The following is a 429,796-nucleotide window of genomic DNA, read 5'->3' as shown; positions in this document are numbered from 1 at the left end:
ATTTCCTCATTTCAGAACGGCAGGGCCAATCGTTTGACAAGCAGTGTGACGTCCTCGCGGACCTTGAGGAGGTGAATACCAAGGTGGCCCTGTTTGCAGCTCCCTGGGTTCCTGTTTCCCAAGGATTTGGGTAGAATGTCAACTCCGTGTCAAAAGTACCCCTTTGAGCTGTTTCTCGTTGACCCTCCTACAGCTGTCTGGTCCGTTGAGCTCATTGCTCGCTTCACCAACTTCATTTCGGGAATCAATTCGGGGGTGAGTTATTATTGGAATGGAGATATTTACACGCCTTTACACTCATGAAGGCCATACTTGATGCTATAGTAGTTACACAGACGGTGACCTCCCCAATTCTGGAACAGTAGGGCCGGCCCGCAGGTAGGTTCCATTGATCCCAATTTCATTCCACGATCCACTCAAAGGCTCTTTTGATCTTTTCTGGTTAGTCCAAGATGATGGTCCTTGTCTGTCTGCGTGTCACTGCAACCTGCCCGTGCTTCTTCCACTGGAAGATGGCCACCCGCGGAAGCAGAGCGGATGCAGGAAAGCACAGACAGATCGGATTCGATCCTCTCTCTGAAGGCGGCACAGTCAATCCTAGGCACTGCTCTCGTGCATCTTGCGTAAGCAAGCTCATAATATGCGATTTTGTAAGATTACTTTTCTTACCTCGTATCTTATTAGTCTGCCTGGCCGCCGAAGGCCTACACGAACGGCCCTTCAGAGTTTCTTTCCTCGTAGCAGCTGACTCCTTTCCTGAATCTGTCCACATCCACATTAGCATGATGAGCATTAGTTTAAAAATGGGCCTGACTGACCGATTGAACATACTTTGTCCGGCTGAAATCTAACTTGAAATAAGGCATCATTGCTTTGCGGCGCGGAATTCGGGAAATTCACGTCACAATGCCATAAGGAGGGGCTTCTCTAAACTGCCACAAGTTCCATCAATCTGGTTCTCATGCAGAAACAAGGCGAGCTTTGGGTGGAAGTATATTTCCTCGTCCGTTCTCTCGAACCACTTGGCTAACCTGACTGTTGACGAGGGACCGAATCGCTAATCAACAGCCTGTTTCATGCCAATCCTAACAATAATCTCACAATACTCTCTCATAAGGACAGTTTCTACTCCGTTATGGATCGCAAATATGTCCTTACTGTATGTCCTGCAGATCCCGCCTGCAACTGGTGATCGGAACCCGGGACCTGCAATACATTCGTTGCTGGTATATGGCTCGTGACTCTATCTAGTCGTTCTCATGAGCTCTTTACTGGCAGTTTGGCTTCTCAAGAACAGAAGTACTGTGCATGCATCCATAAGCCCTCGACTGGCATTGTGATAGAATGTCTAATTGGGTCTGATATACCACAATGAGACTGGCATAGGAAGACCTTGGCCAAAACGCCTTGAAATCAAGTCACCCTAAATTCTCGCTTCTCAGGAACCATTTGAGAGGAACATGAACCGACCTACATCCACTTCAGCACTGAGACCCGGGAATTGTCCACAGGTAGCGGTGTCGAGGCCCACTTTCTGCCAGCAACCCTATTCCATCAGCCTGGCTCTCAGCCTATTGACGTATAGCATGGCAGCATGCGTCTCCATATCAATGAGATGGAACAGAATCAGGGACTCCACAGCCCAAAAGAGCAAGTGTGACTCACTCTTCTCGAAGCACCGTCTTCTCCTCCATTTCCGAATACGGAAGCACAACAGCTAGCTGCTGTCTCAGGTATCATACATGATGCTCGAGCTATGATGAAGACCAGGTGATGCAATTGTCAACAGCCTGGAGTAGATAGATGCGCAAGTCGACTATTCTTGGTCAGGGCCACGCTTTTCCAGTCGCTGGCCTTGAATTGACGAAATGATATCTTGACAAGACGCTACTAGAGGCCATTGATACACGCTTCCGTGAAGATTGACCGCGAAATAAGACTGAAGTACCTTCCACGTGCTACAAATGGGAGAGAAATGCTATCATACAGACAACAGACACTTGAAGTTGAAACAGCAAGGAGATTCACCCTCGCCAAATACGACCGAGCAATCAGATCCAAATCCTACCCTGAAACATTGACTTCATCAACTGTTCAGGGAGCCTGAGAAACGCGGGTGGAATCAATTCAACGAATCATCCAACCATCAGAGCTCGACACAGAACCCTACAGCACATGACGATTCACGTGTAAATCTCAATCTCTTTCTCAGAAAGCCGTCGTCTTCCTTTCCCATACAGGAAGTTGAGATAACGCCGGATATGTCCTTTTTGCGGCCTGTCGGCGATGACGAGCGCGAATGTTCCCCTTCTGGCGGTGTACATGCAGGATCGACCCAATTACAAAGCAACAAGAAGATTCGGTGGAGAGCCCGAAATTGCTATGAAGCACGTAGCAAGTGAATCGATTTTATAGGAGTACGCAGTTATCTCTTTCGGACTAGTAGTGAAAGTAGTAGCATACATAGTAAGTCCGAATATACTACTGCCAACGTAGTCCTGTTTCCTCGTCTTGGCCATTCAGTCATACTATGAACGTCAGGGCATCTTAGGCAAGACACATCTCGTTTGATTACTCCCTTTCAATTAACCAGAGTGTCGATTTCGCCCTTGCGCTTTCTAGAATGGTGAAGTGAGGCGAGAATATGACGCAGCTCTCATTGACCTTCAGGTCTAGGGTCGTACTCATCGAAGTGCGTTTTCAGCACTGCTCTCCATGGAAAATGAAGTCCATACACGTCCTAAGCTGGACATTCAATGAAACAGATATCGAGCTCATCATCTGACCCCCAATTTGGAGACCACTGATGTTCTTTCGGGCCCTCATCACCGTATCGAGACAGGTTTATGTCCTAGCTTGAGCCAAAGATATCATACCAATTGTGGTATCTTGAGTCCCAATTGCCCTGAAACTGGCTTAGGAGATGCTGGCTATTGCATTCTTCAAGAGCAGCTTGCGCAATGATACTCACAATTTGCCTTTGCTGCGGCGCGACGGCGCGATTCTATAACCATAAGCATATGGACATCGCTTCCCTGGTGAGTAGCTCTCAAGACTTCAGATACCAACAATACCATCCATCCATGCAATTCTTAATTTCCCATGTTATCACCTGCACCTTGGTAGTGCTATACTCTCCAACTTCAAAGGTCAGGCGAGATGCAAGTTCGCAATCTCAAGACCGGTAGCTCCATTCTATTTCTCGCTGCTCTGCGCATCACCACCGATTAGAATCAGACTCGACTCTCGGTTATTTTACCCATAGACAAGGACATCAGCTTCCAATCTCCGTATTTGGCGGTCAACGCAGATACGCGACGAGTCAGACTCCGCCTCATCCCACAGTACCCGCCGAAAGATCGGTGTAGCAGGAAGGACACCCTACTAACCACAATCACGACTTGTAGACTACTCCGCACAGCACGTCAGACGGATACAAACGGGATTCAGTAATACTGCATATCAGGTACAGAAAGGCCTCAGGACGACTCCTAGTCCCGGAATGGCATGGCATGGCCTGGTATAGCATATGGAATCCTGTGGAGCGTGGTCGGCCTGTGCGAGCTAAAACTAAAATGACGATATGACGTTGTTTTGTCAAAGGACGGCGTACTCACGAGCCTGTATCTTCAGTGGGTCTTTTTTCAGAGAGGTATCAGGTTTCAGCTTCAGAGACGGGGTTCGCTGCTTGTTCAGGCACAAATGTAGGCATATGCACTGCGGATCTGCGATGGCTGTGGGGGCTATAGAGTCGTGACCTGTGGTTGGGTTTCTCATTTGTTCCATACCTGCAGCTCTGTTTCTATGATGTTGTTTTACCCACTTGGGTGAGTTGGGTACCTGACTCCTTTGCTGTTGCTATCAGTCTATGACTCACACCTTCGCGAACATCTGGGGGACGAAGACGGATAGTAGCCGTTTCCCCAGAGTCTGGGGAGGGCAAGGAGATCCCTTCAGATGATCGCACAAAGGGCCTAGCATTCGACTTTGCTTTGATGGTTCTTATGGAACTCCTTTGAGCGAAGATGTCGGAAGCATAACATATAGCCAAGAACAAGCAACCATTCCATTGTTGACTATCTACTGTAACCATGTATCAAACCACAAGTATCCTCCCACCCGAACTAACAAGTAATCTCAAAAGGAAAGGCCGCCGGTCAACGTCGTCCTGAACTGTGAAAAACCATGAAGCTGTACTAAGGGGTATCGTCTTCCGCCCGCTGAACAAGACCCTTCATGAGCCATAATGAGAAACGCAAATGTCCAACCAATTACGTTGATCGATAAGATGGGATCACTCACTCCCACTAGGAGTCGCTCAGCGCGAATCAACGAGTCCTCATTTACGAAGCTTGCGCATATGTGCAAGAGAGTGTTAGCATGTACAGTTTAGAAGCGGATGAAGTCATGTTGCTGGAAGAGCTCCTGCTCGCCATTGTCAGCCCCTTCAACGTATTCAGGCTCATCCTCGAGGTCGTCAGAGTCAACGTCATCCGAGTCGATGGCGTCATACTCCTCTTCCTCGCTTGACTCGTCAGACTCTTCCTCGTCCACGGCATCTGCTTTAGTCGCGGCATTCTTTCGAATTTGGCCAGCCCGGTCGACATGGGGCAGGCGACAGCGTTTCTTGTTGCAGACGCCGGTGGCGGCATAATCTGGGCATTCGTGAACATGTCGTTCCTCACATTCAGCGCCCTTGTCACAGTATCCTAGGTTTGCAAAATCTCTGCATACGGGTGCGCCAGGTGTCACTCGCACATGGGAGTATCGACAATCTGGATTCGAGCACCGGTTTCTCAGAAAATGCACACAAACAGGGGACCTGTGGGGTGATGGTTCATGGGATAAGTCGCAATTTTGACCAGCGGCGCAGTTACCAGTCTGCAGAAATTCCTTGCAAATGGCGACTTTGTTCGGATCATGAATGAAGAGACATGATGGTCCTTTGTAACAGGCACCTAAATGTAGAGAGATCGGATCAGCCCTGACAGCTCAAATAGTAATGAATAGACCGTGAACAAGTGAGAGAAGATAAGATTGCGGAAGATCAATAAAAGAAGGGGCGGAAGCCTGGCTGGGGAAGTGTTGGTACCCGTCGAAGTAAATCGTTTGCAGAGCTCGTTTCTCTTCTTGACTGCCGTCGGTTTTCTGTGATCAATGTGAGTTCTGAACGACTCTTGAAAAGATATCGCAAACATCACCTTTTCGAGGTCACCGCTCCGAGTCGATGAAGGTTTCCGTTCTTGCTCCTGACGAAAGTTACACCAGCAACTGTTACTTTCTTTGGCGTGACGTTGGCAGTATTCGGGTCGTCTACTAAAGGTAAGCCAGTTCTTCTGACCGCGGCAGCACAGAAGGAATTCCCACCAGATACGCGAACCAGTTTACTGCCGCCTTTTGCAATTTTGAAAGGAATATCATTCAGATAGACCTGATATTCACCCTGGGGTTGGCTGGTGGCAGAAACCTGAGGGGCGACGGAAGTAGCATGATGAGGTCTGCCAAAGCCCTGCGCGTAACGGAGAACTTTGGCCTGCTCAATCCGTGCCTTTTTCTCGGCTTTGGCCTTGCGCGTCTGCTCCATCGCCTTCGCTCTGGCCTGTGCTTCCTTATCGTAAATAGCAGAGTTGATCAGCTGCATATGACGGTCGCGTTTCGCAACCCAGCCGTTCGGCGTCGCCGATCGCACTTCGCCAACATTCTCGTTTGTTGGTCCGGGCGTGGAACCGGCTGAGTTCCCTGAGTTCGCGTTATTGAGGACGAGAGTACGGTGGCGATGGGGAGCTGCAGGACGTCCGCGTCCATATGGTCGTCCGCGATACGGCGCCCATCCCGCACGCGCGCGGGTGTGCCGTGACACGTACGGACTAGCATGAAGCTCGCTACCAGGATCTGCCTGTGCCTGAGGTGTTTGGTTTTTGTGCCTGTTGATCTGGCCTAGAATGAATCAGCTGGCGGTAGAGAAATGAGCTGGTAGTAATGAGGAAGCTCACCAGCTAGCTGGCTGATCTTAGCCATCAACTCTTGGTCTTCTGTCATGTTGGTCTAGCTGTATCAGAAAGGCCAAAGTCAGTTGTGCACATATGCTCAAGACTCTATCTTTCTACTAGTCGATGGGAAGTTGCGGAGACAGGTAAGTGTTCTTGTTTCATTCTGGGGAAGGTAGGTCCGTGATATGGTCAGCTTGTGGCGGTATCACGGTCACGTGAGAGCTTCGGTTCTCCCTACTATTGAGGGTGGCAGTTTGTGGCCGTTTCACTTTTCCTTGACATATTGCTTAGAATAATGTTAAGTTATGCAAATTAGCTTTATGCCACACTATGAGATTAATGTATTTTATTCACACTTGCACCACCCAGTCTGACGGTGGATCTTAGCTATGTGATACCAGAGTAGATGACTCCAAACGTCCTTTACATGTGCCTAGAAACCCCAAAAGAACGCCATGACCTTGCTTATGCTACAGAAGTTCACTTCTCAGACAACATCCTCAAATTTCATCTCGTCGTTATCAGTAACCATGCCAGATGCATTGGCCTCTTCTTCTGAACCGTCGTCAAAGTTGTAGTCGGTTCCCGGAGGAAGCTCCTCCTTCGCATTACCGTAGGACAGTGCGTTTGCATAGTTGCTTTCCATGGCCTCAGGTTTGAGTTCCCAGGTCATGGCAAAATCGCCGGACTTTACCAGATGCGCAACCATCTCCAGGGTCTGCTTGAGATATGCCTCTGGCTGTCGGAGTCTCGCCTTGAGCGTCTTAAAAGGCCAGTATTTGTATTCGCGGAAGCACTGGTAAATAAGATCCAGCAGTTCGTTCTGCGGCATACGTGTGGTCTTGTTCTCTTGGGCCTTTCCCTTGACAGGCTTCGTAGCTTGCTGCATTCCGCATTAGTATAACCGTCGGGGATGTCAATTGAATCCAAACAAAACGTACCACAAAGGCGCCCTTCTCTCCAGGCAACACATTTCTCGCCTGCAGAAGTTTGCCCGGAACCTTGTCAATGAAAACGGTTTCGCGTTTGGGCTTGAGTGCTTCGAGAGCTCTCTTTTCCGACAACCGTCGGAATTCCTCGTTCTCGACCGGCAGGCAATTAAACTCTTCGCTGACGCCTCCTACTAGGGCGGTTTGTTCTGCTGTAGTGTCAGTAGAGTGTTTCCCGCCTCCAAGAACAATATAGACGTACTAGGCACCGTTCGCCGCACATATGGCTCCCATTTTTTCCTGCGCTCCTTTTTCCTCGCATCGCGCTTCATGGCTTCGTATAATGCCGACCGCGCTTCTCCGAAAACCACCATGCGATTTTCATGACCAGCTATGTCTTTTTCCGTGAACAGATAGGTGTTTTGTGTCGCATGTGATGTTACGTTTCCCGTGTTGATGGTCTGTCGCTGCAGTATGTAGTCTTTGGGAATATCGCGATTGTCTTCTCGTTCGTTGAGACGAATACTGACCTACAGAGAACACTTGTTACGACCGAGCCAGAAACGAGAAAAAAGGTATGAAACGAGGTTCAAATCTCCAGAGCTTACCCGTTTAATATCATTCGGCGGTCCCTCTATTCTCATCGTTCCAATCTGTATCTCTTCATCGTCGTCGAGACTCGCCCAATGCTCCCAGAGCGATCGCGGAATGCGCGAAAGCCACACATTCTGCCCAGCGTTTGAAAAATCTAGGTCCCCATCATCATCATAAATATCCTCGTCGATATCAGGAAGAAAGGTGTCTTTATTATCGGGGTCGGGCTTGATGTAAGGCGTCGGGGCGTCTGGGTCCGGCTTGACCTGGGCAAACATTATGCCGAATCCTCCTCGATCAAAGGCGTGAGACTCTCAAAATCCTCCAGCAAGCAATTTCAAATCATGCGACCGTGTGTATCGTGAGAAATGTGTGAACGTATCAAGGCCTGTATAGCGGTTCGAAGTCTCAAGTGACGTGATGTTGAAGCTTGTCGCTATGCAGCCGCTGAGAGCAGAGGAAGCTGCCGAAGAGCGGGTCCGCGAAGGCGGTGGCGCTATTGTGACCAGTGACCACAAAGACACAAAAACAAACCCCTCGATGAACATTGCAGTAATCAACCACCCATTATCCAGCTTCATTTGAATGTCCTTTGCAGTCATAGATTGCATATATTATGGTGCTTGCTAATCATGGCTAGCTGACGCAAGTCGCTCAACACAAGGGATAAGCTCGCCAGGGATTGAGCAGCGTTATTATGCATCAAGGTCATGCGAGCAGCAATAATGCACTGCGCCTGTCTACTCCCTCTGATACATTTTTCAGGTGCCGCAGTCCTTTCCCATTCTGCCTCTGCGTCTCTTGATGAAACAATGATCTCGAGTGGAATTTAGGCTCCCACGATCCATCGCGTCAGCTTCTAAGACCTAGTTGCTATCCTGTCACAACGCGAGATGATTCCAGTTGTGAGAACACTTCCGCTTATTGAAAGACAAGTCGATTCTAAAGGATTCTCGGGGGTTTCTTGCTTGTGTGCTTCGGCTTCTGGTATTTACACTGGAAGGTGGTTGCCTTGGGCTCTGAGTGTGCCATCTCGCTGCTAAGTGAGTCAACGAGAACTTCATCTCGAAGCAAGTCACAGGGGAAGACATCGGCTTAGGGGACGCTAGTGTGCCGGAGCCTGGTTGCAATTCGGCTGAATGGTTCGGTCTGACTTGAGTCAAGCATTTTGCGAGACTTTGGAGAGAACGTCCTTAACGGTATTTTGTAGAATGCCGGAAGAGGGACATGGATACAGACACACTGGCTTTGACAAAGCTAAAGCTGAGATAGACATTGAAGGGTTCGCCTCTATGGAACATAGGACGGGAAATTGCAAAGTAGAATTTGATCTCAACAAATTACCTCAGATCGAGTCATAACATGTTATGGATTTGTATTCTTCCACGTTTACTCACTGTTCTAATTCCCTTGTTCTCTCCACATGTTGTATTGTTGTATGCCCCCAGCACAACCAGCCTTATCGATAAGCGGAGCTCCATCAACTGCTCCGTAGTTCCACTCTTTGCCAAGCGTCACCTTCAACCCATCAAGCGCTCTCCTTCTCACATCTGCTCGCTAATTGTACTGCTATTGAACCAGCTAATTGACTAGATTAAGCTTGCACTTTGTTCCATCAGCGAACACACTCCCTTATGGCATCTCAGAGGATCGCCTCCGCACTCGCGGAGATTGAGTCGTCCACCAACCCACAGACTAAGCTCCAGCAGTACACCAACCTTCTCTCCGAGATCACATCCACATCATCCGAGCATGAGCTTGGCCAAGACCTGATTTACTACCTTGACTCGGTACTCAGCGAAGAAATCAGCATCGTAGCGGCCCGACCGCTCCTCGATTCCTTCATCGCCGTCCTCCAGAAACTCACCCCAGAAACGCAGATCAAAGTCGGCCAGCATGCAGTAACGCTGCTCCAATCTCGCTCCTCATCCGTCGAGGAGCAAGATTCCCAGATTCGTGAGATCCTCGCAGACGCATACGAGTCCCAGGAGGATTACGCGGCAGCCGCACGGGCACTACAAGGCATCCACATCGACAGTTCACAGAGACTTGTCTCGGACGCTGCCAAGGTGCGGCTATGGATCCGGATAGTACGACTATACCTGGAGGAGGACGATACGACCAGCGCAGAGGGGTTCCTGAACAAGATCAAGAACTTGCCTAGCAAGATCGAGGACCACGAGCTGAAGCTCCATTTCAAGCTGTCTCAGGCCCGGATCCTCGATGCGCGACGGCGGTTCCTGGATGCGAGCCAGGAATATTTCAACGTCAGTTTGGCTGGTGGGGTGGATGAGAGCGATCGGCTACAGGCGCTTGCTGCTGCGATTCGGTGTGCGGTCCTTGCCCCGGCGGGACCGCAACGCTCTCGCATCCTCGCTACGTTGTACAAGGACGACCGTGCGACTTCCGTTGAGGAGTTTGGGATTCTTGAAAAGATGTTCCTGGATAGGCTCTTGGATCCAGCTGAGATTGCTGCCTTTTCTGAACGACTGGCTCCACACCAATTGGCTCGGACGGCGGACGGCACCACAGTGCTTGACAAGGCTGTCGTCGAACATAACCTCGTCGCCGCCAGTAAACTTTACGAGAACATCACGACGGACGCACTAGGTGCGATCCTGGGTCTCAAGGAGAGCGGAGACATGACGGCGGGCGAAAAGGCGGAGGCCTACGCGGCGCGAATGGTCGAGCAGGGTCGACTGAACGGTAGCATTGACCAAATCGCCGGTGTGATCTACTTTGACTCGAGCAAGGGCGGGTCTGCCACTGCAACGGGACGACATATCCGACAGTGGGATGCGGGGGTGCAGGGTCTCGCGGAGGATGTGGAACGGGTTGCAGTTAGTATTACAGATGCGTTTCCGGTATGTGCTCATTCAGTCTGGTAGATGACCGGTGGCTAATTGGTGCTTTAGGAGTTTTCTGTGGGACAGATGGTGCGATAGAGCGTTGGAACTGTGAGCAGCTTGACGAACAATGAACCAGAGCAATATCTACACTCCATTGAAAGATATCAGTGAATTCGATCCATTAGGCTTATATTATGTATTAGACACTTATAGGCTTGCTACGCATCGCAATTAGGTAAACGAAGGTCATCGGTCTGCTCAAATCGAGGGACAAGCGGGTATCAAGATATATGACAATGAAGGACAGTGGTGAGAAGTGGACAATAACCGATGTTGATGAAATAATCAGTGACAGACAGGTGGGTATATACTACTAGATTACCGTCAACCGAAGGAGTGCACCCATTTGGGTAAGGATCATACTGGCTGGAGGTGAACCACCAGCGTCGGGCAATATTTGGTTCCGATCGCGTCAAGGCCATCAAAATCTCACGAATCGGGCGCCCGGACCGGGAGCTGTGAGGTAGGGGCGAGGATTTTTAATTCCTCGCTATCTGGAGAGGTGGACTGCATAGTTCTGGGTGTCACAGTCCGGCGAAACACTGGAGAGGACTCTCCTAGTTTGTCGACGTTGGACAGGACGGCAGAACTTGGTCCGCGAATGTCTTTCGGAAGGAGCCAATCACTCTCCTTTATTGCGTATATGTCGGCGTAAGCAATCACAAGTTCTCAAGTTTGTGACCTGAGAGACGCAGCGTCCTGACTGATCTTGATGTCTGTTCGAACTGCAATGTCCTTAGGGCTGAGGTAATCGTCCGGCGAGACCTCGGTATCGCTAGTGGCTCGGGAAATGAGACCCTCCTCCATCTTAAAGTAGGCGGACGCAGGGGACTTCGGGCTGGACAGAGTGGCGAGGTGAGAGCCAGTGTAGTCAGTTTTGATGTAGTAAGGAGCCGTAGACTTGCGGCTACCGGACAGCTTGAGTTTCGGAAAGAGCCCGCGGATGATGGGGAGGCAAGAGCAGATAAGGCCGATGGACGGCTCGATATGCGTCCAAAGCGTGGCCTGGTAGACGGTAAAGGTCGTATCGGATGTTTCGATCCAGAAGAGCACGACGATCCGGTAGATACTAGCGAAGCAGACAAAGGCACCTAGGGCGAATACGCCGTTCAAGGCGAGCTTGTCCTGCCATGCTCTTTGTAGGCCCCAGATCATGGGAATGGGCAGGGCCAATATGACGAAATCCATGACGACGTTGAAGGCCTGGTTGACGATGAAGAACTTGTTCCCGTCAAAACAGTGACCGTCGATGCTTTTGTCCCAGTACGCTCTGAGAGGACGGCACTGTAGGGCACAAGCAAGGAAAATACCTGCTCCCCAGCTGGCGATGAGGACATTGAGAGCGAATGTCACTAGTTGGAAACTTTTTGTGTTGAATAGCCGACGATAGAAGCAGATGATGGAGATCTTGATAGCAGGACATAGTATGAAGTAGGTGAACTGATTCGACAAGAAGATCTAACCGGTAAGACTTAGCAAGACAGCTGGAAGGAGGTGACAAAGTAAAATGTGTTACTGACCTTGCCGAAGTTCATCATCGTTTCCATGTCCAAATCTGCTTGATGTTGCCCATTTCCTCCAATGGCAACCCCTGTCACATGCGGTCAGCACTGGTTTGAAGCGCTGGGCGAGATGGGACTTACAGAGAACCAATTCAATCTCCATGGCAATCAACATAACAATAGACAAGAAGCATAAGTAATCATCTACTCCAAGTTTGACTCTCCGTTTGATTCTCGCAAAGACACGGAGGATGACGGCGAGTACCGAAAGGCCGACTAACACCGACACAATGGCAATCATACTCTTCCCTCTAGAAGTGATCGCCATTTTGGGTTGACTATGGTAACCGGTAAGGAATGATAATTTCAGTAGGGTCAAGATCGATCTGGGATCTGTGATTTCAAGGAATGGACGACCGTAGTCAGGGCAGATTGAAGTCGCGTTATGTAAACATGCAAGACTATCAAGCAAGGTACACTATCAAAAAGGAACGACGAAGAAGAGGAAGTTCAATGACACGATGTATAACTCCAGGACAGACAGCAGCCGTATATCGCTGTGTAGAGACTGGCTGGAGGAAGACGGGAATCTTGGGAAGAAAAAGGAGCAAAGGTGACCGGGGAGAAGACAATGCACCATGTTTTATGTAGTCTATCGCATATCGACACTGGCAGTATCACTGGATAAGTGAATGGGGCAGAGGTTGTGCAGATGGGTCTTCAGTGACCAACAAGATACTGCAGCATCATCTCTTTCCTGATCCGTGCGACTGTTAAGTGATTTGCAAGGACGATCCACTAGCCATGGACGAGCACAAAAAGCAAAAGTGGTCCAATATCCTGTAGCAAACCAAGTACATGCGCCAGTCTAAGGCAATGAAATCACCAGACAAGAGCAGATTTCAACTCTCCCTGGTGCATGCATGCATGGTTGTGACTGGCCTCGACGGGAACTCAGCAGCGGGATGAGCAAGGCGCGACAGGATCAAATTTCTCGGGAACGGGCGAATTATTGATTTGACACGCAATTTGAACCGTTCCTCTAGGAACCAGGCACCCTCGTGGCAGTGGAAAATATTGGCTCCACCGCTGCATGGGGTAGGAAGATCAACAAGCGAGTAGAAAATCCATCCAGGATTCAGGACACCCCTCCGGCAGTCCGAATGTAACCCTATTAGTGTGTAGATATGCTTCTTATTTTCGAACAACACGATCCTCATGGGAAAGGTGGACCCTGTTGTCGAGCTGAGGAAATGAAATGCCGAAAGAGCCATGTTCATGGCGCCGGGATCCATAAAACTGGCATGCATGTCAGACTCTATCTCTTCCCACAGAATTGCCATTGCTCGACATCAGAATGATGCTGGACAGCAGGAGATTGCACAGTCATCTCAGGGACGCTTCTGGCTAGGTCAGTCCGATCATTGATTCCGACATCACACCACATCACGCCCCGAGATGTGATTTTACCACATGGGATGATAATGGTGCTGCTGCTTTGGGAGGAAGGCCGTCGTCCTTCCTAAAACGGTGTCATTTGCTCCTGTCCGGGGGATAAAACTCAGATCGGTTGGCCCTGAGGCAAATTGATCCCATACATGAAGCTGATGATCTGCAATCTGTGAGGGGAGAAAAAGAAAAGAGAATCAATAGTCGCTTTATGATGTTATCCACTGATCTGTTCAAGAACTTATCAAATAACAAGGTCGTAGTCAGGCACATCTGATAGATACAAGACAATCATCTCTTCATCTGGAAAAAGCGTCTTCGACTTCAACCTTGCGAGTCAGCGACCGCTGACATCGATTGTCCTCTCTGCCCCACCATCACGAAATGATGCGATATTCATGATTGGATGGTATTTCCATGTTGTTTCCATTCTCGGCTCTCATCACGAATTCACGATCCATGAGGGCGGAGTGGGCTTCCACTCTTTTCTGAATGCCTCAAGTGCTCAGCTCCACTAAGCGGGACGTCTATTGAACCTTGGCGCTATTCACGGTTCTCATTCGCTTGGGGGCGCTGCAGCTCCACGTTTGAGAACAAGATCGCTCCCTCCATGGCAGTCGGCGAACGAACGTACGCCATCACCCCATTCGGTGTGGGTAATGGGGTCCAACTACCGAGGTTTAGCAGCCCGTCATTTGCTCATAACCATGGATTGTCCGGCAAGATCGACGCCCCCGATACTCTAGAAGGTTAATTGAGAGTTAATCGGGTCGAAGGATGAAGAGAAAGAGAAGCCCGGATGGGGCTGATGCTTGGTTGATAGATTTACACCGAGTCTCTAAAACATATCCCTCCTCAAGATTCAATAGTCCGGGAGATCTATTCTATCGGCCATTGGAAGAATGTCTTGCCATCTGCGAGACACCAAGACTGTTCCTGATCAGCGCTGGGCTCGGACTATCGCCAATTTTCTGGCGACTGTTAAAACGTCCATGTGGGAGACAGGGGAAAAAGCAACACATGTTTACCTCAGCTTTTTTCCTTTTGGAATGATATGCAGACGCAGATATGATTATTGAAGACCATTCCTTATTGCCATTTTATCTACAGAGTATCTACAATAGAACATGGCTTCACTTTTAATTAATAATGATATCGTAAAAAGGGAACTGCACAGTCTGCACTGTTTTGCCTATTGTCAAATTGAGTTGCATCAGGTGGAGTATTGAGATCTACAGTGAGTTTATGTTCGACATTATTTTGTGAACAAAAGAGGAAGACATTCAAGAGCAATGAATAATAGCCGAGTTGGAGCACCTTTTAGCATAAGGTACACCCTCAGAATATAATAATATTATTGGTTTAGTTCTGTGCTACTTTCTTCGATAGGTATCCAGTGCCTTCCCCTCACTCGGCCTGTCTCGTACAGTAGCACTCATTCAATTATATCCCAAGTCGAGAAAGTTATGTTCATCGTCGTCAATCGCCCTATCAACCCAGGAACAGTTCTCTTCACTAGGATCTGAGGATCTTACTATCCCAGAAAATGGCCTCGAACGATGAAAGCAGCGCACCTGCCCCTCCCTCCGTGATTCCACTGATTATCAACGGCAAGGAGGAAGTCACCTCTACAACCTTTGACGTGATCAGCCCCTACACCAACAAACCCTGCTGGGCTACAGCCAGTGCTACTCCCCAAGACGCCCTGCGCGCGGTCGAGGCCGCCGAGGCCGCTTTCCCAGCATGGTCGCAGACCAAACCGACCGTTCGCAGAGACATCCTGCTCAAGGCAGCCGACATACTGGAGAGTCGCCTGGTCCAGAATGCCGAGTATATGCGCACCGAGATGGGTGCTGATGTCGGCGCATCGCAGTTCTTCGTCGTCCCGCTGGGTATTCGCATGCTGAGGGAAATTGCTGGGCGCATCACTTCGATTTGCGGGAGTGTGCCGGTTGTTGAGGAGGAGGGTCAAAGTGCAATCATTTATAAGGAGCCTATGGGGGTGATTCTGGGAATTGTTCCATGGTAGGTTGGCATACAGTACCATTAGGCCTTGATAGTCTGTGATGGCTATATTATAAGCCTGCGCTAACAGTCTTCCATGGCAAAGGAACGCTCCGTATGTATTCGGCATTCGGTCCGCGGCTTGCGCACTCGCAGCCGGTAACACCACCGTTCTGAAATCGTCTGAACTCTCCCCGTGTTCATACTGGGCAATCGCACGTGCGTTTGCAGATGCCGGCCTACCTGCGGGCTGCTTCAACCTCATATCATGCCGTCCTCAAGACGCCCCCGAAGTTGTCAATGCTATGATCGAGCACCCGGCGGTGCGAAAGATCAATTTCACCGGTAGCACGGCTGTGGGGCGCAAGATTGCTCGCGCATGTGGCCAGAACCTGAAACCCTGTTTGATGGAACTGGGAGGAAAGAATAGCGCTATTGTCTGCGAAGATGCGAACATTGAAACCGCTGTCAAGGCGGTTCTGGCGGGCGCGTTCTTGAACGTATGAACCTTCACGACTACCTCATACATACGCTTTGCACTCATAAGCTAACTCCTGTGGCTTAGTCTGGCCAAATTTGCATGTCCACTGACAGAATCCTCATTCACTCGTCCATTGCGCCGGCGTTCATGGATGCGTTGAAGAAAGCCCTCGGATCGAACCTCGACCCTTCCGCCCCGCCTCCGACATTGGTCAACGTCGCCTCCAAGACGCGTGTGGAGGGCATAATCGACAGAGCTCTCGAATCAGGCGCTCACCTCATCAACGGGTCAGTTGACGAGACAGTGGGAGAATCGGGTGTGCGCATGGCACCGGTACTTCTTGGAGGCGTGAAGGAAGACATGGAGGTATGGCAGGAAGAAGCCTTTGCCTCGCTGGCAGCATGCATGGTGGTCAACAGCGACGAGGAAGCGATTCGCATCGCCAACAGCAGTGGCTATGGATTGTCCGCGGCCGTTTTCACCGAAGATCTGAGGAAGGGGTTGGCGATCGCCAAGAAGATACAATCTGGGTCAGTACTTTGGTACCATGTCAGTCCCTCTACAATACTGATAGATTGCAGTGCCGTACACATCAACAGTATGACTATTCATGACGAACCTGTCCTGCCACACGGTGGTGTGAAGAACAGTGGATGGGGCCGATTCAACGCTGCTCAGGGGCTGGAAGAGTTTCTTGTCACCAAGAGCGTGACATGGATGGATTGATGAGATCTAGTTTGCATTTTGACTATTTTAAGGTATCATAAATGATGTACGGTCACTACGTTATACCTCACCGAACAGCAACAACGATCTCCAACTAGAATGTTCTGGCTGCATATCCGTTCCAGAATATCGGCCGACTCGATCTTTGATATCCGAGCAAGCTGTCGCAAGGCATTATACCCGGCCAAAGTTTCCCGAGACCGTCCTTCCCTTCCACAATCCCAACCAACTTGAGTGGCTCCGGAGAAGTAACACCGAGAGCGTATCAACAAGTACCCTTGTCGACAAATCATATATCACAAAATCGCATCAATGCTGATGCTTATCCAGATAGATAGACGATATACAGAGTAAGAAGCTGCTAAAGCATCCAAGTACCCAGTCCTATGTCTTGTTCTCATAAATCTTGGATTCAGTAGATCGGCTGTTGGATACCCAAAACAGTAACTTCAATAGGCGACATGATTATGTCAGGAATTCTGGCCGCTGGACAGTATGAGGTCATTGCTTGCCTCAAAAGGGATAATGGTTGCCGAGCGAATACACGTGACCAATTGCCGATGCGTACTGTCAGTACCCTGGATTGGGGGGTTGTCTGTTTGAGCGTGGAAGCGTTGAGCTCAATATCGTGGGGCCATGATTATTTTCTACTGCGCAAGATAAGGTTGACGGGATGGTAGATAAATGGATATGAATGTAGTTGAATGGAGCTGGGCTTAATGCGCTTATCATACGGTCATGCCATACTGGAGAGGTGCTTTCTCGGTCCGAGGTACGACAATGTGAGCTTTGCTCTGCCGTCATTTGGCTGATGCTGCATCTTGCACAGTTTAAGTAGCGGACATAATGGTCTGACAATCTTCAAGGATATGACATGATGAGTGTAGCAGTAGTAGAATAATTCCGGCAAAAAGCAAGGTCGTAATATACTTTGTGCTGAATCTCTTCAGCTCAGATACTGTTCCTCATACACCTCTCTGTCCGTTGGTAGAATAAGTCCAGGTATTGCACCTGACCATTTACATAGCTCGAATTATCAAGCATTCTATCAGACTAAAATTCTTAGCAGTTACTTTAAACGTGTCGTCTCCGTCTACGAATGGAAAAAGCGAAGACAAAACGACAGCTGACTTGGGTTCTTGAAGAGCATGTGAAAATCCCTTGGGGTAGGCTGATGCGGAGAAACAGCACCTGGTCCTGGTGACTGTGGGTGACGATTACATGGCATTTTCCCCTACCCAAGGCCAATAATAATAAGGAGGCATAGTCTACTTTGTAGAGTAGCTGATATTTTCTCGCATGTGATGGACATTGACAGGGATGAGGAGGACTATCTGTTTGAGTGTGAATCCAGTTCTTATGTACCTATGTTTCGTGTTGTATCCAGATTCCCTCAGCTGTTCATGATAGAGATGTCAATTCAACAGATATCCACTACTTCCAATACAAATGGACAAACCAGAATGATCGTAATTGACCATTACTCTTGAAGAGACCCATTCTCATATCCATCACGACCAAACTACCAAGCGTCCTCGGTCGGATTCCAAGAGTGCTGGCCCACTGCTGTATCCGCAGTTACCATACAGTCTGTGCCTCGGCCGAATAACAGCCAATGTGCTGTCGGCTTCTGAACCCCGGATCCTGCCCACTTCCCATCCAGAGCCTTTCTCCCCTTCATGCTTTAAATCCTCTTTCCCCATCTTCTGATTTCCCCTTTCCCCATCCTTAACCTTCTCGCTGTTGTTTTTATTCCCTACATTTTTCTCATATACACAAAGATGGCCACTTCTCCCCGAGTCATCGTCGTTGGTGGTGGATGTGAGTGATAGCTTTCCCCGCATTATTCGATTTGGCCCGGGCTTTCTGGCTGACCATTGTCTCGTCTCTCAGTGTCCGGTCTGAGTGCCGCCCACACCGTCTACCTGAACGGAGGCAATGTCCTCGTTCTTGACAAGCAGGGTAAGTGTTCCTTGGAATTCATCTTCAAGAGCGCAAATTCGTTACGAGAGGCTAATTCAATCAGCCTTCTTCGGTGGCAACTCCACCAAGGCTACTTCCGGTATCAACGGTGCCCTCACCCGTACGCAAGTCGAGCTGGGGATTCAGGACAGCGTCAAGACTTTCTACGAAGATACCCTTAAATCTGCCCGGGACAAGGCTCGTCCTGAGCTGATTAAGGTCCTTACATACAAGTCCGCTGCTGCGGTTGAATGGCTGCAGGATGTTTTCAACCTCGACCTCACTCTTGTTTCTCGTCTTGGGTGAGTGAAATCATTGCCTTGCGTTTGCCATCTTTGCAATTCTTTATTTGTTCGGTTGCTAATGCCCGTGAAGTGGTCATTCCCAGCCCCGTACACACCGTGGCCACGATGCCAAATTTCCTGGTATGGCCATTACATACGCTCTCATGCAGCGGTTAGAAGAGCTCAGCGAGAAGGAGCCTGAGCGAGTACAAATCGTCAAGAAGGCTCGTGTCACCTCCGTCAACAAGTCTGGAGACACAGTCACCGGTGTCACCTACGAGCTGAACGGCCAGACCAAGACCGCAGACGGAGTCGTCATCTTGGCTACTGGTGGTTACGCTGCCGACTTTGGCGACGGCTCTCTCCTGAAACAACACCGTCCCGACACCTTCGGCCTGTCCAGCACCAACGGCACTCATGCCACAGGTGATGGTCAGAAGATGCTGATGGCTATCGGCGCCAACGGTATTGACATGGACAAGGTTCAGGTGCACCCTACCGGTCTGGTTGACCCGAAGGATCCCACCGCCAAGTTCAAGTTCCTTGCTGCTGAGGCCCTCCGTGGTGAGGGTGGTCTCCTGCTCAACTCGGACGGACAGCGCTTCTCTGACGAGCTGGGCCACCGTGACTACGTCTCGGGCCAGATGTGGAAGGAGAAGGAGAAGGGCAAGTGGCCCATCCGCCTGATCCTCAACAGCAAGGCCTCTAATGTTTTGGACTTCCACACCCGTCACTACTCCGGCCGTGGTCTGATGAAGAAAATGACCGGCAAGGAGTTGGCCAAGGAGATCGGCTGTGGCGAGGCTGCTCTCAAGAAGACTTTCGATGAGTACAACCTCATCGCTGAGGGCAAGAAGAAGGACCCCTGGGGCAAGCGCTTCTTCCACAACCTGCCCTTTGACATCAACGATGAATTCCATGTTGCCCTCATGGAGCCTGTCTTGCACTTCACCATGGGTGGTATCGAGATCAACGAGCACGCTCAGGTCCTCAACTCCGAGAAGAAGCCTTTCGATGGTCTCTACGCTTGCGGTGAGCTTGCGGGTGGTGTCCACGGTGCCAACCGTCTTGGTGGTTCTTCTCTGCTGGGCTGCGTTGTGTACGGTCGTGTTGCTGGTGACAGTGCCAGCGAATACCTGTTCAAGAAGCTGACTTCCGGCTCCACCACCGCCCAACAGCGTCTGGGCCAAATTTCTTTGCACATCGATCCTTCCACCCCCGGCAAGATCTCCGTCGAGTGGAACGGCAGCGGCGCTGGCGGTGCTCAGTTGCCTGCTGCCCCTGAGACTGTCCAGACTGGCGGTCAGGGCGCCCCCGCCCCCGCCGCCGCTGCCGAGGCCTCGAAGCCCAACGACATCTCCAACTTCAAGATTCCGGAGAAGGAGTACACCATGGAGGAGGTTGCCAAGCACAACAAGAAGGATGACCTCTGGATCGTTGTTAAGGGTGTTGTCTTAGACGTGACCAACTGGCTTGATGAGCACCCCGGCGGTGCCAATGCCCTCTACAACTTCATGGGCCGTGATGCTACGGAAGGTATGTCATCTCCGCCCTCTAACCATCAGGTACCAATGCTAACAATTCTCCCAGAATTTGCTATGCTTCACGACGACGAAGTCATCCCCAAGTACGCTGCCCAGATCGTCATCGGTCGGGTCAAGGGCCAGACTCCCAGCCTGGAGTTCTAAGTGTGTGCGATATAGAGGTGGATATGAGACATATATTTGAGTATAGGGAAAGACAAAAACCCATGCTGCGACCGTTCTGGGCTTCTGATACATACCCCTTTTGATTTGATTTGACGTCCTGTTACGTGGTACTATATTTTTTTTTTTTTTTTGTGATGAGATGCAGGGATGATATCACCTGATGCTTATATGATTAGCTTATTAGTCTGTAAGATACAATTCGCATATCTTCAAGATTCATTTCCAGCTGTACATCTCTAAGAGCTCTCTTTACGCTTGGTGAAAATTATTCCGCCAACTAGACAGCGTGAGTATTGTTACATCAGTTATCGGTAAATATTGTACAACGAAGATCCAAGCCTAATATCAAGGCAAACGTTCCCCCTGAACAAGGTAAGACTCCGTCTGACGTATATATCAGGTTTGCATATGCCTCAAAATCATCTTTAACCGTCTAACAGCGGGCCCGTCCCCTACGGGAGCGCCCTGCTCCTTATCCGCCTCCATTTCCTTGGCCGCCGCCTCCAGTGTCGGCCGCAGGTATCCCCAGACTTCATCATGGTATCGCTCCTCGACAGCAATCCACTCCGCCGCACCCGGTAGACCCATCAGAACGGCATCCCGCAGCGCCGTGGCGTCCGTACCCTGCGCAGCTGGGACGCTATTGAGGACTGACTCGATGTCCGGGACGAGACTGAAGGATGTGAGTCTGTGTGTCTGCAAGAACGGTTCCGTAGCCGGCGTCAACGTCGAGGTCTCGAGCGCGGCGTGGCGGCGGAAGGACTCGATCATTTTGATCTCTGATGGTGTCAGTTGCGGCGGGAGGAGCTCAGTCTCGATGGGTTCGAAGGGCTCTCCGGCGGTGGAGGGGAACTCGGGGTCGAAGGACACATCTGAGAGGAGGGACACGACGGCTTCGCCGTCGGATGGGAGAGTGGTAGCGGTCGTGGGCAGGGCGTTTTGCCAGGCGGTGTTCAGGCTCGAGGATGCGGACAAGGGCTCGATATTTGAGAAGGGAGAGGGTGTTTTGCTTGCTTTGCCTTTGCCTTTTCCTGTGTCTGCTTCTGTTTCTGTCGAGGGTAAGAAGTCGATGTTGCTGTGTACTTGGCTTTCGTCGTATGTGCGCTGAAATTCATCCTCGGTTAGGGGTGGGAGCTCGAATGCACCCTGTTGACCTGTCGACGATGACCGAAATGACGCCGCAGGGTGATTGGCCGAAGCTCGATTCGACGAAGTAGGAGTCGCGTTCTCTCTGTACTGTTCTGCTGCTGCTAGGGCAGAGGACGATGCCGAGGACGACGGTCTGGCTTTGCTGCCGCTGCCCAGCACATGCGCTGCATCTGCGGATGAGCCGGTTGCGTTAAAAGCACTCCTTGCCAGACCCGCTGCGGAATTCTGGATGCGATTAGCGAGAGACGGAGTGTTTTGATTCTCTGCGTCGCTCTTGCGAGAGTCGCCCTGTTTTCTGGGGTCGTTGGGGGATTTCTCGCCAGTGCCCCGCTTCGCGCTGTTGTCTGACATGGTCAATGGCGGGGATTATCTGTGCGACAACCCGTGCACATTCAAGGGGTTGCTGGCGGACGCACGACGGAAATTAAATCCTAGTTAAAGTGAAATCAGTTGAGCAAAGGATATCAGCAGATGATTGTCAAGCAGAAGAGTAACAGTGATGACGATCGATCGCCTATGCTTCTCGGCTTAATGGAGTCGGAATGTACAGGAAGGCATGTGACGAGCCTCAGGCCATCATTTCATGACGACTGGAAGGTTAGCAGTTTCGAAGTCAGTAATGAATATACGACAATGACATCTTCAAAGATGAGTTTGTGACAGTCGTCTTTAAATGGTCTAAATAGGCTGAGATTCATCAAAATAGCCAAATGGGATCATCGCATTGCCATGTGGGCTGGACCACAGGGTTTATGACATTAGGAAGAAACAGACAAGCTCTTTTTAGAACTGCAGGAATGAAAGCTGTTCCTGAAAAATAAAATCAGAAATGGTGCTAGGTTGAATGACTGCGATCTTGAGCTGTCGAATCCAGCCATGGTAGAAAGATACAGAGTTACAACGACCAAGTGGTTGATGTCAGCGTAGTTGGGCGTCTCTGCGGTGCTGTAGTCTAAGGTAGTCTTAGTAGTACTAGCAGTTTGCCCGCGTCTCCACCGCTGCCTCACCTCAACACCTTGACTAAGGTACTGGTACTGTCGTGTCTCTCTCTTCTCTCTCTCTCTGTCGGAACTGACCTAATCGTTCTACCTAACCTAACCTATCTCTTCCCCTCCCACTCACCGGCTCTCTTGCTTCCCAAGCTTCTCCAACAGACTCTCTCGTCTGTTGTTGCTTGGCTATTTTCGATATCCTCTCCTCTTCAGCTCGTCCTCAGAAAATCAATTAAAACAGGACAGAAAAGGGCTGACTGCATCTAATACACCGAATTTTTTACTCCACTCACCCCTCTTCTTGACCTCAATCAGCCCAGGCTGTCAATCATTTGTCGTCTTCAGCCTGCAAAAAGTCACCTACTTACGAACAAGGGTCTCTCTGCCTTACTAAATCCTGTCTGACGTCGCAATCCTCCCGCACTTTCCTCCCCTCGCCCTTCTATATCTACTGATAGAACCAGTCTTAACCCGTCTCGCTCCTCATTGATTTCCCCACTCGAGGCTCGCTTCTCCATCGGACCTGGTCGTCATAGCCGCTATCATTCCTGGCCGAAACAACAAGAGCAAAATAGAACCAAGAAAAAAAATATCAACCTCCTTTCCTGGACCACAACGTCGGATCCCATCTGTCCCGTTCGCATCAAGAATTGTTATCAAGATCCTGAGCCCAGGATTATAGATCTCTTCTACCTCGGATTCGTTAAACTACCCTAGTCAAGGGTGGTATCTGAAGGAAAATGGTAGACCGGGAGCCAGGTTCACCTACCTGGAAGTTCACACAGTGAGTCCCTAGCGCATAGATCTTTCGTCATAGCGGGCTCCATGGTCTAAGCTGCGTCAATCATTGATTGCTTCCTTCATGTCCAATGGTGCTCAAGAATGGGTATCTGGACGGGAAGGATGGGTTCTACCGATGTCCTGGCGTTGCACCTACGCTCATGCGTTCGTTTCGCAGACTAAGCCACTGACTATTTTGAAATAGATGCTTTGGTGACAAAGGCGATGTGGAAGATATCACAGAAGGTATGATGAGAATCTTATGTCGTGCACTCGATTACCACAGGTACTCGATCGCGACGACGGTTTGAACCGCAATGAAATGAACAACCGAATCCTAACAATGTCACAGCGGATATCATCTCGACTGTCGAGTTCGACCACACCGGTAACTATCTGGCCACAGGAGACAAGGGTGGGAGAGTAGTACTGTTTGAGCGGAACGAGACGGTAGCGACGACCCTTTCTTACCACAGCGATGCACAAGGTTCTAATGAGTCAACCAGAAAAAAACCTGCGAGTATAAGTTTCACACCGAATTTCAGTCGCACGAGCCGGAATTCGATTACCTAAAATCACTAGAGATCGAAGAGAAGATCAACAAGATAAAGTGGTGTAGACGACAAAACGCTTCCCATTTCCTCCTTTCGACGAATGACAAAACAATAAAACTGTGGAAGGTGTTTGACAAGTCGCTGAAGGTGGTGGCGGAGAACAACTTATCGAACGAGCTTACACCCGCGGGTGCTGTTGGTGGTGGAGGGGCGCCGCGCGCGCCCCGTTTATCCTTCAAGGATGCATCAGCTCTGAAGCTTCCACGGATGACACATCATGATACGGTCGTTGCAGCTGTCCCTCGGAGGACATATGCAAATGCACACGCATATCACATCAACAGCATCTCTGTGAACAGTGATGGGGAGACTTTCATCAGCAGCGACGATCTTCGAATCAACCTGTGGAACCTTAATATTCAAGACCAGAGCTTTAACATTGTCGATATCAAACCTGCAAACATGGAAGAGCTGACGGAGGTCATCACAGCTGCTGAGTTCCATCCCACTAGCTGCAATTGGTTCATGTACGCCAGCTCGAAAGGCACAATCAAGCTTGCCGACATGCGGCAGCGAGCGTTGTGCGATGAACATTCAAAGCGTATGTGGTCCACGCTCACTATGAAATCCAGGAAACCCTTGACTGACCCTACTTTCCATGACAGTCTTTGAACAAGAGGAAGATGCCTCGTCTCGCTCCTTTTTCTCTGAAATCATCTCATCTATCTCGGACGTCCGTTTCTCGCACGACGGCCGATACATTGTGTCAAGAGACTACCTCACAGTCAAGATCTGGGATGTCAACATGGAGAGGCAACCGGTGAAGACCATTCCGATCCACGAGCATCTACGGCCACGATTGTGTGACACGTACGAGAACGACAGCATCTTTGATAAGTTTGAGGTGGTCTTCTCGGGTGATGCGGAGAACGTTATGACTGGAAGTTATAACAACAACTTTATGATCTACCCCACGGACCCTAGCAAGGAAACGGAGATCGTACTGCAAGCAGACAAGTCCGCCTTCAAGGCCAAGAAGGTCGGTGTCCCGACACCTATGAATAAAAACGGCAAGAAGAATGGGTCCAGGGCCGGTAGTCCTGCTGGTCCTGGCAGTCGGATGAAGAAGGAGACCGATGCGGATCAGATCGATTTCAACAAGAAGATTCTTCACATGAGCTGGCATCCTTATGAGGATAGCATTGCCATTGCTGCTACAAATAACGTGAGTATCCTTGCTCTACTTTTCCCTCCTGAGTCGTTCTGGTAAAATTTGCAAGGGAGCTAATACTGTCGGAACAGCTGTTTGTCTTCTCCGCCTTGTAAGACTATTGACCGTATAGGTTTACATCACAATTGGATGGTCGGGTCAGAAAATGAGACTTTGAGGCAATCCATTTGAGCAAAGTATAGTGCAGAAGAAAAGAGGTTACTAGCAGCATCCGCAGTTCCACAATCCAAGTTGCCAGTTCCAAATTCAGAATCTTTTTCCTAGCTTTCGGTTGGAGTGGTGTGTGGTCTCTCTCTTTGGATGATTGATGCTTGCGGGCGTTTTGGTGCGAGGTTTAATAGAGAAAGAAGACGAGAAGCAGTCGGTGGTGACCGTTTCCCTTTTCTCCCCATAACACAACCTCTGCTCATTGCGTCCTTTCCGCCCTTTGCGTGTCTTCCTGGGCGAGGAGGAATATATGCGTTACACTTGGTGTATTGCTGATCTACAGCTCAAATATGCTGGCTGCGTCACGAGTGACAATATCACCATTCAGTCGGAATGCGAGTACACACTTCTATCTAGTGTAATAGATGGATCATGGAGATATTTTGGTCTTTACTTAATGAAATCTTGCCCTAGAAGCACTTCGTTTTGTAATACTTTGTCGGTCGGTCTTTCAGGGATTACAATCACCATCTTCCCATATATATCGGCAGCGGTCCTTGTCTGTCCTAAGTTAAAAACTATCATGGATATACAGGCATAGTTATCCCAAGTTCGAAAAGCAATGTTATAAAGTCAACGGAGACAAGAACCTTATTTCAAGGACTGCAGCTCTCTACGGCGTAGTAGTCTATGTCTAGTTTTGTAGAGTGTCTTTAGAGTGCTCACCGAATCCTTCCTGTCAATGACGTCGAAAGCCCTTGAGTGACACTTTTAGCGCCAAGAGGGCAGAAAAAGCCCACAGAGAAAGATGAAAGTTTGTCAAACAGTCAAACACAAAGAGAAAAAAGGGTAAAGGTCAGCAGAGGGCAGAATAATCCACCAATCAGCCAATCAGACTGTGATCGCAAAGCTCGGAAAAGCGTTGTCCCGGGCCATGTACTATGGACGAAAGTGGTTAGCGTCCTGAAAGCCTCCGCCTTGTCTCTTGGAGACCAGCCGTGGTCCGTCGCGCGCAAACCATCATCCCCAACTGATCTACTGCTTGTGTTGGCTGAGGCTGTCTTTTGGTCTTCTAACTCGTTGCCCTTGCTTTTTTGCTCATACTTCTACTTCTCCTCTGATCTGAGTCTTTTTACCTCTGTGTTAGTCTTGTCTTGTGGTAATCCAAGCTTTGCAGCACAGTGATGGCTTTGTGAAATGACCAGGAGCAAGAACACTCGAGAGTGCAAAAAAGAAGAACCGATCTAGAGCTTTGGCTAAAGTCTCTCTACCGTTTTCTTGCCCTCTTCAACATTAGAACCTCACACTCCTCCTGTAATTCGGAGCAGGACTCTGTTGTTTGCATCTTGTTCATGCAGAGATCATGAACTCTTCTGGCAGTGATAACTGGCATCCTGCCGGTGGCCCTCCTTCGCACCCTGGGATGGACCAGATGAGCCAACAACCTCGCCCTTTGGGTTCTTTCAGGTATTTTCCTCTACCAAGCATTTATGATTCGCATGAGATCTTGTCGCTGACTCTTCTTTTGAACTTACAGCCAGAACCCCCCGTCTCAGCAGGGCCCATCTTCGCAACCTGCCGGCCCAGTCCTTCCGCCTCCTGCTGGTTAGAACACGCCTTCACTGCTATTTTGTGCTTGAATCGAGAGCTTGGATTGTTAGCTGACGATTTGCTGCTCCAGGTCCTTATCATCCCGCGAACCAGAACCCCGGTCATTCCCTCCCCGGACTAGCGGAATTGAGTCAGGGTCACGGTGGCCCTCATCAACCCGCATATGGCCAACACCCTGGAGCTCCGTCGCACGCCACAGGGCACTCGTTACCGGGTATCGGTCAGACAATGCAACACCCTTCTCCACAGTCCCTCAACCGAGAGCGCGAGCGAGATTCAAGAGAACGGGAGTTGATCGAAAGACAGCGACAACAGGAGGAAATGGTCCATAGAGAACGTGAACAGCGTGAGCGCGAACGCGAGCAGCTGGAACGCCAGCAACTCGAGCGTCAACGTGAGCAACAGCATCACCCTGTGCAGAGTCATACCGGGTCGATTCCCCTGCATCAACCAGTGGCGTCGAAAGTGCCAAATTCCATTCACGGGCCTAATGGGCTCTTGTCTAATCTGGGTTCAAATCCACCAAACGGCCCTCAAGGCGCTATGCAACCATCTGGGGCCCCTGGTGGTCTCTACGGCTCTCAGATGCAGCATGGAGAGGGCACTCCAAGGGCGTATATGCAGCACCCGGCCGGCCCACCTGGACAAAGCATGATGTTCAACGGCTCGGGTGGCCCAATTCCTGGAAACGTTGCAGCTCTCGCGCAGGGACAGCAACCTATCCTCAATGTGAGTACCCTTTTTTCTTTACTTTTATCTGATTATTTTCCCTCTTCGCTCCTCGGGTATTCGGGATTGGGACAGAGGAAATCATGCTTTAAGTCTCGCACATCTGGTACCTCGATGGAGTCTCGGCATGCGCAGTTACCTGTAAACAGTCCGGGGATAACTACTGCAAGCACCGTCTTCTCACCTCAATTGCATCTCGTCCGGAGCTCTTCATACTGACTAGCTCATCAGGATGCGCTTAGCTATTTGGACCAGGTCAAGGTTCGTTTTGTGGACCAGCCTGACGTCTACAATCGCTTCCTGGACATAATGAAAGATTTCAAGAGCCAAGCGTAAGGGTTCTGTTCCATTCGAATGTTCTTCGCTGACCCAAGCCAGGATTGATACACCGGGAGTCATTCAGCGCGTCTCCACCCTTTTCAACGGGCATCCCGCTTTGATCCAGGGATTCAACACGTTTCTGCCGCCAGGTTACCGCATTGAGTGTGGAACAGAGGACAATCCAGATGCGATCCGTGTGACCACCCCCTCAGGCACGAATACTTTGAATATGCCCCGACCTCGTCCCTCAATGGACCCTGCGGGAGACATGGGACCCGCTGGTGGCATGGGCTCGCATGGACGTACTGACTACTACGATCAAGCGCGACCTGGTTGGCAACAGCAGCCCCAGGGTCAACAACAAGGAAATCTTCCAGCTTCCTACTCCCCTGGATCTCGTATGATCGGCCCTGGCATGTTCGGGCAAGGCGCACAAGGTCAACCTCAAGATCATCACTTTGACTACCCGACCCAACAAGAGCAGCAAGCTGCAGCGGGTGCTGCAGCAATGGCCCACCAGCAAGACCAACGTGGTGTCTCACAACTTCAGGGTGCCGCGGCCGCATCCGCTGCGATGGGACGACATGGAATGATGCAGGTGTCTCCTGCTTCTGCACAAGCCTCTAGTTTGTCCCAGCCCATGAACAGTTTGGCTGGCGTTGGTTCAGGCATGTTGCAGGGCACGCAGGCAGACTTGAACAAGCGCGGACCAGTGGAGTTTAACCATGCAATCAGCTATGTGAACAAGATCAAGGTTAGTTGTTCCTTTTACGTGGTGTCAAATGGCAAAAGAACTCTCACTAAAGCAATCCCTTTGGTAGAATCGCTTCGCCAGTGCACCTGAGATCTACAAGCAGTTTCTTGAAATCCTGCAGACATATCAACGAGAATCAAAGCCAATTCAGGATGTTTACGCTCAGGTAACCCAGTTGTTCAATACTGCACCAGATTTGCTGGAGGACTTCAAACAGTTTCTCCCCGAATCTGCAGCACACGCCAAGCAGCAAGCAGCTGCTCGTCAAGCTGAAGAGGCGATCCCCATCAGCAATGTGCGAGGAGAACCCGGCTATCCAAGCGCGGGCAGCCTACCGTCACAGACACCTGGTCGGGATATGAAAATGCCGCCCTTGGGCCAGTTTAATGTCAAGGACTCTGCCAAGGAAGGGAAGAAACGCAGGGGTGGTCCTAGCGCTCCTTCGACGATGACCTCTTCGATTTCTGGACCCTCCGCGGGTGCTGAGGCCGCTAGGGTGGCTGATGCCCAGGCGGGCCGCCCTGCAGCCCTACAGACTGGCAACGCCAACAAGGTGAGCGAAATCTAATTCCGCGCCATTCACACGCCTGATCTCTTCTGCATTCACGACCCATACTTGACTCCCCTCTGGTCCTTTACATTACGTCGTCGCTGCTTTGAATATCGTTTGCACGTTGCGTCCCCTTTCTCTCGGCTTTTCCCTCTGTTACATTTCTGAATGTGACAACTCACAAAATATGCAGAGAGCGAAAGTGCACCATACCAAACCAACCCAAGCAGAGATCCCTGCTGTTTCGCCGACGCTCATACCCGCTCTTCCTGAGCCCATCCAGCCCAGCCAGACGATGACGCCCAGCCAAGAAGAGTTTGCCTTCTTCGATCGAGTCAAAAAGTACATTGGAAACAAGTCGATGTTCAACGAGTTCCTCAAATTGTGTAACTTATACTCTACCGACCTCATTGACAGGAATGTCCTGATCAAGAAAGCCGCTGGGTATATTGGCTCGAATCCGGAGCTTATGGCCTGGTTTAAGCGTTTCATGCATATCGATGAACCTGAAGACAAGGTCATTGAGACGAAGCCCAAACAGGAGTCTGGTGTTGTGAACCTGTCGCACTGCCGTTCCCTTGGACCCAGCTACCGTCTCCTTCCGAAGCGTGAGCGCCAGAAACCCTGCAGTGGCCGCGACCAATTGTGCTACAGTGTTCTGAATGATGAATGGGCGTCTCATCCCACTTGGGAGTCTGAAGACTCTGGCTTCGTGGCCCACCGCAAGAATCAGTTTGAAGATGCCTTGCACCGTATTGAAGAGGACCGACATGACTATGACCACCATATCGAGGCCTGTACTCGCACAATTCAGCTCATTGAACCGATTGTTCAACAATTCCTGGTGATGACCGAGGCGGAACGAGCGGCCTTTAAACTTCCGCCAGGTCTTGGCGGCCAGAGTGAAGCTATTTACCAGCGAGTGATCAAGAAAGTATACGACCGACAGCGCGGAGGGCGAATCATCCGTGAAATGTTCGACAGACCGTGCCACGTCCTTCCGATTGTGCTCTTCCGCTTGAAGCAGAAATGCGAAGAGTGGAAAGCCAGTCAGGTAAGTTATTCGGATAACCTACGCTGAGAGATAACCCACTAACATTTTTTGGCGCAGCGTGAGTGGGATAAAGTCTGGCGGGAGCAAACGCAAAAGGCGTACTGGCGCAGTTTGGATCATCAAGCAATTGCCAGCAAAGCGACCGACAAGAAGCTATTTGTGGCAAAGCATATCCAGAATGAGATTCAGAGCAAATTTGAGGACGCCAGGGGGTTACGCAAGAGCGGATTCCAGATTCCCAGACATCAATTCGAATTTGCCTTTGATGACCCGGCTGTCATTATCGACGCCACTCAGTTGCTATTACTTTTCATTGACCGGAACTCTGCTGGATTCGGAGCCGATCCCTCCAAGGTCATGGCGTTCATCAAAGACTTTGTGCCGATCTTCTATGGCATGGATCGTGATACTTTCCACATGTACATGAACGAGATGTCGAGTGACACTCCATCCGGGGAAGACGGTGACGACGAGAGCTTGGCCGCTGAAGACGTCTTGACTTGGCGCAATCGGAAAGGCGTGAATGGAAAGAAGATGGATCTCCTCCGCGATGTGCTCGAGCGGCGCAGTGAAAAGGCCAATCGGTCGGACAAGGACCGCAGTACTCCCGCCAGCCGTGATGGCACCCCAGATGCTGTTCTGGTCCCATCAACTCCCGTCCCCGAGCCTGCTGAGGCGTTTGACGTTGCGGAGCTGAAGTGGATGGAACATCCTGGGCAAGGGAACTTCAATTTGCAGCGAGAATACGCGCTGAATGAATCCTACGTCAAGAAGGTTCATCATTTGTATGCCAATTTGAACATCTACTGCTTCTTCCGCACTTTCGAGATTCTCTATTCGCGACTCTTGCGGATCAAGATGCACGAGAAAGACGCTCACGAGCATGTGCGCCGGGCGCTGATCCCCAAACCCGCCCGTGACCTCGGTCTCATGGACAAGCTTCCAACCGACTTCTTCTACGATTGCGACCCAAAGGCCAATCTGTACCAACAGATTGTCCGCATGTGCGAGGAGGTCATCAAGGGCGACATGGATGCCTCGCACTTGGAGGAGACACTCCGCCGCTACTACTTGCGAAGCGGGTACCAGCTATACAACCTGGAAAAGATGTTTGCCGGAATCGCCAAGTTTGCTGGCTCCATCTTCAATGGCGACTCCAAGGATCGCAGTGCCGATATCATCAATCTCTTCTTCAAGGAGCGCGATCGGGAGGAGACGACACATAACCAAGAAATCCAGTACCGCAAGCAGGTTGAGAGGCTCGTCAAGGACGGCGATATCTATCGTATTACCTATGTAAGTGCTCCCTCTGTTGGTCCGTCATTGCAGGTCCAAAGCTGACTGAACGTTTTATAGAACCCTCAAACCAAGAAGACCACCGTGCAACTGCTCACCCCCGAGGACGCAACCTTGGAGAACGAAGAGCTGAGCCGGGAAGCGCGCTGGTCGTACTACGTCTCCGCCTACACGATGCGTGACCCTACGGAAGGTGTTCCATTTTCGCAGATGCGCATGCCCTTCCTGAAGCGGAACCTGCCGCCCAAGCTTGAGCAAGAAGAGGAGTATAATCGCTACTATCGGCCGCTGGTCCATCAGGATGGTCTTATCATCCGGATTTGTGCCAACAGCTATCATATTCTGTACGAACCTGGGAGCTGCGATTGGTGGTGGCGTCCCAAGGCACTCTCAGAAGAGTCGCCTGAAGACATCGCCAAGGAGGAGGCCGCTGTCAAGGAGAGACGGCGCGATCGGTTTATGGAAAAGTTTGTCAACAACCCCAGCTGGGCGCAGGGGCTCAGCAAGGACCAAGTCGACGAGTCCAACCAACGATTCCGCTCGTGGATTAAGGGCCCTGAACCTGAGAAGGAGAAGGAGAAGGCCCCGCCGGGCGCGACGGAAGAGGCCGGCTCCGAGAAGAAGGGTGACAAGGAAGATGCCGAGATGCCTGACGCAGAATCCACGGCACCCGAGTCCAAGGAGCAATGACCCAATGAGCGCGGAAGGCAGATTCAGGCTGGCCAATTGTCCTGACTCCATCTATGATTTTAATTTGATGCTTTCTTCTCAACGCTTCGGTTGTTGTTGTTACATATTCTCATTTCATGATCACAGCAGTGCCGTTTCTCCAAACTGTATGGTTAGCGAACAGACTGAACGGTTGCACAAATGGGGGTTTTTTTCTGTTTATCGTCGGGAGTCTTGTCTGGCGAGGCTCACCGAGTCCGACGGCGAGATCCTGACTGGGATTGGTGTAGAGGGTCCTGGGATGGATGAAATATGATTGGTCTATCTATTTATACTTGTACTTTAGGGAATCGGCATATCTGCCTAGGTTTACGATTTAACAATGATTGATCCTTTTAACGCATTTGCGATTTGTTTGCTTGCGGGGGATAGTCTATATACTATATAATATCGACACCCGATCACCTCTCGGCCCACAGTCCGGACAAGGAAATCCGGAGTGAGTCTGGAGATGAGACAACCTTGGTTCTGATGGATACCTGAAATCTCTGATCTATCATCTGCGAGTCGAATAACCGAACACTGCCTTCAGGAGAACTCTGTAGCTGAAAGGAAGCGTTGAAAGCTCCGTGTGGCCGAACATCCATATAGCCGATACAGTCCGAGACTTGGCCGATTGGCGAGACCCGGACAAGGCTCGGATCAAGCCCAGACAGTCATTGAGCTCGAGCATGATTTGTTTGGAGGATTATTTGTATTCGACTCGGAAACTGCTGATATGCAATAATTGATCTCAAATAACTCAGCAGAAGTTTTATCATAGTTTTATCAGATGTTGCGTGGAAGAAAGAGAGGAACAAACGAAACGAGAAAAGGCCGAGAGTTTGCCGCGTGACGTCAGTATGAAAGATGCACTGAAGAGAAACAAAAGTACTTTTTGAGACATTGGAGGGGATCTGGAGGGGATCAAGAAAAGAGAAAAGAATCTGGGGTTGAGAAGGCAGAAAGTATCCCAGTCATGCTTAATTGAATCTTCTCTTCGCCTTGTTCTCTGGGGAAGATGATGAGATCCATCCTATAGATCATGCTTGTACTCCGTAGTTCCTAAGCAGTCACCCATCCACCCTCTAGATAGTAGGACCATGACTATTAATTACTATTACTACTCCTATTGCATAGAATACCTCTACTTTCATCCCCCGTAACCCGGACAGGAGGATTTCTCCACCTTGGGCAATCAATCAGCTGCCCGTGGGGAGTTCATTTCCGTGGCGTACCTATTTCTATTCTTCGTTTCCTCCTCTCTCGTCATCCCATCCGCCCTCTTCCTTCTTTTCTTTCCCCTTATCTTCCCCCTCTGACAACTCCTCTCCACTCTTTGCGCTCACTCTAACCCTTCCCACCACACAATGGCTGCGTCCGCACTTTTGAAAAGCCGTGTGAGACGGCCCTCCTACCTCCAGAAGCTGGCCAAGGCTGAAGATCTCATCGATCTCTTTCCCCATGGATCATACATCGGCTGGTCCGGATTCACGGGTGTTGGCTACCCCAAGTAAGTTGACCTTTGAGATCGACAGCGAGTATCGCAGCTGACACCTGATTGCTCTGCTCAGGAAAGTGCCCACCGCGCTCGCTGATCATGTCGAGAAGAACAACCTGCAGGGAAAGCTACAGTACACCTTGTTCGTTGGTGCCTCCTCAGGTGCCGAGACAGAGAACCGATGGGCGCGACTGAACATGATTGAGCGGCGGAGCCCTCATCAGGTTGGCAAGGAGATCGCCAAGGGGATCAATAACGGTGAGATCAAGTTCTTCGATAAGCATCTGAGCATGTTTCCTTCGGACCTTGTCTATGTGAGAAGCCCCAAGACCGTAAAACAGAGCGATGCTAATCGTGACAGGGCTGGTACACGTTGAACAAGCCCAAGAACAGGCTCGACGTTGCTGTGATTGAGGCGTCGGCCATCACTGAGGATGGAGGCATCATTCCCGGTGCTTCCGTCGGTGCGTCCCCGGAACTGATCCAGATGGCCGACAAGGTCGTCATCGAGGTCAACACGGCCAGTCCATCGTTCGAGGGTCTGCACGATATCACCATGTCGGACGTTCCTCCTCGCCGGAAGCCGTACCTGATCATGCAGCCCGAGGACCGCATTGGAACCCCCCACATCCCCGTCGACCCGGAGAAGGTTGTCGCCATTGTCGAATCCGACTACCCGGATCAGACGCTGCCCAACGCGCCCGAGGACGCAACCTCGCAGGCCATTGCCAGCAACCTGATCGAGTTCCTGAAGCACGAGGTCAGGCATGGCCGTCTGCCCCAGAACCTGCTCCCCATCCAGTCCGGTATTGGAAACATCGCCAACGCGGTCATTGGCGGCCTGAGCAAGGGCGGTGCGGACTTCACCAACCTCAAGGTCTGGACTGAGGTGTTGCAGGATTCCTTCCTGGATCTCTTCGACAGTGGGAACTTGGACTTTGCCACTGCCACCTCCATCCGGTTCTCCCCCGATGGATTCAAGCGGTTCTACGATAACTGGGAACGCTATGCGGGCAAGCTCTTGCTGCGTTCTCAGCAGGTTTCCAACTCGCCCGAGATCATCCGCCGTATTGGATGTATCGGCATGAACACTCCCGTCGAGGTGGATATCTACGCTCATGCCAACAGCACCTGTGTCATGGGCTCTCGGATGCTCAATGGTCTGGGAGGATCTGCCGACTTCCTGCGCAACTCCAAGTACAGTATCATGCACACTCCCAGTACCCGTCCCAGCAAGATCGATCCTACCGGTGTCAGCTGCATCGTGCCTTTCTGCACTCACATTGATCAGACGGAGCATGATCTTGATGTTGTTGTCACTGAACAGGTAAGCTCTATCTTTTAATCATTAATTGGATCCCATTGACATTGTCCAGGGTCTCGCCGACGTGCGTGGTCTGTCTCCCCGCGAACGTGCTCGTGTCATCATCAAGCAGTGCGCCCACCCCGACTACCAGCCCATTCTTACGGACTACTTGGACCGGGCTGAATACGAGTGCCTGAAGAAGGGCATGGGCCACGAGCCCCATCTGCTCTTCCAGGCCTTCAAGATGCACCAGAACCTGCAAGAGAAGGGAACCATGAAGATCACTGGCTGGGACTAGATGCATTGCGAACGAGACTAATCTACGACAAATATATACCATTATCATTAGAAATGGCGTCGCTGAATGTCATTGGCGAGACTGGGTCATCTTGGGTTACGGAGTCTTGTATCATTTTAAGTCTAGCGGTTAACTGTTCTTGTAGTGACCAACAATCAATTTGTTCTACATTACGTTCTCGTCTCCAGCCTCTCTTCGTAAATCCGACTTTCTGTGCGGTCATTCGGAGATAGGCAGGGCTGACGGACATAAGATGCAGAGCTACGGAGTAAGACGAGAATCCCTGCTGTTTCAACATGCTTGGTAATCAGTGAGGTACCTTTGTTTATGTTGCAGAGTACATAAAAGCCATCATCATCATCAGCAGCAGCAGCAGCAGCAGCATTCGCGTTGGATCTTGAGAGCAGGTCCTCTCCATCCGCCAACATCGCCCTACTTCCTCCTCCATCAACAGGTACCAGTTCTACAAAGATATCCCCCACAATGACAACCTCAACGCCAAACCTCATCTCCACCAACAAGCTCTCCGGCACCCGCGTGCTCATCATCGGCGGCACCTCCGGCCTCGGCTTCGCCGTCGCCCGCGCCGCCCTCGAACACGGCGCCAGCGTCCTCGTCGCCAGCTCCCGCCCCGAAAAAGTCCAGTCCGCTCTCTCCCGCCTGCGCACCTTCTACCCAGACGAGCAATTCACCGCCAGAATAGCCGGCACCACCGTCGACCTCGGGAACGAGTCCACCCTCGAAGCGAACATCCTCGCTCTGCTCGACAAAGCAACGCAGCCTGCTCTCTTCCCATCTACCCCCTCGCCCAACGCTATCGACGGCCGGGTCCTCCTAGACCACATCGTCTTCACAGCCGGCGACGCCCTCAAAATCCTCCCGCCCACAGACCCAGCGCTTGATCCCACGTACATCCGCGCCCTCACCACCGTCCGGCTGCTGGGCAGCATAATGCTCGCGAAGCACGTCCCGGCGTTCATGGCGCAATCGGCGCGGTCGTCGCTGACGCTGACGAGCGGGGCGGTGGCGATGCGCCCGTTGCCGGGGTACAGTGTGGGTGCTATGCTTGCGAATGCGCTTATCGGGCTTGGGCGCGGCCTGGCGGTTGATCTTGCGCCGGTGCGGGTGAATGTTGTTGCGCCGGGGGCGGTGCGGACGGAGCTGTTCGATGGGTTGCCTGGGGAGTTTATTGAGGCGCTTAAGGGGAGGGCGTTGACGGGGGGGCTGGGGAGGCCGGAGGATGTGGCGGAGGGGTATTTGGGGGTTATGAAGGATGGGTTTGTGACGGGGGGTGTGGTTCAGTCGGATGGGGGGATGGGCATCAAGTCTTGACGTTCACTGAATGTTTATGCTTGTTCAGTGTAAATTTGGCAAGGAAGATTGTAATGAGGTAATGAATGAGATTAATGCTGATGCTGATGCTGATGCTGTACGAACGCTAAACAAGATATCATAACATGACCATAACTATAACCAAAGACACACATCCCATGCTATGAATCCGTCGGGGGACGATAGGCTCCTCCCGTAAATCTATACCAGTTAGCTCATTGGATATATACCGAAGGACAGAGAACAAAGGAACATACCGACTCCACAGGAAACTAAACAGCCCCCGCGATTGATCCTGGCCGCGCTTGGCCCAGCCATGGTCGACATTATAGTGCTTCACGTCCTGAAGGCCGGCAAAGAGTCCTCGTCCGGCCGTTGGGTGCTGCATCTGTTAGCTTGCATGCCATGCCGATAAGGAGCATACCTGAGTGACAGTGAAGTACATACGCGACGTTCCGCGCCAGAGCGAACCCAGAGATCAGCTCCATAGTCATTTTGGAGACGAGGGGAGGAGGATTCCGTCATTTTGTCACGGACTGCTTCTGACTTGGTTGATATGTTGTATGCGCTGCTTGCTGCTGCGATCAATGCGTCCTCGCGAGGTATCAGATTGATGCTGGATTGTTCGAGTGATGATGAATATGGATATCACCCACCACCCTCTTTATATCTTGGAGACTTTTCAGCTCCCAAAGGAAAGCGATTGAACCATACCAAAGGCAATTGTACTTCCGAATCACTTTACCTGACGCCGGAATCGAGATGTCGACAGCTACCCACCGGTTCGCGATGCTTCTGTAGGGTGAAAACGGAGGCTGAAAAGCGCCATCCAACCAAAAGTACAGAAATTATTCGGAATTCAAATGATGAGAGCATGATAGGATGGCGTGGTCAAGGATCGTGGTGCGGTGAGTTGAGGTGGTGTGGTCGCCGTATAGGCAGGTGGCATGATCTTAGAACAGCCATGTTCCAACTTCCAGGTCTCCCTATGTACTCTGCCCTGTGAAGAGCTGGCCTGTGGAAATTCAGGATTCCGCTTGTATAATTTTCTGGGATTCTCCATATTTTTTGATAATCTCATTAGGTGAGATTCTGGTTTGTTTGCGAGGTACATTCTGCTGTCATGCGACGGGAGAGATGATGCCGTTGGTGTGATGTGGACTGAGCAGCATAGATAAGTTCCAGAAACTGTCAGAGATTTACGGGATTTTCCTTCTAGTTAACATCAAGTCAGAAATGAAAACACTGCAAGAAGAGTCCAGCTCTGTTTGAATGAGACATTGGAGTGAGCCTTGCCAGTCGCGGCCTTAGGCCTCTCTTGCAAGAAACCGTGATGTTTCCATCGCTGGCGGTTGGGTCCCGACGCTTTCCCTCTTCGGGCCTTGCTCGACAATAGCCCTAGGCCTAGCAGCTGCAGTAGCTGCACTCCAGTAGACGCCCGTAAACTTCAACTTCAGGTTAAACACTTCACATCCTTTTCAGCCACTACCGCCATCCATCCTCCATTCATCAAAGGAGAATAATCCCAAGAACGCGGCGGGGGTCGTCGACTAGAACGCCTTCCTGCGCGAACCAGACCCAGACCCCAACGATGACGATAAGAGCTCGACCCGGCGGAAAGTGGCTTCTAAGGGGAACAACTTCAAAAGGTACGGACGGCCCCTTGAACTCGTTGACCGGAACAGTGACTGAGTTCTCCAGATGGACGTAGCTCCTTGATCCTCCCGGTTGGAGATTCTGGCTTCTCGGAGGTTCAGCTTGAGACTTATCGCGCAGCATCTCTTCCCATTGTGTGATAGCCAGATAGTTCACCACTCCCATTTTTCCGGGTGAAGGTACCAGTCTGTCTCTTTGCTCGGCTTCGCTAGTCCATACTCGACGTAACGAGCCTCTGACCATTCAGGTAGTTCGATAACTGGCCATCCCCTTCGGAAACCCGAAATGCGACTGTAATCCGTTAGTATATATTTCCAGCACATTCACATAGAATGCCATTACTGACGTACAGATTGCCTGTGGACTGATCAAAGATGATCTTCGAGAGTCTGGACTGACCTGGTGCTATCCCGCACCTAATTAACTGTCTTTTCATTATATTAGTATCCTGTCTGTCTGTCTGCATACCTAAGATTTGCATAGACTTACTTATAGGCGGCACGGAACTTGCAACGGATGTCATTGCGTGCGGTGTCATCCAAGCCCCAGAAGAATTCCTCCGTCAGAGGCTCACCAGGGACCTTTTCCCACACAAGGTATCTAACGTAGCCGCCAGGAAGGAGGTCGTGCTCTCCTTGTATTCCTTCCGCGTGGCCAAGGAACCGAGGAACAGCGCTACAGCCTCCTCTCTGCAATAGTTTAAAGGCCTCCAGCTCACCACACACGCCAGGGGGGACGGCCTGCCTAGCCAGTGTGTCGTTATCAGCGTCCTCCGTTCCAGTGATAGGAATCTGTTGGTAGATTCGCATGAACGCTATCTGCTTCGGATCGTCTGCAAGATGGCACAGAAACTTGCCAACGGTTTTAGGAGACCCGCGGCCCATTCTGACATCGTGCTCTGTCAGAGGAGCTGCCCTCTCCACGAGTTTCTCCGTGATGACCCACGTCCGGAAGGTAGTTTCAGGTGATGCGCCGTCTGAGACAAGGTCATATGTGGTCACCGTAGTGCCTACTAGGCCGCGGAGCATTCGAGTATCGAATATGGTCGTTCTGATATAACCACCATGCTCGTTGCTCTGCAGATTTCCGTGGAGCTCTTCTATCCAAGTATTGCCTGTGTATGAGAGGGGCCTACTGACATTTACACATGCAGATAAGTCGTGACATATCAATCTATGAGCCGCAGTATTAGAATCATTTTATCAGAGTGCGTGAAAATGTACTAGTTGATTGGACGCGCACAAAGTAGTGGCTGAATTTGATGATTTCAACCTACCTTATGGAGTCATTCAGGTGCTACTCATGGACGGCGAATGCCTGTCAAGACTGGATTTCGCCCTCTACTCCACGAATGAGGTGTTTCTTCCAAATCCGACCTTGGCAGTCACGGCCCCTTGTAAATTGATCATACCAAGAGACATACTGATGAGAAAACAGTCCAATGGATGATGTCATATTCATCGATTCTTGCACTGCGGGAGCCATAAATTCTTAAGATGAAAAGGAAGAAGCAAAAACCAAAAAGAAATAATGACCAGTGCTGGGCTCGATCCAGCGACCTTGTCGGTGTTAATGATACGTGATGACCAACTACTGGATGGTTCCCCTTTTTGTTTCATAACCCAAAGCAATTTAGAGCAGGCCATTGTGTTGTGAGGCAACCCCTGATTGTAAGTTGCCTCTCTTGCCTTACACACAACCCATCGATATTTAAGAGCATACATTACTATCATCATCTTCGGCATCATTCTGCTGCGGAAAGTTCATGAGATATATGGCGTATATTCGTTTCTGTTATAAAGGAGTAGCATATCAATATGTTGTCCGCGGTTGGTCGATGGCCGATTCCCCCTGCAAGTTTCCTCTATTCACAATAGCTGAAGCTCAGGAGCCATCAACAGAATATTGACAGTTTGACAGCCACCCCTGAGTTCAGTAGTGTAATGCCTATTTGGGACTGGCCTTTTGACTCGTAAGGCTCTATTGAAACCTTGTCTTAGACAACGGCCCTAAGCCCGCTAGTGGACGGTATTGTGGCTTTTGTCTCATATGCAAAGAGAGTGATTCGTACTTGGCAGATAATTTTGAGTAACAGTTCCGAATAGCAACGTGCTAGGCTGCTAGTTCTCTGAGAGACGCCACTGTTCAAAATCCTCGGTCAAACGATAGTGACAAGCGCTATCAGCCCCTGAGCAGTGAGCAGTGAGCAGTGAGCAGTGAGCAGTTGAGCAGGCTGGTTGATCGAGCCTTCAGGGGTAACTGAAAAGAATTGCTGGGCGTTGGATTTCTGGGATGTCACCCCGCAGTCTCAAGAACTGTTCTGTCAACTTAGGGATTATGATAGGTTAAGAGGTAAAAAAAGTTGTAGCCACTGTATTCAGTAGGTGCCGCTGCCGAGTCGGTCTAGCTGGGATGCTGAACTGCGAGTCAGGGGGTGTACTGAACGAGGACTAAACTGGGCCACGATCGTGATATGAGATATTATCGCTTCAATTCAAAAGCTAGCTGATCGTGCGCGTCACAACCTGGATAACATTCAATAGTTATCTATATTCCACAAGTGGCGTGTCCAACAAATAAGGGGATTTGACTCGTGAGATGGCAATCCTCATTTTAGTTATGGGCTTCAGCCCGAGCCAGCTTTGGATCCAACACATCGCTGCATTTTGCTACAGACACTACTCCCTGTGTATGGAGACTATCAAGTACATTTACCGGGGACCAACCCAAGTCTGGACTTCGTCAGATCAAGAATGTCTCTTTAAAAGCAGAAAGTACCAGCAACTATAAGGATAGTATCCTCCAAATGTCGATCAGTGGACTCATAGTAAGACAGCTCAATAGATTGACTGGATGCCTAAATGGCGACCGTTCTGAAGCCTCGACTTTTGAAGCCATTCAGTTGATAAATGCAGGAGTTCGTCCTCTGGCCAAATAGACAACGCATGTCCGAGGCTGGCCGAGGCTCATGTAACGCTCTCGAACCCATTGAGTTCAAAGCTCTACATCGCGCAACTTGGTCATCGCTGTCAAGACGCAATTAGCCTGAGGAGCTATTGTAAACTATAGACAAGATGATAATGGTAGCCAAAGATAGAAGCCTCATTGCTCAATTAGCCGCAAATTCAATTCGCAAGGCATCTATCCTAATTCAGAATTCTGATCTCCAGGATAGCCTACTGGCTAGATGCAGAGTAAGGACGGGTACAGTGCAGAGTTTCAACTATTCATGGGTGCAGTTAATAATAACAACGGAGGTTGGTAAAATCAGTGGCTGAGGGAACTATCTATTCATCAGAACAAAAATAAATCCACACAAAAATGAGCATCCCGACTTAAATTGTGGGTGGAACAGCCGGAAATTAAAGCTCACACCAATCACCAATTAAACTCAAGAATGCAGAGTCACAGATGATCTACTATACCTGTCTGGGCCTAGTGCTGCATGGTAACGAGTCAAGTCTCCACATGGGTGCATTAGCGGAGATGAGTGCCTTGCTGTGTTGTGCCGCTGGAACCAGGTTGCCTGAAGATGGACAACTGTCTGTCTGTTCCTTTCTCCTGTTAAAGGTCAAAGTCAGATGGGATAAAATGAAGTCACCAGACAGTTGGCCATGTTATGTAAGATGAGCTGGAGAGTCCAAAAATGAAATGCAATAAGAGTCAGATTACCAAGTCAGGATGATACAAAGTACCAAAAAATTGACAATACGGACTACGGTGACTAGACGCAGTGGACGGGGGCTGAAACAATAGCAATAACTTTAGTACCACCAAGCACGAGTCTCCTGACCGGACCAGCCACTGCCATCTGTATTGCTTCAAAGTCCAAAGACCTCCATCGAACGATGGAGAAATGTTCTAGATGAAAGGATCTCCAACTGCATAGAGCATAAGCATAGTACGGAGCAGATGGAGACGCAAGAATAGGTTGCATCTTATTCAAGTGAAAAATCTGAATAATGACACGGCGAAAGTCCATTTTTTGACCTATGACCTCTGGCTGTATCGTAAGGATCAACCTGCTCTAAGCCCGAACTTGACAATGGGCCAAGCGATGATTAGCCAGTTTCGACTCTAATTTCTTGTTGTTGTCAATTCCCCCCACCCTGACAAACTGTCCGAGCCGTGCGGACTACCACTGGTCAACTTCCTCTGGGACACCCTGCAACGCCCCCCCTATAGCTACCAATCAGCATGATGCGGTGCCTGACTATGCCCAATGTAGGCTAACAGATCAGAGTAGTGCCTTACACCGCTGCTGCTGCGGTGCTAATTTCCTTCGACTTCCCCCTTTTGGGTGCTAGTCCCGGGCCCAGAACTAACGTAGTATCTCTCTCTCTCTCTCTCACTCTCTGTCAGACTCCAGGGGGTCCCCCCGGCCACGATCACATCGGGTGGGCTTTTGGCTTTTCTACCACCCGATGGCCGCCCCTACTCGCCTCTTTTTCTCCTTCTCTTTTCCCTTCTCCCGTCTCTTCTTCTCTCCTTTCTATCCCGAACTTCCTAAAGTCTCTTCATCTCAAGAAAACAAAAGAGGCCATCGCGCCCCTCCTTTATAAGCGCTTTATTCACTACCGCTTCACTCGTTCAGCGGGCATTCCTTGAAATTTGCAATATCTTACATTCTTATTCACCATGAGGCTTGCTGTTCTGGCCACCGCGGCCGCCATCGCGGGCACCGCCATGGCCGATGTTGCGCACATGCGTCGTCACGGCCACGATTCTTTGCACCAGCGTCGTGCTCTGGCTCAGCCTGCCCCTGAAGCTGATGCTACCTGCGGCTGCACCACCGAGGTCGTCACTGTCTGGGGCTCTCCTACCCGTAAGTATCCTGAAGTCGCGACCAAAATCTGATCGGAGCTGGTGTTTGATATGACTCAATGCTTGGTTGATCATATCAAAAGGATACAGCTCTTACAAGGAGCCACTGCTAACGTCAATAGTGATCCCCGTTGCGACTCCCACTCCCAGCACCGTCACTTCCGAAGCTGTCACCACTTTGCACTCTACCAGCACCCGCACCGTGACTGTTGTTGCCAGTGCCTCCGGTCCCACGGCCAGTGCCGGCGCCACCTGCTCGACCCCTGCTACCCCTAAGGTCCCTCTGCCCACTCCCGGCGTCACCACCTTCCCCGCGCCTGGTGTCTACACCATTCCCGCCACTACTTTGACCGTGACCGACACAACCACCGTGTGCGGAGCTACCACCACCGAGCTGCCCAGCGGTATTCAGACCTACGGTGGTGTCACCACTGTTGTTAAGACCTCGACCACCGTTGTCTGCCCCTACGCCACCGTTGAGCCCTCGGGCACCACCGTGACCAGCGTGATTAAAACCACCACCTACGTCTGCCCCACCCCTGGCACATACACCATTGCTCCCACCACCACCTACGTCCCTACCAGCACCGTTGTTGTCTACCCCACTCCCGCCGTCATCACTCCTGGTACCTACACTCAGCCTAAGCAGACTGTGACCGTCACCCGTACGGACTACACCTATGTCTGCTCCTTCACCGGCCAGAACGAGCCCACCTCTGCTCCTGCTGCCCCTAGCACCACCGACGTTCCTGCCACCACCACCGACGTGCCCTCCAACAGCGTTGCTGCCCCCTCCAGCTCCAGCAGCGCTCCTGCTTCCACCGGTGCTGTCAGCGGCCAGATGGGTATGACCTACACTCCTTACACCAAGGGTGGTGATTGCAAGGACAAGGCCTCCGTCCTCTCCGAGGTCGCCAACCTCAAGTCCAAGGGTTTCTCCCACGTGCGTGTCTACTCGGTCGACTGCAACAGCTTGGAGTACATTGGTGAGGCCGCCCGGACTTGTGGTCTCCAGATGATCCTTGGCGTCTTCATCAGCAGCACTGGTGTCTCCGGTGCACAGGACCAGGTTACCGCTATCTCCAAGTGGGCCCAGTGGGATCTCGTCAGCCTGATTGTTATCGGTAACGAGGCTATCCAAAACGGCTACTGCGATGCTTCCACCCTTGCTGGCTTCATCTCCTATGCCAAGTCCTCCTTCCAGCAGGCCGGCTACACTGGCAAGGTCACTACCACCGAGCCCATCAACATCTGGCAGGCCTATGGCTCCACTCTGTGCGGTGTTGTCGACATCGTTGGTGCCAACATCCACCCCTTCTTCAACGCCGATGTCTCTGCCGACCAGGCCGGCAAGTTCGTTGCTCAGGAAATCAAGGTCCTTGAGGGCATCTGCCCTGGCAAGGATGTTCTCAACCTGGAGACTGGTTGGCCTCACTCTGGTAACGCCAACGGCAAGGCTGTTCCCGGTCCCTCCGAGCAGGCTATCGCCATCAAGTCCATTGCCCAGGAAGTCGGCTCCAAGTCTGTCTTCTTCTCCTACTTTGATGACCTGTGGAAGGAGCCTGGCGAGTTCGATGTCGAGCGCTACTGGGGTTGCATTGACAACTTCAACTAAGCGCGGGTTGAGCTTGCGTTTTGAGAGAATCTAAGGGAGGTTTGGAGTTATTCTCAGTTTTCTGTCGGCCCAGGATATATCCTTTCATTTTTTTGTGTGTTCAACGACAGTTTCCACCTTATACCATTCTCATTGTACCTCCAAGTTCCCACAGTAGATATAACTTTTTATTCATGTCTACCTCCTGGGCCGAATCGACTGTTTTCCTTGTGTCCTCTCTTGTATATGCAATTTCATACTGATCGTAACTGCCTGTTCCACTTGTAACTGTAGCCGCGATCAATCATATCCATCGCATGACTGTTCCAGTATCTGGTGATTCAAGCGATCTCGCAGCGGTAGAATACGACCCTATCACTAGTGCTCAGCCAATTTAGCGTTCCATTCCTCTCTATCTTATCGTCCGCCCGTCTCCGCCCTCGTAAACAAAAGCAACAGCGGGATGACACTGCATTATCGACAAGATTAATCTACAAGTACAAGAAGTAGAATCCTAACCCGAATCCGCCGCCCGGTCATTATCGATCGACTCAAACCACTGCCCATCCATGCGTATCCATCCTCTAATAGCGAACTGGCACTGACGAATAGAACCTCTCCCTCGGCGCTTATCCTCCACGCTCACATTCCGTTTCTGCGAGATGAAAAAGAACGAGGCTGTTGGCAGACAGGTTGCTAGTTCGGTTCCGGTTCCATCAGCTTTCATCCTGGCGATGCTGATGATCCACGAGGCAGAGAGAGAGGGGGTTGGACTTACCGCGCCCGGGGCACAGACGAGAGGGACACAGCAGTCGTAGGCGTTTACGGTCGCGTTACCGCAGGGGAAGCCGACCTTTATTTGGGAGTTTGTTAGCTTGCGTGCGCGGTGGTCGGCGAGTAATCCAAGCTCCGTGGCAGAGCAAGAGGATGAGGATGAGGGTCAGCAGGAAGAGGGGGAGGTATGTGAGGACTTAGTACTTACGCCGGAGCAGGACTTCTCGGCGGAAGGCAGCGCCATGGCAGCGGAGAGGAGGAGGGCGAGCGAGAGGAGACGCATTTTGGATTTCTGAGCAGCTTTGGAGTATACCGAAGAAAGGTCGATGATAGGTACGTAGGTTCTCGGTAAAGTGTGGATGATCGTGGTAGTGGTGGTGGTTGTGGAATCTGTGTTGCGTGACTTGTCAGATTGGTATCCCTTGATAGCTTTTACCAACGGTGGTTGTGATTAGAGTATCTTTTTGCGCCCCTTGTAAGACGAAGTGCTACCTGGCTGGCTGGCTGCTGGCAGGGCGTGAAGCGGCAGATGACAGGGTCAACGTACGTACCTGAACTGAATGAATCCGATCGACGCACGAGTCTACAGAAGTCTCTACAGCAGTTGACTGTCCGGAAGTAGAAGTCAGGATGCAGGAACGTGGGAGGCTGAGCAGAGCAGCAGGTTATGTACCTTTCTGTCACAATGAATGAAAATCAGGAGGTCGGGTTGGTGCGACAATGAGCCTGCCTACAGTACCTTCCTTACTCCATAGAGGAGCAAGCCTGGGCTGTCTTTGTCTCTGTCTCTGACTCTCACCCTGTCCTCTGTATTTTTGGAAGCGACGCAGCAACCTGAAACACAATCAGCGGGATCAGCTGTCGCGCTGTTGATCAGTGATCACTGATCTGCAGGACGGTGTCCGAACACCTTGTTATTGGACACTGGGGCGCTGGCTGTGGGTATTGTGTACTACGTTGAGCTGCCAATGACATGAGATGGATCCTGCAATTCTCCATACCAAGAACGAGTGGCAGGAGTAATCTATGTCCAGGGGAAATCATGCAAGCCTGGAGGTTGGATTATATTATTCCACGGCTGGTGATATACCCTGGATCCGCTCTTGGTCCTTACCCACAGCGTGCATTGCTTTGATGCGGGCACAATGACGCAGGGGCGGCGGCTTGATGTACCAGGGAGGATCTGACTTGCGTGTCAGGTAGATTGGCATTCTGCATTGCGGATGCAGATTTCAATGTACATTGGTTTAGCTGAGTGGATGGTGCAGAAGAACCAGATACAATGATGGCTGTATGAACATGCGACACCAAGGAGTACGATAATGCATCTTTAATTAAGAGACACGCCACGGCTGTTCACCATGACATCACAATAGGTATTTGTACTGACCAGGACTATTGAATGTACACAATACTCCAGCTCGTCACCTACACTACGGATAGCTCCAAGAGAATGGTGTACTGATAATTCCCAAATTAGCATTGCATATCTCTGATACCGGCCTAACAAACATCTCAAGACCTCCAGGTCTATGACTTGTTGGATGGTTCAACAAAGTAATCAAGAAGAATCATGCGCAATGTTAAAACGCCAAATAAACCCCGCTAATGAACTGTACAGCATTGCCATACGCCGAAAAATCCCGCATCAGTGATGAATGAGAGAAAGTAAAGAGATTGATGGCGACAAGATGCTTGCAAGAGATATAGAATGATGGTAGGGCTCATCCTCTACTGAAATCTCAAGGATGGCTCGTTGTACATGAATGACCAATGACTGATAGGATGCAAAGTTTGTTCGAGTCCCATAAGTGGGTGGTTCAAACAAGTGTTTGGCTGCCAGAGCAGAAAAAGGGAAATCCCCACAACATAGCTGTATCGAGGCGCGCTAAACGCTGTAACCCTTGCCAGAACCTCAGGCGGCAATCAGGGTCGACGAAATGTGTATGTAGAATCCGCATTATGTATTAATCCCGTAGTGATATGGAGCATATAGACATTTGAGAATCGACCGATGGATAAGGCTTGTCGTGAATACTGATCGTCAAGCTTTCTTAGAAAATAGTGAACCGTTTAGATTTGCCAGACTTTCCGGCATCTGTTCCACGGATTAGCTCGAGGCAGCACGAATGGTAGTTGAACGCACCTAGAGAATTCTTATTCTCTTTCTGCCCTTCTTTTCCATTCCGCGTAGGGCTCCTGCCCTCGGCGGCAGCTTGAATCGTGGCAATGCGATGCTTTGCGCGTTCGTCGCCCTGATCCGCCGCTCTCACATACCAGACGTTGGCCTCTAATGGATCACGACGGCAGCCAATGCCCATCTCTGTGAAGTATCCGACAGCATACTGCGCTTTCGCCAGTCCTACGCAGAAAGTTAGCAAATTAACCGGTCGAGTTCGTGTGCGCACATACCGAGTTCTGCAGCTCGCTTGGCCCACTCATAGGCCTCGCCTTCGTCCTTCTCCAGAACAGGCTCCGCGCCTACCAGGTACCAAGCACACAAGGCCATCATCGCCAAGTCATGCCCGCTTTGTGCGGCACTGGTATAGAAGTGGATGCTCAATGCAGGGTCTCGAGGACAGCCCAACTTGCCATGTTCATACGCATCTCCGAGGCGATAGCTCGCCTCGGCATGGCCTAGATCCGCTGACTTGGTAAACAGCTGAGCTGCATAGGCTGGATCAGGAAACACATCATCGCCGAATCCCGTTTCGTGGAGGAGGCCGAGTTCGTAAGGCGCAGAGTTGTACTGGGCGTCGGAGGATTCCGCCGCTCGCTTTAACCATTTGATTCCTTCCCGATACCGTTTGCCTAGACCCATGTCGCCCGCCAGACAGGCCTTGGCCATGCGCAGCATGGCCCCAGGATGATTCTTGGAGGCAGCTTGGCGGTAGAACTGTTGTGCTCTGGCCGCTTCTACCCTGGTTCCCCAGCCGAATTCAAAACAGAGGGCGGCACGGTAGCAGGCCTCGACGTGACCATGCTTACTCGCGGCCACGAACAGGGGGAATGCTCGGTCATAGTCTTCCTTGCCCTTGCTGAAGAGTCCGGATGCATATCCATCCGCCAGGTAGTACTGCGCGAACGGATAGCTACGGTCGGCCAGACGTTGAAAGATCGACTTGGCTTCCTTGAGGAGACTTTCCCGAGAGATTCCCGTCCCTTTTCGGCCATACACTGCGTCCTTGCGTGCTTCATGATCGTCTGGCGGCATTTCCAGCATCGCGTTGACCATAAACACAGCGAACTCATATTGTACCGCGGGGTCGTCCGTTTTCTTCACATTTGCGAGATACATATCAAAGGTCTGTTTGTGACTGAGCAAAGAGGCATTGTTGCCCACCCAGGATTTTAGATGGGAGTTGTCCAGTTGCCCGGGGGTCGGACCTGGCTGAGGATAGGAGGTGTTGAGGAGATCGACAAAAGAAAGTGGACGGACATCGGGGGACGAGGAATTCCTCGGTGAAGCGCGTGCGTGGAGGTAGGGAGAAGCACCGGGCGACAAGTTCCGACTATCGCCACCCATTTCCGAGACGAACGAGTATGTTGAGTTTGGCCGTGGTATACCATGCCGTCTAGCTGAGAGATGACCGTTGGAGCCGGACAGATTCTCGGCTGAAGCGGCATCAGATGGTGACTTGAGTGCGACATTGGAGTTACGATACGGTTGGTGATGATAGTGCAAGGGCTCGAAGTTTTCGGGGCGAGCCTCACTGTCCAAGCTGCCCCGGGAGGAGTTGTTCTGGCTACCACTGGGAGCTGCAGGGTCTGAAGAAGGCTGGATAGAACCATTCGTCTCATCTTTGAGCTGGTTGTCTATCACAGACCAGGAACCGCTGCTAGCCGGCGTATGCCCGGCTCTCCTCGATCCTGGGACTGGTGGAGGGGCGTAAGAGTCTCGGCGTGGTGGAAATGCTCCATTGCTGTTCTGGGGATTCTGCCATTGATCCTCAAGCGACATATTGGCTAAAGCAGTGGTGGGGACAGAATTCCCGACATGACCGTCGCGAGCACTTTCGAGTACCCTGTTGGACGGTTGCGGCAGATTCATGTCATCGTGAATATAGACCGGCGGAACTGGAGGATATTCATTTTCAGATCGAGAACCGGGCAACGCCTTCCGTGCAATGTGTTGTGTGGCGCGCTGTTGGGGTATCGACCTGGGGGTCGATTGACTCTGAGACGGCGAAAGCGGGGGAGATGATCGAAGATAGACCGGGGGAGGGGACGATATCGGTTGAGGGTATTCGCCTGCTACCGAGCTTGCCATTTTCCCCGAGAGACAGATTATGTGGCGGCAAAGACAGGAGACAGGATTCCTGTATTGCCCTCAGTTCAGCAGACTGTCAAATTGATCTGGAGCGAGGGGTGATTGAAGATGGAGGGGGCTTAGAGATCCGACGGCATCGAGGCTTGGTCAAGCGAATGTGCAGTAATCGTGAAAGAGGGTCGGACTTGTGACTGCGTACAATATGGTGCAAGTCGCGGTGATAGCGACCGAGTGAAGATCTGTATTTGTGCCCTGGGAATGAACCCAGTATCGCGGAGAAGTAAAGGGTCGCCTAGAGGGGACTCGGGGTTGGGTCCACTGCCTCACAGCAATAATAAGTACTCCGAACCTGTCAACAGTAGGGAGAGGCTGGATGGCTGGATTTCCGTATATTTGTCTCAGGGGATATCTAGGATACAGCGGGGATGAGGTGAAGATGCAAATCTGAAGAGTGTAGTCTAGAGTTGAAGCCAGAAAGCCAAGCAAAAATCTCAATTGCGTGACTGAGCGAAGGAGTCTCTACTTTTTTCTGGAGGAGATGCTCAGAAGGATGCACCAAGTGGGCGAACATGATGAGTCCAACACCATAAATGGCTCTAGTCTGATCATTAGCTGCTGCTTTGGACCGGTTCCGCCCCGTATTGATCTGGGTATTACCTTTACCAGTGGACGGTACCTTACCTACCTTAGGCAGACAGAAGCATTATTTGGTTCAAAGAAAGCAGCAGAAAAGAGTCACAAAAACCCCACCTGAGCACACTGGAAATGGTCATGTGCGATTGTGGTATTTTTCTCGCTCTCTGGTCTTGAGCTTGTCTTTCTCCTTCCATCATCTTCTTTCTCATCTTGGCTTGGCTGGAAACAGATCGAAAGTGGTGCAAAATCACTGGACTCATTAAATATCCCAGAATCATCTGAAAGCTAGTTTTGTTTCTGGATTAAGGGTCTGAGACTTGTTGTTCGAAAGGGATAGCAGTATTATTGTTACTTATTATTACAGAGCGCCAAGAGCCTTAGACTAAGGTAGATCGAAATGCAGATATTCATCCGTCGCTTACGGACCCCGAAGATTTTAGGCTACAGGGGCAAAAATAGTATCGGTTGAATAATCTGTATCATATGCTGAATCTGTATTGTATCCTGATATTAGTTATTTAAATGAGTAGTGACATACAATAAGGTACTTCAAGAAAACGACAGCTGTCTCTGGTGGCAGTGGCTCCGTACGGAGTATGCCGTGCCGAGTGGGTAATTCTAGGTACGAAGTCAATGATTATCACAGACCAGCCAATAGTGTTGAACCTTCTGGACATCCGCCTGACTGGACAACTAAGGGGTCTTCCTTGGTTTCATTCGTTGTATCTCAAGGCACGTCAGTATGATGAAATAGCAACATCAAAGGTTGTACAGAGTTACACGCATGAGAGTACACCATGTTTTTGATCTTGTTTTAACTGCAGGTTATAACTTACAAGTACTTTTAAAAAAAAACAAGGAATAATGGAACCCTATGCACAAGGTTGATCTTGGCGGTCGCATTAATCAAGATATTCATTCACTTAAGTCTAACTGGAGATCTATCTGGAGAAAAGGCACAAACATAAAATACATAGAAGATAGTCAAGCCTAAAAAGTGAACCTAGACAACTCGCTAGAATGCGGCTCATCATGAAATCAACATACAGATTACAGACAGCCTGCGGCGTGGAGCTTGCACAATGACGATGCCGCAATCCTTGCCAAGTCCTTCCCCATAACAACATTCGCGGAGCAGTTGAAAGGCTTAATGGTCTGGATTCCTCGTTCCCACCCATTCTGAATTCAAAGCTGAAAAAGACCTCCTACAGTCCAGAAATACTTCCGCGCAGTGAGGCTTTGTTCACTGATTTCCTGACCACAAGCTGCAAAAATTACTGCAACAGTGAGGTGGAAATGGACATCCTCACCGTACCCTCAGCCGCCTCGTATTTCAGCCTCAGCCTTGTCATCTCCTACACTTTGGCTAAGAGGACCCTCCAGGCAATCTTTAACGAAAAACGTCACTATTGGTCTCAGCATCGCTTAAAAGTGCCCAAAGTGAGATTCCGGTGATGTGTCTCTGGCAGATGGAAGGACCAAGGTCGGAGGATACGATAACTAAAGGTACTAGAGAGACCTGCAGTATCTGATAGTCAATTTGCTCCTCTACATATCAATGCATTGCCGTCTGATTGTACAGCGTAAGTATGGAAAATAGTACTGCAGAGTACATGATCAGTATCATATACATGGCATTGGACTCACCGCGTTGTGTCGGGTTCTCAGTGCTGGACCACGGACCCGGGTGAGTTCTCCACAATCGATATTCCGAAGGCATTGAGCAATGAGAGCGTCGAGCAGTCGTGAGGATCTGTAATGCAAGTGTCATCATCCAAGTTCCAGAGAGCCAGACTTGCTATTGGTGAATAGTGGTCGAGTCAATCGATCTCATGGCACTACTAAGTACTAAGGACTGCAGGATCGATACTCTGCATGTGAGCTCTTTACAGGGCTTGTGCACACATGGATCATATTATGATCTGATTAATTGAACCACGAGAACCCTGACTGTTTGGTAAAGCCTTGAGTCTTGACAATTAACAAAAGGGAGGAGATAGCTAGTTATATGGAGTAGGCTAGACATCACAGAAAATCCAGACGATTGAAATGTTCTGTCTGTGGAAACGAATCCCTCGTTTGTAAGAATCAAGCTGTAGCATTGCCACAAGGCCCCTGAACCAGGCGTAGATAACAGTAAACGGTTCTCAGAAAGTTGTTGCTCTTCCTGTGGAGATGCACTTCTGGTGGCTGAACAGTATCTAGGCTTTACCTATTGGAGTACTATTAGTCACATAGCAGATTAATTCTGCGATCATCACACATGAATACAACACATGGATAGCATGTAATGTGTAACAATCAACCAAGTCAACTTCTTGATGAGGTGATGGATAATCTCGCGAATACAACTGCGCGTTGGCATGGTTCGGAACCCAGGCCGAGTCATCGGGTCAGACGGATATCCCAGACATGCAGCCGAGACATTTTAGGTCAACGGCGGTACCTACGCCGCTACGCGACTACATGTACTCTGTATATTGTGAAAAGGAATCTATTCTATCTCTTATTCAGTGCGTGGGCATATAATAATAATTTCCTACTTGGATTTGCATTGAAAATTTTGTCCACTGGCTTTGACAAAATTGTTGTGTGACGGAGCATATCTGACCCAACAAGCTCAGGCTGGGCAGTTCTAAGTTTTAACTTCATAGTGTATCTGAAAATAGAATACTCCCCGTTGAGGTGGCTTAGATGTACCAGTAGCAGTCCAGTACAGTTTTACATGCATAAGATCAATGTCTCAGACAACAAGTCTGAGGCATGGAGTATTGATGTTGTCTTCTTCCAATACTTTCTGCACGTGCTGGAGCATGTCTCAGCAACAAAATACAGAGATAAAATGTATCTTCAGCAAAGTCCAGGAGCAAATCTGTACTCGACTCATTCTTTGGTGCAGTGCGGAGTGGTGACCCTTGGAAACTTCAATTTTAGATCATTTCAGGAGCGAGGAGAGGACCAGGGAAACTCAAAAAGACCGTGCTTTGTATGATTGGTTTAACATCGTCAAGCTTTCCCATATATGGCTAGATTTATTTCTTCCAATGATATAACCAATAAGCGCTATTGTAAGTTGACCCTTAGCGGACCCATTGGATTCACTAAACCTAAAAGAGGCTTAGGAATAATAGGTAGATTGCCCCTAGCGACCGAGCACATGGCTCTTATTTGTGTACAATAATTGGAGAAGCCTGCTACGGTCGCAGCACTACCGCCTCTAGCCCCTGTTCCCATACAGTAGTAGTATGTACTAGGTAGACCAGCATGACTTTTATGATCATTTGATGACAGTTCATTTCGCTAAATCTTCTGATTGACCGCAGGTGAAACATGCTTGTTCGGGGTCTTGGATAATGATGATATAACACAGGTCGCAATTTCAAGATGATTTCGTGATGCCTCTTGAGTAAGCAGGCAAGACCGCAAGGGAGAATACCTATTGCAGTATTGATTGTACAGAACAGAAAACAGTCGCATACTCACAAATGAAAGCGCTTCACTTTGTACAAATACTTAAGGTCACTCTAGTTTCAAGGGTTCTGTACTGCGAAGGACACTCCCAATTTTCCCTTTAGTAGTGTACCTAAGGTATGGTGCAAGTCCTTTCCATCGTAGTGGTCGGCCGTATTTTTCTTTACCCCTTCTTGGTCTGGCCAGCCTGCTCCGCATCGCACCATCTTCGATCACCTGCCATCGCTGTCTTTCAGGGCCCAACCGTCCAAACCTCTCCAGTAATCTCTTTTCAACACGGGGCGCTTTCTTCCCAAATTTCCGCTTCGTTCTTTTCGTTGCATACTCCCATCTTCGCTCTCGACTGCGATCCTCAATATGCTGTCCTGACCGGCGTCAGTCACTCGCTTGAATAATAGGAGGACTTCTGATCAGGTCAATTCTCCCGCGTCCTGTCAGCAGCGATTATCCTCAGCCCTCGCTCACACACGACAATCCACGATCGTTCACAACATTCAACTTCCTTTTTGGATTATTCACTCTGCGATATTGTAAGACTTCGGGTAGTCGCTTATAGTATTCGACAGAAAGGAGGACATCGCGGACTCAGTGCGCGACAGATATATTGCGACTCCGGCAGTCCCCCACATCTTGTAACTTAGTCCCTTGAAAAGGCACTCAGCTACTGCGATATATTTGAAATTTTCAAGTCCATTCATGCTCGGCAGTCAGTAAAGGTGAGTGACTTTGGCGCAGCATTTTCCAATCCTTTTCTGTCAGATCTCGACGGATACCAGTCAGGGTCACTGACAAGGTTTTTCTGGATCCATAGAAGCGTCATGTCTTTGCCCCAGAGGCCGGGAATGGTCTCCCCGCGGCGAGAGGAAACGCAGGCGTTCCGAGACAGTTCGCGCAGACGACGTCGGGATATCGAGCCGGGCGACAACAACGAGACACTGTCCAGCCCGCATCGACACCACCATCGCCGCCATTCGCACAGCTCCAGGAGAACTAGGGATATGGATGAAGAGAGACTCGTACCCGGTGGGCACAAGAAGAGTCAAGTGAGGCCGGAGCGCAGTCGCATCGATGAGAACCATCCCAACTACCACTATCTTCAGAAGTCTCAAAATATGCCAGTATACCCATCAACAACCGGAAATGAACCACTGATCGAAGGCGATGAGCTCAACAGAGACAGTTCGCAAAGCACAGAGCACAGAGGCGGGGACGGTGATTTTGCTACGCACGGAAACATCAACAAGCCCATGGAGCGGGCGCCGAGCCGTCATCGGTCGAAGAGGAAGAAGTCTCGGAAACCCTCAAGAAAGGAAGCTGCAGAGGAGAAACGACGACAGAAGGCCATGGAGCAAGTTCGTCCGCCGAGCCCCTGGAGCGCTTACTGTGCCATCATCACTTTCTGGGCGCCCAACTTCATCCTGAAATGTTTTGGGATGCCGCAAAAGGCCCAGCGAGAAGCCTGGCGTGAGAAGATCGGTCTTATCAGTCTCATTCTACTTATCGCAACATTTGTCGGTTTCCTCACCTTTGGTTTTACTGCAACTGTGTGTTCCTCGCCTCCGACACGGTTGAAGATCAATCATGTCGACCGTGGGTACATGATCTTTCATGGGGAGGCCTACGATCTGTCTCGGTCGAAGCATCCAGCGGCTGCGGGTATTACGGCTGACGCTAACGTTCTCTATGACTTATCTCACAAGTATGGGGGCCAGGACGGAAGTTTCTTCTTCCAGCAGGTCAACGGCGCCTGCAAAAATCTCATCACCTTGAAATCGGGATCAGATATCCCTTCGAATTCAGACGGAGACCTCGCCTGGTACTTCCCCTGTACGGCTTTCAACCAAGATGGCTCCTCGAAGCCGAACTTCACCTCGCCATACTATAATGGCTGGGGCTGCCACACTTCGGGAACCGCTCGGAAGGCGTTCTACAACCTGCGGAGCTCAGGCGATGTGTACTTCACGTGGGCTGATACAAGGAATAAGAGTCGAAATCTTGCGGTTTACTCAGGAAACGTCCTGGACTTTGACCTTCTGAACTGGCTCGATGAATCTCAGGTCAACATTCCGGCTAAATTTACAGAACTTCGCACGAACCCCGATGTGCGCGGCGTTGACTTGACTTACTACCTCCAAACCGGCGAGGATAAAAGGATTGGAAAGTGCTTGTCACAGATCATCAAGGTCGGTACTATCGATACGGACACGGTTGGTTGTATCGCGTCCAAGGTCGTTCTCTACGTGTCCTTGATATTCATCCTATCGATTGTCGTCGTCAAATTCGTTTTTGCCTTGTTCTTCCAGTGGTTCGTCTCTCCTCGGTATGCGGCTTCGAAGACCAGCATGGGAGCCGATTCGAAAACCCGCAAGCAGGAGATTGAGGACTGGTCGAATGACATCTATCGGCCTGCTCCTCGCCTTGCCGACCAACACTTGCCTGACCGTCCTATCAAGCGAGCCAGCTTCTTACCAACAACATCACGATTCTCCAGTCCCTATACTGTGAGCAACGGAGGCAAGCAAAGGGCTCAGTACGTTACGATGGCCAGTCAGAACTCCACCTCCCGGCTACTCCCAAGCACCGCCAATTCTATGTACAAACAGAGCCACAACAGCAGTGGTGGCTCATTGCATCTGGAGCCAGCGCGTCTGAACCCGTCTGCGAGTCGCTCAAGCCTCGTCGTCGGGGCGGAGTCCGATGGCCTCGGGTCATCTGCATACATCCACGAAGCGGTTGTCCCGCAACCTCCCCCTGAATGGCAGCCGTACGGGTTCCCTCTTGCTCACGCCCTGTGTTTGGTCACTTGCTACTCTGAAGGCGAAGAAGGTATCCGCACTACGCTGGACTCTATCGCCATGACCGATTACCCCAACAGCCACAAGACTATCATCGTCATTTGTGATGGTATGATCAAGGGTAAGGGTGAACAATACTCCACACCGGAAATCGTCCTTCGCATGATGCGAGATCACGTCATTCCCACGGATGAGGTTAAGGCATTCTCCTATGTGGCCGTTGCCACCGGTTCCAAGCGTCATAACATGGCGAAAGTGTATTCCGGGTTCTACGACTATGGCGAGACCTCGGTTATTCCGCCGGAGAAGCAGCAGCGTGTACCCATGATGATCATCGTGAAGTGCGGTACACCGGCTGAGGCAACGCAGGCAAAGCCTGGAAATAGAGGCAAGAGAGACAGTCAAATTATTCTCATGTCTTTCCTGCAGAAGGTCATGTTCGACGAGAGAATGACAGAACTGGAGTATGAAATGTTTACTGGGCTCTGGAATGTGACCGGGATACCGCCAGACTTCTACGAAGTCGTCCTCATGGTTGACGCAGATACTAAAGTTTTCCCCGACAGCTTGACCCATATGATTTCTGCCATGGTGAAAGATCCAGATGTCATGGGGTTGTGCGGCGAGACCAAGATCGCCAACAAGACAGATAGTTGGGTGACAATGATTCAGGTCTTCGAGTATGTGTTTCCCTCCTTTTCTGGTTACATTTGTCGTACTCTTTATTTATTTATTTATTATTTTTCTTTCCGTCTCTAATAAAACTTGCAGATACTTCATTTCACATCATCAATCCAAGGCTTTCGAGTCGGTTTTTGGTGGTGTGACCTGTCTGCCTGGCTGTTTCTGCATGTACCGCATCAAGGCGCCCAAGGGAGGCCAGAATTATTGGGTTCCCATCCTAGCCAATCCCGATGTGGTGGAACACTATTCTGAGAACGTGGTGGACACTCTCCACAAAAAGAACCTGCTTCTTCTGGGTGAAGATCGATACCTGTCGACTCTGATGCTGCGAACTTTCCCCAAGCGGAAGCAGATCTTTGTGCCCCAGGCTGTGTGTAAGACCGTGGTGCCAGACAAGTTCATGGTGCTTCTCTCTCAGCGGCGTCGCTGGATTAACAGTACTGTCCACAACCTCATGGAACTCGTGCTCGTCCGGGATCTTTGCGGAACATTCTGCTTCAGTATGCAGTTTGTCATCTTCATCGAGTTGGTCGGCACCCTTGTCCTTCCAGCGGCCATCGCATTCACATTCTATGTCGTCATCATTTCCATCATCAGGAAACCGGTTCAAATCATCCCCCTGGTACTACTCGCGCTCATCCTGGGTCTGCCGGGTGTGCTCATTGTCGTGACGGCGCATCGCGTGGTTTACGTGTTGTGGATGTTGATCTATCTCGTTTCACTACCCATCTGGAACTTTGTCCTTCCGACGTATTCTTACTGGAAGTTTGACGACTTCAGTTGGGGCGACACTCGTAAGACGGCAGGAGAACAGGACAAGGGCCATGAAGCCGGGGAGGGAGAGTTCGATAGCAGCAAGATCACGATGAAGCGTTGGCGAGACTTTGAAAAAGGTATGATACTTTCGATTTTCCTAGGGATGATGACACCGACTAACCTCTTCACCAGATCGCCGACTGAGAATGCAGAGTGGATGGGCACAATCTCCTTTTGGCGGAGGGTATCCGGCACAATATGAGCCGTACTCGGACTATTGAATTTCGTTGCGATATATTGGATAATCATCATGACAAAAGATTCTTGTAATATGTTGCATTTTATTTTGGAGCGGTGTCTCGAACCATGTCATATAATATCTGTCGAGCCCTCGATCGATTTTTGAAGTGTATGTATTTCTTCTCCAGCTTGTTTGAACCTATTACGATGTGGCGCTTCGAGTGTGCTTGTTCATGGAACTCTTAATTATGGCCTCTTGATGTTTTTGCTTACTGCATGTAATAAACATTCCACAAAGACATCCTATTCTCATGATATTATAGAGCTGGATTCGAAGTTGTACCTATTGCCCAATGCCCATGCCTGTCGTGATGGGCTCTGTAGTACCTAGAGACCTGTTAGACGGACTTGCCATATTCCCGACTGTAATTGATCCTCTCTTCTATTTCTTTGCTGCCATAATTAATTGATAAATGATCAGTGATAGGTCGACGTTTATTGGAGTCCTAAGGAGTTATCTAGAACTACCTAGGCACAACTTGGGTACGGGGATTGCTTTGTAGTGGAGTATGGAGTAACTAACATAATCCACTACCGAGCCGATCAACCCCCCCAAGCCGATCACCTCTTTCGAATTCCACTAGACTTGATATTTGAATCTATTCAAACAACCACCATGCCACCGAAACCGCGTCAAACATTAAAAAAATTAGTGGAACAAGAGGGAAGGATTCTCTTAGCAATTTCTGCTTTAAAAAAGAAAGAAATTTTATCTATTTATTACACAGCTACTGTCTTTAATATTCCTTACACAACTCTCTACAGTTAAATTAATAGATGTAATTATCAGGCTAAGAAGTGTGCCAATGGCTATAAAATAACTATTAATAAAGAGGAATCACTCTTATAGTGGATTCTTTCTATAGATTAGCAGGGATGCCCTCCTAGGCCTGCTTATATATATAAAATAGCTAATATCTTACTTACTCAGTAGAATCCTACCTCCTCTCCTACTATTAGAAAGAACTAGGTTACGAAGTTTATTCAGTGCCAGCCAGAGATCAAAAGCTAATATTCACAGAGATATAATTATAAGTAAGCAAAATGCGAAGATCTAAAGGTGATCTAATAATAATTTTATTAATTCTATGAGATCATATCTCAATATAGAATACTAGAGGAAGATATCTATAATTTTAATAAGACTAGCTTTACTATAGGCTTAATTATAACTACTAAGGTAGTAATAAGAGCTAATATACCTAGAAAGCCTTATCTTATTCAGCCAGGCAATCAGGAATGGATTATAATAATTAAATATATTAATACCACTAGCTGGGTGCTTCCTTTATATATAATCTTTAAGGGAAAGATTTATATCAAGGGATAGTATCAAGATTATACTCTACCATCTAATTAGAGAATTAAAGTTAGTTAAAATAGATAAATAACAGATAAGATAGGCCTCTAGTAGCTTTAAAAGATCTTTATCTCTATAATAACTAGCTATATAGTTGGAAGATATTATCTACTTATCTTAGATAGCTACAGAAGCCATCTAATACCTAGTTTTAATAAAGCCTATAAGGATAATAATATTATTACTATCTACATACCTCCTTATTCTTCTCATCTTCTACAACCACTAGATATTAGTTATTTTAGCCCATTAAAACATGCTTACAGAGGCCTTATTAAGTAAAGGATATACTTAGGATATAACTCTATTAATAAATTAGACTTCCTTAAGGCATATCCAACAGCTTATTATAATATATTTAAGCCTAGGAATATTAAGAATAGCTTCCTAGCAGCTAGAATTATTTCTTTTAATCTAGAAAAGATACTAAATTAGCTTTATATTCACCTTGATACCCCCCCCTTTCTAGGGAGTTAGTCTTTAAATTCTATACTTACAACACCTCATAATATCTATTAATTAGGCAAGCAAGCCTCCTTAATTAAGAAGCTTCTTAAGTATGGATCTTAGAGTCCTTCTTCACCTTCAAAACATACATTAGAATAGCTTATTAAGGGCTATAAGATTGCTCTATATAGCGCAGCCCTTCTTATAAAGGAGAATCATGATCTACACCTAGCAAATGAGAAAGAGAAGCAGAAAAGAAAGTAATCTAGACACTAGATAACTCCTAATAAAGGACTCTCCATTCAGGAAGCTAGGGATCTTATCCAGGCAAGAAATTAGCAAGATAATAAGATTAGAGGGCTATCTACTAGTTCCGCGCCTTTACCTTCAGAACCCCCTAAACGCACGCCACCAAGGTGTTCTAATTACTTCATTATTAGATATACTAGATCTAGCTGCCCTACACGCCGTACTAGCTAGATCTAATAAAAATATATTGTTTTGGTTGATTTGGATGGCTTCAAACGTTCAAACGCGTTGAAATCGGATGAGGGGTGATTGGCTCGGGGGGGTTGATCGGCTCGGTAGTGGATTACGTTAACTTACTTTGGCACTCTGACTAAGACTCTCTCTCCTTTGTCATCCACCATCTCTCCCCTCTTCATTTGACCTCATCGCTCAGCCGATGTCCTCGTTTACGATCTGAACTGCCTCAACCAGAAGCCCCCTATTCATCCTTTGGGTTCATCAACTCTTTTTTCTGTCATCTCCCTGTCAATTTAAATGTCCGTTCTATTTTGTACCTAGTGTCTTGATCATCACCCGCCTCTGACGCTCAGATCGACCTCTATCTTCTTAGATACATCCGGGTTATGCACGTTCTTGTGCCCAACACGCCGGCCATGCTGAAGTGCGCCGTTCCTATCCACACTTGAACCTTGTTGCTGATTTCTTACCTGCAGCACTTTTAACATTGTCCTCTCACATCACGTTAAACTTGTGCAGCCATCGAAACGCCACTAACCAGAACAGGGCATAACAGCCTAGTAGTCAAAGGCCGTTGTCTCATCATTTATCCACCGGTTGCCTTCGGCTTCTGTGTCTTATGACATTACTCATGCTTACGGGCTGAGCGTGCGACTATTGCCTTTTACGTACATACCCACATACATACTGCGACACCGCCCCTCACCGTTTTGAGATCAATCATCTCCCTCGTTACGGGTGCTATGCGACCTGATTTTATCATTGCGCCTTGACACTTGCGCACAACTTGCAAACCACATATCGTTGAGGACTTGGCTTTGACTCGGTCGGAGTCTCGAATTCCTTTCCCTAACTTAATATCGGACAGCCTTCTTCTCGCCGCACTGCGGGGGTGGAGGGAGACTAGCTGCGGGGTGACTGGCGATTGCAGAGCAGAGGCGCCGTAATCCCTGATCCCCGACAAGGAACAACGTGGTCGGTTATCTCTCCGCCTGTACAACGGTTGGTGCGGTTTGGTGCCTATCAGTCTCAATTTGGAATAATACTGTCTGCGATTTCTCGGCTGTATCGGCTGGGATCTGGCTCGATCATCCCTCCGTGGCTTGCGCAAGCCTGCGTCTCGGCAAGAAGCGACTTGTACAACCAAGTGATGCCCGGTCCAAGTGACTTTGCATTTACATCGTCATCATCATCATCATCATCGCCGTCGTCGTTTTTCGCGTCGTCTTCAGAAAATCCTGCGCATCCCCGTTATCGTGATCGGACATCTCACCCCTCGTCATGTGATGCGCCTGGGCCATCACGACTGCGACCTGTGGATATGTCGTTCGGACAGGCCTCCTCTTATGATGACCAGGACTCTGACGAGATGTCCAGGGAAGGCGATGAGCATGCTGCTCTGCGCACGAATGTTGACGAGTTTCCGATGGTAGCAACAATCTCAGAATCTCACGATGTCGGCTTGACTCCAGGAAATGACGTCGGCTCGAGCGATGCGGGTATCTCCGCCTTCACCGCTGTATCTCAATACCCGAACGCTTTCGACAACGACTCGAATGCTCTCGCCGTCTCAGAAGTCGTTAACGCCGTCATCGGGCGGGAAGAGTATCTTCGAGGAGAGGGGAGGCCCGTCCGAGCAGCATCAGTCGGCCGCTCGTCGTCCCCGCCAGCGGATCTGTATATGTCTGATTCAGAAACAACGGATGTCCTTGGTCATCAAGGTGGAGTGCCTATCGGACCGTACATGACTGGTGGCAGAATGGCCATGGACAGTATCCTGGCGAACGATCCAGCCCTGGAACACCATTTTTCTGCCATTCCCGAAGAAAGCGATGAGGACGATGTGGGCGATTTGATTATGGATTACGAGTCACCAATGCCGCGAGATGGGTTTAGCGTCTCCGACCATGAGGAGGATCCCGACGATACGCAAAAGTTTTATCTGGATCATGACGATGACTATTACGAAGAGCACATCGACCGTCCGCGGACGCGCGAAGCTACCGTGCAACTCGCCGATGTCGACTTTAACGATTTCTACCGAGCGTTCGACTATGACCCGCTTCCAATGGTGATGGAAGCAGCCCCTACCGGTAATCACGGCGATCACAACAATTTTCCAGGAGGCGACGCGATAGGAGATGTTCCAGGAATAGACGCCCACCTTCCTGCATCTGTGATCCACGGCACGAGTGAGTATTCATCGATCTGTCCACGGTAGACAGCTTGGCTAATCGTTTCGTCGGATGTAGCTCACGAACGGAATCTCAATATCGATCAGTTTATCAACCAGTGGCTCCTGGAATCGACCACGCGCTCAACACCTAGTCTCCCGCTGATATCCAGGTTGCTACCGCCGTACCCAATATCCAGGATTCTTGGATGGACACCGCCGGAGAAGATCATCCGGCCGAACAACTACAGCAGAGATTTCTACGATATTCAACAGATCCCATGGTGGGAAACCCTACGCGTAAAGCGGTCGGATGCGCGTGAACTACGAGACCTCTGGTATACGTCGTATCACAACGTGGACTATCCGCATCATCAGATGGACGGCAAACTTCCGCAGGAAGAGTTCTATTTTCGAGAGAAATCGATGCACACTAGACATCGTGCCTCTATCGAACACTTCCAGCTGCGGAATCTGATGTCTGTTCCGGCATACAACACGGTCCATTTCTCGCACGAGTCGAAGGTCTACTCGTGGGTTCCGGCGCATGACGACCTGAGTTGCTTGATTGACCTGTCCAAACCGCCAATTAATTCTGGATTCCGCGGACCTGTCAAAATTTCGACCATGAAATCTGCGCACAATGTCTGCATCGCCGGTGGGTTTACCGGGGAATACGCCCTGCGACCGGAGGGCAAGGAGGGCGCAACGGTGGAGGGGTATGTGACGACCAATGCCAATGGCATCACCAACCACATTGATATCGTCCCGAGTCGGACAAGTCACGCTCCGATGGCGATATTTGCGTCGAATGACCAGCACCTTCGCGTGCTGGATTGTGAGACCAACACTTTTCTTGCGGATCACGAGCTGTCGCGAGCAATCAATTGCACCGCCACGTCCCCCGATGGGCGTTTGCGTGTGGTCATTGGGGATTCCCCCGATGCTTGGGTAGTGGAAGCAGACACAGGACGACCAGTGCAGCCGCTCCGTGGTCATCGCGATTTCGGGTTTGCGTGCGCATGGTCGCCGGACATGCGACACATCGCTACAAGCAACCAAGACAAGACTGTGATCATTTGGGATGCGCGCACCTGGCGAATCTTACAAACGATCGAGTCAGACGTAGCAGGGTATCGCTCTGTCCGATTCTCCCCGGTCGGCGGAGGCCCCCGAACGCTGCTACTGGCCGAGCCGGCGGACCGGATCGCCATCGTCAATGCGCAGACGTACCAGACTCGGCAGGTCCATGATTTCTTTGGAGAGATTGGCGGAGCGGACTTTTCGCCGGATGGCAGCACGATCTGGGTGGCGAACACAGACGAGCATTTTGGCGGGTTCATGGAGTTTGACCGCCGACAATGGGGCCAGCCGTACGGACCACGGGGGCTTCCCAATGAGTGGATACGTGAGGCGGACCTCGACGAGGACGAGCGGTGTGTGCTTAGCGAGCGGGAGCGACAGATGAGGTTCTGGTGGAATCTGAGCGATGAAGAACACGAGTCATTGCTGCTGTAGGATTTTGCATATGGCTGGTGCTGTGGCGTTAGGGAATCTTCATCATTACTCTGTTCTAGTGGCTTTGCTGCGCTGGGCTGTGGCTGAGCCTGGTGGGACTTGGGAGGTTATCTGCTTTGATGTTTACAGCGACTATGATACCACAATCGATCATTTATCTCTTTTCTATCTCTTATAGAGTTCAACAGTCGAATATCTTCTGAAGAGAGCTGAGGGACTGTAATAATCCAATACGGCAATAATACTCCACGATATTAGTCTGTGGCTGAGTCGGCGTCCCACTGCCCCGCCAGATCTGTTCCACCCTCATACGTAGCTGACAGCGACCCCTCAGCTGGCTGATACAGAGTACACAAGATCGCCGTTGTTTGTAGTATATAAAGCTCCATCCACATCCATCTCCCACACCTACCGCATTCAACCAACCTCATTCCATATAGCCGAAAAAGAACCCCAACCAACCAAAATGTCCTTCTCAAACATGATCCAAGACGCCCTTTCCGGCCACGGGCACAGCAACAACAACAGCAACAACAGACACGACAACCGAGACGACGACAACGACGACTTCAACCCCGCCGTCCGCTACGCCGAATCCCACGCCAACACCTCGGACACCTCCCTCTTCACCTCCGCCCTCTCCTTCCTAAACGAGAACAAGCACCGCCTCTCCGCCGACAACGACATCAACGAGCAGGAGATGATCCACGCGCACCAGTCGCTCTACGGCGGCGACAACGGCGGCGGCGAAAGCGGGCGGAGACACGACTCGAACTCCCTCGGTGCGGGGGCGGCGATGCAAGCGCTCAAGATGTTCACGACGTCCTCGGAGGGGGAGAAGAGCGGGATGGACAAGAATGCGTTTATTGGGTTGGCGATGGCGCAGGCGAAGAAGATGTTTGAGGAGAAGGAGGCCAAGGGGGAGGTGGTAAGTTTGCTCTGTCGTTCTGCCTTGGCTTTTGGCTTTTGTGGTTGAGGTTGAGGATGAGGATGAGGGTATGTGCTGACTGTTGTAGAATGGTGATAAGCAATCTGCTATCAATACGGCGGCGGAAATGGCGCTCAAGATGTACTTGAAGAGTGGGGGCGGTGGTATGGCTGGCACCGGTGGCCCTGGTGGTGGCCTGTTGCAGCTGGCTAGCAAGTTTCTGTAGACGATTCCATGGTTTAAGCTGTTGATATGATGCCCGTGGCCTTGATGGTCGCGATAACCATGTCACGTTTATAAATGTCGAACGCATGTGATACTCCAACTATTCAATTGCTATATACGACGCTCTATGTTGGTTCGTAGGAAATACCTACATTCAATCCATGCCTCCGGCATCAGTCAATATCAGAGTATGCAAGCGCCAAACAATCTAGGCTCGCTCTTTTGGTATCAAAAAGCCAGACCCGAAAAGAATCGACTTGCGGAAATCAACATGCGACAATGGAACAATCTAATGAATGCCTAGTGAGGAGAAGTAGAATGGAGGAAAACTGCAGGAAGAAAGAATATATGGGGTGCACGAGTCAAAGTGCGGAATAAAGGAAAGGGAAAGGAGAGCAAAGAGACAATCACCAGTCGTCATCGTCGTCCTGCTTTCCTTGCATTGCATGTTGTCGCGCTCTCAGTGCCTCTGCAAGACCACCGGCTAAGCTTGCGTTGGACATACTATTGGGTGTTCCACGCCCGCTACCCCCAGACGAGTCGTGAGAATTCATGCTTACAGCGCTGTCGCGAGGAGCCGGTGGCGGCGCAGGCACTGCCTTTCGTGCCGCCATGTTCGGCCGCTTTGCTGGAGGCGCGGGAGGTGCTGGCTTGGCCTTGGCAGCCGCGGTGGTGCCATTGGTCGCCGGTGCCGGCGTCGACCTCGGAGCTGCTGGTGGCGGCGGAGGAGGAGCAGGTTTCGGTGTCGGAGCGACTTGTTCTTCAAGATATGCTTCTGGTGTCCAACCCTGCGCCGATGTCGTCATGTTCATGCACAGCCACCAACCTATCACTCGTTAGTCGACGGTTAGGATGTAAAAAGACTTCCAGTCTTACCATTTCCTTCCTTGGAAACAATCTGCACAATCTCACCAGCCTTGATTGACAGCTCGTTCGATTGCTGACTATTGAAGTCATACAAAACCTTTGCGGTCGGCTTCTTCGGAGCGGGTGCAGCCGCGGGTGGCGGTGGAGGTGGCGCCCTCACTGAAGCTGTCGAACCAGTGCGCGTGTGAGAAGCAGCAACGGCAGCAACAGGCCGTGGAACGGCCCTGGCAGCTGGCTGAGGTGCGGCTGGCTGCGGCGTGACACGGGGCAGAGGTTGAGCTGCAGGAGTGGGTCTGGCCGCCAGCTTGGAAGGCCCTCCTCCTGGGCCACCAGGACGGAGTAGCTTCCCTTTCGTGACGGGACGCGCACTGACTTGCTTGGGCCTCGGTGTTGGCTTGGATACCGAGTTGGCAGGCTCGCCAGGACCGGTGTGAAGAGTACCACTCTTGTAGCTGTCGTCTCGGGCAACAGCAGGATCCTTGACGACCTTGACGGTGGCCAATTTGCCCGGCTTCTTGTTGTACTCGATGCTGAACCTCGTTAGCTGTGGCAAGGCAAAATACTCCAGCAGTGACACTTACTGGTCGGCGATCTTCAAGTTCAATTGTCCGCGCAGAGTGTTGCTCAGGTGGGTGAAAAATTCCGTCTTGAACACGCAGTTGACAAGAGGATCAGGCTCTTGTGGACTGCCAACCACAATTGAAAACCAGTCATCTTTCAAGTTAGAGGCACTGATAGCCTTGATGGCGCCGATTGGAATCGTCCTTTCGGACGAGATGACCAGCTGATTGTTGACCAGGTTTTGCGCTATGATGTATACGTGGCGGTTGGTCTGATAGAGTTAGCACCAAAGACAAGAGCAAGCGGAACAATCAGCTTACCAAGACTAGTATACGAGGAGCAGGCTTGCTGGACCGACCAAACTTTGAAACCAGAACCTCACCGCGGCATGAAAAGAGGATATCCTCTGATCCTGTAGAAAACAAAGTCAGCCAGCCATCGAGCTGTATTTCAGCATTCCCAAGTACTCACCGCTGATGGCTGCACCGTTACGGACCATCTCGCCGGGTCCACCTTTATTGCCCACCCCGACATAATCACCAAGAAATCTGCGCGAACCGAGCAGACTCATCCGACGACGCTCCTTACGCCCGTTGAGAAGCTGATGTCCCTGATCGCGCAGCTTAATGAACTCGAGACCACCAGTGGTGCGACGCCAGAAGCGCTGAATGCGAATAGCACACTCAGTGCGATAGCGAAGATAGTTTCGCCACGCACGTTGGATTCGGATGGCCATGTTGTGCCAGTAACGGTCACGCATGGCTTCCAAAGCAAATAGCGTCTCTGGAGTCTTGACAAACACCTTTGTGATTCCCATCTGGTACTCTTCGGCGGGTATGCTGGTATCCTTCAGAATCTGACGAGCGCCAGATTCAGCGTCCCCTGTCCATGTGTAATCACCTGCATAAGACGTCTTAGGCGACAAGAGGTAGAAACGCTCTACGAACTTGTCGAATGTTTGACGGTAAGCGAAACCAGCACGTCTGATTCGAACGTTCTCCTGCAAACCAAGGTATTTAATCTGATGCAGAACGTTTCCCACGTTGTACTCCCTAGGCGCCTTGTTATCGTTCGGCTTGATTGTCCGAATATACGAGGGCTGCGCCTTCATCAAGGTTGCCACCAGGTCGTTAGCCGAGGCCTTGATCTTGTCGCTGGCGGTGGGTGGGCGTCTCTTGTCATCCTGATTGACTTGCTCGGGGAAGATGGTATGGACGAATTGGTTGCCGCTTGTTCCGACCAGGTTCAAAAGATCTTTCAGCAACTGGTCCTTGTTCTTGTCTGTCATTCCGGTAACGGCGTAGCTGACATCACCGGCGTAATGCTTGACAATGAACTGACCCTGGCGGTTCTCAAAGTTGGGATTTTGAGACAAGAAGTTGAGTCTTCCGACGAACGTGTTATCCGCAGCGCTGGAATCGGCGTGCGCTGTTGCACAGGCATCGTTGAGGGCAGCAAATACACCAGGTGGACGCTTGTCTTCGATCAACGAGCACACGACCTTATTGTCAAAGTATTTGATGGGGGTCCACTGAATCTGCTCACGAGCGTATTCATCCTGCTCAGCCTTAAGGGTCAATTGGATGAAGATTTGCTGCAACTTCTCGTTGACATAGTTGATACAGAGTTGCTCGAAGGAGTTCTTCTCGAAGATCTCAAAACCGTAAATATCCAGAATACCAATCGAGTTCGCAACCTCTCCTCTGGCAGTCAAGGAGGCGTTGACACGCTGCACGATCCAATCGAACAGGTTGAAGTAGATTGCTTTGGCCAGTGCGTCACGGACGGCAAGAGCTTGGACAGTATTGAGTGGAACTTCATAGACCGACCCTCTGCGACCTCCACGAGCAGTTTCCATCACTCGAATGGTAAAGGCCTTGTTCACCTGAGCAGCATCAACCTCCAGGAGGTATGCAACATAGTCAACCACCGACTGATCCGTAATAACAGCGTTTCCAGAATCGTCTTCTGCAAATTGAACGTTGCCGATCCACAGGATCGCAGACAGCATACGGAAGACATCATCCTGCTCACTCTCCGTCATGCCAATCACGCTCATTGCATTTAAAGTATCGCGGAACTCAGCAGAATCGTCAACGCCAGGGACATCATAACATTTCGATCGGCTGGTGTAGAGGTATGACTGCGGTTGCTGTATGCCGAACAGATCTACTTGTCTGTCAGTGGGAAAGCACTGGTGAGATCGGAAAAGTCAACTGACCTCTATACTTCTGCGGCGCCGCCTTGGTGAATTGGTAGAAAATGTGAAAGTTTCGCTCGTTTGTGATTTGTCCTACTACTCTGGATTTCTCGAGTAGGTAGTTGGTGATATTGGCACCCACGGGTTCACCGTTTGTGTTGAACTCCAGTTCGAGATACTTCCCAAACCGTGAGGAGTTGTTGTTGCGCAGGGTCTTCGCATTACCGAATGACTCGAGCAACGGGTTGGTAGCTAGCACCATTTCCTTGGTGTGCTGGATGGACGAGTCAGTGCCTCCGGATACACTGGCGATGTACTGCATGATCCGCTTCGCAGCTTCCGTTTTTCCTGCACCCGACTCTCCTGAGATAATCACGCACTGGTTATCCTTGTAGGACTTCATGTTGTAGTAGGCCGATTCTGCGACCGCGAAGACATGGGGAGGCACTTCGAGTCGATTTTTGCCTCGATAGGACTGGAGAACATTGTCGGTGTAGATACCCACTGCGAAGCAACGATGTCAGCGACGCGACTTTGAACATCGCACATGGCTCGGTGTAAACTCACGGTCTCGGAAAGGGTTGACGGACACCAACACATGGCCGATATATGTCTATCATCCGAAGAATTGAGATCAGCACACGCCCTCAGTAGCGCAAACACTTCGAGTACCCCTAGTCGGCGGGCGATGCTTACATAGATCTCGTCATGTTCAAACCGCAGCTTCAGGTTGTCATTGATGGCCTCGTTCGAGATTTTGCTCAACAATGTAAGATCTGAAACACCGATTTCCTTCTTCTTTGTGCTCTCAAAGGTGGCCTTCTTCACCTGAGGCTTGCCTCCCGCTTGTCGCCCATCGCCCACATCGGCAGCCGCCTTGGACCGACCGAAGCCTCGACTCTTCTTCTCTCCGCCAGCAGGACGTCGTGAGTGTCCCTAGAAGTAATCGCGGGGTTAGAAAACGATTTCTGAATTAAGCACGGTTTCTTTCCGAAGCTGATTGTGTAGGTTAAGCGTAGACGTACCATGACTGTTGCTGCCGACTTCCCCGGATATGGCGCCCAGGCGTCAAGATATCTGACCTATCAGTTTCAAACGGCAGCGGCAAGTGAGCGTGGAAGAGATTAGATAAATGTACGCAAAAGACAGGACGCTCAATCCAAGCAGTGCGCAGAGTCGGTAGAAAGAATGGTGGATGTCAATGTAAGGAAAGGAGGGGTGAAGAGGGAGGGGATGAACAATAGTAGGAACTTAGAATGACGATGGTGTCTTGTGGAGGACTGGACTGGAGTCCTAGTCCTACTGGTCCTTGATACCCGGTTAGTACTAAAGGCACTCTTCTGGATAATAACGGGGCCTGCGCCACACTGGACACACATGTGGCACCGTTGGGTTCCCTTTTGTCAGGTCGAAACGCGCAATCTCGCTCAGGCTCCGGAGTTCTCTTAAACCGGCCGCATATCCGACTCATTCCAGGCTAACTTTTTCGAACTTTGTTCGATTCCTTCGCCGCTCGGGCATTTAGGGGGCAAATCATTCGTGGTCCCTGGCGCTAAAAAATGCCATTGTCTCCAAATTAGGAACTGGAGCACAACCCAGGTAATACAAAGCCTAGCGATATTCCTTGGCCTCAGGCTGTCAAGAGACAGAAACTTCCAGTGATCAAACCCCTCCTACGTCACTGCTGCATTTAGTTAAAGCTTCTGCCTTCACATAATGGGGCTCGTTGGGTCATTTTAATGTTAGTCTCAATGATGTCTGGAAAATTATTGCAGGGAAAGTCAAGAAAATACTGGAGTGGTCGGGTTATTGTGGCTAAGATGTTGATTTTCTACGCTGGTCAAATAAGTTATTTATTTTCCTTCCAACTCAAGCGTTCCTGTAGATACCGCATCTGCAACTGCTGTCGTTAAATCGGATGACATGCAAATAGAGAGCAGAGCTTAATCATTTACTCATAAACGTGATCTTCCTTCCAGAACTGAGCAATATCCGTCCCCAGTTGACTCCCCATATAGTCATCTAGTGCAAACCTCCCTTCCTGCGTGCGCATGGCCTGACTCAAGGATTTCAAAGATGGATATAGATCACTCAGGACGTTTGCATCCTGTTCTGGGAGAGAAGAAGAGAACGGAGCTCTCATGTGATATAACAAAGACACTGTGTCCATCAAAGGCCGAGAGAAAGGCGGTAGATTCGCGAGACTGCCTATATATTCCTGAACGCAGGCCGTGAAGCAAGATGAGTCAGGAATTGGGATCGTGGGTAAATGATCTGGCAGGGACTCAGCCATGCTGGTTGGACAAAAGACGAATCAGCTGAAGTTCATTCTAGTCCTGAGTTTTCAACCTAAACACAAATCTAAAAAGATCTTTAGAAAGAGAAGAGCGGGCGTACAGAACTTGCAGAGCTAGGAGTCCTTCGAGGCTATACCTGCCACTTGCACTGCTGAAGGGCTCTTCCGTAAGGAGGAAAGCAATAGCTTTTCTGTGAGAGCCTGTAGCCATGCACGAAAACTTTTTCAGTCGAGCGATTGTCTCTTGCCTGTTGTCTTGAACAGAAGATTGAGCGAGAAGCAGGACCTTCAAATGCTGTGAATTACCGAGATAAAAATCGAAATCCGCTTCTTGCAAGTCACACTCTAGTTCAATCACATTTAGAAGTGACTCAAAGTTGAACTGAGGTTCGGATGCAAACCTTCGAGCATTGGCACAGACGCTGTAATTACCGGGCCCATTACTTTCCAGACAGGACGATTCCCTAGAGAAGAGGAAAATGTCCCTCGAAGAGATGACACGGCAGGCTCTGGCATCGCGAAAAGCGAACAAGTCTATAGTTTGAACTGACGGCCAGGATTGGAGAGTATATGTACAGGAATGAGGAACATGCGTTTTCTGAGAGCAGAGAGGAGAGTGGTCAAGTCATGCGACGTCTGGACTCTCATCCAACCTTCCTGCTTCCGCCACAGCCAGATGAACTATCAACCCATCATCTATTACCATAACAGAGGGTATCCTGAAGACAAGACATGCTAATGCTGACATCCAACAACTCCGAAACCGGAAACTTCATAACAAGGAATATCAGCGAAGATTATGGCGAGGTTACTTATATGCAAAGCCACACCCAGTCGGATCACTCAATGATTCTTGACTGAGGGCGCCTCATGAGCGACCAATTTTGCTGGTGGCTGGTCGGATTGAATAGGGACCGATGAATTTGAGGGCGAGCTTGGGTTCGACTGTACGACGGGCTTGGGTACCTCGCCCGGTTTCTGTTCAGTGTTCTGTCCAAAAGTGAAGAATGAGGTGATCCGCGACCACCAGTCCACCTCCGCCAACTCTTCAGCCTCTTCTTCCTCTTCAACTTCCCACACTTCACGCGGAAGTATTCTAACCGACGATTTGACTGACTCCCCAGCGTTGGCCTTGAGATGTAGGACTTCCTTTTCCAAGGCGACCAGGGCCTTCCGGGCGGCCTTCTCAGACTGCTCCAGTTCGACTAATCTGGCCTCAACATCTTCTCTCCGCGTTGTTTCCTTTCTCCTCGATCTCCATGATTCAAACACGATCAGTCCACCCGCAACGAGAAATAAGAAGGTCTCGCTGATGAAAGTCGCGCCCGATTCTATGGCTTTAGATTCGGACAGCGGCCGAATATGCGGGGTGGGAGCCGGTTTCGCTGCCTCTGAAGCCGCAGCCTTTGCCTTCGCTATGGCCTCCTCTTCGGCTTTGGCTTCTGCTTCCGTCTTTACCGTTGGCGATGTGGGCTTGTGTTTCCGGACTTCGGCTTCAGCAGCTGCGCGCCTTTGAGCCGCAGCATTATCCCGCAGATTTCCTAGGCGGAGACGCATGTCAATTCGATGCAGGCCTTGCGCCATGGAGACGCAAATCCGTCTGAAGCGCTCATGTTCGCGAGCCTGGGCTTTGAGTTGATTCTTGGAGGTGTAAGTCTTTCAAACGTCCAAAAGAAGTTGGAAGAGAGATCGAAGGGGTAAAGCATACTGCAATCGGCTTTGATAGAGTGCGAATCACAAGAGAAGAGAGCTTCAAAGTGAGAGACATCTTGACAGCTCTCAATACAATTCAGGGGTCGTATTATTGAGGTAGATGTCCAGACTACCGCTGCTGTTGATGATGATGACTGATAGCCAGTACCGACATGTCCGCCCACGCTATGCCCGTATCGGGAATAGTCTCTGACACTCTGCTTCATCTGCAACTGCATTACGGATGATATACATGCTTAGGTCAGCAATGCACGTTGTTGCGGCAGTCGGATGAATGTTTATCGATTACTCGATTAAGCAATCCGTTTTGAATAGTCAATTCCTTCTTCACCATCACAGTTGGCAGCCTCAATACCATCATCACCACTCCCTGCTTCCCCTCCCCCGCCTTTCATCAGCGCTGTCAGTTTGATTGTTGTGGCGTTACATGCATATCATTGTTTCAGAGAGTTATAGTTGATCATATTTTTCTACTTGCACTTGTTTTTTTGGTAAGAGTAAGAAGGCACTCACCCAGAATCCGACTTCTTTGTTTCCACAACGGAACACCGAGACATTGGATGACCCGGTTCCAGACATGCCGTCCACTCGACAGACGTACTGACAGATTTGGACCATAGATACCAAAAGCAGCCCATCTATTATACCCCTTTTCGGCCCGTCTTGCGTTGATTGTCTATATTGTAGTGATACTCTTATGACATACCTCGTTCCACCTTGCCTGGTCACGCGATTGATCTCCAATGCGAAAATTGATACCCACGCACTGCAAGGAATCCGACCGAAGGACTGGAATTGAAGATGGAAGCATTGTCGCCGCGATCGACGAATCACTTCATCAGACCTAAAGTCAGCATGGAGAGAAAAGTTCTGGACAAGAATGCCGCTGCGGCGGCAGCGGAGCAAAAAGCCGCTTCGTCGAAAATCCATGCGCCTCCACCACCGTCGCTGGTTGTAGAGCCCGCGGAAGGGGGTGAGCGCTATTCTACTGGCGCTTTTCTTGGAAAAGGGGGTTTCGCAATCTGCTACGAAGGCACCCTATTGCGGAATGGAAGGGTTTTTGCAATGAAGGTGGTGAGGTCTGAGATGGGACAGAAAAAGATGCAGGAGAAGGTATGTCTCGAGTCGCATCCGCCGTCATTGGGCATGGGTTTTTTCAATCCTTTTCTAATCAGAACCTTCTGTAGTTTCGAACCGAACTTCAAATACATTCGAAAATGCGGCATCCGCACATCGTCGAATTTCATCGCGCCTTTGCATTTGACAAGTGTATCTACGTGGTCCTGGAGCTATGTCCAAACGGCTCGGTAATGGACATGGTGAGGAAAAGGAAATGCCTGAGCTTGCCCGAAGTGCGGCGGTTCATGATACAGCTTTGCGGTGCGGTCAAGTACCTACACAAGAGGAGTGTTGCGCATCGTGATCTGAAAATGGGAAATTTGTTTTTGGATCGAAATATGGACATCAAAGTGGGAGATTTTGGGCTGGCAGCGATGATAATCTCTGAAAATGACGAGAAACGGAGGAAAACGCTGTGTGGGACACCCAACTACATTGCGCCCGAGGTCCTCGACAAGAGTAAGGGTGGACATACCCAGAAGGTTGATATTTGGTCGTTGGGTATAATATGGTAAGCAAGGCTGAAGTCATGACACGGATAGGGCTCCCCACTAACAGATATTTTCGAAGCTTTGCGATGCTTACCGGTTATCCACCTTTTCAGTCTAAAACACAGGAGGAAATATACAAGAAAGTCAGGAATTTGAGTTATGTTTGGCCCAGTGGCACTCAGTGCGCGAATCACATCCCCGACGAGGCCAAATCTCTGGTCAGCTCTTGTCTGAATCTCTCAGAGAACGAGCGGCCTGACCCCGACGACATTGTGGAACATCCATTTTTCAATATGTATGATGGATGTATTCCTCGACGACTGGACCCAACTTGCACGGTTTCGACGCCGATCTGGCTCAGGTCGGATGAGCCTCGTGGTGATCGCATGATGCTCGGTCATAGCCTGGAGTATGACGAGAAGCTGTCAGGCTACATAGAGCATGTTGATGACCCGACACAGCGATACCTCATCTGCCGGACGGCATTCTACAGTCTCTGTGGAGTCGGACGTAAACCAGATGGGTCAGCTCGCAAGTCTGTTGGCAAAAACTGTTCGAAATCTGCGTTTGCGGAGTGTCTATCTGAGGAGGAAAAGGGATTGCAGCCAATTATGCCGCTGCCCGAAGACATGGTCTACAGCTACCCTAGTGACCCCTACGGGGACTGGAGCACGCCCACTCCTGGCCTTGCACTTGGTAAGGATGACTCGTCATTGGACAGTACGAGGTCCTCTGGTAAGCGTACCGTATCCATGCGCAGTAATGCTGCCTCTCTTTCCAGAACCCAAGCCGCTCTTGCTGCAGCTCAACAACGACGGCAAGAACCGCAGAGTCATGCTGCAACACTTCGCCAACAGGCAATGGGTGCTCGGAGCTCGGTCAGGAAGATTGCAGCTATCTGTGATCCACCAGCAGTAGTAGAACCCGAGTCTGCTGCTCCCATAGTGTCAACCGGTGGACTCGCGGAAAGACCCATACGCGCGCGACGCGGAGTGGCAGTCTCGTACTCAGGTTCAATGCGTGACTTGGACAGAAAAATTGTGCCATCCACCAGTGACCCTGGGATGCTGACAGTGGGTAAAACACGGTCGCAGTCTCGACGACTGGGAGCGGCAAGCAACGACGCACTTTCTGCTCCCGCCGTCGCCAAAGAGCGATCTGTCTCCTCGGCGTTGGACAATCTACCTACGAGGTTACGCCAAAGCTCCGCACGCTCAGTGGCAAGGGAAGAAGCTCTCCAATCTTCCAAGCGGAAGGAGCTAGATGAAGAAATCAAGGCGAAGGAGGTGGCAAGCGGAGATGGTCGTCTGCGAACACAAGTCGCCGTAAGCCGTTCCAGTAGCAAGACAGCCTCCACGTCAAGCAGTAAGCGCTCGACATTAGGACTGTATCCGCTTCTTCATCCGGACGATCCCTGCGAGATGATGCCAAGGACATCTCTCGAGGACGTCAACACCGACCTCCGACTGATGCTTTCTAACCTGGTGCCTCCAACATCTGGTCGCCGGCGCGTAAGCTCGAGAAGGACACCCCATGCATACGTCATCAAATGGGTAGACTACACTAATCGTTACGGCATTGGGTATGTTTTAGATGACGGTAGTGTGGGATGCGTGTTCAGAGCGGAGAATGGCCAGCCGGCCAGTGGAGTTCTGCTACGGAATGGTGAGAGGCATATCCGCCGGAAAGCTCGTAGCCTAAGCAAGCAAAAGGATGGAGCCTCTACCTACTCCGAGGCTGATCAGCTCGTGCCTCGTAACGGCAGGCCAGTGGAATTCTATGAGAACTGCGAAAACACATCGTCAGATGGTCTGACAGGCATCCGACGTGCGCTCATTCCCCCTTCTGTTTTCGAGGTGAAGCCCTCTTCCGATGGCTCCTCTGGTGCTGGAATCAAGGTTCGCACAAACTCCGGTCTTGAACGCGCGCGCGCCGATGCAGAGAAGATCAAACGCGTGAAGCTGGTTGATCAATTCGGCAAGTATATGATTGGATCCTTGGGCAGGCATGACGACGATGACGTCTCGGAAGACGATAAAACAGACGGCCTTGGCCAGTTTATCAAGTTCTACCAGAGATTGGGCAATGTCGGTGTCTGGGGGTTTGGCGACGGTGCTTTCCAGGTTTGTTAGCCCACCTTTGCAACTTGAAGCACGATCTAATCATGCTCTGAAATAGTTCAATTTCCCCGACCACACAAAGCTCGTCATATCTCCTGGTCGTACAAGAGCCTCATCACCCTGGATTGACTTCTATCATCTCTCCCCTTCTGCGGCCCGGTATCTGAGCGCCAAAGGAAAGATGCACCCGTCCGGATTTGATACTCGAGCCGTCGCTTCAGACGAGGCCACCGCATTCCTGAGCATTGCACATGGCAGTACGACGAGCGCTGTCGATGAGCACATTCGCGATGTTCTAGAAGCCAACTTTTTCCTGGAGAAGATCAGCTTTATCAGGGAAGTCATGAAGAGCTGGGTTAAGCATGGGCGTTTGGGAGGTGGTCCCTCGCAAGATCAGACTTCCACTGACTCTCCCAAGATGCTTTGGGAGGGCACTCAGGAGCGAGCGCAAGTTGGAGGAGGCAAGTTTGTTTGGGTGACCGTCGGGGCTCCTGGAGGGGATGGCGAGTATCGATCCATTTCTCTGAAGGAGAAAGAATCAGAAGGAAGAGAGAATGATCCGGAAATGGAGTCTTTACGAGAGCGGTTGCGGGCCTTGGCTACCAAGCCGTAGATTCGGCAACCTTTGCAGCTACAACTTACGATGTCACGACTTTGCGACTTGTGTTTTCCATTGGCTCAGAATTCAAGCACGAGCGATCACCGATATTTCCTTTGCGATATCCAACAATAGCGCTGAGTGGTTTGTATAAAGTTTCATAGCTTCATTCTGTCAATTAGCATTGATCACATTCCGCTGCTGCTCTTTCTTGAGATACAATGACTCCAATGTACTGATACCCCTGTCATCGAGGAAGTGGCCTCTTGCATCGCCTATCTGTTGTCTCATCTCATAGAAAACTCCTTTTCCTGTCTGGTTGTAAGAGCACTGAGCACGCCGTTATCGTGCTTGTATGACATCAAAACAGTGCTCGACTGAGCCCAGCTGCCAGGAGCTGAACCATCCTGTTTGGACACTGGAGTCGCATTCGACCTCCACCGCCATAGACTAGTGGAAAAAATCTCGGAGTATCTCCAGAAGCCTCTTTGAATGATTCCATTCGCTACACTTCGTCCAACTATGTCATGTAATACAGGTGTCCCTCGTGCGAGGTTAGATAGCCCCTCTGTCCTCGGGCTGATGGCATTCAACGTCTAGCATTTCATCCATTGCCGAATCCTTTTGAGCTTACTGAGATCTGTTTGCGACCTACCGTTCGCAGGATGGGCTCCGTCTCCTTGTCTGAGATGCAGAATCCCTCATGTCTCCTGTACGGCCCGTTTGACGCGAGATTCGAAGATAGACCCATCCCGCAGATCGAGGACCCATCCGACGTGATCATTCGCATCGCATACACAGGCGTCTGTGGAAGCGACGTACGTCACACACCTCCCTTTCCCTGACCATCACAAACCGAAATCTAATCACAAGCACAAGGTCCATTTCTGGCTCCATGGCGGAGTCAAACGCCTTGTAGCCCCCGAGCAACCGATCGTCATGGGCCACGAAGCGTCCGGCATCGTCCACGCCGTTGGACCCTCCGTCACTACGCTCCAGCCTGGAGACCATGTCGCCATTGAACCGGGGTACCCGTGCCACCGGTGCCCCTGCTGCAAGGGCGGCAGATACAACCTCTGCCCGCGGATGAAGTTCGCTGCGGCCCCGCCTAGCAGCCACGGCACGTTGACCAAGTACTTCCGTCTGCCTGCGGACTACTGCTACAAGATTCCCCCTGGGACGTTAGGGCTCGACGAGGCGGTGCTGATGGAGCCGCTGGCGGTGGCGGTGCACTCTGTGCGACAGGTGGGCGTGCGGCCTGGACATCGGGTGGTGGTGTTTGGGGCGGGAACGGTAGGCTTGCTTTGTGCAGCGGTGGCGAGGGAGTTTGGGACCGGGACGGTCATTATCGTTGATGTTAACCAAGCAAAGCTGCAATTTGCGCGGTCCTTCCTCGCGAGCGGCGAAATGGTCTTGAGGACGTTTGTGCCTGGCGCTTCCAAGTCTTCGGAGGAGAATGCCGCCGCTTTGCTGGCGGTGTATGGCCGAGCGGAGCATAGGAGGGACGAGGTCCCCGGCTTTGATGTCGTTATTGAGGCTACAGGTGCGGAGCCTTGCATTCAAATGGGGATTGAGGTGCTTCGAGTTGGGGGTGCGTTTATCCAGACGGGCCTTGGGAAGCGGAATGTGAGCTTTCCTATCTGTACGGTTGCAGAGAGGGAGATTGTGGTGAAGGGATGCTTTCGATATGGACCTGGGGATTTTAGGATGGGGCTGCGGTTTGCGGTTGAGGGGAGGATTCCTGTCAAGCAGTTCATTACCAGGGTGTTCCCTTTCGAGAAGGCGACGGAGGCCTGGGAGACGACGAGACGTGGAGAGGGCATCAAGACGTTGATTGAGGGTGTCCATTGAGGCAGAGATCTATGAAAGACGTTGAGCGTTTAGGTTTGATATTGGAGCAACAAGGGTCTTGCTGCCATCACCGTTCTCTAATACCATAGCTCTTCAACTGAAAAGCATATTTGTGACATTTAGTATGAAATTAGTCTCTCAAGAATGTACATCGCTCAAGTCATCAGTTTCCGCTCGAAGCGTGCATCCCTCCTCGTCTCAACATCGCCTTGTGCTAGCCATCTACTCGCCTCTACTGATTGTATAACATTCACATACTGCTTGAAGAGCATGGAGGGCGATGAGAGGGTAAGCAACAACCACGGCAGGGAACTGTTAATTTTATTGGCACCGTTAGACGTCAGCACCGATGTCCTAACGTAGTCAGAGCTATACTTACCGAGCCATTTCCATAGCCTCAGCGCTCCAAGGAGATCCCAGATCTGGGAGGCTGCTGCAAAGTTTGCCTCGTCATTCTCCAATGAGTGGTGGATGAATGATGGCGAAGAAAACAGAAGCAGATACAGCGCGATGAAAAAGGCCTCATTCATCGTGCATAGGTAAACAGACCTTTCTGGGATATTTCAATGGATGATATTGCAGTCAAGAACGGCGATGCACGAACCTGATCAGAGTAATATATTCTTATAACCCATGGGCGACTCTTATCAATATCCTTGTGACTCTGGCGCTGTCCGCCCATTGCCAGGGTGGCGTACATATGGATGTAGTGGCTTGGATAGTCCAAGTTAATCAAGGCCTGAAGACCATGCTCCATCTGGGAAACGCGGATGTGATTGTGCCAAGACTTTGCGGCTGTGGGACGGAGTGGAGCATATTGCAGCCCAAGATTGCATCTCATCCGGACTGGTTCAGGAGTATATGTTTGTTGTGGTGATGCTACAGCGGAAGGATATCGATCATGCCAGATTCATTAGGATTAGACTATTAGCTAGGTTCACACACATAGGGTTCCAAGTCAGACGAGTTAAGCATCAGGCCCGCACATAGTGCGGGTTCTTCTCCAATACCGGCTCAGGAACAGACACCGGGCTGCCTGCACCAGGCCTTACAGGCTGCTGCGATTCAGGTGCCCGCGCCTGCGGCAGAAACGACCGACGAACCTGCCCCGGTCCAGCCGTGAAGCGATTCTGCCCGCTCTTGGTCGCCTCGATCTCCCGCTTGACACCCTCATACATGCTCTCGATGAAAATAATCTCCTCCTGAACATCCAGCTCGCAGCCGTGGAGGCAGAACTCGCGCTCGCGCTGCTCGATGTACTCTCGGATGTTTCGCCATTCGTTCTGGTAGTGCTTCAAACGATCCGGCAGCCCAGACCCCTTGAGATATGTCAGGATACCCGCCATGATCGTGTTGATGGCGCCAAACGCCGTGACGGCATTGTGGGGCCCGCGCGCGGCGCCGAGGGCTGTCAGCGAGGCGGCGACCACGATCTGGATGCCCAGACAGGTGTTCATGAGGATGCTGAAGAAGTGATGCCGCTGTGCGGCGGCATGCTCGGCGCGCACGACGCGCGTGTAGATGCCAACGTTGGGTGCGCTACGCGGGTGATGGTGCGGGATTGCTAGGGCCGGGACGGTGTCGATGCCGGTGAGAGCCCGGAAAACGAGCAGTTTGTCTGACGGGGGGATCAGGGTGCTGGCGTGGGTGGTCGCTACCGTCAGGCGGCGGGTGAGTTGTGGATTATTTGCGGATCCCATGGATAGACCCTCGTTTTCTGCGTCGTGGAGTCCGTGCATTGTAGGGTATTGAGGGTAGCCCTGTTCCTCGCGATCAACCGGGTTGATGATTGCTGTCAGGACGCGCCTGAGAAGGGTCGGTCGGGGTCGTTCGGCCATGGTTGTTTGCAGCTTGGCTCTTTGGCTCTGCTTTAGAACGGGGTGACGAGACGAGGCGGATAGAGTCTGTGTATGTTGAAATTGTTGACCGTGCGGGACAACCCCATCGTACTTAAGTATCTGTCAAGCACCGCGAGCTGCCGAAAAGTGGACTCCATTCTCTCTCTTTGCTTTTTTCTGACCTTTTGTCTGTTCGTCCAAGCTTGGTCTCGACTCAGCTAGCCTAGGGTCCGGCGGCTGCGGCCAAAGAAATGAGCGCCGAATCATATCGAAGTTAGTGCCAGTGGAGTGAAATGAGTTTGGAAAACTTGGCCAATAATCAAGCCCTTCATTACCGCCGATTCCTCATCTGGATGACCAACCGCAGATCAGCATGTTTTGGGCAATGAGTCCGGCCGATCGCTCGGGAGCTACCATCTCAGCAGGAACTACTCCGTAGACAGGCTCTGAGACTCCTTACTCGTGCTCCTTACTCTATGCAATGATTAGCCGGCACGGGAACTTGATTGTACACCCATGAGTAAGGTATGATCTGCGTGAGGGACCGCAAACGATTTGGAATACTGATGTCGACACAGAAGTGAGAATGCGGACTCTTCATTTAGTCCGTTTTGGCGACGGACACACGGGAAGTTAAAAGGTGATCGACGAACTGAAGATGAAGGCCAAAGTGTGATGAACATGTTGTTGCAGAAGATGGCGCTTTCCACGGAGTTGATGATTCAAGTCTAGACTACTAGACTCTATGTAGAGTGTCACTCGTGCGGTCGGAAAATCTGCCCGCCAATCTCTGCTGAGATTACTATCAGTACTCTGTATTCCGTAGAGCACCTTGTGTCGATTCGTTCGAACGATACGACTCGTAAGTCACTGCTCTCATGAGTGACACGAAGAAAGGCTATAGCATGGCGGGCTGAAGCAAGTCACCAAGTAGTGGGCTCGCATTGGCGGGGTTGACTGTCAACGTTCATGCAACATGAGACTGATCAATCTGATGAAGATACGGTGTAGTTATGAGGCATGACAGATCGGAGAGATTCTGATCAATACCAGATGAACCATTGATCTGCTAAATGCACAGTTAGAAGAAAAGTGGACCGATCACCTGCTGCATGCACATGACCCCAACTGTCCGTCATTTCCAGCATTTGGGTACTAGGATCAATCTGCAAAGTGCGAGACCGCAATGGAAAATAAAGATTTTGAATTATATAAACCGATTGGCGAGACACACCTGTCAGCACGTCGGATCTTCTTCGACACAATCACCCTCACGATCAGGAGGATGAAGGAGAGACAACAGAGGCAACTGCGGACCCAGCATCGTCTAAATATTCACAGATTCTGCAAATAACAAGCCTACCTGGAGGATATTCAAAACCCCCAGCAGTTCTCAATAGCCCCGGATATATGAGGATAACCTCGGTTGGCAATGTCCAAACAACCCGGATTAGTAATGCAAGTGTGGGGATTTCTGGATAAGGCCCGATAAGGAAATCTCCTGTAGTGGTCCATGGGGATTCGTCCCCTCCTTCGCGACATTTGCAATTGCTGGCGACAATTGCTCATCCGGAGATTCTGGGCTAGGATTCTATTTGATATATGCCAGACGCGTGGGGTTGAAATCACTGCGTCCGGAATCTCCTTCCATACCTTGTCATTTCTAGGCAGTTGACTGTCCTCTCTTCCTAATCTCTTTCAGCGTCCTCGGGTCTTGAGTCCTGACAACACAGCGAGATGGGAGACGCGGCTTTAGTCAAGGAGCAGTTGCTCATAGCTTTCATGCATGACCTACCCGCAGCGGTGGTCGAAGATATCCGTGCCAAATTTCCCAACGCCGAGATGACCATCATTCACCTGGAGAGAATGGCTCCAATCCCAAGTGGTTCGTCATGCACCCATTAGATTGGCAATGAAGATACTGACTATTTGGTTAGAATATGCGCGCAAGGCTACCATTATTGTGACTTTTACCAATCTGCCGAATATTGAGGACTCTGCCAAGTAAGTATACAGGACAGCATTCCTACCCGGGTGGCCTTACCGATGCGAACTAATCGTGTCAGTATCAAGCTGATTCATACCCTCTCGGCCGGAGTCGACCATCTCTTGACCCATCCTATTCTCAAAGACAGCAAGATACCCATCAGCACCAGCTCGGGAATTCATGGACCTCCTATTGCCGAATGGACTGTGATGAACTGGCTCGCCGCGTCGAAAGAGTTTGTTCGGACGTATGAGAATCAAAAGCAGCATGTCTGGGGAGATGTGGATGAATACATGCACGGGCTGCATGACCAGGTTGGGAAGAAGGTGGGCATTCTGGGATACGGTAGTATTGGACGACAGAGTATGCTATTGACCACTTCAATAAAACTTCTGCTGACAATGATCCAGTCGGCCGTGTCGCTGTCGCTCTAGGAATGACCGTCCACGCGTATACGGCTTCTCCTCGCCTGACTCCCGAATCCCGTCGTGATACCGGATACATTATCCCCGGCACCGGCGACAGGGACGGCTCAATACCGGTATCGTGGCACCATGGCACAGACAAGGCGTCGATTCATTCATTCCTGAAGCTCGGATTGGACCATCTGGTAGTCTGCGTGCCATTAACGGCGCAGACACATCATCTCCTCGGCGCCGAAGAATTCGCCGTCTTATCCTCACACATACCCGCGGGACACCCTAAGCCATATCTGACCAACATTGCACGCGGCAAGGTCGTCGACCAAGAGGCATTGATCGCGTCTCTCCGATCGGGCCAGTTGAGTGGGGCAGCGCTGGACGTCACCGATCCGGAACCACTCCCTGCGGGTCATCCGCTATGGGATGTGCCAAATGTGCGGATCAGTCCTCATATTAGTGCCCTGGGCAAGGAATATTTCCCCCGGTCGTTCGATATTGCCAAGGAGAATATATGGCGACTGGAGAGGGGAGAACCGCTGGTCAATGAGTACAAACGGACCAGGGGATATTAATTGGGATACCTTGACTGGAAGAACCTTTGACTTTTCTTTTCCATTGAAGCGCGCATTTTAAGAATTAGAATTGATTCGGCCCCGGCCTTATTTAGATACTTCCTACTTGGGATACAATACACAGTTTGACAGGCGGACATACCCCGCATAGACCAATCAAAGGCAACCCCACATGCCGCGGTGACGATCTTATCGCCGGCGCTTATCATTTGGCTGAAAGCCTGGAACCTCAGGAATCCAGGATCGGCTCATCATTCCATCGGTCTTTTAACTCACAACGGAGACAATTATTCTGCTTAGTCCTGTATGTGACAGTCAATGTCTCCCTTCCCCTTTCTCTCCCTCCCCCCCGAAGTCCGCCTCCAAATCTACCACTACTTGATCCCCAACATCCCCATTCGCAACTTCTCCCTGATCCGCAACAAAAAGCCACCCCTTAGACGTGACGGGCAATCCTGCTGCCCCGCCCTCCTCCGCACCAACCATGCAATCCACACCGAAGCCATCCGCGAATGGTACAGCGCAGCGGCCTACGAAGTCATCGTTGACGCAAAATACATCCTCTTCTGCGGCAAAATCCTAGCACCCTATGTCCCGCTCCCGTCTACGATCCGTTACGTCACAACCATGCACCTCTGCATCGCGCTGCAGCGCACTCCCTTACATCTCCTCCGACCCGAGGCCACGGCACCGCTGGAACACCTCCTGGGTTTCCAGGATCGACTTGTGACACTGGCCAAGGGGATCGGAGATCCGGTTGGGCGCAGGCTAAGGACGCTGTTGGTAGAGATTGAAGTTGATGTGCCGCTGCTGTTGAGCTTGAGCAAGACGCCGGCGGAGCTGCTGGAATTGCTCCGATGGAATTTGGATCCGGTCAGGCAGAGCGTGAGGGGGGTGGAGGTTGTTAAGTGGGAGGTCAAAGAGCAGAGCTATGGGATCCAGAGTCGGGAGTTTCTGGCTGCGTATGAGGAGTTAAGGACGGTCATGCATCGGTTTCTGGAGAATATGAGGGAGGAGATGGTATCGGTGGAGGATGACTCGGTTTGACGTTCATGTATGTATTTACGACCATGCAGTTATGACAATAATGTAATTAGGGGGCTGGCTGCTGACGATGGTATCTGGGGATCGTCCCAAAGAGGAAAAAAGCATGGCCAAGCAATTCAGCCCGACAGCTGACTGTGCCTTGGCATCAGCGTCATCATAGCCTTTTCTGCTTCAAGTCAACAATAAATTGCAAAAGACGCCGTTTACACACGGCTTGTTCATTCTTGTCCTTTTTTGTCATTCTACGGACGCTACTTGACTAGCCGAGATGGAAAAGCCAATTCCTTCGTCCCGAAACAGACGCCGTCAATGCTGGGAATGTCATCGTCGCCGACTAGTCTGCGACTTCTCACTCCTCAGGTGCCGCAAATGCTACATTGTTGGAGTCGAGTGTCCTGGCTATACGACGACAAGAAGCCGCTCAAGCGGGCTACAACGGGTGAGGTGACATCTCGGCCGCGGAAAAAGACTGCTCAGCAGACTACTACCAAGCAACAAGTAACATGTATCCGAAGACAGAAGTGACAGCTAAGTGGAAGCGCGGAGTTTGAGCGTCCCTCACGATCGACTGGTCACCCAGTTTGGAGGGTTCGTGGAGGCTGCATATTATTGTGAGTTCGAGTTCGCTCTTCGATTTGAACCAGCAATGTTCTAATAAATAGACAATATCTGCGCTCTACCGGAGTATACTTGCCTGCTCCAGCTAGCCGAAAACCCGTTTATTACTGCCTTCCCCATGGAATGTCTTCAAGCTATTCCGCCTCCGATCCACTGCACGATTGTCTCTCTAGCGCTGAGCCACCGATTTCACCGACTACTCCCCCAGAACAGCCGTAGCGATTTGCGAGAGATTGAAGCCAAGCATTACTAGCACCGAGGACAGGCTATGCGGTATCTGAAGGAGGAGATAGACCACCCAGACAAGTGTCGTACAGACAAAACGCTCGTGGGGGTGATGATGCTGCTATTCAGTGATGTGGGTACCAATATCTGCTTGTATTTGACTGACGCTGACGAGCATTTCAGTCCAGGCAATCTCATCACTTCACTGCAGCTCTGGAGATGGTCACCATCCGAGGAGGAGTGGAGAAGCTCCTTCAATCGGCTCCGCACTTCAAAGCTTATTGCTGTATTTCATGATGTATGATCTCTCCGTGGGCCGTGAACATACGCTGACCAGGTCTAGTATCAGAGTCATCAGTAACACGACCAGTCCACCTTCCGACCACATACCCTTGGGCTCCGACATACGGTCGATCGACGCGATTTCCCAGATGTAGGGGGACGGCTTCTTCCCTGTTCATCTCTGTCCACCCGCACTCTTAGCAAATATCATCCGGATCAATCATCTCCGACTGCAGGCCTTCTTGCACCCGTCCACCGAGTCCGAAGGCAAAGCTCTGGCGTTGCTAGGCCGTATCACGGCCTTCTCGCTAGCGAGCTGGGCAATGTCTTGCGCCACCCCAGAAAAAGGAATAACCCTTGGCCACGTTTACCGCTCGGCAGTGATACTGTACTGCATAATGTCTCTGCAGAGTCTCTGCGTCCTCTCGCGAAAGGCACAGCCTAGAGCAATGAGAGTAGCACACACAAAAGATCTCTTCACGTATCTGAAGCAGGCCTGGGGGACACCTGGGATCGGAAAGTGCATGCTCTGGCCCCTCGTGGTGGACGGAGTGTGCGCTCAGGGAGACTTGAGCATGCAACAGTATGTCGACCTACAACTCTCGGCTTTGGGAACGGACATCGGGACCTTTTTACCTCTGCTGGCCACAGTCGTTTCCAGAAAGCTCTCGGAGAGTAAGAGCAGAACCTGGGATGCATGGTTTGAGTGACCATACTGTTTTGTTGTATAGGCTGTGAAGTTGTCCGGATGTAATCGGATTGATCCGCCTACCAAAGGATCTGGTCATCATCATGAACAGTCCTCGTCTTGAGCTCGTCGCATGTCCATTCGCTTAGGCGAGATGACGTAGGCAGATAGTAAGAATTAGTCTCCTGCCGACGTGGGGAATAAGGTTGAGGACGGTTGCTCAATGATTGGCCAAGTAAGTCGAGATAATCTCTAATTCCTCTTCGATTCGTTCTATCATGTTTTCCTTCCCGATAGGTTTGCGGAAGGCTGTGGGACCTGGGACTTAGAATTAAGGTGGCTGAGGCTGTGCAAGTTGAATAAAGTTCCCTTGGCAGTCCATTAAAGTCACTCTTCAAGCTGTCCTTGATCCTTCAGGCTACAACATTACCATGCATTCTCCTGGTGTGGCGAAGCTGAGACAATGATGTTTTGACACGGAGACCGTTTTGAATCCAGACCAATCAACCCGGCTCTATTTGGCCATCCTCTGATCGCGACTGAAACCAGGGTCTTGGCCGAGCATGCAACTCTGGCATGCCAAGCTCGCTTCTAAATACTGGTCCATCGCTTGTGTGGAGAATGCTTGGAGATTGGTATTCACTCCTTGGTGACTGGGCCAGACTCCGGACTTCTGAATCTGTTTCGGATGATTTTCGGTTTTTCGGCGAGTTTGATACGACTTCCGAGAGCTTGACCTCCACTATGTTGACAGTCCTGCGCAGTGGGAACTCGGGTGGGCTGGGTTCCAGTCGCCAATGCTACTCCGTACTATCAGTTTATCAACACGGTGGAGACCGCGATGGCGGCCGGCCAGATAATCGAGATGAACGCACGATAACTGATCGGTCCGACCCTCTTACTTCAAACACAAGCAAGGTTTGTGCTCAATACCCGGAAGCATCCATATGCCCAAGGGTCGTGGCACTCATCAACGTGGCTATGCTAACGGTGATCAATTACTGAATCAGAGCCTTTCCATATGACGAAGGGTCTTGGCGCTCGTCAACGAGGCTATGCTAACAGGGATCAATTACTGAATAGAGCCTTGATGAGCGGGGGATCGGTTCTGGCGAGTTATATTGCCTCTTTGAGTCGACAGTCGAGCTGTATACCTAGAGGGAACTCTTTGGTTGAAAACCGAGGACTTATATAGTTCCTCTTGCTCAAGAGTTCTGCTTGCTCACCACAGTAACGATTAAAGATCCACCTTCACAATGCGTTGGAGTAGACTTCTATATCTGGCATTTGGTACATATCTCCTACCTGTGTCTCCGAACAAGTGCTGACGTGACAGCTCCCCTTGCCGCCGCCCAAATCTACTCTTTTTCTCCCGCAAGCGATGTCGTCTATAGCGTGATAGTACCTGAAAGCACAGTTTCCTCCAACTCCGGGCCGATCTACTTCCAGATCCGCGCACCCACCACGTATCAATGGGTGGCTCTTGGTCAAGGCTCGCAGATGGCAGGCTCTAACATGTTCATCATGTACGCCGCCTCTGCGAACAATGTCACCCTCTCTCCCCGGTCTGGCAGTGGTCACTTCCTGCCGGGCTACAACCCAGATGCGCAGATCGATCTCCTAGACGGTACTGGTATCAGCAACGGGTCCATGACCGCCAATGTGCGCTGCAATAACTGCCTTCAATGGACCGGTGGCTCTCTGGATCCGTCCAGCACCTCAAGTAGCTGGATCTGGGCAGAAAAGAAGGGTTCCGCGATCGACTCCAGCGATGTGTCGTACAGTATCACACAGCATGATTCCGAGGGCGTGCAGTCTGTCAACATGGCACAGGCCAGGATGGCTACCGTGGATGCATCAAACCCGTTCGCTGGGCTCAACACGACATCGACCCCACAAACAGCAACAGGGGGGAGCACAACCTCCAACTCGAACTCGGCATTAATAGCCCACGCCGTCCTCATGAGCGTCGCCTTTGTCGTATTATTCCCGTTCTTCGCTATTTCAATCCACATCATCCCCTACTCCAAGGCCGTCACGCGCATCCACGCACCACTGCAGCTGATCACCCTGGCTATGGCCATCGCCGGACTCGGACTGGGCGTCTACCTCGGCATCGATACAGACCAAATGGACAAGTACCACCCGATCATCGGCCTGGTCGTTGTCGGCATGCTGGTGCTCTTCCAGCCGCTCATGGGCTTACTTCAACATATGCGTTTCCGACGCACCGGCGGAAAGGGCGTCTTCGCATACATGCACCGCTGGCTGGGCCGGGCGCTGATTGCCCTTGGCATCGTCAATGGCGGGTTAGGATTCCTGCTTACCAAGAACTCGGGCCAGGGTGCGCCGAAGGGGGCGATCATTGCCTACTCGGTTGTTGCGGGTGTCGTCGGCCTGGCGTATGTTATTTTCGTGATTGTGCTTCCGTTCAGGTCGAAGAAGAGTCCTGAGGCGCAGAAGGAGGTGTCCTCGAATGGGTCCGGTGAGGGAACTAGGTTGCAGGAGAGGAATGCTGTCAGTGATTGATGAGGTATGAGGTATAGATTTACGTATATTTGTTTTGATAGTTTTGCATTTGATTGAGCGTGTTTAGTAGTATATGAAGGTCTACTGTTAACCTTAGAGAACCTAGATGAGTGAATGTCCGAATGGCTATGCGTGCTTGATGTAACATCTGTCCGCAGACCACCTAGGAAGGCGCTCATGGCTATACACGTAGTCAAAATATATGGTGCGAATAAAGCTACTATTCAAACTTTACCTGCATACCACATGCACCTTCAGTTCGACGGAGCGCGGATTTCCAACACCTGCTGCCAACTCTGTCAAGTCATGACAAAGTGCTAGGGATCCGTAATTGTTGCGATTGTTGTATAAAAACTACAAATCTTAAGCCCCAGAGGATGAGACAGCCGTGACCATCAGATGGTTATACATTTGGTTTTATAGAATAGGTACAAACCCCACAAATACTCAGCACATCCACAGCGGCATACATAGAAAATATGAACCATAATTAAGGCCTTGATAACTATATACATTAAGAATCTACTGACCAAACGAAGAACGCACCACCTCCTCAACAACAACACCCACAAGCCCACTAGCGACAACAGCCCACGTCCACGGATTCGCCAGCTCCGACAACGCAGGCCAGAAGCTGTTCTTCTCACGCCGCCACGCCTGCAGCTGCGCATACTTGTGGGGATCCTGCATCCTGTACCTCTCCTCCTGGCTCGCCTCATTCTGCGCATCGCCGCCAACAACACGCAGGAAAACGTAGTTTGCAATCGGGCCAAGCAGGACAAGCGGGTTGAACGTGTTCGCCGCGTTGAGGACAACGAATGATAGGTGGACGAGGGTGTCGCCCAGGTAGCTGTAGCATGGCCATTAGCTTTGGTCTTTTTATGAACAGGGGAATAGGAATACATACTTCGGATGACGGACGATGCTCCACACACCATGGCGGCAGAGATCATCGCGCTCCTTGCGATGCAGCTCCACCTGCGTATCAGCCAGCGCCTCCATCGCGAAGCCCGCGCTGAAGAGCCCGACGCCCAAGGCGCGAAGCACGCCGGACGTCTCCGCGTCAAACGCCACGCTCGACCAACTCATCCGGAAGGGCAGGGTAAAGGGCAGCGAGATGAGAGTCAGGAACGCCGCTTCGGGGAGATACATCTTGAAGAGGGCCGAGTTCCAGAAGCCGGGGTCCTTGGCCTTGAGCTCCTCGTAGCGCGGGTCGTCTCGGCCGCGGGCGAGAGAGCGCGACACGATGCGGTAGAAGAGTCTCGTGCCCCAGGCTGTGACGCAGGATAGCAGGACCTTTTCGGTCCAGGGGATGGCGTTCATGGCGCTGGTGAAGGTGATGTTGTTGTGGTACATTGGTTCGCCGACGGCGCTCCACCAGGCGTTGGCGACTTGGCTGAGGGGCCAGAAGTAGTCTTTGAATTCGCCGCGGTCGGTCGCTCGGGAGAGGGCGTAGGCTGCTACGGAGAAGCCGGAGTGGAGAGTGAACGAGGGGAGGATGGTTGATTTGAAGATGCCGACATCGCTGGTGTTGAGTTTGAGATGGGAGCGTTCGTCCGGCCATCGGTCGACGTCGACCAACGGCTGTGCGCCGGCCTCCATTTTGAATATCAGTGCTGTTCAATCGCTATGTTGATTGAAGAGATTCCATCTTGTTGTTGATGGTGGTGTGCTGGGGTTTTGTAGGTCGAGTCAGTGTTGATGTCAGGATTATGTAACGGTTCGCTGCGGCCATCTGCCAAACAAGTTATTGGCCCTACGGTGATGATATCATCGCTATACATAATTTTATGGAAAATTATACTCTTTAATAGAAGCATTGCTCTTTAGGAAAAGGAGTTGTGGTGTTGATTTAGATTAATTGAGATGCATCTATATCTATACATGTCATAAGTATACAGACGTTGCTATCAAGCATTAGGTAAGTAGAGAAGATTCATGCAGATGCAGATGAGCTACCCATATCAAGGTCACCCAGATGCTGATGTATATCGGAGGGGTTTATCTGAATAGTAGGGATGTCTGAACCTTGCGTAGTTCGAAACTTTTGCTTGATTAATGAGGACAATTGACTCTCCCATAAGCTTAGGAATTGTAGATCCGCAGCAGTAAACCCTGCGAAAGTATCTTCCTCTCGTATATATAGATCATGTTCATATAAGTCGCGAAATTGCTCGGAGATCAGACGAATATCTGCAGGCTGCACCAGGCATAAATCATGCAATTCGCACCCCTCGGCTATCTTCTCGAATGGTAACTTGTTTGTTTGGATTCGTCGGATTTTGGCCGAATCCGAATCAAGCGTCCTTTGATCATGCGAGCTCTTATTGCGCATGAGATAAGACCTTGGATCATGTGGGTTCAGACGAGGACTTGAGCTGTCGGTTACAGAGATCAATTGCTCCGGCTCGGCATTGCCGTTATTGACTTCGGGCTGCAAAGCGGCTTTGGCAGCAAGATATCTGCTCACATGGGGTGAATTCGCGGCGGACGCATTCTTTCTCTGCTCCCGCAACTTTGTGATCACTTCTCTCTTGCGCTTCTCAAAGTCAAGGACCCTTTCCAGGTCGGGGTTATGGTCAGCATTCGCCAGTCCGTGCAGATTTGCAGACCATTGGTCCAGCCGTCTTGACGAAGGCTCTGAAGCGCGACTCCGGCTGATGACTGACGATTCGACTGTGCTCGTCGCCTCCTCAGATGGTCCTGGACTTCCTGAAGTCACTGTGGGATTCTGAGGGGCCGTTGTGGCTGAAGTGACTGGCGGACGTTCAGGTTGTGCAAATCGGTTCTGCGCTAGCTGCGACAACGGAGTCTCATCATGCTCGTTTTCCGGACGCTGCTCAACCGGTTCCTGAGGAACTGATGCTTGCGTGGTCTTCAAGAACCACGTATCGAGAGCACCGTTACCATAACGCTCTTTGTCGCGCTGCCTTGAAGCTCTTAATCGTGCGGATGGACCGTGTAATGGCGTGATTGGCGAAGTTTGCGTCAGGTCGGAGACCGAAGCAGAAGAGTGAGACTCGGCTGGGGAGTGTGACAGTCGATTCGAATTAGGCGTAGATGCACTCGGCGAAGCGGAATGTGCTGAGCGCAACGGAGATGCATCAATCGTAGACCTGGATTCCAGTTCCTGCGCTGCACGAGGCAGCCGTGCGGACCCTGTTGGAACCCTCGACGGAGCTTTATGGGATGGAGCTCCAGAAGGGGCATACAGTCGTGTCACTGACCATGGATTGAGGCCCTCTAAATCTCTGGCTCTTGCATGACCAGAGGCACCTGGAGTTCCATCGGAGAATAATCGCTGTTCGTGTCGGCCATTCTTCGGGCTGCTCCTCATATGAAAAAGTGAGCTAGCAATGACGAAGCTTGGTGGCTTGTTACCGTCATTCACAGTTTCGACAGAACATTCAGGGGTGTCTTTACGAGCTAAAAGTAGTTCGAAGGCGTCATTATTTGCCGTCCTTTCTTTCCCTTTGGAGGAACTCTTGCGCGTCTCAGTTCCAGCAGGGGTTTCACCGTAAACGTCCTTGAATAGATCTTCTGCAAGCGAGAGAACATCTTGCTGATTCTCAAATAAAACATCGTCCTTGGCTGGTTCAACATTCACGTCGTAACAGGCTTCCGGGCAGCGGATTTGCAAGCAAAGGAATGGATCTGATATGTTCGAGAAAGCGCCGCTACGCGAAGCAGCTGCTCGTAGATGGGACTTGTACAGTTTTGAGATTTCCTGTCCAATGCCCCGAGTTGCTGAAAGAGGTCTGCCGTCCACACTGAAGAATTGACTCGCATTATTCACTTTTGTGTAATCTGCGCTCATTAGCCAAGTTGTAGTTCAATGGGTGGAGCAAATACCTGATCCAGGATTCGCAAGTATGGCTGTCAGCTGAAAAGAAGAGTCATTACCACTCCCAGACTCCTCATCTAAATCGTTTCCACACGGCCACTCCTTGGTTACGCAAGCAGAAGCGACCTCAGTGCCGACAACTTTGAGTGCTGCGTCCATGAGCGAGGCATTTTTTCCAGGGGCGTAAACCCAGTTCGCCTTTTCGCTAGGAGCTTTAAGAACCTTCAATGAGAGCCTTATAGTGGGTTGAGCGATGGCATACGACTGTATAATTTTCTTGATCTTGGCTATTGTCTTTGCGGTACTTTTTAGTATCGTTTGCCTGCGGACTGGTATGTTCTTGAAGAGATCCGTTACTCGCACGGTTGTACCAACTGGATGCGAGGCACGTTGAGTACTTCAATATATCAGCACAGCACGCTCCGAACATCCTCCGGACAACGTACCTGAGGAGCTCGCCATTTCTCCCATATTTCATGCAGAAGCCAACTGGGTCCGCTTGAACTCTAGTCGTGACCGTCACTCCTCCGCAAACTTCGGCAGCACTGGCTAACGCTTCACCTCTGAAGCCTAGCGACTTTCCGCCGAGTTTCCTCAGATCATCGACCGTCTCTATCTTGCTGGTGAAGGCGCGTTTACAGACGAAAGGATGATCCTCGGACGGAATGCCATGTCCATTGTCCTTTACCTGGATGACGTCGACTGTGTTCTGGGAGATTTCTATAAAAATTGCAGTGGCGTGTGCATCAAGAGAATTCTCCAGCAACTCCTTGACAATGGAGCAGGGGTCTGAAATGACAGAAGTTGAGCCAATTGCTCGAACAGTGGTCTGGGGAAGGGCCGCGATCGGCATCCTCAGCGGTGATGACGCGAGACTCGGATCATTCTCTAGATATATTGAGCCTTTTCATGTTCTATTGATGAGAGCCACTTAAATACTGATAAACTCGATGAGTATATTTCAGAAGTATGCTCGAAGATAGCAGGGATGAATGGCCGTCGATATTTCCACGCACGCTTCTTGTAGAATCTAGGTCACGTGCTTGCTGCTTAGTCAAGAGAGTCAAGACCACCTGCACCACGTGGTCAGCATCAACAACACTCCTGAAGAATTATCTTGAAGCCGTGCTAGACGACTTTGGCATCAATCAAGTTTCCTTCGATGCATGAGATCGTATAGATGAATATGCCCCGATCAAAATGCTCTGTCGCTCGTTCAACATTTCGCAGTTGGCCATTCCGTTCGTCTCCGCGTTGATCAGTTTTCTTGCGTACACGTCCCAGTTATTTTTCTACTATTTCAAGGAGGCACCCCTAAGATCGCAAGAGTTCTGGCGCCTGAACATCTTCGCTCTGTGCATCTGGGTATGCTATTACCGGGCATGTACTGTAGATCCTGGCCGGATACCCAAGGATTGGATGCCCTCAAACCTTAAGCAATTGGAAAAGGATTGCGCAGGGGGCAGGCAGCGCTGGTGTCGTCGATGCGAGGCTTTCAAGCCACCGCGAGCGCACCATTGCAAGACATGTCAGAGGTGAGTTTTTGTGGCTCGAGCGTTATTCCCGACTCACAATTTGCAGGTGCATTCCGAAGATGGACCACCACTGTCCGTGGACATCGAATTGCATTTCACACTTTACATATCCTCATTTTATGAGGTTTCTGTTCTATGCTGTAGTGGGCATGGGCTATCTTGAGACTCTTCTCTTCGAGAGAGCTTCGATAGTCTGGGCATCGCGCCATCTCCCTAGTGTATGAGCAGGTTGCCCGCTTGATTTCTGGTGCAAGCTAATTCCATTTTAGTACCTCGGCCCTAGTTTGGGACAACTGGCCCATCTCTTCATTTTATTGGTGGTGAACAGTTTGACCTGGCTTGCACTATTTATTCTTCTGCTTCGAAGTCTCTGGTCCCTAGCTCTTAACACCACCACTATCGAATCGTGGGAGATTGAACGACATGAGACACTACTAAGACGAGCTCGACATTTTGGGGGGTATCTGTCCGGACCAGGCGGTATCCAGCTCCGGATCAAGAAGCAGGAATTTCCATATGATATTGGCATATGGTCGAATATCAAAGCCGGAATGGGCGGGAGTGCGAACGTTGGTTCAGCCTCGAGATTCTTGACAGGTGCAACGCTGACGTCGTCCAGGTATTGAGTTGGTTCTGGCCATTTGCAGCTACTCCTGACCGGTCGACTGGTCTAGAATATGAAGTAAATGGCTTTGAGGGTGAGTGCACTGTACAAAGTACAGGTGGTATAAACTCATCGGTTAACGCTGGCAGACCCCAACCTATCGTGGCCGCCCCCAGACCCTGATCGCATTCCATTTCCTGCAAAGCGGGAGGATCTGAGCGCCGCCATTGCGGCTGCCGATGCTTCGTATCATAGGGCCATACAAGCGCGAAATAACCAGCTGTCTAATGATGCCAGCCATTCGGAGGGAGCACATAACATACAGCGTCGGAAACGCTTCCATGACCGGTTTAATGAAAATAAGGCGAAAGAAAGGGATTCTGAAAGTGAGAGTGACTCTTCTGATGATGGGGAAGCACAGGATGGTGAGGAAGGCTGGAAGAACTCTGAAGGAGACCGCCTCCGTGATTTTGGAGTTGACGAGGAAGTCGACTTTTACGACGAGGAAGACATTCCTCTAGGCATTTTGATGCAAAGACGCAGACAACAGTAACCGGGTGGTCAGCATGTGCTGTATGATAGGGTGCCTTAATTCACAATGATTGACTCAAATCAGGGTCGAATCTCGGATCATGGAGAGACAGAAAATCCCCCAACATCTGCGTTTCCGGATGCTGCAGCTCCCTTGGCAATGCACTTCCTCCACCGAACAGAGCCCATTCAGCCGCACCATCAAACAACCTCAAAGGGCCCAGATTCGCATTGCTGTCTGCCATACCCGAGGGACCCATCTCGCTTGTCGGCCACCCTTGCTCTTGAATCGATCCCGCAACCGCTTCTTCTGAATTGCAATCCCCCTCATTCTGCCGCTTCCACATGGACTCCCATTGCTTAAACTCCTCATAGTCCGAGGCTACTTTGCCCACCTCATCAAACGACCTTAGCCTCACAAGCGCCCTCTCCAACGCCTCAATCAACTCCACCTCCGATCTCGCCGACTCCCCACTGGCCGCCATCTCCCGAATCATATCTAACCCAACCCGTAACGCCTTGCGAAAATGATCAGAGCGATCCTGGATCGAGTACGCGATTAGCACGAGCAGCGCTGCTCGGCACGAGCTGTATTCTATATACGAGGCGCGCGCCAGACCAGGGCCACTGTCACTGTCGCGGAGGGTGCTGCAGATGGATATTGCGTCGGCGGCGGCTGTTATGCAGCAGATTACCAGTTCCTGGCGCGGCGTGGGCTTTTGAGCGGTGCCTGAGGGGGGAGTAGCTGGGGTGGTCGGGTTTGACGGCGAGCCTCGGGACAACAGAAATGGGCGGCCGATGAACATGCGGAGGAGGCAGTGTTCGAGTTTGAGGTGCGCTGTTGATCGGTCGACTGGGGTCTGGGAGTCGTTCTCTTGGATTATGAGCGGGAGCGCGGACCACCATCTTTCTAGGTCGTTTTTCCTGTGGGCGAGTCGTGACAGCAGGAGGGGGAGGTCCTGTTTTGGAGTAGTGCGGAGGAGAGATCTGCGGTTGTCAGTATATCTGCGCTTTACTGGTAGAGTGGACGTACATTTGTTTATAGAAATCCTCCAGGTGATGCGTGAGATGAATAGAAGCAAGCATATATGGGGCTGTCAAGTCTTGTTCACCCAAATCAGCCGGCAAATGCGTGTCGACGTCCGATCGCAGCATTCCCAGAGGTCGGCCATGGAATATAGATATTTTCCTACTCCGTCAGCAACACTACCAAACGAAGCGAGAGAGAAGGAATACCTCTCCATCGCATACGCCGTCCACCACACCCTATTCCTCGTCTCCATCATCGCCGCACTAAACGCCTCCCCCACGCACCGGCGATGCATTCCATTCTGCATCGCCAGCCGAATCGTCAGGTTGATATACACGTACCCCAGCCCCGCCGCATCAATCGGCAACGCATACGCCGCAAAGAGCAGACAGGCCTGCACGCTCTCCAGCGAGGACACCTCGATGATCTCCGGCAGCAGGCGGATCGCTTCCTGGTAGAACATTGTGCCCAGCTCGTCCTCGGAGAAGTTTTGGCTGGACGAGGCAGGGGCGGACTTTGCTTCGAGGTAGGCGTACTGCGTGCCGATGGCGAACACAGTCAGGATGATGCTGAGGACTGGGGCGTCTTTGCTAGTGAGGGTTTCCGGGTTGGTGTAGAGGGCGGTTAGTCTGGTGAGGAGCCATGGTCTGTCGACGTAGAAGTAGTGTGTTACGGCGTGTTTGAAGAAGATGCCGATGAGGAACTCGGCGATGTGGCGAGGGGGGATGCAGGAGATGGCGGCTGCGAGGGTTCGCGAGCTGGATCGCAGCTGTTTCGCTCGGGGGTAGTTTGATATTTGGTTTGGGGGTTGAGTCTGGACCAGTTAGTATGTATGGAGGACTGCGGCAGAGACATACCTGGCTCAGGGAAGTGGAAGCGGCCATCCTATCCTCGATCTGACGCTTGACGCGCATGGAAAAGTTCCAGTAGGAGAATTCTCCGGAGAAGTCTGTCTATAGTCAACGCCAGCCGTCTACAACGCAGAATAGGAAAAACGCACGAGTAACGGTATCCTCGACCGGGTCGATCGTGCACTCCTCCTCTTCCATAGTCAACTCGGCCTCGTCAGTCTCCGGCTGCGTCTCCTTGTCCGGCTCGTCAATCGACAATGCCATCTGCCTAAGACTCTTCGTATCTAGCGCGATCCCCTTGAACGCGTGTTTCAGGATCCGCTCCATGTACATGGCCCGCTCCTGCAGTTCCAGAAACGCATCCCGAGCGCTAGCAATGTCAGCCCGCACAAAGTACTAACTAGTGAGTACTGACGATCGTACCTGATATCCTGCGGTACAGGCATACCCCGCACGCGACAGGGACGGCCAAGGTGCGAACACTTCCTGCACGGGATTCCTCCCTCGCATTTTTCTTTCCATCGGCGGCATTGATCGCAGCTGTATGGTCAGATTGGTACTTGGTACTTGATTCTGGATGGAGGCCTACGCTCTGGCTGTGCGCTTTCTCTCGTCTGTTACTTTGCGCCGTTTGAGTCGGGGTGCGGGTGCTTCGGTGCTCGATTGCACTCTGGGGGGAGAAGGTATTGGTGGCTGGTATGCGCTCATTTTCTATATTAAAGTGCAGTGAAAAGAGTAGATTGTGTGTTATCTGTGAACAAGAATGCACTGAAGATTGCCACGTTGGTGTGGACCGTGTGGCTGCAGCGTCGACAGGGGCTTATCTCCCGGTGGCGAAGCTTAAGTTTGGGACTGATAACGGAAGTGGTATAAACACGGGGTAAGGTCGTAAGGATCCATTGATAGTGACTAACGCTAATCTAAATAGGAACTATATTTATGATGCACCACACTGGCAACTGGCTAACCATCTAGACTACTGCTTGGTAGCAGGAAATGACCCCGTCCCAAGAATATCCCCATCCTCTTCTTTTCCCTCCTTCGCCCTCTCAATCCGCTCCCTCGTCGTCTTGAACAACCTCGGCATCCCCGTCTCCTCAAACTCAACCCTCTCGCCCACCATCCTCGCCAATCCCTCCGCCGCCAGCCAAACAACTGGCATCCCATGCCCATTCAACCCCGCTAGGATGAACTGCCCCTCGTTCTCCGGCACAGCCCCAACATGCGGGTTCGAGTCATATGAGTAACCCATGACCCCAGTCCAGATCTGGTCCACCCTCGCCCCGGACTCCTCCCACCCGCGGAACGTCCGCTGCATGTACCCGTCGTAGAAGTCCTTCGCCGCGTCGATGAGCACGCTGTCGTCGGTGTTGTTATACCACTGTTCGCGATGGGGTTTGAAGAGCCCCGACGCGCCGCCAACGATGATGCTCCCGTCTGCGCGGGGGATGAGATATGACAGGACGCTGTCCTTGGTGCGCTCGATGTAGGAGTTTGTGAGCAGCGGGGCAGGTTTTCCTTCTGGGACGGCGATGCGGCAGCAGATGCCTTTGCAGGGGATGATGTTGTGTTTGTACTGAGGGAGGAGCGAGGAGACGTAGGCGTTGGAGGTGTGGATGACTTTGTCGGCGTGGAGGGTGCCGCGGGGGGTGTCGATTGTGAATTTACTGTTGCTGTCGCCGGCTGCAGATGGTGTAACTGCTGTTGCTGGGGTGTGGGTTTGCAGATTGACCTTTCCTGACGCCAGGAGCTTGGTGAGAAGGTGCGTGATGAACTTGTAGGGCCAGATGGTGGCCGCAGTGTAGGAGGCACAGGCCACGGCGCCTTTGACGCCGCAGATCTGATCGCGTTAGTATGATATTGTTCGCATGATTGGAGATTCAGACGTACCCCTTCTACATTCTTTCCTGTGTGAAAGTCAACATCGTCCATGTACGCAAACCCATACTCCTTCATCCGCTCGTACACCTTCCTCGACGCCTGCGCCGCTTGCTCATTACACCAGACATCGATCGTCCTGGTGAGTGTAAAATCGCAGTCGATCTGCTCGCTCTCCACCAGTTTCTTAATCGCTTGGACATGCGCAATCTCAAACTCGGCAATTTCCGCCGCTGCTTCGGGTCCAGCGCGGTCAATATACGTGGGGATATGTCCGTACAGATCCGGGCGCAGATGGCCTCCATTGCGACCGGTGGCACCAGAACAGACACCTCTTGCCTCTAGGATCGTAATTGACTTGATGTTGTCGTGGTTGTGTAGTAAATGCCAGGCGGTGCTCACGCCCGCATACCCAGCGCCGATGATCACGACGTCGCTGTGCGTCGGGAGATCTTCGGTGGAGCGATGGTTGTGTAGTTCGTGGGGGTTGTTCTGCCAGAAGCAGGCAATGGGGTTTGAGGGGAGGGTGGCCATTGCTTGTTTTCTATGTTCTTATCACTATGGTCAACTTTGACCACTGTAGAGGTCTCATATATACTTATTCTGGCGACGTTGTGGTCTGACCAGGAGTTGTCTACCTATCTGCTGAGATACTCCGGTCAAGCCCCGATGATCCACGGACCACAGTTTCACCTCCCCCACTTCTCCTCTCTTTTCTCCGCTGATCATCCTTTATCTTTTCTTATCTTTACTGTGCGATCTGCAATTCTCCGGTCAAGTCCGGTTTATCATCATGTGACCCTGCATCATCCGGTCCAGATCCGGTTGGTCGTGGTGTAACTATCCCCAGAAGCAAGGGCTTTAGGTTGCGGTGGCTACACGAAAAGAGGGGAAGTCGAAACCTTGAGATAGGAATTGCAAATGCATCGTCTTCATTGGAAGACCATGTCAAGCTATCTATCACACTCTAATCTCAAAGCTAAACCATCACCGGATGAGCTTGAGCAGAGAGATAAGACATTGGTTAAATATCGCCAACTGGCCACGGGATCACCTTCACTCCAAGGTCCCCAACCTACTTTCAAATTGAAACATGCCACCTGAAACAGAGATACCAAGAATAATGCCGGATCCTGAAAAAGACACCCTCCATGACACCGAGAAACAGCTCCCTGACAATGTCGACTCCGCCACGGACCATCTCGGCGAGCTCCGCCTGGTCAAACAAGGCCTCCACCAGCGACACATCCAGATGATTGCGCTGGCCGGGACCATTGGCACCGGCCTCTTCCTCGGCTCTGGGCGTGCCATCGCGCGCTCGGGGCCTCTTGGAGCCCTGCTAGGGTACACCATCATCGGCGTGGCCGGCTCAACCGTTGTCTTTGCCGTCGGTGAGATGGGAGCCCTGGTCCCGCTGAATGGAGGCGTGGTCCGCTACGCCATGCTCTTCGTTGACCCAGCGCTCGGCTTTGCCAACGGCTGGAACCAGGTCTATTCGTACCTGGTCTCGATCCCCGCCGAGCTGTCCGCGGCGGCCGTCATCGTCGAGTTCTGGGTGACGGTCAACAATGCAATCTGGATCACGGTGTTTGGGGTCCTGATGCTGGCGACCGCCCTGGTGTTTGTGCGCGTGTACGGGGAGCTCGAGTTTGGGTTCTCGATGATCAAGATCATGCTCGTCATCGGCATCAATATCATGGCGCTGGTGATCACCTGTGGAGGCGGGCCGGACGGGCAGAGCATCGGATTCAGATACTGGCGGAATCCCGGCCCGTTCGTGCAGTACCTGGGCGTCCCGGGCTCCTGGGGCCAGTTCCTGGGGTTCTGGACGACGCTCAATAACGCGCTGTACGCGTACTCTGGGATGGAGAACATCACCGTCGCGGCGGCGGAGACCCGCAGTCCGCGGCAGGCGATCCCCAAAGCGGCGCGACGGATCTTCGCGCGTGTGTTTCTGTTTTATATTCTGTCCATCTTCATGGTCGGCATGGTGGTCCCCTCTAATGAACCCCACCTGCTCCACTCTACCGGCAATGCGTCCCAGTCGCCTTTTGTCATTGCCGCCCGGCGCGCAGGCATCCAGGCCGTCCCATCTATTATCAACGCTGCGGTTCTGACCTCCGCCTGGTCGGCGGGGAATTCTAACATGCTCGGAGGCTCTCGCATCCTCTTCGGGCTGGCCATGCACGGACACGCGCCCAAATTCTTTACTAGGGTCAACCGGTTCGGGGCGCCGTATGTGGCCATCGCCCTGATCGGCGTCTTTATGTCGCTTGGCTACATGACGCTGTCGGACTCGGCCAGCACGGTTTTTACGTGGCTGCAGGACATTGTCTCCATTTCAACTCTGGTGAACTGGATGTGTATCTGCATCGTCTACCTGCGGTTCCAGTACGGGTGCCGGAAGCAGGGAATCGACCGGCACAGAGAGCTACCGTGGGCGGCGCCGCTGCAGCCGTACCTAACGTGGTTTGCGCTCGTGTTGTTTACAATTTTATTGTTCACTGGGGGGTACAGCACGTTTATGCGGGGGCACTGGGATACAGAGACGTTTGTCTCGTCGTATTTGAACATTCCGATCATTCTGGTGTTGTATTTCGGGTATAAGCTGTGGGGGAGGACGGCGATCGTGCCGCTGGAGGAGATTCCCATCCGGCCGTTTATCCAGGTGTACCAGGAGGAGCCCGAGCCCGAGCCAAAGAGGAAGACCTGGTGGAGGCGGTTGAATATTTTGTGGTCATAGTCACTCGATTCAATTGCATGTGTTTATGAGTAAGATAACTGATACTGCGAGATTGCGTTCCATGATAAGACTTCCTAGAGATATCAAATAATCTCCGATAATCCTCCGATAATCCTCCGAGTGAACCGGAACACAATCTGATCAGTAGTTACATTTCGATCGACAAGATAAGCCAGAAGAACGAGTCTCATCCGCCGGATGTGATCCGGTCCTGCATGCATCACTTCGTCTCCGCATGTCCACATCGCAATTCGCGAGAGTCCACATAAACAACCCACCCCTCACTCATCACTCTCCCAAATATACTGAAACAATTGAATTGGACCCCAACTACCTAAAGCCAACACAACAAAAGAATCAAAATGCCCAAACACATCATCTTCGACGTCGTCGGCACCTGCGTCTCCTTCGACGCCTACTCCGACGCCATCGCCGACGCAATCGGCCCAAAACTCACGACCTACGGTATCACCGCAAAGCACTTCGGGTACTCATGGATGACCGCCGCGGAGCTCGAATTCACCTTCCTGTCCATCTCCGAGTCCTACCGCCCCTACAAAGACGTCATGCGCGCGCTCTTCTACCGCAGCCTCTTCATGGCGGGCGTGGACAACCCGCGCTCGGTCTTTACAGATGAGGAGCGAGACGCGTGTATAACGGGTTATGCGTCTTTGCAGCTGCGTCCTGAGCTTGTGGGTGCGTTTGAGAGATTGCGGAATGCGGGGTTTGAGGTGTGGTGTTTGACTACGGGGGATGTGGAGCGTGTCCGGGGCTATTTTACGCGGGCGGGGGTTGAGATGCCGGTGGAGAGGGTGTTGAGTTGTGATGGGTTGAGGGTTGCGAAGCCGGCGCTGGGGGCGTATCGGGCTGCGCTGGAGAGGATTGAGGGGGAGGAGGAGAAGTGGTTTGCGGCGGCGCATTTGTGGGATGTGTCGGCTGCGGTGAGGGCGGGGTTTCGGGGGGCGTATTGTGGTGTGCTGGAGGGAGAGGGCTGTTGGGAGGTGTTTGAGAGGGAGAGGTTGGAGGTTGTTGCTGAGGGGTTGGTTGAGATGGCGGAGGGGGTCATTAAGTTGTCTGGTTAGGTAGCATTCCGTATCTATTTTATAGCAGATGCTCTGTCATTGAATTGGTTGGATACCTATCATTTAATGGACAAATGAGGTAACCGCTATACGCAATCCCATGAAGAGGGACATCAATCATACATTCGTATCAATATCAACAGTACAATTCTCAATCTGCTACAGCCAGAATCCTGCTCACATCAGACCAGATCAGACAACAGCAGAGGAACAACTCACTCATCCCGATCAAGAAGCAAATACTCATCATTATCAACCTTCACTCCCTTCCCCTTCCCCTACCCATCATCAGCAGCCATCTCCAACAGCTTGTCCAGAGTCGGAAACTCACCTTGGTATAGATCACCAAATCCCCCAGTCTCACGTCCATCGCATGGCGTCCCCCATTCCCTAGCGCCTTCGTCGTGCCCACCGCCAACACAACCCCCCGCGCAGGCTTCATCGTCTTCGTCCCCATACTGGCCGTCCCGACATGCGTGATCTCATCTTCAGGCTGGATGATCACGGTGTTTTCCTTTGGACAGAGGTACTAACAGGCGTTTGTTAATTGTCAATCCGTCATACTGGCGGGGGGTGAGGGTGTGGCGAATCCGCAAACTCTAAGGACTCTGCTACATACCGAGTGAACTCTGTCCGCCTTTGCCATGTTGCCAGTATCTACACGATAAAGGAGAGATATGAGACGATAGATTAGTTGTTGGTCCTGTGCGCATGACCATGCAGATCAAATATCAAGTCTAGCAGTAGCTACCAGGTGGTATCGGCGCAGCATCTGATTTTATCCCATCCGGGTAGGCATATCTCGCTATGACGTTTCCGTCTCCCCTGAACCCAATCAGATGAGCTGTCAGTATGCTCCGCTCGGTCTGGATTTGATTGAGGCGGTTTAAGCTTCGAAAGGGTTGCCTCTCGTTGTGGTGATCTTGATTGAGTCAGGCACGTTACTGGATAATACTCCCGAATTCCTACGAAAGATCTTCTCATTGGCCCAAACAAAGTGAGCACAGTTTCATTAATCTACTACTCATCTGCTAACTGCTAACCATAACTGATCAATCCACCATTTCAAGCATCTTGTTCTCCAGATATGAGGATCTTCTGCCAGAGCGCAGTTGCGGACAGGGGCCCTACTACAGCTGGAGCTGGGTGCGTTTGCCATTGCGTTTCTATCTTAGTATTTTGAAGTAGTATTATAAGGTTGATGTATTTATAACGTGGAAGCAAATCATTGCTCTAGATCAGTCTTGCATGGAAGGACTATACTCTGATATGCTGGTCGGTGCTAGTAAGCAAGTTGTTGTCTGTCAAGGACAAGGCAATGGTGGTCTCATCACTTTGGGTAACGTCTCACCGGGGGCACTCTGTGAAAATTGCACATTACCTGTTGGAAGTTTTCAGGCATTCTGAATTTCTGATAGTCTGGCCTGGTTAACTTGGACGTTAATGCCCAATGCTTTCTCAATCGTGTTCTATAGGCCATTCACCCTATGCTGTCTCGATGCCTATTTTTGATTGTGGATTAATGAGAGTCAACATTGAACACTTGCGAATTCCAGTGTGTCTAGCCCCTCATCCTAATGATTTCTCAGAGCTGCCTATTATCTGAGGTTGTACGTGGATGCAGTCGTGCTCTTCCAGCTTTTACATCTCTTTACAAAGGCGGGCTCCATGAGCAATATTCCTTCACAGCTCAACACAGTTCAACAACGCAACATTGACGAGGGTACCCTGGCATAAAGTCAGATTCTTGTCATGATGAGCAGCTAGCTGTCCACTTACCTCGGGAGCATCTGTTTCACAGCAATATGCTTGGTTGCTGCACGAATCCCCAACGGCCTGAACGAGACAATTGAGAACACCGGTGCAACAGACCTGCTTGGTCTCATTATTGCAGCTGCCGCCACTGTTTTCATTTGCTTTGTAGCACAAAGCCGCGGGTACCAGAGAAATAACAAAGGCTAGTGACAGCTTCATGGCGGAATCTTGAAGAGTATAAGCTGTATGGATGTAACTTGCTGTGCTGATTTATTATGATGGTGATGAAGGCTGAGACTTTATATAATCCTATCGATCGAACAGGGATTGCCTTTTATATATTGAAAATCCTGGGGTAGTTAGAAACAAGAATTCCCGCCAGAGCGTCATGACTAGGATTAAATTCTTAAGAATCCTTGCATAAAGCAAGGGGAAAATAGAGACATGAGGCAACAAGACATTGTGAGATCGACACAACCATGCAATTATATTGTACTTGCCTATATCTTAGATTTGCCTTCCAGAGTTTAATAGCCACTATTAAAATTAGTCTAGTTAATACTATCTAAATAAGATAGACCTCCTCCTAGAGTCGAAGCATAAAGTCCCTAGTGCCTTAGAGCTGGAATACTTTAAATATGATTATTACAGCCAGTCTAATTCACTAACTAAGTATATCAGGATGCTGCTTGATATGGAGAAGATTCCTATAATTATGTCATTGACGCCAGCCGTCCTCCGAGATGGACTTGGAATGAGACTCTCGTCATTCCTGATGCAAGCCATGTCTTGGCCCTGTCCTAGGGAGTTAAGGAGGGCGTCATTCTCCAATGAGAAATGCCGTGAAGCCATAAAGACGCACCCCGCGCTGTAATCGTCGGAGACCTGGGGTAGTGGCGCATTCTTCGGTTGCTGAAGAATGCGGTGAACACCGATCTACCCTCAGAAAAGCACCAAGAAGCTTTTACAGACGACATTACGACATGTGATAAAGCAAGGGGAATCCCATGTCTGCCTGACCCAACTTGGTTTGGCAGACTGTATCCAGAATGGGTCGGCAAGGGGCAAGCCTACCATAATTGTGACCTCAGCCCTCGCACAGCTCATCCTTCTACGACATGTTATTCAGCTACGACAGATTCTATGTCAATAGCATTTATGCTCTCTGCAGCCATCTTCGAAGTATCTCGTTGTGACCCAGCCGTGTGGATGCAAAGCTCCGCATTGTAACCAGCCTCATTCCATGAGTCAGTACACATCTCACGGTAGGGCGTTCAGGTATGGGAATTACAAATAACCTTCGTTCAAAGCTAATCTAATGCCTCATGCTGAGAGTTGTGTAGCGGTCAAGGGATCTAAGCTGAAGGCGCAACACCGCAAAGCTTTGGCTACACGCAGGTGGTACTAGGGGAAAGAGTTACTGTGGCATAGATTTCTGGAATACGTACGTATGCTCCGAAGCCCTGGAATGCACAATGCACCTTTACTGGTTTTTACAGTCTGGATCGCATCAGCGAAATCATTGTCTCTCACGCTGCCCTGGGTGTCAATAACCGGGTGATACGCGAACGTTTCAGTCCCAGGGCTGGCAGTGGGTGCTGATCCCGACGATCTTGAGCAGAGAGGTCGCTCTTCAGCACTAGGTCCCGACATTCAGGGTAGTGGCATCGCTCAAGTCCCCTGATTCTTTCGGCTTCTTAGGGTACGGTACCTCATTTCCCGCAATACTCCCAGGCCAGAAATCGGACAATGAAACCCCATAAGAGCTGAGAAGTCTTGCAACAAAGTCTCCGACTCAGCAAGAGTTCCTGTTCCCAGCACGGATCGCCACCCCATCTGCAAGGGAGCTGCTCGACATCATTGAGCAGCCAGTGTGCGTCAGTTCCAGGCGTCGAAGATTGAAACGGAGAACGGCTGAGGCACATGTCTCGGCTTTGCGTGCGGTTGATCTAGGGCGACCTGTCGTCTGTGGACGTCGATTGCAAACCCAAGGTAGAAGGACGCTCACTGGCAGATGGTCAACCGTAATGGTATTCGCTGGAAGAGCAAGACCAAGCAGGCCCTGCGCATGTTTCCACTGACGTAGACACATCAGTATAACCTATGTGCAGATGATAACCCGTCAGATCGCCAGGCCAAAGATGCAAACCAGCCACTGTTTTCTCCAGTGAGTCGAGCGGTCCTTGCTTGAAAGGGTACGGCATTTCTTCTTATAAGCAAACCCTACCTTTCTATTTAAGTTGCCGAAGCATCATACCCGCGACAGTTTTCGGCATCATTCTGGTGATTTCAATCCGCCACAGCCGACTATCCGCCGCTACCGGTTGGGTTGCATGCAGTGGAGGTCCACTTTGAACGACAAAATTCATGCTTGTGATTATCAGGTTCCTCCAATCTATCTCCCTTGATCGAAGTGATTGTTTGCTGTGAACCTCGTATGCGACCGTAGTATGTCAAGACAGTAGGCTTAGAGACACGCGAGACCCTCTGTGGTACAAGCCAAGCTAGAAGATGTATATTTTCCAGCGAATTACTACGTATATACACCAACAAATGCCTAAATCATCCCCTCCACCGCTCAATACAGCAGCTTAACACGTAGCCAAAGGCTCCTTGTACTTGCAAGCATTGCTAGGACCCGAACCCTTCTTCCTAGGCTCCTTGTCATTATTATCGGTACCCTCATACTCAACACAGATCTCCTTGACGCTGCTGGCGCAGCCACTGATGGAGGCGGTATCGCCATAGTTGGAGTTGATGCCGACGAGGGCCTTGCCGCTGGAGGCCTTGACGCCGCTGATCTCGACGGAGCGCTTGAACTGCTTGCTGCAGTTGCCGCAGGAGCGGTACAGCTTGCCGAAGTTCTGCACGGTGAAGTCCTGGATGATCACCTTGCCGCCGGAGTTGTGCTGGATGACCTTGTCGTCGGCGTTGCGGGCGCCGCCGCCGATGATGCGGTGGGTGCCGCTGCTGCTGCCTTTGAGGGAGAGAGCGTCTGGAGTCAACGTTAGCGGGGAATTGTGATGAAGATTGGGAAAGGAGGGGAATGGGCATACCCTCGCAGACGTCGGTCCACCAGACGTTCTGGATGGTGCAGGAGCCCTTGCAGTGGACACCCTCGATCTGGTCGGCGCCGATAATGGCGTTCTTGAGGGTGGCGCCGTCCTCGAGGATGAAGACGGCGTCCTTGTCGCCGCCTTCCTTCTGGCCGCTGCACTTGACGCCGCGGCCGTAGGTCTTCAGGCCGCCGTCAAAGGTGCCGCTGACGGACTTGGCAGAGGAGTAGGTCACGCTGCCCTTGGAGGAGGGAATGGGGAAGGAGGCGCGCTTCTCCAGGGCCTGGTGGGTAGTGGGATCATGGGGGGTGGCAAAGGCCGAGGTGAGGAGAAGAGGGAGGAGAAGAAGAGGCTGATACATTGTGATTGATTGAGACTGAGGACTTGCTTGTCTGGAGTGTTGAGTATTGTGTGGCGATGAGGAGGACAATGGTGGTGAAGGAGCTGAATTTATACTGTCAGGAAACAGGATATCCCGAGAGTGAGATAATATGACATTCTTGGTATGTCTCACTGCGATACCTGTTCTCTACATTTAATAAAGCAAATATCAAAGTGAAACGGCGGTGATGAACCCCATTTCCGCCATTGACAGCAATATTTCCAGGGCCCTGGACCATGACGCCAAGCACTCATGGCGTCCACCAGCGGAGAAGCAGTTGGGAACTGCCACCTGAGTCAGGGGAGTCGGGGACCCGTATTGCCTGTTATTAATGATTCAGGGACCCATATAGCCAGCGTTAATGCATATTAGTCCCACCCTGTTGGAAGGCTCAATCACCCGGACGTCCCTCATTGGTGGAGCATGTTGATTCTGACTCGTATTGTGCATGGTTGAAGACGATCACTGGAGACTGTTATGCAACCTTTTCCAGCGAAGCACTGCTGCACACTCCCGGAAGCCAGGGAAGACATGCAAGAGAAGTGGAGTATGCAGGGCAAAAGGTGCAGCGGCACTTCCTGGTCGACAGCTTCAAACAACAACGTGATTTCCCTCCGTCAAGCGCAGAAAACCAATATCATGCAGGATAAGCTTGGCGCCCTTATAATCTCCTGGCAGTCGGACGTTGTTTCACTGGCCTATACTCTGGACTGTTCTAGCGCAGAGGCTGTGGAGTCGCGGACCCTCCCTGTATGGGATGTGACACTCGAGATTTATGTAGCTTGGTTTCTCGTGGAGGATACACATAGCACCATATGGAGTACAACTATACAAGTAGGTACTCAGTCCTTGACCTACCTATAGTATCTGCAACACCAGCCGAACACAGTCCGGGCACAGAAACAGATTGTTTACATGAGAGGTCAACTGCAGTTGACACAGCCGGACAAGAACAACCAAGCAGGTTCTTGGCATTACTAGATGATCCATTCATAGAGTCATGAATCATACTGATGCAGCAATTGTTTCCGTGCCAAGTCCCCCGACAACTGCCAAGAGACTCTTGTGTTTCATCTGCCCCAGATGAGAAAGCCCGGTACGGCGGACTTTGCCCGAAGTAGCCTGTTCTTTGACTCGAGAAGGATCAATTGCCGAATAACTGACAGAGAAAGTTCTCTTACTCGGTACTGATTTACCCGAGGTCAAGGAGAAAAAGAGCCGGGTGTTTTTTATTAGTTACTGGGGTCATATTCTCGGCCACTTTGTTGGACTACTAGCTAGGAATGGTGGTCCTGGACACCTTTTAGTCAAGTCGTCTTATGCTTTACTACTCAGAGTACCTGGAGAGTATGGATACGTCTATATTCATCTATTCTTGTACTTTCGTTTAATAGCGTAGTCACTCCAAGACCGAGTACACCGACATTTTAGAGGGCACTGATCTTCGAACCAGAAATTTTCATGTAATGTCTTGCTCGCCTTCGTCATGGAGCTATTAATCCACAGCGGACGTAGACAGCATCATGAGATGACAGCCCTTCAGTATGGTGGGCTATCTCCTTTCTCAATTGAGCTCGGGATAGCAATATAACCACCTGCAGCGTGTCTCACCCGGGCCGAGTTGATTGGTATCTCATTGCTGCAGTGCTCGGACATGTCTCGTGACGGCAATATCCCGTGCAGAAGATATTGCCTCAAGACGTGATCGACATTAAGACTAGGTCTACTTGTACGGTTTGTCCATCTCCTCTATTGCTCGTGAAGACCATTGGAATCTTATCTTGTTCCTCAATGCATAGGAAAGTATGATGAGTTGGTGCTTTGCACTTCCTTGAAGGGCCTGTACCATGACGAGCCGTACACATTTCTGCTCGTATATTAGGATTTTCCCTATCTTCAACTTGACTATCCTGTCGACGTATCGAGGACATCGTGTTAGCGACTTCGTCTCGACCAAGATCTTTCTGATGAAAGCTAAATATAACTAAACGTCAATGGTACTGAGTGACAAAGACAATTTCCTTCAGGAATAAGGCGCATAGCCCTAAAGGAAATCAATGCCGAGAGACAAGCATATGAAACATGCAGGAGCCCATGAGTCTGGATATTCAACTTCCCATGAATCGGAGACTGGTAATCATATAAACCCTACTTGTGTAGGTGCGTTGCAAATCATCGCTGCTTTATGGAGCAGTAGAACCAGAAACATGTGTGTGATGGAAGGTGAGAAGAAAGTTGATGCTTATAGAGAAGATATCTTCCTTAGGAGTCACATGCCTGTGCTTTGAATTCCTTCTCACTTTAACCTTAGAATAAGGCTACAAGCTAGATTACATTCACTAAGTCTTACATGTAGGCTTTAAGTTACAGTGAGCTTACTTCTCCTCTCAGATCTTATGTCCTTTAATGGGTAAACATGATGAGAGATATTCACTATAAGCCCCTTAAAATAAGCTCATCTTAAATCCTGCTTACCTGCTCTATTCTAGCTAGAGATTACAGGAAGAGTGAGGGACTGTCTGTAATGTGAATGCTAATGAGTTTGTCTAGAATTTAATGTACCTGTACTTCACCCTCTAGATAAGGCAGCAAATAAGGCTAAACTAACTTCTATGAGGTGCAGGGTAATGGTAAGGAGATAAGGATTATAAAACACAGTCATCTTGTATGCTCAAGATCCTTAGCGAAGGGTGATATCACAGTTTCAGACATGTTTCTATCATTCTCTGGTCCTTAAATCTTTCAGAACTGCTCCGTACTATTAATATTGTTAAGGATTTTCTTATCTTCTTTATCCTTGTCATGAGGTCAGTTCATGGACTTTCTATGTATATCTTGTGATCATTACTTCAATGGTTCTGATCATCTCCCATACTACTTTAAGATTATTTAATCTTCATCATCTGCATATCCACTTTCTTATCTGGGTTCATCACTTTATTCTCACTTCACATGATCACATCTATATTAATTAATGAATGCTTATAATTTCTTTCCTAGCTATTCAAAGGCGCACGCCACATTACATATCCTAATCCAACTCAGAAGCACCTGAATGTATAGCACAGCCAGCACATCACTTAGCTCAGTCAACTGATTCTGTAGAGCCTCATGGGAACTCCCGCAAAGGCATGCCATATTTAACTAAAGAGCAGAACCTCCTATTAAAGTTGAAAGAAGACAAGAAACAACATTGGCCTGAGGTAATAAAGTTGTTCTCGGAGCAGTTTCTGGGCCAGAGCCCCGGCTCCATTCAAGTATTCTGGAGTTCGAACCTCAAGAACAGAGCACATTAACATGGTATGCATGCCCGCCTTTGGAGTTTGTACTATATATAGTTGTAGAACAAAAAAGTCGTAGATGTGGCCCACTGCCATGTTCTGCTTGGCACGAGGCCTGAGTACACACCAAAGACATCTCCAGTCCCCTATTATCAGCGCTCCTGGATCTTCGAGACCTTTTTGAACCTAGGCAGAGATATCAATCAGAGCCGGGAATAGAGGACACACTGGAAATAAAATCCTCTGCGGACATCTCATTATCCATGAGGACCTTGTAGTGTGCGACCTTAACTTTGATCTCATCATACGCTGCCAGGTCCTTCATCTTATCCGCGACAAATTTTCCGACCTCCTCCGTATCCCCCACCGCTCATCCCACCACTGCACACCCTTGTGATTTCTCAGCTGCATACAAGGAAAGGTCAGATCGTCAAAGAACCCTGTGGAAAGTTGCTAGCATATGAAGCCACTTAGCGCCTATGTCTCTGGACCATTTGACTAACTCGGTGAGTTCTCTCTGGCTACTTTCTGTCATCCTTGTCTCTTCCTCCTCAAGTACGCGTTTGAAGATCACGAGACATTTAAAGTAGCGATCGGTGGCCGTCGGGGCCTCTTCCTCTTCACACAGACACAGAGAGCGTGATTATCTCTACATAGATGTGGTAATTTGTATACTGACGCCAAGTTGGAGGAATATGCAGAAATATTGAGTACACCCAATGGAACTATTGACATTCGCAGTCAGGAACGCATCAAATGTTTTCGCTCTATTTCAACACTCAAGATCACGATGAACATACAGATAACGACCCGGGATGTGTGACAAATCAATATTTCAAGTCCAAGGGTTTGCCCCGGCTACCCATCTGGGCACCCGCAATGTTCTAGCCCATAAGCAAAGCACTCAGAGTTTTCAAAGCCCATTTAGAAGTCGTCAGCTCCTCGGATGGGGAGCCATTGGCGTTACGCTGGAATGCGTAGTGCAACACTGCGCCGATTTTGGCGGCCTGCATCGCAGAGGCACGGAGCTCTTGCTGGCGTATATCGTCGTGAATTTGGCAGCGAATCCAGAACTCGTCCCAAAAAGCATTAAGCATTTGCAAGCGGCATGTGTAATTGTGCCAGCCGTCGAGATCCATATAGCCAGTCGCTAATAGAAGGGAGTCTAGTTCCATGCCAAAGGGTTGCACTTCGGCTAAAGACCAATCGACAACACCCGTGATCTCAAAAGTCTCCTCATTTATCAAGATATTTGTTTGAGAAAGGTCATTGTGTGTGAGGACTTGCGGGTATGTCTGGCCGAAAAGAATTGGAAGGCTGCGTTCCAGTTCAATGATTTGCGTGCAGGAAAGGATGGAGGGGGCTGAAGTTTTGATTTTCATGAGTTGGCGATAGACTCTCTTGTGGAAGTCTGCTTGCGCTTCAGGGTCAACCGGCGGTGGACTTAACCAACACCGAGCAAAGTACCTGGAGAGGAGTATCAATATTCCTTTTGGTTGTACTCCTAAAACTAAGGAGAAAGGGGGAGAAGGAATACCTGGCTAGATGCTTGGCAAAACATATATGTCTGCTCTCCTCTCTGAGGCTCAACTCAGTTTTGCTGCTGAGAGCCTCTAGGCAAGAGATGCCTGGCAGATAGGGCATCGTATAGACCAGAAGGGGCGGTTTTGAATTAGGCATTTCGCCATGGTAGACAGGCTCTGGGACTAGTGCGCCATGGATGGATATTGCCAACTTAAGGACACCATGATCTAGGGGTGACTCGGCTTGTCGAAAGGACACAACCAAATCATGCTCCTCGTCAAGGAAATCTCTGCAGCGGACTGTGTAGCTCAGCGAGCCTGGAACGGCAACTTGCTGGACTGCGGTGGCACCAGAGATCTTGCGGGCATGGTCATCGCACTCTGATCGAGTAGGAGATTCTCGGGCCGCGAAGAACTTGTCAATAGCTTGCTGAGTCCACGAAGAGGAATCGTCCATGCTCATTGAAAGCCTGTGCGACCATCAGCGATGAAGATAGAAATGTTGCCTTTCTGGGTCCGAAACACTATTCCAGAGCAATGTCGACGCCAGTGGAGATCAAGGGGTTGTGATCACGTGATGATATCAAACATAAGTGTCGATTCACTGCGTCAGAATTTATGGTCACTGACCTCCCATCATTCTTTCCCACCTGCACTTGCGTTTTCAAATCTGCTCGAGCGACGGATTGGGCCCTTTTTTTCCCCGAATGAGCAATCTCATATCACTAGTGTGTATTGTGGCATCGCAGAAAACAAGCCTCGCTATGGTCCCACAAATCACCAACTGGGACAACCTAAGTTTTGTATCAGAGGGGTGGGATCCAAAAACAGGGCAATTTATGCATCACTTGTGACTACTTATGGACATAAATTAGTCCCTGACTTTGTCTTGGCCTTAAAATGGGCCAATCATTCGCAGCGAAACAATAGAGTCAAGAATGTGAGTGGGTCATGCCGCGATCCAAATCTCGTATTCGGCCTCATGACGTTGGCATTTCCGACTATTTAATCCATACGAGCTCGTCCACTTTCGCAAATTTTCTATTCTCTTCACCAACCGAGTCGCATCGCAACATGAAAGCCGTCATCCCCATCACCTCCGCCATCCTCGGCACCACCGCCGTGGGAGTCTACCTCTTCCGCCAGAACCTCAAATCGCGCATCACAACGAAAGAGCAACACGGGCATCTTCCGCGCTCAATATCCCCCAATATCACCACCGCACCCGATGAGGTCTTCACGGAGCAGACAGTGGCTGTCTACGATTCAGCCACGACATCCGTGCCGCGCGGAAAACTCCCCGCTCTACCGACTGAAGAACTGCTCACACGCATGCTCCGGCGGAATATGAGCCGCTTCGCGAGATTCCCGCAAGCATATATCCTCCGAACGATGAGCACAGAGGATGAAAAGCCCAGTTTCAAGGCAGCGAACCTCGAGCGTCTGGATTTCAAGGAGGGGGATCTCGTCTGCGGCGCTTACCGGGTCTTTCTGCGGACGCCGGAGAAAGTGGAGTTTGAGCTTAAGCCGATGGGTGCTGTTCGGGGTCGGTTGGTGATTACGATTACGGAGAAAGACGATCAGATGGTCTTTATGAATGAGACGTTGATGTGGAAGCCGACGGGGGAGAAGGGTTTGATGCCGTTGGAGACTGCGGTGGGCAAGTGGTTGCATGAGTTGACGGCGTGGTGGATGTTTGATTCGGGGGTCAAGTATTTGATGGATTTGAAGAATTGATTGCAGGACTAATTGGAATAGATGAATCTCCCCTCTTCCGCTGTCTGTACGGTTTAGCTTTTTCTTTCTTCTTGTATGTAGTGATAAGCTTCTGTTCATTTGCTTGCGCGTTTCATGGATCTTGCTGTTTAGCGGAAGTAGATTAGCGTTAAAAAAGGTATGCATATTAGGAGGCATATTATCTAATTCGTGTAAAATATACTATTGAACCTCCAAGGAGGTAAAATTCAGGGATTGTACCTCGTCAACGAGTTGTCGATATTCCGTGTATCCGCCGGGACGAGATACACTGAGAGCAATTGCAGGTTGTTGTGAGATTGTATCAAGGGTTTACAAAGTACCTTATGATTACCACTCCCATGTTGATGAGTTGAGTAAACTATAGCATCTGTTAGTTAGCAGTGTACAGCTGACTGCAATACCAGTGCAGATGTTTATCATGGATACTCTTCAATACTTTGGAACACACACGCTAGACCACTTTTGTAAAGGTCTCCGAAAGCCTAAGCCACAGGCCTTCGGAATAACAATGTTCCTGACATTTGCCTGTTGGAACTGGCTCTCAGATGGATTATTCATAAATCCGACCTCGCGTCCGCGTCTTTCTAGGGGGCATTTTACAGGACACAGCTTCATTTACCTAGAACAATAGATGATAATAGTCTCAGACTGTGCACAGTGAGTCACCTGGGGTTGGATACCAAAGACAATAGAACTGACAAACATAGACATCCAAATGGTGGAACAAAAGCCCCTTCGAGTTCTTGTCATCATCTCAAACACCAGTGCCTACTGGGAACAGTCTTGGTCTGCTTCAGAGGACTTGCTCCCAGTGGCTTTTGAGATCCTCAAAAAGAATTGCTTAGTGGAGTACACATATAACCACTGGCCTAAAATGAGGCTGCTGGCAAAGGAGAAGTGGGCGACCCGCGTGTTCCTTGTATTTGATATTTCAAATACTTCCTATGACCCTGAAGTGGGACATTTACCAGAGCAAAACAAGCTTCCTGTTGCAATTGTTCGGCTGGGTGCTACAGTGCAAGCTTATACGGCAGCTATACCAGCACAGAACAAGATCAATAAAGATATTGCCCGAGCGCATAACAACAGTGGTATCAAGAGCCTCCCACCCTTCGTTGTAGATTATACCTCCGGACCACCAACATATCTCAATCCCCGCGACCCGTCATTACTTCTGTGAATTTCGCATGCCCTTTGTCAACGTCAGCAGGTATGCTTCAGTGCTATCTTGGGAGCTTCGAACCCATGAATTTGTCTCACTGTGACTCCGGGGTAGGCAAACTACAGGGTCCACAAACTTCGCTTCGTTCTGTTATATTGGCGTTTAAGTCAGAGGCTGTATGGATGGTATTACGGCAGGTATCGATTTGCTCGGTTCTGATAATGTTATTGCATCGAGGGCAAGTGGTCACTATATAATCACACATCTGCCTCATTGTTAGCCTGGAGATTGAAGGCTGGAATGCTCATAGTACTTTTAAGACACAAACTGACGTTCCCACTGAAATGATAAACGGCAGAGGTTGCACTCTGTTTATTGACTTAAATAATTCAGACTTGGTAATAAGTTTATTGTTTGTTTGCTGATATGCGTCTTTTCGCGCCCCGCCGAGCTGAGTTGATGTGACTAGGGGTTGTTATAACTGGACGCTCAGAGCCTCAGACACTAGGTATCTACTGTAACCCCGCACTGGATCGCCCCATTCGTGCTTTGAGGTGACTCGAGCGGGGAACAGAAAGTCCGCGCTATGCTCCAGTAGAGAAATGTTTCTTGTGGTCGAACTACATAGCTCTGAAGGGTCTTTACAATTCCATCCTTCAAGGCGAGAAGGGCACGAAGCCACCCATTGATCACCCGTACGGGATCCAAATGTATGTCTGCATGTCATTATTACAGATTACAGTTTTGTACATTATCATTAAAATACACAGAAGATAGATATTCCATGGGCTTGCTAGTTACAGTTTAGCTCTGTTTTGAATTAGGTTTCAGAAAAGAAATCAGAAATAAACATTTGCACTGGTATTGCAACCAGCTGTATCATCACAATGAGATGACCGGTTCTTTGGATACATTTGACCTGAGATGGGAGTGTTAACCTTATCATTGCTCCATTTCCCCATAATCATTACATCATTTTCCGTCATGTTCGTGCGCACTAAAAGCCAGTGGATAATGATTAGAAGTACATAGCCGGATCATGCTCTTATTGTTCTGGGAGAAGATGATTGATCTCCGAGATCAACAGAGGTCTAGAGAGGTAGTCCCCAGAGAAAAAGAGAACATGCTATGTTCCTGAAAGCCTTCAGAGTTCATTGTCCAACCTTCCAGCAACAGTCTCAATAGTAGCAATGAAATGCCTGCCAACAGTAAAACTGGGCATTCGGCGAGTTTCTGTCCCGTTGACCCACACTAAGGAATAGGCAGCAGACCCGATTGGACTCGGTCTCCAAGGGTCCAATTTCCGCCCTGATTCATGATCCGGGATGCCCGTTGGAACTTCTCACTGGTTGCTGCCAGACCGTTGAAGGTCAATCAGGGAATATGCAACCCCAACCGCGTGGTCTCTATCAAAATCAGTAACTCCGATTTCAGGTGGAACCGGAGTCTGGACCATCATAACATGAAGCTCCAATGAAGGTGTACAACTAGGCGACTAGCAGACAAAGTTTCGTCCATCCTAGTCTATATAGACCGACTACCTTTACTTGAAATTCAAAGCTGCCTTCGCTGTTACCCAACTCGAGTCTGATTAGATCTTGATGCGATGTAGTCTAGTCGTCATTGATTCCTTGTCTTCAACTTGCAAACTTATTTCGATTTCTCAATGTCGCGAGTTACTGAAAAAGCTTATGATAATGCTCACGCCAGCCCATTGATTCCCAGTATTTCGTCCCAGTGCTTTTCAATCCGGCGTTCAACCCCAGATTTCTATCCCTCCTTCCACTGCTTATATTGCTTACTCTCTCGGTATCCACCATTAGTATAACCCCTAACGCTGTCAGCATGGGAAGAACCATGCTTGTCTGCCTCGTAGGCAGTATCACGGCCTTTTCCGTTCTCGTTGACCTTGCTATCTCCATTACATCCTATATGCTGCAAGAGAGCCCATCAAACGAACCCAATCCTAGCAAATGGAGCAGCGTTTCTCTTACAGCCGTGAATTTCATACTCGTTGGTCTTCTATCCTACCGATTATTCCTTGAGAGCGAATCTCAAGCGGCAGAATGGGTCCTGTGGAAATTCCGAGCTCGAGCTCTCTTCAGTCCCATCATATTCATCAATATCGGCATCATTAGCGGTGAGAGGGTGGGAAATCTCTACTTCAACAGTCCAAAGAGTTCATCCAGCAGCGTGTGGCTCTCCATGAACATAGCCCACGCCGTCGTATGGACGATCTCAGCATACTGTCAAGGATTTCTCTGTGCCCTCTCGTTCGTCCTCTCCAACATCCTCGACAACCATTCCTGTCGAGTGTCCAATCCACACATAGATATCGGCCGCACAGCCGAATCAGTCTTTTCAACGACCAACCTCATCTCACCACAAAGTCCACAGTGGAGAAACCGCCTCCTATCACCCGTCCCTTCATTTCTCGACCCCTTACCATCCCCTCAGAGCGAGATGAGCGTCAGAACAAGCATCCTCCGCTCCCCACTCCCAAACTACTACACCTGCAAAGAACCCGAGCCGCTCTTTCTGCAGACTCGCAGCAGGGAAAAGTCGCTCCAGTCGACTCCATCCATCGACACCGTCATTCGGTGCCTTGAGTCCAGCAACGAGGACAGTGCAGAAGCCACCACGCCGACTCCCTCTCCGACCGCTCGCGAGTCCCTCCTCGAAGCTATTGAGAAGAACATCCACCCGCTCTTCAGACCTAGCACGCCGCATCTATTTCCAATGCCGAATATGTCGACTTCGATTATCGCTCCGTTGGAAAGTCATGGCCAGGTGACCGTGTCCTTACCACGCCAGAGGGAAGTCGTCGATCCGCAGCTGTCGCCTGCAACAGCACAGCCCATGCTGCCGTTTTATGTTCTCAATGCGACGGCAAGGAATAGCCTTGCGCGGTATGAGGATAGTAAGGTTTAAGTAACTCGGGACGATCCTATCCATCATCTCCAATCCTCAACATATGGCTTGGCTGTCATTTCATCGTCTGCTCAAAGAGACTTTTGATGGTTTCTGCACAATGCATGCTTCTTGAAAACAAAAGTACTTACGCCCATCAATGATTCCCTAAACAATAACGCATTTATGATACCGAAATGCATCTCAACTAATATTAGTGCACATCCAGTAGCAATCAGACTCTTCCACTGAATCCAAAGACAATCTACACCCCCAAACACCTCCCCAATCCACAACTCTCAAACCGGAACAATCCCCCATCATCCATAATCGTATCCACCCCCGACTCCTCCAGGACCTTCACCCCATCAACCCACAACTGGAGATTTCCGTTTCCCTCAACACCCCACTTGGCCAGAACAGATACCACATGCCACTTCCACACCTTCACACTCCCTAGACGGAAAGTGCTCATCTGGGGCTCACGAGGTGTCCCCGTAACAAGACGAACGTAGAGCTGATCCTCCTGGACCCAGATCAAGCCTGGTGTGAGGTTAACGTCGCTGGACTCTGCAGTGAATCGCGCGAGATTGTAATACCCGCGCAGAGCGAACTGCCATTCTTCCTGGAGGGAGAAGGCGAAGCTGTGGAAGGTTGTGTCGCCGAGGCGATAAGCGTTGTGGTTGACGGCGTCATACAGATATCTGGGTGTGTTTGTGTATCTGTGGACGAGTAGGTGGGTTATGTTGAGGGAGGAGGGGCCGGTGATGATGACGCTGGGGCTTTTTTGGACTGCGCTGCTGCGTGGAGACGCATGTGCGGCGATACTGATGGTGGATAGTAGAAAAACTATCGAGTATCTTGGGAACATTGTGTTGTTAGATTGGATTCAGAGGAGAGGGTTTTCATATTTTCTTCGTGTTGATGTTGTTATCTGGCCTCTTTCTACGGTCTTGTGTCTTAGTCTCTCAGATTGGCGACTCGGCTTGTGGGAGAGCTCTGGTCTCTTCGTACGAACAACACGTGGAGAAATGTCTTATCTTCTGCTTATAGAAATGGGTGCTTTAACCAGAACGTGATCATGCTTCCGATATTTGCACCAACTGGAACGTAAACGGCTAAGGCTACCGCCAAGACCAAAACGAGGCAAGGATACGAGGCTAATTTCAGGCTGATTTCCGGTAGCCTGATGGATTCTATTATAATCACAGTTCTGACGCAGCTGATGCATTCGATCATATCGACAAGAACTGACCCTGGCATTAATAGCGATAAGTTGTAACTAGGGATGAGCGTCAGGTCCGTCGCAGAAAAAATAGCGGAGACTCTCCTCGTCGCCCTCTTTGTAATCGGCTTGTGGTTCGTCTGGGCAGTGTCCTTAATCTTCAGCGGCATCTGGTATGCGCTTCATCCGTCGGAGATTCTGAAGAAAATCCTTAAGAAAGGTGGCCGTCCACCAGTCGCTCTGTCACGCTCTCGCCGCTCTCTGACCCTTCCTCTGCGGCCGCAGCAGGAGGATGTTCAACAACGATCTCACGACCAGCTCCAGTCCCTATTTTTCACAAATCTGGCCCCCGAAATCCGCTGCATGATATATCGCGAGATCCTTGTGCCTTCAAATGCGCTTCATGTCCGGCGAACCCATCGGAGACTCTGCAGCATGCCGTGCAGGAATGTAAACCCACAGGCGGATATGCAAAGTGATATTCACAGCTCCTGTTACCCTCCTTGGGCTGACGACGGCACGGTGGCAAGGCGATTGCCCGGCGAAAGCCCCCATCAGGACCAGATACTGCCGCTGCTTTGCAGCTGTCGCAGAGTGTAAGCATTTACCTCCGAGCTAGTAAATGGCAACGGTCTCATTGACTGTACAGGTACACCGAGGCGATTAGTCTCCTCTACGAAGCGAATAAATTCCACTTCGACAGCACGCTTACAGTTCAGGCATTACCACTGTGTATGGTTCCTCGTCGACTCGCATCAATACGATATATCCGGCTTGACATCCAAGCTTTTGAAAATCGTGCCATCATCGCCAATGTTCTTTCCTCCTGGGAACAGGCATGCGCTGTCCTTGCGGGTATTGAGGCGCTGGAGGAACTTGTCGTCACCTTACGCTCACTCGACATGGGAACATTGTACAAGCCGCTTCCTCTGCTAACTCTCCTGAGGCCTTTGACAAAGATCAGGGCCTCGAGGTTTGTAGTGGAGGTACCCCCGCATGACGATCCAGAGGGGGTTGTCGGCGGGCTGGGAGTTGTACCGTTTACGCTAGAAACAAAGGACTCCCTGCATGGAACGATTTATCGATGCTCCTGGTGGGGATCAGAGAGACCCAGGTGGTTGCCTCCACGGTGACTGTGATAGAGTAATAAGAATATGATGACCTGTACCTATCGGAGGAGAAATCGACGCTTGGATGTTTGTATCGACAGCCAACTCTGATAATTCGAATTCAGACTAATCTTGCAATGAGACACTTCTGCTCTCACTTTGGAAGGTATAGACACCGCAACCAGTTGACGGATGTACTGACCGACCAGTCCGATTATGACCAAAACAGCCAAATCCCTGGGAAGGCGTTTCCCAGGCAGGCGCTGTTTGGAGATATTTCACCTAAGTGGAGGTGTGTTTAATGAGCATCTGTCCGGTGGTTGGAATTCCATGATCGGGATGGAGCGCCTCGACGGAAATATATACTGGGAATCCGAAGGTGGTCATGTAGTGGTTGGTAACCGGTAAGCGACGCCTGCGAATACTTGAAGCTTTTCCGCGTGTAAATGGATGAACATAGATCTGGAGATGCCCTATGAGATGGAAAAAACAAGGGCTTTGGCTTTCTGCGAGCAGGGAGCTTCAAGATAATGGTCATCCTCTCTGGAGCCCCTCTGCTTGGTCAATTTGCTTCATAAGGTCAAAACTGCATTTAGAGCCTACTAACAAATCCTCGATGGTCTAACGGTCATGATTTCCGCTTGTCACTCATATGAGAACGAGCGCGGGAGACCAGGGTTCGACTCCCTGTCGGGGAGATTTCTTTTTCCTTCATCCACCTTTTTTTTGACCTATCTACTCTGTATATTTGATCTTGTCTATATTTGCACGGAGTATTATTTCCATCGTCGTCTTTTTATTTTTAGCTCTTGTACTGTCTCCTATGTCCACACGTACAATAGCAAAAAACAGTTTTTCAAGAATTTTCCGTTTCCGGAGACGGAACGTATTCCGCGACCGCAACATGACCATAAAACAATGGCATTTCCTGCAGTAGTTAAAAAGGGATATGGACCAGGGCAGGTTCGGACAATTTGTTCAGGCCAGTTGAATGTGTCAGGGCAATTCCATGTGTGTTTGCAAGGAGGATGACCGTGGCTTGACCTGTCATTGGTAGCATTCCTGCAATTACTCGTGGACATGACTGTAGAGTATCTACACCGCATATTGTACAAACCCTGATATGATCAGAGAAACACTTGACATCATCTGCAAAGTTAATTGTAAGAACTGGGAACTAAAATGGGTCGGCGATTCAGGGAAGTGCCTTATTGCCTGAACCGGCCGGATTCGCCGACCCAAAACAGAGATGGGCCTCGTACTTAGCTCGCTCTTTACCCCAGACACAATCCACCACTCATCCTCATCTCCCATCGCATCATCCAAGCCCGCAATGACAACATCGCATAAGCCTCTTCATCCTCCGTGACAATCATGGCAAACCCTTCTGCCGAGCATGCGCCTGCCGCTGAGCTCTCCGCTGCACCCTCGTCCTCGAGCTCCTCCGTTTCCGGCACTCACCAATCCAGATTGCAGTCGCCGACCGAGAGTGAGGCCTCGCCACTGTCCGGCCGTGGCATAGACGAGAGAGATTGGTTCGAACTCCAACAAATTCCGACTCAGGATGACCAGCGGGATGATCTCTCCTCGGGATCGATATCCTCGGGGGAATTCCGAGTCACTACTCGTCGCACTGTATCCCGGAGCAGCTCCAGTCGGCAGCCACGCAAGGGGGTCTTGGGCTGCATCCAACGATTCTGGGCAAATAATGTTACTTTGACGGTCCCACAAAAGAGCAACCGTGACCATTATGGTACGTATGCTTATTTTTGAGTTATGGAATTGGATCGAGTTTATTTTCCAAAAACCATTCATTCTCCGCCTATGGAGTCCGATCGGAGGAGTGGCATTAAGCAAGCGCAAAAAGCAATTCAAAAGCTAACATCTTCTAGCGCTGGAACGAACGTTCTTGGCGTATATCCGTACCTCGATCACCGTTGCCATGCAGGGTGTGTTGATCGCTCAGCTGTTCCGTCTGCAGAGCACGACCGCTGACCATGCTCGCCTGAGTTACTATAGAGTTGGGATACCTCTTGCAGTTACCTGTCATGTGATTGCCATTCTGATCGCCCTGATGGGAGCGTATCGGTTTTGGAGACAGCAGAGCGCTGTAGCTCATGGGAAGGTCTATGCAGGGGGTTGGGATCTAAATTGGATAGGGATTTTTATTGGTCTGGTAGGTATGCTTCCTTCCGCGTGGCGAAAGTCGGCTAATGGAACAGGTGAATCTGGTGATCTTCATACTCTCGATCGTTATGGCGGTCGGGATATCGAACAACAATCACGGATGAGGGCTATGTTTGTCGCGTCTTACGATTCACTGGGTCTGATAGTACATTCTGGCTCAGCGCAATGACTCGATACGTTGATATCAAGCACTGATCTTCTCATTCTCATCCGATCCTATCGAAATTGTCGGAGGTGAGAAGAGAAGGCACCACATCAGTACGCCGCACCGAAACCGGGAGGCTACTCGATCACGAAAGGGAACATCTTGCTGGAAAACGTCTGTATCAGCTATATTCCTGACAGAAACAAAGAACAAGCCTGTGCTGAATCGCATCCCCCATGGCACGGCACACGTACTCCTGGCCTAGGGTTCCTGAGTGAAGAATCTCGATCTCACATCTCGTTCCTGGAGGCGGAGTCCCTACTGCGGCGCCCTCCCCCGAGTTCCAAGGAGCCCAGCATTTATATCACGGGCGGAACCCCCGTGGATTCCAGGGCGGGCTGCTCCCGTTCGGCAGCAAATCTCCCGAATCTGCCCGGTAACATCCTCGTTAGTCTTTGAAAGATATGCGTTGCCCCCAGGTTAAACGCAATGCGTGGCACATTCTGTGGCACAGTGCGAAACAGTAGCTTGAGCAGAAGCTTAATCATTGACAATGAGGATGCATATGCCCATGAGTGCAAGAAATATTGATTGGATATCAGAATTATTAGATTAAGGATGGGTATATGGTGGTATCATCCGTCGACATCATCCCCGTCGCATACACTTTTCTCTCAACTCCCGGTGACAAGCAAGCTGGATTATCTGAACTTAATCCACCGCCGCTCTCCAGGGACATCAACATCATACCTATGCAACCTCGACTGTCTGCATCTGGGTTCCCTCGGTCGCAGCCCTCTCCCTCTTCCTCATGCCTGCGTACCCGGGGGCGTCACTCTCCAGAATCCCAAGCATGGCAAGAACAACGATGACGAAGAGCGCGACGAAGAGCAGCCTGCCCAGTCGCATTAGCCACGTCGGGGGTGATTAAACGGATGTGAAAAATAAACCTACCACAAGAGCACCGCAAACGCCATCACCGCATTAAAGTAATTGGAGGAAGTGCCCAACCCGTCCAGCTCGGCCGCGATGTCCGCAAAGCATGCGAGCCAGAACACCATCGTCACAAAGTAGACTCCGCCCAGCGCGCCCGTGATGATCGTGTTGAGTCGTGTTCCGGGGGCGGCCTTGGCGCGCAAGAACCAGGGAAGAAGGAACGCGGCGACAGAGACGAGCATGGTCCAGACGGCGGTGAAGATCTGGAAAGCGAGGATGGCGGGGACGGAGAACGTGACGGTCTTGTAGGAGTAGCCCCAGGCACTGTTGGGGTCGTAGACGAGGGTTTTGCGGGTGCCGGTATAGAGGGAGGCGACGTGGCCGCCGAGGCCGAGCTCGATGACGGCGAAGACGAAGGAGGTGCCCAGGAGGGCGAGGGGGACGATGGCCGGGAGGCGCATTTTGGTATCTGCGAACTAGCTGCTCTGGTCTTTTGTGATTTTGACTGAGAGGTAGGCGTGCAGTTGCGGCGGCACAGGCTGTATTTAATAGCCTTCAACCCAAGCCCATGACTATCGCTTGAGCTAAAGCTCGTGTCGCAGGATCATTCCTCTCGCTTAGCCTTCCAATCAGGCTGGAAGAAAAGTGTCTCGCCGTTGTTGACTGGTCAGAGACGAAGCGCCACAGGAAGCGACTGCTCGTATTCCGCAGATCGACAGATCAGAAGCGGGTAGGAATAGGGACTGGACTCTGGTGGTGTCTGATTTGCGTGATTCCAGCCTGACAGGATTCAGCCTTGGTAGAGTTAAACATGGTGATAAATGATAATGGAGATGAGTGGAGATGGGTTCGTATGGGAGTCGATGGACCTTTGGAACGGACGGGACTAATGATCGGATAGCCTCAACCTTCTTCCTTGTTTTCCTTTTTAGGGAGGATTTCCCCTTCAGCTCTGGGCAGAGCTAAAATTTAGTGTGTTGCTCCTCGTATCGCTTTCCGAATTTATGTTCCTTTATCAGGCCCTGTGCAGCCTTGCGCCGTTTCCCTGCATTGACGCCTGTATCATGAGGCTGAGGCTGAGCCTGATGATACTGATGCATTCAACATGGCAGCAATAAGGTCTCGCCGGCTGTCATATGATTTGCAGAAGACAAGTTTTCTGGTCATCACAGCTTTGGCTTGTGCACACACTTGACACTACAGCTTGAGTGGACATGATCAGCAACGGTTCATTCCGATTCAGACTCAACCCTAGAGGCTATTCTAGACTGATCTCGATTAAAGTTTTCACTCTGTCCGTAGCCCGTACTCTGGACCTTTCTTTCCATCTTGGATTTGAACTGTCAATGAGTCACTTGCACGCGCACAATCATTATGTGATACCTCTGCTCCTGGTATAGCCATCTTCCCAATATACCTACTTGAGAATCCTAGGTGCATCTACTGTCATCCAGCTCCTTTAAGTGTCACTGAACCAAGCCAAACCGAAGTGGGACTGGAACCGCACAGATTAACTCAGACGACCTTTTAAACCTCTGACCTTCTAATTAAAGGTGACTGTATTGAGCCTGGTCCAATCGGACCAGCAGAGTAGATCGTCTTGTCCCTGCTCGAAGAACGAGTAGTCTGTGATACCACTACATCGTAGAGCTGACTTGATCTGTGGAAATTAGTTCTAGGACTGTAAGCGATCATGGTCTCGTTCGATTTGGTACCACTGGATTCATGGAAAAGCAGTGACTGAACTTGAGAGGTCAACCGATGCCGAGTCATTTACTCGCGGGTCGTATACAAGTATCTGGCTGTTGTCATCAACTAATTCACGACCGTGGAACGTTGTATATCTATCTATTGCCATTGACACTGGTGATGCGATGTCTATAGAACCAACGATCTTCAGTGTAGAGGCATGCTGCGTCAAAGCAAAGAGAAGTGGTATCCGAGACCGCGTACCGACGTTACCATTCATGAAAATAAGACTCCCCTGAACACCAAAAACGGAGACGGTATTCTCTGACCATCCTGGTATAACCGCAGGATAATCGGGTTCAGCCAGACGGGGGCCGCCCATAGAAAGAAAAGGCCTACCCAGACATATCCGATAGCCATTCTCCAACGGTAACTCATCCCCTTGATCATCCCGTGGCAAGTCCACCACACCAAATCTTCCACCACAATGCCCGGAATCTGCAGACAGAAGAACCACAGCGCTCCGCTCTGGTCCAGTGATACCCCGAAGCCCAGATCCATGAGGAAGTGGACCAATCCCGACGTGGCAAACGCCATGATCAGCCGGAGAGTCCTGGCGACAATCCCCTGCGGGAGCCGCAGGACGTCGAAAAGCAGGAAATCCGCGTTGGATGTGACCAGCTTGCGCAGGATCTGATGCCACGCGATTCTACTTCTGTTAGTCTAGTCATACCGGAAAAATGAACACTCACCCCCAGACCCGCGTCAACGAGTACATATCACCCAACGAGCCGAAGATCGGCGGCCACTCGACGGGCTCGTACGCCCCCAGCGCGACGAAGAACATGGCGAGGAGGTTATACATTCCCAGGATAGCCGCTCGAATGACAAATCCAAAAGAGATGGCGAATAGCGTTTGGACAATCACGCGACGCGCCGTCCATTCCTCCCAAGTAGGCAGTAGCACCTTCTTAGAGTCTGAAATCTCGGAAATCATACCCGCGAGATGCGCATCCCCTGCATCGATAGTGCAGAAATGCAACACAAGCAGCGAGCCGCATACTTTGACCGCACACCGACGCAAGTAGTCCCACTTGTCCGGGACGTATCCGGGGTCGTGCTTGTCGAACGCGGGTACAGCGCGGATCTGCCACGGGGTATTGACGCGACGGTAGTTGAAGGCCATTTCGACAGACCAGACGAGTCTCCTCCAATGGCTGTTTTTGTTCAAAGTCTTTCCTTGATTGAGTTTCTTTTTCCAGGCGATCTGCTGGTCGAACGAGACCCGACTCAGCATCAACAGGTCGATCGCATTGAGCACATTCACCCAGCACATGGCCGCTAATGGTCCACGCGCACGAGTCTCGGCGAAGGTTTGCCGGACCTGAGTCTGGAAGGAGTAGGCGAGTGCGATGACAATCACCGTGATCGCCGGTCTAACTTTGGAGTATGGCGGTGTGAACGCGATTGTCCATCCTGTCAGGAGCTGGACGAGTAGCCATTGTGCGAGCGGGATGCTCCATGCAGATAGCGAGTTGAGATCCATTGATGACTTTTATGAGGAGGGGAAGTAGAAATGGGATATCTGTCGATTTAAGACGGACATTGCAGTCAGCTCTGTTGGCTGCTGCATGATGAAGTGTTTGATGTTGCGTTATTGCTTTTTCTGTGTTACGATTCTTGGCGGCCTTTTTAATTGCTCAAGCAATGAGAGTAAGACCCACTGACTATTGAATTTTAATTCAGCTGAACCGACTACCTAGATAGATGGATAGATTGTCTATTTCATAAGACTGAATGATTGGATCTGATTGGGTAATCATCATTGCTTGACATGGTCATGCTGAGTGCACTTGGGTAAGTTGTATCTATTATTCCACTTATGGCATGAATAAGCATAATTAAGCTAGAATTCGGATAAATAAGACAGTATAAAATGATAGAGTAGTCTGGTGGATAATACAAACAAGTTACCAGATCATGTAGTGTGATCATACCTTGGTGAGTTTACCTTAGCTTGCCAGGAGGCTGATCATCTACAACTAATTATGTTACTGCACCTCATGCAACGATGAGAATGGCTTATCTGAGAAAGTCAATTGATTAAAGATATCCTGATACATCAACTGTTACCCCAGATCTGCCCATTATCTCACCACTCAGGGTCATCGGTCAGGCCACCCGTGGATCATCACCAACTCAGTCCTTCCCCGCAAAGCAAATCACTGTCCACTGACCAATACAAGGCATCATGAAGTATCCATGATCTCACCACTGAAGCTCACATCCAATCAACTCCATATACAGAGTATCGCTCAACCGTCTGATTGCGTGCCATCAAACGATTTATCCGGATCATCCCCAGACGCAGTGACCATTGCATGTCTGTCATCCATCATCTTTTGCGGGGTTGAAAGACAGGTATAAAAGGCGTTCCTGCGGTCGCATCTCTCACTTCATTAGCTAGAGAACAATCAATTCCTTCTGCTGCATCCACCAACCGCCACAATGACCAAGGACCTTGTCAGTCAGACACAATCGTCGAGTATGGACCTCGCTAACCGTCTGTAGAGCTTCGACGTCTACTTCTCCAATGAACAAGCCCACGCCCGCTTCGGTGACGGCAAAACGCTCGCAGAACAGTGCGTTAGCTCATCATCACTTTCTAGCTTCATACTGACATTCAAACAGTCTCCGTGAAATCTACGAAGGCGAAGACCTCATCTTCCCTGATACCTTTGAACACAGCGACACCTCCCCCCCGGTGCAGTACTTGACGTAGGCCTCGTCCTCTCAGACCCCTTTCTACAGCCATACTGATTATTCACAGCGTTGAAGCACCCGACGATATGACTGTCGAGGAACTTTACGAGGTAGAGGTTCCTCCTGGATTGATGGTGAGGATTGAGGAGTTGCCGCAGTAGTGGTGCTCGTCTTTCCTCACCACCCCAAATTGAAGTTTTGTGTTGTCATTTACGAGATATGATGTATACCTAGGAAATCATTCATATGGAGTGTAGTATATATGTATAATCAATACATTCAAATTTTAGTCACTTTGGACTGATTGACCATTGGTAATCCATGGTACGCTGATTAGATAAAGAATTGGTATATCAGGCCATAATCAACAAATCTTTTGCTTCTATCTACTCCGTATGATGTGAATCTACCTCCATTGACCAGTCCATCTGAAGCAATGTTACACATTGATCTAATTGCTCTTAGCTGACATGGTTCTAAATCAGTATTCTACCCCTTGCTTCCATCCTTGCAGGTCTCGATTTCGATTCCCATGAACTTCCCGACACAGTGTCAGCAACAGACAGCAGTAGCATACCTGACATCCCGAGTTCAAGTATCTCAGACAACCTTCGCCACGATGCATTCAGGCTGGTACTTTTGTATGCTAACGTGCTATATATTTTATAAATATTGAGTAGATACCAATAAGAAGGGCTTGTGGTTTAGGGGTATAACGCTCCATTCGCATACGCAATGGTTCTTGGAGAGGTCCCGGGTTCGATTCCCGGCGAGTCCATTTCTTTTTTCCTTTTAATTCTTTTTGTATGAACTATCTATCAAAAGCTATGATAGAGCAGCCAGATAAGGTTTAATTCACTATATAGTCAGATAAGATCACCCTAACTCGTAGAATCAAAGGTATAAGAATAGGAGCATTTCCCTTATGTTTCTGGTTATCGACCATTGATCACCATCAATGCATCCTGGCAATAAAAGTCCGGTGCCATGCTAAGCAATGTCAAATATCCCTTGTATTCATGTCTTTATCCTTCGCTTCGGAATGCAACACGTAAACAGATGCAATTATCCGGCGAATAGAATACGACTTGCTCGTATCACTAGGTACAGCTGGAATGCATGCATTGCATGTTTGCCTAGCTAGCCGCAGTTGACAGGTATAAAGGCCAGCTCTCCCGTCCAACTTTCTGATCCTGATCAGCATTCTTCACTATTACTCTTGAGTAGGTCGCGTTCTCTTTATGTTTCAGCAGATACTGACAATTCTGACAGAATGAAGTTCATTTACCTGCTTGCCTCCCTCACTGCTATGGCTCTGGCTGCACCAAGTCCTCTGGGTGAGTATGCGTGCCATCCGGAAGGGGAGACCTGTGCTACAATTGCTGGTCTCATTGGAGTGTGCTGCCCTGGACTGGAATGTGTATACATCAGTCCAGATCTAGGGGTGAGTGCTTTGTCGTCTGTGAGTTGAGCATGGCTGATTCTTGTTAGGTTTGTCGGTCTAAAGAAGACTCCACTTTATAGTGGATGGTTATGGCTGCGCTGGGTTGGACGCTGGATCAGGCTTTCCGTATTGTTTTGTCTACCTTGTAGTCTAGTGTTTACATAGCATGTTATCCCTGCTCACTGCGCTGATCTCCCCTTGCAGGCACTCATCCCTTGGCAGCTGCAGCACAATCCTTTAGTGGTCTAATGCCCAGATTAATGCAATATATTCTCTAAAGCATCAGGCAGCAATGGCATTAATGAAGTAAAAAAGTGCATCAAAAACATACAATAGCATATATATATTAGTGGTTACCCCTCCTAGCATCTGTTCCCTCGCTGCTTTGCCGCCTAAGTTCCGGCAGTCATACATGTCCTGCCAACTTTGAGGGATTCCAGTCTTCTTTTATATTTTGACCTAGACTAAGAAGGAATGTAAGGTCTAACTAACTATATAAGAATAATAATGACTACTAGATATCATTGCACACCTGATAGACTTACAGTTGATCAGCTTTTCACTAAGAAAAAAGTAAAGAATGAAACTCTGAATAAGCTTCAATATCAATTATGCAGCAGCTTATATTAGTTAAATCACCAAATAGGTTTCTTGGCTTAATGCATGGAATCAATACCAGCAGGGAAAAGACATCACCTGTTTTCATTATATACATCAAATCAAAGTGCCTTTCCTAAGAGAAGCTTTCGACATGCATGTAGATACGCCGAGCTCGGTCGGCACTCAATGAGACGACCTCCTTTCGAACCTCGACTGACAGACTCAAAGGACCACAAACACCGACACCACTCTCGCCTTGAGCTTCGGACAGAACTCCGTGCAAAAGGTCCTTCCATGTAGGACGTCCAGAATCCAAAGACAGCCCAGGAATACTGTGATACGTGTTCGACACATAGTGTTTCTCAGTCGCCTCTTTGGTGGAATCCAGAGGAGCCAAGGCAGGACTATTGCTTAGAGTTGCTTCTTCGCTGTCGGATCTCGTCACATATACTTGCAATTCGAACGATATGCCCGCTTTTTCGAGATCGCTTGCTGCTTGACGCAGCTCTTCTGAGATCCATTCGACGCAAACGGCTTTGCGAATCAACCAAACAAATATGAGCTTGCGCACAGGGTACGGCTTATCGCCCTTTTCAGCTGCGAGGGCAGCTCGGTGAGCGAGGTCAAGCAAGATGGAGAGTGTGAAAGTTACTCCCGTGGCACCGGCAATGAGAATGACATTCTCAAAAGACACAAACTCAGCATGGGAAGCGCCGTAAGGTCCATTGATCACAGCAGCATATTGTTTCATATCGCTTCTGGGCTGTCGTTCTTGACTTGATCCGTCCCCAGACTCCTTGAGCTTTCCGTGCTCGTTCTCGTAGATGCGCTTGGTGAAGCCCTTGTAGGCTCGGAGCAACAAGACCATCTCTCCATTGTGAGAGCTTGGAATGGACATGATAGTGGCAGGATGCGACTGAATGAACCCGAAACGCGGAATTCCAACCATGACGTGTGACCCCGGTGCCCATGATCTGATACGGGGATTTGTCACACGCATCTTGGTGACGTCTCCCTCCAGAGGTTCGAGAGCAACCCTGCTGCGGCCGGAGTTGGTGAAAGTCAAACGAACAAAGTAGACCAAACGCTCGACCAGGTACAGAGCGACCGCAACATAGATCCAGACGCGCGCGTACTTGGCACTGCCAGGAATATGCATTCCAATCGCAATGATAAGCCCCAAGAAGGTGATGATGTGCTGAACGACGAAGAATTCCCATGATAGGTGTCGTAGAGGAGCGAGCGCTGAGATGATCATCCAGAACACAATCGCATAGGCTGCAACACCGGTGCGGAAAGCTTCATCCGTCTCCCACTCGAGCGATTGCAGGCCTGGGTAACGATTCCATGCCGTTCCTAGGAAGCCAGCGTGAAGCGTGAGCAGAAGGAACATACCACGTGCAACCCAGCGGTGGAAGACGTTGAGTCTCTCATACGAAACACCAGTCAAGAGACTAATGAGACTGTGCTTGCCGACAAGCAGGACAATCAGCGGAAGCTGAGCCATAGCAAGCCATGCTGCGCGGACGCCGACGAGAGTCCACCATGTAGGGTCGGTAACACCGAGATCATCCACAAATTCAAGAAGCAAAATAAAGAGGATATAGGCCAAGATCAAGTAGACAATACCGAGGGGTGGAATTTTGAGCCAGAATGCGTTGCGAGTCGGAGTTATTTGGAGGTATGTCGCCCGTCGTAATAATCTCATAGCAGCCGCCGTGGCTCGATCGAAGATTCCAGGAGAAGTACCATCACTGCATGGGCTTCGGTACTTCCTGTATGTCTCTTGTTAAATTTCCAAACGATTCGGGTAACTATGAGGGAGAGGCCTTACCTTGACCTCAAGTCGAGCCGCCAAGCGAGGTTGCCGATTGCAGTCACCGCGATTAGGGCAGCGATACCATACCAGAAGTATCTGGCTCTGGCATTGCCATCCACTTGATAGTCAGTGTCATCGAGGAGATCACCGAGAAAGTTCGAGGCGTCGGTGACATTGGAAAAATCCACATCATCGGAGGAAAGCATGGCGAAGGCCCTTCCAATGTCAGAGCAGAAAATAAGGTCGTAAGAAGCTCTGATTGGCTCCCTTCACAGGTACAACAAAGTCATCCAGGTCGTGATCGCTGGAGTGCTACATTAAGGGACCAAGGGAAATTTATACTGCTACGATCCGAAATTACAATGTAGAATGCCCCTTGTTACCTGACATGATGAATCAAGTAAAGATCATGGTGGCGAACAAGATGACTCGCTCACTTGCAGAGACGAGTACCAGTCATGGAGGAACCCCCAAACAGGACACAATACCCAGAGGCCCTGCTTTGCCCATCTGACGAATCTAGAGGCATTTATTGGTGGTAACAATGGACGAGATTCCGATATCCTCATCTCTAGGCTGAGGTAAAGCTTGGCCGAGCTTATGCAGGATTGACGACGGAATGATCGACCGGCGCCTTCCTCAACGGGAAAGTCGTGGGCAGATATCCCGTCCTCTGCTGAAGAGGATTCTGCCAATGACAGCGCGAGGATTACCAACGTTCCTTGCAGTACTACCTGCCCACTACAAGCCTTCCCTTTGCTGTGTTCATGGAATGAATTCTAGAAGCACCACGTGGACGTGAGTTCATTCTGATTGGATTTGCAGTGATTCAGCGAATGAGCTTCCACAGGAAAAGATTTAATAATAGATTTAATGCCTTATTTGCCATATCCAGGAGGTTATCAAGCTATAAGGAAGGAATGAATACCAAGAGGGGTGAGATAGGCCTAAGTATAACCAGTCAGGAAGATAGATTAAGGGATAGCTATCTAATTATAAAGATCTAGACTAGGAAGACATTTGAATAGCTTCATATCACTATTATAGATAGATTCATTTGAATATTTTTCCTTCTAGATGTGTTACCATACAAATTACTAGGGGGCTGCGTCAGCAGGATACAGCCAAGCTTACTAAGTTACTAGTGGCAGTCAATACTTTTGGTGCACACCTCCATATCTGTGTCAAGCTGCAAGCACACCGGAACCACCAACCACAGCAAAACCACCATGTACCTTTTATATGGCATCACTATATAAAAGGTACATACATATTATTCACTCTAGGTATATACATATTTGGTTTTTCTAGTTTATTATTATTTAGAAATATAAGTGTCTATCTTTTATTACTATCTTTATTATTAGAAAGGAAAATTATAGGTGTTTAAGATAAAATAATATCTCTTTATTTTTTTCCCTAAGAAAGAGTTTTATATAAGAGAAACTTTATATATTCTTATATCTCTAATTTTTACTTAAAACTCTTGAAAAAGGGCTCTTAATTAGAAGATATTCCCTCTTTAAATCTAATATTACTATTAAAATTTAAAATTATAGTTGCCCCTAGTAAATACCTAAGATATTAGACTTAGGAAGTATGTACTGAGTATGTACCTTTTATATGGTGATACTATATAAAAGGTACATGGTGGTTCCAGTGTGGCTCACCCTCAACGCTCCGCGTTGAGGGTGAGCCATAGTCACAGATAGTCAGCAGCAGAGCTTCCAAGGTGGTCGAATTTTTCTTGATCCCTCAAAGCAAACGTTGCCACTATATCCGACATTGGTACCCATACACAAAAGCAGACAATTATCGAGTATCACAGCTCAGTCCTAGCCTTTTCTTTTCTGACCCTTGTACACAAATAAACTTCTCCCCTTTTCCAAACAATCTTGGGCTTTTTCCTCCCGGCAACTCACCACATGGTTTATTCCTCACCCTTGCTCGACCAGCAGCTACGAGACCATGCCACAAACTCTACGACCGCTCGACTACGGGTGCACGGATTGGCGGATCAGTAGCCAGAGAGCCGCAGATCTGTACAGTTCTGGTACCAGGCTTTGGACGAAAGAGGATCTCGAAGACATAGAACAACAATTGCGCCAATCCTATGCGATGGAGCGATTTTCAGTCCGTCGAATCGATGGAAGCATAATCCAAATTTCCAATCCTATGTTCCAAGTACAGACTCCTATCTGGTACGTGGGTATGGTATTCTGACCCAATTTCAGCCTGCAATCTAAGTTTTCCTTAGGAAACCCCATGTCAAGTACCAAGAATATTGGCAACTTGTGAAGGCACAACCCAACGGCCCAATCGAAACTTACCTATGCTCTTATATTGTGGATTGGAGCAATCAGACTGCACGAAACTTCCGAGAGCTTATAGCACAGCCTATGCAAGTCTTTGACGAGAAACACTTGTTGTGGCAGAATAGCAAGACCTGCAAGCACTTGGCAGCCTTGGTCCAAGCTGTACTCGGTACAAACACTGTGAAGAAAGTTCTCTGCTTTGGGCTCGGTGATTTTTGCCGCTCCGCTCCTGAATGGCTAAAAAAGCAGCACGACTCTTGGGATCAGAACTCGGAGGTGAAAAATGTGATGGGCTGCATGATCCAGCATTCGATGGCTCTCACTATCGCTCAACTTTGTTGTGGCAATGAAACATTGCCATTACTTGCTCAGGACCCAGAGTATACAGAGGTAGCAGAAGAGATCCTGACCAAGAAGGAATTCAAAATTGTTGGAACTCACGGTGCAGGAGGATTTGCAGAAATCGACGAGGAATCGATTATAATATCACCCTTTGTTGCCGCCCCAGTCAAGCAGATTATCGCCGATCTTGCTCGGCCCGTGCTCATTATTTCCACCGGCTTTGAAGTCTTCAATGGCAATGAGTAAGTTCGCTTTTATCGATCGTCGAATCTGTCTAACCATGGCACTTCACAGAAAACCATTGGCAGATGCTGAATCTCCGAGAACAAGGCAAATGTGGCTTGATTATGATGACTATAGCCTTCCAAGCCATTCTGATGACGTTGAAATATGCTCTGCATTGAAAGGATTACATTTGTATTGTAGACGCCAGCAACCTCTGGATTCGCAAGAGTCTGAGTTCGCAGAACCTTATATCTAGGGATGGTGGATCACAAACCATCGCAAATATGAAATGGATTTCAGAACCGGAATCTTATGCATATGTATAATTCCTGCTACTTGGTCTCTCCCATCCCTTATGCGCTGCGGTGGATTTCGTAAACTGTTACATGAGAGCCCGCGAAGTCATTATTCAGGAGGATCCTTATGACTGGTTGCCGGTCAAGCAGCTTCAGTGACGGTTCAAAAATACCCTTGCAACTATTCGTCTCCCGTCTCCGATCATTCACTCCCTTTTCTTGGAGCAATTGCAACAGGAATAATAAGTGCCACAGTCTGTATGGACAAAGCTCTTCTCCTGTCTGCAGGTGCAACATTTGATTGTGTCCATGGGATTGGTTATGTTGGATATAGAAGTTATGATGGAGGCAGAGACTATATAGGTATTAGTTAGGAGACTACTGATCTGTAATAGAGGGCATATGTACTGTACTTAAAAGGACTCTGGTAATTAGGTATACACTTAAGAGAAGTAGTTCAGAGAAGCAGTTTTTAGTGACTAGGGTTTGAGAATCTAAATCTAATAGAGACTATTACTGCAGCAGGCTTTCAGCCTGATGTATGCTATGATGGAAAATAAATTTACCAGGCAGAGTAGGTAGTCTGTTAACTAGGTATTATAGGACCTAAATCCATAAGAGTGATTCTTGAGAAATTCAAGAGATAACCATTACTTTCACACTCTCTTAAAGTAATAAGAAAGCAGGGTAAACGGGTTCTCCTGCGGGTGCAACTGCCCCAGTCCCTGTTCCTGTCGGGCCTGATTGCGATCGCTATCTACATGACCGCCATTCTCCGCCATGACCTGAGTCCGTGCCGTCCTGAGGAAGAGCAGGATGTTGCGCGCAGACACGCTAAAGGAACTCATGGACGTGAGGATCTGCTCGCATGTGGACCAGGCTTCGTGTACGAGACTTGCGTCGAGCTCGGCCAGGATCGTGCGGCAGGAGGAGGACATGATGAGGACCATGCCTGATGTGGACGTATCTGTTCGGTTTTATCAGATATATACCTAACCAGATTGTAAGGAAGGAATAGTGTACAGAAGCCATTATACCACCATGGGTCGGTGGCGGACGTGTGATAGGTTTCGTGGACGAAGGAGACGAGGTCAATGGCTGCGCGGACGCAGGCGGCGGCACACTTGGAGAGGATGGAGGTATATAGGGTGCTGGAATTGGAGCTCGAGCTGGGGCGGTTGTCTGCTTGAGTTCGCGGGTGGGTACACTCGGAGCAGAGTTGGGTCAGGATGGGTCGGTAGAGGAGGAGGCGAAGGTATAGGTATCTAGCGTGGAGGACGTTTCGCTGTCGATGGAGAGTAGTTTGTTCGGGATTGGTAGCTTGATCTGATGGACGGTTCCAATTGAGGAAAGGGGGAAGGCTGTTTTCGTACTCGAAGAGTTTCTCTTCAAGTTCGATGATGACGTCCAGCCCGCCCTGTTTGGTTGTGTGTCTTCTAGACCCAGGGCTGCTGCGACCGCGCCATGCTCGGTAGATGTCGGACAGGATACTGTCGAGAATGCGGTATAGCTCAATGGTGGAGATGTAGAAGGCCATCGGTGATGGGGTTCCAGAAGAGTGTTCTTCCTCTTCGGTTCCTGGTAAGGGAACACTCGGGAGGTGCGAGGTCATACTCGGTCTACCATAAGTCATACTCACGATCCTACAAACTGATCAGTCAAGTCTTAGGCTGCTATCGATGGAAAGGCATACATGTCCATCATCACGCAGCCATGCCATGTTCGCCGCTGAATCTCCTGCTCCAGCGGACTCTTTTGCTCGTACAGCTGCGCCTCATGAAGTCCTATCCCCTGGGCAATTTGACAAGCGACCCCTATCGAGTTCCAGCATCGGTGCGGATACGGCGTACTCTGCAAATATAGCGCGACGACCAGCAGCGTCTGTACGACGCCGATAGTCCGAACGTCCATCATATCCAATCCAATATGCTGTTTTGCCCGTAGGAAGAAGGTATAGGAAACTGCCTCACGCTCCGTTACCGGGATACCGCCGGCAAAGTAGCAGCCAAGCGCAAAGATAATGTTCAGCGCGCAGACGAAAACGAGCGAGCGTGGTCCAGAGTCGGCTTTGCTTCCAAGGCCAATATCAAGCTCACTCAGCGACTTTCCCGACTGACTCCTCGGGAGCCACAGATTGTCATACTTGGGTCCTCCAAAAGACACATCAGGATGGATGTCCCAATACACACTATCCTCGTTCGAGAGGCATCAGCTCATCCCGTTCAGGCAATATTGCTCGCCGTCTTTCTCTGCCTGACCACCATAATTTCTTGTAATCCGTCAGATCTTTACTCCGATGGGAGAGCGTCGAGTACGGCGAAATGACCACCGTGCACCTAGGGAGCAAAACGTGGATCTTTCTGAACAGCCAAATAGTTGTATCCGAGATCATCGCTAGGCGTGGCTCCATCACGAACGGCCGGTCTCCAATGCCTGTCGCCAGCGGAATTGTCAGCCGCCATGGCCGCTCTCTTATCCTGCCTCCTGCCGGATGGACTGAGAAGCGTCGAGTGATGTATTTGCTCCTCATTGGGACCGCTCTGAGGCAATACCGCGCATGGCAGGAGCTTGAGAGCACACAGCTTTTGGCTGAGTATCTGTTCCAGCCCCAGAGATGGTACCGCCACCATTACCGCCACGCTCATTCGGCCTCGCTCTACTAAGGATAAACGGACTGGAATCCTTAGATATATTGATATAGCCTGCGATAGAGGCCGTGCAGCAGAGAATCAATCCCAGAGAATCCGTTTTGATGTTGGAGGATCTATGGTAGGAGAAGTATGCCTGATGGTTGTGGGATGCGAGTGTTTGGAAAGCCATTCGATTGAGTGGAAGTCTTCCCCTAAACTCCTACTGTCTACCGACACTGAACGACAACTGATGTATTCCATCCAAATCGATGATTTCTCCGGAGTCTCTTGGCGACCATTCAAATATTGTGAATGTCTCAAGGTAGTAATGACCGATTCCGGTATATCCAATCCTTCATAAGTCCAGCAGCCACCTTTAACTCCAACTCGCCTTCCAAATCCTCCTTGTAGACTCCCATCTCTACCAACATCTCGCGCACAGGCTCTGTCGCCCTGAGATAATAACACAAATAATGCACCACGCTGCGGCCATTATGCTCGTAGAGTAGCTGGATAATGTCCAAGTGCTGGTGTTGGATAGCCACGATAAGCGGCGGATCGAAGTAAGGCTCATCCGGGGAGACGTTGCGGTTAAGCAGGCAGTTACCAGGGGGAGTTCATCTGGCATGCTTGTTCCCGTTGCGCTATTGGTGTCCGCCATATCCGTGCGCGTGGTTTGTCTCTACTCGATGTTGGCTGAAGTGAGAAAATATGGTTAAAAATGAAGAAAAGTGGTGGGGGGTTTTAGCCCCAAGTAGATTTGACAGGGTGGAACTATTAGTAGGTACTTAAGTTCATATAGGCACTTGTTGAAAACATTAAGAAGCATTTTATCAACGGATATGTGCTATCAAAGCTAGAAGACACCTAGGAGGTCCATGTCTTTGTTCCCTGACTATACTCATCTCTACCTGTCTGCACAACTACTACATTCTTCACTTGAAGCAATAGGCCAGGACTAGGATATATCTCGACCAACAGTTAGGCATGCTCTCTAATAAACAAAGAATCAAATTCTGATTATCCAATTTCAACAACAGTCAAATAAGTCATACCGATAGCCACGGAATCAACTTTCATGCGAGTCAGCTCTTGGTAGAGGACGTACCCATTATTGCATCATGCCGTGGGTCAGCCCGATCCGTCCGGCTTGGTCGGCAGCAACAACCAGGGCAATTGTTATCCATTACAGTTACAGACCATATCAATTGATTATCATCTGTAATACAGTTGTTCAATTCTTGATTGTGTCAAGCCAGGACAAACTTGTGCGGGGCTGTCTGACATCGTCACAGTACCAGTCTTCCCTGCGAGACTTATCTAGAGCAATGACGTAGTTCCATGCAATATAAATACATCAACCCTGCAATACTACTTCAAAATACCAAGGTAGAGACGCCATGGCAAATGCCCCCCACACCTACGGCAACGAAGTCTACGCCAACGGCCTCCAAAACATCAAACCGGCCATCAGCTTCAACCCCCACGACTGGGAAACCCACGCCCGGGACCTCCTCTCCGCCGACAGCTACAGCTACATCTGGGGCTCCGCCGGCCTCCGCGAAACAGACACCAACAACCGCGACGCCTTCCGCAGATGGGCGCTTATCCCCTCGCGGCTCGTCAGCGCCGACTTCCCATCCCTAAAAACCACAGTCCTGGGCCAGGAATACGACTACCCCATCGCCATGGCGCCCATCGGCGTGCAGCGCATCTTCCACCGCGACGGGGAGGTTGCTGCTGCAAAGGCAGCAAGCGCGCAGCACGTCCCGTACATCCTGAGCACGGCCTCGTCAACGAGTATAGAGGATGTAGCGGCGGCAAGCGGGGACGGGGCGCGGTGGTACCAGCTTTACTGGCCGCCGAGCGAGCATAATGAGATTACGGTGAGTCTGCTGGAGAGGGCGAAGCGCGCGGGATACCGCGTGCTGGTCGTCACGCTCGACACGTACATCCTTGGCTGGCGGCCGTCGGATCTGAATAACGGATATAACCCGTTTCTGAGGGCGGACAAGATCGGCGTCGAGCTGGGGTTTTCGGATCCGGTGTTCCGGCGGCGGTTCCGGGAGAGGCATGGGGTGCAGATCGAGGAGGATATGGGTGCCGCGGCGGCGGAGTGGGCGCATATGATCTTCCCTGGGCGGAGTCACTCGTGGGAGGAGATTGGATTTCTGCAGGCGCATTGGGACGGGCCGATTGTGCTGAAGGGGATCCAGAGCGTGGCGGATGCGCGGCGGGCGGTGGAGGTGGGGGTGCAGGGGATTGTGGTGTCGAATCATGGGGGCCGGCAGCAGGATGGGGGCATCGGGTCGCTTGATGTCTTGCCGGAGATTGTGGATGCGGTGGGGGACCGGCTGGAGGTCCTGTTTGATTCGGGGGTCCGGTGTGGTGCGGATGTCGCTAGAGCGCTGGCGCTCGGGGCGAAGATGGTGCTGATCGGGCGGCCGTATGCGTATGGACTGGCGATTGCGGGTGAGGCGGGTGTCTCGCATGTCCTGCGGAGTATCCTTGCGGATCTGGATCTCACTTTGCATCTGTCGGGGATCAAATCGGTGTCGCCTCAGCATCTCAATCGGTCAGTCTTGCGTCGAGTGAGGTAGGAAGCCCCATAACCGATACCTACCTGTGCAGTTGCTGTTGCTAGGGTTTGGGAAGCTGTCAGTGCAGAAATACATTAGAGTCAGGTGTTCTTATAAAGCTCTTATAGATTGTCAGGCTAGATGCTTCCAATGCACAGGGCGAGAGTTAGTCCACTAATCAAGTCGACTCTCGATCCACTCCAGGAGATTCGTCCCATCATCGAGCAAGATTGACTCCCCATTCAACCAATCCGCCCCTACCGCATCAGCAGGTAAACTAGCGGGCAACGGCGGCGGATTGACCGATAAGGCCTGGTTGAGGATACGGCACAGGACACGGCGCGCACGCTGGCAGATGTCGTAATTTCCCTCATGCGGTAGAACGACGTATTGGAGGTAGGATGCAAAGACGCTCAGGTTCTGGATGGTTTCTGGCCGTCGGAAAGTCGACGGAGGGGCCAGTGATGATCCATCACTTTGGCACAGCAGCTCGATGGCTAGGACGCCGGCGGCCGGGATGCCGAATGAAGACACCTGCGTTGGTGAGACGGTGCGGTTAAGGTTAGAAAGTGGACTTACGTTCTGTCCTATGTTGTATGTGCCAGTTCCCGATGCAATCTCCCTCCCGATGAGCTGAAGAGCCGTGCCGAGTATATTCTGTGAGACATTGATTAAGGTGTCCGATTCGTTCTGGGAGCACCTGAAATGCAGCCGGTAGAGAAGAAAATCATTGTAGAGGAAGTCAAGATAGAGAGGAATGAGACTGCCGCTGTCGTCGGTAGCACTGCCAGAACGCCAGCGAAGGAAACTGGGGAGTTCGTCCCACGTTCTGCGGGAGTTTTCAGACACTTGCCTAGACAATATCAATGACGGCCGGACGATTCCAAATGTGAGTCTTGAACTCACTTGGCTTTTCGTGCAAGGTCATCCACACAGCGGCTCAGCGACAATTCGAGGATTTGCTCTCTAATTGAGCTGACCAGAAGAGCAATCCGCAGCAACTGAGCCGTTTGAATGACGCCTTGACTGTTCCAACCATTCGCATCCAGTCTGTTGATGGCGGCATCTCGAGTAACCGGGTCGGCAAGGATCTCGTCGTAACGCAGGTCCAGAGGAAGCTGCACATCGCAGTATCTCCAGCTGATCTGAGGCGGTCGTCCCAGGAAAGTGGCCAGCTGCTTATCCATGATATAGGCGCCCGCCATCAAGCGTTTACGGAGCTCGGCCAGAAAGAAGGGCATGCGCGTGTTGAGTGTGGATTGGTTGAGCCCGAGGGTAAATACCACAGTGGACAATTGGGCCAATTTTCGCCATGGTTGGTAATCTTTGCCTGTCAGCATAGCGAACTAGTTCCGCTGGATGGGAGTCGACAGAGTCATACCATTGTCACCATAGACCAAAGCCAGCAGATGGGTATGCTGATACAGCAGCCAGCCCAGCGGATCATGGACTACACCTGAGTCATCGCAAAATTGGAGACAAGCATCGCTGGCAGTGGCCGCAAGCACCCCCAGTGATCTTTGATCGGCTGGTGCAGCACCTGCTAACTGAGATACAGATTTCCAGTCTCTCTCCAGCATTGCACCTTGGCCCACAACGGAGAAGACCAACCCGATGCCTTCCCATCGATTGGAGACACAACGAAGATATCCCTCGGGTGTCGTCGACGGACCAACCTCAATCAGCTGCGAGCGCTCGTCAAATAGTTTCTGGGACCACCCTAGTAGGCTCTCATAGTAACGCTCTTTTGCATCCTGGGCATTTGCCAGGATTCTGTGGGCATCTTTCAAGGCTGCAAAGATCATTCGGACGAGCTGTTGGCCGACAACACAACCTTCTGGTGAAATGTCTAAACGATTGTCTGCGACAGTCTCATAAAGCGACAGACTCTCAAACAAGGTCAGCAGTAGCCGCGCGCCCAGCTGAACCTGCTTTTGACTCGAGCTGGCCCGACTGTGCTCCAAGGTCGCCAGCGGCGCGAGGATCCCGTTTAGATAATCCTCGCTCTCGCTGAACACACCAGAGTAGCTCGTCAGTCTCAGGGTTTCTGGTTGTGTGACCGATTGGGCCTTCTTGTCCCAATTGGTGTCGGAACTTGCAGGCATATTTGGCGAGGAGACTGGGTCAGAATACCAGCTCCGAGTCATGGGTGAGGGATTATAAACACAGACATCCGACTTTCCACGGCGAACACACCGTTTGCAAATCGGGGTGGAATGGTCGCAGTGTAGTTTTGACTTGCGGCAAGGTTCGCACGATGCCTGCACGCCATTCCGATGAGGGGAGGACATGCTGAGTGTGAGGAATGAACCGGTCAGCTGAAGTGTGGGATGGCCGTGTTTAAGTAGACTCGGTACTGCATGATGTCCTCCGTACGTGTCAATGTGCAACCTAGATGTTAATATCAACTGAAGCTGTCGAACGGGAAGCTACATTGGCCAAGTGCTAGAGACATGGATACTCCAAGATGAACCCCGCTCTGACGAATTACAGGATTGTAGAGCGCGTCATGTCGTACTGCTTCAAAGCCATTGAGATGTGTACAACAGCAGCATGATAAAAATAGAAAGATCCCAGGGATAGCAATTCAGTTCTCGATTGCTCAAGTGAGTCAGCACACGTTGTCATAGCTTATAGGTACCTTACTATTTGACTGAACTAAGTATCAAATTTCTGCCTGAATTCTGGCTACCATCATAAAGGTAAAGCTGTGAATTTGTCAATATCAAAGTTTTCTAATTTGTAACAAGTATGTTACAAGGCTTTCAACAAGTGGGTTGTGTATGGTAATGGTTATCACTCCAGATTCTGATTCTGGCAATCTTGGTCCGATTCCGAGCACGACCTCACCTATTTCTTTTGTTTTTTCCATTTTGTGTCATCAATCACTCAATATATTAACCTCTTTCTTGCCCAGTTATTTCTATGTTCTCTCTTTTTCTTTTCCTTTTTTTAATTTCCCTGGTCTACTATACGTGTGTAGGTAAATCCCTACCACAGAAAGTGAATAGATAATGACTAGGGTGGATAAAATGTCACTTTTCATACTGCCCTTCTATCTTAACTCATCCTCTACTTGGAGATTAAGCAATGTATATGTAGACACTTACAAGAGTATCTCCTGCATACTGCAAGCTGCATATAACATTCAATGAACAAGTGCATTTGGTACTACTTGCATCTCTATGACCGATGACCATAGTGGTGAGGTCATCGCACCCGGCACCAATCGACATCATAAAGGTTACCACCTCACGCGTCTCAAATGTAGAACCCAACTCACTTAATATCTACAATCCACACATTGAACAAAATGGTACACATCAGTCGAGTTCAGAAACGCCCCAAAGGCCACCATCCTAGAGAAACCGAGGTGACCGACTATGTCTATGGCACCCACTTCGCAGCGCAAGATCTGCCGCACCATGAAATGTCAGAGCACGAAATGCCAGCGAGCGTTGCGTACCGGTTAATCAAGGATGAATTGAGCCTTGACGGGAATCCATTACTGAAGTAGGTCCTCGAGTCCTCCATGCGAAGGTTATGGCATGCTGACGCAGTCCAGTCTGGCGAGCTTCGTCACCACCTACATGGTAATCGATTTCATACCCAACAGAGAGTGTAGCTGACAGCATACAGGAAGGCGAAGCCCAGAACCTCATGACCGACGCGATGAGCAAAAACTTCATCGACTACGAACAATACCCGCAAACAGCCAACATCCAGAACCGTTGCATCAACATGATCGCGGACCTGCTACACGCCCCAACCGCCGACGCTCCAGATACCCAAGACGCTATTGGCACATCGACCGTTGGATCCTCCGAGGGTATCATGCTGGCCACGCTGGCGATGAAGAAGCGCTGGCAGAACCGCCGCAAGGCCGAGGGCAAGGACTGGATGCGCCCGAATATCGTGATGAATAGCGCGGTGCAGGTCTGCTGGGAGAAAGCAGCGCGGTATTTCGATGTCGAGGAGAAATATGTCTATTGCACGGAGACGCGGTACGTGATTGATCCCGAGCAAGCGGTCAATCTGGTGGATGAGAATACCATTGGCATTTGTGCGATTTTGGGAACAACGTACACAGGCCAGTACGAGGATGTCAAAGCCATCAACGACCTGTTGATCCAGAAGAAGATCGATTGTCCGATTCACGTAGACGCCGCGAGCGGCGGGTTCGTCGCCCCGTTCGTGAATCCCTCCCTAGAATGGGACTTTCGGCTGCCAAAGGTCGTGTCGATCAATGTATCCGGCCACAAGTACGGTCTGGTAGGTACTCACCCCTATTTCCAGACGTCCCTGACAGAGTTAGGTCTACCCCGGCGTCGGCTGGGTCTTTTGGCGCTCATCCGAGTACCTCCCCAAAGAACTCATCTTCAACGTCAACTACCTCGGCACCGAACAGGCGACCTTCACCCTCAACTTCTCCAAGGGCGCCTCCAACATCATCGGGCAGTACTACCAGCTCATCCGGCTCGGCCGCCACGGCTACCGCTCCATCATGCAGAACCTAACCCGCACCGCAGACCATCTCGCCACGGAGCTGGAGAAACTCGGGTTCATCATCATGAGCGACGGCGCGGGCGGCGGCCTCCCGCTCGTCGCGTACCGGCTTCCTTCCGATGAAAACCGCCTATGGGATGAATATGCGCTTGCGCATGTCCTCCGCCAGCGCGGGTGGGTGATACCCGCGTACACGATGGCGCCGCATAGCAACCGGCTCAAGATGATGCGGATTGTGCTCCGGGAGGACTTTAGTATGGATCGGTGTAATGTGCTGGTTGAGGATGTCAAGATGGCGATGAAGACGCTGGAGGACATGGACCGGTCGATGATCGAGCAGTATATTCTGTATGTGCTGCTGCTGACTTACTGTGTTTTAGAAGCTGACGGATACGGTAGACACGCTGCTCGCCATCGGGCTGGAAAGCCCTATCATCCGGTTTACCCGGAGGAGAAGCATTCGCTTCAAGGCAAGACGGGAAAGACTCATGCGGTGTGTTGATTATAGTGCGGCGTTATCGGCGATAGGTAATTGTTTAATTCAATGGCAAAAGTGTATTCGACAGTGTTGTGCTGCAGATGCGTGTCTCCAGTCTCCACGGTTTGTAATGGCGCATGTACACCGAGCTTGGCGATAGTCAAGACCCCTTGCGTGATACTCGTCAATCCGAACTCCTGTTGTCCTCCTATGAAGTGACATAGCTCATTCGCCTGCTGCTGCTCGTTTGTCAATGGTCCAGAACCGCCAGTACGAGCAGGTCTTGGACACCATGACGAACTGGCGGTAAACAAATCCGTACAGGTAGTCCAGAACAGTCGGTCGAGATGAATATAAGCGAAGACCCACCTTCATCAGAGGATGTAGTCTAGACACTTGAATTGACGTAGCCGAGCAAAGCCCGTTAACGATGAACCAGAGATTTTGTCTCCACTCGTTGTAGGGCAGTTGACAGGTTCTCCGAGCCATGGTTCACCATTAGGGCCGGGAAAACTCGGTAGAATTGAAGTATTCCTTGATGACGTTCAGTGCATCGCATTTGCGCTTCACACGTATCTCCTCGAAGTGATGTTCTAAGCTATCATTCAGAAGAAAATTCGCTTGTTCGCAAGTTTTTCGTCTCTTTCTACTATTCTTGTCATAGTTGCATGGGTCCAAATGGTAGACGCAAGGGCGGCTAAAGTATTGTATATGATAGATTGATATCATTTCGCCAACAACAATGCCCAACTCTATGCAAGTATCTGCCGGATCTGCGACTAGCAAAGTCTGATTATTTTGTTGGCGACTCTGTTTTGACGAATGGAGCAGAACATGCCATAGTTATATACCGCAAGCCTGACCGTCTGTTGCTGCTGCTAAAGATTATTTGCAGTGTTTCATGGGGCATCTCGATGGCCATTGGAAGATCCTTAAGTTTCAGCCTTGAGCTGCGTGGAATGTCTGACCGCTATGTGATATAAGTTCAATATCGAAGATGAAATGTCATGTTAGTATCCAATTGATGCTAGGCGATTGGTTGATCGAGGATCTGTGTAGATCACATCAGAGATTTTCTACGTATCTTGACCAGGACGATCAGCATGTATGTCTTCTTTTCTTCTTAAACTTTCGATCGTCCTGATCGTACTCCAGTAGGCGGGAGGCGAAGCACATGTCAACACCATGGAGTTGTGGACGTTACTCGGGCTGTTAGCTACGATCAGCCATGTACAGGCGAAAGCCGTATTCGCTCATTTCATGGTAACAAGAACAATGTTATTCCCATCTTGACATAACTAATATCGACCAGGTAGCGAATGCCATCAACTTCACGCAAGAAACATGGATCAACGACATCTCCGCCGCGCAGGCCGCGCACATTGACGCCTTCGCCCTGAACCTCGGCTACGGCCTGCACAACTACGAGCTCATCCTCGATGACGCCTTCACCGTCGCCCACCAGCACAACTTCAAGATGTTCCTCTCCTTCGACATGGGCCAGGCTCCCCAATGGCCCGCCGACGAGATCGTCCACGTCATCGACAACTACGCCACCGGCAGCGCATACTACAAGCACCACGACGACAAGCCGCTCGTCTCGACCTTCGAAGGCGGCCAGAGCGCCGACGTCTGGAAAGACGTCAGGCACAACGCCCAGTCGGACTTCTTCTTCATCCCCGAGTGGTTCTCACTGGGGATCGAGGCCGCATCCAGCAGCCCCATCATCGACGGCCTGATGAGCTGGCAGGCGTGGCCGGCCGGCGCGCACGACATGAACACCACGCTGGACGAGGAGTACATCGCGGCGCTGGACGGGCGGCCGTACATCATGCCCGTCTAGCCGTGGTTCTACACCAACCTGCCCGTGTTCCACAAGAACTGGGCCTGGCGCGGGGACGATCTCTGGTTCGACCGCTGGCAGCAGGTGCTCGAGCTGGCGCCCGAGTACGTGGAGATCATCACCTGGAACGACTACAGCGAGTCGCACTATGTCGTCCCCATGCACGAGGACGACCTGGGGATTTTCGCTGTGGGGGATGCCCCCTTCAACTATGCCGAGGGGATGCCGCATGATGGCTGGCGGGAGTTTCTGCCGTATGTGATTGATTTGTACAAGAGTGGGGGAAAGAATGCGAGTTTTGACAAGGAGGGGGTGGTCTCGTGGTACCGGCTCAATCCGGGCTCTGCGTGTATGAGTGGGAAGACCACGCCGGGCCAGCTGGCTTCCGAGGGGACGAACACGACAAGCCCGAGAACCATCATGCAGGATAGGATTTTCTACTCGGCGTTGCTGGAGTCGGCGGCCGACGTGACGGTGAGTATTGGCGGGGCCAACAAGACGGGGAGCTGGGCGGATACGCCCAGTGGGGAGAAAGGGCTGTATCATGGCAGTGTACCCATCGATGGGAAGACGGGGGAGGTCGTGGTGACCCTGTCACGGTCTGGCGAGCTGATTGCCCAGATGAAGTGCCAGGCCATCAGTACCGACTGCCGGAAGAATCATGGATACAACAACTGGAATGCGTGGATGGGGAGTGCAATGGGCGAGAAGAATGTGACGTCTGAAAACACTTCATCTGATGACAAGAAAAATGACTCGCAAAGGTCGACGCCGGCGATGACATTGTTGATGGGCTTGGTCTTGTTGGCGCTGGTGTGAGCAAGGCCAAAATATCAGCGATATCGTCATGCCGCATGATACTGACCAATACATAATCTACTGTTACGATAATTCTATAATGATAGTAATAACCTGGACAATAACAGATGGTCTTGACTCTTTCAGTTGTATCGCAAGATCTTCCATTCTTGGCAGGTGGTTAACCTCAACTTCCACAGACCCATGGAATGCACAACCGGACTTCTCGATGTGACATCTTCTGACAGATCTCGGACAATAGATTAAACCTGGTAGTGTATCGGCGATCCGCGACGAACTGCGCAATCCCCACAGCTACATCGGCGATTGCAGAATTCCGGACAGAAACAGCAAATGATAAGGAGTCCACATGCCTTGAGGGTACCCACAGGCTGCTCAAAGGATCAACCTATGACACCATCTACACGCCACCCGAACGGCACCGGCTGCATATCATAGATAGAGTTTGTTAACCGAGTATGAGCCTTGGATCCTCTCGGCCAAGACGGTTCCATTGTCCGCTTCGGCCGAAGAACGCGTCCGAGGTGATCAATATCTTCATCGGATAGACAGTGCGAGCTGTATAACTTCAAACTCTACCGTAGCCCCGAGGCTGAAGTATAAGTAACCCTGGTCCCTGAGGATCAAGGGTGAATGGCATCTCTCGTCCACGCTTAACAAGGCCTTATCCTATTGCTAACCGGACAAAATGTCCGGGCCCCTCGAGAGCATACCAACTGCCACCATCCTACTCCGCCATGCCTCTCGTACATTAAACCCTCGGATTCCTCCCATTGCCAGGCAGAATGTCTCCATACTCACCTGCCGCATTGCCATCATCTCGCGCGACAAACTCAGAAAAGAAAAATCAGCTAAGAACCCTGATCTACGCCGATGCGTCGCACACAACAGTCTCCTCCGGCGGTCCATGGAGGAAGCACACCACAATATCCGCAAGAACATAGCTTCACTTCGCTTCGAGGACGATGAGGATGACAGTCCAGGCATGATCACTCAAAGCCCCAGCGAGAGCCCATCATCCGTCATCCGGTGCACGATCAACATGGCTGTGAAAGCTATGGCGCGTCGGCAACGGTCAGAGGGTCTTGTCCGGATAGCTTCCTCTTCCCAGGAACCTGAGGGAAAGAAACCTATGAATAATTATCGTCGCTACTACGCTACCAGACTCGTCTCTGGTCGGAAAAAGCTCCACCCTCCCGCGGGATATACAACATGCCCGCGTGGCGGGTTGATGACATCACCGCTTGATGCTATCACTTGATGCTATGTTCTATGTCACCTCAGCATATCAGTATTTATGGGATGGTCTTAATAACTGTATAGAGTCATACCCTACCTAGTGATAATATGCTCCTGGACAAGATTCCCTCCTTACTCGCTAATTGGCGCTTAGACGAATTATAAAGACATGCTGTACGATCCTGCATGCATTGGCGATATATCTCTGCTGTACAGAAGCACATGCATAATTGTAGATGTACTTGCTCCTCTACTGCATTTGTAGCCAGTAGTCTGGAATATATTAGAAACCCAGGTGGCTTCCAGATAGGCCAAAAAAGGAAAAGGACAAAAAATGGTCACTACGAGGGTCGAACTCGCGACCTTGGCGTTATTAGCACCACGCTCTAACCAACTGAGCTAAGCGACCAGTTCTTGAAGACCTTCAATCTTCAATGCACTGTCAGTGAATTTATCAACATCGCTCTACTTATTCTCGGAAGAAGATTACTTGAGCACTTTTGGGTAAATATACCTGCATCGCCTTCATATCAATGGAAGAAATCATTGAGAGCATGACATTCATCATGTCCTCTAGCTCCGACTTGATATAGCCATGCTTGGCGAAGGCCTCTATGCCAAAACATACTGACCTGCTGATGAGCCTGGATATATATTTACGGGTTGTATTCCATATCCACCCACTTTAGATCTGCTGGCTCTTGGAAAGAGGAAAGTTGGGAGATATCTTCCGGTTGTAGTCGCGGGTAGCCATGTAATCGACTTAGCGAGGCTTGGTTGATTGATATCACTTTGCTCAGCTGGAGCGAGGACGCTATAGACGGAATCACGCAAATCAGACCCTATTCCTACCCGCTTCTGATCTGTCGATCTGCGGGATACGAGCAGTCGCTTCCTGTGGCTCTTTGTATCTGACCAGTCAACAACGGCAAGGCACTTTTCTTCCAGCCTGATTGGAAGGCTAAGCGGGAGGAATGGTCGCTCAGTGCGCTTACGCTGCAACCGTCCCTCGAAAAGGCAATGATGTTCTTATCGACAGGGATTTGCTGACACCTAGACAGGCCACGGATGCTACGTACTTAGCTGAAGGTTTCATTCCGGCTGAGCCTCTTGTAGAGGCGAATAATCTAATCTGTATCGCTTGTGGCTCCTTCATCCTGAGGTTAAACGGCCGGTTAGCGTCTTCTGCCTGACCACGGGAAATTAAGACCTGTTGCTGACCTGATTAGGTCTTCGCAATATAAACGGAAACTGACAGCGATGCTGACAGCCCCGCATTTGCTGACACTAAAAATCCGGTCTTGAGGATTATTCCTGATCACTGCAAATGATCTCTGTCTAATATCGGATAACTACCTTTGTGCCTAGGACTCAGCTTCGTCCTCGCACCGGCTACTCAGCAACAACAATGATCCGCAAAGAAGTCTACCAACTTCATCCGTACGGCTGGCCGGCCCGGAAGAAGAACGGTTCAAGATATCGACCCTCGACTATCTGTCTGCTTCCTGCTTCAACCACTATGCCATATTCTTCCGTTTAGAGGACCCAGATAAACCTAGGGCGGCAGCGGTACTCAAGGAAGGACTTGAGCGTACCCTAGCGCAAATCGGACATCTCTGCAGCACCATCGAAAAGGATCCGGAGGGAGGCCACTCTTTTGTCAAGAAGCGAGACAGCACAATACAATTTATCGTCCAATGGCTCGATGCACCCGAGGATGCAGGCAGATTCCCCTCAATGGCGGATATCGAACAGTCAAGCTTTGCCTGCCTCGCGCTCGGTGACTTCAAATACTGGGGCCTCGAATCAATGACATACGGCGAGCGACCAGAAGCGCACCCGGACGCCTCTCCCGTCGTCTCGGCCTTTATGGCCAACTTTGTCCGCGGTGGCCTCGTCCTCATCACACATACGCACCATTACTCCAACGACGTAATGGGCTGGACGGGGTTCATCCACCAGCTGGCTGAAAACTGCTACGCCATAACCCACAAGACGCCATTCCCGACCTGGGACCCAGCCTGCAACGACCTCTCCATCGTCTCAAAGCCCGATCCTCCACCGGACCAGCAGGTCGATGGGCCCCCGGAGCCACAGCTCCATCCAGAGCAGAAACCAGGCCAGTGCGCAGAAACCAGGCCAGTGCCTCCTCTTCCACCTGCCAAAGAGCAAAGCCGCGGAACTCAAGAAACTTGCGACCCCACAAGACGGCACCTGGATCTCGACCTACGACGCATTCGCCGCGTTCATCTGGCGCACCACGACCCGCCTCCGCCAGCCCGTCTTCCAGAAGCCCCTCGACAGCCCCATCTTCTGGTGCGAAGCCGTCGACATGCGCCGCCGGATGAAGAACCCCCCCGTCCACCCGCGCATCCAGCACAACGTTCTCTGGGTGGCCCTGTCAGATCAAGCGCCCTTCCCGCCGCTCACGCACGGCGATGTCATATCGGACAAGCCGCTGTGGGAGCTGGCGGCGTATATCCGCCGGCTCACCAACACTCAAACGCAGGAGAATCTCAACGCGGCGCTGACGGCCGTCTCGTTCGTCCGCAACAAGGCGGCTCTGAATATCCGCATCAACTCCAAACCGCCCATGTCGATTTTAACGACCGACCACCGGACGGCGGCTGTCACCGATGCGGACGTTGGGTTTGCGCGGCCGCTGTGCTACCGGCATTTGCAACGCGGGGTGGGTGTCACGGTTGGTGTGCATGTGGTGTATCCGCCTAGATTGGACGAGAGTCCGGATTCCGATGAAGGAAATATGTTTGCGCTTATGTATGAGAAAGAGCTGGCGCGGGATCTGATTGAGGATGAGGAGTTTGCCAGATACTTTGAGTTCAGGGGTGTTGATAGCGAGTAGCGGAGAGGACGCGTCATGCCTCATGCCTCGAAACTGGTTTAGGCTCTGACAACGCTCTACAGGAGTCAACTGTATACAGCTTTGTGCTCAGCAATGGATGCTTGCCAGAACCAAGTTATATCCAGAATATGAGTATGAGTTGAGGACATCCTTCGTCTCACGCTGCGACGCATAACTAGAACCATAAGCAACATAAAAGTCCTTTGCTTCTTGCCCTCTGACACTCTATGCAGCATGGCCAGCTGGTAACTACCGGCTACAACCAACCCAAAGTCCTTTACGTCGATCCATCGTAACTCACAACTAGGGTACCATCAATCAACGTGTGATAAAATTGCTGTTAATAAGCCGATTGGTGGACTTAATTCTTGCTACGAACCGTGTTGACAAGGATCACAGAAACTAAAGCGCAGACTAGACAGGGTCACAGGGATCACAATAACTATCTAAGCTACGTATTCGGGTTCGGGCCAAAGGACCCGAAGTCCCGAACCGACGCTTAGCAGGCTTGATCGATCAGTGGCTGATTTAGCTGGCAAAATGTGGGATTGAGTTTGGTGCTACTTTTGACTCTATGATAGTGGAGGAATGACTAGACTTAGGTGCAGTACAGTACGTATGAGTTACTCTACACATAATAATCCACAATTGGATGGCAGAAAGCGTCTCAGTAGAAGTAAAGCTATTCAAGAACCAGAGCTAATCATCTACTACTGCTCCGCGCGCACCTTAACCATCGGCCCCTGCCAGCGTTTCCGCCCTCGCACAAGCCAGTCACCAATCGCAAAGACCAGCACGGCCAAAAACACCGGCGCCACATAGTTCATATTCTTCGCCGTGACAGGGTAATTCGGCGGAAACGGCAGGAAGATGATAACATACACCCCATACACAATCGCAAAGACATTGACGGCGACTCCCCAATGACCCAGACGGAACGACCCCCACCAGATATCCTGCGGGGCGCGCAGACGCTTGATCAGCAGGAAGATCACCGGAATCAGGTACGAGATGTACTGTCCCAGAGTGGTGAGGGACAGGAGCGCGTTGAAGGCGGTGGTGGAGCCGATGTTGATCAGCGCCAGGAGCACGGTGATCATGGCGACGAGGAAAAGCGCGCGCAGCGGGATCTTGTAGCGCGGGGAGATGTACGCGAAGAAGCTGGAAAAGGGGAGGCCCTCGTCGCGGGCAAAGGCCCAGGTGAGCCGCGTCACAGAGGCGAGACCGTTGAAGAGCGCGATGAAACCCGGGAGGATGAGCGTCATCATTAGGACTGACGCGGCGGCGTTGGATTTGGTTGCTGCGTAGAAGATCTCGAGGATCCGGTAGCCGGTGGGAGTCTCGAGGGCGTCGCTCAGGCTGCCCATTGTGTACATGAGTCCGATGGTGAATCCGAGAGCGACGCAGCCGTTGATCAGCACGCTGTAGACCATTGATCGAGGGACTGCGCGAGGGGCGTCCCGGACTTCCTCGGCCATGTGTACGACGCCGTCAAATCCTATTCAATATCAGTACAATTGCAGAGATGGGTGGCTGGGAAAGAACCAGTTATGTACCGCCCAGAGTGTAGACTGCCGTTAAAAGTCCCACAGACCAGATGACCCCGTCGTTCTGCCAGCCGCTGATGGAGTTCTCGAAATGTGTCCAGACGAATTCCGACGAGTTGCGGGGCCCCAAGGCGATCAGAGTAATCAAGACGGCTGGGAAGAATAGAATATGGATGATACCGCCCATCACCTCGACGGGTGACAGAAGGCGACGGGCATAGATATTCACAGCCAGAGGGATGAGAAGGACCGCCCAGATAATGAGGGTTGCGTGCCAGGACTTAGGAACATATTCCGGGTGATTTTGTATCACGAGAGCCTGGATCTGCGTGCCGATCAGGTAGGGAGAGGTGGCCACGTTTGCCCACCAGGAGAACATCTACCTCGTCAGTATCGTTTTAGCGTCTGTGGATATTTTCATACCGTAATCCATCCTATACTTGGTCAGCCAGGCTCATGTATTTCGTTGTGAGACACACCTTGGATAAAGCTGAGAAATCGAGGCGCAAACGGTGCGAGATCATATGTCCAGTGATACTGGGCTCCAGCCACAGGAGTACTACTATATCAGAAGCCATTCATCTGTTATCTAACAGATTACTCACATCGATGCGAGTTCGGCGAGAGAAAGGGCAATGCCCAGAGAACCCACAATCGCCAGTATGAGCCCATAGATGAGGACGACGGGCCCTCCATTCTCTAAAACCGCAAACATACTGGCCCCGATAGCCTCCCAGGATGCCTGGAGGGTTGCTGCGAATGCCAGCATAGGCAGGAAACCGAGATATCTCTGCTTGCGGTTAGGTCGCAGGCCATCTTTCTTCCTTGTATGCATACCTCCAGGCGTGGCTTTGACTGGTATCCATTTTCCTGGGAATGTTTGGATTCAACGATGTTGTCGTGGGGCGACTTGAAGCCATTCCCGTTTCCATGGCCATAGGTCAGTTCAATCCCGTTGTTATCCATCTTTGATGGAGAGTCACAGCAGACTGTCGTGCCCAATGAACGAGGGAGAGTTTGATGCGAGAAGGAAAAAGAAATCTCTCAGATGGCGGCAGGGGGCGGTAAAAGGGTAAAATGCCAGCCAGGAGGCAAAGGGAGGGGGGAACATAGCGATCAGTTAGTGCGACAAACCCCGGCCGCTTATCCTGGCTTAGCATGACGCCGTTGCGCGCATCCTGGTCACCACACGCGGACTAATATCGAACCCGGTCAATTTGAAATTGCGAATCGGCCACAGTTTGTTTCCGATTGCAGATCTCTTCCATTTGGCGGAAAAGGCCCTTTTGATGTTGGATTTGAAATAGGATGCCCTGGTCCCTGGGCAGCAAGCACGCAGGGGTGCGAGTGCGGTCTGACTGCTCAAGGTCTTCCCTCTTCCGCTCAGAAGTTGGCCAAAATGCTTTTATATTGATGTCAACGTCTTGTTTCTTTCACTTCATTGGAGTGTCTGATTCTTTGACTGTGCTATTACTGCCATTACCCATCTTGTGGCTGCCATGGCGGAGCCCTCTCTCTTGCCGCCACTGGGGCAGATTACGCCAAATAACCATGGCGCAATCGTGTCACTTTTCACCTTTATATTTCTGTCCTGTACAGGAATTGTGGTGCTCGCTAAGCTCGCGTCGATGATCTATTTGAAGCGCTCAGTGCCTTCAGTTGACATTCCAATTTGGATCTGCATGGTACAAGGAACTGCCTTTAGAGCCAACTTACAATCACTCTGACAAGCACAGGTTATTTCACTTATTCAAAGTATTCTGATTCAGGTCGCCGTCAATCATGGCATGGGCAGACACCGCAGTGAGGTTCCAAGTGACTCATTTGATGCATATAACAAGGTACGCCAAGTGCCTCCCCGCGGTGTCAGAAAGCTCGCATGCTAACATTGACAACATGTCTTCAGATCAATTACGCGGCCGAGCTTCTCTTGCTCCTCGTGCTCGCACTGTCCAAAGTGTCAACCGGCAATCTCATCCGCTCAATCAGCCCAAGCAAATCAATTTGGCGATGGTGTCTTACGGCACAGATAGGAGTAGGTGTCTGGACGCTGCTCGCTCTCTTCGGGACTGCTTTTCAATGCCGTGCCCCCTACTGGGAATACTCGCCCAGTCGCTGCATAGGAAAGGTAGGCCCCGACCAAAAGCATCATTTCCCGTTGCTCAGATTTTTAGGGTGCGATCATATACCCGATCATGATTCTTAACATGGTCCTTGACGCAGCTCTTGTCATCCTCCCAACTGTAATGCTATGGAACGTGCAAATGCCTCGAATCCAACGCCTCAAGGTTTCATCAGCATTTGCATCTCGTTCATTGTGGGTTCAATCTAGGTCACTTAGGACCACTGCTGACGAGCCAAGGGTCATTGTCGTGAATATTGTCCAAGTGACGTACTTGACGCAATATCTCAGTTCAACTGATACAACTTGTACGGTGGTCCTCTCCAGTACTTGCATTGACGCTTACCAGTGGCATACAGGGACAATCGTCAGTGTGACTGCTTGTAACCAGTCTGTTTCCTTCCCTTGCACAGTGACGATCGTATAAATCTAATGACTCGCTGTAGGGCAATGATGAACGTCAGTATCATTACCGCTTGCATCCCCAGTTTATACCGAGTGATCACCAGTCTGGCCCTAGGGATGAACACTGTCCATATGTTCGAGGGAACAGAGTTGAGTTCCGCAACAGGCTCTAAGAAACCCAACTCGCATTCAACGCCCAAAACCTTCAGATCATCCAGGACGAGTCGCCGCCGAGAGAGTACCCTGATATCAACATAAGCACAGTCACGCGCAGCACGGACAGAGACAAGAGCACTGAAAGCACTAGGAGGATGGTGAATCAGCCTTGAGGTCTAAGGAAGTAACCACAGAAGGATGTTAAATTCTTCCTGACTACCTATGAGCGTTCTTGGTATGCGATCACTGGCTATAATATCATGAAGCTACTACAAAAGATGCGCGATTTTACGAATGAAGCTGCTTGAACTTTTCATAATCTAGTAATGTCAAATCATCCTCCCACATATTTGTTAGGTAGCACAATTTGTCTCACTCATTGCCTAGGCACTAGACTAGATTAGAGTTGCATTCAGTCTAAGTTTAGGTAAGTTTAAAACCAGTTAGCCGTAATAGTAAGACCTAAAGAATGGTTGAATGTGAAACAACTTTAGCGCTAGGCAGGTTGCCATCTGGAACCTCAAGAGTCCTAATTTTATGCACATACAGGTGGCTATAATAGAATAATAAGTGCATGCATGACCAACATACATTCTTAGTTAGCCTTTAATGCTTCTAGAGGTCCTGGTATATGAGATGGCCTATGTCTAAGGCAGATACCCTAGCTGAATTATACTTCAGCTTCATAGACAACTCAAACAGTTTGGTTCTTGATGGCCGCAGAGGTAGGATACTGCTGCTGTTTATCTTGTTACAGACAGCCAGGTCCAAGTATCCAAGGGCAAGGTGTCTACTGGTTCAATGAATCATCCTGACCACCTTGCCTGCCAAGCGGATATTTCTCGTAGCAATAATTTACGACCAAAGCCAGGGATGTCAAGATTTGTACAATCCCCCTTTCTGAATGTTCTAGGGATTGTAGGCTGAATGATAGGAAATGATCCTTAGTTGCAAATAAGTTATGGACGATAGTTGAGGGCTGCCAGTCTGCAGCTAGCTTCCTACTACGAGTACTGTATAATTCAAGTGCGTTATACTCCTTAGAGCAATAATGTACGCGCTTTAAATTTTGATTTGCTTCTAGATGATGTGGTTAAACTAAGAGGCTCTATAAGAGAGTATTTCTTAATGCTAGTGCTATCAGGTTTTATAACTCCAGTAGAAATTATATGACTAGTGTATTAATAAGAATATTTAGAAGTTTAGACTAAACTTACTTGGTTATCCACTGTTATTATATATTTAGAAATTAACTCTACTTATCAGGATTATAAGCATAATGTCTATCAGGAATATATTAAATAAGAGGTTGTCATTCCAGTTGGTTGAGCTTTTTAGGTAAGTTAATTAAGAGTATTTATTACTAGATGATTATCTGGGGCATCATTAGCTAGGTATATGAGTTATACATGAAACAGATCAAGCACTAGCTGAATTAGGTAAAAGGGATGGGAACTTTGCGAAGTTGTAAAACACAAGAGAGAGGATGGCCCATCCTCCATCAGGAACTTTTGTTCTCTGTTAAGAGCAACCCCCACTCTTTTCCTCTTCGAAATGTCATCTTCTCTAGGAGACACCCGATCTCTGCTGACGCTACCCTCTACCACATCCTCGCAACGCTTGTCGTTGAGGGACTTCATCCTTCGGCAGGCTAAGGCTGCAGCTATGTCTACTTACAGACAGCGACGACTGGAAAGCTCTAACGTCAGGAGCGATCGAGATTCACCCACCTTTCTCCTGGACTAACAAAGAATCCAACTTGCACGACGACAATCCTAAGAGATATAAACCTAGTACTGAGTTTAAATGGAACTGCGCCTGGCATTGGCACCCAGCTCGTGGCTAGGGCTTGACTTGCTGCCAAGTAAGGACTGAGCAGAAGCATTGAACCATCGCTTGAGCTTTGCGACTTTTTTCTCCGCAGACATCTCAACCTCGATTCCCTGATCCTCGATATCCTTCATGTACTGTTGCGCTTGTTCTTCTATTTCATGCATGTACCTTCGCGCCTGTTCTTTGATTTCATTCATGCATTCATTGGCTGTATTGCGTACCTCGGAGTTACCATCGTCGACCTGTTCACGAAACTCGGCTTCGTTCGTTTTGCATTCGTCGTAGATCTGATCACGACACTCGCTGACAGCACTATCGACAATCTCGTCGAGAACGTGTGATTTGAGGCGGCGCTCAATCATCTCATCGACATAATGTTTGAGGCGACGCTCAATCATCTCGACCTCGGCAAAGCTCACTTTCTCTAGGTCCTCACGGTCTACGTCTTTTGGCATGGCCAGCAGATGTTGGCGTCCTGATCGGATTAATAGTTCGCGAATCAGGTCATCGGAAACACCACGGAGTTCATTTTCAAGACGTGTAAGTCTCTTACACTCTGTGTGGCCAGGAGAGGAAGCATGCGTAAAGTAAGTTGGGCGAATCGAGGACGGTGACGGGGAGAGAGTACTCGGCGTATTCACTTCGGTGGGAGAGCCTATCGGTTGAGGGGATGGAAGGAGCACTCTTTTTCGTCTTTCATCGTTAGGTGACATTGACCATGGGTCTAGATACTATTATTAAGCTATTGAACGACAGAGTACCTCAGACAGTAAGATGAGAAGATACCTCTGCGCCGTTTTCCAATCCCCTGCTCGGACACGCACTCCTCACAATATAGGGGTGGATCCGCTTCCTTTGCCTGCTCGGACAAGGGCTCCTGACAATATGGGGGCGGATCGGGCGACAGATTAAAGACACGCCAATCTTTCTGGACCACGCCATGGCGAGCGTGGTTAAATGACACTGTCTGAAGACTTCTTTTTCGCAGGGCACAGGCGAAATTTTCCAGCTTATCAAGTTCTTTATTCACAAACTGTCGTCTGGAAAAGTGTAGACGGAGAAATTTGGATTGACAAATCCTTGCAAATGAGCGAAAATCCACGTGTCCTGGTGTGGCTGGGCTTAGACTCTCCATCTCCGATGGACAAAGAACAATGCCGGTCGTACCGAGGCTCAGACTCAGTGTTGAGACGTCCGAAACATTGGTGACAGGTGCCGGGAGAATGGAAAGAAAATGAGATGGACAGAGGTTATCGTTGCTTTTCCGAGCCAAAGCACATTTTTTGACTCTGTCTGGGGGAATATTCAAAGTGAGCACCTGTGATCTGCCGCTCATGTTAGTGAGATTTGCCGTAATCGAAAGGGAGATGGATCCTTGTTTGGTAGTTTGATTATGGCCAATACGAAGGTCAGCACGACAAAAAACATCAAGATCGGGTGCATGAACAAGAACTGCCTTCTTCAAGACCCAGGGCGAGTTTTGCGAAGTGGTGGTCATTGTGTTGTTGCAACATTCGCTGGATTAAAGAAGAACCCTCGATGAATCGAGTAGCCCTCCCACCCGGGCTTTGGAGCAGTGTTGAGCAGCCCTGACTCGCGTAAAACGTAGGTGAATAATGATAATGAGTACATTCGTAAGAGCTCTTGCGGCCTGGTCACGAGTACGTGCCCAATCCGAAGTCAACAAGTGAGATCGGAGAGTCCTATGAAGACACAGGAATGGCAGGACTGGCGGCGAGGACGGCAAAGAGCAAATCGTTTCTTTAGAGGATGAAGATGGTGAAAGGAGGAAGGTGAAGAAGGAATGGCCAGAGAGAATGGGAAAAGGGGAGGCGGGAGGCTGGGGTCTTGGCGAATTTGAAAGTCTGACCACGTGACTTAGGCGGAGCTCGATTTCCGAATGGTGCCGCCAGTGTATCCAGGAGTTCTGAGGACGGGCCGACATTTTGAGCTAATATTGTTCTTGATGGTCTTGTTCGTAAGCATAGTGGATATTGTATCTAAAGAGGCTGCTATTAGTGGAATGTAGCACTGACGGGGAGGGAAAATCCATGGATGCGTGGGAAAGTCTTTTTTCGTCTCAGCCTGTTTATGTCAAATAGACAACTCTGTTCATGTACACTCTCTGAGAAAAGTCTCGTCTACACCGGCAACCACTCCTACACACCCTAATGGAACGGCAATTAGAAGAACGAATAGCCGATAAGTGTTCGCGAATTTGGTGGAATGGTCCCAATTTCTGGTGAGTTTGGCTGAGGACAAAACTGTGCTACTGGAATAAACTGCAGGCAATAATTTTTGGAATAATGGCTAGTGGTAGGTTCCAGCTTGTTGTAATTGTTGAGATGAGGTGCTTTCTGAGTTTTATAGGACTCTGCCTACCTAGTTGCTTTGATATAAATTTTATAGGGAAAGACCGTGGATGGTTGGGAAGATCAAGGGCTCCAGACCAACATAAACGCGGTATTTGTATTAGACATGTGCTTACATGAACCACCTTGGGGAAGTTTATTAACTGAGTTATAGCGGACGCAAGTTGGCCCACTGATCTAAAAGATAATCCCTGCATAGTATGTAAAGCCATTAAAGCGCTCTAGCCCAAAAGAGTATGTTGCATCCATGTAGCATTTACACCCAGGCTTGTTAGGGTCAGCCGCTATAATAGTCGCAAGGACTCCTTCAAAACACGCATTCTGATTCGAGAAACAACAGCATCTCCGCGTATGCCATCCCGTTCCACGCATACCTGGTTGTTACTAGTTCTCGGCTTTCTCAGCATCGGCAGGGGTCTTAACGTCCAGAATGCCGCCCCTACCGAGGCTTGCCGTGACATGGGGCTAAGGAAAAGCCGAGCTAGGGTTTTCAATTGTTTTTATCAAGTTGTAATTGCCAACTGGTACAGTGGCACCAAGCTTCGCCTTCCATGTCCAAATCGGAAGAAGAAAATATGGGGTGGGTCATCAAATCAGGTGGGTGTCATGTGATCCAATTGTAGAAGCACAATGGGCACTTAAATACAGTTAGACTACTCCGTACTTCCCTCCATTCCGGTCCGTTATAAATCCGTCCTCCCAAACCATCGCGCCCTGGAAGCTGCACTTCACAACCTCACCTTTCTTGCTAAGCTGAAGGACAATGTCCTTGCACAGGCATCAGTCATCTCTTGAGGATGTTCTGAATTTCTCAGAACCATTCTTTCTAACGCCCCAGCAAAATCAGACAGCAAGGAGTCTACTTAATGCGCTTACTGAGCACTATGGCCTAGAGCAAACTTCACAGAAGGGTTATTTGCCCGCAATACTTATCCGCAACACATTCAACTACGTTGCATCAAAAGATTCATTTTTAACCTTTTTCTTTACTTATCTCCATGAGTGCCTGACTCAGGTTAACTCCGATATTGCTCTAGCCTTGTCTTATTTCAATGATTTTGCCTCTTGGGACGTAGTTATGCAAAGCAAAGTTAAGGGTGCTGTCGAAGAATTCGCAGACTTTATGGTCACTCAATTCTTTCTCCCACGTGCGTTCATGATGATTCTTTCTCAAATTTAATTCCATTTGGCTGATGCAATCCAGTCAGAGCTTCATCTGTAAAGACGCCGCAACCAACACCCACATCATTGTCCGCGATACAAGGGTCTACGCCGACTGGGACAAAACAGCGCATATCTCTGCTCAGACACGATTGCCTCATCCGTGATCACCATCGATGTGTAGTGACCAGGAAATTCGATATTGCAGAAGCCAGAAAACGTCGTGCTAAGGATAAGAACTGTGAGGATGATGATGGGAAGCGACTCGACTCTGAACCCCATGACAACTTTGTTCATCTAGAAGTCGCGCATATAATTCCACACTGTCTGACGACAGTTGCCCCTGGAGATTCTGAACTGGTATGAGTAAATCTATAGTGTGTTACATTCCGCTGATAGGTGCCTAGTCCGATTCGAAGAAGAACGTGCTGCGAATCCTGGATATATTTGATCCTGGCATCGCCCATCTCATTGATGGCCCAAAGATCGATAGCCCTCTGAATGCTCTCACATTGACGCTTGAGTGCCACCGGTTGTTCGGGGAATTTCAGATATACTTTGAGCCAACAGGCAAACCTTACGAATACAGTATTGATTCTACAGAGAGTGGTTTTCTGCGTGACCCATTCTTCCCTGTTATTCGCACGCTGATGCTCAGTCCTCACCATACTATTGACCCACCTTCTCCTCGACTTCTCGGCGTTCACCGTGCTATTGCACATATTTTAAAACTCAGTGGCGCAGGTGATTATATAGAGCAAATTCTCCGAGACATGGAGCAAGTGGCGGTGCAAGCGGATGGGTCAACGAATTTGGGTGATATTATGAGATTACGATTTGACGGCTGGCTAAACCAATTAACTGTATTCTAATGAGTTGCAAATTCCTTCGTTTCCCATATGGAAAATAATTACCAAGTCTGGCAAGCTGTTTCCATCTTCATATTAAATAAGCGAAATTACTCTGTTGACATTTTGCGTAAAACACCTACAAAACAATCTTGGCCTTATGCTTTGGCAAGCTCTTTAGCCCAGCATTTATCGAAAGCCAGGGCGCAATAGCTTACTAAGGTCATCACTTGCAGCCTAAAAATCTGGTCTCAAGAGGCGTCTCTCGCTCGTATAGTGCCTCGTTTGCCAACTACTCCTGCCATACCTTCATGCCTGAGTTTACAACATGCGTGGAAGCCTCGCTATAATGGAACAAGATGGATATTGGACGCTGGGCCACATTCAATGTAATGAGGATGTGAGCCATTTTATGAATAGGTTGGTTTAATGTCGTTGGGAGGACTTAGAACAGCTAGTAATCCAAACTATAGAATGATCTAACTTGTCTATCATGTAGTCGAGTGCTTTCTTTTCCTACTAACATTGTCTGACTTGGTTCATGAGCATGTAATTACTGATATTGTAACAGTCACAGCACTAGGTAGCATAGATTAGCAGTTATGGCGTGAGCAATGGATGAAGCTCAATCACCAACGCGCCATCAAAGAGGTACCCTGTCCATTCATTGCCTTGGCTAATGCTCCTCTCATGTAGCTTGTATATGAACTCATTTCCCACTACCTGATCATGGAATCTTAGACTGGCGCTAGCTAAAATACTTTACTGTATTAGGCTGTTGCTGGTTTCAATAATAATAGACTTTTATATCTTAGGCTTAATATTATTGTTTAGATGCTTTACTTCATTAATTTTATGAATAAAACATTTAATGGTAACGTATCCATCATTTTAAAGGTTTTAAGAATAGGACCTATACTATTATGGCGGGATATTCCTGGATTTATTATAATTTAATGGAGCCATTAAAGCCAAAGATAATCAGGACTGTCAGAGTGTGATCTAAAGGGAATACTCTTGTATTTAAGGAGTGTTAACACGCCACCGGGGTGATACTTGCCGCGTTCTCAATTTCTTTACGGCCACTAGATAGTAGTTGGCATATGTGCTATATATGAGCAGGTGATGCTAGGGATTGCATGTCAACAAATAAGGAACATATTTCTGTGTCCAGTTTCTTGCTGTTATGATGGCATACTATGCAGCTGTCCTCGATGTTTCTTTCGAATTCGTCCCCCTTGTTATCCAAGGACTATCCATTCATTGTTGCTCTGGAGTCTAGATAGGCAATGGAGATTGAGGAAGCGATTACTTTCGTCGTAAAAAGGGCATGAATTGCATGGTTGAGGAGTTTACCCTGGATCAGGTAGAGGCGGCATTGGACCACGTGCTGACAAGCAAAGTCAGATTTCGTCCAGAGACTACCTTTGAATGAGTATCCTGCTAGAATAGAGCTGCTCCTAGGGATGCAAAGTATGTGGATAGATGGAAGGAGGAGAGTCCAGAATCAGATGTGCTTGGCGGCATGTGACATCACGTAAGAGTTGTAAATGATAAAGGATGGTAGGCAGTCCGCACATTAGTAATTACTGTATAGAAATAAGGTGTTTGTGGCTGCATGCCTGTGGAAGAACAGGTAGATCAAAATCTTTCCCTACAGGCTATACAGTAGTAGTATACTCTCGGAGACTTAGATAAAGCCTTTCAAGTTTATGTGGAGCTTTGATGCGGGTTGCGCCGAACCGAGGTGAACTGATGACAAATATCCATGCCAGGTATAGTAATAGACGTATTTATTAATTTATAATCACATCTTCATGGATCATTTAAGAAAGGACCTTATTCCCCCTTGTTTGACGTACTGAACATTACTACTTAAAAACCTCGCGGCAGAGCGCTAGGAAAAGCGAAGCCATGGCCTCTTTGGACGAAGTGTTTAGAAATGCGACAGAGAACGGCTCCGTCTTGGGAGCCGTTCTTCTAGGCAGAGATACTTCTGGTACGTCTGCCCAGCCCGTATCTGATCTTCACTGACCATTGCAGGTAAATTCAACTACTCGAAAGCATTTGGTCGCCGCACATTTGGAGATGGAGAGGAAGGTTTGATGCGAACGGACACAGTGCTTTCTTTTGCTTCCGCCACGAAAATAATTACCTGTATCGCGGCGATGCAGTTAGTGGAGGCAGGGAAGCTCAGCCTGGACGACGATATGTCACCCATCATCCCTGAACTCGCGGAGCAAGAGGTGCTCGTAGGGTTTGACGAGGGAACCGGCGAACCGCAGCTCCGGAAACGAACGAACCCGCTCAAGCTGCGATATCTGCTCACCCATAGCGCTGGTCTTGCCTACGACTTTTTGAACCCGTCGCTCCAGAGATGGGCGGCCTTGAATAACAGCACCCCGCAGACTAGTTCGACTGTGGTGGAACGCTTCGCGTACCCGTTGACGTACGAGCCAGGGACTGGCTGGGACTACAGCCCGGGTATCGATTGGGCAGGAAAGGTTGTGGAGCGAGTGTCGGGAGAGACACTGGAGTCCTACTTTCAGAAGCACATCTTCGCCCCTCTCGATATCACCAGCTTCACCTTTTGGCCGCACAAGCATCCGTCCATTCAACGCAAATTAGCGGCCATGACTACAAGAGCGTCGTCCGGCGGCGTAGAAGCTTACAATGGCCCGTACATTAACGACGGGGCAGATGACTGCTTTGGTGGACAGGGTGCCTATGGCAATCTGGAGGATTATATGAAGATTTTGACATCGTTGCTCGTCAACGATGGGAAGCTGCTGCGGAAGGAGACTGCCGACCTCTTTTTCAAGCCACAGCTGACGGTGGAGAGCAAGGCCGCGCAGAAGGCCCTAGTCGATGACCCAAAGAAGATAAAGATATTCGTCGGCGATTTCCCCTCGGATCTGAAATATGACTGGGGCTTGGGCGGTATCTTGGTTCAGAGTGACGGACACGGGAGAAGGTCCAAGGGCACTATGATTTGGAGCGGCATGCCGAACCTCTTTTGGGTAACTTCCCGGTAATATCTAGGTTGGAAGGTACTGATTGCTAACATCCTCCAGTTTATTGACCGGGCCAGAGGACTGTGTGGCGTAATTGGCATGCAGTTGCTGCCCCCCGCCGATCCGAGAGCGCAGGAACTGGTGAGATTGTTCGAGGAAGGAATGTACGAGCTTCTTGGAAATCAGATTGCTTAGACAGGTAACAGCTTTGAAGTGAGATGTTACGCTAGTTGTATGGCTCATATAAGAAGACAGGGTAACATTCTCAACTTCATGTAAGGTTTTGCTTTCTAATATTTGCTTCGGGAATTGTCCAGCATAGTAACTCACATGCATCTTTTGAGCAGCGTGCCCGCTAAATGTTAGTTCTTTGGTCCAGACCGACTAAAATCTGACATCTGCGCAGCTGAAACGACCCACCGCTACGGGGATTATCGGCCGCTCAAGCGACTAAGGAGGGGGGTGGGCTGAGGGGCAGGGATCAGATAAAAAAGAAAAGCACAAAGGACGAAACCGGAGAGAAGAGGCCATCAGCTTTTTGGTCCTACAACCCTTTCTCTCTCTCACACATCAAAATCACTCCATCAAATCCCAGTCATAATGCAATCCGCCGCTACAAGCCCAGAGATGATCCATGTTGTCTGCAAAGCCGACAACAGCAAACACGCTGTGGTGAGTATTCCTTCGTCGGTAGACCAGAAGCTGCCTTCCTCGTCGCTCCGTGCGCGACCGATCCTTCTAGGATTGACTTCCAACAACCTCAGTTACGCCCGTGGAGGAGATTTACTGCATTGGTATGCCGGTCTGGCTTTATTCCCCTGTGCTCACTGACAGCCACAGGTGGAAAACGCACCCGGTCCCACTTACCGCGCCGTCCCCATACAACGACCAGTCTCTCTGGGGCATCGTCCCGGCATGGGGATACGCTACCGTCACCGAGAGTAATGTTCCTGGCATCCCGTCAGATTCCCTCATCTGGGGATACTGGCCTACCTCAACGTCGCTCACTCTCCTGCGCCTCGAACCTAGCAATCCTGAAGGCCACTGGGTGGAGGTTAGTAGCAATAGACAACAGCTGATGCCCATATACAATCGCTACGAACAAGTGCTCCCTGACGAAGAAAAGAAACTGGACGAGAGGGCGTGGAATGCCCTTTTGCGAGGGGTCTGGGTCGCCGGGTACCTGCTGATTGAGTATGTGTTTCCTCCTGACCTGCGAGAACGAGAACCAGTTCACCCGCTTGGCGCGGCGAGCAAACTCCCCTGGTCTGCAGACGATGCGGACCCCTCATCTGCTGTTGTGGTGGTTTTGGGTGCGTCGACCAAGGTTGCGCGCTCGTTTTCATGGTGTCTCTTTGATCGGCCTAGGGCAAGTGGTCCTCTGGGTTTGGTACAGGTTACTTCATCGCCGGGTGTTGTACAGGAGGTGGCAGATAGAAAGGGCTGGGGGGATGTGTCCAAGGCATTTGCATATACGGAAATCGACCAAGCAACCGGGTGGATTGAGGGTCTGCAGCCGACAAAGGTGGTGATCATAGATTGCGGGGCGCGAGAGAATACCCTCGGTCAGATATCCCAGAATCTTCGAGAGTCGGCGCTCCGGTCATGCAAAACTGTCATTCTGCAGGTGGGCAGTCAACAGAAGGTTGGTCTCCCTGATTTCGCGTCTGAGGATGCCCGCTGACCCTATTAAGGTGTACACGACGGAAGAACTCCAGGCAGCGCGTGCAGCTATGCAATCGCTGGGAAAGATCCAGTACAACACTTCTGGCATCCAGGACACAATCATTGACCGGGAGGGTGCTGCAACATATTTCGGAATGGTCTCGCGCAGGTGGAAGGAATGGTTAGCAGACCGTACGTCCGCTATCCCAGACATGCATTTGGTCTGGGGACAGGGCATCGATGGAGAGAATGGGATTTACGGGGGCTGGGAACGTCTTTCAAATGGGGATGTGCGCCCTGAAGAGGGATTGGTTTATGCCTTGTAGAGAGATCTCGTTGAGACATGTCCAAGGAGTCAATGGTCTTTTTCTACCTGGGCTGTATGTAGGATTGCTCAGGCATAAAGATAAACATCACAGAAGGAAACATCATCACGGCACCAGACAACAGCTGAAATAAGGAAACAGCTGCTACTGCTGGGCAGTAAGCGTTTCGCTGCGCTTGGCCGCCGGTCTACTATCCTTCCACCCCAAACAGCCTTTATGCTTATCGACAAAGACATACTCCAGCCCTTTTTGATGCACTTAGGGCGCGCATCAATTAATCCAATGCCAATCAAGTCCGGTTCCAGGGCCAGGCCCGCGTGAGGTGCCCGTTTTACGGCATCGGTATTCCTCCCCCTCGGCGCCAACCACGAAGGTGGCCCAGCCCAGTAACACATTGACCGCTTCAATGATGGTAGGTTGCACATATACGGGTTCAATTAAGCCGAAGTTGATGGAGTAGATGATCATGGCCTCCCGAATAGCAAGTAGAACAGGCAAAGGACCAGGGGAAATACACAGATTACTTAGAATTTAGAACCCACTGAAGCTGGGCAGCTCTTGACCTGTTCTGATTCAGTACAAGTTTAACCATAAAATCCGCCACTAGGCCTACTAACTATGGTTAGATTTGGTTTGGTTTCGGGAACGAAAAACCGCGTAACTAAACTGTACTATGATAAGAGGAGATAGGAGTGGGTATTAAATAATGTCTGGTGCATCCGAACTATATACACCTTCCCTATGGCGCCAAAGCGTGTTATCCTGCGACTCAGTGTGGGAGAGTTTGGAGATTGGTCTGAGCCCCTTTTATTCGAAGTTGTTCAGTCACTGTTCAGGTACCTTGGGCGACCAGTGGAAGAATTAAAAGATGAGAGGCACTATTACCGCGCCGAACCATTCCAGCACCAAACGTCCAAGCCCCAAACACGGTTCCATATCATTGTAGATCTCGAAAAAGAACAGTTCAAGGGACCAATAGACCATTCCTTGGAACATGAAATCTACCGTGTCCACAGGAAAGACTCGATGTTAGCGAAAATATGCCCCCTTTCTATTGCGTCGCTAATCTATCTTCGTTTTACTCAGTGCGATAAGTCCGTACGAGAACGTGAAAGAACGAGAGAATCTGATCAAGCGGACTCGTGCCTACACCGACCGATTGTATCCCTTCGGAACTACCCGGGCGAGCACTAGGGCTAGTAATAAAGGGGATATTCCGACTATGTCCTGAACTTCGTGGGCCTTGAGTGGTTCTTATAATGGAAAGGATCCATGCTTGTTGGTTAATTAAATGTTAAAGGGGTCAAGTCGTGGATTGTCAGGGTCATGTTTACTCGCGTAGGTGGCATGTACGATGTTTTGATTCGAGTTGAAAACCCTAGACAGATACTCCACTATCAACGTTTGTCATCTCTTGGTAGCCCGGTAATCAGATCGTTGGAGCAAGGAGTCCTTGGGAGACTCATGTAGCTCATGTTCTCGGATTGATTTCTGAAGCGGAAAAGTTATATTCCGGTACTTTTTAATGTGACTGCTAGGTCCGGGAGGTCCGGAAGATCTGATCATTCTGTCCCAGCATCACATTCTTCGAGCCAGCATCAATATGGCCCGCGCAATGAAAATTGACAAAGTCATTCACCGTTTGCAGAAACAGCTTAATACATTCGACGGAATGAATGGACTTGAGCTAGCTTTAGCAGAAAATGACGGTGTGGAAACTTGCCGGAAGCAGCTTCTAAAGGATGACTCTCTTGAAAAGCAGCGACGTTCCGAGCGCAACAAGGCCAAGAAACTATTATCAAAGATTTATAGTGTTTCTCCTGTGCTTTTTGTTCTTTTCATAATTGCTATACCGACATATCAATGGCATCTCCTGGAGGAGAAGTCTACCGTACCAGCTCTGAGAAAATGGATGAAGACTGTGACAATTCCGGGCTGCTTGAGGGATGCATCACTCAAGATATGCGACGGCTTTTTTGATAGGTTGCTCAACTCAAAGAAGACTGAAAGTTGGTTCATTAAACGCTCCCCGTGTTCATGAAAATCGAGACTAACCGACGTAAAAAGGTGTGTTTGATATAAGCCTCCGCGATCTCCTATGTTTCCTTCAGTCGAGGCCGGAAAGCAACACTATGGTTCAACTACATTGTACTTTCAGTGGCACCCCCTTACCACATATCAATTTTGACATGCAGCAAACTCTCGGTCTGAGAGGGTCATTAGAATTCTCCCTGGAATTGTGTGAAGCCATGTCAGATGTCGTGATTATCAAGAGAGAGGCATCGGGTTAGTAGTCGTACGGCGGACTGAATGTACAAACCGGCCAAAATAAATTTTTACAATGATTACCTTCCGCCACACTACTACCAAAACTACCACACGCACCACTATGCCTATAGCCTATCTAGCATGCTTATAGAAACTAATATTTTTATATAAAATATATGGTACCTATATCATATAGATATTAAATGATTTGAATCACTATATAGTAGGGATTCGAATCATCATATAGTAGGGATATCGAATCATTATATAGTAGGGATTCAAATCATTATATAGTAGGAATTTGAATTATTTAAATAATTATATTATTTATATATTACTATACTTAGGTATATATATATTAAATATACAGTGTTAGTTAGTGGGTTCCTATATGACCTTCTATATATATATATATACTACCCATATAGGGCACTACCTCAGCATATAAGGATTCAATATCCCTACCATATGACAATTTGAATCCCTACTATATCACAATTGAACCATTCGATATCCCTACTATATGACGATTCGAATCATTCAATATACCTACTATATAGTGATTCGATATCCCTACTATATAATGATTCGAATCATTTCAAATGATTTGATATCCCTACCATATGGCGATTTGAATCCCTACTATATGACGATTGAATCATTCAATATCCCTACTATATGATGATTTGATATCCCTACTATATGACAATTCAAATCATTCAATATCCCTACTATATAACGATTCGAATCCCTACTATATGATGATTTGAATCATTCAATATTCCCTACTATATAACAATTCGAATCCCTACTATATGATGATTTGAATCATTCAATATTCCCTACTATATAACAATTCGAATCCCTACTATATGACGATTTGAATCATTCAATATCCCTACTATATGGTGATTTAATACAGTCACTAAGTATTTCTTTTATGATTATAACTTTGTGGAAGTAGTGGCTATAAGTAATACAAGCAGGTGACAGTAAAAAATTTATTTTGGCCGGTTTGTACATTCAGTCCGCCGTAAGTCGGGCCGACTACCGTAGGGGCTAGTGCATTTGTTGAACGAATCAACCCACAATGGTCCTACACTCCTCGATTGTTTCTTGAACTATCAGCAATGGCCTTAGCCTTCTTATTTTCCTTGCAAGAATGCGCTTAGAGAGCCCTATCTATCCTGCTTGACACCGGATAGCCTCACGAATGCCCTGACGCTCAGTAGTAGCCAGCTGCGAGATTGCAGAAGAGAGGTAACTCGTTGATAGATTGCTAAATGTGCGGGTTGTCAACTTGTTTGATAAGTTTGCACCGCTCTTCTAGAAACATTGTATCTTCCATACTGGTATTATACAAAGCCTACCTATGTTACCGGTTGGATACAGAACAGTTTATTTGCTGAAACAAGTGCTAGTACATCCACTATCTGTATTTGATTTAGCCTCTCAGGTGATTAGGCTTGGGAGCATAATTGTATGTACATGACATGGAAGGCAATTTCAGGCATGACTGAACAAATTTCTCTTCAAATTTAGGGAACAGCTTGTTGTGGTATACTCCCAGATGTATAGTGCTGAGATGTATGTCTGCAGAACATCAGAAGAGTGGTAAAAGAGATTCATAGGTGAGCAGATGATACCAGCATGCACAGTCTCAAAAGCTGTAAGAGGCTCAAGAATAGCGCCCTTGAGGCCTTCATCAAAACCGCCTAAGTAAAACACTAATTTTAACTTAGGAGATAGCTAATAATTATTATCATCAGGCGGTGATAGTAATGTTGTATTTATGAACCTGTTTCTAAGATACACCAAAGACTCTCTAAAAAAAAGCAGTGTTGATTCTCAGCCTCTTAATCATTTTAAGCACTTTATCCCCACCGAACCAAGCAAAACAGAACTCGAAGAGCTCATCACCGACGTTCTAAAGCCGCAACTGGGACGGAAGAGTGAGTTCAAATGGCTTTCTCCCGACGATCCTTGCTTTCTGCGGGCGAAAGCCATCTGGGAGAAATATCAATGGCCAGAACAGACCTTCTTCAATTTCAGGGACTTGCTCTGTGGCTGCCGCAACATTCCGCTCATCGTTTTAACGAACCCGAAGAATGATGATTTACCTTTCGATGACATGGTTACAGAGACCTCAACGCTTTCTTGGTTGAAGAATGTCCTGCATTCGTGCGGCTTAACTCTGGAAGATGTCATGATAATGGACCTGTTTCCTATGTTGTCGGACAATCGGCTGGACGCGCTTGACGAGAGCCAGAGGGATGATGTCGTTCAAGAAATCTTCGGCCTTACCGTCGGCATTCTGAGCGACATCAAACCATCGATTATTATCTCCTGCCAGTGTTTTGCTCGGTCTCCACCAGCACGCTTCCGCTCTTTCAATCATCCAGTCGTTGACAGCTTGTGTTCATCAATGGCTAGAGCCACGGCTCAACGTGTCCTTACTGCCACTATTGATAACTTTGAGACGCGAGTTATTCAAGCATTTCATCCCGCTAAAATCGACTATGAGGTCGGCGAAAAGAGTGCAGTCCTTGACAGGACGCTTCGTGAGATATTCAAGTTGGTCTTCAGTCCCTGTGGTGAATGGAAGGCCAAGTTGGAAGACTTCTACACTATTATTAGTGAAGTCCACGCGGCCGCGTTGAAGCTTTCGGCTTTCATCTCGACACATGAACAAATCCTAGTCACAGTGAATGCATCTCGCGGACATATCGAGACTAGGTCGGGCGAATGGCCCAAGTTGAAGAATACGCTTGCGGAACTGCTCGATGGCATCAGCAGGGTTGCTTCCGTCAAGACTGGAAGACTTGCCATTACTACTACTCTGCAGGAGGAACGGTCCCAATGCTATTAGGAACGAGAGCGCTGATGAAAAGAAGATCCGTATGCGTTCTCGCAGTAGCGTATCGTACCTAGAACACAAAAAAGCCCTGACATGACTGAGAGCTCTAGATAAGCAATTTGATAACCTTTGCATTCTCCAGTTTCTGGGGCACACGCGGAACTCGGCTCAATCCTGCGTCTTTCGGTTTCCAAGTCAACTTTGCATGGCTGGCGTCGATAAACGTGACTCGTACCTCCTTACACCACAGCATATTTCGTGCATGCTCGTCAAAGTGTTCAACTGCTGCACTGGTGACTTCTCCTCTAGTCCGATTCGTACGGATCTGAAGGAGTATTTGACCCCTTCAACGAGCTCCCTCCCACGCCAGTAGGGATGTATGGCGGATAATACGAGCTTGGCAAACAATACACATTGTGCCGCAGTGGATATCGTCGAGGTACACGGGGGCAGAATAGCCTCGTAAAGCCTGGAGTTCCTGGCAGATAGTGACTTCATAGTTGGAGTAGTCAGTTCCCTTGCGGACAAGAGTATAGCCATAGACGTCCAGCGTGGTGGCGAAGAGACCCATGTAGTCCTTCATTCCCATAGGATGGTTTCAGTTCGCGCGAGATCGAAACTAGGCACAGCTCTCCGTTGTAGGAGGTACGGGAATCGAGGATTGATAGTTTAGCGAATGCTCGCCAATCCGAATTTGGTGGGCTTCTCTTGCGTCGCGATTTCGGGTTAGATCTGATTGCATCTTCAAAGTCTATTTCCCATCTTCTTAGGCCTCGTTGGGCCAGAGGTGGCTGGGTCGCCGCGACTGGACCGCCATCGTTGCCAACCCAGCTGAGAAACAGCGGGCGCAAGCAGTGGTTGGTTACTAGCTTTGAGCGACAGAATAGATAGAATGTGATGTGTAACATGACTCTTGACTACACAGTGCAGATCTGACCCACCACAGATCGTGTATGTAGTTGAGTGGATTGTCCAATGGATCTACATCTGCACGAGAGAGACTAAGAGCTATCCAATGCAGGTGGAGCAGTATGACCCCTCCTTGTGTCTAGATATCAATATCATGCAAGTACACGTATAGCACCAATGATGAGCAATAGCCAATAGAGCTACATACGCTGTAGACTGAATCCACCACGCAATTGCTAATTCCCAATATTCAGAGCAAATCCAGGACAGTAATGCTAGCTTAGGCAGAACAGTCCACCACTAGGCAGCTTACTTTGCACTCATTAGCTTCGAAAAGGTGGAACAAGTGTAACCATTTTTCTTACTCCTTTAGAGGCAATCGACTTATACTGACTTATTCTGACCCACGAACTCAACGTCAGTTTCTATTCAACAATGACGTCGCCTATGAAGAAGGTCATCGTCGTCGGAGCGGGTGGCCATCTCGGACCACATATTGTGTCTGCTCTCGACGCCCATCCTCACTTTGAAGTCTCCATTCTGAGCCGTCATTCATCCAAGTCCACATTCCCGCCTCATATCCCAGTCCACCGTGTCAGTGACAACTACGACGAAACCGAGCTGGTTGAAATCTTGACCGGACAGGACGCAGTCATTTGCACGATCGCCACGGAAGCCATACACCAGCAAAAGGCCATGATAAATGCAGCTGTCAAGGCCGGTGTAAGACATTTTGTGCCGTCCGAGTTTGGCCACGACACGTGGAACGACCAGGCGGCTGAGCTGCTCCCGCAATTCTACACGGCAAAGAGACAGGTAGTGGAGTACTTGAAGAGCAAGGAGGGGGATGGGCTCAAGTGGACGGCCTTCGTGACGGGGCCGTTCTTCGAGATGTAAGTGGACGGTCGCGCTCGACATTCGTCCTGACGAAAGAAACCTGACCGCAGTAGAGCCGTTTCCAATTTCCTTGGGTTCGACATGGAAAGGAGGCACGCCACGATCCTTGACCATGGGACGAATCGTTGGTCGGCGACAACTCGCAGCACTATAGGACTTGCAGTCAAGAATGCGATGCTGAGTCCGGAAAGGACCTCCAACAAGTACTTGTTTATCGAGTCATTCAATGTATCCCAGGTGGATATTCTCGCTTCTCTGGAAGCTGTGACCGGAGCAAAGTGGGACGTAACCTACCACGATGCGGAAGAGGAAAAACGACTTGCCTTGGAGAAGCTGGCCAAGGGTAACTATAGCGGAATGCCCGCGCTCATGCGATATATAACGTGTGTCAAGGGGTATGGTGGGAACTATATGGACAGTGAGGAGAGCGCGAATAAGCTGATGTCATTGCCAGCGGAAAGCCTGGGTGAGGTTTTGGCCGGATTGACGAGACACGAATGAGACTATCAAGATCATACTCTTTTCTGGCAGTGCGAAAGGGACAGATCCACCTATGTCTATGGGTGACTGAAATTTAACTGCATTATACGCGAAGCATCATAAGTGCGATTCCCACCAATACAAAGAGCAGACTGCTCATTATCCAGGCCAGCCCGACCAATGCCCCGCTCAGTTTCAACCCAAGTTTGAATAGATTTGTAAAGCAAAGACTCCCCAACACACTTCCCACCAATTGTAATATCTCGATTGTCGAGTAGAGTCTTGCTGTTTTGTCCCTTTCTACCAAGGCTGTAGCCAGAGACCGTGCGACAAGCGAGAATCCTCCTCCAGCCGCGTGCAGGCAAAGGCTTGGAACCAAGAAGAAGATGTGAGGCGCAAGACCAACACCGAGCGATCCAACAGCTAGACAGACGATACTCATACGCGCGAGGTAAAGATCCCTTCCACGCAGCGATAGGTAATGCAGGACGTGGGTTGAAAGATACGGAAGGAGGAACAGGAATACGGGGATGGTAGCAGCTGTGTGGAAGGATTTGAGGAGATTGGCCCGCGCTAGAGTCCAGCTGAAGCGTGTGGAAATATACTGAGCCAAGAACTCAGAGGAACCCCCAGCGAGCTGGGCGACGGCGGAAGCGAGGAGTAGCAACAAGATCCGGTGGTCGAAGATGAAGATGCCATGGTTGAGGAACCGTCGAATCTTCCCCAAGATAAGACGATGTCTCGACGGTTTCGGGAGGACTTTCGGGCTGGAATAGGACGATTCCTCATCGACAATCAAGCCATCCATGCAAGAATCTGGCTCATTCCCGTGTATTGTGGATTTCCTCTTCACACAATCGTTCATAGTCTCCGGCAGAAAGAAAGCACAGCTCAGTCCGATAGTAACGATTCCAGAACCGACCATCATCGGGATCCAAGGGTTAAAGGTCATGAGTTGCGCGCTTAACACGCCGGCGAGAAAACTAGTAATGTCAATGATAACTCCAACCCGGAAGAAGAGTATCGCAAGGTTTGAATCTGTCGTGGGATCGGCCAACATTGTCCATATCAGCGCCATTGCGATAGCTGGTCCTCCCCCAATAGTCCAGCTCAGCGACCCGAGCCAGATAGCCCTGAGAGGGAAGATATCAGAGAACCACAGTACGGAATTAGTGATGATTGCGTTCAGGAAAAATCCAGGAATGGTAAGACGGATCGCTCGCCTGCGCCCATATCGATCCGCCAATAGACCGTACGGGATAGCGCAGAGGACGGCTGTGCCATAGTCAGACAATGAGATTATGCGGACGGATAAGGGCATTGACACGAACAGAGTAGCCCCTCGAGGAAATCCATATACCCTTTGATAGTTGTGACTTCCTCCTGCACCTCTTCTATCTTACACAGCCCCTCTACTACATGGCCCGAAGCCGGGAGCCGACTTGGGTCGTGTGCACGCCAATAGTCATCACAGGCGATGGCTTCGATAATGCGCACCATGGGACCTGGGATCATCTGACCCCCGATCGCAAAGGTGAGCATTATCGCAACCAGGGTGATCACCAGGCGACGACGGCCTTTTTCTGGTAGAACAGTGTCTGAGCTGGAATCATCGGAAGGTACATCTCCAGGCGCGGGCTGGCTCCTGAGATCTTCTAAGAGGAACGGAGCATCTTCGCCGCTGAGACGGTGGTCATCTTCCGGCGGAAAAACATGCCCTACCATGTTGGATAGCCTAACGAACGGAAAAGAGAATCGTAGTAGAAATTCAAGGAAACTGGAGGCATGGCCTTTCATACGAGTACATTACCTTCGGGGAATGAGGTATGCATCTTCATCAGTTTGGCAGATTGGGTTGACAATTGAGGGGCTGTGGATATGGAAGGCGAACCAGGATCCTTCATGCATGCATGATACATCACATAGTTCCACACTGCCTTGAAAGCTGAACAATCTGCATAGTGTCGTGGAGGCAATCATGCATAATTGACGACAATTCCCCTCGTATCACATATTAACATTGATAGGTTTCGACAAGTGCGTGTGTTAGAGTTTACCTTATGTAGTCATGTGTGATATATGCATATTTTACTTTATGGAACATATGGACACATTTTTGGGTCCAAAAGCAACATGTTTACTCTTGATCAAGCATAACTACTGTTTTAGTGTCCCTGCCATACTGTTCACGTCTTAATTAATTCCCTGCACCGTGATGATGCGCATGCATATCGCCGAGACCTTCCTGCTTATGATGCTGACCCAGCTTCTCACCCAGTTCCGTCTCTTGCTTCTTCCAAGGTGCAGGCCACACAAAAGCGTCCTTTGGAACCGGCATTTGGTCGAATTTGTCCGGATCAACAGCATTGTTGCGTTGCCAGTCGACCAGCGCGTTGAAATCGCGACATTTTCGATTCACACTGAAGTCCGGCCACGGAGCCTGGCGGTCTTCCACCCAGCTCAGTGTCAAGAACTCGGTATTGGCATTGCATTGGATGTTTTGCAGCAGGATGTCGGTGCAGTGACCGAAGTGTATCCACCACATTTTGTCCTTCTCGTCCAACTCTGGCTCATAGCCAGGGTAATCAGCAAAAGCCGCCTTGCGCAGCAGGTTAAGGCAGTGGATTTGCTGCCCTCTATCAGTATCATGAACATTATTGTAAGCTGAAAAGATACTTACATGCATCACATCCATCTGTACCATGTAAGCATCATCGCCCATTCCCCAGTAGTCATTGTCGAAGCGAGCCACGGTTTCCGGGTCTTTGCCCAGCTTGAGGATTTGCTCGCGGTTGACGACGTGTGTCAGGACCTTTTCATACTGAGCCCAAGCTGCGTCGTTCTCCACGCCGGGCTCTTCTCGGGCTATTGAAACCTCGGGTTTAGCGAAGAGTGTCCCGTTCAGCTTTGTCTCGAATCTCGGGATTTCAATGTCGTCGAGGATGGGCGCTTCAATGGATTAGCTACAGCGCAGACAATCAAACCACAGCTAGACTTACACCACCATGAGATCGGCCTTAGGACAGCATTCTTCTCACTTGTCCGAGACGTGCCTGTACTCAGGATCAAGGAAGCCGTGATGCTTAGGATGATGAGGTTTGCAACGGTAAAGTAGATCCAGGCATTTGAGGTAGCTGCTTTTCGTCCAACAGGTCCGTTCTGAAGGAGGTTCTCTGACTCGATGTCAGTATCATCGTCAGCCTCTGATTTGAGGTTTTCAAATTTGTGCTCCCCAAAGAAGGGTTTGAAGATTTTTGAAAAGATCATGTCGGCTAGGAAGCTCAAAAAGTCTCAATTCAGGGTGAAGGAGAGTAAAGGTCCTTCGGACTTTAAAAGTAGTACGTGGGGATTTCTATGGACGACGTAGAGAGCACAGCGTGCATGGGCCTCTATCGACGAACACAAAGTTGGAAACGTAGAATAGCCGAAGGGTGATCCGTGCCGGCGTCTATCTCATCACTATCTAGAGGGGTGTATGCTTGTCAATGCAGATCGTGTTCGCACCTTGACAAAATCCAGATTGATCTACACTCAAATAGCCGTGCGGGAATTGAGTTCGACCTAGGTTAGACCGATGTGATTAGAATTGACACAGATCTTTGTTATTACTGGCTTATTCGACATCTACCCTGTGAGCAGCCTGTTGATCAATGACGTGGCAATATGCAATGTATCTGCAGCCAACATAAGTATAGGCAAAAGCTAGACTGCGATAGATAGATCACATTATCCTTCCATCAGCAGTAGTTCATGCAACTCTTTATCCATAGAACATCCTCGACAACAGCAGATCTATGGCGATCAGATCAGAGGAAAGCACGGTGGGACTATGGTGTTGATCTCTTCGTATCCCCTCTCTTCTTCTAAACGCTGATAGGACGCCTCTTGTTGAGCAACAAGTGGAAAAGATGTGTAGCCTGTACTTCAGCTCAAGGCACATTACCTCATGCATTAGGACACAAAATGATGACGACTGAATGCTTCAGAGACGGAGTGACTGCCACCTGCAGCATGCAGCTGGAGCTTTTCGCTGTGCTATGCCTACTGGAAGCTGTGATACTACAAGTCCGTTCAGAGGCGACGGGCTCACCAGCTGCTCACACTATATAAAGCACAACCAGTCTTCTGCCCCGTCAAACCTTCTTCCATCATCCAGATTCTCTCTTCTGTTCCATCAAGCCCTTAGTACCGCCTGATCTGATCATCAATATGCAGCTCTCTTACCTTTTGGCTCTCCTTGGAGCTTCAAGGATTGCCTGGGCCGCTCCTGTCGCAAACAATGACCAACTCGAATCAGCCTCCGGCGATATTGAAAAACGCTTCTTCTACAAAGATTACACGCCCGAGAAGCGTGATGAGGACCTCGACAAGCGGTTCATCTACAAAGATTACACGCCCGAGAAGCGTGATGAAGACGTCAACAAGCGGTTCTACTACAAAGATTACACGCCCGAGAAGCGTGATGAAGATCTCGACAAGCGGTTCATCCACTCTGATTACGACGCAGAGAAGAGAGATGAGTGAGAACTTACCGTGAGTCGCGTCAGCTACCATGCGGCCTGGAGGCTGAGCGCAATCTGAAACCCAGTGACACATATGCCTCGGGTTCAAGCTCCATGTGTCATGCACTGAATGGAACATCGGCATGATGGTTGCCGATTCATTACCGCAAACGCAGTGTCTATTGGCTTCCTGCGTTGTGTACTTGGGTTGGAGTAGTACTGAAAGCAATCATGAATGGATCTTATAAAGCTTTGTTTAGACTAGATTCTACCGTAGTCTTCGACAGGACAGGACCACTCTCTTATGCGTCTAGACATGGAACTAGTCTTCAATGCGTGATTGGCTTGGTCTTAAGCTATCAATGCTCTAACGTCTGACCTGGAAACGACCGTAAATCATGGTATGATTGACGTAAGCTGATCTCGTATCTACATCTTGGCCTGTCTCACAGCCAATGCATTCGTCAGAGACAAAAGGCTGTCTCGCTCCTCGGGGGTAAACTCCCGTCTATTTGGACCCCCACGGCTGCCATCTCCCCCCTTCCGGCTCTTTTCCCCAGTGAAGATATCCTCCCGGGGACGGTCTTTGTACTCGGTATGGAACCTCCACTTCTCCGTCAACTCCGGGGACAATTGTCTCTGAAACGACTTGGCAATGTATTTTCCGATGTTAGGGAGGAATTTGAACGCACTACACTCATGTTAGTACTTATCGTAAAGGGTTTGTGGTGTACATACTGTCCGGTCCCGCCGGTAGCGATAAACAGATTGGGATGGTCAGGGTGGTAGTCGAAGATAAAGTCGCCTGTCGGCGTCTCGTTATACCAGCACAGGCATGTCTTCTCAAAGCCTCTGTCCACCAGCTGAGGGAGGATCTCTTTGAGGCCTGCAAGCAGTCTCTGCATACCTTCCGCGGGGATGAAGTTTGCCCGCGCGGAGATAGCCCGACTGGGGGGTGAGGATATTTGCTGCTCCGAAGATAATGTATATCCAAAACTGTGGCAGGCGACCTTGAGATATCCAGTTTTCTCGTGCGGCGGGAAGCTGAAGAATCCGGTCGAGAGATTGAAAATAATAGGCAGATCCTTGAGCGCCTTGACTTCCTGCGGTGTAAGCCGCACAAAGCCCACAATCTGCGCCGTCGCCACCATCGAATTCCACGAGGGAATCAGTCCAGCCGTCCATGCACCCGTCGCCAGGATAAACTTGTCTGCTGCGATGCGTCCGCCATCGGCCGTCTTGACTGCTGTAATGGTACCGTCCGAGCTTTTCTCCAGCTCCGTAACCTGGCCATGAGGACCCGTCACAAACGACACCCCAGCAGCAATACACCGATCTCTCAAGCCCGCAATGGCTACACCTGCATCCGCCCAGCCAGCCGCATTGTTATAGAACCCCTCGAATCCCTCCCCGATCGGTGTCCCACTGACAGCGGGAAACCTCGCGTTCAACTCCGCCGCATCCGCCAACGTATGCCACTCGGCTCCCATCCTCGTCAGAATCTCCTTCGTCTTCCGGATAAAGTCCGACCCCCCGACTTGAACAAGCCCAGCGGGACCCGTCCTCTGCGCCGTCCAGACACACGGCGTGCGGTGGAACGAGTCCGCATAGTCGGGGCTGGTGTTCCACAGATCGTACGCTTCCTTGCCCAGCTGCGCATATACGGGATCCCCGTAGTCGAAGCGGATTACGCGGGAGATATCGTTACTTGACCCGTCGGGGACGGGAGGCATGTGTCTATCCAGCACAGTGATCGCGGTGAAGCCATCCTTCGCGAGGTTGAGGGCAGTGGAGAGGCCGAAGACGCCTGCGCCGACGATGACAATGCGTTGGTCCTTGTCCATGGTGTGTGGTTTCGATAGCAAGGATAGAATTCTTGCCAGGGACGATGATACTATTATGACTTGTGGTCTTCTCATTGGAGGTGGGGAGCTGGATAGACGGTTCGGGCACAAAGCCGAACCGTCTTGGCACGGCTGCTGAGCCGGGCCCACAGGAGCTATAGCTGTACAGCTGTACAGCTGTCGCCCGAGGGATTGCTCTTTGTACGGAGCGTCGGGTTATGCTTATCTGGTAGTGGGGTTGCTCGTAGGATACCCCTGTGAAGTGAGTTGGCATACTCCGTCTCTAGTTCAGATGATCATCGAGTGTCTTTGCTGGCCAGCTAAACGTTGCCGGATCATTAAACTAGGGTAGGAATAGTAAATTCTCAATCAAGATTAGTTATTTTCCGGGCAGGTCACAATAATAGTACAGAAGTGAAGGCGTACACTTTCTAGCGTCAGGGCATCGGAGCAGACACAGCATGGTTCGGGGTATAGGGAGTAAAATCCACCACACTGGAACCATGAATTTACCGAGTCATGGAAAGGAGAGCAAATGGCTGTCCCTGAGTAGAGTGTTTACAATATTGTCGTACTGATTGGCTACGATTGCTATCATTCGCTGTCTAACTTCCGTCAGGCCACTCGTGACAAGGATAGGATGCCTCTTTCTGGCAAAGTCAGTCTATAAGCTTTACGTCTGTCCGAGGTCTGGACTTGCAAACAATGAGTGCCGTTCTAATAATGTTCACACCACAATAATTAGCCTTTAGCAGCTGCCGTACTGGTAGTCAACCGGCATCGGTGGAGCTCAACCGTGTCCGGCGCCACCGTCCACCATCGCCCAGTCCCGAGAAACGAATGCACATAATCTGGGCTGGTTGAACGTGTGGCGAATATCTGAGAGCATCACGATGGTATCACAAGACTCCGGCAGGTGGGTGAATACTCCGTCTCGGTCCTCTGACGATATCGTTCCTTCCGACCCTGCGGTTCTCCAACCGTTTCCGCTTATCGAGTGTCAGGAGTCGAGATAATGGAGTAGTGGATAGCGTTCCATGGGTGTTGCCGCTATATATAAGTCTGTTCATCCTCGATTAAGACGTCCTTCACAGTAACCAAGCTCATCTTTGTCATAAATTGAAGAAAACGTCTACTCTTATACACCAAAATGGGCTCCTTGTGGAACTATCTTGGCCTCGGCTCCACCTCCACCAATGACGAGAAGAACGCCATGCGCGCTCTGCCATCCTCATGGTACACTTCTCAGGAGATGTTCGAGCTAGAACGCCGGGCGATCTTCTCTCGCAAGTGGCTCCTGACCACTCACAAGCTACGCCTCCCCAACCCCGGCGACTGGCTGCGCTACGAGGTCTCCGGCTTTCAATTTGTGATCGTCAAGGACCGCGACGGAAACATCAACGCCTTCCACAATGTCTGCCGCCACCGTGCATTCCCAGTCGTCACCGAAGAGAAGGGAACATCCCGCATCTTCGCCTGCAAGTACCACGGGTGGTCGTATGGGCTAAACGGCAAGCTGGCCAAGGCTCCGGGGTATCAGGACCTCGACGGCTTTGACAAGAGCAGGAACGGCCTTCTACCAATTCACGTGCATATCGACGCCAACGGCTTCATCTGGGTCAATCTTGATGCCGGCGAGAAACCCGAGGTTTCCTGGGAGGATGACTTCAAGGGAATGGATCTGCTGCCCCGGTATGAGCATGTCAAGTGGGACGAGTACACCTTCGACCACACTTGGGAGCAGGAAGGCGACTACAACTGGAAGATTCTGGCGGACAATTATAACGAGTGCTATCACTGCGCCACAACGCACCCTGACATTCCGTCCATTGCCGATCTGAGCGCCTACTGTGTCCAGACCAAGGACGGCGGCATCATCCACGATGGGCGCAGCAAGCCGGAGCAGGTTGCGGCCGGATTGAATCCCGCCAGCACATATTTCTTCCCCAATGCCTCCATTACCGTCTCGTAAGTCTCTAGCCTCCCACCTGCCAAGCATAGCCCAACTAACAGAGTAAAGCCCCCACTTCTTCTTCATGCAGCGCTTCGTCCCCCTTTCGCCCACGCGATCCATTATGAAGTACGAGGTCTACCGCAACAAGAACTCCTCGGTCGAGGACTTTGAGACAATCAACCAGATCTACAAGCGCATCATGTCCGAGGACAAGTACCTCTGCGACCTGACCCAGAAGAATCTGAATGCTGGCGTCTTCGTCAACGGCGAGCTGCATCCCGAAATGGAAAAGGGACCGCTGTACTTCCAGAAGGTAGTCCGGGATCTCGTGGTGGAGCACTACGAGCGCGAGCAGAAGGACAAGCAGGAGATCTGGCCGGCGCGACAGAACTTGCCGAAGAATGCGACCGTCAGCGAGAAGGATATTTCGTTTTGCTCGAGTCTGAGCTGTCAGGCGACCGAGTGCGTGCAGCCGCCGGCGACTATTGCGTGGTGATCTTTCCTTTCTTTCTTTCTTGCATTTGGCGTGTTTGCCCTGGTAATGAGATTGTTTAGATATGAGTAATGAAGTTCTACTTTTAATATATTAAATATCGTCTCTTCTCTATCAGACTGTGTTGATGATCCTATGCTCAATCACTCCCTTCGACTGGACGCAGTACTGACCTGATCCCAATCCAAAGACACACGCCGGGAATAGCTCGAAGTGATAATCTATCAGCTGAATCCCAGCCATAGAAAACTACCAAGAGACCATTGAAGAATAAAAGATACCTTTAGTGGTCTTACCAAGAGTGCATAGGAGGCGATAGAGCAAGAGTAGTTCTATGGGTTGATTTCATCCATGCCAGAGAGGGTGCATGCGGTTATCAATGCTCAAGGGTGATATAACAATATCATCTCTCATCTCCAGTTATCTTCGTATAGAAGAATATCTTCACATTTAATTTGTAGCTGTGTGGACGGTATACTTATAGGCAAAGCCATAGGTAGGGAACCCCAAGTAGCCAATTAAGATACCTATGTGGTGATTTGATATCCGTAGTATATGAGTATTTAATATCAATGCTATATGAGCATGCGATGTTCTAATACTATCCTATCGTGGTGTTTTGATTGTGGAGATAGTGGCAGTTTGTAATACCAGGGTTAACTTCCTAGCAAACAAGCTGGCGAGAGGGGGGAATGCGGGGCCTGCAAATCAGGTAACAAAAGAGATAGTCATCTTGTCTGCTTCTGATTGGTGCAGCCCGTTGATAGCATTGGATTCTTATGGCACGATCCGCCATCCAATAGGCCATTTGTCCGTCATATCTTGCCACTGTTAGGGCGGATTGTGGAAGAACTAGCCCGACGTGGACAACACTTCCCCGGTACAGAGTAGCTTTTCCAGGATTCATCTAGTGACAGGCTGACAGCTATCTAATCAGGGCAATATCACGAGGCCAATCATGCTGTCCTACAGGGGTCAATGCTCGACTTCCCCACGGGATTGTCGTCCCCTACTTGGACGGTTGATCTCGCTCCTGAGTGAGCCTTGGATGTCATCATCATCATCTTCTTCTATTGATCAGATATTCGCTCTATATAGTTTACGAGCTCGTCTTAATTTATTTAAGCTCATTCTGATATAGTCATCGCACTATTAATAAATAATGACCCCGCAGGAAGGGGCTCGGCGAAGACTTCGTTCCAACCACGCGTGTCTGAATTGCAGGTTAGCAGCTCCAATTACTCACTACGGTCAGAGACTGAATATCAAAAGGAGAAAGAAATCTCGATGTCCCGGAGAGAAACCCGCCTGTTCGTGCTGTGTACGGCTTAACCAGTCGTGTTTCTACCCACCCGTGTCCAAGCCAGGATCAATAGGTGGCCAATCTGTACGCACGCTTTTGCTCACATGAATCGCGCTAACGAGATCCAGAAGGACCGACTGGCCGAGCTCGAAGAAAAAGTAAACCTCATTCTAAAGGGAAGCATGTATGTATCGCCCGAGTCTGCTGCACCTTATTGCTCACGCCTGGCGCAGACCAACCCGAGGGAGGGAATCCGTTCTCGAAGATGCCAAAGACCTCACAGAGGCAAGATTCACACAAGGTAGCCAGCCTCGCGATCGTCGCGACTCGAGCTACAGCGACCCGTCTCCCCCCAATTTCGCCTTTGATGATACCAGTCCGCAGCCTTCCTCCTTGGCCGTTGCCCGAGCGGTCGATTTGTACATGAAGTATTGCCACCGACAGCCTGTCTGGTGTTTTAATTTTGAAGAATATGGGGATCTGGAATCATTACCGGAAGAGCTTATCTGTAGTATCCTTGCGCTGACGGCTCGGTTCTCCCACGACGGGGAACACGGGCAGCACCATGCGGATACGGCAAAGAGTCTGATTATGCTCCGGATTGCGAATGGCACCGTGGAGTTGAGTACGATTGAGGCTTTATGTTTGCTGGCATATTCTTCGTTTATTGGTAAGGTTCCGAATTCACTTCGGCCTGTGCCGTGAAGTGCTGATTGAAGTAGATGGCGATATGCACCTCGGTCGATTTCACCTCGGACTTGCATTCCAGCTCTGTCGGTCTGCTCTGCTCGACACGGAGTCCGCATATGCACCTGGAGACCCCCACACGGAGCGCAAGAAGAGGCTATTTTGGAGTCTACAGCTACTAGAACAGTCGTATGGCCGTCAGACCGGACTGCTGAGCATCTCACCGGAGATCTGGCGTCCGGCGGACTATTTCTCACGCAACGGCAGAGAGCCGCAAAGAGATACCGAGAAGCCTCCCCCATTGCCGCGAGACACAATAGGCTGCGCTGCGCCAGACGATACTGGCATCTGGAGTATGACGATCCACTTTGGCTGGGTGTGGAGCAAAGTACGCACATATGTGTCCGATTGTGCAAACAACCGACTACGCGAGCCCTGGCGCCATGAGTCGATGTATTCCATGGTTCTTTCCGACCTGACCGAAATCGAGAACCAAACTCCTCTTTGCCATCGATACGACCATGTGCGGTTCTACGATCGACAGCCGGACGAAGTGATCGTTAACCGCGCGTACTGGGTCCCCTGGCTCAAATTACAGTTCATGTACCATGCCATTCTCACCGTCCTCAACCATCCTTTTTTGTATATCATGGCCTCACGACATAATCCTAACTTGGCCATTCCGAATAGTTTCTGGCGCCGTTCGTCGGAGTTGGTACTTCTGCATGCGACGTGGATCGTGCGCATGATTGACATGCTATCGGACAAGGATGTACGGCTGACCGATCCCTTCTTCGCGCATGTGGCGGCTATCGCCGCGACGGTGCAGCTATATTACTGCTGTGCTGGAGACCCCAGACTAAAGTACAAGTCCCGGGCGGATCTAGCCCGCTGCAGGGTGTTTTTGCGGTCGTTTGTACCGTTTTCTCGGGCCTGTGCATCATTAGTATGTTTCCCGTCGCAGATATTTAAACACAACTGACAGATCAGAACCGATCACTCGACCTCATGACCCGGATTGCAGCCGGCGCGGAGAACGTAGACTACGACAGCTGGGTGCCATCCAAGATTCATCTGAACATCCCCTTGATGTGGGATATCCTCCAGTTCACCTGCAGCGACGATTCTTATCCCGCTGTCCCGTCAGGAAGTCTCTTGCATCCATCACTCAGTGCTTCTGCAACCAGAGACGACGCAGAGGAAAGCTCTACACTCGAAATCATCGTGACGACTTCGCCTGAAGTTACCGTCAACACCGCAGACGGCGGCCAGGGCGTACCTATGCCTCTGTATCGGGCTCCAGGTTCGTCAAAGGACGGCGATACGAGCCCAGCTACTGCTCCACGGTCTATGCCTCCTTCAGACGCAGTGGTAGCTCCCATCGACAGCCTCATGCTCAACACGCCCTGGCTCTGGGCTGATCCGGCCCCTTTTGGAGACGTGGATGATCTCGACTATAGCACGTCAACTGCGGCGGTAGGCGACGTTGAAGGTTCGGCGTGGTGGAATTTGGGAAATTTATAACTTGCATTCAAGCGCGAAGCGTTATGAAGTTGTGATTGATGACTCCGTGATCCTCAGATTGTGCACTGCTTATATTCTAGGACTAGGACTAAATGACCTGCCGATACGCGACTTACAGCCTGGCCATCAAGCCACGAATGCACCACTGAACCCAGCGAGTCTCTCCCATGCGACATGAATTCTTCTTTCCACAGCGCAGAGCAACACTCGAAGCATTCCTGCCAGCGAATACTACGAATGCAACGACTAACCGGACGAGTCCCAAAGCGACTGCCTCTTCCCCGCCTTGATAGCCAAAGCAATTCATAAGTCCCCATCATAACGCTGAGCCCAACGCAGATTGTATAGCTAAGGCTCGTATTTAGGATCAAGCACTTGCCGTCGTACAACGCCGTTTGCCTCTATGAATCAGCTTTATCGTTAGGTTCATCTGCGACCCATGACTCGGTGCCGATAGCAACGCATATCGATCTTGATGAATCCTAAGTCGGTGTACCACAATGTCGAAAAGTGACAGTGCCAGGTGTGTGGAAACAGAACACGCATCATTTGTATAACCATTGCAGGCATTTACTTTCGTATGTATTGAATTGAACTAGAAGGACAGCAGTGCCAGCAGTGGGTGGACAAAAATAGAGTAGATGAACCAGATAAGCAGAGGAATGCCATTCCCGAACCGGCAAACTTTTCCCCTCTCAACCCCACATGGAGACGTTTGAATGACGACAATGATCAGATAGGACAGGCAAGACACTATTTTTACCCCTCCTGTCTGGATCCCGGCTGCCGTTCCATGGCCGATCATCTGGTCGGTTGGTACGGTTGCCTTTGCCGTATCCCACGGTTCGTCCATCATGCCCATCACACTGCACAGAGTTGGCTATCTAGTTGCGGGGTAGGAATAGATGAATATACACCATCATGTACATACAAGTATGACCTGTAGAGTCGACCACTAGCTCTCAATGCACAAACATGGCACCCTCACCACACATTGTCATCATCGGCGCCGGTATTGTCGGCGCGAACCTCGCCGATGAGCTGGTCTCCCGAGGATGGACCAACATCACCGTCGTCGAGCAGGGCCCGCTGCAGATGCCCGGTGGCTCGACGTCGCACGCGCCTGGTCTAGTCTTTCAAACTAACCCGTCCAAGACGATGACCCGTTTCGCACAGTACACGGTTGAGAAATTGCTTTCTCTCGAGAAAGACGGGCAGAATTGCTTCAATCAGGTCGGTGGCCTGGAGGTCGCCACCACACCGGAGAGACTTGAGGAGCTGAAGCGGAAGCATGGCTATGCGTCCGCGTGGGGAATAGAGGCGCAACTCGTTGGTCCAGCCGAATGCGTCGAGATGTATCCCCTTCTGAACGAGGAAATCGTGCTTGGGGGACTGCATATCCCCAGCGACGGGCTGGCGCTCGCAGCGCGGGCCACACAACTGCTGATCGAACGGACACGACACGCAGGCGTGCGCTATCTAGAAATGACGCCCGTCACGGGTATCCAAAAGACAGGGAATCGCGTCACCGGCGTGATAACCTCCGCCGGAGTCATCCGCGCAGATATCGTCGTCTCCTGCGCAGGATTCTGGGGCGTCGAGGTGGGGAATATGGCCGGCGTGTCCATCCCCCTCCTGCCCCTGGCGCACCAGTACGCCAAAACCACCCCCGTTCCGGGCCTGGAAGGCCGCGAGATCAACCACCGCCCCAACGGACTGAACGCCACATTCCCCATCCTCCGCCACCAGGACCACGACCTCTACTACCGCGAGCACGGCGACGCGTACGGCATCGGCTACTACGGCCACCGCGCGATGCCCATCGAGGCTGCCTCGCTCGGGCATACACCCCACCACGTCGACGAGAAGACCATGCCGTCCAGGATGGACTTTACCGCGGAAGACTTCGCCCCAGCCTGGTCCGAAACGCAGAAACTCCTCCCCGCACTGCAACAATGCCAGCTCGCCGACGGCTTCAACGGCATCTTTTCATTCACGCCCGACGGCGGGCCGCTGGTTGGGCCTGCCCCAACTCTCGACAACTTCTACGTCGCCGAGGCAGTCTGGGTGACGCACTCGGCTGGCGTGGCGCGCGCACTAGCCGAGTTGCTGGTGGAGGGCTCGTCTCGCATCGACCTATCCGAGTGCGAGCTCTCCCGCTTCGAGGACGTACAGCTGAGCCGTGGATACGTGGCTGAAACCTCATCAAAGAACTTCGTCGAGATCTACGATATCCTGCACCCGCTGCAGCCGCGTGAGTTACCACGACAGTTGCGCGTGAGTCCGTTCTACGCGCGCGAGAAAGAGCTCGGCGCGTTTTTCCTTGAGCTGGGCGGGTGGGAACGGCCGTTTTGGTATGATGCGAACGAGAAGCTGGTTGAGTTTCTTCCTGCTGAATGGCGGCCTGTGGGGAGGGATGCCTGGTCGGCGAGGTTCCATTCCCCTATTGTGGCGGTTGAGGCGTGGAAGACGAGGAATGCGGTCGCGATGTATGATATGACGTCGTTCCATCGATTCGAGGTGTCTGGGCCTGGAGGGAGGGAGTTGCTGCGGAGGTTGATGACGAGTGGCGTGCCGGGCGTGGGACAGATCGCTTATACGCTGCTGTTGAACCAGCGCGGGGGCATTCGCAGCGATATCTTTGTTACGAGACTCGGCGAGGACCTGTTCCAGATCGGCGCAAACAGCGCGACTGACTTTGCGTATCTCTCCCGTGAGGCTCGGCGACAGTGTCAAWAGTCTCCAACGCAATGGGTTCAAGTGCGCGAGGTGACGGGACACACCTGCTGCCTTGGACTCTGGGGCCCTCGCGCCCACGATGTCATCCGGACGCTGACGACCGATGACCTTTCTAACACCGGGCTGCCATATATGCATGCTAAGAGCACAACCCTCGCCGGTCTGCCCGTCACCGTCCTCCGCAAGTCCTATGTTGGCGAGAGCGGATGGGAAATCCAAACGAGCGCCGAGTACGGACTGCGCCTATGGGATGCTATATGGACTGCGGGCCAACCGCACGGTCTTATTGCCGCTGGACGAGCGGCCCTCAACGCATTGCGGCTGGAGAAGGGATACAGGACCTGGGGCGTGGACATGAACAGCGAGCATGACCCGTTCGAAGCAGGCGTGGGCTCCGCGGTGCAGGTGGATAAACAAGAAGACTACGTGGGCAAGGCTGCCGTGCAGCGACTTGCAAGGAGACAACCTGTGCGTCGGCTGCGGTGTTTGACAGTCGACGATGGAAGGTCGATGGTGATGGGTAAGGAGCCTGTGTTTTGGAAGAACAAGGCTGTGGGATATGTTACCACTGCTGCGTTTGGGTATACGATCGGCAAGCCTATTGCGTATGCCTGGCTTCCTGCATCGATTCAAGAGGGCCAGAGGGTGGAGGTGGAATATTTTGGAAGACGAATTGCGGCTACGGTTACAAAGGAGCCGGTTTATGATGCTAACGACCGGGCACTTCTAGCGGGGGAGAGGGTGGCTGAGCCTGCGCTGAGGCCGTTAAGGCATCTTCTGTAGGCATAGTCTTGCATATAATCCGGATTTACTGAATGAGATCATGATTCATCTGCTGTATCAAGCTTGCTATTTCTTTGCGTACTCGAGGAGACACAGTCGCAACAACATCTACCTACATCCAGTCATATTACTCTCATGTACACCGCCCATCAATAGACAAAAGGGATGTCTTCAAGACCTAATTATATCTCGGCTCCTTTTGCCCCGAACCCTTATCGACTATATTCACAGATTGGTGGGATTTGCCAACCCCAGGATTCCCCGCATTATCGCCTGGAGATCGATTAGCGAGCCCCGTGATAATAATAATACCGAGATGACCCTATGGGGATTGTTCTAGGTTGAGTCACCTCGGACTTTGCTGGTTATGACGCTCTGGGGACCCCGTGCTGACCAAGAGCCAATAGGTGGAACTACGAATCGTTCAGTGGAAGATACCTTCACCATAGATTCATGCGCACCGGGCCAAGGGAACGCTTGCAGGATCAATGGAGGACGCTGCAAATAGTGTGAGGGGCTGGTCATCGCCCGCACAGGACGTCCTGGATATATATCCTCCGACTTAGGCTGAGATTCCGTCGGAGACCAACAGTTCTATCTCGCAAACTTGCGAATTCAAGCAAGAAAGTGAACGAATATGAAACGCCTCAGCTCCTTCTTCTCCGCCTCCATAGTGATGGCAGGCCTAGCGTCCATGACCACTGCGGCACCAACTGCGCGTCCCCAGCGCCAGATTCTCCTCTGCTCCGACAGTACGACGATGCCATATGGCACGAGCAGTTTAATCCAAGGGTAGATTCGATTCGCCTTCCAATATGACAAAAATGGTACTGACTCTATAGATGGGGCTACTACATGCACGACTTCTTCGACCTGAACATCACCAACCTCGCTCGCGGAGGGCGCAGCACCCGCTCCTTCATCAACGAAGGGCTCTGGGCGTCGCTGCTTGAGCGCATCGTCCCCGGCGAAGGCACATTCGTCCTCATCGAGATGGGCCACAACGATAACGGGGATCCGACGACCGACGCGAAGGATCGAGCTACGCTCCCCGGTATCGGACCCGAGAGCGTCGTTGTGGCCAGTAATGCCACCGGAGGTACCACAGAAACGGTGTACACGTTTGGCCATTACCTCCGAAAAATGATCCGTGATGTGCGGCAAGCTGGCGGTGTTCCGTTGCTGAGCGGGATGGTCCCGATTATGTCCTGGACGGGGGATGTTCTTCAACGGGACTGGCCTTTTGCGGATTATGCGCGTGAGGTATGTGACAGCCGATATAGGGTAAGCGTGCAGGGTGTTTGTAACTCAGTGACGTACAGGTGGCCGAGGAAGAAGGGGTGGAGTATATCGATCATACGAAATATGCGGTGAATCGCTGGCAGGCTTTCGGTTCGGTCAATGCTACCATGCCCTATTACCCGTTGAACGATTATACGCATACAAGCTGGCCGGGAGCTGAAAGTAAGTCTTGTGATGAACTGAAGAGGACTCGCTGACTCTGGTATAGTCAACGCGGAAGCTCTAGTGACAGCTGTCAAGTGTGGCCATTCGCACTGGAGCAAGTCCCAATTGGCCCGCTATCTGAATAACAATGCAAGCAAGATTGACTATCCATGCTAGTTTACTGTCGCCACAGATAGCAGCTTTTGCAAAGATCGACCTCGGTGTGAAAAAGTCTATCCTCGGGATCAGTCGACTATTCCTGAGTCTCTGCATTTTGCGATGTTCTGCATCAGTGAGATAGACCAGATGAATACATTTCGCCCAACGAGCAAAAGCAAGAAGATATTGCTCCAGATCCAGTGTTGTCCTTTAACCGTAGTGTTGTATGCCATTATCATGCCTCTCGGGTATCACTGCTCTGTGAAATCTTCCCAGGTACTGTGGAAGATACTCATCATTCGACAGGAGATTAGATGACCCAAGGCAAGCTTGAATGCGGTCTTCTCCAATGATAGTCTATTTTTACATTTGTTTGCTGCCGTATCGGGCAATGTGGGACTTACAATGTAACTCGCGGACTAGGGGAATAGAAGACAGGGTAGCTAATAAACTGACCACTTGTAAGCAAATGCCTACTGATGAGGCCTCTAGAGTATCTTAGCTTGTCAGTTGGCGCAAGTACTAATGTCACTATCGACTTCTCTTCGTGGGCTCTGGCTGCAAGGGAATCATGTACTATTCCCCGCTATACTATTCTCGTTTGGCTAGTCTTCAGTCATGCAGGGATATACCCCATCTTTGCCATTTCAATCTGTGCTTCTTGGCGCAGCATATCAATGTCCAGAGGAAGAAGATCTCCTGGACTAGTGCCAGGTCTGGTCACCTGGCCAAAAAGCATCCGCCGCGTTACGGTTATCGCCTGACTACCTGGCTGGATGCCCGGTGGGACCGGGAAGATTTCCTTCTTTCGTCGTTAGCCAGCTAAACACAACGACGATGGATAAGATATCCGCACTTCTCTTTGCAGGAGCCGAGGCATGCCACTTCTGTCCAGGGTGTAAAGCTCCACGAGACCGCGGACCTGGCGGGTTGCCCGGTTCGGTGTCCATTTTATGATGATGGCAGCTTTGACTGCGCCATTTCCTCCCACGAGCCATTGTCTTGCGTTTTCCCGAAGTTCGTAGAGAGATTCACTCCACCCGCTCTCAACAACAATTCTGGGCATGATGGCGTTTGGCACGTTGAATGCTACATTGGGTGACTTCTTGATGCCAACAGATGGCCCATCGGGGAATACATAATCTTCCAGCAATTAGAACTGCATGAGATGGAACGAGCGGAGGTGCATCGCTTTACCGGAATTTGATGTGGCATGTAGCATACGGGTCTCATTCCGAGTGAGCTGCCCGCCACGAAAATGGCATATCAGGGTAGAAGAAGCCAATATCAGCCGGGCGCCAAGTACCTCCTGCTGGTTTGTCTTGATACTCTGTATCGCGAGAGTCTCTTCCACTACCTGTGGCTTGACGACGTTGCGGGTGGTAGTCTCCGTCACTGGAACTGCCACTCGAAGCATAGTCATCTGGGTGCTGCCGTCTGTGTCTGTGTTTTGGATGGCGACGCTGATTATTAGCAGGTCGTTGATCAGCTCATCATTGGTATTTCCTGTGGGGTTGGTTGTTTGGCCAGCATTATTCTGTTGCTGAGCAGCTAACTGCGCGTTGATCAGTGTCTGGAGTGATGGACGAAGACACGTCGCGGAAACACAGTAGGAGATGACTCAACAATCTCGTCAGGCGACGAAGCTCCAGATGGTTCAACGTATGATGGTGAAGGCAGTTGTATGCGCCAAAGACGCATGTAGAGCAAGCAAAATGTAAGAATCCGTGGTTGAGCAGGCAAGGTGTGCAGACAAGGCGTGGAGAGATGAAGTGTGAGAAAGAGGGAAAAGGTGCGAAGATGTAAGCAGCTTGCCTATTGTTGCTCCAGCAACAATAGAAACAGTGAATATCAATAGACATTTGCGTGACAGTGAATAGGACCACCGCATTGCTTGGCCAAGGATACGATTGATGCCACATAGGAGGAAGGGGGCCGTTTAGCAATCACGTCAGCTACTGTGTAGAATGTGTTGTCCAACCGCTGACGAGCTTGACTCGGTGGCAGCCTAAACCGTTTTTCAATCACGCTTTGTTGACACCAAACTTGGTCGACGTTGTGCAAAAAGGACGACATTGCTACAACTCGGAGGATCAGAGTGAAAGGGTCATAACTCTTGCTAACGAAGGGAAATACGTTATTCGGTTTATCGTTCTGTTATGCTACTACATCGACAAAAACCGCTTACCAGAAGCCAGCTCTTGCCCGCTCAAGTGCGTCTCCCACATTTGCCATCCAGGAAGGAGCGATGTTGTCGTAAACAAGTTCGGCGTAGATGACATCTCTTGTTGCTCTTGTTGCTCTTGCCTCGGAGATCTTCTCTACCAAGTGATTGTGGAAAGACTGTTCGTCTGTGAATTCCGAGCCGGAATACCGAAGAATCAACGACTCGGGGGTTGCCATCTTTGCAAAACCCTGGCGCAGGACTCTGGCCGGAGAAGAAATTTGCTAAAAGTGGAAATTATCTGAATGGTGTTTCTGATAAGCATTAAATGATGTAGACATGATCATGCTGTCATTCTGCGAGAACCATGCCGAATAGCGCCAAGATCTATATTGCGGAATCCAACTATAGAAGTTTCCAAGAACTATGCCAATTTTCCAAAATATTTCCATCCAAGGTAACCGGACACACCCAACGCAGGCACCAGTAGCGCCCCCAACCGGAGCATAGCGGCTCTGCTCCTCTCCTTCAAGTAGCCCTGCGCCAAGGCCTTGAAATTTTCGACGTCGTTGCCACGCGGATATTCCTCTTCTGGAATGGGAACACCCAAGAACGGACAAATCTGCTCCCATCCCAGCCCATCTTCAAGCTTGACGACCAGCAAACGCTCTTTAGGAACCGTATTTTTGACGGCCTTGATACTGCAGTTGCATGTCAGCAGTCTTCTGTCTCCTAGCCATTTCTCACGGCACTTACTACTCAACGTAGTTCCTCCTGAGAGCAGCCTCATTACCCGGCTGGCCCGGCTTTGTGCCGTCAGCCATGGCGGCGTACAGGGTGACGTTGAGAGCCAGAAAGACGCCTAATTCCTCGTCGAAATGCTTGAGAACGTTCAATGGAAACGAAGCCGCCGACTTGACGACAAAGCCCGCCGTGCCGTTGATCGACTTGGCCCACCGTTCGGGGTCCCGCTCCGTCAGGATGAACTTGACCTCGGGATCCTGTGCGTACTCGTCGAGGAGGGTTGGGCCTAACCAACTCGGGATCTCAACAAGGCACTGTTGTCTGATAAGTATCCAGAACGCTGGATCGGATAAGTAGACACGTACATCATAGTCGGCAGTCAACTTATCAAAATCAGCCTTGTCGAACCGTTTGATGCCCGAGAACCGATTATGTTGCGCGGTTACGGCCTCTAGGAGGGCTGCCATGTCTTGTGTCCCCTTCACTGCTGCCGCTTCGTACATGTGGTAGGGCTTGTAGCCAAGTGTCTTCATGGCGAAGTAGAGGCCAAGCGTCCCAGTTCTGGAGGTTGCTTCAGCGATATGTAGTCGCCCACGCGAATGGTAAAGGTATGCTTACCGGCTACAACTGGCGATAATGACCTTGGTCTTTTCCTCCGCCGCTGGCGCAGCCCGCTTGTCGATTACTCGTGACATGATGCTGGTTGTTGCTGTTGGGCTACGGTAGTTGAGTTACAGTCCATCAAAAGGAAGTACCAACTTCTTATAGAAATTATTCTCAGGTTATTGAGCTTTGCTTGCCTTTTACAACACGTGTGCCCGTCTAACGTCCCTGAGACAACAAATGGGCCAGTAAGCACTAGATTCAGCTCCGCGTCAGCTGAAGACTCGGTCTATCATGATTCATGACATCCAGCAGAGAATAAGATTCGAGTCCGGCGCCCCATAGCTTCCTGGCTGAAGGTCGATTGGACTAGTGCTGACTTCTGCTCCGTCTGCTGCTCCACCGTTGAGGCTGAATGATTGGGACGACTCGGTCGTGTCGCTGTTGATTTGCCAGCCATGCTTATGTTAGTTCCCAAGTCACTGGATAGACTTTGCGCCGGCCGTGGCTACGCTCGTTTACTCGTATACGGTATCTACCACGGAAGGTGTCCGAAATGAGTATGGGGCATTTCGGCCCAAGAGGAATCCCTTTAGGCAATTGGTCTCCATAGACCCTAAAAGTAGAATTCGCCAATAACAAAGATTCCTTCATGTTACATTGAGCATATCTAATCCGACTTGTTTACCCGTACAGGCCCCAACTTAGCGACTAGCTATTCCATATGAAAGTCAATAATATCAACATGCAGTCCAGGTGGCACTTCCACATTCTGCAGTTCCTCAATCTTTACATCATCCGGTGCCTCGACGCTGCAGAAGCAGTGTCAGCTTTTTCTGACTACCTAGTGTACTTCACGTAAGTAATGGACTACATACGACAGGAAATGTACAGGCGGAGTGGTCAATGTGGAATCGAAGAAATCCGGGAACTTAAGGTTACGATCGTGGTATATCTCGCGAAGCCTGCAATCCGCATTAGCTGTTGCACTGCACGACTTCGAGCATCCATACTTCTTGGCCAGCTTTTCCCCGTCGCCATAGTACTCGTGCGCGAGCTCGTTGTCGAAATGGACGTCGAAGGTCTGTAGCCAGTAAGAACGGTACAATGCCTCGGCATAATAGTCGCCGACGGCGAGGCTTACCAAGTCTTTTGTCATTTTGCAGTATGTACAGAAGGGGTTCAAATTACATTGAATGTACAATTATTTGCTTTCACCGCTTATTCGATAGAAAAGGACGACGGCTAGTTATATGGATGATGGGGTGTGGTGGCACAGATGCGGAGTTTGAGTTTATGGATGACGTCTGCAATGATGTGCTGCAGTCACGCTCCATCGTATGACAATTGTATACTATGACAACTGCTTTATATGGAGAAGATATAGTAGAATTTATGCTATAGTTCATTGTTTTGAATTTTCATGCTTTAATACGCACGCATAGGGCCATGTTCTATCTGGTAGGTAGATTCATCTCATTGGCTTGCCTTTGCCCCTACAACTTGCCGAAACTCACTACACTGATTTGAATCACTTATTATTGATATTAATTCAGTAGTTCAAGGGTTTCCCGGTGGCCTGTAGCTGAAGCAGCCCCAAGGGCATTGGCATATTCCCCGCCCTGCGCGTTGACGTCGGCGCCTCTCTCAAGTAGGAGATACACAATCTCCGAGTGGCCTCCATATGAAGCAACCTGGAGAGCATTGCTGTACCTGCCGCCCTGCTCGTTGATGTCGGCTTTTTCGTCCAACAACAATCGAACCCTTTGGCGGAGTCCTGCTGAAGATGCATGATATATGGGCGCCATCATCGGCGCCCCATGGCACGGCTGGAATTTATCTCCAAAGTCAGAGAAATCTGGTTCCCAGATTTTAAGCCTGGCTTTGTACCCTCTGCTTCCATGTTGAAAGAATCCCAAGATGCCTTTTTGAATTTCCATTTCCATCTTGCTTACTCTTGCATGATCCATCCAATATCAAGCAGAGTATTCTGAGAGCGGATATTCACTTATAATCTTACCTAATGCCTCTCTTCTTTACATGTACTGTGAGGCAAGCCCCTCCATAAGTCATTCAGTCACTTTTTTCTTCACAGTTTCTCGCTCTGACAGAGACAGCAAGGGGAGGTCCACCACCAGTGGATATCCAAGTTCCTTAAGAATGCTTTGTTCACTGAGATGTGACAGATAAGCGAGGCAGACCATTGTTATGGTTCCTTTTCCATTCCTCTCATTCAGTCCATTCTGAAAGAACGCATCGACCTCACTAGCTGCATTTTGGAAGGCAGCTTGAATTTGCTTGGATTGGAGGTAATTTTGAATGGGAGAGATGGGCTAGCCGAAGCTCTGTCACCTCTGTTTGATACACTCCAGTCCATCTAATGATACCAGAGTCGAACACACCTTTATGATCTCCCGAGGCTCTGGCATTCGCAATGTGGGATCAAATGCAGGCTTTATACTAGGATTGACTATCACAATATCAACCGCTTCCTGAATTAACAAGAGTCGTTCTGAGTAAGTAGGAGATTGTAGAATACGCATTGCGTAATTTTAGTGAGCCTCAGTCTCCTCTAATTACTTAGGTAGACCTCTAACGTCTTCCAAAGCATTGGCAGGTTTAAGGACTTCTGGAGAATATCAAGTTGGCATACGGCCCACCGAAACCTTCCAATCACTAGGGTCAGCTACAGCCTTTCAGACACCATGGTCAGAATAAGGCGTCTCATGTTCCATTGATTTGTGCTAAAAGGTCCGTTTGAATTTCATCCTGTATGGCTGGTTGCAAGTGCCATCTTTGGAAGCCTGGATCATGTTGTAGTCGTTCATAGATATATGTGTGAATATCGCGGTTCACGAACTCCTCTTGAATAGAGATAATACTGCGCCCATCCAGCCAACAATTGAGCCCTAATTCAATATCTTCTTCTTTTCAACTAGTGGCAAGGAGACGCAGCTCCTCATATTCAGGCCGAGAGAGACTGTCTAACCACTGGAGTAGGTCTTTCCATGTTTTGCATTCATCCAGGGCATCCATCACTATTTAGAGTCTCTGGGCGTAACCACCCAGCATCTGTAGATGTAATAGATAGGGAGTCAAATGTTGGCTAGCAATAACCATTTTCGCAGGAAGAGAATAGATTGTTTAGTTCATACCAACAATTCATACACGTCAGATAGTTGTGCAATAAGCGAACGAATAAGGATTTCAGCTGTCTGTTTACTGGCAGCAGTAAAATTAAAAATACATTAAAGAATAAGGCCTGAAGAGTCAAGTTGCTCATTAAGATGCTCAATAATTATTACACTGAGCATGGTCTTCCCACAGCCTGGAATCCTATGGAGCCAGAGGAACTAGCATATGCCAGCTTTCTAGACTTGGAATAGATTACTCTAGAGAAACCAGGAGTCAGTTCTCCTTATCACTTCTTTTGCACATCATTTAGATTTATTGACATATCAGGAGATGAGAGCCATTGCTCAATCTTCATGAGATGTCTATCTGATGGAATACTTTCAAGCCCTGTATTCATGTGGCTTATTGTGGCATAGATGTCTGTTATATTCTTATCCACTATGATAATATTAATGAATTATTCACTAATGTACAAAAGAAAACCTACTAGATCTAAGCATAACTAGAGCCTTCCACATCTCCTGAATGTCCCTAGTCAGAATGTAGCCAAGAACCTCCTTTGCATATACAGCAGCAGTAGCAGAAGCATAACACTACTACTAATTATTCTTATGTAAGTCTGCATAATCACAAATTCCCCTGATCACAAGACATGGGAAGTTGTTCATTAGGCCAGCAGCTTCCATCTCAAAGCAGATACATTCCTCACTAACATTCTCTGTAATCTTATCTCATAGCAGTATCCTTAACCAGTGTGTTCTCTGATGCAATAACACTATAATGGATTTCTGGGTCAGTGTTGTCCCATCTATCGCGCTCTACTTCCTCTATGATATTACACTTACAGCAGTCATTTCCAGGTATATATTTGTAGGAAGATTTGAAGCTAGTCATTCTTACGTCCTTGATAAACCCACTTCTTCAGTTTTTTGCTGCTACTAGCCATTCAGGATTTTTTACCAGGATATTGACTTAAGAAACTCAGATATTCTTGATTCCTCTAATTCATGTTCGGCTTGTAGACTTGCTACTGCTTAGAGAAAAACTTGTGGTGGTATATTAAGTGAATCTTTTCACTCCCACTTTTAACTGGGCTTTCCTTTCCCTAGGTCATACTGAATTACGCCCCAGTCATTCCTTGCAGCTGACTGACAACGACATCGCCTAGCCAAATATCACGACCCGGCTGAGATCGGGCAATGCCACCTCCAATCCCTACCAGCAGGCTGATTCTGATATGGGGAAGCGATGAGAGTATATTCATCACTGTTATTGCAGCGGAAGTAGTTTCATATAATCTAGCAGGAAGCGAGGCAATCATAACATTATGCTCCCCTACCCTGCCCCAGGTGTATGAATTTATGACTGTGAGATGCTGAACAAAGCCAACGGCGTCTCATGATGCTTGTCGGGCATCCGTTGTCGCTGCGGCACACTCAGGTAGGACTGCGAGCCATCCAACTATATATAAATCAGAGCTGCCCAAAGCATTAGTGGTGGCCATCAGCTAGGGTATAGATGAACAGAACTATAGGACGCAGCTTAATGGTGTAGTTCATGAGGTCTAGGTACATTGGTAGAATGTTCTGTCAAGTTATTTCGCTCTTGTCCACTTTTAAACACGGACCTCTGGAGGATCGGGCCGGGGGATCATGCATCTAAGCTGATCGGGCTGAGCAGGCTGAGCTGCAAGTGAATTTACCACGTCACCCACCCTCCTGACCAGTCCTTCTACGTGGCGGAAGTTCCACAATTAGGGACATGTCAACATATCCGGAGGGATCCGTGCGAACATCCAGCTGGTGTTGACCAGCCCCTTGTTGATCAGCCCGGATCAGAGCGCCGCCGGATGGGCTAGCCCAGTTGATGTCACTTACAATTTTGGCCAGTTATATGATCTGTCTGGTAACTTGTGAGTCAGTTAACTAGTTTAAATTAATTTATTTAGAGTACATGCCTATATGATGGTGTGCAGGGTAAGTAAGGCTCTATGTTTACCCCCACCCACAAATCGGTGCTACGTGGCAAGGTTATACTATATACTAGCAGCCTTACTCCAGAGCTTTTCTTAAGAAGTCTTTATAACTAATGAAATTTTCTTCGAAGAAACGAAGACCGACTGAATAACTCTGCTGTGCTAGCAAAATATATCCTTTGCTCTAGTTAACATTGTCGATATTATATATCAACAGCCCCACTACGTCCAACTACTCACCAGACGCTCGTCCTTGAAACCACCTTCCATCCACTTCCAGTCTATCAACAATGTACTACTCCTGCTGCGGCCGCCGGCAGCGCACCCGCGCCGCCGGCAACCCTCAGCCAACCTACTGCACAGACTGCTGGAACGCCGGAAATGCAGCGATCATGTACTGCTCCTCGTGTGGGCGGGCGGCGTACCTGAATCTTTATACGCATCCGCAGACTGGGAGGCCGGTTTGTCAGACTTGGTGAGTTCCGTTTCACATTTCCTAAGTGTTATGCGGGGGTTCGTGTGGTTGGTATCTAGGGAGGCTTTGCTGATCTTAGTTTGGGCAGTTTGTGAGAAGGACTGAGAGAGATGTTGGACTGCAGGCCGAGAACGAGATTTTTGGCACTCTAGCCCACCCAGAGGAAGGTGTTATTTACATTTAACCTGTCAAATTGGGTCAATATCATTTCCAGACGTCTTCTTACGTAAGGACCAAGTGGGATATGGTACACATGTAAAACCACTGAAATATCTGTCAATTAGAGAAGCTAGCCAGAACAATCCGTCTTCAGAAATACATTAGAACACCCTCAACTGCACCATTAGACTGTTCGGGTGACTGTGTAATTTAATATAACACTAAATACTCAAGTACAGTACATGCATCCTAGGTCCACTTATTGTACTTCTTTTATTGCGCTAGCTGAGATACCTTTTGCTTAATAAAGATCCCAACAGCTGTTGAGGAACAGCTAGAGTGGGTAGGCTACAAGGTAGGGCTAAGTCTTGAGCTAAATGCAAAGTCCGTGTCGATATCTGGCCAGCTGCGAGTAGACGACTGCTACCCCGTAGCCCTACTAAGACCCAGAACATCATATATACCTAGTTACCGTGGGGTTCAAAGAGTGACTGGGTGCAGAGACGAAGATAGTTTCTCACACACTTTACAAAATACCACAACATAAAACAGGAGCATAGAACAGGAGCCCCAATAGCTGCCACTGATGTCCGAAAGCACAGTTTGGTTTGGCCATCTCGGTGATTTCGAAGTTTGCCACAAAACCGAAAAAAAAAAGAATCCCTTCAACTCTCGCCGAATCTTTTATCACTAGCGTCCCTCTACCCTATTTCGTTTGATCATCGGGTGGAGAGAGTTGGAGAAATGTCGGAAGTGTCATAGCCGTCTCGTCCCATTGTAATAGCGGCTCAAAACTTTGCTGTTCAAACAAATACAAGGCCAATTAGTCTCAAGCGTGTCTATTCTCCGGAGCACAATGATTCTTACTTGATCAGAAATGAATAACAATAAGTCAAAAGAAGAGAGACTTCTCAGTCACTAATCTAGAGAAACTTGAAAGGAAGCTTGACAAGACAGGAAAGCAGAAGATTTGTCTCGACCTTTATATGTTCTCAAAGCATGTGGTCCTTATCGGATGGCATGGTCAGCCAGTGAAGACAGGAAAAGTGTGGACAATCCACGTAATTTGCTTAGTGGCAGGCTGTCATACCCTCCGAACCTGTTTTCCTGCGCGGCTGAGTTTTCTAATAGTCAGCTTTGCGTGGGTTGGTGCCAACACTTAGATCATGTATTTCTTTGCTTTTTAAATTCCATGGGTTGCTCATTTTCAGCTAATTATAACGCATAGTTTGGACTTCGCTATAATATATGTTAGTAATGCATACATAGACATCAGTGAGACTGCTAACTCATACATGCAGCCCCTCATTAGCCATCAAGAAACTGCTAAGAATTATGACTCAGTGCCTTTTTTAGTCCTTTTATGATGTTAAATTGTTTAGTGACTCTCTGATCTACTGCCATGATCTTTCACTGTAACAAGTAACTAGAGTAAAAGCATTAGAAACCTGAAAAATAGTGGATTATAAAGAGTATGGGCATTCTGAATGTCACACCATAGTCTCTTTACTGATGCCTGCGCTTGCAGCTAGACACCCTGCATTTGTTTGCTTCCCTAAGATTTTCTAAGTCATATGCATCTCATCTTACAACTAACCCAATTTTGGATCATTGGTTTGGTTACCCTTCCTATTAACCATATATTACACTACTATTGCTACTAAGCTAGAAATGGTAGTCTGGACCTCTCTTTGGCCTAGTATTAATATGGCTGACACTTCCCTATATCCAACCGATCAACAGGTGGTCCACCTTCTGTGGTATCAACTGGCATGCTATAAGACGGTTTGGATAACGCCCTCAGCGATTAAGGCCCTCATATTCTCCACAGCCTAGGAAAGTCATAAATTCGGTGCCAATGCCGTGGCAGCGGTTGGACTTTTATCAAGCAAGGTTACTTCCGGGTACAAATTATAAGATTCCTACAGTTGAGTGTCTTACCACTGGATTTGAACATTCTAATTGACGTGACACACTGAAAATGGTATGTGGTTCGTGCATGCTGCAAAGCGAGAGCTAAGAGCCCGGCGCAAGATTGTATATCTTCTTGATATCCCGCAAAGTCTCCTCAAAATCAATCTCCAGGTCCCTAAGGAGACCAGTCTCCACATCGAATATCCAGCCATGCACAACGGGGAACTGCCGCTCATGAAAGCTCTGCTGCACCGCAGCCGTCTTGATCACATTTCTACAGGACTCAATGACATTCAACTCGATGAGGCGCTTATATCTGGCAGTTGCATCTTTAATCTCGTCTAGCTCCCGCTCATGCAGACGGTACACATCGCGCACATTCCGAAGCCAGGGGTTGAGGAGCCCCAGGTCGGAGGGCGTCAGAGCGGCTTTGACACCGCCGCAGTGGTAGTGGCCGCAGACAACAATGTGCTTGACCTGCAGATGGCGGACGGCGTAATTAATGACGGACATCACGTTGAGGTCCGTGTTGGGGACCAGATTCGCGATGTTCCGGTGGACGAAGACCTCCCCGGCTTCAAGACCCATGATCTCGTTGGCGGGGACGCGACTGTCACTGCAGCCGATATACCTGGTCTTGTCAGATGAGAGACTGCTGAACTGTTGTCTTCTCTTACAGGTATTCAGGAGTCTGCCCTGCAGAAAGCTTCTCGAAAAACGCGGGGTCTTCTTTCATTTTCGTCGCGACCCAGGCGCGATTGTTCTCGAAGATGCGCTCATGCGACTGTTTGAGATACTGCGGGACAGAGTCCCGTTTCTGGTCGGAAGGCTCCATAATGGACTGACATGAAAAAAGAAAATGATGCACAAGATAGTTTTGGAGGAATTACGCCACGAATATTTGTGGGTACGGAGGATGGCCTGATTCATGTGGACATAATGTGGCGTTCATCGTGGGGAGTGTTGTGGGCTTGTGGCGCAAATACATATGCCTGAGGCACGCTTGCTGCCAACTGGCTTATAAAGCTCTCTGGCATTAATCGAGAGGATCTACAAGCAAGTTCCCTCTTCAACACAGTATCTATGAGTTCTCGGTCTCGTCTATGTTTTTCATTTTCTAAAGACGGTCAATAGCTGATCACCGTCACGCTTCTACTAACTGATAACCTGTTTTCGACGCCTTGTCGTAGACCATGCCCCATATATTCAGCTTGTCCTCCTGCAAAGCCTCTGCAGTTTCAGGGGACTGGCTCAAAGAGTGCACCTGCTCAAGGACATTTAGCTCCACCAGCGCGCGGTCGCGTTCGTTTCCTTTCAGGCTGTCTAGGGTGTGATGATGAGTCGAATGTAGAGTGTCAAGTATACTTATTCGTCAGTATAGGCCACAGCGACAAATATTGATAGCTTACCTGCTCCAGGGTTTTTGCAAGGCGGTATTTACTTCTCCATTTGCAATATGACACCCATAATGTCCGCATATAACGATATTCCGGATCTGGCTGAGTTAGTCGCACCCCTCTCCTAGGAACAACGGACTCACCTTCAGCGAGTCCAAAGCATATCGCAAGGTCGTATTGCAAGATAGGTCGTCCACCATCATGTTCCCCAAACTCCTGTATTCGAATATCTCATCTGAAGGCAAACCCAAGGTCTCCAGTTCATCGCAGCCGCTATCCGAGCAGCCAATCCACAGTACCTGCTGCCCCGGCTGTCGACGCCACGGCACAGAATCTGAACGCAGTGGTTGGATTTGATATTTGTCGAGAATATGCTCGCCCATCTTGCGATACGAAGAAGCAAAGCGGTTCGAGGTTGGGTTGAATCTGGCAAGAGTAAGACTGCGGAAACTGAAGGCCCGGGAACAAGACATAGAGGCGTGTGCTGGATGCGCTCAATTGCACCACGTATCGCTGATGCAGACTGGACTAAATATGTTTTTACCACTCGCAGTTTCCTTAAACAAAGGCTTTGCGCAGGAAAGTGGAACAACAAGGGAATAGGTCATCTCCGGGCCCGACTTTGCTTTCGGCCGAAGCGGCGATCGCTCGGCTTTTGCTTAGCTTCGCCCGAGACGCAAGTACATGTCTCGGATGATCGAATAGACGCTAGAATACTGCTTAAGCTAGGTGTGGATCAAACGAGGCCCTAGTCCTATTGCCTTATGAGTGTTGAATCGAGTGTGGGATAAAGGATGGACCGAGGCTATACCACGATATATATTTCGCCTCCGCTGATCCCAACCTATACTGTGGTCTGTCGGCAATTATGCCTAAAAATGACTCCAAGTACGATCATCTGTTCCAATGACCCCTAGGCAACTCTTCAACTGCTAAAGACAACACTCAAGTTATCAACCAGTTTCTCTAAACCAGCGGTGCTGGAGCGCCTCCCTTGAAGTTATCCTCTTGGTTGGGTCTAAATTCGTCATCTTGCCAACCAGGTCCCTAAGATCGGGCTCTACATAGCCCCATCGCTCAAAAGGCTGTCTAGGATTCTCTGGACCAAATGTGTTGACGAGATCTATCAAACGTTCGTAAAAGGGGTTTTCTTCTCCAATATGTTCAAGAAACCCATTGAGGCCATCTTCGTCCGCAAAATAGGATACATGCCGGCGAAGGACATGACGCCATGAGTCCGCGGAGTTTAGTTCGTCGTCGTTGACACGGAAGACCATCTCATTGACCATCACATAGATCATCTAAAAGGCATTAGCAATCTGGAACCACAAAGTGGGTAGAGAAGGGTGGTCATACTACAACCCCAAAAGAAAAGACATCCGAGGCTTGGTTCTGGCGTGATCGGCACCAGCTCTCAGGACTCCTCCATATTGCATTGCCGCATAGCGGACCAGTCAGCCATTTCCCTCTAGGTACAATGACTGTATCCTCGAGGTCTGAGATTTGCACGTTGTTGACAACGACTCCACCCTCAGCACTTTCCGCATAATCTACAAGAATATTATTGGGCTTGATGTCTACAGACGGTCAGTAGCATGGTCATGTCATTCTCTGGACTGGATACTTCCCGTTATGGAGAATATCTCTATCATGGAGATCGACCAGGCCTTGCAAAGCACTTCGGAGAATATATCTCCTCGTATCTTCCGATAATTTTCTCCGACTTAAACGAAGTAGGTCTCCAGACAGGTACGGATAGATGAATATCTCCAGATCTTTGACGGTATCAAGCACTCCTCGTATATTTGGACAAGTCGACAGCGATTTCTGGAGGCTCAGCTGGTACTCAAACTCTCCCTGAATCATGTTTTTCGCTATGAAATTCCTTCCGTCGGCACTACCGCGCATTTAGCAAGAGAGTTGCAAGCAGCTCAGGATCAACGTACCTCGCCCGGTATACACATAAGAGGGGCTTTCTTCGCTTAGCAAGGACTTCTTCGATTTTATACATTTGCCCAGAGTCGCTCTTGAGCATCGTGCCGAGGGTAAGTGGCTCCTTGCTGAATCGGGACATCTGCGACATGAGGTAGTGTTGCGAGATTCGCTGTCCAAAACGGGGTGTTCGGGATCGTACTGTTCTTGCATGCAACATGTTTGAATTAGCAGACCACAATGACTTAAGGACAAGTAATGAAGGGCAGCATGGAAGGGGCATAGTCGATGGAAACTTTGGTCAGCTGTCAGTCAGGGATAATATCTTGGCGGTGGCTGGTTTGCCAATCACACATAACTCCAGTCCCTGAGGAAGCATAGTAATGACTTTTATTTATGTGGGGCGCCGTGCCCTTGAAGGAACCAGTGATACTCTTGGGATAAATACCTACTGCGGTATTTTTACATGTCTTGATGATCATAAAATTAGTAGGCACATGACTGCAGGACTTGCATAATTAGCTGTTCAGCGTATTATATACTAGACTAGAGACTCCACAAATGACCAAAACGGGTACATCTAACCCGGAATCAAGAATGTAAACATCCTAGTCCTAAGCCACAGCCTTCTCGGGATGGTTAGCAGGGAGCACATCTGCTATGGTCTCGTCCGTGCCCGCAAGATCATCATGAACATCAATGTGATCACGGATCTTGAGGAAGATGACGGGGGCGGCGAACACGAGGGAGACGGCGAGGAGAACCCAGTTGCTGATGAATTCCTTCTTGTACGAGAGCTTGCGCGAATCAAGGTTGTTCACAATAGCCGCACCGCAGGACTGAATACCCTTGTAGAAGCCGACGTAGTTGGCAGAGCGCCGACCGGAGTTGGAGAGGGCGCCCATGAACCTATTTACATAGTTTGATGGCGATTAGTAAATCAAATAACCAAGTTTGACGAGAACGTAACATACCAGTAGACGCTAGCTTGCCAAGCGGCATCGTAGAAGCCGTAGAAGAGGTACAGAAACATTGGGCCCACATAGCCGGGAGTCTCCCAGTCAGTTGGGACAAAATTGGGGTTGAGCTTGGGATTGACGGTTTCGCGAGTATATGTCTTCTCATAGGCGTATCCACCGCCCCAGATGGCAAAGGTGAGGATGACGAGAACGACCCAGGTAATCTTCGCTCGGACGGAACGACGGACGCCTTGGACGTCGAGAAGGTATCCCCAGATGGCAGCTGCAATGATCTGAGCCAAGAAGTACAGAAGACTGTTAAGAGCCTTGGTTCGGGTATCGAAGTGAGCGCCGTTAACCGCGTTCTGCTGGTAGACGTAGAACCAGTTTGAAGAGAAGAACATGGGGAAAAGGAGGACAACAAACGGCTCGAAGCGGAGGGTTTCCCAGAGGCCGTACAGCTCGGACTGCCAGCTAGGATGCTTCATCAAGATGACACGGCTGCCATCGGGTCGAATAATGTCGCTAGCGTTGCAGAGGCAGAGAGCGAGGATTGCACCGATAAACATCAAGACGATAAACCCGATGTAAGTACCGTCGGAAACGGTAGAGTTTGTCTTGACATGGATATTTTCTCCGAGGGGAATCTAAGTCGCGCGTTAGTCAGTCTGTAAGAATACATTAAGCAGACAGACGTACCAAGCTGCCAATAACAGCACCCATGTTGAATATACCCCAGAACCAAGCAAAATACCGTCCCTTCTGTTCCTCAGTAGGGTAGGAGATCATGATGGTACCCTGAGCAGTCCACAGAAGACCGGCACAAATACCAAGCCAGGTACCGGCAAAGAGATTGAAGCCGGCAACGCTGGCGTGGACCGAGACCAGCAAGCTGATGGCGTAGATGCAATATCCAATTCCCCCAAAAGCGAGAGTCCATCTTACGCCGAGCTTGTTGATAAACGTGCCACCAAAGAAGCCAAAGACTGCGAAAGCACTGTAAAGAGCCGTGTTCTATTCATAGTCAATGGTACTCTTTACGAATTCAGTGACGTCTGACGCACCATGTTGTCTGCCAAAGTCGCATCCGTCTTTCCACCACCGCCTAAGCCCCCGAGTGCGTTGAACATTCCGGGGCACATGAAGCAGACAAATGCCACCAACAACAACTGGACGCTAGGCGAGGCATACCAGGGGATGTTGAGGCCGAAAATTCGACGCTGTTTGTACATCCATCCTGCTGGTAGATCTGGAGGAGCGTCGATGACCTCACTGTGGTCGTGGGAAGTGGTTTCCACAGACATGGTGGAGTGTGCGCAGAGACAATTACCGATGCAGATAATGAAAACTCTGAACAACGATGCTGTTGATGACGGGAAAGCATCTTAATTTATTTCGTTCTCAGTGTTGATAAGCAACGAAAGGAACAGCTTCCCTGTAGAGCCACGTGAAACTGATACTACACTCCATCTCTTCAACGTAGTATTCAGTATTAAATCGATTGTTGCCATGCTGACAGTCACCAGAATCTGTCCAATAATACAGCCCGGATTACGGCTCCGAGTCATTGGTGGCTGATACAAAGGAGTCGGGTAGCATAGCAGCGTCAGCCTTGCTCCTGAGTCCTGACCCCCTGACCCCGCATCGAAGGACTAAGCATCGTCCAAGCCTGTACCGGTCCCACCCCCGCAACTCTTCGGTTCGAGACCCATGGGACTAAGCCAGGCGAAGTGACATGCTTGGGAAGCTTTGAGGATAGCCACAAGACGCTGTAACATATGCTGACCGAGCTTTACTTTCTGAAGGGGATGGAACACAGCTTGGCGAGAGGCTAGGCAAGATAAGGTGTCAGATACGAGACTCTAGCGAGATGTAACGTTACCAAAAGTGTAGCACCCTGAAAAGGGTTGAAGATAAGAGCTAATACGCTGTATTGGCTTTTATTCTAGGACAATAAGCTGGACAGTATCACGTTGAAGCTTGCTTATTCTGGTCAAAATTATATATCTACTGCCAGCAAAGCATACAAACTGCTGTAGTCTGCATGGATGTAACCATAACAGAAATCATGGTGTTATCTGAATACAGATAGATTACCATTTCTCTGACTTTCCTATCAAAGTTTGAGTCAGAGGATCACTGTGAAGCCATTGTTGCAGCACTGATAAGACCTGGTCCACTTTACAGCTGTTGAAGGATGGAAGTTCGCGTGCTCAAGGGTTGGATGGGTAGCCTTATTCTCCTATATAGAACCAATCAGCCTATCTGATCATCTGCATCTCAGACACGAGAACTAATTGCTCACTGGGACGGCATTTAACACGGGGAATCTTCCTGCCGAACCAATGATTTAGCAAAGAAGCACTGAGCTATAAATAGCTTCACAATTAAAGGGTCAGAGCGGAGAGATGTCTGGATCATCTCACTGATATAAACAAATTGTCCATTCCAGACTTTGCTCCTTGACAATATATCTATCTAGTCATCCTGGTCCATATTAAAGGCAAGAGCCATCGCAACAATTCTCTCTATATATGTCAGCATGTATCATCAAAGAGTCATATAGAGTAGCTAGTTATATTAGTGTTTAGTCTTGGACTCTGGCTAGTAGGAGAGACACCTGATTGCCTAAAGTCCACGGCCAATATGACCCGCGCCGAGCATCAGCCTCGTTGTGGTCGCGACTTGCAAGTCTCCGTCTCCAACTTTGCCTTTTTCCACAGACGACCTAGAAGCACATAAAATTCAGCTAGACGCCATATTCAACCTTGATTCTCGCCATGACAACCAGAAACCTCAATAAAACCTGGCGCGACGTTGTCTTCGATCAATATGCCGCTGATTTCGACGCCGACGTTCCATTCCCCGTTCGCTATCTGATCAACACTCCTCAATGGACGAAAGATATATTCATCGAAATTCCAATCAAAATCCCAGTCGCCACCTTCCGCCGCTCCGTCTTGACGTTCGTCCGTGCAAAGCGCCTGGACTCTGACCCGGCCTACCGCGATGAGAACATCTCCGTTAGAGCGCGTGTATCTTTTCGAGAGAGCCAGGCTCAAGAAGCCAACAAGCAACATGATGAGCCTGGATCCAAATACCAGGATCCTGCTACCGTTGCTGGCAACGCTCAGGACAGTCGCTAGAGTGTGGAAATCTGTCGCCTACGTTGACGTGGACTGCAAAACCACTCCAACGGCGCACTACCGTATTTGTCAGTGATAAGTCCTGTTTCAGTATGATACTTGGCCAAGTTCTAGGGCCAAACTGTTCAAAGAGTCCCATATAAGTTTTGCTATGTCAAGATCCTAGGTCTGGGCTGCCTGGCAAAGTAATTCAGGAACTCAAGCTGGTGGAATCTATGTTTGTGAGACTCTGTAGAGCGGTGCATGCTTTGTTCAAGACATTGGTGCAGGACACTCGTCTGTGACCGCATCACGCACATGTGAGACAGGTACATCATGTATTAGACGATCTTGATAGACCAGAGCCGTCGATCACCCTAATAGTGGATACGCTGTATAAATATAGATCTGCATCTTTAGAGTGTATGGCCGGCCCGGTCGCTGTAATTAAGCCTGCCAACGTAGGTTTACAGTCCTGGGAAGTTTAACCGTCTATTTAGGCCCCGGAGATCGCGCTCCGAGCAAGAGAGCTTAATGGCTACTGCAATATTCAGAAATATGCATAGCACATCATAGGATGTCACTTGGTCAATGCTTTCATAACCAAAAACTGTAAGATGACGACGCAGCGATGGGAGTAGTTCTGAACAAATCACGAAGGGAAACCTTTATTAAATGAGTATTAGTAGACGAACAGGTTCTGCTATGGCATGAACACAAAACAGAAACGGCGTTCATGGACTCATTGCAGCTCCAAACTTGGAGTTCCACCAGAGCCCACAGTATCAGATGTGAAACGTTTACGTAGTCCTGTCCAAGCCTCTAAGGGGGTCCACCTTAGTATTCTGAGTACTGGCAGCATTGTATATGCATCAGCAACGGCAGTCGTTCACAAGCCCTACCGCGTATTTCCTTGGCTTCGTAACTCAACTCCAATCGGTTAGATGTAGAAGATGACCTGCACAATAGCAGGATGGGGAAATTCTCTTTGCTATTCCGTCAAGCTTATTCATTGATGATTCAGGAACTCCGGCCCGAAGACCGATTTCCCGCTGCAGAACCCAAGCAGCTTGTTTTGGATAAATAAGCTTCTTCACGAGTCGATCTGCAGGATGGTTGACGTGTGGGATGCGGGGAAAGGCGCTATCCTTGTGCTCAGCAATACCAGTGTTTGAGGAAGTCTCACTTCTCAGTTCCTTTTGTCCGATTGTTATAGAGAATTTAGCCAGAATTGGTAGACTTGCCGGGAGGGAGAACCGGGTAATCAGCTTCAAGATGATAAAACCCAGCCAGCCCATTGACCTGAACGTGTTATGTTTCTCTGACCACTGCATAACAGAACTGCCTGTTCTCCTAACAACACAATGAGAGCTCTATCCCTCCTCATCGCCATTTTCTGTTATCTGGCCCTATCCTCTGCCTCTCCGGGGAAGGATGTCGTCAAGCGAATCACCAGCGGTTCTCTTCAGCAAGTGACTAACTTTGGATCTAACCCCTCTGGCACGCTCATGTACATCTATGTGCCTAAGAATCTGGCCACCAAGCCTGGAATCGTCGTTGCTATTCATTACTGTGTGGAGCACACCCAATGCAACTAGCTGCAACTTGCTGACACTATTCAGGCACGGGAACTGCACAAGCATACTACACTGGCTCTCCCTACGCACAGCTGGCTGAGCAGTATGGCTTCATCGTCATCTACCCCCAGAGTCCCTATAGCGGTACCTGCTGGGACGTCAGCTCCCAGTCCGCTTTGAACCACAATGGCGGCGGCGACAGCAATTCAATCGCCAACATGGTTACCTGGACCATCAGCCAATACAGTGCCGATACCAGCAAGGTGTTCGTGACCGGGTCCAGCTCTGGCGCCATGATGACGGTAGGCATCACAGTATGAACAAAGCAAACCACCTACTGACTGTCAGGATGCAGAACGTCATGGCCGCGACATACCCCGAACTCTTCGCCGCCGCCACAGTCTACTCCGGCGTCCCCGCCGGCTGCTTCTACTCCTCCTCCAACCAAGTCGACGGCTGGAACAGCAGCTGCGCCCAGGGCGACATCATCAGCACACCGGAGGTCTGGGGCGGCATCGCCAAAGCAATGTACTCGGGGTATACCGGCTCGCGCCCGCGCATGCAGATCTACCACGGCAGCGTAGACACGACGCTCTACCCGCAGAACTACTACGAAACATGCAAGCAGTGGGCGGGTGTCTTCGGGTACACCTATGACTCTCCGCAGTCAACGGAGAGCAACACCCCCGAGGCAAACTACCAGACTACCAACTGGGGCCCTAATCTGCAGGGGATCTTTGCAACCGGTGTCGGGCATACGGTTCCTATTCATGGTGCACAGGACATGGAGTGGTTTGGGTTTGCGGGTGGATCGTCAACGACTACGACCAAGGCTACTACGACGAGTACGACGACGTCGTCTGGGGGTGCGTCGACTAGCACTGGTGTGGCGGCGCACTGGGGTCAGTGTGGAGGGTCCGGGTGGACGGGGCCTACGGTGTGTGCGAGCGGGTATACCTGCACTGTGATAAATGCGTGGTATTCCCAGTGTTTGTAGTGGTGAACTACACATCCAGTCAGGGTATGGGGTAGTCCTCTGAGAGCCAGCTCATTACAGGATATTGTTAAGAAGGAATGGTGTTACATCTCAGCGCCCCGCGTTAACAACTCCTTCAACGGCCCTGTAAACCTCCCTCTCCCCCTTACGGCCCAGTCACAAATCAACAGGACGCTCACACCCAGGAATACCGGGCCGCTGTAATTCATGTTTGTTGCCGTCACGGGGATCTCGGTCGGAAACGACACAAAAGTACATATGAAGATACCGAAAACGATAGCGTAGATGTTGATCGCCAGACCCCACCGTCCGAGGGCAAATGGGCCAAACGCAATCCGCTCCTTCCGGATCCGTTTCCGGGCCATCATGGCGATGGGGATGATATATGAAATGAAAAGGGAGCTAGTGGTGAGCGCGAGGATGGCGCTTAGGGCGGTGGTGGAGGCGATGTTGACGAGGGAGAGCAGGAGGACGGTGAAGCAGACGAGGCAGATGGCGCGGATGGGGATGTGGTATGTCGCGTCCACGTGGGCGAAGAACTTGGAATATGGGAGGCCTCCGTCACGGGCAAAGGCCCATGTGAGGCGGGAGACGGAGGCGACGACTGCGATGTTGGAGACGAAACCGATGAGGGTGATGGCGGATTGCATTGCTGTTGTTGCGTGGACGGACCCGGTCGCCTGGTAGAACATGGCGATAATGGGGAAGCCGGTTGGAGAGTGTAAGATTGCGTGGATGTCTCCGATGCAGAACAGCATGACCAGAATGAAGCCAAACGCTAGAGTGCCGTTGATGACAATGGTTTGGATGAGAATGCGAGGGACCACGGTGGCCGGGTTGTGGACTTCTTCGCTCATGTGGATAGCGCCGTCGAATCCTGCGTACGTCAGTGGAAGTTCATATAAATGATGTATATCTTACCAGTGAAGCAATATGTGACAGTCAACATTCCCAGACACCAGGAGACTCCATCGCTGCTCCATCCACCCTGATTCAGCAGCTCTGTAAAGACAAAATCAGGCGTACTCCGTGGCGACAACAGAACTAGAGGAACGACCAGAACAATAAAGAATACGACATGCATAATGCCGCCTAACAGCTGAAGTAAAGGCAAGATTCGAACTGCAAAGACATTGATGGTCAACGAGAGAAGCATCACCGCCCACATGAGCAAGGTCCCATGCCATCGTTGCGGTTCATACTCCGGACGGTTCAGGATGATTAGACCCTGGATTTGGGCTGCCACGAGGAAACAGATACTGGTGACGGCGGCCTGCCATCCAAACACCGTGATCCAACCTGCGTGATAAGTCAGTTTTGTCGGTCGGATTCAGCTTGCGCTCATACCTTGCATCCAAGTGCTGAAGGCCCTGATCCTCGGGGGCGCCAGCAGCGCGGTCCAGTGGTACTGTGCTCCGGCAAGCGGACAGATGGAGGCCATTTCGCCCAGCGACAATGCCAGTGCCATCGTTCCTGTCATTGATAGTAACATTCCCCAAACCAAAGCCGCAGGGCCCCCGTTCATCAGCCCAGGGGCGAATCCACTAGACAAGACAATTACTAGCAGCTCAGGCAATGTGGCTTCTGACATACCTGGCGATGGACTCCCATGATGCCAACAATGCGACGGATAAAGCCAGGATGGAGAGAGAACCGAATTTTCGCTTCATTCGGACAGAGATTAGCGATCCTGTCTCACTGTGAGGTGCTTCATTCGTACCTCCATTCGTTGCTTTCCGCTGGTATTATTCGACGAAGTGCATCCCCCGCCACTGGCACTGTTGCCAAAGCCCTTCCTATCGCTTGTCTCATGTTGATTTCTCAGCTCCAGTGCATATTCACGGGCGACTTTCGTCCCAAAGGGTGACAGCTCGATCGAATCTTCGGACATGATGACGCTTAAATTTCATCGGACCTTGGACGATATCACCTTGAGTATGGAGTAATGCATATATACATTACAAACAGGGATGGGGGATATCAGGGGAAATGCACTTCATGTGTAGAATGAGCAGAGAGAGGTTTAAAATATGAAGATATTTTGTTAATTCATTATGTATGTAAATCTATATTTACTATTATATAGTGGAAGGAGCTATCTACTAAGTAAGATTATATAATTAGATCTCTGCTATACTAAGTATAGCTACACACCCCTAGATTTAATTAATAAGGTTATAGCCACTTCCTAATTAGGTAGTTAATCTATAATTATAGTATTAAGATCTACTATTTATAGTGCTCTACTAGGCTAAGCCTAGTATCTTAAAGAATTAATTAAACTTTAGATAACTAAGTAGCTTTATTATAAGATCTATAATTATCTTATCTATTAAAAGATATAATAGAAAGACCTGCTTCTTAACTATTATATCTCTAATCTAATAATAATTAATATTAATATACTTACTATAAGCATAGAATTAAGTATTATAGGCTAGGTCTATAGTAGGCTAGCTATTAGTATTAATCTATATAGGGTATATACTATTAAAGTTAATATCTTTAAGAAGATAGGTAAGCTAGATAGCTTTCTTTATAATATAAATAATAGTAATATATTTAGTCTTATATATAGATAAAGAGATGACTAATTATAGCTTAAAAGCTTATAAAATAGATTTATTACTAAATATAAAGATATATCTAGTAGTTAAATAGTATATATTAATATATCCTATATAATCTATATTAATATAGCTAATAATAATACCTAGCTTATATATAATATCTTTTATATTATAAGACTTATAGATAATTCTAATATCTAGGGTCTAATAGAAGAATTAAATAAGATAAATAAGATATATAAAATATAATTTATTAGGATTTATAGTATATCTAGCTAGCTTCCTAATAGTAAAGGTAGTATCTAGCCTAGTCTATAATATTAAATATATAACTAAGCTAACTCCTACTCTATACCTCTCTTTAAGTTTAAGATTATATTTAATAAGCTTATCTAATTTAACTAGCTAAGCACCTTCTTTTATAGGTATTACTATAGTTTTAATTAAATATAGATTAAATATATTAATAAGATATTAAAGATAAGTATATTAAGATAGCTTAATCTATTTTTTCTTAATATCTAGGTCTATCTTTATGCCTAGATAATAGGTAGCTAGGCTAATAAGTAAAATATTAAATAGTTTACTAATAGTCTTTAGAGTTGCATAACTGAACCGCAAAAATTGAATCCAACCCTCACTGAACCCACAGCGGGTTGGGTTCGGTGCCTAGCCTAGGGAACTGCTTCAGGGGCGGGTTCCCTACCCTGGGCCTAATTCAGGTTCAGTGAAAACTGTTAGTTATGGTTTTCGTGGGTTTAACCTAACAGTTTAACCAACCCGCACTGTTTTACCTAGATATCAGTCATTTCTAGGGATCTTCTAATATTTTTGATATCATTAGATAGCCCCTGATCTAGGCTATCTAGTGATATAAATATTGATTTAAAATACCTAGTGGTTGCTGAGATATAGAGGAATAATCATTTTCATCATGGGGTGGTATGAAAGTGGTGTGGATATATATATATATATAACTAATAGTTAATAACTACTATAGTTTAAAAATGATTTTTTAACCACCCCCCATTCAGCCCTATAGATATTGAATTAAAATTTTAGATATAGATTAGTATGATGATAATTATGATATATTTTATATAAAAATAATAATTTTTAATTAGTATAGTGATATTATGATAGATAATATGGCATTCAATGAGGCATTGAAATTCAAAAACTATTAAAATTTACTAAGGGGTAGCAGTTTAACCAACTTAAAATTAAACTAAATCTAACCATGGTTAGTTAGTAGGGGCCTAGCTAGGCCTAGCTAGGCCTAGTGGTGGGTTTTTGCAGTGAAACCGCCACTAACCCAGATTAGATCTGGGTTGGCTGCGGGTTCTAAAATTTGAACTTAAAATTATAGTGGTTCAGTGCCAACTGGTTTTGAACTCACCTGAACTCACACCAAATGCAACTCTAATAGTCTTATATACCCCCTTAGTAATCTACCTAGAAGGTCTAGTAATCTTTATATTATTAATATATAAGATAAGAAGCATGCTGTAGGTATTAAAGAAGAGGTATTTATTAATCTTAGATAGCTATAATCTAATCTTAGTAACTTTACTATAGAAGATAAGATACTAGGTATATATAGACTACTTTAATCTATATAAAGGAAGTAATAGTCTATATATATAGCTAGATTTATTATTAAAATCTAGTAGCTACTTTATATAGATAACTTTACTATTAAAGAATTTACCCTATAGAAAAGTAAGCTTAATATCTACCTTAATATAATAATAGCCTAAGATAGCTATAAGTATAAAGAATAGGTAGATAGTAGCTAGCTTTATAATAGGGGAAAATATCTAGTTAAAGTCTACTCTAGGTATTTAGATATAGTCTTTAGTAACCTATCTTATCTTAAATTAGATAATTTTATTATTAGTACTAATCTTAATCTTATAGACCTAATACCCCTTAATAGTCTTATAGTTAGTAGGTAGGGCTTTAAGTACCTAGGTATCTTACTTAATAAGATTATCTACTTTTATTTTTATAATATTCTACTAATTATCTACTTTAGGAGAGTTAATTACCTTATAGAAGGAAGAAGGCTTAATAATATTAGTATAATTATTACTAATATATATATACCTAGTAATAATATAATTCTATATATACTTCTCTATAGTCTTAGTATTAATATAATACACCCCCTATTCTATAAGCTAAATTACTTCTAACTAGGAATATTCTAGAAGGTCTTCTACTAGCTTACTAAAAAGGCCTCTATATAGAAAGTTAATATCCTTAGTAATACTAGGACCTACCTCTATATATATTTATAGTATAGGGATGCTATCCTCTAATCTAGGTAGATTAGATATAGTTAGATCCTAGCCTTTAATAATATCTTAATCTAAATTATTATTACTAATAACCTTATTTAGATTATAGTYAGTAGGTRGAATRGCTAGTAGATTAATAAATTTAYTATAATTATTATCTAGATTAYTATAGAGATCTAGATTRCTTCCTTCTTTAAAAATAATATTATAGATATATTTAACTTTATTAATTACTAATATCTAAATAATATATTACTTACCTAAGCTAGTATAGCTAACTAAATAGCAGTAAATAGTATATAGATTAATCTTTATAATACCCTACTTAGATTTAATCTTATTAGTAATAGTAAGATATCTAACTAAACCTAAGATCTACAGGGAGCTAATATCTAGATATTTACTAAAGTATATTTTATATAGAGTTATATTCTTATTTTAAATAGGTAAGATATTCTTAATTAGAATAACTCCCTTTATAATTTTACCCTAGAGTTTATATAGAATGGTTTTATTATTAATAATAGTATAAATCTTTATTAGAATAGTGTATATAAGATATTCTATAACTAGATTCTAGCTATAAGTATATAGTACTATAAGTTCTTATTTAATAGATTTAGCTCTAGCCTATACTTAATTCTCTTTCTTAATAAATTCTCCTCTATTATTAATATAAATAATTTATATCTTAATACCTGCATACTCTTCTTCTTTAATAAAGAGCTTAATAAGTAGTATTACTTAGTGCCTATATTTAAGTAATTAGATAGTAATCTAGCTATTAAACTAATCTATAATAATCATCTAGTAGTAAGTACTAGTAATATAGTTATCTAGTATATTATTATAGCTACTACTAATATTAATAAAGATGTACTCCCTATATTACTTAATAGGAGATATAGTAATATACCCCTTATAGACTATTATATTAGCTACTATATAAGATTTATAGGCATGCTTAGGAATTAATAGTCCCTTAATATCTATTCTATTAACTATTTTAGATATATAAATAATATTAGGAATTAATAAATATATAAAATAATAGTACTAAGTTATTAAATTAACCTTATCTCTCTTTAATATATAAATACTAGTATAATTATTATATAATAGATCTAAAATAAGTATATATTACTTACTTAGGACCTCTTATCTAATCTAGATATAAGTTTTAATATTAGAATAAGATTTTATTAATTCTTACTTAGCTTACTTATAATCTTCTTATAGTATATAATCTTACTAAGAGAATAGTTAATTATCACCTCTCTTAGGGTAGTAAGGGAATACTATTAGCTATATTTTAAATAGTATATCTAGCTTAGTTAGTTTAATTAGCTTATTAGTCTTAATAGCAGTGTTGCTTCCTATAAGATAAAGAATATAGGTATTCTAGATAATATCTCTATATCTAATAATTATTTTATCTAATAGGTAAGTAATAATAATACTATCTAGTAGAAGATTAACTTCTAGACTCTTATAGCCTAATCTAATAGTGCCTAAAAGGTTGACTGCTACTTTAGGAATATAAAGAATATTAGTAATAATAATATATCTAGTATATCCACCTAGATATATAAGATATAAGATAATATCCCTAATTAAATTAGAATATATAATTTACCTTATTACTATCTTAATTCCCTGTTTATATAGCTTCCTTAAGCTATCTATAAAGTTTATAGATATTATAATAAAGTGTTTAGTAGCTCTAGAGTTAATTATCTAATTACTAGCACTAGTATATAGGTATAGAGCTAGATTAATAGTAATAATTACTATCTATATATATTTAATATCTTATTTAATTAATTAAGAGATAAGGATGCTATTATTATTAATTAAATTATTATTAGTAGGGGTAAGGACTCTATTATCTTTATTATTAATAATATAGAAGGTAAGTATTATTTCTTTAAGTATTAAGATAATTAATTATTAGCTATTTAGTATATTATTATTAGTACCTATTATATAAGTATAATTATAATAATTAATTTAATTTAATTAATTAGATAGATTCTTCCTATTAGGCTTCTTATCTAGATTTAACTCCTAGTAGTTAGGCTTCTTATAGCCTATTTTACTATAATAATAATATTTCTAGTTTTTCCTAGTTTCTTAAGGCACCTTGCTATTAGAATCTTTCTAGTTATTTAAACTAGAATTAGAATTTAACTAATTTAATTAGTTTAATTTATTTTTAGAATTACTATCTTTCTAAGCTAGCTTCTTCCCTTTCTATACTTTTATAATATTTATAAATAATATATTAAACTTTATATATATCTCTTCCTAAATAAGAATCTATATAATATTATTAAATATAGCAGTTCTCTTATTATAGTAACTATTAAGGTAAGATATAAAGAATATTTCTTATATTTTACTAAGATTATAGAGTAAAAATTAGATCTTAATAAATTTAGGAAGCTACTTACCTTTCTTAAGACTATAATTAAATTTATTAAGTACTTAAAATAGTTTTAATATATAATCTTAGACTCTATTATAACTATTATATATTATATTAATAGCTATCTATAGCCCTTTAAAGGACTGTATATCTGCTATTATATTATATTTATTATTAAGATAGTTCTAAATAACTTTAGATAATTCTAAATTAATTACTTTATATTTAATAATATAAGATAAGATAGAATATATAGCTCTATAAGCCTTATTATCTATCTTCTTTTAATTTTAAATAGCCTTTTTAATTCTCTCTTACTATTTAATAAGCTTAACTTTATCTAATAATCTAGTCTAATAGCCTACTTCTAGTAGCTCTAGCTTCTTATAAGTTCTATTTATAGTTTACTAAATACCCTAGCTATATAGGTATATTTTTATAGCTTTAGACTATATTTAATAGAAATCTATATCTATAAGTAATAGTAACTTATAGAGATCTACTTAAAGTATCTTAAAAAAAGATTTTAATAAAAGAAATAAGGTTTTAGATATATCCCTTAAGGGAATAAGATTTTAGATATATCTAAGAATAACTACTAGGCTTTTATATCTATAAGGATTCTTAAATATAAAAATCTTTTACAGGGCCCTATTAATAAAGATAATAAAAGAATAGTTTCTATCTTAGGTAGAATATCCAGCCTAGATAAATATTTTAGGTAGAATATCTACTAAAAGAGGCTTTTAAAAATAAAAAGTAGTAAAATAGCTTAAGAAAAGAACTTAGGAATAATTCTCTAGAGCTCTTTAAGAGGCTCTAGGCTTATAACCTATAGAATAAGTAGAGAGAGGTTTAAAATATAAAGATATTTTATTAATTTATTATATATATAAATCTATATTTACTATTGTATAGTGGAAGGAGCTATCTACTAAGTGAGATCATATGATCAGATCTCTGCCATACCGAGTATGGCCACATCATGCACTCTACAGAGCTAGCAAAAAAAGTAAAGTAATTTAAGCCGAAGTCTGCTGTGATCTGGTTGGTGGTATTAATCTATTAGTCCAGATCATGATCAAATAGTGCCAGTCCATTGAAGGCTTCGGAGAGCACCGCGTTGATTTTGGAGCTTTGAACTGTCCGGACTCCGGTGCAATAGCAATTTGTAATAGTATCATTTGAATTGACTTTTTCCGTGAGCCTGTCAAATGTGCTTAAACCACAGTTCCATTGTCTTAATCAAAAAGTCAAACCAATCGCGGTTTCAGGACTGTATGGAGAAGCGAGCACGACTCGCGATACTTTTTTAGAATACCCCATCCAGAGTGTCAGATTGGCTCGTGTGAAATGAAAACCTTGTCCACAGGCACGATGTAACGTCGACTGCGTAGTCCCATCGTCTGGTTCGCCGAGGTCCGACGGACTCCAGGCCAATGCCAAACAATAAACGGGGCCACCACGAGTTCATCGAAGCTTCAATGATAAGCATTGGCAACCCGCTTGTCAAATCTACAGATACCTCCGCGTTAGTTTGGAGCCAAGTTGTACATACTCCACAGGTTTGATTGGGCCGTGCTTTTATAACTCTCGCTATTGCTATCGACCCCTCCAGGCCAATCAGACAGCATGCGAACGACTACAAACTATTGCTCCAGGGCTGCCAGTGCGCCCGTGATATCCTTCCGATTTCGCATATATTCCCTGCTGATCTGATCGGCTTGCATCTGTGCTTCATAAACTGACATGGCAGGCACGCTACCACCCTTGTTCCCCATCTCAGACCATGATCACAGTGGGTATGTCGCCGTCACTGTGTATACTTTGCTGAGTTTGACGGTGGCCACTGTATTTGTGCGACTGTTTACAAGATGGTATATCGCAAGAGTTGTCTACTCGGATGATATCTTGCTCGCAGGCGCCACGGTATGGTTTTCTTGATCGTGTACGGCTTCATTTTGCGATGTCTAATTTTGATCGCGTATAATAGGGACTGGGAATCATCCAGAGTGCGTTTGTTCAGCTATCCATCGACCATGGACTCGGCAAGAGGATAAACGTGGTTTCGACCAGCGACTTGACTTCCTTCGACAAGGTGACAATTCATCCGAACCGCCAGGTGGCCTATAAAGGCGACTAATAGCTCCCAGTACATATACGGAACGCAAATCCTCCTGCTTGCAACCGTCACCTGCAGCAAACTCTCCGTCGCGCTCCTTTTCCGCAGTTTGACGGCCCAGGGCAACGTCTTGCGGCTTGGTCAGGGCTTGATGGTGATAATTGGGTTATGGGCGTCGTCCTCGATCATGGCTCTGGCATTCCAATGCGCTCTGCCTCGTCCGTGGGACACCACAGGCCGTTGTGTCAATCGAGTGAGTGATGGAATCTACAGCCTAGAGGACTCCAATTGATAATGAATCAATCAGGAAGCACTCGCAGATTACATCTGGACTATGAATATTATTACCGACGCAGCCCTGGTCTTCCTTCCGTGTGTCGTGCTCCAGAAAGTCCAGATCAGCAGGTTGAAGCGACTCCGCATCATGGCCATGCTCGCCAGTCGGATGATGTGAGCATCTCAGCTTTAACTTCCCTGAGGCCTTGAAGCTGACAAGTATCCAGTGTGTGCGTTGCAACCGGAATCCAAATGCACTACATGAACATTGCAATTAGATCGCCTGACCGGACATGTAAGTATATCGATCACCCCAATCTCCGCACAGAACAAGGTGCTAATCAGACATAGGGGCAAACATCAGCTCCACTATATGGGCGCAGTAAGTAATCAATCAAATGCAGTGGCGAGACCAGCAGCTGACCAGAGTAGAGTGATGATGAACCTCAGCATCATCACCACCGCCATTCCATCGCTTGGCCGCCTCATGATCGAACTCCAACCGAGTCACAATGCATTCGCTATTACTGAACGTCATGGCTTCGCAGGTGACAAATACGCCATCTCGTCGCTTTCCGGCACCTTTGTACGGGATCATACTATCAATGACGGGTTGGGAACTCATGCATCGGTCCATGGGCACCGTCAAGCGCAGAAAGGCGATTCCGAAAGTACCCAAGGCTTAGTTGGCGATGCAACGGAGGGGAATACGATTACAAAAACCGTTTATTTTGAGGTCAAATGAGGGATAGAGATAGGGTTACTTAATATTTAATGCAGAGAGCCCTTCTATCAGAGCATCGTGTTACCTATCTACAGCTGGCAGTGGTCAGTCAAGTCTTCTGCTGCTACACGGGCGTTCTGCTAGTGTGACCAATCATTCTGATGGTAAGGTACGGAGTAAGAGCTTCGCTTTGTAGGCCGGGTGTGTGCTATATGCGTATCATGCCTGGCTCAAGTAAAAGCACAATTGCTTGGAGTATTCTGCTTCACCAATAGCTAGATTGAACAGAGGGCAAGTCCTATGCATTAGACGCCGATCAATCCCAAACAGATATAAGATTTGCCGATCGCATCAATAGAGTTCAATGAATGCCTGTGAAGCCACATAGTTAATCTTAGCTGCTCGCTGATCTGCGCATTATTTGCAAGTCCTGTAGATCTATCACACTATGTCAGTGACTTTCCAATAGTAGAGGTCTGAAATGGAGAAAGAGTGGAATTTCCTTCAATACGAAGAGTCGAAAGTATCCTTTGTTATCCGTGCAGAATATATCATTTTACAAATGATCATTTGACGACTAGCACGCCGACATTCATTCCTCCGTACTGTGATCGTCCGGTGGTATATATAGGCTCCTCCTCCCACAGTATAATCTCGTCTCTTCTTCACGACTGAATGATTCCTAGTTTCTATTTGGTTTTCCTCTAGGTCAATCAAGCTGAGTCCTGAGAACTTACGCCACGAATTTGCTTTCCTCACTGCAACATGAAGCTCTCTGCTATCCTCCTAGCTGCCGTCCTTGCTATGCCCGTCTACGGGCAGGGCGGAAATGGGGCCGGTGGGGATAGCCCCTTGTGTGGTGGTGGCCAACTTTACACCCAAGCCTTCTGCTGTAGGACGGATGTGCTTGGTGTGTCAGACCTTGACTGCAAGCCCCGTAAGTTCTAGTACTGGGTGACTCCTCGTTATCATGTTACGATGGCTAACATTCCGAATATAGTGAGCCGATCTCCTTCATCTATTGATTCCTTTAAGGCGATATGTGCGTCTGAAGGTAGGACTGCTACATGTTGTGCAGCCCCAGTGGTAAGTCCTCCTTTTAAGCAGATGAAACCCTGCTTTTATAGTTGACTCTTTCTACACCACAGGCTGGACTGGCTCTCCTATGCCAAGGCGCATAGTGACTGAAATGGGGTAGGGACTTGAATGTGAAAGAAATGTTTCTGTTCAGTGGGGGATCTTGGTTGAGTCTGAGAGATTCTACTCTGCTTCGTCCCTGGGATTTTGCTGCAATTTATATATCTGTCGCTTGTACGCCATCTGACTGACGTTTTATACACGGTTCATGTTAACAGCGCATCAAACTCCAACCAGTCCGCATTCCTACATGAACTAGATGTATCGATGAGCCGTCCTCCCGATCAATCATAAATTCGAGTGCCCCAACAGTCAAAAAGAGCAATGACTCTAAGCGCAAGTCGCGGTTTGGATGCCGAAACTGCAAATTGCGAAAATTGAAGGTCAGTTGACACTCTGCTCCCTGGGGATGTCATGAGGCTAAACGAGGAGCGCATCTTCATAGTGTGATGAGGTGAGGCCATATTGCGTGAGATGCCGTACGTATGGGGTCCTCTGCAACTTCGACTTCAATGTACCGGATCTCCAGCCACTCACTCAGCACCGAGTGAATCAGGCAACAGTCCAGCGATCTGGATTATGGTCGCCGCAAGCACCTATCAGCAACGCCATATGGACCGATGATGGAACGACATCAGTCATGCTTGATCCGCAAGATCGAGAGCTGTTCAACCGGTTTCGTCACCGGACCCTATTCTCTCTCGGTGATTCTGGAATCGTAGAGATTTATGAGAATTATCTGTTGCAAGTTTGTTTTACTGTGAGTTTAATAACCCAGAGATTCTGTCTGCTGGACTCTACTGACATGTTGTATAGTGCCCATTTCTGATGCATGGTACCTTGGCCGTGACGGCTGCCCATGACCGCTACCTTGGCGTAGCGCCAACCCATCGTCGCTCTTTACAAGAATCGTATCACCTGTCCCAACGCACAACGTTGTTCAATAGGTGGTTGTGCCAACCTATCAAGGAAGAACACAAGGATCCTCTGTGGGCCACAGCCGGTGCTCTTGCCATCTTGACCTGCTCGTCGATCAATGCTGGTTGTACTGCAGAAGCATGGCCTCTCCGAGCATCGAACTCCTCTGAGCTAGAGTGGGTACGTTTAGGTGCTGGGAAGATGACTCTGTGGAATCTGGTAAACCCTCTGCGACCTGAAAGTATCTTCCGCGTGATGACCGAGAACTTTGCATACCTACATTACGCCTTGCCTCGGAAAGGCATTGGTGGCGTATCGGCCAAACTAGCGCAGCTGTGTGGGCTCGACGAGTCATCAACGCAAGAGACTAACCCTTACTTCTCCGTTGCACATGCCCTCTCTCGGCTTTTAGAGGCGCCAAATGGGGCGGCTTCACAAGGCGCTGTCATCTTGGTCTCCAGCCACATGCATAACGAGTTTGGAACCCTCTTGGAGAAGAAGGATCCTGTAGCGCTTCTGCTATTATCGTTGTGGTACACCAGAGCCCGACAAAGTAAATGGTGGATGGACATTCGTGCTAGATATGAACTTCCAGCGATTTGCACCTACTTGCGGCGCTATCATAGAGACAACGGCATCATCCAGGCGCTTATACCTGGGGCAGAATAATGGTTTGCCATGTGAGAGAAAACAGGATAAAGGGTCTATTCCACCAGTCGGAATGGCTCCATTCTTCGGTCTTCCCCAAACGCCTAGGCTGGATCCCCAACTCCTTGTGCACGGCTTTAATCCGATCCATCGCCTTTATCCCCTGGAGTCTCAGATCATTGGCCTTCGCTGGTCAAGGCTGGATTTAACACTGTCGACGCTGCGGTCATCACGAAGGGCTTGCCGGATCACGCGTGGATCTTGAGCGATAGCATGTATGTCCACGTCAGTCATTCAGAATCAATCAATTTTTGTCGTCGAAATCAAGGTCACAATGTCCGTACCATGGAGCTTTCATCTATAGGGCCACGGTCTTTTTCTACCCTGCACGGCTGTTGTGACTGAGTACAAATACTCAAGTTTGCTTGAGCAGCGAGATGCTCCAGAACCTTAAGCGGTTTCAACCATGATTCCTTGGAATATAGTAACATGACTGGGTGCCTCGTACTAAATCCTCCGACCGTACAAAGGAAACTCCAATTGTATTATTCCACCTCCACATTCCGCGATACCAGACTTCCTCCATGCTTCCACATTAGCAGACGGACAACAGAGGCTGCCCAGGCAATGTTGTTGACAATCAGTGCTGAAAATGGGGAGACAGACCGCGCATGCAAGTAAGGTTGAAACTTTATCTCTGGAAAAGAGTACATCGATATTATTGCGAATGTTGCAACGATTTATCCGCTGCTCTCCAGCCGTCTAGCAGGGCGCCGTGAACCGTTGCAAAATGATCTCGAGAGCAATGTTCGCCAGCAAATCTCAGCACACCGCCCATTTCATTAATTATAGGCTCTTGGAGGGTCTCTCTATGCCTGAATTCAGATAGGCCAGTGATCATGTGGCTGTAGGCACCCCTTGAGTAAGGGTCTTGTGCCCACCGCGTGACATGTACAGCATCTGGCCGTGGCGGCTCAATGCCGAACCACTGGGTAAGAGTTCGATGGAACAGTCCACTAACGTCTTCGTCCTTCATTCCTTCGATTGCAGTAGCAGTATTGCAAGAGACAAAAGCGCAGAGGACAGGTTGACCTGTCAAGGTGTGAAGGTTTATGACCGGCAGTCGATACACATCGGGAGACACAGAGCCGTCGTGACCGACTGAGATACCGCTCAATTCTGATGCGAAGCCCAGAAATGAATCAGGCAAATCGTTCTCACCCCGAATCTCCGTTTGAATGAGTGCGTTCTTGATGACAGAGCTATAAGGTTCATAGTTCCACCATGGCCTAGTGTAGATTGCAAACACCTTATCAAGCGTGCCAAAGCCAAGACCTTCTATCGCCTCTTGCTTGTCGGCTGGTAAATTCGGCACAAACAGTGCGTTCGTGCCACTGTCTTTCAGCACACCCAAAGGTAATGTGCAGACCACTTCTCTCGCGGTAAAGTTTCCTCGGCTGGTTTCAATGACGATGGGGCTCCCGGTCCAGTCGACTCGCGTTACAACGGCTTCTAGCGCTATAGCGCCAGTCTCCACCAGTGGCTTGGCAATTTCGTCAATGATCGCGACATATCCGTCCTGGAGGAAGGCTTGTTCGCCCTCGAAATCGTCCACTGCGTATTCTAGGAGTCCGAGGCCAGGCTCGCTCTCGGGACGTCCGGGTTCCGTGGTTTGTGCAAGAAGCGGAGCAGCCTCCATACTTTCTATCCCTTGAAACAACGCGCCTAATGTGCGATGGCACTCTCTCGGCACAAGCTCAAATGCGTCTTGAAAAGCCTTTGTGCCCACCAGTGCTCGTAGGATGGACATGTGCTTTGCTGCTTTTGTCGGAATTGTAGCAGCGAGGTCTTGCACTTCGCCAATTGCGTTATGTAGGCATGACAAGATCAGTCCAGCCTCATGAGCAGGAATCGATAAGCCGCCATCGGAGTTTGTACTCGTAATTGCCGTTGCAGGGCATGTCCTGTGTGCTGCTCCATCCAGGCTGACTTCCTTCAAGCATCCTCCGGCGATCCCGCCATTCTTCCCGGTGAAATCGTGCTCTCCATTTGGTGCCTGGAACAAGACAGACCCTTTCATCGTTCTGTATCGCTTGTGTGGAAGAATGTCCATGAGTGGATTTGGTCTCTTTGTATTGCCGGTTCCATGGATCCAATTCGCGCCGGTGTCCAAGCGGCAGTCGTGAACATGAACAGAAGCTATACGGCCACCGATGCGGTCCCGTGCCTCTAGTATCTGTAGTCGATTGGCACCGCTCTCGGTGTTATTTGCCTGAAGCAGTCGGGATGCAAATGCGAGTCCCGCAATTCCTGCACCCAGAACGATCGTGTCGTAATGTCCCAGGTTCCCGGCTCCGGCTCCGGCTCTATCGACTGCCATGGCTGAGAGGTGTTTGTCGAGCAAGACCAACTACCAAGGGAGAATTGATGAGCCATGACGATGTTTATAAAGGTTTTGTAGCGTCCGAGGGAGCGACATCGGAGGAACGTGTGTGACCGGGGTAAGTGTACGAGGTCCCCCTGCTACGCGTATCTTGCCCCACCGTTGTCGCATATATCCCTGCTAAACCTACAGTGGAGTCAATTACCGGGATCTATGCGTTTCAGATGGAATATGTTGAAATACTTTTATTCTCACCTTGTTTATATAACCCTGCAGCAACACTGGAGCACTCGCCACTTAAAAGAGGCGCAAGCTAGGTCTGAGAAGGAGGGGCGTCGAGCTGGGCCCGCACTATGCTATGCCTTGGCGCGAAACAGTAAATTCAAAATTCATGCGTGGAACTTTGCTAGCGCAGGGTTATGCTGTAGGCTGTAGCTTTGTGGAGAGTCGGCTATACCTACTCACTCAAAAAGTGAGCACTCGTAGGTGTATTCGGATGCTACGGGCTCGTGTGTATCAACAAAGCCACATTATCTGACCACAACGTTCTGACAGGCGGCCTTCACTTGGTTTTACATTGTATTAAAAGTTGATTTGACGGGGGACTGAGCAAAACCATGAGCACCTTGGAAAAGATCCAAGACCGAGGAATCGGTACAGAATAGGTAGCTTCAATGTGTGTCGCAACCACCCGAGATGTCAGCAACAACCAAGACGAATGAAAATGCCGACAGGAGCAGCAAAGAAGCCATCATCATCACAGCCGTGTAGCAGTGTGCTTCCATCCTTCACAGTCGCGCAAGTCATACTTGAATCGCGCATTCCTCTGCTCCCTCTCCGGAAACTGACCAACACGATCTGGCCGCCAACGCCAGTAATCCTTCCATTTGGGATCCAGCGTTCCCTCCAGCGCCTGTACAACATACTTGCCAACATTGGTGAGGTTCTTGAATGAATACCCACTGCCGCCCGTAGCGATGAACAACGAGTCCGGCGCGGACTCATGATAATCTATGATCCAGTGATCGTCGTGTGTTTCCACGTCCCAGCACAACCTACTGCTCTCCACCTCGGCATCGCCAAACTCAGGCAAGATATACCGTGCAAACTCAAGCGTCTTCTGCCGTCCGACCCGCGGCTGTGTGTCTGTGGGGTGGTACGCCTGGTCGCGCGGCAGGCTTCGCACGCCCCAGTCGCACTCGGGCTCGGCCCAGCGCTCGCGGTTGACCATGGTGATGTCCATGGTGCAGATCTTGAAGATGCGGTCCTCGTTGGGCGGGAAGAAGTATCCTCGCCGCGTGATGGCGACCACGGGCAGGTCCTTGTACCGCAGGTATTGTTCCTCGGTCATGCGTATGTGAGTGACGGGGTATCCCACCGCGTGCAGCTGGTTCTTGAAGTCGAGCAACGTTTCCGAGTATGCCCCCACGGAGACGATGACTTTCTTGGCTTGCCAGATGGTCCGGTTTGCCGTGCGCACGCCAATGACGGTTGTGGGGTTGTGGGGGTCCCGGACGAAGCCCGTCACGGTCCCCGATTCACCTGCGATGAATTCGACTCCGAGTCTTTTGCATTCACGCTTTAGAACTAACATGGCATTGATGGACTCGACCCAGCCAGCGTTGCTGTTGTAGATGCCTCGGAAGGCTGCAGGAGCATCTGGCGTGCCAGATTCGTACCTTCCTTGCTGCCGTTGGCGTCGGTGATGGTCGTGCCCCATTGCTGGATACAATTTGAACATGTGCTCCCAGTCTGGTAGGTCGACGATTTGAGAGGGGTCGCCTAATGAGCGCGTATTGGAGACCGCTGTGTCAAAAGTCTTTGCCCTATCCTGGTCTAACGAGCCGTCGGTGCCATATAACCAGCCCGTCGGATGAAACACATCTTTCCAAAGCGGTTCTCGCCAGAACTGAATAGCTTCCTGCGACAGTATTGAGAAGTGGCCATCGACGTATTCAGTCCGGATGATCTTGTTGCGGTCGTAGCCTGCGGACGAAGGGGAAGGGACTTGCCATCGGTCGAGGACGCGGACATTGCTGTAACCTGCACGAGCGAGCCACCAGGCAGTAGACAACCCAAAGACACCTGCACCAACAATAATAATTGGAGTGGAGTGGCCGAAAGCTTCCGACATGTTGGATGTTGCCATTATCTCCAGGCACGTATCATGGGCACGGCAGAGACAAGCCGAATAACGCCAGTATGGTAATACTGGTACAGCCATTTTCTGCAAACTTGCTGCCTTTATAGTATATAACAAGCGCACCAGAGCCTCTTTGGCCAGCATGCGGCGGGGAACAATCCTTAGCTCAGGTGTTGGCGCTGAGGGGCCTCGTACCAGCTTGACTCATTGCCTGCCCCGGTTGTGCTGCACGCTCGAAGCTCCCCATCCTGCGTGACTAAAAGCTTAGGAATAATCCAAGGGCTTGCAAACGACATGCCTTGCCACTTTCCTCGCGTCGATTGGTGAGCATGCAGGGAACTTTGAACCCCTGCACCAAAGGAGGGGTAGTGGATGCCAACTGGCGAATCGAAGTAACCTGGCATATCGTCGCCTGCATAGTAAGCAGCTGCAGTCCTAAGTCGGCGAGGCAAAAACGAAAAGAAACGTAAAAGTTCCTTGCCCGATGATCAATTCACCGAGCAACAAAGGTCCTTCCTCCTCATCCGTGCTCGGGCCAAATCATGTGCTGATGATTCGAGAGCGACGACGTGTAATGACCAACGCTGGCAGAGCCCAAAGTTCCTGGCGTTCTCCCCTAAAGTTCTTCGGCCTTGCGCGTCTTGCAATAGCTGCCCAGCTACTGATCAGACATCTCCAACCAGGCGGCAATACTCGTTGGGAGTATCGACCAGATACTCTCCATTCGCGTCCTATTTAATAGGGCTTCTCGAGACCCCCATTTCCCTAAACTTCAACAAATAGTCCTCACAACACATCATTACACTCCACTATCAAGCGCAACGACAGGCCTGCACCATGACTTCGACACAACAAGATCATATTGTTCTCCTTGTCGATACCCCCTTCTTTGAAAACCTCCCCGCCTGGGTCACTGACAACTTCACCGTCACCCCCGGAGGCTACCACGATGGCCAACCATCGCGCAACAAATTAGTTATCTTCGCTGATGGCAGCTACCTGGAGTTCTTCAACTGGTACGACACACCACCGTCTCTGGACAACGAGAATTTGCCGATGAGATTCTGGGGGCCCAAAACCCCGGGCCTGATCGACTTTGCAATCACCGATACTACCCATTCGGCCGAGGAATCGGTCGAAACGGTCAACGAACGATTATCCCAGGAGCCCGAGAAAGACGCCGGTCTTGGTGTCAAATTCGGCAAGCCGATTGCGGGATCACGCAAGAAAGCCGACGGCGTGGAGATCAAGTGGAAGGTCACACGACCAGAATTCTCCAACGGTGACAAGACTCCTGGTCCAGAGCTTTTCGCCAACGGCAGAATCGACGTCCCATTCTTCTGCCACGATGTCACCCCGCGAACCGACAGGGTCCCAAGTCTGGACGAGGAGAAGACAACGCATCCTTGCGGCGCCATTGGCATAGCCGCCTGCGAGATCCTCGTGCCCAAGAACCTGCAGACCGAATATGCCCGCGTCTATTCCAAGATTCTAGGCTCGGACATTGAATTTGCCGCCGGGCAAAACGCGCATACCCTTGACATTGGTGTGCCCCAGGGATCTGCCCGTTCCACGGTAGTAGTGCGTGGTGCTGAGACTGAACATGACATCAAGCGCATGCAGGAGAGGGGGATTGGCTTCTCCGATCTTGTCATCGCCGTCAAGTCCGATGGCCCTGGCGACGAGATGAGGTGCCCATTAGGCTCCACGGGCATCGAGTCCACGATCTGGCTGGAAAAGTCAAAGGGGAATTAGTAACACGGTAGCGCGTATCTGCGTAGCTCGGGCGCTCTCGTCTTGTTTTGCTGCCCAATTTCGGAAAGCTTTCCAGCAAGGGGGAGACTAATTAGCGCGGGTGCCGTGGGCAGCGACATGATGTTATTTGACCGAATTATCTGAATTTGCTACCACAATTTGGCTCCTATCTTCAAACTCAGTTTGGCTTAGCACTTTCTTCCAGTAATAGTTCTAATTGGATCATCTCCCTCATTACGCTATCAATAGTAACCTATGAAATCGCACAAGGGAACATTCCCTGGGCCCGAGCCATAACTGTAGGAAGTAAACTTCAAACGCAGTTCCTATAAGTCCGACTCAAGCCCTTCGCGATGAAGATCCAAGGGGATCCAGTCTAAAAGTGAGCTTCCATTAATTGGAGAAAATAGCCAGAGTAATCGGCGTGAGGAGCTGTTGAAGCGCCCCCGCTGAAAGTGGAAAAAATGGTTGAAACCCTTGCGAGTCGCCAATAGCACAATCAAAGAAATCATCACATCAACCAAGTTCAATCAGTTCTTGGTGTATTTCTCCACCTCCACATTCCTCGACATGCTCCTTCACGCCGCCATATCCTGGTTTGATTTAGCGAAAGATACTAGACTGTGACACCGTTCTGCACTTCTAACGAATAGAAATCCGCATTCCCCAACAGATATTGATATGTGGCAGAGGTTAGCTTTCATATAGATCGGCCATGCAATCAACAGCTTACAGATATCATCGTTTGGGCCTTTCCAACGCGCACACACCCTGATTCCTGCCGCTTCAAATTGTTTTGCCATCTCTTCGGGTCCATATTTGAAACCTTCATAGCAGTCGATTTCATCGCCCTGGCGGAGTGTCACATCCCTCATCGGACAGGGGACGGTGTGCTTAGCTTGCAAGACGAATCGGTGCATCGTGGGGTTTTGTGTAAGCCTACGCACAAGAGTCCAATCCTCCTGTCGATACCAGTTGTCACCAAGGACATCGTTCGAGACTTCGAACCCTTGACGGATCAATTGCGTGAACAGGCCTTCTGCATCGTCGTACGATTTGCAGATCTTTTCCACGTCTTTAGTTCCGTCCATAGTCAGAAGGATCGTGTCATATTCATTGCGCAAGCCTGTCGAACACAGCCATTTGAGCCGTGCCACCGCATCCTCGAAATGATCATTACCGAGCATTGAGCCCAAGGAGAGGAACATCCTAGGCCGGTCGCCACAGTTACGATTCGCCCAGTCCACTCCGTCTTCAAACGTGCCCCATAGACCGGTGACACTGATGCTGGGAAGACTAGAGAGCTTGGTCTGTTCGATGGCTCGTTCAATCGATTTACGCGACAGATCGAGTGGGCAGTAAAGGACCGGCTTCTGCGTACGGTCAAGCTCTTCCAATAGCGGTTTGAGCTTACGGATATCTCTGCACTCTGTGGATTAGGCGACGCTCACAGAGCTGAAGACAGCTCTCTACTAGGGCATATCGGGACACATACCCGCAGCCGAGATCGATCAAAACACTATCCTTCTGGATCCATCTTGCCAGTTCTCCAGAATTCTCGACAAGCAAGGCTGCTTCGCCTCTTGTCTGGTAGTAGCTCGGCAAGTGCGTGATGCTCGCCCAAAGCTCGAGCCCTTTGTCGCCGTAGATGATTGGAGTGGGTAGGACTCTTTGGACATGACCTTCGAGGGTAGTGAAAGGTTCTTGACTCCAGAGGAGCTTTTTCTCCAGGAGTGCTTTGTTATAGGATTCTATCTTACCCCCACCGATGTCCAGAATTTGATTCATTTTCGTCCCATTCATACTTGTGGTGGTGGACTGATCGACAGACGTGTATACTGTCAAGACATTTGTTAGAATAAACGAATTTGGCTACTTGTTATTAAGTAACAGTGGCCTCTCGCTTTCTAGCGGAGTGGTTAAATTCTAACAACACCTATATTGACATGCGCAGTCGTTAGACCGTGAAGGCTACAATCGCAGAGCTTCAATTGTAGCTCATACTGACCAGCCTATCGCGTCCCACATAAACCCCCCCCCCCCGGCAATGGCGGCAGCGGCGGTAGGGATAGAATTGCCGGCATGCAGGCATGCAGGCATGCAGGGTGAAGAGGAGTAGTAGAGCCTCGTCCAGCATGTGGGCTCAGCACATCAAAACAACCTGACATAGAGTTTGCCTGTAAACACGGGGGTCAACGTGCAGCAGTAGCTGTTTTGAGTAGAAATAATATATCATCTGCCTGCAAAGCTGGGGGCTGATATGAAGTGGGAGCTGCAGCTCTTGGTCAGCAAAGCAAACAAGGACAGGGGATGCTATTATTTGTGGAATACCATATCATCTGCCAGCAAACCCGGGTGTTAATATGCAATAACAGCTGCAGTCCTTGCTCGGTGAGGCAAGAAAGGACAGGGGATGCTAGTCATTAGTAGAACTATCTATCATCTGCCAGCAATATCGGGAGACGATGTGCAGTACCAGCTGCAGTCCTTGGTCAACCAGGCAAAAAAGGACAGGGGATGCTAGCTATTAGTAGATTATAATATAACCTGCCAGCAAACCCCGTGTGTCAGTATGCAGTACTAGCTGCAGTCCATGGTCAGCGAGGCCAAAAAGAAAGCAATGGAGGACTCTCACCCTCAAGACGGGACGCTATCGTTGGTGGAGACGGCAAGGGTGAAAGTTCCCCGCATGAGTCCAGGCGAATCAAAGGCAAAGGCCAACCACAAGGCAAGGCGAGGCAAAGGGTAGGCCCGTATGCCCGTAAGCCCATGCAATCGTGAATTTCAGCCTCGCTGCAGACAATAATGACCGCGCTGCTCTGTTCAGGGTCACGTGCTATGTCAGCACCCATCTGCACAGCCCAGCATCTCCGCTTGTGAGGGAGGATAAGGGGGACATGCTTTCACAAAGAGCACACCAACACTGGAGTATCTCACCTTCACATATCTATCACATATCACAGCTATCAACCTGAGCGGATTTGTGCTTGTGGATGGGCACACCAGACGCTAAATGGCACCGCCATGCTCAACTCCGGGCACAACGCCAGTGATGCCAGCTCCCGTCTTGTGGGGCTCCGCGATGCCGACGAAACAATAGGCCTGACAACAGAAGGCCCACCGAAACTGAGCGCGCCCTCGGCACCGAAAGTATATGCCTTACCGACAGAATGGGAGCAGCACAAACAGAAGATCCGCCAGCTGTACCTGGATGAAAACAAGCCTTTGAGGGAAGTGATGGCTATTATGGATCGAGACCACGGACACTTCGGCAGGTATGGCTGGGAACGAGCTCTTGTCTTTAGCAGTCTCTAATAGTCGCACCAGCATCAAACAGTATAAGAACAAACTTCGAGAGTGGGGCTTCGATACAAAGTACAAGAGACATCAGACTTCTCGGAAGAGAATTAATAAGCGTCCCAGACGACAGTCCGCAGTAGCGGACCGATGGCTGGCTTCTCTGGCGACCGACCATTATTCCCAAGCTTCTGACGCTCGAGGCGCGGACGACCGGCTTTTTCAAGCTACTAATATTCCTTTTCAAGCTAGTAATGCTGGAAGCGCCTATACTCATCTTTTTGAAGCTCCCGATGCTTCAGACGCCGTCGACTACATCTTCCAAGCTCCCGATGCTCAAGACGCCGACGACCAAGCTGCTGATGTGGGACACGCCAATACCCCGAATACTGCGCGCCAGGTTTCGGCAGACAATGAGGAGAACTGGCAGCTTTCTTTGCCTTTCAGACAGTCCCTCGCATTATCTCAGGCTGTCGGAGTACGATCGGGTAGATCGGCCACGCCACCAATATCCATTGCGGAACGAATCTTTTCGTTGGCTCAACGGCACATTGAGACCTCTTTCACTTACGGCGTCTGGAAGGTGGATAGCAGTAATGTCTGCACGAGCATGACATGTACCAAAGAGGAGATGGACTTGCCCGAGACTTATTTCGATCTGGTACGCTCTGCTGTCTTGCTATTTGAGCAAGGGTCGACAATCGAAGGGCACCATGTCGTGTCCAAAGCATTCGCTTTAGTCAAACCCATCCTCAAGAGTGGGAACGTTCGAGCCCTCAACTTCTTCTGGACATCTCTGGTATTCCTCGTTCAGTTTGACCAAGTGAATATCGTTGTCAGCCTGATCAGGTATATCTACGAAATGGCCAAGGTGGTGCTCCACCCTGAGCATCCCGTCGTGCACATGTTCAAGCTTCTTACTCAAATAGATGTATTGGAGCTCGAATCTCTTGTGCACAACACTTGGCAGATCACCGCCGACGCTTTCCAGAAGGAACTGCCAAAGCTGGATCCGGAGTACGTTCGCCACCAATGCGATCTCATCTTCCGCATGTACGGCACACGGGATGCCGCCACCGCTGAGCGACGCCTCCGTCAGCTACTCAAGGACTGCGAGGATACGGCACGGACACTGGAGGTCAGTCACCTGACAGTCCTTAATGCGCTCGGGTACAACTTTATGAATTCCAAAGACTGGGTGCAGGCCGTCAATATCGGCCAGAAACTTGAGGAGCGTGCTCGGCTCGCGCAGGATATTAATCTGCTTGTCTACCAAATTGGAGGCATGGAGATCCAGGCGCGGGCCTTCAAAGAATTGAAATTGATCATGCCAGCGGTAAAATGCCTGAAGCAGGCGACGCCGTTGATTGCGGAGCAGTGGGGAAGTAACGACCCCTGGCGCATCGAGCTTATGGTTCTGCAGCAGAAATGGCTTCGCGAGAACGGGGAAATTAAGGCAGCGGATGACTTGAAAGCGGAGATTAAGAGTATCACCGAAAGAATTGATACAGACTAGCATGTACAGGACTTGGCCTTGTAGCTGGGAGTGGCTTCGCCGTGAGCTTTTTTCTTAAGGTGATTGTGAAATAGGTAGTCACGAAACTGCAAATGCACAAATTTCCTGATCTCGGCACTCTCTAGGTGCCTGTTCCATTGCACTCGTAACATCTAGATACTGATGCTGCTGTGGTGAATGTCGCAGAGCTGTTAGTTGGCAGGAAACGTCCCAGCGGCTAAATCAGCAGTCCACCAAGCTTCGACGCCAAAGGTCTCGCCTTGGACGCACACGAAAAATCCACCCAAAGTTCCCGCCCTGTCCTGCTTTTGGTGACGTCGCATCAGCCTATCTTATTAGAGGAGAGTAGCCGAGGCGAACACATGGCTCAATCACCAAGCTCCCGCCGATCATGGGGTTTATTCAGGTCCCATGCAGACAACACCACAAATGCCCCCTTTCCCTAGCCACTGGTGGCCGTGCAATCACAGCTTAACAGGAGTCGCGGAAGGCTACTGTGAGCGCAAGTGATTTGGCTGATGGAAAGTTCCAACACTCATTCCTATCTCTGAAGATCCCATATAACACCAAAAGTTCACGCATTATTGAAGGCAGATATCAGAGCGGCAGTGTTATTTCGCGTGCCATCGTGGCTGCGCCAACGCTATATATTTTGCGTGATGTCCACTCCATCAATTTCCAGCTTCCACAGAATCGAGATATAACAGTCGCCCAAATGTTGCCTGCGCTGAAACCATGGCTGTATCAATCGATTTCATCGTTGGCCTGATCTTCAACCTCATGAGCCTAATCACCAGCCTCATCACCATGTGGCAGACTCAGAAAATGTTAGCTATGAAGCAATGTCGTAAGTTCATTCCAACCTTGAAGACAGGCAAAACTTGCAGGCATTTAACCTGGTCCTGACATTAATGTATAGCACAATATGCCTCGTTGAACGATATCGAAGCGGATGGACCTTCCCAAGTCAATGCTCCAATCACCGAAAAAGCGCCCGTCACTTCAAGAGGAGAGAAAGAAAGAACGGAACATCCACCTTCCATTGCCTCTGACCTAACGAAGCCGCCCAAAGCCATCGTTAGAGAGAAATTGTACGATTCAGACTCGGGCAGTGTGGTTGAAACTTGAGACATGGCAGATTATCCTGTATCTATCTCTTTTTGCTTCGTCTTCGGCTTCTTACAAGAGATATTGCCATCAATGGATCGAGATCTTTTGCTCTGAATTGCCCATCCTCCTTACTAGCCAATATTGTTTCAGCTTGCTTTGACAAGACACGTCGGAGCGATGGGACCAGTCGGTCACAACCCAAAGGAGCAGCCATATAGGGCTCCATATTTCTCGGTAGAAGTTGTCTCATAGGTTACTAGGAGAAACTGGTCCTCTGATCTCAGGTATTTCCAGACTTCTTAGCAGCCACGTCCCTCACAGATACAGTAGATATGCAATATCAAGACGTGGCGGATGGCTGGGCCACTATGCAAATCTGGTGGATGTCGGTCGCAAAGCTTGAGAGAAACCAGTCATAGATGTCTTAGGTTACCGCAGTCTGTAGCCAACCAACAAAATAAGAAAACAGGATAAGGGTCTATTCCCACCAGTCGGAATGGCTCCATTCTTCGGTCTTCCCCAAACGCCTAGGCTGGATCCCCAACTCCCTGTACACAGCTTTAATCCGATCCATCGCCTTTATATCCTCTGGTGTCTCATCGTCATCAGAATCATAGCACTGAGTAATATGGGAACGGAGGGAGACAACGATATCAGAATCGACCGTCTTTCCCGTTAGATGTTCCATCTCCTTCCATACTGATAGGCCGTGCTGTGGGATTCGTTTCCACCATATGATATGCTTCAGGCGACATGTCGCAAAGGGGACATCGTCATCGAACACCAGCGCCTCAAAAAAGTCACCCATGCGCAAGCCATCTGTAAATCCTCTTGGGTCTTCCTGTGCCGGTTGATTAGTTCCTGAATCTATAATCTAACGGGGCCGCCTGTTCTTCAGGATCTGCCTACCGGAACCTCAAAGGATGTATGCGCGAAACCATATCCACTAGTCGAGTAGATGTAGACCTCAAATTTGCACACTGGGGGCTGTTGGACCAGCATCCGTCGCCAGCTTGCTTCTGGTCGTAGATACGCGGCTAGCTTGGAGGAACTTTTCATCATGTCGAAGGTGGCGAGGGCGGGTTTATCGTACTCATAATCGTCTTCCGGGTTGTCGGGGTCGGTAAGTTTGAAAAGGGCTGGGAATGCTTCTACCAATAAGGGATTTTGCACTTTGTCCTGGTCAGGTGTATTTTCTATATGTGTAAAATATAGCGCTTTTTGTATAGGCAACGAGTCTCGGATCATGCTCCACCAGGAGCGGCATGTTCGTTGAATGCAAAGGAGTGTGCGCATGTCCAGGTTGAGGAGAATCATCTCGAGTATTTCGGGGATCCCGAAGGGTACATGTGTTGAGGAGGCCATCTTTGATTGCAATGCGGTGGTATAAGGTTGGCTTGCTAGTAGTTTATTAGGGATAATAATGAAGCACTAAATAATAGTGTTGTTATCCGTGAGGACCGTGAGTCATGAATACATTAGGTTGCCAATAGTGCAGAGTCATGTCTTTCGCTAAGAGATATGATTCGTCCACCTGCTGAGATATGCTTGAGTTTGTCAATGAAGACTACAGTCAGTCATGCAACTAAGTTATAGACCTCATTAACTATAGGTAGGAGAGTTACTACTGTAGGTGATGATCTAATCCATAGCTTAGCTCTGCCCCGCAGACCCACGGAACCCGCCACAAGTTGGTGATTAATAATATACAGGATGTTCGCTTGATTCGGAGGCCGAGCTGACTACGCAAGCCACAGGTCTGCTCCTCGGCGGTGCCAACACCGAGTCGTGGCAAACATTTGTCATGGCCAGGCTGATGAGGGCAATGTCAAGTCATCTATACCTTCAGAACAGATGATAAAAGGGCGACATTATCCTTAGGAAACATATCCCTCAACAAGATCTTCAATTCCCAACAACTCGACTTTCATCGTCTATCATAGCTATCAATCCATCAAAATGTCCAAAATCCTCACGGTCTTCGGCGCGACAGGCAAACAAGGCGGTTCCGTCATCCGCACAATCCTGCAGGATGCAAAGCTCTCCCAGGATTTCAAGATCCGCGGTATCACCCGTGACGCCACGAAGCCGGCAGCTCAAGCACTGTCCCAGCAAGGCGTTGAATTGAGAAATGTATGCATTTCCCACCCACCAGACCAAACACTGGAAGCAGAAACAATACTGACCATCTCCAAGGCCGATATKAACTCTAAGGAGTCTCTCGTCCAGGCACTGCAAGGCAGTCACTCGGTCTTCCTTGTGACCACGCCAGCCTGGGGCGCCGCCGGTTCAGAAGCGGAACTGGTGCATGGCAAGAACGCGGCCGACGCAGCAAAGGAAACTGGCGTCCAGCATCTGATCTTCTCCTCCTTGCTCAATGTCACCGAGACATCCGGCGGTCGGCTGAAACATGTACCCCATTTCGACCAGAAAGCGCAGGTCGAGCAATACATCCGGTCCATTGGTGTGCCTGCTACCTTTGTGCTGCCGGGGTATTTCATGAGCAATTATCCCGAAATGGGTATGCTGCGCAAGGGCGAGGACGGCGTCTACACCCTGGCGTACCCTGTGAGTCAGAATGCCACGTTTCCACTGGTCGACATCGAGAACGATATGGGTAGGTGACAACTATCTGCGAGGAGAGTGCACTGGAATAGCGAGACTGATGATTTGCATAGGCAAATACGTCGCCGCGGCGTTGAAGAATCCTTCCGACTCCCTCGGTGCGCAGATCCTCGTCGCCGAAGACTACTACACCCCTACTCGAATCCTCAAGGAGTTCGAGGAGGTTACCGGACAGAAAGCTCGATTTGTTCAGGTGGATTCCGATACTTATAAGAGCTTTATGCCCGGTCCTATTGGCGAAGAGATGCTGGAGAATCACCTCTTCATTGAGAATCCCGGTTACTACAACGGCAGGGATTTGAAAGAGAGCAATGACTGGCTCGAGAAGGCTGGGTATCAGCCAACGAGCTGGAGAGATTTCTTGGTGCGTAACAAGGCCGCATTTCTTCAGTAGTGAGTGATTGGTTTGTCAAGTGGTGGTGTGTAGAAACAATGAGTGGCAGGTGGAGTGAATCTAATATGAACTGAGTTTAACCCAAATCACTGGATGATCGCCCAATTGCTGAGTTTCTGGGGCTTGAAGAAATGAGCATGTATCACAATCGTATCTTTATGTTTGATTCCATGTTATTTAGGCAATCCTGCACAGCTCTGTCAGGGTATGCTACCGCTCTATATCAAAATATATAAGTATTATGTTACTCCTGAAAGATAATTATTAGCGCGACTATTGCAAAACTACGCTGAAGACTACACTGACGAAACTAGAGAGCTCCTTAGACATTCGGATTTCTGATATGCAGCTGGATGGTAGGTGCCCCTTTTAAGTATGTTGGAGACAGACACCATATCGCGTGAGTGTATCTGGCATGTGTGATTCGTGCGACATGAAGCTCTCAATTCTGGAATCTACCGAAGGATGGGTGCTCAAATCTCCTAGACAACATTTTATCTTTGGCTTACTCCAGGAAATGGGAAAGTCGCTAAACTTGAAGATTGTCTCCAAATCTTTCGGAACATCGCAGTGGCCCCGCGGAGGAATTTATATACCTAGCTGGGCAACTGGCAAACCATCCTCCATGTGAGACTGGACAACGTCTTCCATGGCATTAATGCTTGTGGAGTAGATTCTATATCCCCCGTGCTTTTCTTGCCGGGCCTTTCTTGTTCCCTTCCAGTGTCATTCCGGCCGAGGTTAACTGGTCAGCCTGACTACAATAAAGAACCTTCGCTCGTGTAACTTGCAATATCCACTGCTTCTGGTGCCTAATTATTTGACCTTGGATTCAAGATAGTTAAAATAAATAAACGCGCCGCTTTCCCTAGCTGACCGTGGCTTTATAGGTGGTAGCAATGCACGGTACAGACGAAAGAAGAACAGTTGTCATCACAGGGTGCGAATACCCTGTCACTCTGCCTCTTTCTCCGGGTTGCCAGTTGCTGAACATTATGAATATGTTTTAGATGCTCCCCTGGAGGAATAGGCTACTCGCTTTGCTGTGCCTTTCAAGCAAAGGGGCTCCGTGTGTTTGCGACAGCGAGAAGACTTGAAGACTTCGCCAGTCTAGAAGCCAAAGGAATTGAGACGTTAGCACTAACAGTCGACGATCCGCAAAGTGTACTGCAATGCTATGCCGAGGTCGAGAGGCGCGTAGGTTCCAGAGGGCTGGACTACCTGGTCAACAATGCGTATGTGAACATCCGCGAGCTCCTCATTTCCTGTTGTCATTCAAGGCTGACCGTTCGCAACGCAGTGGTCGAAGTAAGAGCGCTGACTACTATGAGCATTTGTACTTTTGCTCTTCATATACCTACCGATCTTCTGCCTCCAGACTATACGGTCCCTGCAATGGAGGTTGACTTGCTGGAAGCCCGGCAGATTTTCGAGACGAACTTCTTCGCGGTGATATTGATGTGTCAAACATTTCTACTGCTGCTCCTGCGAGCCAAGGGGACAATTGTGCAAATTGGATCAGTATCTGGGGTAAGCACGGCAGCCATGGACCTATAGCTAAGAGACTATGTTGACTGCTGTAGGTGATGCCATACGTCTTTGGTTCCGTTTACAACGCATCCAAAGCAGCTTTACATTCATTGAGCGACACTATGCGTATCGAACTGGCTCCATTTGGGTAAGTTTTCACTGTCCTCTTGGAACTCGCGTCTTGTGCCAGATTGAAATCTCATACTGTGATGCCTGTCTACAGAGTTAAAGTCACCACAGTCATTACAGGAGGTGTCCAGTCGCGAATTGCTCGGGAGGATCGCCAACTGGCGCCAGATTCCCTTTATAATGGCATATTGCCGGAGTACAATCGCCGCGTTCAACACAGTCAGGAAGGTGCAATGAGCCGCGATGCTTACGCGAAGAGTGTCGTTGAGCACATAGTCCGATATTCCTGTTCGCGATCGTCCAAGAAATGGCTGTGGGAAGGAAATAAGAGCAAGTTGATACAGTTCCTCGTTGGGGGGTGGCTTTGGTTTGGTCTTTTTGATTGGATGTTTTCGCGTATGTTTCATTTGAAGAAGTTGAAGAGGGATTGATCCGCTTGCTTGACAGGCTGGCTTTGATGCTTGGCAATCTTCTAGCCTAGCCTCAAAAAAGGAATGTCTCTGTGATTGTCTTTGTATGTATGAACGTAGAATAAGGTAATTTAGCATTCCCATAGCAATGCTGAATGCAGCGTCGAAGTTTGTCCGCGGAGGAACTCGATGATCGGTTCTGCCCAATGAGAGAGGCTGCAATGAGTGGATCCGGCAAGTGGCAACAACTTTATTTTAAATCATCCGATTGGCTAGTTTTGGTCGGTAGTTATACGTCACGTGATTACGTCCTGCTGTCTATCTCCGCAAGGCAACGTTTTGCAGCCACAAACACATCGTCTAGTACCAGAGTTCTGAACATGCAGCAATTTGTTTTAGATCAGGCACAAGGGAGACCATCGTAATAATGTCTCCAGATGCCTCTAGCCGGTCTGACGCGACAGTAGCTCACGAACAGGTCTCGCAGGGTCCTGGGGCTAGCAACTTGCAAGTATGTGACAAATGCATTTCGTCAGTGGTTCCGTCCATACCCCGGATTTCGGCCTGACTAACCCTTTTTAGGCGAAAAGTAAAGTGTGAGTGCCTGATTGAAGAGTCTGGTATGAGAAATCGTCATTCAAACCCATTGAAGGTGATTTGAAACGACCGGTTTGCTCTCAATGTCATGAAGGAGGTTTTGCATGCATTTATTCGGCCTCTAAGAAGAAGCCAGGTCCAGCCAGAGGAACAAGAAAGGCAGCAAGGCGCACTGCCAAGTCCCCAGCAAATGCCGCTCATTCACTCGTCAGTCCTGAGCACGACAATGGCGAGCACATGTCTTCATTCTTTCCCGATATCTTTGTTGCTTCTCCGGCGACAGGATTGCAGTTGGATACTGATGCTGGCTTCTCAACGGGCGATAGCACCTCACAGACTCAGTCTCTCCTTTCAGGGTTAACACCGCTTGTTCCTCCAGCGGGGCCACCTGTGTCCTCGGAGCTGGGGATTTCCCCAGAGATGCAGGCGAAGCTGTAAGTCCTGCCGCCTACCATTCTTGTCTCCGAATTGACACCATTGCTTCAACCTATGCTAGGATCCATGACTTCTTTGACTTTGTCCATTATTCCATCCCATTATTCCGGAAAGAAGACTTTCTCCGGCAGTACGAGGACGGATCGATCAACCGTTCTCTGCTGCTTACTGTCCTAGCTGTCACGGCAAAGTCTCTCGGCCTACCTCACGGTTGGCAGGTAGCCAATATCGAGACGACCGACCCGTTGAATGGCCCGACCCAGCCGGCCCTTTTGCTGGACGCGTTCCGGCAAAGCTGCTTGCTCGCATTTTATCGTTTCCACCAGGGTCATGGTGGGGATGCATGGGACTATATCAGTTGCCTCTCGCGCAAAGCCCTGCGATTAGGTCTGCATCAGCTGGATTCCACTGATCGATACAACTCGTTTGGCGACATCTTGGCAAGTTCAGCCAACCTGGAAGAATGGAGATATGTTTGGTGGTGTATCTACTGCTTGGACTCCTACTCGAACACTACGGCAGCCACCTTCTTCGTCCTGGAAAAGGAGAGCATACAGACCGCCTTGGTGGCTACTTCTCTGGAGGGTTCAGGCGATGGCCGCATTGGCAGTCCTGTGACTCAATTTCTGCCCACAGATACCAGGGACCTGTGGCGCATCTCGGCGGAAATGGGAGCTCTCAGTACCCCTTCCTCGTATTTTAACATGCATATCGTCACAACAACTCTCCTAAGAGAAGCAGCGTCTATTTTTCGGTTAAGGAGGCAGAACGCTTCAGAAAGTCTTCGGGAGCGACGATCTCAATTCGGAGATCATCTCTCAGCAGTGGTGCTTTCCTTGCCTCCACAGTTTCTCCGCGAAGCTCGCAACGCTTTTTCCAATGAATCTAGTGTAGACCATCATGCGCGGCTTGTCTGTCTACTTCATCTGCACGCGGCACGACTTTTGAACACAATCACGTTCGATCTGTCGGACGATGCGGCGTGGATGACGTCGTGGGAGCGATCGCTGGCCCTTTCCGAGGACATTGTGGATATCATCAGAGAATGGGACAGCCGGTACTGTTCGACTGTCGATCCAGCCATTTGTCTCATTGTATTCTGTACCTTGATTCTACTCTACCTACATGAAATGCACGAGGCCATGCCTGGAGTGCCTGCCCTTTCCGAGAGACTCCAGGCAGAGAAGAACATACTGCTGTTGTTTTTGGAACAATTTGCCCGAATCTGGGCCCTTCCGAGGTCACTCAAAGGTGGGTCCACAATATTTACTTTGATTTCATTTTCTTCCAACATGGCTGACTTCTACCAGCGTCGTTCGAGAAATTCACTAGTGTTGTCCATGGTCCACTCTCCTCCTACGACATTGGCCAGCTGCTGATACAAGTGCCTGGGCCCTTTCGGCCATGGAGGGGACTCCTTGGTCTCGCACCAAATCCGCGGGACCCGTTGCTTACTCCACAGGAATCCGGAATTGACCTTTCTGGGCTTGATTTCTCGTTCGACTTTTTCTCCCCTTTATGACGCGTATGTTCCAGGTGTCGAATTGCCATCAACCGTATATCTCCTTGCTACACCTTTGCCGGTGGCGTTCCTTCACCAGCCGACAACACACTTACATATCATCGGAACAGACTCAACAAGAGATAACCGGATGATACTTGCTTCTTACATCTGATGACGAACTTCGGAGAAACGTTCACAAATACCACGACCCAATGATGGAGCAAGTATGGGACAACGCGTACATTATACATCAATATAATAATATTACATGCCAGCCAACATGACCTTAGACCAGAACAGTCCTATACCTCACCATAATGATCCCATCCTATCTTGCCTTATTATCCCCAAAATCCTTGGGCACCTCAGGTCCCCATATGGACAATGGCCCGACAGGTTCCCTCCGGGTGAGATTATTCTCATTCACCACGTCTCCGTCCGCGTAATGCTCGATCTTGAACCCACTGCTATCATACCAATAATCAAAAATCTGACTCCCCAGGATATGTCGCCCCACACCCCAAACCGACTTCCACCTTTTTTTGGCAAGATACCGGTGCCCCATCAGCTGCTCGTCAAAGTCCGCCACCTCGAACGAGCTGTGATGGAGGTACATTTCCCAAACATTCGGCGGGGCCCGCTGCAGGAACATACTATGGTGGTCGGAATACTCAGCCCCCAGATCCAGATGCATGAAGCTCAGGACGTCCACGTGCGGAAACTGCGGCAGGTTGAGGATATCCGAGTGCACGAAGTTGAAATTCGAGGTGTAGAAGTCCAGCTCGGTGTCGAGCTCGCGACACACGTACCCGTAGTGGCCGAGCTTGTGCACCAGTGCGGAGGCCTCGCGGTACCGCTGGAACTGGCCGAGCCGTTTCTTCTGGAAGGGTGTGTTGTACGGCCCTTGCGACTCGTGTGTCGCGGAGGGGGGCTGCTCAGTTGACGTGTCGACGCTGCGCTCGGTTTGCGCGTACACGACATGGAAGAAGGTGCCGTTCGGTCGGGCGAAGGTTATCAGCTTGCCACCGCCGGGGGCCTCGTCGATGTCTTTCACGACGGCGCCTGGGAGCTCTGAGGCTTTGTTGAAGTTGGCCTCGTCCTTGGCTACCCAGGCGCCGCCTAGGAACCGTGATCGGCCGGTCTGGCTCTGCGAGGCGACGTAGACGTATGGGTCTTTGCCGTAGCCGCGGTAGTAGATGGTGTCTCCCTTACGTTCTGCGGGTATGAAGCCAAAGTCCTTGGCGAATTTGTCGAATTTCTCCAGGTCTTTGTGTTCGAAGTAGACGTGTGCGATGCGAGATAGTTGGACTTTGGATGGGTTGTTGGTCACTGTATGGATTGAGGACGGTGGGAGGATCCAGTCCTGCCATGATTTGGGCAGACGGGCAATCACGTCGAGGATAAATAGAGACATTGCTCTTTTGGAATTGCGATAGTTGCTTTTTAGCAATGCCCTGTGATATTTAGGCCTGATAGATGCAAGCTAAGCTGTATCGTTTCGTTCAATCCTGGAATGATGCTAGATAAAAGTGACAAGAACTCTCTTATTTCCAGATTATATCTGGGTAAGTCGAGACAAGTAAGATCTGTTAACCTCGCCATCGCATGTGTTCCCGCGGGAGAATTCCCAAAAGTGTCGGACCAAAGACTCGCCGCGACACAACTTCAGAGGTCCCTAACTATACACACCCCGTGATTTACACACCATGCAAAATGTTAAAGTGTTTAAGCCTAGTATCAAATAATTGCAGACCATTTTACACTATACTTTCCTAGCAGTGACCGTTTCATCTCTGCATTTCCAGTTCTCAAATGAATACCAATGTGGTTATTATTAGTGGTGGCCTGTCAGGCCTGACTCTAGGGCTTGCTTTAGTGAGACATCAGGTTAAGGTGATTATATATCTTATATTATCACAGTTATTAAAGGAAGTCAAACTAATTCTGTTTAAGTCCATTATTCTTGAGAAATAGCATGATATCACCCAGGACCCCTAAGGAGTCATACTCACAGGTGATGCTCTTCAGAGTCTATGGATACTAGGACTAGGGAAGCACATCTCCTTAATAGGACAGGGTAGGTACTATATTCTGGCCTTCAGTCATTTTCAGAATTAGTAGCTAATATTACCTACCTAGTAGAGCTGCACTCCCTTGATTTTCACATAACTACCTATCAAAACAAACCTTTCTATAAAACTATGCTTAACTCAGATGTGCTCAAACATGCTCTGCTGAGCACCATCTTGCAGAGCTAACTATGGCTGGGTAAGATTCCTAAGCACTGAACCTCATATAATTTATGATGGATCAAGTCTGACTAATTGCACAGAGTATTTCCTTAGGTAATTGGTGGCCTCCTCAGAGTATTGCACCCTCCAATCATCCTGTGAGGTTATTGGACGCGATGAGCACGCGAACAGAGTGACTATCCACTATCTTAATAGCAATAAAACACCTAGCCAAATCCACGCCGCCTGGCTGGTCAGGGCGGATAGGAAAAGAGGCATTATCCATAAATATTTCCTCGAGCCATCCGCGGGTGTCCATCAGGAAGCCAGTATCTTTGAGTATGAAGGCACTTGGATAGCCACTAATCTCAAAAGCACCCTCCCATGCTATAAAGCCATCCAGAGCTTGCTCTCTGGGCAGCTGGATATAATCCAGAGTCAGTATACAACCTCTTCTGGCTAGCAAACTAGCACTTCTGCCATCCCCCAGGGAAGCCTATGGCCTGTGGTTGATTTGGTCCGCATTCAGCTCAACTATAGCATCATGAATTTGCGGTCCTAGAGTGGAATAACTCCATAGATGTAACTACCATCTTCTAGGAGAATTTGACCCCACTTATCACCCAGAAGATCCAGCTGCTTCCCGGTAGCCGCCCCGCAGAGGTAACTTTTCCTCAAAATTATATTAAGGTACTTTACTGTTACCCATTTCGCTTCAGTCACCGCGTGGTTAATAAATGGTTTGCTGAATGAACCATTCTAATTAGGGACGCGGCGCACGTCTTCCCACCATTTAGTGGGCAAGGAGTAGCATATGATGTTCAGGATGTGGTTAGGCTAGCCTGGTGATTAGTAATTCTCACCAAGGTTAGTTTACTTGCGCACTCACAGGCTTGATAATAAAGTCTTCTCCAGTCCTGGGCGGATGAATGTTGATTAGGCACTGACAATTCAACCTAACTAACTTAGCAGAACAGTGAGTTGTGCAATAAAGAAGGCTCATAGTTATTATTAGTGTAGCTTGCCTGTCTGAACATTGTCCAAGGTTTCCTTGGGGCACTGGGTATGTCATTCAGGCCATTTGGGGCAGACAGCTAAGGGTACTATGGTTGTGTTAGGGGTGGCTTCACTACAGAGCACAGCAGAGGGATCAAGCTGAGCCAGGTCTATGTTCAAACATGTCTTCCTAATAGTCCTATCCTGAAGGTTGAGCTGTCTAACCACACACTACAGCGCATTCCTACTATTTTAACTCTTCTTATTATCACAACTCCCCAGTTATCTGAAACAGAGCAGGAAGTGTTCACTCTACTTTAGGTGCTTTGGCAGTCTGGAATGGACCCTGCTATTTTATTAGAGAGATCAATTATGCAGTTCAATCCTTCTGAATTGTTGGACCACCTTTCTGGTATAAGTCAGTGGCCTGTTTGTCATATTGCCCCTGCGGACCTTCTTATTAGGTACCCCGTCCGGCCAGGTTATAGCTCCAGCCAATTCATGCGTCGCCTTGGTGACTCTCACACTTGATATGTCATTGTCAGGCCGGATAACATTGTTATTGCCATGAGCAGAGACCTAGGTGACCTGAAGAGTAGCTTGGACGCGCTGGAAAGGAGTCTTTCTTAAGAACTGATTGATTTTTTCTTCAAATTTTGCTGCTACTGCCACTGCTTGCTCTTTTATCTGACCTTATCCTGCTGTATATTATCTGCAAAGACTAATATTACAAGAAGCACTTCTCCATATTGAAATGTACTTTTCCCTAACCTGCCACAGGAACTTGAACATTATGCCACGGTTCATCTACTCTCTGACGTACACAGGGCACCTTGCGAGACACTACCCAAGACCTACAGACTGGCAGACACTACGTCTCACTTTAATCCTTACTTTGTACCATAACGAGCTGTTACAGCATCAGTCTTCTAGCAAATAGGGATACTCTTTATTACACGGATAAAAAAAATATACAGAGTTCGGAACGGAGAAGATACAAAAACCGATGACTCCCAGTAGCTCAACACTTATACCAGCCACAGACTGAACCTATACCACAATTTGGACTTGATTAATTTCCACATAAGGGCCCTGGTCATCTCATAAAAGGAAACATATTAGTACAAGCATCCACCATTCGGAGCAAACAGACCAGGTGAAGTTAACAGTCTTCAACAAGGCCAAAGGTCATCTCACAGCATATTATCCTGGCCCTCCTCAAACAGAATCCGGTTTTTCAGCACTCCAAGACCAGTAATCTCAATCTCAACCAAGTCCTTATCCTTGAGAAATTGTCGCGGGGACTGGAATGCGCTGACCCCTGCTGGAGTACCCGTCATAACAATTGTATACGCGGGAATTGTGGTGCCTAAACAAAAGAACAGAAACAACGATTATTAGGCCTTTTTCTCGTAGTCTTATTCCAAGGGTCGTTCATGCAAGGGGCCCTTACCCTGTGACATCCAACTGAGAATCCTCGCCGGCTCGTAGATCATATCCGTGGCGAGGTGAGAGTCCTGCTTGACTTGTCTATTGACACGCGTCATCAACCGTGCCGTCTTCTCAGCCTTATGCCAAAGCGACAGATGAACCAGCACCAGGCCAACCGGCGCAAATCTATCAAAGGCCTTGGCGTAGAAGAATTGCCCGCCAGACTGCTCAGGGAGTTGGAAGAAGTGGCAGGATAGGTCATTCCTAATGGTATAGCCCAGAATACATGATGATGCCTCTTCAACGGTGAGGTCGCGACACTCACACAAGGTCACGAAGCACAGCTCGCCCTGTATCTGCAATGTGGGCGTCATCAGACTTATGTCCAGCAGGCGTACCATATGTACCTCCAACAAGGCAGGGGGCTTCATAGCAAAACAGGACAGCACTCACCTCTCAGTATGGTAAGTGGGACGCACAGAAGCAGTTCATGGCGATTATCTCATCAGGACTGGCCAGAGCAGCAGCGGGCTTTGTCCACACTGGTGGATTTGCAAGGACATTTAGCTAATTTCCCCATCAGCCTCTGTTTAGGGACCCTGTATAGTAACAAACTTACACTTGCTTCTTTTGCATAGCTCTTGTAATTAAGCCCGACGCAATAGATCGGCAGATCGTGTGCAGGGACAGGAGGCAGGAGCTGTTCTGATGTGAGACTTGTATTCAGAGGTAATTATTATTCTTACAGGCTCGTAATACCTTAGCAATGGCCATAGTTGCACCGTTTCTCTTCTCCTTCAGGTCTTTGAACAAACGATATGCATTAATTTGAGCCCCAATGACAGGCTCCGTAGAGTCAATATCCGCAAAGAACCTGTCTCCCTTCTCATCTGCAAAGTATACCAAATATTTGAACTCGGCCATTTTCAGTGGTCCTTCATTTCTTCGCTCATTTTTTTTGTTGAGACTGGATATCTCTGGAGGTATTTTGGGGCAAGGTTAGAGTGAGCAGGGAATGTAGGAGATCTATGGAAGGAAACAAGGTCTTGTGCAAGTGTAAAAACATGAGATGGTAAAGCTTCAGACGAATTTCTAGGTCTACTAATGCTGATGGGAACTATGTTTTCCTCGGCTCCTGATGATGATGGTCCGTAGACCAGTGGATAAGGTTGAGGTTCTCCCGCGGAGGATCTTTGGCGGAGAGTTCAAACCCTCGATTTCTCAGTACTCGGACCAAACGAAATAATGCACATAGAAAATAGTGACCAGTAACCCGGGTGTCTGGCTTTTAGTTTTCTCATTGGGTATAATCAAAAGAGGAGGTCTCGCCTGATCAATCCACAGCCCTGCCATCGTCAGCCAGTATAACCTGGTTTAAAGAACCACACCTTTCTCATTGGTCCTGAGAATGAAAGCACTGACAATTGCTTGCGTCGCGTTTGGAATAACTAGAACAGCACGTACAAACCAACTAAAATGACTTTTCACCAGTATTACCTCCCACAAGGCCCCATGCTAGAGCAGCCACACTTACCGGCCAAACCATCTCGCGAGTTGATATGCCTTGGGCATATCTGGCATGCTTCTAGGAGGTTAATATTTTCGTATATAATATACGGTAATTAATATCACTCTAATGTACAACTGAAAATATTAATACGATATCGCGGGGTTTAGATAATAAGTGGTGGTTGATAATCATAACAGAATTATAGCAGTTGACTGGTTGTTAAACGTTTATAGATATCTAAAGAGTTAGTATCCAATATCCCTACTCCCTACCATACTTGCATACCAGGAAATCAAGGTCTCATATCATTTTAAACATGTAGTACCTATGCAGGCCTTCACCTATTTCTTTTCTACGCATAAATGAATATATAAATCCCAATCATAGTACTATAGAGTGGCAATATACTAATATTTGAGATCCTCGTATTTGAGTTTTTCATATCCTTATTCCGTAGCCTATGCAGTCGGGGTAATTTGCACAAATATAATACATCTCCACGGACGGTTCCGCGGATCTGACGAATTTTCCAGGGCTCAAATTCATTCTTTTAAGTTTACGTGACGCTGACCTCACGTTTTTGCTGCTGTTTCTCTTCGCACTTGCAGAACTGAGGATGCGAGCAGTCTGTTCACAACACGACGGTCGTCCCCGCGGACATCAAAATGGATTCGGATATACGAGTGGAGAGCCATTCACCCGTAGAGTCCACGGCCAACCTCAACGAAGTGGCCGCTCCTCCTCGGGTTTACGATCCGTCGGAGAAGTCCGTACGGCAGGACGGTTACTTGGAAAACCAACTGCCTGAACGTGGAGACGAGTCCCATCCAAGTCCTCGAGAGACCAGAAATGAATTTGACCATGTGCAAAGCCCGGCTGTTGACCCAGAAGAGAAACGTCTGAAGCACAAATACATCTTGAAGTTTCTCCGGGTTATGTACGTTGTGTCCTATCTCATTCTATTTTCCATCATCGGTACACTACTCCGGTTGGTTATCGAATCCCTTGCTTTTTATCCTGGGACCCCGGTCAATACGAGTGTTCTATGGGCGAACGTCGGGGGCAGTATGGTCATGGGTTTTCTGAGCGAGGATCAAGAGCTGTTTCGTTTTGAGAGTGTCGAATCTAGCATCCCTGAACCAGCGAGAAATAACCCGTCAGAGCGAGCCGCGCATCTAAAGGCTCACAAGAAGACTGTACCCTTGTACATCGGTCTGACCACTGGCTTCTGTGGAAGTCTCACTTCATTCTCAGCCTTTATCCGCGACGTCTTTCTGGCGCTCTCCAATAATATAGCGGTGCCAAACGGCTCCTACCCCGAAGTTTCTATATTAGTGTCTAGTTCTGTGGGGTTGAGAGCTCACAACGGCGGGTTTAGCTTCATGGCTCTTATCGCAGTTCTCTTCACGGAGATCGGCCTCTCTTTGGCAGGTCTTTTTCTCGGAGCCCATATTGCGATTGCCCTATCCCGATGGACGCCTAGTCTGTCCCAATCATGGCTGCGGAAATACTTGGATCCCCTCTCAGTCATTCTGGCTTGCCTATCCTGGGCCGTGGTCATCTGTCTCGTAATATTGTTGCCACAACATCACGGAATGCCCACGATATGGAGCCCAGATATATGGCGAGGACCGTTTCTCTTCTCCCTAGTCTTTGCACCTGTTGGCTGCATAGCGCGGTTCTTTATCTCCCTCAAGTTCAACAGCCGGATAGTTTCTTTTCCTCTAGGAACATTTGGGGTTAATGTAGGAGGCACAATGGTGCTCGGAATGGCATTCTCCCTGCAGCAAGCTCCTGTCAATTCTCTACGGCTGGCTATGGGAGGCGTTACTGGTTGCCAGGTCTTGCAAGGGATTGTGGACGGATTTTGCGGGAGTCTGACGACTGTGAGCACCTGGGTTCTGGAACTGTCCGATTTGCGGCGACGGCATGCCTATGTTTACGGTGGTGTGAGTGTGGCAGTCGCCCTATGTTTCCTGGTGGTGGAAATCGGAAGCTTGCAGTGGACTCGAGGTCTGGCGACGCCTGCTTGTTTTCCACAGTGATAATCGTCTTTCAGAAAGGCGAATGACCTGGGCGTATGAAAAGGCTACTTGACTGCGCTCCAAGGTCGATTCAGGATCCATTGTGAGGAACATGTCGCCTGTTCAGTACTTTCTTGAACTTCCGTCATACTATCAACGAGCCAGCCGCACTACCTGTACATAGAACGTGAAAGTGCAGACATCAGAAAGGCACAGACAAACTACTCCATTGTGCATATATCTTCCCGGATAACTGAGCTTTTACCAATAGTGGTAAGTATGATTGACAGAATGACTGTGACATAACGACGGGCCTTAATCCCGGTTGAACGTCTGGAAAGTGACACAGCTCAGCGTGTGTCGGAAAAACGTCGCCATGGTTCTGGCCAAACCTGGCTCAACTCGACTCCCGTTCAACCTCAATGGACATTGGTCGTGTTCTGATATAGATTACCGTAGTCCACCCTCTCTGATCGCAAAAGCCCTTTAAATAGCATCAAATTTGAATGGCATATATATATATATATACCCTACTACCCGTTAGCATCTATAGATTTATGGTTATTATATATGTAGTATAGTATATTCTAAGTTATTTATTATTTTTTATTTTAGTATATGTATATATATATATACATAGTATACTAACTAAGCTTACCACCTAATTTCTTTTCTGTTTATTTATACTTGCATATACATAATATCAATATTAAAATAATCTAGAATCTACTATATTACACATATAATAAGCATAAATCTATAGATGAATATGTAAATTGAAATTAAATTTAATGCTATTCAAAGGCTTTCGTCGGCAGAGGGCGGAAAATTAGAGTTGGTGGTAATAATACTGCTAAACAGGTGTTGTACACCTTGAAATTAATTTATGGACACCTGCTGACCTTTTTTCTGCCAGACCATGCCGACCTCTTTTCCAACACTCGCGCTGCGAGCCCCGTATCGAAAGACATTCAGATGAACCTCTTAAAAAGAGAACAAACCCCTTCACATTGAGTTGGGAAAACGATGACAATGTTGGATAAAATCAAGTCCCTCTTTCATATCTCTAACCGATCCAAGAACGCCGAGTCTCGACAGCCGGCCGACAGAGGAAACCGCGGGGATAAATCAGAGGGTGACGATGATGATTGGGACCCGTACAATGCCCTTAGCGAAGTGTCGGCTCCGGAACCGGTCCAGAGGCGCACGCCAGAAGAATTGGCACGCCGTCCTTCTCTGGAACAAGGGCTTTCGCATACCTCGCATACCTCGCATACCTCGCGCTCGGGTTCATAACAGCGTGGAAGGTATTTATGGGACCTTGAGAAGGCTTGCAGCACCAGGGCCCATCGAGAGGGTGTCCGCAAGCGCCATCATCCGGCACCTTGACGTGACCGAAGTGTTGGGATACCACAGTGTTTCTGGGAACAAATTGCAGTGCTGAACTGGGCAATGAGCGACTATCTGTTATGATGGCGTTCCCGTTGGACACGTAGTACTGGTTGGCTAGATTTAGCTAAAGTGAAGGCAAACAGGTTACTGCTACTTCAAGTGTGTCTTGAGAAAGACTTCTAGAGATGGGGTGGGAACCCATGACTGAGGGCCAAAACGCGATACCATTGCCAATATAAAATATTCAGGCACTCTACCGTCGCTTTCAAATACTCTATACCGGACTCCCCGATGTCTCAATCCATTCCCCGCCAGCCCATCGACTTCCCTGCATATCCTTGCGGCAAACCAGAAACATTCAGCTGGTCCTCAATATCCATGAGACGATTAAATTTAGCAACCCGCTCTCCTCGACAAGGGCTACCCGATTTCAAATGTCCCGTAGATAACGCGACAGACAAATCAGCAATGAAGTCGTCTGTGGTCTCACCCGAGCGATGAGAGACAAAAACCCGCCAACCGTAGTTGAAAGCTGTCCGGGCCCTATATTGCAGTTAATATGGATAATACCCCGTGACGATTGGAGGAAGTGGAGGCTGAGAAGGGCGTACGCTTCCAGCGACTCTGTTATGGTGCCAATCTGGTTTATCTTGAGAAGTAGTGAATTGCATGCGTTGTTTTCTTTGGCAATCTCCATTCGCTCAAGATTTGTCGCCAACAGGTCATCTCCAACCAATTCAATAGGACAATCCTGGTTGAATTTTCTCCAGGCTGCCCAGTCGTCTTCCGCGAATGGGTCTTCCAGAAGGATGATTGGATACTTATCCAGCAACGACCGATATAAATCGCTGAGGTTTGCCGCAGACAACTGGCACTGCTTCTGACTCTTAAAGCCCAAGTCGTAAGCCCCTTGGATATAAAATCCAGAAGCAGCGGGATCGATTCCGATTTTGACCTTTCCCTCATGGCCTGCTCTCTTCACTGCACTCATCAGAAGGTCCAGAGCCTCGGTGGGTTCAGTAATCGGTGGCGCAAACCCGCCCTCGTCCCCGACACCAATAGCTAAAGCAATTTATTAGTAGCCCTCTACTCAATATGTGAATGGTAACCCTACCAGACGCGCCATACTTCTGCATGATCACAGATTTTAAAGTTTGGTAAACTTCGCTCCCGAGCCGAACTGCATGAGTTAATGATACGGCCCCGACTGGGGCAACCATAAATTCTTGAAAGGCCATGGAATTTCCAGAATGTTTGCCGCCATTGAGCACATTCAAGAATGGGACAGGAAGTACATATGGCCCTGTCATTCCCGCCTGTGCCCTCAGAAACTCATACAGTGGAATTCCCTGCCACACAAATGAGACTCGTCCCGGTCTGGGCAAGATGAATTCTACCAACCTTTGCTTACTCCCGTCCAGCTGGATCATAAAGCGATCGATCTTTTCCAGATCATCTCCGACGCCAAATTGCTGCTTGATCAATGCCGGGCCGATGACCTTCTCCACGTTCGTGACAGCCTGGTGGACGCTGTTGCCGCCGTAATCATCTGCGTTACCATCACGTAGCTCATGGGCTTCGTAGTCGCCGACAGATGCACCCGATGGAACTATCGCGCTGAAGGTTCCTAGTTTTGACGTTATTAATCCATACAGCAACAAGGCCAATTAGTGAATATTGCCAGCTCCCGTCGTCACAGACACCTTTACGGTTGGCTTTCCTCTCGAATCAAGCCTCTGGGATGCAGTGACTGTTGAGATATGCGCGCTGTGATGGTCAGCCATTTTCGCCAAGTTGTAGGCTGTGGCTTTGTACGTCTCCGATGTCAGTGTCGGTATTCAAGGATAAGTCCAACAAAAAGAAGATAAAGTAGAGTGTATAATGATCATGACCTGGCGGCCTCGTGATATTCGGCCGATATGCTACGTCATTATGAAGGGTTTCCACAGACATGGCATGGCAATGTGAACACATATTATGATGGATAAGATGGTATAAGCCTCATATAATCTCCTAGGGCTTAAGTTCCGATTATAAAGTAGGAATTTCCTTAGGGGTTAAGGTCCCTAGTTCACACGCAAAGTAGGCTCTATTAAGTAGAGGTTTGGAAATAATAATGTTCCTAGTATATTACCAGTACCACATGAGATCACAAAATAACATTATGTCAAAGAGAGACCTTATGTATAGGCCTATGAGCATATGTTAAGAATATCTCTCATACATGAAAGTAAAATGTACTTGCATGCTAAGACCACGCTTTAAGCCATATTAATGACTATTTGTCCTAATAGGTGTCTCCACACTACCTTATTTCTTTTCCCTTACTTTATTCGCCTTCAGTAGCTTAATCTGTACATATGTTCGGGACTGGTTATCAGATAATCCAATCTTAGTTTCCCATGATGAAATCATGAAATCATTGATCAGTCCACTCATGAAGTGGCTTCTGTGGCGTCATAGTCTCCTAGCTGTAATGCAAGCAAATTCGACCAACAAAACTGCAGAGTGGGAAATGACCGGCCACTATTAAAAGGCTTGAAGGATTATGGGCCGAATAAATCTATATTTAATAGTACAAATTTTGTATTATTGCTATATTAGCATGTCTCTCATTCCTCGTGAAAAATGGCAAACACATGGTCTGTGTTCCCTTACTTCGATAAGGTCGTCAATGTCCTAGGTTCAATGCAGGCAATCAATCAAGGCGTTGATCCTTCTCATACCGTCGCAATTCAATGTCTTGTTGGACGCACTTTCGGGAAATTTTTTGTTCTGAATGGCCCAGCCAGTGTTGATGATTGTTATTCTGGCATGAAGTTGGCATTTGGGGCACCTCGAGAGCTGTTTGCTCCAACTCGCATTGGAGGACATATGTCTATCCCTCCACTTGTACAGGCAAATTTTGATGAGTTGGTTAATGCCGCTGCACGGAAGAATGCAGACCACCTTCGGGGAAGTAATCCAAACCACTTGTTGTATGTCAAGCGGCAGTTTCCTCTATGGCGCTGGGCTTGGCATAAATACGACTTCTACGGTATTCCGACGTTCCTCTTCGGGATCTTAGGGCTGGGTTTATTGCCTATTGTTGCCATCGCCAAGTGGAAATATACCAGACAGCCTCCAATTGAGCTGTTCGTATTTGCCGCTGTGTTTACATTCACCGAAGGCTGCCTGAGCATTCTGTTGGATATTAGTAAAAGAGAGGTCTGTTACATCAGAGTGACAGATAAGGATGTGAGTCCGAAGGGAGAAAACATGTGGGAAGCTCTTTTTGAAAGGGCACGCTGGAACATTGGGCCGCCTCCAGATGCTGATGACGGCACTGGAAGAGTTAAAAAATGGAACGGTGAGACGAGTGGCAGTTCTATCGAGACATATTGCGGTACCAGTTATTGCGGTTAAACCTCTGATTGAATATGAAGTTGCCAGCTTTCTCTTTATTTTTCAATTTGCACGGTATTTCCTGCTAGCAATCCCTAGCTTTTGCACCGAAATTCCACATGCGTTTGTGATTGCCTATGCATGTGTGGCAGTTATTCAAACATATTTGCAGAAGCTCTACGCGGCAAGATTCGTAAGGGATGCTCAGACAACTGATGTCTTTTGGTTTTGGCGGGTGCCAAATCCACCTGGGAGTGCTTATGCAGAAGAACTTGTTCACTTCCGCAAGGCCTTATAGGGCCTTATATCTTGATACCTCTTCAGATACAAATGCTAATAAGCTGCTTGCAAGTTGAAAAAGTCAAATTCCTCAACTTCCCTTTATTTTTCTAAAGCACAAGGCATAATGCCAAACTAACAATGACCGGTGTTGCAAGCGAATTTCACAATCATAAATCATAAAGCCTCTCTGTAATAATATAGCTGATAACCTGTTGCTCTCCCTGGACACTGCCGGCTTTCATCCTGTATTAATAACAAGATTCTTAGACGAGAGTTATCATTGCTATTTCTGCTTGCGGGAAGCCATGATCCATTAGAGTACACACTGGGAACAATGGATGTAACCTGTTATACTTTTCCTACAATCCCACTTTACGTTGACCATTCTGTGTCTCAGACTAGGATCTAGAAGAACAAGTCTGAATCATTACTTTAGCAAGCGAAACCAACCTGCTTTTGAGGGGAATGCCACTCACAACTCTACAATATATGATGACGCTCCTCTTCTGGAGACACTTAAACTGCTCACTCACTCATAAGTATCCAATGGGAATGTGATAACTGTCCGACAGGTGCCATAGGTCCAGGACGCATGGACCCTGTTTATCAATGTGGCAAGGGCAGGACGGTTGTGTGAGATGTGCATCAGTATTGCAACAGCGACTGCTCCTAAGGACACCACTTCAGCGGAACTTTATTACTGATTTAATTGAAACAAGTCCCCCTTGTACTATGATATTCTTTTCGTCTCGAAAAGAAAATTCAATCAAGTCCCATGAGACAAAGCAAATTACTGGGGCCTCTTCTGATGTCATGCGGCGCAAGTAAAGTCCATAAAATGAGTGCGACACCAATCTGAAGCAAGCAGTGCTATGTCTGCAAAGACTCAATTTTAAGAAGTCACTATTGTAAAAATCGTTGACGTTGACACTGGAAAGAGCAGTAGGTCATATGCGGCCCGCAGACCCCAGTCCCCACTACGGGTTTGGGCTATCTACCCGTTGCTCCGGGCTCGGACCGTCTAAATTTCGGGCTATCCGCGGGTAACCCCGCCCCACTCAGGCTACCTTAGTATGCAGGTGGCTTAGCCAGGGTAGTTGAGTCTCTCTTGTTGCTGTGAATAGCGTTGCGGATCAAACTTAAGTGTTTATGGCTTGGCTCACGGGGCTATTCTGAACTCGTCCTTTTAGGAATAGCCCCTGAAAAACGGGTCCCTGTGGGGTATTCGCTGTAAGCAGCCTCTTAGTTATGGGTTGTATGGGTTTAATCGATCAGCTTACCACCCCAGGCATTGTTCTCAAAACAACCAGCGAATTAATTTTCAGGTGCTCTGGCAACATTTCCTTCAAGTAGCATACATACCTAATATATATAAGAGCACTATAGTCCCCTTTCATACTCGTTCTTGCCTTCAAACCGCTCAGTCCACCAACCTCACAACCCTATAATATTATCGCTCCATACCCCAAATGTCTGTTTTTTTCCCGATACGATGTGACACTAGATACTGATGTTAATGACATATGTGTCGTTGGAAGCAGATCTCGTACATGGGAGGGAAGTGTAGAGGATGTCTTGGGCCTCTTGAGAAGGCGGGGCGCTGTACAGAAAACCACGGCAACTGCAACATTCATACGGAGAATCCCCGACAGATATTCGACCCCCCCGAACCCCAGCTCATTCCGTGCCCCGAGCATGCGTATATCTCGCCATCCAGCAGTGACAACTCGTTTCCAGGAGCGTAGCTACGTGCACTTCCTGTTGATTTGAGTAGGTGTATCGGTTTTTTCCTTGGACGGGGTCTGATTTCCATGCTAGGTCTTTGGCTTCTCAATGACTACGTGAAGAACGGTGGATACTGTTGGGTTGTCACAGCACGAGCTAGGGGGAATATTCGTGTCCACCAATGTAGCTGCTGGTTGAATCGGGTTTTGATTGTTTTCGCAAAATCCATACTTGATCCTCCATATATTGGTAGACTTGGAGCATATATTTTGATGGCAAGCAGCTGTGGCACTTATACTTGTTGTGAGCAGCCGCAGACAGCACTTGATCACCGGCTAACTGGTAAATCGATTATAGTACCACATACAATCCAATGATGGCGAGTCTCCGCGTCGGTAAAAACAATGTCATGAAATAAATGAAGTAGTCCGTCTCTAACATGGATTCCCTTCATGACAATAAAAGTACGGACCTTTTTTTTTTTCGAGATTTAACTGGACTGCAACGTTTTTTTGGTACAGAAGGTCCATGTAGCTGCCTCTTGTTTGCCTTTTTTTGGTTGTTGCCCCTCTACCTGATTTCGTAAAGTTGCTGTTTGAAGCAAGATACCCATTTTGGTTATTCGATGACCTGGTCCTTCCTGGCGAGGTCATGTTCTTAGGTGCTGCCCTTTTAGCTTTGTTTAGTGTAGTGTGTGCCTATTTTTAAGTCTTCAGCATGCCTACGCTTTCTGCTTAACGGTGCCTAGATTGCTGGGTCAGCAGCCGAGTGGTAGTTAGCTTAGGTTAACGTAAGTAGTCATCTATGCCACGTACGGGACTCCGTCCCCTACCCCTAATACCGGACTTGCTCTATGCCTCCTCGTGTCTTCACTACGAGTCATCACATGACGCCCCCTGCCTCTCAGTTCTGTCGTCCTGAAGTGAATGAGGTTCCGACTAGACTGGCTTACCCACCCCACAAATCCACACCCACCCCACCCAATCCACTGTTTGGGTGGATAAGGGCTGGCCCTAATCCAACCCATGTGGATATGGGTTAAACCTGCTATATCCACGTGGATATGGGTTAAACCATTGGGTACACATGATCTAGGGTCTCTTAAACTGATAAGCTTATCTAACTAGATCTAGGCCTAGATAGGGGAATATTTTTATATATATAGATAGAGAATAGTTATATCTATCTATATATAAAATAAATATTAGATCTACTAAGAAAGGCTAGAGTTATAGTAGTTTTTAGATTTTAGAGGATAGTATTAGGATAGTGAGGGTAAGATATATATATCTCCGCACTATCTTTCAACCTAAGCTTAGGGGGGACCCCTACTCCCCTATATAAGCCTATTTTAGCTTATATAATAGGTAATATATAATATTTATACTAATCTATTCTTATATTACTTATTAAATATATAGATATCCTAGTGGTGTGGCTAGAATACTAAAAAAGTAGGGGGTAATCTGAATACTAGAGGTCACCTAACTAGATAGTATGGATATCTATGGATATCCACCACCCAACCCACGTGGATATAAGGGTGGGTAAGATACCTGGTGGTTTACCCATAATCCACATGGGTTGGATCAGACATGCTGTGCATATCCACCCCACAGCCAGTCTAGTTCCGACTTACTAATCATCACCCACCACCACTTCTGTTGCTGCGGGGATGAACAATGGAGCCATACAAAGCTATCAATGACCCTATACAGACCGTAGTTAGGGGATCAACACCGTCACTTTATTGGCATGGTCGCATCGTTTGGTCACCGGACCAGGCTTCTGATTTGGTTCGTATCCTCCCAGTGCCCCTTGATGTCTTCAAGAACAGTCAGGCCTCACAGCGGCCGCGACCAATATCAATGGACTGACTCCGGTTTTTCTTCGTCCTAGCTCCTAGCAGTACCAGGGATTGTCAATGCACGATGCTGGAAGATGAGAAGAAAAGTTTGCGGGATTTTCTCCTAGACCAAATCCACAGTATATTGAAAAGTTTTCTTCAAGCGTCCCTGGAAGTTGATCACAACGCACCAATCCGAATCGTCGGCGATACGCCTACAGTGATCTTAGACTCTGAGGACTATCTGGCGTCAATTCAGCCGTTCGTCAGGAAGGTACAGGATTCCGTGAGTAGTTTTTGCCCAGGCGCAGAAACTTGTTTTCCGGCTGCAGAAATACACTCAAAGCATTCTTTTTTTGTGGTCGACATCAACAATCATAATTATGACTATGAAAACGCTCACCGAATCGCTACAGCAATTCCTGTCTACATTCTTCGACTATCTAAACGACCCACCATTTACAGAATGCCCCGTTGGGATAAATACCTGGCTCAGAGACTCGCCAACTTGCGTCGCGGACACAGCAACGAACCATTGCCTTTACTTGAGGACTTGACAAAGCATGCTGAACATTTTCCTGGCGGTTTTCAGTCCTAATTTCTGTGACGCGTTTTGCCTGTATTTATGGTTGCTTTAGCACAAGGATATGTTATAGTTTTGTTGGCCATATGGCGAGCTCCGGGCCATGTTCCCAACCGCCTACTGGTGGTTTTCACCTACGATGGAAGATGGGCCTCGATAGCACCATACTCGTGGAGGCTCGGAGATCGAACCACTTCATCCTGTTAATCCCTTGGCAGAAAGGATGATGACTAGCCGAGAAGCATGAGTAATTCTTACAGGCGAACACCTGGTTTGCCCGCCAGCTTTACTTACGCACTTGAGTCCTCGTCCAACTTGACGTGTCGCTGGGTTCCGGGCTGGATCAGCCGGACTCTAGGCAACTTGCAACTGGCCGAAAGGTACGGCCAATATCATTTCATTCAATTTAACGGAACATATGTCTCTTCCTCAATTGGTAAACCCAAGGCTCACTAATAAGTGGGTAGGAGATGGATGGAGACCTTATAGCCTTCATGACTTTCCTCGTCATGACGTGGTAGAATCAAGGTCCCTGTCCATCAAGCTGCCCGAGCATTCAACGCGAGGCTGACTTCTAGGGCAGGCGGTCCCCGAAGGCAGTATACTACGGCACGACAACACTGTCACGTGATTAGTACCCGAACGTGGCATCGATCATTATCCGAACCTTAACTCTTGCCCCTCTTGCCCCTCCTGTGAACGACACAAGCATGACTTCTGGTATTTACAGGCCTCATTCGACCCTTAAGACGGTTTGTTCTTATGGAGACAGTCCCTGTTCATTAATAATTGTTTTACAGTTAAACGAGTTCCTACGACGAATTTTGTCCACCGTCTAGTGTTTTGCGATGAGCCTTCCTCTAGGTGCCGAAGCCGAGAAACTTCGGAAAGAGATCAAGCAAATGATACCAGAAACAGCCACAGAAGGGAAAGCTTTGTCAGAGGATACAGATCGTCTGACTAGTGCGGACGGAAGAGTACTGTACTCAGGAACGGCCCTGCATAACAAGGTTGCTCAGTTGCGTAAGAAGTTGCGTAAGAAGTTGCGGATTAGCGATGTATGATTCTGTTGGAAATCGCGGAACCGTATAAGATTACTCAATCACTAGTAATTTGCCTACTAATGAGAAAGTTCGGAAGGTACAATTCTTTTTAATCTATTGTCTGACTAGCTAGATTTTATACCGCTGGATTCAGGGATCCAGATAGGGGTAAACGACCGATTTTCAGCCATTAAGGGAATATAATCTATCTAATCAAAATTAGGAAGGTCCATGCTATAGGCCTAATTAGGTAAGTGGTAATCTATATTAAAACACCCCCCCAGCTTATCAGATATAGTGAGCTGAATTAATTTAATTGCCTAATTAGGAAGGCAGGGTAATTATAGGCCATAAGTAAGGCTTAAGTAAGCTATTAGGATAAGATTAAGGTTAAGGCTCCTAGTTAATTAAAATATCTGATTAGTTAACTAGACTAACCATCTTGCAAAATTCTTAATGCTTATTACAGGGAAGCAGCTTAGTGAGGCTATTAGCAGGTATATAAGCTATTTTAATCTAATTAACTAATATCTAGCTGTTCTGGACCTCCTGATGAAGCTAGTATTAGTGTATATTAATATATTATAGCTTTATTTAGATAATAGGCTCTTAATTATAAAGAAGCCCTACTATTTACTTATTATTATATAAGATGGATATCTCATGCTTAGGGTTAAATCTAATATTAAGGAATAGTTATTTCTACTAGAATATATTCTTTATAGCCTTAGATATCATGAGTAATTTAGCTTTAGTAATAGATATAATAATAGTATATTACTTTCTAGCCTACTAATTAATTATAGTACTAAATAGCTTAATAAGATATCCCTTACTACTCTTTTAGTCTAAATAATTAGTAAATATAGTATTACTTATAATAAGAAAAAGGCTTACTATAAGGCTTCTGCTATATTCCAGAGTATAATTAGTAGTAGTAGTAAGATATAAAATTATCTAGTTAATAGTATTAAAGTGCTCTGGGCCTAGATTAATAAGATATCTTACTAATTTAGATACTATCTTTACTATATCTAATTATGTAATGACAGCTAGATAGATAGTAGATCTAACTTTAGACTAATAATAGTATATCTCTGCTGCAGAAGTAGTTCTATTATAGGGGTATAAGATCTTTCTATCTAATAGGGTTAATAGCTTTTATCTAGTTACTTCTAGATAATATCTAGTAATAATCTTATTAATATAAGCTTATTAGCTAAGCTAGAGCTTTTACTTAGATCTATTTTTTATAATCTTAATATTTAAAAAGATTCCTCCCTTACCTAAATTATAGAATTTATATTTAGCTTATATTTATTGGATTAAATCATTAGCATATTAATGATGTTCAGGCTAGTAGAGAATTAAGATATTATTAATAAATACTATAATTACTACCTTATTATTAGTATAGAGGCATGTGTTAGTATTAATTTATTTTAAACCTAATTTCTTAAGGGTTTATATTAATTCTTACTACTAAAGATGTAGTAATCTATATAGGCTATAAAGAGCTCTTTATAACTAGTAAATATAATTAGATTTAGAGAATCTATCTACTATCTAGATATATACTTCCTTATTAATCTTACTATTAATAAATACATTAAGGGCATTAATTTATCTAATATCTAGATTAAATACAGCAGCTATAGCTATTAAGGTATAGAATATTTATACTATAAGTATTATAGTAGCTATATCTTCCCTAGTTATCTACTATAAATTACCTTATATATAGATTTAGGCCTTTATTTTGATTAAATAGCCTTCTTAATTAAATTTATATATAAAAACCTATTTTAATAGAATAATCTACTTATCTATAGGCCTTTAAACCTTCTTAAAAGTCCCTTAGGCTACTAAAGTACTATATTCTAGCTCTATAGCTGCCTAGAAGAGTTCTTTAAGTAGATACTTTTATATTACCTTCTAGCTCTTAGGTAGAGGAGGTATTTTATTTTAATAAAGCTATTTTATTAGCTTATTTAATAGTAGAATAAGGCCTTATTCTATTCTAGTAGTAAATATACTAAATACTAAATAGTATCTTTATAATCTATCCACCTATTCTTTAGCTGTAAATCTAGTATATATATAGGGTTAATATATTTATTTTCCTTTAATAATATTCTCCTTAGAAAAATTAGTACTTATGCTATACTTTAGCTATCTAGGGATCTCCTTAATATTATTATTAGGGAAGTCTAGATTAATGCTTATTCTTTGCACCTCTTCTATAAGCTATCTTAATAGTAAATATATATTATCTTTACTGCTGTCTTAATCTAATTATAATAGTAATTCTAGTAGGGTGTCTGTGAGCTATATAGATATCTCTAGCTTAGGTAAATCTATAATTCTTATTAGGGATCTTAGGATCTACAGATCTAATTAAATTAATATAGTTTCTTACTATAGGCTATTAATCTAGCCTCTAGGGATTCTATATTAAGTGTTTACTTATGCTAGGCATGGTGTAGTATTAATATCTTACTTAATTAAATTAACTAGATAATTATTCTAGATAGGTGTAGCCTTAGGGGTTAGAAGTTAATATTCTAGAGTTTCTACTATAGCTTTACTACTTACCTCTTTAGACTTACTACTTTCTATATTTAGTATCTTACTTAATAATATCTTACTTAACTTACTTCTATCTTCCACCCCCTAAGCCTTAACTATCTTATTTAACTCCTTATCTTTACCCCCTACTAAGCTAGGTAAATTGTTAATATCTAGTAGCTTATTAATTTTAATAGGTAGTATTAGCAGATTAGATATATATATAGTAGCTATATAGAATAGCTAGTTAGGGTTAAATACTTTATCTTTATTAAATATAACATCTTATTCTTCTATAATTATGCCCCTTAATAGATTCCATATCTTCTATATATTAAAAGCTATATATCTAATAAGATAGCCTACCTAGGCTTATGGATCTAGCTTCTTTAATTTTAGAATCTTCTCTTTATAGAATGTTATGTAGGCCCTGCAGCTATATATATAGAGATTTACTACTAATAGCTTCTTGCTATAAAGCTTCTTATATAGTATTATCTATATCTAGAGTTGCATTTGGTGCGAGTTTGGGTGAGTTTAAAACCAGTTGGCACCAAACCACTGCAATTTCAAGTTCAAATTTTAGAACCCACAGCCAACCCGGATCCAATCTGGGTTGGTGGCAGTTTCACTGCAAAAACCCACCACTAGGCCTAGCTAGGCCTAGCTAGGCCCCTACTAACTAACCATGGTTAGATTTAGTTTAATTTTAAGTTAGTTAAACCGCTACCCCTTAGTGAATTTTAATAGTTTTTAAATTTTAATGCCTCATTGAATGCCATATTATCTATTATAATATTACTATGCTAATCAAAAATTATCATTTTTATATGAAATATATTATAATTATCATCATACTAATCTATATCTAAAATTTTAATTCAATATCTATAGGGCTGAATGGGGGGTGGTTAAAAATAATTATTTAACTATGGTGGTTATTAACTATTAGTTATATATATATATATATCTACACCACTTTCATACCACCCCATGACGAAAATGATTATTCCTCTATATCTCAGCAACCACTAGGTATTTTAAATTAATATTTATATCATTAGATAGCCTAGATCAGGGGCTATCTAATGATATTAAAAATATTAGAAGATCCCTAGAAATGACTGATATCTAGGTAAAATAGATTAGGCGGTTTCACCTAATCTATAAAAACTACAAAAACCATAACTGACAGTTTCCCCTAACAGATTTGATTTGGTGCCAAGAGAAATCAAAACTAGTGTGGTTCCCTAGGCTAGGCACTGAACCTAAACCACTCTAGGTTTAGTAAGGTTTGGGTTTGATTTTTGTGGTTTGGTTATGCAACTCTATCTATATCTATATCTTCTTCCCTTTATTATTCTTAATAAGCTCCTTGTGGGGCTATCTATTATAAAGATATACTGCTATTTAGAATAGCTATAGCTATAGCTTTTCTAGCATTCTAGTAGTAATTTGCATGCTATAGGCTATTTTAATAATTATTTATCTAGCCTATTTAATAAAGCCCTTTTATATATTAATATATAATACTAAGTATAATATTTCTATCCCTTTACTATCCATCTTATGGATATAGGTGTTTCTAAGTATTTATTTATTATTAGAGAATAGCTTTTATAGTTTAATGCTAAATTATATCTAGACCTAGATAATAAACTACTTAATTAGCTTATTTAATTACTTCTTATCTAGATACATATATAAGACATGATATCTAGTTACCTCATAGATAAAGTAAGTAATCTAATAATTACTATTATAGGCTAGTATTAGCCTAATTAGATTAAAATAGATAATTTAAAATAGTTTAGTAGCCTTCTCTCTAGATATATAAGATATCTTCTGGCCAGCCTTTACTAATCTATATATCTTATAGATTAATTATTAGTAGCTAGTTACCTTTACACTAATTACACTCTCTTCTAGGTATAAAATAGCCTTATCTCTAAGGTAGGTAAGCTATTAATACTATCTCTTACTTATTACTTCTAATTAGTATAGCCTGGCAGAGTATCTCTTTATTATAAAGATTATTATAGGTAGAATTAGATTATATTTAATAACTTCTAGATTAAATTTCTCTTCTATTTAGCAAATTAGCCTTCCTTCTTAATCTTTAATAATATTAGTTTATTAATTTATATAAAACCCTTTCTTCTTAATTTAAAATATTAAGAGTATACTTATATAGCATTCTAGTATATATACTACTCTATTTAGTTCTAGAATATGCATCTAACTATTTATTCTAGTTATGTATATATTAATTCTACTATATCTAAGGATCTATACTATAGTAGTACTAAAATAGGCCTAATAATTATCTGCTAGCTTATATAATAGAAATCTAGATTAATTATTATAGATATAGATATCTGCTCCTAAATTAATAATCTAACTATCTTATAGCTTATATAATTTATAGCCTATACTTATAAATACTTTTAATATACTCTGGAAGATACTTATAGCTATATATAGTAGTAGTAGCTTTATATCTTCCTATTAATTAGCTTACTTATTACCTCTCTTAATAGCTCTCTCTATCACTAGCTTTATCTTTTATAATATTTACAGATAATTAAAGGTAGCCTAGATATAGGTATCTAGCTTCTAATTACTAGGGTATAGTAATTTAACTAGATAAGGGCATTTATTAAAGAAGTATTTCTCTCTATAGGGATAGTTATCTTATACTTATTTAGAGTATTTATTCTAGCTATAATTCTATTAATTATTCTAGCTATTACTTCTGTAATTCTAATTAGTTAAATTAGAATTAATTCTATCTAAGGATTTACCTTTATAAATTATAAAGATACTTATTTATTCTTTCTTACTAAGGCCTTCCTAGTATTTTTAATAATAGAAGATCTTACTAAAGACTTCTAGCTTATCTTTCTCCTTATTTTATAGATAATCTAATTAAATAGTAGTATATTATAATTCTATCTTCTTTAATACTATAAGAAAGATCTTAGTAGCTAAATATCTAGTATATTATATTAGATTTAGCTCCCTATATATACTTAGCACCTTCTCCCACTTACTAAGCTAGCTTAATATACTATGATTAGCTGGTTTAGATAAGAGCTTTTAATATCTTTTATTAATCTAATTCTTCTATATTTAAATTAATAGTTTTAGATTAGTCTTAAGCTTCTGATATCTCTTAATCTTATTATCTAATTAGCTAGTAAGCTACTGGAGGTGCTCTTAGGCTACTATTTATTCTATAGTAGTCTAGATAATTATAAGGCCTTAATAATCTAGCTAATATTACTCCTTATCTTTCTTATAGATTACTAATTCTTTATTATAGATTACTATCTTAAGGTTAGTTATCTTAGCTAAAGCCTTTGGGGCAGCTGCTATAGCTAATAGGTTACTTAATTAATTTAATTTAGTTAATTAAGTATTTAAATTAGTTAATAGAGTACTTACTAGAGCTAATCTAGCTTACTATTTAGCTTGCTAATTAGCTAGAATTATTAGATTAACTAGCTAAATTAGTATAACTAGGTAAGGCCTCTCTCCCTAGAGTATATTAAGCACTCTATAGGTTTAAGCTAGGCTAATTATATATACATCCTATATCTACTAATTATTAGGCTGATTAAGTGTAATAGGAATCTTTATAGTGGCTTGGGATAATAGTTCTATATAATATTCTATATCTAGTAGGTAACAGGTTAGAGGTAATAATAGTGTTTAATATAGCTTCACCTCTTCTAAATTAGGTAGTTTAATCTTGAGATATCTCTCTAGTGTGAGATATAGCTCTTTTAAACAGGAACTACTGATTTTTAGGTGCTTAGAATGATTAAATCTATAGGTCTTAAAGGCAATCCAGGCTTATAACTATTAGAAATTATGGAACTATATAAGATTACTTAATCACTAGTAATTTGCCTACTAATGAGAAAGTTTGGAAGGTATAATTCTTTTTAATCTATCATCTAACTAGCTAGATTTTATACCGCCGGATTCAGGGATCCAGATAGGGGTAAACGACCGATTTTCGGCCATTAAGGGAACATAATCTATCTAATCGAAATCGGGAAGGTCCACGCTATAGGCCCAATTGGGCAAGCAGTAATCTATATCAAAAGATTCTCTCCCTCCATGACCTATATTACGTTACGCTGAGACTTGTTCATTTGTAGGATGTGGGATTTTCTGTCTGGCATTTTACAGTGGGGAGACCGATTGTTAACGGACCTTCTTCGATGTACATTGTCCCACTTTCCGACAAATGCAGAATAATTCCAGGCGATCCATTGACCGAGGGAACTTGTCTGCATATCACTAATGAACCTCTGCTATCTCCGGATTCAACATTTATTTTATTCATGAAATAGGGCAGCGGCAAACCACCCTTTATTCTCCAATACTGTCTGGATACAATACACTGGCTGGGGCAAAGTCTGGACAATGTTTGTATCATCATATTGATCCAGATAGCGCGGCGGTCTAATAACAGCTTCACCTGGTCTATGCCTCCATCATGACCAGCTGGTGGTGGGCAGCTGGATATGTTTCAAGCCGATGCGGATCGTTCGTTCCACTCTGTAGCGTTCTGTGATCCATTTGGTCCTGAGACTGGTTTACCCAAACTCGAATTTGATTTTGAGGGCGACGTTGGACCTCATTCTGGTATCCATTAGGCTCAGCCTGCCCATCGTGGAGATCCTCTAACTGCGGATGGAGTACCATGTACGCCCCGCTTCGGCCTGCAGGCTTTTGGTGACTGGATAATGCCGAAGGCTGAGCAGCTGGCATGTATGTGAGGTATGGCTGCGGGTTGAAACGATCAAATGTTATGTTCATCTGGTTCTGGTCGGAYTGGGTGTCTGAATGGGCTGATGTCATATGCAGCTGTTGGAAAGGTTGATTTCCTGTAATTCCAAACTGAGTGGAGTCAGACATTTCAGGAGGCCTGGGAGCTGGCATATATGTGAGGTATGGCTGCGGGTTGAAACGATCAAATGTTATGTTCATCTGGCTCTGGTCGGACTGGGTGTCTGAATGGGCTGATGCCATCTGAAGCTGTTGGAAAGGTAGATTCCCTGTAATTCCAAACTGAGTGGAGTCAGACATATCAGGAGGCCTCGGCGCTGGTGTGTATGTGAGGTATGGCTGCGGGTTGAAGTCACCAGATACAACACTTATAGATCAGGACATGCTTAATCCCATATTTGGGAAATAGCACTCTAATTGCAGGTTCCTTATTATATATGGTGTCCAGAGAATCTGGGGCAACATAGCCTAACAAAGGCCATAAGCATACGATCTGCAAACTGTTAGTCTTGGACTCACTGGTATCTGCGCTGTTTGTGTCTAGAGTGTCTATAAGGAATCATTTAACTAGGCATTGAAGACCATGCCTCTTACCTTGCAGGTTCCTGAGCGCGCCAACATGTTTAGAAGCATCCACCACAACTCTACGGGTGTCCTGCGCTATCAAGGTTGCCATGAGGGCCAACCAAATCAAGAGAGTCATATCTCATCCGTCTTCCCCAGAATCTCCGCATATCAGGCTGGGTAGTTCGCCTCCTCAGTGTTGCTCTGCACCGAAGAGTTTCCGCCAAATGGAAGTGAACTAATGCTACTATGGAGATAGGAACAGTACATACATGAGGCGCGGTGTAGGTCTATCATACAGATTTCCAGTGTAAAAATTGTGTATCACCACCAAATTTGCAAAACTCGTATACGCCTTGGCAGACTAGTAAATGTGTTGAACTTTCCCCGGAATCTTAGATTACCCCAACCAGATCAGATGATAAAGGATCCACTAAGAACTAGCTCCCCCATAGCCCTAGCCTCGATAGGCCGTCTATACGAATACAAGATTCCTATTTAGGTTAAAGTCAGACATAACCACATTAGGGCGGCGCTAGAGTCCTTCCAATGTCACCTTATCCATACCACAGAACACATGTTCCAGTCATCCTTACCACTGTCACCAGCGCATCTTTAGATTCAGGGCCTTTGGCCCTTAAGCTAAAGATGAGTTCCCAGTTGCAAGTGTTTAGGGCTTGTTGATTGTGCCTGAGCTCTATGGACACCCACTTTGGCAAATGCCGCCTACTGAATACTATACCAAAGCATAGTCATCTATCCCTTCAACTAAACTACATCTAAAATGAAGGTTAACTAGTAATTATATATGGCAAGATTAATAGTCAGGCCTAATAAGCCTCCTTAAGACTAAAATACGAGTCTAGACTGGGCTTTATGGCTATTTAGCATGGCTAGTTAGGCTTAAGTTATGGCTGGAGGCAGAGCAGGATTATCCTTTCCCTAAGGGGGCGCGTAGGCATGACTCGGCGGTTAACCTGTGTCTCCAGCAGACTTTCAGTTAGATCACTCCTAACCTTTCTCATTAGGAGCAGATAGGAAGGAGATGGTAGAAAGCTAGTAAGGAATAGGCTACCCAGGCAGAAGGTAGAACAGGAGGGCAAGAGAAAAGGAACCAAGGAGGCAAAGAAAGGGAGTGGCTAAAGCAGGAGGTTTAGGCTGCTTAATTTCTAGAGTAACACACCTAAAGATAAGAAGCCAAACTCTCTACCCTCAGCCTCTAGTATAATACCTTCCTGCTCTTTTAGTTTTCTTCCCCAGTACTGCAGCGTTTGCAAGCACATTTGCAGATGCTGTCACCATAAGTGCCGGATGATGCTCTACCGAGATGTATCTACCTGGCTAATTCTGGTCTGAGCCTCAGCAGTAGCACGAGGTCATCCGGACTGAGACAGATCCAATCCCATATTTTGGAACGCTTGCAGTTTGGTTGGCGATCACTAGTGACCCTTGTGAGATGCGGGGTATGGCATTATGAAATAATTTAAAGCTGCGTCTCTTACAGGTAAATTACACTAGTAGACACCTAGGTTCTCCCAGACTCTATCATTCCACCCCCCGCGTTGTCCCCCGCCATCATTCCAACGGATCTGGTCATGGATGCTTCTCGGAGAATAGTTGACCGAGGGCAAAATGTTAAGAGAAATGGCAGTGCAGCACTCTTTTTCCTTTCTTTGAGGAAGGTCGTTTACCCAGAACTCTATTAACAAAACCAATTAGAAATCAAACATCTACAAGGAAGAATTGGCCGAAATGCAGCCGCTGCTGACCGCACCATCGTTTGAGCAACACCCTACCGGTTTCGGTATCGGTACAGCTACTCCGCGCATTTCGTGGCGCTTTATCCCCTCTCCTTCCACTATCCAGGCGTGGGAACAGTGTGCTTACGATATCGAGATCGTCCACCTTCCCGGTGACCGCCAAGAATCGTACCATGTGGTCAGCACGGAATCAATGCTGGTCTCATGGCCTAGTAAGCCTCTGCAGGCCCGAGGACAGGCCCGTGTTAGGGTCAGAGCGCACGGGAGAGTCACAGATGGGGAGACAGAAAGGGTCCTTGGGCCAACTCCTTGGTCCCCATGGGCGGTTGTCGAATGTGCGTTGCTGAACGTCGCCGACTGGGTTGCCCGTCCGATTACCACGACCACTGCGCGAGAGCCGAATGGACCTCAGCGACCGCTGTACTTTCGCAAATGCTTCAAGGTCCCATTTGCGGGTAAAGTCTCCCAAGCAAGGCTGTATATTACCAGTTTGGGCAGTTACAGATCCTATATCAACGGGTGCAGAGTGGGGGATCACTGCCTGGCTCCTGGTTGGACGAGTTACAACAACCGTCTCAACTATCAGATCTTCGACGTTGCATCTCTTATCAATTGCCGACAGGAGAACGTTATTGCGGTTGAAGTTGGTGAAGGTTGGTATGCGACGCGTCTGGGTTTCTTCGGAGGAACCAGGTGCATATACGGCAACGACCTGGCCGTCCTCGCCCAGGTCGAGATTGTCACGGATCAGCAAGAGACATTTGCCCTCCATTCGGACAGTTCTTGGAAATGCGCTCCTAGTGCTATTATTCGCAGTGAGATCTACGATGGCGAGCTCTATGACGCGAGAGAAGAGCAGCAAGGTTGGAACATTCACGCCACTTTTGACGACCGCACCTGGCAGGCCACCAGGACACTTGATATGCCAGGGGGTAGACTCGTTATCCCGAGCTCGCCACCTGTTCGAGTGACGCAGGTCATTGCTCCTACGTCTATATTTTCCACAGAGTCGGCAAAGACGATCATTGACTTCGGCCAGAATCTGGTCGGAAAGCTACGCATCCGGTCACTAAACAAGCCAGCGGGTAGCCGAATCCGTTTCGCGCACGGCGAAGTCTTGGAAAATGTAGAGCTCTGCGTGAGACCACTCCGCGACGCCAAATGCACCGACGAAGTGATTACCTCGGGGCAGAAGCTGCGAGATTGGTCCCCGGGGTACACGTTCCGTGGATTTCGCTACGTACAAGTTGAAGGCTGGTCGGCCAGTGACGAATCAGAGCCCCTCTCAATGTCGAGTATTGAACGCCTTGGTTATGCACACTGACATGACTCGCACCGGGTGGTTCTCCTGCTCCAATCCGATGGTGAATAAGCTGCATGAAAACGCAGTGTGGAGCATGCGCGGCAACTTTCTATCCATCCCTACAGATTGCCCGCAAAGAGATGAACGATTAGGGTGGACCGGCGACATTCAAGTTTTCTGTCCCTCTGCCAGTTTCTTGTACAATACTGCTGGTATACTCGGCGACTGGCTCAAGGACCTTGCGTTGGAGCAATTTGAAGCAGACGGTGTCCCCCCATTCGTGGTCCCTAATGCACTGGGGGAAATGTGGGAAGGTATCCCGCAAGCTGTTTGGGACGATGTGACAGTGCTCACTCCGTGGGATCTATACCAATATTTTGGTGACCGGGAAATCCTTCGCTGTCAGTATCAGAGCATGCTTGCCTGGATTGATACAGGAATTCGTCGTGGGCCAGATGGCTTGTGGGATCCCGAGCTCTGGCAGCTTGGGGACTGACTGGACCCAACGGCGCCACCAGAGGATCCGGGTAATTCACGCACAAACGGAACTCTTGTTGCTGATGCCTACCTCGTCCATGTTACCCAGATTGTTGCGAAAATAAGTGCCATTCTGGGCGAACGGGCTAATGCTGCTCGACACTATGCAGATCACCGCAAGCTGAAGGCCAGGTTTCAACACAAATATATTGCGCCCTCTGGGTTAATCATAGGCGATTCTCAAACGGCATTGAGTCTTGCTCTTTTATTTTCTCTCCATGCTGCGAATCAGACTGAGCAAGTTACGACGGCAGCGGACCGTCTTGCCCACCTAGTACCCCTTGCGAAATTTCGCGTTTCCACCGGCTTTGTTGGAACTCCAATGATCACACACGCCTTAACTAAGGCAGGGCATTCTCAATTGGCATATCGCATGCTTCTGGAGAAAGGCTGCCCATCGTGGTTATATCCAATCACCATGGGAGCAACCACAGTATGGGAGCGATGGGATAGTCTCCGGCCGGATGGCTCTGTCAATCCGGGAGAAATGACTAGTTTCAATCACTACGCTCTTGGCTCTGTCATTAATTGGTTGCACGCCGTGGTTTCTGGAATAAGCCCGATGGACTGTGGTTGGCGAAAGATCAAGGTACAGCCCATTCCTGGGGGCAATATCACTGCAGCACACGGCACGTACGAAACAGTGTACGGAAAGTTGGATTGCAAATGGATGATTCAAAACTGTGACAAGTTTTGTCTTGATTTGACTGTTCCGCCCAATTCAAAGGCGTTGGTGGTGCTTCCTGGCGAGAGCAATGAAGGCAGCTGGGTCGGATCCGGGACATACACGTTCTCAAGGCCGTATACAGCTCCTCCGTGGCCCCCAACGGCAATTCATAACATCATGGGTGCCCCTGTTGAGGATGATATGGCATAGGTGGCGAGTACCGCTGTTTGGCCTTCTTGCAAGGCAAGATGACGAATGGTGTACTCGGTGAGAAGATGATCGGATGGATGCCTTCGCGTAGCAGGAATGTACTCAATAGGACTTGAATAGACCATATCCTAATCCCAAAAATCACATCAAATTGCGCTCTAAAGTCACCAATCAAACTGGCTATACAAAAGCATGTTGGAAGAGAGGTCTCTCCTGCAAGAGACAACCAAGTGTTGTGTGTATCTGTCAAACAACAACAATAAGGCTAGAGTTCCTTGCTCACATGTACTATCATAACTCCTCAGTCCCAGTCCTATAGATGCACTACCAGGCCCTCGTCATAATAGCCTAGGCTACTTCCACAGACTACCTAGACAACTTCAATTGTACGGACTCGTTAAAGAATACCCCGTGGCAGTTTTGGAGCAGGTCAGACTACTAGCTCGGCCTAATGAAGCTTAATTACATAACATCTTGATTCCTCGTGCTACTTGCTATTACTTACCATGTGTATCGACCAGTAAATGCTATACAGGATCACCAAGTGCGATATACTGCACAAGTGGTACCACAGGCTCCTGGGGTAGACTCGCCTCGTCCCGGCCGGGTTAAATGCCCAGGACAGGGTCCTGAAAGTGGCGAAGACAAGCGAGTGCTCATCCAGATGGCGCCATTTCTCCAACATCAGCAAGTTTCGCCCAACAAAAGATCATCCCGCAAGTTACATGACCGCTTATTCTCCTTTTGAGTTCATTATCACAGCCAGTCTCATTCATCCCACCGGAGTTTCTACCATTAGCGTCAGTGAGACATACGAGCTTTGCTATTCTATGTCTCTGAATCACCGAAGAAGCATGCTTTTCTGTATAGCGTCTAGTAGCCAGGTTTTTCAAGACGAAGCTGTATCCTTGGCCATGCCTCTGGGTTAGCATACGTAATGCAAACACTGCAGGGCATCTTTGCACTTGTAATGCGATTTCTTGAGTGTTGTAATATACAAGATATGCCAACCCCTGTCGTACTGCCACAGCGAGGGACATAGGTCACTCGCGACACCGAGGCCATTATCCGGTCAGAAACACTGAACTTCGAGACTCCGGCAAGAATTATACCGAACTAGACACTGATGACTCTCTCAGGCCGGCAACAACTTGTCACCTTTAAGTTTACGCAAGGGATCTACAGATAAATGGCTGCCACTTGCTCAATGAGACAGAGGACCCAAATTGACAGTCTGAAATCCCTCCGTTTGATTGATAGTCCATATTTGAAAACAATAACTTCGATGCAGAACCAATTTTTGAAATTTCTTGCCTAAATCAACATTTTTTAACCTGGAAATTTACCTAATTTCTCGTGACGATGACTGCTTTCAATTAATCCTAATTTTATAGGATCTTAATCACTATGTTATTATTAAAGCTAGGGTGGCCGCCCCTAATAGCCTCCCATAGTGGTAAAAAGAGGCTATAGAAAACTCTATATAATTATATCCTAGACCTTCACCATAATACAAGCATCTATTTAAACTATCTAAAGATTTATAATTAAGGAATCCTAAAGCCTCTTATTAAACTAATTACTAATATATATACTATTATTAAGGAGGTCCTTAAAAACCCCCTAGGTAATAACTAGAGGAAGGTAGTTACTAACCTCTATAAGATTACTCTTAATATTAAGAAGAACACCACCTCTACCCAGCATATCTTAACTACTTAATCTATCCCTATATCTACTAAGGTTTACTTATATATAGCCACCACTATAGGGGCACTATCCCTAGGCTATATAGTCTTCTTTTATAGTTTATTAAGTAGCCCTAGGGCCACCCCCTTAGAGCTAAGTAAGGATTATAAAGTTATTATTAAACTACTAGATACTAGTATAGTAAGTATGTTCTACTATCTAAAGATAATAAAGATAAAGAATAGGACTAAGAAGACCTATATAAAGGCCTTAAAGGAAGCTATAGCAGCCACTCTTATATCTAAGTTTATAGCTACCTACTAGCTAAAGTTAGGTAACTTAAGCCTTAGCCTATAGACTACTTAATAAGTAGAGATTATATACTACTACCCTGGCTAAGCTAAATTATTCTACTAGGGGGCTATTATTTACCTACTAACCTAGGGTATAATAGTTTATAATATCTAGGTTAAATTAATTAGTGACCTGGCAGACCCTAAGGAGGTAAAGTAGATAACTAACTAGTTACTAACTATAAACTATTTTATATAGGGTAATTTAGTAAAGATTATCTATATTACCTAGCTTATAAACTAGCCTACTAATAAGAAGTCTTCTACCCTAGTAATTAAGTTTTTAACCCCCTAGGCTACTAATAAAGCTATTAATAAGGGAACTATCTAGGATTCTATTATTCTAATTATAATCTTATATAACTAGTCTACTTATATCTACTAGTGCTTTAACTGTCAGCAATACAGCTATATAAGAAGTATCTATTCTAATAAAACTATCTATAGCCTCTATATAGGTAGCTATAAGACCCATGACTACCTACTCTAGCAGGCTGCCACTAGCTAGAAACTATAAAAGTACACTAACTACAGGGATATATATACTATCTAGTCTAAAAGGTGTAAGAAGTATATAGAAGAGATAGATAAGATATAGGTAGCATTCTACTACTATTAGTAATATTACTATATTCTACTATACCTATAAGACTTCTAAAGGGAGTCTAAGAGTAGTAGCTTAGATTCTACTATTATATTAAGTATCTCTACCCTAGTATCTACCTCTATAGATATAGACACCCTAATAGAGGGCTCCCTAATATAAATTAAGGGCCCTAAGGGAATAGAGGGATCTAGGGATACTAAGGGCTTTACTATAGTAAAAAAGACTACTAGACTATCTAAGGGGTCTAAGAAAGTAAGATTAGAGCTATCTTATAAGTAGCCATCCTATAGCTAGGTGCCTACCTTAATATTATTACTAATATCTATACTAGACTAGAATATTAATAATATCTTATTTACCCCTCTAGTACCTTACCCTAAGGCATTATCTATATCTATAAAGAAGAAGGCTCTAACTAATTAAACTAGCTCTACTAATTAAACTAGCTCTACCACCTCCTACTATTCTACTTATATTATAGACTACCTAAATAATATTAATCTACTAGACCTAGCTAATAAAGATGATATCCACCCCCTGAAACTACTATAGAACTAATAAACTACTACTATATGCAGGACCTATCTTAATATATATTAAGATAATACTACTACTAATAATAAGAATAGTTATACTAAGCTCTCTAAAGCCCCTAAGAGTGACTAGTAGCCTAGCTTAGTCTTATAAGATAAAAATACTAATACTAATTTAAGTACCTAGGCTAAAAAGAAGAAGTAGAAGTAGGGTATAGATATCTCTATATAATTAGAGAAGGATCCCTAGGTTAACTTCTCTATAGGAATACCCTAGTTTACTAATAGCTATTAAAAGAGTATATAGAATACCCTATACTATACTTTCTATAGATAGAACATTCTAAATACTATAATATAATATATACTATTCTAAGAATATAGTAATAGCTTAGTTCTTATATAACCCAGAGGTCCTAAGGGCAGATATTATTACTATCTAGGAACCCTAGGATAACCTATTCTAAGATACTACCTACTATCCTACTTAAGTAACTTACTAGCTACTCTACCCTAAGGTAATAGAAACTAATAGCTATATTTAAGTCTACCTCTATATCTCTTACTAGATAGACCCTACTAAATAGAAGCATATAGCCCACTTATAGGACTACTAGTAGCTTAAATTATATTATAATACTAGAATACTTTACCTATATAATATCTATAACCCACACCTAGATACTAACACCTAAACTAATATCCTTGACCTCCTAGAGTAGACCCTAGACTAGTAGGATAGTAGCTACCTACTCCTAGGAGATTTTAATCTCCACTACCCAGCCTAGGGTAGTGACCATATCTGCTATACTAACCCTAGGTCTAATAGGCTACTGGAACTAACTAATACCTGGCTTCTAGACCTCTAGATTAAGCTAGGTGCAGTAACTAGGGATGAGTAAGGCTACTAATTAATTATTAATCTAATATTTAGATCTATAGACCTAATAGCCTATTTTATAGCCTGTAAGGTAGCCCCTAATATCTATACTAATTCTAACTACCTACTAATTTATCTACTTCTTAATATTATAACACCCCCGCCACAGGCCCCTAAATACTATAACTAGAAGGCTATAGATGTACAGAAGCTCTGTATATTTATATCTTTTAATCTTAATCTATATAGGTAGACTAGGAACCTTAAAACCCTCTATTAGATTAATAATACTACTAACTACTTTATTAATATTATTTAGTAAGCTATTACCTACTCTATACTATAGGCCTACCTATCTAAGTAGGCCAACCCTAACTAGATACCTAAATATACTAAGATGGTTAAACTAGCCTACCTCTACTAATAAATCTATACTAACACATATACTAAAGACAACTGGATTATATACATAAAGGTATATAACTAGAAAGGAAAGGTTATCTCCTAATCCCTATAGTATAGCTATTATAAATAGGTGTAGTAGATAGTTAACTAAGGCCCCTAGGATATATAGTATATTACTAAGTAGGCCTATAACTATGCTAGGGGCTAGGCAGGCATCATCCCTACCCTCTACTATAGAGATTATATTATAGAGATAGCTAAGTAGAAAGCTAACCTACTTTATAAGATCTTCTTCCTAGCACTGCTAGCTACTGACCTCTTAGATATAGAGAGTAGGATATATAACTAATTATAAGATATTACCTTCCCTAAGATTAATAACTAAGAAATTACTAAAGCTATTAGATATATGCCCCCTAATAAAGTACCTAGACTAGATACTATCCCTAATAAGGTCTGGCATGCCCTGACTATAGTCCTAGCCTTTATACAGGCACTATAGACCCTCTTTAATACTTATATTTATATTAGGTATAATCTATAGTACTTCTAAGTATCTATAATAGTTATCCTCTGCAAAGCAGCCCCCTAAGATTTCTACCTCCCTAAATTATACCATCCTATCATCCTACTTAATACCCTAGGTAAGGTCCTAGAGTTAATTATTACACTCTATATCTCCTAGGTACTAGAGGAATATAGCTTACTCCTAAAAGACTACCTAGATAGCTAGAAGGGCATCTCTATTAACCATACTATCTAACTAATTATTAATATAATCTATTATGCTTAGGGGTCTGGATAGAAAGTTAGTATACTACTACTAAATATCTCTAGGGCCTTTAATAATATCTCCCTCTAATATCTACTATATAATCTCTAAGCCATGTAGCTAGGCTAGATTACTAACTAGCTATAATCCTTTCTATTAGACTACTATACCTACCTATAACTGCCTGGGTTTCTTAGTAATCTATTTATAATTATAATAGGGATCCTATAAGGCAGCCCCCTCTTACCCATCCTTTTCTTAATTTTTAATACCCTACTAATCTAAACACTGGTCCACCAGCTTAGTAATATAAAAACTATATTAATTAGCTAGATAGATAACTCCTGTGCACTTACTATTAGCTAGATCTATACCTAGAATATTATAGTCCTAGAGAAGTACCTAGAGAAGATAGATTACTAGGCTAGTAGGTATGCTGCTAAGTTCACCCCTAATAAGTTTAAACTAATATATTTTACTAATCTAAAAGAACCAGAACCTTCCTATAAGCTGACCCTAATAGGCCCTAATAATATCTAGGAGCTATATAAATATAAGGGCCATAACTAAATACCCATCTACTATAGATAGATAACTATTCAACCTACTAAATTAGCTAGATACCTTAGTATCTAGCTTAATAAGACCCTCTCTTTTAGCACCCACTGCACCAAGGCACTTAACCATATAAATAATAGTCTAGAAGCTCTATAAAGTATTACTAAATTAATATAGGGGGCTTTACTAAAGGCTATATATATAATCTATTATAGGGTAGTTATTCTGTAGTTCTTATATAGGGTTACTATATAGTTCAGCCCTACCAGCAGGTTAATCCCTGTGATAGAATAGATTAAGATTACTAATAAATTTACTAAGATCTAGAAATAAGTAGCTATACTAATTAGTAATACCTTCTAGGGGACTACTATAGCTACACTTAATATAGAGTTATACCTATTACTAGTCTATCTGCAGATATAATAGATAATTAAGAAAACTGCTATTTAAATCTAGATAGGGCCATGGTTTACCTGCCTCTAAGAACTTATAGAGAAGCTATAACTAACTAGAGAAATATAGTAGGGTGGCCTTACTCTACTAGAAGTACTTAGGAGGAGAGGTAGCCTACTAGCCCTCACTCTAAAATACCTAGAAGAATAGAAAATATAGAAAGTATATATACTCCCCCTATAGGAGCTACCCCTCCTTTATATAATTAAGGACTATGAAGCTATACTAATAATCTATAATAATATATATAAAGAGGTAGATAACTAGTATATAGTTATCTATACTAATAGCAGTAGCTATTAGGGCTATATAGATACCTTAGCTATCTATCTTTAAGCTACTAATAATATATAATAGGTGTAGCAGAGCTACCTAGAAATAGAGATAGACTTAACTATATATACTACTAAGCTAGATAGAATCTGCATAGTACTAGATATTACTATAACTATAAGATTAAGCCCCTACTTACTTACTATCTTTACTAATAGCTAGGCTACTATCTAGGTAGTCTAGAACCCATGCCACCCCTCTGATTAATATATTTTAGATAAGATATATAAGAGAGTAAGGGCCCTAGGGGCATATAGGCTACTATTAGAGAATATTAAGATATACTAGATCCCTGCCCATATAGGTGTGGCAGGGAATAAGGCTATAGATAAAGTAGTAAAAGAGGCTACTATATAAGGTAGTAAGGTTTAATTAAGCTTAGTAAGGTAGCCTAGTTAGCTAGAATAACTAATTATCTAGCTTACTACAGTAGCTAAGCAAGCTATTTACTAATAAGTCTAGTAATACTAGAAGAAATAGTAGGAGATAAAGAAGGGGGCTAAGCTAATATAGTAGCTAATTAAGGCCCCCTATAAGAAGAATCTAGGGCTCTATAAAGGCCTACTAAAGCTATATATATTAATTATTATCTAGATATAGACTATATAAATTAGCCTGCAATACTTCCTCTTTAAGATTAAGGCCTATAACTCAGACTAGTATAGCTATAGAGAGAGGTCTTAGACCTCTAAATATATTCTCCTATAATATTTACTATATGTAGAGGCCTGTAGGAAGATAATAACTAAGCTATAAGATATAGAGGGACTCTAGGGGAAACTATTAGATTATGATATACTTATATCTAACCTATAGGTAATCCACTATATTACTAAATTTATGTATTAAATAGGCCTGCTCAGCCAGTTCTGTCATGCAGAACTAGGGGAGCTATTAGAGCAGGACTAGGAATGAGGAAGCCTCCTATAAGGCTCTAGAATAGATATAGAAGATAATAGTTAGAAGGATCACTAAGCAGCTGCCTAGGAAGGGTCTTCCTAGGCATAGAATCATACTATGTTTAGAATGACTATATAGAATAAGGTGGGATAGGTGTTTAATATACTAAGATAGTGCAGGGGAGACTATAGCTAGATAGCAGGCTGCTTTAGCTATGTTTTTACTTTTAATATAGCTATATACTAATTTCTTATGTCTCTTCTGCATTTATAGGTTTTATGGGCTTCAGGCATTTAGATACTAGATTCCTGCTTCATTCAGCAAAGCGCCTGCATAGCTAATCACTTCAATAGATAGGCTACATCAGGTTAATAGAATCTTGATTGATTGATTGATTGATAGTCCATATTCTTTTGAGCTTCTCTCTGGAGTTGGCAGTTATCGTTGATTCCGCATTCAGCTTCATAGTAGCCCATCAGATCTCTCCTCTCTTTGTCCGCCTTTCACCAGTAACACTATTATGGCTACAGAGAATAACCAAGACAGACTCCAGGAGCTCATTCGCGAGGAGCCACCGTGGTGGAAATCAGCCAGCTTGATCAAACTGTACTTTCTACTCATCGCTCCGCTCCTGACCTCGACAGCATGGGCTTTGACAATTCTCTTACCAACGGGCTGCAGTCTGTCAACCGGTTCATGGAAAACTTCGACCACCCCTCTGGCTCACGTCTGGGCTTTTTCGGCGCCGCAGCATCCGTCGGCGGTATTGTGGCTTATTTGATCGGTGGCCCACTTGTTGAACGTCTCGGTCGACGAACCATGTGCTCCTTTGGCGCTTTGCTCGTCATCTCCATAGCAATTATGGAGACCTTCTCTACAAGCTTCGGGATGTTCACCGGCGGAAACATGTTGCTTGGTCTAGGATCATACTTCCAACAGATATCGTCCCCCGTGCTAGTTGCCGAGCTTGCGCACCCAAAGCAGCGTGTTGCGATCAGCTCGCTGTACAACACCAGTATCTTCATAGGTCTGATTATTGGCAGCTGGGTTACCTTCGGCACCTATAGGATCGACTCTCCGTGGGCCTGGAAGCTCCCGTGCATCTTGCAGATGGTGCTGCCCACATACCAGATGTTCATGATATGGCTGTGCCCTGAGAGCCCGAGATGGCTGGCTTCGAAAGGACGGATCGAGGAAGCCTGCGCGATTCTTATCAAGTGGCATGGGAACGGCGTTGAGACGGAGCTTGTCCGCCTTGAATTACAGGAGATCATCGCAGGCATTGAAGCCGACAATACCGTCATGCAGATCAACTGGGAAGGCGTCAAATCTACTTGGTCCACGAGTGGTAACCGCCATCGTCTATGGCTCTGTGTGGTGACCGCAGTGGCCTGGCAAACGATCGGCGGCGGCTTCACGGCCAACTATCTTCCGCTGATCCTCGACCAGATCGGCCTGAAGTCGCAGCGAGATAAGACCCTGATCAATGCTCTTCTCAATATCTTCAATTGGGCCTGTGCCTTCCTCGCTGCGTTTGTGATCCCCAAGGTCGGACGCCGGACGATATTTCTCGTCTCCGCCGCGGGTATCAATGTGACTTTCATCATTTGGACTGCCCTGACTGCCCGGTATACCACGGACGCGCATCTCTCGTACGGAATCGGAGTCCTCGTCATGATCGTTGCCGTCTCCTTCTTCACCTGCATATGCTGGGTTCCGTTGGTGGTTGCCTACCCGGTCGAGACCGTCACCACCAAACAGCGGAGTATCTATTTTGCCATCACCATGTTTACCATCAATGTGACAGCTTTCATCAGCAGCTACATGAGTCCTGTCGGGATCGACAACATCGGATGGCGGTACTATATCCCCACATGCGTCTGGAACGCCATCTTGTTCGTTGTCATCTACTTTACCTTTGTGGAGACCAAAGGCTTGACATTAGAGGAGATTGCAACCCTCTTTGACCGGGATGAGTCGTTCACTAATACTGCTGTTGCAGTCGGTCATGACATTGACATGAAGACCTTGGAAATGGTTTCTCATGAGCACGAGGAGGATCATTACCCTGACAAGGCCTCTCGCAAGTCAAGTCCTCATATTGACTGGTGTTGACCTTATGAATCTTTTTCGTCTGGATTATTACCATGTCGCTGGGAGCTTCGGACAAGTCCTACTGATATCTCCGGAAGCCATTTTGTGTCAAACATATTTCTAGCCTGCTCATCTAGGATAAATAACATTGCCTTCACCCCATATCAGAATCTCCGCGTAGGATTACCGTAGCAACAGTAACACGCGCAAAGGAATTTATGGAAAACTGAGCGGCCAATAACCACCATTTGCCCAATTAGAACATGTAGTCATGGCCCGAGGGTTATTCACTGGTCAAACGTGCCAGTGAAGAGCCTCGAAGTGCGCCATAATTGCAAGCGTTCTAGACGCATTACTTCTATATGCACGTACGAGAGAGAGGGGAAGAGCACGAAAGGCAGATGGTCGGTCTGGGCCAGAAGAATCCCCAGTGCAAGTACACGATCAAGTATGACCAAGGGGTGTGTTCCTTGTGGACTGTTACGAGACAAGGATTATTTTAGTTTCCAGTACTGTATACCGTCATTCGCTTGCTGGCTTTCTAAAGACGAAACTCTCACAGGAACTAACATCCGATTAGGAAGTTGACGGTACGAATACGACATTCCTCTTTTAAAATAAGGCTCTTTGTCTAACGCTGTGTCAAGAACCAATCACTAACATCGGTAATTCAGGTTATGCAACTAGGGAAGGGGATGGAATTTCCGTCTTGGGGCGTAAGATTCTGTTAGATTGGCTGATAGTCACTAATCCTGGCATAACCAGTGTTTACCCCGCAAGCCCTAACGGGGGAGAGGTTTGAAAGTGGAACAAGTATGAATAATGAATGGAATTTTCATTTCTACAAGAACGGTGTATTTGACGAAGGACGGCGTGCGAATTTATTGGATGTATGTTTATTACAGTCATAAAAAGTCAACAATACTAGCCAACCTGCTTCCATTTCCTGGCGACATCCACCGGCAAACAGGGATAGGTGAAAAATTGAGCCATCCAAGTATCAGGATGACTATTACCGGTTTTTGCAGTACTGGTGCAGGGCCTTGTTCAGATCATCCCGCAAAACGCACTGTTCCAGACAAAAACTCTTCGCCAATTCCTCTAGCTCCTCATGCGTTTTGCCTCGGAACAGCTCCGCGAATTCCTTGTACAGGGATGCAGCAAGGAAAGTATGAAAGACCGCTCGTATGATGTGCCGCTTTGTATCCCAGTTGAGTGGATACGTTGCTTTCGCATTCGGCGAGACCTCATCAATCCACTTCGCCATCCGCTCCAGCACGGCCTCGGCCTCAGGTGAGCGCTTGATCAAGCACCCGTCGACGTAAAGGCGCTGCTTCTTCTCCACAAAAGGCCATACGAGCTTGTTCCAGGGGGAATCTGGCCGTGTAGATACCATGCCCATGAGGCCAATATCCTTATACGGCCAGGTTGACCAGGAGATTCCATGGCTGTCATAAATCTGCAGCTGTTTATGGATCAAGGCGACCCGGCACCGATTGATCTCCTCCACGTTCGGGTCATCTGGAAATGCATAGGTCGGACCAAACTCGCCATTTCAGATCGGCACGTGGTGTCGGAGGTTGAACTCGCATTTGCGCAGGAATTGGCTCTCGAGTTTCTTGTCTTGTTCTGGCGTGCCGCGGTACAGTTCTCCCTCTGGAAAGCCCATCATGCTGTAGTCGTGGATACAATACACCGAGTTGGGGAGCACATCGTGGAATCCATCCCACTCCATTGCGTACGTGTTTCCGTCCAGGTAGAGGATGTGGTGGGGATCAATGGCTCGGACGGCCTTCTCCAGACGCGCGTAGAACGGCGCCAGGAGCTTCCGCGAGGGGTCAGCCGGCTCGTTCATGGGGTTGTAACCTGCAACCCATGGATTATCCTTGTACCGCTGGGCAATCTGCTCCCATAACCAGACCGTTCTGTCTGGGTGGTCTTTGTAATCCCAAAAGGCGGCGTAGTTGGTCCGGTTATCGGAGTGCCAGTCTTGATTCTGCGCCCCTGGGACTGTATGCATGTCGAGGATAGTGTAGATTCCATGCTTGGCACAGATGTCGATCACACGATCCAGATGCCGGAATCCGCTTTCTTTGAGAACGCGGGGGTTCATGTCGTCCTCGAGGTGTCGGTGATTAAAGGGCAGGCGGAGACAATTGAGGCCGAGAGACTGAAAGAATTTGGCGTCTTCCTCGGTGAAGAAATAGTATAGCCAACGGTCGAAGAAGAAGTTGCAGCGTTCCTCGCCCATCACCTCTTGCATCGCCGCGCGGACGCCGGATTCCATGCCTGGAAATCCAGTAAGGAAATTCTCCATGCTAGATATCCATGTTAGCACTACGCTTTCTTTTGTTGGTGATGGTAGACCGAGCAGAGATGGAAGAGAGGGGCATACTTGAGCCATCCTCCAAGAGCAGAGCTACGCAGGATTATTGGGGTGTCATTGCCATCGACAATCTGCGTCCCCTTCACACGTAGAAACCCGGTGGCCATGATGAACGATGAGTTAACACAGGAGCGCGAGGTAGATGCACAGCTTCAAAGTCACAGCTTGAGATTGACTTGGCCAGCTGGTCATACATAACATAATGGGGAGAGCACGAGATTAAACTGGGCCTTGCTCCAAATCACCCCCGCAACTAACTCGAGACTTTTCGGTCAGGAATTGACCGAAAGTGAGCCTCCTCTCACGGTTTGATGTCACCTGTGGCTCTAGGGGGATCCGCCCTGTCTCAGAAGTCATGCGGGTCACACTTCTTCTCCAACTTCCAACTCCAACATCTTCGAATTAGACCGGTGGTAGTCTTCGGGCTTTCTGTTCTCGCCCTTCTCACCTGAATTCGGTTCATTACTGGCCGAAGGCGAAAGTGACTGCTTGAATCATGCGTTCATGGGCTAACTTGTCGGGCGACCAACCCCTCAAAGAATTAATTCTGTGATATAAATACGCTTCTTTTTTTCTTCGCGCAATCCCTCCAATAATCTGACCCCATCTATTGCAGTAACTCTCTCATTAATCACGCAAATGTCTCCTACATTGTTAGATATCGAGAAGTTTATCGGGCAACTCAGCTTGGACGAGAAGGTCTACCTTCTTTCCGGCCTGGGAAGATGTCGAACGGCCGGCTTAGAGCACCGCGGAATCCCGTCATTGAAGGTTAGCCATGACAGAACAGAGAGCGATATTCAGTCACTTACTTGCGCTGTTCCAGCCTTCTGACGGACCTCATGGCGTTCGATCCGAAAAGTTCTTTAACCAGGTGAATATATCTGACCCTCTTCCTCCCTTGGGGCCCCTCTTTTCTTTTTGACCTTTCGCTTTGTCTTTCTTTTCTGTCAAGGAAACCTTCTGACCTTTGACACAGCCTAAAGCCGCTTGCCTGCCATGTGGAACTGGAATGGGTGCCACGTTCAACACGGAGCTGATCCACCGCGTCGGCTGCCTTTTGGCGGAGGAAGCAAAAGCCCATAATGTCCAGATTTTACTCGGCCCGACAGTCTGCCTCCAGCGTTCCCCTCTGATTGGCCGTGGGTTTGAAGCCCAATACAAAGTGGCAGCATCGCCGCTCAGTATGTCAACGGACTGCAGGAGAATGGAGTCGGTGCTTGTCTCAAACACTATGCAGCTCACGACCAGTCGGATAATTCCATCGAAGACAACATTGCCATGACGGAGCGAACGTTGCGAGAAATGCACACGATGCCCTTCCAGGTGGCGATGCGAGACTTGAGCCCGTGGCTTGTGATGACAGCATACCACAAGATCAACGGGGTTCATTGCGCCGAGGATCCAAAGCTGATCCGGGAGATTCTCAGGGAAGATTGGAACTACGACGGCTTAGTCGTGTGCGACTGGTGGGGTATGTATAGTACCTCCGAAGCCATCAATGCTGGCTTGGATCTCCAGATGCCCGGTCCGACTGACTGGAGGGGGAAGCTTTTTGTCTTGGGCCGTCCGTTCTCGCAAAGTCACCATGGAAAGACTCGATGCTTCTGTACGGCGAGTTCTCCAGCTCATAAACCGAATTATTGCCGGCCAAGCCGAGCCCATCGAGGATGCTAACACAGAGCATGCTCGTTCGCTCATCCGCGAACTGACTGCCGAGTCCGTCGTGCTGCTGAAGAACGAGAATAATGTTCTTCCATTGACCAAGGGCACCAAAACGCGCTATGGGCTGATCGGTGATCACTGGAAGAACCCAGCTGTGGCTGGAGGTGGCAGTTCTGAAGTAGAGCCGTACTATGTCTCCACACCATACGACGCCTTTGTTGAGGCTGTGGGAGAAGAAAATACATCCTGTGAACTGGGCTGTTACTGTGGGTTTTCCGACCCATCGTCGAAGAAATTGAATATACTAATGAGGCCCTACAGCACACAAATTCGCACCACTATTATCGGGCCTGATTACGCAGCCGGATTCCGACGCTCCTGGCATGCTCCTCGAATTCTTCGACAAGGACCCTACTGCCTCAGATGCCAAACTGGTCTATACCACGACAACAGAGAAGACGACCATGAATTTCGGGGATAGCTTACCGGAAGGCACGATGCCCGAGGTATACTTCCTCCGGATGCGCACCAGGTTCAAGGCGCCCAAGTCTATGAAGTACCGATTCGGTATGTCTGTCGCCGGAAAGGCAAGATTGTTCATCGACGGCAAGGAGATGATAGACTTGTTCACGAGTCATCCCGAAAAGACGGACAATACTCCCTGTTTCAATGGCTTCACCATGGAGAGGTTTGCAGAGATAGATGTTCGGGATGGCGCCACGTACAACCTAGAAATCCACTTGATCAATGAGGACCTTGGCTACAGAGTCGGCGCCGCCCCTGCTGGCGGCGTCCGGCTCGGCGGCTTCGAGATTGTTGATGAAGATGAAACGATAGAAAAGGCCGTGGACCTCGCCCGTCGTGTGGATGTTCCGATTGTTATGATGGGACTCAGCCCCGACTACGAGTACGAAGCAATTGATCGTAAATCGCTTGCCCTGCCAGGCCGCGTCGATGAGCTGATTGAGCGTGTTGCGAAGGCAAATCCCAATGCTGTAAGGACCTATATTCTGTGACATCTCAGCTCCTCACTGGATGGCCGCTAACCTCTCTCAAGATCATCATCACAGAGGCGGGAACAGCAATCGCCATGCCCTGGGTGGATAAAGTAAAGACACTGGTCCATTCATGGCTCGGGGGCCAGGGAACCGGTCACGGCATTGTAGACGTGCTGTTTGGAGAGGTCAATCCCTCTGGTAGGCTTCCGCTGACCTTCCCACGCGCTCTGGAAGACACACCTGCCTTCCTGAACTTTGCAAAGTCGGATGCGGATATTGTCTACGGCGAGGGCGTCTTCGTAGGATACCGGTGGTACGAGAAGCTAAATCGGTCGCCGCTTTTCTACTTCGGCCATGGACTCTCCTACACCAAGTTCCAATATAGCAACTTGGTTGTGCCGCCAGTGTTCAAATCAGATCCAGAGCACATCATGTCAATTGCTGTGGACCTTGCAAACATTGGGGAGAGGTCGGGTGCCGAGGTCATCCAGGTGTATGTCAGGGATTTGGAGAGCTCCGTCCAGAGACCTAAAAAGGAGCTCAAAGCGTTCAAAAAGGTCCATCTCCAAGCTGGTCAGAGCCAGACTGTCAATATCTCTCTTGACAAGTACGCTCTCTCGTTCTGGTGCCAGAGAGCCCACAAGTGGGTTGCTGAGGCAGGTAAATTTGAGGTGATTATCTCCACCAGCGCCAATCCCAAGGACGAAGTGTTGCGACGCACGTTTGAGCTCCAGGAGACCTTGTCATGGACCGGGGTTTAGGTCTAGACTCTGCACGCAAGTTAGATGAGCGGCATACAGTGTTATAAAAAATCAGGCGTGAGTACTATTTGATTCAACTACTCTATCCATATCTAGGAAAGTAACACGTAAATGGACCGCGGACAGAGGTGGCTGCAGTATCATCCAAATGGCCCTCATTGGACCAGTCCCAGAGTGCCTGTCCTGGATTCATTCCGCAGTGAGGTCATTTGTCATTGCTCCCAACCATTTAACAATGAACGATACTCGGTCCTTTAATCTGGCGGAATGAGCCCCAGGATGTGTTTGACCAAGCCAGTGCCGGTTTTACTAACCTACGCAATAGATTTAGTCGCACCTACCCGACTTTTTTTGCGTTGGGCTGTGGGAGTATCTTGACGGAGAGAGGATGCGGCAGAGTATTCAAGTTGCTCCAGATTTACATTATCATTTTTATTTGATCCTGTGGTGATATCAGAATCCATATTACTAGTGGCAGCTTCGTTTCTGCCCGAAGTAAGCAAGCATACGCTCATTGGACCTTCAGAATGGGCTATCTGCTGAAATGCTAGCTAAGCTTCTGAGGATGTTTGTTTGTTTTCTCCCAGTTTCAATCCTTTCATCATCCACTCGTCGTATAAAAGGTCCATAGCTGTCGGTCGGTCTGCAGGATCCCACTGCAAAGCTAATCGGAGCCACCGCAAGAATCCCTCCTTGTCCTCCCCTCTAACGTTGGTAGCTAGACTCTCAAGCGTCTTGCCAGGGATCGGAGCCAAGTTTTTCCAGTTGCCTGACTTGCCCCAGAAGACAGAGCTGAGACGATGGCATTCAAGAAATCCGGGTGGCGGAGGGCCTAGGAGTGCAACCAGTTCTGCCAGATGGACCCTGTCATCGAATATTCCATCGGCGTTCCTACCGTCAATAAGGGGATCGGGGCTGACAATATCCCATGCCTTGATCCTGGATATTAGCATATGCTGTTCAAGTCGTAGCGGAGCGAGTTTCGGCGCGTGGAATAGACTCACGACCATAGCAATATTCCAAATATCCACCTTGCAATCCCAGTTCGACTTCAGAATAACTTCAGGAGCTCGGTATGGGTTCGGCATGATATCCGCATTGTTCTCTCCGTCAGCAAACCGGGCTTCTCCGAAATCACTGAGAAGGGGTAGCCCGGCGCCTGTGGGAAAGCGTGAAGACACGTAGATTGTGCGGTCGTTGAGCATTTTCCTAGCGGATGGCTGCTTGATTTCCCTTTCTTCGAACTCAGATAATGCTTCCAAACTTGGCGTCGGAAGAAGCAAGTTCTTCAACTGCAGATCTGCATGAGAGTCAGCCGTGCAAGGCAAGCCATATCTAATGACTGGTAAGTACCTGTGTGGATTATATGGGCTGCGGAATGCAAGAAATCCAGTACCACCAGTAGCTGCCGGATACAGGGTTTAAGGCTTTCAAGCGTCATTGCTTGTCCTGGGATGCATTTCAAAAGCTCGCTTGCAGTTACTCCTAGAGGCTCATGAACAAGGCAGACATGCTGACCATGAGGGCCCTTGATAACGAATTGATCGAACAATTTGCGAATGAACCTTTTTCCTGGATGCGTTGATTCGACTGCATTCATACGATGATAGACATCCAGCTCATGGTTCTTGCGTTCACCTGTCACGTATATCTTCAAGACGACATATTTGGCGTCGCTGTTCCAACCATTGTTAAAAGAATGTGAGATATCTATGTGGAAACCATGCACTCACACTAAGTCACGGCTGAACCAAACAGTCGAGGTGACACCGTACCCCAACTTGGCGAGAATTTGATACCTATCATTGAAGACTTCTCCCTGTCGTACTGGGTAGTACTTCTCAGGGCAGTATGTCGGCAGAGTCTCCTCTTCAATATGAAGGGACGGGTCCAGTACTTGGAATCCAGACGATGGAAATATTCTGGGAGCACATGTCCACTTGGAAGAGGACATCACTGTTCTATATTGTGTGGTTGTAATCCTTGAGCTTTGCAAAGAAGTCCGTTGGAAAGAGAAAGCTGAAGACAGATGTCGTTCCGAAGTTAGACGAAAGAATGGGAAGAAATGTTTCTTAAGACATTGTATAGTTTGGATCGTCATGTCTTTTGACGAATTCGAAGATGTGTATTGAAGGGGTTCCAGATAGACAGACGGATCAAAGAACCTGGCGTTTATCATTCGATTAGTCTGTAACTCACATGACCTGGTTGTTCCCGCTCCCCACAACCTAGAAGGCCTTAGGTAGAGTTGGTATGGAAACTGTATTACTAGTATTCCCCACTGCCTACCAGGGTCCGTGCCGCGATTGGCCTTGGCTGATTGATGTTCTCGCGTCTATTGTTAAAATATGATACCGGTATCATTCAGGTTACCTATGGACATGAAAACCCATAACCGGCGTGTACATTTTCCGGAGTCCGGACGCCTTTTTGGCCTAGTGGGTATTATATTTCTATATCTGTCACAAAATCGCTGCTGCCTCAACAATCCTACATTGCATAAGCCCCGACACTGTCTCAGCATTACTCGGTCAGCTTTTTCTTTGAGGAAACTACGATTTTGTACACTTTTGGTTATGGTACCAGATAGCTAAGCAATCGCTCCTTCCCGTAAATACACAAGGTTTATCTGCTGTCAGACACAAATCTTCACAATAGACCTGATAATGCCTCCAGGTCCAACCTCAGTATACCTCAGTTTGAAGTATAGCCCGGAATATTGGCTCGTGCGATATTATCAGCATAGCCTCCCTGCCTTCCAGCGCGGGAAGGGAAGAATTTGAAAGTGCCATCCTGATGGACATGGAGTGAACCGATACGAGTGCCTGCATTAGTGTGCAATCCCACTGTAATGACCTGTTGCTTGTCCTCCCTATCCTTTGAAGATGGGTGGGCTTTAGAACCCCTTGTATAGAAATATCAATAAACATTATCTAGAACCAGGAAGCATTAGATAATCACTTACTGGATGTCTGCAACTGTGATCCGTGCATCCTGAATGTAGTTAGCCATAGGCCTTTGTTTTCCTTATTCAGAAGAGGAGACTCACGGCTTTCTCAATTGCGTTGCATATACTATTTGTCGACCCTGACCATTCTGGTCCATCAGCGCCGTTGCTTGCTACCAGGTCCTCAAGAGAGGCACCAGCATATCGGATGAGAGTTTTTGAGGCGCTTTGGAAGCCCCTAGTGATGTTGCGGCTCATACTGCTAGTCAGGAAATCACTGCTTGGAGTAACGAATATCTTCTTGCTTGATGCATTCAGAAGGTTGAAGGTGTGGTCTGGTGCTGGAACTACGATAAGAAATTTGAAGGACATCACTTCATCTTAAATATTGTACAGGATGATAATCAAAGTTCTGCTATGCCTCTGGCAGCGTCAAAATGAAACAGCAGACCTCGCATGTGAAGTATCCTCATTTGGTACCTATTGAAGCTCTGCATCCTGATAGCCGCTAAGATATGTCCGCGCGCCAAGTTTGTGGGTGGTATGCACTTAATGCTAATGTTTACAATTAGCCGCTGAACCCATGTTTCATTTTGTATTTTGCATTGCCCTTATTTGTTGCCACAGATGGCCATCCATAAATAGATGGAATCAACTAATGCAAAGAGCTTTTACTTTTAAGTCATAGGCTCAAATCTCCTCATCGTCAGCCAATTTGCTTCGCGAGACGCACAGTAAGTTCCCCTTTGACTCAGTTGTATTACATAGTCTTAAAGCCCCTATAGTCTGACTTTGAACCATTTCGATTCCACCCTCATCTAATTTTGTACACAGTCAGCCCTGGAATTCCCGAGGCACCGAGAAAATCATAAGAGGTCCTGAGCCGCAGATGAATGTCATGAGGCTTGATCCGTAGTGGTAGACTTCTCTTCCAGCGCAACATATCTCTGAATCAGAAATTAACTACTGACAAGATCCACTTGCTTATAAGATTGGCTGCTTGAATCAAGGACTTTGATACTTATGAAGCTGTCCATCAGTTTACCTAATTTCAAGGGAAGACAGCAGTATTTGGTCGCGGCAGATTGCCTGCGGCCACGCATATAAGGATCGAAACTTGCATGAGATACTGTACCAAGATCCCATTTTTCGAAGGTATGACGTTCATATCGTACCAGGCGAACTCGATCGTCAGGATTACCCCTGGAACGTCTTGTCCCTGGAGACCTTTTATCATGATTAAGGCTCCGTTGGAACTCATTGTAGGAAAGGAAGATGCGAAAGCATCCAATCGAGTATTTCAGCTTGACAGTTTTAACAATCCAGATTTAACTAGACTCTAATACAGTTATATACAAAACATATAAAACCGAAGCTCAGCAATGAGGCCATCATCGGGCACATCACAATTGACACTATCATAAAGAGAAGACATAGAAACAGCTAACAGGGCGTCAGGGCCTCAGAAGACTGGCTATCGGCGATAGGCTTTTCAAGATTACTGAGGAGAGTGGAGTATTATCCAGTGTACGATATTTCAGGGCATGAGGATTTAAGGTGGTTGTTGTTGTGGTTGCTGTTGTACTGATTAGCGTCCAGAGGGCCTTGGAGCTTGAAGCCCTCTGATGGGGCATAGGCTATAGCCTATAGGGACGTGCTAAGCTATGGGAATTACATACATCAATAATGTGCGACCGAAGCAGTGGGTCGTGACCAGTTGGCCGACCTGCCGACATGTGGGATGGATTCATTGGGCGTGGCCGCGTGGGGCTGTGTGGCTGGCAGGGTGGGGTGCTTCAACAAGGGGCAATGAAGCTTTGCTTCTATCGGGTTGGAACTTGGGGGTTTTCAGGTGGGGATTCGGACGGATAATTTAATCAAGCCGTCACCGTTGCAGAAATCCCAAGTTTCCCAAATTCCGTTGTGGTGGATCCCTGCATCTCTAATGGTGGTTCAGGATTACATATGCTTCCGTTTGAATCATCCGATTTCTAAGCCGTTCTGGAGCAAGAAAGCTAGTCCGAGTGAGCGACGCTGCTGTTTGGATATAGGAACACTATTTTAATTCCAGCGAAAATATTATATATCTCCTCAACTCCGGGTTCTTGAGTCCAGAATTCTCTATCTTAAAGGCACCCATACCAACATGTTGTCGATTAACATTCCTGCCTACTCGAAACCCTCCGGCTACCAGCTTTCCGAACGCCCCAAGCCGGAAATTCAGGACCCAAAAGATGTTCTTATCAAAGTTCACGCTGCCAGTATAAACCCAATCGACGTGAAAAAGGCCGATGGTATTTTTAAGTTTCTGCAGAAAGACGCGTATGTGCATCCCGTCCTGATGGCTAAAAGACGACTGACTTGGATTGATCAGGTTCCCATACAAGATCGGCTATGATTGCGCCGGTACAGTTGCCGAGATTGGATCAGGCGTGACGCGGTTCAAAGTCGGAGATGCAGTCTACGTTAGATTACCGGAGGCGTGTCGAGGTTTGTAATAATCGAGAAAAAGATGGCCGTACTTGAGCTGACAAAATCAAATCTAGGAGCGTGGAGCGAATACGCCAAATGTCCAGAGGAATACATCGCTCTCAAACCACAGTCGTTGTCATTTGAGAGCGCAGCCTCGATTCCATTAGCAGGATTGACAGCTCTGCAGGCGCTGAGGAAATATGATGGCGATCTTTCCGGAAAGACTGTATTCGTACCCGCTGGATGTATGATATACCCCCTCATCATATTTACGTGACTGCTAACTGAATGGCAGTGAGCGGAACCGGCCTATACGCATGCCAACTTGCGAAGCATGTTTTTAACGCCGGGAAGGTGATCACGACTGTCTCGACATCGAAAGTTGCCAAGGTAGACGAACTCTTAGGAGAGGGAACCGTCGACCAGAGTAAGAAGTCGATCCCATGACTCACCATGCAATAACTGCTGACTCGATGCAAGTAATCGGCTACAAGAAGGTCAACCCAAAGACTGCGATTGAGCACGGTACTGTTGATTTCTTGTTCGACACAACCGGGGCCGCCATGGAATACCTTTGTTTGATGCGGCCAAAGACCAGCTGGGTCGTGTCTATTGCAACGGCACCTGCGGGGAACCAGCTACAGGATTTTCTTGGGCGCGGCACCTCTGTCCCAATATATGTCAAACTCGGACTGAATTTACTGGATTTCATCCGCAAGATGCGCGCTCGACGCTACGGTGTTAGCTATACATATATGTTCCTGCATGAGAATGGCAAGGACTTGGACGCGATGCGGGAATATGTTGAGGATGGTAAATTAAAGGCAGTCGTGGGCACTACAGTGGATATGTCCGATATTCAGGCCGTGAGAGCCGCCTGTCAGGTTGTATACAGCAACCAAGGGGGCCTTGGAAAGGCTGTGATTGAAGTTGCTCAGTCTGAGAATTGAGCATGAGTACTTGCGATGTTTGTACGCATCAACAAACCCGGAGGTGATGATGGCACCTCTCTTGAAACAGTGTTGCGGAATGTTTCGCTTTGCTTTTGGTCGTCATTTAATATTTTTGTGACTTTAGTCAACTTGTATACTAGTCTAATTTCATAATATATTAATAGGTAGTAGCGTATCAGCACCATTAACAAATGCCAGTAATAGAACATTTTCCCCAGCTCTAGTGAGGAAGTATCAGGCGCTACAAACGACTGATCCTGATTGACCTATTGTTGTGTCGTACTCGACACTGCATATGTTCGCGCGATTTACCTCAATTATTTTGAAGATAATCCGGCGGTGATCGAGCCTAGAACTGGTTAGGTGGAGATTGCTACCACCGCATCGTGTAGGTAGGAACTAGAAGCTCCAGAAGCTGCTGATCAGCACTCTAAAATCCCAGGGGATGTATAGGGAGCTTAGCCTCCGGGAATCCGTTCTCTTGGATATCGGAACGCCTACAAATTGTAGACTGCTTTGGTAGGTTAACGTCCAACTTCTCTCAAGTATGAAAGGCCAAATGGGGCGGCCTGGGCGGCCGAGGCACGGAGTATATACCGAGGATCCACTGACTAGCCCTAGGTTCGGGGCAACAGTCTATCCGTGTTTGCCACGTGGGGAATTAATCAGGGACCTACACGGTGGAAGATCTTATAGTTTGTTCTGCTCATACAACGATCATTTCGAGATCTTGACTTGCTGGATCAAGACAAGGTTGCGAGTGTCCATGAAGACCTTTTTGCCACCTAATGCGAAAGAGGGAAAAAAGGGACGAGCATCTAGATATTTAGATACCGCGCCAAGTCACGTGATCCTTCGTATAGATATCTTCCGCCCTCCCCCTTCCTACCCCTTCCTAGGGGGTCACCAATATCATCGTTCTCTCTCATTTGGCCCCACAGTAGGCCTGAAATATATATGAGGACTGTGGAGAGTCAAAGTCTCTTGATGTATAGAGCTCTAACCGCAGTTTTCCTTTTATTATTTGAATTCATTCAAGGACAGTGAAGAAACAGGAGACAACAGGGATAACACGACCCCCTGTGATAATGGCAGCGTTTGTTACGGAATTTCTAAACCCTTACAATTATATGGGAGGAGTGAGTTTTGACCCTGAGCGAGATATACAAGACTTATCAGGCAAAGTTGTTTTGGTGACCGGGGGTAAGTCGGGCTCCCTTCTTTCCACGAGAGTCGTCGGGGAAGATCCTAACGTTTCTAGGAAATGCTGGGCTGGGGAAGGAATCCATCCTCCAGTTAGCGAAGCATAACCCGGAGAAGATATTCCTTGGAGCACGGTCAAAAGCAAAGGCAGAAAGTGCTATTAGCTCTATCAAAGACCAAATTTCGAATAACGTGAACATTACTTGGCTTCCTCTGGATCTGACATCCGTTCAATCCATCAAAGATGCAGCCCAGCAATTCTGCGCAGAGTCATCACGACTCGATATCCTAATGCTCAATGCAGGTGTGATGGCTCTTCCACCAGGAGAAACAGGAATAGGCCATAAGATCCAGCTTGGTACAAACCATACTGGCCACTTCCTTCTGACAAAGCTCCTGCTCCCGACCTTGTTGAAGACTGCTCAGGAGCCGAATTCAGACGTGCGAGTTGTCTCATTATCTTTAATTGGACATAATCTCGCACCACCCTTTGAATCCATCTTGGATCAAGACAAGTTGAAAAGGGTCTATATGAACCTTAGATACAGCGCCTCTAAGGCAGCCAACATTCTGTTTGCTGCTGAGCTTGCAAGATATTTTCCTTTAATCACTACTGTATCTATCCACCTAGGTATTATACTTATAGATCTTTATAGCCCTTTAAGTGAGCACTCTATCATTATTATCTTAAGTTTGAAATTACTAGGCCTTTTTAGAATACTAGTCTATATAGGAGCTTATAACCAGCTATAGGCTACTGTAGGTGTGAAGAAGCAGGAGCTTATTAATAGAGTATATTATATCCTAGTAGAAAAGCTTAAGGCTTATAATAAATACACTAAAAGTAAAGAGCAAGGGTGCTGTCTCTGGGACTAGACTAAGGCTGAGTTATATAATTTTAGAGCTTTTACTTAAATCAGTTCCATATCTCACTATCCACTTTGGCTTCCTTTTGGATGATACTTAACTATATATTGCATGTTAATATATAAGGAATACCTGACAGACAAACTTTGCATTTGTAAGTTCCACTTATAACTAACTTGTATCCTCTGTTTCCAGACAGGGTTTTAGTCGCTTACTAAATTTCTAGGAAGGCTTCATTCTTTAATCTCGGTTGCTTCAGAAATCAGGAGTCTAAGGTAGGGCACGACATGGGAAATGGTGTACAACAAGCACAATAAGTAGTATGTCACCACATTGCTCCTATTGGATAGTATTAGTAAATAATACAGGAGTAGTTCAAAGTGAATCTTTTTAAAGCATCCCCGCGTTTCCGTCTGGCACCGGAGATCATTGTGATCAGACAGGACCAAACACATCAATATTCCACACAACCACCGTTGCAAGCATCAACTGGAGCTTGCTAGCCATCTAAGTAGTTCTATCGAAATCTCCTAACTAAATCTGCATTGTCTACCATGCCCGGCGTGAAACGAAAGACCAAGGCAAAGACACAGCCCGTTCTCTACTATTACAACATCTGACCCTCCTACTAGGACGGGGACCTCAAGCGGGTCCGTGACAACCAGCGCAAATGTCGGCAACGAAGGCGTGACTACGTGGCCGAACTGGAAAGCAAAATCGCATCTTATGCAGAGGCTGCCGCTGAGGCAGACATGAGGCGGCAGGCTATGGAAGAAACCCTCCGCGGAGAAAACGAGGCACTGCGGACCCTATTGGCCTCCAGCAGCTTTAGCCACGATGTCCTGGAGCGTGATACGACCGAGACGCAACAAGAAGTTATCTTAGACGAGATACAAACGAGTCTCAGCTTCGCGGCTACTGTGCCGACCACCCTTGAACTGCACGCTGACTCGATGGCCCTGCAGTTGCCGAACGTATGACTATCTGACTATCCACCGCGTGCACAAGAGGTGATCGGTGCCGCTCGCAAAAGCTATGACTGACTAAACATATGTCAGGTTACTCCTAGCTTTGCATTTCCCACTACGATACGTGAAGTTGCAGAGACTGGACTTGCGGCGCCTTCCACTCGAGATTTTACGCCTTCGCAATCTACAGATCTTAGCACTTGCCTGGACTTTCCGGTACCCACTCTACATGAACCGACCGTACTGGACAGAGACTCGCAAACCCATGTGCTTGAGCTCCTGCCTCCGACTAACCAAAGTACAACCGGTGTTGATATCACCATAAGGTTACCTGATCCTATTCTACAAGACACAACACTCTGCGCTGTTGCCATTCAGATTGTCCGTCACTGTAATAAGAAGGACCTAGGCATGGCCGAGCTGGATATTAAGCTCCGTCCCGGGTATAGGAATGCTAGGTCTCCCTTGGAAGGTTGTAGGGTCACTAACTGGGTTTTACTGATGGTCCTTGCCGAAATTATACAATAGACCCATTTGTTTCTTTGCTCATCTCTTGCGTTACTCTCATCAATCATTGATGTCGATAAATTTATTGAAGGATCATCGATAGAAGGTGGCCAATCATACCAGACTAACTGAAAAATACTGCGAAAATAATAGGAAGAAATACGAAGCCGGTGACATATCAGTCATCTTTGCTGGTTGATGCTTTGGGAGGGGTAAGGAATAGTGGTGACATACCAGTTATACGGCTGCCCAATCATGAGGTAACTTAGCCGTGCCTCATACATCGCGTTGCTTCCGATGTACGGGATTCCTGACTTTGGCAGCTGTATACTCTGGCCTAAGGACATAAATACGGACTAACTTCCTCTTCCCTGCTTGCTCTCGTGGTTTTGAATCAATTTTATGTTAAGGTGGCCCTGTCTCTTTCCTTTTTGCTTCACCTATCCACTGTCTAGGAGCATTGAAATTGCCGGATAACAACCGTCAGCAAACGAGACCGTTGAAATGGCTGAGGATACCTATCAACAGGTGCAGTCCCGCTATGGTGACATCGCCAAACGCACAGGCGTCACAGTCCATGACAAGGAAGATGATATCGCATTAGCGTTTGGGTACAGCGCGAAAGACCTGCGTGCTCTTCCGGACAAAGCAAACCTGGGACTGAGTTGTGGCAATCCAGTGGCACATGCCAACATCAAGGAGGTACCTAATCCATGATATGTGGTCGTAGACTCACAAATTCTAACTCTTTGACAATTGAACTAGGGAGAGACAATTGTCGACCTCGGAAGTGGAGGCGGCATCGATGTCCTTCTAGTCGCTCGCAAGGTGGGGCCAGAAGGAAATGCCATCGGGATAGACATGACGAAGGCTAGCTAGCGATTCTGTCGCCTGAGGAGCTATAGACTAATACCTCGACCAGGATATGATCAATCTCGCGAAGAAAAACGCCGAAGCGGCTGGCCTGTCCAATACGCGGTTTATAGAGGCGTCTATCACCTCGATCCCGCTTCCGGATGCCAGTGTCGACTGTATTATCAGCAACTGCGTTATCAATCTTGTCCCATCAAAGGATAAACCATCTGTATTCCAAGAAATTGCTCGCTTGCTGAAGCCGGGCGGAAGGGTTGCTATCAGTGATATCCTGGCCAGGAAGGAGCTCCCAGCGAACATCGTCAACGATATAGCTCTCCATGTAGGGTGCATTGCAGGGGCCAGCCAGGTTGCGGAGTATGAGGAATATCTCAAACGCGCAGGATTCAAAGGTACGTACTTAGGTTCCATGCACATATTGCTGTTCCGTTACTGACATGACTTCAGATATTCTGATGGTCGATACTAAAGCAGACCTCAATCTCTATAAACAGTCCTCCTATCTAGGTCAGAGTAGTTGCTGTGGCCCAGCAGAGTCCCGCAAAGAGTGGCCAGCTGAATATACTGAGATGGACTTCAACGAATGGGTTGGTAAGTTGTCCTTTAATTCGGTACTGCTTAGATGGAGACGTTAATGATCTGTACAGCCTCTTTTCAGATTTATGCCGTCAAAGATAGCAGCGTTGTGTAGGACGGGCCTTAGACTGCTGGTGTCTACAATGGAGAACTGACGTACTTGATATCGAGCGATTCAAGCTGGTTATCTAATTCTTTCCTTCTCTTCCGGTTGTCCTGAATTTCACGCTTATTATGAATTAGTCTTTTAGCTAGGGGCAAGCCATAATATCTATCGTCAACAGATCTAATCTTTCCAATCTAATCGCTTTGCCATAGCTTTCACGGCGTAGACAAGTCCCAACAGCACTGGCACCTCAATTAACGGCCCCACGGTGGATGCAAGAGCCTGGTTGCTGTCCGCTCCAAAGGTCGCAACGGCAACAGCAATAGCCAGCTCAAAGTTGTTGCTAGCTGCAGTAAAACTCTGCGTCGCCGCCAATTTATACCCGAAACCCAGCTTATATGTGATGAAAAGAGTCGTGAAGAATATGACAGCGAAGTAAACAATAAGAGGGGCCGCAACGCGGACAACAGAGACAATCTGATGCACCACTTGGCGGCCTTGAGAAGCAAACAGCACCAGGATAGTGAACAAGAGACCGATCAATGACCAGGGGCTGGCCCATTTCAGAAAGACTTCATCATACCATCTTGGGCTTGCAACCCATCGGAGGGTGAAGCGCGTGAGGATCGCGGCGCCCAGAGGGATCCCAAGGAACACAGCCACACTTTTCGCGGCAGTATCATATTCAAATACGACGGAATCGCCGCTGATAACTTGAATAAAAAGGACCCCCATAGGGGCGAATAAAACCATCTGGAGCATCGAGTTGACAGCAACAAGGATGGCACAGTATTCACTGTCTCCTCCTGCTAATCCGGTCCAGATTAAGACCTAGTAACAATATCAGTACCAGTACGCATAGGGATAGGTAGAACTGTTGTGGACTGCTTAGAAATGCCTACCATAGCAATACACCGAGCCAGTCCAACCAGAATCAGCCCCTGCCGCAGCTCTGGCTCATCAGGCAGAAACGCCCAAGCCAATGCCAACTGAAAGGATTCCACGTCAGCCGATGGTCTATGAGCGACACATCCAGATCAACATACCATGAAGAACGGGGCTATAATCCAATTGACAAATATGCTAAAGGCAATCTGTATCCAAATCTGACGTGTCCGGAAAACATAATGCAGGCTTTCATATCGAACCTTGCATAGAATGGGGTACATCATGACAAGAAGGCCGATAGCTGCTGAGAATTAGTACATGGGAGAACACTATTTGTCACCAAGAATACTCACCAATTGGGACGGAGACCCCTACAAATTTCCCTTTTTGCAACGCAGGCCCAGTGTTAGGTACGAAGTTACCAAGGATGATTCCAATTGCCATGGCGAGGAATATCCACAAAGCAAGGAATCTGTCGAGTAACCCAAGATTTTTGAACGCGGATTGCTTGCATTGGGCGCCGTCTGGTAAACTCGGTTCTCCCTGCTTTTCCACGTCGGACGCTTGCCCTGGGGATGGGTTGGCAACGTCAGGCATCCTTTCCGGAAGTGCTTGAGACACTGTGATCTGTCGTCCCGTGATGATCGTGAACGGCTCGATTTTTGGAAAAATCGAATTCGTCATGATCCATTATCAGACTGGCGGGTCATGCAGGCAAAGATATATAGCTGACCGCTGTGGTCCCTCCTGCTCATCATTTTCATTTGCTTTTTATATCATCTCTCTCAGTTGGATGTCACTGGTAAATGCTGATTGGATGTTACTCAGCAGAAGAATCCACTGTATGGTAACCGCGGCGTAATATTACCTTATCAATCTATCCCATTCATCAAGGTGTCACTAGCAAGTGTTCATTGGACAGACTTTACCCAGCTAAACAATTCTGTACTACCTTACGGGAGAACCGTGAGTTGAGAATATGGTGGATATATAGTGTATCTACGGTGTCTTTTGAAATATCCAAAAGTCTAGCACATCTTAAGCATTAGTAACAGTATTTCATGTACAGATTCTAAAGACACTGTACATCTATCACTTTAATAATATTAGCGCTCAGACAATATTACATCAAGTAATATTTTCTGGTCTTGTAAATTCCCTTGCCCCTGATGCTAAACGAGCATAGCCTTAAATAATGCGCCTTTTGGAAGAACCTCGTCAGAGACCGCTCTTTGAAGCTCCTTCGGTCCCTGAGCATTCCTGGCTCGCTAGGTCTACGTAACAGCCCTTCAATGTCAGCTTATCCAAGCCCTTGATTTACTACGAGATTGCCTGGGCAAGCAGACGCAAATACTGGGACTCAATCATCCCAACGCCATTTCTAATTCTGAAACTTTGCTGCAGTGGGAAACAGAGATGTTGAATATGCATTGGTAGATGGGCAAGATCCTTGCATTTCATATCATTCCTTCGCAGCGGGCCCTGCATTATAATGTAATATGATAGGATACTGGAATATTTTATCATACAAGGACTTTGTATAAATTAGGCGAAAAAGCTTGCTTTGCACTATCAACGTATTAATGTGTCAGGGTATTTCCAGGATTTATAGAACTCACTGTCACGTAGATTTGCCTTTCAATACATTTTGACCTTTCGAAATAGAGCCAAGCCAAGGATAGCTTAGCGTACTTCGGAATGGGGTTCGAGAAAGAATCTCTGTGTGCAAGTGATGAAGATGATTTCGATCCATTCTGTAGGAAATAGAATTAAGACAAGAGCACCTCTTGTTTGAAAATCGCGAAGTTGAATGGAACAGCCACCGTACGATAACATGTCTTTTTTCGGGTTAAGGCATCAAGACCAGATCCAGAATCTTCTCTGTAGAAAGCATTGCCAAATAAACATGCTTCTCTTCACAATAGCATGTAGGTATCTTCGCCAGGCCGGCTGAAAGCGGAGAGCCAACTCAGGTCCCAGCAAGCCTTTGCGAACCAATTCTTCACAGGTCTTTGTCTCCTTTGCAGAATCAATGAAGATGTATTCTGTATTCCTGATCATATCCTTTGTCTTGCGTTTGAAGTCGTACGCTAGCAAGGCCATTGTAGGATAGACATTGTGCCAACAAGCAGAAATAAGACCATCGAAAACTTCATTGCGGTTAAGTTCTGGAAACTCCATTTCCCAAAATCGGCGATCCCATTCTGCGGCGCTGAGGATAATGTCGTCATAGGGTTCATGGCCGTATACCATAAAGTATAGAAGTGTCCCAACCGCAAACTGTTCAGTTCTGGCGGAACAGAGCCCGTATGTGCCTTTCAATGGTCCAGCAAGTATTGGTCTGGCCCGTGGAGGTAAGGTACCTTCAAGTGGTTGTCCGATGGTGGTGGCACGACCAAAATCAGTCAGCTTCAAGTTGAAGTTTCTGTCAAGAAGACAGTTGCTCGCATGCAGATCATTGTGACAAAAGCCCACTTTCTCCACATACTCAAGAGCAGAGGTGATTTGTTGTATCCACCGAGCGATGAGAGCAGGATCCTCGTATTCCTTGACCCTGATAAGACGCCCATGAAAACCATTTGTTCCTGTCTCTCGCTCCTGGCGTTCATAGAAGCGAGGGGCGATTGCCTGATGCGTGCAATATGATAGGAAAAGGTAGTCCGGGAGCATGAGAAAACATTCAACAATATTCGGACATCGATCGCGGCACTCATTAAGACGTTGGTAAAACGAGATCTCCTTGAGGAAAGGATGCTCCGCTGCCTTTTCTTCAGGGGTTCGGTTGCGACGAACAGTTTTCACCACAATAGTTGGAGTGACGCGGTAGATATAAGCGTCGAGTCCTCCGCCAATCCAGTTATGTTCCTTGAGAGCATCAGCGTTGTGGAAGCTCATGGCGAATCAAAACACATGTAATTGTAGTCATAGCCGTGTAGAGTTTTGGCAACGATGTACAGAAGTATTAGGACGGGGTGGCGGCACGGGTGTGAGAACAGGGTGGTGAGGGAGGTAGGGGCAGCAGACACAGAGAGAAGCAGAAAATGGAGAATTTTGGAAGAGATTGATTGTCTTACTAATGCCACGCGCGCTATGCCTTTTTCATCAGAGCAAGCCCTTCTCTCATTAATTACAAAATACTGTAGGGACATTCCTCATTGAAGGAGAATCAATTCTCTATAGTAAAAGTGCACAACAAAAGAAGTCAATACCAAAGACACAGGCATCCATTGTAGATGATAATTATGGATCATAAATACAAGCATGCAAGTACTCTGTAATTAGTTACACTAATTTAGCGCGTCCCAAAATTCTCACCGGCTCGCTCTTCGGACCGCCCTTTGGTCCACTAATACAGAGAAGAGCTGGACAAGACATTCCAAAAGAACAACAAACTTGATAGCAGCACAAAAAACAATCAGAAAGAATGACTGCCACATTATCTAACTCAGCACAGAGTAGCTCGTTGGCCTTTCCTAAGTAACAAATTATTGACACTTCGCCACGCAATATCCAGGAACAGTCAAAGTTGCCAAGGAATTCTAGAAGGGTCGTCAGATTACAAGAAATTTTGAGTATTCCAAAGGTATTCCAGGAGAACTGACACAGAAACTTGAAATCAGCTGTAAATTGCTGAGGCCCACCTGTTGCAACATCATACCACTTTCCATTGGCTGTCTGGGCCCAAAGGCCTCTATCCTTGCAGTCATTGCAAGGAAAATGTGAGGTAGTACTGGCAACATTATTGTTCCTGCCTTTCTCTACCCTGCAGTTGTTACATCCATCACTAGGGATCAGACTGCTGGGTGTCTCAACCTTATGATGGCAAGCATGCATAGTTATATTATAGGTTCTCTTGCACATGTTAATATGATCTGTTCTTGTTAGTTATGCTCTTTCTAAAAGACCTAGAAGAACAAATACCTTATGGCAGAGGCCCTGTCTGTGCTAGAAGCTTTGTGCCTATTGATTAAGGAGAAGAGGTTTGATCTGTGTCAGAAGCTTGCTGTATATCAGATCAGAAAATTTGAGGAGGAAGAGTCCCTTTTATAATCATGAGCCTCCCTTGATATGAAACCATTAGGACTACTACTTTTAAGAGTGTATGAGCCTTGCTAGGCGCCACCTGTAGACAGGAATGTTCATGGTAAGAAGACTGTTTATTGGATGAGAGACATATCTGGAATATATTAAGGGCTGAACACTTCAAAATGGCCCTATGAGGCTGCTCAATAGTGGTGGCACCTTGTCTTGATTTATAGTACTGTAGTGGATTCACGCAAAAGGTGGTGGCCATAATTAGGGCACTAGCCAGGCACAGGCCAGGCTGCCTGGCATTGTGGCAGGGTAAGGACCCATTCACTCATCATTAGCAGTTGTCCCTCCCAGGTCCACTAAGGCTTTCTTGACCCCAGGCTTAAATTAAGAGAGCTAGAACTGCTCTCCCTAGCTCTAAAGCTTTGCTTATAGCACCTTCTGGACATTGAACAGCTAATAGTTAGAAAAGCCTAGTAACTAATGACCTATGATATGGCTAGTGGATGCACTAAGCTATAAGGCTTCCTCCTACTCCTAGCTTCTATCCCTACCTAGTGTCTGCTTCTACCTACTTCTACTACTCCTACTACTTCTACTACTCTTACTACTTCTACTACTTTTATTACTTCTATTATTTTTACTACTCCTACTACTTCTACTACTTCTATTACTCCTATTACTCCTACTACTCCTACTACTTATTCCCTTTACCCTTTCTTTCTGGCCCCACTGAGAGAAAATGAAGAAAATACTTTAACATATTCATAATGTTATTAAAGATCTTAATCAATGGTAATTCATACCTCCCAACTTCAAAGTGATACTGGAAGAACAGCTCTTCCTTGTCTGCAAGCTACCAGATCAACTGAAGCATGAGAAGACACCACAGTCAAAGAGTGAGTATAATTCACATGCCTGACAGAAAAAGGCTCAGGAAATCTACCTTGAGGTCCTTGCAAAATCCCCTCTTAATTTTTTGCCATTTCTTTTAGTAGTATCCCCCAGGTCGTGCCTGAACTGGAAAGCTGGCGAAGTGGGAGCGACTTTGGAGGACTGCAAAGGAACTTGACTAAGCTGTGAATTCGAAGCCAGCTTTGAAGGCATTGCCAGTAAAGGGCGTTTACCCAGTCCGTCATTTATCAAAAGATAAAGCGCCTTCTCTTTTCATCAGGTCAGTGGAAGCAATCTGTTATGGGGAACCGCGCTGACCTTTAGCATAGTGCCCTGCCTGAGGCCTACGACAATCCCAGAAACAGATGAGGTCTGGCTATACAACGCAGCCGACGTTGATAAGAGCCGGAAATTCTTCAACAAGAAGTTATACAAAGCCATCGAGAACTCTCCACGGCGAACCCATGAGAAAGAAAGGAAACTACTCAGAACAACACAGTGCATCTGTATGAGTTTTTCTCATTCCAATCAGCAAGCCGCCGTTATTCGACTAGATATCGGATTTGATAGTGGAATCATTAAGGCTTTGTTTCCAAAGGCCTGGGAACAATTCGTGCAGATATATGGGGCCGAGGCTCCAAGCACACATGTCAACCTAGTGTTGTGCGAGGAACACATCTGTAAGGAACACAATCTTGAACCTCAAGAACATCAACTGATGATGCTTAGTTGATAATGCCTACTTCACATTCCAAGGGGCATATGTACCAAACATTCTTGAGGTTTTGGGACCTCACATCCATCAAGGTATTGAAGAAAGCCAACTTCGGAAGTGGGAGACTGACAGCTTTTTCCTGAAGACAATGGATACAAAGCCTCCAAGGCAGCCAACATTCTGTTTGCTGCTAAGCTTGCAAGATATTTTCCTTTAATTACTGCTGTATCTATCTATCTAGGCATTATACTCACAGACCTTTACAGCCCTTTAAGTAAGCACTCTACTATTCTTAAGTTTAAAATTACTAGGCCTTTTTAGAACACTAGTCCATGCAGAAGCTTATAACCAGCTATAGACTACTATAGGTATAAAGAAGCAGGAACTTATTAATAGAGTATATTATATCCTAGTAGGAAAGCTTAAGGCTCATAATAAATATACTAAAAGTGAAGAGTAAGGGCACTATCTCTAGGACTAGACTAAGGCTGAGTTACACAAGTTTAGAGCTTTTACTTGAATCTTTTTTGTATCTCACTCATCTAAATTCATTGGCTATCAATGCAAATCTTAGCCATATCAATGAATAGTTAGGGGGAAATGCATGCGATCTAGCATTAGCGAATTGCACTTCGCCCAGGCTGGGTTGAAGTGAGAATGTTTTTGATAAATGATTACCGCCAGAGAAAGTCCAGGCTGGCTTGAACAGCATCTCGCGAGGAGCAGAAAAGAATAAAGCTCTCACTTGCTCTATACAGATATTGGATTGCAAGCCAGAAACATTTCCATTGATTTGACGGAGAGTTGTTCTCTCATCATACAGGGCTCTGCGTATTCCTGGCCTTAAAAGAGCAACTTGTACCTTCCAGAAAGCACTAGTGGACCGCTATTCCATCTGTCTGAAACGCTGAAAAGTCACTGGTCCTAACTGTTTAATGACTTCCTCTAATTGACCATCTGCCATCAGTGCCACAGCATCCCTCCCAGTTTTTGTGTGCTTCTCCAAGGAGCCAAGTCCAAGTCTATAAGCAACAATGATGACAGTGTGGTCCTTTTCAGTAAATTGGGGACCTGGAGATCTTACCAGCTGGATCCAGACAACGTCAAGAGAGCGTCCACAGAAGTCTATGAAATTTATTAGCCACCTGAGGGCCTGAGGGTCGGTGGAGCGCGGGGTTGAGTAACTAAGGTAGTAAGATCTGGGACCCCTGTACCCTCAAGATTGGCTTGAGCCGCTTGGGTCTTGATCTTCTGCCCAACAGCTTACATCACGTGTCACAATTTGCAGATATATGACTCTCATGGTCGACATGGTGTCTACGGCTGTCTACGATGTAAGTGCCGCTGCTCTAGCCCGGGAGGGTGCTGAACCTGAAGCAAAATACTAGTATCTTCATACCAAGAAAGTATCAGTTCGAGGATGGATGTCTACTACCTCGGCCCAAACCAACTCCCACGACTCTATCGCGTACAGTATGCCGAGTCCATGACAACCTATGACATTCGAAATGGTCTCGAGGCGCAAGATACAGATACATTCTACGATGAAGGGAACTATATGTCCGCCGATTTTGGAAACGCTGTTGAACGACACCTGAACTGGGATAACGACTACAGAAGCATTTTCATTTCACTCTTTTCCGACAGGGTACACGCAGAAAATTGGCTGCGGGATAGACACCGGCGCTTTGAGTGTGGAAATTGTAAACTACTTGAGATCGACGCAACTCAACTGGGATATGTTTATAAAGCACAGGGGCTTGTGGACCGACTCTCCCTATTCGTCCCGCGCAAGGCAAAATCAACTATTTCCAAGGAATACCTCGTCGCTCACCGAATTCCCGCTCGCGCTATCATAAAATGGCATACTCTTGATATCTACCCAGCCACCCAGACATAGTTTGATCATATGGGCTAAGTAGATGACCATTCTCTTTCACTCAGTTCCTCCAGATCTTGTACTATATTCTCTATATATTTGTCTGTAGCACTAAGTTTTAGAATTTGTATAATAGCATAGTAGACGTTGAATAGCCGTGCAGAGAATAGATCAATAGGGTTGGAGGGCTCTCGTACGAACCCCATGACTCTAAGAACTTGGCAACAGGGCAGCATAACTGCTTACCCTTTATTTTTGTTTTCCATTCTTTCTTTCTTGCCTTGTCTTAATCGTTCCTTTCTGTACACGGCACCCTTCGGTTGAGGCGTGACCCAACACCTTTACATACATAGTCTTACTATATAAGTGCAGCTTTACAATCTTAATAATAACCTTTAACTATTCTAACTATTGCTTCCTCTTTAATCTAACCCATTTAAGTTCTTAGCTATGAACCCTATAAATCATAAAAAGATTCGATATTAGCCAAAGGGGATGGCTCACGATAAAGTTTAAGAAACCTATATAGGGACACTAAATGCCTAATAATACGTAGGGAAAGGGCAGGGTACACTAACTAGTAAAAAGTTAAGAAGGCTGATTTCTCTTTTCTAGTGGTAGGACCGTTCATGGAGCTCGTTCACCTAGCATGAGATCTGCCTCAAACGCTCGAAAGTTGCCGCTCCTAAGGCTTCAATGACTTCCTCTAATTGACCGTCTGCCATCAGTGCCACAGCATCCCTTCCATTTGTTGTGTGCTTCTCCATGGAGCCAAATCTATGAGCAACAATGATGACAGTGTGGCCATTTTGGGTGAACTCATCGTCAATGATACGATGAACGGTGGATTCCGTAACTGGGTCGAGGGAGGATGTGACTTCGTCCAAGAGGACTACAGGCTTCACTCCAGAATCTCGTAACGACCTAGCTTTGACAAGCGCTCGACATAGTGCGAACAGTTGACTCTGTCCTACAGATAGCTTTCGAAATAGTGAGACCTTCTTGTCAAGGATTGGATGACGACCAGAGCCTGAGATGTTCAGGGTGGGAGCTGGCTCTCCCCCAGAGTACGTGTGGCCCTCGAAGAAATGTGACCACAGTCCGGCTTTGTTTAATGCAGCAACGAGGACATCGTCTGGCATTGACGCATCCGGGTCTAGGTTAAACCGCAAGTTCTCGTTGGGCAACACTAGAGGCTCTTGGGACACCGCGACGAAACACCGTCGCCGTAGTAAATCTAGCCTCACATGCCTGATATCAATGCCATCGAGCTCGATCTGGCTGGACTCTAGCTCCAGAAGCCGTAGGAGCGAGAGGAGTAACGTGCTTTTGCCGCTAGCATACATAGTGAGCCGTCGGATATCTCAACTATATTTTATGTAGAGACTCACCTGCCTGTACGCCCGCACACGATGAGTTTCTGACCTGCGCTAACATCCAGGCTCAGATTCCGTAGAGCAACCGACCCCGGTCTTGATTGTGCACTTGTCAACTATTAGTAAGAGCAGCTTTGGGCAGGATACATACTCATAGGATGCAGTGACATTTTTGAGTTTTATATGTCCCCTGGAAGGCCAGTTTTCCGGGGGTTCCAAGTTCCACACTCTTTCACCCTCCACCGCAGTCATCTCTTCAAGCATTTTCAACCGAGCAATGGCACCGAGGAAGTCTCTAGTGTAGTCCAATTCTCAACAAGCTTTAGTAATGTCGAGTTTGCTACGAGCATAATGTTAAGCGCAATTCCGACTTGCCCACCACTGACGCGCCGTCGAAATGCTACAGCTCCCGCAACAACACTTGTTGCAACAGCCGCACTCAAAAGATTTAGGACAAGGTTGAGCCATCTCTGGAGACACAAACGGAGAAATTCTGGACGTTGGGAGTTGTCAACGCTACGGATGTTGTCCTGTGTTGCAGCCCTAGACCAACCAAATGACCGTATGGTTTCGAGGCCCTCAATCTGGGAAATTAATATCAGCTGGTTACAGCGATCAAGCGTTGAATACCTACACATTCCAAAAAGCTCAAGAAGACCCCTGCGCGAGACTCCAGCTCCAAAAATTGGAGTTGTCTCGACGTCCGCAGATAAACCCTTTGAACAACATAGACCAAGAGCATGCAGGCCGGTAAATATACTGCGAGCCATTTTTCGGCCATGCAAAGGAGTATGATCTGCATGAGCAGCTTGAATATTTCTGGCAGCTTGTTATGTCAACAACTGTTTGAAGAGGGGACTCAGATACCCACGAGTTACAACTGTTTGAAGCGCTAATGGCAACTGTTTATCAATAAGCTGGATGTCTTGACTAAATCTTAAAACCATTAACAGTAATAGGACCATGCGAGCATACACCCTTACCGGTTTAGTATTGAGCCATTATCGGTTTTGGAGAAATACGACAGAGGCGCGCTATGTATGGTTAGCCATGTTTTGAATCACCGTGTTAGGGTCTTCAATGTAAGGCATAAAAACCTCAGACGTCCAATAAACGTTGATGTAACCGCGACCCTGACTGCGGAGCAAGTCGGATAAGAATGGACCTATTGGGCCTTTAATGACAATGCACAGCTGGACATCTCTTGGAAACTTACCACATCTGAGCGCTGGTCGAGATCCACGACAAGGTTGATAGCAAAACAAATCCGCAAACGTAGAACGCGGTGTTTCTGCCACCGAACTCTGTCCACAACCGAAGCCAGTACTGGGGAATACTGATGAAGAAAGCATACGATACGGTGCTGGTGATAATGAAGAAAATGTTCATGAAATCAATGGAACTCAAGTAGTAGCCTAAGCTCATATTAGTCGCATCCATAAACATGATAGGGAAATTACCATATAGAGCCGGATCTCCAGTCTGTCGTGCCAGGTCTATTTCAGTTTCTCCTTTTGTTCGCAATCTGGCGCTGAGTTCATCAGAGTTCGCCGACAGGACGGCCTTGTCACTGGTGTGATGTCCGGAAGAGAACTTTGCTATGGATGCAGCTTTCACCCTAATGTCCTGCCAACTCCCTTGATCTATGATTCTGTGGTTTCCCAGAACCACGATGTTATCCGCAGCTTGGAAATACTGGGCTATCCCGGAGTAAGCCAGTAAACTCAGGACTGAGCAAGAACGAACTTACACGAATTAGAAACGAGGACTACAGTGGTCTCCAGCCGTCGGGTTAGGCCTAACATCCCGAATAGCTTATCAAAGATGGTTTGCTCAATTTCGCCATCTAGCCCACTGAAGGTGTCATCCAGCAGAAGTATGTCGCATTTTGCAAACAAAGCACGCGCGAGTGCCTGCAATTATTAGCTCGACTCAGACCGGCAATTCTGAAACTTACTACACGCTGCTTCTGTCCTCCAGATAGATTGAGCCCCCCGCTGCCAATTCGTGTTAGATCTCCATGGGGAAGGGAGTCGAAGTCATGGGTAAGACAACACATATCTGTTACCTCATGATACCATTTTTCATTATCTGGGTCACTGGCGCTGTAAATTTCAGTAGCACCGCGAATAGCGTCTTTGATAGTACCATTAGGGAGCCACGGTTTCTGAGCACAATATGCTATCTGTCGTGTTGATAGACTTATTGTCCCTCGGACAGGGAGGACTTCTCTAAGAATGGCGCGCAGCAGAGTCGATTTGCCGCTGCCAGTAGGGCCCGATATTATGGCAAGTGATCCAGCAGCTACTTCAATGTCGATATGCTCCAAGACAAGCTGTTTATAGCTAATCCTCAATTGTTGTATTTGAATAGCGGTAGAACCTTTCGGTAATGTTCCGCGATCAGTTTGTAAAGATTCCCGGAGCAAAAACGCTTGAATTTTTTCAAACCCGGAAAATGCTGTCACTGCGCGCGGCACAATAGTCATGGCCATATTTGCAGGATGTGTAACCATGCTCAAGATGGCCATGGTAGTGAAGGCAGTTTCTGTCTCCAGGTTGCCGCCAAGAGCAACTGATATCACAGCATAGACGGCCAGCGTGATAGCTGGAGAGAATATTCCAAGGGCATTGGCTATATGCACGTCAACTTATGCATCACTCTTAACCTCGTTGGGAGCTCGTACATACCAGAGGCGTTATAGTACACCTAAGTTTCGACGCTGCCAGCAGGTCAGCTTCCCGAAGGTCTTGAATGCGACGAGTGAAATTGTGTTGAAGTCCAAGTATCTTGACGACTTGCATTGCGCTTAGCATAGAGCTTATAGCAGCTATGCGTTTTTGGGTTGCGTTGCCCCAAGCCTTTTGGCGAGGCTGTAAATGCTGTGCAACAAATCGACTCATGTGTGAACATACTACACATCTCAGCATCATGGCAAAAAGTTGCGGAATACACTTACAGTAAATCAGTAACAATGGAAGCGGCCAGATCCGGCCAACTTGACTAGCTAGAAGCCTAATACCAATCAACTCCTCAATAACTTGGGCCCAAGTTTCGTGGATCATTTCCGCGATCCCCTTGTGACTCTCTGTATCATTACTCGAGTGTGGTTGCTTCGCCATTGTCATAAGCAATGCTAGGTGACTTCATAATCTTGTCATGAATAAGCCCTACGAGGGCACTCCTAGTCATAAGCTTCAGTCTGTTTATACGATGTTGGTACATAGCGTTAGATAGCTGAAGTTGAACGTTAGCACCCAGCTAGAGAGAGCGAGAACGGACCTTACAGCAAGGCAAACATAGATGAAGATGGCTGATAACACAAGCCAGAACCTATGGTTGCTTTCTATGCCGGCAGGGTATTCCACAACGTATCTGATACACTCTTTGATCAGGATAGGCTGAGAATAGCGAAACCTGATTAAGAATAGTCGAGGTATAACAGCAGCGAGGAATGGTCTCCCCAGGCATTTTATTAAAGTGATAGGTAAACTCTTGGTTCCAGGCTTGGCTAGTCTCGTGAGAAGTAAGAAGATCAGGTTGAGAATCCTTACTTACCTCGCTGAGACCACTCTTGCAGTATTGCCTTTCTTGTGGACTCTGGCTTCATGTCCTGACTTAGGGGCGGCAAATCTTGACTGACGAGGATTTTCCGGTGCCCTCGAAGAAGGATTGGATTAATCCATGTGAAAAAGAGGCTACTTAATACACCGTGGAGTTCCTCGGGAGACTGATGCTTGTTGACCTCGCCGAATGCTGGGCCTCCATTGGTGCAACATTCAAGTATCAGAAGCGCCGAGTGCATGCAGCAACGAAGCAGTATTGGACGCGATGTATCCGCATCTCCAGCGATCTTCGAAGCCATAGCTACGCCGACGGCATCGCACAGTATCGATACGAGAAGATATAGTGTAGCGAGATCTGAGGCTCTATGGGACTGCTCGTGCTCCTGGACCAAAAGAACGCTTAGGCCCAAGGCAGCAGGTATAGAAGCAATCAGTGAGGCCAAAAACAACGCCTTGTGCTGCACATCCAAGCTTGAGAATTTTATGTAATACAAGGATAATATGACCGAGAGCAATACCCCAAGACCCTATGGCAGTTATTGTTATGAGATGTAGAACACGGAATCTTGGAGAAGTACTGACGGCCTTGAAGAGTCCTTGTCAGCTTGGGGTGCTGCTGATGCTCGAGTTACGAAGCTCCCCGAGTCCGGCAGGGAGGATTAACAGAAATATCGCGGTAAAGACTGTAGATACAGTAAGCAACACCTCTGTTGGCTCTGGAGCCATTGTGGCTGCGTCAGAGGTTTTGGTGGAGATTAGTAACGGCGAGCGAAGCTCCTCTCAACAATTTATAGGATTAAGGTATCTCTAAGGGTGAGATGGCTGACATTCAAAGGAACGAAACAAGCGGTCAAAAGCCTGTCATAGCGGACGAGATACCCGCTAGAACTTGTTCAAGGTGGGCCTCACATGTCCCTGTTGGAATGCAGAACACTAGTCGAAGGACCAATCGACGTCCCATGTCTTTCTGGCTTAGCGTTTGGAAATTCTGAGTCCCCATGTTGGGAGTTGTAAGCAGGCTACTGGGATCCGACATAAAATACAGGGGTTTTTGTCTTTGATTGGCCGCCTCTGGCTAGATATGCTAGTGGGTGATAAGGGATTCATTCTTATGAAGCGCATAGTAAGGCCGACTGTGAGGCTTACAGTAATCATAATTCCTGGCGCTAGGGTAGTCCCTGGGATGACCAGCTATATAAAGGTCGGTCTTTTGTATCTGGAAACTTGAATTAAGAAATATTTGCTACTGCAACTGTTGCGTCTCACTTCTCAAGAGTCGTGTATCCAGCTGGTGACTACTTCCCGGATAAGCCTTCACAGGAAATTGGCTAACGTTGACGCAACTAAAGCCAACGATGAGCACATGGATCTAATGTGCATGACTCGAAGCAGACTTTAGAACTCAAATGCCTATTGGAAGCCCCTGACGCGGAGTCAAGAGGTCAGTCATCCGGATTGCCCATCAAATACCGACTGATCGCCTTCTGTAGAGGTCCAAAAAGAAGTGACTGGTGAAAACCACCTTACTTTTCGTGAGGATTATTTTGGGCCAAATCTGGTAGTACACCTCCAGAAAGGTTCTTGCTGTTAATCTCACTGTTCAAATCCCGGCTTGATATATTAGTGCGTCATTTCTTAGTGGGGATTCTAGATCATATGAAGCGTGGGATATTATTCTATCTTGGTTGGATGAGACCAGAATATATAGATCCTTTGCTTGATATATTTTTACTTCGCAAACTTTGATTCCGGGATTTGATTAGGTTTGCGGGGAATAAGCATAAAAAAGATAGAAATGAGTGGCGCTGCCCGGAATCGAACCGGGGCTGGCACGGCCACAACGTGACGTCCTACCACTAGACCACAGCACCTGACTTTGATTTTACACATCGTCTTACACTACAAAAGCAATCCCCGATTCGATCCTCCTCAGCCCTTCAAAATGAGGCCACTACTCCGTACGTTCCACGCATTTTTGTCCGGTGGAAAGTTGGTGTTTCATTGACGAGGTAGTCACAGTAGTGGTTGCCTATGTTGGACGAAGCCCTAATTATCTCCATAACACGGTGTCAATGTCGGCTAAAACACACTACGAGGCTATTCGCCACATATATATATTAAGAATTTAGAGTACAGTGATTCTACCGCCTCGTAGCGTTAATCCGCATACGGAGCACAAAGAGTCAATCTATCCAATTAATAATATTACTTCATCTTGTATGATAGACAAGTGGGACCGATCATCGCTCCTCTCTATGTTGAATTCCTTGCATTGGATTACCAGAACGTGGGCCCGTACAAGAACACCAGCCATGACATTCTGCATTGACCACCTGACAACATAGGACGCCGTGCCGCTTTTGAAGGGTAGTGTCTTAGTCGAAGTCTGGCCTATAGGTTAGAACTCTTAAGTGATCCTCCTCGGCGAAGAACACGATGCCAGATTCGATTTTCCCGTAGAATACGGCGACGGAGCAGGTCAGCGGTCAAACCCGCAGTAGCCTCCGCATTAGTAGAGGATATGGCTACGCCTCCTCCACTCGCTCCTGGTCTGCGACTCCAGTCTCACTAGTAGTGGAAGTTGTTCCAGCGACGGCGGAGGCCAACTCGACAGGATTGGCCTCAAGACCGCAGGCGGTGCCAGCCTTGGACACCGAATCAACGTAGTATTGCCAAACCTCGTATTTTAGGGCGCAATCCATGCAAAGGTTCAGCTCAGTTTTGAATGTGTCAGAAGCGCAGTGGCCATCCCTGCGGCTGGCAACAATAACACCGCCTAGAGATACCACTATATGAGCGCACTGAAGCAGGGACCCGATCATAGAGTCACGAACCCCAATTGGCATGGCAGTCATACTCCTGAGTGCCCGAGTCCTGGCATCGGAGCAAAGGGAGAGATTTTGGATAGTAGAACGTCTCAGCACCGATCCCAATTGAGAGAATCCTCCCAATAACGACAAGATGCAGCAGTAAGTCAATAACAATATACCACTGATGGCAAGACTCAAATACCAGTCGGTCAGTAGAGGCTGCCATTCATCTCGTATAGAAATAAGAACCTCCTTAAGTACGCCATCGCTCTTCAGCCTGCCACAGGTCATTACGATACAGGAGGTGGTCCGATTTTCGGCAAACTTTCGAAATCATACCAATCTAGAACCACCGGTCATGTCTCACATCGCTGAACCATCTAGATTCTCGCCAATTTCGAGCAGAATGATAAATTAATCGTGGATACCTTGTGTTCGACTAGTCCCTTCCCGGTAGTGGGCGGGAGCACGAAGATCGATCGTCACTGATGCCCCACTGACTATCTTATCTCATCGATTGATCTTATCTGATCCGAACCCTGGTTTGCCATAAGCCACTCTATTACGGCACCGTCCCTTGGCACGCAAATGAATAGCGATCCTGACAGCATTTGCCTTGATGAGAAGTCAATAATCACACTCCATAATTGCAATCAAGGCATCAGGGTTTAAGTGGAGTTTACACCGATTTCAGAATCGTGCCTTTCACTGAACCGAAGGCGTTGTTAGTTACGCCCTTGCCTGTACTATAGGTTTAAGAATCGAACGTGAATTGGCGTCCAGAATCTATAGCATCCGTGATACATAATTTGGGATAGTTCCGAGGACAGCGTGATATTCTGTTTTCTTTACTCTTCAAAACGTCGCCTTGAGCAACAGATTCTTAAGTCTTCTCTCTATGCAGCAATAGTGCTCGGGCATGGGCGATGAGCAAGCCGAGGACATGGGGCCCGTCAACCTTCTTGGCATACTGGATAGGCATTGAAGCGCTGCGTACGATAACACTGCACTGTGCAGCCCCTCAATAGGACCAGCGACTCGAACTGCTTATCCTCTTAGCGAGTCATTTGCCTGATATGAATCCTTCGCCACTGACATGTCCTGCCAACTCAATGTCAGTTAGTACTTTTCGCCAAAGACGAGTCATGGAATGTATAGGTTGCGGTCTTTCATAAAAATAGTATGCTGCCCTCTGAACTGTACAAGATGTCCGTTTAACGACAAACATTGATGACTTCGAGTCCTTTATATTTGCCATGCGTATCCCCGCTATCGAGGTCGGACATGAATACTACCCAGTCCCTACTGTGTCCGCTAACGTCGAAGCAGGGTCGAACGCAACCGTCCGGATCATATATACAGCCGATGAACACGGAGCCACCGAAGACGAGACATTCTACGCTTGTCCTAATATCACCTATACGCCGACGAGGCGATTCACCGATCAGGTGCCGAGCTTCAATATGGCGGCTACAAGTTCACCGCAGTCCCGACAACCGCTTCGGCGGGTTCAATCGCTACAACGGGAGCTGCTACTGGCTCGATGGCCACCGCAAGAGATGCGAAAAGGCCTATCTCTTGTCTATCTGGTGGTGCCATCGCCGGCATGGTGGTTGGTTCGGTTGCTGCGGTAGCAACTGGGGTCATCCTGCTGATTGGATACAGGAGACTGCTACAGAAGTACAGGTTGATGCGTTAAAAGGCGTCGGCCCGTAACGCTAACTAGGATGGGAATAATACATTTCCTAGAGGTGATGATGATGCCCAGGATTGCTACCGGTTTTGTGAGCCTAAACGATTGTCATCGCTTGAACAGGAGACTATTATCCGGGTCACCAGCCTTTGAGTGACTGGCTAAATTAATATCAATACAATTATGAACTTTATACCCTAGCTCTTATAATAACTTTTGAGAGTGCCTAGAACCCTCAGGTGTTGTACACAGTGCCATCTCATCTTCACCGCGCCTTTTCTGGACCGAAGAACCGAATCAATGAGGTGTAATAGATCAATCAATATTCGCAAAGGCGCTCAGTGCGATCGATTCTAAGGTAAAACGCGCGTGTTAGCTATACTAATTATACGGTAGAAGCTCATAAAGTCAAGACTCACCGGACACATAGTTGTAACGGAGCTCTTGTGCTTCGTAATGCGCATCAACATTGTCCACTCCCAGGCAGTCATGGGAGGATGTTGGCAAAATAGGTTCGTCGGCTGTGCCTGAACGAAGAATAGTTTGTTAGAGGCAAAGATGGATGACTCTTTGTGATGTAGGTCTTGGTGAGATATACGACTTCTTTTCTTTCTCAAGCACTGCAGTAGGGCTTTGCCTCCTATCAGAAAACCAGGAATAGCCAAAATGGCCGTCACGACACTCACGGCGAATGAGGTGATTGCTGATTGATCCGTCATGATAGATGTTAAGGAGATGGGGATGAGTGTGATATTTTTTGTCGATAGCAGAGGGGTGTGAAAATCTTTTCCTGTGAAGAGAGGGTGGTGCATTTTATATGTCCATACACTGTAGAGACACTCGCAGACGCAGCATACTCTGCCATCATGGCATCTTTTTCCACAGCGAATACCAGTCGTTCCACACCCAAGCATTGCGCAAGCTGCATACTTACTAGACAATTTTTCGCTTAATGCATTTGGCGGTGCAATCGGGCTAGTTACACTCTAGTCTGGCTAGAATATAGTAGCGCTCAACGGAATAATCCGCTGAGATATTTCTGATACATCGCATGGCAGTTGCACGGAACAAGGAGTACTGGCTCTGCTTCGAAGAAATTGGGCTTGTGCAATGACCTCTTGCGAAGCTGATTGCAAGCCCAGGCTCCGCGTCCACATAACCCAAATCAGGAACAGCCCAATGAGTTGCTCTATTTTAGGCTAGTGTTATAGCAACAGGATTTTCCTGAGAAACTCGACGGGCCTTAGTTTCATGCAAAGCATATCAGAAATTTCCTTTCGATTCAGTGCCCAGCTCCAAATACGAGTCTTTGCTCGCTTTTACGGTGTTTATTCGTAAGTTCCCTCTATTTTGTCTAACTTCAGGTTTTCTAGGATGATAACCCTGCTGGATAGCACCAATGCTTACTAAATGTTTATAATTCCTGAGCTCGCATCTATTTGATGAGTTGGTGAAGGGGGGCATAGGATTGCGTAAAATCTGTTCGTGACTACTGCGATAGCCCTGACTCTTAGCTACCATGTCACTATCTCGAAACTCAGATACACTCTCTGGAGTCTGGACCACTTCTCCAGGCTGCAGCCAGCTTGACAATTCATGATTGGCTAGCAGGTCGACGAGGCTGAAATGCCGGCGTCCCAAAACGTTGGCGACGAACGTGGCAGATGTCCTCAGAATATCCGCGTACTGTACCTAGTACTATTTCGTAAATGGCGCCTACCAGACCCTTGGGATGATGCGTGCGGGTGGCTTGATCAATGCAGATCGCTATGAATGAATGAGCCTTGATGAGACTTGATGAGAAGATGGGGATGGTTGCAAATGGACAAACAAGCAAAGGGCAAAAAAATATGCTTTACATCGGGTCAGGTACGTACCCTAGCATACTGTATGAAGCCCAAAAAGGAAGTTGTCGTCGTAGCTGAAGGCCGTCTGCTCTACTACTTCAACCTGTCTACTCTGGGTATTTCTATGATCTACACTTCTTAGTTTCAGCTTTATCGCTGTACTCCTCTCGATACCCTCTCGGGTGTTCTTTCCTAGTGATATGTCGATCATTATTGCTTTAAAGGAACATCGTCCCGTTCCGAATCCTGTAATTTCCTTAACCCTATCTACCGATTGGAAATCGTCGGATCTTTAACTCGGAAAAAAAAAAAAAAAAAATTAGTCTTTCGAGCTTCAGGGTTCTGTCACTAGAACAAAAATACCGTCGATTGGCTTTGATAAACTGCTACGTCGCACCCAGCAACGTCCTACGCCTTCATGAAATCCGTCGGTGAGGCAGATAGCTTTGGTCAGAAATTATCCCAGACCCTTACCGTTGTTCTGGTGTTTTTGCTCTAGACTCAGGGTTCTCGTTCGATAGCTGCAAAGTCATCTTAGATAAATAGAATTTAATATATGAGCTTGCCTGCTTTGCCAAAGCTGATATAGTGAAACTCGGAGTCTAGTCAAAGGTTAATTTACGGCACAGTCCTCGCGCGAACAAAGGTACTGACCCACGGAAAGAAAAAAAAAAGGGGGGGGCGCTCTGCTATGCTCCAGCCTCAGCCCCTGACAAGAATACCGTGAATAAATGCTAGGGAGATGAGGCTCTCAAGGCTCTATCAGCCCTTCACCGCTTGTTTAGAATGATTAGGGGTCAATACTCCAGGTTTCAGCTGAGACATCCGAGCAATCCTGCAAGCTACCAGCATTCGGCCTAGCCTTCAATTGGTCGACAACACCTTCAGCATACGTCTTGGGCGGTTGTGGAAAATTTGAAAATTTTCCTGTTCGTGGCACGAGAACTACTGATCGTCGTCTTTAATTTCCACAATGTCCTTAGCGATTAATAGCGTCTTTCCCCATACTTTGCTACTGTTGGGTAAGCGAATCCAGACCCGTCAACGGAGTGGTAGACTGGTAGCCCTCTAGATAGCCTAGCTCTTGTCAGTCATTGACGATCCCTAAAGCCGAAATTGAAGGACACTTGCAGTTAGACCTAATTCTTCCCGACCAACCACAATGCACATCAAATTTCTAACTCTGGTGGTGAAGGATTTCATTCATCACCTGAAAGAGCGGCAGATTTCCTCAAGCTCAATGCAGAGGGCTATTTCCAATCATTCAGCATTGGAACTCGTAGTAACCACACCTCATTTCATTTTGAAGACCCCTAAGCAGGTTGTGATTCCTGTTCTTCAGCCTTCCCAGAAGTAGATCCATTAGTAATCAGTAGTCTCTTGCTATCTGAAATTAGAATCAGAGTATACATAAGATTGAGTTTATTACGTACTAAATAGCAGGGGTTTGCTTCAGTCTACAAGAAGGGGCTTTGAACCTCATTGCTAGCTATATTGTAACTGAGCTCAAATGTCTCGCTTGAGCTACTATATCTAATCAGGTCAAACCCGTCCAATTTAAGTGTGCTTGAAAACAATTCGGCAATGACGTCTTTAACTAGGTAAATAGTGAAAGAATGTCTGTATGTAAAAGTCCAAAATTCATTACAGAATATGAATTCATTCTTCAAGGTCAAATGGTTATTATTTAGCTGAACTTCACCAAAGGGAGACCATAGTCGTCATTATATTCTCCGTGCTCCATATTTATAGTTGTGGGGTTAAGCTGGCCCACTTTCCATTACCCAAAACCTTAGTAAAGGTGAGGTCAACTCTAAGTTCTCTAACCTGCCAACAAGCAAAGTTGCATGACCTAGATTCCTATAAAGGAAGGATGGTTGATATTGGGGGGCATATTAATAATCTACAGAAGTCAGGCATTGTTCCAGCCTGGCATTGCATGTTTGATGTAGTCACGATACTTGCAAAGGAAGTTATAGCATAAATGGCCACTATCTGGCTTATCAAGTTATCATAGGCCAAGGCTGTAGAGATGTCTCCCAGAAGAAACAATGTAAACACAAGCTGTATGCAGTAATGTTGATAGTCAATCTCCATCTCATGGCAGATCATGGAAAATTAATCAAACTACATGCGCAGTATAGAAGACTTAGATAGCACAACCTCTTTTATATACAGCTGTTCACCTTTAAGCCCTAAACCATTGTCTGTCTCCTGTCACTATCCCAGGCTCGTATTTCATCTGAACCAAGTTCGGTGCGTTTAAATCTCTGTATAGTCATTCTCACCCGTCCTATAAAAGATGAAAAAAAGAGAAAGCAGTTGACATAAAAAGGAATAAGAATATCCTGTGTTTTCCTGTTCTGCAGCAGACCTGCATAGGTAGGTATGCTTGGTCCACTGGCGCCCGCCCAGTTCAACTAGAATGACATTCTGACTATTCAAAATTCTTCGTCATTACTGCAAAGTTGAAGTGATCAGCTCATCCATGGTTTGAACCAGCGCCTCTCGGCGTTTTTGGTTCGGGACGGATGTGGCCTAGCTCTCTACCTTCCACCTCTTCACGCCCTCTGAGATTGGCATCAATCTGCTCACCAAGAACCTCACAGCAAATGGACCACACCATAGATCAACATAAAATAACAAATTCTCAAAGCCAGGCTTCACTCATGAGCGCGGCAAGGTAGTGAAAGCAACACGACATGTACGTGGGTCTGCCAGGACGGCAGCTTGCATGAATGGACAATGGCTCTCAACTGGCGGGCGTTTGATCGGTTGTATTTTACCATTGCCGCAGGTCTAGGTTTTTGATAATCCGCCGATGTCTCAATTATCATTTCATTCACAGAACCAGATTTTCAAAGTCCACGTGCAAATACTGATGGTGCAGAGACCACATAATGTTGGCGTCTGGTCTTTGGAGCGGCGACAGTAAGGCGAGGAGCATCGCTGGCCCTGAGCAGCCGCCATAACCTCTGCTTACTTTTGCACTCGGACTTTGAGGAGTTATCGGTTTTAATGAAGCAAATGTATCTGCGTATGTCCTACCTTTTTGAAGCTGCCGAGGAAGACTTCCGCTGGTTGTCCGTAGGCTCGTAGCTCAGTGGGCGCACGCTTAACCGGTTTCGGAAAAGCCAAACCTTAATGCTGACTGCCAAGCCTTTGGCGGGTGGATTAGATGACATAGATCTACTCGAGGTCGATATGTAGCTGCCGTCGCTTTCATACTTAACAGGAGCAGGTCCTCCTCTGGAGGGAACGACGGAATATAACTCAGTGTCTCATTCTGATCTTGTGGTTGAGCATGGGTGCCCTAATATCTTCCCAAACACCTCCTTTGACTGAGAGAAATCTCGGAGATCAAACCGGCAAGGTGAGCGTCGTTCTGGTATCCTCCAATGACCTACTCCTGTTTTAAAACTAATTGCGCGAAAAAAGGTCTTCATAGTGACTGGTGCGACGTCGGGATACGGGCTTCGCTTAGTCAGAATTCTCTACCAGCGCAATGGCAAGGTGTATCTTGCCGCTCGCAACGCTAGCAAGGCGCAACAGGTGATTGAGGACATGAAGAGAGATTTTCCTGAATCGCGAGGCCAACTCCATTTCTTGCATCTCGAGCTCAGTGATCTCTCAACTGTCAAAGGATCCGCTGAAGAATTTCTCAGCAAGGAATCCCAGCTCCATGTTCTTTGGAACAACGCCGGCGTCATGATTCCCCCTCAAGGCTCCAAAACCCAACAAGGCTACGAGCTGCAGCTGGGAACGAACAATCTCGGCCCATTTCTGTTAACCAAGTTGCTCTATCCAGCTCTTGCCAAAACAGCAGCAGTCTCGCCAGCGAACACGGTTCGAGTTGTCTGGGTCTCGTCCTCTGCCGTCTCCATTGCTCCGAAGCCTGCAGTTGACTTCTCCAACATGGATTATCGCCGTGAGGAAGGAGCCTGGACAAAATACGCAAGGAGTAAAGCGGGTAATGTCCTTCAGGCTGCAGAGCTCGCAAGGCGCTCGAGGAAGGATGGGGTCGTGAGTGTGGTGAGTTTTCTGACCGAAAAAAAGTTTGTTAGAGCTACCCTGCTCAAATGTATATCAGGCCCTTGATCCCGGAGTTGCCGCCACAGAGTTGCAGAGAACAATGCCTGGGTGGATGTCAATGCTTATAGTAAGTGCTGGTCCCGTTACTTTTGCATTTGGACATATCTGACCCGTCTGCAGACGCTCCTGGGACAGAAGCCTGAGATCGGTGCTTACACACAGCTTTGGGCGGGGCTTCAATTCGATCTTGACTGCCACAAGGCTGACACATGGAGTAAGTCCCGAGTCATCCATGTCCAACTGGTGGTGGAGTTTCTAACATGTCTCCAAGTTGTTCCTCCCGGAAAGTTGGCGCCTGGCCGCAAAGACCTTTTCGACGCTGATCTAGGTCGGAAATATTGGGAATGGAATGAAGAACAGATCTGTCCATATTTATAGATCAGTTTTCTGGCGTTTTCCATCCTAGGGAATAGTTCTGAAGAATACTTATCCATATTAATATACGTGCGTGTCATGGCTTCATGAGTGCAGATAGTCAATCAGAGAAGACCCCGCAGCTTGACTTGGTGAGCAGAACAACTTACGATCATTCCTAACTAGGAAGCGATGTGAAGCGGTTGATTGGAAAATGCTGAAGGGAGTGCTTACCATAAGCGCTGTCCCTCCCAGAATCTCAGTTGTGTGACCCCCACCACAAGCTAGTCCTGTACATTGGATCCTCAGGCCCTTCAAGTAGGAAAGCCCATTTCCGTAGAAACCAGGGGGAAGCTTTCCAGCTATGTGAGTCCCAGGCAGCACCCTCGCCACGACCATGTAATGATGTTCTTGAATAAGCCGCTGGGCATTGTAGGCCGCCATTCATCAAATCAAAACATAGCTCATCCTCAATAAATTGCACGCGATTGGAAGCTATTGCTGTCAAAGCTCTCTTGCGGAAGGATGGAAATGGAATTAAATCCAAATAGGGATGATGGGGAATCGTCATTTGCTCCGAAATCGGTCGCAGGTCAGGTTTCAAGTTCTCAAGATTGGGCGCTTTCGACCCTACAGAGGTACTATCCATAGATTAGTAGCTTTTTCTTAAAAGCACTGGTGCAACATGCACCAATCAACACTCTGCTAAGCGCATACCTGGCTACAAAGGGTGATACCGATTCGTCATGGACGAGGTCGCGGAAAGAGAGCCCTAATTGCCGGCCATTCTCTAGAAACGCTGATACGTGAGATACTTGTGGTAATGTTACCACTCCAGGGATGCTGGCCGATAGTCCAACACAGAGCGTTGTTTGATCAAGCACGGAATCAACAAGCCCCCTCTCAAAACGCCAATTTGAAGGTCCGCTTAAATGGGAGAGAATGAGAGCACCAGCACGGAAGACAGATTTGATACAGACATCCGCATGTCGGTATGACCCAACAACTTTGTGTAGCCAACAAAAAAAGCAAGTTTGAAGTGACTCTTCATAGAGCCGGTCATCCATGGAAAGGCCCATTGAAATGAGACCGTATTTCACAACTGCCGCGAATCCAAGGCGCTCTGTTTCGATGATTTTGCAAGCGTTTTCATAGCTCTGCAGAGAGGCAAAACAATCTATAAACTCTGAGTATGCCATTTGAGCATCCTGTGTTTCATTTATGCGGTTACAGCAGCAAAGCCTTCTGGGAAGCGTTAGCCGAACACCCCTTAGATTTTCCAAATTCAAGATGCCACCTTGTGAGGGTAGTTTGACTCGAGGCTGGAGAAGTGCTAGACGAGTCAAGCAAAGTGACGCCGCTCTCTTCCGGAGCGTTCGGTCGCCTTGTCTTCTGTCGCTGACCTTATTGGGCGTTTTGAGTCGGCGAAAGGTTGAGTACATTTAGGGCGGTGCAAACTTACGACTTCGTCGCTTGGCAAGCCTATTCTGCTCCCGTCTGCGATCCCGAATCCATTCCTTGATGCTGCCATCGGGCATTGTTATCAACTTAGAACAACTGGTAGGAAAAAATAGCCGAGAGAAGGATAATGCGAGGAATGACTGAGAGAAGAAAGCCAGAACTGTTGATATAATTTACCGCTTACCCATTTGGCTAGATCGTATGACCTTATATAGATCGTCTCGAGCGAGAGGATATCCCGCCGGAGATACAGATCTTGATTCTTGGGGCGCGTCTTCTCGGAGATAATGCGGGGATAAACTAGAGACCTATTGGCACTGAGATCGGCCTCCATCAAATCAGAAAACGAGTGATGAAATAGAAGATCACAGTGCAGAAGTTCAAGTTAAGTTGGCCCAAAGAGATACGAAGCTACTCCTTAGAAAGCACCTACTACAGCCACAATCAAGTAGAACTCCGAACTACCCTACTCTCCGAGTAATCCATCATACATGATACCTAGTCTTTCGGGCTCCTTGGTTATGTCATTGGAACAAAATATAAAAAAGTTGCTGGACTTTATAACCTTGATTTCACTTAATAAGGCGCGATATCACACCAAACAGGTTCTAGGATAACCACTGCATCCAGTGAATGGAGCAATCGCCTATTTGAGATGCTGCTGGATCCATAAGATAAGTGTCATGATATAGATGAGATTTAAGGTAAGTGACAGATCAATTAGCGCTGTCGTATAGCAGAATAACGAAGAGAGCCGTATAGATCCTTCCTCAAGACGCAAGTCCTAAATCACCGTTTAGGAAGAAGCATGTGTAAAGTCATTATATTAACGCAAAGATGGCTTCTGAAAATACAATTTCTCCCATAGTATTGGTAAACTGAATCCCATGATCTTGGAATCCAACGGGTCCGTTAAAAGAAGAATAAACATTAAGAATACCAGAACCTAACTTAGCCGGATCCTATTCATGATAATCATCTCATGCCGAATTCCACACCTGGCGCATAGCATCCAGAAAGTCTCCTGGGGCAATGGCTCCTCTCCATTGGTTGCCGATATCATGGCCGAGCTTCTGCTTCAGCCGCGCCTTGACCGCGGCAAAATGAGGCGGGTTCCAATGCAGGTGAACAACCCAGTAGATCAACCGCTTGATATCCACTTTTCCAACCCCAGTAGGCAAACACTTGAGGATCTTCTCCGCGTCATGACCAACAGGATCCTTCGCCTTAGACAGCATCGACAGCAACGCATCTTCCAGATGTCCCGAGAACTCAGCCTTGATCACCTTTTCCAGGCTAGTATGATACTTTGTCTCAAAGGCCTGCGCGATCGCAACAAGTTTCGCATCCGACGCAGCCATAAAAACGGCAAAGACCCCAGTCTCATCCGTCCCCTTGCGCGCCTGCGTCGCCTGGTGGATCTCACGCACATCGGCGTCAACAGAATGCGCATCGAAAAATGTCCCCGGCTCGGGCCTCGTGCCGTTCAGCAACATGACAAAGAATTGCTCCGTCTTTCCGGACAAATCGCTCTTGATATCCTCGACCAGCGACTTCTGGTACTTGCCGACATACGCGTACTTGATCGCACGCAGGTCGGCATTCGACCGACCGACCAGCACATCCGTGAGGATGTCTTCGTTCGTTCCGATCCCTGACAACGCATCGCGCACGGCAGCGACGTCCTGCTCGAGCGGACCTCTGGCTAAGGAGAGGAGAACATCTTCCAGGTCGCCTGACAGTTCGGACTTGAGGTCTTTTTCGAGATTGCGGCCGATGCGATCGGTGTAGGTGTGTCTGATGAGTGCCATTTGCAGGGGGTCGGGCTTGGTCAGGATATTGATGAGGGCCTTTTCATCCGTGCCGAAGCCTTTCATCGCTTTACGGAGAGCTTCGGCTTCGCGGGTTGCGTCGCCGGGGGCGCGTTGGTTGGGATCGTAGCCTAGGGACGGTGGGGTGGGCATTGGTTGAGGAGCTTGATGGGCTGGATAGCCGGGTTGGCCTTGCGGCGGGTAACCTCCTTGGGGAGGATATTGGCCTTGGCCTGGTGGGGGGTATTGGCCATGTGGAGGATATTGGCCCTGGGGAGGATATTGACCCTGCGGAGGGTATTGACCCTGTGGAGGGAATTGATTCGGAGGATATGCCCCCTGAGGCGGATACTGCTGCGGTGGTGGATGACCTCCTTGAGGATATTGTTGCGGTGGTTGGCCCGGCCATTGTTGTTGCGGCGGAGGGGCACCATATGGCTGTTGTTGGTACTGACGAGGGGGAGGATATTGCTGCGGGGGAGCTCCTTGGGGCGGATATCCACCAGGCTGTTGTGATGGATAATAGGGGGCCTGTTGCTGCTGTTGATGCGAGCCAGGCTGAGCATACCCAGCACTGTTGTAGGGCGGTTGCGGGGGTCCGCCGTAGGTATTCTGGGGGTGCGACATGACAGAAACGTGAAATGGAAAAAGCAATGACAACAGAGACTTATCAAAGGGAGCGCGTCAGCCTTATATCCTCAGCACGGGGTTTTTTAGACTTGTGTAGCCTGGGTCAACACAGCCACAATCAGTTGTAAGATTTACCCCTCTATTTCTCCCACTGATTGGCACCATCCCAAGCCAAATTACGAAATGCACAGCCACTGGACGGACTTGAAATGTAACGAACCAATAGTGATGAGGGTCGAGACTCGGCTCATCCAATAGAGCACTCGACAAGCCACAGTGCACCGCCATTCTGCCAAGCTTAATTTCCCCATCACCCACTGGACCCCTCCCTCTGCCTTTGACACGTGCATGATAGATTAGAAAACCCTGGTGATTTGGGTTTTCCTTTTGGCTTTCTGGTCTAGAAAAAAAGGATTATGTAACCCTGTATAACATAACAATATTCGACCACTGAACCAGATTCTCAGTATGAGACCTTTTTAGGTTGGTACGGCTCCTCCAGGTAAGCCACTTTTAGTCAAACGGAAGCGAACTGCTCCCACAACTTGGTCAATCTGTTCTCTGCGTCCCGGCCCTGTAATCAGATAGACCTTTCTTCAAGCACCAGGACAGAGCTACTGGTGCCATTGGAACTCTTATCTTTTCTGCGACATCAGCCACACGGTGGACCATCTCTTCGTCGGTTGGATTATCCTCTTGGCCATGCACGAGGCGTTCGAGGGTCCTATCTGTCTACTATCGCTTTGAGCCTCGATCGTCCCGTTTGTGCGAAAGAATACCACACGCGAGAGCCGAGGGGATTCCACGGCAAAAGACCGATACCCAGATCCCAACTAACAGGATGTTCTTCCTTTCTCTGGGTAGAACAGATTATAGTAATTCTGCATCGGGATGAATTTCGGCCACCCAAGCTGATCGACGAACTACTGAGGATTGTGGAACTCCCATGCAGCCATCCAGCTGGCTTCTAAGTAGTGTGCTTGCCCACTCTCCACAACGTCGTTCAATGCTCTCATGATTTCAACACGACACTGTCACAGACATCACGATTCAAGCGATGGATCTGCAACGCATCAATGTATGTCAAGGTGACCGTAGCCAAGGATAGTCCAATAACTCCCTTACCGACTCTCTCTCCTCTGGCTTCCATTTGAGCATCTTGCGCAGGAATTGGAGGAAAAGCTGCTGCGGTTCACCCTCCAAATTCCCTTCCAGCTTCTCCAACGATATAGGAGGGATTTCAATGCTCCCCTTCCAATTCCCTATTTCATAATCAGCAAAAACCTCGCGATCAGGATAACGCGACCTTATACTGACAGGTCAACACGTATGTTGTAAGGCCTGCTCATCGCTTCCCCGCAGGTGCAGTCACATGATCTGAGTCCTACATTATTATTGCGAATAAATGCCTATCTGCACGTGGCTCAGCTTTGATCTCACCCAAGCAAGATTTCCCCACCTTGTTGATATGCCTGTTTTCCCTACCACCCTCAAGGATGGTTAACAACGACGGGCCGGTTCGGCTTACGCCGTCGATGATCCCTGACTCTCTCAACTTTGATATTAAAGACTCATCATTTTTTCGTAAATGGAGTGAGCTACCTTCACCACAAGATGTCCAAGCCCAAGCCAAATCTCAACACCTTGCGCGGGCCGGCCCGGATAGGGAAATCCACCCAACGGCTTTTCCTGATCCGAGACCACCCCCTGTAGTACTTGAAGACATGGACCTCTTTGTCAAGTGGGGCAAAGCAGTGAAGATTTCCGAGGCTAAGACGCTATTTGCTCTCCGCCGACTTCTCAACGGCCGTGTCCCTGTACCTGAGGTATACGGGTGGCGCACTGACGGAGACGTAAAATACATCTACATGGAATACATCCGAGGGCAGACACTGGAGCAAGCATGGGATAAATTGGAGCCCGATGATCTCGTTATGATCTGCCGCGAGCTACGAACAATATTTGACAACCTGCGTCGTCTTGAGCAGGACCCTTCAGATCCGTTCGTGGGTATGCATTCGCGCTCTACAAGCAAGATTCCTCTATGATCTAACCCGTCCCAATAGGAAATATTGCACGAGCTCCTCTTTATGATAGAGCTTTGGACTCAGATTACATACCAACAGAGGGACCATTCACGACAGCGCGAGAGTTCCATGATTGGTTCACATTTCTCCCCAGAAGACCAATGCCAGATCCATATTCGGTACCAATCGAGCCATATCGCTATGAGCTGCCAGACGACTGTGCCATCAAGTTTACCCACAGTGATCTCCATCGCAGTAACATTATTATCACTTCCCATCGGCCGTATCGTACACTGGCTATCGTTGATTGGGAGCAGTCAGGCTGGTTTCCTGCTTACTGGGAGGCTCGCAAGGCGCAATATTCTGTCTCGACGAAAGAAGAATGGTCCGCGAGGTATTTGCCGATGATTTTAGATCAGTACGATGCCACTTGGGGACCATGGGACTACTATACTACGTCCTTGGGCTGTTAGATTATATTCCATCAAGCGACATTCCACATTCATGATCAGCGGTTAGACTAGCATTTGCAACTTTGATTGGAGGCTATCAGCCCCATTCACACCTTTCCACCTCGCGTTCTATCTCGTCCACCGACTTATCACCGGGGATGAGGTGATGTATGGCTTACATCTGATGGTTCCTGTCCGGCAGCATCGCAGGCTCAATGTTCCCAGGCATGCGATGGAATTTGCGCTTGAGTCTTTTTCATATCCAAATCATCATCCACTTCCGTTAAACATCGGTGTACAAATGTCTCTATCTCGATTTGAAAGTTTTCCCAGACCAACAATCCTCTAACTTTTCCCGTCAGCTGTATCGTTTCGGGAAGGAGTCATAGCCGGTTATTGCTTTTCGTACATTCCACCAGCCGCAAAGTGCAGGTACGGTACCGTTTCATCCTCATCACTCTTAAGTGTTCTGCGCAAGGGTGCGCCAATCTGCTTCATCTGCATGGCGCGCGGCTAAACAAACCTATTAATGTATCGGCGCCTAAGCACAGTCAACAGCACACTCCTGACCACTGGAGCTATTTCACTCTAGCCTTTGGCTTTGGTCGAAAGCTGGGGAGGGTTTAGTGTCAACTCCGCGTTTAAATTTGGATCATCCAAGGCGAATAGATATTTTATCCTGGTGGTTGATTGCGACAAGCCTGGCCCCCTAGAAGGGAGTTTGGGCGTGTAATCTTGAATCTCTCAACTCATGTCTCCATCGGTCTGAGAAAGCAGTTTATATAAACTCTGAAGATTCAACCGTTGAAGCCATTTGGACAGCATTTTTGAATCATACTTCGTTTGCCCTCCAACACCTCAGGGTCCTCACCTGTGAACTTTCTATTTTGGGTCCCAGAGATAAAGACGATGCCTCGGACTGTTTACTTAGCCGTCCTTGGAAATGTTGCCAGGCCTGCCCACTTTGCTATTTTTATCCCCACTGGTAACGCGGGCCTAATCGGGAAACTTATCCATGTGACTGGTAATCCTGCCCAGGGGTTCTTCCTTCAATTCAAGCGCAACTACAACTTTGAAGAAACGAAACGCAAACACCAGATCATCCCACTTGCTCAAGTCGATGACCGGTACATTAAAGATACACCTGGCGATGAGTCCTTAGACACAACAGCCCGTGATTGGCTAGAGTCAGTCGCTACGGTTGTGCCGCCTCCTGGCCCCAGTCCCAATCCTTTTGACCCATCGGTAGGTCCTGTCCTCCTTACGGATAACAATCCCCTTTACGGATACTAATCGATGAAATAGGCTCGTAATTGCCAAGACTGGATGCAAGACTACGTCGAAAAACTGATTGAGGAAGGCTTTCTTCCAAGTAGCGCTGCCTTGGTCGTACAAAATGCCCCAAAGATGCTGCAGTGAAGTTTAGTGACTTGTGAATGCTTTGTTGGGTTTTTGGTTTGTTTTTTTCCCCTTTTCGTCTTTCTTTCTTTTTTTCTGTTTGACAAGTATCCTGTATATGATGCTTTATACGGTATAAGGGTTGAGGAGGCTTTCCTGGAAAGATCCACCGCTCATTATGTATTTGCCAGTTGTATGGATTTCAGTTCATTGTTCAACCTCCCTCTTCTAGTTACGGGGCTATAGGACTCCCCGGCGTATAGTAGGACATGATCCTAGATTGTAATACCGTCACCCCGCAAGATTGCAGGGACTAAGGGTACTCTATATTACAGTAGTATGGTGTTAATAAAATAGACTTAAACTGGTAAAGCAGAGATGATCTGAAGAAAGCTATATACCCTATAAATGATGTTAAAACAGGTGCAGTAAGAGATATATCATACAGTAAAGGTCACGGTCCATTTAGAATATTCTTGTCAAGAGGTTTGAAGAGATTGGAGACAGTAGGGGAGAGCTCGGTGCTTGTTGTGCCTGATGTGAAGGATGACGAAGGACCTGCTTAGGGGCTGATACCTACTTAGTTCTGCCTTTTAATTCTAGTTGTGTTCAAAGCTTGCCTGTATCAATGGATAAAAGCAATACGCATCGGGTAGTGTATGCATGCATCTTCAAGCAGTCGAAATGTGAAGTTGTGAAGCGAATCACTACAAGATTCAGGGCCCGTATACTCCAATCAGCCGCCAGGGGTTGATTTGCATCACGCAGTCTTCGAGTATCAATCTCAGCATTATGTCTCCAAATAGTAAAACGGTTCCACTAAAGCTCTCACAATGTGTTTCTGGCCTAATAGGTACATGGAGGAGATTGCGGATCATGGACATTATCTAGGAACACCAACTATTTGAGACAATCAAGCCTCAAGACAAGAGTCGGTAGGATAGTTGCAGCTGTCGCCGCTACCACCGGTAATGCTGACATTCTCAAAGACAAAGTTAGAGCAGCTGCCATCACCACAGAGAATGTAGTAGTCCTTGCCGTCGCTCATAGTGCCAGTGACATCGATGAAGGTGATGTTATCGATCTTGACTCCGTTGGTAGGCTCGCCGGTAGGACCGCCGTTCAGGTAATCCTGCTGGATATCGATACCGTAGTCGGTGATGTCGGAGACGGTGATGTTCTCGTAGCTGATGTTGTAGACTTCACCGGTTGTTCCGGAATTTGTCTTGATTCTGCATCCATTCTCGCTGTTGATGACCTGCGAGTTAAAGATGGTCACCCCGTCAACGGTGTTGTCGCTCTTGCCGCCGATGGAGCCGATGCTCAGCCCGTGGCCGCCGTAGCAGTACATGTTGTCCACGACGATGTCCGTGCCGCTTGTGACGGCGACGCAGTCATCCTGGTTGTGGACCCAGCTATTCTGCAGGGTGAGGTTGGTGCTGGACTTGATGTCGAAGCCGTCAGAGTTGTGAGCGGCCGCTTCGCCGTCGCTGGCGCTGTTGGGGGCGTCGCCGGCGGAATTGTTCAGCGTCAGGCCGGAGATGATCAGGTTCTCGGTGTTCTCGATGTCGAAGCAGTAGACAGGCCAGTTCTGGATGTAGAGGTTCTAGATGCGCGAGTCGTACATGTGCTTGACGACGATGAAGTGGTCGGGCTTGGAGGAGCCGCCGTTGGAGCCCTCACCATCCCAGTAGGCGGCGCCGTTGCCGTCGATGACGTGGCCCTCTGCTCCGGTGATGGTCACATCGGTTCCGGAGATGACGATGGGGTCGAAGTCGTCGTCGGGGGTGTCGCCGAATGTTGTGGTACCGGCGAAGATCACGGCAGCGCCGGTCTGCAAGTTCTGAAGATCGATTGTGCTGGAAGGAGGGGCGTAGACATCCGACAGGAGGATGTTCGAGCAGGATGCAATGGCCGAGGAGATGGCAGCATACTCGGTGACGGTGCAGGTGGTGCCGCCGTTACCAGAGAACGTGGAGCTCTTCGTAGGGGCAGGGGCTTGCGTGGTGGGAGCCACAGCATCGGTTTTCGAGGCGGTGGGAGCAACAGTGGTAGTGGGCTGAGCAGTAGCCGTGTTGACCTGAGTCTGTCAGTAGCAGGTCACTCATTGAGATACTCGCCAACTGGATACTCACAGCACTGGTCTGAGTAGGAGCAGCGGCAGTAGCAGGACCCAGACAGCTACAGGCGCTTGACAGGTGCTTAGTCTTGTAATCGCAGTTGCTGAGAAGAGCGGCAGGCACGCCGGTAGTTTCTGTCACCGTGCTCGCGGTAAACGTGGCACAGAAGCTGGCAGCAGCAGCGGACGAGACCGAGAACACGGAGGCACAGGAATGAATGGAATCGCTGGGGTCGACACAGGCAAGAGCCAGGGGAATGAAGGGAACGAGGAGCGCACTGCGCTTCATCTTGGACAAAGGAGGGACGTTAAACAGACTAAAACACGCAAAAATGAAAAGTATGGGATGGAAGTGAATGGATATATGACCAAACCTGCGCTGTTGGGGTTGTCAGGAACGAGGGAAATGGGCATCCATAGGTCTTTATATCACTGACCGAGTCAGGAGACGACTATGACTATTGGAGCGTGGACGACTGGGCCATGCACACTCTGACTCAGTTACTCCATATAGACATCAGATAGATGGATCGCGCATGTTATTAGTTTGCATAACGGCTGTTTCAGCTTGCTTCGGGAACACAAAAGCCACAAACTCCTCGGAGACCACTTGATTGCACGGAGAATTGAAATGAACTGTTTAATTGCTTAATATCCATTACACTGGGGCTTGTCTTTAGCTTGTCAGTCTTGACTCGGTGGCATTGTGCTCATTGGCGCTCTCGGCAATTCCAACTCCACCAGCCAAAGCATTCACACCTCATTACGGAGCAAACATGGTTACTGGGGCTTCGGAAATGTTTCATCAGTGTCCACTATTTGATAGGGGCCTCGCTTGCCTTAGATCCGAGGTTCTGTCATTATCATTATCCGCACATTCCAAGTTTTATTCCCCGAGTTCATAGTCCTATTCGGCTGCAGACTCTATTCCAGGACCTGATGGATTCCATTGTACTCCAATGCGTGTGCAAGGACAATATCTCTGCTGTTGACGGGATTCAATCTTCGATATGTATGTGCAGCATTTATGTGTATCCCATATCCTCCGTGGTTCTATACTTAAATCACTTTGATGTAGGCGTTGATGGAGATCAGGTCCTCACTGGAATATCCGTGCTCATATGTCATATTCACTCATAAAAAGAAATGTTGTACAACCCCACGGGGGTAACAGGATATCATTCAGCATGACCATTCTCATTCTCACTTCCATTCGCTCTCACCCTATGCGTCTCCTGCAGCTCTTTCCACCGCCGCACCACCATGGCGCGTTCATCAGCCGAAGAGGCGCACATCTCATCGATCCCCTGCTGTATTCGCGAGGCCAGAATCTCCTTGATTTTGCTTTTTGACAGAGAGTTGCGCAGGCTCTTGTGGAGGCCGTCGAGGGGATATCCTGCTAGGCCCCAGAATCCTAGTATCGTCAGCACGAAGTAATCGAGAGAGAAAGGATGGTCAAACCTGCTGCGGGCTTGAGGATGACTCCCCCGAGACCTTTGCCGATGCCTTTCACAAGCCCGATTGGGCCGGATCTCTCCAGACCTTCTGCGGGCTGTATGACGAGTCCGGTGATGCCTTGGTAGAATTCCTGGGTGAATTCCTATTTGCACGTATTAGTTTCAGTCAATCCGGTGACAGAAGAGAATAACGACGTAGTATCAACCTTTCCAGCGGCTCGAAACCCACCCCGCACGCCCATCACCGTCGGAGTTTTGAGCACTGTCCTGTCGTGGTACAGCTTTGGGGCATTGTGGAACCCCTTGGATAGACTCAGCGTCACATCAGTAGGGACCGTAATGGCCCAGTTCAGCAGTCTCTTGCCCCACCGTTTACCGTGATAGCCAGTCTCGGACAGCACCACATGTATGCCTCCCTTCGCCTCCCTTGACGCACGTCGGCTGATCGTCTTCTCGAGATCCAGTTCACCTCCGTCCTCGTCGCTCTCGACTCGTGTATCTGTAGATTCCGATTGGGCCGTGGACTGGTCCGATATTCGACTTCTTGGCTCCGTCCCGCTATCCCTGGATATGCGATCGGGAGCAGACACAAAACTCGTACTCTCACCATCAAATTCCTCGTCCTCCTCGTCGTCCACGTCCTGGTCCTCATCCTCGTCAACTTCCTCCTCGGCGTCGCCGGAAGGACTCGATATCGGTGAGTCGGACTGCGATCGCCGCATACTCGCTACAGCACCCAGCTGCGACCGTACCCGGTCTTCCGGGGGAATGCCGTCCATTGACTTCATATTCTTCCGTATACGTGCCTCACAGTTGCGGGTGAGCTCATCGTCGTGACTATGACGCCACCCATGTTTCTTGTGGTGATGGTGATGGCGCGAGATCGCCCCGGCTAGGTCCACCGGCGCAGTTGTGAGCGCCGCCACAAAATCCGTCATGATGCCGTAGAGCACCGCGGCTCCCGCAGTGAGGGGACCCGCCGGGTCGCGGTTGGTATCGTATTCTTTCGACCGGTACAGGACGACATCACGCGGTTTGAGGAAGCCCGCCTCGACGAGTATAGCCGCTGCAAATGAGCTCAGCCTGAAGTGCGAGTGGCGCACCCACCATACCGCCGGGCGGTGCGGACAGATCGAGCATCGCAGCGTCTCCAGGTCCAGGTGCCGGTGGAAACTGGCCACGGCGCACTTGACCCCGTTCTCCTGTCGCATCTTCGCGCCGATCTCGCCCGCTTTCTCCTGCATCTCCGGCCCGAGCGCCTTGTTGATCGCGTCTGCGAGCTTCTCCACGTTCAGCTGTTTATATGGGATGGGCGCCGGGCCTGCACCGGCTCGGTACACTATCGAGCCCCAGAAGGGCTGGTCGCCGAAGAATGGGATGATGATTGTCGGACGGCCGAGCGCGAGCCCGGCTGCTGTGGTTCCTGCTCCGCCGTGATGGACCACGCATGAGACGCGCTTGAACAGCCAGTCGTGCGGAATGCTGCCGACCATGAATACGTTCTTGGGGATTTCGGCTTCCCCGGCGCCGATGTTGCCCCAGCCTTTGTTGACGAGTGCGCGCTGGCCGGTTTTGACGATCGCCTCGAAGACGATCTTGGTCAGTTTGGTCGGGTTATCGACGACGATGGAGCCGAACCCGACATAGATGGGTGGGGGCCCGTCTTGTAGGAACTTGACCAGGTCGTCGGGCGGCGTGTAGCTGCTTGGAGCAGGGAGCATGCTGAAGCCACAGATGTCGACATTGCTCAGCCAGTCGACTGGTTTGGGGAGCAGAGCCGGTGACCTGCTAGTGTCAGTATTCGAAACCCAAACAATCGAGGATACGAACCAGAGATAAGTGAAGGGAATGCGAAGTCTATGAACGATACCCGGCGCGCGAAAGGCGTCCAACGGGTCGAGCCCCAACTCTCGCTTGCGGAATTTATTCAGCAGATCTCCCAACCCCTCATAGAGCATCATCTCGACAATCGCATACGAGGCGAAATTCGCGACGGATCGCTTCGTACGGGTCGGACGCACATTGGCCAGCGGATGCGGAAAAGCCTGCGTGGCCGTCCAGGGCATCGTGAACATGAGAGACAGTGGCACGCCCAATTTCTCCGCGCAGCTGAGATGTGCAAAGCTCGGCGGGTTGGCGATGATTGCGTCTGCCACGAACGGCTGCTCCCGGTAGTCCACCGCCTCGCTCCACGGATCCTCGGGGATATGATGCAGTCCCGTTCCATCGCCCATCTCGAAACACGACCGCCAGCAGCCAGAAAATATCGCTGCCATTTCCCTCCGCCGGCGCCGGATCGCCCCGCTGCGCAGCGTTTTCATCCCCGGCAGCAGACCGGGGTTCTTCACCATGAACGCCATGAGCTCGGCGGGATCGCCGCCAATGCTGAAGAATTCGAGACCGTGGTCTTGGACGAAGTCGCGAAAAGCTAAATGAGTCGCGAGTCGGACGCGATGGCCCCGTTCTTTCAGGGCCATACCGAGTGCGACAAAGGGTTGTACGTCGCCGCGCGATCCGACGACATGGATGACGATGTTGAGGCGGAGCGGGAAGGGCTCAGTTTTCTCGATGGAGGGCTGGGGAAGGGTTGCCTTTCGTACATCTTCCGGCGTTGGTTCGATTGGCTTTTCTATATGCCTGAGGAGGTTCGTGAGGCTAGATTTTCGGCCGCGGAACTTGATCTCGAGTCGTCCGTCGTCTGCAGCAACAATCACATCAGCTTCGCTATTTATCCGTTGATACAGAACTCGTACCCATCACCCGCACACCCGTGTACATCCCATGGTCCAGCAGGGGCGTGGCACGAATGTCCACCGAGACCGGGTCGCTGAGGGTCTCCTGGGGCCAGTCGGCCGTTGCGATGCCACCTGTGGAGTGTTGCAGAGGCATCGTGTCCTGGATGGATCAAGATCCCAGGTTTAAGGACTAATAGATTGAGAATATTCATGAGAAAGTAAGGTGCAACTCATGTCCTCTTGCATAGATTTGTGGTCTCGCGATGCGGTGGCCTCACCGATGATGTCATGGCCCGTTCATCTTTGCTGGTGGGTCGATAGAGATACCTCGGCATCGCGGTCGTCTTCATACTCGGTAAATTATCTCAGGGTTGATCAACCCATTCAGCACAGTAGATGACCTAAAATAGGCTATGACGATCCTTTTCTTCCGCCATAACCGGTTCGGCCTCGGGATGGAGACCTTTGGCCGATGTAGATCAATCCCGTGGTGTCGATCATTTCCAATTCAACATCTATATAAAACATTCAAATACTCCGGACCCTTGAATTCCTTGTTCTAAATATCCATGAATAAGAAATTCTTGACAGCTTCCATGTTCGGGGACATTCATGTTTGGCCAGCGCCTTGGCTCGCCATATCTTGGGGAGTTGACGGAGATTCCGTTCAATTCGTACTTTCGTTTGTATTCGAATCTCTTGGGGATAGACTGGCTTATCCAACCCGCAACTAAATGGGTTAACCATACCCAATCCGCATGGATATGGATAACCCATTGGGTGCACATGATCTAAGAGTAAGGCCTCTCAGAACTGATAGACTTATCTAATCATATCTAGGCCTGTATATGGGTATATTTTTATGTCTATAGATAGAGAATGATTATATCCATCTATATATAAAATACAATACTAGATTTACTAAGAAAAATTAGAGTTATGATAGATTTTAGATCTTAGATGGTGGTGATTAGGATGGTAGTGGTAAGATATATATATACCTGCGCTACTCTTTATGCTAAGCTTAGGGGGCACCCCTACTCCCTTATATAAGACTATTCTACCTTTTATGATAGGTAATATATAATATTTATATAGTGAATTATCATATGATAAAATAAAATATAGATATCCTAGTTGTGTAGCTAGAATACTAGAACAACAGGTGGTAATTAGAATACTAGGGGTTACCTGACTGGATATATCCATTATCCATTATCCATAATCTGCATGTGTTGGATCAAACATAGTGCGGATCAATCCATATCCAATCCACAACCAGTCTACCCAGAGATACAGATTGCTGCGATTTGGGGGAGAGCTCATAGACTACACTTTGTTGTAGAAGGATAGATTATTATTTATTAATGAATGCTTGCCTTTGGCCTGAACTAACTGTTATATGATTGTATGTTAACAATATTCCAGAGGGTTGTGACTACTCAATTACAAAGCTATGGCGGCGATCGGAGAAGCAAAAACATGAGCTTATTGAAATTGTACATTTCTCTGTGTGTACTTAGGTTAGGAGGCTACTGGAATACATACACAGAAGCACATGGACCATGGTAAATAGAGTTGTAGTGTACAGTATGGGAAAAGGGAATGTGGGAAAATGCAGGGATAGAAACGGAAGAAAAACAGCCAGCAGGCCATGAAGAGAAATCGGGGCCATAAATGCTGTTGAGTTTGCGGCTCAGAATCTCTCCTTTGCGGCTCAGAATCTCTCCGTTGCGGCTCAAGATAGCGCGCTGTTTTCTGCTTTGGATTCTATGGATTGCGGATTTTGCCTGTCTATTGGGCGGATCTGCATAGAGAAATGCCATTTTCGGTTTTGGTCCCCAATCTCTGATTGGTTGCTCTTGGATCCCTTCTAAAGCAATGTAGGTAGTGGACAGCAGGAGTTGTTCGTGAGTCTCAACATGCTTGAAGTACATATCAATTATTTAAAGAGCCCATCCCGTCTCTCGAGTACTCAGTATTCCATATCTGAATACAGACCGATCAGCTTTACTTATATCTCGAAGAGATTCTAGTCCTTGAACTCCGCTCTCATTCGCCAGAATGTCCAGCCCTGTACCTTTCGTCTACAGAAATCCACTAGATGATGTATATTCTTCCAATTTTGATACCATCTCTTCCAATCAGCCTACAAACTTCGCTCTCCATTACCCTGTTCAGGAGGAATCACTAGCCCTTGCAACCGATCGAACAACTGCCACATATCCATTGCAAGACTTTGCTCTTGATACAGCTTCGCAATCCGATTGGCATATGCCAGTGTCTGCAGTGTCTCAACCAGGGTTTACTTCGGATCTACTCCTTTTTAATCCAGGGACGGAGCCATTTCTGAACCAGCTAAGGGACAATCAATATTTTGTGGACAGACACTCTCGTCAATCGCAAGGCTATATCATTGAGCACGGCGAGCAGGGAGGGTCAATTCCACCCTTGATGAATCAATTTCATTCTTTCCAGTCTGTGACCCAGGATGGGGTTTGCCAGACTATGGACAAAGTGTAGGTTCCCCAGGCTGTCGGAGATACTGCCGCTGATTGCTCTCGCTCATAGACAACCGGCTGAAAACGCTCACCTAGTCTGCAAGTGGGAGGGATGTATCTACAAAAAACCGTTCAACAGAAAGGCGGACCTATCTCGTCATGTTGAGTCAATGCATATTGCGCCACGCTCATACGGCTGTGTCGTTGAGGGGTGCTCTCGCCTTTTCAGCCGGAAGGACAGACGCGATGCGCATATGCTGCAACGCCATTTGGTCTCGAGCATACAAAAGCAGGCTAAGGTGTAGGTAGCCTTGACGAACGCTGCTACGGTCCTTTTCCTTGCCACCGCTCTCTTGTTTGCGCTTTAGCTTAGTCCGCCTTCTGTCCCTTCCTTTTCCACAGTGTTAACTCCCGTCATATCGATAAATTCTATTGGTGGTGATGCAAATGATGACCCTTCTCTGACTAAAACATTGTATAGTAGAACAGCTGCTGGACTACATCCCGGCGAGCTAGGACGGCAAGGTGATGTTGTATCCTGCCAACATCAGGATTCCTATCCGCCGCCTTGTGGTACCAGTATCTGGCGACGCCAGCCCAGGTCTCGCGGTCACGCAGGTTCACCTTTTCTACTGCCATTCTGTATCGTGCTAAATTGCCCAGGCATTCGATCCAGGTCTATTCAAATGCGCGGACACTTACTAATAGCAGAGTGATCATCGAGTAAGCCATGTAAATGAAAGTCAGCATATGCTCCAGGGAGTCGGATGCCGTAACGCCACATACGAGCCGGCATGGCATATTTCTCTGCCAGTCTTTTAAGCATAGGACTTGCGGACGGATGTTGTGATGCTAGAAAGGAGTCGTGATGCTTGTTCAGCAGATTCGAACATCGCGTCCACTCTGAATGCTCCCGTCATTGATGTGGCGTTGGCCAACCAACAAGCACCTATGGATTTCTGCGCTTAAGGCCCCCAGACTCTGTTGGCTGTTGGATCGCTCCCCACGGGAGATATTTTCCTCCTGCTCAATAGTTGCACCATCTGACCGAGTGCATCCCTGCTTTTTGGTCTGGGAAGCCACACCAAGCGCGGAGGCAGTATGCTCGATGCGGCCATCTCGAACAGAAATTATTTCAACCTACTTTACGAGTACTACTACCTCCGCTCTATCCCGAGCGATCGACTAGACCGGAGAACCCGAATCTACCATGCTTACGCCCATGTTCACCTATGTTCAGTATCTCTGTAACGAGGAAAGTGATACAGTTAAACGTAATATCAACATGAGTATTTGCTTCCTCTCCGCCCACCTGGCTGACCTTTCTTCTGGTTACCGAGTGGATCTCTTTTCAATTAACCTGTAGCACGTCCTGGCTAAATGGTAATTATAACCAATGTGTACACTGGTAGTAACCCTTCAGATCCTGTGCATCATGGACTGCAGCTTGAAATATATTGAATCGTTCGCCTGGGGTAGTTATTTGTCTATAATCAAGAAAGCATTATCAATGACCAGACTATTTCGATTCCTTCACTGTTCAACTGCCCAAGATGAGATTTATCTTTGCCGCTTGGATCTGTCGATTCGATCGCGTTGTATTTGGGCGTCACGGGTGTTTTGAATAGTTGGTGATTCGTTTGAGACTGCACGGTATGCGGAAAAGGATCATATGGTCGCAGCCCAACGAAATCAGAAGATATATGGTTGAGCTGAGTGGTGTAAGCGGACACGACCTCAGTTGCATCTTCCGCTAGCCTCTCTCTAGGTTGGCCTCTCGAAGTAGCTGGGGAGAAGGTTGGGTGTATGATTTCCACAAGAGTAACCCGACAAAAAACCGATCCTCGGAATGGTGGTCATTTTGCAGCCATTCCCCACAGGCAGTGATCAATCCGGTCTCAGCAGTGGCGGGATTTAGCAACGGCCAGAATGCCGTCTCCCATTTAGTTTTGAACTCTGCTTTCTTGTCTACCTGGGTGGTGGGTAGCATCGTTGAAAATCCAAACGAGACCAGCTCGAGGTGACATGCAAAACCAGAGACATCAATGGGGAGAGCAAGCTGTATATAACGATTGGATACCATTGAAATGTACCCCAGCATCATACTGAATCCCAGAGAGGATTGGAATAGCTTCCAGGAATATGGGCTACTCCACTGGATCAGGACGATGATCTGCTGATATGGTGAGGAATCGTTTACCGGTGCTCAAGACAGGCCTTGAAGCCCAGGAATTGTCGACACGAACTCCAAAGACCTCGACCATAGTTGAGAGGCAGACTGTGATGGCTCCAAGACATCGACTCCCGGGTGAAAGGAAAAATGAAGGATACCAAGGACTGAATGAGCCGGCAGTTGGTCGACCTCTTTTGAAATGTAAGGGATGCTTTGAAAGCAAGGCTTGATTTTCACGCATTGGCTGAGCATTTGGAGGCCACCGTGGGGGTTATTTGAAGATGAGCGGTCGAAAGAAGGGGTTATGATATTTCCGAGTCGGCAAAATTTCCCGGGCACTAGGTTTCGCTATCCTTCCTTGATCTTGACCTCTTCCGGTAAGACAATCGACCAGGCGTTCCAGATCATCTTAAGCTAAGATGTTTCGCTGAACTAGAAACGCGGTGGAATCACGGCAAGCTTTGAGCCCGCATTGTGATTTGTGTGGCCTTTCGGGAAGTGAGGGGAATAATGCCCGAGGCCGTCACCTGATTTTATATACAACGATTTCGCGTAGAATGTTGCGCAGAGGATGATCAGCTTATATTTTACAAGGTATTCTTGATTAAAGGAAAGAATATATGCAAACTCTATATGCGATTCATCTATATCCATGTCATATCTCAGAAACCCAAAATCCTTTGCAGTGGAAGACATGTCCTAGCCCAGCCACGGCATGTCCTCACAATATCACCCCAGTCCACGCATCCAGACGTAGCCATTACCGTTAGTGCAGGTATGCGATGTGCTGCTGATGGTTTTGACACGCAAGTACTACAGGCCCTCAATCCCGTTTCAAGCCAACCTTCCCGGCCTTCCGCAGCCCAAAGTACCCGAGAAGAGTGCAAAGAACCATAAACCCAAACATCGTCCAGAAACTAGCGCGATATCCAGCCATCAGCGCACCCGTCTCATCAGCGCCAGACTCCTCCGTCACAACCGTCGAGATAACCTGAAGAATTGCCAGGCCCAGGGCACTCCCGAACTGCGCGGCCGTGTTGAAGACGGCACCCGCCAGCGCCTGCGTGTCATCCGGGAAGCTATCCGTGATGATTATTAGGCCGATGGTGTAGAGCGCGTTGAAGCTCACGGCCTGCAGGAGCTGCGCAACGAAAGCGTTTCCCCAGTAAGGCCAGGACGGCTGGATGACGGCCATGAGTAAGGGGGATCCGGCGCAGAGGAGGGACGTCACTGTGGCGATCCAGAAGGCGGGGACTTTGTGCACGAAGACGCCGATGACGAGGTTCAGCAGGACGCCGACTATGAGGCTGGGGAGGATGCGGACAGAGGCGTCCAGCGCTGATAGGCCTTGGACTTCTTGGAAACTGGGCCGGGTTAATGAGTGGCCACAGGGGGATGGAGGGAAGGCTTACAATAAGCTGGCAAAGAGCTCCATTGAATTGACAACTGTTGTTGAGATAGCAATGGCAGCGCAGATGCTCGAAAAGGCTGTGTTTTTCCACAGTGCATTAGGAATGAGAGCTGGCTTGTGCCTCTTGACTTGGTAGTGGACCCAGCCGACAAATGAGGGAAGAGCAAGGGCAGCCAGGCACAGAATGACGATGTTATCGGCAGATTTGATCCGTGATGGATTGGCGCTCACAATAATATCCTCGGGTTAGCTTCAAACGATGTTGTTGTCACAGGATGACCTACGCCAGGAGATAACAGAGCAATGCCATGAACGCGGAAGCCAGCCCAGCACCAACCCAATCGATCTTAGTCGTGATGTTGTGAAGGAGATCCGAGTACTGCGTGGTCTTACTCCGAGGCAAAGCCCAAAGACCGGCAACCGAGAATACGAGCGTGATACCGCTAGAGAGAAACCACCCCGATCTCCAACAGATAGTGTCGACCAGGACGCCCCCGACCACCAGGCCCAAAGAAAATCCAAGGGGTTGGCTGACCCCCAAGCACGAAAAAGCGACATTGCGGCTTCTTCCTGGAGGCAGAAGCTGCGTCACGATGGAGATGGACGAGGCCAAGTGCATCGCCAGACCGACACCTTGGAGTGCTCTCAAAACCACCAACTCCTGCCCGGTGCGAGCCAGGCCTTGACCGATCATCAATGCGCCACTGGCAAAGGAGCCGACAAGTTCGACCCACCGTGGACCAACAGTGTCTGCCAGGGACCCCGCCAAGAGAAGCGTCGAGGCAGTCGCGAGGCTACTCACCGATGAAGGCCAGAAGGATAGAGAAGGGGGAAGTTGAAGCTCCTTGGTAATAGTTGGCAGACCGACAATCACCAGCCCATTGATCACGCTGGCGGTTAGAGTCACAGCGAAAAGCTGGCTGAGTACCACGACCTTTCGCAACTGCGATTCTCGGGACGCTGGCCGTGCATTTTCTGGGGACCGAAGATTCGTCGCTTCCAATACGAGAGAGTTGATGGGTCTAATCGTCGCAGTCGTGGTGGTAGACATGTTGCCGACTGCTGAAGTATCGCTACAGTTCAAAATCCTTCAGGGCCTTTATTTAGATAGGAGCTAGTTAATATAGCTTAGGGCATATATGATATATGACTCAGAAGACTAGACTGCGCCCTGGGAAGTACATTTTTTCCTTTAGTTGAGGAGAAGCGAGACTAAGAGACATGCCACGCGACGCTAGGGCACGCTAAAGTCTAAAACTGGGGATATTATCATATTAGGCAATAGAAACGTATTCCTCCGGTGTCGCCCGCTCCGGTTCGTGCGCCTGAGCTTGGGGATTTTCTCTCATAGCCGAGCCAGACCCACTCAGCGGACTATAGACTGCCAGTATCAGATCTTGTGAGTTACTTTGCGTGCTTGGAATGGTCCGAATCCTTGAAAGTCAAGTAGCCGATTCCAGCTTCTACTACTCGGTACTGTGTACAGTCTGCAGATGAACAGCACTCAATAACCCAATGGTGTAAAGCGGACTAACTGATCTGCTATTTAAGAGATAATAGCTTTGAGAGTATCTCGTTTCTGTAACACTCTCAAGTCACTTGCTATTCCGTGGAAAGGCCCTCACTTTCAAATCAGTAAGGCACGTTGGTGTACATGATGCAGGCAGCGGCCTTGATTTTAAGGCTTCAACCACTACTTGAGGCAGGCTCAGGAGTGCACCTGCTGGTCGCTGATACAAAGTGCATTATCAGGAGAAGGAGCCGGTTACAACTTGGCAGTAACAACACGAAGAAAGAACTGTGAGAACCATCCTTAGGGTCACTCTCACACGGCCCTTCCTGAAACTGTGCTCGTCTGACCAAACACTACTCCCCCGTCCGACAGCAGCATCCCTATATCTCCATCTCGAGCTCCCTTTCCGTCCTGCCTATGCCTTTTGCAAACAACTAAGTTGTCGCTTGAGATATTATCACCCAAATCTTCCGCTTCGGTCATTGTTAAATGTACAAAATGACCGACAATAACACCTCAAACAAGACGAGTCACCCATCCCCCTCCACTGCCAACGAGAGCACCGTCCAGCCACCACGCGGTATGCTGAATGTTTCCACCCATGGATACATGAAGACAAACACTCTAATAACAACAGATGTCCGCCCCTGTCAACGTTGCCCCAACCAAACCGGTCACCTGGCTGACCGTTGTCCGCTACGACCTCTGCCAACTGCCGTGAGAAACACTACCAGCGTTACTGCTCGACCTGGCCCCGTGAGCACCACAACATCCGCCTTTGTGGTTTCTGTTGGAGGAAATCATATCTGGCACTACGGCAGCCGCACCAATGCGGTTGCCATCCAGATCCCCACGGTTGTGATTGAGGCGCCCACAGTTGCGGTCCAGATTCGCGACAACCCGAAACGCAGGCGTAGAAAGAGACCAAACAAGGCGGCCAGGAGGGCTCGATTGGCGGCTGAGCATACCAATTCTCAGGACACAACCCCGGCAGCGGTGAAGACGGAGGATAGTGATGACAAGGTGGTCCAGTGAGGCACCGTATTCTGTGCGCTGAGACTCATTCCATGTTCAACTGTGGTCTGTCCACTTGTTACAATAAAAGCTGGAGAACGAAGATCATGTGGCCTGACGTTCGAATAAAGTTCCTGTCTTAGAAAGAAGGCAACAGAGTAGATTGAGGAGAAGACTTGACAGATGGATTCCACGCATGTACTTAGCTACGAAAGAAAGAAAGGGAGCGCTCACACGCCCTAAGGCATACTCTACCCGTTGAACAATTACGACCTGCTTCGATAGTAACATGCCATGTCCGCTAAACCTGTACTCGAGGACAGGAAGACGTTGGAGACAGTAAACAGGGGCTCCTGGTTACCCCTCTACCCGCGTCATGGTCCAGTGTGGAACATCTCGCCGTTGAACTTCGTGTGCATCAATGCTCGGCGGATCGTCAAGGCTAGTCCTCTAATAAAGATCCTCAATTGTGCATGAAGTCTTCAAAACACAGGATCCTTCTTGACGGCTACAGTCAGTCAATGACCATGCATTCAGTACTTCCACATACAATCACACGAGATCAAACGTGTTTTTCTAGGATTCCGTGGATTGAGTAGAATGTCTATTCTCTCCCAAAGAGTTATAATACTCGCCAATGTCGAATCCACTAGTCTCCTCGAGCTCTTCAAGAGCAATCTTCTTCACTTCATCCGGTACAGAGACACATAGCTCATGGCACCTCTCCCATTGTAGGTCAACCCCATCTCAATGTCCGCCTACGGTTCGTCGGGCACAGTGTCAAGGACAAGGGTGGAGGTATGCTCGACGCGTCCAAAGTCACGGCAACCACGCTCTGGAACCCTTGCTTCCAGATCACGGAGATTCTTTGGGCTGGGGCTCTCGCGAGAGTCCTCCATCAGATTGACATCCTGGTCAGCATCAAGCTCGTCCCAGTAGCCGCTGTAATCGCGCAGGATCAGACCCTCGCCACAGCCGGTTTCATGGACGGCACGCGCCGAAGTAGCTCTTTGCAAGTCGCGACGTGAGGAAAGGATGGGTACCACATTCAGTATGGGAGGTGTTTGGTCTCTGGCGTGATGCGAGAAAGGCCGTTATTCATGATGAAGCGTGCATTGATTGCTTCCTTAATACAGTATGGCGCTGCTCCCGGTTGAATGGACCACCATTTGGCGAACATGGAGTTGTGGTAGATGCCGCGCACGACACTCTCCACCTCGGTGGTGATCCAGTTATTAGGACGACGGAGGCGAGCGTACCGTTCGATATTACCGTAATACGTCGCCATGAGGATCAAAAGGTCCTTATTCATCGTCGGCAAATCGGCTGGCAGCGGTGTATACAGTAGGTGACTCACGTCGTCCTTCTGCGGGGGTAGTGGCTCTGAGGTGAACTTGTCGATCCGATCGTCTTCTGTAATGTCAAAAATGCCACGGTCTCGTATATTCAAGATATCAAAAATACTCCAGTCCTCGTCACCTCCGGTCGTGGGTGCTTTTCAAATTTCGTCTTGACATCCAGGTAGACCGCACGGCAGTGTCTGCGTTGAGGTACCCTGGACCTGGCTTGGGGAATACAGTCCTGGTGTAGTCGTCCGTAGCATTGTAGCGTAGATCTGCCGCCATGATGGCTTCGTAGATCTCCCACTGTTTGTTCTCGCGCGCCTCTTCTGCAATGTGCGCTTCGGGAAGGAGGTCCGCTCTGAAAAGGTTTACATAACCCGCCACAGCACATGCTCCACCGACAAGACACTTCATCTGCGGATAGCGGCTGGCAAGAGCCCGGTAGGTTTCCTTCTTGGCCGTCTCCGGGTACCAGATGCAGTAATGGAACTCGTCTAGCTCGCTCATCTCAGGGGTCCTATCGCTCATGATCTCTCTGGCGTTCAATGCACGGGTGAATTTGGGCAATAATCCAGGAAGTTCGGTGGCAAAGCCTGGATGGTATCGAATTCCGCGCACGACACATAGTTGAGTGATTTCTTCTCCCAGGGCTCTGGGGATTCGTTGACCGCGGACAGCAAGAAGGCAACCCTTTTCATTGTATTTCTTGTTCGAGAGACTGTCACTAGATGAGGCTCATCTCCAGAGAGCGAGCGGTGAAGAGGTCAATCACCCTACTATGGCAAAGCCCGCCGTGAATGTAACCGTGACAGGGGCTTAGGGACAGGGAACATTCTATCGTCTGGGGTAGCTATCTCATAAACCTGGCATTATCTGCATGCCAAGCGAACTTTGGACCAGAGAGCGGAAATGAGGCGCAGTGAGTTTAGAGCTGTTGGATCAGGACGAAGTAGGTCCTCCATTTTTCCGTCTATTCCAGCCAGGCCTCTACAGCCACCTTGAGATGACTCGACAACCACTCCTCCTCAAGTGGCACCTCCACATCAAATCCATGATCTCCCTCCCGCAGCGTCAAAACAATCTTATCCCCACCAGGTTTGCCCTTCATGACCTCCCGCGCCTTGGCAACAAACTTCTCACTCTGCTCCACCGGCACAACCGCATCCTGCAACTCATGCATAATCGCAATACCTCCCCGCGGGATCTTCACATCAGGCCGATCAAGCCACTCAAGCGGATACCGCAGTTCCCGCGGCGAGCCCTCCGCGCCGTATTCGTAGAATTGTCCCAGGCCACCGTAGTATATAGCCCCTACCATCAAATCGAATCGATCCGGTATAACGGCCGACGAGCGAATCGCGCTTCTGTCCATTTCAGCCAGATAATCATCCACCGTGGACGCAGGCACATCCGGTAAGGGCTCAGAGCTTGTAGCTGTGCGGAAGTACTCCGACGCCATGTCGACGCAGGGATACGTAGCTGTCGTCGCGCGGATCTCGTCTGCGTGTGCCAAGCCAACGAAGATACTCAATAATCCGCCTGCTGAGTCGCCAGCCGTTAGGACCCGGTCCAGATCGAGCTGTATTGGTGTGGAAGATGTTTCGAGCAGCTCCGTGACGGCAGAGGAATGCAGCCAGGCCCAGAAATCTTCAATGTCGGAGAAGATCTCCGGGCTGGTTGATTCGAGGAGGAGCCGGTAGTTTGGGCTTATGATGACCGCGTCGTGCTTTTTGGCGAGCTCCAGCAGCCAGATCGGGAACCAGTCCATCATGAGGGAGTCGCCAGTTATCTGGTCGTGTTAGTCGTGCAATTGATCCATGAGGGGGTGGAACTCTTACCAGCCCTCCGCCGTGGAAGCGGACGATTACTGGGCGTTGGCCGGTGAATGTAGACTGGGGGATGATAAAGTCGGCGCGGATGGCGTGGTCTTCAATCCGTTTATAGTGCGTCTGGATCAGGTTGAAGCCAGCGAGTTTTTCGTGAGTTTCGATTGAGCCCATTTTCGATGATAGATGTGTCGGAGTTTGAAGGATTTTTTTGTTGTCTGGAAGTTATCTTGATTTGGGTGTCTACCAAGGCTATATAAGCGCTTCTCGCGGATTAATCATGCACATATAATCAACCCGGCTAATGTCATACTCATGGAGATATTTCCGGAGACCGTGGCACTATCTCCAGCGATTAATAATGATTGTTTTCATCGTTTGCATGCTTTGCAGCCCATTTAGACAGCCAATTATAGTGTAGATTTATATTAGGTACGGTGAAAGGACACTGACGATGGCAGGGCAGTCTATGTACGGAGCCGCTTATGTTTCAATACAGTCATTTATTTCTGCCCAACTGTTTCATAATGCTAGACATCCAAGTAACTCATCTGGGTATTAGCAAATAGTCTTTCACATGACGAAGCAAAACAAAATACGCAGATGTTCCCAATATCAAGATAGACAACCACCACAACAGTTCAGAAAAAGTTAGGGTCGAGCCAGCAGCGGTCCACCATAGGTATTCCCTGGAGCTCAAGGAGAATATCCTCGTTCCATCCTGCCTTGCTAGCCTCAATAAACTCCCTACTCCAGCCCCAACTGTTGTCATCAGCTCGATGGGCACTATCGGGATTCGTCGACTCTCTGATCCTATCCCGGACCGTGTGAAACACCATGCTCCGCCAGAAGGCATTGTTCGGTTTGCAGAGTGTATCGCAGTAAAGGACCCACAACCGGTGTAAAATCAGAACGTTCTGCAAGTGATAATCGCGGATTGCTTGTCTGAGAGGCCGCTCTTTGAAGACACCATCGCTTCCTCCCTTTGCTGGATCACGCAGTTGACTCACAGTGCTGTGCACCTGCTTCCATAGCGCTAGGGCCCTCGCAGGAGGGCGCGCGTCTTCCTCGACGCACATTTCCAAGCTTGCAGCCTGAGCTTGCTGGGCGCGTGGATATTGCATCGCGAGTTGCATAACCTGGAGGTCTTTGATTGCGTTCAGGCGGATCCCGTGGTGATTGAACAGGGCGGCAGAAGCGTTTCCGACGTCGAAAAGGATCTTGGACACGGCGGGTGATTCAAGCAGGAGCTTGAGCGAGTTGTCGGCGAGACTGGTAGTCGTAAATGCATCCTCGCCTAGCGTGAGCACGTCGATCAGGGAGACCTTTTTGATTGGTCGAACAAAGAGGGAGATGATTGAGATTGGGCCGTCTTGTCTTGGGTTTATGGTCTGGACGTCGAGGAAAAGAGCCGCTGGTTTATGCGACTGGTAATCGAGCTCGTTGAGTAATTTCTCCAGAGCACCGATGGAGTCGATCATCTGTATAGCGGAAGTCGCGATTTGCAATGCCATAATGGATGTAGCCATACGGCTCCGGCAACAATGATTTGCTTGATATGTAGTTCAGAAAAAGATAAAAACAATCTCTGATCGATTCTCGTAGATTTGTATGTTTGTAGTTCGAGGAAGTAGGACGCACCACAACGTCACCTCTATGGACATAAAGGTACCGAGTTGTTGAGAACCACGGGTTGCAACCGAAGTTGGACCTGGGTTCTGGATACAGCCATCAGATAATAACAGTGGAAGCAAGGATCGTGAATGTGAGCTCATCTTTCGGGATATTCCGTAAGTGCGCAGTCTATATTTCTAAGATTTGTTAATACAGATGCATTAAGTGAATAGTGAGTTAGGAATTCTCTCACGCGAGGTCACTGTAATCATTGATGACATATAATGACGCAAGATCGTCCGCCTATTATGATCATCCTTTGCCTTTGTAGATGCCAGCATGTAGAGATAATGGCAGCTCAGTGGTATGGAATATAAAGCCTGCTGGATCTGGAGTTTGTCTGCTTCCGTCTTCGAAAGCATAGGATGTCGATTTGAGTACTCTCCAGCCGACTCCATAGCATTCTGCTTGTACTGGGCTGGGTCTATCATTACCTCCGGAAGATTAACAAGTGTTTACTATCAACGTTTAACTACACCGTAGATAGCAGAAAATGACTGAGATGCAGTTGTCACGACACTAGGAAATAATGAAATAGTTCGCTGCCAGTTATCACACGACAACTAGATCTAGGAGTTAGTAGCTTGTATACTCAGTTAAGTGACAAATGAACTGTTCTAAGCCCCAACTGCGAATTAACGATGTATGAGCAGACATTTCACATTAATCAAGATAAAGATAGGAAGTCGGGGTCTGCTGGAGAACCTCAGTACGAAGCCCCTGCTGCCCCTTTACTCTGTACAGCCTAGTCAGGCCCTGTCGCTTGATTCCGCTCTAAATAGCCCATTCGGAAAAATTAGCGTGTCAAAGTAAGATATAAGGGTCTCGGATTGATCCCGAAGTCTGTCCTCTAAGTCGAGGATAGTGTGTAGATAAAACCGTTTTGAAACGCCGGCGGCGGCTACGGGGCAGCTGTACGATATACCACGATTAAGGCATGAACCGACGAAATCTTGCAGTAGTTTGCTAAGGGAGAGACACCGTACATTGTGGAATTCTTCTACGTTCGTTTCGAAAAGATAATAATATAACTGCCAATTGATGCCAGCGCCTGCGCACAATATATCTAGCTAGAATAGCTCACGACTCCGTCAATCGTCGGGAGCGTATTAAATACAGGATATGAAAGGTAGACGGTCAGGTCCAATGCAGCTCGACATTAAATGCTTAAGCCTGGATGCACTGGTGGTAGAAAGGGTTCCACTGCTTGCAGACGAGACCAGCCTCGCAGCTTGTGGCGCCGGAGTAGTTCTGGCCTCCGCACTGCTGGTAGATCTTGACGGAGCCGTTGGCGCTTCCGGAGCTGGAGGAGCTGGAACCGGAGCTGCAGCCAGAGTTGGAGCCAGTGTTGGAGCCGGAGCTGGAGTCGGTGCTGGCGGGAGGAGCAGCAGTGGTGGTGGGCTTGGCGGCAGTAACCAAGGTGGTGGGAGTGACTGTTGTGGCGGCTCCCTGCTTGGTGGTAGTGGAGGTTACGGCCGCATCGGGGGCAGTCTTAGTAGTGCCAGAGGAGCTAGAATAGTCGGAGGAAGAGCCGTCCCAGACAGCAGGGCCAGGAATGGGGTAGCTGGTGGAGGAGTTGGAGTTGTAGATGTCGAAGAGAACGCCGGGGTCGGTGGCCTTGTAGGCACCGGGGATGGAAACACCCTCAGGAAGGGCCTTGGTGCCGGCAGAGGTGACCTTGACCTGCACACACTCCATGTAGAACTGAGCGCCACCCTTGCGGTCACCCTCATGCAGGGCAATGATCTCAGGACGCAACAGGTACTCGCCGGCGGGGACGTCGGGAACGGTAATCGAGTGCTTGCCCTTGTTGGCGATTAGATTATCAACCGCCCATTTGCCGTTCGAGTAGCCCTCCTCAGCGATCTTGACCCAACCGTTGCCAGCAGTGCCCTTCTCGGTGGGAGCCRTGTAGACCATGACGGGACCATGATGAGAGGAGGCGATGATATCGTCGGAGGCAGAACGAGAATCGTGGTGCCACTCGAAGGTGACCTTGTCACCGGCCTTGATGGAGAGGGTCTTGGCGACTGGATTCTTGCCGTTGACGTTGCAGGTCATGTCGGGGGAGGTGACATCGAGGAGAGGGCTGTTGTTGGGGGGACTGCGAATGTATCCGTCAGCGGAGTTTCCCGTGCCCTGGTCCACGTCGTTGATCCAGACGGCGTAGACAGTGGCGTGGGCGCTGACAAGTTTAGCTGCTGCTGCCAGAGCGAGCAATCCGAAGGTCGACTTCATTTTGAAAGAGTGTTAAAATGTAAAGAATGACTGAAATGAAGGAGAGAAAGAGAGAGAAGAATGAAAGAACGCAGATAATCAAGGAGAGATGAATGCTGAGCAGTCCAGAGTTAGACGATTCATGATGAATTGGGGGGAAGAAGGGTTTATATAGCGTGTACGGAGTACTGGTGAGAAAATAATATACCACTAAGCTAAAAAGGCGTCCGGACTATATCCTCATCAGTATAGGGTCATATATAGTCATGTATCTTGAAATTCGAGCGGTAATCTATTTTCTAACAACTGGCGATAGCATCAACAGTCTAGTTGGAGCGACGGGCTACAGGAGATGAGCGAGACCCTGCCAAGACATAGGAGCCTCTTGGCTCCCCTGTCACCAACGGTGCCAAGAAGGGATTTCAATCTATATGTTTCACTGTCTGACTCCACTTTCGATCTATCCTGTTTGCCATTGACCAGTTGTGGTGTCTTGTCGGCTAAAAGAACCGGATGTCCTCCGAATAGGCAGCGGGGTTGGTAGTCATGTACCGATAGCCCCTACCTACCCCTGTTGATGGTAAAGTGCGATATACCATCTTTGCCGCCCAATAAGCGGCCATTCTCTCACCATGGCCCTCTCCGGCCTGTGGAGTGGGCAGAATCATGTAGTCCAGCACTTCTGCTTGGTCATATAGAAATATATTAAGCCATACTGCTTTGTCTCACTGTGGTGTCGTCACTTTGCGTTTCCGGAATATCCTCCGATGCTAACAGCTTACCGCGAGCTTCTAGCTGGAGCTGTCTCACTTGTTCTCCTGGTTCTAGGAATTAAGCGACCTTCTTCTGCTAATTCTGGGCTCTTCCATTGAATCGATCCGGCCTCATTGCACCCTGAGCCGGTACAGCGTCACTACACCTTAAGCCACCTCCCTAGCCGAGGCCTAGAATCGGAACGGAGGAATGGGCTATGGATGATGAAACAGACCCTAATAGAAATTATCCGTAAGAAATTTCCGAAAGATACTCGTCAGTAATCCGTATTGCTCTCTTGTCTATACAAGTTCGTTGAACGAGCCCAGGGGAGGCCGTCATATGGTATTAATAAGCGCCACTCGGCAACTCATGTTTCCAAAATATGAATCCTGAATCCTGATGTTCCCAGGACTACGGTCTCTTTAATTCTAATAGTCCGAGTGCCTTGGCCTTTTGTCATTCGACTGTGTATATGGGTCACCGATTCGCTATACTAGTACTTCAACAGGGGTAATTAGGCGCCATTGTTCGTGACGTAGGAACATACCACCTTATTTTTGGCGGGCTATTTTACACGACTCAGAGATCATTAACCCTGCCTGAATGTGACCAGGCGTCAACCTCGCGGTGAATCCATTATCCAGGAATGAGTGATTGTCGGTTTGTTCGTGGTGTCATCTTTCCGGATATATATATGTTGACTTCGTTGAGGGTGGAGCAGAGGTCATGGTCAAATACGTAGCTGGATTTACTGGCCTATATCTTAGTCGATTCTTCAATAATTTATCACAGCGTAGAATATTTCCTGTTTTCCCTTTTTCCTCATAACTGTTGTTAATTCATTTATCCCGATAAATTGAGATGATTTACTGCAGCATATCGTAACTGTATCGTGCTGGGTGATAAAACAAAATGAATGTGTCAAATTCAACAACAGCATGTTAGCTCAGGGGAAGAGCGCCGGGCTCATAACCCGGAGGTCCCTGGATCGAAACCAGGACATGCTATTTTTCTTTTTCCCTTTTTGTTGGTTTTTGTACCCCATTTTCTTTTGCTTTTTTGTCTGGGCTGCTGCATAATGATTGGTTCCTTTCCGTATGCCAAGTCCGGCCAACCTACTTTAAGCGATCGTGCATAACTACTCGCTTCGGCTTTCAGCATGTCACAAAAGAAGCATTCACCTCGGACAATGAACGATTAAAGCAACTTTTCAAAAAGATAACCAGCCGTGACTCTGGTTCATGGTTGACAATGGTGAGATCGCATTCAATCAGTGATATGCATCATGTCGCAGTTCGACTGCCATATCGGGACAACATCAGATGCTGAGACTGTACAAAGCTTGCCTCTACTTATACCATGAGTCATACTTCGCACCTAGTTCATAACGCTTGGATGAGGGAATCCCTATACAGCATTAATATCCCATTGAGGGGAAATATTGCCAGCTTCATAAGTCTGCTTATCTTGGATTGAATATGCGGATGAGGATTAACAGCAACAGGCAAAATAACGTGTCGCCAACTCCAATCATGAATATCTAGATAGCGGTTTACCTCCACTCATCGCCCTGGCAAAATCGTTGACTTCCGGCTCGGATATAGCCAACCTGCCATCGTCAAATATCGCCAGTCTCTAGTCGGTGTCCGATACGTGTGCTAATGATCTAACCGCAGAGTTCTGTTGAAAAATCTCCAGTCCAAACGAATGTTCATCCCTGATGCTCCGTGGGTAAACCATAAAACCATCTGGGCCATGGCTGGGAAGCTGTACTGCTGCTTGAATGCACCTACTACTCACCATCCGTTGAGTCAGTCTACCTCGAGGCAGTGCTATCCTTCCTCGACACTACGGCCGAAACGAACGACACCATCAGCACTACAAGCATGCGCGCAAAGACCTACCGGCACGGACCTTACAAGATCCCAGTAGATCATGGTAGCGGACCTAGTCAAGGAAAAGATGGTCTTTCTGTCTTCGACAGTATCTACCAAGGGCTTGCGACTGGGGTCGTTAGACCAACGCCTAAGCCATCCGGTACTCCACTGAGCGGATGCTTCGACGTGACTTAAAACTCCCCAGAGTATGTGTCGCTCAATCCTTGTCGAAGAACTTGGGGCGGTATGGTGAAGGCGTGGGCGCTTTGCATTTGGTGGTTCCCCGAGGCCTGTCTGCTGACGGCACCGAATCCAGAATTACTCTCATGGGAGAGTGGTGTACTCGAGTTCGGTCAAGTTCGGGGCTAGTATTGTTGACACTACCGTTGGGAATCCGGAACTGAGAATGAAGGAGATCTGATCAACGCTGAGCTCGAGGATCAAGACTACGCAGTCGCGGCTGCGTGGCAAGCTGGAGAGTATGGGGCCTGCGGTGATTGGTCGTTTATGAGAGCCAGAGTACGATGTTCTGCTATCCGAGATTGAGTCAGGACCATGTGGGCAGGTTACGGGAGGAATATCACGTATATCTGATTGCATCGGGCACGGTGAGTATTTGTGGCTGACAAACGGCAACGGGGACTATTGCGATGTCGCTGGTCTCGGCGTAGCGGTGTTTCGGACATATCAGTCGGTTTTCGAGGTGGATACAATACAAGTCCCCGGTAGATTATATTGTCCATTTGTCATCCAATTCCCGTCCTTTGGCAAATGCCGGAAAAGCCGGCAAAAAGTACATCAATCTTGGAGATCCGCACACTTTATCTCCGCATTAAATCCGGATATGATATTCAAGTAGTATAAATCTCCCACCACGACATCATTAACAATCAAGAGCCTTGTTCTGAGGACTAATAAAGACCAAAATGCCCTCCATCAAAAACTTCACAATCGTCATTTTCGGCGGCAGCGCCGGCATCGGCTACGGCGTCGCCGACAAATGTCTCTCCGAAGGCGCCATCGTGCACATCGCCTCCTCCAACCCCTCCCGCATCACTCAGGCCGTCTCCTCCCTGAAAGAAAAGTATCCCGCCGGGCAAGTAACAGGCCACACCTGCGATCTCTCCCTCCCCGACGTCGAGCAACGCCTCGTCAAACTCTTCGAGGAAATCGGCTCTTGCGACCACATCGTCTACACCGCCGGGGACGCCTTGGCTGTCAAGCAGCTCAAGGACGTCGATCTCCAGTTCATCCAGAAGGCTGGACACATCCGCTTCCATGTCCCGCTGCTCGTCGCAAAACTTGCCCTGCGCGTCCTGAAGCCAGGGTATACCTCGTCGCTGATCCTGACGGGGGGTGCAGTCGGGGACCGGCCGCAGCCGGATTGGGCGGTTGTTGCGGGGTATTCGGCTGGGCTGCATGGGATGGTGCCCGGTCTGGCGTTGGATATGAAGCCGCTGCGGGTGAATTTCGTGAGTCCTGGTCCGGTGAAGACGGGGTTGTTTTCGGATGAGGTGGCGGAGATGTTGGCGAAGAGGACGACGCTGGGGAAGGTCGGGAGTGTGGAGGAGGTGGCGGAGGCATATGTCTATCTGATGAAGGATACTAATGCCACGGGGAGCTGTGTGAGCTCAAATGCAGGGTCTTTGTTGGTCTGAGCGATCTAGTTCATGCAGGGCGTATGCAAAAGGTAGAGGGTTATTACAATGGATATTCCCGCATTTGTTGGTAAATTCAATGAGACGGAGTTGTCCGGTTTAGTACCAAGGCGTGATCATCATGTTTCTTCACACGAATCATAATCTGTTCAAGCTCTGGGATATCAGTATATTCTTGATATGATAGATAACATGTTGATAGGCAGTGGCTGTTTTATCTCACTCTATATCAGAGATAAGGACGGAGATGCCCTAATAGGATAATCTGATAACCTGGTCCTATCGTCAACATACTATGGAGACTAGCTTGACATGCCACTTCAGCATGCGTGATTCTGTTAGTTAATGGATACAACTCTGCTGGTGCTGACCTAATGTCCTGCAGCACAACAACCCCGCATCCTAGCTTCCTCGCTCTTGTTCATATTGACTCATTCCTGGCCTGGTACAGTAACATCAAGGATAATCCTCTACATTAGAAATCAAATGGATCCAGAAATACAGTACGTCCTCGGGCTGAAAGCTGTCCGTGAACGAGCCCATCGAGTTCTACAACTCGCAGAGGAAAATGGCCTGAACCACTTCGAGTACCATCCTGATCGCCTCCAGGATGCAGTACAATACGTGATAAGCATCATCAAAGTTCGTTTATTCAGATCGGAACAGGAAAGATACTAACAGCCTTTAGCGCGACTTTGGACCAAACAAGTACCACCTCATCCCGCCTCATGGCCGCTGGCAACACTTTGAAGTCGGCGGTATCAACCGCCCTGATAATTTGCTGAAGCAGTCGAAGAGGAACGGGGCGGACGCACTCGAGCAGACGCGTAGTTTAGTGGACTTATTCTTCGTCTCGGTGCTGCTTGACGCGGGAGCAGGTGACAAATGGCGGTTCACCGAGCCAGGGACAAATATCGTCGTTGGTCGTAGCGAGGGAACCGCATTAGCTTCGTACAATATGTTCCTGAATGGCGACTTTACGACTGCCCACAGTGAGAGAAGGGATATCGTTCTGGGTTGGTACAATCCTCCTCTAGTGAGTGCAGTACTGAGCATCAACAGGGCAAGCCCTCAAGGACTTTGACGCTGCAACACTGCACCGCGGTTTCCAGATAGAAGAGAAGACGAATCCCCTTGTCGGAGCGTCGTCGCGCGTCGAGCTACTCCGAGCCCTGGGCCGGTCACTCCTCAACCTCCCAGAGATATTCGGTCCGGCGGGCCGCCCAGGAAACCTAGTTGGTACGTTCTCGTATCCTTATCAACAGATACAGTCTAATGACAGCAGACTATCTCCTTTCCCAATCCCCAACGCCAACAGAAATCAACTACGAAACCCTCTGGACCACTCTACAAACCGTCCTCCTGCCCGTCTGGCCGGCAACCCGCACCCACATCGACGGCCACCCCCTCGGCGACGCATGGCCCCTCCAAGTCCTCGCAGACGACGCAGAGCGAACCGCTCAAAAGTCAAAATGCGCGCACATTCAGCCCTTCCACAAACTCACGCAGTGGCTCGCGTACTCCCTGACCGTCCCCTTCGAGCGCCTCCTCGGCGTGAAATGGGCAAACATGAATCTCGGCACCGGGCTCCCCGAGTACCGCAATGGAGGCCTGTTCGTCGACCTTGGTGTTCTAACCCTCAAGCCTGATGCTGAAGAACGGGGACTGCAGAATTCCGGGGCGAGACTTCCGGCGTTTGAGGCGACGTCGGATGAGATTGTGGAGTGGCGGGCGATGACAGTTGCCCTCTTGGATAAGCTGCATGCGCGAATTATGGACAGCGAGGAGTTTGCTGGAGTGAGGTTGAGTCTTGCGCAGGTTTTGGAAGCTGGGAGCTGGAAGGCTGGACGGGAATTGGCGGCTGAGAAGCGGCCGGTGACTAGATCGAGCCCGATTTTGATACTGGGTGATGGGACGCTATTTTAGCGATTCGTACATCGAGTGTTGAACGTTGGAAGTATTTCTAGAGCTAGACTAGTTGTGGATTGGATATGGGTTGATCCACTACCTATCTAACCCACCGTCATATCCATCCTAGGGTCGACCCCTAGTACTCTGGCCACACAGCTCAGCGGCAATGTGTCTGATGCTATGTGGAACCCCGAGGACTAGGAATACATACATAGTCATCTATCTTATTACTAATCTTTCTTCCGACCTTGTACCCTCTAACCTGCTTAATGCAAGTACTGGGTAATGTGACCAATGCATTTCAGATCCCCGTTGACGGTATGGACCTAATAACTATGCTAGCTATGTATAACAAGTGAAACTGCTAGTAGAGAGACAATAGAGGTGTTAGGTATTGGACCACTTTGCCAGCAGTACTTATGACAAATCCAAGGTGAAGCCGCACCTGTACAGTAACGGCACAAGAGGATTGTCAGAATAAAATAGATAAAGACAACTAGGCAATCCCACTGAGAATGACGGGCCTATAAGATCTACAGATTGTACCGGTTCTTCAGATGACGCCACCAGTCACGGAGCATCCAGATATCAAACTCGGTAATCTGTGTCGCACTGCCTGCCAGCATGATGAAGTTCGTCTGGCCGGTGGGAGTCCAGTCGTAGAAGTCTGATATGCAGTGTCAGCACATACTTAACCAAGGGAACAATAAACAACTGACCGTCCAAGCCAAACGTATGTCCAAGCTCATGCAGATAAATGTGGATATTCTCCGAATTGACATTCTGCATGAAATACTCCTGGCCCACGCGCTGGCCCCAGTCGCCGCCCGCGCCGCCCTGGAAACCATCCGTGAGCCACAGGCTCTGGTCTACGATCGTTAGCCATAGGAGTCTCGAGCAGGGAGGGCGCATACCGTAGTGACGACTCGCACCCGCCGGACAACCACTGTAATCACCGTCCTGGTGGAAGAACCGTCCACACGCCGGATCGCACTCGGGAATCCCGCCTTCGTCCTGGTTGGTGTAGATGTCCAGTCTCGAGGTGTCGCCTTCCAGGAGGGACCGATCGCGCACGGCGTATCCGACGACGTTCACCTCGACGGTTTTATACGGCCAGCCGTCGAAACCGGCGAGCCCAGCGATCCACTTATTGAAGGAGCGGCTCACCGCAGCGGCGATCTGCGTGCGTTGTGCGGCAGTCACCTTCTGGTTCGAGTCCCAGCGCACGCAGTAGTTGATTTTACCGCCGGCTGCCATAACCTGGTCGTAGCCATAGTTCTTGAATCCCATAGGGTTGCTGTACGTGGCCATTTGGTGCTCCCAGACCTGGATGTGTGCAGAGGGTTAGCTGGTGGGCTTTCAGGCTAGGGGTGGGAGGGATGTGTACCTCGTTGAGAGGTTGGACGAGATTAGCTGGGGGATTCCAGGACGCAGTGCCCTGGCGCTTCTCAGCCCATGGGCTGGCAGCTGGGGCGTCGATATGTCCAGGGATCTGGCTGTCCTGCAGCGGGAGAGCGCAAACGGAGCTGGCCAGCAGCTGGATTGCGGCGAGATAGAAAGTAGCCTTCATTATATACAAGTCAATGCAATATAGAGAAAGAGAGCTTGATTAAAGAGAGAACTAGCTATTCAATACCTATGGAGGGATAGTGAAGGCATCAAACATGGGTCCGGGACAACTATATATGCCTGCAATATGGCGGAAGATAACGCCAAGAATCAGGGGTTTATGCCTTTGGTCGGACGGTAAGACATTTCCTCCTAATTGTTCCCTCCATGGTCATCTTCAGGGTCATACTTCAGGGTCATCTCCGCCAATGGAACTGCTTCTCTGTATGTCAAAACGGAGCGCCAAGTGTTTGAGTCAGGAGGGCAGGCTCTATGGGGCTCGACCATTCATGAACTAAACAAACTCCAAACAGCGGAAGGGACATGCCAAGCGTCCGTCAATCTATTAAAAACAGCCCCTGACTCCAACAGGCGCATGACTCGTAGAACATGGAATTTTTGCCGTCAATGAGGACAGGTCAATCTATTTCAGGACTGTGGTTCTGCTAGCCTCCATGAGATTTACATGTCTTCAGTCAGGATGTCCGCTTCCTCAACCCACGCAAGCGCCCTTGCATCATTGGCCTCATCTCGGTAGATGGCGCGAATGCGGATCATGCCGCTTGTGTCATACACTTCATCCCATTTGAGGGACGCATACTTCGGTCCCAGCTCATCACGGATGCACCTCCGAGCCTCCTTGTTCGCTTGCTCGATTGTGGCCCTCGTTTCCACCTCAGCTGGGTAACAAGCCGCCATCATGGGATCGACAGAAAAATCTTCTTCAATCTGCATCTTGACTTTGTACACCTTCCTATACGAAGGGGTATTTAGCTTTCCGTGAAGGAGCAGTATGACCGTTGACATGGGACCTGTACTTTGGCCCGTCAACCATTCTGCAAAGATTGGTTCAATATATTCTGTATAGGCCCTCCATTCTGGCGAGGCCATTTGGCGGAAGCTCCGTACCATGGCGAGAGGGTCGACTGGAGGGCGCTCGGCATCTTGATCAATCCAACTAATAGATACCTGATCCAGGGAGTCTTGTAGCTTCTTTTTCTCGGCTGGACTTATGTTGCCTGGAATTTCAATCCAGCGATAAAAGGCATCTTCCAAGACCAATATCCGAGCATAATGATCGATGGCTGCGAGCTTCTGAGAGAACGACAGCGTGTCCTGGAAGTCTGCCACCGTCCAGCGGGGTTGGTCGTCTAGGACTTCAGTCTGGATCAAAACGGCCAGCCACCAGACCAAGGGGTTGGTGTGAGGAGTAGCCGTAGCGTCTTTGATGATCTTCACAAAGAAGGTAGTGGCCATCTCGCCGAGAACTTTCAGCGACCGTCCTGACTTGGCATAGTACCGAATGGCGTCAATGTCGTCTTTGAGAGTCCAGGATAGGTTCAGTCCATGAGGCTCTAGGGCACCGTCTGCACCATACGACTTCCAATTGAAGACAAGAAACGCCAGCAACGATGTCATACAGAGATGGCCTGTTTCCGCTTCTCCTGGTCCCGCGGTCGTGCCCATGTCTCAAACTCTTTGGCAGGCGGGGCAGCAGATCGCGAGAACTGGTTCATGAGGTTGCGGATTTGTGAGGGCCATCGTTCAACCATTGCATCGCTGTCAGTAAAAGTCTGTGTGATTGCGACCGCAATCCTGTCGTTGATGTGTTTCGTGGTCGGGCCCTTAGCTGCGTGGAAGCACTGCCGGGCTTCAGCGATTGCTTGCTGCTGAGCATCCGTAAAACCAGCGGAGGTATACCATTCTTCAAGGATCGAATCCATTTCGAATTTGATGCTGGGATAAGGCTTCTGATGGTAGCCTGTTTATACGAGCCGATGATTGCCAGTGAGTAAGTCGACGTGTGGGAACACACCGCGTGAGGGGAATTAGCCAAGATGGTTACCCCTCCATCATCCATGCATCCTGCAGGCTTACAATCATCCAGGAGACAAGATCGCTGTATTAGCCGTCAACTCTTTCATGCTATGCATAAGCATAGCATCTAATTTAAACCAAGGATTGAGTGCGGACAAACCTTCGCATTGACTAGTATATTTGATCCCCCTTTACCAATGGCAGGCCAAAAGCGCAAAGATACGACGCGATCATCAAAGCAACCATCTACAATGCCCCGAAAGGTTTCAAACAAAAAGAACAAGAAAGACAGCACCTCCGACACCCAGCGCTGCAATCAACATGCGTCTGTCTTCGTCCGTCTCCCACGCGAAATCCGCGACATCATCTACCGAGAAATCTTCGTCTTCCCCGTAACCGTCCACCTCGCCTACGTGGGAACTACACGAACACGCAAATTCCGTAGCTTTCTCTGCGAGTTATCCGAAGATGAGCAGCCCGAGAAGCGCCCGCAGCCGCTCTGTCCATGTTGTCGAGTCAACCACCACCGCTGCTCACCACGGAAGGGCACGTCTGACGACGTCGTGGAGCGTCCTTCGTCCGAGGCTCGAACCCAAGCTAGGGTTCTGGCGTTGCTGCGGAGCTGTAGAAGGGTGTATGTTTGCTAACTCTCTGTTGCTGAACGACGTTGCTGAGAAAGGTAGGTACGACGAGACGGTTGATATGCTCTACCGCGAAAACACATTCTACATTGAGAATCCGCGCACCCTGCTGGAACTCCCGTCGTCTTTATCCCCGGCGCGACTCAGTTCGTTCCGGCATCTGTACCTGGAATCGGCACGGTATGGTGAGAATACCCCGGCTGACCGTTTGGATAAATGGGCAGCGGTTGTTGCTGTGCTGGAACGACTTGACGGACTTGAAACCCTGGTTGTTATTCTACGGCCGATGTTTGGGTTGGAATGGGAGGTTGAGGAGCTGATGAAGCCACTTGAGGCGGCTGGGCTACCGGTGTTGAGGGTAGTGAGAGATCCCATGATCTACATGGCTCGTGCTAGTTCGACGACTCGTTGTAATCTTCATGCGCTGAGATGATACTTGTATATCTCGAAGCATAGCTATGGCACATGTTAATTAGACGTACAGCTTTACTGTCCAACTACATCTGCATTGGAAGATAATAGCCTAGTATTTAATTCAACGCAGTAACCCCAGATATATCCAATCAGACAAGATTAAGTGAGTGAATGATACCTAGGTAGTCTGCAATCCAGGAGTCTAATCCAAGCCTAGACGTATCCTTTACTATGTGGAGACCATCAATCTATGATGCAAACACTGGCACATCTCGAATAAAGAATGTAACTGTTGAACCTTGCCGGAGATTTGTCACATTCATTGGTGCATCGACGACAACTGTTGGCCATGTTCCATTCTTCCAGTCTCCACTGCGGATGCCCACGGAAGCATCTTCCATATTTCCATTCCCGCCTTGCATTCCCCTGGTAATGGTCAGGGTTATCTAGGGCATTCCAGGTTCATGATTCATGAATTCTGTTAGAGCAAGGTACGTACTGAGACATAGGTGGACATCACGATGTCGGGGTCGAGCGAATAGGATGATTCATCTTGCCTCACTGAGTCAGTCTGCGCAGTAATCCAATGCTTAGTCCAACTCGACCAGCTTTGGCCTGGTCTGCGAGGGACGAATTGACTTTGCTTGAGCATATCCTGCGCCCCTTCTGAACTTTATAATCCACAGCCTGCCTGCCTACCTACAGAGGTACTCCTCTCACATGTGATTTATGATTGAATGCAACCGCAGTGGACCAGCTTAGTGCCAACCATGACAGGATTTCAGGGCTGTGAGGGTATTGGACGTCATAATCCTCTAATCGTTGGATTTGAGTCAGTGATTAAGAGCGAGGATCAGTGGATAAATAATGTAATGAGCAGAGGTTTCTTTTACCAGAAACTATCGCTTCGATAGCTTGATTTATCTGTAGATACAATATCCTCCCACGCCATGAGGTCAGGATCCGCCCGAAAACGCCCTTCAGACGCTGACGATCACTGCCAAGCGACCCATGGGGCGCGGAGACGGATCAGCAGGGCCTGCGACCGGTGCCGTGCGCAGAAGGCCAGAGTAAGTCAATCGTTTTTGTGACCGATACAACAGCGCTGACTTTTCAGTGCGATGGAGGAAAGCCCTGCATTCGCTGCGGGGACAACATCCCTTGCGTCTATCAGGAGAAGAAGCCGCTGCGACGCAAGTATCCCGCTGGGTGAGTCCTCTACCTCGTTGTTAGATGAAGCTGACAAATGAAGATATGTGGATATGTTAGAGGAACACCAGGCGTATCTGATCACCGGTTTGAGGAAGTTATACGAATGCATTCAGCAGGATGCCAAACTCCCAGAGGTCGATCGCGACGGCAATAACCGACCGATTGTCCACGAACTGCTCGATAAACTGGGTATCTTTGAGGAACCGATGAAGGAGCATAGGCCGACAATGACTGGAAGCAAAGCGGACGCAAAACCGTCTCTGGGACGTCTGGATGGAAACAATATCGTGCGCGGAGCCATAACCAGGTTGCCAGAGTCATCTAGAGCCTGGTCATCCACTCAAGACGTTAAACCCACTCTTGCCTCAAGTTCAAATGCAGGGCTGAATCTCCCCCGCCGCTTGACACTACCGAACCATATCCCTCTCAATACGGGGATGGCACAACAGCGGTGTGCGCGCTCGCGCCACGGTCAAGCCGGTGCGGCGGGGTTCAATCGCCGTCAACGACCAGTCGATCTCAGCAATGGATTCTGGAGGTGGTCGTTTGACTTTGCCGACTTTCTGGCTGTCTCGAGTCGGGATGGATTGTGATGATCCCGCTTGTTTGGTGGGTGAGAGTCTGCGATCATCAAAGCGTAGCTTGATAATAGTGTCACGAACGCAGAAGACTACAGCCTAATGGCTTGCAGTCGAAAAGTACCGGATATGAAGTTATCCATCCTACTGGTGAGTGAAAGCTCGAATAAATTGACCATGAATACTAATCCAGGTAAGGTATCAAAAACGATTGAAGCGCCTAAGGACTATCCACATGCACAGAGTGCAACATATCCAACATCTACAGCCGGCAACAAACCTACATCGCTCTGCAGACGGCCAAGGAAAGACAGGTCTACGACTCCGTCAGACCCTCCCCCTCGTAAATCTTGGGCAACGGCTCGAGCTTCTGCCGAAGAATCCAAACCCGAAAATGCCAGACGGCGTTCCTAAGCTGATACGCAGCGTGCTTCCTGGTCGGAACAGAAAAGACCTGGTCCAGTTCCTCCAACGTAAGAGCTGCAGACGTTAGTATTAGCACCCATACGAAACTAGGCGACGCAAACTCACCCTTCGTCTCGGGAACAAAAAGCAAGATCAACCCCCAGCCGATCAAACACCACGCCGCGTACCACCCAAAGGCACCCTGCGGCTTGAACGCCTCCAGCAGCATCGGCCACGTAAACGAGAGGATGAAGTTGAAACACCACGTCGTCGCCGTCGCCCACGACATCCCCACCTCGCGCACGTGCAGCGGGAATGCTTCCGCCGAGTACGTGAACGGCACGGGACCCTCGCCCGGCGAGTAGAAGACCTCGAACAGATACATCCCTGTCGTGACCATCGCGACGCGCTTCTTGCTGAAGGGATTGTCCGGTTCGATCCAGAAGGAGAAGCCGGACCAGAAGAGGCAGATGGCGAGCAAGGGGAAGGTGAAGAGGAGGAGGTTGCGGCGGCCCCAGGTGTCGATTGTGAAGAAGGCGGGCAGAGCGAAGACCCAGTTGAGGATGCCGGTGCCCATGGATGCGAGGAGGGCTTGTTGGATGCTGTAGCCGGAATCGACGAAGATGGTGGTTGAATAATACGCGATTACGTTGACGCCGCAGAACTGTTGGAATTAGCTACTTGTCTGGACTGTCGTAAAGGACCGAAGAGGGATGGAATGATTTTCGAAGATACTATTGGCGTACTTACCTGCTGCATAAACATGACAATCCAGCTAGCCAGAGTAGCCCGACGATTGCGGGGAATCGTAAACAGTTCGATAAACATGGTGAAAAAGTTCTTGCCCTTGTTCACCTTCCTCTCCAGCTCCACTCCGACATATGCGTAGTACAGATCCCGGGCGGCTTGCAGGTCGGTCGGCCGGAGGATCCGGAACGCGGCAAACGCCTTGTCGATCTTGTTGTGTTCGATCAGCCATCGAGGAGATTCAGGACAGAAGTAGACTTGTGCGCAGACAATCAGCGGGAGGACAACGGTCGAGCCCAGCATCAGACGCCAGGAGAGGTCGTCGGACAGCCCCATAAATGCGACGCCCATGATGTTCCCCAACATGATACCGAACGCTGTCCACATCTGCCACATCATGACCAGAGCGCCTCGGATCGGGGCCGGTGAGCATTCTGCCGCGTAGACGGGCACAGTCGACGACTTGGAACCGATCCCGAGACCGAGCACGAAGCGAGCGATGAAGAGGTTGACCCAGGAGTTGGCGACTCCCTCCCAGATCGAGGCGACGGCGGCGATGAAGCAGGAGAGGAAGATTGTACCTCGTCGGGCGAGATAGCGGTTCAGAGGTTCGGTGAGCCAGCATCCGAGAATGGCGCAGGCCAGGTACGGTGCACCGACGATGAGGCCAGTCAGGTATCTCTGCATCGACGGGGAAAATCTCGAGTTTTCAGGGTGATCCTTGTCCGTGATGTTGAACTGCTTCAGGTAGATGGCCTGCGCACCATTGTTGACCGTTTCATCCATGCCTTGGACTGCTGCGGCCAGCGAGCACATGGCTGGCGTAGGTCAGCTCTGCCTCGAGTACTCTGCTATCCTTTGGGGTATACCTACCAGCCAGGAAATAAAGTCGCCATGGCTGGGACCATTTGTGGGTATTCTCCCGGCGAAGAACCGCTTTCTCGTCCTCGTGGAGCTCCGGCAAATCCAGAGCACCAGCGGGATTCTGCGAGATGAGGGCTCCTTTGCGAAATACATCGATGTGGTCCATCAAACCATATTTCTGACAAAAGTCTTCCACATTCTGCAGCAGTTTATCACGGGGAACATTGGCGAGGGGATTCGCAAATACCGCATTGAGCCTATTGGGCGATCGGCCTTCCAGGTCGAAAATGTCCTTTCGCTGAGTGGGATCCTCGTCATGTTGAAAGGCCGTGGACTTTTCTCCTTTGGGACCAACCATCTCATCCGAGGGGGAGGAAGGCAAGTCACCTTCTTTCATGTTGTTCGTGGTAATTTCCAAGATAACAAACTAGTCGAGAGATAGTACTGAGTCTGCAGTGTCTCCAGCCGTGTTTGTCCAAGGGACATAACCTGGGGTAATGCGGGCACAATTTCTCCACTGGATCAGTTGTGGGGATAGTTCCAGTCTTATATCATCTGGGGAAGATTGTTTGGAAAACAGGAGAAGTCTCCATGAAGGCTGATTCACTCGCTGATGGAGACGCACATTGGACGCTCAGTTGACTGATGAGGCATTTTCTACTACAGTTCCAACACTGGAGTAGATAGGTGACAGCCAGACCATCGCCATGCTATGGATAATCCCGGAAATATAGTCGACCTTTGTCTCTGACTGGGCTGTCCCGGCCACAGAAAGCCGGATATGCTGTCATAATCCCAGGGATCCCTGTCCTCTTAGACGGTTTGCTTTGAGTTCAGTCGACCAAGCACGAAGGATAGCCGAGTAGCTGAGTGCAGGCGAATCGGAGAGGGCATCTTCGAGGGTGGGATGAGATCAGTGGCTGCATGGATATTCGCTGGTCCATCACTTGACACTCATCTCTGCCAATCATTGCAACTGTCGGTCTTGCGGGGAGAGTTCTGCGCCCATGCGGGGGCTGAAGCCACCCGTCATTAGCATTTGGGCTAACTGTTAGTTGGCTACTGGTTACTGGGTAAAGAGGTACTGTGGAGGTACTTGAGCCAAAACGCCTCCCGTGCGCCAATCCGGCTCAAGCATACCCAAGCAGCCTCATACAGTCTTAACTGCCTTGTCATGTATTGGCATCACAGCAGCTGTAGACCATGTGTAGAACACACTTTTCTAGATTGATCTGAGTCATACATTATGCTGGTTGTCTGACAGGTTAATTGCACAACACGAGCCATTTCGCTATGCCAAGAAGCTATGATGCCATCGCCTAAGGTGTAATAACATGCACAATTTGCATGCAGTCACTGTTCTGAGTCAGGCATGTTTCAGTTTGTAGTGGGCCAATACTCACAGCTAGGATTGAAATCATAAAATAATAATATTATCTCAGCCGCGCCCATAGATATCCATCCATGAATTGGTGTCAGCATTGACCCGGTCAATATTTATTAATAAGGCTGTCGTAACACCACAGCCATTCAAGAATGAAGGTGTCATGCTTAATCGCAGTATTTGATATGATCTTTTAGAACATGACTGATAACTTCCTATTTGATTGGGACCCATACCTGTTGTCGCTAGATCGCAAATGATGTAACTGGCCATGATATATAATGGGAGTGAGTCGCTTAGCCATCCCACCCAGAATTAGCAGCAGGCAAGGGAGACAATAACAGGCGTTTACTGTCAATCTGGAGAGAAATAAATAAACATATAACCCAACAAAAAATTACCCCTTTCCTCTTTTCTTCCCATTATGCCCAAAGAGTACCTAGTAGAATTAAGTGAGTGGTCACATGATACACCAGTAGTGGTGGATAGCCACGTGACAAATAACTCAAACAGGTTAATGGTCATGTGATATAAACACTGGTAGAATCAACAGATCCGTCCTTCCTCTGTTGTTGCACAATCATCCGCGTTCCGTCCAAGCATGCTGTTTCCTGCAAGTCAGTTCCACTGCAGAGGTGTTTCTTGCATCAAGGGTGACAGCAGTTTTGCTACCATAGAAGCTCAACACATCGTGTTGGAGGCAGTACACCATGACGCGCAGGAAATTTCATTGGCTCGACGAAAAGGACAAGGCTGAAATGATTCTCTGACGCTGTAGCTGATGCCAAGCCTAGCCTCGCATCCTCAAAGCTGACCTACCCCTCCTCAACACCCCGTCGCACCGATTCAAGGGTTTTCAAAAATGAGTTTTGAGCACAAATTTCTCTTTCAGATTCCTTGAAGTCATGCATGGATCGCGATCGCACTATGATTATACCGTGGCATGGATCAGCGCGCTGCCGCTGGAGATGGCCGCCGCGAGACAGATGTTCGACCAATTCCACGACAGACTACCCCAGCCGTTGACCGATACAAACACCTACACGCTGGGCAGTATCTGCGGCCACAATGTGGTTCTGGCATGTCTTCCGTCCGGTGTCTATGGTACTACTTCGGCTGCTACAGTCGTCGCTCAAATGCGCTCTACCTTCCCTAGGCTTCAATATGGGCTGCTGGTGGGGATCGGGGGAGGCGCGCCCAGCGAGAAAGTTGATATACGGCTTGGCGATGTGGTAGTTAGTAAGCCCACGCGCACCTACGGCGGAGTAGTGCAATATGACTACGGCAAAACCGTGGCTGGTGGGCGGTTTGAGCGGAGTGGCATGCTCAACAGGCCTCCTGAAATACTTCTCACCGCGATGTCGAAGCTACAGGCAGAGCTGCACTGTCACGAGAACCCAATATCTACCTTACTCCTGGAGCGATCCCAGGCAAATGGAGGAATTGGCTCGAGTTTTCCCTGTCCAGGCCAAGGCCGCGACCTGTTGTTTAAGTCGACGTATGCCCATGTGGGTTCAGACGATACATGCCAGAACTGTGATGCACGCCATTTGGTTCCCAGGACAGCCCGTGCATCTGACGAGCCCGAGATTCACTATGGTTTAATCGCATCCGCAAACCAGGTTATGAGGGACGGCCCAACACGCGACATGCTGACTCGGAACCTCAATATTTTATGCTTTGAGATGGAAGCAGCGGGGCTGATGAATCATCTTCCCTCCCTTGTGGTTCGTGGTATTTGCGACTATTCTGACTCCCACAAACATAAGGATTGGCAGCCTTATGCAGCACTAACGGCAGCTGCTTATGGCCGTTTACTACTATCAGTCGTTCCTGTTCCATCCTCCGGGAAGGATGATCACTTTCTCACAATGGAGGAAAAGGAATGTTTAGAAAAGCTTTTCCTGACAGACCCCGGAGATGACCTAAATGCGCTCAAGCGCAGGAAAGGAGGTCGAGCTGCGGGGACGTGTGAATGGATTCTGGAATCACCAGAAATCAGGCGATGGCTTGGGAAAGAAAGTCGAGCTGCAGGGTATGAATCGGATATTCTGTGGCTTCACGGCAACCCAGGAACAGGCAAATCAACGATGGCTATCACACTCGCCGAAAAGCTGCCCGAAGACCCCTTGCTCGCACGTGGAGATGCCATGCTTGCGTACTTCTTCTGCGACTCGAGTTCTGAAAACCACAGAACTGCCACGGCTGTATTGCGTGGTTTGCTCTATCAAACAATCCAGAAACGTCCGTCATCACTGGGATCCCTTGTATCAAAGTATCGCGGTCACAAGGATAAGTTATTCTCCTCTTTCGATGCTTTGTGGTCAGTCTTGATGGAAATTGGGAATAGCAGCGGGATGAAATTGTACTGTATTATTGATGCCTTGGACGAATGCGACGATGAAGTGCTGGAATCTCTCCTACCACAGCTGAACCAAAGCTTTCAACCCAGTGATTCCCGACACAATCAGTACGGAATTCACATCTTGATAACAAGCCGTCCGTATGAAGAAATCAGAGTACATTTGGCTGAGTTTCTGAACCAAGACCTTGCTTCTTATCCTCAGGTCCGCAACGATCTTGCAATTTTCATCGAGCAGAAGGTCGAAGAATTGAGTGTGAAGAAGCACTACTCTGCAAATATTCGCCGCAATGTTGCCGCAATCTTGAATGATAAGGCTGAGGGAACGTTCCTATGGGCTGGTTTGGCGTGTGGTGAATTAGTCAGAGTTCGATCGAGGGACGCAGTTGCGACACTAGAAAAATTACCGAGTGGCCTTAGTTCAATGTACAAAAAGATGCTTGACATGGCTGTCGAAGATCGCCAGGAGGACAAAAGCACGATCTTCCAGTTATTGACCGTCATTGTGATTGCCCGTCGCCCATTGACTCTGTTAGAGCTAGCGGAAGCTTGCAATCTCTATGAAGCCGATGACCCGGAAGACCGGGTAGCATTTGTCCGTGAGGGTGTCTTCGATTGCCGTCTACTGGTCGTTATTCAGGATGACAGGGTGATGCTGCTCCACAAATCCGTCAAGGACTTCTTAACTCATTCTCAGAATGTCCATGTCATCAGTGAGCAGCTAGCTCATGCGGAGTTCGTTGGCCGTTGCATTCATGTCCTGACGCAGGAATTGGATGCTGAAAGATCGGTAATGTCTTCAATTCTGGAGAATGCTACGGGCGACCGTTTGTTCCTGTTTTATTGCGTGCAACACTGGCCTGAGCATGCTCATTTGGCAGGATCCGAATTCAAAATCTCAGAACGCCACGCCGCCTTCTTCGAACTAGACTCCGCAGCACGAGAGAGATGGTTAGACCTTCTTCGGCAATCCAATCTGTCCGTCAGCTATGTTCCATTCAAGTTCTCCATTTTTCACGTTGCGGCGAGATGGGGCATTCCTGCCCTCGTTTCCCATGCACTATCCAGACAGAGTCGCCTGTGCGAGCCAGGGAACGCAGAAGCGGAAAACTTCCATCTGCTGCGTGATCACCTTATTAATTCACGTTGTTCGAATGGGACCACCCCGCTCGAAGAGAGTGCTATCCAGGGCCATCTCAACGTGTTCGGCGTTCTGCTGGATTTGACCAGTGACCTAACGCCCCTGCCCGACGAAGTCATCGCCGCGGCGATTAAGAATCGGCGCAGAGGGGCCGGCCTCGTCAAGCTTTTCATTGATAGTAAAAGACTACAGGCTCTCCCAAAGAAATGTACACGGATAGCTTCTACCGAAACATGGGATTTGCTGCTGGATTACTTTGGTCTCGACTTTCATGTTTCTGAAGAAATGCTTCGGCATATTTGCTATAGTGAAAATGGCGCCGATATATTGAGGGCATTGTCAAGGAAGCTGCAACGTCGATTACCAATCACCAAGGAATTTCTTACAGTCGTCGCCTCGCACTGCGACGCAAGGTGTGCGGAGTTTCTGCTGAATTACGTCGGAAAAACGATCCCAATCAGTGCAGACTTCACCTATGCCGCTTTGATCAATAGTAAGCATGGCCCAGGTATAATTGACCTTCTGCTGGCTCGTTGGCAGAGGTGCTTGCTAGTCCTGGAGTGTCCAGAAGAAGACCCCGTTCTGCTAATCATGCAGCAGCTGCAGAGGCCCACTTTCAGACCAGAGAAGGTAGCAAATGTCTTGCGCGTGATTCAAAACAGAGGGTTCAAACTTTCGCCCTCGATGGCCCTCGTAAGACTGGTGGCAAACACCGGAGACGCAAATCTTTGCAAGGAAGTTCTGCAGAATGGGGAGGCGGTGGCCTTGATAAATGAAAGCACCCTAGTCTACGTGGCAGAGCGAATGACTGCAGAGATGTTCGACTTCTTCTCGGACACCCTGGGCAGTGAGCTTCCTATCAGCGCTCGCCTCGTTGAGGCTGCGGCTGCGAATTTGGAACATGGATGGCAGATTATCCAAAAACTGTTCAAGCTCTCAGGTGGTAATCTTCCTGTCTCTGACTTGACTGTTAGCCGTGCAGCACAAATAGCACAAACGCGGCGGCATGGCGGTCAAACCCTCAACTTCCTGCTCCAGCATTTTAAAGACCGCATTCCGGTCTCACCAAGTGTCGTTAGATTTGCTGCTGCCTCGGGTAGAGAGGGATACCCTTTCATTGAAGCAATACTCGATCGCTTAGGAGACAATGGGTTGACTGCGGAAGCCGACTTGATTCCCACTGTCATATCCGATGGCAGTGTAGAGCTACTGGTGTTTATACTGGATCGAACTGGCGCCTCACTCCCAATCACCGAGGAGACACTTGCTTTGGCAACCGGTAATCATTGGGATGGCATACGAATGGTTAGACTCTTAGCGCAGCGTGTTTGCGGGCTATTGCCCTGGCACGAAGAAGCGTTCAGAGGATGTGATGAAGTCAATATCCGTCCGATCTTCACCGAATGGTCAAATGAAGGCACTTTCACACATGAGATGATCCATGCCGCAGCGATCTACGTAGCCCAGGAGTCTATTACACTGGGAGACTCCGTGCATAAGACTCTCATCAGTTACTGGAAGCGAGTCGATTTTGCCGAAGATATTGCCCGAATACTCGTTCAAAGCAATAATATGAAGATTTTAGCAAATCTGCTGACTCTATACAATGACGTCTCGCTCATTGACAAGGAGACGATGCAACTCGCAGCGAAGAAGGATTCACCTGGGCCCTTGATCGATTTAATGATTAAACACCGCCGGGAGGATCTCATTTTGACGGAGGAGGTTGTCGAGACCGCGGCGGGGCATTCGTGGATGAGAAATGCGGCCATCACCTTCTTATTGGAGCAGTACGGAGAGATGACCCCTGTCTCGGAACAAGCACTCGTCTTTATGTTGCTATATTCCTCCACCAGAAATTCGACTGTAGCGCGCTTCCTCGAGGGTCGACCGGATTCAATCTTGAGGTCGCCGACGATGCTCAAAGCTGCCGCTGCAGGGGGTAATCGGCAAATCGTCGGAAGGATCCTTGAGTCTTATCCGTTCGAGATCACGGATGAGATTCTTGAAGCAGCAGTAAGGAATTCTCCAGGTGTGAAGGATATCTTTTGCATGCTTCTTGCCAAAAGCGGACGTCACATTACTGAGAGGATGATTCAGATTTCGTCCAAAAGAAGGGTTGAGAGCTATTCATTCCTTCTTGACGAGACCAGAGATAGGATTCCAATTAGCACTGAAACACTGTTTGCTGCTCTGAAAGGGCCATTGAATGCAGTCGAAACGCTACTCAGATATCCCATTGATGTGGACCAGATTACGGAAGAGATCTTGGTAATGGTGGGACGTTGTTTGGAGCCTGAACGGGTATTCCCCCTTCTCTTCGAACGATTCGAAGACCAGATAAATATCACCGAAAAGGTCGTTGCAGCCACAATCGAAAGTTCTCGTAACAGTCTATTCATTGCAAAGTTACTGAGCCGTCTCGATCGCGCGACGCCTCTCACTGAGGCAGTGCTAGTCGCCGCGGCAAAAAGCAAGCTGCCTACACCTGAGCTCATTGAGCTTTTTACTCGACTCCTGAGCATGCTCGGAGATGATAGGGTCATTACAGAAGCGACATTTGTTGCCGCGGCCGGCAACAAATCGAATGGTGCATGGATAATGCAGCTGCTACTCAGTCGTAGGGGTGATTTCGAGATTACAGCATTAGTGAGCAAGGCAGCCGTGTTCAAAGAAGACGATGCGTTCGGCGATATACCTCCCTACGTAATGGAAGCGCTTCTGGATCTGAAAGGAGACACAGTCCCAATCACCGAGGAGGTTCTGCTGGCGGCCACTAGGAACCTCACTTATAGGTACAGCATCTTCAGATTATTGGTAAGAGAAAGATTCGACTCTGTGCGCGCTTGTCTCGCCCAGAGGCTGTTGCTCACTATCGCGGCGAGTGGGGATATGATGACTCTGTCACTCTTGGAAAGGAGGTTTGGAACCACAATCACAAATGAGCTGCGCTCGATCTGTCGGTTGTATATTGGCGCCCGTGATGGCAACAGGCGGGCTGTACAGTCCCTTCTCCATCAAGGGGTGCCGCCAGATACACGAAGCGCCAGTGGAGAGACTCCCCTTTGGATGGCAGCAGCCCTTCAGCACGATTTGATCGTCAAGGACCTCTTGGCAACAAAAGCGGTAGACGTTGATGCTGTTTCAATGACCGGAGACTGGCCACTTATCAAAGCAGTGCAAACTTACAATGTCCCTATTGTACGCCTTTTACTGGCTGCAGGTGCGAATCCGAACCTGGCCGACAAGGACGGAAAGACAGCCTATGATTTAGCAGAGGAGCGGTCCTTCTTGCGAATGATGGCTATCATGAGAGAATATGGGGCTAAGTGAAACACATAATAAATTGGCGCGTCTGCTGTTGGAAAGAATGGAACTATGCATATCTCCTCAACACCAATGTACTACGGCTTCCCGCCATTCAACCATTTAATACGTGGTATCAATCCAGGTCTTCCAGCCGCTGCCAAGGACCGTGTCCTTGGTAACAGCAGCAGAGATGGAAGTCTCATACACTCTCGCCGAGGTGTCCGATCCAGCACCCGTGTTATTGTACTCATAGTAGAGCGGTGTTGCGCCCGCCGCCATGGTCGTCCAGCCCTTGGCGTTGATGATGTTTGACAACGCGGAATTCTGGTAGATGACACGGGCAAGCACACGCCATGGACGACCGAGGTAGACTTCACCGGCAAGACTGAGGCCGGATTTCCCATAGATGTTGCAGTGGTCGAACGCGTACCAGGTGGTCTCGTCGGAAGTCGTGCGCGACATGGCGGTGATGTAGCCGACGCCGACGGAGACGATGTCGCATTCGCCGAACCAGGCCGAAGCGTCACCGAAGATGTAGTCTACGGCTCCTGCAGGACATTAGCATACGTGGATGGACATGGATGCCGGGGAGAATACATACCCTCGATGTAGCAGTTAGAGTAGTATTGGCGACCGGCTTTGGCGTAGAGAGTGTCCTGGTAGCCGAGGAAACTGCATCCGTAGAAGCCAAGTCTGTCGGCATTGGCAACGAGACTATCATATCTTGTCAGTTACCTTCGGTAGATGGTTCTTGGGAGGCAACGTACGCCACGGCCTGCGAGCCCTCGCCGTAGCCATTGACAACATTGATGTTGTACATCTTGAACCCGGCCGACACGACGTTGACCGTGGCACTCTTATCGAGCGTTCCCGCCTGAGGAGAGGAGATGGTATGGGTGATGGTGACCACGTTCTTTTTGTAAGAACTGGTGTCGGTCGTCTCGCCATACATGGTCAGAATTCCCGGGTAGTTGATGGTGATCTGCTCGCTATACGTGCCAGCAGCAATGTAGATGCAGGCAGCGGACGTGGACGAGCCGAGAGCGCTCAACGCAGCGGCGATGGTCGAGTACTTGCCCGACGAGCCGACAGTGAGGCATCCGGACGGGGCGCTGGTGCGGCTACTCCGTTTCTCGAGGGGGGTTGCAGAGCCCGTGAGGGCAAGGCCAAGAAGGCCGAGGACGAGAGAGGGAAGATGCATTCTGGTGATGTCCTTGAGAAACGATTGTTGATACTCCAGGAAATCTCAAGAGCGACGATCGTCTTAAAACAAAAAGAGTCTTGCAGTCTAGTACAAAGCTCGACCTGGAGAAATTATCTACATGGCGTCGCCCCTTGAGACGAATTTCTCCGTGGTCAGGACCCAAGCTGTTTCATTTTTTTTTTTCCATGAATCGGTTGGCCAATCAACCATACCTCCAATTCTTCACGATCTTGAGGATCCCCCGGAGAATGCTAAAAGAAGCCAAGTTCGCTTTTATTGATCTATTTAGCCGGGTTTTCTCCACAAACCCCCTGTTTTTCCATCGGGCTAAAAACCCCCCTGTCCAAGCTGGGGACATCGTGATCCTGAAACGGAAGAAATACGGATAGTAGCGAGATGTAGTTAGTCTATCACACTAAGGGTTCGCTAGTTGGGAATGCGTAGATGAAGACGTAGATTTTCCGCGAATGGCGCGGAGTATGCATTGATTTAGATATCCCGTGCCCCAGACGCGTGGAGTCCAAATGCGAGTTGCGCCCATCGTGATTTTGGCTGAATGTAAAATCATCAAAGTTAAACGACGAATGCTTTGAGTCCCGAGTTTGTAATCTCTCTGCCCCATAAATTTATCCGCCTCGTCCAATGTAGTATATATGTGTCTGCGATCTCTCGTCGCCAACGCCATCTCAGATATCATTGATTGTAGAAGGAATTGGACAACATGGCAACGTATCGCAACCTCGCTCTTCTCTCTCTCTTGAGCCTATGCAGCGCTGCTCCCTCGCAGGTGGAGCGCTCTCCTGATGCAGTCATCCAGCCTCGTGCCGTCTGCACTCCCACCGCTGGTGGAAGCTCGTCCATCGACGATGTACCGGCCATCACCAAGGCCCTTTCCTCGTGCGGCAATGGAGGCACGATAGTATTTCCCGCTGGCTCGACCTACTACTTGAACAGTGTTCTGGATCTTGCTGGGTGTTCAAACTGTGACATTCAGGTCGAGGGTTTGCTCAAGTTCAGTGGCTCGACCGACTACTGGGGTGGCAAGACCGCTATGATCAATATCAACAAGATTAATGGCTTGAAGCTCCGATCTTTGACTGGCTCAGGTGTCATCGATGGCAATGGACAGAATGCGTAAGTATCATCTGCCCTTTTGAAGCAGGAGCTAATCGATGGCTATAGATACGATGTTTTTGCCTCCAATAGCAGCTATAAACGTCCCACTCTCCTGTATATTACCGGTGGTAGTAACATCGAAGTATCCGGCCTCCGCCAGAAGAACCCTCCGAACGTGTTCAACTCGGTCAAAGGCGACGCGGCGAACGTCGTTTTTACGAACCTTCGCATGGACGCAACCTCCAAATCCACCAATCCCCCGAAAAATACCGACGGCTTCGACATCGGTGCCAGCACATATGTCACCATCTCCTCCGTCAACGTCAGCAACGACGACGACTGCGTGGCCTTTAAGCCGGGCTGCAACTACGTGACCGTCGAGAATGTCACCTGTACCGGGTCGCACGGTATCTCCGTCGGCTCACTCGGCAAAAGCAGCGACGATACGGTGCAGAATATCTATGCGCATGGCATCACCATGATCGATTCTACCAAGGCAGCTGGAATCAAGACCTACCCCAGCGGTAACGGCCATGGCTTGTCAACAGTGAAGAACGTCWCTTTCTCCGACTTCACCGTGCAAGGCTGCGACTACGCCTTCCAGATCCAGAGCTGCTATGGTGAAAGCGCCTCCTACTGCACGAGTAATCCGGGCAATGCCGTCCTGCAGGATATCATTGTGAAGGGGTTCTCTGGAACCACGAGCAGCACATATGATCCCGTTGTCGCGAACTTGAACTGTGGCGCCCATGGCACTTGCGACGTTAGTATCAGTGATTTTACGGTCAAGGCGCCATCTGGAAAGGCAACTGTTCTGTGTGCCAACACGCCTTCAAGCCTGGGTGTGACCTGCACCTCGGGTGCTTCGGGTTGATTCTTCAGCAGATGATTGTTTCTGACAGATTGGTAAGAGAAATTCGGTCGTTGTGGTCTGGGTTGACCTGGATGTCAAAGGTCACACGCGGACCAGTCACTCTCCTATGTCTTCTTTGCTTCGTTCGAATGCGTACATGTTGGCTTTCTTGCCTTTTCTGCTGCGATGATTCTCGCTTGGCTATATGACTGTTCACAGATATTTACCCAGGTCAACTGTACTTTCTATAATCGTAATTTGCGCCATTTTATGCGACGTGTCCCGAGCACAAGACTCGGACAGTATCACGCTGTTACTGCCCGCAAAGCGCAATTGTTCCATAGCAAGCCAGTATGATGGTTGAGATAAGTCCGGCATTAGAGAATATGCCGCCGGTTAGAGAATTAGACACCGTTCTCAGCATTATCATAACCGCATCGACGACTATCTGCAATGGCTCGGTCTTCAGAGCCGCTCCCATCTCGACAACAGTACAAGAGAAGGAGCCAAGTCGTAGTGGAAAGCAACTATTTATACGCAATGCCTCCCCAGATCACTCCTCGAGCATCGATCGATCACTATTTGCTGCTTTCATTCACCGAGGTCCTCCGAGTTCCTACTCCAATCTAGTCCACCGGGGCGTGGGATGTACCCACGGAGGGGCCAGTGAGGCTTGAGAATGCCGACTCGGGCCGGTGCTCTCGTGTCATCTCACCGCCGTAAATAACAATCCGGTGTACAATGACTCGGGATCCCGGTCTCGGCTTGTTGCATCACTCTATGCGCTTTGTCCCTGTTTTCGGAGGGTGTGGAGGCTTGGATCGTCATGGGCCCACGGCTGGGTCGATCTCGGGGGAGTTCCGAAACCGTGATGTCCCTTGGCGGGCCAGGTTTGGGCTGGGATCCTTTGGTATACTTTGATATCATGGATATGAGCTTTATCATCCACCGTTGCAAGAGTTGTGATTCAGTTCAGTGAGGGCGGGTGTGCGTAGTGGTATAACCTGAGGTGACGGTTGCAGTTTGGGATGAAGTGAGGCAAAGTTTTTTCCGAAGCTACGCAGGATATGAAAAATCTTCGAGGTGACCCACCGCAGTTGGAGTACGGTGTATCTGCCCATCAGTAAGGAGAGATCGCGCCTCATCTCAGAGTAGTGCAGTTGGAGACAGACCTGATGCCGTGGCCGGACTCCGTAAGCACCCGAGACAGGCCATTATTCACTGCCAGAGACCTCGCACTATGGAGCACAAATCATGCATTGGCCTGCTCTGGCACTCTAAAAGCAACTCACCGCATGATTTATGCAGCTTGATGACGAAGCACGCTGGCCTTCCATATTTAAGCAAGCTGTCCCAGACTTTGCACATCCACCGAGACCATCCACCCCTGCCCATACTCCCGCCATGGACAAGACCGACAAGTCTCAACCTGTCCAGGCGTCTCACGCTGAGAATGCCCATTCCCACTCTCAAGCTCAGCAGCACCAGCGTGGTCGTGTTGCCGGGGGAAAGTACCTACAGGAGCTCTACGATGACCATGCATTTGCTCCTAACGATGGTCCAATTCAAAAGGTCGACGTTGATATGCCGCTCACCATGACGGAGACAATATACCACAACGGGAATCAATACATTGTGCTTGACTTTGCGGAGGGAGACAAAGAGAACCCTTTCAACTGGAGTCCGAAGCGCAAGGCGTTCATCTCTTTGCTTCTCTGCCTCATGACCCTGTTCATCGGTCTCGCAACCACAGCATACAGCTCAGGCATTTCCCGCATGACGGCAGAGTTCGGTGTCTCCTCTGAAATAGGCCAGTTCGGCCTGTTTACATTCAACTTCACCTGTGCCCTGGCTCCACTCTTCCTAGCCCCCTTCTGCGAACTCGCCGGCCGCCGGGTCGTCTACGTCGGCGCCTACGTCCTCTTCGCGATCATGTTCATCGGCCTCGCGCTCGGCCAGAACATCGCCACCATCATCGTCTGCCGCGCCCTGCTCGGCCTCTTCGGCTGCGTCGGCACCATCCTCGTCGGCGGCACCTTCGGCGACATGTACACGCCCAACCAGCGCGCCGTCCCCATGGCCACCTTCTCCTACGTCGCCATCCTCGGCACCGTCGGCGCCCCCATCTACGCCGGCTTCATCGACGAGACCCTCGGCTGGCGCTGGATCGAAGGCATCCAGGGCCTCGCCAATGTGCCTCTCACCATCATCATCGCCCTCTGCCTCCGCGAAACCCGCGGCAGCGTCACCCTCGCCAGACGCGCCAAACTCCTCCGCCAGCAGACCGGCGACGACCGCTACGTCACACAGAAGGACCTCGAGGCCCCAGGCCTCAAGGAAATGCTGCACAATTCCTCCGTCAAGGCAATCCACATGCTGGTCACCGAGCCCGTCGTCCTCGCCTTTGGGCTCTGGATCTCCTTCGCCTGGTTCCTCACCTTCCTCTTCCTCTCCGTCATCCCCATCACCTTCCAAGAAAAGAAAGGCTGGAGCGAGGGCCTCGCGGGTCTACCGTATATCGCCCTCTGCATAGGCACAACCCTCGGCTTCGCGCTCAATCTCCTCCAAATCAGGAAATACCGGTCCGTCGTCGCCGATCCCGCCCGCGACGCAACACCCGAGGCCCGGCTCTACGGCGCCATGCTCGGCTCCATCTGGCTGCCTATCGGACTATTCATCTACAGCTTCACGCAGTACAAGGAGCTACACTGGATCGGGCCTGTCATCGCGCTGGTCCTCATCACCGTGGGGATTTTCTTCACTTTCGAGAGCTGCTACAGCTTTACTTCTGATTGCTACGGGGAGAACTCGAGCTCCGCCATTGCGGGCCAGGGGTTCATGCGGAATACGCTCGGCGCGGTGTCGCCGCTTTTTGCGTCGCAGTTTTTTCATAATGTCGGCAGTCAGTATGCGGGGTTGTTGTTGGCCGTTGTGGCGACGCTGTTGACGTTTATTCCGTTTGTGTTTTACTGGTATGGGCCAAGGCTGAGGGCGAGGTCGAAGTTGGCGGCGGGCATCACGGGGGCCAAGGATGAGAAGATTGAGTTGTGATACTATCCTACCAGATTATTGAGGATGACAATGTCAAATGACTAGATTGATGGAATTAAGGACTCCGTGTATGTGCAACCGATCGACATGCTATGTCGACAGGGAGCTTCGTGTGCGATTCATCAGATCGTATATCAACAGGGAAGATAATGTAATCCAACTTCATATGTGCCATATATCATATTTACCGCCGCAGGCTCGTCATCCCTGCCTGGAGGACCAATACGTTACCCACGATTCTATTCTCAGTCCGTACCAGGGCCTGGCCAACAGCACCAAGGGCCTGTCGGGCGTCGGGCCCGACCTCGTCCGGGGATGAAACGGCTGCTAAAGTCAAAGTCTGGTCCAGCCCGTTGTGGCGTCTTCCCACCACGACGATGTTTCCAGCCTTGGGTGTTGTATGCGACATTTCTTCTTTCACGGCGTTGATAGTGAATTCCACCACATTCTCATCCGCTTTCGGGGTGGCACGTGTAAAGACGACGCGAGACTTCAACTCGTCCGGAAGAGAATCTCGCATCAGGGCGAAGAAGGTACCGTTGCTCTCGGGCTGGTGTGATGTGCTTGTCGAAGGGCTGGTCGAGCTCTCCGCTTGAGAGACTTTGGTGTTAGCGGCGGATTTTGTTGAGGGGGTAGAAAGGACATCAATGTGGAGCACCGTCGCCGTGACTTGGTCGTTTTGAGCCAGCTGAAGAAGGAATTTCAGGGCGAAGCGGTCATCATCACCGCCAAAGAACGGTAACACAATGTGATGCGATCGCGCGGCGGCCGTGGTACCGCCCCAGATGGAACTGCGGATACTGAGAGCGCTGGTTGTTCTGGTGAGTTGTGGCCGTTGCTTGCTGGTGCTGCGGGTGTATAAGTTCCTCTCGACGAGGACGCCCACATTGCTCGTCGTATTAGAGAGCACATTCGAAACAAAGTTGGTGTAAGGACCATTGACAAATCTACTGGCCTCGTCGATTCCAAGACCAGTTTGCACCTCGCTCATGCCACCCGTTTCGCTCCATGGGATTAACAGGAGATCCGCGGATTCTTCGCGAGCCATCCCCACGACGGTGTCCGCATAAGAATGCTCGGGAACGACGGACACCCCTGCCATGATTGCAATATCGCGCCACTGACCGAAAGCCCGAAAGGTGTTGATGACGGGATCCCACAGAGTGTACTCGTCGATCTCGGAGACCTTCATGACACTCGAGTCTCGATCGGTGAGTTCCATCAGCCGGACACCATGGACCTGCAGCGCAGGCTCCGGCGGGACTTCGGTCTCGGCGCACTCTTCCACTGCTGGTTCCGGAGATGACAGAGCTTCCTTGACCTTGATCGGGTGCAGCTTTGGGGATGGCAGTGCGGCGGCTCGGTTGGGACCCAACAGAGCGGCCAAGGTACAAATGCTGGAAAGCCCGTCCAGGCGCAGATAAACGAGCATCTTGCGGACCGGTGCAGTCTTGGGCTGCTCTTTGGCAGCAGCAACACTATTCTGACGTCCATCGGGTTGGATCGGATGACCGTTCCAGTCGATTTCCCCACGACGCCAGCGCTCCACCTTTATCTGATACCATTTTGGATACAAGAGGCTGGTCAAAGGGGTCGTTGCAAAAGTTGTCACCAACGCCATGACAACGAAAATGGTGAATGTGCGAGTGCTGAGGATGCGCGCTTGGAGACCAATGTTCTATCGCGGTCAGTTGGCGGTTGGCAGATCAACGCAAGAAAGCAACTTACCAAGACAATCAGCTCAAAAAGACCCTTGCAGCTCATCAAAACGCCAATGGAGAAACTCTCCCGCCAGAGCAGGCCAGATAATTTCGAAGCTAGAGCACCTCCGGCCACCTTGGCGAGGAAGGCAATGGCAATAACGCCGACGACATATCCCCAGACCGTGCCGGAATCGAGCAGGCCGAGATTGGTGGAGAGTCCAGAAAGAGTGAAATACAGTGGAAGGAATAGAACAGCAACCAAGTCTTCAATCTTCTCGGTCAACTTGATAGCGAAACCACCTTCGTGGGGACATAGCAATCCAATGATAAATCCTCCAAAGATGGCGTGAATTCCAATGACCTGGGTAAAGAATGCCGAGGCCAGAGCAATGAGAATGGTAATTGTCACGACCGACTGACTGGGTCCCTTCTGCAAGCTTCCGGTCTTGTTGAGGAAGCGCATGAACAAAGGGCGGAATACGAGTGCCAGAAAGACGATATAGCCAGCTGCGACGAGTAGCACCCAGAGGGCCGTGATGCCGCTTCCTGCATTCACAAGAGCGACGCAAAGGGCAAGTAAGATCCAGCCAACCACATCGTTACCTACACCGGCAGACAGTACAATGACACCGACATTAGTTCCGAGGAGTTTTAATTCGGTCAAGATACGGCACAATACCGGGAAAGCCTGTTGAATGAGTAGCTGTCATGAACATAATTGGATGAAACAGTACTCACCGTGATCGCCATGGCAATACCAATGAAGAGCAGATAAGTGCCGAAATCGATATGAGCCATGCCGGGCTCCGTTCGAAATGTGTGATACAGACCATACGAGATGGCGCAACCGAATCCGAAGGGCAGGATCATCCCCGCGGCTGAGACACTGGCCGCCACGCGCCAGTTACTGATAAGAAAACGCAAGTCGGTCTCGAGGCCGACGAGGAACAGGAAAAGCACCAGACCCAGGTTGGCGACAAGAGTCAGGTTGGGAATCGATGCAGCAGGGAATATTGCATTTGTAAATCCGGGGATCCGTCCCATTACCGATGGACCCAAGACGATGCCGGCAATGACCTCTGCGATCACACGCGGCTGCCGGATCTTGGAAAGCGGCCAGTGAATCAGGCGACATAGAATAATGATGATTGAAGCCTGGTCAAATTTAGTTCGAGTCTGGTTAGATCTGGTAATCAAGATGGAATACTGACCTGAATGATGAAAGTAACAATTGGGTTCTTGGGATCATAGTGGGACGGGTTCCCACCTTCGAGGATGCCACCCTGCGGCGCGACGGTCGGGGAGCTGGCGACCGACGAGGTGGTGGTGGCCATGGCTCGGGGAGTGGCACAGGAGTGCCTGAATTCAGAAATTACTGGCAAATTGGATGGAATTGATGGAAGGAGGATGGAGTATGAAGAAGAGAGAAACCATGAGAGGGAATGGATTGAGATAAGGAATCATCTTCATGTCACTTGATCGGGGATGCCTGATGATGCCTGGGGATTCTAGATCTGGCGGGAGAGTCTTGGCAGCTGAGCCGCGTGGATAACCTGAGGCAGCTCTTGGCGCGGGGAGAGACAGTTACACCGCGTAAATGGAGACAAATAACTCCTGCAGAATGGAATTAATTCTCAATATCAATGTACAAGGTACAGATGCAAATTGGATATTCATTTTTGTGCCCTCTCAATGACTTTTTGCTTCACCTCCTGGTTTGTTGGAAGGATTCATTCGCTCCAAGCCACACTCCTGCCTTGGACTCCACTCAATCATATGTTAATCCACCCCAGCAATCAGTCATTTATCTATTATGCTACCCGGTCTCTGTTCATGTTTTCTATTGGGTGATGTGGTTATACACAATACATAACAAAACACGCAGGATCAGATACAAACTTCTGGTGACTACTGATAATTGGTATTGCCAGGATTATCAAACATAGCTTCACTAGATTCACGAGGCACAAATTGATCATACATCGTTTGCAGTGTGGGATGTACAACTATATTCTGCGGCAAAGACACATGCGACTGTGTAAGTTGCAGCCCATCCTGCATCGCTCGTAGGATATTGCTCTGAGGTGGTACCGGTGAGGTAGAGGCGGAAGGTGTGGCCATCATGCTGTCAACAGGCGTTAGGGAAATGCAGCAGTAGAGGCTATGGCAGACATCCCATGCTCGTTGAGCAGCCAGGTCATCTGCCGCCATTGCAAGAAGCCACCCCATAGCTTTCTCCACCATCAGAGTGATTTTGGCGGCCTCTTCGCCGTCAAACTTGACGCAGAAATCCAACTCGATTAGTAAAATGGTCGCGGATTGCATCAGATAATGGATGATACACCACCAGGGCGATAACCGGACCAGCCAGAGCACATCCGGCGTGTCCGGTAAGAGGTCTAGTATATCACAGGCCGACTCGACGCATATTTTGGCGTTCTTCCGTTGGTCCAGCGGGGGATTTTGGAGTTGCCCGGGGCGAAGCCGATCGGTGCGGCAAAGAGAAGGGCGAGAAATAGTGATTTTGGTGCTATAGAAGCGAAAGGCAAGGCTCCATCGCTGCCGTTCAAATGACTTGGACTTCTGCATCGGCTTAAACTGGAATACTTCTGGAAGACTGCTACTCCACGCATCTGCGTCTCGTACCAAGTCCACTATTGTTGCGCCGACTTTCGGCCAGGGTTCTCGAGACCCGCCGGGCGCATACAGCACATCAATTGCTCGCCGCATGATCATCGTTATGTCGATGAAATACAGAAAGTAAAGAGAATTACTAGGCGCGGCCTCGTTGATGGTCGAAGCCAAGTAGTGTCCTACAGACGGTGCAGGTTTTGTGAAAGCTTGGGAAGGGAGGTGTTTGTGTCTTCGCGAGGAGAAGGCTTGCATGTAGCCATATCGGACACTGTAGTCCGAGAGAAGTTGGGAAGCAACAGGACCATGAAACTGGTCCTCTTCGTAAGGAATAGGGAGAGGTGTTGTGCAGAACGTGTCTGCAGCACTCGTGGGGCGGCCAGTCATGATGGAGAGGGTGTTCTCCAGCGTGTATATGGACCACCAAACGCGATACCGGAGCTCTTTCGAGAAATTCGGCGTGTCCTTGCTCTCGCTGCGGAGATTAATCCCCAAAGCGATGGCGGACCTGATGGAGACACCACAGGTTCTCCATGCCCTGCAGATCGTATTAGATGTATCATTCTGGCTTTATGGGAATGGAATATGTACCTGTTGACGTGTCCCATCGACATGAGCCAAAATGCGCTCAAGCCTTCGGCTTGCACCTGCTGCAGGTTGGGGTGGTCGAAGAGCCGGCCATTCGTAAAATTGAGCTTCTGAGCCCGGGAAAAATACTCCAAGGGCCCGTCAGTACCTCCCATCCACGGTTCAGAAAGAAGATGACCGAATTTGGCCCCCAGAGCAAAGATTAAGTTAAGGATTGCAAGCCACCTGCCCGGTGGCTGCATATTTGGCCGGGAATAATATAATGCATACTGCTGCATAAACGGAATCCTACCAACAATGGGAAAAGACGGATGAACCGCGTCAAAATAGAGATGTATAAGCTTGTCTCCAATAGTACGAGAAGGACGATCATAGGGGCCAATACCCTGATCGACTAACAAATTCTGATCATCCAGAAAATAACTTACCGAGGTCAATGCCTTGGAACCGTTGCCCGGTGACGCTGCCTTCGACTCCGCCACAGGAGCGGCCCTGCCTATTTCCTTCCTCAAATCACGTATCCATGAGATTTCGGAATGCGACCCTAGGTAGCCGAACGCGAGCAGTTGCTGGTTCCGATGGTAGTCCTCCTCAACATAGTCCACGGCAAAAGAAGGCTGGGTAGAGGGAGAATGGGTCGCGCTGACCGGATCCGGGGATGGGGGCCTAGTGATAGAGCTCCTCTATGGAAAATTTGTCAAAAATAAAGAAGGCGACCGGAGAGGGCGGACCGTGACTTACTCGATGTAAAGTCCTTGCAATAAGCTGTGCGTCTTGAATATCGACCCGGGATCGGAGGTGTTCCAGCAACTCTTCGTAGGCAGCGACCTGCTGCTCGAGCTCTTCGATTTGCCTATACAAGACTAAGTCAAATGTTCAAGCTGGTCCAGGTCTCCTACTAACCTTTCCCTACTCTCGCGTTTACTTTCGAGCGACGTGCAAGTGATGCCGAAACTGACGCAGCGAACGCATGGGCGATATTCGCTACACTTGGCTTTTTGTTCCCTGCATGCCGCACATGCCGTCCTGATGCGACGATTGCCAGTCGTTCTAGGAGGAGCGAGTCGCGGGATGGCAACCTTGGACGAGGGCGCTTCCTCAGATTGTTGTCCCTCCGTTGATTCTTTACCGAACAATGAACCTGAGACGTTTTCGGCGGGGTCAGAACAACGCGACTGCTCAAGCCTTTGTGCATCTTCAAACTCCATAACATATCAAAAAGTATTGTTAAAGGGTTGAAGCTGTAAAGCGCGCGAGGTCAGACCGCAAAACATGATTGTTATTGCTGCCATATTAGGTCAGCATTGGTGACATCAATCCTCTGCACTAGTAAGGAGCTGCCGAAGCACTGATTGGCTGGAAGGAACCTCCGTACCTGCTAATGCTTCTCCGGAGGGGTAGGGGAATGAATAGCATCAATTGATACGTGTTGGTTTGTTCTAGCCTGACGGGCGCGTCATAATGATGTCGGCGGGGGTCTCATGAAAAGGAAAGTGGAAATCACTTACGCACAGACTGTAGATCTTGAACAGCAATCATCATGATCCCTGAGCCTGATAGAGTTGAAGACTTGAGGTACTGTAAGTCTGTACCTTACGATCCGTAAACCAATAATAAAGTCAACTTTTATCCCAGAATCCACCGTCCCACGGCTCCGATCCGGCTCCGACCATGACAAGTCAGGTATTGTCCCTGCCTCATGCAAAAGGGATTGGAATGAACAAATTGTTTGGTTCCATGGCAATGGATTAGATCTACCAGCGCCACGGTAAATCCTCCAAGCTTAGTCCACAGCCTAGATAAGATCTTCTGTATCTCGCCGGCGCTGACACTGGTGGATGCCAAGTCAGGAATGCGTGTATACGGAATGGAGTCTTTTTGGGGAACTTCTAACTTTGGATTTTTTCTTTAATTTTAATAATTGAGTCGGTGTCCACATTCATGAATACCAGGGGCGAAACTTTAATATCAGGTCGAGTTCACAGAGACTTCAATCCAGGGAGCACACATTTGGTTCAAGCACTCCGCAACCATGCCCTGAGTCTTCCATTACTTATTTCCATTGTGCTGTATTGTTCGCACCTACCCGACAGATTCTCAAATTTCCAAGTGAAACTGTAACAGCAAAGAATGGTGGTCGCTAAACAGCTATTCACGTAATATCCCACCTGATGCGCACACAAGGAGAAGAACATAAGCCACCAAGATCAACTATTGCTGCGGACAAAACTCCCTCTCAAACTCCTGCCTCTCCAACTGCTCTTCCTCCTCTAGACTCAAAGGCGGCGCGGGATTAGCCTGACCCTGCTCCATGCGTTGTCGCACCCGCTCCATATCGACCCTCTGGTTTGGAGGAGTAGCCAGCATCTCTCCGACCACCGCCGCTTCTCGGTGATGATTATTCCTTTGCAAATGTCGTTGGAATGCCCGCATCATGTATGACCGCAGCACATTGTCTTCTTGACCCTGCGCCGACTGAGGAGCATTATTTGCCAAGCTGGAGGGGCCTGCAGTCCCAGTTCCTGCGTTGGCAGCGCGCATTGGAATGGTTTGCACCGGAGCAACAGGAAACGGCGTCCCGTTGATCTTCTTGTGTGCGTAGTCGGCTACTGTTCGCAGACACATATTGCGCAAGCCGTTCTGGAGCCGCCAGCCCCTGATCTCCTCGGGTACGACGGGCCCGACGTAGACTGTGTTCGGATGGTCGAGAGCAAGAGGCCACAGATCTTCTAGTAAGGCGGATTGTGATGCATGCATGGCGTACAGATCTCCCCAGACCAGGCTGCCCAGGATTCGCATCTGTCCGTGGTACCCTGGGGATTCATCAGGACGATCGGGACCCTCGGCTGAATCCCACTCGGCGTCGACGGCTAGGACGAAACCTGCAAAGTCTCCATCGCGCGTGGTAAGCAGGGCGGAAGAGTAGTTTGAGCTCGTGTATGAGGCGACACTGGGCTCGTCGACTACGAGAAATACTCGATTATTTATCTGGTCTTCGGCATCTAATGATGCCGAACCGAGATCATTGAAGTGTCTGTAATGTTAGAATTCGGACAATCAATCTCGGAAAGAACTCACTTTCTTGCGCCCTCGACGTCTCCTTCTGGAATTCCTAAATCCTTCCCATCCATCCAGTGCAGCTTCAGATGTGGCTTGATCGCACTCGAGCCTGTCTGTCCGCGACCCCAGTCCGCAATGTGCTGCTCTATTTTCTGTTTGCACGCGTTCCATTCAGCATCGCTCTGCTTGTACGTCAGCCGGTAGATGGCCAGTCCGAAACTCCGACGTCGATCGTTCCGATTCTGGATCCAATACAACAACTTCGTAATCCATGGCTCGCGGGGTACCGGCTCAACCGGGTTGCCGCGCACTTCTCGTCGCAACTGATGCTGGCTATTGATCTGGTCGAGGCACGCCTGGTGCAGTGACACCGGATCGGCAATGTGATGAGCCTCGCCCCTCGCGCGCGCTTGCATTATGCTCTGATATCGCGCTGTGTGTGTGACCTGCTTGAGCCTCCGCGAGTATGTTCCTCCACGCTGGGACCAAACTGTTGAACGAAGGGTGGGAGGGATATTCGACGGGACGGCCGGTGCAGTGTAGCCCTTGTATCCCTCCATTGAAATAAGAATGCCGTAGTCGGCGACGCTGGTGATTTCGGCCAGCTTGTGCAGTGCGTCGGTGGTCCGCCACTGGATCCTGTCCACCGTGTCCAGATCCACGGGACGATGCAAACGCAGCGTGGTGAGTAATGGAGCCCGAAGGGCGCTGACTTTGACCGTCACCCAGCGGTGTGCTCGCTCCGTCATGACCTCAAGATGGGCTGTCATGTATGCCGTCCACAGGCTCGTCACGCTCACAGATGGCTGCTGCTTCTCTGCACGCTGTCGATTCAGCAAAACTTCTAACTCCTGCCAATGCTCCCAGATCAGGTTGAACGTGTCGCGCATGTTTGCCATCACTTTGGGCTGATTCAAATACTCAAATGCCGCGCAAACAGCCGACAGATGCTGACACGCTACGTCGAAATTATCTTCTTTGTCGAGGCCCTTCTCCGTCCATCGCTGCTCACAGAACGGGACAATGCCCTCCCACAATCTGTTCTTCAGGGAATGAATATTCTTCCCAACGCAGCACAACCGATCCCCATCTTGCATGGACCCAATGCGATTCATCACCCGGTCAATGATGACGGTCTGATCGGCATCCGGATCTGGACTCGTCTGCGCCAACGGGATCTCGTCCGCGGTCATACGCACAAGATCGCATTCCTTGCCATTGGGAAGGGGACCTTCCACCGCAAACTCTAAGAAATGTGCTATGGTCTGCGGCTCAATAAGGCGATCGACTGGAAGTGGATCTTAGCATGAGGCTCATCCGGTGATCCGGCGCGTCCTGCAGACAGTAACCTACCGATTTCCAGCTCTTGGCTCTCGATGTGTACTTTGGTGAGCACACTGTTCATTGACACATTGTTGAAATTCGTGTGTGAATATGGCCGCGTTCCGCTCGCCATTTTGACGTCCGTGTTGCGAAGTGCGAACAGGATGCGATAGAAAGGGGCGATGGAGTTTTGAGGCGCAGGAAGGTCCAGGCACCAAGCGGCCAAGCGGGGTGTTGCCTGGTGCGGTGCTTGCCAAGCATCCTAGTCCCTTTAGTTTATGGCCTTTTGACGAATCCCCGATCGGGAAAGTCAGGCTAGCATGTTGGTGGAGAGGTTTAGTCTGCAACAGTTGCCTGAGGCAACACTGTCTGCCTGATTGCCTAGCCAGAGCTTGGAAATAAAAGGAATATGGAAAACAAGCGTCATTGCCAGATGGATAACCCCAGGTAGTACAGGATCTATGCTGATCGTAATATATATATCAAATGGGTCTTACCAGCACAGTGGTAATGCTGGCTGCAGGGACAGCCCATTGTATAAATACTGTTTTTGCAGGCGAACATGTCTCTTGCTCCTCTTGGCACGTTTTATATTCCTACTCCTACTGTACCTAGATATTCAGGTCCATCAAGTCATATTACTCGATCTATATCTAAAACCTGGACTAGACTTGAACCTCAATCTTGATTGCCATCGTTGACTGGTTAGACATGGCCCTAGTGTGATGGTAATTTATCCTTGCACGCGGGGTTGGCAGAGGTAGCCCCTAAATAACCGGTCTCATCCTGTCTATAGTCCTCTAGATTCAAGAACCCCATGCTTTTAACATGTGGCTATACAACCTGTATCTAAGTTTTTGTCGGTCTGTTAGCTACTTCAGGCGAAGGGAACAAGAAAGGAAAGCCATACTCGTCCATGCCGAACAGCATGCATCCCGGATGGTTGGCTACCTTGAACGGCACGAGTGGAGGAATCTGCACTAGCAATGCGTTGCTCCGTTGCGATGGTCCTTCTCTGAATCATTTCTAGCAAACCAATTGAGGGCGATTCTCACTAGTTGCGGCCCTCTTCAACAAACTGGTCATCCCACCGTCACAGTGGGCTGGTTCGTCCTTACTGCCAAAGTATCCCCCCGGTTCAGTCGCGTGTCTCTTGTCTTGTCACTTCAAATGACAGCTTCCGGCAAAATCATCGGTCTACGAGTCCTCACATTGCAAGCAGCGGGCATGGGTTCACCCTGGCAGCCACCACCTTATGCAGCCGAGGGTGTCACTTGCGTCCCTCTCACGCTCGGCAAGGCGTTGTACAGAGTAGCAGCAGAACTAACCCTACCAGCCTCTGCTGGGTCTTGCCAGAAATACCCCTGTATCGTATTCATCGGCGGCTCCGGCCCCATGGACAAAGACTCCACCATTGGCGCCCTGAAACCATTCAAGGACATGGCTCTTGGTCTCTCAAGTCGCGGTATTGCGTCTTGCCGGTTCGACAAGTTTACATGCACGCTTGCTGGGAGATTCCTCACGCGCAACACAACAGCCTCGCTTACAGATGAATACATCTATCATGTCAGGCATGCTATCCGCAAGGTCCGTCAACATCCTAACGTCGATCACGGCAAGATATTCCTCCTGGGCCATAGTTTGGGCGGGTTAATCGCTGCTCGCCTTGCAACAGCTGAGCCCTCAGTAGCAGGCTGTGTTCTTATGGCGTGTCCGGCGCAACCGCTGTACAGGTGTGCTATTCAACAACTGCGGTATTTCAAGGGTCTCGACGAGTGTGGTGGCCAACCTTCCAGCGATGAGCTAAGTAATACAATTGAGACAATTAAGGTGCTGGAAAAACAAGCAGAGCTTGCAGATGATCCATCTTTGACCCCATCAACACCAGCAAGCCAACTACCATTTGGTCTCGGCCCTGCATATTGGCTTGAATATCGTGAATTCGATCCAATTCAGTCCCTGCAGAGATCAGAGTGTCCTGTCTTGGTTCTGCAGGGTGCACGGGATTATCAGGCTACCGTCAACGAGGACTATGCGGCGTTCTATGCAAAGTTCCAGGATCGTCAGAATGTCCACTTTAGGCTGTATGAGAAGTTAAATCACTTGTTTGTACCGGGGGAGGGGAAGTGTACTCCGGCCGAGTATGATATTGGAGGAAGTGTGCATATGGCTGCTGTGGATGATATCGAGCGATGGGTTAAGAGCTGTTGAGTTTACTTGAAGTATATTTTAGAACCCTATTTATACTTGTGAATACCAGATCATAGAATAACCAATAGTAATAAACTGACTTATTCAAATGCTTGTGTGGGCCACTCTGTCGACGGCAAAGCTGACATGTTTGCTTCGTACAACCTGACAGACGTCTCACTTGGCCATCCTGGACGACACAAAATCCACCAAATCAAAGAAACTCTTCTTGTAATACCGCTCCTGCGTCGTCCGATTAACCACCTGCAGCCCAAACTGCTGTTTATAGTCTCCAAACTCCCAATTGTCCGCCCACGACCAGGCCAACGCCCCCATAACCCGCACCCCGTCTTCATGAATTGCATTGAGAATCTCCAACATGAATGAAAGATGGTAAATACTCCGCGGGGTATCAAATAGCTGATCTGACAGGTCGCTCTTCTCGGCTTCCCCGAAAACAGGGAACCCAAACTCCGACACGAAGACCGGGCTGCGGAACGTGTTCCACAGATAGTTGAGGTACTCCCGCAGGTAGGTTGGGGTGATGTACACGTAGCTCTGCGAGCGGTAGCCAATGTTCCACCCGTATCTGGTCTTCGTTTCCTGCACCACGCAATACGGGAACAGCTTGCTGGAGGAGTTGGCTGCGCACGCTTCAACCCCTTCCGGGGTTGGGGAGACCACAGTCGCAGTGTATGGATCGATGCCGAAGAAATCAGACGTGTTCGCGATATAGGACAGGTCCTGCTCGCTGAGCGGTTTGGCACCGGGGAGGGTCTCCAGGATGGAATCCGGGTACTGCTTCCCGAGGAAGATCGGGTTCGCGAAGAGGCCCAGCTGCATTTCCTGGAAGCGGATCGCGGCTTGCACGTCGCTGGCGTTACGCGGGTCGCGAGGCACGCCGAAGTTGTCGTTGAACTTGATGCCCATCTTGCCGGTTGCTTTTAGGACGTCGTGGTAGAAGTGGTATACTTGCGCGTGCGCGCGCACGACGTTATCGGCGCCTTTGAAATTGAATGAGTACAGGAGGGGCTCGTTGAATGTAACCCAGATGGGGACTCGGTCGGCGAAATGCGTAAGGACGATTTTGGCGTAGTTGACAAAGGCGTCGACAAATGTCTCGTTTTGGTAGCCTCCGTTGCTGTAGCCAATATCTGGTTTGGCTAAGTTGCCGCCGTCGACGAACATCAAGGGGCTGTCAAAATGAAGAAGGGTTACGATGGGCAGCATGCCAGCGTCTAGAACAGTATTGATCAGATCATCATAGTGCTTGATGCCTTGCTCGTTTACTGGGGTCCCGGGTAGAACAAAAGGGAGGATGCGCGTCCACGGATTGGAGAAGCTGTAGTACTTGACGCCTATGGCCGCCAGACGTTGGATATCCTGCTTGTACAAGTAGTAGTTCTCGTTCGTCACGTAGTCCTTTGGCTGCGTCGTGTTGCCTAGTTTCTCTAGGATAGTCGGACTGCGGCCCTCCAAGCCCACTGCACCCTCGACCTGCGCAGCACTACCTGCGACTCCAAATACGAAGTCATCAGGAAAGCTATAGCAGTCCGTCGGGCCAAAGTAGTTGGCCGGCGGCAGGACCAGTGAACTGCTCGGCACCGGCGTCGGACTGACGGTCGTCGAGTACAGACCGGTCGTCGTATAGTTCTCGATGCTGGCCTGCTGCCACAGCCTTGACCAGGCGGCTTGTCCATAAGGGTCTGTGGTGTCTCTGGCCGTGATGACGGTCTGATTAAGCAACCAATTGCCCCATGTTGTCGTTGCTGGAATGGGGCTGAGATGTTTCACGGCATGAGCATAATTAGGCCATAAGTATGCGTGGTCGTGGGCCTCGGTACAGAAGTCGCAAACCTGTAATCATTAGCATAGTTACTCTTCTGATCCACTACAGGCATGTGTCTCCCACCGAACTGTCTTATTTAGAGTATACGAGAACGGGTGAAAGCAGTACTCCGGGGAGGAAGCTGGCTGCGTGCATTGTGGACGATCAGGATAGCCAGTCGTTGTGATATACAGCTGCTGTGCCTCGGCAGCGCCCAGGAGTATAACAAACCATGAAAATATAGCCTTCATTTTGTTCAAGTGGTATGGACTCAAGTCACGCATAGCTTGCAACCGGAGACGCCCCTCTTATACCATTTTCATAGCTCCAGGCATAGTCCAGTCGCATTTCAGTCCGATTCCGCTTGGACACAGACAAACTGTCCATGATCAACGGTAGCACTGCATTGTATGGACAGAACTAGTTGGCCACCCCGCAACTCCAGGTTTCCCCAACGTCCACATCCGAAGTATTCCCAAGATGGCTTATGACTGCATGTGGGGTCTTACCCTTTGCCAGGCCCGCAACAGGGGTAAAGGGAAGCAACAGCCGGAAAATATATTCCAAAGGACGGGGCAGAGAGACTCCAATTGGATCGTATTTCTCAGTGTCTTAGGACCATATGCTATTCCCCACATGTTCTCCACATGCAATATGGTATCAACGCCGTGTATTCAGGCCACGCAACAATATCATCGTCCTGACCCATACATTTACCGGTGCAGAGCCGAATTAGGCACGAACAGCGGCATCGAATCCTCCCACATCGAATCCGTAAGCATGCGCTTGTTCTTTCCATCCGCATCCATGATCATAATCTGGCCGTAGGGCTGGAACGTATTGTCGTACAAGGCACACTCATAGCGGAACCCATACATGCCGGTAGAGTACATGATTCTTCCATCATGCGTCCACGCCGCATGAGCATCGTTGGCGCCGCTACTCGTCAGCACGCGCAGATCGCTTCCATCCGGCCGGATGGTGAAGACGTCGTAGTTGGTTGCGTTCGTCTTGCGGGTGAAGACGATGCGTTCACCGTCCGGTGAGAAGAAGGGGAGGTTGTCCCATCCTGTGGTGAGGACGGTGACCTTGCGAGTTTCGAGGTCCAGGATGCGCAGGCCGAGCTGGGACTTGTCGCCCTGAGCTGACTTCGCGCCCCAGACACGATAGACGACCTTCTTGCCGTCGTGGGAGAAACTGGGGAAGCCGGAGTTGACTGCCGTGGAGTTGCTGGTGAGATCGGCACTGCTGGTGGTTAGCAGTTCAGCGTAAGTGCCGTTCGCACTGGCGCGTGCTAGCCATGCGCCGTACTGTGCGCGATCCTGGAACCAGGAGCCGACGCCGAAGACGAGCCATTGGCCGTCGGGGGACCAGGAGGGTTGGAAGGCACCCGCTAGTCCGTGGCCGACCAGCGTTGCGTCGACGAGATCTGTGTGCAACGCGTCAAAGACCAGACGGGCATTCTGCCCGGTCGGTGACATGGTGACGATGGACGAGTTGCCAAGCTGCTTTTGGGTGATGGCGAGCCGGTCCCGCTGGGACAGCTGGGGGAAAACGTCGGTGAAGCGGTACTCCCAGTCTGAGTCCCAGCTGTAGAGCTTCTTCTCCATAGGCCGGATGACCCATGTAGTCTTTTCGTAGACGACCTTCTTGCCGTCTGGTGACCAGGCGGGCGAGCGAATGGAGACGGATGTGTTGCTGGTGGTGTTCCAGTATGATCCGGCTGTGCTGTATAAGCCTTCCTTTGTAGTGCCCTTGATCTGGTACGCAATCTCCTCGTTGGAGATGTACTGCGGAAAGATCTTGACGCCGGACCCCTCCACCTCAACTCTACGATCTGTTCCTGTGGCAAAGTCGACGGATACAATGCTTGAGTTGGCAGAAGCAATTGATTCAGGACGGTGAGAGTCCCAGGTCGCCTGACGGGTCATCTCGTAGTAGACGATGCGCTTGCCGTCAGGGGACCACTTGGGCGACCCCAGCGCATAGCCCGGCTTGGTCGTGATCTGTCTGAAGCCAGATCCGTCCGGTCGGACGGCGTAGATCGACAGCTCCTGCGTGTGCTCCCACCCGCTGAGTCCCATGAAGGTCTCATCCCCGTGGCCGTCCCATTGCACGTTGCGGTCCGACGAAAAGGCAATCCACTCGCCATCTGGTGACCAGGCTGGTCGGAAGTATCCATTCATTCGGGAAGGATCGGCGACGGTAGCTGCGGTATCAGTCAGATTCCAGCGCTTGCCCGTCTCCAGATCCATAACCCAGATATTGGCCTTGTAACCGTTGGCGGTTGAGACGTAGGCGGCCAGACTGCCGTTCGGGGAGAGGACAACCGAGTCTTCGAACGAAGGCGTGGCCACGAGCTCTTGAAGATCTGAACCATCTGTCCGAACGCGGTAGATATCCGCGTTACCGTCTCCGTTGCGCTCGCCAGTGAAGGTGACCCATTGTCCGTCGGGCGAAAAGGTCGCATGGTACTCGTAGATAGGGTCCGAGAGAAGGGGTCGTTCGTTACGGCCGTCGGCATCTGCGATATAGAGCTGGGAGGTGCCAGGGGCAATTCTGTTCATCAGGAAGATGCCTTTCTTGCCATGCGAGGCAGTGAGGTCCCGCGCTGGGTGACTGGGGGGCAGCGGCATAGCCTTTGAGTCCACGCCTATCCGCGAAGCATAGGGGCATGAGGCAAGGGCCTCAGCATCCAGTAGTCCCAGAACCGCCAGGATAAAAGTATACGACCGCATTGTGTCGGATTTGATTTGGTTTGTAGCAGGCAAAGGCCCATCTGATGCGGGCGAAAGTGGCAGGGTACCTATATATCCGAGATGCCCATTCCAAGAATCTTGAAGACGTTCGCCCGTCTAGGCTACAAGCCAATTAATTATCTGATTATCCAGGACTTGCACTCCCCACGAAGCAGTGGGGACGTTCGGACATGATTGTCTTGTCTGATTCTAACTCGGCCTCCTTGGCTTATCTTGGTTTAGTTTCCATTCACCTTTCAATCCTTCATTTCCTCGGCAGGATAATCTCCCAATCGTAGAGTCAGAATCAAAATGCCAAGTCTGCCAACAAGCAAGCGAGATTGTGATCGGCCGTCCCCACGTCTTGGATCAACAAGCAATAGATTGCCAGGCCATCCCCACCATTATCTCCGACACTTGAAGGACCTTCGGCTTCGGACATAGGCGGCAGGAGTAGAAGTATGTAGTGGCGGAAATGTGTGGAAGTCCCTGAAGACAAGTGGCTGCTAACGGCCAGCTTGATTTCATGGCTACTTTTCAAGAAGGGCCGGTGAGATGTGACTATGGAATGGACGCTTATGGGCATCTTTTGGCTAGGGTCTATGGCTCTGACTGGTCCATGCTCAGTCGTCTAAGTGAGTAGATGACATTCGATATTGATTCGATATTGATACTAGATGGTATTCAATATCCCTACTAGATGACATTCGATATTGATTCAATATCGATACTAGATGGCATTCGATATCCCTACTAGATGATGATTCAATATCTTATGGTTCTAGAGATATAAGGGAATAATCATCTCTGTTAGTATGGTAGTTAGTATAAAAGTAATAGTAATATATATACATGCATATTACCCTTTTAATAACTGCTATAATTTAGGAATAATTCTTAATTACCACCTATTCAACCCCCTAGATATAAATTAAAATAACTATAATTACTCTACATTTCATATAAAAAGATTAATTTTCTATAAGCATGCTGGATAGGCCCTAGGCAGAAGTCCGCCGTAGTGAGCTCTGTATTCCATTTCCATATAAAATGGCACTTTCCAAGGCCTTGATATCTCAACACCCAAGCATTTGCAGGGGCCAAATTCAGGCATGAGGTATAGTATAGTATATACTTATAATCTATAGCCTTCTAGCGACTACCTAGGCCGTTATAGCCTACCTTAGTATAGCACTAGGTTATTATCTAACCTATAATAAAATATATAAGAGTATGCAGTACATATGTGAAAATATATACCTAATTCCTACTAGCTAAGATACTGTAAATAATGGATCTTTCTTACGTGCTAGCCCTGGAGGTAATAAACCTGACACCTCTAGTACTATAATAACCCATCAAGATGAAACTAGACTGGAGATGCCAGGAATTACTATCTTTTCTAAATGTGTTAGAATAACAAAACTAGAGTAGCATAACTGAACCACTAAAATCAAATCCAATCCTCACCAAACTCACAGTGCCTAGCCTAGGGAACTGTACTGGTTATGGTTTCCCTACCCCTAAAACTAACCTCATTTAATGAAAACTATTAGTTATGACTTTTTGCAGTTCCGCCATATTTCCTCCATATTCCTTGTATGATTATGGCGACGTGGGAAACGCTCGAACTCGGACAGCCATCTTGCCAGCAGGGGTACCGCCAGGATCTCCATGTACGCAGTAGGCATCATTCAGCTGGAGGTTCGAGCAGTCAGCCTTGAGATCGGGATTCCACTGCTGCAACTGTGCCATAGTAATCCCATACACCGATTCGATCTTGGCGCAATAGTCGCCCGATTGTACCACATACCACTGGGGCCAGGTTAGTGAGTGCGAGTCTCCAAGGATTTCCAAGGTTATCACCTTACCTCGTAACAATTTGCGGTAGTCCCACTGGGCGTGGGTGCCGGTGCGGTCTGATAGCTTGACGTGGTCGTGGTCGTAGTCTGGTTCCAGTCTGCTGTGGGAAGAACGCAGTAATATAGCCCAGGGCTGAGGTTTGAGCATCCCGCGTTAATTTGCGGGTTGATGGCTTCAAATAGTGAAACGGTGATGGTGAAGTTGAGAGCAATGAGCTGGCAGTAATCCCCCTCGTTGACTTGATAATACCTAGAATATTTTGAGATTTTTAGTCCTGTAACAGGGCGAGGCAAAACAACGAAAGGTCAAAGCTACTTACTTGCCACATTTTGGAGTTGTGCCAAAGGCCACGGGCCCTGGCGGCGCGACAGTTGCTGTAGCATAAATGCCAGTCTTGGTGACTGTGGCGCCAGGGATGGTTGTGCCCGTCCAGACAGCGCCTGGCTGGCTAACACAGATCTGATCCCCCGCAATGAGGTTGCTGCAACCATCGTTAAGGAAAGGGTTCCAAGCGCGAAGCTGGGACAATGTGATACTTGATGCATTGGTAATCTGCATGCAAGTATCCCCCGACTTGATCGTGTACAGCTGGCAGGTGTTTGGGATACAAAGTTTCTGTCCAACTGGACAGCCGTTAGCTCATGTTCGTCCATTACTGTAGCTCTACGGATCTCTCACTTTGGAGATCGGAACAATCCGGGAGAATATTATTCATGGACATCAGTGACCCCCGAGGGACACCCTGCTTTGAGGCGATTTTCCCGCAGTCATCGCCCGAGACCACGGTATATGTCTTCCCGGTCAAGCATTGGGCCGTCGCATAACCCGGGGGCGCGTATCCGGGCAAGTCTGTCCGGTTGCCGGTCACAGGCTGGACTGCGGTCGGATAGGATACGCCGCAGGTCGCTTGAATGGCAGCCCATTCCTTGGCCATTCGCGGACTGTAATTGCTGAATGGAGTGGATTGGATCAATCGACCCAGAAGGAGTAGGCATTCCGAACACACCACGCTCTTGGGTAGGCTGGCCATAGAGGTGTCACCGGCCGGAAGCGTGAGGTTCGCGAGAACATCTAAGAGATTATTCAGTAATCTTGATTCCCTGGCCCGGTTGCTCCTAGATTTATAAACACCTTGGCAATAATTTCCCTTGGAGTCTTTGAAACAGGACACATTGTATTGCGCCCAGAGCTGGTCCCCATACAGGGTTGCTGGCGTATCTGCCCAGGGCTGCGGACTCCCGGCGCACGCCTTCTGGACCGCAGCATGATAGTTGGATAGCGATTGGGAGCAAGATGTAGTGCATATGGTGTTACGAACCGTGGAATCAATATAGCTAAATGCATCCGCCATTACCTGCAGCCGAAGGTACGGGTCACAAGCAATGGTGGCTTCCATGGCGGAGATGCATCCTGGGGCCAGTGATCCATCTGCCGCGGTATCACTGCTATTTGCAATTAGTCCCGGATCGAAGATCACGATATCGGAGAGTGCGCGGCTCGAGAACAACGCAAAGACTATGAGGCTGAGAAGCCGTGACGAGGAAATCAAGTGCATCTTCGTTTCTGGCGGAATCATCATCCTGGGGAGAAGAAAATAGCAGTTGCAGAATCAAGTCTCATCTTGATGTTCAGCTCTTCTTGCCGTCTTATGTTGCTCGGACTCATAGACTTTTGCACCCCTCTCTTGGAGAAGCTTAGCGGATGACGGTCATCTTCATCACTTGCTTCAGTGTAACATCATTCGAGTCGGATGACCAGAAATTGACAGGGATTATGGCATTATTCTGCAATGCTTCAAGGCAGAAACCAACAATCGAACGGAATGCCTGCACGGGGTTGGGCTGCGTTACATTGTCAGCGTCCATATTAGGCCTCCCATCTGCAGTAAGATCTTGGCGGGCTGGAAATGATAATAAGATGGATGGCTTTCCGAATGGTCGAATGCTTCATCCGATCAAGCGAACGCTACCTCGAACGGTGATTTTGTTTCTCTCACGATGAGAATAAGCATAGTTTTGGCAGCCTTCGCGTCCGTTGTTTGGGGATTGACGTCGCAGGACCCGGCATCCGCCACGGATTATACATGGTAGGTAGCTCAAATCGCACTGATCACAAACATTGAAGCTGATGGTCATTCAGCTCGGCTACAAAGCCCTGCAAGATAGGATGCTGCAGCAACACAGGAGTATGTGGACTGGGGCCTGACTTCTGTGGTAAGAGCTGCATCTCCTCGTGCGATCAGAAAAGGTAAGAATGGCAAACCCCAAGCCCACAGACAAATTACAAGCGCTGAGTGCATAACTTCTTTCGCAAACAAAGTGAATGTGATCCTGGATGGGGCGCCCAGTGGTCTCAGAAGGAGAAATGCCCCCTGAACGTGTGCTGCAGTAAGTTTGGTTTCTGCGGAACCACCAAAGACTTCTGCGGCAACAAGACAGTTACCAAGCCGTCATGTTCTGGAAGCAGGTAGGAAGGCATTCTGGGGTTGATACTTGAACCATAGACTCACTGACGATCGTAGCTCCAACAAAAGATCTGTCGGTGTGTTGTGATGACCACTCACCCCTGCGAGGACGTGGCCTGCTAATTGACCCAGGATACTATGAAGGATGGTCCAATACCCGAGCATGTTATGGAAGTAAGTCGTTCCAGATGGAGAGCGTTGCTGGGTGCTACGGGCTAAAAGACAGTACAGTGATGCCTGAACAAATCCCTGTTGGCGCCTACACACATCTCAACTTTGCCTTTGCCTTTATTGATCCCAAGTCATTCAAGGTTGCCCCCATGAGTGCGGCCGACACCGAGCTGTATTCACGTTTCACGGGCCTCAAAGACTCAAACCCCGGGCTACAGACGTGGATCTCGATTGGCGGATGGTCAATGAATGACCCAGATCAGCCAACGGCCACAACCTTCTCGGACCTGGCGGGATCCAGTAGTGCCCAATCGACATTTTTCAGCTCGCTGATCTCCTTCCTTCAGACATGGGGATTCGACGGCGTTGACATCGATTGGGAGTACCCCGTTGCAACTGAAAGGTCTGGGAAACCACAAGACTTCCAGAATTATGTCTCGTTTTTAAAAAATCTTCGCTCGGCTTTGGGAGGCAGTGGCCACAACTACGGGTTGACGATCACAGTCCCTTCCAGCTATTGGTATGGCCCCAGTTCAATGCAGTCGAACAGATGAAAGATATCTGTGGGCATTAACCCTTTTTTTCCATCCTAGGTATATGCAAAACTTCGACATTGTGGCAATTGAGAAGGTGGTGGATTGGTTTAACGTGATGACATACGATTTACACGGCACATGGGACTCCACAGACAAGTTTATCGGGCCGATTGTCAATGCCCATACTAATCTCACGGAGATCGATCTGACCATGGACCTGTTCTGGAGAAACAAGGTAAGTGAATTGAGCTTCGACGCGGCAGTAGCTGATGGAATGACAGGTTGATCCGGATAAAATTGTAATGGGCCTGGGCTTCTACGGCCGAAGCTTCACGCTTTCTGACCCATCCTGCACTCAGCCCGGCTGTCCATTCAGTGGAGGAGGGAACCCAGGAAAATGCTCTGCCAGTGCCGGGGTTGGTCCCCTCCCCCTTCCAGTACGTCCTCGCCAGAAACATTCAGACCTGCTGACGAGAGATTAGACGCTCATGTATTCGGAAATCCAAGACATCCTGACTGCTGGAGCAAAGGCGACCCTGGACAAGGATGCAGCAGTGAAACAGGTCGTCTGGGATAATAACCAATGGGTGTCATTTGACGACGCGGAGACACTCAAGTTGAAGACCGACTACGCCAATGGCAAATGCCTGGGCGGTACTATGGTTTGGGCTGCATCTACCGATGACACGGTAGGGTCTGCGGCCCAGGCATATATCAAGAACAACGGACTGGTCGCTCGTAGCCTCTTCGGGGGCGGGGCGAATCCCAAGCAGGAGGATGTCCTCTCGGCCTGTATCTGGGGCGAGTGTGGAAAAGACTGTCCGGATAAGTCTCTCCCAGCACAGCGAAGCGATGGTAAAGACCGCGGAAATGCAGGCATCTACACGGGTTGTAGTGATGGCGTGACCAGGAACTATTGCTGCCCGAAAGGCCAGGATATGCCAACATGCCAATGGCGTGGACGTGCGCCTTTCTGCGGCGGAGAATGCCATTCAGGCGAGGTGCAAGTCTCGTCGGACACCAGTGGTACAGGCGCCGAGTGCTGGACAGGCCATAAGGTGCTGTGCTGCACTTCAACAAAGTCGGATGCCGGTATAGGACAGTGCAGTGAGTCTTCCCCGGGTAGCTCCAACCCTGTGCAATCGATCATCTGAGCTCACATACGTCGCTAGAATGGGAGGGAGCTGCGCCCTTCTGTGGCAAGCACGGGAGAGTAGGCGAGCATTACGGATGCGACGAATCCGACCGCTACGAAGAGACATACGATTCGTTGGGTGCTGGTGGTGAAGAGTATTGCGTTTCAGGCTACAAATCCTTCTGCTGTACCAAACCTCCTCCCTTTACGGGATGTGGATGGTAAGAATAACCTCACCCCCTTGGAGCGCCAGGAGCTATAGGATCGCTGAACTGTGTATGATTAGGACATCAAAGGCACATCCTTGGCTACACCCTTTCACTTGTCCGACAGGGTGTCCGGCTGGAAAGCAGGTAACACAGTCATGATTATCCGATGAATTGGACCAGCTACTAACGAGCCTAGATTATCGCCCAAGATCCCTCACAGACCAGCTTCTGTGATAGTGGGTCCGCTTTCTACTGCTGCGATATCCCCCTTGAAGATACTGTAAGCGATATTGATCTGCTGTGCTTCGCACCGCTGACATCCTCTAGCCCGACAGTGATAGTAATTTGAACTTCTGCGAGAGCACCGATGGCGACTATGTGCTTAGTATTCAAGACACCAAGGAGAACAACTATGATGATGATGGTAACCCCGCGGACATTCTAGAACTCTGGTGGTAAGTTTGACGTTCCTCAAAGCATCATCCTCTACCCAGGGAATCGGAGAGATAACATTCCTCAATTCAGGTACGAAGAGGATGTGTTTGTGGTGCCCAACGACGCCTCGCCCGATAACATGAAGCGTGGGGTGGGCATTCTCGATGAGCTGCAGGCGCTAAGAATCAACCGTCAGTGGGACACAGGTTCTAGTCTGGACAACCGGACTCTGCCGCAGATATGCAGTACACCGGACGACTGCTTCTTTGCTTTGGAGCCCGACCTTCCCGAGGTTCAGGCGCTTCTGGACGAAGTGCGTCGGTCCTGGGAATACAGTGGGAGAGTCAGCCGGATTTCCAAGCACCCGGATCTAGTCGAACGCGCCCGTGTGCGTTCATCGGTCGTTAAACTCCCGCGAAATCGACGAACAAAGTTCATTGCCTCGACCTATTATACCGTCGCCGAACTCGCCGGCAAAGGGAGACAGTTCTGGGCCAATGGCGCAGGGAAGGCTACCGCTATTTGCTTGAAAAACGCCGCTGCTTTTCAGGCACGGAAGTTAGCTCGTAAGTGTCCATGGTAGCACCTGTCAAGATTGAAAGAAAGTGACTCTGATTTCCGGGGGTGGAAAAACACAGGCAAATATGTCACTGAACATGTCACGGAGCTGCAAACGCCGGCACAATTTGCGCAGTCGATGATCGATAACAAATATCCGGATAAAAGCATTCCCCAGGGAATTTCGAGTGGATATAGTTGGGAAGACGGTGGGTCTACCTCCCGTTAGGCACACATGCTAGATACCTACGTTAATGCTGTTCAGTCTTTGGTGACACCGGGTACGTGCACTGGACGTGGGAAGACCTTGGAGTTGCACAGCCTGCTGGCTTAGACGGCGACACGCCGATTGAGTATGTTTCTTTCCCAACACCAAGCGGGGGTAATACTTTCAGGCTAATGGTCTCAGGGCGATTTACCATGCCCTTGGGAGTAAATCGGGCGATGCCGACTATCAGAACCTGATGATCTGCGATGCTCAGACGAATTCCTTGAAGACATCCGTGAGTAAAGTGACTTCCGTCGAGTCGGCTGGCTGACGATTTGCCTAGGCGTGGGCGATCCACACGAATGTCATCGGCGACGACAGATGGAACAAGGCGAGCCCGTCCGTGCGGCTTGCATATCTCAATAACATAGATCAATCGCTTCTTCCTGTACGTATTACTGGCAACCCATGTGCAAATGGTGGAAGAAAAGAAGCAGGAGGCTAACCCACATACTATTAGTATATGAACTCCCCCGACGTAAGATGCTGCGCATATTCCAAGACTCGCTTCCCCCATAGGCTAACTACAGCATTGGAATTCTCTTCACGCAGGCCCAGGCGGCACTGAAGCATGCCTACGAGGTACAGCAGCAGATCTTCAAAGCTCTTGACAGTGCCGCTCAAAACAATCCCAAGGTCACTGGACCGGGAGTCAGTTTTGCGGCACTGCACAAAACGTGGTATCAGCGGTTCTTCGCGGCGTTCAATGACAATTTGCAGACCTTTTACCAGGCTAAAGTGGACAAGGAAATAACAAACTGGACGGGCGGCAGTCAAGCGTATGGACTGTACAAGTCTCTACAGAGGAACAAGATCGTTTCAGGTATGTTCCTTGCGCGAAGGTGCCCCGTGGTGTTAATAGGAGAGAGCTTTTGCAATACTAACGGCCGTAGACCTAAAAGGCAGGTCGAGTAAGCTGTCGAGCCTGACAGTGCTCACGGCCTGGATTACGTGAAGCCATTGGTCAAGTGAATAAAGGGTTGGTATGATGAGGGGCGCAAGCTCGAGGAGAATATGGATGTGCTGGTTTAGTCAGGTTGCACATGGAAGAACGCTTCTGAGCACGATATCAAATAGTAGTAGCTTCAATGCTTCTTACACGTAGCTTCGTGTGTCCTGTAAAAATCGGACAACATGGTTCACTTTGAACAATCTACATGAGTAGTGTATGAGATGACCTGTCTGCCTTCTCATCAATCACGGGAGATTCGTAGTTCACGCCCCCCAAATTGCATCCTCCGTTGGTGGCACAAGATCCGAGGTGTCCTGACAGTCAAGCAGCGCGGGGTAGAACTTGGTGATCAGCGAAGCGATCGCCACCTTGAAAGTCCCCGAGTACGACAATCGCTGCTCTCCCAGGGTGACATCAACCGCCTTCATGAACGGCGTAGGAGACCCCGGTTTGGCATTCACGACGGAACGCATACACTCCTCGTCGACCATGAGGCACATCCGTGTGTGGAGACCAGGCTCAAGTCTGTCCTCCTCAGCATCGTCGTCCATCTCCTCCGCGGACAGGCGATAGGCATACGCCACCCTTGCTGGCGGCTCCCCCGCCATTGCTTCATCCGACACAAACTTGAGGAAAATCCGGTCGCGAATCCGCTCAATCCCGGATTCTGCCGGGGCAGCACTTATCCCCTCATCGAGGAACGCGTCGTACTGGACCAGGAACTTTTCCCAGAGCGGCTCATCGGAATAATACGTGCGGAACACCAAAAAGCCGAAATCAGGCCAGTCTTCCTCCTCGACCAGCGAGACTAGCGTTTTCAGGTTGTCGAGAGTTGTTGAATTTGTCTGGTCTGCTTCAGCTTCTCCTGTCCCGACCGGTGCGGCGTCATCGGCTGCTGGCGATGGGATTTCCATTGGGGGAGCCCCGCGCGCGATGCGCCTCTCATTTATGCGGGCCATGTTTTGCGCACTGATGAGCTTGGCTTCGGCTGCCTGGCGCTCCATCAGATTTTGTAGTTCCTGGTCATGTCAGCATCTCTCTGCTTTCTTTGCTCTTATTCATATGTACCCACGCACCTGTTCGGAAAGGGCTTCAAGGGCGGCGTCAGTCTGGTTCTGATACATCTCCTCCGTCCATCCTGGCGGCAGGTAATGTAAGATTCGGTCGTCAGCCATTGTAAAATGTGTTGGTGAGCTACTGAAGAGTGAGTCGAGATGGAACCGGGTGTTTGGAGGGAGAAAACAAGCAAAACCAGTGACGAGGATGATCATCACATGATCTCACTATTGGACCTCGCCAATCGCGGGTTGTGTTGGGTTTTCATGGGCTTTCAGACATATACACAGGTCAGCTGAAGGTAATATATTAGTCTTGCTTAACTTTGTTGGACCACCTTCACTATAAATCTTATGGTACCAGCGCCATGGGAAGGCACCAGAAGTTAAATAGTTGTTGTAAGGGTAAGAAAGGGTAACTTTGCAAACTCTAGTCCAGAATTGAAACTACAAGGCCTGGGTTTTAGCTTATGAGAGATTAACTTGAAGAGCAGCTTTTAAAGACTATTACTGGCCTACAGCTTCTTTGTCAGATAGTGGAAGATAGCGCATTTTACTAATTATTATATTGGTCCACTTGGGATCCTAGTAATTAGAACTCCCTTTAGCAAGAGACTCTATCAACACTTGCGTGATGCTATACTTGAACAGAGCATCTCGCATTTAAAAAACTGCCCAAGTATGCCAATATTACTTGCCTTGAATTGCTGGACTAGCCTGTTCTAGCAAGCATTTATGGCTATTACAGCTTGTTTTATCAATAGTGAATGGAACTACTGCAAGCTTGCAGCAGCCCCTCGCTGGAGATAAACTCGAATGCTCTCATTCCCTTCAGTCCAGCCAATAGAACTGATTGTACTCTCAATCCTGCGTCCTCACGGTTTCAGACACGCCCCGTGGTCGATCGATTCCGCGAGCCCTGCGATCGAGTCCGAGGGCCCTTATGTCGTGTCGACGTTCCTAGATGTGAGGGGGCGTCATTGCCCCTGACCGAGGGCTCTTCCTCCTGCTGCTTCGAGCGGATGGCATTCTCATAATCGTCAATTGGCTCTGGCTCGTCATCGCGGGTCACGCCGTGCACCTTCTTTGGTTGAAGCGGAGGGTCGGCGATTGGTTTTGAAGGCATTGTGTCCACAGGAGAATTAGATGAGTACAGCTTATCGCGTGATGTGCCAGTGCAGTAGAGAGTGGCCCTGAAATGCAAGTAGACGGTTCACTTTATATATGGATCTTATATGCTGCGCCGCGGAATGATCCTAGCATGACGTGCTGTTTGCCAGTAGCCAGGGACACAGCCTGGTATGTCGAATCATAAGCTTATATCCCTTGTGGCAAGCCAAGAAGGTTGGTCACGGTGACATGGTACTGCAGACGGCACATTCCCGTCATACTTATGTCAACCAAAAGGGGCATAATCAATCTTGAGAACCAGCAATGATGCGTAATCAGATACAATTGCTGGAGCTTGTCCATAGAATAATATCATACAACGTGAGTGTCGCCACAAAAAATCTCTATAAACTCAAACGAACCACGACAGATGGTAATACAGAATATAGCCCAAGGACAGGAATGTTAAGTCTAAAAATTAACCACTGGCCAACTTTCTCAACTGCGTCATGGGCCCATTGAACTTATCCGAGTCTCCTCCGTGCTCATACTTGTCCGAATTCTGCCAGATAGTCCATGTCTTCCAGTCACCTGGGATCGTCTTCGGGGCAGAGCTGCTATACGCCGCCAGCACCAGAGGAGACTTATCGCCAAAGCCCTTGGTGTTGCCCGTGCAGCGATTCCACCAGTTTGCAGTGGTGTAGATCATGGGCCACCGACTCGTCGCATGATGGTACTCGTCGACAAAGTCGTGGATCCAAGCGACCATCTGGGAATGGCTGAGGCCATAGCATGTCTCTCCGTAAGGGTTGTACTCGATGTCCAGCATCCCGGGCACCGTCCGGTTATCGTTGCTCCAGCCGCCGCCGTTTTTCAGGAAGAATTTGGCCTGCGTGCTTCCGGTGGACTTATCAGGGCGGGCAAAGTGGTATCCGCCGCGGAGGAGGCCGGCCTTGGTGGCGCCTGTGTAGTGCGAGTTGAAGACGGTGTCTTTGTATGTCGTGCCTTCGGTGGCCTGTAGTTCATGTTGGCTGCGTGAGCTGTGGGATGGTCGAACAAAAACGAACCTTGATCATCACAAACTGTGCACCATCCTTCTTTGCAGCTTCAAAGTTGACGCTCTTCTGGTGGTTGGAGATGTCGAAGCCTTGGACGGTGGCTGCGCGGGCTTCGGGCTGACTGGGCAGGGCCGAAGCCAGGCTAGCAATGGCGGCAATAGCAGCAATGCAGAACTTCATTTTGCAGCGGAGGTGATGGTATTCAGTGTCTTGATGTAGTTTCTGTTGACTCTGGCAGGATGTTGCTGGTATATATATTCGGTTTACACAAAGTCTTGCCGTCACTATGATTGACTTTGATTGCGATGTTCACATCCCAAAATAGATACAGATTGATACGAACTGCCGAATCGACCGTCGTCTGAGGGTTGCTTTTCAAATTCAGACCATTCAATCATATGAGGAGATTCAGACAACTCGAGCGAGGATATACGAGTGAAGTCGTCACATCCCGTCTGTGGGTCGTGTATACGAGGGGATCGTCATCTCTAATCTCGCTCAAGCGCACTACTTAGCCAGATGGGTATCATTTTGCGAGGCTGGAGATCAGTCTAAAATGAATAAGAGAAACTCACTGATGATCAAGGTCCCTGACTAGCCCGTGGTCATTCCTTGCATGGCCAATTCTGAGGCCAAATGCGAAGATCTTTTCCTTTGTGGATATTGAACGGGGACAAATACGGGGTTGATCACGCCACTTCCGTCGCTCGTGTCGATGTGAAGATGTACTAAAAATAGGTTCATATTCAGAATGATTCGATGTTGCATCTGAACGAACTTTGACTTGGCTCCAAGGTAACCACCCTTTGTCCCATGGCTGAGGATGCAACGAACGGCCTTGTTATCGACTGTTTTAGACTGGGATCTCCCACAAATAGGGTCATTACCTTGCTCAATAGCAATTCACCTTGTTCTTCGCTGAAGTCGCCGCAGCAATGGTGGTTGACAGACTATTCAGTCGCTGATGCAGAAGCGAGAATCGTGTCACCACCGCAGCTTGCAGCTGAGAGCTGTCTGTTGGACGACGGTGCGGAAGGGATGGCAAATGTCAATGCTGTTCCTATGGGAATGTAGCTGCATAGCAAGAGGGTGCGAGAAAGAGATCCATATTTACGTCCTTCACAGTTCGAGACTGATTGATTCACTTATTCTGGACTGTACAACTTATATGTACAGTCTATGCTTTTCTTCAGGAAGATGAACATAATCGAGTTGAGACCTCACGGAGAATTTTCTCAGCCGACCAACCTAATCCTTTCATTTACCGTCTTTTGCACTTGCCGAATATCCCATCCAACAGATAATCTTTCCTCCCAGGCAATGGCAAACCTTGTCCTTTGCTTGAGCAGCTCAAGCTTCCTGGTCATGCAGCATGACTCTGATCTCGGCAGACATTATACCGAGCTCTGGGATTCTGCATTCTGACTGGCTCTTCTGATTGAAGCAACAGGAATAGGTAGTGCTCTTATTGGCAGACGTGATTCATGTCGAAATTGTTTTAAGCCATCAAATCCCATGAGCGGCAGCACTAGAGACCATACTGGTGGAGAATTTCTCCCCGTCCATTAGGATTTGGGTTATTCTGGCTACAAGCAATCAGTGGCTGAGACGAGAGATCCCAATTTGTCCAGCCCATCAAGTCTAAATCCGGGGTTCCCCGCATGGACTGGACTCCGGGGAATTCGGGCGGCCAAGTCATGGACTCATGCAGCGTGGAAGATGCTTAAAGAGTGTATTTGCCCAGCAAGGTTCACGATCCGGTTCGGGGTCAGGTCACTGCAGGTCTGTTGTTCGTTTCGCTATGTCGTTCGCTATGACGACCATCAAGAGTTCTGATAAGGACTCGCAGAAGACTCGATCGGTTGAGATAGCCAAACCGCAGGTCAATAATGTCGAACATTCTCATCCCGCCGAGACGGGCTCTGCAACTGGCAAGGAAGCTGCCCCCTTGATGCGCAGCAAGGAGGACGACCTCACTGTTTGGCAGTCGGTGCGACGCTACCGAATGGTTGGTGTGATTGCAATGGCCGCAGCATTCAGCGCTTCGCTGGATGGTTACCGTAAGTTCCGATCCATGGTATGAAAGCTATGAAGAGCTATGAAATTGATTGATCGGCAGAAATCAATCTTAACGGAGGCATCGTTTCCAATAAAGGCTTCATCCGACAAATGGCCACGTCTGATACGGCCATCATAGCGGGCAAATACATCTCAGCCTGGGGCGGAATTCAATCGACTGGGCAGACAATCGGCCAGATTGTATGATCTCATCTTTTTGCAAAGAGTCAAGCTGTACTAAGAGGAATAGCTTCTCCAATACGCGACCGAGGCGTTTGGGCGAAAACCAGCTCTGTATATCATTTGGCTCACGTTCGTGGTGGTGAGTATACACTGGGCATCTGCGATTCAAGTTACTCTGACAGTCAAACAGAGCGTTCTGATAGAATCGTTCTCTGCTAGATGGTATCACTGGCTCGTCGCGAAGCTGTTCTCGGGGATGGGTGTTGGTATGCTCCAATGCACAATGCCATTGTATCTGTCCGAGATTGCTCCAACGCAGCTCAGAGGGTTCTTCATCAATGCATACAGCTTGTCGGTAACTCCCTATCAAGTATCTCGAGTCCATGGACAGGATATTAACCCAAATAGCTGGTTCGTGGTAGGCCAATTGTTCGCCTCGGTGGCTTTGAATAAGCTGAGCGCCACGGATCCATATGATTTCCGAACTCCCATCTACACTCAAGTTAGTCACGGTCAGGCGTCTCTGCACTTCAAAGCTGAGGTTAATCGGTAGTAGTGGGCTATGATAGGCGCTGCAGGTATCATTTTCGTCCTGGTCCCGGAGACCCCTTGGTGGCTTGTCAGCAAAGGGAAGATACAAGAGGCAGAGAAGGTTCTAAAGACGTGCAACGGTACTGTGCCAGGCTATAATATCGAGGACCAGATTGTCCGTCTACTCTCATTGGTACTGATGCGCGGGGCTAACGCATGTAGAACGTGATGACTTCCACGGTGGCGCACGAGCGAATCGTCGCCGAACGGAACAAGGAGCAAGGCATGTGGGCCATTTTCAAAGGTCGAAACATGATTCGGTTCATCATTGCTGGATGGCCAAAAATCACGCAGCAGTTTGTCGGGTTGACCGTGTTCAACACCTACGCCACCTACTTCTGTAAGGCTGTTCCCTTGTTCGTGCTTCGCAAGCTGACCTCTCAGTCCAATACGCTGGGAATAAGAATCCATTCCTCGTGACTGTCATCCTTTCCTGTGTCCAGCTTCTTTCCATGCTCGCCACAGCCACCTTGACCGATCAACTCGGTCGTCGTCCGTTGACGGTTTATCCCTATGCCGTAACCGTTCTCTCGGTGCTGTGCCTGGGCATCGTTGGCTGCTTCGACTACAAGTCGCCAGCACTCAGTTCTCTGTTGGTTCGTTTGCCCAGCCTCGCTCACACTTCACGTGTTATTTCGCATACTGATGAGGTGAAGATCTTCTTCGCCTGTCTGGCTACCTTCTCCACGACTGGTGCGTCCGCCATCGGATACGCCTATGCAGCGGAGATCCCTCAGCAACGGCTCCGCGCCCAGACAGCCGCCTGGTCTCTGGCTTCGTCGAATATGATTAGCATCATGTTTAGCTTCTGTACCCCGTTGATGATCAATCAGCCTCCTACCAAATGGGGCCCAAAGACTGGCTTTTTGTGCGTATTCCTGGTTGCTTCAGCGGACAAAGACTAATCGTTGCGAATAGCTTTGCTGGTACCGGGACCGTAGCTGTTGTTATTGCCTGGTTTATCCTTCCGGAGGTAACGCGTCGCACACCAGGTGAAATTGATGAGTTGTGAGTCTCGTTTATTGACAGCCCTCTTTGGTCCCTTCAATAGGATCTGACAGCTGTATTGTAGATTTGAGAAGAGGATCAACCTGCGCAAGTTCAAGGACTACGTCACTGATGTGCGAATTACTGCGGATGAACACCACAGACAAATGGAGTTGGCTTGATGGGCCGCTTGCAAGTTCCCCTCAAAGGCGTCATGTTTGCAGTGTATCAGCTCACGCTAGTTTTTGGATATGCATAAGTCTGGTGGAGATTTTTCGAGGGATTTGTCTATGTGCAACAGTCCTATCTATGAAGGCATGTCAGGAAGATGAAGATGGGTCTGCAGATTCAGTCCGCAACATACCATAGTCCTCATAGCAAATACCTTTTGTCAGTCATTGTGCAGAAATACAACACCGACCCCCGATATCACCGGGCACAACCCGAGGATTCCGATAAAACGCATCAACGGAAGCTTCGTCTCGTTGAAGGAAAACTACCTGACTGAGACATAATAGTGCACACTGGCGATACGTAGACCGTCGTTCCGATACTGTTCCACGACAGTGGCAGGGTTACTCTGAACATCCCGAATCCCAGGTCGGCCTTTTTGGAGATACTGTGAGGAAGATGATGGACATCAAGTGCTCGCCATAAGGTTCCCTCCGCTCGTATCGCTAATTCTGACTATAAGAAGGGCTCGCGACATCCTTAAGGCAATTGAATCTGACTTCTCAACACATATCCTCGCTCACCATCTTGTTCCTATCTACTATCACCATCCTCAAAGAGGAAACCACCCGGGAACATGACTGCTGAAAAGCTTCGCATTATCATTGTCGGCTCTGGTCTGGCAGGCCTAGCTGCGGCCCGGATCCTTCGTGAGCATCACGATGTCACCGTCTACGAGCGCGGCGGTCCAGATACGGCCACCGGTGGACAGGGTATCTGTCTGTTCTCCAACGGGGTGAAGATCCTTCAAACCATGGGATTTGACCGTTGTCGTGCTGGTGCAGTGCCATGTTACGGTTACCGGCTGTTTGACACGAATGGCATTCAATTGCAAGACTTCCCAATTGACTTCAAGGGGCGGTACGGGGCGGATACTCTGAGCATGAAGCGGTCTGATTTCCGTGACGAGCTTCTTCGACTTGCAACTGCCCCATCCGAAGAAGAGCTCGGTATCCAAGGCAGTCCGGCGCAGATGGTGTTCAATACCAGTGTGATTGATATCGACCCTGAGAAGGCTACTATAACGTTGGAAGGCGGATCAGTTGTGGAAGCAGATGTGGTTATTGGCTAGTTCTCCAGCGATAGCCCAGGAGGCAGAAGGATCTGACTTTGTAGTATAGTTGCTGATGGCGTGCATTCACGTCTCCGTCGCCGGATTGTCGGCAGTGACAGTTATCAGGCGAAGAAGAATGGGTTGACTTGCTACCGGATTGCCACCTCCGCTGAGGCCGTTAAAAAAGCACTTGGCTATCTTCCAGTGTGGTGGGAGCCGAGTACAGCCGAATGTCGCATCTCTGGGCTGCAGGCAGGGGATGGGAGTAACCGTATGATTGCAGCCTACGCTATACGGAATTATGAGTACATGAACTTCTCGTGCCTCTTTCCCACCCGCCATCACAAAGGAAATGTCCTGGAGTCATGGTACGCAGACGGCGACCGCCGGGAAATGATTGGGGTCTTTAGCGACTACTACGACCCTATACGCAAGATTCTAAGGTATGTATCCTGCGGCTTTTATGGGTTCTGAAGCTAATGATATCAGTATCGCCACCGAGGTGAAAGTGTGGGGGCTCCAAGATATGGACCCCCTTCCCAACTGGAATCGAGGACGCGCAATTGTCATCGGAGATGCCGCCCATGCGATGACCCCATTGCAGGGTCAAGGGGCGAACATGGCAATCGAGGATGCTGACAGTCTCCGCTTGTTGCGACCAGGCCTTTCCCATGCGGAAATCGAAGCAGTTCTTAAGCAAGTGGACAATGTTCGCCGGCCGCGGGCTTCAAAGGTCCTGCAGGACACTCGTGTGATGGCAAAGGATATTACCATGGAGGAGAGACTGGCCAATTTAGACTATAACTGTAGCTACAATGGGGTATTTGAAGCTCTAAAGGAGATTCAGTGAATCAAAGCAGGATAGACAATTGAATGGGATTTTATGCAGCAGAATTCACTCTTCAGGATGCCACTCAAGAGGACTTTCAAGTCTAGAAGTAGTTTGTTTAGCTTGATCAGTAGATATCCCGTCCTTGTTATACGAACCGCGACGTTTCTGGACTGAAGTGCTATGCCGGCCGGAAACCCTGGACTTCTTTGTAGGAAATCCTCTAATTTTATATCGGAGAATCGTCTACCTAGATTTCATAATCGCAGATTTAGAAATCCATCCGCGCAAATGACAGGTGAGCCTACAGGATAAATGATAAAGCCCGGACTTTAGTCGGTAGGGGGTGTGCCAGTTTCGGAGATATCGGCACGCTGTGACGTCCGATACCAAGTTCGTCTTACGACGAGTGAGTCCCCTGAGTGCCAGCAGTAGCAAATCGAAAACATCCACCTGTTTGATAGGAAGATCTTTACCTCTTGAACAGAAATTATTTGACCGTAGCTTCCAGTAGCAATCTACGATAATTCTCCTAGGTATTGTACGGAGCCTTATTACGGAGTGTAATCGACGCCACTCATCAACAAATGGGCTCCGCTGAGAGTTTTCAGTCAAGCTGCAGGCAGGGCCAAGTCCCATCGACGACGTGCTGGGTCGGTAAGGATCCCGTCTGATGCCGTCTTGCTCCCATACAATGTCGGTAACGATCCCCGTCTTGGTGCCGTCTTGATCCCATACGGTGTGTGTAACGACCACGTTTGGTGCCGTCTTGATCCCATACAGTGTCGGTAACGATCCCGTCTCGTGCTGTCTTGATCCCATACAGCGTCGATAACAGGCTCGTTTGTTGTTAGTAGGGACGTTACCGACACCAATAGAGAACACCATTACTACCAGATGAAAAAACGTCCTGTCTGCCCACGGATAAATTCTACTATCCCAACGAATTATCAAGTATTAATTTTGCGAAGCCCCACTGTTTACCGGTATTGAGGGGAAGGGACGCGACCGAAAGCCCTGTTCTTACTGAGCCAATTGTACATTTACAGGTACCGAGAACGAAAGTGTGTCAGTCAACCTGATTTTGAGATAGCACAACGATATATACGTGACCTTGAGGAACAGGACAGACAAAATCAAGATGAACTCAGTCATTTATATGTCACATTTAGCATACTCTACATAAAGAAAATAAGTGAGCTTGTGCAATAGCTGAGCAACCGATTAATTGCAATCTACTAACTAACTAGTTAGTGCTAAGTTAGTCGGCAAGGATGACTCATAAAGTGTCTCACATTGCTGGGAATATTCCAGAAACACAGTGGCGAAATATTCTAAAACGTCAGTAGCTGAAGGAAGGTGAGAGTGATGGCAAGTCATATACTGAGAAGTCGTTTTTTGTACTGATTGTCTTATCTAACCAACCTTACTGGTGGAGTAGGTAAGCCGATGCGAGATTGTATAGTACATGCTAGATACTAGGGCGCCTGCACAGCGTGGAAATTAGACCGCCATATTTGAGCATTTGACAAGGGAGGACAGAGATTAGCGTGCTCTTAGGCGACTAGTAATATCACCTACAAATTAGTTATCACAGAGAGTCTAGTCATCACTGTGTTTCTAGACAGGAGACTTACTAAGCTGTTGCCACAGTTCACAAGTACGTAGTACCACTCCGCGATAGGATGCATAGTGGGGGTAATCGACCCCATTGAGTAAGGAGATGATAGGATTGTGGTCTTTCACGGTCATTGTTTTTGTGGCAGCCTTACTTGTTACTGTTTGTAAGACCCACTACATATCCACTAGTTATTGGTTGTAACGGTATCTGAGTTAATCCGCGATCCGTTCCAAACCAAAACATCTGACTGATCTTCATATCGCGTCTTTCATAATCTGGGTCGAACCGAACCATTGTGCACATTAATGGCTGACGATAGCTCACCGGATTACAAGAGCCTTTTGCGGCGAGCAGAGGAGTTACTTCGGCAGGCGGAAGATCGAGAACAACGGGAAGCAGAGCTACGCAAGCAGGCGGAAGACCGAGAACATCGGGAAGCAGAGCTACGCAGGCAGGAAGCAGAGCTACGCAAGCAGGCGGAAGACCGAGAACAACGGGAAGCAGAACTACGCAGGAAGGCTGAAACGCATACCCAACCGACAGCTTTTCGAGAGTTTGTTCAAGCTTGCCACGAGTTGTTTTCCCAACAAATAGAAGTCGGCACCCCGACTAGATCGACAAAAGGGCATATTCCAGCTCCAACTGGCAAATACTGCCCAACGCGACTTCGTCTTTGGTCGGAATGTCCATTGCAACAGCGAGAGATCTACAATACTGTCTGTGATTACCTACAGCCAGGGGGAAGAGAACCTGCTCGATTGTTTGCATCCCTTGCCGAATTGCATGGCCTGAGTCGGCGTTTCTCTCGCCGAGTGCTCAGAAGTGAAAAGGATCTAGAGAGCTACGAGCGTTTTGCCGTGGAAGACCATGTCCATGATATCATAGCGGAACTGTGCAAAATACCAGCTGCCCAAGAGAGATTCCGGCTCGGCAACGGGATTGCATTTGACAACCACGCGCATACTCTGGACGATTCTGAAGATTCTGATGAAGGAGTGTTGGATATATCGAGCTCACGACATCCGAGGGCAGATCAATTCTGTATCCATCGAGTTGATGGCGCCACCAACATCTTGCTCACCACGGTGGAGTATAAGCCGCCGCACAAGCTATCTGTTGAGCACCTCCGAAAGGGTCTACGGCCGATGGAGTTTTGGAAAGAAGTCGTGAATCGAAACGAGATCCCTGTCGAGAAGAATCAAAAGCTAATATACAATGCGGAACAGCTAGCGAATTCGGTCTTGGCTCAAGAATATCATGTGATGATCCAGGAAGGACTTGAATACTCTTATATAACCAATGGCCTCGCCTTGGTCCTTCTCCGCGTTCCATATCATGATCCCAGCACTCTCTATTACTACCCATGTGAGCCGAACAGGGAGGTAAACGTGGACGATTCTGCTAGCTTCCAGGAACCAGCAACGACAATTGGTAGGGTATTGTGCCTCTGTTTGATGAGTTTCCAATCTCAAGTCCGAGATCAGACGTGGCGTAATGCGGCTCGATCCCAACTACATATATGGAAGACCAGCTTCGACCATACTCGCTCACAGATTCCTGATGAAGAACTGCAGGAAGCCCCGCCGGATTCAGAATCCACCGGCTCCGAATACTTCCCATCCTCCCCATTAGAGTCAACTTCAGGGTCTGCCCGTCGAATCTCTTCCCGATCTCGAGGCACATGCGTGGACCTTGAAGTTCCTCAGACAGAATCGATGGACTCGTCTGATTCTGATGCAAACCCAGCAGCTCATGGCCGAAAGCGAGGCTTTAGTCAAATCATGTCCTCTCCCTCAAGTCAACGTTCAGCAACACGTCCAGCTGACTCGACTCCCCCCAGTGACCAACGCCAACAGCACACGTCCCGTTTCTGTACACAGCGATGTCTGCTGAGTCTCCAACAAAAGGGCACACTGGACGGTTCCTGTCCGAATGTTCATCTTCATCGACATGGCCATCAGGGCAACCGGCATCGCATCGACGCTAACGCACTGGTTCAACTGCTGAAAGACCAGCTCAATCAGGATCTTGACCACAACTGTACACCGTTCGGAGTTTGTGGATCGTACGGTGCCCCATTCAAGATTACATGCGCTGCATACGGCTACACACTGGTTGGAAAGGGGACCACGGACAAACTCTGGAAGGAAGTTTCTCGTGAAGCAGAAGTATATCAGGTTCTTCGGAAGGTACAGGGTCTTGCAGTCCCGGTGTTCCTGGGAGCTATTGATCTGAATATGATCTATTTCCTCCATGGAGCTGGAGAGATCCGGCATATGCTCCTGATGGCATGGGGGGGAGGAGAAATAAGGGAGGGCGAGAGGTTGACTGAGATCTCAAGGTCGAAGGCACTCATCCGCAAACTCGGCGTGGTACATGGCGATTTGCGACTTCAAAACATGTTGTGGAATGACGAACTGGGTCGGGTCTTGATCATCGATTTTCATCGATCTGAAATCCGCCGCCAATTGATCGGAGAGCGTGTTCATTCTTCAAAAAGGTCACGTGATATTCATGATGCGGGGCACTCTAAACGCCGTCGTCTGCTTTACACATGAAAAGTTCTAATGACGGAATCAAGTATCAACCATGGTCAGTGAAGCAATTCAGTACCTAGACGGACGGGAATCGTGGGGCATATTGACCTTTATCTAATCGCAAATGGCTTTCTATCCACTTTATGCGTTTCCTAGAAGTGATCGCCCATCCACGAGACTTCAAACTCAACACCAATAATAACATTGATGTTCGACCACAAATCAGGTTACAGAAACGGTCCGCATAAAGCCGAGCACCATCTTCATAGACTAATGGCTATCGGAGTTATAAAACATGATCCAGACTTTACAGGATAGACAACGACGGGTCTGTCAGTTCTTGAGTTCTGAGAAGGAACTCAGAACCAGAGTATCTGTTTTCCTTGTCTGGCACGGCACAGACCCATAATCAACCTTCCTGTAAATTATATATGTATTGCTGTGGTTTACCAACACATGCTCCAGCACATCTACCGCCATACATGTATTGCAAACCAAATAAGACATGGGGTATTCTCTTCGGATCAACATTGATCCTAGACTATTCTGCATCTCTTATAGTTCTCGGCACTGTTTCAGAAGAATGGAAGAGAACTCACTGACGTCACGTCTGAGTTGTCGCTTGAAATTTCGAAAACACAATGAAGTTTCAGTCTGTGAGTCACCATCGTGTGCAGCCATCTGAAACAGACAGATGATGTAAGCAGTGTGGTTGAATCTCAGACGAGAGCACTGCTGGCTATATATATCTGGCTTCCCTCCTAGTAGCACCATCTCAATTCTTCTTTCACATTTACCTCAAGACCAGCCTCATACATATCACCTGGCGAGATAATGCTTCCCACTGCCTCAAATGAAAACAGTTTTATCTTTATCCATTCCATTTTTAGCCACTAGAATCTTATTTTTCTCTGCTCAGGGTTAATCTATCAGCAGGTTTGCCTCTGCTTCTTGGTCATTGATTTTTTTGCTATCCTCCACGAAATATTCTACCTTGCCGCTTTCTAAGCAACTCTATTCTGCTCGACTAATCAGGACGCTGAAGCTTTCAAGATCACGTTCTTAGTTGTGTATCATTAAGAGGAATATTTAAAGATATTAAGTAGATAAGATTTTAAACTAGTTACAAACTAGTTTAGATAAAAATACCCCTTAGATTACACCTGAATCAGAGTATAATAAATTATTAAATAAAGTTAATAAAATAAGAGGGAATTTCCCATGGGATTTCCCTCCCATGCAGCCAGCCTATAGCTTACTCCTTAGGTACTAATTTAGAATAAGTAATTCTAGAGTATATCTCTAATATTTACTCTAGAATAGATAGTAAAACCTAAGTATAATAAATATTCTTTAGATCTAATAATAAATATTTATATACTTTTACCCCTATATAATAATAAATATATTTTTTAACACTGCACTCTAGAAGTAGTAAAAAGGTTATTTAATATAAGCCCTCCTATTAATAAGTATATTATATCTATACTAGTTAGTAACTAGTTAGGAACTAGTCTAGAACTAGTATATATATTATATAATAATTTCTTAAAGGTTTCTAAGTTCCAGCCATGACTTTTTATAATATAAGTATAGCTATTTTTATTAGATCTTAGATATTCTAATAGATAATTACTATACTTAATAAATTAAGTAGTATTTCCAGGCCTTATCCCTTCATATATAATAGGTATAATTAGGATAGACTATAAACTAATTAGTAACTAGTTCTTAACTAGTTAAGATATAATATACTACCTTATCTAGATCACCCTTTATAGTATTATAATTATATAAAATTATTTTATTAACTTTATTTAATAATTTATTATACTCTGATTCAGGTGTAAGAGAAGATAAATTAATAAAAGAATTAATTACTATTTAGTTATTCTTAAGATAATAAAAGTTATCTAATAATATTATAAACTAGTTCAGAACTAGTTAAGGCTGTAAAATATATATATAAGTAGTTAAAAATTATTATAGAATATAAAATTATTATTTAGATATAAAGGTCAGGTGAGCTTTTATATTTATTTTATATAGGTCAGCTGACCCACTTTAGTTAGCTGAACTCCTTAGTAAAGGTCGGCTGACCTGCAGGATACAGTTCAGCCGACCTTTTAGATAAGTTCAGCTGGTGCTAAGATAGGTCGGAACCTTAAATAAGCATCATGTAACTAAAAATCATGTGATTTTTTATAAGGTCAGCTTAGCTTAATATAATACCATACTATTTTTTAATACTACCTATATCTAAGGGGTATTTTTATCTAAACTAGTTTGTAACTAGTTTAAAATCTTATCTACTTAATATCTTTAAATATTCCTCTTAACTAGTTCTTAACTAGTTAAGGATCTTATATACTTAATATCTTTAATTACCTTTCTGTAATAGATTGAGTATAGCTTCTATGTCATTTTCCCTTAATTCATATTATGCTTATAGATGGCTGTATTAAGTATACTGTTTTTAATTACCTATTTTTATGCCTTAAGATGCTTGCAAAAGACTACTGCAAATATAATATATTAGTAATAAAGATATATATAGACCCCCTTATCTGATAGGTTAGGAAGATAAGGATTAGTCTTATTATTAACTAATCTACTATTCTACTATACTATTCTAACTAAGTACCCTATCCTTTATTATTTCTAAGAGGCTTACCTAGTTAATAAACTTATCTATCCTATCTAGTAGATTATCCTTATAATTTCTAATCCTTCTTCTTTAACTACCTAAGTATTAATTATAATGCCTACTAATATTAATATACTAAGAGAGGTTATTCCTACATCTCTACCTTAACTATAGGAACCCCTTAGTAATATACTAACTAAATAATAGAAGAATATAGATAATATACCTCCTAAGAGAAGTAAATCCTCTTCTATAGCTATAAGGCCTTATTAGATGTCTAATAAGGAAATCTAATAGCTATTCTAATATATTACTATACTTAAAAAGAATTAGTAGATATAGAAGTCTACTAATAAACCTAAATATAAACTAATTACCTATTAAAATAATATCTATATCCCCTTTAAGGATAAATAAGAGGTTAAGTTTAAGAATCTCCTTACTTTTATCTTAAAGTATTCCTTCTAAAAGAGAGAAGAATAGATCTAGGA

At 48.6% G+C, this 429,796-nt stretch overlaps 151 protein-coding genes and 6 non-coding genes across 157 annotated transcripts; 80 read left to right on the top strand and 77 right to left on the bottom strand.

Moving 5' to 3' along the window:
• Nucleotides 1-4,389: 4,389 nt before the first annotated feature.
• Nucleotides 4,390-6,039, bottom strand: Aspvir_003002 (CCCH zinc finger protein; the record flags this gene model as incomplete). The annotated part of the gene is made up of 5 exons (XM_043274591.1): nt 4,390-4,958; nt 5,093-5,148; nt 5,202-5,313; nt 5,368-5,937; nt 5,994-6,039. 5 exons carry the CDS (start codon nt 6,037-6,039, stop codon nt 4,390-4,392), a joined length of 1,353 nt encoding a protein of 450 aa, XP_043130526.1.
• A 438-nt stretch (nt 6,040-6,477) lies between these two features.
• Nucleotides 6,478-7,791, bottom strand: Aspvir_003001 (transcription factor IIF subunit TFG2; the record flags this gene model as incomplete). Its single annotated transcript, XM_043274590.1, has 4 exons — nt 6,478-6,873; nt 6,932-7,128; nt 7,182-7,449; nt 7,528-7,791. 4 exons carry the CDS (start codon nt 7,789-7,791, stop codon nt 6,478-6,480), a joined length of 1,125 nt encoding a protein of 374 aa, XP_043130525.1.
• Nucleotides 7,792-9,147: 1,356 nt separating this feature from the next.
• Nucleotides 9,148-10,458, top strand: Aspvir_003000 (COP9 signalosome complex subunit 4; the record flags this gene model as incomplete). The annotated part of the gene is made up of 2 exons (XM_043274589.1): nt 9,148-10,377; nt 10,429-10,458. The coding sequence occupies 2 exons, from the start codon at nt 9,148-9,150 to the stop codon at nt 10,456-10,458; spliced, it is 1,260 nt and encodes a 419-aa protein (XP_043130524.1).
• Nucleotides 10,459-11,091: 633 nt separating this feature from the next.
• On the bottom strand, nt 11,092-12,252 carry Aspvir_002999 (uncharacterized protein; the record flags this gene model as incomplete). Its single annotated transcript, XM_043274588.1, has 3 exons — nt 11,092-11,880; nt 11,943-12,013; nt 12,066-12,252. 3 exons carry the CDS (start codon nt 12,250-12,252, stop codon nt 11,092-11,094), a joined length of 1,047 nt encoding a protein of 348 aa, XP_043130523.1.
• A 2,667-nt stretch (nt 12,253-14,919) lies between these two features.
• On the top strand, nt 14,920-16,584 carry Aspvir_002998 (aldehyde dehydrogenase; the record flags this gene model as incomplete). Its single annotated transcript, XM_043274587.1, has 4 exons — nt 14,920-15,398; nt 15,469-15,877; nt 15,943-16,388; nt 16,440-16,584. The coding sequence occupies 4 exons, from the start codon at nt 14,920-14,922 to the stop codon at nt 16,582-16,584; spliced, it is 1,479 nt and encodes a 492-aa protein (XP_043130522.1).
• A 1,781-nt stretch (nt 16,585-18,365) lies between these two features.
• osm1 (putative fumarate reductase Osm1) lies at nt 18,366-20,518 on the top strand (the record flags this gene model as incomplete). The annotated part of the gene is made up of 5 exons (XM_043274586.1): nt 18,366-18,405; nt 18,478-18,546; nt 18,611-18,848; nt 18,922-20,366; nt 20,421-20,518. 5 exons carry the CDS (start codon nt 18,366-18,368, stop codon nt 20,516-20,518), a joined length of 1,890 nt encoding a protein of 629 aa, XP_043130521.1.
• A 417-nt stretch (nt 20,519-20,935) lies between these two features.
• Nucleotides 20,936-22,039, bottom strand: Aspvir_002996 (uncharacterized protein; the record flags this gene model as incomplete). Its single annotated transcript, XM_043274585.1, has 1 exon — nt 20,936-22,039. One exon carries the CDS (start codon nt 22,037-22,039, stop codon nt 20,936-20,938), a length of 1,104 nt encoding a protein of 367 aa, XP_043130520.1.
• A 1,381-nt stretch (nt 22,040-23,420) lies between these two features.
• On the top strand, nt 23,421-32,397 carry Aspvir_002995 (transcriptional regulatory protein sin3; the record flags this gene model as incomplete). The annotated part of the gene is made up of 15 exons (XM_043274584.1): nt 23,421-23,464; nt 23,666-23,706; nt 23,813-23,910; nt 23,967-24,615; nt 24,680-25,239; nt 25,317-25,336; nt 26,773-26,859; nt 26,930-26,997; nt 27,074-27,732; nt 27,964-28,064; nt 28,111-28,807; nt 28,875-29,360; nt 29,551-30,411; nt 30,469-31,707; nt 31,768-32,397. 15 exons carry the CDS (start codon nt 23,421-23,423, stop codon nt 32,395-32,397), a joined length of 6,240 nt encoding a protein of 2,079 aa, XP_043130519.1.
• Nucleotides 32,398-33,785: 1,388 nt separating this feature from the next.
• coaT (acetyl-CoA hydrolase ACH1) lies at nt 33,786-35,520 on the top strand (the record flags this gene model as incomplete). The annotated part of the gene is made up of 4 exons (XM_043274583.1): nt 33,786-33,928; nt 33,990-34,230; nt 34,278-35,243; nt 35,293-35,520. The coding sequence occupies 4 exons, from the start codon at nt 33,786-33,788 to the stop codon at nt 35,518-35,520; spliced, it is 1,578 nt and encodes a 525-aa protein (XP_043130518.1).
• A 483-nt stretch (nt 35,521-36,003) lies between these two features.
• Aspvir_002993 (oxidoreductase, short chain dehydrogenase/reductase family) lies at nt 36,004-36,852 on the top strand (the record flags this gene model as incomplete). The annotated part of the gene is made up of 1 exon (XM_043274582.1): nt 36,004-36,852. One exon carries the CDS (start codon nt 36,004-36,006, stop codon nt 36,850-36,852), a length of 849 nt encoding a protein of 282 aa, XP_043130517.1.
• A 161-nt stretch (nt 36,853-37,013) lies between these two features.
• Nucleotides 37,014-37,377, bottom strand: Aspvir_002992 (uncharacterized protein; the record flags this gene model as incomplete). The annotated part of the gene is made up of 3 exons (XM_043274581.1): nt 37,014-37,053; nt 37,110-37,234; nt 37,300-37,377. The coding sequence occupies 3 exons, from the start codon at nt 37,375-37,377 to the stop codon at nt 37,014-37,016; spliced, it is 243 nt and encodes an 80-aa protein (XP_043130516.1).
• Nucleotides 37,378-38,660: 1,283 nt separating this feature from the next.
• Nucleotides 38,661-39,536, bottom strand: Aspvir_002991 (uncharacterized protein; the record flags this gene model as incomplete). Its single annotated transcript, XM_043274580.1, has 2 exons — nt 38,661-38,799; nt 38,998-39,536. The coding sequence occupies 2 exons, from the start codon at nt 39,534-39,536 to the stop codon at nt 38,661-38,663; spliced, it is 678 nt and encodes a 225-aa protein (XP_043130515.1).
• A 3,610-nt stretch (nt 39,537-43,146) lies between these two features.
• btgE (putative cell wall glucanase (Scw11)) lies at nt 43,147-44,947 on the top strand (the record flags this gene model as incomplete). The annotated part of the gene is made up of 2 exons (XM_043274579.1): nt 43,147-43,333; nt 43,455-44,947. The coding sequence occupies 2 exons, from the start codon at nt 43,147-43,149 to the stop codon at nt 44,945-44,947; spliced, it is 1,680 nt and encodes a 559-aa protein (XP_043130514.1).
• Nucleotides 44,948-45,440: 493 nt separating this feature from the next.
• Nucleotides 45,441-45,983, bottom strand: Aspvir_002989 (uncharacterized protein; the record flags this gene model as incomplete). Its single annotated transcript, XM_043274578.1, has 2 exons — nt 45,441-45,779; nt 45,909-45,983. The coding sequence occupies 2 exons, from the start codon at nt 45,981-45,983 to the stop codon at nt 45,441-45,443; spliced, it is 414 nt and encodes a 137-aa protein (XP_043130513.1).
• A 1,771-nt stretch (nt 45,984-47,754) lies between these two features.
• On the bottom strand, nt 47,755-49,970 carry chs3 (putative chitin synthase activator (Chs3); the record flags this gene model as incomplete). Its single annotated transcript, XM_043274577.1, has 2 exons — nt 47,755-48,062; nt 48,113-49,970. The coding sequence occupies 2 exons, from the start codon at nt 49,968-49,970 to the stop codon at nt 47,755-47,757; spliced, it is 2,166 nt and encodes a 721-aa protein (XP_043130512.1).
• A 4,925-nt stretch (nt 49,971-54,895) lies between these two features.
• Nucleotides 54,896-58,593, top strand: chsF (chitin synthase CHS3; the record flags this gene model as incomplete). Its single annotated transcript, XM_043274576.1, has 3 exons — nt 54,896-57,552; nt 57,644-58,449; nt 58,505-58,593. The coding sequence occupies 3 exons, from the start codon at nt 54,896-54,898 to the stop codon at nt 58,591-58,593; spliced, it is 3,552 nt and encodes a 1,183-aa protein (XP_043130511.1).
• Nucleotides 58,594-62,055: 3,462 nt separating this feature from the next.
• Aspvir_002986 (WD40 repeat domain-containing protein) lies at nt 62,056-64,596 on the top strand (the record flags this gene model as incomplete). Its single annotated transcript, XM_043274575.1, has 2 exons — nt 62,056-63,097; nt 63,158-64,596. The coding sequence occupies 2 exons, from the start codon at nt 62,056-62,058 to the stop codon at nt 64,594-64,596; spliced, it is 2,481 nt and encodes an 826-aa protein (XP_043130510.1).
• Nucleotides 64,597-65,062: 466 nt separating this feature from the next.
• Nucleotides 65,063-65,750, top strand: Aspvir_002985 (uncharacterized protein; the record flags this gene model as incomplete). Its single annotated transcript, XM_043274574.1, has 2 exons — nt 65,063-65,524; nt 65,613-65,750. 2 exons carry the CDS (start codon nt 65,063-65,065, stop codon nt 65,748-65,750), a joined length of 600 nt encoding a protein of 199 aa, XP_043130509.1.
• Nucleotides 65,751-66,156: 406 nt separating this feature from the next.
• Nucleotides 66,157-70,405, bottom strand: Aspvir_002984 (class I myosin myoA; the record flags this gene model as incomplete). Its single annotated transcript, XM_043274573.1, has 9 exons — nt 66,157-66,575; nt 66,626-67,146; nt 67,198-67,448; nt 67,498-67,589; nt 67,649-69,346; nt 69,399-69,881; nt 69,945-69,990; nt 70,074-70,313; nt 70,403-70,405. 9 exons carry the CDS (start codon nt 70,403-70,405, stop codon nt 66,157-66,159), a joined length of 3,753 nt encoding a protein of 1,250 aa, XP_043130508.1.
• Nucleotides 70,406-72,516: 2,111 nt separating this feature from the next.
• Nucleotides 72,517-73,441, bottom strand: Aspvir_002983 (OPA3 family protein; the record flags this gene model as incomplete). The annotated part of the gene is made up of 2 exons (XM_043274572.1): nt 72,517-73,314; nt 73,382-73,441. 2 exons carry the CDS (start codon nt 73,439-73,441, stop codon nt 72,517-72,519), a joined length of 858 nt encoding a protein of 285 aa, XP_043130507.1.
• A 746-nt stretch (nt 73,442-74,187) lies between these two features.
• Aspvir_002982 (CDC5/polo family serine/threonine-protein kinase) lies at nt 74,188-77,729 on the top strand (the record flags this gene model as incomplete). Its single annotated transcript, XM_043274571.1, has 4 exons — nt 74,188-74,499; nt 74,574-75,016; nt 75,076-77,119; nt 77,175-77,729. The coding sequence occupies 4 exons, from the start codon at nt 74,188-74,190 to the stop codon at nt 77,727-77,729; spliced, it is 3,354 nt and encodes a 1,117-aa protein (XP_043130506.1).
• Nucleotides 77,730-78,379: 650 nt separating this feature from the next.
• Aspvir_002981 (NAD(P)-dependent alcohol dehydrogenase) lies at nt 78,380-79,565 on the top strand (the record flags this gene model as incomplete). The annotated part of the gene is made up of 2 exons (XM_043274570.1): nt 78,380-78,532; nt 78,594-79,565. 2 exons carry the CDS (start codon nt 78,380-78,382, stop codon nt 79,563-79,565), a joined length of 1,125 nt encoding a protein of 374 aa, XP_043130505.1.
• Nucleotides 79,566-80,539: 974 nt separating this feature from the next.
• Nucleotides 80,540-81,403, bottom strand: Aspvir_002980 (uncharacterized protein; the record flags this gene model as incomplete). The annotated part of the gene is made up of 1 exon (XM_043274569.1): nt 80,540-81,403. The coding sequence occupies one exon, from the start codon at nt 81,401-81,403 to the stop codon at nt 80,540-80,542; it is 864 nt and encodes a 287-aa protein (XP_043130504.1).
• A 1,737-nt stretch (nt 81,404-83,140) lies between these two features.
• Nucleotides 83,141-84,384, top strand: Aspvir_002979 (D-isomer specific 2-hydroxyacid dehydrogenase family protein; the record flags this gene model as incomplete). The annotated part of the gene is made up of 4 exons (XM_043274568.1): nt 83,141-83,288; nt 83,341-83,407; nt 83,470-83,753; nt 83,801-84,384. The coding sequence occupies 4 exons, from the start codon at nt 83,141-83,143 to the stop codon at nt 84,382-84,384; spliced, it is 1,083 nt and encodes a 360-aa protein (XP_043130503.1).
• A 318-nt stretch (nt 84,385-84,702) lies between these two features.
• Aspvir_002978 (uncharacterized protein) lies at nt 84,703-85,431 on the top strand (the record flags this gene model as incomplete). The annotated part of the gene is made up of 1 exon (XM_043274567.1): nt 84,703-85,431. The coding sequence occupies one exon, from the start codon at nt 84,703-84,705 to the stop codon at nt 85,429-85,431; it is 729 nt and encodes a 242-aa protein (XP_043130502.1).
• Nucleotides 85,432-88,500: 3,069 nt separating this feature from the next.
• Nucleotides 88,501-89,773, top strand: Aspvir_002977 (cytochrome and DOMON domain-containing protein; the record flags this gene model as incomplete). The annotated part of the gene is made up of 2 exons (XM_043274566.1): nt 88,501-88,534; nt 88,581-89,773. The coding sequence occupies 2 exons, from the start codon at nt 88,501-88,503 to the stop codon at nt 89,771-89,773; spliced, it is 1,227 nt and encodes a 408-aa protein (XP_043130501.1).
• A 522-nt stretch (nt 89,774-90,295) lies between these two features.
• Nucleotides 90,296-91,375, bottom strand: Aspvir_002976 (DUF1295 domain protein; the record flags this gene model as incomplete). The annotated part of the gene is made up of 2 exons (XM_043274565.1): nt 90,296-90,623; nt 90,681-91,375. 2 exons carry the CDS (start codon nt 91,373-91,375, stop codon nt 90,296-90,298), a joined length of 1,023 nt encoding a protein of 340 aa, XP_043130500.1.
• Nucleotides 91,376-91,709: 334 nt separating this feature from the next.
• On the bottom strand, nt 91,710-94,470 carry Aspvir_002975 (putative DNA mismatch repair protein; the record flags this gene model as incomplete). The annotated part of the gene is made up of 3 exons (XM_043274564.1): nt 91,710-93,580; nt 93,626-94,014; nt 94,064-94,470. 3 exons carry the CDS (start codon nt 94,468-94,470, stop codon nt 91,710-91,712), a joined length of 2,667 nt encoding a protein of 888 aa, XP_043130499.1.
• Nucleotides 94,471-94,817: 347 nt separating this feature from the next.
• Nucleotides 94,818-96,309, top strand: pfa4 (putative palmitoyltransferase with autoacylation activity Pfa4; the record flags this gene model as incomplete). Its single annotated transcript, XM_043274563.1, has 5 exons — nt 94,818-95,152; nt 95,199-95,370; nt 95,422-95,721; nt 95,772-95,850; nt 95,906-96,309. 5 exons carry the CDS (start codon nt 94,818-94,820, stop codon nt 96,307-96,309), a joined length of 1,290 nt encoding a protein of 429 aa, XP_043130498.1.
• A 40-nt stretch (nt 96,310-96,349) lies between these two features.
• On the bottom strand, nt 96,350-98,876 carry Aspvir_002973 (transcription factor domain-containing protein; the record flags this gene model as incomplete). Its single annotated transcript, XM_043274562.1, has 7 exons — nt 96,350-97,274; nt 97,321-97,476; nt 97,524-98,131; nt 98,175-98,266; nt 98,318-98,538; nt 98,592-98,708; nt 98,758-98,876. The coding sequence occupies 7 exons, from the start codon at nt 98,874-98,876 to the stop codon at nt 96,350-96,352; spliced, it is 2,238 nt and encodes a 745-aa protein (XP_043130497.1).
• Nucleotides 98,877-99,144: 268 nt separating this feature from the next.
• Aspvir_002972 (NAD(P)/FAD-dependent oxidoreductase) lies at nt 99,145-100,580 on the bottom strand (the record flags this gene model as incomplete). The annotated part of the gene is made up of 2 exons (XM_043274561.1): nt 99,145-100,008; nt 100,059-100,580. The coding sequence occupies 2 exons, from the start codon at nt 100,578-100,580 to the stop codon at nt 99,145-99,147; spliced, it is 1,386 nt and encodes a 461-aa protein (XP_043130496.1).
• A 589-nt stretch (nt 100,581-101,169) lies between these two features.
• Nucleotides 101,170-102,789, top strand: Aspvir_002971 (aromatic amino acid and leucine permease; the record flags this gene model as incomplete). Its single annotated transcript, XM_043274560.1, has 1 exon — nt 101,170-102,789. The coding sequence occupies one exon, from the start codon at nt 101,170-101,172 to the stop codon at nt 102,787-102,789; it is 1,620 nt and encodes a 539-aa protein (XP_043130495.1).
• Nucleotides 102,790-103,151: 362 nt separating this feature from the next.
• Nucleotides 103,152-103,871, top strand: Aspvir_002970 (putative 2-haloalkanoic acid dehalogenase; the record flags this gene model as incomplete). Its single annotated transcript, XM_043274559.1, has 1 exon — nt 103,152-103,871. The coding sequence occupies one exon, from the start codon at nt 103,152-103,154 to the stop codon at nt 103,869-103,871; it is 720 nt and encodes a 239-aa protein (XP_043130494.1).
• Nucleotides 103,872-104,022: 151 nt separating this feature from the next.
• Aspvir_002969 (putative chaperonin (GroES/Cpn10)) lies at nt 104,023-104,328 on the bottom strand (the record flags this gene model as incomplete). Its single annotated transcript, XM_043274558.1, has 3 exons — nt 104,023-104,044; nt 104,091-104,149; nt 104,203-104,328. The coding sequence occupies 3 exons, from the start codon at nt 104,326-104,328 to the stop codon at nt 104,023-104,025; spliced, it is 207 nt and encodes a 68-aa protein (XP_043130493.1).
• A 3,889-nt stretch (nt 104,329-108,217) lies between these two features.
• Aspvir_002968 (pectate lyase) lies at nt 108,218-109,043 on the bottom strand (the record flags this gene model as incomplete). The annotated part of the gene is made up of 2 exons (XM_043274557.1): nt 108,218-108,621; nt 108,683-109,043. 2 exons carry the CDS (start codon nt 109,041-109,043, stop codon nt 108,218-108,220), a joined length of 765 nt encoding a protein of 254 aa, XP_043130492.1.
• A 4,186-nt stretch (nt 109,044-113,229) lies between these two features.
• Nucleotides 113,230-114,325, bottom strand: Aspvir_002967 (phosphotransferase family protein; the record flags this gene model as incomplete). The annotated part of the gene is made up of 2 exons (XM_043274556.1): nt 113,230-113,812; nt 113,883-114,325. 2 exons carry the CDS (start codon nt 114,323-114,325, stop codon nt 113,230-113,232), a joined length of 1,026 nt encoding a protein of 341 aa, XP_043130491.1.
• Nucleotides 114,326-114,942: 617 nt separating this feature from the next.
• On the top strand, nt 114,943-115,605 carry Aspvir_002966 (uncharacterized protein; the record flags this gene model as incomplete). Its single annotated transcript, XM_043274555.1, has 1 exon — nt 114,943-115,605. One exon carries the CDS (start codon nt 114,943-114,945, stop codon nt 115,603-115,605), a length of 663 nt encoding a protein of 220 aa, XP_043130490.1.
• Nucleotides 115,606-116,341: 736 nt separating this feature from the next.
• Nucleotides 116,342-116,806, top strand: Aspvir_002965 (uncharacterized protein; the record flags this gene model as incomplete). The annotated part of the gene is made up of 1 exon (XM_043274554.1): nt 116,342-116,806. The coding sequence occupies one exon, from the start codon at nt 116,342-116,344 to the stop codon at nt 116,804-116,806; it is 465 nt and encodes a 154-aa protein (XP_043130489.1).
• A 1,827-nt stretch (nt 116,807-118,633) lies between these two features.
• On the top strand, nt 118,634-119,719 carry Aspvir_002964 (uncharacterized protein; the record flags this gene model as incomplete). Its single annotated transcript, XM_043274553.1, has 1 exon — nt 118,634-119,719. The coding sequence occupies one exon, from the start codon at nt 118,634-118,636 to the stop codon at nt 119,717-119,719; it is 1,086 nt and encodes a 361-aa protein (XP_043130488.1).
• A 244-nt stretch (nt 119,720-119,963) lies between these two features.
• Aspvir_002963 (uncharacterized protein) lies at nt 119,964-120,569 on the bottom strand (the record flags this gene model as incomplete). Its single annotated transcript, XM_043274552.1, has 1 exon — nt 119,964-120,569. The coding sequence occupies one exon, from the start codon at nt 120,567-120,569 to the stop codon at nt 119,964-119,966; it is 606 nt and encodes a 201-aa protein (XP_043130487.1).
• Nucleotides 120,570-120,986: 417 nt separating this feature from the next.
• Nucleotides 120,987-122,056, top strand: Aspvir_002962 (uncharacterized protein; the record flags this gene model as incomplete). Its single annotated transcript, XM_043274551.1, has 2 exons — nt 120,987-121,519; nt 121,573-122,056. 2 exons carry the CDS (start codon nt 120,987-120,989, stop codon nt 122,054-122,056), a joined length of 1,017 nt encoding a protein of 338 aa, XP_043130486.1.
• Nucleotides 122,057-122,642: 586 nt separating this feature from the next.
• On the top strand, nt 122,643-122,730 carry Aspvir_002961. The gene has a single exon. It is a non-coding gene; the product is annotated as a tRNA-Asp (tRNA).
• A 676-nt stretch (nt 122,731-123,406) lies between these two features.
• Aspvir_002960 (DUF202 domain-containing protein) lies at nt 123,407-124,823 on the top strand (the record flags this gene model as incomplete). Its single annotated transcript, XM_043274550.1, has 3 exons — nt 123,407-123,785; nt 123,925-124,208; nt 124,479-124,823. The coding sequence occupies 3 exons, from the start codon at nt 123,407-123,409 to the stop codon at nt 124,821-124,823; spliced, it is 1,008 nt and encodes a 335-aa protein (XP_043130485.1).
• Nucleotides 124,824-125,114: 291 nt separating this feature from the next.
• On the bottom strand, nt 125,115-125,761 carry Aspvir_002959 (uncharacterized protein; the record flags this gene model as incomplete). Its single annotated transcript, XM_043274549.1, has 2 exons — nt 125,115-125,259; nt 125,319-125,761. 2 exons carry the CDS (start codon nt 125,759-125,761, stop codon nt 125,115-125,117), a joined length of 588 nt encoding a protein of 195 aa, XP_043130484.1.
• A 1,504-nt stretch (nt 125,762-127,265) lies between these two features.
• Aspvir_002958 (uncharacterized protein) lies at nt 127,266-128,535 on the bottom strand (the record flags this gene model as incomplete). Its single annotated transcript, XM_043274548.1, has 2 exons — nt 127,266-127,698; nt 127,742-128,535. The coding sequence occupies 2 exons, from the start codon at nt 128,533-128,535 to the stop codon at nt 127,266-127,268; spliced, it is 1,227 nt and encodes a 408-aa protein (XP_043130483.1).
• A 962-nt stretch (nt 128,536-129,497) lies between these two features.
• On the top strand, nt 129,498-129,913 carry Aspvir_002957 (uncharacterized protein; the record flags this gene model as incomplete). Its single annotated transcript, XM_043274547.1, has 4 exons — nt 129,498-129,512; nt 129,561-129,631; nt 129,681-129,767; nt 129,820-129,913. The coding sequence occupies 4 exons, from the start codon at nt 129,498-129,500 to the stop codon at nt 129,911-129,913; spliced, it is 267 nt and encodes an 88-aa protein (XP_043130482.1).
• Nucleotides 129,914-130,445: 532 nt separating this feature from the next.
• On the top strand, nt 130,446-130,530 carry Aspvir_002956. Its single transcript has one exon. It is a non-coding gene; the product is annotated as a tRNA-Ala (tRNA).
• Nucleotides 130,531-131,929: 1,399 nt separating this feature from the next.
• Aspvir_002955 (ferric reductase family protein) lies at nt 131,930-133,821 on the bottom strand (the record flags this gene model as incomplete). Its single annotated transcript, XM_043274546.1, has 2 exons — nt 131,930-133,571; nt 133,631-133,821. The coding sequence occupies 2 exons, from the start codon at nt 133,819-133,821 to the stop codon at nt 131,930-131,932; spliced, it is 1,833 nt and encodes a 610-aa protein (XP_043130481.1).
• A 1,762-nt stretch (nt 133,822-135,583) lies between these two features.
• Aspvir_002954 (uncharacterized protein) lies at nt 135,584-136,518 on the top strand (the record flags this gene model as incomplete). Its single annotated transcript, XM_043274545.1, has 2 exons — nt 135,584-135,816; nt 135,873-136,518. The coding sequence occupies 2 exons, from the start codon at nt 135,584-135,586 to the stop codon at nt 136,516-136,518; spliced, it is 879 nt and encodes a 292-aa protein (XP_043130480.1).
• A 931-nt stretch (nt 136,519-137,449) lies between these two features.
• Aspvir_002953 (fungal specific transcription factor domain-containing protein) lies at nt 137,450-139,057 on the bottom strand (the record flags this gene model as incomplete). Its single annotated transcript, XM_043274544.1, has 4 exons — nt 137,450-137,760; nt 137,817-138,436; nt 138,487-138,986; nt 139,052-139,057. 4 exons carry the CDS (start codon nt 139,055-139,057, stop codon nt 137,450-137,452), a joined length of 1,437 nt encoding a protein of 478 aa, XP_043130479.1.
• A 1,766-nt stretch (nt 139,058-140,823) lies between these two features.
• Nucleotides 140,824-142,023, top strand: Aspvir_002952 (putative FMN dependent dehydrogenase; the record flags this gene model as incomplete). Its single annotated transcript, XM_043274543.1, has 1 exon — nt 140,824-142,023. The coding sequence occupies one exon, from the start codon at nt 140,824-140,826 to the stop codon at nt 142,021-142,023; it is 1,200 nt and encodes a 399-aa protein (XP_043130478.1).
• A 153-nt stretch (nt 142,024-142,176) lies between these two features.
• On the bottom strand, nt 142,177-144,107 carry Aspvir_002951 (putative C6 transcription factor; the record flags this gene model as incomplete). Its single annotated transcript, XM_043274542.1, has 4 exons — nt 142,177-142,536; nt 142,582-142,855; nt 142,909-143,332; nt 143,384-144,107. 4 exons carry the CDS (start codon nt 144,105-144,107, stop codon nt 142,177-142,179), a joined length of 1,782 nt encoding a protein of 593 aa, XP_043130477.1.
• Nucleotides 144,108-144,777: 670 nt separating this feature from the next.
• Aspvir_002950 lies at nt 144,778-144,849 on the top strand. The gene has a single exon. It is a non-coding gene; the product is annotated as a tRNA-Gln (tRNA).
• Nucleotides 144,850-145,315: 466 nt separating this feature from the next.
• On the top strand, nt 145,316-147,010 carry Aspvir_002949 (glutamate decarboxylase; the record flags this gene model as incomplete). Its single annotated transcript, XM_043274541.1, has 5 exons — nt 145,316-145,515; nt 145,568-145,595; nt 145,642-146,274; nt 146,318-146,856; nt 146,908-147,010. 5 exons carry the CDS (start codon nt 145,316-145,318, stop codon nt 147,008-147,010), a joined length of 1,503 nt encoding a protein of 500 aa, XP_043130476.1.
• Nucleotides 147,011-148,171: 1,161 nt separating this feature from the next.
• On the top strand, nt 148,172-149,648 carry Aspvir_002948 (glycoside hydrolase family 71 protein; the record flags this gene model as incomplete). Its single annotated transcript, XM_043274540.1, has 3 exons — nt 148,172-148,249; nt 148,299-148,823; nt 148,866-149,648. 3 exons carry the CDS (start codon nt 148,172-148,174, stop codon nt 149,646-149,648), a joined length of 1,386 nt encoding a protein of 461 aa, XP_043130475.1.
• A 688-nt stretch (nt 149,649-150,336) lies between these two features.
• Nucleotides 150,337-150,909, top strand: Aspvir_002947 (uncharacterized protein; the record flags this gene model as incomplete). The annotated part of the gene is made up of 1 exon (XM_043274539.1): nt 150,337-150,909. The coding sequence occupies one exon, from the start codon at nt 150,337-150,339 to the stop codon at nt 150,907-150,909; it is 573 nt and encodes a 190-aa protein (XP_043130474.1).
• A 313-nt stretch (nt 150,910-151,222) lies between these two features.
• Nucleotides 151,223-151,296, bottom strand: Aspvir_002946. Its single transcript has one exon. It is a non-coding gene; the product is annotated as a tRNA-Ile (tRNA).
• Nucleotides 151,297-151,861: 565 nt separating this feature from the next.
• On the top strand, nt 151,862-153,750 carry Aspvir_002945 (uncharacterized protein; the record flags this gene model as incomplete). The annotated part of the gene is made up of 3 exons (XM_043274538.1): nt 151,862-151,999; nt 152,256-153,029; nt 153,055-153,750. The coding sequence occupies 3 exons, from the start codon at nt 151,862-151,864 to the stop codon at nt 153,748-153,750; spliced, it is 1,608 nt and encodes a 535-aa protein (XP_043130473.1).
• A 710-nt stretch (nt 153,751-154,460) lies between these two features.
• Aspvir_002944 (putative amino acid permease) lies at nt 154,461-156,263 on the bottom strand (the record flags this gene model as incomplete). Its single annotated transcript, XM_043274537.1, has 6 exons — nt 154,461-155,248; nt 155,307-155,676; nt 155,721-155,731; nt 155,777-155,856; nt 155,903-156,087; nt 156,135-156,263. The coding sequence occupies 6 exons, from the start codon at nt 156,261-156,263 to the stop codon at nt 154,461-154,463; spliced, it is 1,563 nt and encodes a 520-aa protein (XP_043130472.1).
• A 3,519-nt stretch (nt 156,264-159,782) lies between these two features.
• Nucleotides 159,783-160,948, bottom strand: Aspvir_002943 (uncharacterized protein; the record flags this gene model as incomplete). The annotated part of the gene is made up of 2 exons (XM_043274536.1): nt 159,783-160,537; nt 160,600-160,948. The coding sequence occupies 2 exons, from the start codon at nt 160,946-160,948 to the stop codon at nt 159,783-159,785; spliced, it is 1,104 nt and encodes a 367-aa protein (XP_043130471.1).
• A 5,160-nt stretch (nt 160,949-166,108) lies between these two features.
• Nucleotides 166,109-167,403, top strand: Aspvir_002942 (serine hydrolase domain-containing protein; the record flags this gene model as incomplete). Its single annotated transcript, XM_043274535.1, has 3 exons — nt 166,109-166,193; nt 166,238-167,214; nt 167,269-167,403. 3 exons carry the CDS (start codon nt 166,109-166,111, stop codon nt 167,401-167,403), a joined length of 1,197 nt encoding a protein of 398 aa, XP_043130470.1.
• Nucleotides 167,404-167,808: 405 nt separating this feature from the next.
• Nucleotides 167,809-169,199, top strand: Aspvir_002941 (DUF2855 family protein; the record flags this gene model as incomplete). Its single annotated transcript, XM_043274534.1, has 3 exons — nt 167,809-168,002; nt 168,049-168,853; nt 168,903-169,199. 3 exons carry the CDS (start codon nt 167,809-167,811, stop codon nt 169,197-169,199), a joined length of 1,296 nt encoding a protein of 431 aa, XP_043130469.1.
• A 4,060-nt stretch (nt 169,200-173,259) lies between these two features.
• Nucleotides 173,260-174,336, top strand: Aspvir_002940 (uncharacterized protein; the record flags this gene model as incomplete). Its single annotated transcript, XM_043274533.1, has 1 exon — nt 173,260-174,336. One exon carries the CDS (start codon nt 173,260-173,262, stop codon nt 174,334-174,336), a length of 1,077 nt encoding a protein of 358 aa, XP_043130468.1.
• A 1,332-nt stretch (nt 174,337-175,668) lies between these two features.
• Nucleotides 175,669-176,631, top strand: Aspvir_002939 (isoflavone reductase family protein; the record flags this gene model as incomplete). Its single annotated transcript, XM_043274532.1, has 2 exons — nt 175,669-176,126; nt 176,184-176,631. 2 exons carry the CDS (start codon nt 175,669-175,671, stop codon nt 176,629-176,631), a joined length of 906 nt encoding a protein of 301 aa, XP_043130467.1.
• Nucleotides 176,632-176,713: 82 nt separating this feature from the next.
• On the bottom strand, nt 176,714-178,335 carry Aspvir_002938 (MFS transporter; the record flags this gene model as incomplete). The annotated part of the gene is made up of 2 exons (XM_043274531.1): nt 176,714-177,885; nt 177,942-178,335. The coding sequence occupies 2 exons, from the start codon at nt 178,333-178,335 to the stop codon at nt 176,714-176,716; spliced, it is 1,566 nt and encodes a 521-aa protein (XP_043130466.1).
• A 472-nt stretch (nt 178,336-178,807) lies between these two features.
• On the bottom strand, nt 178,808-179,877 carry Aspvir_002937 (oxidase ustYa family protein; the record flags this gene model as incomplete). Its single annotated transcript, XM_043274530.1, has 3 exons — nt 178,808-179,239; nt 179,291-179,559; nt 179,610-179,877. 3 exons carry the CDS (start codon nt 179,875-179,877, stop codon nt 178,808-178,810), a joined length of 969 nt encoding a protein of 322 aa, XP_043130465.1.
• Nucleotides 179,878-180,819: 942 nt separating this feature from the next.
• Nucleotides 180,820-181,134, top strand: Aspvir_002936 (uncharacterized protein; the record flags this gene model as incomplete). The annotated part of the gene is made up of 1 exon (XM_043274529.1): nt 180,820-181,134. The coding sequence occupies one exon, from the start codon at nt 180,820-180,822 to the stop codon at nt 181,132-181,134; it is 315 nt and encodes a 104-aa protein (XP_043130464.1).
• A 407-nt stretch (nt 181,135-181,541) lies between these two features.
• On the bottom strand, nt 181,542-182,956 carry Aspvir_002935 (NAD(P)/FAD-dependent oxidoreductase; the record flags this gene model as incomplete). The annotated part of the gene is made up of 2 exons (XM_043274528.1): nt 181,542-181,803; nt 181,851-182,956. 2 exons carry the CDS (start codon nt 182,954-182,956, stop codon nt 181,542-181,544), a joined length of 1,368 nt encoding a protein of 455 aa, XP_043130463.1.
• Nucleotides 182,957-184,106: 1,150 nt separating this feature from the next.
• Nucleotides 184,107-185,406, top strand: Aspvir_002934 (aromatic ring-hydroxylating oxygenase subunit alpha; the record flags this gene model as incomplete). The annotated part of the gene is made up of 2 exons (XM_043274527.1): nt 184,107-184,924; nt 184,977-185,406. 2 exons carry the CDS (start codon nt 184,107-184,109, stop codon nt 185,404-185,406), a joined length of 1,248 nt encoding a protein of 415 aa, XP_043130462.1.
• Nucleotides 185,407-186,810: 1,404 nt separating this feature from the next.
• On the top strand, nt 186,811-188,917 carry Aspvir_002933 (putative C6 transcription factor; the record flags this gene model as incomplete). The annotated part of the gene is made up of 4 exons (XM_043274526.1): nt 186,811-186,890; nt 186,940-187,376; nt 187,429-188,339; nt 188,384-188,917. The coding sequence occupies 4 exons, from the start codon at nt 186,811-186,813 to the stop codon at nt 188,915-188,917; spliced, it is 1,962 nt and encodes a 653-aa protein (XP_043130461.1).
• Nucleotides 188,918-189,892: 975 nt separating this feature from the next.
• Nucleotides 189,893-192,439, top strand: Aspvir_002932 (GcvT family protein; the record flags this gene model as incomplete). The annotated part of the gene is made up of 1 exon (XM_043274525.1): nt 189,893-192,439. One exon carries the CDS (start codon nt 189,893-189,895, stop codon nt 192,437-192,439), a length of 2,547 nt encoding a protein of 848 aa, XP_043130460.1.
• Nucleotides 192,440-193,076: 637 nt separating this feature from the next.
• On the top strand, nt 193,077-194,062 carry Aspvir_002931 (rhamnogalacturonan acetylesterase superfamily protein; the record flags this gene model as incomplete). Its single annotated transcript, XM_043274524.1, has 4 exons — nt 193,077-193,231; nt 193,282-193,702; nt 193,762-193,903; nt 193,950-194,062. 4 exons carry the CDS (start codon nt 193,077-193,079, stop codon nt 194,060-194,062), a joined length of 831 nt encoding a protein of 276 aa, XP_043130459.1.
• A 598-nt stretch (nt 194,063-194,660) lies between these two features.
• Aspvir_002930 (uncharacterized protein) lies at nt 194,661-195,110 on the bottom strand (the record flags this gene model as incomplete). Its single annotated transcript, XM_043274523.1, has 2 exons — nt 194,661-194,846; nt 194,901-195,110. The coding sequence occupies 2 exons, from the start codon at nt 195,108-195,110 to the stop codon at nt 194,661-194,663; spliced, it is 396 nt and encodes a 131-aa protein (XP_043130458.1).
• An 87-nt stretch (nt 195,111-195,197) lies between these two features.
• Aspvir_002929 (uncharacterized protein) lies at nt 195,198-196,447 on the bottom strand (the record flags this gene model as incomplete). The annotated part of the gene is made up of 3 exons (XM_043274522.1): nt 195,198-195,617; nt 195,905-196,052; nt 196,233-196,447. The coding sequence occupies 3 exons, from the start codon at nt 196,445-196,447 to the stop codon at nt 195,198-195,200; spliced, it is 783 nt and encodes a 260-aa protein (XP_043130457.1).
• Nucleotides 196,448-196,632: 185 nt separating this feature from the next.
• Nucleotides 196,633-197,647, bottom strand: Aspvir_002928 (uncharacterized protein; the record flags this gene model as incomplete). Its single annotated transcript, XM_043274521.1, has 4 exons — nt 196,633-196,909; nt 196,965-197,266; nt 197,318-197,513; nt 197,571-197,647. 4 exons carry the CDS (start codon nt 197,645-197,647, stop codon nt 196,633-196,635), a joined length of 852 nt encoding a protein of 283 aa, XP_043130456.1.
• Nucleotides 197,648-198,270: 623 nt separating this feature from the next.
• On the bottom strand, nt 198,271-198,714 carry Aspvir_002927 (uncharacterized protein; the record flags this gene model as incomplete). The annotated part of the gene is made up of 3 exons (XM_043274520.1): nt 198,271-198,367; nt 198,434-198,520; nt 198,569-198,714. The coding sequence occupies 3 exons, from the start codon at nt 198,712-198,714 to the stop codon at nt 198,271-198,273; spliced, it is 330 nt and encodes a 109-aa protein (XP_043130455.1).
• A 388-nt stretch (nt 198,715-199,102) lies between these two features.
• Nucleotides 199,103-199,501, bottom strand: Aspvir_002926 (ankyrin repeat domain-containing protein; the record flags this gene model as incomplete). Its single annotated transcript, XM_043274519.1, has 1 exon — nt 199,103-199,501. One exon carries the CDS (start codon nt 199,499-199,501, stop codon nt 199,103-199,105), a length of 399 nt encoding a protein of 132 aa, XP_043130454.1.
• Nucleotides 199,502-205,315: 5,814 nt separating this feature from the next.
• Nucleotides 205,316-206,048, bottom strand: Aspvir_002925 (carbonic anhydrase; the record flags this gene model as incomplete). The annotated part of the gene is made up of 2 exons (XM_043274518.1): nt 205,316-205,844; nt 205,891-206,048. 2 exons carry the CDS (start codon nt 206,046-206,048, stop codon nt 205,316-205,318), a joined length of 687 nt encoding a protein of 228 aa, XP_043130453.1.
• A 309-nt stretch (nt 206,049-206,357) lies between these two features.
• On the bottom strand, nt 206,358-206,993 carry Aspvir_002924 (putative carbonate dehydratase; the record flags this gene model as incomplete). The annotated part of the gene is made up of 3 exons (XM_043274517.1): nt 206,358-206,577; nt 206,623-206,708; nt 206,754-206,993. 3 exons carry the CDS (start codon nt 206,991-206,993, stop codon nt 206,358-206,360), a joined length of 546 nt encoding a protein of 181 aa, XP_043130452.1.
• Nucleotides 206,994-207,563: 570 nt separating this feature from the next.
• On the bottom strand, nt 207,564-208,693 carry Aspvir_002923 (uncharacterized protein; the record flags this gene model as incomplete). The annotated part of the gene is made up of 4 exons (XM_043274516.1): nt 207,564-207,911; nt 207,967-208,179; nt 208,228-208,507; nt 208,557-208,693. The coding sequence occupies 4 exons, from the start codon at nt 208,691-208,693 to the stop codon at nt 207,564-207,566; spliced, it is 978 nt and encodes a 325-aa protein (XP_043130451.1).
• Nucleotides 208,694-209,156: 463 nt separating this feature from the next.
• On the bottom strand, nt 209,157-210,805 carry Aspvir_002922 (DUF895 domain membrane protein; the record flags this gene model as incomplete). The annotated part of the gene is made up of 4 exons (XM_043274515.1): nt 209,157-209,451; nt 209,517-210,148; nt 210,201-210,515; nt 210,566-210,805. 4 exons carry the CDS (start codon nt 210,803-210,805, stop codon nt 209,157-209,159), a joined length of 1,482 nt encoding a protein of 493 aa, XP_043130450.1.
• A 1,476-nt stretch (nt 210,806-212,281) lies between these two features.
• Nucleotides 212,282-212,647, top strand: Aspvir_002921 (uncharacterized protein; the record flags this gene model as incomplete). Its single annotated transcript, XM_043274514.1, has 1 exon — nt 212,282-212,647. One exon carries the CDS (start codon nt 212,282-212,284, stop codon nt 212,645-212,647), a length of 366 nt encoding a protein of 121 aa, XP_043130449.1.
• Nucleotides 212,648-213,990: 1,343 nt separating this feature from the next.
• On the top strand, nt 213,991-215,200 carry axeA (putative acetyl xylan esterase; the record flags this gene model as incomplete). Its single annotated transcript, XM_043274513.1, has 3 exons — nt 213,991-214,198; nt 214,249-214,505; nt 214,559-215,200. 3 exons carry the CDS (start codon nt 213,991-213,993, stop codon nt 215,198-215,200), a joined length of 1,107 nt encoding a protein of 368 aa, XP_043130448.1.
• Nucleotides 215,201-215,283: 83 nt separating this feature from the next.
• Nucleotides 215,284-217,091, bottom strand: Aspvir_002919 (putative amino acid permease; the record flags this gene model as incomplete). The annotated part of the gene is made up of 5 exons (XM_043274512.1): nt 215,284-216,077; nt 216,122-216,499; nt 216,548-216,744; nt 216,794-216,864; nt 216,921-217,091. The coding sequence occupies 5 exons, from the start codon at nt 217,089-217,091 to the stop codon at nt 215,284-215,286; spliced, it is 1,611 nt and encodes a 536-aa protein (XP_043130447.1).
• A 7,159-nt stretch (nt 217,092-224,250) lies between these two features.
• Nucleotides 224,251-225,644, top strand: Aspvir_002918 (uncharacterized protein; the record flags this gene model as incomplete). Its single annotated transcript, XM_043274511.1, has 7 exons — nt 224,251-224,430; nt 224,495-224,599; nt 224,655-224,876; nt 224,931-225,073; nt 225,127-225,194; nt 225,251-225,281; nt 225,332-225,644. The coding sequence occupies 7 exons, from the start codon at nt 224,251-224,253 to the stop codon at nt 225,642-225,644; spliced, it is 1,062 nt and encodes a 353-aa protein (XP_043130446.1).
• Nucleotides 225,645-227,400: 1,756 nt separating this feature from the next.
• Aspvir_002917 (uncharacterized protein) lies at nt 227,401-228,347 on the top strand (the record flags this gene model as incomplete). The annotated part of the gene is made up of 2 exons (XM_043274510.1): nt 227,401-227,520; nt 227,577-228,347. 2 exons carry the CDS (start codon nt 227,401-227,403, stop codon nt 228,345-228,347), a joined length of 891 nt encoding a protein of 296 aa, XP_043130445.1.
• Nucleotides 228,348-229,044: 697 nt separating this feature from the next.
• On the bottom strand, nt 229,045-230,706 carry Aspvir_002916 (flavin monoamine oxidase family protein; the record flags this gene model as incomplete). The annotated part of the gene is made up of 1 exon (XM_043274509.1): nt 229,045-230,706. One exon carries the CDS (start codon nt 230,704-230,706, stop codon nt 229,045-229,047), a length of 1,662 nt encoding a protein of 553 aa, XP_043130444.1.
• A 760-nt stretch (nt 230,707-231,466) lies between these two features.
• Nucleotides 231,467-232,843, bottom strand: Aspvir_002915 (NAD(P)/FAD-dependent oxidoreductase; the record flags this gene model as incomplete). Its single annotated transcript, XM_043274508.1, has 1 exon — nt 231,467-232,843. The coding sequence occupies one exon, from the start codon at nt 232,841-232,843 to the stop codon at nt 231,467-231,469; it is 1,377 nt and encodes a 458-aa protein (XP_043130443.1).
• An 846-nt stretch (nt 232,844-233,689) lies between these two features.
• Aspvir_002914 (VOC family protein) lies at nt 233,690-234,607 on the top strand (the record flags this gene model as incomplete). The annotated part of the gene is made up of 1 exon (XM_043274507.1): nt 233,690-234,607. One exon carries the CDS (start codon nt 233,690-233,692, stop codon nt 234,605-234,607), a length of 918 nt encoding a protein of 305 aa, XP_043130442.1.
• Nucleotides 234,608-235,223: 616 nt separating this feature from the next.
• Nucleotides 235,224-236,410, bottom strand: Aspvir_002913 (uncharacterized protein; the record flags this gene model as incomplete). The annotated part of the gene is made up of 3 exons (XM_043274506.1): nt 235,224-235,304; nt 235,378-236,029; nt 236,103-236,410. 3 exons carry the CDS (start codon nt 236,408-236,410, stop codon nt 235,224-235,226), a joined length of 1,041 nt encoding a protein of 346 aa, XP_043130441.1.
• A 1,221-nt stretch (nt 236,411-237,631) lies between these two features.
• Nucleotides 237,632-239,420, top strand: Aspvir_002912 (Clr5 domain-containing protein; the record flags this gene model as incomplete). Its single annotated transcript, XM_043274505.1, has 2 exons — nt 237,632-237,882; nt 237,926-239,420. The coding sequence occupies 2 exons, from the start codon at nt 237,632-237,634 to the stop codon at nt 239,418-239,420; spliced, it is 1,746 nt and encodes a 581-aa protein (XP_043130440.1).
• A 735-nt stretch (nt 239,421-240,155) lies between these two features.
• Nucleotides 240,156-240,548, top strand: Aspvir_002911 (uncharacterized protein; the record flags this gene model as incomplete). Its single annotated transcript, XM_043274504.1, has 2 exons — nt 240,156-240,267; nt 240,340-240,548. 2 exons carry the CDS (start codon nt 240,156-240,158, stop codon nt 240,546-240,548), a joined length of 321 nt encoding a protein of 106 aa, XP_043130439.1.
• Nucleotides 240,549-241,008: 460 nt separating this feature from the next.
• On the bottom strand, nt 241,009-241,895 carry Aspvir_002910 (F-box protein; the record flags this gene model as incomplete). The annotated part of the gene is made up of 2 exons (XM_043274503.1): nt 241,009-241,371; nt 241,440-241,895. 2 exons carry the CDS (start codon nt 241,893-241,895, stop codon nt 241,009-241,011), a joined length of 819 nt encoding a protein of 272 aa, XP_043130438.1.
• A 594-nt stretch (nt 241,896-242,489) lies between these two features.
• Aspvir_002909 (NmrA/HSCARG family protein) lies at nt 242,490-243,549 on the top strand (the record flags this gene model as incomplete). The annotated part of the gene is made up of 3 exons (XM_043274502.1): nt 242,490-242,663; nt 242,727-243,147; nt 243,209-243,549. 3 exons carry the CDS (start codon nt 242,490-242,492, stop codon nt 243,547-243,549), a joined length of 936 nt encoding a protein of 311 aa, XP_043130437.1.
• A 1,231-nt stretch (nt 243,550-244,780) lies between these two features.
• On the top strand, nt 244,781-245,639 carry Aspvir_002908 (uncharacterized protein; the record flags this gene model as incomplete). The annotated part of the gene is made up of 4 exons (XM_043274501.1): nt 244,781-244,784; nt 244,928-245,079; nt 245,133-245,227; nt 245,303-245,639. 4 exons carry the CDS (start codon nt 244,781-244,783, stop codon nt 245,637-245,639), a joined length of 588 nt encoding a protein of 195 aa, XP_043130436.1.
• Nucleotides 245,640-246,045: 406 nt separating this feature from the next.
• Aspvir_002907 (transcription factor domain-containing protein) lies at nt 246,046-248,172 on the top strand (the record flags this gene model as incomplete). Its single annotated transcript, XM_043274500.1, has 5 exons — nt 246,046-246,129; nt 246,201-246,214; nt 246,428-246,649; nt 246,712-247,901; nt 247,961-248,172. 5 exons carry the CDS (start codon nt 246,046-246,048, stop codon nt 248,170-248,172), a joined length of 1,722 nt encoding a protein of 573 aa, XP_043130435.1.
• Nucleotides 248,173-248,482: 310 nt separating this feature from the next.
• Aspvir_002906 (2,4,5-trihydroxytoluene oxygenase) lies at nt 248,483-249,568 on the bottom strand (the record flags this gene model as incomplete). Its single annotated transcript, XM_043274499.1, has 1 exon — nt 248,483-249,568. One exon carries the CDS (start codon nt 249,566-249,568, stop codon nt 248,483-248,485), a length of 1,086 nt encoding a protein of 361 aa, XP_043130434.1.
• Nucleotides 249,569-252,574: 3,006 nt separating this feature from the next.
• Nucleotides 252,575-253,736, bottom strand: Aspvir_002905 (fumarylacetoacetate hydrolase family protein; the record flags this gene model as incomplete). The annotated part of the gene is made up of 6 exons (XM_043274498.1): nt 252,575-252,750; nt 252,835-253,076; nt 253,138-253,237; nt 253,292-253,379; nt 253,432-253,512; nt 253,572-253,736. The coding sequence occupies 6 exons, from the start codon at nt 253,734-253,736 to the stop codon at nt 252,575-252,577; spliced, it is 852 nt and encodes a 283-aa protein (XP_043130433.1).
• A 1,251-nt stretch (nt 253,737-254,987) lies between these two features.
• Aspvir_002904 (FluC/FEX family fluoride channel) lies at nt 254,988-256,367 on the top strand (the record flags this gene model as incomplete). Its single annotated transcript, XM_043274497.1, has 1 exon — nt 254,988-256,367. One exon carries the CDS (start codon nt 254,988-254,990, stop codon nt 256,365-256,367), a length of 1,380 nt encoding a protein of 459 aa, XP_043130432.1.
• Nucleotides 256,368-258,034: 1,667 nt separating this feature from the next.
• Nucleotides 258,035-259,522, bottom strand: Aspvir_002903 (enolase; the record flags this gene model as incomplete). Its single annotated transcript, XM_043274496.1, has 4 exons — nt 258,035-258,281; nt 258,350-258,800; nt 258,853-259,355; nt 259,440-259,522. The coding sequence occupies 4 exons, from the start codon at nt 259,520-259,522 to the stop codon at nt 258,035-258,037; spliced, it is 1,284 nt and encodes a 427-aa protein (XP_043130431.1).
• An 844-nt stretch (nt 259,523-260,366) lies between these two features.
• Aspvir_002902 (uncharacterized protein) lies at nt 260,367-261,143 on the top strand (the record flags this gene model as incomplete). Its single annotated transcript, XM_043274495.1, has 1 exon — nt 260,367-261,143. One exon carries the CDS (start codon nt 260,367-260,369, stop codon nt 261,141-261,143), a length of 777 nt encoding a protein of 258 aa, XP_043130430.1.
• Nucleotides 261,144-276,288: 15,145 nt separating this feature from the next.
• On the top strand, nt 276,289-278,095 carry Aspvir_002901 (uncharacterized protein; the record flags this gene model as incomplete). Its single annotated transcript, XM_043274494.1, has 2 exons — nt 276,289-277,606; nt 277,686-278,095. The coding sequence occupies 2 exons, from the start codon at nt 276,289-276,291 to the stop codon at nt 278,093-278,095; spliced, it is 1,728 nt and encodes a 575-aa protein (XP_043130429.1).
• A 459-nt stretch (nt 278,096-278,554) lies between these two features.
• On the top strand, nt 278,555-279,013 carry Aspvir_002900 (uncharacterized protein; the record flags this gene model as incomplete). The annotated part of the gene is made up of 1 exon (XM_043274493.1): nt 278,555-279,013. The coding sequence occupies one exon, from the start codon at nt 278,555-278,557 to the stop codon at nt 279,011-279,013; it is 459 nt and encodes a 152-aa protein (XP_043130428.1).
• An 8,131-nt stretch (nt 279,014-287,144) lies between these two features.
• Nucleotides 287,145-288,614, top strand: Aspvir_002899 (uncharacterized protein; the record flags this gene model as incomplete). Its single annotated transcript, XM_043274492.1, has 1 exon — nt 287,145-288,614. The coding sequence occupies one exon, from the start codon at nt 287,145-287,147 to the stop codon at nt 288,612-288,614; it is 1,470 nt and encodes a 489-aa protein (XP_043130427.1).
• A 991-nt stretch (nt 288,615-289,605) lies between these two features.
• Nucleotides 289,606-291,086, bottom strand: Aspvir_002898 (glycoside hydrolase family 5 protein; the record flags this gene model as incomplete). The annotated part of the gene is made up of 3 exons (XM_043274491.1): nt 289,606-290,097; nt 290,161-290,911; nt 290,989-291,086. 3 exons carry the CDS (start codon nt 291,084-291,086, stop codon nt 289,606-289,608), a joined length of 1,341 nt encoding a protein of 446 aa, XP_043130426.1.
• A 532-nt stretch (nt 291,087-291,618) lies between these two features.
• Aspvir_002897 (glycoside hydrolase family 3 protein) lies at nt 291,619-294,403 on the top strand (the record flags this gene model as incomplete). The annotated part of the gene is made up of 6 exons (XM_043274490.1): nt 291,619-291,750; nt 291,959-292,163; nt 292,220-292,507; nt 292,563-292,910; nt 292,966-293,639; nt 293,702-294,403. 6 exons carry the CDS (start codon nt 291,619-291,621, stop codon nt 294,401-294,403), a joined length of 2,349 nt encoding a protein of 782 aa, XP_043130425.1.
• A 551-nt stretch (nt 294,404-294,954) lies between these two features.
• Nucleotides 294,955-296,357, bottom strand: Aspvir_002896 (uncharacterized protein; the record flags this gene model as incomplete). The annotated part of the gene is made up of 3 exons (XM_043274489.1): nt 294,955-295,703; nt 295,757-296,079; nt 296,137-296,357. The coding sequence occupies 3 exons, from the start codon at nt 296,355-296,357 to the stop codon at nt 294,955-294,957; spliced, it is 1,293 nt and encodes a 430-aa protein (XP_043130424.1).
• A 740-nt stretch (nt 296,358-297,097) lies between these two features.
• On the bottom strand, nt 297,098-297,608 carry Aspvir_002895 (uncharacterized protein; the record flags this gene model as incomplete). Its single annotated transcript, XM_043274488.1, has 3 exons — nt 297,098-297,308; nt 297,369-297,397; nt 297,453-297,608. The coding sequence occupies 3 exons, from the start codon at nt 297,606-297,608 to the stop codon at nt 297,098-297,100; spliced, it is 396 nt and encodes a 131-aa protein (XP_043130423.1).
• A 1,888-nt stretch (nt 297,609-299,496) lies between these two features.
• On the top strand, nt 299,497-300,772 carry Aspvir_002894 (NADP-dependent oxidoreductase; the record flags this gene model as incomplete). Its single annotated transcript, XM_043274487.1, has 5 exons — nt 299,497-299,672; nt 299,725-299,840; nt 299,897-300,067; nt 300,118-300,249; nt 300,303-300,772. 5 exons carry the CDS (start codon nt 299,497-299,499, stop codon nt 300,770-300,772), a joined length of 1,065 nt encoding a protein of 354 aa, XP_043130422.1.
• A 1,091-nt stretch (nt 300,773-301,863) lies between these two features.
• Nucleotides 301,864-302,854, top strand: Aspvir_002893 (uncharacterized protein; the record flags this gene model as incomplete). The annotated part of the gene is made up of 3 exons (XM_043274486.1): nt 301,864-301,978; nt 302,037-302,550; nt 302,824-302,854. The coding sequence occupies 3 exons, from the start codon at nt 301,864-301,866 to the stop codon at nt 302,852-302,854; spliced, it is 660 nt and encodes a 219-aa protein (XP_043130421.1).
• A 545-nt stretch (nt 302,855-303,399) lies between these two features.
• On the top strand, nt 303,400-304,341 carry Aspvir_002892 (bZIP transcription factor; the record flags this gene model as incomplete). Its single annotated transcript, XM_043274485.1, has 3 exons — nt 303,400-303,441; nt 303,478-303,819; nt 303,904-304,341. The coding sequence occupies 3 exons, from the start codon at nt 303,400-303,402 to the stop codon at nt 304,339-304,341; spliced, it is 822 nt and encodes a 273-aa protein (XP_043130420.1).
• A 483-nt stretch (nt 304,342-304,824) lies between these two features.
• Aspvir_002891 (uncharacterized protein) lies at nt 304,825-305,884 on the top strand (the record flags this gene model as incomplete). Its single annotated transcript, XM_043274484.1, has 5 exons — nt 304,825-305,022; nt 305,086-305,190; nt 305,243-305,585; nt 305,641-305,784; nt 305,841-305,884. 5 exons carry the CDS (start codon nt 304,825-304,827, stop codon nt 305,882-305,884), a joined length of 834 nt encoding a protein of 277 aa, XP_043130419.1.
• A 171-nt stretch (nt 305,885-306,055) lies between these two features.
• Aspvir_002890 (arsenic resistance protein) lies at nt 306,056-307,447 on the bottom strand (the record flags this gene model as incomplete). The annotated part of the gene is made up of 4 exons (XM_043274483.1): nt 306,056-306,706; nt 306,778-306,864; nt 306,922-307,064; nt 307,117-307,447. The coding sequence occupies 4 exons, from the start codon at nt 307,445-307,447 to the stop codon at nt 306,056-306,058; spliced, it is 1,212 nt and encodes a 403-aa protein (XP_043130418.1).
• Nucleotides 307,448-308,620: 1,173 nt separating this feature from the next.
• Nucleotides 308,621-309,658, bottom strand: Aspvir_002889 (uncharacterized protein; the record flags this gene model as incomplete). Its single annotated transcript, XM_043274482.1, has 1 exon — nt 308,621-309,658. One exon carries the CDS (start codon nt 309,656-309,658, stop codon nt 308,621-308,623), a length of 1,038 nt encoding a protein of 345 aa, XP_043130417.1.
• A 5,269-nt stretch (nt 309,659-314,927) lies between these two features.
• Aspvir_002888 (uncharacterized protein) lies at nt 314,928-315,923 on the bottom strand (the record flags this gene model as incomplete). The annotated part of the gene is made up of 3 exons (XM_043274481.1): nt 314,928-315,618; nt 315,675-315,755; nt 315,811-315,923. 3 exons carry the CDS (start codon nt 315,921-315,923, stop codon nt 314,928-314,930), a joined length of 885 nt encoding a protein of 294 aa, XP_043130416.1.
• Nucleotides 315,924-316,871: 948 nt separating this feature from the next.
• Nucleotides 316,872-318,463, bottom strand: Aspvir_002887 (uncharacterized protein; the record flags this gene model as incomplete). Its single annotated transcript, XM_043274480.1, has 4 exons — nt 316,872-317,359; nt 317,410-317,572; nt 317,617-318,293; nt 318,346-318,463. The coding sequence occupies 4 exons, from the start codon at nt 318,461-318,463 to the stop codon at nt 316,872-316,874; spliced, it is 1,446 nt and encodes a 481-aa protein (XP_043130415.1).
• Nucleotides 318,464-321,025: 2,562 nt separating this feature from the next.
• Nucleotides 321,026-321,096, bottom strand: Aspvir_002886. The gene has a single exon. It is a non-coding gene; the product is annotated as a tRNA-His (tRNA).
• Nucleotides 321,097-321,750: 654 nt separating this feature from the next.
• On the bottom strand, nt 321,751-322,106 carry Aspvir_002885 (uncharacterized protein; the record flags this gene model as incomplete). Its single annotated transcript, XM_043274479.1, has 2 exons — nt 321,751-322,026; nt 322,083-322,106. The coding sequence occupies 2 exons, from the start codon at nt 322,104-322,106 to the stop codon at nt 321,751-321,753; spliced, it is 300 nt and encodes a 99-aa protein (XP_043130414.1).
• Nucleotides 322,107-323,291: 1,185 nt separating this feature from the next.
• Aspvir_002884 (uncharacterized protein) lies at nt 323,292-323,669 on the top strand (the record flags this gene model as incomplete). Its single annotated transcript, XM_043274478.1, has 1 exon — nt 323,292-323,669. The coding sequence occupies one exon, from the start codon at nt 323,292-323,294 to the stop codon at nt 323,667-323,669; it is 378 nt and encodes a 125-aa protein (XP_043130413.1).
• A 5,210-nt stretch (nt 323,670-328,879) lies between these two features.
• On the top strand, nt 328,880-330,045 carry Aspvir_002883 (uncharacterized protein; the record flags this gene model as incomplete). The annotated part of the gene is made up of 5 exons (XM_043274477.1): nt 328,880-328,948; nt 329,014-329,607; nt 329,666-329,734; nt 329,788-329,881; nt 329,939-330,045. The coding sequence occupies 5 exons, from the start codon at nt 328,880-328,882 to the stop codon at nt 330,043-330,045; spliced, it is 933 nt and encodes a 310-aa protein (XP_043130412.1).
• Nucleotides 330,046-332,462: 2,417 nt separating this feature from the next.
• On the bottom strand, nt 332,463-333,920 carry Aspvir_002882 (annexin; the record flags this gene model as incomplete). Its single annotated transcript, XM_043274476.1, has 1 exon — nt 332,463-333,920. The coding sequence occupies one exon, from the start codon at nt 333,918-333,920 to the stop codon at nt 332,463-332,465; it is 1,458 nt and encodes a 485-aa protein (XP_043130411.1).
• Nucleotides 333,921-335,419: 1,499 nt separating this feature from the next.
• On the top strand, nt 335,420-336,423 carry Aspvir_002881 (uncharacterized protein; the record flags this gene model as incomplete). The annotated part of the gene is made up of 2 exons (XM_043274475.1): nt 335,420-335,933; nt 335,990-336,423. 2 exons carry the CDS (start codon nt 335,420-335,422, stop codon nt 336,421-336,423), a joined length of 948 nt encoding a protein of 315 aa, XP_043130410.1.
• An 888-nt stretch (nt 336,424-337,311) lies between these two features.
• Aspvir_002880 (uncharacterized protein) lies at nt 337,312-337,821 on the top strand (the record flags this gene model as incomplete). Its single annotated transcript, XM_043274474.1, has 2 exons — nt 337,312-337,647; nt 337,708-337,821. 2 exons carry the CDS (start codon nt 337,312-337,314, stop codon nt 337,819-337,821), a joined length of 450 nt encoding a protein of 149 aa, XP_043130409.1.
• An 892-nt stretch (nt 337,822-338,713) lies between these two features.
• Aspvir_002879 (uncharacterized protein) lies at nt 338,714-340,208 on the bottom strand (the record flags this gene model as incomplete). Its single annotated transcript, XM_043274473.1, has 3 exons — nt 338,714-339,406; nt 339,437-339,880; nt 339,936-340,208. The coding sequence occupies 3 exons, from the start codon at nt 340,206-340,208 to the stop codon at nt 338,714-338,716; spliced, it is 1,410 nt and encodes a 469-aa protein (XP_043130408.1).
• An 889-nt stretch (nt 340,209-341,097) lies between these two features.
• On the bottom strand, nt 341,098-344,265 carry Aspvir_002878 (putative UDP-glucose,sterol transferase; the record flags this gene model as incomplete). The annotated part of the gene is made up of 5 exons (XM_043274472.1): nt 341,098-341,333; nt 341,381-341,519; nt 341,583-343,161; nt 343,207-344,074; nt 344,130-344,265. The coding sequence occupies 5 exons, from the start codon at nt 344,263-344,265 to the stop codon at nt 341,098-341,100; spliced, it is 2,958 nt and encodes a 985-aa protein (XP_043130407.1).
• A 5,343-nt stretch (nt 344,266-349,608) lies between these two features.
• Aspvir_002877 (putative MFS transporter) lies at nt 349,609-351,247 on the bottom strand (the record flags this gene model as incomplete). The annotated part of the gene is made up of 3 exons (XM_043274471.1): nt 349,609-350,149; nt 350,198-350,422; nt 350,481-351,247. The coding sequence occupies 3 exons, from the start codon at nt 351,245-351,247 to the stop codon at nt 349,609-349,611; spliced, it is 1,533 nt and encodes a 510-aa protein (XP_043130406.1).
• Nucleotides 351,248-352,207: 960 nt separating this feature from the next.
• Nucleotides 352,208-352,744, top strand: Aspvir_002876 (uncharacterized protein; the record flags this gene model as incomplete). Its single annotated transcript, XM_043274470.1, has 2 exons — nt 352,208-352,289; nt 352,347-352,744. 2 exons carry the CDS (start codon nt 352,208-352,210, stop codon nt 352,742-352,744), a joined length of 480 nt encoding a protein of 159 aa, XP_043130405.1.
• A 737-nt stretch (nt 352,745-353,481) lies between these two features.
• Nucleotides 353,482-354,594, bottom strand: Aspvir_002875 (uncharacterized protein; the record flags this gene model as incomplete). The annotated part of the gene is made up of 3 exons (XM_043274469.1): nt 353,482-353,794; nt 353,902-354,217; nt 354,285-354,594. 3 exons carry the CDS (start codon nt 354,592-354,594, stop codon nt 353,482-353,484), a joined length of 939 nt encoding a protein of 312 aa, XP_043130404.1.
• Nucleotides 354,595-355,036: 442 nt separating this feature from the next.
• Aspvir_002874 (uncharacterized protein) lies at nt 355,037-356,066 on the bottom strand (the record flags this gene model as incomplete). Its single annotated transcript, XM_043274468.1, has 2 exons — nt 355,037-355,855; nt 355,905-356,066. The coding sequence occupies 2 exons, from the start codon at nt 356,064-356,066 to the stop codon at nt 355,037-355,039; spliced, it is 981 nt and encodes a 326-aa protein (XP_043130403.1).
• A 467-nt stretch (nt 356,067-356,533) lies between these two features.
• On the bottom strand, nt 356,534-357,406 carry Aspvir_002873 (uncharacterized protein; the record flags this gene model as incomplete). The annotated part of the gene is made up of 1 exon (XM_043274467.1): nt 356,534-357,406. The coding sequence occupies one exon, from the start codon at nt 357,404-357,406 to the stop codon at nt 356,534-356,536; it is 873 nt and encodes a 290-aa protein (XP_043130402.1).
• Nucleotides 357,407-358,733: 1,327 nt separating this feature from the next.
• Nucleotides 358,734-359,804, bottom strand: eglD (putative endoglucanase; the record flags this gene model as incomplete). The annotated part of the gene is made up of 1 exon (XM_043274466.1): nt 358,734-359,804. One exon carries the CDS (start codon nt 359,802-359,804, stop codon nt 358,734-358,736), a length of 1,071 nt encoding a protein of 356 aa, XP_043130401.1.
• A 1,670-nt stretch (nt 359,805-361,474) lies between these two features.
• Aspvir_002871 lies at nt 361,475-361,546 on the top strand. The gene has a single exon. It is a non-coding gene; the product is annotated as a tRNA-Met (tRNA).
• Nucleotides 361,547-363,342: 1,796 nt separating this feature from the next.
• On the top strand, nt 363,343-364,074 carry Aspvir_002870 (oxidoreductase, short chain dehydrogenase/reductase family; the record flags this gene model as incomplete). Its single annotated transcript, XM_043274465.1, has 1 exon — nt 363,343-364,074. One exon carries the CDS (start codon nt 363,343-363,345, stop codon nt 364,072-364,074), a length of 732 nt encoding a protein of 243 aa, XP_043130400.1.
• Nucleotides 364,075-364,560: 486 nt separating this feature from the next.
• Nucleotides 364,561-366,000, top strand: Aspvir_002869 (URC4/urg3 family protein; the record flags this gene model as incomplete). Its single annotated transcript, XM_043274464.1, has 4 exons — nt 364,561-364,716; nt 364,763-365,090; nt 365,137-365,313; nt 365,360-366,000. 4 exons carry the CDS (start codon nt 364,561-364,563, stop codon nt 365,998-366,000), a joined length of 1,302 nt encoding a protein of 433 aa, XP_043130399.1.
• Nucleotides 366,001-366,518: 518 nt separating this feature from the next.
• On the bottom strand, nt 366,519-367,555 carry Aspvir_002868 (uncharacterized protein; the record flags this gene model as incomplete). The annotated part of the gene is made up of 4 exons (XM_043274463.1): nt 366,519-366,652; nt 366,705-366,854; nt 366,900-367,311; nt 367,373-367,555. 4 exons carry the CDS (start codon nt 367,553-367,555, stop codon nt 366,519-366,521), a joined length of 879 nt encoding a protein of 292 aa, XP_043130398.1.
• Nucleotides 367,556-368,055: 500 nt separating this feature from the next.
• On the bottom strand, nt 368,056-369,317 carry Aspvir_002867 (uncharacterized protein; the record flags this gene model as incomplete). The annotated part of the gene is made up of 2 exons (XM_043274462.1): nt 368,056-368,973; nt 369,015-369,317. The coding sequence occupies 2 exons, from the start codon at nt 369,315-369,317 to the stop codon at nt 368,056-368,058; spliced, it is 1,221 nt and encodes a 406-aa protein (XP_043130397.1).
• Nucleotides 369,318-369,608: 291 nt separating this feature from the next.
• On the top strand, nt 369,609-370,485 carry Aspvir_002866 (uncharacterized protein; the record flags this gene model as incomplete). The annotated part of the gene is made up of 2 exons (XM_043274461.1): nt 369,609-370,045; nt 370,095-370,485. The coding sequence occupies 2 exons, from the start codon at nt 369,609-369,611 to the stop codon at nt 370,483-370,485; spliced, it is 828 nt and encodes a 275-aa protein (XP_043130396.1).
• A 931-nt stretch (nt 370,486-371,416) lies between these two features.
• Nucleotides 371,417-372,271, top strand: Aspvir_002865 (Zn(II)2Cys6 transcription factor domain-containing protein; the record flags this gene model as incomplete). The annotated part of the gene is made up of 3 exons (XM_043274460.1): nt 371,417-371,536; nt 371,584-371,675; nt 371,719-372,271. 3 exons carry the CDS (start codon nt 371,417-371,419, stop codon nt 372,269-372,271), a joined length of 765 nt encoding a protein of 254 aa, XP_043130395.1.
• A 301-nt stretch (nt 372,272-372,572) lies between these two features.
• On the bottom strand, nt 372,573-374,669 carry Aspvir_002864 (sugar porter family MFS transporter; the record flags this gene model as incomplete). Its single annotated transcript, XM_043274459.1, has 4 exons — nt 372,573-372,736; nt 372,788-373,325; nt 373,412-374,226; nt 374,282-374,669. 4 exons carry the CDS (start codon nt 374,667-374,669, stop codon nt 372,573-372,575), a joined length of 1,905 nt encoding a protein of 634 aa, XP_043130394.1.
• Nucleotides 374,670-376,561: 1,892 nt separating this feature from the next.
• On the top strand, nt 376,562-382,492 carry Aspvir_002863 (uncharacterized protein; the record flags this gene model as incomplete). The annotated part of the gene is made up of 1 exon (XM_043274458.1): nt 376,562-382,492. One exon carries the CDS (start codon nt 376,562-376,564, stop codon nt 382,490-382,492), a length of 5,931 nt encoding a protein of 1,976 aa, XP_043130393.1.
• Nucleotides 382,493-382,588: 96 nt separating this feature from the next.
• pmeA (putative pectin methylesterase) lies at nt 382,589-383,669 on the bottom strand (the record flags this gene model as incomplete). The annotated part of the gene is made up of 3 exons (XM_043274457.1): nt 382,589-383,016; nt 383,070-383,182; nt 383,236-383,669. 3 exons carry the CDS (start codon nt 383,667-383,669, stop codon nt 382,589-382,591), a joined length of 975 nt encoding a protein of 324 aa, XP_043130392.1.
• Nucleotides 383,670-384,393: 724 nt separating this feature from the next.
• Aspvir_002861 (putative extracellular exo-polygalacturonase) lies at nt 384,394-385,662 on the top strand (the record flags this gene model as incomplete). The annotated part of the gene is made up of 2 exons (XM_043274456.1): nt 384,394-384,806; nt 384,855-385,662. 2 exons carry the CDS (start codon nt 384,394-384,396, stop codon nt 385,660-385,662), a joined length of 1,221 nt encoding a protein of 406 aa, XP_043130391.1.
• Nucleotides 385,663-387,045: 1,383 nt separating this feature from the next.
• Aspvir_002860 (MFS transporter) lies at nt 387,046-388,692 on the top strand (the record flags this gene model as incomplete). The annotated part of the gene is made up of 1 exon (XM_043274455.1): nt 387,046-388,692. One exon carries the CDS (start codon nt 387,046-387,048, stop codon nt 388,690-388,692), a length of 1,647 nt encoding a protein of 548 aa, XP_043130390.1.
• Nucleotides 388,693-388,876: 184 nt separating this feature from the next.
• On the bottom strand, nt 388,877-391,729 carry Aspvir_002859 (Kha1p; the record flags this gene model as incomplete). Its single annotated transcript, XM_043274454.1, has 4 exons — nt 388,877-390,370; nt 390,421-391,083; nt 391,134-391,550; nt 391,607-391,729. 4 exons carry the CDS (start codon nt 391,727-391,729, stop codon nt 388,877-388,879), a joined length of 2,697 nt encoding a protein of 898 aa, XP_043130389.1.
• Nucleotides 391,730-392,303: 574 nt separating this feature from the next.
• Aspvir_002858 (Zn(II)2Cys6 transcription factor) lies at nt 392,304-394,822 on the bottom strand (the record flags this gene model as incomplete). Its single annotated transcript, XM_043274453.1, has 4 exons — nt 392,304-393,564; nt 393,618-394,297; nt 394,356-394,467; nt 394,518-394,822. The coding sequence occupies 4 exons, from the start codon at nt 394,820-394,822 to the stop codon at nt 392,304-392,306; spliced, it is 2,358 nt and encodes a 785-aa protein (XP_043130388.1).
• Nucleotides 394,823-395,825: 1,003 nt separating this feature from the next.
• Nucleotides 395,826-398,130, bottom strand: Aspvir_002857 (uncharacterized protein; the record flags this gene model as incomplete). The annotated part of the gene is made up of 3 exons (XM_043274452.1): nt 395,826-396,648; nt 396,693-397,962; nt 398,028-398,130. 3 exons carry the CDS (start codon nt 398,128-398,130, stop codon nt 395,826-395,828), a joined length of 2,196 nt encoding a protein of 731 aa, XP_043130387.1.
• Nucleotides 398,131-399,167: 1,037 nt separating this feature from the next.
• On the top strand, nt 399,168-400,208 carry Aspvir_002856 (alpha/beta hydrolase family protein; the record flags this gene model as incomplete). The annotated part of the gene is made up of 1 exon (XM_043274451.1): nt 399,168-400,208. One exon carries the CDS (start codon nt 399,168-399,170, stop codon nt 400,206-400,208), a length of 1,041 nt encoding a protein of 346 aa, XP_043130386.1.
• A 156-nt stretch (nt 400,209-400,364) lies between these two features.
• Aspvir_002855 (glycoside hydrolase family 1 protein) lies at nt 400,365-402,266 on the bottom strand (the record flags this gene model as incomplete). Its single annotated transcript, XM_043274450.1, has 2 exons — nt 400,365-402,044; nt 402,105-402,266. The coding sequence occupies 2 exons, from the start codon at nt 402,264-402,266 to the stop codon at nt 400,365-400,367; spliced, it is 1,842 nt and encodes a 613-aa protein (XP_043130385.1).
• Nucleotides 402,267-402,728: 462 nt separating this feature from the next.
• Nucleotides 402,729-404,753, bottom strand: Aspvir_002854 (TolB family protein; the record flags this gene model as incomplete). The annotated part of the gene is made up of 1 exon (XM_043274449.1): nt 402,729-404,753. The coding sequence occupies one exon, from the start codon at nt 404,751-404,753 to the stop codon at nt 402,729-402,731; it is 2,025 nt and encodes a 674-aa protein (XP_043130384.1).
• A 1,605-nt stretch (nt 404,754-406,358) lies between these two features.
• On the bottom strand, nt 406,359-408,171 carry Aspvir_002853 (uncharacterized protein; the record flags this gene model as incomplete). The annotated part of the gene is made up of 5 exons (XM_043274448.1): nt 406,359-406,568; nt 406,625-406,865; nt 406,936-407,239; nt 407,295-407,687; nt 407,748-408,171. The coding sequence occupies 5 exons, from the start codon at nt 408,169-408,171 to the stop codon at nt 406,359-406,361; spliced, it is 1,572 nt and encodes a 523-aa protein (XP_043130383.1).
• Nucleotides 408,172-409,313: 1,142 nt separating this feature from the next.
• On the top strand, nt 409,314-413,347 carry Aspvir_002852 (uncharacterized protein; the record flags this gene model as incomplete). Its single annotated transcript, XM_043274447.1, has 16 exons — nt 409,314-409,771; nt 409,845-410,022; nt 410,069-410,224; nt 410,270-410,894; nt 410,960-411,143; nt 411,209-411,275; nt 411,328-411,411; nt 411,459-411,586; nt 411,657-412,132; nt 412,205-412,333; nt 412,390-412,477; nt 412,534-412,627; nt 412,676-412,780; nt 412,853-412,870; nt 412,912-413,215; nt 413,286-413,347. 16 exons carry the CDS (start codon nt 409,314-409,316, stop codon nt 413,345-413,347), a joined length of 3,156 nt encoding a protein of 1,051 aa, XP_043130382.1.
• A 260-nt stretch (nt 413,348-413,607) lies between these two features.
• On the bottom strand, nt 413,608-414,519 carry Aspvir_002851 (uncharacterized protein; the record flags this gene model as incomplete). Its single annotated transcript, XM_043274446.1, has 2 exons — nt 413,608-414,363; nt 414,421-414,519. The coding sequence occupies 2 exons, from the start codon at nt 414,517-414,519 to the stop codon at nt 413,608-413,610; spliced, it is 855 nt and encodes a 284-aa protein (XP_043130381.1).
• Nucleotides 414,520-415,282: 763 nt separating this feature from the next.
• Aspvir_002850 (uncharacterized protein) lies at nt 415,283-415,525 on the bottom strand (the record flags this gene model as incomplete). Its single annotated transcript, XM_043274445.1, has 1 exon — nt 415,283-415,525. One exon carries the CDS (start codon nt 415,523-415,525, stop codon nt 415,283-415,285), a length of 243 nt encoding a protein of 80 aa, XP_043130380.1.
• Nucleotides 415,526-415,987: 462 nt separating this feature from the next.
• Aspvir_002849 (lysozyme) lies at nt 415,988-416,747 on the bottom strand (the record flags this gene model as incomplete). Its single annotated transcript, XM_043274444.1, has 2 exons — nt 415,988-416,524; nt 416,577-416,747. 2 exons carry the CDS (start codon nt 416,745-416,747, stop codon nt 415,988-415,990), a joined length of 708 nt encoding a protein of 235 aa, XP_043130379.1.
• A 1,621-nt stretch (nt 416,748-418,368) lies between these two features.
• Nucleotides 418,369-420,568, top strand: Aspvir_002848 (putative MFS alpha-glucoside transporter; the record flags this gene model as incomplete). The annotated part of the gene is made up of 10 exons (XM_043274443.1): nt 418,369-418,627; nt 418,687-418,826; nt 418,876-418,947; nt 418,999-419,159; nt 419,217-419,310; nt 419,365-419,514; nt 419,562-419,739; nt 419,784-420,267; nt 420,318-420,407; nt 420,472-420,568. The coding sequence occupies 10 exons, from the start codon at nt 418,369-418,371 to the stop codon at nt 420,566-420,568; spliced, it is 1,725 nt and encodes a 574-aa protein (XP_043130378.1).
• A 626-nt stretch (nt 420,569-421,194) lies between these two features.
• Nucleotides 421,195-422,521, top strand: Aspvir_002847 (FAD-dependent oxidoreductase; the record flags this gene model as incomplete). The annotated part of the gene is made up of 3 exons (XM_043274442.1): nt 421,195-421,684; nt 421,739-422,114; nt 422,161-422,521. 3 exons carry the CDS (start codon nt 421,195-421,197, stop codon nt 422,519-422,521), a joined length of 1,227 nt encoding a protein of 408 aa, XP_043130377.1.
• Nucleotides 422,522-424,426: 1,905 nt separating this feature from the next.
• On the top strand, nt 424,427-426,679 carry Aspvir_002846 (uncharacterized protein; the record flags this gene model as incomplete). The annotated part of the gene is made up of 1 exon (XM_043274441.1): nt 424,427-426,679. One exon carries the CDS (start codon nt 424,427-424,429, stop codon nt 426,677-426,679), a length of 2,253 nt encoding a protein of 750 aa, XP_043130376.1.
• Between the last annotated feature and the right edge of the window lie 3,117 nt (nt 426,680-429,796).

This window comes from Aspergillus viridinutans, assembly GCF_018404265.1.
Source record: "Aspergillus viridinutans IFM 47045 DNA, scaffold_13, whole genome shotgun sequence".
NCBI lineage: Eukaryota > Fungi > Ascomycota > Eurotiomycetes > Eurotiales > Aspergillaceae > Aspergillus > Aspergillus viridinutans.
Note: the sequence above shows the minus strand (reverse complement) of the source record. Positions and strands in the feature narration are given on the sequence as shown.